The 567,362-nt window shown below is 42.9% G+C and overlaps 38 protein-coding genes, 3 long non-coding RNA genes and 2 other non-coding genes across 100 annotated transcripts in view; 22 read left to right on the top strand and 21 right to left on the bottom strand.

Moving 5' to 3' along the window:
* LOC131107149 (potassium voltage-gated channel subfamily H member 5-like) overlaps positions 1-1,549 on the bottom strand; it is a 13,298-nt gene extending 11,749 nt beyond the window's left edge. Inside the window, exons 1-2 of the mRNA XM_058056888.1 lie at positions 1,421-1,549; positions 443-566 (exon numbers count right to left, since the gene is read on the bottom strand). Of these exons, the coding sequence (XP_057912871.1) occupies positions 443-566; positions 1,421-1,493 (197 nt within the window). The 5' untranslated portion in view covers positions 1,494-1,549. The remainder of the gene's footprint in view (positions 1-442; positions 567-1,420) is intronic.
* Positions 1,550-2,609: 1,060 nt separating this feature from the next.
* On the top strand, positions 2,610-8,991 carry LOC131107110 (sphingosine-1-phosphate phosphatase 1-like). Its single transcript, XM_058056800.1, has 3 exons — positions 2,610-3,508; positions 5,452-5,541; positions 7,611-8,991. Exons 1-3 carry the CDS (start codon positions 2,879-2,881, stop codon positions 8,160-8,162), a joined length of 1,272 nt encoding a protein of 423 aa, XP_057912783.1. The 5' UTR covers positions 2,610-2,878; the 3' UTR covers positions 8,163-8,991.
* A 259-nt stretch (positions 8,992-9,250) lies between these two features.
* abcd4 (ATP-binding cassette, sub-family D (ALD), member 4) lies at positions 9,251-22,106 on the top strand. The gene is made up of 19 exons (XM_058056850.1): positions 9,251-9,572; positions 9,678-9,796; positions 10,767-10,894; positions 10,967-11,106; positions 11,182-11,298; positions 12,150-12,275; positions 12,630-12,680; positions 12,907-13,001; positions 13,082-13,203; positions 13,666-13,757; positions 13,834-13,923; positions 14,092-14,297; positions 14,376-14,467; positions 14,550-14,586; positions 14,698-14,747; positions 15,353-15,405; positions 15,471-15,547; positions 15,642-15,757; positions 21,709-22,106. Exons 1-19 carry the CDS (start codon positions 9,529-9,531, stop codon positions 21,808-21,810), a joined length of 1,857 nt encoding a protein of 618 aa, XP_057912833.1. The 5' UTR covers positions 9,251-9,528; the 3' UTR covers positions 21,811-22,106.
* Positions 21,601-31,014, bottom strand: acss1 (acyl-CoA synthetase short chain family member 1). 2 transcript variants are annotated; one of them, XM_058056848.1, is made up of 14 exons: positions 30,611-31,014; positions 30,406-30,502; positions 30,130-30,329; positions 27,749-27,924; positions 26,777-26,929; positions 26,534-26,681; positions 26,145-26,282; positions 25,568-25,660; positions 24,005-24,117; positions 23,603-23,729; positions 23,394-23,521; positions 22,572-22,635; positions 22,377-22,492; positions 21,601-22,308 (listed from the first exon to the last, which is right to left on the bottom strand). In XM_058056848.1, exons 1-14 carry the CDS (start codon positions 30,903-30,905, stop codon positions 22,138-22,140), a joined length of 2,019 nt encoding a protein of 672 aa, XP_057912831.1. In that variant the 5' UTR covers positions 30,906-31,014; the 3' UTR covers positions 21,601-22,137. The 2 variants fall into 2 exon arrangements, with proteins under 2 accessions (XP_057912831.1, XP_057912832.1); XM_058056849.1 differs by lacking the exons at positions 30,130-30,329; positions 30,406-30,502; positions 30,611-31,014 and adding an exon at positions 29,225-29,437.
* Positions 31,015-31,128: 114 nt separating this feature from the next.
* Positions 31,129-45,074, bottom strand: LOC131107131 (visual system homeobox 2-like). Of its 5 annotated transcripts, none has more exons than XM_058056856.1 (7): positions 44,830-45,074; positions 41,939-44,381; positions 35,557-36,404; positions 35,156-35,246; positions 34,706-34,829; positions 33,314-33,494; positions 31,129-31,708 (listed from the first exon to the last, which is right to left on the bottom strand). In XM_058056856.1, the coding sequence occupies exons 3-7, from the start codon at positions 35,987-35,989 to the stop codon at positions 31,419-31,421; spliced, it is 1,119 nt and encodes a 372-aa protein (XP_057912839.1). In that variant the 5' UTR covers positions 35,990-36,404; positions 41,939-44,381; positions 44,830-45,074; the 3' UTR covers positions 31,129-31,418. The 5 variants fall into 5 exon arrangements, with proteins under 5 accessions (XP_057912839.1, XP_057912838.1, XP_057912835.1 ...); XM_058056855.1 differs by having other exon boundaries at positions 41,943-44,381; XM_058056852.1 differs by having other exon boundaries at positions 35,557-42,098; positions 43,571-44,381.
* Positions 45,075-45,437: 363 nt separating this feature from the next.
* Positions 45,438-55,782, bottom strand: LOC131106770 (microtubule-associated protein futsch-like). Its single transcript, XM_058056159.1, has 4 exons — positions 55,186-55,782; positions 55,008-55,120; positions 53,661-53,730; positions 45,438-52,279 (listed from the first exon to the last, which is right to left on the bottom strand). Exon 4 carries the CDS (start codon positions 52,262-52,264, stop codon positions 45,596-45,598), a length of 6,669 nt encoding a protein of 2,222 aa, XP_057912142.1. The 5' UTR covers positions 52,265-52,279; positions 53,661-53,730; positions 55,008-55,120; positions 55,186-55,782; the 3' UTR covers positions 45,438-45,595.
* On the bottom strand, positions 53,316-55,272 carry LOC131107526 (adenosine 5'-monophosphoramidase HINT3-like). The gene is made up of 5 exons (XM_058057636.1): positions 55,186-55,272; positions 55,008-55,125; positions 53,661-53,730; positions 53,449-53,506; positions 53,316-53,363 (listed from the first exon to the last, which is right to left on the bottom strand). The coding sequence occupies exons 1-5, from the start codon at positions 55,270-55,272 to the stop codon at positions 53,316-53,318; spliced, it is 381 nt and encodes a 126-aa protein (XP_057913619.1).
* Positions 55,783-55,862: 80 nt separating the features above from the next.
* On the bottom strand, positions 55,863-56,988 carry LOC131106776 (uncharacterized). The gene is made up of 3 exons (XR_009120139.1): positions 56,860-56,988; positions 56,155-56,281; positions 55,863-55,879 (listed from the first exon to the last, which is right to left on the bottom strand). It is a non-coding gene; the product is annotated as an uncharacterized LOC131106776 (long non-coding RNA).
* Positions 56,989-57,539: 551 nt separating this feature from the next.
* LOC131106772 (nuclear receptor coactivator 7) lies at positions 57,540-94,624 on the bottom strand. Of its 6 annotated transcripts, XM_058056161.1 has the most exons (18): positions 94,215-94,624; positions 93,734-93,848; positions 69,618-69,802; positions 66,922-67,079; positions 65,252-65,322; positions 65,060-65,167; positions 64,903-64,989; positions 64,032-64,157; positions 63,705-63,889; positions 63,309-63,463; positions 62,675-63,247; positions 61,760-61,931; positions 61,470-61,617; positions 61,006-61,131; positions 60,471-60,623; positions 60,299-60,394; positions 60,164-60,237; positions 57,540-59,083 (listed from the first exon to the last, which is right to left on the bottom strand). In XM_058056161.1, the coding sequence occupies exons 3-18, from the start codon at positions 69,653-69,655 to the stop codon at positions 58,948-58,950; spliced, it is 2,406 nt and encodes an 801-aa protein (XP_057912144.1). In that variant the 5' UTR covers positions 69,656-69,802; positions 93,734-93,848; positions 94,215-94,624; the 3' UTR covers positions 57,540-58,947. The 6 variants fall into 6 exon arrangements, with proteins under 6 accessions (XP_057912144.1, XP_057912146.1, XP_057912145.1 ...); XM_058056163.1 differs by lacking the exon at positions 93,734-93,848; XM_058056162.1 differs by lacking the exons at positions 93,734-93,848; positions 94,215-94,624 and adding an exon at positions 70,561-70,688.
* On the top strand, positions 70,811-70,882 carry trnae-cuc (transfer RNA glutamic acid (anticodon CUC)). The gene has a single exon. It is a non-coding gene; the product is annotated as a tRNA-Glu (tRNA).
* Positions 85,905-92,534, top strand: gata4 (GATA binding protein 4). Its single transcript, XM_058056169.1, has 6 exons — positions 85,905-86,574; positions 88,648-88,814; positions 88,904-89,029; positions 89,162-89,243; positions 90,200-90,366; positions 90,456-92,534. Exons 1-6 carry the CDS (start codon positions 86,067-86,069, stop codon positions 90,579-90,581), a joined length of 1,176 nt encoding a protein of 391 aa, XP_057912152.1. The 5' UTR covers positions 85,905-86,066; the 3' UTR covers positions 90,582-92,534.
* On the top strand, positions 93,275-98,482 carry fdft1 (farnesyl-diphosphate farnesyltransferase 1). 2 transcript variants are annotated; one of them, XM_058056168.1, is made up of 8 exons: positions 93,275-93,479; positions 94,516-94,613; positions 95,142-95,325; positions 95,870-95,998; positions 96,100-96,291; positions 96,392-96,568; positions 97,105-97,257; positions 97,504-98,479. In XM_058056168.1, the coding sequence occupies exons 1-8, from the start codon at positions 93,381-93,383 to the stop codon at positions 97,714-97,716; spliced, it is 1,245 nt and encodes a 414-aa protein (XP_057912151.1). In that variant the 5' UTR covers positions 93,275-93,380; the 3' UTR covers positions 97,717-98,479. The 2 variants fall into 2 exon arrangements, with proteins under 2 accessions (XP_057912151.1, XP_057912150.1); XM_058056167.1 differs by lacking the exon at positions 93,275-93,479 and having other exon boundaries at positions 93,493-94,613; positions 97,504-98,482.
* A 788-nt stretch (positions 98,483-99,270) lies between these two features.
* LOC131106775 (cathepsin B-like) lies at positions 99,271-102,296 on the top strand. The gene is made up of 9 exons (XM_058056170.1): positions 99,271-99,381; positions 99,444-99,529; positions 99,652-99,766; positions 99,855-99,970; positions 101,337-101,422; positions 101,496-101,639; positions 101,705-101,821; positions 101,908-102,036; positions 102,110-102,296. The coding sequence occupies exons 1-9, from the start codon at positions 99,271-99,273 to the stop codon at positions 102,184-102,186; spliced, it is 981 nt and encodes a 326-aa protein (XP_057912153.1). The 3' UTR covers positions 102,187-102,296.
* Positions 102,297-103,124: 828 nt separating this feature from the next.
* Positions 103,125-108,159, top strand: LOC131107678 (phospholipase ABHD3-like). The gene is made up of 9 exons (XM_058057929.1): positions 103,125-103,592; positions 103,859-104,019; positions 104,084-104,266; positions 104,346-104,391; positions 104,897-105,009; positions 105,080-105,253; positions 107,228-107,276; positions 107,346-107,511; positions 107,583-108,159. The coding sequence occupies exons 1-9, from the start codon at positions 103,470-103,472 to the stop codon at positions 107,804-107,806; spliced, it is 1,239 nt and encodes a 412-aa protein (XP_057913912.1). The 5' UTR covers positions 103,125-103,469; the 3' UTR covers positions 107,807-108,159.
* Positions 108,160-108,377: 218 nt separating this feature from the next.
* Positions 108,378-118,456, top strand: armc2 (armadillo repeat containing 2). 5 transcript variants are annotated; one of them, XM_058057922.1, is made up of 18 exons: positions 108,378-108,611; positions 108,711-109,117; positions 109,197-109,269; positions 109,335-109,494; positions 109,567-109,693; positions 110,056-110,123; positions 110,655-110,753; positions 111,264-111,451; positions 111,533-111,635; positions 111,717-111,931; positions 112,797-112,942; positions 113,042-113,141; positions 113,840-114,128; positions 115,097-115,219; positions 115,324-115,437; positions 115,546-115,678; positions 116,797-116,951; positions 117,077-118,456. In XM_058057922.1, the coding sequence occupies exons 2-18, from the start codon at positions 108,900-108,902 to the stop codon at positions 117,193-117,195; spliced, it is 2,430 nt and encodes an 809-aa protein (XP_057913905.1). In that variant the 5' UTR covers positions 108,378-108,611; positions 108,711-108,899; the 3' UTR covers positions 117,196-118,456. The 5 variants fall into 5 exon arrangements, 3 of the variants coding, with proteins under 3 accessions (XP_057913905.1, XP_057913907.1, XP_057913906.1); XR_009120300.1 differs by lacking the exon at positions 117,077-118,456 and having other exon boundaries at positions 115,546-116,370; positions 116,797-116,944; XR_009120301.1 differs by lacking the exon at positions 117,077-118,456 and having other exon boundaries at positions 115,546-116,542; positions 116,797-116,942.
* On the bottom strand, positions 110,978-117,072 carry LOC131107679 (uncharacterized). The gene is made up of 8 exons (XR_009120302.1): positions 115,516-117,072; positions 115,300-115,417; positions 115,068-115,203; positions 113,827-114,124; positions 113,463-113,583; positions 111,554-111,829; positions 111,233-111,481; positions 110,978-111,159 (listed from the first exon to the last, which is right to left on the bottom strand). It is a non-coding gene; the product is annotated as an uncharacterized LOC131107679 (long non-coding RNA).
* Positions 117,565-164,223, bottom strand: sesn1 (sestrin 1). 2 transcript variants are annotated; one of them, XM_058057926.1, is made up of 10 exons: positions 164,087-164,223; positions 162,821-163,140; positions 122,101-122,166; positions 121,827-122,027; positions 121,569-121,751; positions 121,193-121,426; positions 120,276-120,530; positions 120,007-120,197; positions 119,789-119,933; positions 117,565-119,699 (listed from the first exon to the last, which is right to left on the bottom strand). In XM_058057926.1, the coding sequence occupies exons 2-10, from the start codon at positions 163,094-163,096 to the stop codon at positions 119,613-119,615; spliced, it is 1,638 nt and encodes a 545-aa protein (XP_057913909.1). In that variant the 5' UTR covers positions 163,097-163,140; positions 164,087-164,223; the 3' UTR covers positions 117,565-119,612. The 2 variants fall into 2 exon arrangements, with proteins under 2 accessions (XP_057913909.1, XP_057913910.1); XM_058057927.1 differs by lacking the exons at positions 162,821-163,140; positions 164,087-164,223 and adding an exon at positions 122,842-123,117.
* Positions 164,224-164,887: 664 nt separating this feature from the next.
* On the top strand, positions 164,888-168,452 carry cep57l1 (centrosomal protein 57, like 1). The gene is made up of 11 exons (XM_058057928.1): positions 164,888-165,243; positions 165,708-165,870; positions 165,952-166,128; positions 166,206-166,327; positions 166,490-166,594; positions 166,663-166,740; positions 167,139-167,228; positions 167,311-167,376; positions 167,445-167,707; positions 167,786-167,930; positions 168,115-168,452. Exons 1-11 carry the CDS (start codon positions 165,223-165,225, stop codon positions 168,313-168,315), a joined length of 1,431 nt encoding a protein of 476 aa, XP_057913911.1. The 5' UTR covers positions 164,888-165,222; the 3' UTR covers positions 168,316-168,452.
* Positions 168,453-170,074: 1,622 nt separating this feature from the next.
* cd164 (CD164 molecule, sialomucin) lies at positions 170,075-179,526 on the bottom strand. 2 transcript variants are annotated; one of them, XM_058057553.1, is made up of 6 exons: positions 179,286-179,524; positions 178,566-178,637; positions 175,149-175,220; positions 174,644-174,757; positions 173,395-173,490; positions 170,075-173,313 (listed from the first exon to the last, which is right to left on the bottom strand). In XM_058057553.1, exons 1-6 carry the CDS (start codon positions 179,353-179,355, stop codon positions 173,138-173,140), a joined length of 600 nt encoding a protein of 199 aa, XP_057913536.1. In that variant the 5' UTR covers positions 179,356-179,524; the 3' UTR covers positions 170,075-173,137. The 2 variants fall into 2 exon arrangements, with proteins under 2 accessions (XP_057913536.1, XP_057913537.1); XM_058057554.1 differs by lacking the exon at positions 174,644-174,757 and having other exon boundaries at positions 179,286-179,526.
* A 419-nt stretch (positions 179,527-179,945) lies between these two features.
* On the bottom strand, positions 179,946-182,158 carry ppil6 (peptidylprolyl isomerase (cyclophilin)-like 6). Of its 2 annotated transcripts, none has more exons than XM_058057193.1 (9): positions 182,009-182,158; positions 181,564-181,643; positions 181,387-181,482; positions 181,012-181,191; positions 180,862-180,924; positions 180,641-180,788; positions 180,375-180,434; positions 180,175-180,310; positions 179,946-180,082 (listed from the first exon to the last, which is right to left on the bottom strand). In XM_058057193.1, the coding sequence occupies exons 1-9, from the start codon at positions 182,028-182,030 to the stop codon at positions 179,971-179,973; spliced, it is 897 nt and encodes a 298-aa protein (XP_057913176.1). In that variant the 5' UTR covers positions 182,031-182,158; the 3' UTR covers positions 179,946-179,970. The 2 variants fall into 2 exon arrangements, with proteins under 2 accessions (XP_057913176.1, XP_057913177.1); XM_058057194.1 differs by having other exon boundaries at positions 180,641-180,778.
* Positions 182,159-182,220: 62 nt separating this feature from the next.
* On the top strand, positions 182,221-191,066 carry LOC131107610 (flap endonuclease GEN homolog 1). The gene is made up of 14 exons (XM_058057806.1): positions 182,221-182,693; positions 182,807-183,002; positions 183,070-183,246; positions 183,312-183,422; positions 183,497-183,570; positions 183,644-183,729; positions 184,584-184,734; positions 185,278-185,314; positions 185,385-185,465; positions 185,537-185,667; positions 185,747-185,808; positions 186,649-186,798; positions 187,744-188,853; positions 190,921-191,066. The coding sequence occupies exons 1-13, from the start codon at positions 182,533-182,535 to the stop codon at positions 188,802-188,804; spliced, it is 2,478 nt and encodes an 825-aa protein (XP_057913789.1). The 5' UTR covers positions 182,221-182,532; the 3' UTR covers positions 188,805-188,853; positions 190,921-191,066.
* On the top strand, positions 189,701-191,813 carry msgn1 (mesogenin 1). The gene has a single exon (XM_058057807.1). The coding sequence runs from the start codon at positions 191,043-191,045 to the stop codon at positions 191,472-191,474; it is 432 nt and encodes a 143-aa protein (XP_057913790.1). The 5' UTR covers positions 189,701-191,042; the 3' UTR covers positions 191,475-191,813.
* A 216-nt stretch (positions 191,814-192,029) lies between these two features.
* si:ch211-51e12.7 (uncharacterized protein LOC336335 homolog) lies at positions 192,030-196,124 on the top strand. Of its 3 annotated transcripts, none has more exons than XM_058057237.1 (6): positions 192,030-192,243; positions 193,191-193,276; positions 193,356-193,496; positions 194,034-194,156; positions 194,232-194,357; positions 194,659-196,123. In XM_058057237.1, the coding sequence occupies exons 1-6, from the start codon at positions 192,241-192,243 to the stop codon at positions 194,747-194,749; spliced, it is 570 nt and encodes a 189-aa protein (XP_057913220.1). In that variant the 5' UTR covers positions 192,030-192,240; the 3' UTR covers positions 194,750-196,123. The 3 variants fall into 3 exon arrangements, with proteins under 3 accessions (XP_057913220.1, XP_057913222.1, XP_057913221.1); XM_058057239.1 differs by having other exon boundaries at positions 195,787-196,120; XM_058057238.1 differs by lacking the exon at positions 192,030-192,243 and adding an exon at positions 192,271-192,455 and having other exon boundaries at positions 194,659-196,124.
* Positions 196,125-196,138: 14 nt separating this feature from the next.
* Positions 196,139-200,375, bottom strand: mrps10 (mitochondrial ribosomal protein S10). Its single transcript, XM_058057236.1, has 8 exons — positions 200,334-200,375; positions 197,315-197,447; positions 197,111-197,163; positions 196,956-197,025; positions 196,738-196,877; positions 196,544-196,652; positions 196,379-196,468; positions 196,139-196,304 (listed from the first exon to the last, which is right to left on the bottom strand). Exons 1-8 carry the CDS (start codon positions 200,366-200,368, stop codon positions 196,218-196,220), a joined length of 717 nt encoding a protein of 238 aa, XP_057913219.1. The 5' UTR covers positions 200,369-200,375; the 3' UTR covers positions 196,139-196,217.
* tulp4a (TUB like protein 4a) lies at positions 197,488-212,362 on the top strand. Of its 2 annotated transcripts, none has more exons than XM_058057235.1 (14): positions 197,488-197,690; positions 198,709-199,471; positions 202,593-202,721; positions 203,356-203,517; positions 203,590-203,770; positions 204,302-204,409; positions 204,495-204,661; positions 204,824-205,048; positions 205,129-205,363; positions 205,491-205,635; positions 205,817-205,961; positions 206,201-206,294; positions 206,384-209,748; positions 209,829-212,362. In XM_058057235.1, the coding sequence occupies exons 2-14, from the start codon at positions 199,220-199,222 to the stop codon at positions 209,943-209,945; spliced, it is 5,325 nt and encodes a 1,774-aa protein (XP_057913218.1). In that variant the 5' UTR covers positions 197,488-197,690; positions 198,709-199,219; the 3' UTR covers positions 209,946-212,362. The 2 variants fall into 2 exon arrangements, with proteins under 2 accessions (XP_057913218.1, XP_057913217.1); XM_058057234.1 differs by having other exon boundaries at positions 205,790-205,961.
* Positions 212,363-212,485: 123 nt separating this feature from the next.
* On the top strand, positions 212,486-218,936 carry tmem181 (transmembrane protein 181). 2 transcript variants are annotated; one of them, XM_058057613.1, is made up of 16 exons: positions 212,486-212,883; positions 213,556-213,659; positions 213,803-213,870; positions 214,343-214,433; positions 214,505-214,740; positions 214,815-214,895; positions 214,968-215,067; positions 215,664-215,794; positions 215,959-216,050; positions 216,125-216,182; positions 216,259-216,361; positions 216,984-217,035; positions 217,117-217,199; positions 217,458-217,547; positions 217,618-217,684; positions 217,766-218,936. In XM_058057613.1, exons 1-16 carry the CDS (start codon positions 212,756-212,758, stop codon positions 217,848-217,850), a joined length of 1,569 nt encoding a protein of 522 aa, XP_057913596.1. In that variant the 5' UTR covers positions 212,486-212,755; the 3' UTR covers positions 217,851-218,936. The 2 variants fall into 2 exon arrangements, with proteins under 2 accessions (XP_057913596.1, XP_057913597.1); XM_058057614.1 differs by lacking the exon at positions 212,486-212,883 and adding an exon at positions 213,228-213,343.
* dynlt1b (dynein light chain Tctex-type 1b) lies at positions 218,467-220,061 on the bottom strand. Its single transcript, XM_058057615.1, has 6 exons — positions 220,043-220,061; positions 219,908-219,974; positions 219,702-219,743; positions 219,338-219,461; positions 219,176-219,253; positions 218,467-219,095 (listed from the first exon to the last, which is right to left on the bottom strand). Exons 2-6 carry the CDS (start codon positions 219,929-219,931, stop codon positions 219,025-219,027), a joined length of 339 nt encoding a protein of 112 aa, XP_057913598.1. The 5' UTR covers positions 219,932-219,974; positions 220,043-220,061; the 3' UTR covers positions 218,467-219,024.
* Positions 220,062-220,666: 605 nt separating this feature from the next.
* gtf2h5 (general transcription factor IIH, polypeptide 5) lies at positions 220,667-221,458 on the bottom strand. Its single transcript, XM_058057219.1, has 3 exons — positions 221,325-221,458; positions 221,040-221,109; positions 220,667-220,956 (listed from the first exon to the last, which is right to left on the bottom strand). Exons 2-3 carry the CDS (start codon positions 221,072-221,074, stop codon positions 220,776-220,778), a joined length of 216 nt encoding a protein of 71 aa, XP_057913202.1. The 5' UTR covers positions 221,075-221,109; positions 221,325-221,458; the 3' UTR covers positions 220,667-220,775.
* A 249-nt stretch (positions 221,459-221,707) lies between these two features.
* Positions 221,708-234,192, bottom strand: serac1 (serine active site containing 1). Of its 2 annotated transcripts, none has more exons than XM_058057430.1 (17): positions 234,052-234,192; positions 233,284-233,392; positions 233,160-233,196; positions 232,947-233,089; positions 232,498-232,587; positions 231,372-231,503; positions 231,156-231,277; positions 230,952-231,080; positions 224,038-224,151; positions 223,800-223,962; positions 223,419-223,569; positions 223,182-223,323; positions 223,011-223,111; positions 222,779-222,876; positions 222,523-222,705; positions 222,305-222,448; positions 221,708-222,231 (listed from the first exon to the last, which is right to left on the bottom strand). In XM_058057430.1, the coding sequence occupies exons 2-17, from the start codon at positions 233,375-233,377 to the stop codon at positions 222,095-222,097; spliced, it is 1,980 nt and encodes a 659-aa protein (XP_057913413.1). In that variant the 5' UTR covers positions 233,378-233,392; positions 234,052-234,192; the 3' UTR covers positions 221,708-222,094. The 2 variants fall into 2 exon arrangements, with proteins under 2 accessions (XP_057913413.1, XP_057913414.1); XM_058057431.1 differs by having other exon boundaries at positions 233,284-233,395; positions 234,052-234,187.
* On the top strand, positions 222,205-230,902 carry LOC131107420 (uncharacterized). 3 transcript variants are annotated; one of them, XM_058057434.1, is made up of 4 exons: positions 222,205-222,254; positions 222,363-222,890; positions 223,490-225,002; positions 225,077-230,902. In XM_058057434.1, the coding sequence occupies exon 4, from the start codon at positions 228,369-228,371 to the stop codon at positions 230,196-230,198; it is 1,830 nt and encodes a 609-aa protein (XP_057913417.1). In that variant the 5' UTR covers positions 222,205-222,254; positions 222,363-222,890; positions 223,490-225,002; positions 225,077-228,368; the 3' UTR covers positions 230,199-230,902. The 3 variants fall into 3 exon arrangements, with proteins under 3 accessions (XP_057913417.1, XP_057913415.1, XP_057913416.1); XM_058057432.1 differs by having other exon boundaries at positions 223,490-230,902; XM_058057433.1 differs by having other exon boundaries at positions 222,232-222,254; positions 222,363-222,442; positions 223,490-230,902.
* A 101-nt stretch (positions 234,193-234,293) lies between the features above and the next one.
* On the bottom strand, positions 234,294-238,500 carry myct1a (myc target 1a). 5 transcript variants are annotated; one of them, XM_058056459.1, is made up of 4 exons: positions 238,349-238,388; positions 236,379-237,261; positions 235,903-236,257; positions 234,294-235,273 (listed from the first exon to the last, which is right to left on the bottom strand). In XM_058056459.1, exons 3-4 carry the CDS (start codon positions 235,955-235,957, stop codon positions 234,735-234,737), a joined length of 594 nt encoding a protein of 197 aa, XP_057912442.1. In that variant the 5' UTR covers positions 235,958-236,257; positions 236,379-237,261; positions 238,349-238,388; the 3' UTR covers positions 234,294-234,734. The 5 variants fall into 5 exon arrangements, with proteins under 5 accessions (XP_057912442.1, XP_057912445.1, XP_057912441.1 ...); XM_058056462.1 differs by lacking the exon at positions 235,903-236,257 and having other exon boundaries at positions 237,144-237,261; positions 238,349-238,500; XM_058056458.1 differs by having other exon boundaries at positions 235,903-237,261.
* Positions 238,163-352,286, top strand: syne1a (spectrin repeat containing, nuclear envelope 1a). 19 transcript variants are annotated; one of them, XR_009120166.1, is made up of 152 exons: positions 248,765-249,227; positions 251,760-251,821; positions 257,011-257,106; positions 257,537-257,620; positions 258,749-258,769; positions 258,879-258,971; positions 259,216-259,397; positions 259,482-259,678; positions 259,979-260,106; positions 260,765-260,818; positions 261,906-262,013; positions 262,391-262,528; positions 262,594-262,752; positions 263,317-263,429; positions 263,507-263,675; positions 264,107-264,203; positions 264,975-265,177; positions 265,448-265,612; positions 266,376-266,528; positions 266,709-266,852; positions 266,928-267,104; positions 267,194-267,352; positions 267,438-267,602; positions 267,932-268,066; positions 268,288-268,449; positions 268,524-268,732; positions 268,792-268,891; positions 268,968-269,132; positions 269,208-269,375; positions 269,457-269,621; positions 269,877-270,017; positions 270,113-270,273; positions 270,611-270,767; positions 270,848-271,075; positions 271,156-271,254; positions 271,326-271,513; positions 272,494-272,617; positions 272,681-272,847; positions 272,931-273,072; positions 273,620-274,269; positions 274,361-274,540; positions 274,622-274,775; positions 274,861-275,019; positions 275,439-275,612; positions 275,684-275,785; positions 275,893-276,096; positions 276,170-276,377; positions 276,835-276,947; positions 277,167-277,372; positions 277,446-277,607; positions 277,688-277,967; positions 278,075-278,247; positions 278,411-278,720; positions 278,795-278,959; positions 279,440-279,799; positions 281,829-281,965; positions 285,169-285,346; positions 286,469-286,651; positions 287,280-287,423; positions 289,159-289,314; positions 289,872-290,036; positions 290,105-290,277; positions 290,349-290,502; positions 290,733-290,876; positions 290,943-291,107; positions 291,197-291,514; positions 291,594-291,749; positions 293,505-293,675; positions 297,021-297,347; positions 297,445-297,597; positions 297,664-297,831; positions 298,114-298,290; positions 299,389-299,535; positions 299,629-299,754; positions 299,827-300,003; positions 300,082-300,347; positions 300,416-300,572; positions 300,634-301,032; positions 301,126-302,724; positions 303,385-303,713; positions 303,841-303,985; positions 304,076-304,297; positions 304,885-305,150; positions 305,234-305,399; positions 305,470-305,625; positions 305,723-305,875; positions 306,059-306,241; positions 306,310-306,447; positions 306,650-306,835; positions 307,558-307,680; positions 307,756-307,938; positions 308,485-308,628; positions 309,885-310,100; positions 311,629-311,769; positions 312,275-312,388; positions 312,455-312,616; positions 312,711-312,905; positions 312,968-313,141; positions 313,360-313,551; positions 313,910-314,041; positions 314,198-314,298; positions 314,779-314,929; positions 315,001-315,129; positions 315,203-315,376; positions 315,469-315,684; positions 316,242-316,343; positions 316,668-316,787; positions 316,878-317,078; positions 317,154-317,327; positions 317,408-317,539; positions 317,675-317,871; positions 317,936-318,068; positions 318,137-318,319; positions 318,395-318,544; positions 318,620-318,796; positions 318,861-319,016; positions 319,255-319,410; positions 319,491-319,661; positions 319,735-319,868; positions 319,941-320,145; positions 320,630-320,812; positions 320,891-321,037; positions 321,118-321,272; positions 321,334-321,481; positions 321,562-321,656; positions 322,399-322,636; positions 322,784-322,978; positions 323,171-323,296; positions 323,937-324,092; positions 324,222-324,380; positions 324,447-324,613; positions 326,756-326,918; positions 327,059-327,246; positions 327,321-327,471; positions 327,733-327,915; positions 328,019-328,156; positions 328,217-328,408; positions 328,483-328,801; positions 329,384-329,452; positions 329,792-329,925; positions 330,041-330,167; positions 330,238-330,449; positions 330,524-330,730; positions 331,207-331,335; positions 331,616-331,858; positions 331,943-332,032; positions 332,839-332,897; positions 334,467-335,441; positions 336,330-336,387; positions 337,047-337,301; positions 344,281-344,530; positions 351,933-352,286. XR_009120166.1 is itself a non-coding variant. In XM_058056442.1 (150 exons), exons 3-150 carry the CDS (start codon positions 238,624-238,626, stop codon positions 334,747-334,749), a joined length of 26,523 nt encoding a protein of 8,840 aa, XP_057912425.1. In that variant the 5' UTR covers positions 238,163-238,198; positions 238,322-238,452; positions 238,578-238,623; the 3' UTR covers positions 334,750-335,889. The 19 variants fall into 19 exon arrangements, 13 of the variants coding, with proteins under 13 accessions (XP_057912425.1, XP_057912426.1, XP_057912419.1 ...); XR_009120163.1 differs by having other exon boundaries at positions 338,046-344,530; XR_009120164.1 differs by having other exon boundaries at positions 337,047-340,708.
* Positions 335,966-346,062, bottom strand: esr1 (estrogen receptor 1). Of its 2 annotated transcripts, XM_058056455.1 has the most exons (10): positions 346,012-346,062; positions 345,023-345,451; positions 344,295-344,521; positions 342,827-342,943; positions 342,332-342,504; positions 342,104-342,257; positions 340,534-340,672; positions 339,241-339,374; positions 338,557-338,740; positions 335,966-337,299 (listed from the first exon to the last, which is right to left on the bottom strand). In XM_058056455.1, the coding sequence occupies exons 2-10, from the start codon at positions 345,316-345,318 to the stop codon at positions 337,041-337,043; spliced, it is 1,683 nt and encodes a 560-aa protein (XP_057912438.1). In that variant the 5' UTR covers positions 345,319-345,451; positions 346,012-346,062; the 3' UTR covers positions 335,966-337,040. The 2 variants fall into 2 exon arrangements, with proteins under 2 accessions (XP_057912438.1, XP_057912437.1); XM_058056454.1 differs by lacking the exon at positions 346,012-346,062 and having other exon boundaries at positions 345,023-345,983.
* Positions 347,440-350,651, bottom strand: armt1 (acidic residue methyltransferase 1). The gene is made up of 5 exons (XM_058056457.1): positions 350,423-350,651; positions 349,986-350,091; positions 349,651-349,892; positions 349,380-349,545; positions 347,440-349,050 (listed from the first exon to the last, which is right to left on the bottom strand). The coding sequence occupies exons 1-5, from the start codon at positions 350,479-350,481 to the stop codon at positions 348,271-348,273; spliced, it is 1,353 nt and encodes a 450-aa protein (XP_057912440.1). The 5' UTR covers positions 350,482-350,651; the 3' UTR covers positions 347,440-348,270.
* A 692-nt stretch (positions 352,287-352,978) lies between the features above and the next one.
* Positions 352,979-359,500, top strand: zbtb2b (zinc finger and BTB domain containing 2b). Its single transcript, XM_058056456.1, has 3 exons — positions 352,979-353,189; positions 355,325-355,505; positions 356,558-359,500. Exons 2-3 carry the CDS (start codon positions 355,333-355,335, stop codon positions 357,879-357,881), a joined length of 1,497 nt encoding a protein of 498 aa, XP_057912439.1. The 5' UTR covers positions 352,979-353,189; positions 355,325-355,332; the 3' UTR covers positions 357,882-359,500.
* A 505-nt stretch (positions 359,501-360,005) lies between these two features.
* On the bottom strand, positions 360,006-395,350 carry akap12b (A kinase (PRKA) anchor protein 12b). Of its 2 annotated transcripts, XM_058056448.1 has the most exons (6): positions 395,330-395,350; positions 394,753-394,892; positions 393,163-393,565; positions 380,721-380,796; positions 362,878-366,468; positions 360,006-361,176 (listed from the first exon to the last, which is right to left on the bottom strand). In XM_058056448.1, exons 1-5 carry the CDS (start codon positions 395,333-395,335, stop codon positions 362,882-362,884), a joined length of 4,212 nt encoding a protein of 1,403 aa, XP_057912431.1. In that variant the 5' UTR covers positions 395,336-395,350; the 3' UTR covers positions 360,006-361,176; positions 362,878-362,881. The 2 variants fall into 2 exon arrangements, with proteins under 2 accessions (XP_057912431.1, XP_057912433.1); XM_058056450.1 differs by lacking the exons at positions 380,721-380,796; positions 393,163-393,565; positions 394,753-394,892; positions 395,330-395,350 and adding an exon at positions 369,338-369,582.
* Positions 395,351-395,974: 624 nt separating this feature from the next.
* mthfd1l (methylenetetrahydrofolate dehydrogenase (NADP+ dependent) 1 like) lies at positions 395,975-417,887 on the bottom strand. Of its 3 annotated transcripts, none has more exons than XM_058056451.1 (28): positions 417,513-417,887; positions 416,334-416,418; positions 416,160-416,210; positions 416,031-416,084; positions 415,536-415,660; positions 415,340-415,440; positions 415,127-415,263; positions 414,538-414,649; positions 414,247-414,290; positions 414,074-414,171; positions 413,816-413,989; positions 413,610-413,746; positions 413,265-413,311; positions 412,972-413,079; positions 412,824-412,898; positions 412,495-412,597; positions 411,775-411,851; positions 411,006-411,146; positions 410,256-410,324; positions 407,844-407,955; positions 404,862-405,001; positions 403,647-403,688; positions 402,316-402,419; positions 402,042-402,219; positions 401,523-401,630; positions 401,291-401,443; positions 397,321-397,430; positions 395,975-396,604 (listed from the first exon to the last, which is right to left on the bottom strand). In XM_058056451.1, exons 1-27 carry the CDS (start codon positions 417,746-417,748, stop codon positions 397,341-397,343), a joined length of 2,901 nt encoding a protein of 966 aa, XP_057912434.1. In that variant the 5' UTR covers positions 417,749-417,887; the 3' UTR covers positions 395,975-396,604; positions 397,321-397,340. The 3 variants fall into 3 exon arrangements, with proteins under 3 accessions (XP_057912434.1, XP_057912435.1, XP_057912436.1); XM_058056452.1 differs by having other exon boundaries at positions 415,343-415,440; positions 417,513-417,886; XM_058056453.1 differs by lacking the exons at positions 407,844-407,955; positions 410,256-410,324; positions 411,006-411,146; ... (15 more) ...; positions 416,334-416,418; positions 417,513-417,887 and adding an exon at positions 407,089-407,273.
* Positions 417,888-418,573: 686 nt separating this feature from the next.
* Positions 418,574-421,527, top strand: stx11b.1 (syntaxin 11b, tandem duplicate 1). The gene is made up of 2 exons (XM_058057882.1): positions 418,574-418,888; positions 420,208-421,527. Exon 2 carries the CDS (start codon positions 420,215-420,217, stop codon positions 421,109-421,111), a length of 897 nt encoding a protein of 298 aa, XP_057913865.1. The 5' UTR covers positions 418,574-418,888; positions 420,208-420,214; the 3' UTR covers positions 421,112-421,527.
* A 100-nt stretch (positions 421,528-421,627) lies between these two features.
* Positions 421,628-424,782, top strand: LOC131107658 (syntaxin-11-like). The gene is made up of 2 exons (XM_058057883.1): positions 421,628-421,886; positions 423,081-424,782. The coding sequence occupies exon 2, from the start codon at positions 423,086-423,088 to the stop codon at positions 423,962-423,964; it is 879 nt and encodes a 292-aa protein (XP_057913866.1). The 5' UTR covers positions 421,628-421,886; positions 423,081-423,085; the 3' UTR covers positions 423,965-424,782.
* A 2,233-nt stretch (positions 424,783-427,015) lies between these two features.
* Positions 427,016-427,098, top strand: trnal-uaa (transfer RNA leucine (anticodon UAA)). Its single transcript has one exon. It is a non-coding gene; the product is annotated as a tRNA-Leu (tRNA).
* Positions 427,099-428,514: 1,416 nt separating this feature from the next.
* utrn (utrophin) lies at positions 428,515-544,691 on the top strand. 7 transcript variants are annotated; one of them, XM_058055990.1, is made up of 79 exons: positions 428,515-428,892; positions 430,901-431,008; positions 440,903-440,964; positions 441,423-441,515; positions 441,985-442,062; positions 443,679-443,771; positions 443,864-444,036; positions 444,576-444,691; positions 445,395-445,561; positions 446,529-446,735; positions 448,014-448,195; positions 448,527-448,677; positions 449,422-449,541; positions 449,687-449,788; positions 449,852-449,959; positions 450,037-450,216; positions 450,282-450,445; positions 450,523-450,646; positions 450,728-450,815; positions 451,869-452,113; positions 452,184-452,352; positions 453,770-453,888; positions 455,730-455,867; positions 455,941-456,054; positions 456,212-456,364; positions 456,592-456,762; positions 456,831-457,022; positions 457,092-457,226; positions 458,942-459,091; positions 459,215-459,376; positions 459,455-459,586; positions 460,318-460,491; positions 460,568-460,723; positions 460,791-460,961; positions 461,178-461,357; positions 461,449-461,577; positions 462,569-462,739; positions 463,357-463,413; positions 463,494-463,628; positions 463,930-464,067; positions 464,139-464,222; positions 464,296-464,469; positions 464,562-464,734; positions 465,832-465,982; positions 466,618-466,793; positions 467,085-467,220; positions 467,643-467,792; positions 468,059-468,211; positions 468,286-468,387; positions 468,575-468,695; positions 469,205-469,422; positions 469,895-470,012; positions 470,084-470,289; positions 470,810-470,964; positions 471,452-471,641; positions 498,918-499,090; positions 500,797-500,953; positions 508,278-508,407; positions 509,853-510,121; positions 510,843-510,989; positions 511,247-511,325; positions 512,619-512,679; positions 517,187-517,248; positions 518,238-518,312; positions 519,752-519,953; positions 521,162-521,247; positions 522,539-522,696; positions 524,244-524,410; positions 526,159-526,270; positions 526,716-526,852; positions 529,177-529,215; positions 529,581-529,646; positions 532,218-532,283; positions 538,655-538,816; positions 539,062-539,296; positions 540,757-540,835; positions 540,913-540,996; positions 541,393-541,418; positions 542,614-544,691. In XM_058055990.1, the coding sequence occupies exons 2-79, from the start codon at positions 430,936-430,938 to the stop codon at positions 542,620-542,622; spliced, it is 10,560 nt and encodes a 3,519-aa protein (XP_057911973.1). In that variant the 5' UTR covers positions 428,515-428,892; positions 430,901-430,935; the 3' UTR covers positions 542,623-544,691. The 7 variants fall into 7 exon arrangements, with proteins under 7 accessions (XP_057911973.1, XP_057911977.1, XP_057911972.1 ...); XM_058055994.1 differs by lacking the exon at positions 440,903-440,964; XM_058055989.1 differs by lacking the exons at positions 428,515-428,892; positions 430,901-431,008 and adding an exon at positions 434,703-435,467.
* An 813-nt stretch (positions 544,692-545,504) lies between these two features.
* LOC131107322 (uncharacterized) overlaps positions 545,505-567,362 on the top strand; it is a 32,339-nt gene continuing 10,481 nt past the window's right edge. Inside the window, exons 1-2 of the long non-coding RNA XR_009120239.1 lie at positions 545,505-545,561; positions 546,160-546,201. This is a non-coding gene — a long non-coding RNA (uncharacterized LOC131107322). The remainder of the gene's footprint in view (positions 545,562-546,159; positions 546,202-567,362) is intronic.
* Positions 564,219-567,362, bottom strand: part of epm2a (EPM2A glucan phosphatase, laforin) — a 5,980-nt gene continuing 2,836 nt past the window's right edge. The window contains exons 3-4 of the mRNA XM_058057229.1: positions 566,341-566,585; positions 564,219-566,224 (exon numbers count right to left, since the gene is read on the bottom strand). Coding sequence (XP_057913212.1) covers positions 565,941-566,224; positions 566,341-566,585 — 529 coding nt within the window. The 3' untranslated portion in view covers positions 564,219-565,940. The remainder of the gene's footprint in view (positions 566,225-566,340; positions 566,586-567,362) is intronic.

Here is a 567,362-nt window from a genome sequence, read left to right as displayed (position 1 = left end):
TTACATTTTTGTAAAATCAATATTTAATAAGTAAACATGATAAATTATAATTAAATTAAAATAAATTATCTGGCAGCCAATTAGCTCACTCAGACGTCATAGTCATCCCGCTCACAGCCACTAGAGGGCATAACTGCAAGCAACTGGGGGATTGCTATGATCTGCTAATAAAGTCGAACTATAGTTTTCACTCAATTTTCAATTGAGACACACAACTACTGTATATTCTTTCTGCACCAATCACAGGGCCTCATACTAGCTCAGTGGTTAGAGCACTGGTAAACCAGGTGTCGTGAGGTAGTGTAGCTTTGTATTCCATTATTGCTAGATACATGAATCAGCTGCTGGTTTTTTAGGAAATGCTGGTTGTAATTACAGTATTTACAGTCTCCGCAATAACTAATATATCTACGATAACACAAGCACCCCCGTGGTTGCATACTTGCATGTGCTGCTCCTGTGCATGACTTCAGCTCTGTGGTAGCCGGACAGCTTGCAGAATCCATCGTTGCTGTACACGACAGGCCACTCCACGATCTGTGCGTTTCCCAACAGGAAGCTGGTTTCTGGATCCAAACACCCCCACCCCAAAAAGAGCAGTTTTTAAAACTCTCTATTTGGATATTAGTTAAGGAAAACAATATTTAGTGAAACTATTCCGTAGCATGTTCTAAGCTCTCTTCACACACTTAGAATAAACATATACAATGGTAACAAAATGCACAGACAGAAAGAAGGCATCAAAATTTAAAGCAGCGGTAATATTTGTTGATAAAATGTTTATGCTCCAGCCTCGGCCTTGATTAAAAATGAATGAAGAGCTGCAAAGTTCTCCAGCTGTTTGCAGGAAATCTGTAAAGGCCATTTGGCCTAATTACTTTGGACATTTTGCAGGACCACTTTAGGTTTGCATGTGTGCGCACGGTTCGAGTGAAACAATCATTTCATTTCTTTCTTCATTTCACGCTGAGGAGAATGCAACCATTGCAGCAACTTGTATATTGTATATTCTTTTTGCGGTACGTTCACATCAATATTGTGCCTTTCCTTTCAATTTTCAAACAATGTTAAACCCAATGCAAATCTTCAATGCAGTTTTTGTAAAGATATGTATCACTCAGCACTCACAGATCAAATAACATTAAGTGCATTAAAGCTGGCATAAGAGCAAGCCAACATCCATGCCTCTTAAAGTATAAGTGGATCATTCCTGCAAGCATAATCAGAATGCACTTTATGGCATAGTCACTGTACGTATAGCCACTACATGTGCTTAAAAGGTGTCATTTCATAACGAGAAATATTGTTTGGCATGTAGAATGTTGTTTAATATTACACTCTATACACTACAAAACTGTTTTAACCTTGTTTAAAAGTGTTGCATACATTAAATCAACATTTTTATTTCAGTAAAACTCACCACTGGAACGCCGGACGATGTTCTCCAAAAAGGTGTTTTGCGGGGCCACCAGTCCTCTCTTGCCCCCATGCATGGTGCAGGCTTCAGGGTGGAGACTTGGCGCTGCTCGGCGGTCTGGATGCTGCCTCTGCTGGCATCCAACAGTGTGAGGAGAGAGGGGCGGCGTGCGTGCAGTTAGCAGTAACATTAGCACCTGTTTCCGAATTGGGCTTTTTCAAAATAAGAGTTAAAAGGTTGCAACAGGTTAAATATTGATACTCTTTTTCCAGATGCTGTGACGATTGTGTGATTCAAAGTACCTGTCACTCTCTGGCTACATAATGTAGTTATTCATTCATCCATTCATTCATATAAGAAGAAATTATTGTGATTATGGGAAAGAAGCATTTTACTTTGGAACACTACATGTCCGGTTTCTTCACGTAGAGAAATAAATCGTCTACCTACGTACCGTACCTGGCTTTTTAAAAGAAGATAAAATTAATATTCAAGGTTGTTGGGGGTTTAAATAAGCCAAAGAATACGTTTCTTATGTGTTCTCGTTAAAAAAAAACTATATTCTGATGGTATGTTGAGCATAAATGGGAAAATGCAAAAATATATGTTCATATTATGCTACACGTAAATGGAATGTAAATTCATTTTATGTTGACCTGTCCAAAACAGTCAAAAATAACTGCTACACGTCTTAAATCTCTAATTTACTAAACCTCCTTACCTGCAATGCTGGGTTTCTCCAGCAGAGGGAAGTAAAAGACACATTGGAGCTCGCACTTTTTCACATTGGGCTTTTCGATAAAAAGACGCCACATGCTTGTGTATTATTGACAACACACTGTGAAAAGTCAAATATTGTGAGAGGCTGTTATGACTGTTAACACTTTAATTGATACGAAATTCAAGTACTTCAACTACGATTTTTCTTCTTTTTGAATTCTGTCAAATATATAAAGTTTGGGATTCCTCTCGCTTTATGGGATGATTCGTGTCGAAACAAAATTAAGTTAATATAATGTTAATTTAGACGATTCTACTGTTTAAGTGTGCTTAAAAGATGTTTATGTGTTCTGCTAAGTTATGGGTAATGCTAACTTATCTCTTGCAATGTTCCGTTTGTCCGCCAGATGGTACTCGCAACACAGGCAAACACTGGAGCGAGCGGCGAAGAAACCATAAAAGCCATCGAAGAAGAAGAAGTGGCATTGAGCGCTGTGAGCATAACGGGCTGACTTGACGCAGTTAGAGGCGGCCTTCATAAACCCGGTGATACTCCGTGATGTAATACGGCACTATAACGGACTTTGGATGCTGCTCTTCCAAATCTTCCACTCTACACGGTCGCTATTTGTGAGTTCGGGGAGGCAGCCTGGAAGACGCCACGTAATTATTTGTTAGACTGACCGGAAGACCATGAGCCCAGCGGAATAACGCCACATAAAATAACCTGTATTTGGCATTATGGTGATGGACGCCATCAAGACATTTGTGGAGACGTGTCATTATCTTCAGGACCCCCGTCTGGTGGCCAAGTTCCAGCACTTGTGTGGCGTCCGCGGGACATTTCCGGAAAAACCGAGCGACGAGCAAGGAAGCTCCGCGTCTGAGCCGGGCTGCCCCGGGCTGAGGCAGAGGATCCCCGGTGAAGACGTCAGCAACGGCGCGGCAGTGCATGTCAATGGGGTGAAAGGTGACCCTAAGCCCGATGAGACCACCCGAGCCAAGCCCCTCCGCAGGAACTCCCTCACCGGGGACGTGGGTCAGGAGTTCCTAATCCACAACAAGCTCCTCTTCTATCTCTTCACATTCGGCACCGAGCTGGGCAACGAGATGTTCTTCATCATCTTCTTCCCCTTCCTCTTCTGGAACATTGACGCCCTCGTCAGCCGTAGGCTCATCGTGGTGTGGGCATGGAATCTGTTCGTGGGACAGTCCACCAAAGACATGGTGCGTTGGTCCCGACCGGCCTCCCCTCCTGTGGTGAAGGTGGAGGTCTTCTACAACTCTGAGTACAGCATGCCGTCCACACACGCCATGACTGGGACTGCCATACCCTTCTGTCTCTTCATGCTTACATATGGACGCTGGCAGGTAACTAATAGAACTCATTATTCATTCATTTTCTACCGCTTATCCTGATGAGGGTCACTGGGGATGCTGGAGCCTATCCCAGTGGGGTACACCCTGGACTGGTTGCCAGCCAATCACAGGGCACATATAGACAAACAACCATTCACACTCACATTCATACCTATGGACAATTTGGAGTGGCCAATTAACCTAGCATGTTTTTGGAATGTGGGAGGAAACCGGAGTACCTGGAGAAAACCCATGCATGCATGTGGAGAACATGCAAACTCTACACAGAGATGGCCGAGGGCGCTAACCACTCATCCACCATGCAGCCCATAACATATTATAATCGTAGAAGTAAACATATAAGGACAAAGGAGAATGATTAATTAAACTGCTTCTGCCTACTACTTTTCAGGAATGTTGGAAAGGTTAGTGAGTTCATCATAATTAAGAAGAGAAGGGAAACAAGCAGTGAGGCTTACAATGCTGGAGACAAGATTGAGGGAAATCGAACTAGTCCATCACTTGTTTGCTCCACAAGTGTTGCTTTTGAGGTTTTGGCAGCGTGAACGAGAACCTCCTGATTGGCCAGGGGCTGGTCAAAGGCTTGTCAATCAGCACTCCTTGCTTGTACGCCCCCCGACAAACGACACAAAGCTAGGCTTCGCTACACATCTTTAAAAAAAAATTGCTGTACGAACTCGCCATCAGGCAGATCCAGATGCAGCATCATGTTGTTTTTTCTCCAGTATATACAATAACCTAGCAAAGATGTTGCCTGCTAGCGTTGTTACCGCTCATTAGCACGAAAGCCACAGTTACCAGGCACAATTTATACAGTATAGACCAGGGGTCAGCAACCCGCGGCTCCAGAGCCGCATGTGGCTCTTCAGCGTCTTTGTTGTGGCTCCCTTTGCAATGCTTGAATATTTTTTAACACCTGAATGGGGAAAATGCATGTCTTTTGTAATGAGTTTTAAAAAAATCCAACTTTGTCTGAGACCATGAATGCATCCTGAGTGAGTTCTGACTGCTATTCAGTTCAGTACATGAAGGAAAATAAGTAATACTTATTTGACAATTCTAATAAATAAATTGGAAATCATTTAAAAACAGCGGCATGGGAACTCTTTTGCGCCAGAGTAAACAAATCAGGTAAGTTTACAGTAGTTTACACATACATTTATGTATGTAAGTGTATCTCCAATACTAGCAAGAGTACTCCAACTCGTCTTTTCTTATCTGAACTACTTTGATACCCCCAAATTCCCTCCAATGTTGTTTTAAACATACTATATGCTTTGCGGCTCCAGGCTATTTTTGTTCAGTGGGCATTGGGTAAAATGGCTCTTTTCATAGTAAAGGTTGCCGACCCCTGGTATAGACCGAGTGACAGATTATCGGCAAAAAAAGTGAATTAATTGCATACATTAAAATACATATTATAAAAATGGTATGCTATTGTTCAAGTCCCCCAGTTATGCAGTTCGACTGGACTTTTGTCAGTGAGCTTGACCCACTTTTAAAGTCCATCAGGTTTTGGATCTGTGACACATTCACAGCATGAACAGGCTTGATCAAGATAAAGATCTCTGCTGTGCCACGAAGGCAGCAAGCAGCCCATGAGCTGAGAATGTGTTGTTGCAGTAATCTTTGTCTGTATTTCTGACCAGAGTCGTGTTATTCCGAGCTTGCTGATAAAACAAACCACTCCATTGAGTGTTCACGAGACTTAATCTTTGTTCACACACAATTGCTGCAGCTTCCTGTTTTGTCAAAGGAGCGCTGCACATTCTGGTGAGTTTGAGGGGGATGTTAAAACCTCATTTTGTCAAGCATAGTAGTCCAAAATCAGACTTGTTGAAGTTTTCACATGTTGTTAGCAAGTGTATACAAGCATGAATGCTATATGTTTGGTCAAATAATACTCATTTGATGTGTTCTTTTCTGTCACCTAGTACCCGTTCCTCTTTGGTTTGTGTGTGGCCCTCTGCTGGAGCATCCTGGTGTGTGTTAGCAGAGTCTACATGGGGATGCATTCCGTTCTGGTAAGTGTCATCAACGATACAAAGACGCTACATCTTGACGCTATACAGCAACACGCATGCTTGTTTTTGACATAGACAAGGAGTGTCTTTAAAGTTAAGGGTGCAACAACTAAGTCATCACAAGTCCTTATCGGATAATATTGCCGTAGTGGCATAAATCTCCTCCCTACTGAACATTGACTCTATTCTAATTTTAACAGGTGGTTTGATTGTTTTGTTGCTAGGAAACACAAGTAAATAGTGGTTCAAATATAATCAAAACCTGAGAATCTGTAATCTGTAATAATGACTCAAAGTTGAACAATAAATGAACATGGCAACACCTACAGGACACAGGGCATACTTTGTCATACACTGAAATAGGGATCGATGCCGATACTGTTTTTTCCCCATCACTCTTAGCCGATGGCCGATGCTGCTTTTGCTCCCTCATTTACATAAAAAATGACAATGATAATAAATATTACAGGTCTGAAATTTAAACAAATATTAAAGGAGTTCAATTCCACCCTCGGCCATCTCTGTGTGGAGTTTGCATGTTCTCCCCGTGCATGCGTGGGTTTTCTCCGGATACTCCGGTTTCTTCCCACATTCCAAAAACATGCTAGGTTAATTGGCGACTCCAAATTGTCCATAGGTATGAATGTGAGTGTGAATGGTTGTTTGTCTATATGTGCCCTGTGATTGGCTGGCGACCAGTCGAGGGTGTACCCTGCCTCTCGCCCGAAGACAGCTGGGATAGGCTCCAGCACCCCCGCGACCCTCGTGAGGAAAAGCGGTAGAAAATGAATGAATGAATGAATTAAAGGAAGGAATAAATATTCATCCATGTGCAAAACATTTCTGTCGTAGTTGAAGTTTTATCTAGCATCGATGTGATGACTGCTCCTCCGCAGTGAGACACACCCCCCCCCACTCCACACACACAAAAACATCACACTGACACAATTTAGTATGATATATAAAACATTTCTGTCATCATTAAAATTTGTGTTGTGCACGCTAAAGACCTTTGATAAGCATGAATCTGAATGAAACTCCTACAAACGCCATGGGACTGAATTGTCAACGTTGACATTAAACCTGTGTTGGTAACAGCTGTACATATTAGCCTCCAACTCCATCAACAGCTCCCTAATTCCAACGGTAGGCACTTTTAAAGAAGAAGCATTCAGCAGCATTCCTGGTTTTCCGACTCACAAACTAAACTATATTTTCAAGCACGTGTATTGCATGCTCTTGGCGTTCATGTTAGCTCTTTCAAAGCAGGTGGTAATATTTCAACTAAGTTTAACTGTTAGAGGCTGATTAAAAGTTGAAAACGTATCCTTGTGATTCACCACTCTTGCAGTGGGGGAGGGGGTTCCGCGATTGCATGTGTTGCAGGGTAAACAACGGGCAACACAAAGTTGTCTGTAAATCATGCGGCGAAAAAATGCATTGACGAACCCACGTGCGTATCGGCCGATACCGATTCAAGGAAAAACGCAAATATCGGCCCGATGTATTGGTCGATCCTTACACTGAAATAAATAATGCAGTGATATTTCCCCTAACAAGTACATATGAACTGCCTTGTTCAAGATGGTTGTACCCAAGGCTCAAAGCTGAACCGCATCACATTTTCAGGTCAATTTTACCAACACGGCAGCCAATGACGGAGCCACACAGTCGCATTTACCAGTACATACCTCAGAAAGAAACACGGTCTTCCCCTTAAGCCGTAAAATTCCGATGTTATACACCATTGGCTTTCTCTTTTGTGCGGCCCATGTGTTTCTCTTTAGCTTAGCAACTCCGCTATGAACAAACGCTGTTGTTATAAAATGGCGCCAGTGGCCCACATCGCACGATCACATGCAAGTATTGCAAGATTGTGCCTTTTTGCTCTATTTTTCCGTATTTGCTGTTTTTTTTGTGTCACAAACCAATAAAAAATGAGCGGCGGTGCCGTAAATGGCCCCCGGGACGCACTTTGGACAACCTTGGTTGATGTGAGCGTTAGGTCATATAAAATGTGGAATGTTTCAGCTTGATAAATGAGAGCATTTTATGTGTTTCTGTTGTAGGAGGTGATCACTGGCTTCCTGTACAGCCTCCTCATTCTGGCCTTCTTCCACCAAGTGTTGGACAAGATCGACACTTTTTACATGACCGACCCGTACGCTCCATTGGTTATCTTGGTGTCCCATGTGAGCCTCGGACTCGTGGCCTTCTCCCTGGACTCCTGGAGCACCTCCCGTGGGGACACGGCCCAAGCGCTGGGCACCGGGGCGGGCGCAGCTCTGGCAACCCACGCCAATTATCAGCTGGGGCTGCTGGCCGACCATCCGCTGTCATCTTTGCCTCTCGCCTTGCCTTCGCTCGGCGTGGGGTTGGTTGTTAGCTCCCTGCTACGCTTCGCCATCGGGGTGGCAGTTATCCTGGTCACCAGGATGGTTATGAAAGCAGTGACCATCCCCTTCCTGTGTCGACTCTTCAGGCTGCCCGCTGAGGATGTGAGACAGGCAAGGCAACACATGGAAGTGGAGCTGCCGTACCGTTACATCGTCTACAGCGTTGTCGGGTTTACCTGCGTGTGTGTGGTGCCTCTCCTCTTCAGGGTCGCAAACCTGGCGTGAGTGTGGCATGCAAACAGTCATGCACTGCTGAAATACAGGGTGTTGTTTCTGCACCACACAAACATATTTTAAGGCTAACTGTGTCGGTATGGTATGTTTTTCCCCCATGAAAAGACCAAAATTACGTGATCCAAATGCAACAGTTTGCATGAATCGCTTTGGCTAGACAGTCTTTCCCTCTGTGAATGGATCATCGTGTTTCTCTTGTTGCTCAAATCTCCTCGTAACAATGCTGCTGTAAAGACGACAGTCAGACGACACCTAACCAACTTTTTGAAAGGCACAAGCACATGAGAACACACTGGAGAAGGAAGGAATCCAGAAACGTGACTGGTTCCCATCCTTCATGGAGTATGAAGAAATAGTGTCCATCGCCAGGAAACAATCAAATGTTTGGTTTATTTACATTTTTATATTAATTTGTAATGGATCTTTTGTATTTTTAACATCATCATTATGCTCTGGATAAGCCAAACAATGAATCATGTCAGTGTTATATTAACTCTTGTTTGATGCTAATATTAATCTGTGTGCAAAAGTATATTTGAAGTATTGTGGAGTTTCCCTGTTAAAATCTTTATACCTTGAGGCATTACCACTGTTTGTCTACATTACATACTGTCTCTGCTTCTTTTTTTGTATTGCTTTCTGTGAATTTCCTTGGTTTGTTTGTAAAGTTAAATGCTTTCTGGGGCTGGCGTCTGACATGATGAAATATACAGTATTTTTGATGGGCTATGCCATCTTGATTAAATGTGTAAAAAGGTTTCGAACAGGATATTTTGGCGTTCTTGCACTCAAGTGTATTAAAAAAATATACCCTCCCTAACTATTGTTTGCTTCCACATTTGTTAACAGGTAGAAATAGCAGTTCTGAAGAGTGGGACTTTTATTCTGAAATGCGGAAGTGGAGCATTGATCGTGACAACCAAAGTCTGAAACCACAGGTGATGAAAGTCATCATCAGGTCCTGCTGTCATACCCTCCTTAACTATTGGGTTTAATTCCATGATTCTTAGCAGGTGGATATAGTTGTTTTGACGTTTTCTTACGTTCTCTTCTCTGACGACTTTTATTTTTAAATGTCACAACATCCTGTTAATGCGGAAGTGACGCGTTTGTTTATGAGGAATAAGCCAGTCAATAGAGGGAAGAGATGAGAAAGTCCTCACTATACCGGCTGGTCTTAAATGCAAGGACAAGTTTAATGAAAATTATCGTAACGGTAGCGTCACAATTTTCACACATTTCACACATTTTCCCGTCAGCTTTATTCCTGAACGCTGTAAATTCCGTCACTTTAGGCTGCTGTAGTGCAGCGACAAAGTTAGCTCGATTGGCATAGTTGTTTTATGTCTCAGCACAAATGTCTCCCTTAGAAAAGTCAAATGGTACAAGAACATCACAAAGGTAAGAAATGTCAACGTTGCATTTTATTGCGTCACAATAGACGTTTATTGTGTCATCACAATGGTGTTGAGTTCCTAATCTCTTATGTTTGCCATTTCAATGAAGACCAAAATTGGACTGGAAGTTCGTTCAGAGGTTCTGCAGCATCCAGAAGGTTCTGTTTCCTTCATGGAGCAACAAGAGTGTTCTCATGTTTGGGACTCTGCTTGGAATCACATTAGTTGGTAAATTGCAACACACACACACACACACACTGCAAACCCGGAAGTACGTTGCACGTGAAAGTTGAAAGTCTGCAAGTTTATATTATTCGCATGCTAATCGTGAATATATATCATATTAACATTTCTAATATGAAATTTATTCTCGTAATTCAGCCGCTTATGTCAGTAACAACTCAAGTCCGGGTCTACCGTATTATTACCAGGGAGAAAAAAATGAAATTCATGAGGAAAAAGTCATGATATTACAAGATTTGTTTATATAGATAAAGTCGTAATACGAGAAAAAACGTGAAATGTTTTGAGTTTTCACATTTATTCAATAAAAATGTCCAATCTTTCATTTAAATTGTATTTAAAATTTTATAAATATATAAATATTGTATTTAAAATATAGCGTGTAAATTGTTTTATTTTTTTACATTTTAATGTGAAATTCTAAAAGTACACAGTCATAAAAATGAAGTTGCACTATTCCATGAGAAATTCATAATATTACAGATTTATGCTCAATTATTTTTCTTTATTTTCTGCATGCTCCATACTTTAATTATATAATTTTCCTGACATAATAATTAAAAAAATGTTGCTTTGGGTTTAGTTTACCTGGTTTGTTTTGAGTAATCGTGGGTGCTATAGTTGGTTGGCAGTATGGAGGTATTGCTTTTTGAGCAGGAAGTGATAGAAGTGCATGGAATTAGGGTGACAGGAGGTCACACCGTTGCTTTATGCTACTCACAGCCACTGGGGGGCACATGTGCATGATAATGATTGCCATGATAACCTGATGCTGTCAGCATAATCACCCTTCATTACGGACGCATTCTCTTTTGTGTCATTGTGCAACTTCACTCCTGATAGCAAAGTGACTTGTCTGCATCTGACCTTTAACTCACACCATTGCCTGATTTTCAATTTTTTTTTACGAGGTGCTAACACATGTTTTTTTTTTTTTCGTTTCTCCTCTCACCAGAGCAGCTGATCATTTACCAGGTGGGTGTCCTTCCTAGTCGCTTCTACAATGTGCTGGCTGACAAGGACAGCAAAGGCTTCAAGAGCCTGCTGCTCACCGCCATGGTGGTCATTGTGCTTAACTCCTTTGTAAGTCTGTGGATCCACTACACAGTACAATAAAATCGACAAAATAACCATCCTACACATTGTCTTTAACAGTTGAAAAGCTTGGACCAGTACGTTTCCAACCTGATGTACATCAGTTGGAGGAAGACGCTAACAGAGAGCCTCCACACGGCTTACTTCCAGGGACGAGTCTACTACACACTCAACGTGCTCCGAGAAGACATAGACAACCCGTAAGCTGGCTGTATTCACATGGCCGATATTAGTAGTGTTGCTGAAGAAGGGGTGCGCCTGTTTTCCCCGCACAGTGACCAGAGGATCAGTCAGGATGCGGAGAGGCTATGCAAGCAGATGAGCACCATGGCCAGTCGACTGCTTGTGTCGCCTTTCACACTGGCTTACTACACCTACCACTGCTTCTACAGGTATTCTTTACATGTATACACTCTCTGTTCTATCATATTTAGTCATTTTCTATTCACTGGTTGATGTAAACTGCAATATCTATGAAAATATGATGCATTAAAGTTCCATATTGCAGTGATACTAACAACGTATTTGCTTGTTGTAGTCCAACAATTAATATAATATAATAAAATAATATAAGCGATAATGATAAGAATAAAAATGTGATACGAATAGAAATATATTTGCAGTAAATAAATATATAAAAGATATATATAAGTGTCATCTTACTGTGTGGCATTTATTTAGCCAGTCTTGCACTTCTTAGTGACTTCATATCATTTTATTAACATTCATTTACAGAAGGGGTGTCTAAAGTGCGGCCTGGGGACCATTTGCAGCCCTCGGCTGTTTTTTATTGGCCCTCTGCACATTCTAAAAATACAATTAAACAAGTAAACTAAAAAACAACAGCAAAAAATTGAAAGAATAGTAATTTTACAAGAATAAAGATGAAAATAGTAAAAAGTTGAAAATTAAAGAAAAGAAAAAGTATAATATGCAAGATAATAAAGTCAAAATATTATGGAAATTAAGTTATAATGTGATGAGAAAAATTTGCAAGAAGAATGAATAATGTAATAAATAAAAGCCTAATGTAAGGAGAGAAAATTCAAACTAGCTTCAAGCTTTGTCAACTATTTCACAAAATATATATATATATAGTTTATTTATTTATTTTATTTATTTAATTTAGATTGACAGTATAAACCCTGCCTTTTGTTTGACATAGTCACATATAAGTGAAGTTGTGTTGTTTTTTTGTTGTTTTAGTGTGTGATGATAATGTATATACTGTATAATATTGCAGCACAGGTTGGATGGGTCCAGTGATTATCTTTGGTTACTTTGTGCTGGGGACCGTGGCCAATAAGATCCTGATGGGGCCCATTGTGTCCACACTGTTTGAACAAGAAAAACTGGAGGGAGACTTCAGGTATGTACTGCACATGTACGTACGTGCGCATTACCATGGTACTGTGTTTTCTATTTGAGGAAGCGGATCTACTACTTAAAAGGGCCTGCCTTGTGTAGTTTTATTCACACTGACTGCCTCCACCACCCCACCCATATTGGACAGGATGCATCTGTGCAATTTTGGCGTTTTTCGGAAATAACACAGGATGTGGAGGTCATTTATGAAGGAGAGCTGCACTTCCACTTCCATACAAGGAGGAGTCAAAAGTATCCCATACTTTTGCTCTTTGGATGGGAATAAACATGCTATTTAAACAAAAAGTGTATTTTGGACAAACAATGCAATCCCGGCATGATCTTTTCTTGTGCACAGATTCAAACACATGCAGATCCGAGTCAACGCTGAGTCGGCGGCCTTTTACAGGTAAGACACACCAGGACTGCTAGATCATCAAAACAATCTACTGACCCATTCCAAATGTCAAAGCCATGTCAATCAACTTCATTCCACCATTACTAAAAAAAAAGAGCATGCCTATGCTGACTTAGATGTACATCGTCAACCACTTCTGTTGACATAACACTCATTATAGTGAAATGATTGCTCTGTTTATGTCAATGTGTTGTGGGACTAAATGTGTGTGTTGTAGAGCTGGTAAAGTGGAGCACATGAGGACCAACAGACGCCTGCAGTCTCTGCTGAAAACACAGCAAAGTTTAATAAACAAAGAGCTGTGGCTTTACAGTAAGAACACACACACACACAGTGTCAGACACACACCACTTAAAGGCACCATCTTATTTCTGTTGTTTATCCCGTCCCAGTTGGGGTGAACACCTTTGATTATCTGGGCGGCTTCCTCAGCTACATCATCATCGGCATTCCCATTTTCGGCGGGATCTACGACTCTCTGTCGCCTGGAGAGCTGAGCGCTCTTATCAGCAGGGTAGGGCTTCCTCTGTTTCTACCACGGGTGTCCACACGCATTCCAACAGGAAAGTGAAAGGATATGGGGAGCCACTTTAGATATGTTAATAGCAGTCCCAAAATCTTGGATTTGTGTTGTAGCTGACAAAACAAATGTCTAATTATTAATTAAAACTAGAGTATGAGTTGAAACTAGTGTCCTGTCTCTTTTCACAGTCAAGAAAAGGCGCTTGAACACCTCTTAAAATACTCATGAATACTAATGTTTAGTTGCGCCATGATGCCTTGCAGCCACTAGGTGGCAGCACACGCTTGTTCTAACAAAGCAAAGAGTGCAGTAGAGGGAATGAGATATTACTCTCGTATTACCTATGTCTATAAAACTGCATATATTGTATAACAGTATTATATCAGCAGGTACTGCTTCTTTGTTTGGTATTTTACCAGCCGTGTCCTCTGTTCCGTCCTTGTCCACACGCAGAACGCCTTTGTGTGCATCTACCTGATAAATGGCTTCACCCAGCTAATAGACCTGTCCACCACACTGTCAGACGTAGCAGGCTACACCCACAGGTAAGCGCTCTGCATGCTTAAACTCAACCACCGTCTCCTCCTCCTTCGCACGCTCCCTCATGTGTGTTTGTTTCAGGATTGGAGAGCTGAGGGAGGTGATGGATGGCATCCTACGCGAGCAGTGCGACTACGACCCGGCATCTGGGGAAAGCTACGACTTCGACAGGTCTGTGTGGAAGGAGCAGACACACGCACACACTCGTGGGACTTATTAGGACTTCATGCGTGAATCTTAATTACTCGAAGGTTTGACACGAGTATGACAGGGCATGGGACAAGGTAGCACTACATCCAACAGATTTTGTTGTCACTTTAGTTTGACATGTCCATGCAGTGACTTCAATGTCCATGGGGGCCCTGTGGACACGGCCTTCATCCTGGACCACCTCACCTTCAAATCCCCGTATTCAGACCAGCAGTTGGTGGAGGACCTGAGCCTGACTATTCGAGAAGGAGCACATCTGCTGGTGGTGGGTAACACCGGAACCGGCAAGACGTCCCTACTTCGGGTCCTTAACAGACTATGGGAGGCAGAGAGCGGTGAGCTCACACATGCATCATAAATAACATAACAGCAGTCAAGTTGGACAAATGTGCGTTTATGCTTTGCTTCATCAGGTTTTGTCCAAATGACCACATGCTTTGGGCCCAGAGGAACCCTCTTCCTGCCCCAGAAACCTTACCTGACTGATGGCACGCTACGGGAACAGGTCGCTACTCACCACTTCCTCTCTAGAATGCATTCTAATAACCATGAAGTCTTACTAAAATAAAAGCCTGAACTCCCAACAGGTCATCTACCCTCTGAAGGATATTTACCCAGCATCAGGTATCAACATCACTTCACCATACGTAATTGCTAATATACTACTGTATATTGCTATGTTATGCATTGAAGATTCTTATTCAATGATGATGATACTGTTTTTTTTCATCTCAGGATCTGTGGATGATGAAAGGATAATCAAGTTCCTTCAGCTGGCAGGGGTGGTGAGGTTCACATTTTACATAATCCAAAGATGTTGGACACACTTATTTGTTCAAATTCAAAATGTTTTCCAATGGGAAATAATGGCATAAATCTTGGCATAAATAAAGTCTTATGACGCATAATACATCCGATTAAGGCTATATGAATTTGGAAAAGAATCCATTCCTGTGTGATTAATTTCTGTTACAATTTTTTTTGTATTTAAATTGTTCTTTCTTATAGGCTAAACGTGCTAAATATATATATATATATATATATATATATATATATATATATATATATATAAATAATATATGTATAAAAACATGCTAGGTTAATTGGCGACTCCAAATTGTCCATAGGTATGAATGTGAGTGTGAATGGTTGTTTGTCTATATGTGCCCTGTGATGAAATGGAAATATATATATATATATATATATCCATTTCTATGGTTATCGCAAATTTCCTCTGTGGGAGGATTTGATGGTTTTACAACTGTGGGTGGATGTGAGTGTGTGAAAATGTTTCCTTCAATCATCATGTTCTTGTGTAAATGCCATCCATCCATCCACTTTCCTCCGCTTATTTGAGTTTAATTTGTTTGTTTTTGTTTCTGTGATGTAGTTCAGTCTGATGAAGCGAACAGGTGGGCTGGATGAAATAGTAGACTGGAATTGGTAAGAGACATTTTGTCCACACATCATTGTCTTCTCCACACATTCTCATGAGTTTGTGTCTGCAGGTACGATGTCCTGTCTCCAGGTGAGATGCAGCGTCTTTGCTTCGCTCGCCTTTTCTACCTGCAGCCCAAATACGCAGGTGTGTTGAATTCCACAGTGAAAAAAAACCCTCATCTTTAAACAAAAGTCTTGTATTATCCATGTTTTTTTTGTTCTTGGCCTGATGGTGACAGTCTTGGACGAAGCCACAAGTGCTTTGACTGAGGAGGCAGAGTCTCAACTGTATCGCATCTGCAAGCAGTTGGGTATGACACTTATCAGTGTGGGACACCGCAGTAGTCTGGAGAAGGTGAGGACAATAATTTATTTTCTTGTTCAAATGCTCATTTATTTTGTTTTTTTGGGGCCTTTTGGGGCCCTCGTTGAGTGTGTGTGAGGTTTCCCCTGTTTTTTTTTTACCAGAAAAGTGCATTAGAAGCAAGTTGAAAAAAATGAAAAAAACGACATACTAACCCCTTACGTTTTTTGTCAAAATCACCAAATTCATACACTGGCATTTTATGCCGTTTTTGGGTGCTTCTGGGGCCCCTGTTGAGTGTGTGTGAGGTTTCCCCTGTTTTTTTGACCAGAAAAATGCATTAGAAGCAAGTTGAAAAAAATGAAAAAAACGACATACTAACCCCTTACGTTTTTTGTCAAAAATCACTAAATTTTACACTGGCATTTTATGCCCTTTATGGGACCTCCTGGGGCCCCTGTTGAGTGTGTGTGTGGTTTTCCGTGTTTTTTCGACCAGAAAAGTGCATTAGAAGCAAGTTGAAAAAACTGAAAAAAACGACATACTAACCCCTTACGTTTTTTGCCAAAATCACCAAATTCATACACTGGCATTTTATGCCGTTTTTGGGTGCTTCTGGGGCCCCTGTTGAGTGTGTGTGAGGTTTCCCCTGTTTTTTTGACCAGAAAAGTGCATTAGAAGCAAGTTGAAAAAAATGAAAAAAAAACGACATACTAACCCCTTACGTTTTTTGTCAAAAATCACTAAATTTTACACTGGCATTTTATGCCCTTTTTGGGACCTCCTGGGGCCCCTGTTGAGTGTGTGTGTGGTTTTCCGTGTTTTTTCGACCTTAAAAGTGTATTAGAAGCAAGTTGAAAAAAATGAAAAAAACGACATACTAACCCCTTACGTTTTTTGTCAAAAATCACTAAATTTTACACTGGCATTTTATGCCCTTTATGGGACCTCCTGGGGCCCCTGTTGAGTGTGTGTGTGGTTTTCCGTGTTTTTTCGACCAGAAAAGTGCATTAGAAGCAAGTTGAAAAAAATAAAAAAAACGACATACTAACCCCTTACGTTTTTTGTCAAAAATCACTAAGTTTTACACTGGCATTTTATGCCCTTTTTGGGACCTCCTGGGGCCCCTGTTGAGTGTGTGTGTGGTTTTCCGTGTTTTTTCGACCTTAAAAGTGTATTAGAAGCAAGTTGAAAAAAATGAAAAAAACGACATACTAACCCCTTACGTTTTTTGCCAAAATCACCAAATTCATACACTGGCATTTTATGCCGTTTTTGGGTGCTTCTGGGGCCCCTGTTGAGTGTGTGTGAGGTTTCCCCTGTTTTTTTGACCAGAAAAGTGCATTAGAAGCAAGTTGAAAAAAATGAAAAAAACGACATACTAACCCCTTACGTTTTTTGTCAAAAATCACTAAATTTTACACTGGCATTTTATGCCCTTTTTGGGACCTCCTGGGGCCCCTGTTGAGTATGTGTGTGGTTTTCCGTGTTTTTTCGACCAGAAAAGTGCATTAGAAGCAAGTTGAAAAAAATGAAAAAAACGACATACTAACTAACCCCTTACGTTTTTTGTCAAAAATCACTAAATTTTACACTGGCATTTTATGCCCTTTTTGGGACCTCCTGGGGCCCCTGTTGAGTATGTGTGTGGTTTTCCGTGTTTTTTTCGACCAGAAAAGTGCATTAGAAGCAAGTTGAAAAAATGAAAAAAACGACATACTAACCCCTTACGTTTTTTGTCAAAATCACCAAATTCATACACTGGCATTTTATGCCGTTTTTGGGTGCTTCTGGGGCCCCTGTTGAGTGTGTGAGGTTTCCCCTGTTTTTTTCACCAGAAAAGTGCATTAGAAGCAAGTTGAAAAAAATGAAAAAAACGACATACTAACCCCTTACGTTTTTTGTCAAAAATCACTAAATTTTACACTGGCATTTTATGCCCTTTATGGGACCTCCTGGGGCCCCTGTTGAGTGTGTGTGTGGTTTTCCGTGTTTTTTCGACCAGAAAAGTGCATTAGAAGCAAGTTGAAAAAAATGAAAAAAACGACATACTAACCCCTTACGTTTTTTGCCAAAATCACCAAATTCATACACTGGCATTTTATGCCGTTTTTGGGTGCTTCTGGGGCCCCTGTTGAGTGTGTGTGAGGTTTCCCCTGTTTTTTTGACCAGAAAAGTGCATTAGAAGCAAGTTGAAAAAAATGAAAAAAACGACATACTAACCCCTTACGTTTTTTGTCAAAAATCACTAAATTTTACACTGGCATTTTATGCCCTTTTTGGGACCTCCTGGGGCCCCTGTTGAGTGTGTGTGTGGTTTTCCGTGTTTTTTCGACCAGAAAAGTGCATTAGAAGCAAGTTGAAAAAAATAAAAAAAACGACATACTAACCCCTTACGTTTTTTGTCAAAAATCACTAAGTTTTACACTGGCATTTTATGCCCTTTTTGGGACCTCCTGGGGCCCCTGTTGAGTGTGTGTGTGGTTTTCCGTGTTTTTTCGACCTTAAAAGTGTATTAGAAGCAAGTTGAAAAAAATGAAAAAAACGACATACTAACCCCTTACGTTTTTTGCCAAAATCACCAAATTCATACACTGGCATTTTATGCCGTTTTTGGGTGCTTCTGTGGCCCCTGTTGAGTGTGTGTGAGGTTTCCCCTGTTTTTTTGACCAGAAAAGTGCATTAGAAGCAAGTTGAAAAAAATGAAAAAAACGACATACTAACCCCTTACGTTTTTTGTCAAAAATCACTAAATTTTACACTGGCATTTTATGCCCTTTTTGGGACCTCCTGGGGCCCCTGTTGAGTATGTGTGTGGTTTTCCGTGTTTTTTCGACCAGAAAAGTGCATTAGAAGCAAGTTGAAAAAAATGAAAAAAACGACATACTAACCCCTTACGTTTTTTGTCAAAAATCACTAAATTTTACACTGGCATTTTATGCCCTTTTTGGGACCTCCTGGGGCCCCTGTTGAGTATGTGTGTGGTTTTCCGTGTTTTTTTCGACCAGAAAAGTGCATTAGAAGCAAGTTGAAAAAATGAAAAAAACGACATACTAACCCCTTACGTTTTTTGTCAAAATCACCAAATTCATACACTGGCATTTTATGCCGTTTTTGGGTGCTTCTGGGGCCCCTGTTGAGTGTGTGAGGTTTCCCCTGTTTTTTTCACCAGAAAAGTGCATTAGAAGCAAGTTGAAAAAAATGAAAAAAACGACATACTAACCCCTTACGTTTTTTGTCAAAATCACCAAATTTTACACTGGCATTTTATGCCCTTTTTGGGACCTCCTGGGGCCCCTGTTGAGTGTGTGTGTGGTTTTCCGTGTTTTTTCGACCTTAAAAGTGTATTAGAAGCAAGTTGAAAAAAATGAAAAAAACCACATACTAACCCCTTAAGTTTTTTGTCAAAATCACCAAATTCATACACTGGCATTTTAGGCCGTTTTTGGGTGCTTCTGGGGCCCCTGTTGAGTGTGTGTGAGGTTTCCCCTGTTTTTTTGACCAGAAGAGTGTATTAGAAGCAAGTTGAAAAAAATGAAAAAAACACATACTAACCCCTTACGTTTTTTGTCAAAATCACCAAATTCATACACTGGCATTTTATGCCGTTTTTGGGTGCTTCTGGGGCCCCTGTTGAGTGTGTGTGAGGTTTCCCCTGTTTTTTTCACCAGAAAAGTGCATTAGAAGCAAGTTGAAAAAAATGAAAAAAACGACATACTAACCCCTTACGTTTTTTGTCAAAAATCACTAAATTTTACACTGGCATTTTATGCCCTTTATGGGACCTCCTGGGGCCCCTGTTGAGTGTGTGTGTGGTTTTCCGTGTTTTTTCGACCAGAAAAGTGCATTAGAAGCAAGTTGAAAAAAATGAAAAAAACGACATACTAACCCCTTACGTTTTTTGTCAAAAATCACTAAATTTTACACTGGCATTTTATGCCCTTTTTGGGACCTCCTGGGGCCCCTGTTGAGTATGTGTGTGGTTTTCCGTGTTTTTTCGACCAGAAAAGTGCATTAGAAGCAAGTTGAAAAAATGAAAAAAACGACATACTAACCCCTTACGTTTTTTGTCAAAATCACCAAATTCATACACTGGCATTTTATGCCGTTTTTGGGTGCTTCTGGGGCCCCTGTTGAGTGTGTGAGGTTTCCCCTGTTTTTTTCACCAGAAAAGTGCATTAGAAGCAAGTTGAAAAAAATGAAAAAAAACGACATACTAACCCCTTACGTTTTTTGTCAAAAATCACTAAATTTTACACTGGCATTTTATGCCCTTTTTGGGACCTCCTGGGGCCCCTGTTGAGTATGTGTGTGGTTTTCCGTGTTTTTTCGACCTTAAAAGTGTATTAGAAGCAAGTTGAAAAAAATGAAAAAAACGACATACTAACCCCTTACGTTTTTTGTCAAAAATCACTAAATTTTACACTGGCATTTTATGCCCTTTTTGGGACCTCCTGGGGCCCCTGTTGAGTATGTGTGTGGTTTTCCGTGTTTTTTCGACCTTAAAAGTGTATTAGAAGCAAGTTGAAAAAAATGAAAAAAACGACATACTAACCCCTTACGTTTTTTGTCAAAAATCACTAAATTTTACACTGGCATTTTATGCCCTTTTTGGGACCTCCTGGGGCCCCTGTTGAGTGTGTGTGAGGTTTCCCCTGTTTTTTTGACCAGAAAAGTGTATTAGAAGCAAGTTGAAAAAAATGAAAAAAAACGACATACTAACCCCTTACGTTTTTTGTCAAAATCACCAAATTCATACACTGGCATTTTATGCCGTTTTTGGGTGCTTCTGGGGCCCCTGTTGAGTGTGTGTGAGGTTTCCCCTGTTTTTTTGACCAGAAAAGTGTATTAGAAGCAAGTTGAAAAAAATGAAAAAAACGACATACTAACCCCTTACGTTTTTTGTCAAAATCACCAAATTCATACACTGGCATTTTATGCCGTTTTTGGGTGCTTCTGGGGCCCCTGTTGAGTGTGTGTGAGGTTTCCCGACCAGAAAAGTGTATTAGAAGCAAGTTGAAAAAAATGAAAAAAACGACATACTAACCCCTTACGTTTTTTGTCAAAATCACCAAATTCATACACTGGCATTTTATGCCGTTTTTGGGTGCTTCTGGGGCCCCTGTTGAGTGTGTGTGAGGTTTCCCGACCAGAAAAGTGTATTAGAAGCAAGTTGAAAAAAATGAAAAAAACGACATACTAACCCCTTACGTTTTTTGTCAAAATCACCAAATTCATACACTGGCATTTTATGCCGTTTTTGGGACCTCCTGGGGCCCCTGTTGAGTGTATGTGTGGTTTTCCGTGTTTTTTCGACCAGAAAAGTGCATTAGAAGCAAGTTGAAAAAAATGAAAAAAACGACATACTAACCCCTTACGTTTTTTGTCAAAAATCACTAAATTTTACACTGGCATTTTATGCCCTTTTTGGGACCTCCTGGGGCCCCTGTTGAGTATGTGTGTGGTTTTCCGTGTTTTTTCGACCTTAAAAGTGTATTAGAAGCAAGTTGAAAAAAATGAAAAAAACGACATACTAACCCCTTACGTTTTTTGTCAAAAATCACTAAATTTTACACTGGCATTTTATGCCCTTTTTGGGACCTCCTGGGGCCCCTGTTGAGTGTGTGTGTGGTTTTCCGTGTTTTTTTCGACCTTAAAAGTGTATTAGAAGCAAGTTGAAAAAAATGAAAAAAACGACATACTAACCCCTTACGTTTTTTGTCAAAAATCAGCTCCCTCAAACACTGGCGTTTTCTGCCGTTTTTGGGTGCTTTTGGGGCCCTCGTTGAGTGTGTGTTTAGTTTCCCCTGTTTTTTTGACCAGAAAAGTGCATTAGAAGCACTTTGACAAAAACAAAAAAACAACATTTTGAATAAGTACAATTTCACATGCATTTTTCTTTTATTTGTATGCCGTATTCAGAGCCGTGATGTTGCCACTGTATAGTATTTTAGATTGACAGTTCTAAGTATAATTTTCTCTAATGCTTTTGTACTTCCCAGCATCACGATATCCAGTTGAAACTATTTGGCGCCGGTCACTGGGAGTTGCGGAGATTAAAAGGAGCCGATGGGAGCCTCCCGGATGATGTCTTGGCCTTCTGAGTCAAGGACAACACTCCACACACTGTTTTCTACGGTGGATGCTTCGACAAGGTGACTCCATGTTGGCTTCAGCCAAAATCCTTTTCATCCTTTCGTTACCTCTGTCTTGGTTAAGTGTTGGTGCAGATCAGGATAAAGGTGCAGATTTGTCTCTTGAGTTATTGCACTTTATTTTTCTTCCCCTTGGCGGAGGTCTGTGCTAATGAGGGCAGTGAGGTTCATGTTTACAAAAGTCAACTAATGTGGAATGTACAGAAGACTATTGCTTACGAAGAATTAAAAGTTGTTTAGTAGAACTACAAGTCCTTTTCAAATTTGTCGTCACCATCACGGTTGTTTAGCACAGAGGTCACTGTGACCTTGGATGATCTCCTGAACAGCCGCAGGGTCGTCCAGCGTGCTCAGATCACCGAGCCCGCCCAGGTCACGCTCCACCACTTTACGGAGAACCCGCCGCATGATCTTTCCTGAACGTGTCTTTGGGAGACGTTGCACAAACTGCAAGCAGAACAGAAAAGCCACAAGTTCCATTGTATGTTATTTGTAAACATGTCCGACAAACTCACCTGGATGTGGTCCGGGCAGGCGTACTTGGCGATCTTGTTAGAGACCATGTTGTTGATCTGTGAAGTCAGGTCCACGTCTTGGACGTCCTGCTTTAGGACCACAAATGCATAGAGCCCTGCAGGAAGGGGGAAGTGAGTTGACTTCCTGCCAGTGTGTGTGAAGGTAAGCACGATGGAAAGCGTGTTCCTACTCACCTTGTCCTTTGATGTGATGTGAGCAGCCGATGACTGCAGACTCAGCCACCGCAGAACATTGGTTCTACCACATTACAGCAGTACCATTAATGCACATCTTTAAAGAAAACTACATTTGGGGAGTTTTGCCCATTATGTGAGACATGAACACACATCTTTCTTTTCTGTGAGAAAACATTCAATGCAAGGGTTTGATTTACTTAAATGATAACATTGTCATGCTAAGGCCTAGCATAATAGCACAAAGTGTATAAGTGCCTACCGCTGAAAATGCTAAAAATGTTAGTATAATTATGCTACCAATGCTAATGTTAGCATGCTAACACCTAGCATGATAGCGCAACATTTCATCTAAATCCTTTCAGAACTTTTCATCTAAATCCTTTCAGAACTTTTGAAGTTATTTTGGACACGGATACAGTTCAATGCCGACCCTACCGCTGAAAATGCTAAAAATGTTAGTATAATTATGCTACCATTGCTAATGTTAGCATGCTAACACCTAGCATGATAGCGCAACATTTCATCTAAATCCTTTCCGAACTTTTGAAGTTATTTTGGACATGGATACAGTTCAATGCCGACAAATACATAACCTCTGTGTTGTCACATTATTTACATTCTCAGCTGCCTCTTTATCGGTTTTTATATATTTAGAACACACAAAAGAGAAGGATGCGTGTTCATGTCTCATAAGGATTGTGGATGATGAGCAAAATTCCAAAACAAGTGCAGGTGTTCTTTAACATATGCTGCACTTACAGGAGAAATGCCTAAACTAAGATTTTAATCTTATCAATACCAAGGAACAAGTTCTCTTACCACTACATCTTCAATCTCAGCTGTGCCGATCCTGTGGCCGCTCACGTTGATGACATCATCAAGGCGACCAGTGATCTGGTAGTAGCCCTCCTTCGAGCGATGGGCCCCATCGCCGGTAAAGAAGTAACCTATGTGACCAACAGGCCATGACATCATCTCAACACCCAAACCCAGTACAAACACTAGACCACATTGGAGGACACATTTACCAGGGTAGGTTTTGAAGTAGGTGTCTATGAACCTCTGGTGGTCGTTGTGGATGCTCCTGGCCATGCCGGGCCACGGCTGAGAGATACAAAGTGCTCCCAAAGCATCATTGGAGGTCACCACTTTGCCCTTGAGCACAAGAAAATATCACTTTTAAACAAAGGCGGCTTTAAAACACGCTAATTTATGACAGGATGATGACGGTTCAAGCACACACACACGTCTTCCACATGTGTGTGTGTGTGTGTGTGTGATGTGTGGGGGCAGGGCGGGTATCAAAAGTGACACAGCTGGTGACTATTTTATAATCCTCATCTGATCCTCCATCCAGGACGTTCCCAGCCATTTTACTCAACACACACACACCCAGATACAGTATACACACAGATACAGTATACACACACCTCATTGTCCATGAGCACCGGGTTAATGCCAAAGAAAGGTCTCATGGCCATTCCCGGGACAATCTCTGCGTCCGGCTCCGACGGCCTCGGGGCGATGCAAATCCCACCCGTCTCTGAGAAGGAAGAACAACCAGTCATATGATGGAAGTGCTCTTGGGGTGTTTTTCATTTTTCCTCAACTCTTGAGGCGGATTGTTGTTCACAATGCCACCATTGATTGTTGCGTTAATGATTAACAGTTACACCTTAAAGCCACACTAAGTAAATCACAAGCAGTTAGGTCGGACAGCCTGGACCACAAGGACCTAAACATCATAATCTGCTTTTTGGTATTTGTCTTTTCTTTACGGGTGGTAACTGTTCCAAAAATCGGCCGGGGGCGGGGAGATGGCTGCTGCTCTTACTAAAGAGGGACACAACAGTAGCCACTCACTGCTGGTAAAAATATTAAATATAAAAATACTACAGAGGCTCCAAAAATGTACAATGAAAATTTAACAACAAAAAGTAAAACTAACTTCTATTACTTTACATACAAATATATAACAACGTTTTTCTTTATATATATGTATAAATACACACATAAATAGGCTATTTTATACTGTATATGTAAAAATGAAATACAAAAAAAAAGTATAAATCTATTTGAAATCCTGCAATCTGCCGTGTATGATCCGCCCCGGGAGTCCGTATGCCGGCAAGGGATCAACATCAAACGCACCATCTGAACAGGCTAACTTGCTCCCACGTGTACCAAATGTCACCTTATGAATAAAGCCACTTAGTCCTAATTGGAAACATTAGTCTGGGAAAACAACAACATTTTAGCTTCTATCTGTGTCTGGAATTCCTAAGCGCCTCATGTGCCGCCGCTGCTGCTGTTAATTAATTAAGAGATATTGGCCATTTGGTGGCTACTCTGTTTAATTTACAACACGTACACCACGGTCTTATGGTCATCTGTTCATCTGATTCATTTGTTTATTATAGGGTTATGTTATTGTATGCTAATTTGCTGGAGGGTACTATCTAGGCTAAGATGTTAAGGTACACTTATGATACATACTGTACATGTACACTCCAACCCAACATATCCTAGTTATTAACACTTTGTCACCGTCCAGTGGTAAAAGTATGTACTGTATCTGCTTTTTAGTTCTCTAAAGTGACCATGAAATGCCTCTGCGATTGTTATTCTTGGTAAAAATAACAAAATATCTTCTGCGGGATGACTTAAGGGCCTGCACTATGAGGAAAACATCTGGTTTGATTCAGTGGTGGTGGTGCGTGGAAGGGGAGGAACATTGGCCTGCACTGTGATATTGTACATACACATACATTCCTGATCTTATGCATCACTGCCTTTAGCTTAAAGACCGACGAACACACCACATTGCAGACTTTAACCGTTTTGCAGCAGATACATCTAAACAAATTAAAACGTGTTGATAAGCCATAAATCATTGACCATGTGTCCGAGGATTATTAAGCATTCTGATCCAGACCTACAGGGGGCGCCGCCAAACAATCTTTATGTCACACTTGGTGGTGGTATTGGCTTACCCGTTTGCCACCAGGTGTCCACCACGGGACAGCGTCCTCCTCCCACCACCTTATGGTACCACTCCCACGCCTCAGTGTTGATGGGCTCGCCCACTGCACAAGAGAAAACAAGGCAGCCATGTTGTTTTTGTGCAGCAAGGTTGACAACCAGGAAGAAGTAATGCACGACCTCTGAGACTCAAATTACAGGGTGAAGTGACTTTACCAGGGCATGTTAAATAACCACCCCATCGCCACATTCCATGCTGTTTTAAGTATGTGGATGTACGCGCGCACGCGCGTGTGTGTGTATATATGTTCTTGGCGGAAATTCCTCTGATGATTTTCCCCTGCAGCAGGAACAAAAACAAACACAGAAGCTGAATGACCTGTTTCCATACGTCTTGGCGTGAATGGGGGTGACTGGATTGTTTCTTGAAAAAATTAATTATCAAAACTAATTCCATAATTATGTTTTAATTGTAAAACTAATAAAAAGGAGGTCCTCACCCTAATAACACCCAAACAATATAACAACAACTACATGGACTGGACTGCAAACTGCCACCATCAATGGGCGGGGAAAAGGTTTTTGTACCTGATCCGAGTGTTCTGATGCTGGAGCGGTCATATTTGTGCACCCACTCGTCCCCATACTTGAGCAGTAGGCGGATGGCCGTCGGGGCGCCGTAGAACTGGTTGATTTTAAGCCTCTCCACCATCTCCCAGTACCGTCCTGTAAACACAAGACCGCATCTTGAGAACACTTTGGGAGCACGTGCAGCTGTGTGACATAGAACATGAGCGAGGTCTGGACTCGTGTGGGTACACGAGATCCTAATTTTACCTCAAGTAAACATCACAGTCCAGCACTCCAGGCCCATGCTTGTGTACTTCAAAAGCCTTAATACTTCAAGGCTTAATGCCTTTATATGGTAGTTATATGGTTAATGCCATTATATGAGCAGTGATCCAAAGCACTCATACCTGGGTCGGGGTAAACAGGCGTGCTCTCAAACAGCACCGTGGTCCCTCCGTTGGCCAGTGGTCCGTACACGCTGTAACTGTGTCCTGTGATCCAACCGATGTCGGCGACACAGCCAAACACATCGCCATCATTGTAGTCGAAGACATACTATAGCGAGAAGAACACACACACACATACGTGGGGGAGGGGGGTTTGAAGAGGTGGTGGACATAAGCGGGTTCCCCTGAACGAGCTTTGGCTACCTTGTGTGTAAGTGAGGTGTAAAGCAGGTATCCAGCCTGAGAGTGCACGAGTCCTTTGGGCTTCCCGGTGCTGCCTGATGTGTACAGCAAGAACAGGACGTCCTCGCTGTCCATGGCAGCCGGCTCACACACCGTGTCCTCCGTCTTCATCTCCTGCCCGGACAAGCTCAGGTTATTACAAATACAGTTGTTCCTCACTCACTTTATTGTGTTTTTCCCCCAAAAATAACCAATAAATGATTGTTTCATGGTTGACTAGGGTGTGTTATTAGTCAAACAATATTGAAAGATAAGCTATATGTACAGTATGTAGTATTGGTAACAAAATTAAATGCCATAGTTTGATGTGGTCTGATGTTTAAAGCGCTCCTGAAAAAGGGACATGAGAACATACAGCTGATAGTATAACACTTTTACAGATAAAATTAGACAAATAATTCAAGGAAAATTAGAAGCATAACATAGTGTGTGTATATTAAATATATGTTCTTGCCCCCCCAGCCAATGCAGCCCGCAAGTCAAAATATAAGCCCACCCCTGGCTTAGATTGAGTGGGGGGAAAAAAGTTCTCTGCTCATTCTGTATGGAAGTGGTAAGTTTCTTCCTCACTCCGTTGGAAACACTTAAGTTTAAAATAAGTAACTTGAATAGGTTAACTACTTATCTCAATAGCCTGCTATGCTAGCAGCAGCCACTGTTATGTGATCCTGTAGCCTTAGCAATATAATGCAAACGAGAGTGTAAAGGTGACAATGGTGGTGTTATTTCATGTCTACAGGGCTCTAGTGAAAACCTGTATTTAGAAAGCAGGTTTTCCATGATCTAACTATGAAAATATTCCATGTATTAATATTGAATCCTACTTGGCTGAAATGCACTTACCTCTATCTGGTCTGGAACCAATTAAGCCTAATAATCCAGTGCCGATGATGTACACCACAGTTCATTTGGACTGGCCCTGTGCCCGCTCACCTCCTCCATGGCGACATCCTTTGTCGTCATGGTGACCGGCGTGTCCGTCCTCATGGCGACTAACACCTGTCGCACAGTCGGGCAACCCTGCACCGCTGCATCCACTGTCTTCTTCAGGTGGGTGATCTTGCCGCCTCGGACACCTTCGTTGACCGTAATGACGGTGCTGGATTGGGCTGCATGAGTACACAAAGAAAGTCGTTACTAGCTTCTTATGCAATCAAAAGCTAATCATATGCATACCTGGCCAGAAATAAGCTTGATTTGAAAAATGTGAAGTCACATTGTACAGTCACAATTGTTGTTTGATATCTTGTGTATTTTCTTATGAAAAATGATATATTATTGGTCCAAATGTTAACAGTGAGCATTTTAGGCTGACTGCCGCCAGTAAACGCTTTGACAGTCCATAAAACTTTGCTGTGGAAATTTATGACTTAAAGTGAAACTGCATACGGTCACCCTCTGATAAGAAACTCTTGACCTAGATCAACCTCTGGACCCACTGTGGGTTGGTATGTGTGCCAAGCCCTCATGTCTCTTATTGCCAACACACGGTCCCACATGCAGTAAAACGTGGCTGAAGAACATCCAGTAGCACATGGAGCAGTACTGATGGTCCTGTCTCAGGTTTCGGCCTGTTAGTTTTACTCGTACACGTAAGTAAGATGGATTCGATGCTTCAGCTGCTGTAAAGACATGGGAGTTGAGTTTTGACAATGCTGCCTTTTCATACTTTGCTCTTTGCTACCTTGACACTGGAATTCCCTCCTCTGTGACCACAATAAAGGATTATCTTATCTTGGCCTGATATCAAGAGAGGGAAATAAGCTATTTAGTGCCTGAGGTGCCATTACTAGAGAACATTTTCTGCTAGAAATTGTGTTTTGACCATTGTTTACATCCCAACACTTTAGAGCCTCGAAGCATTGAACGGTGCATTAAAAAAATAACTTGTTTCTGTATAGATGGTAAAAATGTAACTCACAAGCAGAATAAAAACGGAAAATCACAGAGATGTATATAGTATTTGAGGTTCACGGTGAGGCATATGACAGTGGAACATCTACAGTAGAAGCACGTGGTGGGGTTAAGTTCCATGCAGGCGTTGAGGCGTCACGTGACTTGCCATGGTAATGGTACCATACTCAGCAGTTCCTGCTGTCAGAGGCATGTCTTTTATTCGGTTGATTATCCTGTCTTTATCCGAAAAGTTGTCAAAAAGTTAATTCGCCACGTCAAATATGAATGTTTTGGCAAATTCGCCATTTGTGAATGGCTTTCTGTCCCTAAAGTAGCAACAAAGCTAGCCGACGTCCACACACAGGGCTGTTAGCTAGCTTGTATTTTGGAAGCTATCTCTTAGCGTGCCTTCTTCCGAGTGTTCCCCGCTGGATATTTATATGCAAATGTAGCATAGGGTGTGTCAAAGTGCCGTTTCATCGATTACATTTGACAGCTCCGTTTTAGACTCACCGCCAAACGTGCTTCCTCCACGAAGGCGAATTCCTCTGCCCATTCGTGTTGAAATGTACCGTACTCCTCATCTTTCTTTCTTTCTTTCTTTCGTTCGTTCGTTCGTTATTCTTCGGCAAAATGTTTGTGCTAGCTAGGCGCGAAGTTCACCTCTTGACCACTAAATGAGCCGATAGGCTGGCGTTAGCCAATGACAATCGTGTATTGGCTTCTGACCGGAAACTACCGGAAGGACAGCCATTGCTGGTAGAAAATGGACAGGAGAGGGATTCAAATACATGGTCATGTATTATTTTTTAAAACGTTTTTAACACTGTGATTTTTCAATATTTTTTTATTTTGTAAAAAGGCAAAAAAAGATTTACAGTTTAAATATTTATTCAAAGAAAAAGCTTTGTGTCATTATTAGTTATCAATATGATGATTTTGACCACCTTTTTATTTGTGCACTTTTCCAGTGGGATTCATCTTCTTCCCTGTATGGCCTTGCTGCTGCGTTCACTGCCCAGCCATCCTTACCCTGTCCTCCGAAGAGTCCCCCTTCCCCTATTCATGAACTCTGAGCATCAATAAACTCTCATCTTTACTCACACGGAAGTGTCTGCATTTTGGAGTTCAGCCCATAACCCCGAACCGTTCCCTGACAGAAAAGGGTGATGATAACCATAGCACCAGAAATGGAACTTAATGCTACATAAAAAAAGTCTACTCAATCCAACTAAAGATATATAAATTACAATTATCAATCATGTTCGTCTCCAATCTCCATTATGCATCTTCAAAGTTATATTTGGGTTTATTCTCTAAGAGTTAATTAGCCTCGAAGTGAGCATGAATAAATAATGTTAAAATAGTGCAGCGTTAATAAAGGTTTTATAATGGATTGTGTTCCGTCCATCACTCACCATCTCTGATTCTCTCCGCCAGCGCCTCGGCACTGAAGCCCGCAAACACCACGTTGTGAGCGGCGCCTATCCGAGCGCAGGCCAACATGGACGCCACGGCCAGAGGGCACGGGGGCATGTAGATGGTGACCGTGTCGCCCTTCTTCACACCACGCCTCCTCAACAGGTTGCCAGCGCGGCAGGTCATCTCCAGTAACTGACTGTGGAAACAAAAACAATAACAATAACACATGACAGTAGGGAATGAACGGGGGCGTGTGGCTAAATCTGGCTAACCTGTATGTGACCTTGACCTCTGACCCTGGTTCATCTCGCTCCCAAATGAGTGCTATCTTCTGTGGGCTGCTGTGTGCATGGCGGTCCAGGCAATTTACTGCATCATAATTACATATATTATACAGTGCATATATTATACAGTACAAGCAACAATGTGTGGTGCGTTTAATGTCCCAGGGACTTTGCATTTCCCCCATAACCTTACCGGACACGTTCAGCTTTCCTCCCTCGAACCATTTCACTTTTCCCCGGTCCAGATCGTAGTCCAAGACTGTGTGAAACGGACTGATCCAGTCGAGCCGGTGACGCGCCACGCAGGACCAGAAGCGCTCCGTGTGAGCGACGGAGAACTCCTGGAGCCCCGCGCGGTCCCGCACACCCTCGAAGCCCACAGCCTCCGGCAAGAAAGCCGCTCCGTGGCTCTTTCTCCTCCGGCCCACCGCGCGCAGCAACCGGCGGCTGATTGACGACACTTGCGCGCATCCGTGAGAGAGCCACATTGTCAACGTGAAAATTAATCCGGCTAAGAAGAAATATGACAGCTCAGCATGTCCCTGCACTGTGGAGGCATTGTTTTAACTGCACTCAAAGTTCCACAACGGGGGAGGGCTGGGCTTGTGGTGCGTTCAAGGGCGGTACAAGCACAACCAATGTGAAATAGTCATCTTTTCCAACAAAAAAAAGTTCTGACATAGGATTGTTTTTGTTAAATATTCAATTTTAATCAGATGGCAGTTACATATATACAAAGACAAACACAGATAATTCAACTATTATACATTTAATCAAGTATGTACACAGATGGTCACATTAAAAGGGGGTGCTGGGCTTCCTACTGTGCTTGATGAGGTGATCCGAAGTCATGTGGAGGTCAAAGGTCACAACTAGCTCTGACTTATACCCCTGTGGTGCATTTCAAACAGGAGGTAGGCCAGATTCTTTGTTCAGACATTAAATACAGTATCTCATGTCTTAAGCCTGCATGACTCCTTTCAGGCAGTTAAGAAGTCTTCTCAGTCATCCATGTCGGCCGCCTCATCCTCTGTCAACCCGTCCTCCACTTCCCCTTTGCACTCGCGCGTCCCGAGCATCTTGGCGCTGTGCTCCTGTGCCTTGGCTCGCAGCGTGGCGATACTGTTCACCCGCAGTTCATCCTTTGTGATGGGCGACGTGTCATTCTTTGTCCGCTCTTTTTCCTCCTCCGCCGTTGACACCAACGCCGTCTTCTCCTGTGTAGGCGGTGGTGTGAGTGTGTTTTTGTCTCCAGGGCTGTGTGACGTTTCCACAGACTTCTTGTGCATACCTGAATGAAAAATATGTGGGGATTCTTGTGGTGAGAACCTTTCAGTTGACATTGAAATTAAAAGTTTGAAAGAGACTCAAGTGGAAGACTGCAGCAAGTGGACTGATAGCGGCTTCTTAATCAATTAGGCACCGCCTGAGAGATTTCACCCAATCAATTGACACAAGGAACAACGGGAGAGCTGGTCTAATCTGTCGTAATGAAGTGGGATTATCACGGTATTGACGGCTGGCTTTTATCGACCGCATTAACACTCGCTGGCCTTCATACCGTCTCCTGTGGGAATGCAACAGCCGCCCTAAATGACAACCAGAAAGTAAAAAACCTACTGCAACAACACAAGTCAAAGATCCTGTATACGCCAGGAGTGCACTGCTGTTGATAAGGACCCACTCAAAGCGCCTTTAGAGTGGTCCCCATCCATTCTGAGTCACTGGACCAGCCCCTTGACCCAACCCCAGCTGGACCAGGGTTGCGGTACGGTCAGATCTTATACTCATCTTATGCTAATGTCATTTACTGATGTATAAAAATACACAAGATCAAATTACAGGCACAGAATGAATACTGATTCAGCATTGGTGTTTTACCGGATCGGACAGGAAGGGCAACATCTTCAATGCCATTATTGAAAGTTCTGGGTAGTTTTCATATTAATAAGAAAAGACAAAACCAACCTTCTCCCAGCACACAACAAACACACAACTGCTTTGGCTCATAAGCCAAATTAGAGACGCACACAGGTGACTTTGACCCCGATGTGACGTCATTAGGCACTCAGTTCACAATACAATACACAAGGAAAATATATGACAATATTGAAATCTACTAATTTCACTTCTACTACATTATCTTGCATCTCTCCTAAAGAGGCTACACTCTTCTACACTCTGTGTGGATGCTCGCAGCCCCGCCTCCACCGAGACAAAGAGACTATGACCGACAAGAGGGCTGACTCCATTCATGCCATTGTTCCATGGAGCAAAGACACCAAGGTGCTAAAAGCAATGCACAGAGTGAACCTTCTTCCTGCCTGACACGCATGCACATGGCAATATATTGAGGCAGGCAAAATGATCAAGTTCATTTTCATTTATTGTGTGATTAATTAATGAATTTATTATCCCCCCACACTCTGCCTGCACCCATCACTGCCACAAATACATTGTAGTCGTGTGGGGAATGCCATTCCTGGGCCACCAGTTGAATAACATTAGTATGTTTGGCCTACTTAGGAGAATATCTGCATATGCACAATTACTTATGAGTGTACAGATTAATTATCGCAACTAAATGAAAAAACTACATGCAGATGGATGCTGATTGTGCACTCCTTAGACATATCCAGTGTGTAGTGTTGGGTCTCTATAGTGTGAGTAATGTGATTGGTAAGTGATAGGAGTGTTTAGGAGGCAAAAAAAAATTGTGTCATGGTCAAAACAACAATATGTTGTGCATTTGAGGCGAATGCCAAGTCTATAGTGTGTGATCGCCAACTAGTGGCCTGACATGCATATAACAGTATTACATGACAGCTTTTTGCTATTTTCATCATGCACCACATCATCTTCATGTCAACAGTGAAGATGCCTCACCGGCGCTCACCTAATAACCACGGAGCGTACGACTCTGTGACGCCCTCCTTGGCAGACTTGAGGATGGACTCCGGCAGCGGGATGGAGTGTCGGACCATGGCGCCGTACAGCCCATACTCTGCCATCACGCTGCTGCGGCCCCAGCACTTCTCCCGCTTTCGCCACTTGGCCCTGCGGTTCTGGAACCACACCTGATGGAAGAAAAAGAGCACAATAGACGTGCTTAGAAATAGCGGTGATGTTTGAACAGCAGTGTCCAAACCTTTTCCACATGGCTGAATATTGAAAATCCAACAATGCGAGGGGCTAATTTCATATTTTTATGAATTATATTTCAAGACAAATCTTTGTGTTATTATTGGTTATTAGTATCGAGTTTACCTTGTTATTCCATTTTTCACACTTGTGTTAATTTTGTATAATTTTATTTCACAGTTTGCCATGAGCCAATAAAAAAACAAGCAGTGGGCCAAAAACGGCCCACATGGCCACACTTTGGACACCCCTGTGGTAGAATAATGGCATGTGCTGAAAAAACAAGAATGCTGGCTGATTTTTTTTGCTTCCTACATGATCTACTTCATAAAGCCAATAAGCAGTATACAATTAATGTCATAGAATTCACTTGAATGGATGTTTGATAGAACAGATAATTGACATTTCTCTTATTTCCAAATCCTGAAATAGACTGTGTTCAACCTTGTATTGCCATGTTGTTGTGTGTGTACATGCAACACATGTGTGCATTCTTCTCCTTCTGCATCCTTGAGTGCCGAGATTGATTTTTATTTTTTTTTCAAACTGAGCCAGACTTGGTAATAGCCTTAGCAAGCTTGTGAATATGGATGAGGCGAAACGAGCATCATAAAACGGCCCGGGAGGTGGAATGAGATTGTCAGGATGTGTGTGTGTGTTGTGCAGAAACGGGATTAAAAACGATCAAAGCGGAGAAGCGGGGAAGCTATTCAGGTAGATCCGATGATAACCTCCATCTCATAAAAAGATGGGCCTCAGATGAGCAATCATGCTTTTGACAGCAGTGTGAGTTCTCCTGTGTGTGTGTGTGTGCATGAGAGAGGTGACCCCAAGGGCAGGGAGGCTGATTGAAAAATAAGTTAATTTCCACAGGCCCGACGGATAGGAGACAGGCGGCGAAATATCCCGGGAAATTAAAAAAAAAAGCGTGTGGCAGCCATGCAGGCGGAAGCAGCGCTCAGCAGCTGACCTGCGCTAATTAATTTCTGTAGTTATGCTTTCATTTTTGGGGTCAGATAAGTTCACCACAATTAACTAATTACGCTGATGTCTGTGCAGAAGATGATGACGTGCCCTTTTCTCTTAGCAAATGTTTGACTCCACAACAAAAAAGATGTTATTTTCCAAAGCAGCATCCAAGGCTCACCTGTATTCTGTCCTCTGGCAACTCTGTCTTCATGGAGAGCATCTCTCTGGCGTACACATCTGGATAGTGAGCCTCATTGAAGGCTTTCTCCAGCTCCTCCAGCTGATAGGAGGTGAAAATAGTCCTGTGCAGGTCATCAACATAAAACATGTTCAGATAAATAATCTTCTACTGTATACGCTTATCCTCATCAACATGCTAAATATTATATTTATTTAATTAGAACGTCTGAGCCTGCCAGTACAAGGAAAATTCTACGTTTTTTTTCTTTTATCTTAAAGACTAAATTGAGATTTAGAAAATTTTGAGCACATTACAACAAGTGAACTATCAATACTTGTATATGTAGAAAATGTCAAATCATTTAAAAAATAATAAACAACATAAACACATAATTGAGCAAATACTATTTTCTTGAAGCCAATATATGTAATGAGGTTTGATTTTTACCTGTGTCGTCTTTTCTTTCTTTTCTTGCTCTGACTCAAAGATGATTTTGAGAATTTTTTATCACCAGGGGATAAACTCATGTCATCAGAATCTATAAGGGAGGGAAAAAAATCAGAAAGGTATTAAAAAATGCCCTACATTTCTTCGTGAAATTATGTTCTCATAAACATATTACAAAAACGTAATATAGCTAGTACTCACACATATTTTAACATGAAATATTTACAATACACTCACGAAACGTAACCGAAAATGTAGCAATTTTAGGGCGATCGTTTTTACTCTGGTTCACTTGATATTTTAATAACATTTCGAGTGTATTTCGTTCAAATGTGGCAAAAAACATTTTCCCTGATTACGGGGTCGCCACAATTGTATAAAAGTAAATAATGATGAATCACCCGAGCTGGCCGAGTTGTGCGCGTCCAAATGCGAGGTCCGATGCAGCGGCTGCAGGTGTACGTTCTGCGCCTCGGACAGCACCTCCAGAAAGGCGGGCTGGCTGTAGAACGAGTGGATGCCTTCGGGCCCCAGCAGGCCCACGCCCAGAGCGCCGTGCCCGAGTGCCGACCTGGCGGCCAGGACGTGAGCCCTGTGGGGCAAGGCCTCCAGCGGCCGCCTCGGTGTGGTAGCAGCTGGCGGCGTCGCCGTCGTCATCGGTGGTGGCGGTGGCTCTTTATTCAGGCCAAGCAGCTCCTGGATGCCGAAACCCGTGCGCCGGTGCACAGTGGGGGCCATCTTCCACGCAGGGGGCGGCTGCAGGGGTCCTCCGTGAGCGGGGGGTGTCTGTTTGTTCTCGGTGTCTGAAAGCACAGCTCCGTCCTTCCCGGTCATGATGCTGAGATTTCACTTTTAGTTTGCCGTCTGCTGCAGGCGGGATGCTCCTCTTTATCCAACCCCCCCTTCGGTTAGTCTCCCACTCTCTCCCCCCTTGGTGTGTTTTTAATCCAGTAGGCAACAGGCAGCCAATCATCAGAGGACAGACACATTCAACTTTCCACCGTGTTGGCCATGCATTAAATATAATGTTCTTTATCTTGTATCTTAGCATTAAAACACTCATCTGTTGCTGGGCAGAAATGTCTCATGTTCCTGATGTAGTTCTTCTTTAACGTTCACATGAAGATGATTTTAGGCAAATAAATCAGGGGGTGTGGGGGGGAAAAGGAGCTTATATACTTTCCCTACTGTCACTGATCATCTCGTTGAGCTCATCTGATGGATCCAAACAGCCGGAACAATCTCTTAACTTGGGGGAGAAAATCAGCTTAAAATGAAGCAGGATGCTCTAAATTTGGCAGCAAATAAATACATTATTTTCCTCCAAAATTGCAAAATAAATTAAAAAAAAAAAGCTGCATAAAAATGATGTGCATTCGTTTGAAAATAGGTTTATGTGTAAGATTGTATGTCTGTTTCTCATTTGGTTAGCTTGGAGGAAAATATTAGAAACATACACTGCAAACTCCAGTCACAATAATTCGTTCATGCACCAAAATTGAGCACCATTTTATATGTACTGTCAAATATTGTATATATCATATCATAAAATAACATACTATTAAACAAAATATGCACAATGAACATTTAACTGTTGCACAAACCATATTACCTCAACGAGCCACTTCTCTCTAAGTTAATTAATCAATTCAACGCGTGATTGATCCGTTAGACTCGACCCCTTGCCTGCCACAACGCCTTGCTCATTTGCATATTCTAATTAGGTCTAAGCAATAAAAGCTTTTGTCTTTATAGACCGTGCATCTGTTGATATGTTATTAAGCTCCCCCCCTCCTTCCCTCTGTTAGCCCCCAACGTCCCAGTTTGGGGTATTTAGGACACACCAGGGGGACAACTAAATAGTGCAGAATTACCATGAAGACATAAAAACATACTGAGATTTCACTGAAATATAAAAAGGCATTATTTGTGCAGTTTTCGTTATTTCCCTCTGGATGTGGCACTAATCAGCTATTAATTCAATTACTGGACGGTTGCACGTGATTTGTGGCACACTTCTGGACGCAGTGTGAATAAAAGAAGGAATGAATAAATAAATAGATGATTCCCGAGAGACTGTAGAGAGGCCCACGACACTAGAGATGGGATATACGATAGGAGATAGTATCACGGATGACGCTTCGCAATGAGCGTCATTACCCATCTGTACAGGCCTCACCGCATCGAGTCATGATATTATTATTCGTTTATACCTGGGTGGATTTTTATAACGAATAATGGCGCAACAGTGTCAATAACGACATGCAAATGAGCTTTCTATGATATGATTTTGTGGCCGGCAACTGCAGACACGCGCCAGATGACGTCACACCAGGAAGCAGACATAATGGAGGCCATTTTAGCTTCATTTTGACTCGCTGGTTTTAAACTAACTTGTATTTGCTGCAGTCTTGTCTGAAATTCTGTATGCTTTTTTTAAATGCTTAAATTGTACTTGACGGTCATACAAAAATGGGAAAATAGAATAATACACAGACATTTAATAGCATATTGAGACCACGTGCACCATATCTAAAAATAAGCTAACATAAATGCCAACTAAGGAGGGAATGCCAAGCGTGATGCTTTGCATTATTTTACATTTTATTAGGGCTGTCAAATGATTAAACATTTTTTAATCAGATTAATTACGGTTTTCAAATTAATTAATAATGACTACACTCACCATTTGCATCTATCATTTGTCTGAAATATGCCCATTCTTACCGTATTTTAATGAAAGAAATAAAGACAGGATTATATATATTTGTATGTATTAACAGCGCCACATGAAAAATGAAAACATATATATAGAGCACAGTCTAAAAATCTATTTATCTTCCACTAGCTTCTTTAACAGTAGCACTTTAACATTTGAATCACACTTGAACCATGTTATGTATGTGCAAGGAGGGGTTGCATTCAGAGACACCAGATAATTTAAGTTGAATTCAAATCTTTTGAGTGTATTTCACTTAAATGTAACAAATTGTACTTCCGCATTAAGAGTTACAAAGCGAATGATGAGAATATCCACTTCTTGTTTTTCTTTGGATTTCTGCTCATTTAGACCAGACATACATGCATAATGAAGACGTGATGACGTTCCGAGTGTCCGTGAATGCATTTTGCAGTCCTCTACTGACAATGAGGAAGTGTGGTTGTGATGATGAAGGGACTAGAGACGTGTTAGTGAGTTGGAGATACATATCAGGTCAGAATACTTTCTTTATTTAAAAAGCATCAGTCTCTTTGGGGTTGCTACAGTGCTTACGGGGCTTGCCATGATGTGTTAATTATGCACATTTGTTTTTAACGTAATTAAATTAAATTAGATGTTTTGACAGCCCTAATTTTATTATTTAATGTATCACTTTAATTTGGGGGTACATGTAATACCCGGTTAGCAAAATAAATATAGAAATACACATATATATATAAACATATGCCAAAATAGAAGAGGTGAGGTTCTTTTCAATGAGATTGACCAAGTGACGTTTGGGTATACTGCAGATAGGACCATTACATTACTAAATGGTGTACTCCAGTGCTTCTCAAATAGTATATTTATACACTGTTATTTACCAAAACAAGGTATTTATGGACGCAAATAAGTATCAACACGTAGTTAGGAAAAAATAGGCAGGGCCAAAAGAAGTGTAGAGCTGCACTGAAAGTGTTTAAAATCTAAAACATCCAAGCAGGTCAGCGTTAGAGCACGGCGCGGCTCCTTCTGAACACCTTTGTTTTGCAGGGCCCAGAAATGGCTCCTCTAATCCAGCTAATTGCCGTTTCCCAGCGTCGGCCATTCAGAAGGAGGAGGCGGGTCAGCAAACAGCCGTTGATCAAAACATCCCATTAAGGTGAGGACACAAAAGGCTCTCACAAAAGCGCCACTGGCGACTCCACGGTTGGGCTTTACGGGGGCCACACATTAATTAGGGCAATAACTTCATGCTATTGCCTCGTTTCCATTTCTAGAATGCAGATCTTTGCTATCCCCTGTTGCATGTGCAGATGTGCTACTGGCGTAATGAGTGGGATATTTTCATGGGAAAGAGCCCCCCCCCCAAAAAACCAGAACTTTCTCAAAAGTGGTTGTCATTGTGGTTGGGCATAATCAGAAGTGACATAATTACTCGGGCTCATTTCTTGTCTAATTAGCACGCTCCCACAGTGGACAGGGACTAGCGGTTCAGCGGGAGAAGGGAATCGGACAGGCATGGCAGTGGCAACACAAAAAGGGGGCCCCCGCTTTCTGCGTAATTAGGTGAGACAATGCCCCTGACTGTTTTGAGCGATGGCAGCGGCTCTGCGCTGGGGCCGAACAGGCGAGCGGACGCCCCGCGATGTACACCCTAATAAGCCCCTAATTGTCTACCCTGGATTCACATGGGCCGCCGAGTCCCGGACTCCTGCCGAGAGCCTTGTCCTTGTCCCTCTGAAAGGGAGAAATTGGAGTTGACTCGCTTGGGACCTTTAATGTTTGGCCCCTGAATGTCCAGACAACTTGTTTAACGTCTCGTGACAGCGGGGCCTGATGTCCCGTTGAAAGCAGGAGCAGACACAACACTGAACTTCATCTGCTGCTGCTGCTATGACAGCCTCATTAAGACTTTAAAAAGAAAATCAGATTGTGGCATTTTGGCCAAGACTTAACTCTCATTCTGACTCATTTGTCAGGTTCACTTTCAGTTTCTTTGCCCCCTAACAAAGCAGATGGCTCAACAGGTTGCATTTCAACACGACTGAGCCTCCAGACTGACACATATGTTTGAGGCCACTTGCAAAAAAAGGCAGATGGGACTCACAAAGGCTTAATGTACCACAACTCGCTCTCACAGTCAAGAGAGGGTCTTCTGGCCTCGGGATGGAACATCACTTCAATGTGCCCTCACTTCTTTAATTAGCTGTCAGTTGGTGCAAATGAATCAAGTCTTCGCCTAATTAAGCAATGCCACCAGGCAGGTCCCATACACGGGCCATTGTGCGAGCGCCATGAGAAAACGGCAGCTAGCAAACTTGTTTTGGATCAGCGGTGCAACTTTAAATGATGTAGTCTTTTTCTTTATTATTATTATTTTTGCCTGGACAGAGACACCAGAGGGTGGTCACACTTTCTCAGTCTGCGATCTACTTTTAAAATCCCAAAGATCTACTGAGGGTTAAATAAAAGGCAAATAAAGACACACACAAAAAAGTGTTTTTACTTTCTAACAGTACATATAATACTATTTTGTTTTTCATATGCCATTTTTTTCATTTCTTTTTCAGTTGCTGCCATGAATTGGACTGGTGAGTGTTGCACTTTAATTGTGGAAACGTTTATCAACTGCAACACAACGAGCGTTCCGTTTGCACTTCAATCTTGGTAGACATGATCCCGTAGCAGCTCCAAACACCATCTTGTTATGGGTTACCAACTTCAGAGCTACTTGATCTGCATTGAAACCAAAATCAACCGACATTGCACTGCCAGAACTCATTCAATTTTAAAACAGAATGGCATTATATGTACTTTTGAAAATACTTTATTTGCCTTTTATTTAACCTACAAGTGTGTCACATCATTTTGCCTGACCCTGAATTTATAAATATGAGTATGTATGTACGTTGTCCATGGATATCAGGCGGGGTGCACACACTACACAATATGCATGTTACAAGTCGATCTATCTCTTATCATAACACATGACATGTAAAATGTCCTGTAATCTGAATAATAAAGATGAAAGGTGGATCTTGTAGTTTGAGAGGTTTGATCAGCACCTAATCTTTGCCGTGGGGGAGCAACAGCGAATCAGGAGGGGAGCTTAATGTCGTATGACATCTACAAAGTGACGTTTATGAGATGGACCCAAACTACCTTCGGAATCGACGTAATGGGCACCCCGTGTTACCGCTTGTTTTTTGTTGTTGCCATTCCGTCGCAATAACACCCCCCAATATTTGACTCTGCCCCGGTTTAAACAAATATTGTTTTTACCATGCAATGAGAAAGGTATGTGCAGTTTCTATAATAATCTTCGCAAACTAATCACAAGTTTGTCCTGAGTGTTCCTTAACGCACAAAGTCAAATGTTTCATGGTTCCACATGAGTCAGATATGCTCTCCTGCCATTCAACACAAACACAAAAAGTCAAAAAAAACAAAAGGCAGCGTACAGGGACGCGAGCTGACGAAAACATCTGCGCTCCTGTGGAAGTCTGTTCACTGAAGTGAAATAAATAAAACATTGTTATCGCTGCCTTCTTTGCTTACTGATGAGCTGAGAGGTGAACACAGCATTAAGCGTACGCATTTGTCATAAGGTTGTCTCATGAGAAATCATACATACATAAAATTGAACAACCTCATTTCCATTCAGCGGGACTTTAAAAGAGGTGAAAATGATGAGAGGGTGATGGAGAGGTCATCGGGAGGATGACTAGTTTGTTGTTGTCGAAAACATTTAATTTTATAAATATAATTGTGATTATGTACATGACTAGAATCACAGGAAAGTGAGCTAAAACTGTCATGCAAGCGTGTGTTTGTCATAAAGAACCAATTTTAGATTTTAGAGAAGCTCTTCACCGCCCTTCTTCCTCTCACCAAACAAGCTACTGTACAGCACCATCACAGGCCGTAATTGTTATTTAATGGATTACACATTCATCCCTCCTGCTCCAGTCCCCCGGGGAGCTCGACGACAGCCTCGCTGTGCTCACACAACTAAACACACACGCACACACACGCATGCGCTCATTTGACGGCAGTGTTTGTGCTTAAAATTCAATTACCCACTTATTGATAGTTCTCCCGGGTGCTAAAAGAAGTGGACACGGTGCGGATGATTTCCCAGGAGGCTTTGCTGCGCCGCGCACATCTCCAGCTGGATCTATTTCATGGCTTTACTCATCAGCGAAACACACAGATGGAACATAAGCGGCCGTCGTGCACCTGCACACACCAGCACACGCAGACGCAAGAGATGCATGAGGAACACAGACACAATACACAACAATTTAAGCTAGAGTCAAATACGTGAGAAGCAATTACAATAGTATTGTAGAGTCAAAATGTCGAAAGGCCTTTTTCAACAGAGCAGACATGGCATCTGTAAAGCTGAAGTTTACAGTGATGTTTATAGCTAAACATTTCAAAATCAACACAAAAATATTAGGGATTGGAAAAAAAAGATCTGGGGTTAACGCTTAATTAATTTTTCATTTTATGTATTACTGTATTATGTGTTACTTGTAAAATATTTTTTTTGCAGAAATTATGCAACATTATATAATGAGTACAACAATATTTAAATGTACATTATAGATGCCTGGTACTCTCTGCATGTGATGAATTCCACTAACTGCAACACTATCTTTCCTAATGCACAAAACGTCTTTCAAACTTCGCTGAATGACTGTTGGCGTAATTGTACGCTATTTTATAACAAGGATCGATATATCTACTTGCTCATAAAATCTCATTAAAAGAAAAAACATACCTCACTCACGCATTATTAGAGTTTTTTTCCCCCACCACAGGCATTTACTTACAGAAGATTTAATTGAATAAATCAGTCTCCTAATAACGTTTGCCTGTGGGTAATTTGAATGGAATACATTTAGAAAGGATTACTCGACCGTCATTAACGTTCCCTCAGTGTCTGGATTTTCATTACTGTAATAAAATGACCAGAGATCATTGTTATTCTCCACTAGCTAGCATTTTCCTGGAAAATGTCTTCTGTACAACGTCTAGGTCACTCTCAGTTAAACCCAGAAGCTGTTCTGTTAACACCCTCCGAGTCAGTCCAACAGGTATCTCCCTGCGGATTAGCCACGCGTCTCAAGGTCCCCTGAGACCCGACAGGGGGTGGGAGGGTGGTTAAGGGGGGAGGGGGGTCCTCCCAGAGGACCACTTGGCTTGCCACTGGCCTCATTCTCCGCTAATTACGCCGCTCATCTCCTCTCTTCCAAGAGGATGCTAGCAGGCCGATGACAACCTGCTGCAGTGTGCATCACCACCAGGCAACAGCTGGGGCCGCCGGCTGCACGCCAATACCCATGGGGGTAAAAAAAAAAGAAAGGGGGGAATAATGCTGTGGTGTTTGGGGTAGGATGACAGCATTTATTCACACCAGGCAGGAAGGGCTTTTGTTGCCTGTTTGCACACATAGCTCATCTCCTTGTGGCACGAGAAGGAAAAAATATAATATACCATGATGCTGAATGCCCTCTGATGTGACAGGGTCAGAATACAATTTTACACCACCCCAAGGCTGACACTGGATCGATGGGCTCCCGAGCACGCTGTACCCCCACCCCACCCCACAAACTGCATGATTGCAGCGGCTGTTCATTAGTGGCGGCCCTTGGCTTTAGTAGCCGGTACAATTTGTCAGCTGTAAATCTCCAAACTCCACCCACGTTTGCTCCACTGTCTCATCAAAAAGGGGCTGTGAAGAATGAAGTCGGGGTGATGAAAAACAGATTTCGATTTATCTGTTCCTTCCTCCTCCTCCTCCTCCTCTAAGGAAGAGCTGGGGACAAACAATGAACAGGACCTCACCCAGACACACCCATAAAAAGTGATGAAGCCACTGGATGAGTATGAGCAGCAAGCTAAAAACTAGATTATAATGGTGAGTTTCTCAGTATGAATCTGCCTCTATACCCGACAATGCTGCAGGAAAACAAAACATTAGATACACTACATACACAGCCTAATGACAGCATATAATAAAATGTCATTATAAAATTATAATCTTTGATGGGGGTGTACATGTAAAAAATTACATTAAAAGACAAACCTGATAGAAAAATGACATAATAATGTAACATGCTATTAAGCTGCGCTTTCGGTGCAGGAAAGCACTCACTTTAATGAAAAATGACACCACATCACCTTCCTATCAATGGAAAAAAGCTTGTCATCGATCAAAGCTTTACTGGTGTTTGGTTGCAGAGGGGGATAGGGGATGTAAGCCAACACAAACACAATCAAAACAGCAAGCACCTCAGTCATATTGTGTTTTCGCAGAAGGTAATTAAAAATATCAGGTAAGATGTTGAAGGTATAATGTTGACAACACAAGAATAATGGTGAAGGGAGAAGCCCCACTTCCAAGCTTAACTTGGTGAAAATGTGGACTCCATTACAAATGACTTGAAAATATACATGTACTTATCTTTGATAAATGGCAGCTGGAGGATGACTGCTTGGCAGACAGGACAGGACCTAAGGTGACACAAAATGGATAGCATTGAAAATAAATATATATCGACATTAAAATGCAGTGTTTGGTTTTGACCATTAAAACACGATAAAACAAAACCATTAAAAAGCAATGTTAGCAAACTAGCAACAGGAAAACTAGCTAGCTATGCTGCTACAAATTACCCATAAATACAATCATTCACAATTTAAACGATAGGAATTTCTCACAAGCCACAGCATTAGGAACATTCACACATTAAAATACAATAATGTATACAAACTTGTCCTCAATGATAAAAACCAGTAAACTAACACGGCTTCTGATTCAAACACAACTTACTAGCCAGAAAACGGCTAGCTAGCACTGCCGTTAGCATTAGCGTCTTCAACATTATTAAAAAGTAGCACACTACATGCAGTGTTGGCATTCTAGCTAGGTGCTAAATACTTGCTTTAAAAATCAACATACCAAGTAGTTACGTGCTTTAGAGGACTTTGACATTCACTTTGAGCAACTGTAAAACAATCACTTATGGGAATTCTTCTTCGCTTTTTTTGTAAGTTTTATAACGGTGTGCGCCATCTGCTGGATTAAATTAGCATTGCAGCGCAAACTACACAGGGCTTCCATTGACTCAACAGAAACCTCATTCTCACATCTGCTGTTTTTTCTATTACAAAACGAACACAACAACAACGCATTTACCCTCATTGTCTACATGTTCAGCATTTGAAATACGGCAGGTAAACCTGGGCAACAATGCATTTCTACAGGACTCAAGAGCTTCATGTTTAAGACACCATTAGGCGATAAACTGCTACCATCCCCGTCTTTTGATCCAAAGAGGAGCTAATTGTGCAAAAATATTGTTTGACGGTTGAATTATGTCATGGTCTGACCACGGAGTGAGGTGCAGTGGAGAGTGAAGACATGTTGCTGGGGTCCCATTCAAGCTGACCTTTTTGCTGCAGTTCCAGGTCAGGAAATTTGGGTCAGGGAACAATGCACACTGTCAGAGAGTTGGTAGCAGGGTGTTGCTACCCCTGCGACACGCTCCCCACCCAGCACTTGTCCCGAGCCTTCACGTTTAATCACTCAACACGTCAGCATCATCCCAAAGACACTTAACTGCAGAGAGTAATAGACAGGACAGCTGAAAACATTGACTTTTTAATATTTTTTATTTTAAAGTAATAAGGACATAGGATAACAAAGCTGTTTAAACCACTCTTTGTCACTGAGGGGACACAAGGGACAGGAGGATGTTTTCAATCTCAACTTTCTCCCGCTCAAGCAGTTGCTCCAACTGCTCCCCCTTCAGGAGCAACGATGTAATGGCTTTAGCAAATTCATCCATGGGGTCTTGCTTCTCCTGAGGATCAACATTTGTCTCATTCTGTGACGATGAAGGACGCTCATCATCCTGAGGGTTCACGTTTGTCTCATTCTGGGATGAAGGACGCTCATCATGCTGAGGATCAACATTTGTCTCATTCTGTGACGATGAAGGACGCTCATCACCCTGAGGGTTCACGTTTGTCTCATTCTGGGATGAAGGATGAACATCATCCTGAGGGTTCACATCTGTCTCATTCTGGGATGAAGGATGAACAAAATCTTGAGGGTTGATGTTTGTCTCATTCTGGGATGAAGGATGGTCGTCATCCTGAGGACTCAGGTTTGTCTCATTCTGGGATGAAGGACGAACATCATCCTGAGGAGTCAGGTTTGTCTCATTTTGGGATGAAGGACAAACATCCTGAGGGGTCACGTTTGTCTCTTTCTGGGATGGACGCTCATCATCCTGAGGGATCACATCTGTCTCATTTTGGGATGAAGGATGAACATCATCCTGAGGGTTGACGTTTGTCTCATTCTGGGATGAAGGATGGTCGTCATCCTGAGGACTCAGGTTTGTCTCATTCTGGGATGAAGGACAAACATCATCCTGAGGAGTCAGGTTTGTCTCATTCTGGGATGAAGGACAAACATCCTGAGGGTTCACGTTTGTCTCTTTCTGGGATGGACGCTCATCATCCTGAGGGATCACATCTGTCTCATTCTGGGATGAAGGATGAACATCATCCTGGGGGTTGATGTTTGTCTCATTCTGGGATGAAGGATGGTCGTCATCCTGAGGACTCAGGTTTGTCTCATTCTGGGATGAAGGACGCTCATCACCCTGAGGGTTCACGTTTGTCTCATTCTGGGATGAAGGACGGACATCATCGTGAGGGTTCACATTTGTCTCATTCTGGGATGAAGGATGAACATTATCTTGAGGATTGATGTTTGTCTCATTCTGGGATGAAGGACAAACATCATCCTGAGGGATCACATCTGTCTCATTCTGGGATGGACGCTCATCATCTTGAGGGATCACATCTGTCTCATTCTGGGATGAAGGATGAACATCATCCTGAGGGTTGACGTTTGTCTCATTCTGGGATGAAGGATGGTCGTCATCCTGAGGACTCAGGTTTGTCTCATTCTGGGATGAAGAATGGTCGTCATCCTGAGGACTCAGGTTTGTCTCATTCTGGGATGAAGAATAGTCGTCATCCTGAGGACTCAGGTTAGTCTCATTCTGGGATGAAGAATGGTCATCATCCTGAGGACTCAGGTTTGTCTCATTCTGGGAGGAAGGACAAACATCATCCTGAGGACTCAGGTTTGTCTCAGGATGGTCATCATCGTGAGGGTTCACGTTTGTCTCATTCTGTGAAGGACGAACATCATCCTGAGGGTTCACGTTTGTCTTATTCTGGGATGAAGAATGGTCATCATCCTGAAGGTTCACGTTTGTCTCATTCTGGGATGAAGGACGCTCATCATCCTGAGGGTTGACTTTTGTCTCATTCTGTGATGGACGAACATCATCCTGAGGGTTCATGTTTGTCTCATTCTGTGATGGACAAACATCATCCTGAGGGTTCACATTTGTCTCATTCTGGGATGAAGGATGAACATCATCCTGAGGGTTCACATTTGTCTCCTTCTGGGATGAAGGATGATCATCCTGAGGGTTCACGTTTGTCTCATTCAGGGATGGACGAGCATCATCCTGAAAGTTCATGTTTGTCTCATTCTGGGATGAAGAATGGTCGTCATCCTGAGGGTTCACGTTTGTCTCATTCAGGGATGGACGAACATCATCCCGAGGGTTCAAGTTTGTCTCATTCTGGGATGAAGGACGAACATCATCCTGAGGGTTCATGTTTGTCTCATTCTGGGATGAAGAATGGTCGTCATCCTGAGGGTTCATGTTTGTCTCATTTCGGGATGAAGGACGAACATCATCCTGAGGGTTCACGTTTGTCTCATTCTGGGATGAAGGATGAACATCATTCTGAGGGTTCACGTTTGTCTCATTCTGGGATGAAGGATGAACATCATTCTGAGGGTTCACGTTTGTCTCATTCTGGGATGAAGGATGGTCGTCATCCTGAGGGTTCACGTTTGTCTCATTCTGGGATGAAGGATGGTCGTCATCCTGAGGGTTCACGTTTGTCTCATTTAGGGATGAAGGACGAACATCATTCTGAGGGTTCACGTTTGTCTCATTCTGGGATGGAGGACACACATTCTCCTGAAGTTCAACCGCTGTCTGATTCTGTGATGCAGGATGCTCATCTTCCTGAGGTTCAGCAGTGGTCAGATCTTCCTGAAATGCAGGATGTGTCTCAAGGTTTTTCTCATTCTGCAAAGTTGGTATAGGGGTCTCATCTTCCCGAGGTACAGCCTCAACTAATTGAGGTTCAATACTCGTCTCATTCTGCAAAGCTGATGTGGTCTCATCTTCTTTAGGTGCCACAGAAGTCTCATTTTGAAGAAGTTCAACATGTGTCTTATCATCCTGAGGTGCAGTGGTGGTCTCATCATGGTGAGGTGTAGCCAGCGTCATATCTACAGATTCAACATTTGTCTCATTCTGCATAGCTGACGTCCCATCGTCCTGGTGGGAAGTAAAGGCCTCACGCTCTTGGGGTTCAATGTTTGTGTGATTCTCCATAGCTGGCACAGGGGTCTCATTTTCCTGAGGTTCGGACATGGTCTCTGCTTTCTCAGGTTCAGGAAAATTCTCATCATTGTGTGGTTCAACATCATTCAGCAATGCTGATTTAGCCATCTGATGTTCCTGAGGTGCAGTAGTGGTCTGATTCTCCTGAGGTTCAACACGTGTCTCATCATTCTGAGGTGCAGCCATGGTTCCAACCTCATGAGGTTCTTCATGTATCTCATTCTGCAAGGTTGGTGTATGGCGCTCATCCTCCTGGGGTGCAGCAGTGGTATCGTTCCCAAGAGGTTTAATATTAGTCTCATCTGGCACGGCTGGTGTAGTGGACACATCTTCCCATGGTTCTGTAACTGTCTCATCGTCCTGAGGTTCAATGTTGCTTTCATTTCTCAAAGTCAACATAGAAGTCCCATCTGTATTAAGGTCATCTTCATATGGTGATGTAGGGGTCTCATCTTCATAAGATACAGCCAGTGTCATATCTCCTTGAGGTTGGATATTTGTCTCATTCCGCAAAGCTGAAGCAGTTGTCTCATTCTGCATATCCTCCTGATGGGCTACTGTTTGCTGAACCATGTGGTCTTCCTGAGGTTCAACTGTTTTGTCCTCCTCATGAGCTGCAGGAGTCTCATACTCCTGAGCGAGTGAGGAAGACTCCTGTTCCTGGTATGCAAGAGTGGTCTTACGAGGTGCAGGATGTGTCTTAGCATCTAGAGGAGCTTCCTGAGGTGCTACAGGTGTCTCATTCACCTCAGGTTCTTCATTGGTCTCCTTGCCATATTTTGAAGCGGTTTCCTTTTCCTGATGCTCAAGACGGTCTTGCTGAGGTGCAGCAGTTCTGTGCTCCTCAGCCGGTGAGGCAATGATGTTGTCATCCTGAGGTGAGTCAGGGTCCTGGTGGGCTGCTTCTGTCTCATTCTCCTGCAGCGCCATGTTTGTCTCCTCCCCCTGAGGTGCTGCAGTATTCTCATCCTCATGGGTGACTTTTACAGGTGTCTCATCCTCTTGAAGAACCACACATGTCTGAGATTCTGAAGTTCCGTCATCCTCTACAGAAGCTTCATTTGTGCGATCCTCTTCAGCTGCAGCGCTTGTGTCCTCCGGCTGAACTGATGTTGAAGTCTCATCCCCCAGTGGCTGTTCCTCCTGAGGTGCAACATCTATCTCAACATCCTGAGGTCCTGATGTTGGTCCACTCTTTTGGGATGTGATTATTTGTTCTACTTGGGTTGCAGGACTTTTGTCCTCCTCTTGAAGTCCAACAGATGTTGTATCCTGCTGAGTTTCTTCATCCTGACATGCTGAAGCTGGTTCTTGGAGCTGATGTTGAGCAGTTGCACCATCCACCAGAGCAGCTTGGGGTTTCAAGGCCACCAGGGCTGCAGCCCTTACGTCCTCCTTCTGAGACTCATTCTCCAGAGGTGTTTCATCTTGTGAATGTTCTGCCAGCGTCTCATCTTCTTGAGGTGCAATGGGTGCCTCACCTTGCTCAGGTCTTTCAAACTGCTTCTGAGATGTTGAACTTGTTTCCTCAGCCCCAACTGAGGCATCTTCTCGAGGAGCTGCACTAATCGCATCCTCTAAAGGTGCTGCCATTTCTTCAACTACATGAGATCCTAAAATTGTGTCCTCCTCCATCTGTTCCTCTTGAGGCTTTGCATTTCCTTCTATCATTGCAAGTGCTGCAGATGTTGCTTCTTTCAGAACCGAGGCTACTATCTCCTCCACCTCAAGTGTCATTGCGTTCTCATCCTCTTGAAGAAACACATCAATGTTCTGTAAAGTTTCATCATCCAGCTGCATTGTTGTGGCGTCATCCACCAAGGGGCATCCAGGTGTCATCTTGTAGGCTTGGTGTCGCAGCTTCATCTTCCCCAAGTGATGCCATGCTTTCATCATCAGCTTTTTCATGTTGAAGGACGCAAGTCTTGCTTCTTTCACCTCCTCCGGAGTATGTGCCGATGTCATTTCATCATCAGCTGCGTGGGATGAATCTGCTGAAGCATAGTCTTCTAACAATTCATCGTCATCAAGAGGAATGCTTGTGTAGTCCTGAAGTCCTGCAAATGTTGCGTAATCATAGCCTGACATAGCGGTCTCATCTTCAATAGACGGAGTGCTCATCCCCTCGCAAGGTTCTTGCTTTCTCATGTGCCCGTGAAATGCAGTTGCGTCATCCTCCAGATCTCGGGTTGCTTCCTCCTCTTGAAGTGATGCAAAAGTCTCATGATCCTGAGGTGCAGTGACTGTCTCATCTTCATGGTATCTGACATCTGTCTGGATCTCCTGAGGGATCCTTTCCTCTTCCTGGAATGCAGCTTCCACCACTTGTAGTGCGGGTGCAGTTGTATTATCTTCTATCTGTTCTTTATCATTTGCTACGTCATCCTTTTGGCTTTCTGTGACTTGGGCCTCTTCTGATCCCTCATGGGTCTCATCCTCTTCTGATGATGCAGAAGGCCCACCATCTAGTTCATCATCTTTGGTAACTAGATCTGTCGGAATCCCCCGAAGAACTTCAGTGGCTTCATCCTCCAGAAAAGCGACATCTGTGTCATCCACCAGAGGAGCTCGGGTTGTATCCCCCTCCTGATGTGATGCATATGGCTCATGCTCCTCAGGTGCAGCCATGGTCTCATCCTCATAGGATTGGACATCTGTCTTGACCTCCTGAGGGACTCTTTCCTGATCCTGGGATGTAGCTTCCACCACCTGTGGCCTTGCAGTTGTGCTATCCTCCAGAGAAGATGCTGTGTTCTCCACTCCTGATTCGTCCATCCATTCGGTTTTATCAGTTGCTACCTCATCCTGTTGCCTGGCTGTGATTGTGGTGTCTCCGACGTGTCCCTCAGCGGTCTCATGCTCTTGTGATAATGTCTCAGTGTCATCATCTAGGGGTGACTTCTCTTGGGGAACTAGATCTTTTTGAAGCTCCTCCTTATCCTCTTGAGAGGTTATAGCCATAACCTCCTGAGGTGATGCAAAATGCTTATAGTCTTGAAGTGCAGTAGTGTTCTCATGCTGAGGGGGTCCAACATCTATTCTGTCCTCCTGAGGGACTCTTTCCTGATCCTGGGATGCAGCTTCCACCACCTGTAGCCTTGCAGTTGTGCTACCCTCAAGAGAAGCTGCAGTGGTCTCATATTCCTGAACTCCTGCGGGTGACTCTTCCATGATTTTGGTTTTATCAGTTGCTACCTCATCCTGTTGCCTGGCTGTGATTTTGGTGTCTCCGACTTGTCCCTCGAGGGTCTCATCCTCTTGTGATAATGTCTCAGTGGTATCATCTAGGGGTGACTTCTCTTCAGGGACCAGAGCTTTTGGAACCTCCTCATCATCCTCCTGAGAAACTATAGCCATAACCTCCTGAGGTGATGCAAAAGTCTCATGCTGAGGACTGTCCTCTTGCAGGACTCTTTCCTGCTCCTGGTATGCAGCGTCCACCACCTGTAGTTCTGTAGTAGTGCTATCTTCAAGAAAAGGTGCAGTATTGTCATCTTCTTGGAGTCCTGCAGCAGACTCGGGTCTCTCATCCTCCTGCGATGATGCAGCAGCTTCATCATCTTGCCACACCTGCTGTTGGGGTTCTGTTTGAACTCCTTGAAGATCTGGAATGGTCTCCTTCTCCAGAGAAGCTACAGCTGCATCGCATGGTTCAGTCAGGTCCTCCTGAGGTGCTGTCGTTTTTTCTTCTTGTGATTTTGCAACGTTCTTGACCTGCTGCTGACGTGATGGTGTTTTACGTCTCACCTTGGGACGCCCCTGTTCCGCTTTCGGCTCCTCGGTTTCGTCCTGCGTGGGCGTAACGAGCTGGCAAGACCTCTGATAAGGAGTTTTGTGCTTCTGGATGTTCCTGCGTTTCTTCTGCTTCTGTTTACTCGGCATGTTGGTCTCCACTTACTATGGATGGAAGTGAGAATATCGCGGTGTTTATTATTTGGTGTGTTGACAAGCAGCAGCAACCTACCCTTCCCCCCCATGGCTGAAATACAGTCATTGTGTACAAAGCTTTAGGAAGCCTTTGTCGTCACAGACGTCACAGAAACTTACGCCTGGGAGTGACGTCGTTCAGGAGATGACGTCACGTCACATCACGTCAAATCAAGTCTGTGAATAGAGACTTAATACAGTTGGAGACATGTATTATTTCTAACATTTTCATTCACTTAACTTCGCCCAGAAAACATATACGCGCAAATATAAACATTTATATTTAGGTCAGAGACGGATACTAACACAATAAAAGGAAATTTAACGGAGAAAATTGTCGCAGTCGGAAAAGAGAAGTCACTAGTGACACCATGTGGTTGCCAGGTGTAATTGACAGCCAAAACGGAAAGCAGTCAAAAAAATGTCTAAATATATTTTGGTAGGAAAAAATATATATAAACGAAATCTACACAAGATAATTTGCAGAAAAAATTGAATTTTTTTTAACATATAGATTTTATTTTCATTATACTTGTTAAAAGTGGATAGCAAATTGAAACAAAAATGTTTTTTCATACAAATTATAAATTAATCAAGTAAAATGGTCTTATGTGTGTTTTGTTTTTATATTTTGGCTATTTTTAGGTCATGTAAATAATTGAAATTCTGATTAATTATGGTACAAAAAAAGCAAAGGACGTAATGTAGTAATTAAAAACACAATTCATTGACCCAAATAATACAACACAATTTTAATCTAATTCATCTCTGTGCTACAATTACAAGAATTGTAATTAAATTAAATTAAATAAATCCCTTATTCCTTCTAAAATGAAACATCATGAAAAACAGCTTAATTCTATTATGGCCTCCTTTCAGAGTCCACAAAAAATGCCTTCTACACCACTTTCCTCCTGTAATCATCAAGTACAATATGGTTCCTATTATAGGAATGTTCTCATGGAGCTAAAATAAGCACCAAGAATACAATGTGAACGTCATCCCTTCATTTAATTTTGCCCCGTGTCCTCAGGTGAGAAAGCGCTTTCTCCACCTGCGAACACAAGACACGTACATGAGCGATTCATCACACCAAAAGTGATATTTACAATACATAAAGTGTCAGCGGCATCACTCACTGTGATGAACCAGTGCGACTGTGGCCCGTATTTGAGCTGAGAGCTTACATTCATCTTACTAGCAGGAGCAAGAGCGTGAAGGTGAAGGTGAGGGACGGATGAGAAAGGAGGAACATGAAAGCCCAGCCTGCAGTTTGTGTGTGATGCAAATATTACAAGACGTCGTCAACCTGATGAAAATACACATCATGGGGTGCGTGGCATAAATTTACCTGATATCTTCCAGGTCTCTCACTTTATTTTTCTCTAAGACTCTCCTTCCCATTTCAGCCATCCGCTCCACTAGGAACAAACAAATCAATCAAAATGTTCACATACAGGATGGATACTTCATTAGGGACATCTGCACCATATAGTGACTGACATTAATACAATATAACAGGCTGTACCACTCACTAAGCATCTTTGACAATAATAACAAACGATAATCATCCTGGAAATTCTAATTATAATGACATTATTATCAACATTATATCGAGACCATACTTTATATGGCATACATCTGAATATTGACTAAAAAACTGAGAAATAAGCCAGGAATTGATTCACTTTTAGCAACATTGTGTGGAATATGCTGTACGATTTGTAAAGAGTTTGGTCAAAGCACATGTTTTGGATGTTTGTTACTCCTCGCCACGCACACTTGTAGCAGTGTGTCTCTGTGTGCACTCGCTAGCGCCCCGCTTCCCCCCCCAATGGGACAAAGAGACTGAAAGACTGACTACTATGGAACCAACGGTGGTGCTGAGACCAATGTGACAGTGAATGCCTCTTGCATGTGAGTCAAAACAAACATACATATACATGTCAATATGTTGAGGCTGGCAAAATTATCACATTTGTTTTTATTTATTGTGCATTTAATTGATTTATTGACTATACTGGCAGGGATTGACTCTTTGACTTGGAATTTTCCCACTTTAATGTGCTGTACAAAAATGCCTTCTGGACCATTTTAAGTCTACCATGGGGTGGCGCTGTTATTTAGCCCCAAATGGCATTACTTAAAAAAAAAACTCTTTTGACTTCAAATTTCCTCCAAAAAAAACCTCTTAAAAAGCATTGATGTCTGACTTCAACTTTTAAAGTTATTTTTTGAATTATTGTTTGTGAAATGTCTTCCACAGGTCCATCTAGTTTTACTTTTCACTACTCTACACCAAATATCATACACAAATTATACATATATATAAAAACGTACCACACAGACCTGACTGCTTCATATTTCTCATGCAATTTCAGCTCAACGTATATTAATGATATAAAAATGATCAACGATATTGATACCATTATGTAAAACGTTATTAACGTATTGTGATGAGTGTTGCCAGGTGGGTGAATGACCTCAAAGGATTTAAAACACTACTGGTCTACCAAAAGTGATGCACTGAAATAATCTTTTCAATAAAAACTCAGCCTGCTCAAAAAAATGGAGCAGCTGTCTCTCCAGGATGACCAATAGATCATCTCGTGACATTTCCCAATAATCGATCAAAGGCTGCTGACTAATCAGTCTCCATAAGACGAGAAAGGAAACACGACACACACATTTAATTTACCTGTGGGAATGTTCTCCTCCCGTAGAGCTTTACAGTTGTCGATGTGAGTCCTGGTAATGACCAGGTAATGATGGGCAGCACCGGGTTTCACATCCCGGAAGCACAGCAGTTCACTATCCTACATATAAATACGCATTCAAAGACAGTAAAAAAGTACACATTTATGACCTTTACTTACGCTCAGGAGAATTTCCGTGTCGCTCTGGCTGTTGGCTATCTGACAAAACTGGCAGACGTCATCTTGAGAGGTGGCGGGAGTCGCCATTAATGGTTTCTAAAGTTGCTGTGTGTATTAGGTGTGTCGGACGGCAGGACAACCAATAGCTGACTGAGCAAATCGAACCGGGATGTTGCTGCCTTCATGAAGCGTCGGAAATTCTAATATCTTTGTATGTTACCTTTTTTTCAACATTTTGTTAACAAACGACATCAACAATTTCATAATACAGATGTACCCAATCAAGTGACTTACATGTTAACATGTTAATATGCAACATTATCCATATATAAAAATAAGTCCATATTTATTCTTTTTATTAGTCACAAACCAAGCATACTTTGCTTTGAATATGTGCCAAGTAAAGTGCAAAATAAGCAGCAAAAAGTTTAAAAAAGGCAGAGGTGGGTATGCTATATAATAATATATAATAACATTCTTACGTAGAACAACATTTACCAGCATGTATCGTTACCTTCCAATAGTTCTGTAAAATGTTCCCCAGTACAGTACATTTGCAACCAAGTGCTTCTCTCAGCTTCATGGGTATCGCATTGTTATTATTTCATTAAAATCCCAATTCAATATTGTCCTTGATAGCAGTCACACAAGAGGGAAGGGAAAACATTTTGAGGCGCTTCCTTAGCTTTTTTTCCTAAAAAGACACAAAAGGGATGACTTTGAAAAAGTATGTATTGAAACACATACACATAAATAAGACAAATTTACATTGACAGAATATTTTCTTTAGGACAAAACCACATGGGGTGGAAGGAAAAACAAAATGAACAATTCTGGTGCAAATACAGTTAAACCTGTACTTGGTATTACCATTCCAATTGTCTATCCTGGCCTTGGGAGAGGTCTGGACCCCACTAGAAGCCATTCTAGTTATTATTAAATGTCTACACATGTCCCCAGTATACTTACGTTAACAAAATACGCTGTTCCGGGTATGAATTTAAACAGCATGACATCAGATATCTTACTGGCTGGGGCGAGGACATGCAGGTGGAGGTGATCCACTGACGTGTAAGGAGGTTGGTGGAATCCCAGCCTATACAAAAGAATTAGGAATCACACTAGGATATTTTATAATGTAAAAGGGGTCTGTTTCACCTGATATCTTTCATATCTGTGACACCTTGCGCACGGAGAACTGCTCTCCCCATTTCAGCCATGTCTTCAACTGAGAAATACATAGTAAGCTTTGTGTTTCACAGTGTTTTCACAGAGTTTTATATTACTGTCAAACACACTGACCGAGTTTGATGTGTCCACTGTGCAGTTTTGTACAGTTTTGTATGTGCTTGACGGGAACAACCTGGTAATGATGAGGAGCAGCGGGGCAAATGTCCCGGAAACACACCATTTCCGTATTCTTTAAGGGTAAATGAGCAGATTGCTAGTTTACACACCAACCTTGAACGCATCACTGTAAAATCCCCTTGTACAGGCAGGTGAAATGATTGTATTTTATCGTGCAAATTATAGTGGGGATAGAAAATGGACGAATGAATACCTCATAGTGTCTATACGTTAATTGCAGTGAAACAGAAAAAGCTTTCACCTGTACCCACGATATCGACACACTCTCCACCCAAAAAATATTTATCAAATATTAAAATTTCCTACCTTCTGTAAAACGTCTGCTTCTTGGTCTTCACCGCTGGCAATTAAACAGAAATTACACCACTCTTCAACACCGTTCTGAGTGTCGTTTGTGTCCATTTTTTCCGCCAGTAGATACTTCCGGGTTTCATGTTACCTGTGACGTAGACAGCCCGAAGATCGTTGAGAAGTACGAAGCACACCTGGTCCTCAATAGAAGGTCTTCAATGTATCTACGTTTGCTGCGAATGAAAAAGGTTGTTTTCCTCTCGCCTTCTCATCTTCCTCGTTCCACTGGGTAAGTAACTCCGCTTCATTTTTCTCCAAAGTGCACCAACAAGTTTGTTTTGCTAAAGCCCTCCAACATGGAATAGTAATAACGACCATCATAATTTACACATCTTTATGTAGTTTTAAGCATGTGAATTAATTAAAACAGTAATATGTAATTTAAATCCGAGAAAAAAAACACTTTTTATGAGACGTTTGGAGGCCATGTTGCCCATGTTTGCCTAATGGTAAGTCTGCCCCTACTACTTACACACTACAACACACTAATAGGCCCTTTACTAATAGGTACTTTACTATCAGGAACAGTAATTTATTAGGGGGAGAGAACCAAAGAACCACAAGAACCAAACTAAAGTTTCAGGGCAAAGCGACTGGTTTTGTTCTCTTAAATCGTACATAACAACAACACACTGTTAACATAGCAACATAAGACACAATTTAATGAATGTATATATACTGTATATAACATTCAGGTATAAATGTAATTGCAATAACAACACAATAATAATAAATACATCCTTACTCACATAAAGACAGCAGTTTGGGATTCACAAGAAAATAATACTTAGGGTGCATTCACAGTTACAACACAGCTCATTTACACATGGAGCGCTAACTAACACCCACAACAGTGTATGGAGGACTATATATCCATGCACTCACTTCCATAACATGATTGTAAATCAATTTTTGCGTGATCTGAAGATTTAGTTAGTGGCATATGAGGAGTGCACCAACTGATCCCTTTACTTTCATAGTGGTGTTGGACAACATCTTGTAACACTTTGTTGTCTTTTTTTTTTTCCCTCTTCAAGAAATGCTTACATAAATCCGCCATAACGCATCGGACTAAATCCTGTAGTGCAAAAAGTAACAAGCTGATGGTTCTTCTACTATGGGGGTGTCCAAAGTACAGCCCCTGGCTGTTGTTTTTTTTTTTGGCCTGTGGCATATTTGAAAAATATAGACTATAAAGAGAGGAACAGTGTTCACTAATACTATATGAGCAGATTTCTTCTTCACATGGGTCTTAGTGTGCTAAAGAAAGATAAGTGAATGAATATCCAAATGGTCCCTGCATTCTTTCATCTTTCTACAGGGAAACAGTTTGGACACCCCCGTTCTACTGGCTTTAAAACACAATAACAAGAAATGGAAGAAAAAAAAATCAGTGATAAAATTCTCTGTCCCGCCAAGTGCTTGTTGGGTTGCGTCAGTTTAGTAAACACAAATAAAAATTAAAGTACAACCACAGAAAATTACTAATAGAAAATAAAAAAAAATGTAAAAACAAAAACATAGTATCAAAATATGACAAATAATATATTTGGTCAATGCAAAAAATTGGGTGGTGCGAAGAATGAAAACACTTTGTGGTTCCCGGTGATGAAAGGTAACATGATTCAGTCTAAAAGTCAAGGTGGCGTTGAGAGGAAGTGCAGCATTCAAATGGTACATAAAATGGTGGAGGGTGAAAATCCTCTCTGAGCGACTTCCATTTTCTTCCATGATCAGTTCCTGTACATTCATACAATGGCTTTCACTTTACGCTAAAGCTTTGTGGGATGTCTTCTTAAGGACAAATGTTGTGGCACTAAGGCAAGTCTGCATGCTGGAGGGAAAGCAGGAGGCTTTTGGAGGTGGAGTGCGACAGGTCGAGGTCTTACAATCACAAAAGCTGATCCCACCTTCTAGAAAGGACTGCTTTCTGCCACGCCCCCTCACAGAACATTTAGCATCAAAACAGGTAGCTAAGCTTTACCTCCAAGCGGTGCTTGAAAAGGATTTGTGAGAGCAGAAGGTGACGCATGTCCGTGGGAGCTACTCGAAGGTCCACACCTCCAAACTGTGAATGTTGAAGTCCTGCTGGGTAGACAACGGCTGGTTGTTGAAGGTGGCGCATTTGGTGGTGGTGCCTCGGTACAGCTCGGCATCAAGCCACAGACCCAGCTGACCACTGCAGTGACAGAAACAAATATTAGACACGACAATCTTATTTCTTTACATAGCGGCCTCCGCCCTATCCATTCTCTGATGTAATTAAACTCAGGGTTAATTAATTAAACGCCACATAAAAACAATGCTTGTATTGCCGTATTTGAATTTTCAATATTTTACTCCTGATGGAAAAATGGCTGCTAATTGGCGCCTACGGCTTCTCTGACAACTACCAAACCTTCATTCACATTCATACAGCAGCACTTGAGGCAAGGGGGGTGTAGTGTCTCGCCCAGGGACATAACGACAGCGACTGGGCGGAGGCAGCGAGGATCAAAACGACAACCTTCTGATTTCTGGACGACCTACCTAACTATTATTAGTTACTTGAGAGTGATGCAAAAAATATAATATATACAAAACACACAAAAATATTGAGTGTCCTCAAAATTGTCTGCAGAAGTGAACAATTTAACATGAAATCTAACTAAAAATAGGCTGCACGGTGCACGAGTGGTTAGTGCGAAGTAACCCGAGTTCGATTCCACCCTCGGCCATCTCTGTGTGGAGTTTGCATGTTCTCCCCGTGCATGAGTGGGTTTTCTCCGGGTACTCCGGTTTCCTCCCACATTCCAAAAACATGCTAGGTTAATTAGCGACTCCAAATTGTCCATAGGTATGAATGTGAGTGTGAATGGTTGTTTGTCTGTATGTGCCCTGTGATTGGCTGGCGACCACTCCAGGGTGTACCCCGCCTGAAGACAGCTGGAATAAACTCCAGCATCCCCGCGACCCTTGTGAGGATAAGCGGTAGAAAATGAATGAATGAATAACTAAAATACTAAATTCATATCGCTACACAACTTCACTAAACATCTTACCTCAAAAATTGGACCATGGTATGGTGAGTATTTTTGAGAACATTAACTGTTTACGGTTACGGTTTTACAATAAAAATGCATTTTTACAAAATTAAAACCCTCTAATAAATGTGTGGTACTTTCTGCAGTTGAGTACACAGACAACATTTGGGCCACAGTATGGCGAAGTACAGGCCATGGTGCACTGCCCATAAAGTATCTGACTGGAAATGATTTACCTTCCTCCTCCCATCTGCAGTGAGTCGATATTGCCTTTGACAAAGTAAGAGTTGTCGCCTGTCCAGCGGTAAACCTGCAGACAAACACAATCAGACACGGTGCAAAGATGCAACCTGGAAAACACAAGCACAAACCTTAATCTCTGGACAGAAGCTGTAGAGGAAGGTCTCTCCGGTGCCGTAGCAGTGCTCGCTCACTCGGAAGGGATGAGTGGAGAACGCCCCAAAGATCTACATTCCAAAATAAACCAAGATTAAAAAAAAGTGGCGAGGATACGGCGTACACCCACATGGATTATATACCTACCTGGTTATCCAGGTCTTTGATGACCAGCAGCACTGGACTGTCTACATCAGCCAGGTTCCTGTATAGCGTCTTGAGGCTGGTGCCGTGCATCACAGTGCTGTAGGCCAGTCTCCACGGGTAACCCTGCACACGGGCCGGCAAGCGACAGGCCAGCTGGACGAGATCATAATCCAGGTTACAGTCAGCGACCAGGAAGAACCTCTCTCACATTTAACGCCTGCCTTCCAATGTGCGGTAAGATTAAGATTAAGATATGCCTTTTATGCCTTTATTCGTCCCTCAGTGGGGACATTTGTATTGCACAGCAGCAAGAGTACACAGTCAGTTAAGCAGTACAAAATACACAATATAGAAAAAAAACAATATAAACAACCCAAGTATTAACAAAATCAACAGTTTTTCCCAGAGTTATATACAATACAGTATGTAGATAATATGAAACGAGATGAGATATATGACCAGTCTATACACTGAGATCTTGTTAGAGAGTTAATATGAGGCATTATGGAAATACTGTAGTACTGAAGTACTGCACCTTCTCAATGTGTGTGTCCTGCAGCAGACTGCTGGCATCGCTCAGCGAGGGCAGGCTGTCCGCGCACAGCTCCTCCTCACAACTGCCGAAACTCTGCCTCCGTTTGGCCTCGTCGATTGTGATGATCTGAAAAAACAAATGGGAGACATTAAACGCCGTGTATATGAATAAAAAAGGTTGATTAACATTTATCATGCACTTCTGACTACTCCAAAATATGAAAATAATATTGAATATTTAGCATATGTATGAAGTACTTGGCCCTAGTATTAATAGTTTTATACAGATATTATGCTGTTTGATACAGCCTTTCTATCTTTGTTACTACATTTCTTATTAGTTCTGTATTGTCAGGCCACATAACGACTTAGTCTTACTCTAAAATAGGCTATTCATTTTATTCTAGGATTTCTGCTATGAGAAGGTGTTCCTAATGGAATGTCCGTCAGCGTGTGTGTTCTCACCTCCCAGCTGCAAGACGCAGGATCTCCAAAGAAGTTGTCGATCATGTCCAGCTCGTCTTTCTCCACCACAATGAAGCCCTGCTCTCTGGCTTCTTTGCCATACACATCAGGAGACCACTGGACGAAAAATGCATACAAATGGTCCACCCTGGAGGACACACACACACACACACACACACACACACACACACACACACACACACACACACACACACACACACACACACACACAGCATGTTAGAACACATGAAGCACTAACAGAGGAGCTGATCTATCTGGCATGGTCGCACCTCTCTTGTGGCACAGCAAACCAGTACTCGGGCTGCTTGCCCAAGCTTCCAAATGAGTGGGCGGGGCTGGAGGTCATCCCAGTCGCGAATGACTTCCTCATTGGTTTGCCCACTTTGAAGCAGAGGAACATCGGTGGGTTCTTACTCTTCTCCTCTGACGAGAAAAGCATGTCTATAGAGGACACAGAAAGGGTTCATTTGGTTAAACAAGGAAAGGAAGGCTTCGCTACACATCTGAAAAACTCCATCACGTAAGTCAGCGAAAGGCCAACCTAGCATGACGCTGTCTAAATGTGAGTGTAATGATCGTGTTTGTGTAACGTTTGGGTCCCCCTGCCCCACTCCTTAATGTTACGTTGTTGTATGTTTAGGGTGTCCAAAGTGTGGCCCGGGGGCCATCATGAGCAGTGGCTCTTTTTTGTTAGCCTTCAGCGCATTCTAAAAACATAGTAAAACGGAAAAAGAGCAATAAGGACGAGATATGAGGAGAATAAAGTCACAATATCAAGAGAAATAGTGGCATAAATTTGACATATTCATTCATTTTCTACCTCACAAGGGTCGCGGGGGTGCTGGAGCCTATCCCAGCTGTCTTCGGGCGAGAGGTGGGGTACACCCTGGACTGGTCGCCAGCCAATCACAGGGCACATATAGACAAACAACCATTCACACTCACATTCATACCTATGGACAATTTGGAGTCGCCAATTAACCTAGCATGTTTTTGGAATGTGGGAGGAAACCGGAGTACCCGGAGAAAACCCACGCATGCACGGGGAGAACATGCAAACTCCACACAGAGATGCCCGAGGGTGGAATTGAACCCTGGTCTCCTAGCTGTGACGTCCAAATTTGACATATTAAAGACTAAAATGTGCATAATAATATTATGACAGTCACTGACTGATTCCTTACCTTCAATGGGAGCCTGCATCCTCTCCAGCAGCCATGACTTCATCTCCGCCTCGTAGCTCTTCCTCCGCCTCTCCTGCTCGCTGAGATGTTCCACCTTGGCGGGTCTCTGTGGACTCCCAGAAGCATCCAGGTTCCCGGAAAGTTCTGCAGTCTCACTCAACTTCCTGATACCCTGATCCTCAGCACACTTTAGCATTTCTTCCGTCGCTTTAGCTTGCTCTTCTTTGGTTTCTTCTTGGGTTGTCGGAGTGCTGTGCAACTTCCCTGTGTTTTCCATCTCTGTAGATAACTGGATGGACTCACCGTCTTCTACGGAGCTGTTCTGTGCTAAGCCTTCATCCTCATCGTCGTCCCGTGTCTCTTTAGTTTGGCATAGCAGCGATGTGTCCTGGGATTCCTCCCCGTCGGTGCTCTTTGGTTCTTGGAGGCCTCCCCGATCTCTGCGGCAACTTCCGAATGTTTGTGTTGAGGACGATGCCTCAGCTTCTTCAGTGCTACCGTTGACTATAGGATCCAACTCAGTGAAGCCCTCATCCGAGGGAGACTTGTCCGTCTGCTCCCCGTCTGCACTCCCTGTCATCAAACGACACCATCGGCATTCACTTCTGATGTTTCAAGAAATAAAACTTCTCACCAGTTTCCGAGAGGGCAGACTCCATCTCGTCCAAGATGATGGGCTCTTTAGCATCCAGAGCTTTGTACCGGCTGAAGGGGTTCAAGTCTTGCTCTGACGGCAGCTGCTCCCATTCACCAGGCCTGTAGACAGGACACAGATCCTGGGGTAGGTCGCTGTGGGGCCGGGGTCAAGCGTGGATGAGAAATGAAAGGAACAAAAATAAAAACAACAAAAAGGAACGTAAAGCCCAACATAAATGACAAATGGCACACAACTTAAATAGATGATGTGAAACAAAAAGCTAGATGGTGCTCTGGTAACAGAAAAGATGAGAACAAGAATTGAAACAGGAAGGAGGAACTACAAAGGAGCGATGAGGTGAAGGAAATGATGGTGACGCTCGAGGTGGCTTACGACGGCAGGGCATCTTTCAGCTTCATGCGTGACACGTCATCGTACAACGCCACAGAGACCACTTCCTCCATGGGGCAGATGAGGCCGTACTCCTCGCAGCCGTGCTCGATGACCAGGGGGTCCGACTTGTGCGGGTCGAACATGATGTTGTTGGGGGTCACGATCAGCACGCCGCCCACCACTCCCTGCATAACATCACCACAACTATGTTAAGTGACACCATTAAAGCGCCCTCTACAGGTACAATGTGTCATTATAGACTAAATACAATATAATATATAACTCATATTAAATTTCAAAGGTATACCATCACGTTCAAGCGCTCACCATTCCGTCAGTGAAGTACTTGCAGCTCATCTTGATGAATTTAACTGTTGCCGGGCTCTCGTCCTCTGAATTTGGGGAGAGTTGCCGTTGCATTGACCTCGCCGACCTGCAGTTTGGACCGTCATCCTTCAGCAGGCAAAGTCAGATCATGCCGCAGGTTAGATGGAGAACTCATACACTTTACCCACCCTGTGCAACTTCTCCATGGAGTAGTGGAGTGTCGGTCATGAACGAACGGGTCAAAATTGTGAAGGAATGAACAAGGTCACCGTCCCTAAAATACCTGTTCAGTTCGTTCAGTTGCAAATGCTTTTTTTTTTTTATTAGCTGGAGAGTCAGTTCTCCGTTCCTTTTTGCAGGGCGGGACTATCTGCGTGCTTGCCTGTCTTATCCTATCATCGCGCCTCGCTCTGGGGGTGGGTGGGGTTAGCTGACTGAAAGGCTGAGACCGAAATATTGAACCGGTCAATCTCTTTCTGACTGGAAAGACAGACCGATACGTCATCAAGTGTCAACTGTTGAGTCGGAACAAGTGAACGGACTGACTCGACACGGCTGACCAGGTCTATGTACTGGGGGAGATCACAGGCTAACGACCAATTGACCGAAATAAACAGATCTTTTAACTGAATGATCCGGTTCATTGAAATAAACAGTTTTGCCCACCACTAAAATGGAGGCCACTTTTACACAAGACGACCTCATGAGATCCAATGTGTTGGTTGTCATTGGGTAACACGGGTGTACCTGATGTTAAGTTCGCACTCCTCATTTCCAAATTGTTGTAAAACTAAAACAGCACGAGGAACTGAGACTAACAGGAAGTGGTAGCACGTAGAACAAAAATAAACCATCATGCTATATAATTTACCTGCTTTGTCTCCAAAGAGGAACTATTGCCGAGAGACGGTTCAGTGGACTTGGTGTCGGTCTGGCCCACATCAGGGACAAACAGCTTCTGTAATAGTGATGGACAATGTGTCCGGTGTGTTAGCTGTAACGGTGAGGAAGTGGTTTAAACTTCTCACCTGCCCAGGGTACACGCTGTGAGAGAAGAGCTTGTTGAGCTGAACCAGCTTGTTTGGGGTGATGTTGAACTTGAGGGCGATGCTGTTGAGGGAATCATCAGGTCCCACCTGAAAAGAGTCGACAATGTCAAAAATAATACGTACCCACAGCTGAAGCGAGAAGATTCGGTTAATAAAAGCGGTTCTGCTCACAAAGAACTCCACTGTCCCTGGCGGCCTCCTCTTCTCCCTCTTTGCCGGGTTGTTACTTTTACAGCCATCAGCTGCGACCAAAACAACATTTAAAAGAACACTGAGGACAAGAAGATCACATAACACTATTTTGTTGTTCATAGCTCAAGACAGTGTTTTGGATTGACTGAGTCTGATGAAATCTGAGAAAAACATGTTGTAAGTTCAGTCTTTCAGATAGGAAAGAATACCATCATCCTTCCTTATTACACAAGAAAACTGTCTCGGTTATACCGTTTTGTTTTTTATTTTTACTGAGTGCTCTAACGGCTGCATGCCAGACAACTGGTTAGCACGCAGGCCTCACAGCTAGGAAACCCGAGTTCAATTCCATCCTCGGCCATCTCTGTTTCATACACTGGTTTGGTTATCGTAGAATATTGCAAATCTATGGTGAATCCGTGCATTCATTGACCACTAAATAACCAACCATGGGGCCAAGGAAAGAAAACCAGTACAGGAAGTTACTATAAAATGTATTTTTGGTTGTCATTGGATTTCCTATGAAAATGCTCAGTTATTTTGTACATTTCATTTTATGTCTGAATGAATTACTAACGGCTGTACGGCGACCGAGTGGTTAGTGTGCAGGCCTCACAGCTAGGAGACCCAAGTTTAATCCCACCCTCGGCCATCTCTGTGTGGAATATGCATGTTCTCCCCGTGCATGCATCCTCCCACATTCCAAAAACATGCTAGGTAAATTGCTGACTCCAAATTGTCCATAGGTATGAATGTGAGTGTGAATGGTTGTTTGTCTATAGGTGCCCTGTGATTGGCTGGCCATCAGTCTAGGGTGTACCTCCAGCACCCCCTGCGACCCTTGTGAGGATAAACGGTAGAAAATGAATGAATGCTCTGACTTACAAGTATATTTGAAAATAAGTTGATTAAGTATTAAGTTCTATTTATTCAAGTGAATGCTGTATTCACATTTGAATGATAAATCCAAAATGCATAAAACTGACAGCACAGTTCACAGTATATGCAACACTAACTAGCATAATTATTAAGCCATAAAGTACATGCACGGTCATTTTGTATGCTTATTTGTCTTGTGATCCAGCAACCCCCCCCCCCCCCCCCCTTTTTTTTGTAAGCACACTCTGTTATCATGCACACACTCGCTATTTGACCACTGACAAAGTCCACAGTCTGCGAGATTTGCTTCTTGCCAACTGAGACCCAAAAGCTATTAGCAGCCTCCTCCATGGTAACAGAGAGGCATGACTAAGCTTTAGAAGACAGGCAGACTCCAGCTGCACTCTGCATCCAAGACAAAAGCTCCTGTTATGAACACTGGAGCCTTGTACTGGTTGCACGCTGCTCATAAATGGTGAAATGGTGAAGCATTTGCTTTTATTGTAGGGGGGGGGGGGGGGGGGCATAAGGCCATATGTGGTATTGCTGCATTCTTATCAACACGCGATGTAATGGCGGACAGAAAGTGGTCCTTCCTACTAAACACAGCACAGCACAGGATAAGGGTGATGCAACTTCCTGATGGGGGTCATTATGAGAAATGGCGCGAGGAACAAAGGATTTCTGTGTTGTTTATCAATCCGCAGATAATCAAGTGTTGAAATTCTAACATTTTGAGAACAATAGAAGCTTATTGACGTGGTCTTTACCTGACCCAGCAGGTGTCTTTGCTGTTACTCTCTGCAGGCCGGCCTTCTTGTTGCCTTCATTGTCACTCAGTACATCCGGACAGGAGATGACCGCCGCGCTGTGTTCATTCACAGCCTTCTCTGATTGGCTCTGTTTGAGCTGTCTCCGCCTCTTCAGCCTGATGGACCAAAACACAAAGGGAATGGATGTACAGTTTTGGTATCATTTAGCCAACAAACTAGCAACAATAATGGAAAAAACAGCAGTGGAGAAAAATAATGTGTCACCTATAAGACAAAGCTGAGATGAAGACTAGAATCACATTCCACAGCTGATAAATAAAAAGCATAACATACTTACATAACATGACTGCAACACAAAGTTGGGCTATAAATGCAGCTGAAGTCAGTGACTCAGCAAAAAGGCAAATCCAAACAATGTTATATAGATAAATTGTTGACTATTTTCAGCGTAATATATCTAGCTAACTACCTATAAACTGGTTTGGTAGACATTTCATGACATTTCCGTTATAAAAAGGGCCCTGAAATGCTGAACTAAAAAATACTAAACCACACTTTAAGTCACTGAAACATCAACAAAAACAAAACAAAAAACCCGAGCCATGCCTGAAAAGAATGTTATGGAGACGACTGCTTTGGTAAACAATATTGTAAAGATTGTGCCCAAGAAGTGCAGAAGAAATGCTGTGGTTTGTGGAGCTATTTAATTTGCGTCAGTGCTAGGTTGCTATGGTAGCCCTTGTTTAACGTAATCACTAACAGGCACCACAGTGATGTAACGCCATCGGTTGGGGTTCATAGAAGGGGGCGGCTGGCGTAGCAGCAGCAGCCAAACGGACTTGCCGGTTGTTGCGGCACTTCAAAGATAATGAAAGTGGACGAGGGTAACTTAAGGGTGAGTATAAAAACATCATCAAGGATAAGACGTCCATTGATTTATCAAATGCTTTCACTGATGGGGGGGCTGCTAATGCCTCTTCCAGGCTAAAAGAAAACAAAAGAGAAGACTTCTTAATGGAGTGAGAGAGCAAGATGGGGTCGATAAGGACTGCAGACGGCGCTCTAAGGCCTCTCCCACAGCCTGGGGCCGCCACTTCCACTGATGCACTGCAAACTGGATGTGCCAACTCTGGAATCTGCAATCCCAACAACACCATCTGTTTCACTCAGGGCTATTTCCTGAAAACTCCCCTTCTCGCTACCAACCTTCACTCCTGACAAATATGCAAGCAAGGCTCCATCAATAATGAAACAAGAATCAATTGCCATGACCCAGCATTTTTTGCTCCTTAGTCAACAGAAACACAAAAGAGGGTTTAAGCTGACGCCCCCTTTCACAGGCTTTTGGATAACAAGCCAGTTTCCAACTTGGAAGATAGTATCTGAGCTGTAACAGAGGCGGTTGCCTGTGTGAAAGGGGTATTCTGTCAATAATACGGTAAAGCAACATCCCAGTTGGCTGTGTTCTGTCTGAAAAGCACAGACAGGTGCAGGACATGTGCTCTCTGTGTAACAGAAGCTACCAAATACCAAAACATAAACAACACATGCAGTCATGGAGGGGGGTGAATTTAATGAACGCCAATGCTTTTTCTCAATGCCCAAAGTGGGTATCAAAACTAGGAATCGAAATAAAAACTTCAAACAATCATGGGAGAATCGGAATGTTAGGCCCGATGCCCAACCCTTGTCAAAGTGTTCGATCCTTTATGAATATCCACCTATTACAAATACGCAGCAGAGCAAAATTCAACCATTCTACCATGATTCGGCACATGAACACCTGCCAAAGTGTGGCTCTCTTTGTCCAACATTATGTGCCAATTACACGCTACTTAGCGTGGCTGTGACCGGTCCCGCTTTCTAGGTTCAGGTTTCAGGATGGAGTTAACCTCCAGCTTAAAATCAACGTTCTCCTCATCGTCCTTGGGCAGCTATTAGCCAGTGATGAAGGGTGGCTATTATTGTGTTGGAATACGTGCTGACTGAGTATCGGTTGGTGATGCACCTGGCAGTGGGGTGCAAAATGGCAGAGAAACACAACATGCGGATACAATGTTATATTAACAATGGCCGACAATGGGCCGTCTGATAAAGCACGCTATCCAGTAAAAGTATACGACACGTTACTGGAATAAATATGACTCAAAATGACGCAAAAATACAATCTACTGAGATTTTAGCTCAGTCAGCATTTACAAGGGGAAGTGTGACGACAACCATAGAACAGGAAACGGATGTTATTGCATCATAGCAGTAGCGTGGGTTCAAAACTGTTGTCATCCTGACTACTCGGTACACCATGGCCCGTGTTATAAATAATAAAGAAATATGTGAAGACTCTCACCTCCGAGGCATGCTTAGTAATCCCTATGTGCGTTCGCTACCACGCCTGTTAATGTTAATGGGGAGTAAACAAAAGCATAAAATTACTGAGTTGGTACTATTTTATCTCCATTGTTATTGTGTACCCGTTAACTTCTGTTTACACTTACTCATGTCAGAAAATGTGCAAAGCCTTCAAATTGTTCTCACGTTGTAACTCAGTTAAGTTCTTTTTACACTTGCTCCATGCTAATGTTACTTAAAACATTAAAAGATTACTTGCATGCTTGCTAAATGATTTAAGGTGCCACTGTATATCTATAGTGTAGTGTAATATCATATATTATATACAGATAGACAGCACTTACCTGGCAAAGTATCCCGGCTTTCTGTCCCTCTTTTCCATCTGTCCGGGGTGCTACGTAAATCTGCATGCAATGGAGGACACCCATAAAACCATCCACGTCCACTGTGTCCCACCCAGCCTGCAGCCTTTGTAGAAGACCCCTCGTCTCACAGTGTTGTGTTGTTGTCGTCACACTTCCTCCTCGTCCTGCAATGAACCACATTCACTTGACTGCAATACACCCAAACACAAAAAGCCTGGTTATGCTCAGGGTAAGATGAGACGATTCAAGTAAAAAAAAACAATAAATATTCTGCAAGAATACACACACAACTGCTTCTACTTAATAGTGATTAAGATTATTTTTTTAATCAAAACCATCTCTACATGCCTGCATATGAATTAAACACGAATCACCTATCTGTGTTCGCAGGGACTCGAACATTTTTAGTTTAAATGCATGTCACAGCAAGCCTCACGTCATGAGTCGCCTAAACACGTTACATAATTACATGGTTAATGTTAATTACTAGGGAAAAAAGTGACGTGCAGCGACGTTACCCCGCGCTTAGCTCCCGCTCCTCGCTTTGCATCGGCGTTAAGACATTATTCAAATCTTCACCGGAGAGACGGACTCAGATGAGATTAACAATCCGTGCCGTGCTCGGATCGAAAACAGAGGGCAAGGTCCAGTCTCGCTGTTGATGTTCGCCAATGCTTGCTAATGCTGTCTAGCTAGGTACTTTGTTTACAAGACAATGGAAGCCTAGTGGACACAGTGGGGAAATGTCAACGGAAGACGCCGGTCCTCCTCCTCCCTCCTCGTCCTCGTCCTCGTCCTTGTTTAAAGAAGCCGATTTAGTTCCATGCTATTAATTGTAAAGCTTAAGGTGCAACAATGCACACAAAGGCTACGCTGAGAAGGGAAATGTAAATATTAGCCTAGCCAAAATCCCTGCACATACCTCTCGTGCATCCTGCATCCAAGCTCAAACTGAAGACGCGACCTTGGCTACCCCCTTGCGGCAAACAAAGGGTATAACACACGCTCGCAAACATTTAGCGTCATTTAAGTCTTTGATGGAATTGTTATCTTGTTGTTTCGTATAATACAATATAAGAAGTCGAGTCGGTCAGCCGACCACATTAACACGTTTTGGCAATACAGTTTACGTGTAGAAATATACAAACGTTGCTGTGATAGAAATCATCATGTCCCTGGTGGTCTAGTGGTTAGGATTCGGCGCTCTCACCGCCGCGGCCCGGGTTCGATTCCCGGTCAGGGAACTACTTTTATGACAATTTATACTCCTGGTCAAACAGATGTCCAGATATTGTTTGGCTCACCAGGTCCGCCATTAAATAGAACACTTTTTTGTGTGCTATTTTGATCGTGCCCACGGTAGTGTTTAGTTTGTGCTGCTTCTGAGGCACACACAACAAACTTCCCTATGATTAACACTCATCGCCCTTGCGGTTGTTTATGCGTAATATTCACCTTTTAAAACTCAAAACCAGATCAGGTTTCATCACAGGGTGATTAGTTGAATTTGCATTTATCATCTAAATTCTTTTGACACTTGTGTGACAGTTTATGTGTATTTTCCTTACTTAAATGTGTCGCTAGGGGGCGACCTCAGACAGCAAGTACTACAATGTAAGGCCCAACAATGGCGTTTAGGCCTATTTGACCTGAGGCAAGTTGGAGCCTTTCAGGCGGGGCATGGCAGCATCCTGTCTTGTGATTGGACAGTGCAGGAGTTAACCAGTTGCTGGTTCAGCGTGTGTATCTTGGCATTTACTTTGACAGGCGCTATCATTGTGAGAGAGGAGATAAGTTTTCGTTGGGATCGCCATGGCGCCGGTGAGTCCCTCCTCCTCACATCAAGCGCTCCTACAACAAACCCCTTAGCGCAAAGCATTATGGGGGTGGTTATTAGCTGGTGAGAAGGGTTTGTGTTGGCAGGGAAGCTGCGGGTCTGGGTATCATCTCCCACCGGCATGACCCTCACAATGATCATGTGACTGGCGTGCAGGGCAGCCGCCACCAAAAAGTCACCATCATTCACGTTACAATCACAACAACGTGTAAGAGAGGCCTTGAGCAGATCTATAATGATTCCGCCCAGACGTCACACACACGTCCAGCTTTGACTACAACGGCTGATAACGTCAAGTACGCAGCAGCAGCAGGAAGACTCAAAACCTAAACACCCAAAACAGTTATGTCACACAAACCATGATCGATGGCAAATATGAGGGAGTCATAAATTCTTCCTAATGAAGCCAACCTGCGAAGGAAACGCAGTTAAGGAAGCTCTCGGGAGGCACTTCTTCTACCCCCCCCCCCCATGTGTTTACAAGAAGATATAAAGATGCTGACAGGCTGTTGTGTGACAAGCAAATTAGGACAAGAAATATGCGGCAGGCAAAGAGGTTCATTTATGGCTTTTTTTTCATTTTACGGCAGCAGATGCTGCACCACAGGAGAGTTTTTGCATGAATCCAAAAATACAAAAAGCGGAAAACGTAATATACCTCAATCCTTCGTGTATCGCGGTTCATTTGTTCCAGACTTGACTGCGATATGTGAATTTTCTCAAAGTAGGATTCCTTTTTTATAAATGGAATATATGGCATAAAAAACATGTTTTACGATCTTCTAAAACACTATTAGAGCATTCTAGATATGAAATTACAGCCATATTGTCACCATTATACTCCTATTACCCAATATAATTCATATAAAGAGAAAATAAACAATTTAAGACAGTTTACCTTGCAGGGAAGCAGAATAGGTGGCGGACAGGAAGTGACATCGAGGCTTCACCAGTAACCTGTGTTAGTACTATGATTATTATGTTATAATTACTGTGAGATCATTTAAACGTGCAATAAAAGCTTGTTGTTGTTCTGGCAATCACTGAACAATTACTGACATCTGGTGGCCGATGTTGAATACTACATTCACATGTTTGAATACTTTTATCTGTATTTTAGTTATATACTCGAAACTGCTTATTGTAAGAAAACAAGATATCTAATTTGTGTAAATATGCATATTTTTTGACTACGCTAATAAATACATTTTGGAAAAACCAAGGGCGTCAGTTAATGCAGTACTTCCTTCTCAAGAAGGAAGTAGCGCTAATGCTGAAAATGACCAAAATACCGCAAAATACTGTAAGTATTTGCAAGAATGCACTGTTACCACATGGTCACAGCATGTTTGTAAAACCTGAAAACTTTGATGGAGGTTGAAGTTGTTTTAATAGCAGGCTTTTAGCTGTTTTTATATCTTTAGAATGAACAGAAAGGAGAAAGTAATACATTCCATTAGCATTATTTTCTATTCATGCTAGGGATGATAACGGTTTGTGCCTCTCCCTTGGTGGTCGATGACCGAAACACCCCCCCTCCCGGGTTAGCATGTGGGTAATTATCCCTCACACCGCCCAGCGGGACCAGACAGCGGCATGAAAGTGACGGAGACATGGCTTAAAAAAAGCCCTTGTCTCCATACTGTACACCATCCAGTGCCACCACAGCCACTGTCAATCTGCCAAGCCGGTAGAGGCACTGCAGCACGTCACCTTTAACCCAGGAACTCAGCAGCTAGGCAAAAGGTTATCACCGCCAGGGGTTTCAGCTCTTAAAGCTACGGGAAGAGTGTGGGTGCCCCCAAAAAAGAAAGATGGGAGTAGGGAACAACACCCTTTTTCCATCACATGACTGCGGTAGAGGAGCCAACATTGCAGCGTTGTTTACCCTGCTTATCAGGGCTGTTGTAACAAGGAGAGAACTGAAAGCTAAAAGAATGCAAAAATGCAAAAAGGGTGTCTAAACCTGAATTGAAAAAAAATTTTCAGGACATTTTTTTTTTAAAAATACAACCAAAAATACGCTCCAATTATTAATGTGCAGGTGAGCAAATCAAGCGCTCCAGATCAGCCACCTGAAACGGCAGCACTGCGACATGTGAAAGAGGTTTACCAGAGACCTCCATGGTGTCACACCAGCTGCTCGGAACGTGTGCCTGAATACAGTGCACCTTGCTGGGCTCCCTCTGCACTCCGGGTGGCTCCCTCTGCCCTATACTCTGGTTCTTCTGATCTCCATGGCAACACAGCGGCAGTTCAGAGAATGTGCCTTAATACAGTCCAAAAATATTTGAGACATATGCACGGGAAATACAGTACCCAAATTCAAATGAAGGGGATCCAAACCTAAACCCCCATGATCACAGTGATACTTATTTTCGTATGATACATATTTTTGAGCTAGTACTTAGCACTGATCTAACCAAACTAATAAATCACCTGTTTAACTTTCCTGCCATAAAAAAGAGTTGCCATGTACAGTAATAACCTCCTTTTTCAGACCAAAAAAAAATAGTCCATAAGTGCAAATATGAACCCCCCTCCTCCCCAGCTAAATAGCAGCTATAAATTCCTGCATGATTTATGACAGCATGTATGATAAGTTAGCTTTTCATGCACCGTTGAGCTACTAATAGTCCTCTGAGTGGTCATGTTAAAGGTAACTTGAGCGTGCTATTACCGTCTGGAGATGTGTGTTCTTTTTGATCTTGTGTGTGTGTATGTGTGTGTGTGTTTTTTCCCACTCCCACACACTTGCTTTAGAGCAAGCCAGCGCCACATCAGTCCATCATCACAGATATGGCTTGTGGTTAGATAGCAAGTCTGGCGGCACACAAGACATTTTGTCCACTCTGTCATGTTTACTTATAATGATAAGCTTTGATGGATTCTCCGCCATGCTATAGACGCCGCCACATGCACGCTCAGCCGCCTGCACACACACACACACACAGTCACACAGTCGACAACATAACGTGTGGCAACAATATCCGCCAAGTAAAGCATATTCATTATAAACACCCACTTAGGATGTGACACTACGGAGTTAAAAGACTAGTTTTAAATGAAGGTCAATAATGTGTCAAATTAAGGGAGTAATGTGTTGGAAGTTGGAATATTACAATAAGGGTGTCCAAATGTCCAAATGTCTCCCAGTGAGGGCCGTGTGCATGATGTGGGGGGCCCCACTTTGATACATTTTGTATCAAATGTTGTTTCTCATATTGATTAATTCCTATCATCTTTTTTATGTAACAATGGAAGATTATTTTTTATAATAACAGTTGGACCTTTTGGCTTTATTCTAATTATAAAAATAAGGAATCTCTGAAAAGAACTTTTTTTTTGCAAAAGTATACATTTATTCCTGTAAAATAATACATTAAGATGAAATATTTGTTTTTTTCCTCATATAAGTTTAGTTTATTCTTGTAAAATGTGTATTTTTTCCACATGAAGGTATGACTATTCTTGTTGTAGGAGCCATTTATGCTCCTACAACAAGATATGTTGTATATATAATAGCATATAATTATTGCTTTTCAATTCTTTCCTTCACTTCTACGCAATAAACAATATTAATTCCAAAGTGATCATCTGTCTGGACATTATTGGAGCGCACCCAGAAGCTATGTGACCGTCGCTACACTTACACTTACTAAAATTACAGCTTTTTTTCTAGAAAATTATTGTAATATGACAATTTAATTCAATAGCACTTTTTCCCACACATATTACAACTTTATTCTTGTCAAAATTTGTTTTTTTCTTCAGAGAAGTTTGACTTGTCCTAACATTACAACTTTTTTCTTGTTATCAATTAATTCATGCATGAAAAACAAATATTGTAAAATCTTTATTTTCACAAAATTAGGACTTTGTTCTCATAAAAGTTTAGAGTTACAGTGAAGAAAATAAGTATTTGAACACCCTGCTATTTTGCTATTTCTCCCACTTAGAAATCATGGAGGGGTCTGAAATTTTCATTGTAGGTGCATGTCCACTGTGAGAGAGATGAACTAAAAAGAAAAATCCAGAAATCACAATGCATGATTTTTTTAACAATTTGTGTGATACAGCTGCTAATAAGTATTTGAACACCTGAGAAAATGAATGTTAATATTTGGTACAGTAGCCTTTGTTTGCTATTACAGAGGTCAAACGTTTCCTGTAGTTTTTCACCAGGTTTGCACACACTGCAGGAGGGATCTTGGCCCACTCCTCCACACAGATCTTCTCTAGATCAGTCAGGTTTCTGGGCTGTCGCTGAGAAACACGGAGTTTGAGCTCCCTCCAAAGATTTTCGATTGGGTTCAGGTCTGGAGACTGGCTGGGCCATGCTAGAACCTTGATATGCTTCTTACGGAGCCACTCCTTGGTTTTCCTGGCTGTGTGCTTCGGGTCGTTGTCGTGTTGGAAGACCCAGCCACGACCCATCTTCAATGCTCTGACAGAGGGAAGGAGGTTGTTCCCCAAAATCTCACAATACACGGCCCCAGTCATCCTCTCTTTAATGCAGTGCACTCGTCCTGTCCCATGTGCAGAAAAACACCCCCAAAGCATGATGCTACCACCCCCATGCTTCACAGTAGGGATGGTGTTCTTCGGATTGTACTCTTCATTCTTCTTCCTCCAAACACGCTTATTGGAATTATGACCAAAAAGTTCTATTTTGGTCTCATCTGACCATAAAACTTTCTCCCATGACTCCTCTGTATCATCCAAATGGTCATATGCAAACTTAAGACGGGCCTTGACATGTGCTGGTTTAAGCAGGGGAACCTTTCGTGCCATGCATGATTTCACATCATGACGTCTTAGTGTATTACCTACAGTAACCTTGGAAACGGTGGTCCCAGCTCTTTTCAGGTCATTGACCAAGTCCTGTCGTGTAGTTCTGGGCTGATTCCTCACCTTTCTTAGAATCATTGAGACCCCACGAGGTGATATCTTGCATGGGGCTCCACTCCGATTGAGATTGACCGTCATGTTTAGCTTCTTCCATTTTCTAATGATAGCTCCAACAGTGGACCTTTTTTCACCAAGCTGCTTGGTAATTGCTCCGTAGCCCTTTCCAGCCTTGTGGAGGTGTACAATTTTGTCTCTGGTGTCTTTGGACAGCTCTTTGGTCTTCGCCATGTTACAAGTTAAAGTCTTACTGATTGTATGGGGTGGACAGGTGTCTTTATGCAGCTAACGACCTCAAACAGGTGCATCTGATTCAGGATGATACATGGAGTGCAGGTGGACTTCTAATGGGCAGACTAACAGGTCTTTCAGGGTCAGAATTCTAGATGATACACAGGTGTTCAAATACTTATTTGCAGCTGTATCACACAAATAAATTGTTAAAAAATCATGCATTGTGATTTCTGGATTTTTCTTTTTAGTTTATCTCTCTCACAGTGGACATGCACCTACGATGAAAATTTCAGACCCCTCCATGATTTCTAAGTGGGAGAAATAGCAAAATAGCAGGGTGTTCAAATACTTATTTTCTTCACTGTAATTCTTGTAAAATTAGAGCTTTTTTCCATATATTTTAACTTTATTCTTGTTAAATTGTTTTTTTTTCACATAAAAAGTATGACTTTATTCTTGTAAAATTAGAGCTTTTTCCCTAAAATTATTTTTTGTAATAAAAGCTTAGAGTTAATTCTTGCAAAATTAGAGCTTTTTTCCATATAATATTATAACTTTATTCTTGTAAAATTTCTATTTTGTTCACATAAAAAGTATGACTTTGTTCTTGCAAAATTAGAGCTCTTTTCCCATATAATTTAAGAACTTTATTCTTGTAATATTTGTATTTATTTTCACATAAAAGAAGGAGAAAATGCTTGTAATATTATGACATAATTCATGTAAAATTGCACTTTTTTCACACATAATAATACAACTCTATTCTTGAATTTTTTTTTTTTTTTTCCCTCTGAGAAGTCTGACTTTTTTCTTTTTGAACTTTTTTCTTGTTGAAAATGCTTTTTAAAAATGTAAATCTTTTAAAACCAAGATTTTTTTATTATAAAAGTATGACATTATCCTATGTTCTTGTAGAAAATACCTGTAATGTTATATATATTGTATTTTCAGTGTGACCCAAATAAAGGCAGTCCCATGCACAGACGAAGGACCGCTGGGACATTTTTGCAAGCGTGTTTCATCCCAAAGAAAAACCCCGTGGCTCCTCCTCAGGTGGTTTAGTCTACCAGAAACGAAGCTGCACTCTGTGATCTGCTGGTCGGCCTGCACAGTGTTTCCTTCTTCCACTGAGTGGGTTTACTTAAACCGGGCATTTGGCCAGACCACCACAACAGTTGTGGACCAATTAAGAAGACTAATGAGGTCTGAGGTATTGTTGCGTGGCTGTACAGTCCCTGTGTGTGTGTGGTGTGTTATCAACGAGATGCAACACTGGAATATGTGAAAGATTACATAGAGGAAGCCGATTGTTTAGTCAGCATATCCAGTATGAATGAACGGGATGCAAACCTGCACCTCCATGCTATTTTATAGCCTGTCCTCGCTCATTATTCTTGCACATCTTCACACCCAAGGACGCAGGCTGCACTTTTTAGGGAGTGAGCGCCCCAAACAACGCTCTCTTTCTTTCTTTTTCCGCCTCATTCTTACTCTACGTCTCAGAACCTCCTCGCCAGTCTGTCAAGGCCACCCTCCCACTTGCTAGAGCCAGAAGAGGTCAGAGCGAGAAAGAGCAATAGTCAACACACACACACACAAACCGTTACAAATCTTCTCCGTCTTATCGGGGACAAGCCACTGATAAGTGTGTCTCCACTCCCCATCCGAGAGATCCATGTCCGAAAACATCAGCGGGGAAAAAGTGGAAATAAATGTGTGACGGATTGATGGCGGCTCTGACTCCCGGGCCCGGTCCTGTCCTCTACTGTACGTGTGTCAAAGGGCCAAACGAAATGTCTGAATGGAAGCATAAAGCCACATTGAGATGATAATTAACAGGGTTTAGATGACATGGGCTGTGGGAGTCGGCGGGGGGGTGGTGGTGTTTGCACTCTTTGGGAGCGCTGCACCTGCAACTAATGATGTGAAACTTCATCTGCCGCGGCCCTCTCGGATCAAACTTGCACCCGATGACCCATCACAAACACGAAAACACCGTCCAACGCTGTAATAGTAATGAATGACACAATAAGTCCTTCACAATGAAATGAATCATGGTGGTAATCTATATCTGTAGGCACAGCCGCCGTGGCCTCTCCGACCAGTCAGGGCAGCACTGGAGGTTAAGTGGGTAAGTGTCTTGCCCAGGGACAGAATAACGGTGACTGGGTACAGGAAATGAGGATGGATACCTCGACTGCCGCCCCTGTAGAGGCCGTAGTCCACCCTGACATCATCGCTATCTGCTCTCCTCTGTGGAGACAAATCAGCCAGCAAGTGCCGCAAAGACTGATCCCGGGCTTTATAATCGCCTTCAATGACGTGTGAAAGCCGACTTTCGCTTAATAATATCTCATACGTGTCTTTTTATCAGCATCTTGTGGGAGTTTCCCTCGAAGATGCATGAATTCTGTGACACCGTGAACTCTTAAACTTCATGTATATTGTTTACAGATAGACTCATGATGAGTGGAAAAGCTGTGGCATCAGTTCACACACAGGTTTCAAGCATAAAAATGTTGAAAAAAACTAATTGAATGAACTAAAATACAAATACAAGGCAGAAGTAGCATTCAAATGGCCACTAGGTGTCAGTAATTGTTTGGTGAGACAAGCATCAGTTTAAATGATCTCACAACAGGAACATAATAATAATATTTAATAATAATAATAATAGGGGCTGCACGGTATCGAGTGGTTATCGCGTAGACCTCACAGCTAGGAGACCAGGGTTCGATTCCACCCTCGGCCATCTCTGTGTAGAGTTTGCATGTTCTCCCCGTGCATGCGTGCATTTTCTCCGGGTACTCCGGTTTCCTCCCACATTCCAAAAACATGCTAGGTTAATTAGCGACTCCAAATTGTCCATAGGTATGAATGTGAGTGTGAATGGTTGTTTGTCTATATGTGCCCTGTGATTGGCTGGCGACCAGTCCAGGGTGTACCCCGCCTCTCGCCCGAAGACAGCTGGGATAGGCTCCAGCACCGCCTGTGAGGATAAGCTGTAGAAAATGAATGAATGAATAATAATATTTAATAATAATAATAATAACACAGGCAACAGTGTGCATGGTGTGTACACAAGCCTTGACAAGACAAAACTCAACTCTGAACCTCCAGCCTCACTTCCTGTCCGCCTTCCACTAAGGTCCCCCTAGGGAACACATTTATTGTGACACACACAAGCAGGAGTATATCTCTATGTCTTACTCTTATTATGTCTGCTATGTTGCGACGCGAGAGCGTTAGCATCGCAGCGGTTTTCAACCACAATCGTAAACACAGTGGAACACATACACAACAAATGATACAAACGGAGACCAGAGGGATTTAGATTTCTTTGGGTTTTGTGATGCTAAATCAATTACTCTTTTGAAAGTATACTGTTTTGAGAAGCAACATGTGACCAGAACTCGGCTCACGGGATGAAACTGGGGGTAAGTCACCATTGATGCACTACACTGCTGATGGGGATGTTATACATTTATGACGTAACGACTATAACCTGATCGGTGCTGTGCACGTGTGCAAGTGCACGTCATGGATGTGCAGGGGCCACTACGGTGTCAAGGTGGGCTGGGTCCACGGTTCCCACAGCCTGTGCGGAGGCATCCTCCGCCACGCTATCAGCCTCCGTCTCCGGCCCACAGCACTAGCGGGCCCTCTGACGTCAGCCCTGTGCTGATAACGGTAGTGGAGGGGATGGAAGGGGGGGGGGGCATTTGGGTTGGAGGAATGAGGTGGAAGGAGAAAAGGGAGGGAAGGAGGGAGAGAGAGAATTGGGGGGGGTTACACTAACAGAGCCAGGGGTGGATAAGACCCTCAGACAGATAAGAGGAGGCCGAGAGTGGAGCCTCTTTTGTTTTCCAGTGCTCCTCCTGTCTGCTGGCATCTTCACTGTGCTCCTCCATGACATGCCCTCGCTCTGTCTCCCACCATTTCCCACTGGGTGTACGACACCTCGGGTTTCCTACACCCCAGTTCCTGCAAGACTTTTGCCAAAATGTTGCCTGTTTTCATACACTGGTTTGGTTATTGTAGAATATTGCAAATCTATGGTGAATCTGTGCATTCATTGACCGCTAAATAACCAACCATGGGGCCAAGGAAAGAAAAGCAGTACAGGAAGTTACTATAAAATGTTTTTTTGGTTGTCATTGGATTTCCTATGAAAATGCTCAGTTATTTTGTACATTTCGTTTTATGTCTCAATGAATTACTAACGGCTGCACGGCGACCGAGTGGTTAGTGTGCAGGCCTCACAGCTAGGAGACCCGAGTTTAATCCCACTCGCGGACATCTCTGTGTTGGTTTTGCATGTTCTCCCTGTGCATGCGTGGTTTTTCTCTGGGTACTCCAATTTCCTCCCACATTCCAAAAACATGCTAGGTTAATTAGCGACTCCAAATTGTCCATAGGTATGAATGTGAGTGTGAATGGTTGTTTGTCTATATGTGCCCTGTGATTGGCTGGCCACCAGTCCAGGGTGTACCCCGCCTCTCGCACAAAGACAGCTGGGATAGGCTCCAGCACCCTGCGACGCTCGTGAGGATAAGTGGTAGAAAATGAATAAATTACTAACGAAAACCGAGACACTGCTATCGTCTATTTGGAGTTGGCCATCTTGGCCCGCTCTTTAACCCTACCTGGTGAACCCTGCGTGACCTCTCCACAGACACCTTCACCCATTGTTGTGATGATGTCATCTCACCTTTACCTAACCCCGAGTGTTACCCTTGGGTTGCTCCTCTGCGTGCAAACAAGCGGCTTTCCGTCGGACCGCCACATCACACTACAGCTAAGCCTCATGTGTTAGTCTGTTAAACACTGGCGCTGCATTAGTGTGTGTGTGTGTGTGTGTGTGTGCATGTTCCCCGTTTGTTCTTCAGGCTTGCGAGCGAACTTTGGTCACTGCTTATCAACAGGAGAGGACCTGGGATCCCTGCATGCGTCTTTAAATGCTAAAAATACACCAGCAAGTATGAACACAGTTGAGCATCGCACAATAAACACCAACCAAACAGGACGCAAGCCAGGTAAGTTCCAAGTTCAAAGCTGAGTTTCTAAGGATAGGAGGGCCACAATTCTCTTCTGACTATTATTCTAAAATATGTTAATGCAAGGCTCTGCTTTACTTTCACATTTTTACTTTCATGCCAAATGGCTAGTATCATCATAAAACCTCAAAATCATCCTCTGTATGACAAGACCACTCTGCTATTTTGAGTTACTCAAAGATCCTCTATATAAAAGAACCATCATCTTAAAGTTTTTAAGGGGGTTCTCCATGACAGAATCACTGCTGTTTTTGAGGACCTGGTACAAAAACACGGGTCAAAGATCCTTTATTTGACAGAGTCACTGCTGTTTTTAGAGACCGAGTGCAAAAAACACTCGTCAAAGATCCTTTATTTGACAGAATCACTGCTGTTTTTAGAGACCTAGTGCAGATACACTGATCAAAGATCCTTTATTTGACAGAATCACTGCTGTTTTTAAAGACCTAGTGCAAAAACACTGGTCAAAGATCCTTTATTTGACAGAATCACTGCTACTTTCAAAGACCGACTGCAAAAATGTGAGACAAAGTTTATCCATATGACAGGAGGAGTGCTGTTTTTAAGGACTTATTGGGAAAAACACTAGTCAAAGATCCTGTATTTGACAGACTCACTCTGCTGTTTTTAAGGAACTACTGCAAATTTGCTAGTCAAAAATCCTCTCCATGACAGGATCATTCTGCTAGCGCAAAAACACTGGTCAAAGATCCTTTATTTGACAGAATCCCATCGCCAACTAGTGGCCTGGCATGCACAAGACACCAGAACTTTGTGCATCTGCATGCCAAGATCAATTAATCCTTATCCCGTGTAATTGAGTATCACCAAGACGTGTTTGCCCTGCTCTTCAAACAGTCGGCCACTTGAGCCCAACACGATATGAGAACCCGCTGCAACTGAGGAGTTAATTATTCCTCCCAAAACACACTCACGCTGGACGGTTGTGCGGCTATTCGTTGAGAGAGCCGGGTGACTCTGTGACCTTCACTGCTCAAATTTAACACTTCATCCAAAAGCATAACATGGGAATATTCACTGAGAATAACATGCAAAAAAAATACATTACACTTCAATGAAAAAATGAATAATAAAAATGTAAACATGGGAAAAATTGAAATGCATAAGCCAAATCTGAGCCAAGCAGTCATACAGATTGTATAATATTATAGTTTGTTATATGTTGTGCTTTTAGTCTTTGTGCACATTTCAATTCATTAAAAAAATATGTCTATGTGCCTTCGTGCTGTGTCACATGGAAACATGAGGTCTTTATGAGTGTTTGACACACAGTGAGTTAATATTGATTAGCACTGTTTCATCATTATCACCAGAGCGGCGTGCTGATGATCAATCTCATCAGATAAGGCCAGCAAAACAGGTGAGCTCAGCAGATGGAGAAAATAAGATGAAAGGTTAAAAAAAAGACTTATGTCACCAAATGTGTTAGTTCATGAAGACGTGAGACGGTTTGTGTCTCTGTGTCCTTTCTTGCAATGATGTCTTCTTCCTGGAGCCAGGAGTCTACCATCGGCTCACTATGTGTGTGTGTGTGTGTGTGTGTGTGTGTGTGTGTGTGTGTCAGTCAGTGACCCCAACATGATTGAGTCTCTGGTCCAGCCAGGATGGGGACACTTTTCCTGGTGCCTTACATTTCCTGGACGCTTAGCCCCAACAACTACCTTGACCCCAAATGTTGTCACTAACAGTTCATTAATTATGGACAGAACTGAGCTTGCCCAGTGACATACACACACAAAAAAAAAATCAGATAATTGCAGATATTTAACTCAACATTATACCATTTGCAGTTCAAACTAAACTATTGAAAAATGACAGCTCTGATATCAAAACATCCATTGTGAGTATACAATAATCCCTCATTTATAGCGGTTAATTGGTTCCAGACCCGTCCGTGATAAGCAAATTTCCATAAAGTCCTTATTTATAAAGTCATACTTAAAACATTAGAAAACCTGTTTACGACATCCTAAATACGGTTTTTAAAGCCTTTTAGACATGAGATAACACCCCTATAGTCACCTTTACAAGGTTATTCTAACACATAGTAGGCATAATAAGAGAAAATAAGACATTTAAGACATAAACAACTCACACATTAGCAATATTGATGTTCCACTTCCTTCCTGTGCTGTAATATTTTCTGCTGTAATATCGTCCCATCAATGTAACATTTGTAACTGACACCTAGTGACCAAAAAAGAAATTGGAACATCAAGTTAAAAGGCTCACATCCTCACACTTTAGGGTGGGTTGTTTTGTACTGGTTATTGTGGTCACTATGGTGTCAATAATGTTAGGAGACATGATGTTAGATTACACTGTCTTTCATACTGCATGGAGACTGGCTACTGAACCTGAGACAAAAAAAAGGTTCTCCTCTCATTCCATGTGGAAGTGGTACATTTTTAGTTTGTCTTTCTCCCCCATTCCGTGTTAAGTTTATGTTTAGAATAAGTAAATTGGAGAGGCTGTTATGGCCCTGTTATGTAAACAAAGAATAATGAGTGGTTAGCACACAGACCTCACAGCGAGGAGACCAGGGTTCGATTCCACCACTGGCCAGTGGAGTTTGCATGTTCTCCCCGTGAATGCGTGGGTTTTCTCCGGGTACTCCAGTTTCCTCCCACATTCCAAAAACATGCTAGGTTAATTGGTGACTCCAAATTGTCCATAGGTATGAATGTGAGTGGGAATGGTTGCTTCTCTATTTGTGCCCTGTGATTGGCTGGCCAGGGTGTACCCCGCCTCTTGCCGGAAGACAGCTGAGATAGGCTCCAGCACCCCCGCGACCCTTGTGAGGAAAAGCGGTAGAAAATGAATGAATAAAAGTGATTACTGGTTTAATAATAGTGAATCGTACTTTGAAACCAATGAACGACAGATGCTTGTATTTCTATTTACCTTGTATAACAGTAAAAATTGTGTTGAAATATGTCTTTTTATCTAATTTGATCAACTTTTTTATGTGTATCTGTAGAGTGCCTTACCTTATTTACAATACTAAACTACCTGCTTTTTACAGATGACCATTTTGCACTTGAGAAACATACTGCATATCTTTCGTATTTCCCAGTTTCTAATCAGCAATGCTGTTTGGAATGCACGGGACTGTGGAAAAGGAGCTGGCTCGTTCATTTCCAGTTCCTGCTATTGAGGTAACCATGACAACAAAGCCACAATATTACTACTCGGAGATAGGTATCAATAACATTCATGCACTTCCAAGTTAAAGTGTATAATATACTACATATATTGAAGGGATTTGGTTTTTAGGAAGTAGAATGGGTGGGATGAAGATGCTAGTGTCATACAACACATAACGGCATCTCTATCAAATCACTCATCCGACACTTTCTCAGTCATACAGTGGCAGCAAGATTTGTGTACACACACACACACACACACACACACACACACACACAGAGTCTGGCCTGTGTCAGTGATACACCCTGGCATGTACAAACACACACAGTACTGTACAATAACAAAAAAAAAAAAAACAATCGCTATAGTTTTGCGGGAGTATTTTCATACACCTTTCACCCTTTTTCTGCAGGTCACTGTGAGATGGGAAAAAAAGGAGATTTGGCATGGTGCTAAGATATTATCCATGATCCTTATTGGCAGCAAAACAAGCACTGGTCTTAAAGGATATTTTTCAGGCTGCAGCATGTGAACACACCTTAATATTATTAGCCAGCAGCTCTTATCAGCATGCAGTTACACATTGATGGCAGTTCCCCATTTCCAGTGAGGCAATATTGCACTATTTGCCTTGACCTGCTGCTGCAAGTGTCGTCTTTTTTGGATAGATACGTGTCAGAAACACCTAAATCAAGATTAAAATAGAATATTATACTATTTTGTTTTGTTCAATTGTTGGCATAATGTAACATGAGATATAAGGTAGTAATTGTTGTGTGTTCAAAATAATACATGATGGATTATTCTGTACATTTAGGTGTGAAATTGTAAGAAAAAATTAAAAATTTCACAGAAAAAACAAACTTCACAAAAGTCCTTTAAACAACAGTACAATAAAAAAAATTTAATTTGTTTTAAAAAATGTATATTATAATGTGGAGTAGGTTTATGTGAATTTATTTTGAGAGAGAGAGAGAGAAAGAGAGATGTTGATCGAGGTAGGTCTTTCACTCCTCCTCTTTTTCTCTCCCCCTTCGCTTCATTCTTAATTTGATAAGATTAAATCGCTGTGGTGGACCAGACAGCAGCAGCTCCTATTTTAGAGATGTACTCGTATTAAAGAAGTTTTTTTTATCTACTTTGTTAAGTCATTCGACCCATAAGTGCATCTACATTTTTGATTCCTTCCACCCTGAGACGGATGTGCATCTTCCAGGAGTGGATATGTACCAGGGCATCATGACCACCAACCACGGACACCCGTCCTACGAGGCCGGCTTCCTGCACAACTCCTCGGGTACATCCCCGGTCTATGTACCCACCACCCGGGTCGTCACCCCGATGATCCCCACCCTGCCCTACCTCCAGACGCCCGGGGCGTCACAGACGAGCACGCCGGCCTCGAGTCACTCTGCCTGGGCTCAACCCGGCGCCGAGTCGGTGTCGTCGTACAACCACTCCCCGGTTTCTCCGCGTTTCAGCTTCTCCACAAGCCCACCCGCGAGGGAGCAGGCGGCGGCGGCGGCCTCCTACAGCAGCCCACTCGGCATCTCTGCGAATGGAAGAGAGCACTATAGCGCCCGGGGTCTCGGTGGGTCATACCACAGCCCCTACCCGGCCTACATGAGCCCCAACGTGGGGGGAACGTGGTCGGCGTCACCCTTTGACAGCCCGGTGTTGCACGGCCTGCAGAGCGGAGGTCCAACAGGCGCAACACGCCACCCAAACATAGGTGAGGAAGACTTATTATTTTTCAATAAATAACGGAATTAACTATTCAATATATAAATATCAAGCATTATTTTTTTATTTTAAAAATACGATGTGACAAAACGAAGTAGTCACTACATTAAATTACACTGCAGAGCAACTAAAACATTACTTAGGGATAAAATATTATTCACAAATAACATGGAAATTAAATACTGAAAATAACAGATACTAATGAACCGATTGATTTGTAATTTACGTTTAAATAACGAAGAAAGTAACCCATTTCCTGTGAACACATTTTAAGAATAAATAAATAAAATAATAAATATATTTGCTTCGATTATGTACAGGCCCTATGATTATACAGAATTATAGTATACAAGAATCCAATATACTACATATAATGCTTTTAATTTTGTGTTTTTACTGTTTTAGTGTATTGAATATAAAAATCATTTTCTGCATCGTTCAATCAGGATTACATGGAAACTCTATCAATGTTTACTTTCATTGATAAAATCATTTCCTTAAAAATAAATTTCATAGCGTAATGAACCTCATGTAATCAAAACAACGTTAGACTCATCAAAAAATATTTATAATAATAATTTAGCAGATATAAAATAGTTCCATTGAAGTCATACAGGCTTTGTTGCTTCATGAGTGTGACTCTTTAATCCTATTACATGTCCTATAAAGTAATGACTTGATGTAAAATATGTGTTATATAACCACGGTGATTTATTGAAATGTTGCCCTTGATGAAGGAAAAAAAAAAGAGAAAGAGATGTAACTGTTAGCGTGATAAGAGAATTGATCCAATCTGACCTCTGATCTAACGATTTCAGTCACACTCCATGACTCCTTAAAGCGGCCCCTTCACTGAATGACATTGACAACCAACCTAAACATGACTCCATTTAGTTATTGTATGATCTACGTTATTTTTTTTTTGTGAAATTGTTTCCTATTTGAATGATATTTTCCATGATTCCTTTGTCCTTGGGTGTTTTAAATCCTGATAAGGACAAAAATAACAATTGTTAGTGCAACAAGTGTATTGTCTTGTGTTGATGTGTTGGCTTCCGAACTTCCGGCCTCAAGGTTATATGTTCTTTTGTTTTGTTCTCAGCCTTGGATCAAATCTTGCTATACATCTGAAGAAGATGAACAGTCGGCGGTGTTGTTTCATCAAATAGGATGCGCGTCATTCATTCTGATAGATTGGATATGTTCAACATAAAGTACGGCATGCTAAGGAGGGCCAAACTAAGTGGTTCTTATAGGGGAGATTGCGGGCTGCAGGGGTGAGACGTCATGTTATCTGTGAGGGAAAAGTGAGCGAGACTGCGAGTCTCTATTTGTCTCGGTGTGATGGAGCTCTATTTGCGGCGCTGTCTTTATCTGCTGGGGACCTGCGAGCAGATAAGGAGCAAGGCCTGGAGCAGGGCCTGCACCTCCTGCTGGTGCACACATCCACCACACAGGCAAGGGCGGAAGGTCCAAACTCCAATTTTTCTTCTTCTGGAAGTGAAATGAATTATTCTTACAGAACAATAGCCTCTTTGACTCGTCGCAGAGTTTTTCCGGATGTTTCGGATCACTTTTTTTTGTCAGCTAGTCAATTAATTTACAATTAAAATGACAAAAAGGTGCTAAATAATGTAAATAATGCTGTGTGCTGCATACGGCATCACCTTCTCTTTGAACTCCACTGTAAACTTCAGCTGTACAGATGCCACGTGTCGGCACTGTGTGCGGTGGTATCAGTCACAGTGAAGGTAGCGTTTGAGGCCTGGGGTGTCCACATTTTTCCACCGAGGGCAACATACTCAAAAACTGAATGATGCTGATGTTAATATTTTTCATTGGCTAAAACCAATCCAATATGCTAAGCAGTTATATAGCTATTTTTTAAAGGAAAATGTTGTTAGCATCAACATTTTGTATTTCTGCTTAATTTTTCCTCCAATTTTTGCTGTTTTTTTAGCCCTAATTGTGCCTGCACTGTACTTTGAACACCCCTGAATTAAAGGAATAGAATACTTTCATCTAATAAAAACAAACAAATTCATAGTTGTTCTCCTTTCAGATATATTTGACGACTTTGCAGAGGGTCGAGAATGTGTCAACTGTGGTGCCATGTCCACACCGCTGTGGAGGCGAGACGGCACGGGCCACTACCTTTGCAACGCCTGCGGACTCTACCATAAGATGAACGGCATCAACAGACCCCTCATCAAGCCCCAGAGACGACTGGTGGGTGTAAAAGACGAGGGATGTTTTCCTTTTGTGTCTCATATCAATCCGACGTGTGCTGTGTGTTGTACCCACCTCTCAACCCCCAGTCGGCCTCCAGGAGGGTCGGCCTGTCCTGCACCAACTGTCACACCACCACCACCACCCTGTGGCGACGAAACGCAGAGGGCGAGCCCGTTTGCAACGCCTGTGGACTCTACATGAAGCTCCACGGGGTAAAGGAACAACAGCTTAAAGAAACGTGCATTTTTGCCATTGGAACATCAATCAAAACTGAGAAATATTATCTTTATAACATTTTGTTTTTTTTTTACCTGTTTAAAACATCCATGCTGTGTTCTTGACAGGTCCCGCGACCCCTGGCTATGAAAAAAGAGGGAATCCAGACCCGCAAGCGCAAACCTAAGAACCTGAGCAAGACTCAAACTGGTTAGCTTTGAAATGCCAAACAGCCTTTACAGGCCAAAGAAGCACATTTGGTTTCAACTAAGTTGAAATGGACATCATGAAACTCGATTATTAAAATCTATTATACTATTTTAAAAATGTATTTTTATTTAGAAATTAGAAATTTAATTATGAGTACATTTTTTAATAGTCAAAAGTGCTTCAATAATTTTCTGTGGTTAAAATACTGCCTATAATAAAAGGTTGACATTGTATAAAAAAATACAATTATTATTACAAATGATGATAACATAATAATGATGGCTAGTGTAACATACCACAATAATCTTCTGGGTTTAATATTGCACTAAATGGGTATAAATAGGAATTACAAATACATTTTATTGTACTTATTTATATAATACTGTAATGTGCTACAATCATTTCCCAGGGTTAAGGTTTTGCACTATAAAAAAAGCCCAAATAAATACATTATTATTATTACAACATAACTTTTTGGGGGGTATATATTACGGATGTCTGATATGCCGATATTGCCCAACTCACAACTCTTCCGACGCTGATATCAGCCGATTCCGACATCGATATGTGTAACATGACATATCTCCAATGGTGCAATGAACATATATGTGTTGTATTCAGCATTTTTTTTAATATCGGTTTTTATGATTAGGAAAAAATCTGATCCCGATATCGACTGATATCACATTTTTATGCTGATATTGGACATCCCTAATATATACTGTGTATATATGTATATAAAGTTATGTTCGATAATTATCGGTACAAATAAATATTGACACGATATCAGCATAAAAATGTGATATCGGTCAACGTCGGTGTAAATTTTTTCCCCCAATCAAAAGCCAGTATCGGACATCCCTAGTATATATATATATATATGCGACCCCTGTTACACAGCTATTTCAGCCTCCTGCTGTGTGTTTATGTGCTAACATTATTGTGGTTCCCCGCAGGTGGTCCAGGCACCGAGGGAGCTTCAGTGACACCAACAAGCAGCACTCCCAGGGCCTCCATCACCTCCTCCTCCTCCAGCACCTCCTCTATGTCTGAGGAGGCCCGGCAGATTAAGACAGAACCAGAGACGCCCAGTTTGTACACACACAGCGGTGTGCACACACAGGTAGGATTGCTTGACACGTCCACATTTTCATCTACTGACCTGCCATCAATACCTGATCATGTTTGTTTTGTCTATGTGTGGGACTACAGGTTTCAGCTCTGCCAGCCTACATGGCATCTCCAGGTGGGGCTCTTGCTCTCAAGATGTCCCCGGGGGGGCACGGCGCGTCGTCGGGCTCAAAAGCCGAGCCGTGGAACAACCTCATCCTGGCTTAGAACGCAGCAGATCCTCACGGCAGGATGGAGACAAATCAAAGAGCAGAAAAGACTGACTATGAAAAGCCAGGTTGTATCACTCCCACTATGGAGGACCACCTGCTCTACTTGACTTAAATACCTGACAGTCGATTTACGTTGAATATGTGACACCAAAACAGGTCAGAGTTCAATATACACTCAGTATTGACACAGCGTCTGCTCTTAAAATTGATAACGTCAGCGGCCAATGTGTTGCGCAATGCAAACAAGTGATATGGATGCTGCAAGCAAGTAGAGCCCTCTGCTGGCAGAACTGTAAACTGCACCCACAATAACGTTAAACTTGAACCTGTCCTCTCAGGCATTTAGACTGAAAATGAAAACCCACTACATGGCTTGAAAATGAACTTTGTGGTTTTAATCACTAAAGGGTTGGTTGGGAGAAAAATACACTTTACACTAAAATAACAAAATACAGCATTACAGTCGTCCCTCGCTCTATCACGGTTTGAATATCTATGGTGTTTTTTGAAAGAAATAATTCTAAATGATCAGTTTTGTTGTTGACTAAGGCCTGTTATTAGTAAAAAAATATATAAGACAAGTTATATGTAGTATAATAGGCATCACTAATATTATGAGACATGACGTTAGCTTATGTTACCTTTCACACTGCATGGAGACTGGCTACTGAGCTAGCAGAGCCGAGCCGACATGCCAAGGTCTTCTCCACCACACTAAGTTTAGAATAAGTAGTAAATTGGAGAGGCTAACAAGTTAGCTTGGTAACTTGCTATGCTCGCGACTCTTACTGTATGATATAAACAAAGAATAATAGGAGTGTAAAGGTGACTGTAGGGGTGTTATTTCATGTCTACAGGGCTCTAACAATGTTAAAACCTGCATTTAGAAAGTCAAACAGGTTTTCAATGCATTAACTACAAAAATATTAGATTAATGAATATTTAATTATCAATTCACTTATTGCGGTTGAGCCTGGAACCAATTAACCGTGATAAACGAGGGATGTCTGTATAATTCTCATTGTATGCCATGTTTATGGATATAGCATGAAGTCCAAATAATTTTTGAAGGAAATGGCACAAGAAAGTGGACCAAAAACTTTAAGACACTGTGTTATCCATCTATCCATTTACTATACCACTTATGCTCATTAGGGTCGCGCGGGTATGCTGGAGCCTATCCTAGCTGAAAGAAGCTACATACATTTTGATAAAAACTCTCATATCCACAATGTTTCATACACCTTTTCAATATGTACATGCATATCCAAAGTTTTACGTTCATAGTGGAGTACGGCGGAATACTCAAATGTTCTTGAGTACCTCTAGCACGGTTCTCCTGCCACAGTTTTAGACTCAGTGTTCTCGTTTATTGTAGAGGTTAAAAGGGTTTTTTCAGTTGCCTGAAAATTGTCCAATAAGAGGAAAAATAATAGTGAATAACAAAAATGTCTTAATATCTATTCAAAAAAATGTACCAGAAGTTACCATTCAACAAATATGCATCGACATTTCAAAATTTGACCATGACATGAATTATTATTATTTAAGTAGCCGCCCTCCTCACTAGCCACATAAATCCCTGTTAGTATTTATTTGTAAAGGTGCAACCCATAGTGACGTTCTGTTCTAATTACCATGTTTAACCTTCATTTTAGGGCGGGTGTGCCATGACTGTACAGTATTTTGTTTGTAAATGTGGTATATTGTGCTATGTTTCATTACCTAGGCTGCAACTTTATTTACATGTAAAGGCTCTCCACTCCAGTATAATTGTGTAATTCACCTTTTGTGCTATATTGCATTGAGATGCACTAACATGACACTACCTGATACTTTCTCTTTGGTGCCGCTGTGGCTCTTAACCGAGTGCACAATGTGACACCAAGCAAATGCATGGTGTATGTGTACAAATGTCGGCATTTGCATTTAATAAAAGGGAAGGTGACCACACACTTGATTCAAGTTGTTCTATTTACCATTTCTGCCTTCACAAAAGATAATTATGCACAAGTCTGAGTAACATATAGGTCTATAATTGTGGTGTGTGCTAGAAAGTACATGTGTCAAATGTAAAGTGGATGTCCAATGGACAGGCTGTTCTATAATTTGTAATGCACTGTACAAACAATACATGTGCAAATCAACATCAGTTAGCTTGAAGCTGCAAAAAAGATGAAAACATAGTTATACAATCACGGCACTATGAATAAGTGTTAGTTGTTCTAATTTAATTGGTTGTGTGACAATATCTGGCCACTCTCATGCGGTTAAATAATTGATAAATAATATATAGAAACAGCTCTCATTATAAGAACTTCCAGTTCTACACCACTTCAACCTGGAATCAAAAAGTAATATTTACAATACAAATTTCACATCGGATGGCATCTGTAGTTGGACTGGCAGAAATGGGCATTCCTCTTATTAATGGACCAATCACAGAGTTGTATGTGTAAAACTTTACATTTACAGCTAGCAATATGCTAACAAGTGAGACTAATTGTATTTGCAGCCAAGCAGGATTACACTTGAGCGACCTTTCAGCTACCTCCTGGCTCCCAACCCAAACAGCCAATCATAAGCCAAGCTCCAGTAAGGTAACTGTAGGCGGGCTATCACACCAGTCTTTCTGCTCCCTCATTGGCCACTGTCCGCTGAACCCATGCGACGCCAACCAATCACAGGCGTGGGTCGATCTGGCCTTAGCAGGGAGAGTAGCTTTCCGCATCTTTTCTCGAATGGAGACCCCCGCGTACATACGATTACGATTCTGATCTGATTTTGCAGCAACATGGACGTCCTAAAGTCTCTGGGCCACCCGGAAGAGATTTTCAACCTCTTCAAGTTTAAGATGGGAGGCTGCAGAGCCGTCATGCCCAAATTGGATTACGTGAGTAAAATGACACAATTCTATAACATGCCACCTAAAAGCAAAATACATGAGGGGGATGCTTATTTTGTCTTATCTACCTACCTATCTACTTATGTTACATTACACGCCCAGAGAGAGATGCTATGCGCATGTTTGACTGCTAATCCCATCGTGTTGACGCCAACATAACAGGATAGGAACCACTACACAATTGATAATGAATGACATTATAATGAATTGCAACTGGTAACATTTCGTGGAAGCGTACTCACATATTGCATCGTTTCGGTGGATGACGTACTGTACGCAGGTGCGGGTATCTGCTATTACACCTATTTGCCACTAGATGTCCCCATTTGAAAACACTGGCCATCGCATTAGGTACACCTGGGGCACAATCCAAAACAGAGGCATGAGAATTATCTTTTTGCAGTATTTTACATATTCACACAACTGTAGTATTAGATCGATGTGGGTAGTAATTTGACCAATGAGTGCAAGCGTCAAAGTATGCAAGACAACATATAAAAATAGCGAGTAAAACTATAACTGTACAAACGGTTTGTACAACGTGAGCTATTAGCATGGAGCCGTAAACAAAGTGAGCTATTAGCATGGAGCCGTAAACAAATAGCAACTAGCAACCTAGCATGGGAGTTGTTTTGAGTTGTGCAGGAAGGAGGGGCTCTACGCGACACACACTCTGCACAAAGTTTAGCGCCCCCCCCCCCCCCCTCCAAGGTTGAAGCTCACCTCGCCCAGCTGCTCGTCCTCTACATGTGCGTCTGCGTCGAAACGTCGAGTCCAAAACCAACCCAGCCGTCGAGGTCCTCGCATGGCCGCCGGAACCTGCTGCAAGTGTCCCATCTCTCTGTCCGTGTTCAAGCGCTCTCTCTCGGTAGCACCGCGGGGTTCAACGCCCGCCCATCCTCGCTCCCTCCTGGCGGGCTGGAGGCTCGGAGAGCGGGGCCTGCAAGAGGCCGCCCGGCCCTCAAGCGTCCTCAGACCCTTGGGGTTCAGTCGACACACGGCCTTCTTTTGTCTGTCCTGTCAGGAGTCCATGAGCGAGAGTCTGAGGACGTGTTATGTGTACCTCAATCAAACCAGCAGGAGTTTTGCAGCTGTCATTCAGGCCTTGGATGGGGAGCTAAGGTGAGTACACAAACTAGCAAGGGGTGTGTCTCCAGGGTCTGCACGCCCGTCGGTTCACCATTAGAGCTATACAGACCACTGTTGTCAAAGTTAAATTTGTCAAATAAGTAAGGGTTAATGAAGTCAGTTGTTTGGGGGGGGGGGGGAACACAATTTTAGAAAGCTAAGGACTGGGGGAGTTGGGCCTCTCCCTTAGTTCACCAAATAGCATTGTCATACAGAAGCACAGGAAATGTTTACATTAGTCAAATATGTATATGGCTGGAGGTGCTGCTGTTTGCAAGGTCCTACTGCAAAAATGCAAGCCAAAGATTCTCTGTGACAGGAGTGCTCTATTTTAAGAAATGCAAAAACATGGGTCAAAGAGCCTCTACATGACAGCGCTGTGTCTTACGCACTGAAGGGGAGTCGTCTTCAACTATGTCTTAATTTAAGGCCAGTGTGCTTTGTCAGAAAGTCAAAGAAATGCTCTTTCTGCCACTTTGTACGTCACATTCCTGTCCCCTGATATTCTCCTCCCTCATTCAGACACGCCGTTTGCATTTTCTACCTGGTGCTGCGGGCGCTGGACACAGTGGAGGACGACATGAGCATCCCTCTGGACAAGAAGGTCCCCATGCTGAATGATTTCCACACCTACCTGTACCAGGACGCCTGGAGCTTCAGTGAGAGCCGGGAGAAAGACCGCAAGGTTTTGGAAGACTTCCCCACGGTCAGTAGGAATTCATTCATTCATTTTCTACTACTTTTTCCTCACGAGGGTCGCGGTGGGTGCTGGAGCCTATCCCAGCTGTCTTTGGGCGAGAGGCGGGGTACACCCTGGACTGGTCGCCAGCCAATCACAGGGCACATATAGACAAACAACCATTCACACTCACATTCATACCTATGGACAATTCGGAGTGGCCAATTAACCTAGCATGTTTTTGGAATGTGGGAGGAAACCGGAGTACCCGGAGAAAACCCACGCATGCATGGGGAGAACATGCAAACTCCACACAGAGATGGCCGAGGGTGGAATTGAACCCAGTAGGAATTCCCTAGGTAGTATTGTGCTTGTTTGCACTGTTCGTTACATTTTGGTTATGTATTAGACTACATGCTAAATATTCAAAACAGCTCCCAGTGTGTTGCGGTGATGTTGTACATCACTGCAAACTACAACCACAGTAATAATCATTTTGTTCAATGACAAATATAATTCTGGTGAATTTGGTGATAAATGTGACAGCTATCTGTGTGTCTTTGCCAAACAGATATCACTGGAATTCCGAAACCTGGCTCAGGAATACAGGGAGGTTATCTCAGACATCTGCCACCGGATGGGAACAGGAATGGCTGAATTCCTGGAGAAGAATGTGGACTCCATGAAGGAGTGGGACCAGGTTGGCCTTGTGTTTGGGTTTCTTTAACAAAGCATTCACATTTCTATGTAAATATACTCACAGTGTGACTGTGTGTGTGTGTTTGATAACCACCCGTGCAGTATTGCCACTATGTGGCAGGGCTTGTGGGCATTGGCCTCTCTCGCTTGTTCTCGGCGTCACAGCTTGAGGACCCTGAGGTGGGCTGGGACACAGAGTTGGCAAACTCCATGGGGCTCTTCCTCCAGAAGACCAACATCATTCGAGATTATCTGGAGGACACACAGGAGGGACGTGCCTTCTGGCCACGAGAGGTGAGGATGCATGTGTTTTTCTTTTTGGAGAACATGTGTCTTCACTTCCAGTGCAACCTTAACATCACTCACCTCATAAAATGGTGTTTTTATATGGAAGGCGTGGAGCCAGTTTGCAGGCCGACTGGAGGACTTGGCGCAGCCCGAGAAGCTGGAATCAGCGCTGTCGTGTCTCAACCTGCTGGTCACTGATGCTCTGCGCCACGTGCCAGACGTCATCGCCTACCTGACACGTCTGCGCAACCAGAGCGTCTTCAATTTCTGCGCTATTCCTCAGGTAGGACATACTTTGCTCGCCATCACTATTTCTGTTTAAATATACCAATTTATCCATTGCTCATGTTATAATGCTGCATATAATTATATGTGGGTGGCACAGCGGTCGAGTGGTTAGCGCGCAGACCTCACAGCTAGGAGACCAGGGTTCAATTCCACCCTCGGCCATCTCTGTGTGGAGTTTGTATGTTCTCCCGTGCAGGCGTGGGTTTTCTCCGGTTCTACTCCGGTTTCCTCCCACATTCCAAAAACATGCTAAGTTAATTGGCAACTCCAAAGTGTCCATAGGTATGAATGTGAGTGTGAAAAAGCAGTAGAAAATGAATAATAATAATTATAAGAGCGCCCTTGTCTACCTCTGGCGGCTAGATGTTGTATTACATGAACCCAGCCCCATTATGTTGAGGAGAGTTAATAGTAGATTATTACTGAAACTTCAGTCCAATTATCAGGGCACATGGAGTATGTTTCTAATTACCGTACAGTAATTATGACTGCACTCTCATTTCTGCCACATGTAATTCCTTTGTTGACCAGGTGATGGCAATAGCTACACTGTCAACATGCTACAACAACCCCATGGTGTTCCAGGGAGTGGTAAAAATCCGAAAGGGACAGGCTGTGACTCTCATGATGGAGGCCACCAATATGCGAGCGGTGCAGAACATCATCAGCCAGTACAGCCAAGAGGTGGCCATGTTTTCTGCGTTTCTTTCTATGCACTGTCATCATGTCATCATTCCAAATGTATTATTGAGCTCCTCCAGTTTTACCTCTGCACATACATGCTTAAATTAAAACTAGTTACTTGAGGAGAATTTCTATCTATTTTAAAATAGGTATTGTTGTCTTGCAAAAGAGTTTTACCTGGTTAAATAAAGGATACTGAGGGTTTTAAAAAACTTAAAAACTAACTTGCTGGCGTTTCCTTTCCAGATTCTGCACAAGGTCTCCCTCACTGACCCGTCACGGGAGAAGACCCTGCGTATCCTGGCCGTCATCAGAGAGAAGTCGCAGTCCAGCATCCCCATCAGGAGCCCCCACCTGTCGCCCATGTATTTGTCGGCCGCCATGCTGCTGGCCGCCGTCAGCTGGCAGTACCTCAATGCCACAGCGGCGCAGGCACAGGGCGACATGCAGGGACAGTAAATGGGCCCCCCTCCCCCACAGAGACTTATTAAACCTCCTTCACTGTCGTGGGGGTCCACTTGACCTGTGAATGGTCGAAGCACAGCAGCAAAAAAAGCACTAGCATATGAAATCATTGTGGGTAAAATCACCAGCATAGAATGGACTCTTGTTAGGTGTTTATGGTCATTTGGCTTCCTTCATTTGTTATCGTTTTCTCCCATTATGTGTAAATAGTGATGTGATATAAGGGAAAATATCTCCCACACACTCAGTGAACCAAAATTCATTAACATTTTGATGGATTTTCATCGTATTTTGCTCAAATCACATTGTAAGCTAACAAAACACCACCTCTGTCTGTTCGTACTCCTTGAGATGAATTCTCATGGGGTTTTTATTGTGATAAGAAGAGGAAAATCACTGTGCAAATGTATTTGTACTTTCATGTATTCTGAAGCTGCTAGTCAAGTGTCCTTAATAGATCTTTGGTGAGTTTGAGTTTTTTTGTAAAGGGAAAGACAGAAACCCAGAACCAAAGGTAAAGCTATACAAACATTGCTATGTGATGTCAATATTAGATTTATATGATGAATATACATTGGAGAAAATAAAATGGTCAGAGGATATAAAGATGTTTTTTTTTTTTTTTACAACTGCGAACATCACTGGATGACTTTGGTGGACCACATAGTACGTGTATATTGGACTATGGGTATTTGGTTTAGAATTGGATTTGTTGCATGACACCTTTTAGTGCTGTGACTTATGACAATCAGCATGTGACTCAGCGACGTGCAGCTTATAAAAATGGCAGTCAAAAGTCAGAGCATTTGTTTTTTTTTTGGTATTTTGTCTCGGATAAGCCCAAGCGTCGCCTGACACTACACAAGTAAGCCTCTGATCTATCTGATTATTGATTCAATTCAGTTTGACATTTTTCTGATCTAATCTTAGACTTCTGTATTTTTTTTAAATTGGATACTGTACATAAAAGTCCTCAATACAAGTCAATGTTGAGGATACTACACTTGCTACTTAAATGTATTTAATAGAGACAATATATGACAATGCATGGCATACTGTATGTTGTAGAAAAAAATAATTCATATACTAGATATTATTTTGTATCACACAGTAACACAAATAAGAAATATAGAAATAGAAGTAATGGCATTCATCCTAAAAATTGTATACACTTCATATACTGTATAATATAAATAATCGCTATTACAAGTAGCTGCATAGCAGTTTAGTGGTTAGCATGCAGACCTCACAGCTCCGAGTGGAGTTTGCATGTTCTCCCCGTGCATGCGTGGGTTTTCTCCATGGACTCCGGTTTCCTCCCACATTCCAAAAACATGCTAGGTTAATTGGTGACTCCAAATTGTCCATAGGTATGAATGTGAGTGTGAATGGTTGTTTGTCTATATGTGCCCTGTGATTGGCTGGCCACCATTCCAGAAGAAAATGTCTTGTGGGACACAAATGTGCTGTGTTCATAGTACCTACCTAATGATGAGCTGCCTGTTGATGAAACAATGTGATTAAACACAACATCGGTGTCATTGTAGGATGCGTTCACTCGCCCTCCTCTTTGTCGCGGTGTCCGTCACCTGGGCTGACCTTTCACCTCTCTCCAAGGACATGATAAACGCTATCAACAAGGCCAACAGCACCTGGAAGGTGAGGATATTCGAGTGATTCTATCTGCTACGGTGATTACATCTAATCTCTATGTGCTCCAGGCAGGGCAGAACTTTGAAAAGGTTGACATCAGCTACGTGAAGGGGCTGTGTGGTACCATACTGAATGCAGCCAAGGCACCAAAAGTGTGAGTTTAAAAACATCTATAAATCTGTGTGTGGGATCATATGACATGCTCAGCTGACTATCAGCAGGTGCTTCTTATCTGCAAAGCTCCATCATTGTCCTCTCTCTCCCTCTTACGTTCAGAGTTCACGATATAGAAGGCATCCGACTTCCAGACAGTTTTGACGCACGCCAGCAGTGGCCCAAGTGTCCCACAATCAAGCAGATCCGAGACCAGGGCTCCTGCGGGTCCTGCTGGGTAATGGAGAGAATAAACAACAAGCATACAAAACACTTTTTTTTACCCGATGAAACATTTAGTACGACCATGTTTTTGTTTGGGACAGGCCTTTGGGGCAGCGGAGGCAATGTCGGACAGACTGTGCATACACAGTGGTGGGAAAATCTCTGTGGAGATCTCAGCAGAAGATCTTCTCTCCTGCTGTGATGAATGCGGGATGGGGTGAGGGTGACAGGTCCATTTGCACAATGTGGACAAAAGTATTGGGTCACGCACAGCATGGCAAAATTGAGCAGCCATAAGATGTGATACTGTTCTGGGAAAACCTTGCTATGCTGTTGAAATATAAAGAATTAAGATTCAGAGAGCACTAAAGAGCCTTAGATGAACCATTACATAATTAATACGTGTCTAATTTGGGCTCCTTGTCCTGAATTACACCATCAATACCGCTTGTTGGAAACATCTTTATAGTCGAGTGTAGCTCAATGATTCTCAACTGGTGGGTCGGTAAAAATAATAACTACCTAATGTCTGCAAATGCATCTCACATTTTTGTCTGCACTATTCACTGGCTACGTCACCCCGAGATGTATCCCATGCTTCTGGGTGACGGTCAAGCTTGAGAGGAAGGACGTCGAACATGGCGTCCGTCTGACACACAGCTGCAGATATCAGCTAGAGAAGAGCGCGCCATAAAGTGACAGCATCTCAGCGCTGCAGCTCATTCATTCATTCATTCATTTTCTACCGCTTTTCCTCAGAAGGGTCGCGGGGGTGATGGAGCCTATCCCAGCTGTCTTCGGGCGAGAGGCGGGGTACACCCTGGACTGGTCGCCCAGCCAATCACAGGGGACATATAGACAAACAACCATTTACACTCACATTCATACCTGTGGACAATTTAGAGTGGCCAATTAACCTAGCATGTTTTTGGAATGTGGGAGGAAACCGGAGTACCCGGAGAAAACCCACGCATGCACGGGGAGAACATGCAAACTCCACACAGAGATGGCCGAGGGCGGAATTGAACCCTGGTGCTGCAGCTCATGTTGAGTTGAAAAATATAAGATATATGAAACATGTGGGCGGCACGGCGGTCAAGTGGTTAGCGCGCAGACCTCACAGCTAGGAGACCAGGGTTCAATTCCACCCTCACTCCCATCCATCACTGTGGGGAGTTTGCATGTTCTCCCTGTGCATGCGTGGGTTTTCTCCGGGTACTCCGGTTTCCTCCCACATTCCAAAAACATGCTAGGTTAATTGGCAACTCCAAATTGTCCATAGGTATGAATGTGAGTGTGACTGGTTGTTTGTCTATATGTGTCCTGTGATTGGCTGGCCACCAGTCCAGGGTGTACCCCGCCTCTCGCCCCAAGACAGCTGGGATAGGCTCCAGCACCCCCGCGACCCTCGTGAGGAAAAGCGGTAGAAAATGAATGAATGAATGAAACATGTGATTCCTACAATTTGGGTTAACAGTTGTCATTGAGGGGTGATAGAGGGTGGCGCAGCCAAACCAGTTAAGAACCACTGCCATAGTTGAACCCGGGCATCTATTTGGTATGTCACTCGCTTGTGTTTGTAGTTGTTATGGTGGCTTTCCCTCTGCTGCTTGGGACTTCTGGGTAAAGTCGGGCCTCGTGACCGGCGGCCTCTACAACTCCAAAGTGGGTAAGTTCCTCCCAGACGCATGCAGTGAAAGTCAGACTCAGTTGTGTCTTGACTTCATGGCGACTGCATGCAGGTTGCCGTCCATACTCCCTGTCCCCATGTGAGCATCACGTCAATGGAACGCGTCCTCCATGTCAGGGTGAGGAGGAGACTCCCAAATGTGTGAAGCAGTGCATTGACGGGTACTCGCTATCCTACCCCAAGGACAAGCACTTTGGTATGGAGCTCAACACAGCACAATATTTTATACCAAGTTAACTCCATGCATGTCTTCAACCACAGGAAGACGGGCGTATAGCATCTCTCCCGAACAGGAGCAGATCATGAAGGAGCTTTACACAAGCGGACCTGTGGAGGCTGCTTTTACCGTCTATGCGGATTTCCCCCTGTATAAGTCTGGTGGGTTTGTGTGGCAGCAACAAATGCCCAATAAAAATGTACGCAGGGAAAAGACTTAACATTATGCACTGTACCGTATCTTATAGGTGTGTATCAGCATGTGAAGGGGGAGATGCTGGGTGGTCACGCCATCAAGCTTCTCGGCTGGGGGGAGGAGAATGGGACACCTTACTGGCTGGCAGCCAACTCCTGGAACAGTGACTGGGGAGACAAAGGTATGTGAAGATGATCAAATGGAAATAACAGAAGGATATGGTCTGAGATAATGTTTATTTTCCTCTTTAAAAGGTTTTTTCAAGATCAAGCGTGGAAGTGATGAATGTGGTATCGAATCAGAGGTGGTGGCAGGAACCCCGCTCAACTAGATTCGGGGGAATTTCAGAGCATGAAATTAGGATTCTTTTGCACATTATCATTAGTAGTTTACACATTTTTTTAAATTGCCTGGGCTGAAACTGTATTATCGCATTTTAAATTACACACCACAAATCTTACACACTGTTTAAAGCCAATGCATTGGTTTGCTTTCATATTTGACTAGTGTCCCTGACTGAGCAAGTTGTCAAGTTCACAAAACATGCTGGAAGGCATATATAATAATGATGCTACAGGTTATATTACCACAAAAGTAATAAAACTGCTTTCACACATGCGTGCATAGTAATGATTGTATATTCTATTTATGATAATAAAAATGCCTGGAATATCCTCAGTTGTTGCATCACATATCATCAGTGGTTCTCAATTATTGTTTATGTGCCCCCCATCCCAATGGAAGCTCATATCTATTTATTTATCTGTACTATGCAGACTGTGCTGTAAACTAAAACCAGTGAAATGCAACACAATGGAGAGCATTCATACATGTTGGCAGATCTACACTAATATTGAATGTTCTCCTTGCCTCTCAGGACCCCTCAGCGGGAACACGCCCCCCTATTTCAGAAGCACTGGATAATATTAAAGTTTAAAAGAACTGCATGGAATACAATTCTCCTGTCAAATAAAAAAAAACAACCACATTTAGGAGGAAAACATTAATGTGCATTTTTTTGCAGGCCACTTAAAATAATGTGGCGGGCAAGATCTGGCCCCAGGACCTTAAGTTTGACACGTGCGGCAGACTTTCACGAGATGAGTAATTTCAATACTGTTGCAACTGGTGATTACATTTTAATTTACCATTTAGGAAAACATAGAAAGACTGCAAATGTACACAATCCAGTCACAATGAATCTCTTTCAGTATAAAATCACTATAATTTTCAGCGCATGCGCAACTTACCACCCTCGCTTTTCGCCATAATGGTTACGTAACGGAAGAGGAGGGACTCGAGTTGTTGCAATTAGCATTTAAAACAGGGACTTTCCAAAAATTTGCTTCCTCAGGTGGAAAGTACAGTACGTAGTTTACATTGTACTGAATACACAGTGCAGCGTACTGACGGAAGTAATTCGATTTGAGACACACAGTCATTGTATTTGAAAGCACTGCCAGGCAGGAAGTTGACGCTACAGGTGTCGTCACGGCTACGCGGGAAGTGCTTAAAACGTTTAAGGGGCACAATGAGGGCGGGTCATCATTCGTTGTAGAGTCATATCGAACGCGGTTCGTTGAGGTGATCGGTAGCCACATTTAGGTCGCCGGCATGCTCTTGTCTCTGCTGGATCTGTGGACAGCCCATTGGGAGTTTGTCTCCTTCAGAGCTGACACCGTGCTCGTATGCTCGCTCACGGCCGCACTGTGCTACCTGTGGGCCCGCAAGGGTCAGGTGAGTTCCCGTTAAACACATCCACAGCTGCTGACTTATTTATTGGTGTGATTATGTAGCCTGCATCGTGACACAGGATAAGCCTTCTCTGGTTTACACCAACTGCAATGCTTTAAAACTTGCTCTTCCACTTGTCAAATTCATGTAAAAGCAGCGTATGAGGAAATGCTAAACTTTAGGATGTGTCACCTGCAGACACATGCAGACATGGCATCTGTAAAGCAGAAGTTTGCAGTGAAGATTAAAAGAGTTGTGTCTCCTTTCAGAGGCCCGTCCTGGTGTGCAGCGAGGCTTTCCATAGTTTCCTCCAGCAGCACTGTCCCGTCGTGATGGAGAGCTTCAGTCCAACGCCGTGGTGCTGGGGAGGCCGCCTTCAAACCGTGGTCTCTTACTTCATCAAGTCCAGACCTCCCGTCACCTATCGCAAGTAAGTCCAAATCAATCCTGTTCAGATTGCGGTCCTCTTGTTTTTAACATGTTTTGTCACACAGTACACGTATCCGCACGGATGATGGTGGTCAGATATCCCTTGACTGGGTGGACAATCACGCCAGCGCCGCCTACCCAGAATCCTCCACCCGGCCCACGGTGCTCCTCCTCCCGGGCTTGACGGGGAATAGCCAGCAACCTTATGTGCTCCATGCTGTCAAGCATGCCACTCGCCATGGCTACAGGTTGGCAGATCATATTTCTTCTATTCATATTGCCAAAATAGGCAAGAAGTATTACATGATCAAGATCCTGTACTTCTAGATGTGTGGTCTTCAACAACAGAGGCTTTGGAGGGGAAGAGCTGCTTGTAAGTCCTCCTGGTAAATACCAAAAAAGGTTCACGATAGGTTTGTTGGAAAAAGTATTAAAAGTACTTAAAGGGGACCTATTATACAATTTTTTTTGTCCCTTCGTTTTGAGTTGTGGACTCCTATACAGCAGCTACACACAATAACCAGCACATAAAGCTTTCTAGTTCTTCTAGAATCTGCACCTATTCGCCTGTATTTCTTTGGATTTCCTGCTTCCTGTTCCGTTTTCGTCTGTTTTAATATATTCCACCCACAGCCCGCCTCCAGGCATGCCTACTCAGATATGGTTGGTCACACTCGTGAGTGTTTAGAAGCACTTCCGGTTTGTGCCGCTAGCTGTGAACAGTATAGGAGTTCATAATAAATGGTGATGCAACTAATGTTGTATTAGTTTGGCCCAGTTTGGCACAATAATTTGAATCTGTGTGTTAATCCACTGCTGAAAGTAGTCCACAACAATGCACCGCTAACTATTTGTATTGTGTCTCTTGTGTCCCTTAGACCCCAAAGACATTCTGTGCTGCCAACACCTCAGATCTGGAACATGTGGTGCTTCATGTCAAAAGCCTCTACCCACAAGCCCCTATCTTTGGTGCTGGTGTCTCTATGGGGGGGTGAGTGGTCGCAGTCTTCTGCTAATGCATGAATCGTCTGTTTACCAAGCTTTCTGTTTCGCGTGTACAGAATGTTATTGCTGAACTACTTGGGCCGCAAGGGCTCAGAGTCGGGGTTGGTGGCGGGTTTGACCGTGTCCGTCCTCTGGGATGCGCTCAAGTCGAACACCTCCATGGAGCAACATGTCAACTGGCTGCTCTTCAACAAACAGCTCACACACGAACTTTGTAATACTGTCCTCAGGTCAGTTAAAATGTTTTCTTTGGAAGGCTTACAATAGGGATTCTCAGGCCCTGTCTACTTTTTGTTTCTTTTTGGAGGGTTGGAAAAACAATTTGCATGCACACAGTGTGTGATCAGTAAATCGTCATATCCACACGGGAACTGATCGGGAGAAAAAACAGATAAGACACACCTTAATGTGGCAACACAGACAAAACCATGTGACATACCAAAACTATAGAAGGAAGAATGCATGCACACAAAGTCTGTCGTCGTTAGCTTGTCTAGACTTCTGACAAATGTAATTACTTCTGTGAGTCACTTTGGAGTATAACACAAAAACTACATATCATGGGAATGTCAAATGAGACTCGCGGACTCTGCATTGGTCTGTTTTGGTGAAGACACAACTGAACAAACAGAAAAAGCTCTAATTTTACCAGTCGAGCTATGTTCCTATCCTCACCTATGGTCATGAGCTTACGGACGTGAGTACAAACAGCCAAAATTTGTTTCTCCGTAGGGTGGCTGGGCTCTCTTTTAGAGAAAAGTTGAGCAGTGTCATCTGGGACAAACTCTTAAAAGCAGCCAGATGATGTGGCTTGGGCATCTGGTCAGAATGCCTCCCGTATGCCTCCTTGGGGAGGTGTTAAGGGCACGTCTGAAAGGTAGGAGGCCTCAGGGAAGACCCAGGACATGTTGGAGGTACTACTATGTCGCTCAACTGGCCTGGGAATATCTCAGGATCCACCAGAAGGAGCTGGATGAAGTAGCTGGGGAGAAGGAAATCTGGGCTTGCCTGGTTAGGCTGCTGCCCCCGCGCACCAAACTCTGCTAAAGAGAAGATGGATGTCGACTGGGAGTCATGCTAGTTGAACTATTCAGGTATTTTGTTGGCTGTTCAGCAGCGGTAAACAACTGGTTATTTCTGGTCATGCGATGGGGCTGTGATGTCATTGTTTAAAAAATATATAGTTTTGGGCACCCTGAACGCCGTTGCCTTGTGGATGAACGGCTGAAGCAATAAAATACTTTCCGTTTCCACCTGAGAATGTTCCTGTGTGGACAGGCCTTCAAAATGGGGTCCATGATCCATAGGTTGGGCGATGGTGACAGGTTTTTTTGCAATAAAGTTATGGCATGTCGTTAAAAATTGAAGTAGGAACCAGCTGGCTATAAGACATATTCTGCCTTTTAGCTTGGGACACACTTAAGTGCAAAATTCTGCTGTCCAGTCCATTGCATTTTCTTTTGCTTACTGTATGAGTCCGGGTCATTGGGGCAGCATTAGTAGGGAAGTCCAGACTTCTTGGTCTCCAGCCACCTCTTCCAGTTCCATCGGGAGGACACCAATGTGTTCCCAGGCCAGCTGTGAGACATAATCCCTCCAGGGTATCCTAGATCTGCACAGGGCCTTCTCCAGGCTGGGCATGCCTGGAACACCTCACCAGGGAGTTGACCAGTAGGCATCCAGATTAGATGCCAGAGACATCCCACCTGGCTCCTCTCGATGTGAAGAAGCAGCGGCTCTACTCTGAGCTCTCCTGGATGGCCAAGCTCCTCACCAACACTGTCAAGGTGAGTCCAGACACCCTACGGAGGAAACGCATTTCAGCCGCTTGTATCTTTCGGACACAAACCAAAGCTCATGACCATAGGTAAAAGTGGGAACATATCAACCAGCTCTCTTGACTATGACTGTCTGGTACCGAGCCACCTGTTGACCTTTCACTCCAACCTTCCCTCACTTGTTGACAAGACCCCAAGATACTTGAACTTGATCTGCAGTCAATAGCACAATAGACAAAGTACTGAAGTCCATCCATTTCATCAAGGGATGCAAAGGCCAAATCAGCTAAGCTTGGAAAATGTGACATCTATGGGTCTCGAACAAATGGGCAGGATTTTGGAAATATCTCTCCTGTAAGGAGTCTGGTCCCAAAAAGTTTAAGAACCACTGCTTGGACTATAAAGCTGTTAAACTATGTCTTCCAGGCACAGGGTGATTCTGGAGAAAGTAGTGGACATTGAGAAAGTCCTCCAGGTAGAACACATTTCTTGATTGTCACACTTCCAGTCTCCAGATTGATAATCCTCGTCATTCTATTCAAAGGCCCGCTGTATCAGGGAATTTGATGAACGCTTTACCACGCTGCTGTTTGGCTACAAGACATGCATAGAATACTACCAAGATGCCAGCCCTAACAAAAAACTGCCTCATATTTCTGTGCCTGTTTTGTGTCTCAACGCAGCAGACGACCCCTTCTCGCCGCAGAATGGTCAGTTTTGGAAGATGAGTACACTCGGTGTTATCATTGACTAAATCTAATTTTACTTCTTTTCATCACAGCCTTCCCGGTGGCCATAGTCCAGGACATGCCCAACGTGGCACTTTTGGTGACATCCCATGGTGGACACATAGCCTTCATGGAGGGCTGGTTCCCGCGTGGCGACTCTTACATGGAACGTGTGTTCAATCAGTTCATCCATGCGGCCTTGGAACACCCACAGGATATCAGGAAAGCATGCGGCCTGGAGCAGGAGCAGAGATGCTCAGTGTCGGAGCTTAATTAACTGGACTCGTGGTTGTAGTCATGCCGGAGCAGCAAAACAATCGTGGAAGTGTTTGGGTTTACAACTGTAATGAAGAATAACACGGTGACAAGTGTGATCTACCTCAACGCCTCAATATTCTGACCCTCCTTGGCGGCCGCACTAGTCACAAAACGTGATTTATTTTTAATTGCCTAAACATTTGCCATCACAGTATATATTTAAAGATCATATTTTAAGATGTTTACCACGGAATGATGTCTTGTTTGTGCACTTGTTTCCCCTTTTGAATCATGAATTAGTTTTAATTGAAATATATAATTCAACATTGTATTTTTTGTCTTCGTTGTTTCCCATTATCACCAGAATTAAACTTTATGAATTTATTTGTATAAGTCTTGTTTGCATGTCTTAATTGCAATGCTGCTTTTGTAACTTTGTTTCTTATTAATTTGCAGATTAGTGAGCTAGCATAAAATAAGAGTCTTTTCACTACAATTTCTACTATTTACAGTAGACCCGTAGCTAAACATGCATGTCCAAGAAACTAGATAGTTTCCGTCGCGCCTGTTTACGTTGCAGGCGACCGACGACTGATGATTACGTCACAACCCCTGAAGTCTGTCAGTTCGCAGCGGAATATTTTGAACACCCGTTGATTTATCGTTTCTATGCTGTCACACGAGACAGTTTTTTATGAGTATTTATTTGTCGGTAAATTGAACCCGCAATAATTTCCGAAGTCGTACAATTCTTTTGTTAATCGGAAGAATACTTTTAATACTTTAACGGCAAGAACCACAGCGCACTTTCCTTGACGTGCACGGTAAGTTTGGATATACTATTTTATTGTTACCGTGTGATACAACTAAATGTATCCCTTTTAATGGGAATGTGTTCTATTGTTCGTGTTTGTTTGTGCTAGCTACCACAGCAACATGTGGTCGCCATGGAGACGGAGCACACTGCGGAACTTCTCATTTACTCCGAATCATCCATCCCAAAACAAAGCATGTGTTTTTTTCTTGCTTTAAGCAAACCTTACCAACAAAAAAATAATACTCAAACGTTCATAATGAAGACAAAACCACTGAGCTAACGCCGCAGCAGTCTAATGGGCGCCATGGAGAGGAAATATGAGCTGTGTGGGCCCTTTCTGCCAAGGAGGCACCCCTCGTTGAAAACAAGTGCAGAAATAGTGGATGAAGCAAGACGCACCCTCCGAGCTCAGTCCACCCAGAGACCTTGCACCCCCAGGGATGTGCAGAGGCAACTTTTTGCAAGAAGCTCTATCCGTGCAGACCACAACAGCAGACCTTCATCAACCTTCAGGTTTGTCACAATCTTCTGAAGTTCCTGACAAGGCCATATGATGAGTCACGTTAAAAAACAAAAACAAAAAACTTGACAGTCTCCACGCACAGAACTTTGATGTCTCCGACTCCCGGCCGAGTTCAGGGACGCGCCTCTCTCCTCTGGAGCATGTGAGTGACCTTTCACCCTCATGCATGTCCACGTACACAACACAAAGTATCTGATTCCTCACCAGAAGTCCAAAGTTGCAGTTCTCAACAAGGATGAAAAGTTCTCCCCCAAACCACCCACTGAACCAGTGGACACAAAGAGGGGGGGGCTGCCGGTGACACGGGCACGTCTCCTCAGGGCGACGTCTCTCACCACATTGCCTCCTCTAGCGGGACATGCAGAGGGTAAGACAGTACTTTGACCTTGCATTTACCACAAGCTACTTTCTACTTTGTCTCATCCTTTCTGTTTTTAAGCACAAGAACGATTAAAACTAGGCATGTCGAAAAAGTTGCCACCACCCCAAACTCAGGTCTGTGGAGACCACAATGAGATCCCTGCGGTTCCTCACAAACATGGTCCACGCAGAACCCAGAGTGAAAGGTACTTGGTTCTATTCTTTTCTAAATCCCGTTTCTACAATGACAAAACAGTTTCTACAATGACAAAACATTCCACTGTTCTTCTTTTTGCCAGTAGAAAAGCTCCCTCAGTCAAAAAGGCTCTCAGTTAGATTAGAGTGACCACAGCAAGATGACCAAACCCAAGGTCTAAGACAGGGATGAGGTCATGACTGGTCCAACAAGGACATCTAGTGGTAGTATCTAGTATGTACAGAGTTCCCTCGTTTACTGTGGGGATAGATTGCCAAATAGCCTGCAATAAGTGAAATCCAAAGTAGCCACCCACTGGTCAATGTAGAAAACTACTGACCTCTATGTGTTTGTCTCTCCTGGTGTTTGCAGCAAGCTAACACAGCCCAACGATAACACCAGAGTCAGAACCACAGAAGGCGGACCGGAATGGAGAACAGGTTTGTATATATGAGAATTAATTTATTGATTTCCCCTCGGTTATTTTATCACTTAAAATGTCCGTTAATCCAACCTACACACAGCAGTTATCAACTCCGCAAACATACTTTGACATTGCTACTTCCAGCACGATACAATACCCGCCAATCACGGACAAAGCTGTGGCTTTAGACCGCCACAACTTCCTGTGTTGCACAGAAGCAATGGGGTAAAAATGCACGCGACTGACTGCAAGCTGCTGCATGCACAACTTAGACAATGTAGCTGAGGACCTTTCCTACAGCAAACTACACATATGAATACTGTGCAGTGGGACATTGGTTCTAGTCATGAATTTGTACTGGTACAGTCATCCTTGAATGTCTGGTCGTCATTGTAACCTGCTCACACACAACATCCAGAAAGTTCAGTAGCTAGTGACCTTTCAATGGGGCCATTAAAAACACCCTGTTATGTTTTAGGGCACCCAAGTTGTGAACCAGGCATGCATGAGTCTCATTTTCACCAGCAAATGTCTTTCCACCTTTCAGATTTGGGCGATGGACAGACCACCGCAAGCGCAGTTGAAGACTCCAAGTGGGATAAAATAGCGCCTCTTCTCCAGGAGCTAAAGGCTACGGCTGCAAGCAGTAAGAGCCACACAATAAATTAAAGCTGATTAAAAAAAAAAGTAATTATCAGGTCATACACTGGGCTTGAAGTCTCCATTTGACCTAAATGATGTTGACATCACCCCACGGTGTATCTCATATGTATTTGTGGGGGAAAAGTCTCCTTACCGAAAGCAGCTATGTCTTTTCAATGGAAAAATGTTCTTGAATTTACTGGCAGCCTTGTCTGTAAATACACTTCATATAGATCAACACAACAAATGTGGGAACTTTTAAAATCAACAGTGAGTATTTGTTCTACCAAATGTCCAGTGATAAAAACAGAATTGAGGTGTCTCACCTCAGAAAGACTTTTTATTTTACCTCAAAAACACCCTGGCATCCACACTAGAGTCATGGAATTGTGTCGCTCCACTGACGTTTCCTAGAAAAGGGAGGATGTTGTTATGACTCAACACTGTTGTTCTTCATTTGTGCGCATATAGATTCAAACTTACCAGACACTTAATTTCCAATACAATCCCCCAGGGAGCTCTGAGGCCTCGCTGGAGCGTCTGTGTGACTTGTGTGTCAGTCTCCATGACGCCTTGGCAGAGGCTGGCATGCTGGGCCATCATGGCTGCAAGAAGCGCTCCACCATACTACGAACCCTGTTTCAGCTCATTGACCTCAACTCTTCACGGCTTGATCTGCACATCGCCGAGCTCTGCCTCGCCGTCAGTCCTCAAAAGTCCTCCATTAGGATGCTTGTGAACAAAAGTGTGACATTTTATTTGCTATCGCATTTTTTGTTTCAGTTGCGTGTCAGCGGGAACAACCTGCTCAACATCTGTAAGCTCGTCTTCCAGATCAGTCGCAATGAATCCAACGACGCCCTCTTCCAGGACAACTCAGTCATAGGTGAACTCAATTCTGTTTCATGAGCACAGGCCGGCACCACATGAATGTTAACTGTGCTGTGGATGGTTCCCTTCCATGTAGACTTCCTGCTTGGACTGTTGCTCCGCGAGGAGGTGTCTACATCTGGAGAAGCGTTGTTTTACTGCGTCGGCACGCTCAAGTTTCTCTCGGGAAACACTGCGATCGTACGCCTCCTGTTGGACAAAAACTGCATGAGAGTGGCTCAGAAGTTCGTACAGAAACTCTGCACTGTTGACGACGCATTCTTTACAATGGCTGGACACATCTTAGTGCAGGTGCGCGCGCTGTTGTTATTGCTATGCAGCCACTAGAGGGCATGATTTTATCATTGGTCGTTTAAGTACTGCACAATCATTGAAGTCTAAACTTTTCCCACCTAAGGGCCACATACTGAATAAAATAAAACAATGTATGGTGCAATTTTGCTAAAAAAAAAATCCAATATGCTAAGAATAAAAACATCATTATGTTAGCTTTTGGTTATGATAAAAACTTCAGCTTTTCTCCTTACTAAACTACAGCTCGGGGCCCATTTGCACACCCAGCTTATTTTTATTGGCTCGATGCACATTCTAGAAATAACATTAAAAAAACGATGGGGGGTAAAAGGTGTAATACTAGGTGTTTATAATATGCTTTGTCACCTACAACATGAAGCAAACAAATTCACTAACAAGGAGGCAACATGAATTAATTTCCTATAATACTCTATTACTTTACAGTAATTTAAACTGCATAAGGAATAGAGGTGTCACAAGATTGTCTCGTGGGCACTACGTCTGAGACTAGGGCTTCAAACAGGCAGGAAGAGTGGTTTCAGGACCTTGGCGCATTTGTACCATACAACAATGGCATGAACGGAGTGAGCCCTTTTGTCAAAGAGTGCAGATTAGTGTAACATAGTAGAAATTAGTATTGTCATATATATTTTATCATTGTACTTTCCTTATAAGTAAGGTTAAAATGGTGTCTCTTCCTCATAGTCCCAAACATTCATGTGTCTCGCAACACCCCTAAAAAAGAACTACTGCTGACACGGTTATGTCCAAAAGTATTTAGAGGGTTTACCTTACACCACAATGGATTTCAAATATGTGGTCACATGCTAACCTCCACCTCTCTGACTTTTGGCCTCTTCAGCTGACGGCCACCCTGAGGAACCTTGCTGACCACCTTGAGGCCCGGCCGCTCTTTGTCTCCTACTCGCTGATGTCACAGCTCTGCTTGGTGCTGCAACGCCATCGCCAGGACCAAGATGTCTGTACCAATGTTTCTAGAATCTACAGGTAGCATGCTTTATATGGATACTATACCTGTCATTGAACTGGGCCACATGTTCTGCATGAAACAGTGATGTGGTGCTTACTGTGCTTTCTCCTCATCAGTAAACTCTCCTCTTATGCGGAGTGCCGCCTCTCACTGGCTGAGAACCCTGACTGCTACCATCTATTTTTAGAACTACTGAGCAAACATCACCAAAAACAGGTGAGTCGGCAGGGTGTCCTGGGAGGCCTTGCGGTGTCTCAGCCTCAACAGATGAGCTTCGACAGTGTTCCTGTGTACATTCCCACCAAGATGTTTACGTACATCTAGTCCAAGCACATTTGTGTGCAGCATCCTGCTGTGTGTTGACATGTAGTAATCCCTTGACTAAGCCAAGAAAGGTCTAGAAAGGAGGGGAAATAAATAATAATAGAACAAATGGGCCCCTCCCTTGAGCATGCAATCTAATATGACTCATAGGGTGTTAACATTGACACACACATGCGCATTCTCCTGACGGGGCAGTTTGTCCTGTCCTTATACCTGTCACTGAAGGCTCATGCGAGTCAGAGGTGTGTGCTGCCATGTGACAGATACAGCGGTGCCAGGACATGAGGGAACATGCGGGTAGTTATCGGTCGCCTCCTTTGGGAAGTGTGAACACCTGCGAACACGTTAGCAAAGGAAACCAGGTTGACCGTAGCGCTTACTCGACAAACTTAGCTACTACTGTAAATCCACTTATAGGCCACAACATTAGGTACATCTGCCCAATCTATAGAGGAATTCAGCCTTTACAACGATAATATGGCTCAGTTTTGAGGTATTGATTTAACAAGATGTTTATTATGGTGGTTGTAGTTTATATGGGTGCAAATCATAATCCAGCTGACGCATAGTGCATCACCTCTCCACCACAGGACCTTGTCGTGCGACTCCTCTTCACGCTGGGCAACCTCACGGCAAAAAGCGACGAGGCTCGTCAGCAGCTCTTCCACTGTGAGGATTGTGTAGACACCCTCCTGCGGCTGTACGACGACTACCAGCTGAGGGAGGACTCGCCGGCACCCACTGCGGCCAGCATACGGGAGGGCGAGGATGTGCTGGTGAAGCTGGTCAGGGTGCTGGCCAACATGTGCATTCATCCTGATGTGGGCGCGGCACTGGCCAGCAACACCACCTGCATCCAGCTGCTAATGGAGACGCTAGGTAAGACATAAGCAATTTCAGTATCGGTGATGTCACAGCAGGAATCAGCTGCTTCAAAAACTAAAAAGAGGCAATGACTTGCCGAATGCTGGGAAGAAAATGTTTCAATTTACCGGTGGTGTTTTTTTTTTTTTTAGTTTCTGACAACTAAGCGTGTCACAGTGCTGTGAGATCAGGATGTTCTGTTACACCTCCCAGGCTATTTGTGTGTGTGTGTGTGTGTGTGTGAAATTCTCCCGTGTGGTTACATGGTTCCAGGCGAGGCTAGGCTGATCTTATGTGTGAAATTCTTGCTTTCTTTGATGTTGCCACCGCACACACTAAAATCAAACATCTCAGTAGAGACCAGAGTATCATATTTTGCCCCTGATAAGAATAGCCACATATAAGTCAACATTCATTCATTCATTTTCTACCGCTTGTCCTCACGAGGGTTGTGGGGGTGCTGGAGCCTATCCCAGCTGTCTTCGGGCGAGAGGCGGGGTACACTCTGGACTGGTGGCCAGCCAATCATAGGGCACATATAGACAAACAAACATTCACATTCACATTCATACCTATGGACAATTTGGAGTCGCCAATTAACCTAGCATGTTTTTGGAATGTGGGAGGAAACCGGAGTACCCGGAGAAAACCCGCGCATGCACGGCGAGAACATGAAAACTCCACACATAGATGGCCAAGGATGGAATTGAACTCGGGTCTCCTAGTTGTGAGGCCTGCACACTAACCACACGGCTGCTAACTTCATTTTGAATCCAGATTTACATTATACTTCACTGATTTAACACAAGACATCCCTTTGTCATTGAGGTGCACAACCGTTTGTGTAATCCTAACTTAGAAGAATCAAAACAAAACTGTGTTGGAAAAAGTGTTGGATTTCTGCAGTAACATAAAACCACTTCAAAATGCAACATCTACACACCACGACAATACCTGTGATATTTCTTGTGTGTCCATGTCAGAGCTGAGGTCAGTGCAGGAGAGCGAGGAGTTGATAGTGAACGTGGCCGCCACCATCAACAACCTGACCTTCTATCACAAAGACAGCTCGGCGCTGAAACGCAGTCAGCTGGCCATTGCGGGGTGTAGGACAAAAAAAAAGAAAAACAAATATGAACAACACAGATTCATGTGAAACATGTTTATGCATATATATTTTTTAAACCCTGTTTCCTTGTTCTTCTATCAGTGATGCTGAAGTTGATGGTCAGCTCCAACATGGACGCCATCCTGGAGGCCACCCGCGTCTATGGAAACTTGTCACAGTCCAAAGAAGTGCGGGACTTTGTAGTACAAAATGAAGGTTTATAAAAAATAAAAAAACACACATTTATGTTGTTTGTTTTTTTTTAAATATGGCTGCTAACTGGTGTGTCCTTACCTCCTCACTCTCCTCTTGCATGGCTGTCAGTGTACAGGTTTGTGGTGACACTGCTGGACTCTAAGAACCCTGAAGTCTGCTTCTCAGCCTGCGGGGTCCTCACCAACCTGGCGCTGGACCCTCCCAACCGAGGCCGTCTGTCAGTGGAAGGGGCTGCTGCAAAGTAAGCTTGTGTATCCAGTTGGACAATGTTACACAATGAGTGTGGTGTTAATTGCATTTGAGTTGCAATTGGAATGTTCCTTTTTCTGTTGGGTGCCCCTCGAGTTGTTGTTACACATTATAATACTTAAAATACTTATAAAACACAAACATATAAATGCGGTTTGCAAATAGACGCGTGCATACGATTTGCATATTAATCAGCTGAAAAAACAGTGGCTAATGACACGGGTTGCACCTAATCATCAAGCAGGGGCTAGCTTTAGCTTAGCGATTTACTAGCAGTTCAAAAAAGACGTTAATTATCGCAACAAAACGTAGTAATAACTTGCACTTACACATATTCGTCCTGTTCCACAATTTAACAACACCAAAAAACACAAAAATAACAGTTTGACCCACCTGAATTAAGGGGAGAATCGTCTAGCTGGGGCTAGCTTTAGCTTAGCGATTTACTAGCAATTCAAATAAAAGACGTTAATTATCGCAACAAAACGTAGTAATAACTTGCACTTACACATATTTGTCCTGTTCCACAATTTAACAACACTGAAAAACACAAAAATAACAGTTTGACCCACCTGAATTAGGGGGAGAAATGGAGAAAACCACAAGCATACAGCAAATAACAGCCGGCAGGTGGGCGGAGCCTAAAACCATCGATTACCGCTCAACTGATCGACTTGCTAGCTGGTAACAGGTCTTTGATTATTTGTTTGTGTGTGTGTGTGTGTGTGTGTAAGACAACCTTTGTTCTGCTGGACGTCAATGAAAATACTTGTCTGTATTGCCCTTTTTTTCTTTTGGTGCTGATACTGTTAGCTTACAAATGTCAAGTGTCAAGTGTAGCACTTTGTGGCACCAGGTAAGCCACGCCCACAAAAGTGCTTGTTTACAAATGTTTACAAAAAGCATGTAAGAGAATAACCAACCAACATCACCTTATTTTTAGACAAATATATTGCTTAGACTATTATATTTCATAGATTAGCTGTATTATTGCTGATGCTACAGTGCTACACAATGCAAATGGTGTTGAGGCCGGTCAGGGTTGTGTACAACAGACAACAATCCCTCCATTTTTTTTCCATTCGATGAGTGTGTGTTTGTGTGTTTTAGGCTAACAGACTGTCTGCGAGACTTCGGAGCAGGTGACTGGCAGCTGGCGGGCCAGGTGTGTCAGGCCTTGTGGAACATGACCGGCGGCGGCTCAGAAAAGCTTCTGGACACACAAGAGGGACGGTCGCTGCTGGAGATCCTCACGTCATACTTAGGTTGGTTTTGGAGCGGGGTATTGTACGGCCGGGGCTGCATGCGATGACAACGCATCCTCCCATGATGCATTGCGGTTGCAGGACATGAGTGTGATATCTCACCATCTCATGTCGTTCCTCCTCAGATGAAGACAAGGTCCTGAAGTGGGCAGGAAACAAGGACTTGAGTGGCTACCACAGAGAGTCCTGGGAGTTGGACTTCCGACCCGTAGCCCAAAAACTGCTGACAGAGATTGTGACATAAAAAAAACAGGTGATTCCTAACATGTCAAAGGTTCATGCATCCTCAGGTAAACATCAAATGTTTTTACTAGTCTACCAGCTGTACTGTACCACAGCTAATGTGAATGTGTTCTTCTCTTAAGTTGAGCCTCTAGCATCATGTCAATGTTATTTCAAGCACTTTAAAAGTAAATTCCTTTAAAGCGAAACTGTTCCTTTTAAAGTGTCTTTGCACATTTATGTAACAAATTGGCAATTTTATGGCATTGCAGTCATGGATGAGTCATTTCGAGAATCTGCCTCATAAGCAAACTGTTTAAGTGTGTGTGTGTTTGTGTGTACATGTGTGAGAGATGCTTGTAAAACAAATAAAACAGCAGGAAGCAAGACATGTTTAGCCTCTGGAAAACCTTTATTATTAGTACACAGACATGGGGCCCAGGCAGTGCTTACAAGTAGCCTCTAAAAGTACAGCATTTCAGTCACATTACATCAAAACAAATCAGGAACGGCACTTTGTGTACAAACCTTAAAACACTCTTTACATCTCATGAACAAACAATTCAGTGGGTTGATATGAAATATGAGCTGATGTTGAGGTTGTTTGCTTTGTAATCCTATAAATGAGATGTGAGTGAAGGCAGTTTTGGGGGTAGTGATTGTGCTGGTGATGATGTCGTAACACAAAATGTTTAATTTGGCTCTCTCACATAGAGAAATGTGATTCCACCCCCCCTCCGTGTGAGGTGCATGAGAAACAGTAAGCTGTTCCACTTGCACCTCAAACTTTGACCTGGATCATGCCACGGGGGCAGAGGAGATGGGATGAGTCACATGGTTATCCAGCTGACCGACACTTGAACTCAACACTAGCCGAAGCTCAGTGAGAATAGTGCGATCCCCCGTTTTGCATGGACATATCCCATTTCCACTTTCCATAACAATGTGAACCTCATTTAGTGCGCTTTCTTGCACAATCCTCACTGATGATTCAACCAAACAACTTTACGCTACAAATGATACACAATTCAATATCATAAATTTATTTTTTTTGTAAATTTTTCATATATTTTCATATAAAAAGTGTCAGTAACTGACATCAGTCAGAAGTTTGGAAAACAAAAACTCTCCACTCTTTTTCCTCCAACAACTTCCAAAGGTACCATTCTTTTGTCGTCACCACCCCATCGAAACGTTTATCTCTCTTAATCCACCCTAAAAAAAAAAATGCAGTACTTGTTTTAGTGAACAAAACAACACTTATTTTTTTGTTTTTTTTTTTTTACAAAAAAAAGCTGCTTCTGCACTAGTTAAGCTTAATAAGCACAGCTACATCCTTTCACGTTCCAAAGCGACTGCAATCGGAACAATGGCAGCCCGGGGAGAAAAGGAAAAAATATGTATATTTTTAAAAATCAGTCTGCGCTCACCAAAGAGCACTTTGGAGAAAAACAGAAGAGGTATTTCTTTTACTGGTAAAATTCACACCCTCGAGTGTGACCAGGCAGCTGGGATAACACGGAAGACAGCTAGCATTGTGTGTGTGTGTGTGTCGCTGGGGCAAGAAGCCCTGCCCTGCCCCCTTGCCAGAAAAATAAAGATATTGACAAAAAACAAACAGTTATCACAATAGAGCTACAGCAGAAGCAAGAAGTCTCCTTCAAAGCGCCTTGCCTTTTTTTTTTTATGACACATGAAATTCAAAAAGCTACCTTCTCTCGCTCTCACACACACTCTCTCTCTTTCACATACACACGGTTAACTCAAAAAGGGCTCAGTGTTCTTTGAGTCTCCACACACTCCTTGAATTAGCTTACACAGACATTTGGGATAAGAGGGGAATGGGGTTAATGCAGTGGATTGCAAATGGATAGGGACTATGACTGAGAGTTGGGGAGGTAATTTTGGGGTGGGGGGCGGGTCAATATGACCCCCTCCCTTCCCGCTGAATACAATTCAGGGGAGCAGCAGCATCAGCACACTGCAGCATATGAACACTGCGCTGGATCGTTCAGGCACACGTACGGTGGCCCAAATGTGATGCGTCCCGTCGCCTGTTACCACGACGACCGCATCCTCAAACAAGATATCAAAAAGAAACTAATAACAGTATTAACAGTGCAGACGGGTTGTGGCTGCACAGCTTTTTTTTTTTTCCTAGAAGGGTCTTCAGTCAGGTGGAAGAGGGTGGCGCATGCTGGAATACTCAATACTTGGGTGCCTGACATCCAGGATGCCCTCTGTTGGACACTTTTGGCACTGCAGGCAAAAAAAAACAAAACTGTGCCTGTGACAAGTTTTTGTTCTGATCTTCTCAGCATCCATCTTCTCCATCGAGCAAACCCTTACCAACATGATTTCATGAAATGTCTCACATTGAGAAATGGCATGTAATAAAAACTATATATAAAAAAAGACAAAAAAAATGCTGAAAGCACTTCATGTCATGTAGCGAGTGATGGCTCTCAGAGCGTATAACAGTTCTGCTTGCATTCGCGCTTCCATAAGAAGCAGATTAACGTGGACCTGCAGGGAGTGACCAGAAACAGGAAGTTAGTGATTGTAATGTCATTTTTTTTTAAAAAGGCTTCTCATGTGAGGAGCGAGGCGCTCACCTTCTCTGAGTGCTGAAACTGCCTCCAGAAGCTCTCATACATTCGTTTGGTGGTCTTCTCGGGACTGCACACCATAGTCTTGATGTAGATCTTAAAGCTACGGTCCAGCAGCTGGTTGATCTCGCCGTAGTCGTAGTCGTCATACCTGAAGAAGGCACACGTTAGGGTGAGAAACTACAGCATTGGTTAACGTCCAAGCTTCACAAACTGCTGCTGACCTGATTCCGAACATGCAGTGGATGTAGTTCCAGATGGCCCTGCGCAGCATGCTGGTGTCCACGTCTTTGTGTGTGGCCATGGTGTTATAGGTCAAGTTGTACGCCATTTGAAACTTCTCATCCAGCATCTGACCCACATCGGGATACAGCCTGTTCACCAAGGAGAAGCCGTGGTCCTCCCAGCTGTAGTCCTGCAGAAACATACAAATAGATGACTCATGCTCATAAAACAGGTGGAGAACATTCATGCGTGTGTTTTTGGACTCTACCTGCACTCTGAAAGTGGGCACGTGCTCCCCCCTCCTGTAGAAGTCCTTGTAGCCGTAGCTGGGGTCCTCAAAGTGTCGGGAGATGTCCCTGGAGGGCACCCACTCCTCGTCCTCGGCCGTGACCACCAGCATGCTCTCGGTCTTCTCACGCTCAAAGCGAGTGGCCATCTCCTCCTGGCTGGCTTCCTCATCGTCACGGCACTCCTGCAGCTGCTTCATGCGCTCCATCAGCACCTCCACCTCGCTGCACATCTCCTGAGCACACATTTTCACATTCGTGTCAAAAAATAAACCGGGCCATTTCAATAATTTCCAAAAAACACACATTTGTCCGGGGAAAATTATTTCACAATCACTCAGTTAAGCCAAGTGGCACCATGTTTGGTATGATAATAAAACATATTTGGAGGCTGGCAAGCATATGCTAAAACAACAGGTGGCACTAGAGCATAGCAAGTAAGCTAACATCAGAACCCTGAAGAATGCCATGTCTGCAATAGACATTATATTCAAAAAATAAGGAAGTAGAAATATCATGTCTGAAACTGGTGTGGGCGCCACTGATGTTAAGCCGCCTCCAACTAGTGGTACATTCAGGAACATGACAATAGAACTAATTTGAGACATGTACATTAAATCAGTGTAGATTTAATGCCAGGCCAAGTATGTGATGGCAAGTAGTATTTATTAGTAAATATTTAACATGATTTACACGTTAAATGAAAAAAAGTCTACATAATACTGCATGTGGTCAAAGCCTTTTTAAAATACTTGCTAATTCTACATTTTAACCCCCCAAAAAAGACTTTCTGTACGATGAAGTACTTTCAATTCAGTGTATCGCTTCAAAGCTCTGGAATTATGATGACCCCACCTTTAGGTCACCACGTAATTATTCAGAGAGACAATGGCCTCACCTGGCTGCCAAGACTGTCATGGTGATTGCCGTGGTTGTTTCCGTTAGCGATGTCACACACGCAGTACTGGCTAAGGGAGGGTGGTCTGAAGGTATGGCCGCCGTCGCAGTGGATCTCTGGCATGATGCCGCAGCCGAAAGTGAAGGAGGCCAGGGAGTGGTAGTGTGTGAGGAGGACCACGGCGTGGATGAGCTCGGCCAGGGACCAGCTGTGCTCCTCTGCCTTCAGGAGACCCTGGGAAACAAGGAAAGTTAAGAATATGAATTTTTAAAGCCACCCTTAAGATGACCTTCACTATAACACGCTGGCCGTGATCTCAGCTGTTACACAAGTAGACTTTAACACCTCGCCGGCCAGACTGTAGCCACTTTCTCACCTCGATGTGCTCCTTGGTGAGCAGCCAAGGACGGTGGGCCAGGATTTTGTTGATCTCTCCCAGCTGCTGCAGCTTCTGCGGGGCTTCATCCAACCCGTTGAGCCACTTGGGGTCTCCTCCGACTTGGAGGAAGTCATTCACGTGGAGATTGACCAAGTACGAGCACTGGTGTCGAGCCGCCGCCTGCGTTCATGAAAGAAAAAAACACCATGACCGTCAGATCAATGTCAGAAAGCGGAGGGAGGGCTGGGGTCGTACCATGATGCCGATATAGTGGCGGTAGTGCAGCGACAGCGGCCCGTCCATCTGTAGCAGGTAGTGCTGCGTCCGCAGGAAGCTCTCCAGGTACTGCGGGTGGAAGCCCATCACCAGGGAGATGTTGTCAAGGCGACCGAGGGCGGCGAACGCATCCTCAAATATCGACTGTGTCCTGGTGTCCACTTTACTGACTTGGAGAATCTTTAGCGGGGGAAATAAACACTGCATAAACACAAGAATTTCACTTTTTTTCCCAGTAGTGGTGTAACTGTACCTCTTTTTCAGGGATAAATCTACTAGGTCCGTTCCCCAGAGGTCTTGGGATCCTTATTCCTAAATCCTGAAAGACAAAAGAAGACGTTTAATATGTTTCTTTACTGTCTTTAATTGTATGACGTATACTTTTTTGCTTATTTGACCGTTTTGGTTGTCAATAGATGTCAATTCAAGGGCTAATGTGCGAAACATGACCAGGAATTGGTTATTATTTCAGTATAAAATGACAGTTTTGTCTGTCCACGCAATACATTATTCATTCTAGTCAATCAGAACCTTTTCATCAATTTCATTCTTTACCAGAAATAGTTTTTAATTATTTAGGACAAAGAGTGTAACATCCAAAGGGACAGTTTTGTCATGTCCGGACATGTCCACCCCTACAGGATTGAACACCAAAAAAAGATGAATGAGAGGACCAAGAAATGTCGTTAAATGAGCTACAACAACATGATTAACGATTTAACAATGACAGTGACAATGAATGGTGGCTTGTTCAACGTATGGACGGCGTATTGTCGGATTGGGGAACGGGAGAAAGGGGGCGGGGGGGTGCGGGTTCCCCCAAACTTGCCTGACAAACAAGTCCGGACAAAAGACTGCACTGCAGCTCATATTCACTCGAAGGAAAAACAGTCTCCTCAAAGCATCCATCAACTGACACTACTCCAAACCCGAACATTAGACTTAGGGCAAACGCTTAGTGGAGTTTGCACGCCGAATTGCATCGCTTTCTTACCTTTTTGCTAAGACGTTCACAATGGGCACATATCTTGAACAAGTCTGTCACCGCCAGCGAACAATTCTCCACGTTCTCCGACGGTGACACTGCTTGCCTCATGTCGTGTCCTGGTTACACTTTTGCTTCTTTCGAACGTTACTTCAGGAAGGAAAAAAAAATCCTAAATGCTCCCCTTCTTTGTTCCTGGAGGCGCTGCGTTCAAGTGCCCTGCTCGTCAGCTGTTGCAGCAGCATAGGCAGTACAGTCCTGGCCCCCTCTTTGCGCATACATTCGGTAAATAAGTCGAGGCTCGTTCGATTGACACACGAGGTGGCCAACCACGGTGCGAAAACACACTCGCGCTGACCAATTGCATTTGAGGAGCGTTGGAGGGGCGGAGCTAAGCGTGAGGAAAGAGGAAGGAGGGGACCAAAACGTGAGCGGAAAGGACAAGCCCCCCCTTTAAGAAAACATCATCACTTCTCTCTCTGCTTCTTTTGTTCCCTGCTGCCATTGATCATGATTTAATCTGCTGTCATTGTGTCTGCAGTCATTAATTAAAAGCTGATCATAATCAGCAATAATCAAATCAAGGTGGAAGGCATCACTTTAAGATATATACTAGTGTCAAACCCGCTTTGAAAGCAGCAATCTTTATATGAATCGGGGATATAATGAAGAAAGAATGGGTCTGCTTGCCACTGCGGGGCCATTTAAGTGTGCATGGCAGCCTCTCAGACTGCAGATAATGTCATCCTTCCACTAATCAGGCAGCTGAAGGACTCCTTTCAGAGCTAGGAGGTGAGAGGGGAGGAGTAGAGATAAGGAGGCCAGCTCTTATGGCTTTGTTTATCCCAGCCTGACAATAACACTGGCACACTGCATTACAGCTTTATCACACAGCGAGAAGGTCAATTATAATACACGGGAGCGAGACACGGCATATTGCTACAGATTTTTGGTGGCAAACAAACAACGGAAGCAACGGCGTAGCTTCCCCTGTGGCTTGGATGGCACCGACATGAGGAATAAAGCTCCATATGGTGCACAATAGCAAAGAGTGTGTGCAACAACAAGTCCGTGAAGGGGTTAAGGGTCACCCAATAAAGAAGCAGACAAACAAGCTATATTTGGTGCAACGAGCAACTCCGCTCTGTGCACTTTGAGCCTGTCCGGCCAGTTTGGCAAGCGGCTGCATGGATCGCTACATCTGACAGTGTTCAGCAGGTTCATTGTGTGGATCGAGCCAGCCGTCAGAGAACCCCCCCACACCCCCACCCTTCCCCTTCTAAACTCCTGTTGCCACAGGGTGGGGTGCGGGGCAGAGGTAAACACGTTCCCAGGGCTGGAGTCAGCACTCCCATGGCTCAGCAAAGCTGCAGAAGAGAGCTGGTCAGCGTTAGGGCTTACGATACAGCAAACACCCTTTCACATAAAAAAAAAAAAATGCTTAGGCTCGGGGGTCTGGCTTCACGGACGCTATTGTGAGGGTGCACGCACTGATGATTCCACGGGGGGGCACGAGACCACGGGACTGTTGTGTCAGTGTTTGGGACACTTCTTCACCTCCGAGAGCTTGTCCATGAGCTTCTTGCAGTCGGCTTGTTGGCTCGCTTGCCACATGCAAACCAGATGTTGTAAACAAGTCCCGCAAAACAAGCTCGTACTTTGGACAGAAATATAAATACTTCAGTATGTGGAGTGTGTTACACAAGAAATTCATCAAATTATTTGCCAAAATATAGTCAACAACAATCACTAACAAAATAACAATCTCTTCCAGGCATCAGTAATGTTATGGGACATGATGTTAGCTTACTTCCCTTTTACGCTACATGGAGACTGGCTACTGAACCGACATGCTATGGTTGTTTTAGCGATATTATGGACAAAATGTAACATTCAACTAGTTGAAGACACCTCTAACTTTTATCTCAATAAGACATACATGCTACTCCATGCAAGGTCTGCTCCAGTAATGTCACACTTCATGCTGGATTTCATGTTTCCCCTCAATGAACCGTAGCTCCCACAGCGCCCGGCAGCACTCGTGCACCCCGAGACTACGATGCAACCATGCTTGACCGTAGGCAAGACATGATTACCCTCACAACTGACTACTCCAGAGTCATTTCGATAGTACAGCAAGTAATTCATACGCCCATAAAAATGTCACTTGGAAACTAGAATGTACAGTACTTGTGTCCTCCACGGCACAGTACAGCTTATAAACAAAACACCTATTGTCCGTCTATTAATCTAAATGTCAGCTAAAGTGTTAGCCATGTCACACACACACACACTCCGTCTTGAGTGGCAATGTGCAAACAAGCTGATCCAAAGTTCAAACATCACACTTGTTGGGACACATGTGGATGTTGTTTGACGTGAAAAGGCAAAGCGACGGCACCCTGGAGATGTGACGTCGTGTAAACGAGTCAGACAAGAGGTCACAGTGCCATTACAAAGCTTTGCTTTAACGTACCAACGATAGTTAAAAGTAGGAGTAAGGAACAAGTGTAAAGTTTAATTTACTGAACAAACGTGCTACACAATAATTGCACAAAACTGATTAGGATTGAGATTACATACTGTAAGGTGGACCTGGCTGGTCAGTAGTCAGTAATGTACAGTAATCCCTTGCATAATTGATTCCAAATCCAAATGGGAAATAGAATTCCGTTTTAATAAACTGAATAATTTCCTAGTTAGGGCATTGAAAACCTGTTTCTAAATATGATTTTCACCATTATTAGAGCCCCGTAGACATGAAATAACAACCCTATAGTCACCTTTACACTTGTATTACCCGATACAGTAGATGTAATCAGAGAAACATGAATAAGACTTGTGCTTGTGTCTATCAATAAATGTCTTCTGGACAGGAAGTTGAGTTTAAGCTGGAGTGCAGCCATGTTATTATCACGATAATGACTATTATTATTATTATGTTATTATTGTGCCTGTTGTGAGATAGTATAAAACTGAATATTAAAAAAACTAACGTGTAGCAAGTACATTGCCTGCATAGCATCACTCGATAATAAGGTGTGAAAAGATAACTTTTATAGGCCAAACACGACAACAGCTGTATTTAGTAGATGTAATCCTAACATGGTAATTAATAACAGACAGCAGGGAAGATGACTCGTGTAACAAGAAAAACAAAAGTGAAGACACACTGCCAAACCAGCAAAAACTCTGCACGTGTCTCGCCTTTTGTTTTGTCAAGAAGTGAGAATGCTGCAGCTCCCTCCCACCCCCCTTTTCTTTCCCTGAGATGTTCAACAAGTGCCAGAAGTCCACCAGACCAGTTCAAACCTGACCTATGGGTGCACGGCCAAGAGGAAGAAAGAAAAAACTCTCGAAACTCGACACAAGCCCAGCAACAGGCTTCTACCAATCACAGGGCAGGACAACAGTGAGAGGAACCAATCTCGTCCGCTCTCTCAACCACTCACTCGCTCATGCTGTTGTTTCTCTAAAAAAAGAAAAAAAAAAGTTGTGCAGAGGTATGAAGTTCACAGCGCAGCCTCATCAGGTTTGCGTGTTTCATAGAAAGTTGAACTTTATTGGTGGATTTGTCAGACAAGCTACAGAATGCAACAATTACTGAGGATTAACCCTTATCTGCTCATTCTTACAGGCCTCAACCTGCACCCTAATGCTGTTTATCAAAATAAAGTGTTGTTTTGTTTGTTTGTTTACATGACAAACAACGTGTTTGAAGATAAAACCATAATGTGTCTCAAGGTAGACATGTGCAATAATGACAGTAGCTCCCAAAAGTCAGTACACACCTCACACTTTATGGCTTTATATCTGCTCAGGAACAACTTACTGTCCATGCATTTTTTAAATAGAGTATGACTGCGAAATAACCCGACATGGGGTCAAAGAAAGTTGCAAGTGCCAGGAAGTTGATTAGAAAAGTGAATTCATTTTCACCAGGATTATTTTCCATTGTTTTCTGCATGTAAAACTATTAATTACACTCTATACAATTTATTTTTAATCATAATTTGGGGTATCTGAAAGGGATTAATTGCATTTGCATATTTCCTATGTGGAAAATGCTTTGTTTTTCACACATTTTGGTTTCGGTCTGACCTTTTGGAATTAATTACAAAAACCGAAGCACCACTTTACTTATAATGCAGTCAAGGGAGTCGGGGCCACAAGAGGGAGCTCCTGAGCTCCTGAGGGGACGGCTGCAGATGGCAGCCATTGGCCAATTAACTGTTCTGCTGGGAATACTGCATTATGGGAAGAAGTTACAATAGTTGCAATAGTTATTTTTCAGTACGAGCCTTTATTCTTGTCACTTAGACAGAAGTACAAGCGAAATAGTGCAATTATCCGTACATACATATATAACATACTATGCAGTGAAACAAGGGGTGACAGGACGGGATGATTGGGCGATGAGGGGGGGGGGGGGAGGGAGACAACACTAGGAACACAGGGATTCATATTGGTACTTTTCTTGTATATTTCGTATCTACCTTTTGAGTGTTAAGTTGCTGTGTGATGATTTTAACCCAAATCATAAATAAAGATGACACTGCGAGTCAGACTGTTATACTGAGTAATGACCGGCGATTTCCGGTGGGTCGATAAGCTGAAGATGAGGCACCAGGCTATTTTCCTTGAATATAAGAGGGGGCAAAATGCTTCTTTTGATAGGAAATAATAAAAAAAGGTCGCGACAATGTGAGACCATCAATGTGGGAAAATGCAGTGTTGCCACCCGCCCCCTGTCTTCTCTTTGATCTGTGTGTTTTCTGGCCAACTTTCCTGAGCAGCAAGGTGTGGAGTGGAGTGGAGTGGAGCCCACCCCCCTCTCCCGAATCCAGTGAGTCCTGGACTAATATGCAGCAACACTGGGAGGAAGCGCTGTTCCCAAGTTTCCATGAAATGCAGAGGAACTTCAGAGACCTCAGGGAGCACATAGAAAAGGTGGGGGGGTTGCTGATCTAACAGGGACAAAAGATAACCGTTCTATTATGGCTTTATTCACACAGGCGTCAACCTGCATAGTTGATTTCCTAAATAAGCGAAACATGCAGAGCATTACAATCAAGGGGGGAAAGGCGTCGGCCTGCTAACTCTATGTGCATGTGAGGAAGAGCGAGTTCCCGGGGATGTTATTCCAACAGAGGCCTGGCAGCTGTCACAATACAACACGCTCCATGAGAAAGAAAAGCAGAAAACACCAAAAACCATCCCTTACTAACTTTAGCACCAACTGTCAGGCTCTTTCGATGAAGAAACCCCCGAAAGAGATAACGCCAAGCTCTTTTAAATCTAGGCCAAGCTTATCTCCACGACGTCCAAAAACATGAGCCTTACAAAAGTTGACCTCATATCAGTAAAGGGTCCCGGACAAGCCCAAAGAAAACAGCCCGATTGTGACGCTGGTGTTCAACTCCTGGCATGAGCAGCTGTTTTCCCTTTCCTTTCTCTCTCTTGACTCTGCTGACTGATAAAAAATGACTCATCTCCACGAGGAAACTTGCCAAAATGTTGTTGATCAGCCTATAATTGTGCACGGGCACCGTCCACCCACCCCCACAAACAAAAAAAGGTGGTGATCCTTCACTCTTTCTTTGCAAGCATGATGAGTCAACACGTAAAACCGGTGATCAAAATGTCAGGCGATACACAACAAGGCCATAAAAGCTGGATGGGTTCGTTTTAAAAAGGGACGCCTCAGCACTCAGACAAGAGGTGCCATATTGGACATGTATCCAAAATCTAGACACTTTACAAGTGCTCTAAGCTGTAACATTTAAAAAAAGATTTTACTATCAGATTCCTAAATGTCTTCTATCATATGACTTGTCTGAGGGTCACTCCTTATGTAATAGAAGAGGTGACATTCCGCAGAGCACTGATCCAGAATGAAGAGCACCAGCTTAAAACCGCAGACCACAACACACCCTGATAAAGTGTGATGTAAGACATCAGGAAAGATTACAAGCCTTCATATTTACTCTTCCTCCCCTTCTCGACTCATCCATTAACAGTATCTCACATACCATTGTAATATATCTTAAGGCACAATAGCATAGAAATTAACTTTAGAGTAGTCAATGCTGAGCTTGAATACAGTTTAAAAAAATGGCGTGTATTCAATTTTGAGTCCAAACTTTTTCCACCGAAGTTCTACATAGTGAAAAATAAAAGGATCCAAGGAACATATTGATACTTTGTGAAGCCAATTGTGTAGCTATGCTAAGAACTTCAAGAAAAAATATGCATCTTATATATATATATATACATACCTATATATGTATATATAGGTGAAAAAGCTGATTATGAGTCTCAACATCATTGTTTTTTTTTCAGTTTTTTTTTAAATTTCCAAATATGTTCACTTAATCTTAGTCAATTTTCTTTTTGTAATATTATGACTTCATTCCGCTGCACGGTGACCAAGTGGTTAGCATGCAGGCAAGTTCAATTCCACCCTCGGCCATCTCTGTGTGGAGTTTGCATGTTCTCCCCGTGCATGCGTGGGTTTTCTCCGGGTACTCCGGTTTCCTCCCACATTCCAAAAACATGCTAGGTTAATTGGCGACTCCAAATTGTCCATAGGTATGAATGTGAGTGTGAATGGTTGTTTGTCTATATGTGCCCTGTGATTGGCTGGCGACCAGTCCAGGGTGTACCCCGCCTCTCGCCCAAAGACAGCTGGGATAGGCTCCAGCACCCACCGCGACCCTCGTGAGGATAAGTGGTAGAAAATGAATGAATGAATGAATGAATGATGATTATATGTGTATTAGTCCCCCAACCTACTTTTCAAATATTACAACTTTATTTTCATTATTATTATTATTTTTGTCATAATATTATGACTCCTAAAAAGTAACTCTATGCCACTAAAATGAAATGATTTTTCCTCATGATTTTCTTCCTTTTGATATTTTGACTTTATGATTTTTTTTTCTTTTGATATTTTGACTTTATGGTCGCACGGTGAATGAGTGGTTAGCATGTAGGCCACACAGTCAGGAGATCAGGAAGACCTGGGTTCGATTCTCTGCTCGTACATCTCTGTGTGAAGTTTGCATGTATACTTTTTACCGCAGCCTGACATGACATTTCCGTCATAATATTATGATGTAATTCTCTATGATCTAATTCTCGTCATTGGTGTAAAATGTGTGTGGATTTTTCAGTTTTTGCTGTTTTCTTGATGAATTATATTTTTAGAATGTGCCGCAAAATGCCAGCCCCACCATTACAATACAAAGTGTCCTGTTGGAGATTTTGGCTGGCGGTGGTTGAGGAAGTGATATGGCCTAATCGCTGCCCTCAGTGTCTGATTTCTTCATTAAAAGGCAATGAGCTCCAGTGCTGAATGGCAGGACAAAAACATTCAGACAGGACCTCAATGGAGTGTGACGTCATGCGGCATCCGGCCCATAAATTTTTCATCTTTTATGACAAGCGTGATTAGATGGAAACTCGATGGCCTCCATCCTCTTTGCCACCATTGTTGTTTGCCATGTGTAACATTTCCAACAATAATAATACGGCTAGTGTTTCTGAATGAAGCATCAGTTGTTGACATAGCCTTTACTCTCCACCCTTATGTGACCATCTCCCACATGAATACATGTTTTGCAGGCAATGGCGGCCCCGCTGGGCGTGCTACTGATGACAGTTCCAGATGATGCAGTGTCGATAATATGGGCCAGTGTTCCATCCTGGTAGCATCTGTGTCATTTTTAGCAACACGAGCGGTCCTAACCAAGCAACACTTATGCACACATTATGATGCATTCACTGGCTTCTATTGGTCGTTTATATATATACATTTGGTGAACCCACTCAGGTGGGCTCGCACCACAGACGAGACGGTGTCCACCATCAAGTAGACACACAAACATGTGCTGCAGTCCTCTGGAGACTGCACCCCGGCAGAGTTCCTCAAATATGACAACATGAGCACATGACATGAGATCACGGGGGTGGACAAATGTAGAAAATGCTGAGGTGGACATAATATGTCGCATGTACAGACAGGTCTCCTACTGCATCACTACACTTTATTTGTATACAGATTCTTGACCTTTCCAAACCACCAGTGGACCTCATAACCCTGACAGCAGAGTGTGTGTGTCATGTGTGTGTTTAATGCCACAGGTAGTGTCACACATATTTGCACTGTGGTTAATCTATTACAAAGCTGCAGAACCAGGAAAAGAACGGTTGCTCTTTCCCCTCCCACCTGCCGAGCATCTTTCGCGTGGAGCTCAGTTGAAGAACTTGTTTAGGGATGAAGGCGGAAGTACTACAGTTGTGTACGTATGGAGTAAATGGTCTTAAAGATGGCAGCAGAAGTATTGCCCTCAATTGACATCTGCCACGCCTGTTACAGAACGCCAGTTACAGCGGCGGCTTTGTGTAAACAAACAAATGTGAGGTCATTCTTTGGCTAGTGCTGCAAAATCTTCCAACTAGTTATGCAAAAGTACCTTTTTTAATAGAAAAAAACCCCTTCTTAAAATGAAGCCTGACACAGTTCATTACCATTAACGCTACAGGCCCACATGTACTGTAATATGGGACCTTTAATACAGGGAACACAATGAGGAAGTCTACTTGGCATTGACGTCATGGCGAATAAAACCATGATGAGCAGATTTAAAACAACAATTCCGCAATATCAGCTAAGTTGCCACTGAGTCAGTATCCTTCGGAAGTGACTGTGCATATTGATGCACTTACGTGGCAATGAGGAAGGAAAGTCGTGAGGATAGTACAGTGTAGGGTAATTTGTGAGGATTAATTCCATAATTATTTTTTTTTGTGATTTAACTTTTGGCGTCTTTCGTCTTACAAATACAGTAGTTAACTTCTACTAAATTCTGTCTCTTCGCTTCCCTGCTGGTTCAAGAGTCAGAGAATGAGTAATTGTATTATTTTTAGTTTTATTATACATGGATTACCGTAATAACTGATGTATAAGCTCCTACTTTTTTCCTCATGCCTTGAACTCTGCAGCTTGTATAGCGATGCAGCTAATTTACGGCTAAAAACTGCACCTCCCATGATGCTTAGAGTGCAGTTACAGGAAGGAGTTACGTGGATGAGTAAAGTGGAAGCTAATAATCACGTTTTGACGTCTTGTGTAGCGATCATCTTAAGTAAGTTTAAGTACCGCCAAAAGTCCACTATCACCAACAGGTTTCGAAAGGCTGGACTACTGCATGATGAAGAGCTTTAGCTCAAGCTAAATGGCTAATGACTCCAGACAAAAGTGACACAAAGCTCAACAATAAAAGAGAGAGGCTGACAAGGTGTGTGATGAAGTAATTATGAGGCTCTGATGCTTAAGAAGTTTTTTGTTCCCAGGAGGAGGAGAAGGATGGCGACAGATTACTTTGAATTCCATTATTTGTTGTGTCTTAATAATTTGGCTAAAGAGTACTGACACACTCCATGATGGCGATGATTATGTCACAGGTAAACGGGTGCGGGCGGGGGAGGGTGGGGTTAAAGAGGACACTGGCAGTGAATGAAAAGACAGCGGGTGGAAAGAGTAATGAGAGAAGAGTGATAAAAGGTGGGAGGACGGAGAGAGCGGGGATTATTTGAGCAGTGTTGCGCAGAGAGAAAGCGCCTGCTTGCCTTATCATGGATAAGTAAACAGCCAGAGCCGCCTCGAGTGACATCATTCTCCCAGAGAATCAATAACCAGCCACTTCCTGCGCAGCGGGAAAAATCAATGACTCTGTACACTAGATTACCTTTTTGGGCCCACTCACCTGAGAGCACACACATACACACACACATACAAGTAATACAGAAGTTGAATGGCTCCAACGCTGCTGAGTCAGCTCATTATGGGATTAGTGGTGGTCACGGCTTGGTGTGGGCCCCACTGTTTAAGTCGAAAAGGGGATAATAATTTACTAAACCAGATTTCTGTCACACAACAAAGGCAGGGGTACCAAAGGCCCTGTACCAAAACTCCCTCATGTTCAGCATTCATGGTCATGACAACAACAATCTGAGTCTATCCGTGAGGGTAAACACATGAGAGTTCATTTACCCTGTGGTCAACAATGAAGCTTTTCTACATAAAAACACGCATGTGATCTTGATCACTTGATAGCTTGGACTCGAGTGCTAGAAATTATGACCGCACTGAAGGCTGACATGCGTTTTTCTTGTTGTTGTGTTGATAAAGGATCTTATATTTGGTATTGTAAAGTCATTCCTTCAAAAGGAACGTTACATTTTTATTATCATTATTATTAGTTCTAAATACAAAATCCATGTATTACATCTTTACAGTGCCTATTTTACAATAATTATATTTTGTAATTAAAGTTTTTAATATAGGTTTTTACTAACGTTAACTTTGCATGGTAGTGCTAAGTGTTTATATGTGTATTTACCCGCGAAAATACAAAAACATTTGTATGCTAATGTTAGCATGCTAACACCTAGCATGATATTGCTAAGTGTTTATATATGTATTTCAAGATTCATTCATTCATTTTCTATTGCTTAACCTCACAAAAGTCGCGGGGGTGCTGGAGCCTATCCCAGTTGTCTTCGGGCGAGAGGCGGGGTACAGTCTGAAATGGTCGCCAGCCAATTACAGGGCACATATAGACAAACAACCATTCACACTCACATTCATACCTATGGACAATTTGGAGTCGCCAATTAGCCTAGCATGTTTGTGGAATGTGGGAGGAAGTACCCGGGAATACCCGGAGAACATGCAAACTCCACACAGAGATGGCTGAGGGTGGTATCAAACTCGGGTCTCCTAGCACGCTAACCACTCGACCGCCGTGCAGCCACTGTATTTCAACATGAAAAGAGCAAAACATGCAAGTATGCTAACACAAGCATGCTGACAAAGCTAACATGCTAATGTTAGCATGCTTACATGTACCATTGTAGATGCTTACATGCTTGCACTGCAGCAACTCTGTGGCATTTAGGTCTTTAATAACACACCAAGCCTGCGCTAACGCTCCTACCGAGCTAGGGTGCGTTCTCTGCGGGACTCCCACAGGAAGTCTTCGCACAATACTTGGCTCTCCTTCAGGTGGATGCACAAACTTCACAGACGCAGGAAGAATGGCAAGTGCACAATTCCTCATAGAAGAACACGTACACACAGAGTTGTCTCAGGCAGACAATGGACGGTGGAACTGTGCCATAAAGGAAGGCTGTTGTCCAGTCACTGGGCAACTGGGGCAGCAGATGGTCATCTTCCCTTCCACTAACATCAGCTGGGGAAGGGAAGGGGTGGGGGGGTGGGGGGGCAGTTGGTAGAAGGGAGAGCTCCACTAAATACACGGCAATGACTCAGCCATAACCCATAAAACCAATGAGCTAGACACTGATCCTCCAGGAATGGACAAGGCCGGAGTGCGTCTCTTGTTCACCAGGCGTCCAAACCAAAGCCACAATAGCAAACACAGTCATGGGTAAACAAAGCAGAAACATGAATGCAGGGGCAGTTTTAGTGCTGGAAAAGGAGGACAAGTGGAGGAAAAGTCATTTTTTTGACATTAAGACAAGTAGGGGTAAAAACACAAAAAGGAAGGTTTCATATCCTGTTGACCTGCTATTACCTCTCACTGTGGATGTCTTCAATGGAGAACATACTGGGGTGGAAAACTAACCCTTAGACCAGGGGTCTCAAACTCAATTTACTTGGGGGCCATTGGAGCTCGGGTCTGGGTGAGACCCAAAAGCGCATTTATTAAAAACAAAAAATTTTAAAAAACTTCGCTTTGGTTGCAATTTTCCACAAGAAAAGCTCTGATAAAACATTCCACTGTTCTCAAATATCTTACTTTTTATTTTTCTACGCAAAATAAGATGAAAAATAAATAAACAAATCAAGAATAAAGAAAATCAATCAATCAGTAATAAATAAATAAGTATAATAATAATAATAAAACAGAAAATAATAAAAACTGAAGAAACCACATATAGTTGGTGGGTAGACAAATTATTTTTTTCAGATTAAAATGAACAAAGCATTATTAGAGCCCTGTAGACATGACAAAAAACGACTATAGTCACATTTATACTATTTTTATTTACAACATATTGTGCAACTGCAGGGTCTTGAGACACATGCTAACTCGCACACTAGAGAGCTAGCGACCTAAACCGTAGCCTTCAAGTTATTTCCTTTAAACTTAAATAGCCAAAAACTTACCACTTCCACACGGATAGGGAGGATAACTATTAACAGTTATTTAACCTTCAACATGAACAATTAATCGAACGTAATAATTTTTTCTGGGTACATGATACCATACAGCATCCATATCAAACTTGCACGGGGCGCACTAACATTAAACTTTCATATCAAGGCGGGGGCCGCGTGTTTGAGACCCCCGCCTTAGACAAACATGCAAAGGTGCTGAAACCAATGCACAAAGTGAACCCTCGTCTTGCTTGTTTGGAGGAAGGAGACCAGGAAAACAGATAAACATGCATTATTTTGACTGTTTTTAATGCGATTAATTCGTTTATTTATTATGGTCTCTCGTCCTTAGTGCCCAAAAGACATCTTTTTTTCCTGAACGAGAAATCTTGTCACGTTTTAATCTCGCAAGATCTTACTGGTCACACAAGTGGTTACTGAAAAATAATAACTAATCTATTCCAAAGTCAAAATGTTGCCACCTTAAAACCTTTAAAACATGTTCTGTGCAGTTAACAAAATAACATTTTAATGTTTGCAACTGTCATACAAGTGCAGAAAGAAGTTATTCCGCTGGAAAATAATAACAGAAATAGAAATAATCTGTTCCAGAGTCAAACTGCACCACTCATAAAACGATTTGGGTGACTTTGGTGGAATTTTCAGTCCAATTAAATAACAGCACAGGCAAACACAGTCTAAACATTCATTCATTCTGCAGCTCAGATAGTACGTGAGCTATTTTTTCCTCTCCAGAAGAAGTCGTCCATCGAGTCAAATATTACCCTCCGGAGTCTTCTGTCAATCTGTTCATGTCAATCAATACCTCTCCATTTCCGCTCCTCCTCTGTGTTGTTAATTTGTTTCCTTTCGTGGCCGCCTACGAGCTATCCGATGCTTGTTTTTGTCAATGGGACAGTTGGGAAGGAATGTCATCCAAACAAGATTGACAGCAGGCCTGAGGGGCCCGCTGACGCACAAGTTAAATCGTGAGGGGGGGCATCAGGTTCCGTACGGGCGTGCAAAGTTGGCCAAAAGATGAGAAGCAACCACCGCCATCGCTTGTTCATGTTATGCAAGTTTGTTTCTGCTGGGGATCTGGCAGAAGGCTACTGTGATATTTGATAAATCATTTACATAATAAAATAGATAAATACTTTTTAATGTAATTTTTTGATACATTTTTGTAATTTTGGTTTAAAAATATTTATAAAGTAGCTTTTGCTAAAAAATTTTTTTTTTCACAATATTATATTTAGCGATGTCCGATATTGGCCTTTTTGCTGATAAACGATATACCGATATGTCCAACTCTCAATTTCAGATACCAATATCAGCCGATGCCGATATATGTAACACGACATAGCTCATGTCGCGGAATTAACAGTATCTTTTAAGTATCAGTTTTCATGATGGAGAAAAAAAATGTGATACTGATATCACGCCATCCCTAATCAACTATTTTGTGTAATTTTTTTGTAAAAATATGCATTTTCGTTTTTTGTTTTTGCTTTTTGTCTTCACATTCTGCGTTTTTACTCAGTTTTTCCAGTTTTTGTTATGAAGTTGTTTCATTTAATTCCCATGTTCATAATAAACTGCCCCCAGGCCGCACTGTGGACAACCCTGTGTAATAATGTATAGCAGTGATAACAACAAGTATTACGTATTGCTCCCTCTCTCCCTCTCAGCATTTCTAAGAACATGCGGCTAGATTCCTAAAAAGCTTCGGGGCGAGTCCGCCTCTCAGTGCTCAACTGTTTCAACAGACGTGAAAAACAGTATCGAGTGCCAAGTCTTGGCACACAAAAAAACCCTGACGTCGTGTATAAAAAGTCTGAAGAGAAATACTGTAGGCCACATCCCATCTTTAGTTTCTCCCCTCCCACCATCACTAAACCCCCACTGCACTCCCCCTACACAGTCCCTGTTGCACAAACACAGCTCTGAATAACATGTCTTCAGATGTAGGGAGGGTAAGGAAGGAGGGGTAACCTATATATAACGCCATGTTTTGCTCCCTATGGAGCTCCACTTTGATAAATAGCAGGCCCCCACAAAGCAACAGATGCCACGGCTCAAACTCCAGCATATGTTAGAAAAAGTGTAAAGGCTTTGCATGGCTGCTCTACATATTAACAGTGCATAGACACATAGCATGAATGGACAGCAAACTGTGGAAAACAACCCCCACCCCTCTGTCCGCCCCACCCACGCTTTACTCCTTCGTCTATATGGCTCGACAGTAGCCCCCCCCACCCCCTGCAGACTTTCTCGAGTCTCAAGTCTTTAATCCTACGTCTGGAGCCAAGTGTGAAGTAAAAATGTACAAGTCTCAAGTCAAGTCATTACAAGTCATAAGCACTGTTTAGTGTTTACCAAATAACCAAATATATACAATTTCACAAATACAATCAATGCATTTTTAATAGTTTGTAATAGTTTGTGCGTGCATGTAAATAACTTTCTACAGCTCCCCAGCAATTTAGCACTCACAGAAATGTAAGCCTCATCGTCAGTTGTTTGTTTATTGGATGTTAACAGATGCAATTAGATGAGGCGGAACCTGTGGGATGAACTTGTGTCTTGTTGGAAATGATAAAGCAATGGTCACAGTTGTAAGTTAAATGATTTGAACGGGGACACACATTACACAACACACACACACACTGAAAATGTCAAGTATTTTTAAGTCATCAGGCTAAAGTCTGAGTCGAGTCCAAAGTCATTGTTGGCTGGGCACCACTCCAGGGTGTACCCCGCCTCTCGCCCCAAGTCAGCTGGGATAGGCTCCAGCATACCCCGACGACCCTATTGAGGATAAGCGGCATAGTGGGCAAATGAATGGATGGGACACGAGATTATGATGAGCTGCGTACTTTTTACATGCAGAATTATGCAAATATGGTGTTGTCATGTAAACAAGCTGCCATCATAACAGCATTTTTATCTTTCTTTGATAAGGAGTGTTGATGTAATAAGCATCTTTTTGCAGTAATTGTGGTAGGGTAGGTGTTTTATAATAATCTAATCAAACATCAGTCAAAGGTAGACAGTTTTTGCTGAAGTCACATTCAAAACAAACCAAACTGACTTCTTCTGGTGGTGTTTTGCCTCATTTTTGTTTTTATTACGCACCGACTTCAGCATTTTGCACTGAATCTCAGCGCTTTTATCAACAACGCCATCACTTGTGGCCTAAATAAAACAGTTATCACTGTGCGTTTCTGTGTTAAAGTGGCTCTCAAGAGTGGTGGACTCCTTTTTCTCTGCGCAGGTTGCTATGACAACAATGTATACACAGAGAAATAATCCTCTCTTGAGCTCAGCCAGATACCAGACAACCTTCCAGGTGAACGAGATAGAGTGACGCTAACCGGAGCAATTTCATTAAAGAGACTAGGAGGCACAGACTATATGAAAGAATGGATAAGACAGTGAGTATGATTGCATAATTTCATGCAGCAGTGCTTTACACTGATGATAAACAATGTTACATAACATTAATTCATCCATTCATTCACTACCGCTTTTCCTCACGAGGGTCACAGGGGGTGCTGGAGCCTATCCCAGCTGTCTTCGGGCGAGAGGCAGGGTACACCCTGGACTGGTCGCCAGCCAATCACAGGGCACATATAGACAAACAACCATTCACACTCACATTCATATCTATGGACAATTTGGAGTCACCAATTAACCTAGCATATTTTTGGAATGTGGGAGGAAACCGGAGTACCCGGAGAAAACCCACGCATGCACGGGGAGAACATGCAAACTCCACACAGAGATGGCCGAGGGTGGAATTGAACCCTGGTCTCCTAGCTGTGAGGTCGGTGCGCTAACCGCACAATTAAATTATTATTTATTTAAAATTATTTTGTTGGCAATTTCTCTGCTGTGTTTTTGTGCAATGACAATAAAGGAGGTATGTCTATCTATCTCAATGGAATGATTCTACTCAAAGCTAATAAGGACAACAATAATATGAGTCTTGTGACCTCATGGCTTGGCTGACACGCAGGGCAAAGTCTGCTCAGGTGACGACAGAAGGTTAGTAGAAGCAAAGATAAGTGAACAGGGACAGATGTCACAGTGTGGGAAAATCACACCATGTCTTCGTTATCAATCGGTGACCTCAGACGTGTCAGACGCCGCTACGATTACACCAAAACACAGCGAGGAACGCGGCGAAATCAGTACGCGCCGTATTCCTGGTGTCGCAAAGCCAACAAAGAAAACGATTTCTCAGAGCTGGAAGACACGTAGGAAAGCACGTAGGAAGCCTGAGCTCGATTTGCAGCCAGGGAGAGGAAGTCAACAGAACACACCCCTGGATATGAACAGGAAGCAGACAGGAAAAAAGGATGAACAGGACGCTCGCATACACTCGGTTTCAGCTCCTCAGTGGCTGTGACATACTGTACTTTCATGATGTGGCCATTTATGTCAACTTTTGACACATTACAGCTGGAGTTGAACCCATAAAATGATGAATACTTCACAAAAATAGGACAAAATAATACCTTAGGAAAGACTATACATGCTGCTTATCCTCACTAGGGTCGGGTATGCTTGAGACTGGTAATTTGTGAAGAAAACACCGCATGCAGTGGAGCCACGTGAGGCCAAAAAGTCACATATCGATTTACTGAAGGTGTAAAAAAGACTTAAAAATAGAGACGTAATACTGAAGATAAACTACGCCGTGTGTGTACATGTCTGATTCTCTGTATGCTTTGTAAACAATTGCAACAGTGTGTTGACAGTGAAGACCACCAAATTTAACATTGAGTCAATATTACGTAAAATGTTACGTTAATAGGCAAAGACGGACTATAAAGGTCATGTGAGCTTTTCTTTTTATCACGTGTGTGTGTGTGTGTGTCTGTGTCGCAGTGAAACTGGATTTCCAGTGGAAGTCAAAAGCCTGAGGAGATATTTACAAAAACATGTAGGGTACAAAAGTAAGCACACACACACACACAGGTTAAATGAGTGGGCTTGCCGTGGGTCAAGGCAGGGTGCAGGCATGTTAATAGGTGTGTTTCCATAGCTGCATCCAGTATTCCCCTTTGTCTTGGGAATTCAGCGTCAACAGAACAGAGTCCCCTCAGGCTAGTGTCTGTCTATGTGTGTGTCAACTCGTCATCGTCACCTAGCGTCCATGCTAGTGCTTTAAAAACAGCAGAGTGCTTGTGTCACATATATAAATATATATATACATATATAGGATGGGTGACTCGTGTTTTGGCAGTAGGCCCTTAAAAACAACAAGAGAATCTTTGATTAGCGCTTTGGCAGTCGGTCCTTAAAAACGGCAGTTCTCTTTGACAAGTGTTTTTTCTGTAAGTTATTAAACACAACACAGCGCTCCTGTCAAAGTCCTTAAACACAGCAATGCTCCTGTCATTCAGAGGACCTTTGACTAGCATTTTGGCATTAGGTCCTTAAAAACAGCACTGCTCCTGTCATATAGTGAAACCTTAACGGTATGTCCTGCAAAACATATCGTCATATATAGAGGATCTTTGACTAGTGTTGGTGCAGTAGGTCCTTAAACACAGCAATTCTCCTGTCATTTAGATCTTTGACGAGTGTTTTAGCAGTAGATCCTTAAAAACAGCAGCATGCTTCTGTTATATAGAGGATCTTTGACTCGCCATTTTGCAGTAGGCCCTTAAAAACAGCAGTACTTCTGGCATATAGAGGATCTTCGTCTAGCGTTTTTGAAGTAGCTCCTTAAAAACAACAGTGCTCCTGTCGAAGAAAAGATCTTTGATTGGCATCTTTACTCTCTGTCCTTAAAAACAGCAACGTGCACCTGTCATGTACAGTATAGAGGATCTTTGACTTGTATTTGTGCAGTGGGTTCTTAAACACAGCACTGCATCGGTCATTTTGAAGATCTTTGATTAGCGTTTTGGTAGTAGTTCCTTGAAAACAGCAATTCCCCTGTCATTTAGATCTTTGACGAGTGTTTTAGCAGTAGGTCCTTGAAAACAGCAGCATGCTTCTGTTATATAGAGGATCTTTGACTCGCCATTTTTCAGTAGGCCCTTAAAAACAGTAGTACTTCTGGCATATAGAGGATCTTTGTCTAGCGTTTTTGAAGTAGGTCCTTAAAAACAACAGTGCTCCTGTCGAAGAGAAGATCTTTGATTGGCATCTTTACTCCCTGTCCTTAAAAACAGCAAAGTGCACCTGTCATGTACAGTATAGAGGATCTTTGACTTGTATTTGTGCAGTGGGTTCTTAAACAAAGCACTGCACCTGTCATTCAGAAGATCTTTGATTAGCGTTTTGGCAGTAGTTCCTTGAAAACAGCAGAGTGCTTCCGTCATATAGAGGATCTTTGTCATGTAGATCTGTTATTATTAATGACTACCATGTGATGATGTCCATATTTTAAGATGACATTATACACAGAACTTTTATGATGCGGTCTCATTAAAGAGTGAAACGTGTATCTGAAGAACACACCTTCAAGCATGTTAAAAGAGCCCAGAGTGAGTTTTGCCTCGTCTAGAACAGCTGCACGGGCTATCTGCCAAAAACAACCACTCCCACACAAACCGCTATCGCTCTGTGTTTCATTGTGTCGTGTCGTCGCCAATTTTTTTTTTTTTTTTTTAATTCCCGAGCCGTACCTCAAGTCTGTCACATCAACAACACCCTGTAAATGAACGCTTGCTATCTTCAGCCAGTATCTTCCCACTCTCATCTGTGGAGCGCCAACTGTGTGAGGCAGATCTGCAGAAATCTCACTTGTCAGGCTTCAAATTGCTAAAACTGTGGTGTGGAATAATGACTACAGTCATTAGTATCCTTGGAGAAGATCAAGGTATGAACGTGGTTGAGATGTGCCGAGGCGAGAAGCTAATCTGAGAGCTTGAAAAAGATCAAAGTAGAGACTGTCATGGCTGCAGTTCTATCAGAATTCATTATGAGAACATCATTCTTAATGTTGTGACTCCTGCTGGCTCTTTTCCCAACTGTTTCTATCTACTCTTTGTCAGTTAGTGAGAAGACACCCCCCCACCACACATACACACTGACACAACTTCCCACTAATTCATCTTTAAGACCTTCTTATCTATCCTTTTTCCTCTTTCCAGAACCTTGAGCTGTTCCCACCGCCGTGTCAAGCGCCAGCGTCTTTTCACTGTCATTGTCTGAGATGGTTTCGCTGCACTCATCATGTGTGTATCGGTATGGGAAAACAGAAGAAACAGAAGTCGGTGCAGAATGTCTCACATGAGTGTCAAGAGTACAGAAATAACCACCCCGCTAGCCGCCAGTCTCACCCCGAGGATTGCATAACACCAGGGGGAGCAGGTATGTTATGTGCGTTGTTGGGAGTTGGAATCACATGACCTCTCAGCAGGTTACACCACAACATTTTCAATCCTGACAGCTAGAATGACCTGCGCTCGTGGATTATGTTATTAAAACTTACAAAAAGGCATTATAGCAGCATTATGGCTCATTTAAAGTCACTCCATAATGCAAAAGTGACTTTTTAATAGTATTTACAGTAATACTGTCCCTAAAGCTTGTTTATGAGCTCCAATTGTAACAAAATCTATCATCTTACACACTTTTGAGGCTTTGCTACACATCTTAAAATCAAGTCTGGAGTTCTGCCAAGTATCCCATCAGTCAGCTACCAACATGAGATGCAAGTTTGCAGTCCAGGGTCACCAAATGTGAGGATGTGATTGACTGGAGTCAAGGATAAGCGGTATATATATATATCACAAAAAAATTATCATATACTGATATTTTGTTTGCATGTAAAAGTAAAGTATCTTCATCAGTGGGTGTCCATTTCCTGCCTCCCCCTGCCCCACCAACCTGGCCACTGTAGTCACTCCACTCATACGCCCATACTGGCCTGTGTTTGTCCCTCTCTCTCTCTCTCTCACTCTCTCTCACCACCACAGGTCTGCTACCTCAGCGTTTGGGCCGACTGGACAGGAAAGCCCTCTGTCAGCTGCCGACAACAACAAGTCCACCTTGTCAGTGGGGGGTGTGTGGAGCTCAAATGAGCATGTGTACACGTGAGGTACACGTGAAGTGGAATCTGTGCAGGAAAAAGACCAGATTTAAAGTTTAAGGCAGTACATTAAGTTTGTAACAGCCACAGTGTGTGAGCTGCAGTTGTTTCGTTTATTCCCTTAAAAAAACGCTATTCCTGAACCGCTGCCCACAACAGGTTGAACTGTGTTGGCTTCTGACAACAACACCACACGGTGACATTGTTATTAAACCCTGTAAGACAAGACTGATTTGAAATTTCTCCCACAGCACAATGATTGGTTTAAAAACTGAATTATAAATGGAATATACTGTCACGATCGGGCTTCACCCCCTCGTGACAGCTTTCTTAATTTTCATCTTTTCCTCTGTTCCTTGTTTGTGCCCTTACTTTGAATTATTTCCTGTGTTGGTCTGTCCTGTGTTCCGTCACTTTTACTTTCTCCTCTACACGCACCTTTTGTCGGTTCATTGTCTTGTGTTGAGTTTGCCATGCTAGTGCGCCATCCTGCTGCTTAGCGAAAATAAATACATTTTTACCTGCATTTGGGTCCTAATCTCTGCATCCTGGGGTCGAACCTTAAAACTCTCAAGCCGCACCGTGACATATACAAACCTGCTTACCACTGTCTATATGTGGTTTTAAACATTAGAGCCCTCTAGACATGAAATAACACCCCTATAGGCATAGATTCCAAAAGTGGGGTACACCAATAGTCATAGGGGGTACATGAATAAAAAAAAGTGTGCCTGAACGCATCACAGGGGGGGGTTCCATCCTATAAATAACCAATCTGCCCTCTTGTGATTGTTTGATATTTGCATGTCCTGTAGAATCTGTACTGTAAAAGGTTATGGCACCGTACAGGTGCATACGCAAACACCCTTACATAAGATCAATTGCAAGATACTGCCAAATGTCTCCCATATGTGTGCAATGGAAAAGGACTGTTGTAATCAAAGCAGTGGTGTGTGTGTGTGTGTGTTGGGAGGGGTGTCTGCTGGCTGGAGCCCACTGGTTCAAACTAGTTTTGTGTGTTATTGTGGGCTATGGTCTTGCCACACAAAGCCACATATAATAACAGACGTGTTTTTATGTTGGCGTGAAGGGTAATAGAGCATAAAAGAGAGGACACGGCTGATGTTTTGTGAGGTTGATACAGAAAGAATAAAAAGGGGGTATGAAGTTTTGTGTGGCAGGAAGCGAAGCCTGCCGTGCATAACCCTGCAATGGAAGTACATGCTGTGAATAAGGGGTCATCCGTTTACGTGGAGATGAGAGACAGAGCGTTATACAACATCTGTCGGCAGCGGTACACTGCAGGGGGGTGGCGAGCAAACACACAGAAGCACTACTCATTTACTCATCAGTTCACGTCACCATTAGCTACAGTATGTCACAGTAAACTGGTAAATTGGTAAGCTTGACATTAACTAAAAAATATTTATTTATTATATGATAGTGGTGGGGCGGCACGGCGGTCTAGTGGTTAGCGCGCAGACCTCACAGCTAGGAGACCAGGGTTCAATTCCACCCTCGGCCATCTCTGTGTGGAGTTTGCATGTTCTCCCCGTGCATGCGTGGGTTTTCTCCGGGTACTCCGGTTTCCTCCCACATTCCAAAAACATGCTAGGTTAATTGGCGACTCCAAATTATCCATAGGTATGAATGTGAGTGTGAATGGTTGTTTGTCTATATGTGCCCTGTGATTGGCTGGCGACCAGTCCAGGGTGTACCCCGCCTCTCGCCCGAAGACAGCTGGGATAGGCTCCAGCACCCCGGCGACCCTTGTGAGGAAAAAGCGGTAGAAAATGAATGAATGAATGAATGATAGTGGTGATGGATCAATAGTTGGCAGCAGACTGTGTTTTAAGACGTGTAGTGAAGCCTATTTTTGTTTTTAGACGACAAGTATCCTATTCTAGCTCTGTAAGCGCACAAGCTTTCCCACGGTTCCAACTCAACAGTGGAACAGCAACAGTGAGACATCATCTAACAAGCTACAACTCAACTTTTATAAGACGTTTTTTCGTAAATACCCAAATATTTATTTCCTCCCTGTGTTTATTCAGAGAACAGGTCAGCGGGGGTAAAAGACGGACCATGACCATGATCTAATGTCAATAAGAGAGCGGATGTGCGCAACGGCAGAAGGCAAACAAATGTGACATAAGGACACAATTATTCTGGGTAGAAAAAAGGAGGCTGGACCTTCGATGCAACAACATGTCGTATCAACAGAACCCCTCAGCAGCGCTGCACTCCTTTGTTACACAACACTCAAGAGAGTAAGTGGTCAGCAACAATCACCTTCTCTAAACGGATCAGGATGGGCAGATGGATAACAGGGATCAGGTGATAAAGCAATGATATACTTTTCAGAGCCAGTCTGAGGTTTGAATAGACTTTTTTAGACTAAAATACGAATACAAGGCAGAAGAAGCGTTCTAATTGTGAATGTAGTATTCTACATTGACCACTGGGTGTCAGTATTTTGTTGGGTGACCAAATGCCATTGCCAGAACAGGCATTTATGACACATGGCACAATAATAGCAACATAATCACAATAACACAGGCTACAATAATAACACAGGCTACTGTGTTATTATTACCGCCATAACCCATGACAGACTGAAACTCAACTCTGAACCTCCAACATCACTTCCTGTCCACCACAAAGGTCCCAAATGGAACACATTCACGGTGACGCAGATGAGCAGGAGGTTTATTTATATCTTAACTCTCATTATGGCCACTATATACAAGAATAAAGCCATTTAAAACCACAATAGCCACGGCAGGAACAACACTAGTATATTGGGTAATATAAATGTAACGGTACGTAATATGTAAAATGTAAAAAAAATGTAATATGAGTGTGATTTCATGTTTAGAGGGCTCTAATAATGTTAAAAATGTAGATGGTCACAAACCATGGTCATAACTACAAAAAAATTATATTTCTAAGTAAGGACTCCTACTTATCGCAGCCGGGTTGGGAACCAATTAACCGTGGTCAACAAGGGATGATTGTATTACTGTTAGGTAATCGTTAAAACATTTTGCATAATAGTGTGCATCTAAAGACAGACAAAAACATCTGCGATGAGAGATGCCCCGCCTACTGTAACTGAAGTGATGCCTCGCCGTACGTCACATGAGACAAACAACTGCTTAATGTGTGTGTGTGTGTGTGTCAACCATGACAAACATGCAAAGACAGGCCTCACTGAGGTAACATGGAGGAAAAAAGGTGGTGTTTCTTTCTGTCCAGTGCTGGTTCCTGACTTAATTGGGTTGGGATTTTAAAACCACACACACACACACACAAGCAAATAAACAGCCTAGATTTCCTAGAAGTTTTTGAACCAGCTCCAATGAATGTTTTCCAGACATTTTCTCCCCCCTCCACCCTGCTGAATCTGCTTCCTTAAACCGCGCCTCCTTGCTTTCAGGCTGCACATAAACAGATTCTAGAGGTGTGTTCCCCCTCCGCCAATAGCAGCTTGGCCCGGCTGTGCACGGGAGCCAATGAGAGCGTCCGGTTGCAGCGGCCGACGCTCCTGTTAAACGGCAGTTGTTGTTTTGCTGCCGTGTCTGTTTTTTTGTGAGTCGTCGCAGTGACGGATGGGGGAAGTAAAGAGGAGGTCAGGCATTAATAGGCTCACGGTGTTCGCCCGCAATGAGGTGGGGGCTAATCTCAGTTTCACAAGTGTGTGCGCACCGAATTACACAACATGCACAACATTCACATGCCCTTTATCACTATCTATCTTTCAACCCCCCCTCCCTTCTTTGCCACCCTCCAGAAAAAAAACCCACACACAGACCGCACTTTGTTTCTTTGCACATAAACACCACACACATCCTTCTCTTTGCTCCGATTGTCAGACACGCATGCACACACACGCTCATTAATGCTGGTCACAGGGTGGGGAGCCTTGGTAAACAACACAGGACCAGCACGAAACTTTTGAGTTCTGCGAAGTTTCTGTACATCCCAGGAAACAAAAACAAAACATCCACCACAGAGTCCAAAACAAAGAAAACTTTCATAGCTTGCTTTTCCCTCTCTTGACACAGGAATCCAATATTTTTCAATCAAGAGCACACAACTCCACTAAAATGAACAATAATGACAAAAAGTGATGGATTCCGCCCTACTAGACCAGCAGGTAGCAGAACATCTGCCACCTCTCTAGCTAGTATGGCAGAAACATGCAAAAAAAACAAGTAACATTGGAACCTTGGTTTGCGTAATTTGTTCCAGAAGGACCGACTCTAACTGAAAAGGATGTTAACCTATGATGGGAGCCTCTGAGATGTTTGTCCGTCTTTAGATGCACAAAAGGTATTGTGCAAAAAGAATGTTTTGTCAAATCTAGAGCTAATACCTCATAGTAGGAAATGGTTTGCAAATGGTGCATCAAAATGTTGCAGGTTTTTTTTCCACAAAGTTGAGTGGAAATCTCACATACCGGAGGCGTGAACATGCGGGGGAAGCAATGACAGAATGTTTGCATTGAACGACTGGATTGTCACCTTTACACACCTGCCAAATGCACGCTCATGTGTGGTATTTCACAGAGGTTCCTTGATTCAACAAAACCTATTTTTGCTTTTTTCTTCAGCCACGGTATGTAGGAAGACGTCCCGCTGACCCATATTCCAACGTCTTTTATTACACCACGGACACAAGGTTTTATGACAAAGATGGTTTGACCATTACATTAAAGTCGTCCCTTGTTTTTTGCGGTTAATTGGTTCCACACCCGAGTGAATTTCTACAAAATAAGATCGATACTTGTCTCATCAATGTACTGTAATGGAGGCTCTAAATGGCTTTACTTTATTCGTATTACCCAATATCATATCATAATAAAAAATAAATAAGCCATTGAAGACGTAAATAAATCTCCTGCTTGTGTGTGTCACAGTAAATGTGTTCCCTAGGGCGGGTGGACAAATGTGTGGATAACAGGAAGTGAATTCAGAAGTTGAGTCACCTGTGTTCTTATTATGACTTAAAAAAGAAATGCCTGTTCTGGTGATGTGGTGCCTGTCTCATCAACAATTACTGACACCTAGTGGTCAATGTAGAATACTACATTTACAATGTGCTTGAAAATGCTTAACCTGGGCCCGAAAGTAAGTATAATTAGCTTAAATATTAATTTGTAATGATAATGGTAATGGTTTTATTTCATTTGAACATGCATCAGATTAAAATTGAGTGCATCAACATAATCAGTTCCCAGTTCCACATGTCCAAAAGTAACTGTTACATTTGTTCACTTCCTGCTTTCCTAATATAGTTTAAGTTTTTTTGTGTTTTTTTTGTGTTTTTTTAATTTTTTGTCACGTACCGAAGTACCAGGTGATATGACCATACAATGACATAATGGGTACCATAGTAAGTGTCAATATAGGGATATATATAGCACATCATGACTGGTTCAAGACTCTTCATCCTTGTATTTAGCAAACTGCTTGTATTGTTTCTTGAATTGGCTCATCGTTGTGCATTGTTTAAGGGTCTTACTCAATCCATTCCATAGTTTGATTCCACATACTGAAATGCTATGGCTTTTTAATGTAGTCCTAGCATATAAGTGTTTCAAATTTAGTTCTTCCCTGAGATCATATTTCTCCTCTCTTGTAGAGAAGTATTGGATGACTTCCGGAATTCTGGGCGGAACTCGTCTACCCCCGCAGCTTTGCCACTGAGGAGCATTTTGACCACCCCAGATACCTCAGCCATGCTGATGGCACTGTCCATGTATGTGTCCTCAGACTCTGCTTCCTCTATGGAAGGTATGTCAGGTATTGATTGAGAAGTGGGATTTTTTGACGTGACGACTGTATTTCATATGGGAGGAGGTCAACCCGTATTCCATTCTTGGAGGTCCCAGTGTAATGATCATTTCCTCTGTTTGTACTTCATTGATTGAGTTTCTTCATTGCACAGATTTATAAGTGTAGTTTCTCGGACACTCAATCGAAAAGGAGCATTTGTGGTTTGAAAAATTCGAACAAATATTAACATTCCGCTATAAATACAACATCACATAAGCGCATGACCACGACTGTTGCTTTAGCTCGCAATGCACACAGGATACAAAAGGCAAACAAACAGAGCAGTCTTGAATTTCTGCCAAGGGACGCTGCAAAGGAAAATAAGCAAAGCCTCCATAAAGATAAGCAAATACCAGATGGCCAACGAAGACAAAAACGCTTTGTTGAAGTAATGATTTTGCGAGGAATCGACCTATTTCTGTTGCTGATGTTGCTTTTGACTTGTTGCCTGGACGTGGACTGGTTACGTACGTTACAGACCATGTTTGCTTTTTCCTTGTGATGTCGCATGAAGTAAATATGACAAGGAGGCGCTTAGTTCCTGCCTTCCACACCCCTCCTTCCTGACGTCGAATGACGACAAGCCAGCCAATGGGAGCCTTTGACTCTTCCAAGCTAATGAACACGGCAACGAGAGCTAGCGACTGATTGACGGCGATCCTGAAGCCATACCAACGCTGCAAGTTTGACTGAAAATGAGCTGACTGGGTGACTGGAGTGTATATTTTGTATTTGGTTGTCTGCCAGCCTGTGCATGCCTGCTTTCCCAAGGAAGCGATACAGAGGAACAGGCCAGGCGTGGCGAGCCGCCAACACTGACTATTCACAAAGGTTTCCCGTCTCATCCATCTCCCCGTGGCCTAGAAATGACTCCCGTAAGAGTATCGCCAAGTTTAACCACTCATAAGTCAAATGTTTGGAAAATAATCAGTAAATGGTCTCATCTTTTTTTTTTTTTTTTACACTCCTAAGATTTGTTTGTTTTCTTTCAACAATAAACGCCATTGTTTCCAATGCTTTACTCATACTTAGATCTCTGTCTAATACGCTCTTTGGCCTCTGGAGATTACAACTGGGATTTGAAGGGGCTCATATTGGTAATCACCATCAGCACGGACAAACTGAGCTCGCTGCCCTTGCTGGAAGTACTGTTGTTGTTCTTTACAACACTGACCCATGTTCTAACAGTACAGCCTGTTCATGAGTACCAAACGTGTGAAAAATATCATGAAACAATAGCCACCACAGGAAGTACACTGTCCAGAAAAAAAACAAGGAACTCTCCCAATGTTAACGTGTGAGCCAATGTTATGTCATATTAATATAATACGGCTTATGTTCTGTTATTTCTATGTAATCTACTATATTGGCTAACACAAGTGCAAAAGTAACTATAGGGGTGTTATTTCATGTCTACAGTTCTCTAACAGTGTTAAAACTGGATTTAGAAGGTCGTAAACAAGTGCAAAGGTGACTATAGGGGTGTTATTTCATGTCAAAGGTTCTTTAACAGTGTTAAAACTGTATTTAGAAGGTCGTAAACACAAGTGCAAAGGTGACTAAAGGGGTGTTATTTCATGTTTATTGTTCTCTAACAATGTTAAAACCGTATTTAGATGGTTGTAAACGCAAGTGCAAAGGTTACTATAAGGGTGTTATTTCATGCCCAAAGTTCTCTAATAATGTTAAAACCGTATTTAGAAGGTCGTAAACACAAGTGCTAAGGTGACTATAGGGGTGTTATTTCATGTCTACAGTTCTCTAACAGTGTTAAAACTGTATTTAGAAGGTCGTAAACAAGTGCAAAGGTGACTAAGGGGTGTTATTTCATGCCTATAGTTCTCTAATAATGTTAAAACCGTATTTAGAAGGTTGTAAACACAAGTGCAAAGGTGACTATAGGGGTGTTATTTCATGTCTACAGTTCTCTAACAGTGTTAAAACTGTATTTAGAAGGTCCTAAACAAGTGCAAAGGTGACTAAAGGGGTGTTATTTCATGTTTATTGTTCTCTAACGATGTTAAAACCGTATTTAGAAGGTCGCAAACGCAAGTGCAAAGGTGACTATAGGGGTGTTATTTCATGCCTATAGTTCTCTAATGTTAAAACCGTGTTTACAAGGTTGTAAACACAAGTGCAAAGGTGACTATAGGGGTGTTTTTTCATGTCTATAGGTCTCTAATGTTAAAACCGTATGAAGAAGGTAGTAAACATGTTTTCTATGCTCCAACTATAAAAATATTCCACTTACTAAAAAGGAATCCTGCTTCAAAATTCACATATCACACTTGGGCCTGGAACCAATTAACGGCAATAAACGAGGGACAACTGTATAGTGCTTCTTGGAACCACTCACTTGGATGGATGAATACAGCTCATTAAAGCTACAGACACACAGAAATGGCATGCTCCCAGTAGGGCAGGGGCCCCGGGGGCCATTTTTCAGCATGTGGCCCTTGCTGCAAAAAGGATGCATACCCCTACAGGAGAGGTGTGCAGGGGTTTGTAGCCTTCCAATTGATGGACACACTATTGATGGACATTCTGATGAAAGATAACACCTTGGTAGCTGCTGAAATCAAACGACCCGAGGAATCTTTGTCATCCACAGTGCTGAAGTCAAGGAATGCAAATGCTGATTCAGCGTCTTCTACTGAGACAAAAGTGAGACAGAAAATCAGGAGGCAAAACAAAGTTGTACACACTTAGGCACAACACACTGAGGACTTGGTTTAAAATGTCAGATAAATAAATAGATTCTTGTGGTGGAAAAGACAACACCATGCCACAAGAGCTCAGTTTACACGAGGCCGCATGTCAAGCATAGAAGCGACTTGCTCAGTGACAGCCTGGCATTGTGTTGCCTCCCTGAGTCCTGCAAAACATGTCGGCAAAGCACGACAACAACGCTCATGCGGAATGTGTGTGTCGTGGAGGAATGTGTGGTCGCACCGTCCAGTAAACCCACAAGGTGTGGTGGATAGCAACATGATGTAACAGTAGAGCTCGTCCAATTAAAAAGGCGCAGATACAAAAGAAACCCCAACAAGGCAGTGAACTTGATTTGCACTAAGTTTCCGTTTTGGTCCAGCTATTAAAATACGTTGAACTGCCAGCCTGAGAAAAAAGGGAAGCGAGTCAGCATTTCCTCTTTTGTGCACGCGTCCTCTGTCAGGTTAAACACGTGTGATCCAATATAATAACACACGACTGTTAAACATGGAGGACAGTGGCTTCTTAGTAATGGTTATCATCCAATTACTCAATTAACCTCTCAACTGGGGGCGTCAAACTCACCACCTGCAACTCTGAAACCATATTAATGGTATTCAGACACATTTCATCATTATCATTTTCACATTGTACTGTTTTACTGTTCCCTAGTGCACTTTTGAGTGAACATTCATCATATAATTTTAGAAATAAATCATTATATTACAAGTGGTTAGCGCGAAGACCTCACAGCTAGGAGACCAGGGTTCAATTCCACCCTCGGCCATCTCTGTGTGGAGTTTGCATGTTCTCTCCGTGCATGCGTGGGTTTTCTCCGGGTACTCCGGTTTCCTCCCACATTCCAAAAACATGCTAAGTTAATTGGCGACTCCAAATTGTCCATAGGTATGAATGTGAGTGTGAATGGTTGTTTGTCTATATGTGCCCTGTGATTGGCTGGCGACCAGTCCAGGATGTACCCCACCTCTCGCCGAAGACAGCTGGGATAGGCTCCAGCATCCCCGTGACCCTTGTGAGGAAAAGCGGTAGAAAATGAATGAATCATTATAGTAATTATGCATAATAAATAATACAAAATAATTATTTGTAATTTGATTTGACAACTAAAGTATAAAATACTAAAGTATATTCTTGACAAACATTATTCCACGAGCCACTTAAAATGATATTGTGGGCCAAATCCGGCCCCCAAGCCTCAAGTTTGATACATGTTTGGTTCCCACATTTTTAACAATAACCTTTATTTCAGTGCTTTTAAAAAACTAATTCTACTTGCAAATCTGCTTGTGTCTCCATTTACCACATGCCTTTTCTCTGAGGTAGTGATGACTTCAGTTATGTCACCACTATACTTATACTGCAATTAGCTTACGGTCTGGAGGAAGGCAACTATCACTAGCAATTACACTTTTACACGTGGAATTCAGAAGTCGGTCACACAAAAGCATTCACACTCTCTACCACACACACACACACACACTTGAACAGGCTGCACCAGAGTCGAGGTCGGAGGTGAACGACTGTGGGAACGCAGCTCACCCCCGCAGCGCGAGTCTGTCGCCTCTTCTGACAAACGGGCCTGTAACATAAACAACCGTACATACACATGAGCTCTCTGGACAATGCGGCCTCCGAGAGCAGAGGACAATACCACTGAAACAATACCACACACGCTTGGAACAACAGGGGAGACTAGCCTAAGCCAAAGTTTACGATGGACAAACACACACACACACACACAATGTAAGTGAATAGGAGGCATTCTATCAGGTGACGGTTTAGAACAGTTCAGAAAAGGTTATAAACTGCGAAGAAGGAGCTTGAGTTCCTAATATTTTGACTGTGTACATCCGGCCTGTTAAGCTGAGTGTTGAGCTGGTGTGGTTTGTATCCTAATAGGGGCTGCAGGCCTGGACTGCAGCCACCTGACTAGCTTATGTGACCTGATCCGCAGATGCCTGTAAATCCTGCATGCTCCCTGTTATAAATCTCCCTGAACTTGTAAACACACACATATACACACACACACATACAGCAATTACTAACCACACAGACACACACACAGACGCACAAATACACACAAGCTGGATGACAGCCAGGTGACCAGGGCAAAAGGAAAATCATGTGCAGCATGACAAGCATTCACCTCAGTTGCATGGAAAATTCCCACCCCCCATCAAGCAAACACAGGAAATAGTCGGCTGGCTTAGCACGCCCTCCTGTGGCCTAACTGCGCACTGCATCATGTGTATATAAAACTCAGACCCATATAAATACAATACTGTACATATAATATTACAAATTTAAATTATTTCTGACTATTGTGTATTTGCAGGTATTTGAGTGACCTAGAAAGGGTCAAGCTACTTATGGTCAGCGAGGTACTTGATCCCAACCCCACCTTTGAATACATGCAAATACAGTACTCTCAAAACTAGACACTGCAATTGTACTTTTGTTTTTTGCTCCAGAGCTCCCCCTACAGTTGAGAAGTGCAGAAGGTCCTCGGTCTACGCAAGAGTTCGGTTCCTACGACACAGAACACATTAAATAGACATTTAATGGACATATAAGATAACACTGGAAGGGGTGTTGCAAAAAAGGGCGAGATGGGCTTACTGGGGAGGGACCAAATCTCAACAATGAGACCACGATGCTGCTAAGTTATCACTGTCAATTTCATAGGCACATATGATTTCACGTGTTCATTCACTTTCTTTGCCATCAGAAGTGTTGATCTCATCACGGTTGGTAAAAGTTAAAGGGGGCCCATTATGCTGTTTCCATGTTTCTGACCTATAAATGTTATTAGAATGTTGTATGATGATGTTAAACGTTTCAGATAATGAGGTTTGCGCATTTGGAAGTGATGGCTCTGAGGCTCACTGTGAGAAGTCACCTGCTGAATGGGCGTACCTGGGTACAAGCTGTCAAAACACGAGTACCGTCCGTACAGTGGAACCAACACTGGAAGCAATTTCACCATAGGAATGAATGGTATGAGTCAAACTCATACATACAATAAACATAATAATAAACATACAATATATTTCTGACTATTTTCAATACTATATATAACGTGTGCTGTCCAATCAAAAAACATTGTATAAAAAAGAATAATAACCCATGTCCATGGATGACAAAAGGTCTTCAGAATGCTTGTAAGAAAAAAAATCATTTTATAAAAACTTCATCAAACAAAGAACACCGGATGCTGAAAGTAGGTACAAATCATATAAAAACAAATTAACTTCCATTTTAAGGAAAAGCAAACAAGATTATTACAGTACTCAGTTAGAAAAAAGCAAAAATAACATGAAGGCTTTCTTTTTTTGTCAAAAATGCACTCCTACTGTTCCAACAAATAAACCACACTGTTATTAAAGCCCACAGTTTGACCCCATAAGTCGGTTTGACGGATGAACAAGCCCTACAAAACACCCATTGAGTGTAGGGTGTCTACCTGGATGGTACACACCTTTAGAGGATTGTAAAGCACATGCAAAATTGGATGATTGGTTGAAAAACATGGGCGCCATTACACAAAAATGTCTTTGCAAGAGCACAAGCGGGACTAATTGACATTGAGCGTGCGTCCTCTGATTGTAACATCAATCACCAAAGCAAGCAAAGCACGGGTGTGATTAACAACATTAATAATGGCTCCTTTCCATTAGTAACCCAATAAAGCATGTCGCTAATGCTTGCCAGAGCCCTGGAAGTGGATCTCCTAAATCCTGCCGTCATTCATGTTATTCATTACTCCTGTGGTTTTCATTGCAATGACAGATCGAAAAAAGGAAGGGAGTCTATAAAAGCTGACACCACATCATGATGCCCGAAGGTGAGCCTGTCTGGAAGAGCTCCACATGTTAAACGTGTTGCACTGTAAAAAAAAATAACACCGTCAACTGATTTATGATTGCACCAGCTCGGTTTCCATTGGCAGTGCTGAAGCAACAGAAAGGAGGATTTAATGCATTCTTGGGAGACGCGTTCACTCTGGAAGCATTGGAGGCCGATGACAAATCATTTTTGGAATGTAATTTCATCTGGCAGGTTTCACTGTGTAAACATCAGAGAGGATTGTTTATTCTGCGTAGCCTCCTCTCTCATTCTTCTGAGAGAGAACAATGACAGCGTTAAAGATTATAAAACCTGATTGTGTTTAAAGTTTTAACAAATTCTTGCGACCATCGCCAACACAGTTTGCACAAATGTACTGATATTTTGCATTATAATGCTCATAAAGGTTCTGCATGAATGTAAAAAGAAATACAATAAAACTAAACTAAAGTAAAACTACTTTGACGGCACTTGAGGGGACAAGAAGGTGTTCACATTGTGATACAGTCACCTCCGGGCGTTTTATAGGTAGGAAAGAAAAGTTTGCAGACACTTTTTCATGATATTTAAGAGAGAAATGGTCTCCAAACTTTTGACTGGACAACTAAAATAAATTAAAAGCCTTTTGATGACACCTGGGGAGGGAAATGGGGGGCGGTGTTTAGCTCTGTTATGCTTCATTGTATACAATTTTCCATGATATTGAATGAGAAATGGAAATTTCAATTTCAATGGGAAATCAAGTAAAAATGTTTTGACTTGATTCTGCATAAGTACAAAGTAAAAAAAAGTATAATAAAACAAAAATAAAGTAAAAATAATTTGATGGCACCAAGACACAAAACGAAGAGGAGATAGGAAGGTGTTTGCAGACTATTGCTGTCACCTTGTGGTGTTTTATAGACTGCTCAATAAACTTTATTTGTGTGTCATTAAGCTTCTCTATATATTCTTCCATGATATTGACTGAAACATCGTTGTACAGTAATCTTGTTAATTGGCTCCAGCTCCTGTGATGAATAAAATTCCACAAAGTAGGATTCATTTTTGGAATATTTTTAAGTTAAGGTATACAAGACATGTTTAGGACCTTCTAAGTATGTTTTTTTTACATTATTAGAGCCCTCTAGACACGAAACTAGCAGCCCTATAATCACCTTTACAATCGTAATATCCAATATAGCTGACAAAATAGGAGTAAATAAGCCATTTAAAACATATGCAAGACTGGTGCTTGCGTGTTACTATAAATGTGTTCCTTAGGGACCTGACAGAGAGGCAAACAGGAAGTGATGTCGGGGTTCCGAGTTCCGAGTCATTCTTATGCTTGAAAATGCTTAACTTGGGCAAGAATGTATTTGACTAACAGTAAACTATTTAGTATTCATTGAACTGTCGTAAAGGGAAAACGCGGAATTTGAAGAGACACGTAACAAAGAGGGAACAGGAAAGAGGCTGCAGAGCAAGGATTGAGTAATTTTTATTTATTGTAGTTTTACTCAACTGTGGTTAACATCCCTTAATACTTATATAATAAGCATAAAAGTGCTTGGTGGCTGTTTTGACAGCATGTATTATCATTAAATTACATTGCAATGTGTCATAATTACAAAGCAGACAATCCTTCCATTTCCCTTGCCAACGTTCTATTTCCTCATGCTTGTCCTCGCCATTAATTCCTGAATAACACGTCCAGAAATAAATCACATCCTCCTCCACGTTCAAGTACCAGTGCCAGCCAACCAACCAACCAACCCCCTCCTCGCCAGTGCACCTCATGCCACTGGTACCATGACGACTGCTTACACTCTGCAAAATCCCCAAACCCGACGTGAGCCCCTCCCTCCCTCTGTGCCAGGATAATGCAGCCCAAAAGCTAGTCGTCTGAAGAAACACTGCAAAAATGTGTAGTGGTTTATATTGCAATCACCATTAAAAGCACATAAAGTCATTTACTGAAGCTGACTGGATTGACAGTGACCTAGTTACACACTTCTCACATTCCCCCTTCTGCCCCCTTGGATCTAGTCTCCAGCCCAAAGCATGTTGCGCAGGCTTTGTGGGGTTGGGAGGGGGTCTGTCTGGGGTGTCGACTCCTACTCTAGGGTATTACACATGCTTTGAAATGAACTTATTATTCCTACAAAAAAAAAAACCATGCATGCCTTCAGTTAAACTGGGCCTTTCAAATCACGTCTTGCACAACATTATGTCAGCAAATCCTGTCAAATTTCAGCTTTGTTAGCATGGAGACCATTCACCTAAGGTTACTTTACTTTTTCTTTGGCTTGGATGCCAGATGGGAAAAAAAAGGGAAACGTGGTGACAATCATAGAACCAGAAATTGAACTTTGTGCTACATGCGCCTCTGTCCTGGCTGCTCAGTGCAACATAGCAGTCAATAATAATAATAATAATAATAGACCAGTCAGCTGTGCTTAGCTATTACGGAAGAGCCCAGCCTCCCAACAGTGAGTCACTTAGTATTTAGAAGTATTTTCCAGGTGGATCGCTCAATTGTGACGGAGTCTCGTGACAAACATTAGTACACCACCTCCCGAACTAAACATGTCAAAACGACGACCTGAAACAATTCGCTCTCTTACGGAACGTGAAGGGAAGTAGAGCATTTTTAGAAAGTTTAGCAGAGCATGCTAGTGCGGCTGTGTGCGACTCAGGCCTCTGCCTTCAAAATCGCCACATACTTCCTAGATGTGTAAACAAAATAAGTGTGTTACATTAATAACGCAATTGGAGTTGCATTGGTGACTTTGTCTTCCTTAACTACAAGCACGGGCATTACCTTAGAGATTTTTGCATTTAATTAACAGACTATTTACTGTCTCAAAAAAAAAAGAAAAAAAAGTACAAAACAAAACTACAAAACTTAGCCTGGGCAGTTAATACAGGTGACGGTTTGACTCTGGAACAGATTATTTCTATTGTCATTGTGGAATGGAATGGAATGGCCTTTATTGTCATTATTCAAGATGTACAACGAGATTGGAGAGCTTCTCCTTTCAGTGCAATAGTCAAGTTTAAAAAAATATATATATATATATAAAAGTAGAGTAAAAAAAAGACAATTTAACAAGATATATACAAGATATCCAAAATATACACATAGTATTGCACAGGAGCATATGCAGGAGCAGACATATTGCAGATATATTAATTTTAGTGCAATTATAAATGGGTCATAGTGCAAATAATGACTGGTGTATACAAATGAGTAAAGTGTGTGTGTTGGAAAGGAACGCTTTAAAAAGCTGCAAACATTACAAGCAGTCTTGTACGATAGCGACAAGACGAAGTAAAGCAGCTGCGCTACACTGACGGCAACATGGAGGGTCGTGTAGACCACAACATCTCACAGCTGCCAACACACACACACACACACACACATCAGCTGTAAATCCACAGCTTTGTGTCTCTATCACATCCTCTATATCCACATTGCATTGGATTGTACAGTCACTGTGCCAAAGGTCAGCCCCTGCTGCTTCTGGAGCTTTCTCTACCCCCTCCTCTAGTCGTACAATTTGTATGACCCGTTTCCAACGTTCCCTGGCTGAGATCTGGTCTAATCCAAGCAGATCTGTGCAGACCACAAGGCTCTGGCTCTCCATGGGTTGCCCCCCACTCCTCTCTCTCTCGCTGTTTACTCAGTAAAGCAGCACCACTCTATGAGGATGGCAATAAACATGCACACAAAAGCACGGTGACAACAGCAACACATCCAAGCACAAAAACGCCACATTCCTGACACTATGATAGAGTGAATAAAAGCATATCGATTCTCGGAACTGCTGCACGGTCACGATGGACAGAACAAAGTAATAACTGCATCTGTCCACAAGCCTGAGCCTTGTGTTTGTTTATGCAGCCTTGACGCAAGCATGTCACACAAAGCTCAGGAAATCACACAGCCTGTTCGCAGCAGGATTTAGGAGGGATTCATACAAAAACACAAGCACTGCAAGCGGTAGAAAAACACATTTTATGGGTATTCACTTGAAGGAGCTTCATTCCGTATTCATTTCTGAATTTTATGACATTTCCATATCCAAAATATCATCCAATAATGCTGTCGGATATGAAATGAACACAAAAGGTACACAAAAATATACAACTAGACAGCCCAAATCAATCACTGCTTCGAGAAAAGAGGCAAAAATGTCAATTACTGTTTTCCAGAGCCAAAGCTGAGGTGTGTGAATACCTCATTTTGCTTAAAACACACATATAATAGGTCTACTTTCATGGTTTTGAGAACATTTATTATGCAAAACTGGAATTAATTACGCAACATGTTGCAAATCAATTTAAATACAAGAAAATTCAAGTACTGCGCATAAAAAAGTGGTGTGCCGTTATAAAAACATACCGTGAGTTAGGTAAATACATCTCAACAAAAAACTGCCATAATTGATAAGTACTTGTCAGTCTTCTCCAAAAAAAAAAGAACAATGGCAGCCATAAGGGAAACACTGTAGCCTCTCACACAGCCATTCCACTTAATTAATGACACATAAGTGTTTATTGCAGCGGTTGCCGGGTCATGCTAAATGGCTGCGATTAAACCAATAAGTAGGTGTTAACTAATGACGAGCATCCTATGACTCAACTCTGGCCTAAAGTGATGTTGTTGTAATTAAAGGGAAAAGATAACATGATTTTTAGGAGTTTCTAATAAAGTACGATGTTTGGAGTTTCTTCATGTGCAAAATGAATAAGCTATTTGAGAGCTGATTCAAGTTCGGGTAAAGGACTAACACAATGGTGCAATTACATAACACAAAGGACCCACTCTCTGTCCCTGTCAAGTAGCCCGAGACTGGACTTCTTTCATCCAGCCCGGGAATATGGTGACCGCCTGCCACACAAATCCCAGCTATTGTGTCTGTTCATTTTTGTATGTGTGTGTGTTTTTTGGGATGCGTTTTGCCATGCAAACCGGTAATCCTGGTGTCTATTTGCATTCAATCTATGACACTCTGACCCCGTGTTGACAGAACTTGCAGAAATGCACGCATATGCCGTTTTCTGACCCTTGTTCACCCCACGAGACAACCCCCCCACACCACCACCAGCAGCAGCCTATGGGAACCTGACCCCTCTCTGTGCACACAGAACCCTATTTTCAGACCTTCTAACCCTTAACCCACAGGACTCAGCAATACACAACGGAACAAACATGGCTTCTCTAACAGCCTGTACAGTGGCATACTGTGCATTAGGCTTAAGGACCTACTGCAAAAAAGCTATGTAGTATAAGCCTCGATTAATTTTTCCAGCCTCCATAGAACAATGGCATGAATGGAGTGAGCCCTTCTGTCGGTCATGCAGTCTCTGGGTGGAGGCGGGGAAATTCTATTTGTAAATTTTAGTTTTTCTTTGTAAGTAATGTTAAAATGTTGTCTCGTTTTGTTCTCGCAGACCCTGTATTGTCTTGTGAGCCCCCAGAAGAAGAAGAAAAGAAAAAAAAAACCCTGACCTCCTTCCCTTCATCTTGTCTAAAAGCCCACTTCAATTTCTGACAATTGTGAGAAATGTTTGTGTGTGTGGGAATTAAGACAGGGAATCTGGGAGGAGTAGGGGGAAGGGTTCAACTGTAAGGCCGCCATCGCCATCAGATGCAACATAGCTCATAAAAGCAGTCTCTGGCAAGCCCTGTGCAAATGCAGCTTAGCATAATTCAAAAATACCAGACGGCGTGTACTATGCCGGACGGCTAAAACCCAGCAAAGCAGCTTTCTCCCTCTCTTTCATCTCTCTGCCCCTATCCTCAACCTTCCGAAAACACTTCCTCAAAACAGGAATTAATGCCAGCATCAAACCGTTTACAGTTTCGCAATAACAATGTGTCACGTGTGCTTTGTTTGCTGAAAGAAAACCTCAGGTTGAGCAGGTTAAAATTGTTAATATGATCTGTCCGTCCTATTAAAGAAACACTGCATCGCATTCAGGAGTGACAGTCATTTTAGACAAGGTTATGACTAAATAACTAAACCGACTGCACTCGGCTTCCAGCAGAGTTAAACATACACTAAATCACCTTGTAAATGTCCGATGATGGCGAGGGTTATGGAATATGTTCATGTGTTATGGAACATTTTCTCTGTGACTCACAAATTGTGCTGTCGGCGCTCCATGTTATATAATACAATTGCAAGACTTAAAGGTCCCGTCTTATGCAAAAGTAAAGTAATATGTGTTTTTGATTGCTTGTTTGCTCAACTTTTGAGAGAAGAGCCTTGGTTTCGACTTTGAACGCTCTTCCCCAGGCTTCGCTACACATCTTAAAATGCAGCTGAACTGTCCATCAGGCACCTATAGACGTGGAAGCAGTGCATTTGATCATTTTGTTTTTCTTGAGCGACTAGGCTAACCTAGCATGACATTTGCGGCTTAAAATTTGAGTGTGATATTAGCGCTCTGCTAGTGTTGCTAACATTTGTGTCAAACTTCTTAATGTTGCGTTTTATACAGGGTCAGGCAAAATGATCTGACACATTTGTAGGTTAAATAAAAAAAAAACAAAATAGTGTTTTTATTTTTGAAAAGTACATATAATGCAATCATTTTGCCTTATTTCTTTATAATGCCATTGTTTTTCATTTCTTTTTCAGTTGCTGCCATGAATCGAACTGGTGAGCATCACGCTTTCATTGTGGAAACGTTTATCAAAACAAACGAATCTGCAACTGCAACACAACGAGCGTTCCGTTTGCACTTCAATCTTGGTAGACATGATCCCGTACCAGCTCCAAACACCATCTTGTTATGGGTTACCAACTTCAGAGCTACTGAATCTGCATTGAAACCAAAATCAACCGGCTGACCTCGCACCGCCAGAACTGATTTAATTTTTAAAACATAATAAAACAGAATGGCATTATATGTACTTTTCGAAAATAAAAACACTTTGTTTCTTTAATTTATTTGCCTTTTATTTAACCTACAAATGCCTCACATTATTTTGCCTGACCTGGTACATACATATACATATGGTAGCGCTACAAACACAGCTCGTTAGCATTAAAGCGACAGACGCATAAAACCGTGCGACAATGACAAATCTGAAGGACCCACGGTATCGGTTTAGCAGGCTTGGAACCTCTGCTGAACCCAAAGTACCTGGTTTTGCCCGAGAAAAAGTGGCAAAAGGGAGTAGAGGCATGGCATCATTGATGGTAATCCACTTGTCTCAATGCTTATGAGGAAGCGGCAGATGGCAGAAGATCAATACCATAAGCACTACAATAAAGGTGCTTTGTCAAAAAGGGGATTTTATAATTAATAACCAAACTCTCCTACCTGGACGGCCTGTAAAAGTCGAACGCATCTCTCCTTCACATCTTCAAAAGGGCACCGTTTGGTGAGCATGAGCAGATGGGCCAGTATGATGTTCAGGTCGCTGCAGAGGCACTCGGACGGTGCTGGAGAGGGCGACGAAGGTGGTATCGGCCCGATAGCTTCGACTTTCCTCATGACGTCCTGGCGGATGTACTCCATGGCGGCCGTCCTCGAGCTGATGTCGCGGCTGCCCAGCCCATCCCACCTGGTCAGAGACTCCTGGTCTTGCGCTTCCATCTTTTGATATGGGACTGATGTTGTGTTGTTGATGTACAACAAAGCTAGGCAAATATTAGCACAGGAGAAATTATGATGAGTTACATTGAACATAGTATTAGAAATATTTTTTAAATATAACACATAATACAACTGCACCATCAAAAATGATTTCACACAAGCACACATACAAAACTATACCCATATCGACAACCCGCAAGGCATGCTGGGTAACCTTTTTCAACTCAAATATCCCTAAATGTTTAAAAGTGAGTGGTGAGACGCCGTCTCTCTCATTATGGCGTGCTATTCTTCAGTAGGTATCTGGCGTTGTATGTCGGACAGACGGCACGTCTCGATGTGTTCCCACTCCCGCTCAAGCTTGATAATGTCAACCGTAAAAATGGCACTCACCTTGTGGCAGCATAGCAAGTCAATGGCACAGACAAGAACCAATGGTGCATTGGTTAGTTTGATTAAAACTGAGCCCACTGACCAGTTTTGGGTCCAGAGCCTCACATTGGAAAACCGTGGTCTGCATTAATAGCATTGGAATTCATCCAAAGGAATCTCTTGACTGCATGTTTCAAATTTTCTTAATAATGTTGAAAAAAATTGCCACATGCATGTCAGATAACATCATCCGTAATGACCTCTAAAACCTGGCAGATGCTTCTTGCGAGGGATTTAAACCTACATCATGCTGGACATTGTTTACCAGTTTTTCTGCACCATCTTGATACTTGCTGAAGGCTATTTTAACATTAAGTAAGCATATGTTTAATGACAAGAATGCACCACGTCATTACAAATGTTCCTACCAGCTGTCGCTCTTGTAAATCACGAATGTGAAGGCTAAAATGTGATTTTAAAAGTGCACAAATAGGACGCCTGTCACTCAGCTCCATTCAATCCCCTCCTTGCCACAATTCAAGTAAAACAGTAGCGCTGACAGGACGTTTTACGCTTTCAAAGTGTGACAGAATAAGAAAACCTAAGAAGGATACTTACTTTATTCACATTCTTCGGAACTGGTCTTTGCAACGGGACACCTTTCACAGACAACAGTAGCCAGTCTACCTCCGCTCACAGTAATATCAGGAGAAGGCAGCAACTACATGGTAAACAAATGATTGATAGCAGTCATCAGCCAATGGGATAAGCAGTTTTGTATTCAAGGGCGGGGAAGTAGTGGCTCTGGTATGTGATTGGTTAGAATGGCTGTTACCATGCGTTCAGAGGAATGCTTTATGGGTAGTCAAGTTCTTTTAAAAAGGCCTAACGTTTGTTTGGCTTGCGGTTGGCGTTTTAGAAACTACTACTCCCATCATGCACCACGCCCACCTTCGTTTTGTTTATTACAAATGAGCGAAAAAACACACAAGAAAAAGGCGAGGTATCGACCCCCCCTCTCTCCCTGGGGGTTGTTTTGTTTAAATAACGTCATTGCTATTTATGTGAGCTGCCAAAACGTCACGCTGAAAGGATACACATGATGACAACATGGCTTAGATATGATGATGTGCTGAACAAATAACCATTTTACAATTACATATAATGTAACTTATATGTCTTAACTCATATATCTGAATAGTGCTGACCATAGCCTTTTATACACAGCAAACAGTTTTGAAAGATTTTACATTATTTTGGAACATACGTAAAATGTATGCTTGTCATTTTAGTTAACCCTATTTGCTAGGTAGGTTTGACTTCCAGCCATCTGCTTATCATCATTCGGGTCGCAGGGGTGTGCTAGGGCCCTAATCCCCGCTGACTTCGGGCGAGAAGCGGGGTACACCCTCGCCTTTGACTTGCATATTAATAATAAAATAAATTCTGCCAAGAGACATGAGTGAAGACTGCGTTTCTATGGAGGAATATTTACGAGACAGTGACGTGACATCCTTCAAAAGTGTACAGTAATCCACCAGGTACACAAAGTACTGGCGAGGGCGGAACCAGTGTGCAGGAGGAACTACAATCAAAAGCCTCCAAAAGAGAGGGAAATTTAAACTGTCCGGACATTTCACTTGGACCTCTGTTGATGCAAAAAATTGCAATAAAAACATCGATTGCGACCAATCCTGTCCCTCAAGAGAATGGAATGAAAACGTCTTTTCGCGAATAACTCGTAATATTACAGAATGGAGTTTTGCCACGATCAGGTAACGTTTCGAAAGTAGCCGTTTGGCTAGCAATGCCGCTAGCTGTTTATTAGCTCTGACGTTACGACGCTTTGCATTAATTAGCTTTAAGTTATCCTAATTGTATCTAGTTTAACTAGCATCCAAGACGAAAAATTGTTCACATGTTTTAATAAAGCGGCAGTTAATTGTCGTTCCTTTACGACAAGTAACTGCGGCCTTGTCTTCGTAGCTTCTTTGTTATTGTCCTGGCCAGTAATGCTACATTCAGGAAAACTAGGAATTTAGGATATTTGGAGGTTTTGAACAGGAAGAGGGCTCTGGAAATCGTGTTAAGATGGATATGTTTTACTTTTATCCAGTAGCATTGCGCCATAAGTTGCAAACACATGTACATACGTATATACATGCAGTATAAACATTTATTAAACACTAAATGAACGTCATGTGTGGTTGCAATCGCAATGTGACCTTATTTTCTTCAGCTTTTAGACTCGCCCTCCAAAAACAGTTTCATCGGGAGTTATCACCAGCCTCCAGACAAGATACTACCAGTTCCTGCAGACGCACAGCCCTCCTCCAAAGGTGCAGGGCTGCAGATGGACAGTCCTGCACATCCACAAACCAAAAGGAATATTGACAGAAAAGGTATGGTGCTATTCAAGCTGTTTTTTGGCACTGTAAAATTTATTACCACATATTATTTTCCCATTCTCTCTCTAACTATAGCTGTGGAGAATGCACTGAGGACCCTTCAGGAGAAAATAAGACGGCTTGAGAAGGAACGGGCGCAAGCAGAGAAGAGCCAACCACAGATATGGCAGGATGCTGAGAAGCAGCAGCCTGTCACGACGATGTTATGTGACAACCAATCATCAACTAGTCAGGACGGCACAAACAGGAGAGGTAAATAAATAAGTAGTCCAAAAAATGGCTAATTGGTGTCGGTATCATTGATGGTAAGATTATGATGTTGATTACAGAGTTGGACTCCAAGCTGCAGTCTGCAGAGTCTCGCTGTAAGATGCTGGAGAAGCAGCTGGACCACATAAAGAGGATGGTGGAAACTGCGAGGAAGGAGAAGAGCACTCCAATAGTGAATGGGGTATAAACTACAGAACAAACACAATCTCAGATCCAGTATCCACAGTTTAGCACCATAAAATACAGTATAACCAATCTAAAATATTGTACATTGAACATGTGTAAGGAATAATCAAACATTCCTAATGAATGAATGTCTAGTGATGCGGCTTTCCCACAACAGCAGGAAGAGTGGACAAGCAGCTTGGATGACCAAATTCAGCGGGAAAAGCTCGAGAAACTGGAATCTGAGTGTCTCAAATTGAGCAGAACCCAGAACATATCAGAGGTAAGTCATCTTATTTCATCTTTTAGTTCTTATGCATTAGTTTATGTTTTCTCTGGTCTTCTCGGCAGATGAAGCTTGCCGTTCTGGAGCAGAGGCTCCTACAGGAGGAACACGAGCGCAAACTTGTCCAGGAGAAAGCGGGTCAGGTCAGTACACCATAAATAGGGTGCTTTTTCTTGCTCAAATGTTGTCGTGTCACGTTGCCTAGCAATAATGACCACGTTGACAATATCACAGCACCATGTCAACATAAACAGACCCATGTGCACGTAACCACACTAAACTAACTCCACAAGTGTTTATCGCCACTTCAACCTGTTTAGTTCGGGAGGAGGCGGTTTAGTGTTTTATACTGAGAGCGGTCCACTGAGTACACAAATGTTCCTTCGCTTCACGATGACAGCATTTGATTCATCTTATGTATCTCATAACCCGGCTTGTTTATAATTTAAACCAGTATAAGTCATTTACTTATCATTGGAAGACTAACCAGTATATAAAACATATTTTGCATAAAAAATAATTTTAAACTGTGCATCCTCAGTTGCAGCGAGAGCTGGACCTCAGCCTCCGGTTGTCTTCACTTGCTTCTCAGCAGACAAAGCCAAAGACGACCACAAAGAAAGTCACATTGGTAATGTTTTGAAGCCTAAAATGACCTTCGTGTTATTATTATTCTTACTTTGTTGAAATTAAGCTTTTTTTAAAAATCTCAGAATACCCCCAGACACAATGAGATGGCATCACCAAGGCATAAAAGAATCCCTTTTGTAGCAGGGACGGTAAGACGCCAACTCTTAATGTTTATCATTAAAGAAGTCAGTGTTAATATTTGGATTCGTTTGTACAGTCGACAAGCCCAAGCCACTCTGTCCATGCCAACGTGCAAAGTATTCTACACATGATGAAGCACCACCAGCCTCAGCTGTGCCAGAGAGTCAGCGCCCTGCACCGATCAGGCAGCGGAGCAAGGAGGAGCCTCCAAATGGACGTTGCCACGACTCCCGCCTCTGTCCCCAGGTGCGACAGAGAAATGGAACACCAAGATCAGTCGCTGGGCTCACTGTCGGACCTGCTCTTAGCCCTGCAGGACGAGCTGGGACAGATGGGCTTGTGAGTAGGCAGAATTCCGTTGTAACATGTCTGTCGAATTTTGTTGATGCTTATTTTTTGCTTGTGTTTGTGTGGCAGTGAACATCAGGAGCTTGTGCATCAAATTGATAGCAGCCAGCAGTGCGAGCAGAGGCGGGACCTGCAGAGAGAACTGGAAGCTTTGGTGGGTAGAATGGACAAAAAGGGAGCGCAGATCAGCAAACTGCGGAAGCACCAGCAGGCGGTATGTAAAACCTCTTTCTCACAATATAGGATTTTATTATTAAAACCTGACTAAACTATATTGCCGGCATGCTGCCCCTATTTGGTTAAAAAAAAAATCATAGGATGATTTTTCACCCAGCAAAATGAATCATGACAGGCCTGACTGCAACATTCCACATACCCATCTTCAATGCTCCCTACAGGTCCACACGCTGACCCCGCAGCCGAGCGCAAACAGGACGCCTGCAAAGCCAAAAGGGATCAGGCCTTCGACAATTTCTCCGGTTCTGAATAAGCAGCAGGATAAGCAATGTATTGGCGCTCAGAAAAGTCTGCAAATTCTCCGGGAGTCGCAGAAATTGCGCAACAGCCTTAAACAAGACGACATCTACTGGGAGGTTTGATGTTTTTCCACAGGTGACGACATTGATTCATGTGTAAAACATGTTTTTAAAGCTATTTTACCTTTTGTGAGGTTGTGGTATGATGATTGGGATATTTGCTGTATATCATGTATTGTACGATTTTAATAAAGCTTATTTTCGACATTTTTGCCAGATAGTCACAATATGAGGTCAGACCACCAGATGGCAGTGTTGATCCAGTGTCATAATGAAGTGTCTTTAGCAACCTAGTTAGGGCTCTAGCACTGAGTGTGAAAATGGACGTACTTGCATGGTCGGTTGCGTCACCCTCCACTCTGTGACTCTGTGTGTACATAGACTGTATAGCGCCACCAACTGGCGGAAATACCATGTGTGAGAAAGTTACAGTAGATATACATTCCCACCAGTTGGTGGCGCTATAGAGTATGAATACACACAGTCACAGACCAGAGGTTGACCCAACACACCAAAAAAAAATATCAGGACAATTTAACCATACAGAAGAAAGTTACAGCAGATATACATTGCCACCAGTTGGTGGCGCTATAGAGTCTATCTGCTGTAACTTTCTTCTAAATGGTCGAATTGAAATTTTTTTCGGTGAGTTGGGTCGCCCTCCAGTCTGTGACTCTGTGTACATAGACTCTATAGCGCCACCAACTGGTGGAAATGTATATCTGCCGTAACTTCCTTATGCATGGTCGGATCGTCTCAAAATTTTTTTATGGTGGGTTGGGCCGTCAAACAGAACGTGACCACGTACCCGCCTTGGCACCGGTGTCGCCCCCTCCTGGTTGAAAATTATGTGTCGTATCTCCCTTGCACTTATCCGATTGCACCGTTTTTTTTCCGACCGTCCGTGTGCCCATCCGCTTGCGCTTGTACCCCTGACTTGCGTGTGTACCCCCAAGCTGCGCCGGGGTGCTCGAGCCCGCTCATCACTGCTTGCAGTTTTAATTCTATTTGACTTGTGGTAAGGACAGAGAAAGGGGGGAGTGTGAGCCTGATGCATTGTTTCCCTCTGCTCCTATATTGGATTACACCAAATGATTGGATGCACAAATCAGGTTAGTTGGGCAGAGCGGCCCCAACATGGACACCAATATTTAGCTCCTTGTGTAGCCAAGTAACCAAAAAGTCATATTTCCGGATCATACGGTGCAGTAATTAACATATTTGCGGCTCACTCTTGGGGGTTGTTTTGGATGAGTTTTTTTTTTTTATGGGCCAACTGGACAAACAAGCTCTCAAGAGAATGCGGTCACTAAGGATCTTGAGCACGTGCTCCCTTTTTGTTTTTGCTGTGTCAGCAGATGCTTGGCTTGTGTGACCCTGGAAACTGTGCTTCCTGTGCTTTGGGAAACAATGCAACAACATACCACAAAAGCCTGAGAGAAGCAAACCTACATAAAACATGTTTGATTTAACAGTATGTAAAGTTAAGTCTAAGCACCTTCAAGTTATGCTGTCTTTCTTACATGTTTAATAAGTTACATTGTGGAACATCACCATTACACGTGCACAATTTTACATATCTGAGGAGTCGTCGGAAGAAGCATAGCTTTTCATCCAAAGCACAACAGTTTGTTTACAGTAATCCCTCATTTATCGCGGCTAACTGGTTCCAGATAAGTGAAGTAGCATTTATGTGATTACTCTGCTGAATGCATATGGTTGTGAGAAGCATATGGTTGTCAGGGCAACTAGCCGCTCAATTGTAACCATGGTGATGAAGGCTTGTCGCTAAACTTGTGATGTGAAAGACCGACAAGGTAAATTCATTTAACAAACTTTATTGGGTCAACAGGCTGGAACTTAAGGCAACACTAGAAAACAATTCAAACACAGAGAGAAAGCGAGAGAGACAACCAAAGAGCTCATTTCTACATAGCAGATGAATCCATAAAGAATCGTACCAAGGCTTTATATAAGGCAACACAGCAAATGGATGGCACTCCTCTGTGTGTGTGTGTGATCAGGCCATGCAAGCATTTGGACTGAAAGGGGTAGGAGTGTTTGATTTTTTTTCTTTAAAAAGCTTGGGAAGTCATCCCATCCCATGTTCAACTTTGCACTGAGCGGTAAGTCTTTTTTTTTTAATATATCTTGGAACGCTTGTCAAGAGCGGAGCTAGACACACTGCTATGCGTTAGTTGGTTGCTTTATTTTACATCAGATCGTATTGACTAGAAAGACAGCCCCCCAAAATACTTTCTCATATTTTATAGGTTTCATAGCTACAAGCTAGCATCATATATCCAAACTTTGAACGGTTTATATTTATATTTATAGGACAACCTACATAAATCCAACAGGGGGACAATCCTGGAAAAGCAAACCTGATCTGAAGCGCTTGGTGGCAAGGTGACTTTGGATGGGAGACAACGGGAGTTACACTTAAAAAAAAAAGAAAAGAAAAGAAAAGCAGCCACTGATTGGAGGAGATGTCATTTAACAAGCAAGTGGGCAGCCCTGTAGCAGCATTTAAACAAGGTGAGTTGCTTTCTCAATCACACAGATGATTTCAAAGTTAAGGCTGGGCGTGACAGAGCAAAGAAAACAGAAAAGACGACCGACATTTGGGTTTGAAAGTACTTGTTATCACGTCTATGAAGAGGACTGCAGCTATACAAACCAACTTGGAACTGAATAATAAGGCACTTTTCCCGAAGATGTGCAAGTGACTGAGTAAGAAGCACACAATGAACATGTGTTGGATGCCAGACAGCAACATTTTTTTGGTAGGAATGCAGCGACTGCATGGCGACCGGTCAACAAATATTTCTCTAAATTTGGCCAGTGAATGAGCAGAAACGAGGCACGGCGAAGGCGTGTGTCTTTGGGCTGTAGCCTAATGCTACCAGGGTACACACTATCATGAAATATTCAGATGGGTTAATATTGTACACACACACACACACACATAAGCTTTTAAGGTACTTTTTTGGCGGAACCATACAAACAGGTGTACTAGTAGTACAAACAAAGCTGGTTAGCGCAGCGCTTGAGTTCCATGCCAAAACAGAGGGATTTGGGTGTACAGCTTGGTGTTTCAAGGCATTCTTCTTAGGACTTAAGTGGTTTTTCAGAGTGGAAATCCAGAGGCGCATGTACAATTAAGCTAAATGTCATTCATAAACTGGGGGAAAATTGAGTTTAAGTGATTTTTAATTAATTAATTTGAGTGTATCCTTCAGCTGTAAATGCCTCACAAATGTGGTAAGAGTAGGAAGCCGTGTTAGAGAATTGATTAGTAAACATATCAGGATTTAGGTACATTTTGTCATCCATTGACTACAATGCTGTGATCAATTTTACTGATAAAGCAAGCACAAATGGCCTTTTCATCCATGTTTGCGATCATAAATCCCTGGCTTCTTTATCATTAGATTATATGATTTATTTTAAATTACATGAGATCATTCTAATCAAGTACAAATTAACATTGGATATAAAAGGGAAGGTATAATTTAGATGTGGGACATACACATTAAAGGAAATATTTTACATGCTTAAGCAATTTACTGTAGTCTTTTGAACATTTCTCATGTCCTAAATGTAATTTAACTCAAAATTAGCCCAGTGTATGAATAATTGCAGGCTTATAGGCAAGTATTAGAGGGGTGGATGCATCCAGCATGCAAAACAAGTGGGGGACTTGAACAAAAACAATGAAATGACAAGCAAAAAAATAACACTCCTTCATTAAGCCTTCCCTGAACTCAACAGCTACAATGCCAGGAATTAATTTGCACAGGGTACAGACAAAATGAAAATCACGCAATAGCAGCCGACCTCATTTATAACTCAACTCAGACCCCTTCAATACTCAAGTATTTGACTATTAAAGCCTCCCACATTGGAAGCACCCAATGATGAGTGCGTAGAAGGCCATGCATGCATGGGGGCGGGGGAAGGGGTGACTTCAGGTGGATGTTAAATATGACTACTACTCATACGCCTTGAATGCTTCGGCTTCTTATATTCTATGGTCTTCATTAACTAAGGCTCTTCAGTCCAGCTGGGATACAATTAATTACACTCAGGCCTCAATCAGGTAGAAATACAATCAACCTTCCTCACTTTCCCCTCTTAAACCACACTGGACATTAAAAGGCACTTAACACCTATTGCCACTTACTACCACACCTAGGAAAAGTGCATGCCGCTTCCATTTCTCTTCAATACGATAAGCAAATTAGCTAGATTGCTAAAAAATACTGTACAATCTTTAGAACCACCTCAACGACCAAACCAGGTGACAAGACAGGAAATGGACTTGATGTTTTATTGCATCAAACTGCTCCTAGGGCAGCAATATCTTTAGTACTGGTTTTGGCTGAGCTTTGCCCAGAAAGTCAACCACAAAAACTGAAAATCTACAGCCCTCCTAGAGAGGAGCCACTCGCCTCATCAATGGCTTTTTAATTGTGTTGATTGTAACCCCTCGTGGGTAAGATATCCTCTTTTATATCATCTATCACCAACATATAAAAGATAAAACCGTATCAGGGAGAGGGAACAGTCGAGCCAGGATTCAACTGGCTCAACACTAAGCTCAACCTTTGCCGTCACATTTTGAAGTCAAACAGTGGTTCCAAATCAAAGCTGTTGTATATACATTGTAACTGTCAGATGATACCTGATTGTGCAATCACCCAAACAAAGCATGCATGGGTGTCCTGATACTGACCCACATCTGAAAGCAAGAGTTGCACAAAGATGTAGATGTTTGGAAAACACTGTTTGAGTCCATCACGATGGGGGAGAAAAAGTATGGAAGAGATTTGCTTTGTGGGGTATTATTAGCTGAGAGATTGTGGACCTTGAATGTGTGGTTTCAAAGGGTGTGGTAGTTGCGGTCCTTGGACTTGCAGAACTTGTACAGGAAGAAGATGACGGCTTGGAGGCCCAGCACCAGCACGATGCCGCCGATGAAGCTGGCGGCGTCGAAGGTTGAGTTCTTGTGGGGATCGGGAGAGGATGTCACAGGGGTGGCGCTGGTATTTATGGTGCCTGGAATAAAAACACAGCAGACGATGTGGGTCTTTGTATTTGGTGCAGGATGGAGAATTAAAATGAGTGAGAGACACTTACTTGAATTAGAGGATGCAGTAGACACAATGGCGGTGGTGGAGATGTTAGGAGCGGACGTTGGAACAGCAGTGGTCACGTTAGTCGTGTTGCCTGTAGCTGGGTCACAGTGACAGTTAGCCTTTCCGCCACTTGATATTGTTCAAGCAATGTTCATTATCATCTACATAAGTTAAACGGCAGCAACTAGCAAAGCTTAGCAAATGTGTTGGCGCCAGGTGGCGACTGTGCAGTGGAATCTCTAAGGTGGAACATTTGTCGGGGGCAGCCATAAATCCTTACATTGAATCAATTGTGGAGACATCTCCCCAGAGAAGCAATGCCTTAGGTAGGGATGCTCTGATTGGCCACTGATTAGTATCAGCCAATTTCAGTAAAAAACATGTGATCGGCTTATGCCTACTAAACGCCTTTCAGAGCCAATCAGCATGCAGTGGCAAACCCTACATGTGTCACATAGGTAATGGTAATGGTTTTATTTCATTTGAACATGCATCAGATTACAATTGAATGCATCACATAATCAGTTCACAGTTCCACATGTCCAAAAGGAGTAGGAAGAAGCAAAGCTTATTAAATCCTACCCCTGCATCTGGTGCTTTTACGATCAGTAACTGTTAATTTGTTCACTTCCTGCTTTCTTAATATAGTTTACGTTTTTTTTCATCATATACCAAAGTACGAGGTGATATGACCATACAATGACATAATGGGTCCACATAATGGGTACTAATAGGGTTGCCAACACCCATATGGAACAGACGGGACGCACTTTTTTTTTTTTTTGGACAATCGAGTGATACAGCAGCATTGGTAACATCCTCCTGCATTGATAGCCATAAATTCTTAGATTAATCGATTGTAGATCTTTCCACTCAACTCACTTGCATAAGAAACCAAACGACTCAGATCTAGCTACACAAATGTTAATCACTGACTAAATGTTAGCTAATGTTTTGGGTGTGCAGTCCCTTGTGCTTCTTTGAATATTATTGTCAATGTATTGTGAAGAGAGGTTCACAATAAAGTCGAAGAAGCAGCTAATCCTGTGGCTATTTGGTATCACTAAGCTGAAGTTTCACAAGTTCAACTTTAGAGTTCCCACTGTATTTTGAAAAAGACAAAGTGAACCCTAACTGTTCATCAAAAAGTCCTAATACTAAACAACTGAAGAATGCTGCCAAGAAAGTTTAAAGGCATCATAGAGCAGAATGCAGGAAGGGCGTTATGGCTTTTAGTCAAGGGTTTTTACCTGTGGTGGGCAGAGGGCTGCTGCCGTTATAGGTGGTAACAACAGAGGTGGGGGGGATGGCAGTGGCAGAGGCAACGGACGAGGGATTGGGAGCCTGGACGGTTGACACAACAGCTGGACAGGGAACCATCACCAAGACAAGGTTTTAAAACGGAGAAAGCCGTTGAAACCACAAGGATACGCCCACAAATTGAAGGAAAAAAAAAAACCCACTCCCACGCTTGTCAGTTCCCAATTGGTTAGAGACAACAAAGAAGACAGCGAGCCCAAAAAAGCTGACACATTAAAAGCATAGCAGTATGCATGTGACTCCAGCGCCAACAACTTAAGAATGTGAAATAATTGTTACAAAATCACTGTCACCACACCCCAGAAGAGGCGGTGTGATGTGTTTTTAACATAGTAAATAGTATACAGAAATGTTGCTTTGGAAGCATATCCCAAAAGAACATGTCTTCCAGCTGATCATAAATGTAATGATGTAATATCACCTTAAGAGACCTACCAGAGCAGCTAGCGTCGCTACAGGTGTCGTTTTCTGCTTTCATTAGAGTAATATTGTGGCAACCAAGGGATGCTGAAATACAGAAGAATACATTTTCAGTGCGTGTTTGTGCTTCATGTTGATTTTACAAAGTATCCTCGCAGCATGGAAAAGACATCCTGGTTTTACTGCTGATTGCTGAAACTGCCACTTCGGTAAACAATTTGTTTTCTTTTCACAGATCCAGTGAACGCTATTCTACGTGTTCAATCAAATTACTAATTAACCATGACATGGGACTTTGACCCATCATAAATCCTCCCTGCCCCGAATAACAGGAAGTCAAGGCAGTGACACAGAACTGCAAGGGTTTTTCTTGTTGTGGTGGTGTACAGTACAGCTACATTCCCCTTGTTAGAAGTAGCTAACCCATGAAGCGATTTCTTAACACCAAGTGAGTCACAACTGATGGCCCCTTGTGACTGTGGCTGCTTTTCACATCATCTTTCCTTCAGTATGCATAATATGTATTCCTTGAGACACTTTAAAAACAGTAAAGCCCCAATGAATGTGAACCTGGCATTTTAAAGCTGTTTTTGTAGAATGTTGGCTAACAATCATATACAGTACCTAACTTTCCCACCGTCTTTGCTTGTGATGCTCTTAACAAGACAACCTAATGGCTCCCACCAGATGGCTGCCCATAAATTACAGCTCCAGGAGAGGCTGCACCCCACCCGGTCTTTTCTCTCGCCAAATAGGCTCAGAAATGATTTAGCAGCTCATGCAACATTTTGTCATTTTGTGGTCCTGGTGTCATGTATGACCTGACATGAGGATGAATGCAAGGAGCCTCCCAATGTTTGCCTGCAGGTTGCTTTCTGTGATTAAGTCATTACGTGTTGCCACGTGGACACTAGTTTTAACTCGAACATGTTGTGCCATTGTTCTTAGCATGTTGTGGCATGTGCAGTGGTCAACATAAAAATAAAAACACATTAACAGAAAAGGAAAACAAAAGATCATGTGATGCTGTGCTCCATGGAGCAGCAGATAATGTCTTTTCACAGTCAATGTTTTTTTTCACTTTGACACATTTTCCCCACATTTGGGGTCAGTTTCAATTCCCTCTAAGAATCAAGCCAGCCACAAAGTTGATCAAGCCACACCTTGAAAATGTATGCACAAAAACGCCAACATACAGCTTGGTTAACGCTTCTTTCATTACGCTGACCTCCAGTACACAGACGCTTTGCATTTGCCTTATAAAAGGGACACCTTATTAGACGTGATGTTTGACCCCGCTTATTGTCTGTGGGTTAGTTATGCAATTACCTTCTGAAGAATTTTAACATGTTGAACTATTTTTCCACACCTTTAAGGGTGTGGGGACTTGACAGAGTCAAGAGAAACGGTGGGGGTGGACGGGTTCCCCACACCCCCACCCACACTGTCGGTCAAGAGGGCTGCTTTCTAACAGGCAGCTGCGAAAGGTGGTGCGAGCTCTCATACGTTTGACATTAGCTTACATAAAGTACAAATATGAGGTCTCGGGGGTGTCTCTGCATAGAAACAACATCAGCAATCAGAGCAGTGATGCTTTGCTATAAGCAACGGAGCCTGTACTAACAAGCCCAGTCACCGAGCCTGGCCTGCAAGTATAGTCACTTCTGATGCCAAGGGGCTGTTTACATAAATCACTACATCAAATGATTAATGAAGTGATGACAGAGGAGCAGGGCATTAGCTTAGTGTGTAGTTTTAGCGAACCATCTCAACTGGCCCAAACTGACACTGGCAGTTTTTGCTGAGCTCAAAAACAACAACATATCATCTTCAATTGGCAAGAGAGGGAGAATACCTGTATGTTGGTGAGCATTTCCATGACAAATGGAATGACTCAAGTCCCTCATTCATCGCAGTTAACTGGTGAATTTCCACAAAGTATTATTAATTATTATTATTAACAGTATTACTAGGAATACATGAAACGTGCGTAGTTAGAGCATAGAAAACCTGTTTAAGACTTTCTAAATGATTTTAACCATTATTAGAGCACTGCAGACATGAAAAAACAACCCTATAGTCATTTTTAGACTTTTTACACCACAGTGCCCAACTCTAATGTGCAGGCAGGGACACAGCCGCTGCTTTCAGCATAGCTAACTAGTTAGCCCCCGGTTTATTTATTCTACACTTCAAACAAAGTGGGGAAGAAGGACAAAGTAAGAATACAAACATTTACCACTTCCACACGGAATGGGAGAACTGTCATGACTGACTCAGCTGTCACTGAACATGGCTGTTTAGTGTTAAGGTTATGTAATGTAAGGTAATGCAACACTGACACAAAGTGACGAGAATACTACGCAACTTGTCTTTCAAGATTATTGGACTAATAGTCCATTGTCAACCACGAAAAAGCAATCACTAATTACTGAACTTTGGGGGAAAAACGTGATCGAACGAGGGAGCGATGTTCAAACCACACAGTGGCGAGGGACAACTTAACATCTTAACTGACATTTAGTGTAAAAAGAAGCTAACCACTGTACTATTAGGCATACAAATGATCAAACATACTCATTTTTAATGAACTGTCAATTTGGCCATGTTGTACTGAGCAGCCAGGACATGTATCAGGGGTGTTACACTTCTAAAGGTTCACCATGTATATATTAGCAGTTTGTGTCCATAAAATATTTTAAAGAGGCTAGACCTGTCTGAGTATCAGATAAGTTGTCAAACCGGTCACCTACCCTAACAGATCACCGCCCACCTTTGTCTTATTCAAGTAGGCCGATTGTGAACCTCAGCACATAAACAGTGTCAGGATGAGTGGATCATATGAGCTTGTGCTTTTCTTTCACTAATGTTGTTTCTACTTCCTTCTTCTCTGGTCCGCAGTGTGAAGATAAGGCAGACTTCCTGTCACAAATGGCCTCGCTTCCTCTGGTATACGCATTCCGTCAAATGCACGAGAGTTTGTCAGGCTGGAGTCAGACCTCCACTGACAATTGCAGATTTCACTTTATCTCTCTTTCCTGTCATATCTGCTGAGTCAGAGTGAGATCTGAAGTGATCTGGAAATCCTGCTTTATGCACAAAACATATGACCTCATTTGGTGACACCGATAATGAGCTACTTCTCCAAGCTAATAAAACCTATAAGCTATTTACTTTATCAGCAAGACAATGTTGAGATGTGGGTTGCAATTGCAAAATCCTTACATCCTGTCCAGCTTTAATACCACCATTTTTTGGTTGTTGTTTCGTAAACTTCGCGCAAACGTCAGATGGGAGTCAACAGCCCCTTCCATACATTCCCTCCATTCCCCAAGAATCATGAGTCAACTTCACACAATTTAGGCCTCACAAAGCCCAACCTGTGCCTATTGCTGCACATACCTGACACATATTTAAAGGACAGATACTCACATGATGTGCAGTTGGCCCACTGGCACTCGCTCGAGCTCTCACACTCCGCACATGAGAGGGCAAGACATTCATCTGCAAACACATAATTGATTTACCAGATTTCCATCGGAAATGGAAGAAACAGCTTGTTTTTCTCTGGATATACTCGCTCCCACATCCTGAAACATGCAAGTCAGGTTAATTGGCACTTAATTGCTTGTAGGTGTGAATGGGTGTGTGTCTATGTGCCCTCGGATTAACTGGAGACCAGCACAGGGTGTACCCAATCACCTAATCAGCTGGGATAGGCTCCAGCTCAGCCTTGTGAGGACAAGTTGTACATAAAATGGATGAAAGTATTATTGGACTGAAAAACTAATTTAACAACTGCGCTCAATAATGCTCAGCGCACCATATAAGTGCATATAAGGGCAATTTGCTTTACATAAGTATTTACTGTGTATGTGTCTCACCGTGTAATTCAGTTTACTGCTAGCAGGCTAAAGCTAACGCAGCTGCCTCAGGCAAAAGCCGCCTCACTCGCCAGCGTGGTAATGAATCCGCCAATAGGCGCATGAAGGAGTGACAACAGCTACAATCTGAAGCTAAACATTTAATATCCCCACCTTTTGACCATAAAGATATTTTGACTCGTAATTCATACCTCGTGATGATGTATCTCTACAAGGAGTGACACGGCTACTCAAGCTAGCTGCTAGCAGCACTAGCTGGCAAACTTACCTGAGTCTGACGCGGCAGATGCGCCAATCAAAGCCAAGGCTGCGGCGAAAAAAAACACCTTCCCGTTCATGACTGCGGCCGATTAATTTAGCGACTTCAATTCGAAAAACGGCGAAATATATCAGTCTACCGGGTAAAATGACGACACTATAGACAGTGGTGATTTCTCGGCTCCTTCCTTCGTCTTGCGTTGGTGTGCTCGAGGGCTCAACTAGACACTTCCTACTTGACAGGTCATGTGACACCTTTTTTAGGAGATGGGCGGGGAGGGAGAGGACTTGTGCAACGTCAACTGCGGCAGCCGCACTGGTAGTGATGGGTAGAGGTGGGCAGATCCGTACAGATATCAATATTATCGTTTATAGGGTATTATCGGTATCAGACCGATGCGAGCTTGATGTATATTTTTCAGTAATCTTTTATGCTTATTTTCACAAATTATATGTGTTTTCTGTTGTGTTATTCAGATATTATGTTGTTTCCTACCTCAGGAAATTAATCCTTGGACACAGGAGGGCTTTGGGGTCAAAAAGTCAAAAGGATTTGACACCCTATAGTAATTTTTGCATGATTGACATTTGTGTTTGAGTAAAAACACAAAAGTGTTTCCCCCATATACTAAATTAGTTATGCTAAATAAGGTCACCAAAGCATAACTTCTTCATTTTTTTTAATATAACGGAAGCTATACCTTAAATACACCACAGTTTACCACTGTACATTCATGCTTGGGTCTTTGATTGACAGTCGGGATCTCTTCTATTCTCTTGAGCACGTCCACACCCTCAACCACTTGACTACAATTAGCAAGAAATGTGTACAGTATATATAAATATATGTAATATACACTACACATGAATGATTTCATCATTTGGTTACGAATACAAACCCAAAAGGAACATAAGTCCTGTCCATCCAATGTGTGGCCTGCAGGGTGATGTAAAACTGGGAGCCATTGCTGTGGGGGCCCTTATTGGCCATTCCAAGAGTTCCCCGCTTTGTATGGGAGACAGCGAAGCTCTCATCTGCAAGCAGACATGTGGAAGGTACAGTATAGTGATAACACAGCACAACTGATCCACTCCTTACCTTCAAAGGTTGGTCCATAGATGGACTCCCCTCCATTTCCTCTTCTTTCTGGGGAAATATCTGCACAAAAAAAATCCTCATGCAAAAATTCAACCACATTTCCATAAAAATGGTTCAGCCTTATATTATAGTGTAAGATAAGTTTAAAATTTATACATTTTCCCCATATATTCCTATCATTATTTCCAGCTTTGAGTCCGTTTAGAGGTGATCACAAAAAATCATCAGAAATTGCTTATTTCAGTTTGTCTTCATTTATTGATTACCTCCGCCTTGCACCCAGCCATTGGGCACCACGCGATGAAACAGGGTTCCCTTGTAGCAGAGTGGGTAGCCGCTGGTTGAAAGGCCTCGCTCTCCTGTGCAGAGGGCCTCAAAGTTCCATGATGTCTTTGGGCATACATCTGAGAAGAGCTGTATAAGAGTGAAGCCAATGTACGGTGAGGCACATCACATTGGTGAAAAGACATTAATTTGAATGATTCACCTCAAACAACAACCTCCCTACTGCCTCCCCTCCAATCTCGATGTCCATGAAGACAAACCTATGCTGAAAATGGAAGAAAAAAAACACAATAAATATACTTTCTTGGCATTACATTTACCTCCAGACACAGTAGACTCGGTGGAAACTTGCCCCAGTTGACTGGAGGTGTTTCAGGTAGTATTCGTCCACACAGGGTGCCTGTGGCTCTACACACGTGAATCCCCACTGGTTCTCGGCCCAAGTGGCGAGAGCGCCCTCATCCCCGATGAAATGCCCATCCAGAAAGCACATGACACCGCTGGAGAACTCCCATACTTCACCACGCATCGCCTTCAAGTCAACAAAAGGTGGATTGACATCATCACTAAGAAGTTCTATGGATGCTTGGATGCTGTAGGTGTACTTGAAGGTGATTTTGATGCCATTATTCACAACATTCAACATTAGCAGGATGGAACTATAGACATTTTGTTGCAGATCTAGATAAAGGTGCAGCTTCAGAAATGTGCAATTCTCTATACGTACCCTCTTCTGGTTGCACAGATAAGCATGCCAGTCAAATTCAAGTAGCGGGCGAATTTTTGGCTCCATAAACTCACGAGGAAACGTCTCTATTAGTTCCTGTTATAGTAAAAATAAAAATAAAACACAAACAAATTCCAGAACAATCATAATTAGACAAACAAATAAATAATGACTTACTGCTACGATGCTCTTGGCAACATGAAAATGTGGTTCTTTAATCAAGCCAACGATTTCTATGTGCAGCTTTGGGTCCATGCCTGGAAAAAAGGAACGTTCACTGGTGAATCAATCAATACTTATGATACCAGTTCTTCATGCTCTAAAATCGATTCTCAAATCTAAATATTGATACTTCAGTCATTTGAGGTAATGTTCGTCTGTTGTAACGATGACCTATCATAAACAATAAAGGTTTAATTCTTATAGTAGTTCTTAATTACCAGTAATTTATTTTAAAGGGTTTATTATTATATTTTTCATTATTGTTTAAAATACAATTTTCACATATTTTATATGATTCTGTTTTCTGTTTTGTCTCTTGTCGTATATTAGGTTTTCTACATTGTAAGTCACATCGTTACCTCGATATATTTCAGAAAATATAAAAGCAGCTCTGACTTACTGTTTGAACGTGAAGCAGCCATTTCAGTTAAAAGACTATCTTTACTATTTTGGAGTTCATAAAATCTTTTCAGATATTTTCACAAGCAGAAATTGTGAAATTCCGACATTTAATTCAACATAAACTCAGAATATGTCAACAGCAGCCTTGTATCCACGGCAACAAACATTTGGCGGCGCTTGATTATGACGTCAGTGTAACTACGCGGCGGCGTTCCATTTTGCTCAGGCGTCCTCGATTTGTCCATTTTACAATTATTTTTTTTCACTATTGTACATACATGCACTATATTTTAGCTTGACGTGATATTTATTGTTTTTTACTGACGAAATAAGTTATTTAAAAATTGTTTAGAGTTGAGGCCATTAGAAAGGAAAGAACATTAGTGTGACGGCAAACTAAATTGATCGCGGCCAAAAGGGCGCCTCTGTTTGAAAAACACGGCCCTGTTGTTGTGTTAAGTGTCGTGCCGCTGTCACTTTTCTTGCTCATTTGCCGCCCATAAAGCAGACAACTGTGCAGTTATGGGTGTGCAGGATTTATGGTCTATCATTGAACCAGTTCGGGAGTCGGTCCCACTGTACAGTTTGAATGGAAGGACGCTAGCAGTTGACCTCAGTTTGTGGATCTGTGAGGCCCAGCACGTCCAGGGAATGATGGGAAGAGTCACCAAGCCACATCTGAGGTAACACATTCACTGATCATTTAATTGGGTACATATGTACAGTGCAATACGTTTGCAGTGGAGGTAAAGTATGTTTTCATACAGCTAAGGTAACGCTGCTATTCTGTGCGTAGGAATCTATTTTTTCGGGTCTCTTCGCTTACTCTTATGGGAGTGAAACTTGTCTTCGTCATGGAAGGAGAGGCTCCTAAACTGAAAGCCGAAACCATGAGCAAGAGGACTGCAAACCGATTTGGAGGGCCCAACAAAGGTGCGACCAAATGCTCCTCAAACACCAACAGAGGGCGCTTTAAGGCCGTACTGCGAGAGGTTGGTATCTGTCTGCAATGTTTGTCATTATGTATGCACAAAACTAGCCCTTCTCCTTTCTGTCCAGTGTGCAGAGATGTTGGACTATCTGGGTGTGCCATGGGTGACCGCTGCAGGGGAAGCTGAGGCCATGTGTGCGTACCTGGACTCGCATGGACTTGTGGATGGTTGCATCACCAATGATGGAGACGTCTTCTTGTATGGCGCACGGACGGTCTACAGAAACTTCAATATGAACTCTAAAGTATGCATGCACTTCCAACACAATACATGTACATAATAACCACAGGAGATGTTTGTGCCCTGCAGGACCCTCAGGTGGACTGTTATAAGACCTCACGTGTCCAGTCAGAGGTGCATCTTTCCAGAGAGAACATGGTTGGTCTGGCAATCCTTCTTGGATGTGATTATATTCCCAAGGTATGGAGTGAATAATTCATCTTTTATTCTGATTACATAAATAAAGGACCTGAGGGCTTTTGTTGTTCTCTAAGGGAATCCCTGGAGTTGGTAAGGAGCAAGCTCTAAAGCTGATCCAGACACTGGAAGGGCAAACACTTCTGCAGAGGTAAAAAAAAAAAACATCTAGAGAGAAAAAAAACAGGATAGTGTGATCATGTTCCATGTGATGATTCTCTCAGGTTCACGCTGTGGAAGGACGAGGTGGATTGCGTGTCTCAAGGAGTTGTGAAGAAGGTTCCTCACTGCCACATATGTCGACATCCGGGTGAGTGGTTCCCCTGCTTTGAACTTTGACCTGCGTTTGTAGCCCAGATAAGACGGAAGGACACAAGTGTCAAATGTCTACAACATGTGTATTGAAAGTGAGTCGACAGTGGAACCTCCCCAAAAAAAGACCTAATATAACTTAAAAAAACAAAACAAACACACTTCTTAGAACCGTGTTCATGGTTCTTAACTATCATAGAAATGTAACTGTCAAGTTAACTGCTATCTAATATGACTAAATACATTTACACGGAACAAAAACGCATTGCACTGACTCAATAAAACTAAAGCAAACAAAAACACTTGCCCCTTGAAACGCAGCAGACCTGATGTTCATGATTCTGTCATACACGTGTCATGGTAGTGCTTGAAGTCACATTTTACTGTCATTCATTCATTCATTCATTTTCTACCGCTTTTTCCTCACGTGGGTTGCGGGGGTGCTGGAGCCTATCCCAGCTGTCTTCGGTCGAGAGGCGCGGTACACCCTGGACTGGTCGCCAGCCAATCACAGGACACATATAGACAAACAACCATTCACACTCACATTCATACCTATGGACAATTTGGAGTCGCCAATTAACCTAGCAAGTTTTTGGAATGTGGGAGGAAACCGGAGTACCCGGCGAAAACCCACGCATGCACGGGGAGAACATGCAAACTCCACACAGAGAGGGCCGAGGGTGGAATTGAACCCTGGTCTCCTAGCTGTAAGGTCCGCTCGCTAACCACTCGACCGCCGTGCTGCCCTTTTACTGTCATCTAAACAAAGAAAAAAACAAAAAAGTTCATTAGATCATAAGGCAAAATTTTTATTCATCTACATTGTCATAGTCATATTTTCTGTTTCAGGCTCGGCCAAGGCACATGAACGCAGCGGTTGTGCGCTTTGTGACAGTCACCGATTCTGCCAACCTCAAGATTTCGACTACCAGTGTCCATGTGACTGGCACCGCTCCGAACTCACCCGCCAAGCCCAGTCCGTCGAGACAAATATCAAAAGGTGTGTGACTTTGTTGGCAGGTTTATTGTCACTCAGGGATGTCCAAAGTGTGGACCACGGCTGTTTTTTAACAAGAAAAATCATCAATAATTTTACAAGAATAAAGTCAAAATACCGAGCAAAAGTTATAATTTTAAAGTTTCAATTTTAAGTTGTATTATTATGAGAAACCTAACTAAATAAATTAGGGGGTGGGATTATAACATGATGGGAATTAAGTCAAAATATAATAAGAACATTTACAAGAAGAAAGTTGAACTATCCATCCATTTTCTGTGCCGCTTATCCTCGCTAGAGTTGCAGGGGTAGGCTGGAGCCTATCCCAGCAGTCTTTGGGCGAGAGGTGGGGTAGACCCTGGAGTTAGAATATGATGAGAATAAGGTCATAATATTATGGCAGTAAAGTTTTTACAAGAAGATAGTTTACAAAGATTTAAAAAATTGGTTGCCAACCAATCGCAGGGCACAAACAACCATTCACACTTCTGGACAATTTGGAGTCGCTTTTTCCACAAATAAACATAATTTCTTGTGTTATTTCAGGAAAGCCCTGGCAAGTCAACAGTTCCCGTTTACAGAGGTACGGCTGCAACTCACTCCATTACACCCGTTGAAATAGCTGTTCAACATTTATCACAATTTCCCTGCAGATTATCAACGAGTTTTTGATTTGCAAGGATAAAGCAGTTGCAAACTTCAAGAGGAGGCAGCCAAATATGCTGTCATTGCAGGTCGTTGGTCCAGCACATACCTGGAGCTCCATTTCAGTATTCAGATTCTAACATGAAAAGTGTGTTTGTAGAAATTTGCACATGACAAGATGGAGTGGCCAAAGCACTACACCAGTAAAAAGGTTTTGGCTCTGATGACTTACGCAGAGCTGATGAACAGGACGAGCGGGAGAGCGATGTCATCACAAATCAAGCCCATTCGGTACTATTGTTATATTGAATTAAAATTCTTATAGGGTGCTGTTTTTTAAAATATATCATTTCTCTCCCCTCATAAAAAGAATATTGAAACCACGCGTGAGAAACTCAGTCCCTTGCTTCGAAGTCCTCTGGAATACGCCAGGTAAGTTCCAACATAAACATCCTTCGGCCTTGAGTGACAGGCCTGCTGTGTGGGTGCGGAGGTTGGGGTTGCGGGGTGCTCGTCACCCGGTTGTTAGTGACTGGCTGTGAGGTGCGCTTCAGAGGTGACGGATCGCTCACTCCAGCCGCTAGGTGCTAAAGCGGCTTCCTTCCCGGGCAGGGAAATCTGTCATATTTCAGTCTGGCTCACTAACAAGGCCTTCTCGCACCATTAGCCCTGAGAAAGCGAGCTCTTTTCATTTGAAAATGACTGGGATCGTTGTGAATTAATAAGGATTAGCCCCCCCCTCTAAAAGTGAATAAAAGGCATCAATTATAGATGGAATGGAAGAAAATGTTATCTGAATGCTAAGGCGAGTTAGCCTAATTAACTTGAGTTTAGCAGATAAAGATGGACACAATGAATATCTTGAAAGCTACCCTTGTTGCTAAAGCAACAAAAAAAACTTAACCATACTAACAAAAAGTCATCATATAAGAGGCTATTTTGTTTATTTTTTGTTTATTTTCTAGTGTTTTTTTCACATTTTGAAGACACACAAGACTAAATGCTCATGCTAATATGCTAGATAGCCACATTTGTATTATGTATCTGTATTACGGTAGTGGAAACAACAGTATAGTATAAAACAGAAACAACAGCATGAGCTACTTTTTTAAATTAAAAAAAAAGGAACTGTTTTGGTGTATGTTGCATGTATTTGAAAAATGATGACACAGTCATCTAGTCCTTTGACAACGGTGTTCAATTGCGTGTTAAAAAAAAAAAACAAGACACTGAAAGGACAAATTGTTTGCGGCCTTGATGCATTTTCTGCAGATCATTACGTGTTTCCTGAGGATGGGCCGGCGGAGGATCAGCACCAGGTGAGGTCCGTAGAGGAGCAGTCCCTCTTCTGTGTGGCCTTCCCCGAGGTGCTGGAGAGCTACTTGAAGGACAAAGCCTTAGCTGAAGAGAACAAGAACAAGAGTAAGTCCACATTGATGCTCCTATTAAATAAAATACATATTTTGTTGGGAATATGACCAAAAAAAACCGGAAGGCCTTACCCCTCTAATACACAAGCTTCCGTGGTGATCAAAGGCACCCGGAGCTTTGACCTGTTTTCGCAAGCGAGGCGATTACAGCCGCTCCGACACCTGAACATGTTAGCTTGACAGCTCAGCCGATGACATCAAAGGGCCGGGTGCCGCCATGAGGTGTCTTTCCGTCTCGCCTGTCATGTGCTTGCTTTTGGGTCAGCTTGTGTTGTCACGGCTGGAGCGCTTCATTTCCCCCATTTGAAGCGGAGCTGGCAGCCTAATGACGGAAGTAGAAAACGATGCCATAGAAATGAAACCGCAGCTCCCCGGTGCCAGCGGCACTCGTGTAGCCCCTACAGCCATGAATTAGCTTGCTACTCATTTGTGTTGCCGGCTATTTGAACAATAATGGCTGTGTGTTGAGTCAATTTGGGACTGTAGTATTCTGCATTGGTCACTAGGTGTCAGTAATTGTACAGTGAGACCACCACCAAAGCATCAGACAAAGCAACAACTGGCTTTTATTGCAGGTTTATATTGTCTCACAACAGGCACAATGATAATAATCATAACAACATGAGTTACTGTTGTGGCCACAGCCTACAACAAGCTAGAACTCAACTCTGAATCCTGTCCTTACTTCCTGTCCGCCATCAATTCTGCTCCCCGACAAGGTAAACTGTATTAAATGGCTTATTTTCAGTGATTATAGTATCTACTATTTGGGATAATACCAATATAAAGGTGACTATAATTTGATGTCTAGATGGATCTAGTAATGAAGCAAAACATTCCACTTATAAAGAAGGAATCATACATAATTCACTTATTGTTGTCGGAGTCTGGAAACAATTAACTGAGGGATTGCTGTCAAATGTTCTCCTTCTTTCAGAACGAAAACCAAAGAAGGAAAAGGACAAGCCATCTGATGGACCTGATGATGTTTTGGACCTCCTGGCTCGGATGAGCCTTCAAAGCTGCTCTCCGGAAAAGGCCAACTTGCAAATAAAACCGAGAAAAACCCCACCCGCCATGACTCTGAACACACAGGAAGTGGTGGTTTTGGACACACCTGTAGGCCAGAAACCGCACAATGATTCTCCCAGAACTCCTCAGGCTGCCGCCTCGCCGTCTGACTCCGCCATTATCGACGCTCTCCACCTGAGTGACATCGACTGGGATGCTTTGTCCTTCACGTCCACCCCGCCCCCTAAAACCACCAGTGATGACATCAAGGAGAAAACCTCTGAACCTCAGTCAGACCGGTGTTTCAATGAGTGTCCTTTAAGGGAGAGGCTACTCATGAGGAACGCCACCAGAACCATGGAAGTGGTCTCAAAGCAACTCGGCTACACTGAACCCATTCCCTCACAGAACTCCGCTTTGAAACTAAATGCACAAGACAGCGATGGCAGCAACACATCAGGGAAACCATCTTCTAGCAAAATAAAGCCAGATGAAGCACAAAGCCAGACAAAGGTGGACAAAAGACCTCCTCACAAGTCTAAATTTGTCTGGAAACAGCAGCGGTGCCATTCGGATCCATGTCATGGTGACACAAACAGAAACGTGACCGCCAAGAAGAGCGTCTGCATGAGCGTGTGTTCATCCAGCGATGACAGCGACACAGAGAACCGGCAGACTACAACTCGGAAAACTACAAAGCCCTTACACAAGCTCAAGGGAAGGATCCTATTGGATGTCCCTCTGAAACCTGTTAGCAGACCACAGAAACCCACCAGCAGTGTCCCATCCTCCAAATGTGAGCAGAGCGTCCAGAGTCCAATAAACGCTAGAAGCGGTTCTCCAGTGGAAGCGGCTGGTCTTGAGGACGTGTTCCCTTCCTCCCCGGCATCCCCCGTAGTCGTGTTGGACAGCGATGATTCCCTCGTCTGTGGGGGGGACAGCCCTTTGCCGCTGGCAGAACGGCTCAGGCTCAAGTTCATGCAGTGACAAAAGCAGCATGCAAGAAGATGCCTGGAAAAATTCATCAGAATTCAAGGTACAAAAATAATCATTTCAACTCATTTTCTACCGCTTATCCTCACGAGGGTCGCAGTGGTGCTGGAGCCTATCCCGGCTGTCTTCAGGCGAGGGCCGGGGTACACCCTGGACTGGTGGCCAGCCAATCACAGGGGACATATAGACAAACAACCATTCACACTCACATTCATCCCTATGGACAATTTGGAGTCGCCAATTAACCAAGCATGTTTTTGGAATGTGGGAGGAAACCGGAGTACCCGGAGAAAACCCACGCATGCACGGGGAGAACTCCACACAGAGAGGTCGAGGGTGGAATTGAACTTGGGTCTCCTAGCTGTGAGGCCTGTAAGCTAAACACTTGTTCGCCGTGCAGCCCCATATGTATTGTATATAGCATTTTTTGATATCAGTTTTCATGATCGGGAAAAAATCAGATACCGATATCGGGCCGATAATTATCAGTACCGATAATTACTGGATATCCCTAAACGTAGTAATGCAGATGCATTCTTGCATCCTTAATATTCTGTATACCTTTTATTTTTTTTGCTTTCTTTCATATAGTCTTAACAAACCTGAGGCATTAAGGGACACTATCAGTGAGGTATTTATTACGCAATGTTTGTTATTGGCTGCACGGTGGACGAGTGGTTAGCGTGCAGGGCTCACAGCTAAGATGCCCGAGTTCAATTCCACCCTCGGCCATCTCTGTGTGAAGTTTGCATGTTCTCGTTTTCTCCGGTTTCCTCCCACATTCCAAAAACATTGTCCATAGGTATAAATGTGAGTGTGAATGGTTGTTTGTCTATATGTGCCCTGTGATTGGCTGGTGACCAGTACAGGCCTCTCACCCGAAGACAGCAGGGATAGGCTCCAGCACCCCCCGCAACCCTGGTGAGGATAAGCGGTAGAAAATGAATGAATGTTTGTTATTCTGCTAATAGTTTGTACTGCATCCTACATAGATGTGTTTTTTTAATGTTTCCAGAGTCCCATGTTAGTAAATTCGATAAGCACAGTAGCAGAAGCTCTCAGTATAGGATAGCAGGCAAAGGCCAATCATAAACATCCTGTTATGTTCCCAGCTCTTTGACCCCTGAGCATTATGATGATTCTCATATAAAGTATTCTCCTATTGGATCCCATTAGACTGTGCGGCTCATATTGTGAGGTGAGCACAACCCCTTTTTTTTTTTTTTTTTTTTTTTTACAACCCTACTGGTTTTGGTCCCCCCCTTGATCAGAGTGAGGGCTTCCACACCTTCTCAGACATGAAAGGTCTGACATGAGCTTGGTGACAGCTGCATCCTCTTGGCCAAATAACAACTCTTCACTGCTTGTTAGGCCTATGCAGGAGTATTTTTCTTTTAAATAATAAACACTTGGACACACCCAGAGTGCTTTGACAAATAGCAGTCATTAAGGCACAAACGCTGGGAGACGTCGGCACTTCAGCAATAAGCTGGTGTCGTGTTTGCAGGTGTCGCTGACCTTATTTTACTGCATGAATGGGGCAAAATATTCATGATATGGAAATTTGAGCGTGCAGTTTTGTATATTTTGTTATAGTTGTCTATGTTTATATCAAGCAATGTTTATTACTTAAATTCATAAAAAGAAAAGGCTCAGTTTAGATTAAATACAATTGTGTTACAACTTCATATTAATGTTATATTTACCTTTTCAGGCAGCTCAATATGTATGATTATATGGTTGTCATGAAATACATACATAAAGATTCAGATGTCATTTTTCTATTGCATTTTTTACCTTGTAATTATTCATTTAATGTCACTCTAATTGGTTTTTAACTCCATAACAGCTGTAGGTGTTCTATTATTTTGCCTGCAGGGGTGCTGGGGTCTCATTGCACCTTCGTTAGACAGCTCACATCAAACTGATAATTGTCGTCGTGCAGACTTTAAAGAGTCATCTCCCACAAAGGGAATCTAATTATTTTTCTTTCTATCGCATTATCCGTCTATTTAGCCTTATTCACACCTCGGTGATAACGAACGACGTCCTTCTGGAAGGTCGCGTTTTGCCACTTGTGGTTTTCTTTGAACTTTTTTTTCCGCCTTAGCTGTGAACCCATAAACCCCCGGAGATTCCACCGCGTATAAAAAGTCGCTCGCCTAAAAAAAAAATCACTGAGAGAATCTTGTCTGCTGTCATCATCTCTGGATCTGGGGATATTTTCTTACAATGGACCTCGAGGCTATAACGTCCACAATACTCGCCGAGTGGAAGGTCAATGATGGAGTTTTTGTGGAGGAGCAGCTACAGTCCTCCTCACCGGAATCTTCCTCAATGGACTCCGTGTGCTCCTCGCCGGAGATGTTCTCCACCGGCCATCAGGAGATCCAAGACCTCGCCTACGTGTTTGTGGGGCGAAGGTCCCCATGCGACCCAAAGGCTCTGAGGCAGAACAAGTCCAAGATGTCCACCAAGAGACGCATGAAGGCGAGCGAGAGGGAGAAGATGAGGATGAGGAGTCTCGCAGAGGCTTTGCACCAGCTCCGGGACTACCTCCCGCCGGACTACACCAAGAGGGGGCAACCTCTGACCAAAATCCAAACCCTCAAGTACACCATTGAATACATCAACAAGCTCTCGGACATCCTGAGCCATGCGTAAAAAGACCCCATTTACGCAGCTCATCTTGGACTGTGTGCTTGCTTTGCTTTATATTTCTAACTATTTTTACATGTTAAATTAATAATTCTGCTTGGTGATTTTGATATTTCTGCCCATAGTGTAAATATTAGGGCACTTATTGTGTTGTATAGGAGGATATTTGGTAGAAAGCTTGTTTTTCTGTTTGTTTTACCTCATTACTGACCAAAGCAATTCAGTCAAGAGACGTTGTGGTGAAATGCTCTTGTATTTTATGTGTGTGGCCTGAGTAGCTGTCTAACTTTGTTGTGCCGAATTATGATGTCAAACAAGTATGTGTTTTTATTTTTTATTCCCCGTTTGTGCAAAATTAAACACACTTTGTTTAAACTATTCACTGTTTTTGTTACTTGAGTATATTTGAAATGAATGAACAAGCCTTGTGTTTGAACAATCACAGCCCGAAAAGCTAATCAGTCAGCTCGTCCAATCACAGAGCGAGAGTAAACCAAACAGGAAGTAGGGTTTGAAGGCCTGTCCAATCCTGTTTAGGAATACTGCTTGGTGGGCGTGACATTTCTTCACCAAGACGGTCCAAATTTCAAAGCGCATCTAACGTGACGAAACTGCCAGTATAAACGTCAAAGGGCCAAACCGGAAGCCGGATTATATTTTTAGCGCATTTTATATTTTTCTAAAATACATTATATATTTTTTCATAGCAAGTGGCACATCAAAGTATATTGCTCTTCATTTTTGACTCTACCTCGTCTGTGCGCCACCAGCTATGGTAAGTCGTTTCCCTTCCATCAAACGATCAACCGAAACCGCTAAATTCAATTTAATTTCTAAATCTATACACGTTTGAGACACATTTCTAACTACAATTTAACTTAGGAAAGGATCAGTGGAAGTCAGACTGAGAATAGTGCCAGTTATTTTGGCGAACAGCTGTCCGTTTTGTAGTGGTAGAAGCCAGGAATTAGACGGGTCCGCCTCACGGTAATTCAAATGTGTATTCAACGAATTCCTTTTTGCCACAGTGTTGCGTTACAACAATATTTAATCTATACTTGTACGTTAGCGTTTAATCCAGTGTCATCCATGGCTTAGTAAGTAAACAGTGTATGAATGTACAGTGTCTTAACTGCTTTCACTGAGCTAACTGCCTTAATAGTTCAGCAGGTAGGCCTATTATGTATATAACAGAGGTCTTGAAGGCAACTTTCCCTTAATGATTCAAGTAGAATAACTCAGCCATGGGAAATACACATCCTTCAAAAGCAGATAAAGAACAATACTTTGCAATCAACATCTCTGCAGAATGTTGGGTTAACACCTAACAGTGGATGCATTGTCAAAGAAAAGTTTGTTGTGATGCTTATTTATGCTATTTGTGCTTTACCTAGCCTGTCCAGCTTTTACTTTTTTTTACCTTTCACCTTCATTCCCAACATCAACAATACTGTAGAACATGTCATGCAGTAGTACTGTAGTCATGCAGCAAACTTGTCACCTACTTCAGCGCTGCTATGCTGTATTAACACCCTGCGGTGGAACAAAGTAAATTTGGCGAATGCAGAGCCAAGGGTTCATGTTTCCGGCAACCAAGCAACAGTTGGACAACATTGTGTCACATTAGGAAGCGGTGCCGTGTCAATGAAAGGAAGCTTTTCATGTTATTTCTGTGAGGTTTTACTGGTTTATTGAACTGTATACGAATGTGACTAATTTCAGATGGATGGAGACACAAAAGAGACAGTGGCAGACATCTCTAAGACAACTCCGAAGGGGGATTTTGGGAGACTGACCAACCAATTCAGGTGGGCGGGATGATCCCCTTGCAGCGTTTCATTCTTGTTTCAACAATACACTTGAGTCGCATACTTCTTGTTTATGCAGGGGCAGAGGTTTCCGAGGTCGTGGTCGAGGGGGCCTAATGAGCCGCGGAGGAGGACGCGGCATGATGAAAGTTATCAGTCCGCCTCTTCACGGGAGGGGTCCAATCAACGATGGACTGATGAACGGCTTTTCCCCCATGAGGTATTGAAGAATGAAGTTTGCTTTTAAGCACACACAAATGATGGAATGATGAATTTTAGACATTTTAGCCATATTAGACAGCAGTTAACTTCTTTTTACACTTGTATGACTCTATTAAAAAAACAAATTAGCACCCTAGGCGTTGCTGACTCACTGAGCATTTTTTTAAATAGTGTGTGATTGCTAAATAACCTGCCATGGGGCCAAAGAAAGTAGCAAGTGCCAGCAATTTCATAAAGAAGACGGAGCCCGAGTACCACCATAGCAAGTGCCAGCAATTTCATAAAGAAGACGGAGCCCGAGTACCACCAGTGGTATTGGACCCACAGTTTGAGAATCATTCCTTGATTTAAAAGGGCCAAACAAACGCTGTAAAATTTCTCTGGATTTCAAAGAAAACTCAAAGCGGAATAGACGTTTGCTATTATCTGTGGGTTGGAATTGAGCCACAGGCCACCAGGTGAATCGGGCCGTTTTTCGAGAAGACTTTTTTCAGATTGTGTTCAATATGTTGTCTGATGCTGATGTTGTTTGCAGAGCAATGGGGAGAATGCGACCTTACCCTGACCCCAGAGGTCATCGAGGTAGGTTTGGACCAATCGGCATGGGCCCTCCGCCTCCCCCCATGCACCTTAGAGGACCCTTCCCGCCCATGCCCAGGTAGCCTTATCATACTAATGCATAAATGCCCGCAGAGTGAAGATGAGGTTAAGTCTTGCTTGTGCCTATCTGTAGACACGGTCCTCCTCCACTACCACCGCCAGGTCACCCGGCTTTTAGAGGACGTCCTCCGCACCCCAGAGCCCGTGGCATGCCACTCCCCGGGCCCCCGCGTCACTTCCACCCCAGAGGTCCAAGAGGGTAAGTGCTTGAGTGGGTCAGTGGGAAGAATGTCACACCGCTCCACAGCTTTCCCCTCTCATTATTGTAGCTTGGCTTCTTCTTCTATCCTGCACTTTTTAATTGTATTTTTTTCTTAGTTAATCCAACTTTTAATTAAAGACAGTCCCTAAACATTCCTCTGTACCAAATAGTGCATGTTATAATACAAATAAATGCCTTTTAGAATAGTAACCTTGGAGACCACTTGACTTAGCTGCTCTGATGAGAGAGCGCCCTCTGCTGGTGAGGATCCAATGTGTGATTTTATCCTTTTGCACAGCTACCACAATGGACCAGTGTCTCCTCCTCCTCACCCTCCACTTGGCAGAGGCCAGAGGTGGCCGGGGCCCCCTGGTGGCCGCCGCTTTTAGTGCAGCCTGCCCTATAAACAGTACAAAAAGACAATTTCTTTTTATTCGAAAAAGGTGCAAAACCTGATTGCATTCTAAAACAAAATGTTTATGATTTTTTTTTACAAGTGAGTAGTAATGTGAAAAGTGAGGACACATGCAATGCCTCACATCTTATTTAATGTAATGTGATGCACATGTCCTTAAGGGACGCAAAGTTCTGATTAATGTTGACTTCCTGTGAGCCAGTTTAAACATCCTAACCCTTTTATCTGTTACCTAGAGATATTTTTTGTAATATAGCTTCACCAAGCAGTACTCCACCTGTCTAGTATTCTTGAAATGATAATGTTATTATTGTGCAACTATTTAATGATTATTACTGTTTGGAACATTGTTTGTGTTCAACACAGTACTGTGTAGTGTTAAATGAAGAAATAGTGACAATGATTATCCTTTTTTCTGAAGTGAAAACATCTGTTCCACTGTAATTAACTACATAACTTTTTGTCAATTTAAAATAAATAAAACTAAAAAGAAATCACTTCTCTTTTTGGTTCATTCACAGACAAATCCTGAGTTATCAGCACATTTTCATAAGCAAATAAATGTAATTTTTAATGTGTAAGTCACACTAGAGCGTTGCATAATATTTGAAATAGCATTGGTTGTGTATAGGACGTATTATTGAATGCATTCATTGGCAAAAAGGCATCTTTCATGCATAAATTAGTGATTGGAAATGCAGATTTATTCCACCTATTTTTTTTTTTACCTAAACTAAATGTTGATGCTCTTAATTTGCATAATTATTTATACATAATATGCTATATTTAGGTGCAAAAGCTGCATATGGATTGCTGCTGTTATTGATGCTGCGCTGCTTGCAAAGATTGAATTTCTATGAGAAACGTGTGACGCAGTCCAATAGCCACAGTCGGCTACTGCAATCTTTCCCTCCTTTTTCCATCTTTCTACACCTTTTCCGTGCTGTCCCTTCAGTCCATTCTGCCTGCACTTTGTTGCTAACATGACTGACTGTTGTTGTCTCCTGAAAGGGAGGGGGGCACACAGTACAGTTAACCTCCCCGGGCCCTGGAACACAGGCCTGCCTTCTTCACAGCTCTCCAACTGCAGCGTGAGGTCTGCAGTGCAGCCCTACATGGACAATGGTGAGTCTCTTCTTTACTGTATTTCCTCAATATGGTGGCCACATTATTAAGATGTGTAATGTAATGACCTTATTATGACATTGGTATCATTCTAAACATCACTGGCCTTTGTACATGAGGAAACACGGTATGTATGTGTCAGTTATTAGGACACAAAATTTATATCATCAGTATATGATCTTGTATTTGACTAACTTAATAAAATGTTGCCAAAAACAATGTGTGCTGGTCTTGTATTTTTATTTTTAAATAAGACAGTCAAAATTTGAAGGTTTTATTATTAAAAAAAACATACACTGACACAGTAACTATGTATACTATTGGCTGGGCTTCTGAGCTTCCTCCGTGGGCTCATCTTTCCACATGGGTTCAGTGATATGATCCGGAACTTTCTCCATAGCAACCTTCACAACAAGAGGCCAAATCATGAGGCAAGGGAACGCTTCATTGTTCCAACATATTTCTTGTACAGACTCACCTTTGTCACCTGCATGGCTACGCTTTCGGGAAGGTTCCGCTGGATGTACTCCAGATACACCCGTGCCGTGGAGCCTGTTAGATGAGCCAACTGCCAACAAGATCAATGCTTTTAATTAAATGCCTTACTGATACTTGATCATACTGAGAGACACTGTAATCTCACCTCAATGCATCTGTAGTGTGTCCTCATCTCATACTGAACCCTGTGTTTTTTAAAGATGTGAACTGACTTCAGGACTGTAAGCCTCTCTATGTCCTTGGGGGGCTCAAAGCTGCAGCAGAAGGAAACAGACTTATTACCATGGTTACCACGCCCCTAAAACAAATACATAAAGAGGCCCTTCAAGCAAAACTCACACGTTGCTGACGGTAATGTCCAGCTCTTTTGCCGCCATGGTAGCAAAGTACTCGTAGCTATCCAAGACGGCACGATCATGACCTTTAACCAACACTGTCACCTTCTGGAAAAGTGTGTCCGGCTGTTCTGTGATGGTGATCTGAAAGGAAATGTTTGTGATGACTAAAATAAAATGGGTTTACATTCCAATGGAGGAGATCCAAATAATACAACTGACTGGTGACACTGTTGATGACAGTGCTGCTGCTGTGTGGAAGAATGGGCCTTGGGTCAAAGGGAGTGGAGACCTGCAGAGAATTTAAACATTTAATGCAATGCTACTACAGAATGCTAATAACATACGATTGTTAGAAGACAAAAAACACTACCTACCGCATTGCAAAGCATTTCTTAGGGGCTGCACAAGAGCCCAGAACGGGTGGTCCCTACAAAACAAACATGTAAGTAGCTTGTAAGGTAATTACAATGACTCGGAAGCTGTGGCTAACATCACTGCGTATTCTATTTCAACAAAATAAACTACATATGTTACTCATTTATGTCAGACAACATGGAAAAGCAGTCATTAAGCATTACCGAACGTGATATTCCACTCAATATCCTTGTTAGGGAGCAAAATTTTCTTCGTAGCGTCATGGAGGCCGCCATGTTTTGGAGGAGGCGGTTGGGAAACCGGAAGTGGCATGTTTCCTCTACTGCCTCTTCCGTCCTGGAGGAACCATAACATCTGCTTTGATGTATACAATACTAAGCAACGCAGGGAAATTGCTGTACTGCCACAAACATGAGATAATAAATTAAATACTTTACAATTCGAATTCTTGTTATTTGAAGGATGGCAGAGCGCTCTCGTTTGTGCATCACATGATCATCACGTGACCCAGCTGTCGGGCCCTGCAGTGTAGCAGAGTGACTGCAGGTACAGCGACAACAGAGCAGCCTTCAATCCGAGGTAAGCTCCCCACTCACTGCTGATGTCTCCATCGTTTTATTCACTCTAAATGTGACCCAGAAACCTAACACACACCTAACACTAGCACTGGTGTTTATGTATCCCAAAGTAGCTTCACTGTTATGGTTAAAAAGGACATATAAGTAGTCGACTGTCATGCTAGCTGTAGCCGGGTTAGCGACGGGTGCCAGCAACGGATGGACAGCCCCTGGTCGCCGCCTGTGTTGGTTCTGGGTCAGCTAACGTTAGCGCGTCGACTAGCCGCCTTTCTTTTTGTTAGGTTTATTTTTGTTGTTGATGACGAGGACGGCAAAGCTACAAACACTTGGTCTGCAACATCACCATCTTTGTAATGAAAAGGTTTTTTTTTTGTCCAGACGTTTTTTGATGATGTGCGGAGCTGCATTGCTAGCCATGTAGCTTCTTAAAATACAGTTTTAGCATCATTTGTCTTGTTTTGCAATTTTTTTTTGTCTACGTGTGTCTTTATTAAGGTAACTGGTGGAGGATGTAACCTTTTATTTATATAAATGCAAATGTCGATTATTTTCAGATACAATGGGTCAAGTATTGGCATATGGCTGTCAACATCTTTGTTGCGCGTTGATCGGTTGTTGACATTAGTCTATCTCCATATTGACCACTTATTATCATTATTATTAATTGTGTTTTCTATTCATTATTGCATCTTGTTTACCTCCGGTTCGATCATGTTTTCGCCGCAAGGGGCCGCACTAATTAAACTGTGCTAAAATGATACATGAGCGTGTTAAATAATTCAGCTCTTCGTTAAATATCCTTCCGCTGAGCAGAATAGTCCTCCAACTATAAAGTGGCAGCCCATGGTGACGTGAGTAATAGTGGGCATGAAGGGTAATTTCAGGCCAGATTATTAATATTTATAAGCAAGGAGTTGGAAATTGAGTTTTGCTGTGTTTATGTCAGTGTTTATTTATGAGATTTGCTAAGCTAAAAGCCATGTTGTGATTTAAAAAATATATATTTTCCTCACCCCCAGTGGGATGCCTGAGGTTTGCCTGCGTTATGGCATTACAAGGAGAGGCGGTTCTCCTGCAGGATTACAGCTGATGGAGAGGAGTCCCTGCTCCTCCTCTCACACTCACAGTCAGGATTGGATGATGACGAGGACGGAGCACAACGACAACACGCTGAACTGCACAGAAACGGCGCTCTCCTCATCGGGAAGCTGCAGGACATGTTGAGTGGATGCATTTGCAGTTTACTTGATACTTGGTTCTTTTGTTCCTGGATGTGACTTTCTAAAAAGGAGGCAACTGACTGCATCGGCCCATTCCATCAAATATGACTAGTGCCTTTGCAACCCTTATTTCTCCACTTTTCTGACGTTATTTGTATCCTTAAAAGAGATTTCACTGATGTCCAAGGAAGAGCAAATACTATGCACCATGGCTGTCTCACGTCCATCATCAAACCTGTAACCTCAGCACAGGAGTGGCGCCTTTTAACAGGGGGAACCTCAGAAGCATCACCACCCCTACGCCGCAGGGATGTTCGCCTCCGTGGAGCATGGCCCGGTCCTCTGCAGCGACTCCAACATCCTGTGCCTGTCATGGAAAGGCCGCGTGCCAAAAAGCGAGAAGGAGAAACCCGTGTGCCGAAAGCGCTACTACGAGGAGGGTTGGCTCGCCACCGGAAACGGACGAGGAGTCGTCGGGGTCACGTTTACATCCAGCCACTGCAGGCGGGAGCGGCCCACCCCGCAGAGGGTCAACTTCAACCTCAGAGGGCACAATAGTGAGGTAAGATGGATACTCTTTGGAATTGTAGCAGAAAGGAGATTTTGTGTTTTATGGTGATATATGTTGATTTATGATTAATCTAGTCCAGATTTGAGAAGTCTAGGTCCAGGTCCAAGCTAATTTCAGCATCCTTGTATTATAGCTAAGGCATAGCAACAGTCTAAGCTGATGTTAGCAAGTTGGGTGTCTCCTCATTGACATGGGATGGAGCATCCCACACCACCATCTCATTTTATGGACCTTTTCTGGTCGCTGTCATGATCCTCTCATCGTCAAAGACGGACATCTTTAGACCTATTTTTCAACCAAATGTAATGCAAGCTGCATGTTTTCTTCATGTCAAGTTTAATCAACAACTTGCATCTTGACTTTCTGTCAGTTGTACCACACTTAAAACGCTAAGATATTTTTACACTCTTGCAATGCTACAAAATATTCCCACTGGGATGGGATCCAAAATAGATCAACGCTTCATTTGACAAGGCTGCTTGATGCTTTTTTCCGTCTCCCCCCCCACCATGACAGTGTGCAGTCTCGACGAGCCTATTCATTCTGCATGACAGATAAATATCAGAGACTGTCAACACTGGATCGGCTGGCAGTTGATGTTGTTTTACAAGTGTCTGTCGCCATTTACGGTGGTGTGGTTGCACTTTTGACATTGACTAATATTTCAATGTTTGACGATCTGAAACATTTAAGTGTGACAAACATGCAAAAAAGTAAGAGGTCAGTGAACATCAATGAACTGTCCCATTGGACCTTCATACATCGTCCTCTTATGTTCTCAATGCACTCTCTACCTGTCTGACCTCTTGACTCCTGCGTTGAGCTTAAATGTGCTTAGGCGAGATGACTTTACCTTGCTAATCCATCCACTGAGAGGACATGTTGCATAACAGGCTTGCCTGTCTTGTTCTCCCAAGACTGGATGCTGTTATAGGTGGTCCTCAGGTTCCTAGACTCTGATGAAATAAAGTACAAGAATGACAATCTTTCATCGCAATATTAAGACCACCACACTGCTTAGTTATTACTGTCGCTTTCAGAGGCTCAGCAACCTGGCAGTTATGTGTACTGTTGTGTTAAAAATGACAACCTCTCATGGAGCGTCAACACATCAAACCTGATCAGCCACCTGAAATGCCAGCTTGGCTATGACACCCGTATTTAAAAAGTGATTTGTCACTGAATTAAGGGTTAATATCTTCTCCAAATCAGAGATTCAGACAATCTGAATATTGACTCCACAAATTCATATCCATAGCCGAGCTTATTCAAGCCTCATGCCAGCGGCCATTGTCGCCATCGGACCTACAGTACGTGCTCCTGTCAATGTGACCCCCCCTCTTCACAATGTCCTTTCACTTTTGCTGACTGCACCACCGCCCCTAAAGCTACCCCTTGATTTGATTTGGCCTCCTCTTTTAAGTTGCTGGGGTCAGCTTAGAAAATTGACAAAAAGCATTACGTACACACACACACACACACACACCCAGGCGCACACACATTAAAAGACGGTGCCAACAGTTTCCAAGCAGGAATTATTAATGGCTAAGGACTGGCCAAAGATTAAAGAGATCACAGCATCATCTTATCTTATTAGATTTTGGGGTCAAAGAGGGAAATGTTATTAAATAATGCTTTTGTTCAACATGCTGTAGTAGCCATGATGCAGATGATAATTGCTGACCCTTCGTCCACTCGTGTCCACGCGGATCCTCTGCCCGTGATCCCCTCAGTCTTGTCCCGTGGCTTCTTATTCCTCTTATCCCGTCTGTCGCCATGTGACGTCTGATCTCCCAGCTCTCGCTGTGTCATGGCGAGGTGCTCAGCTGTCTCCCTCGCTGGGGGTGGGGGTGGGGGTGGATGTGGATGCAGGACCGGCTCGCACTAACTAATCTCCACACCACTGCTAAATTTACACTCACATGCATGGATTATTGTCACCTCTGTGCAGATGCTGGTGCAGGACACGATGTGGGTACGCAATGTCATTTAATGAGTTTAATGAGTAATTCAGACACAGATTGTGACCAATTTTTAATCCTTTTAATGGCAGTTTTTTTACCTAAAAACGTAACCTGCCTTCAGTTGTGGTGGCCAATGGCGATACATAGCATGTTTTATTGCATTACTGTAACAGTAAATACAGAAAAAACAAAAAATCTCATTATTAACTAATTATAAGTGGATGTACAGTTTTGTTTAAAAATAGGATTTACCATTAGGAGAATACAGTTTATGTTTGTAAAGCAGGCGAGCAATGAGTCATTCGGTATTATTATGATTTAGACTTGTTGATTGTGTACTAATGCATGCAATATTTGTGACATGCTGTCCCTCTGCGGCGACCAAGGCTAAACCCTTTCCCTGAAGGGTAATCAGTGTAGCACAGTACCAATCTCGATCCTCATTAAACAATACCCAGGAGGCCATAGAAGAGCCACCTATTCAGCTAAAGTAAGTGTTCAGTGGCTCCTTTTGATTTTAAACCTACACCCGTTCCACCGGGACATGAATAGATCAAGTTGCGTTTGCGAGTAAAAGGAGATGTAGCCACTGTTGCCGGGTCATTTGGGAGTCCACCCTCAGAAAGTGTAAGCCCAGCTAAAACCTGCCCTGTGTTGTGCCTTTGAGCATGTACAGCCCACGTGCTGCTGCGCTCAGTGAGAGCGGAGCTGCTCCCTTCTTAGGATTATTCCTCTGGGAATAGGCTGAGTCACGCTACAGAAGAGCAGACAGATACACACACACACACACACACAGAAAGAAAAGACAGAGGAGCCTGGAGAATGTAATGGGTTGATGGATTGAGATGATCCATACTGCTCAATGGCAACAATCACCATTGTCTTCCTTTACTTGCATGTGTGAGTCAAGTAAGGAACCGTCCTCAGCCATCCATTCCATCAGCTCTCCTGTCAGTAATATATCAGATAATTACAGCTCCTTTGAGGCTTTCTCAAAATGAGGTTAACCCACTTAATGATATACTGTACAGTAGATTCGTTTGCTAAATTTAGCTCATTGCTAATGTGGTCACTGGTGGCTCCCTGCAGCTGCATGTATACATGTGTCCTTGAAGCTCCTTCATTTTGTGTATTCCTGTGCTTTTAAGGTGGTCCTGGTGCGATGGAATGAGCCCTTCCAGAAGCTGGCTACCTGTGATACAGATGGCGGCATCTTTGTTTGGATCCAGTATGAAGGCCGCTGGTCTGTGGAGCTGGTCAATGATCGTGGAGCTCAGGTAAGAGACACTTTTTCATGGGATAGAGAGATACTTTGAAGATATGATGTGATGATAGGTTATGAAAAAACATGGAGGCTTTGCTTCTCCTTACAACCTAAAGTCACGTCGGGCCTGACATTTGTGCCTTCGAAGTTGCAGAAATCATTGTAAACCTGCATTTAAAATAGCACAAGTAGTAAGAATCTAGCAGCTTTATTTCTCTTTGGATGTGCTTTGAAATGTTGATTATGCTTATTGATTATGATATTACAGTGAACGCAACAGCAGCATTAGTTGTGCAGCATGCGGTCAGAGAGAGCAATATCCCTCGTTCTTCGTGGTTCGTTGTTTCCAGAATTGACAGTGATAAATGAACTTCCGCTAAGTAGGATTTCTTGTTTATAAATGTAATATTTTCCTTCTACATGCAGTTGCTAATATTATTAGTGCCCTCCAGACATATAATAACACCCCTATAGTCATTTGTATAAAAATATTATCCAATATATTAGATATAATAAGGTAAAATAAGCCATTTAGGACATAAATGTGATTTGTTTTGCTATGAATGTCATTTTGTATAAAACTAAAGCCAGTCTCATGTAAAACAAATATGTGTGATTCTGGTCCTGTTTGTTGGTGGCTGTGTTAGGTGAGTGACTTCACATGGTCACACGATGGCACTCAGGCGCTCATCTCCTACCGCGATGGCTTTGTCCTGGTGGGCTCAGTCAGCGGGCAGAGGCACTGGTCTTCTGAGATCAACCTGGAGAGTCAAATCACTTGCGGTATCTGGACTCCCGATGACCAGCAGGTACGACACACACACACACGATTCCTCTCTCTTGTTTTTTGCATTCTAAGCTTTTTACCTTTCCTCCGCAAGGTTTTGTTTGGCACCGCCGATGGACAGGTGATAGTGATGGACTGCCATGGCCGCATGCTGGCCCACATTCTGCTGCATGAGTCGGATGGCATCGTCAGCATGTCCTGGAACTACCCCAGCTTCCTGGTGGAGGACAGCAGTGAGAGCGACACAGATTCGGACGAATATTCACCGCAGCAAGGTGAGCTGCTCTGAGAAACCGCAATGGCTGTCATGTTTGCTGGGAGCGGTGACGGACAATTGTCCAGCTGTTTGATTTGCACGGGAGGAAGAAGCAGATGTGCGGCCATCTGTGAGCGTCCCTCCCCTCCCCCTCTTTCCTGTTACAATGTTTCATGCTCTTGTTCCACGGGAAGGAGAACTGTCATTTGGCTGTGCATTGCACCTCTTAAGGTTAAATCCTTGAATTATGTTGAATCATGAGCATCTCATGCAGACCACATTGAGAAAAGTGCCTCGGAAAAGTGCTTGCCTTTGCTGGATCTCAGATTATACACATTATATACAGATTAACTCATGACATAATCAGTTAATAATAATTGATTGACCTCGCCGGACATGATGTCTGACTTTGACAGGAGGCTGTCTCCTACCGCTCCACCTGCCAAATGTTCTCTATTATGATGCATGATGATCACTGTGCAGTACCACACATGCATTTCCATTGTTTATGTCTACATCTTTATTGCTTTTCTTTCTGTTGTCATCTCAGTGCACAGCCACAAACCTCTGCTGACTGTCAGCTTCACCTCCGGAGACATTAGCCTGATGAACAACTATGATGACCTCTCACCCACTCTGATCCGCACCGGCTTGAAAGGTAATCCAGGCTTTCTCTTTGTTAACTTAGCAGTTGTCATCTACACAACCGTATTGTTTATAAATACAAAACCTCTGTTCCGTAGATGTGGTCGTCCAGTGGTGCTCGCAGGGTGACCTTCTTTCAGTCGCTGGCATGGAGAAGACGCTTCTCTCCCCCGACCCTTCTTGTCCTCCCCCTACCAGGAACGCTATTGTCAAGTTTTTTAACGTTCGGGGTGAACACATCTACACACTGGAAACACCAGCACAGGTGCAGTTCGGTTGATTGTGTGGAGTTAATTGTTGAAACTGTTGATTCAGTATCAGCTAATTGAGTAGTTGACATAATGGGAAGATGAGCTCAATTCACACTATGGCAACTTCTCCGAGCAGCGTATTCTCACCCAAGTGCAACTTGTCCATTTCTCCGCAGCGCCCCATCACTACCCTTTGCTGGGGCCACCGGGACTCGCGTCTTTTCCTAGCGTGTGGCCCGGCGCTTTACGTTGTGCGCGTGGAGCACCGTGTTGCCAGCCTGCAGCTCCTCTGCCAGCAAGGCATCGCCACGGCGGTGAAGGAGGAGAAAGACGTAGGCAAGCTCACCATGCCGTCACGCCTCTGTTCTTACGTCACTGCCGCTTTCGCCCCCACAATCAAGGTAAGATGTTTTCATTGCTCGAGTCATTTACATTATACGCTAATATAACACATGTGTATGCTCTCATCCCGCCCCCGCAGCCACCCATCCCTGATCCCAACAACATGCGGGATTTTGTCAGCTACCCCACAGCAGGCAACGAACGTCTGCACTGTACAATGAAGCGTACAGAGGATAACCCAGAGGTGGGGGGTCCCTGCTACACTCTATACCTGGAATATTTAGGGGGTCTGGTGCCAATCCTGAAAGGCCGGCGGATAAGTAAATTACGTCCAGAGTTTGTCATTATGGACCCCAAGATGGATGGAAAAACAGGTATAACTGTGTAAAACTGTAATGTGTATGTACTAGTAAATGTGCTTTTTGTAAACAATATAGTCATAAATGCACTCACTGACTACAACAACCTGCATTTACTGAACTATTCCTTCTCTCTCCTCAGATGAGATATACGGCAGCAGCCTGATATCTGCAATGATTGACAGCTGCAATTGCTCAGACTCCAGTGACATCGAGCTCAGCGACGATTGGGTGGGCAAAAAGTCTCCAAAGATATCCAGGGGTAGCAAGTCCCCCAAGCTGCCCAGGTAAGCAGGCCGGTGAATCAGGAGCATTTGTTTCTCTTTTGTTAACATTCGTAATTCAACATTTGCTTTGATCACAACACAACTCACATGCTTTGTGCTTCAATGCATGCCTAAACCGTCTTTCCCTCCCCCATTTTTGCTACCTTCTCTGTAGAGACTTAGTTTGTCCCTTTACCAACAGAATCAACATTGATCCCAGGAAATCACCTAAACTGTCCCGTGCCGCCCAGGAGGTCTCCAGGTCGCCTCGGTTACCCATACGAAAACCTTCCATCGGATCGCCCAGTCTGACGAGGAGAGAATTTCCTTTAGATGACATTACTCAGGTGTTTTGTTTCTTCCTTGTGTACAGTTTGTTGTTGCTGTTGTTGCATGAAGGTTCATTTGTTTCTTCAGTACCAAAGCATTTTTTAGACACTGAATTTAACTATTTTTTTGTGTTATTCAGTGTCTAAAGAAAGCTTTAGTATTAAAAAAACAAACAAACCTTCATATTGTTACATGTAACCCTGTTGTCTGTTCTATACCGTGAGTATTTTTAATCATTTTAATACATATCTTGCAGCAAAACTACCTTGCTCAGGTCACATCAAATATTTGGGGGACAAAATTCAAGATTGTTGGGCTTGCTGCCTTCTTGCCAACAAACCTTGGTGCAGGTACATAAGTTATCATTCATGGGTTAGCCACTCAGATGTTTAAATGATGGCTCTTCTTCTGACTTCCTTTGGACATTCTTTCTCCTCAGTCATCTACAAAACCAGCCTCCTCCACCTTCAGCCCAGACAGATGACAATCTACCTGCCGGAGGTGCGCAAGATCTCCATGGAGTACATCAACCTGCCCGTCTTCAGCCCCAACGTCTTCAGCGAAGATGAAGATGATCTGCCAGTCACTGGCCCAGCTGGTGGCGCCGATGACAACCCGCCTTGCACCGTCAACATCCCCATTGCACCCATCCACAGTCCCGCCCAGGCCATGTCCCCCGCCCAAAGTATTGGTCTGGTCAAGTCCCTACTCGCCAATCAAAATGTTCAGCTGGATGTTCTAACAAACCCCACAGCCACTTCCCCAGGGTCTTCTGCGGCTGCTTCTGCTGGTCCAGATCAAAACCAAGACACGATGCTTACGGCCCAGTACACAGTGCCCACCCGATACTCCAGTCCGGGTCAGGTCATTTTTGGAGGGCTGGACATGGGTCGCCTCACTGTAGGACCTTCACACTCTCATCATTCTTCACAACAACAACAACAGCAGCAGCAGTTACAACAACTACAACACCATCAGCAGCTACAGCACCATCAACAACAGTTACAGCAGCAGCAGCAACAACAACAGATGCTTCAGCAGCAGCAGCAACAACAACAACAGCAGATGGTCCAACAGCAGCAGCAACAATTACAACAGAATCAACACCTACAGCAGCAGCTCCAACACATGCAGCAGCAGCAGCTACAACAACACATACAGCAACAGCAAATACAACATCAGCTGCAACAGCAACAAATGCATCAACAGCAGATGCAGCAGCAGCAACAACAACAGCAGCACCACCATCAACTTCAGCAGCAGCTTCACATTCAAATCCCTGTTTCCTCCATGTCTTCAGGACAGACTTCAGCAGCAGCCATGCTTCCGCCGGGCACACTGCAGATTCAGATCCCTCACCCAACTCCCGATTTGGTCCTTGATAGAGGGGTCGGGGGTGAACACGATACGCTTTTGAAAATAAAGACGACACGTTCAGGTCCGCAGCTGGCCGAGGGGGACACGGTGGTGTTCAGTACACCGCTAGAGCTCAGCAAGATGAATCCACCTCCTCCTTATCCTGGAACCGTTGCTGCAGCTGTGGCGGCGGCTGCAGCAGCTGCTTCCATGTCCGCCTCAAATGCTTCATCGGGAGCAGTCGGGGCATCCACCGGAACCCCCCCTCCTGGAGATCTTTGTGCAAAGAAGGGGGACTTCCCAATTTATCCTCCTGGTCAGCAGCAAGGGCAGTATCCAACGCCGCTGGGCTACGAGAGGATAACGACCTTTGACAGCAGTGGGAACGTGGAGGAGGTTTGTCGTCCGCGAACGCGTCTTGTCTGCAATCAGAATGTTTACAACCTGCAGGGACCCGGCACTTCCTCCACTCTCAGGGTCAGCTCATCCTCATCCGCAGCATCAACAGAAGGCAAAAAGATTCAGCTTCCTTACAGCTCGGCCACCCTCAACAGACTCACCGCACCTCGTTATTCCATACCAAGTGGAGACCCTCCCCCGTATCCGGACCCAGCCAATCAGAATGGTGGGAGGACTCCTGGACAGAAGCTTGACCCTAGTCTCATCCATGCCACTCTCAGGAGGAACAGCCGGGAGGCAAACCTTAAAGTGTCTCAAATGATGGAACCGCCTAGACCGCTACCCCCGAAAGCTAAAAATAATAGTGCACTAGCAGCCTCCTACCAGCAGAGGGTGCAAACAGCCTTATACACCTGTAGCCAGTGTAGCAGTGGGTCCAGTGTTGGAGTCACAGCCCCAGGGAGCGCCAATGGAATAGCAGGGGGGACTATCATCAGACAAGATTTTCCTCCAGGAAATGGAGCACCACATAGCACAGTTATCGTTCACTCCAACAGTGCCACCCCACTCGCCTCCCAGTCCTCTTACAGCCTGCTGAGCTCGCTTGAAGCATCTGGAACTGCAGGAGCAGCAGCAGGAGGGGGCGGCAACAGAGAACGTGTTGATTATGTTAATTCAGCGTTTACTGAGGATGAAGCACTAAATCAGTCGTTGAGGCATTTGGCTTTAGGAGCTGACACATCAGGGCTGGTTGTCAAACGCCCACCTCCCTACCAGTGGGACCCATCTGCCACAGAGGAGGTATGGGTGCCTCAGGAACGGACCGCAACGCTTAACCCCACCAGCCATCCAGGACCACACAAACCACCTCCACTTATTCTTAGCCCCAGCCAGCACTTGGATGTCTCCAGGCTGCCTTTTGTTCTGTCTCCAAAGTCCCCAACAACCCCCAGCGCTGCTGCCTCTTTTCAAGCTGCCGCTGCTGCAGCAGGTTACCAAATTTCTCTCCAGTACCCACCAGTCACTGCCTACCCTGGGGCCCAGCTCCAGCCCATCCTGGGGTCGCCGCGCCCCTGCACCTCCCCAAAGGAAGTGGTTGCACCTGTTTCTCTTTCACAGCAGGATGCTACTGTCGTCATACCCGCTGGTTACCCTGCAAATCTAACCAACCTGGCCTGCTGCCCTCTGCCGCCGATGTACCCCGGAGGAGGCGCTTGTGCTGGGCTTCCCATTCCTCCCATTGCCCTCCACACACCGTGGGGTACATATAACCCATGCCCTCCTATTGCCAGTCCTGCTGTGCCCCTGCCACCCAAAGCTTCTCATATGGCGGTAGACAAAAACGTCCTCTCGCCTCCACCTCCACTTCCTCCTCCACCACCGCCGCCCCCTCCACCACCACATACAGAACTGCAGAATCATGCAGGATTGCAAGAAGCCATGGCAGAAGCTGTGGAAGGTTACCAGGAGGTGCTGTCCTTAGCTGAGAGCCCTGTGCCGTCCCGCTCAGAGAAGTTCAGCAAGAAAAACCGCAAGAGGGCAGATGGTCGAGCCGAGGAGGCGAATGTGCCGCCTCTGGCTGAAGGCAGCAAGTCCAAAAAGGAAGGCAGGGCTCTGGGGGATTTCAACTCCCTCATCTCTAGTCCTCGCCTAGGAGGGAGGGACAAGAAGAAGCTTAAGGGACCGAAGGAGCAGCTGAAGGCAAAGAAGCTGAGCAAGGCCACGGCCAACAGCGAGTTCCAGGATAGCTCCGAAAGTGAGCCGGAGCTGTTCATCAGCGGAGACGAGCTTCTCAACCAGTGCCAAAGCGGAAAGAAAGGCTGGAAGAGTAAACGGAACCTGAGGGCGGCCAGCGAGCTGGACGAGATGAAGTGTCGAAAGGCCAACGAGAAGGAGGACCGAGGGCTGGGCAGCCAGGGCTTTGTGTACGTCATGGCGAACAAGCAGCCGCTGTGGAATGAGGCCACGCAGGTGTACCAGCTGGACTTCGGTGGGCGCGTCACACAAGAGTCTGCCAAGAACTTTCAGATTGAACTCGAGGGCAGACAGGTAAGAAAGATCACTCCATCTTGTATGACTCCGTATGATGATCCAGGATCCAACGGCTGTCTCTTGTGTCCTTTTTTTAGGTGATGCAGTTTGGCCGGATCGATGGCAATGCCTACATCCTGGACTTTCAGTATCCCTTCTCTGCTGTGCAAGCCTTCGCGGTGGCTCTGGCGAATGTCACGCAACGCCTCAAATGAGAGGTCAGAGTGTTTATTTCAATAGCGACATGGGCTGACTCGGCAGAGAAGACTCCAGCCGGGTATTCACACGGCAAAGAGAGGATACAATCCCGCTGCACTACACGATGCTGCCACTTTAGCCGATGCCGTGAGCATCGGCTGTGATCGCCGGCCAGAGGTGCCCCCCTTTGCAACGCAGAGCTGCGCTTCGGTGATCATCATGCAAATAAAACGCTGCTTTAGGTCGTAGACGCTTTTAGACGAGGAAAGAGGAGCTGTCCATGTGCAGTTTGAAAATGACTTAAAAAAAATGGAGCAGCAGTAATACTTGAAAACCACCCTCTGGTGATTTGAGTTGTTTTTTTTGTTTTTTTTTAATGATTATTCCAGAGCACACCGGTACTACTGGGCACTCAAATCCATTGCTGTACAAACACTCACCACTACATGACACAGCTTTTGCTTTTAGTTTTGTTATTCTTGTTGGAAGGTTGAAGGGACTTTTACGTTTTGCTCTCTCGCCATTCCTTTTGCTCACTTTATCACCTTTCAGGAGCATTGAGAGTTTTACACACATGTACTGTGCACTCACATGAATTTTCCTCAGCATTTGCGTTATGTAATCACCACATACCCGCTTTAATTTGGGAGACTTTTGGCTGAATTATGACATTACTGCGTCGTCCAACCATCACTTGTACGCATTTTGTCTTCGCAATTCGCCATGGCAATGCATGTCATTTAGATGGCACACCTGAACAGGTTGAAGACTAGTTTACTCACCACCCTCCCACATGACTTACAGTATTTACAGATAAGTCAAGTACTGTTTATGATTAGTGTACTACATAGTACGCAGGACGCATATTATTTCTTCCCACTTTGCCCAGCATTGCCTAGCTTTGTTAATTTCCTCTATTTGCAAGGGACCAACAGGATGTTGAACTCTGAGAGGAAGCAATCAACTGCGGAAAGCGCAAGAAGGAGGCATGAATTAGAAAAAAAGAAGGCACAGACAGTTTGCTGACCAGAAGACATGGCTTTATGATCCGCTACTACCTGAAATTCACAAGGAAGAACCAAAAGGTTTCCCCCTTGACTTGCTCCAAGGGGTCTGGAAATCATCCTTGCCACAAATTCACAATTTTCACCTCCCCGCCCAGTTTACACATAATTCACACCAGTTTACAACCAGTTTATCCCAAATTGCATACCACTGTGACGACAAAATGCTTGCAAGTGTAAATTTAGGTTTGGAGTTTTCAGCCACCGCTTGTCACTTCTGTGAAGTGCACAGTTAGGGGCCTGCGCCACACTGAAACAAGGTGCAGGGAAATATTTTTCTAAGTGTTTCTCTTAACACCATTTCACAATCACCTAGCATAAGAAACATATCATATGATGAGTGAGTTTTAAAGTGACTCGGGTGTGAATCTGACAGACATTTCTGTCGCCACTGTGTTTCAAACGCGACAGTACTGTTTTCAAGAGACAAAAACACACGCAGAAATCATCTTTTACTTGATTGCTTTTCCAAGCGGTAATAACTCTAATGAAGGATGAAGCCAGTGAGTTTCTTGAGTTTCTTCAGACCGTGACATCATAGGATCAATTTGTGTGCCAAAACACTCCTAAAAAAGAGGCGATAAAGTTAAAAAGGAACATTTTGCTCTCTGAATTGGTGGGAATTTTACCGTCTTATTGTGATTTGTCAAGACAAAAAAAAATTGCATGGTATAAAATCCATCTTTTTGTGTTATTTGTGCAATATTTTCCCCAGGAGAAAGTAATCCTTTGTTATTGCCCCTTTTACATTTCTTTTTATGTTCAGCATCTCAACTTGCTGGTCTGTACATTTTATTTATGAGATTATTTCCAAAAGGGGATATAGTATCTATACATACTGTATATTGTGGAGTTTTCTGAACATTTTGCTGTGTTTTTTTTCTGTTTTGTTTCAAGTGTTGCCCAAATTGTGCGGTGGGGTCCAGGGGTGGGGTGGGGTGGAGCTTTTTTTGTGGGTTTGTGTTGTTTGAGGTGGAATAAGACGCGAATGAGGAAGTGTAGACTTAGTAACGTAGCGTGTTTCTGTCAAGATGTGTGTGCATTTTGTGCGCCAGTCCCATCAGTGTTGAGGCTTCTGACACATTCACATCATTGTCACATGTTCACAAAGTGCAAGCCACTGAGTTCCGAGTTCAGAACTGCCTCTATGAACTCATAAAAACCTGATGTAGATACCGCAGGATTTGGCTTTTCTTTAGAAATAACGTGCTTTGTATTCGTAGATGTTAGACTTTAAAGACAAAAAAGGGGTGAGAAGAAAAACACAAGTGACTGAACGTTTTTAGTGAATGGATTAATTAGTAAGGCATGCCATGTAAATTATTTTATAATTGTATATGTCACGCATCTTTTGAAATAAAACATCTTTGTTGCCAAAAAAAGTGTTCTCAGCATTGAAAATTACGTGACGTCAAGCAGGAATATATTTATAAATGTGTTAGCGAGACCTGTGACGTCATCAAAAGCAGATGTTGCTCTGTCCGCGGTGCTGAACTCTTGTCACGTGAGCTTTCTTGGCGATTAGCTTCCGCCTGCACTTGAGCTAATTGTGGTTTTTTTTGCCCTCCCTTTCTCTCCTCCGCCATTGAACACACAACAAAATCGCTTTGGCTGCACTCTCAATTCAACATCCCAGCACTGCAGACGAACCATTTTGTTGTCTTTGTGCTTCCCCCTCCCCTCCTCCCGTGTCTGCTGCTTGTTTCGCTCCCAATCTCCCATCGCCATTTTTATTCCCGTCATTCACTCGACACCGTGGAATAATGGACACCACAGACTACTTGGAAAATCCTCTTTATAGCGAGCTGAAACAATTCTGCAGGAAAGTACAGGAGGCTTACAACGAACTCAAGGAGGACCTGACGCCATATCGAGATGATCGATTTTACAGGTGCGCCGCCTTCTCACACACAATGGCATTTCGTTATTTATCATTTATGTATTGCTATTTGTCTCCAGGTTGTTTTACTAGCTAAGATTGACAACCTGATTGATAAAAGGAAATAAAACTGTTGATAGACCCAATTATGATTGTCAAGTTATACAATGATAGAATTTTTCATAGAAAATACAAGCCCAGTAATTAATTTTGTTGGCACCAATTGTGTATCGGACCATAAAATATACATTATTTTTTTTCCGGAATAGAATAAACCGTTTTCAAATCATCAGATACTGCGCCAGAATTAAAAATCCCAATGCTGGTCATGTCATTGTATTACGCATGCGCGAAATTATCAACATATTCCACCCACTTTGATGACGTTGCACTTCCGTGTTGTAGTCGCGGATGTTGTCTCAGTTGGGTTTTCGCACTGCCGACACGGCTGTTAACCTGGACAAATGGAGCCGTAAGTGTTGAATTTATGAACACATTAATTGTATAAATAATAAGTGTGACAACTATCATATCGGACACCTCTACTTGCCATATGCTACATTTAGCTAAAGCTAAGCTATGTTGACATACCAGTATTGTACCTGGCTTTTACAGGCTACTGTCTGGTTGTTTCTTGTAGTCTGTAAATGTTTAATCATTTGTAAAATATCTCTCCCCACATAGATTGGCACCCATGCGTCTGTACACTTTGTCTAAACGGCATTTCGTGTTGGTCTTCGTGGTGTTCCTCGCTTGTTTCGCCCTCACAGTCTTCATTGGAATTGCAGGTAAGGATATTTCATTGAATACCAAAGTAGCAGCAGTACTGAGGTGACAACATAACTATAAAGTTCAGCAACACATATACACAATAGTTGCTTTTCATGTTGGTAATCTAATATGAATTTCTCTTTGCATGACTTCTTGTTAGGTCCCAAGATTCTGGCTGAGCAGGTGCACAATGGGGATCAGTTCCTTGCCAAGAACGTCTCAGTTAAGGTCAGACCAAAAGGTCTATAAAAATCTACACCATCCAGGTTGTTACATTTTAATATAGAATAGAATAGAATGCCTTTTCATGTCAGTATACACTCTATTTCCTTGTGCAGATACATGTATGTATAAAAATACATACACAGTACACAATATATACACATTTGAATCATATAATAAGTGAGTGAGACATGCACTTCCTGTATTGTCTGTTTTTGTTTTTATTTCCATTCAACTCTGTGTTCACGAGGGTCGCAGGGGGGGTGCTGGAGCCTATCCCAGCTGTCTTTGAGCAAAAGGCGGGGTACACCCTGGACTGGTGGCCAGCCAATCACAGGGCACATATAGACAAACAACCATTCACACTCACATTCATACCTATGGACAATTTGAAGTCGACAATTAACCTAGCATGTTTTTGGAATGCGGGAGGAAGCTGAAGTGGTACTCAAATTGTTTGTGGAATATTTTTTTTCAGACTGGGCCTTTCAACTTAAATTCCCCGCCTCTAACCACGTATCACCAGCAGCTGTGGCTCACTTGTGTGATGCAGGCCGAACACATTAATGGTAAGAGTACATAAAAATAAACCGTAGCAACAACATGGAGAACGATGGGCTTGCTGTTGTTTCTGCGGCAGTGGGCGACTTCCAGCAGCCTTTTGAGATCAACGTGGAGCTGAAGGGGGTGACTCAGGACGCCAGCGTGACACACATCAACAGCGTACACAGCAAATCGAGAACGCTACACTGTGGTGAGAAATGTGACGAGATCATCGTGCTGCATCTGGGCTTCCTGAACTACAACCAGTACCAGGTCAAGGTCGGCTTCAAGGGCCTTGAAAACATCACTTACAATCTTAAGGTCAACTTTGTGGTAAGTGATGCACACAATCTGTTAGCAGGAGGTTGTACCCTTCCTTGTCATTAACAAGTAGCATGTGTGTCCAGTGGAAAACCTACAATCCTACTTTTTCCCAAGTGGAGATCTGGTTCCGCTTTGTCTTCGTGGTGTTGACATTCATGGTTACTGTAAGTGCGTTGACCATATATTCAAATAGGATTAAAAAATTATGGTTCTGAGGCAATTCCTTCTTCTTCCAGTGTCTCTTTGCTCACTCGTTGAGAAAGTTTTCCATGAGGGATTGGGGCATTGAGCAGAAGTGGATGGCCATCCTACTTCCCCTGCTGCTGCTTTATAACGGTAATCCTTTATTTTTCCTTTATTTATATCCCCCTCCATTTCATTTTCAGTAAGGTTATGTTGCTTGTGTCTTTAAAGGGCACCTATTATGCTAATTTTACGACCCTTTGTATTGAGTTGTGAACTCCTATAGAGCAGCTACACACAATAACCTGCACAGAAAATGTTCTAGATCTTCCAGAATAGGCACCTATTCCAGCTGTATTTCATTGGATTTGTGCTTCCTGCCAAAACGGTCTTTTAATTTATAGCTTTTGTACACGCCCACTGCACTCTGATTGGTCAGAGTAAAGTCATTGGTCAAGAGTGGTGTAGTGTAGTAACACTCACCTGTCCACAGGTGTAGTAACACACTTTTGTCACTCTAGACTTATTCAGGAGTGCTTTGCCGGTCACTTTTTTTTTTTTTGCCGCAAAAAAAAAAACGCGATATGTGACTTCTTCTTGAGGTGTGATATTAGATTAGAAGTATTGAAGAGCTTGGATAATTGGTCACATATCATCATCATAATGACGGGCCCAAGTCCACTTTAACTTGTTCCTCCATGAGGTCATTATGTCAGAAATGAACAGTGAAGTGTTTTTTTGTCGTGCAGATCCCTTTTTCCCATTATCCTTCCTGGTGAACAGCTGGTTTCCTGGGATGCTGGATGACTTCTTTCAGGCTCTCTTCCTGTGCGCCCTGCTGCTCTTTTGGCTCTGTGTCTACCACGGCATCCGGGTTCAGGTGTGAAATGTTTTTTCAATTAAGTGAAGCAGTTGTCTGGAAGATTTCACAAATGCTTCCCTACGTGTATCAATGGTGTGGCTACGTGTCTTCTACTCGTGTGTGTGCATGTTTTGGAACTCATCAATGGCTTCATTACAATATGTGTGTTTTTGATTCAATAGGGCGAGAGGAGATGCCTCACGTTCTACCTGCTGAAGGTGGTCATCGTGGGCCTTTTGTGGCTCTCGGCCGTCATATTGGGAATATGGCAGACGTGAGTTTGTCCTTTTTGACCTCTCGCCGGTGACTCATACTTAGCAGTGACAACACCGGCTCCTTCCCTTCTAGGGTCAATGAACTCCAGGACCCCACCTACCAGTATAAAGTGGACATACACAACTTTCAGGTGAGCGTCTGTTTGAGAAAAGAGGTTGTCATGATGAAATGAAATAAATGAAAGTTGGGTTTCATCAACTCTGCAGGGCATGAAGGTGTTCTTCCTGATTGTGGTCATCCTGTACGTCCTCTACTTGGTCTTCCTTATTGTCAGAGCTTGTTCGGAACTCAAGAACATGCCCTACTCAGGTACCATGCATGGCCACACCTCTTTTTAACTCCAATGCAAATACAATAAGTACTGTATTTTCCGGACTATAAGTTGCACTTTTTTTTATAGGTTGGCTGTTTATACGATTTATACTCTAGAGCGACTTATAAATGAAAAAACTGTTTATGTTACATAAACACTGGAGACCTTTTCTGTTCATGTTTATTTTTCATGTAGCTGAATAACCATTGTGTTAGCATATCTTACACCTATTCAGCCTGTTCTCTATTCTTTTATTATTGTTAGAACTTGTCTTCAATGATGACGTAATGTCTGTTTTGGTCAAGTAGTTTGTAAAATAAATTAACCGCAAAAAATGCGACTTATACTCCAGTGCGACTTATGTATGTTTTTTTCTACCTAATTATGCATTTTTGGCCTTGTGCGACTTATACTCGGAGCAACTTATAGTCCAGAAAATACGGTATAATATAATTGCGCTTTTTCCAAAATTAATATTTGCCATTTCATGTTTGAATTGTACATTTTTATGGCCTAAATTTAACAAAAAGTGAGACGTGAGACAATTTTTTTTTTGGCCGTGGTGGGTTATTCTTGACAGTGTGAAATGTTGAATCATGCTGTCTAACTTCTGTGTAGATCTGCGGCTCAAGTTCTTGACAGCGCTGACATCCGTGGTGCTCGCCATAAGGTGTGTTTAGAAAGGCTGCAATCTTAAAAGTGCTCATCGGAACAGGTTGGAGTGCCCTCATTTTTCCTCTTTCTATCCCAGTTTGGTCATCCTCTACCTGAGGTTTGGTGCCAAGGCGCTCCAGGACAACTTTGTGGCCGAGTTGTCCACCAACTATCAAAACTATATCCTTTAAAAGTCACATTTTATGCTATTTTTCCCATATATATTTCCATATATGTTCAAACTGACAGCACCCTTTTTTAAGATGTGCAGTGAAGCCTGCTCTAATGGGGCTTAGCAAAAAAACAAGCGTTAGAGATGATTTTTCTCCATCAGAACATTATTGATAAGTCACATTGGCATAATAAACATCCTCCAGATGTACTTTGACTGTGTACTGTATATCTGTAGTAGCAAGGCATCCTTAACTCCAGACTTACCAGCTGAGTTTTTGTCCTTTTACGGCCTCCTCAACTTTTACTTGTACACATTAGCGTTTGTCTACTCTCCCTCCAACAACGCCCTTTACGGTAAATTGTATCCCATTTCATGTCCGCTGTATTTGTACACTGTTGATGGACGCATGTGTGTTTTTTTTAGACTCCCAGTTGAAGGATAATCCCGCTTTCTCCATGCTGAACGACTCAGACGATGATGTAATATACGGGTATGTGTTCAGTCAACTTCCTGCTTTCGGTGGGTAGCATCCAATGTATACACTTATTTTGTTTTTTGTTTTTTTTGGAAGGAGCGATTATGAGGAAATGGCTTTACAAAACGGACGTGCAATTAAAGCGACCACCAGCTTCCATGACGACAGCGACAGTGACTGATTGGACTTGGCTGGAAAACACACTGAAGGATTTATCACGTGTAAATAAGAAGTATTTTCCAAATGATACACTACAAGTGTATGTGAATATATTTTTTAAAAAAAGGGAACTTTTCTCCAGAATGTACTGTCATTTCACTGGAAATGGTGACATGTCGCCTCTCAAACCGGAGCTTTTATTTTCATTCACAACCAGCGTGTCTTCATTAGTATGGGGTAATACGGCCACACTCATTTTTCATTTATATTTTACTTCATTCACATAAAATTGCAACTTTTTTCTGGTAATACAGCTGTATTTTCATAAAACAGATCACACTTTAATTATCTCATCACAATTTTACCTGTGTAAAATTGTTTGAATGTTATCAATACTGATGAAAACAATCACAAAACAGTTTTGCACTGTTGGGTTCTAAGTAGAGCTTCAAAATGCTAAATGGCTCTAAAGTGGCCCCAGTTCTCCTCTGAAACACAACCTGGGAATTGCTTTTTGCTTCTTTTACTTGTACAGACAATCCGTAATTGTTATGCTTCCTGTGTATACTACTGATATCTCTGTACTGTTGGTCATTCCAAGCTGCTGTCTGACACTCATGGCAAGTTTGATGCTTGGGATTAAAAAGCAGCGGCCACATCTGAACTCTTAAGTGCCAAAGCTGCGTTTTATAAGCCACATTTGCGCTTAATGTTTTTTTTAAAAGATAACATTGTTGTGGCAGTATCTTTTATCTTTTTGTGGAGGCATTATTATTTATTTGTTAGAAGACATTTCATATTGTACTGGATTTGTATTTACTACTGAAGTATCATGTTGAATTTGTGACATAATTATGGTTAAACCACTGGCCTTTATATTATATGGAATATGTATGATCCTCTCCTCGCACCAACATGCCAAACATTTATCATCCTTTGTTTTGTCATATGTTTACAAAGTGACAAAACAAATGTTAACGTGGTGCCTTTTCTGAACATACATCAAACTTCCTTTTTAGGAATCACTTTATTGAACATGTACAGGTCTTTTGGTGGTTTCAGGAGCTTGTGGGGCCTGGTGTGTTTCAAATAAATTGGATAAAACATACATATGAACTGAGATAATTGTATTTGATCTATTTTAATTATACATGACACAAAAATTGCAATATAGCCAATATGGCTAAACATTTTTTTTAGATAGCCAAGCCAAAAACACTGACAATGCAGCACATGGACTTGTTCTCCCATTTAACCGCACAGCTTCCTGCCAAAAATAAAAAAGACACCATAAGCTGAGTATTAGACAACTAAAATACCCCATTACAGCACTACATAACAATGTACCATCAGTTGAGTTGTCCCAGAAGCACGAGCTGGCTGTCTGCAGACCCGCCCCATTGTTTTGCATGATGACACAGGTAACTTCAAAGAAAATAACACAAGGAGTCTTTAAAACAATCATTCAAAGCACCTAAACCGTGAAGGGATTGATGTTGAAACGCAAACCAATGTATTTGAAGGGCTTTCCAAGCTTGCAGAGCTGACTGAGGCACTGCTCCACTATACCGGTGCTCCACTGGTTCACTCTGAAGTGTTGATATGTGTGTCCTCCAATCACTGTTTCTATGGACTACAACACAACACATTTGAAATGTTATACACTTTAAAATATGAATTGGACAACTTCTACACCTTAAAAAATAATAATTCGCCAATTGTGTTCACGTAGTAACAGTCTGTGGTTACCGTATCCTAGCAACCAAGACCTAGCTAAACACGAGACAGCTAGCGGTTAGCTAGTAGCATAGCAACAAAAGCCAATGAAATTAATACTTTACTGTATTTTTTGAAAATTAAAAATTACACTTACGTCCTTTATTAGCTTGGTCACGTCTTCCACGACAAACGTAGTCTGTTGGTGAGACAGAATTGAGAGTAATCATCGTTTATTTGATGGCGTTTAGCGGGGAAAAACACTTTTTCGCTTCCGGTTTTGAGACAATGGAGGTTCCAAATGGACACTAGCACACGTGTAATTACAAACAAGTTTATATTACATGAATGGATGTCACTCACTTCATCTTCTGCGATTTCGTCCATGGTGTGCAAAGGTCAACTCTGAGCAAAACTTCCGGTGTCAACTCTACACAATAAAAGTTGAAATATCACAATAAAAGCATTCATATCGAGATCATGTTAAATAAAGCTTACATTATATCATTGGATGTTGACAATATTTCTGCGTTACATTAATTAAAATGTCGTTACCTCGCCCCATTTAATGTATGTCATCAATAGAATATAACCACAGTGCACCGCCGAACTAAGTGACTAATATCGACGTCTTAAAGATTTATATCAGCCGATTTCGGCCACGTAAACGCTGACTTTTTCACGTTAACTTTCGTTTTTAATTGAAATAACCAAAGCACTGGTCGACAAGTGCTACCATTTTCGTTACTGTGCAGTTTTCCTGTTAAAATGACAAACATCTGTCATTTGATTTGATTCAAATACACCATTCATGCTCACGTTTAGACCCCTATACATAATATATTCATTTAAAAGGCCTGTTTCTTCCTGTTTTGTGCTTTATATCGTAATCTATACAATGATATTATATATCAATTTGTTCTCTCATGTTCTTCTATGTACCAAAAACATGTATGTTAACTTAATGGGAGACTCAAAATTGTCCATAAGTGTGAATGAATATAAGGTTGTTTGTCCATATGTGCGACCAGTCCAGTGTGTACCCCGCCTCCCGCGCAAAGACAGCTGGGATAGGCTCCAGCATGCCCACGGCCCTAAAGAGGACAAGTGCGATAGAAGACGGACAATGTTCATTTCACCATTTTAATGACGCAATAGAAAGAGGTATGCATCTACCTATAAAGATCAACTAAACAGAAAATACACAGGAGCTCAAAACAAAGCGGAAGTTTCATTTTTGTGTGATGGGAAACGAGTTGTGGTCCATTAGCTCTCCCACTCTCTCCTGCAGGGTTTGGACCACCTCTGCGAGGATGAACACATGTGTGTCATCCAAGTCCTTCAGGATAAACTTCTTCCCCAAGGCCATGGTTTCATCCAGGTACAGGAGGAACTGTTTCATGGCTGGGTCGCTGGGTAAAGAAGGTAAAATACATGTTGGATTTGACAAAATATGCTCACAAAGACAACATTTTGACAGCTGTTTAGTTTTTACCATTCAACAAGGACACCTTTGTGCACGTTAACCATGTTGATCGGCTGACTTGGAGGATCGTTTAAGTGACCTGTTAGACAAAATTATAATCGATTTGAAACATTTCCACAAACTTGACGTGCATGTTAGCATGTCAATGTAGCTCCATAACGATACATAGCCAGTGTTGGCCACTACTCCGGGTTTAAACCATTTACCTCGATAATTTAATGTTCAGCACAAGTACAGCAACTAACTGTAGCAACAACATTTCTTAGTTGATTTAAACATATGTATTTTACCAACCTGGAATATATTATCATCGAATGTTGGCTAATGCTAGCTTGTGTACTGCATTGTGATGTTGACGTACGGCGTCTGAGGAGGGACAATTGGCTTCGTGCGCTAGTGCGCATGCGCTTCTTTGTGCAGGTTTTTACTGAAGCATTAGCCATTCGTCATTTGGCAAGAGAAGTTCGAGGTGAGTTTTTGAAGTAATTGTTTTGAGAAATTAAACCAAAAAACTTGGAATTTACTTTTTACACATACATAAATATAAATACAAGTCTTTTTTAACTTGTCAAGAAATACAGCAGAGCTAATGTAACGCTAGCTTTCAGTAAACAATGTAATGATAATTGTCGAAAAAAACCATACAGAAACAACAAGGACTCAAATGAGGTCTCCAACCCAACACTTTTTATTGTCATCTTGTGAAATGTTTGACCACAAAAAGACAAAAGATTGAATTCCATTCACTAGTCAGACATGAAACTATGTTAGGAAACAATAAAAAGCATAAATACACAAATAAAATCCAAACCTGTAACTTTGATTTGAAATACTGAGAGGTACGTCAGTGTTTAAAAAATACTTTTGTATTAAATAAGCTTGTGGGTCGAATTTAGATGGAAAAAAATAAATCTGAATGTGTAATCATGACCAACTTTCAAATGATAAATTAGTGAGAGATAAGCTTTCAGTTTTCTACTATCGCAACTAGCAACTCTTCGCTGGTTAGCCATGTTAATTGTCATTATTTCTGGTTCAAGTATGTTGTATGTTAACAGTAGTGGTCAATGGCCAATGGAGTTCTTCAGTGTTTCCAGGATGAACTGAAGGCTGCGCTTGTACAGGAATGACTCCTTCTTCTCTGGCTTGCAGATGCTCAGATGATCCACGTCCACTTCGATCAGGTCCCCGATGCCGATGTCTGCGAACCAGAACCCGAGCAAGGTGAGGAGGAGTCTGTTTTGTTGACTAAAATGCCTGTCGGTCTTACTTACTTGCCGACTGTGCTGGCACCACCAGTATCTTGATCATCGGGCCGATGTTTGTTGGCAGCGTCTCTGCAAAGCTAAGCACCTTGATTTCTCCCTCTTTGGCCACGTTCAAGAAGTTCTCGTTAAGGTCACGCAGTGCTGGTGAGTCTTAATTAAAGCACATCAATTTATCACTTGCATCACAAGAACATTTACACCAACTTTAGTCTTGAATCGCTAACCTTTGCAAAGCTCTCTGACTTCGATGGAGGGGAAGAGGAGATATCGGACATTGACAGAGTATTCCGCCATAAAGGTTCCGTGATGAGGGACGCTGTAGAACAAAATGCCTTTGGTGTTTTTTAGCAGCTCCTGCATATCTGGGTCCTCAGAGGCATCAATCAGCATTCTTTTCACCAGCAAGCCTGGCAGGAAAATGAAGAAAAATGTCAAAAATGGATATAGTTATAACACAAGCCTCGCAAAGACGTGGCGTACCTCCCATACTGTGAGCTACCCAGACCACCGGCCTGTCGCCAACCCCTGCCATCTTCAGCTTGTTGAGCAGCTCTCGACTCCTGCTGGCCAAGGACTTTCTGCAGAGAGAAAAGTATGTAAATAATCAACTACTATATTTCCTCACATTTTTAATTGTTTTTCCTGAACATTATGATGCAGTTTTAACTCTACAGACGTTATATGATGCACTCATAGTAAAAATATTCCTGACCTTTGATTCTCGGCGGGACACTTCGCCATCCAGTCACTGAGGTGGCTATCGTATTCCACAGATAACACCCTCAAATTAGGACAATCTGCAGCTAACCATGACTGTCAATTAAAGGACAATGAGCAGATAACCATAATCAACAAGACACACTGGAGATGCATGGTCACTTACCTTTGGCCAGCACTCGGTGTAATCATCCCCGTAGTCTATATTGTTCCCTTCGTCTAACGCATTTCTGTCCCTCTGGCGCCATGTCTTAAAGGCGGCCCCCAGGATACCGTGGATGAACAGCACGTCTGCTTTAATTGGCTGGCTGCAATTTAATACAAAGAGTTGGTTTGAAAAAAAAAACAAAACAAAACAGTAAGAGTGACACATTTTAACGCAGACCAAAGTGTTTTCTCCTACTTGCCACGTGTTTGCGGGTGGAGGACGTAGACCCCGTCTTGATACTTCTCTTTCACCGTCTCCCTGTCCAGGTTGGCGAGAGCGCGAGCTGCATGGGACGCCTGCATGACGTGAGGAGACTGCATCACCTCGGCCAGGACTGACACCCACCCTTGAGGTTGGTCAAGACAAAACGGCATTATACAACAGTGCGTTCAAAAATAGGCTATACACATAATCCTGTCTTTTAATAAAAGACAGTAAACATGGGCATATTTCAGACATAGTTGCAAATGGTGATTAATTTATTTCAAAACTGGGATTAATCCGATTAAAAAAAAAAATCATTTAACAGAAAAGCTTAAAAACATAAGTGCTAACATAAGGTACAATATGACTTACCAGACTGAACGATGGCCTTGTGAGCGCTGTCATTGAGCGCCAGGTTCCCGATGATTCGCACAATGTTCCTCTGAATCTTCTGGGAGTCACTCCTTAGCTGGTAAACTCTCTGAAGAAGCATGAGACCCCCGTTGGACACTATGTGGTCACAGTGGCTTTGAACCTGCAGAGCATAAAAGCAAAGTTAATACTTAGTATGGTTTACCTTAAGTAAGTTGGGTCATTCCATTTATCTGACCTTGGAGTGCTGGACTAGGGCCTGTAGGCAGAAGGACTCCACCTTCTCAGATGGGACAGAAGTCAGACTCTGAGCGTAGGGCAACCCGTTGCCACCAAAACACCACAGGCCGCCCTGAAACAAAGCATTTGAAGAGTCAAGGATTGTTGGAATAATTGTACATAAAGTTATCCTATTTTTACTATATTCTTATGACCTATTTTTACTATATCCTTATGACCTATTTTTCTTATGACCTACAAACATTTCGTATCACCCACATAACAAAGTAAGATTAACTCTGTACATGTGTTTCATATCACTCACATAACAATGTAAGATTAATGCTGTGACGCCTGCACTTGTGGTGTACATCATGATTAAGGGAAAACAGAACATGACAGAACATTCCTTAGCAGATAGTTTTAACACCCTCAGGGGACATAGGCACGGGTCAGAAGTAGATATGACCTCAAAGGGTATGTGTGTGTGTGTGTCCGGAGAATCACATGCCAAGGATGAGCTATCTACACATATGGATAACATGTTGTGCAAAGAAACTGGTTTCAACTAGAATGATTAAACCCCCCTTCCCTCAGCTATTTGATTGTACAGGGCCTTCCTTCAATAAAAAGGCAAGAGGGCAGGAACTGCTTCAGAGTGAGGTGGCGAATTGTTACTGAACGGTTCCTGATCACTCTCCTTGCAAGTAAAAAGAAACTCATCTCTCTGCGTCTTCTTTTGTACAAGCAGTGTTTTTCTACAAGTGTCGGGGTTTAAACCTGACATTTTATTGGTCCTTCGAGCCGGATTCCAAGACACCTGACGATCCCAGCGGGCAAGCGAGATCCAGGCAAGACTGTGGCCACAGCATTAATACCCTTTCCGGGACTGGTCCCTCTCTTGCGGGCTGGGATCCGACGGTTGAAGGAAATCCAGAGACGCAGAGATTGTGAGTACAAATTTTGTTTAAAAGGAATGGATGTGTGAAAAAGTAAAATAGACAAACCCTGCAGGTCAGAAAAAGTAAAATAGAGGGTTCTGAAGACAAACCCTGCAGGTCAAAAAAGTAAAATAGACAATAAAAGAACTTTAAAGAGAGGGTTCTAAAGAAAACAGAGAAAAGAATAAAAAAATAAGTGAAGACAAACCCTGCAGGTCACAAAGGTGAAATAGACAATAAAAGTACTTTAAAGAAAACAGAGAAAAGAATAAAAAAAGTAAGTGTACCAAACCCTGACAATTCTAGGCTCTATCAGGTCCGACAGTTAAATTCCGTAGGTGGAGTAGACGCCCCTAGTTGAAGCAGACTAGTTAAATTCTACATAGGATGGCGGAGTCCTCTGGGCGGTAAAAATAAAAGGCGCGCGCAGTGTGAGTGTGTGAATGTGTGAGTGTGTGAATGAAAATACAATTACCACTAGGTAACTGTGTTTTATACCAAACCAACAAGAAGCAAATGGTGAGCCTTTGTGGATGCTTGTAGGCAAGAAAATTCCACCTGAAAAGGTTGAAGAGAATTTTACCACAAAAGGTTGTTGATCACCATCTTGTTGAAAATAACCCCAGTGTTAGAACACGACAGGTGTTAAGAACCACTGGGTCCAAATTTAGTTCAAAATGGGGAAGGGACAAAGTAAAGAAAAACAACTGGAAATATGCAAATGTGCGGCCCACACAACTGGAACTGACCCAGTATCAAAAGGAAATGCTTTTGCAGACAAAACAGCCAAAGAAGCAGCACAAAAAGAAAAACAACAGATAGAGCAGAAAGTGAAGGTTGTAAAAAGGAAGAGTCATAAGATAGTAAGGGAAATTTTACTTCATGAGTATCAGAAAGATGAAGAAAAAGTAATGAAGGAGAAAGACTCAGACACATTTTATACACGAAAGGAAGGTAACGAAAGAAGGGTCATGCCAACTCGGAGAAGATTTGGAGGAAGCGGTAGAGGAACAGGTAGACAGAATATACAAAACTATCCCAACAATGCTAGATGTTGGAATTGCGGTGAAGAAGGTCACTTCTCCCGTGATTGTGTCAAAGGCCAGTACAAAAGGAACCAAAAGCGATATTCAGCACGACTAGGCTTGTCTTAACAAATACAACCAGAACCAAATGATGAACCAGTAGTATAATTACAAGTACAACCAAATAAAACTAAATTCATATGAAGGAATAAAACCAGCAATAGAAGATTTGTTAAAAAATTTTAAGTCTTAGTAGAATGCGATAACCCACCACGTAATATCCCTATTTTCCCAGTGAGAAAAGTGCCACTCTCTGTGGGATGGAGAATGATAAAGGACAAGTTGTAAATCAAGCTGTGGTGGCAAGAGCACCTTGTGTGCCTGACCCACACACATTGTTAAATTCTTTACCAACAGATGTCACATGGTTCACCGTAGTAGACATCAGGCATTCTTCTCCATTCAAATAGAGAAAGAAAGTTCAGGTTCGCATTTATGTTTGCAGAAAGAATAAAAAACAAATAGATATATATATAATTTATTCACAAGCAATGATGGCCAGTATGTCCACGTTCGAACCCCCAAATGGAAGCCAGAAATTATTATATGTAGATGACATCCTACTAGCGTCACAAGATAGGAAGTCATGTGAAGAAGACAATAGCCTTATTGCACCATTTAGCGAAAGAAGGCCATAAAGTGAGTAAAGACAAACTACAATTTTGTAAACAATCAGTGAAGTATTTAGGCCATCAGTTGACAGGACAAGGGCGAACCATTCTAACAGACAGAAAACAAGCAATCTTGAACGAAGCTCAACCACATTTAACACTTGAGCGATGCACCACGCTCAACCCAGCTACCCTTCTACCATTCCCTGAGGAAGGCCAACCACATGATTGTTATGAGCTAACAACACAAACTGCAAAGTGTACACCAGACCTATTAGATCAGACACTAACATAAAGGGGTGATTTGGTAGATGGTTCCTCAAAGAAAAATTATTTGGGAAAAACAATAACAGGCTATGCAGTCTTAGCGCTTACAGAAGCATGCAAATTAATGAAAGGTCAAAAGGTGACAATTTATACTGATAGCCAATATGTATATTCAACAGTACATATCTTTGCACAATATTGGCAAAACAGAGGTATGACAATATCAACGAGAAAACCAGTAACTCATGCAGGATTATTAACAACTTTACTAGAAGCAGTGCAATTGCCAAAACAAATTGCTGTATGTAAATGCACGGCACGTACTAATAATTCGGATCCAATATCTTTAGGAAATATGTTCGCTGATAAAATGATAAAACAAGCGGCACTAAAGGAACTGAACCATCTTAACACAGAAAAAATTACAAGTACACTTTGAGATCCTGGCAGACATTTAACAACAGAGTCCAAAGCAAGAAATTGACCACTGGCTAAGGAATAAAGCAACCCTGGACAAAAATGTTAATATGTCGATAGATAATAAAACAATCTTGAAGAAAAAAATTTTTTTTTGCATAAGTGGGACGCTATTTTGAGCCATGGTTTTACACATGTCTCAACAGGAGGGATATGTGATATGTGCCATGCCACACTATTAACACCCACTTTACTACGTATGGATTTTTGTATTTTTGTAGGATTTAATTCTTATTTAAAAAATTTTTTGTAGAGCATGTTTAGCGTGTGCAAAACACAATGCCCAGGGCAGCTTGCGACCTCGGCGTGGCCAATTTCAAAAACCACAATACTTATTTCAAGAAATACACATGGACTTCATTGAACTCAACAACAGTGAAGGGAAAAAATTCTGTTTCGTGATAATAGACTCATTTTCAAAATGGATAGAACTGTCCTACAAAACATCCAGATGCACTAACAGTAGCTAAAACTCTATGCAAAGACATAATTCCACGCTATGGTATTCGAAAAAAAATTTACAGTGATAAACTATGACTAAATTATGCATCTCCATCTTAGTTTTTACCCTAACTGTACCTATTTGCGTCATGATAATAGCATTGTGGTATCTGCTGTAGATTTGTAGCTCCTCAACGACCTTCAGAGGAAGTCCGGCTACAAAGGGGGCTGTAATTCTAGTTTGCAGTCGTCTCAAACCGGTGAAGATTGTCCACAACTCTGTTGCGTCATTAGGAGGGGTTGCAGGTCTGCAGGTAAGATGATCACTCAGACGCATAAAAAAAATAATAATAATAATTAATTAGCAGCAGTAGGGGGACTGATCGGAATAATAATAGTAATGTCACTGCTACTATGGGAAAAGAATCTTAACATGCAGAAAAGAAGGGTGGGGGACCCTAACCAATCACAAGCACAGGTCAACAAAAACCTTGGATAATTAAGTGGGCATACAACAACTCCATATGTATGACCATAGCCACAAATTCGACTACCGAACTCCAAATACCCATATCATCGTTAAAAGGATTTACAAATAGACATCAGGTGTCAGGGGAGACATATGCTGGTTACTGGTGGTATGTTACTGGACACGTGTTAGATTTAAGTTGGGACACATTGATTACCACACAGGAAGGTGATTACTGGGCACCTGGTACCACATTAGAAGCCAAGTATTTCCATAATAAAATTATGATAAAGAAACATGGGGCCATGTTAAGTATGACATTTGCCTTTAGCTCAGCTAAGCTCAACCCATATGACCGGCCATTGGGCACTATTTTAAATACCTCGTGTTGGGGTTTCCTTTTATGGGCCTACTCTTCTGGGGCAGATCCCTACTTTCCTATAATTATTTGTGAAAATCAAACCATGACCCCTGCTGAAATGCCAATCACAAATAACTACACACGTCACGCTGGAGTTAAAATAGCCGTAATTCGAAATGCAGATGATTGGTTTCAGGTCATTACGGGCATCTCACAACAAAGTAATAACTGGCTGCTGCTAGTAGAACAGGCAGCAAACATGTCAAATCAAGGAGATTGTGTAGTATGTATGGAGGCCAGACCACTATTACAAGTTGTGCCCTCGGCGCTAAGTAAACAATGCCTACTTGACGTAATGAATAACACCTTACCATCAGTCAACTGTTTATCATGGGATAAGATTTATCCACTGACTTCTGCTGAAAAACGAAAACCAATATTCTCTAACAAAGTAGCAGCAGGAAATTTCTCTTGCGTAAAAAGAATCGGTAAGGGCCGTAGATTGGGCAAATTAAAAAGAACCCAATGTCACCAAGTACAAACAGTAGACAAAACGTTCAGACCAAAATCCCGCAGTGACATCTGGTGGTGGTGTGGGGATGATAAATTGTATGATAGATTACCATACGATACCACAGGACTTTGCGCTTCGGTATCACTGATCTTGCCAGTATCAGTTATTCAAACCTCCATCGCCAATCTATTGACCACAGTAAACAGTGTTCTCCCCCATTCCTGGAAAACCAAAACAAAAAGATCAACAACAGGATGGAGTGCAAAGGATCCAACCTACATAGACAGCATAGGGGTACCGAGAGGAGTCCCTGATGAATACAAATTAGTCAACCAGATAGCAGCAGGTTTTGAATCATCGATTTGCTGGTGGTGCACAATTAACAAAAATGTAGACAGAATCAACTACATCCACTATAACGTGCAGAAATTAGGAAACAACACTGAAAGAGGGTTCTCCGCCATCCATGAACAACTGTCAGCTACCTCCCTCATGGCTTTCCAAAACAGAATTGCTGTTGACATGCTCTTGGCGGAGAAGGGCGGAGTATGTGCCATTTTTGGTGATCAGTGCTGCACGTTCATTCCGAACAACACGGCAGCGGACGGGAGTCTCACCAAGGCCTTAGAAGGTCTAAGGTCCCTTAACAGCAAGATGAAAGACCATTCTGGAGTTGACACGTCAATGTGGGGTGGTTTTGGAGACGTATTTGGCAAATATAAACAACTGATAATGTCAGTTTTGATGTTAGTCGCTGTATTTGCAGCTATTCTCACCTTATGTGGATGTTGTTGCATTCCCTGCATTAGAGTTTTGTGCACCAGGCTAATCACCACTGCTATCCAACCAATTAAGCAAGAGGTGTCAAAAATGTATGCCCTCCTTACTCCAAAAGGGGAGCCCCAAGAAGACAGCTACGATGAAGACACCGAAACTGAAGAGATACATGACAAAACATCATGGCATTTTCAGGACTTGTTTTCCGATCCAGGAGATTATGCAGCTGACCTCTGAGTGTACCTTTTGCGCTATGGGACTGAAGAGGTCAACGGAGGATGGGAGAATATAGTGCAAAATGAATAAACAGGAGGGAAATGTTGGAATAATTGTACATAAAGTTATCCTATTTTTACTATATTCTTATGACCTATTTTTACTATATCCTTATGACCTATTTTTCTTATGACCTACAAACATTTCGTATCACCCACATAACAAAGTAAGATTAACTCTGTACATGTGTTTCATATCACTCACATAACAATGTAAGATTAATGCTGTGACGCCTGCACTTGTGGTGTACATCATGATTAAGGGAAAACAGAACATGACAGAACATTCCTTAGCAGATAGTTTTAACACCCTCAGGGGACATAGGCACGGGTCAGAAGTAGATATGACCTCAAAGGGTATGTGTGTGTGTGTGTCCGGAGAATCACATGCCAAGGATGAGCTATCTACACATATGGATAACATGTTGTGCAAAGAAACTGGTTTCAACTAGAATGATTAAACCCCCCTTCCCTCAGCTATTTGATTGTACAGGGCCTTCCTTCAATAAAAAGGCAAGAGGGCAGGAACTGCTTCAGAGTGAGGTGGCGAATTGTTACTGAACGGTTCCTGATCACTCTCCTTGCAAGTAAAAAGAAACTCATCTCTCTGCGTCTTCTTTTGTACAAGCAGTGTTTTTCTACAAGTGTCGGGGTTTAAACCTGACAAGGATAAACAGGATTTTGCTTCTGTCCCGCCATTTCATGTTGTCCTTACCCGCTGTGCTGCCAACGACTGAGTGCTTTCTCTGAGGGCCAGCGACGTAAAATACTGAACACACTGGTCCACCTCGGACTGCGGCAGAGAGGCGAGCAGTTGCCTCAGACCGTCCTCTGCTGAGAAGCCCTGTCAAGTTGACGACAAATCAGTGGCTGGTCTGAATTGAGAGTCCCGCTAATACTATTCCACGCTTATGCTTACATCATCGAGGTCAGGAAGTGCAGGGGGAGGCAGGAAGAATCGCAGGTCCACCCGTGGAGTCCGAGCGAGGCCCACTGCGGTTCTCTGGTCTATAACCTGGGCCGCGGTCTGATACTGGTAGTCTGCAGGGTTGACATGACATTACACTCACGTCTATGTCCTTTAGGTATGTAATGCCTGTTATTATTATATAATTATTAACCTTATTATTATTACCGTGCCAGTGGTGATTCTGTGCAAGTTCCTGCACAGCTTGTAATCTGACAGCTCGACTGTCGGATTGTGTCCTTTTTAGCAAGACCCATAGGGCCACCTCATGTGGGTCCGCATCCACATGACTGAGCCGTTCTATAAAAAAATAGAAATGTAGAAACATTAGGGGTGTCACAAGACACTCGGTTCACAAGATGAGATGAGATAAGTGAAGATTACATTTTAAGAAACAATATATTGCCATGTACCAATTCTACAACATTCCACTATTCTTCACTCTGTGTGTATGCTAGAAGCCCCGCCTTCACCCACCAAGACATACTGTATGACTGACAAAGGGCTCACCCCTTTCATGCGGCTGTTCTATGGAACAAACAATGTGCTGAAACCAGTGCACAGAGTCAAGTCTTTGGAGGTGGCAGATAAGGAAAACAGACACGCATACAACTGGCAATATATTGAGGCCGGCAAAATGAGCAAGCTCATTTTCATTTATTGTGTGATTTATTCATTCATTTATTATCGTCACAGCCCTAGTGGCCACTGAATGACAAAACTAGTCACATTTCAATCTTATGAGATGTTGTGACACCCCAAACAAACACAATACATATCTAAAACTATATATATATATATTTTTTAATGAAGTGCATCTACTACAGAATCTACACAACCACACACACGTTTACAAACCTTGTGGAAGCAAACTTTGCCTCATCGACTTGGCAGCTAGTTTCAGATAAAAAAGTTCATGTGTTTACCTTATCTTTGTACATTAAAGAAGCATTGTGGTTGAGTGTTGATATATTTTGTAAATATAAAAAATGTAGGATGAGTAATGGTACATTTTATGATAAGGCTCTTGATTAGATTGATACAGTACTGTAGATCCCCAGCTGTACTTTTGGTTTCCCCCTCACGTAACTACATCTCGAATTGTGAATGTATGGGGATCCACTGTACCAAATGTTGTGGCTGATGAGTGTGTATGTATGACAGACCAGGATGTGGAAAACAGGTGCTTCCTTTAGCCTTGACACAAGAGTGTGCACATTTTTTAAAATTAATAATAATAATAATATATTCAGTGCAGGAGAGAAGCTGTAGCTTCATTCATGCTGTTTCTTACCATCTAACGACTGCAGCAGAAGGCGTGAGGATATTTCTAGAAACCGTCTGGCCGCTTTATGAAGTTCCCTCCTTGTCTTGTGGGTGAGCCCTGGAAAATACACATCAAAAAAACAACAGAACTTGAAATGACGTATTGATAATGATGTCAGTTGTTATGTATTGTCGGGCCTTCCTTGACTAGTAGCGGTAATGACAGTGAAAGAGGAAGGAAGAAAGACAGGAAGTGATGGCAGTAAATGTCACTGAGCACCTGGACAAAGCAGGAATCAACTTTGTGCACACCCAAGAAAAGAAAATCACGCCTGCCAGCAATTATTATTTAAAGGACCCGATTTAAGAGCAACTGAAAGTTGAAATAATCCTATTTGTTTTGTGGAGCTGCTAATATTTACATATGGACTGGATCTTTCACTGTGATGTCATGATCAAAAGTTTTTGATCCCGTACCTGCAGCGAGGTTGTCCCTTTCATCAGAGGGACTGGTTCGTAGATAAATGTACGACTTGTACTTCTCCTGAAGAATCGCACTCGTGTCAATGGTCACAGCTTTGTCCAAGGCCGCCACCTCGTATGTGATAAAAAGGCAGCCTCTGCGGGAGCATTGTGACGACGCACAGTTATTGAGGCAATTCCCAAGTCAAGGTTTCACTGGTGACTTACCCCAACACAACGGCACCCGTTACCTTGGCAACCTTCCCTAGATGTCAGCAGAAATACAATCTCACATGGTTGCCTGAAGCTAAAATAACATGCAATTTCAATAAAATGGGGATGTATAACTCACTTAAATCCTTCCACCGTAGCACCTTGTTGAGGCCGGGCACCACTACTGTACTTAGTCTCCTACAGCGGATCAAACGCAGGGCAGATGCCGACATCTTCTCCTGTCTTTCCTGCTAGGATGTCCCGGAGGTTGGGTGACAAAAAGAAATAGACAAACCTGACAGGTGGGCGAGACTACAAATTGACCTATAGTAAATAGTGGACCAGTATCGTCAATTCCTACACTTTCATATCCTCATCTCAATATCGTTCCGATATCGACACAATCGATTTTTGGATCGATCTTCCCCACATCTACAGTACTCCAGACCTGTGGTTATTCAAATGATTATTCTAAATCGAACGTGTTGTGCTAGATCTCCCTGGTGTTTATGCTAAAGCTCCTAGCTACAATAACTGCGACGCGCTATGTTTGCAAGCGTGAATCCTCAGTATTCTAAGATGAAAAATAACAAAGACTGAAATGAAAGACGAAGTGAAAGTGACAGTCCCCACAGGAACACACAGCCTCACATTAGGAGGTTAGAGTGTGTGAAACACCCAACTAAAAACACAAAATGTAGCTACAGCTAGTGGCTAATCAATCACCAGAGTAGCCCTTCAAATAAGATGATAGGTCACCAAGAAAACGAGCCTGCATTCCCATCGTTGAGCTTTAAAAACCAACGGAGCTAATCCAGTTGGCTGACAGCTACCTTTAAAAGGCGACTACGTGTCTGACAGTCCCCTCAATGCTGAATTTGTTTACTTAATCTAGTTGCTTACTTACACGTTTGATGTCAAACTGGCGAATTACACGATTTCTGCCTTGACGAGTGTTGTAAAAAGTCGAAAGTTTCGCCCACTAATGCGGAGCTGTGTTTTTACAGAATGTGTCGCACAGATTCTACGTCATCGCTGTAAACACGCCTCTCACGTGAACGTGCATCTACCATGAAAATATTGAAATTTCTATTTATATTTACACTTTACATAAATATTTACTATCAAACAACATACATTTGAGCATTTTTGTATTTATATACAAATGTTTTTTACATAGCAGAATACAGCAACATATCCAATTAGTAAGTTAGTAAAAATACATTTTGCCTACATTATGAGTATAATGAAGCTCTTATTTTATAATCAGAATTACTTCAGGGACAAATGTCATTCTGCTTTGCAAAGTTGGTCAATTTAAAATTGAACGAGGATGCAAAATATGAATAAAAATACATATTGTCAAACTTCCGATGCCTACATTTATTACAAAGCTACAGTCACATCATAACTGAACCTCTGGGCTACAGCACAAATTCCAAAAGTCTTTCCAAATATTTTTAAATTATCAAAAGGGACTGGATTGTTTATTGTTTAAAGCCCAGGTAACAATTTGGACAGTAAATATGTATTTTTTGTGCTACAGTATGAACAGCAGCTTTAGTCTTTGGACTCCATTCCTTTAGCATCCTAGGTATGAGTCTCCTGATATGCCCTAATGATGCTCTCATAAGCAGGAGGCGGGGTCTGTGTTGCCTGGAAACCACTGACGCCGCTGTCCCCCCAAAAGGAGTGGGGTCTGGGTGGGGTGGCAGCTGTGTGAGCGGAGTCAGCGGCGGTTGTCATGATGGGCGTGCGAGGTAACGACGTCTGACTCCCCTCCTCGGCCTCCCTGGCAATTTGGCTGCAGTGAAGTAGTGGATGGAAGGTGGAGGCCCTGAAGCTTGACTTATACCCCAACGGGTCGAGGGCATCCGATGTGGAAGTCTGGCGGTGGAAGGTGAAAGCGGCGCTGACCAGGCTGTTGTTGCTTCGACGGTCGTGGCTGCTGCTGCTGCGGTTGAAGCCCGGGCGGTTTCTGGGGGCGGCACGCGACTGGCGAGGGGGGCTGCGTGTGATGCTGGCAGAGCCTGCTTTGCGTCGGGAAAACCATGTGAGGATCACGTAGACCAGGGCTCCCAAGACCAGGCCCACCGCCACGGAAACACAGAAAGCTATGATCAGGGGCACTATGAAGGGAGACATTTAAATCAGGTGTGTTTGTAGTGTGGGACTATGAGTCTGCTCTATTATTGATCTTATTTATGTTTCAGTTTTCAGCAACACAAAAAGTGGTTGGGTGTGGTTCCCCATCAAACATTTTAAATATTTTACAAGCACAAATAGAAAAATGTGAACTCCAATCGAAGTCAAAATGATCCAAAACATTGGATCATTGCTAACAGCATCTTCCTGTCATTTTGACAAATAGGCCTCAGTGTGGGCGCCGTATAGGGGGAAAAAGTTTCCAATGGACTCTCCAAAACTAGATACATGGTGACAAGAGCTTTCTGGGGGGGTGCTAATGTGATTTTCTTTTTCATGGGGTGCAGAATGTTTGGCAGAACCCCTGGGTCCGCCTCGGCAACAAAGTGGTTGCATTTAAATGCTGCAGTGAAAATAAGGCAAACCTGTTTTTGTTGCTTTTGGGTATTAACGGTGGAGACAGCAGAAAGAACGCTCTTCGTGGACAAAAACTAATTTCCCTTTCAATGCATTGCAGTGTTAAAGTGAAACTTTTTCAGCTTTTCTCATATTTCTTGTCATTTAATCCCTGAAAGAGCTGCTAAAAGATACAAGAAAAGTTGAGAAAACTCACCAGCATCAAATGACTGAAGTATTTCCATGAAGAAATGAGTGTTGTTTACAGCCATGACTTAGCCTGCAGTGTCATCTGAGTGCTTCTTTTTCTATTTGTTATATATCTTAATGGATTTTCCTGTCTTTCTACAGACCTTCTTTCCTGCTCTCTCGCTTTCTTCTCTCCTCCCCTCACTCCCTGTGTGTCAGTCAGCCTCCCTCCGAGAGACCCGGCCCAGAGGCGCTGGTGGACTGGCGGCTAAACTCTGGCGGGTTGTCTTGTTTATGGAAGCGGAAAAACTCAGCTGTCACGTTTCCTGCTTTTCTGCTTGAAATGAGCTCCAGGAGAGGCTTATCTAAGCAGGACAGAGATCCTGGCGTTGGGGAGAGGGAGGGTTGACTTTACTGCCTTCCTCTACTATCATTTCCTTTGGCTTGATAAATGTGAACAGTGTAGAACTAAACCAGTCAACACTGCATACAGAAAATACTCACATGAGCACTATAGTTAGTAATGGTGTGCCTGAGTTTTTGTAGACATCAGCACTTTTTTAACCTTCTCCAGCCAAAAGTCTCACATTTTCCACAACGTCTGCCAGGTCAGTGGTCGTCTGGCCCCTTCTGGGTGTCAGCCAGCCAGTGGAAACATTCATTTTGATAAGACTGACATGGAACCCTGGAACACGGCGGTCATGAAATGCATTTTAAATCAAGTCATCGATGATACCTGCGTAGTCAGCACTGTGTGTAATCCTCTCCATCTGAAATTCGTCACAGCAGACAAGCTTGTAACCTTCTTGGTATGAAAATATGCTGCAAGTCCCATTTTCCCATTTAAATATGACAAAAAAGCAGCCTCAAGCATTTGTTTTTCTACTCATTTGTAGTTCATGGATGTAAAATCATCTGTTTTCATCCTTACCAGTAGATGGGGTAATAGTCCACTGTAGTACGTGTAGTTTACCTTGCTGTGGTTCTCAACATTTTTTTTAAGTCAAGTACTCCATAACCAGAGAAAAAACATTTCTGGTTGTAGCATCACTAGGAAATAAATACATGTAGCTTAATTACTAATAAAGGTAAGCAGAGAGAGCTCTCTTTGGCACAGAGTCAATTTCATCACACAACTTTCTAATAAGCTTTTCACAGAACGCTGACTATGCAGCATGGAGATTAAGACAGCAGCGGCACGTTTTGCTCTCAGGTCTGTTTCACGTTGATGTGCCACAATCTCTCATTGGTTGACCCCTTGTGCTTTACCTCGGCTGCAGCGAAGCGTCCCTTCGCTCCTTGGCTGCATCTGTTTGGTCCTGAGGGGCTGTCGATGGTAGAGGTCACCCTGAGCCCATGCTGCATAGGAATGGATGGCCTGGCTTCACTGCAGAGGTAGCACCCCACCCCGACACACATATCACACATTTAAGCACTAGCATACATTTTACACTGTTGACAGCTAAGAGGATGCCTTTTTTTATGTTTAAAATATGTAATTCAATCTTTGTTGATTGCCCAAAATGTGAAATTTGATCTGCGGTTAATATGCTACTTCTAAGCAGGGTTTGTGATCTGTTCATTTAATGAACAGTTCCCACTGAGACAAAGCCTGACAAAAGGTTTCATTCCGTTCATGCAGTTGTTCTATGGAACAAACAAGGTGCTGGAAGCAATGAACTCTCTTCGAGACACGTATGCACACAGCAATTTATTGAGACCGGCAAAATGATTCATTCATTCATTTTCTATCACTTATCCTTACAAGGCGTGCTGGAGCCTATCCCAGCTGTCTTGGTGCACCCTGGACTGGTCGCCAGCCAATCACAGGGCACATATAGACAAACAACCATTCACACTCACATTCATACCTATGGACAATTTGGAGTCGCCAATTAACCTAGCATGTTTTTGGAATGTGGGAGGAAACCGGAGTACCCGGACAAAAACCCACGCATGCACAGGGAGAACATGCAAACTCCACACAGAGATGGCTGATGGTGGAATTGAACTCGAGTCTCCTAGCTGTGTGGCCTGAGCGCTAATCACTCATCCACCGGCAAAATCATATTTTCATTTATTGGGTGATTCATTTATTTGTCATATTTTAATCTTGCAAGATCTTGTGACACCCCTAGTGGATACATTTTATATCTACGCTGAGTCTTTGAACTCTGAAAAGTCTACAAATAAGGCGTACTAGCCCTTTAATTAAAGGGAACAGAAGTCCTGTTTGAGTTGAAAGAGACACCAGTCAAAGTAATGCTTATGACACTCAAAGCATTTGACTGGAACCAAATCATTTCTCCCAGGCACTGAGGCAGGTAATAGTTTTCAAATCTTGTAATAACCATTAAAAACATTGTAAAAAACTACAAAAGTAAACACCATCATACAATGTATGCTATATTATTTAATTGACTGCATCATTGAGTCATTTTTTACAGTGGGAAAGCAAAGGCAGGCGATGTTACCTGGCAGCTTATTGGGTCCTGATGGAAGAGAAGAACCAACATCCTCTCTGGTTGGACAGCAGGTGGCAGCGCATGCAGACCAGGAAGCGGTCCTGCCTGCAGACGTGAGTGCACATCCACACTTACATCATCATCAGAGGAGGAGGAGAAGGAGGAGGAGCTGCTCCGAGTAAGAGACGGCTTCTGCAACAGGGATGAACTATGAAAATGTTTTTATTGTCCTGGTTAGAGTGATGCTGGGTTGAGATAACACGGTCGAGCGGAGGACGAGCAGCATGGCATCGCCGCATCACTACAGACACTCTGCTCGTGACATTGCCAATGTGATGCAGAGGCTGCAAGGTAGGCATTAATTGCTTACTCATCTGTACTTGCAGCGTGTTTAGAGGTGACCCGCTGGACTGGCATGACACAGCAGAAACCCCAAAATATCAAATATGCAGCCTTCCTCTCTAAAGAGTGTCACTTTGTTCCATAAATGTCTTTTATTTTAGTCATGCAGTGTTCCAGCATGTACTAGTCAAGGACTGTGAACATTTTTAGGTAATATTCGGCGATGCTTTGACCCTCAGGGAATATCTTTTCTTCAGTTTTTAAATTTTGTCATTGAAAATATTAGACTGATTCAGAACATGTGACGAATTGCACAGTGCGGACAAACTTGGTCGCCATATATCGGATGGCAGTGTTTTCTCATGTACATTTAGTAGGAAATGAAAGTGAAACACTACACCATTATGGATAGCGCTGTAAAAGTACCATTTTAACATAAATACATCGCGAAAATTGAAATAATTACGAAATGTAAAATAATAATTATGAAAAGTGACCTATAAGCTGTGCAAAGTAGTTTAAAAATATATACATATATACTGCATATACAGTATATATAAGTAAATTAGCACTTTTGGGGAATTTTGCCCATCATTCACAATCCTTTTGTGAAACATGAACACTGTATTATTTCTTTCCCTTTTCTGTGCATTCTAGCATGAGAAAACAACTTAATATGAGCTAGCTAGCAACAGACGTCATGGTAAATACCTATTTTGAGTCTAAAGCCTTCACAAAGGCTTGTTCCTATTTGTATTGTTCCCCTCTTGTCCCCGCACTGTTTTCTTTTTTTCTTCTTTTTTATCCCCTCCTGCTCCGATCTGTCCAATACAATACAATGACTCATACAGAGTTGAGAGATGAGTCAGGTGATGCAGCTGAGATTTCCAATATGGCTGCTCCCAAGTGGATCTGTGTGTGTGTGTCAGCGCCGAGAAGTGGCTGTTTGGAGGTGTGTGGGCGCACTCTGCATCACACATTGATCTCTTCTAATTTTAGACGCTGGCACTTCCCCTCCCGTTCAAAGACCAGTGTGATACTTTTGATTAAGACGTGGAGTGCAAATGGAACTGGTGCATTATTTATGCCGACATGTGTAGCACGAGTGACAGCCCCTCCTGCCTTCAAATAATCTTTCTTTTTGAAGCGGCACCGTCATTTATCAAGCCTCTGGGAGCCTCGTTTATGTCTTGAAATGACGTAAACTGTAAATAATTTAGCTCTTCCTCCTGTGAGTGTGGCTTGTTCCCAAACATGCCTTACATAATTACCCAATTACCCCGGGGGACTCATGTCGTAGAGTTGTGGATACTCAATTAACGTCACGTCTCATGATTTTAAGACTGCATCTTATGTCCAACGCCGGTAATGATATCCGATGTTTGTTCAAGGTGTTCATGCAAGCTCAATTGAACAGTTGATCAAACCTGTGATCAGTCGAGACGAGAATCAAAGATGTGAACATGTGCTCCTCATCTTCCGTATCATCAAGGGTAGCTATTTGGTGTTTCCATGCTGCATTTGACAGCTTTAAACAGAACCCATGTTGTCTTTCTTCAGGGTTAATGTGTTCATGTTTTATTTATGAGTCCTCCCGGGGAAAACATAAGTCAGAAGTCTTATTTTTTGTCATTTAACAGCCTTTAAGATAGATGACATGAACATGCTTACATCCTGGAGTCAGAAGGATGTTGGAACCCGTGTTCCACATCTCGGCAGATAGCATTAAATGAGCTGAGCTTGGTTTTGGAAGCTATGCAACATAAAACAATCTCAACTTTTTGTGTCCCAGTTTAGAGATCTAGCCACCCACCCCACCCTACCCTACCCTACCCTACCCCCCAGGGCCACCCTCTCTCCCATCAACCGTCTCTTTTGGTGTACCTCTCTGCACTGAAACACAGCAATTAGTGACACCATATGGCGGAGAATGGTGAGGCCACTTTGAACACCTCCCAGCCTGAACTCCTCCATATGCTGAGGAATTTGCTTGTTTTTGTTTAGGTTTTTTTTTTGTGGTCTTTTGTTAATGAGAAAAGAGATGCACTGTTTCTCCTGTTTTCATTTTCTCCCCAGTGGGTGGCAGAGGCGTTCGATTCCTGCCTGCCGGCTCTGAACGACTTCTGCCTGCCCGTCAGGCAGATAAAGTTAGTTCAGTTCCAATTTAGCTATCAGCAAATTAGGTTTCTCAGTCAACACAGGCTTTGGCGGCTTGTTGTGCAAAGCAGAGTGACTGCTGTTAAAGAAATTCTGCAGTGTTGTCCAATTTTTTTTTTAAATAATCCCCTGCCAGTGATGTTTGCTGTGCTGGCAGATAGGCAGATGTGGAGGGGATGAGGGGGAGTGGTAAGGGCAAGGGCAGTGGAGAAGAGCATATAGTCCTTCATTTATCACGATTAATCGGCATTCAGTATATAAGTTGAATGTTCTCATAGTTATGGCATAGAAAGCCTGTTTACACTCTTCTAAATGCATTTTTAAACATTTAACTAGACATTAAATAACACCTTTACATGTTTATTACACAGCACAGTACATATAATCTCATTAAAAAGACATATTAGGAATAAGATAACATAGACTTGTTGTTTTTTTCTGGACATCGTACTTCCTGTGGTGGCTGTTGTCTCATCAATGTCTTGTAATGGTGGCTTTAAATGGCTTTACACTCCTATACACTCCTATAGTGGACATAATAAGAGTAAATAAGATGTGGAGAGGACAGGAAGTGATGTCCGAGGGTCAGAGTTGAGTTTTACACTCATACCTGGCCCGTGTTATTTTTATGATTATTGGGTTATTATTACTTTGCCTATGGTGCGATAGTAGTAATCAGTACAGTAAATGCCTTTTCTGGCCATCACAGCAGGGAACAATGACACCTAGTGGCCAATGTTGAATACTACATTCACAATTACAATGCTTCTTCTGCCTTCTATTTGTATTTTAGTTTATTTAGTTACTTAATTTGGTAATTTTTATGTTATTTATGTTATTTATATTTATAATTCAATTAAATACTTTGTGAATTAAAGCAATGGTCTGAGGGGCTTACACAACCGCATATGTGTAAGCTATTTTCAGTGGTGGAGCAAGTGTCCTTGAGGGCTCAAAGCAATGAAGAAACAAACATCGCGACTCACGCTGATTGACGCAGATAGCACTGAAAGTGCATAAGGCCATTGGTTGGCTCACCACGGGGGGTTCGCTACGTCATTGTTTCATTATTGCCTTGTATATGTCTATTGTTGTAGTTTATGTGCAGTACATGTATTAACACAAGCCCTTGTGTTAATACATGCCCCCTAATTTTGTGGAGCACATTGTGTGAGAAATTTCAAGCCAATCCGTCTCAAGGGGTCTAATAACAGGAAATAATATGTCAGGAAAATAATAGTCTACATAGTCGGGGTGCATGTTCTGCCAGATTTTTGACCATTTGCATTTTTTAAGGTTATTTAAGGCACTCATAGGCTACCAAATGTGTAAAAGAATCATTGATCCTGTTCTACTGGAGATTAGTAGAAGTCATACTTGCGTAATACTACTACCAAACCAAAAAATCAGCAATAAAAACATAACCTTCTTGGCAGAGGTAAAAAAAAAAAATAACGAGACAATGAGGCAGTCGGACACAGAAAAAAACCCCTCGCCAAATACTTAAGCTTCTGATTGCCGGTGGAACTGGCGCAGACCCTCCGTTTGGCCCACAGCCAGGTTGCTATCCGGTTGCCAGGGGCGACACGACGCTTCGGCCGCAGCCAAGGAAGGCCCAAGCAGACGGTCACCTTGAGCCGTGCCAGCTTCCTGTTTGGTTTTTCCGGCGCCGCCTATTCATCCCCGCCAAACGCAGGCAGCGGAACAGACAACCGACCTAGCTGTGATGCATCTTGTAGGCCTTGATTGTTCCGCTGGGAGCGCCCATTTTAGCCGAGTGGTTAAACTGAAGCCTGTGAAGGTCGCTAGCACATTAAAACGAAAGCCATGTCGCCTCGGACCTGCGGCGCGTAAATAGTCCCTAGCATCTACTCATCTTCCATAAAAGCGGTCACATGACATCCAACACAGACTCTTAAAGGGCCCACGAGGACCATATGTGATCCCATTGTGGAGTGGGTCTCATTTAGTTTCAGATTGTGATCTCACCAAGCCCAACAGCCATTGAAGGTTTGATACGCAGGATTGGTTCACTTAGGGCGCCATGCTTTCAACCTGAAAAAGGTGTCCGACAGATTTGGTTTGTCGAAACCTCCAGAGATCCCGTACTAGACACACTTTATTGAATGTTTCATGATGGCGAAAGTGTGACCCTGGAGCAGAGGAATTCATTTTATGTTGTGATGCAAGACACAACCTTCAAATCCTCTATTCATTCCTTTCTTTGGCAGTTCCAGCAACGTCTCTCCGCATTCAGCTTCAGTTTCTGACGAAATTACAAATGCGGTCCCTAACCGCTACTTCAAAGTGTCAGAGTGTCTTTCCAAACTACATTTTGCCATCGATCTGTCCACTGAATTGAGCGTGAGGTAAAATGAGCTCTCTAGGCCACACTGATGCAGTGATACACTTCCCCTTGTGAATCGCTGTGCTGCTATCTCTGATGCTGTCTGTCAGATGGGTTGCATCAGATCCTTTTGATGGACGTGCGGCACAATGTGCTCACAGATAGCATCCCAACACCCCGACATGTGACCCACATTCAGCCTCTCTCGCTCATACTTTGCCTCGCTCTTATCTATCCCGCCCAGACACCTGCAGGAAGTCCCCCATTTTTTTGACCGACATTGTGTGATTGGATGGTGGAAATTTTGGCCTCTGGGCACCCTATTGAGCACTTTTTAAATAGAGGTGACCCCAGAGGGGTCAGCTAACCTGATAAGGTCTCGATTCTGACATTCCTGACTTTGTGGGAAAAAGTCATTCTTAGTCTTTATTGGAATTTTTAAAATCCTCGTTTTATTTCCTTCTAGGCCGATGTAAAATTGGGGAATTGGTGCCTGTGTCATGTATTTCCTCACAGGTAATTGGTACTGTAACATTTGCAGCATTTCTTGAAATGCTGCCTTTTCAACTGTATTAAAGAGCAGCATTTTTTTGCGATGGATTTCTGTGAATACACTATTTTGCGCTATTCTGCTGACTGTCGTATTTTTTTCCGTAGATGGGAAAACTGGGTTGAGTGGATATGTTTTGAGGAGGGCAAATAAATTTGTCATACTGGTTTGTTTGTGTGGTATTTTGCTGTGTAGGCATATTTTTTCCCTCCTAACTTAACCTTGCATTGCTCATCACAAAGCTCATTTTTTTTTGCCGTGTGTATGCAAGCAACCCCGCCTCCCCCCACAGAGACACTGTGACTGATGATATGTCTCACTCTGTTTGCCGTTGTTCTATGAACCGAAACCTCTGTTTTGGAGGTGAGAGACGAGGAAAACAGACATACACATGGCATTTATAGAGCCGGAAAATTTTTTGTGGAAAACGTATTGTACGGGGCGTACTATAACCAAGGTTTTACTGTATTTCAGTGATTCTTGTAGATTTTCAAAACCATTTTAAAATAGTTGGAAGATAGTACAATGTGGAACCTTTTCATGTTATACCCACAAAATCTGCAGAAAGCCTTTCTTGTGCATGTTGTCCCCTACAGTATTACTAAACAAAAAGATATGGGAGAGTATAGCTGGATGCTATTCTTTCACGCTAACCGAATTTACCGCAGCGGGCGTAGTGATTGAGTTAGTGCTGCTGACGCCAGTCCTTTCACTTACTTAGTGGTGCCTGTAATGTGCGGTGGTCCACTCGCTGAACCTGGATAAAGAGCTTAGACTGTCTGACCCACTCTGCACACACACACACACACACACAGAATGGTCACAAAATGTCATAATATTCTTTTAAAGCTGAATTGAGTGTCACCCTCAGTGCTGACTTCATCATGATTTGTTTCAATTGTCTGCTTGTCTGTGGATTGAAAAGATGGTGTTTTTCCATGATGTTCATCTATCAGAGGCTGGAGTGCCATTTTGCATGTGTGCTGCAGGTGCTGAAAGCTGTTTAAGACGTTATTGTCACCCTTCTTTTTATGAACATTAGGACACGTTTTGTCAGCTACTCCTCGGCACATCTGCTCCTGAAAAGGGAATCCCGGCGCTTGTTTGGATAATCACTTTGACTTGTGTCCCCCACCCCTCCAGCTCCCTCTTTAATGTGCGTGTGATTATTACTGAAATGTAATTAGCCATGCTAATGGGTCGGCATTTGGATTTCCGCCGCTTGCACACTTCCACACTTCCACGTTGGACCATAAATGAAGTGGCATGGCAAGGCTGAATGGACCCATGTTAGGGTGTTGGGCTTTAAGAGCTGTGGCAGGAAGTGCTTGAGTTTTTTTTTTCTTTAAATGAGGCATTGTAGAGTTGAAAGAGAAGAGCGAAAATCTAGAAACGAGCATAAAGACACCACGAGAGGAGCGTGGAGAGCGCCACAATCTGTGTAATTACTTTGTACAGTGGATAACAACAACAAAGCCACCCATTTAGTGCATGATAGCTTTCACGGGGACATTCCATTAATGTTGCGCTGCAGAGAAAGATGCATTAGCACCACGGAAAAAGCCTCTTGTCTTGCCTTTTTTCCTCTTTTAGTGAGCCACTGTAATTCTGACTGAAACTATTCACATGCACTCACATTATCTTTGAGCCAGACTCAACTCAAAGCGCAAGGTTGTAGATGGCCACTATGTATCCCCCACACATTTTCAGCATTATTTTATGCATTGAGAGTCAAAATTGTCACAAATAAAGCTCTAAACCAGTAATAGTAATGCACCCAATGTCTATGACTGCACCTCGCATTCTTGTCTGTGCCATTCACTTGCTACGTCGCCACTTTTTCAAGCTTGAGCAGGAGGGGAAGGACATGGAGCGAGGACTCAAAGCCCGACACACAGCTGCAGATACCCGCTGGAGAATATGTGTTATACTATATGTTGTTGAGGGGTGATAGTGGGAGCCAAACCAGGTGAAAAAGCAAGTGACATGTGTGACGTTAGCTAGCTACTGAGGAAGAGTTGCCGAGTGTTACCATTGTAACCACTTAGCATAGTTAGCAGTGTGGAGAGTGCCTGTGACTGGCGTGAGTTGTGGCTGACAGCAGCTCCTGTGTGATTGTAGTGAATGTAGTATTGTACAACACCGGTTCACTAGATGTCAGGAATGTTACATTGATGGGACAATAGTCAATTCTAATGTGTGAGTCTATGTAAATTCTTATTTATGTTTAAAGTATCATGAGAGATCAGTGTCCAGCAAGTTTATCTACCTCTGCATGCGCTTTAAAATGTAGATTGCTCTACTCAGCTGTGTGTTACACCTGCCGTACTGTTGTTTACCATCAACTCATCAGCAGTATTCATGCTGGCTGAGCGGTTTGACTTGATTACAACATTGGTTCTGTTGCTGCTGTTTTTTGCAATATACTTGTTACTGAGTGGCTACGTTTTTCTTGCCAGAAACTGTTTCACACAAACATGCCCTGTTGTTTAGTTAAGTTCAAGTTAAAAAAATGTCTTTTTAAACACAGGCTTCCAAATAGTAGCGTTACTTCTCCTTTATAGGTGGTGCTGTGCCCCTACACACGTCTGATAAGATTAGCTAAGCTGCTAAGAATTCACATCCAAATATCCTATGGCTAAAATGAGAACAGTATGAGCAAATAGCAATCCCTGTTCACTCTGCAGGAGATGTTTTTTTTTACTTTAATAGCTGAAAAGAGGCTGTTCCTCTCGTCCTCACCAAACCTTGCAGCTGTGCGGATGTACTGTAGCTGCACTGACCCACGTTCAACCTCTTCAACCTCTCTGGGCTTCCGGGCTCTTTGTTGAGGAAGCAGCTGAGGTTCTGTAGCCCCACTTCTTCTCGCTTATGAAAACCAGTAGAGCACTCCAGAGGGCTGCAGCCTGAAGGGTTCTGTTGGTTTATTCCAGTGTTTGTCCACATCTGCTCACATTCCTCCCTGGACTACCCCGGTGATTCCTAACAAGTCCCATCACTGCTCATCATCTTGCTTTGATTTTGTCCCGAGGCTGGCTTTTTTTCTCTCCTCACCCGTTGAAGCCTTCAGGGAGGCTACAGTACATAGTAGTTCATAGTATTTGTCAGTAGTTCCTGACATAAATTTCAAAATAACAAGTGGTTAGCACGTAGGCCTCACAGCGAGGAGACCCAAGTTCAATTCCACCCTCGGCCATCTCTGTGTGGAGTTTGCATGTTCTCCCCGTGCATGTGTGGGTTTTCTCCGGGTACTCCGGTTTCCTCTCACATTCCAAAAACATGCTAGGTTAATTGGCGACTCCAAATTGTCCACAGGAATGAAAGTGAGTGTGAATGGTTGTTTGTCTATATGTGCCCTGTGATTGGCTGGTGACCACTCCAGGGTGTACCCTGCCTCTCACCTGAAGACAGCTGGGATAGGCTCCAGCACCCCAGCGACTCTCGTGAGTATAAGTGGTAGAAAATGAATGAATGAATAAATGAACCACTTAATTTTTTTTTGCTTCAGCACCTTGGACAGCTCCACCACTCTTCTGCGCAGTACTGCAGAAGTAATCAAATGACATCTCTTTTAGCTTGACTGTTTTAAACAGAAACAACATGTGCTGATTAGCTAGTGTAGCCTCCGTCATTATCGTGGCTAAATGTTTTCGGGCTTATTTTCAGTCTATTGTAGTTCTCACCGTGCAAGGAAAGGCACTGTGCATAAGATATAAAGTATATACAATAGAGAGAAAGGTGAAATGGAGAGTGGACTTGCCTGAATAGGCCATGACGGCCTGTTTCATGGCTGTTCACGGCCAGGGAGAAGTGTCATATTGCGTGATTATCAGCAGATAGATAACAGACGACAGCTGCCATTGGTTATGGATGACTTTTATAATTAAAATCCCTTGCATGTGTATGGACGGCGGGACGGGGGGGTCACCCTAAAAGAACAAAAGAGGGAAATCGTACAACATGATGAATGGTTCTCTCATCTTTAAGGCTGATAGGAAATCCACTGCATGCTGCATGGTAATATTGCTTCCCGGCCTCTTCAATGGGAGATTTCAAAGTAGAGCTTTTGTGCTTTGATATTGCATCACGCTACTTGTGTGTGTATGTGTGTGTGTGTGTGTGTGTGTCAAAGGAGGGCCTGGAAGGCGAAACGCTGTATAAGTAAGAGGTTGTATGGGTCAGGCAGAGGTCGTGATGGAGATCGATGAAAGGAATAGTGATTCTTCTACCCTTGTGTCCGTGACGGGAGTAGTGTGAAGTAGTGTATTGAGTTTAGTATGTATAGTAAGAGTCTATGAGAATTGACCAAGTCAACCTCTGATTTGTTCACATTTGGAAACTTTTTTAACCAATAGGAAGTATAGGCCACATTCTTATCGATGTTGTGATATATATTGATATTTTGTCCTTTTCAAATCAGCCTCCTTTCAGTCAAGTGCGATTAGGTCAGTATAGGCGCTACTTTAGTTATTGCTAGCCTCAGCAAGTTACCGAGACGCTGATGCCGTCAGATGTAAACATTCCTAGTGCTTAAAATTGGACGTGTGGGAGCACTTTGACTTGTTGGAGTATAAAATACTCGCCAAAGTAATGCTAGCGGAGGCTATGAAGAAGCTGCAAAACAGACCATGCTTGTCTTGGAAGTGAGTTGTTTTGTAGAGTAGAGGATGAGACAGTGTCACAGTCATCGTGCACGTGATGCTGCAGGCTGTGTGCAAAAGAAAGTTGGCAGCCTGGTAGCGCAGCATGCCGTCAGCTCGGATGAGAGAGCAAGACGAGACAGCGTGTATTTGCGAGCGCCTGGAGCTCGCAAGGCATGCTTCCTGGATGCCATTGTGAGCAATGTTAGTGTAGAAAGAGAGCTCCCACTTCCTCCCATCCCGACCTGCTTGTGAACGGTGCCCCTCAATGCCACCAAAATGCTCTGTGACATCACACATTCCCGTGCTTTCTGATTGGCTGGCAAGTGGAGGGAGGCTTGGTACCCACTAGCCTACAGTAGGAAATGAAGAGGGAGGGGCTGAGGTGTTAGTGAGCGTGCTTGATAGAGAGAGAGACGGAGAGCGGCACTAAGCAAGAAAGATTGATGCTGAGGCAAGCCGGCGCTGCACACACACACACACACACACACACACTTACTCTCCCCACACACACACACTTTTTCACACTCCTGAGCTGCTTAGCAGGCAGGAAAAACACTTGACTGTTACTGCGGGACATGAGGACATTGAAGAAAAGAATCTGAAGAAGAACAGCCTCAAAGCAACAGTTCTCACAAAAAAGGTAGCAGCAAGGGCAGGCACAAGGGCAAAGTGTAGCCTCTCTCTCCTTCGCTTTTCTTTTTCGGATGTCCTTCCGACGCCCCCATGACAGCAGGTGGGAACAGAGGCGCATTCCGGGGTACGACATGGCAAGACGAGCAGGGGGCGACGCCTCCCCGAAAAAGAACGTATCATTCAACCTTGTGACCGGCTTCTACCGCTACCTGCGCGGTGAGTGAGTGTGCAGTCTGCCCGTGAGTTAAAAAAAGACAGTAGAAAGCATGGAGTGTGTGTCAGGGTTGTGTGACTTTAATATGGCACTGCAGTACATATGGTTAAGAAGTATTTGGACAATGAGTGTAGTTGCTGAAGCTGTGATTGGCCAAATACTTCTGAATGGAAGTGTATGTCAGTGTTTGGGCTTGGTGTGTGTGTCTTAAGTCAGATATTTGTTCAGCTGTGGAGAGCGGGTGATAGATATACTTTAGGGGAGGGGGTGCAGCATGAGCTCCATCTGTAAGGACTTATAGAGGGCGGGGTGGCAGGTTCGAGACCCACTGTGGACTCAAACAATGATGGTAATTTGGATGAGTTTTTGGAGAGATGCCACTGCATCAACTGCAGAAACTGATGAGTGTATTTGGACTATATGGACTATATGGACTATATGTGTGTACATGTTACTTAGAATGTCATGAACTTGATTATTCATACACAACAACATAATTAATAAGGTGAAATCATGTTCAGACTGTCAATATTGTTGGGTTTCTTTGCAGTTGAGATATTACATCAATTGTTTGACATCCGAACCTCTTATTGTAGGTAACTGAAAAGAAAGGGGCTAAACATTTTTTTCCTGTATGCGTATTTTAAAGTCATACAAGTAAAAATTTGCTCATATGACAGGAAGCCACCAAAATTCTTAACTTGTATTGTATTTGTATTGTATATTTCTTAGCTACCCTTTGTTGTTGTGTGATGGTTTTAGCATTCTTTGTATGATGACCTCTTGCGATTTCCAATGGGATGTTAGCTCTCTGTGAGTTTCTTCACAGCGCATGATTGGCACCTGTCAAATGAAGAGCAATTTTTAAAAGTAGAAGCGATTTTTTTAAACAATTTTATGATCACTGAATTGAGATGTTGTGTCATGTCATACGTGATGGTACTTGGAACTTGCAAATTTAGAGGCCTCTGAGTTGTACTTGGACTTCAAGACGTCTGAAGTGAGACTGGCTTCATATTTTGAATTCTGTCCAGATTTGATGATATTTGAAAAGAAAATGCTTTGGTTTGTCACCTAACTCTGCCACTTTCCACATTGAGTTTTCACTTCTGCTTCCTTCCATTTGTGTGGACTAGTGCTTGTTACCACAGCAACCACCATTTAATGATATTTCATTAAGATAAGAGACTAGCGGCTGTTGATGAGACTAATGATATTGGCTAATGCTGCCCGAGTAGGTAATCAAGAGTGGTAAAATGCCGCTCTAAGGCTTGCTTGCTGAGGTTGCCGTTTTCTTACCCCCTCCTTTGTGCTATTGAATGGATGCCAGCTCAAAGTCACCTCGTCCCACAGACCGACTGCACCACACACAGCCATCGATGCTCACCGTCAGGCGTGTTCTGTCTTTAGAATGGATGGTCGGGTGAAATCATTCCTTTACGATATTACCGGTCATCAATATTTGATCATTGCTGCAACCAATCAAAAGATGAATTCATCCAAGAGAGACCTGCTCACTGACTCGTTTTAGTATCTGCATTATGAATGAACAGCCCACTCACTCTCTGTCTGTCCCTCACACACACTCACACACCTGACTGCCCACTGTACCTGGTGACCCACTAGCCAACTTGACTTTAATCATATTGTCAGCGTATTTATTAAAGGAACCCAATATAGACGTCCCTCTCTCACTGATGACATCTCAAGGATATTGCAGTGTGCCGCAGACAAGATGGCAAGAAAAAACATTGTCACACTTGCCAGCAACTAAACTTAATAACTCCTGATTCTATCTCCAGTACCCCTGCATACTGTGTGCACATTTGATGGGAAATATTTATTCATAATCAATAATTCATCTTGTTTTATATTCATGTTTTATACTCATTTCAAATAACATAAAATACAATACAAAGTGTAACTAGTGTATCTCCCACAGCAAATTACAATGGAATGTTGACTACTAGACCTGAGGCTCAGAGCTAAATCTCCTCATACCGTACTTAAATGTGCATATGAAATTTAGTAACAAAATTTTCATCAATCATAATCAATCCAGTCGCTGCTTTGAAGGTACCAAAATTGATATGAAAACGAGAGGCTAACTTTACCAGCCTGAGGAACCTAACTCCATTGAAGTTCCTCATTCTCATTCTCAAAAACTCCAGAATTGTCTCATTTCTTTGTGTTGAAGCAGGATATAACTCGCCATGTTCACTCCACGCTGGTCAGACGTTGCTCGTATGATGATGTGTTCGAGGGCACTGCGTAACTCTTAATGTGAAAGTACAATAAAATACAGTATAAATACACTGAAAACATGAACATTCAACTTGAATTATGTTGTGTGTTTGGCTTTTTTGAGATGTTTAAATGTCAAGTTGCTCATTTCACTGCTTTAATATGAAGCTCTAAACAATTGACAACACAGATTTTGAGAGAAAGTAATAAAGTTATTATGACAAACAATATGACATGGTGTTATAATCCCCCCCTTTGTTTATGGCGACACTCTGGGCTCTGATTTACAGATGAGCAGGAGGCTGTGCAGAAACGGACGTTCACCAAATGGATCAATTCCCACTTGGCAAAGGTAAGAGGGCGTTTGATGCCAGCCGCCAACACTATTGTTGTGGGTCCTCAGTTCCTTATGCTTCTTTGTGTTTTTTTTTTCCTATCCTCCAGCCACTATGACATTAAGCTCTATTGCTCAAAAACACATTGTTGAGCCGGTCATGGGACCCACGTGCTGGCTTAGACGGTGCACATACACCAACAGGCACGCAAAGTTGTTATTTTCATCCTCCCGGTCTCATTTAGCTGGGAGCAAGGATTTATGCTCACTCTAATTACCACTTTCACATTACAGCAATTAACACAGCCGACAAGTTAACATCAGTTATTTAAAGTCTTGGTAACCTTTCCTCTCTTAATATGGAACTATTTCCATTGTTGTGGATACCAGCTTAATACGCACAGACAAACTGGAACTCAACACTGGACATCTGCACCTGATGCAGCTGCCAGACTGAAGGGCTTTATTATGAGCGTGTAATTGTTTTATTACACAGCATTAACTTGCACAATTTAACCCATTACCGCTTGGGTAGCGGGTCAGGAATGTGCGGACAAGGTAAATATGTCACAGTGCAACGCAATTAAGTTTTCTTTCAATCTGCTTTTTTTTTTCCTCGTTGACTTTAGACAGCTGTGGAGACCTTGAACCGTGCAGAAAATTCATTTGAAAAGGCAGCCCATGGAGAGGAACACTTGACATAATATAGGATATCATGGTTCCGGATCGTGCCAGCGGAAAATTATCCACGGCAAAATATATCTAAATGGCTTGAATCTTTAATAGCAGCAAAAGCAAACACATGGTTTATTTATTGTGTAGGATATTTAGGCGCACTGGGGTGGAGCCATGATCTGTTTTGGTTGTTTAGGAATGATTGGAGTGGCATGGTGGGCATTGTGGCACAAACAATTTTGAAATATCATCTGAATTATCAATATTTCCTAATAAATAGATATTCACAACACATACCACAAAGACATGCTTCCAAGGTGGCATCCCACTTCTGACACCATTGACCCCCTACCAAGGTGGGCCACACAAATGCCCCATTCTGATTATCCTAGTGCATGTAATGCACCTGGGTAACCTCTTCCAAAGGTTCTTTGGTCCATCCCACTTCTGACACCATTGACCTCCCTCCCAAGGTAGACCACACAAATGCCCCATTCCGATCATCCTAGTGCACCTAATGCACCGGGGTAACCTGTTGCGAAGGTCCTTTCAACTGGGCATGCCATGGTGGTCCATCCCATTTCTGACACCATTGACCCCCCCCACCCAAGGTGGGCCACACGAATGCCCCATTCCGATCAACTTAGTGCCTTAGTACCTTGTCTTCCAAAGGTTCTTTCAACTGGGCCTACTATGGTGGTCCATCCCACTTCTGACACCATTGACCCCCCCCCCAAGGTGGGCCACACAAATGCCCCATTCTGATCATCCTAATGCACCGGGGTGACCTGTTGCGAAGGTCCTTTAAACTGGGCATGCCATGGTGGTCCACCCCACTTCTGACACCATTGACCCTCCCCCCTCCCAAGATGGGCCACACAAATGCCCCATTCCGATCATCCTAATGCACCTGGGGTAACCTGTTTCGAAGGTCCTTTCAATTGGGCATACCATGGTGGTACATCCCACTTCTGACACCATTGACCCCCCTCCCAAGGTAGACCATACAAATGCCCCATTCCGATCAACTTAGAGCACCTAATACACCTGGGTAACCTCTTCCAAAGGTTCTTTCAACTGGGCATGCCATGGTGGTCCATCCCACTTCTGACACCAGAAATATGATTGAATGTCATCACATTGTGCAGGTGTACCTTATCTTTTGTCTGGCTTCTGGCTTCACAGTGCCATCCCTGCCTGTGATTTACTTCCTCATTTACAGTAGACACTTTCTCGTCTCGCCCTTGTCACCTAACAGCTGGTGTTGCCTTGGCGATACTGATTGGCCCACAATTGTCTTCAAAAACGTCTAAAAGTGCTTTGTGACGAGCTAGCAAGGTCATTAAGGCCACGGTCATAAAAGAGATGCTCCTCCAAAGAAAGCCTGTGCAGTGTGAGAGAAAGAGGAGCTTTAACAGTTGGTTTAGCAGTCGGCTCTCCGAGGGATAGATCACGCCCTCGGCTATGCAGATGATTAGGCCACTCCAGTTATCACAGGTCTTTAATTCAGCGCCTAAAGCCGTGTGATTAATCGTTAGGTGAGTTGAGACATGGCGTTGGCGTTGGGGGTGTTTTCTTTTCACCGTCGCTCCCCTTCTCCCTCACTTTTTTTTTTTTTTTAGTACTCCACAGGTATAACAAAAGGAATCTTCTCAGAGAATTTATGTGTGAGAACCGGTAATTCACAAAGACGATTAATGATTCTTACTACTGGGGGTATTTCACCAGATTAAGTTAGCAGTTAATACACGAGCAAAACCATAAAGATGTCTGAAGAGATACATTGTGGTTGGCTGCAACCTAAAATTGCTCTTCGGGGTTTCAGTTTGTTTTCAGAGTGACAACATTGAGTATCCAAGTTTGCGTTATGACAAATCCTCTCTGAGTGGGTTAAAGCTTAATTACAGAGTGGCCGGTGTGAGCTGGAGAGGTCTCGTCGTCACTGAGGCGTTTTCTAGGCAAACAGATTTACTGTACTCAGAGATGACTTAGCCAAGTGGAACCTCTTATGATGTTTGATTAGCCTCACAAACACACTGTATGCATATACTAAATACTGTATAGTAGGACTCTATTTCTGTACCCCAATATGTAGGGCTAATTACCTGGCCCCCGAGGCAATTAATCTACCCGCACCTGAAATGTAAAATCTTTTTCAAGCAGCACAAGTCAATTGTCCAGCACACAAACAGGGTACCACCCACCAATGCCAACCCACACACCTCTAAAGGTACAATCATGCACTTTTCTTATCTGACTCACTTTCATATGCATTGCTTGGAGTTTTTATATTCCCTGGTGTTAAAATGATTATGCAAAAAACTACCTGGTCCAAGAACCCATTAACATTGGCCTTGGCAGAGGTGTGCACCACCGCAGGCTGCACCTCAGATTCAGGCCCAAATGATAGTAATGATGCATAATTTCAGCATAATAAATTCTGACAATTTTTTGTCAGGATCTGCAGTTATCGGGACACTGGGGAGGTGGGGAGGGATCCGTTTTCACCACCAAATATAAAAATGTACACTATGATTTACATGTGGGTAGACTTTAATTTATCCTAATGCAGGGGTGTCCAAAGTGCGGCCCGTGGGGTCATTTGTGGAGCGCAGCTTGTTATTAATTGGTTTGTGGCACATTTTAGAAATAAAATTAAGCGACAAATGCAAACATGTTGATACTACAAACTTAGCTTAACTAATAATGTTAATATAAATACATCAAAATATTACAAATATCAAGGGGGAACCAAATATGGTTCCTTTATATCAATATGGCTCCTGAGTTTTTTTTTTTATTGCCCCCCACCCTGTGTCTCCTTTTCTGCTGATCTTGAGTGGGGAGTGCCTGGGGAATCAAACAAGAGCCCAGTGAAGACAAGCGTCCCCAAGCTCCTCCGCTCACAATCAATTATGGCCCAGACACTCATGTGTAATTAGCTCATTAAGCCCCTTGATTTATTTTTTTTGTGGTTACGCTCATGTGGCTCAGACGAGGAAATGAATATTACTTTCTTATTTTGTAATTATCCACAAATATCCTCATTAGCCTCGGGATCATCAAGTACAAAAAAGGTACATTTGACTGCAATTAGCCCATGGGGTGATTTAACCCTTTTTTGGAGGACTTCCTGTCTGTGTATTTTAACATCCAAAGCAATGCAATGCCATTATAGGAGAAGCCTGCACTGTTTGGGTTAATTGATTTTTAGCCAGATGTGAGCTTTGGGGTCTCTTCACTGGCTCTCTGTCCTCCATTATTGGTCTCGCTGCCACTCTTTCCACTCAATTATACCCCCTCTTGCACATCCACACACACTCATGCACACGTCTTTCCACCCTTTTTCCCTTGCTAATCTCCCTGTGAATGGCCCGCTAGTTTGAACCTCCCCCCCTCCCCATCCAGCATGTGACTGTACTTTAAGAGAAGTCCTTGATGTGGCCAGAAACACAGATATGTGGATTTCCCCCCCGCCCCCTCCCCGTCTGCGAGGTTAGCGAGGGAGTCAATGAGAGGGATACAGTTTGACATCATCAGCATATTTGGGGGATTTGGAGACCCCACTCGGTGCCTGCTGAGCTTCTGACTGACTCCACTTATCACACATATTCGGCACATGAAACCACTCTTTTGGGCACATTTGCAGCAGGATTTCCTGTTGAAATTAATGTCTTATTATGTATGGGAGGGGGGATTTAATGCCTCACATATATCCTTGCTCTTTGCATCCCCTTCAAACTAAGAATAAACTCTCTAGGCAATTAGATTACATATGTAATTATGTTGCTGCACGGCGGTCGAGTGGTTAGCGTGCAGGGCTTACAGCTAGGATACCCAAGTTCAATTCCATCCTCGGCCATCTCTGTGTGGAGTTTGCATGTTCTCCCCGTGCATGCGTGGGTTTTCTCCGGGTACTCCGGTTTCCTCCCACATTCCAAAAACATGCTAGGTTAATTGGCGACTCCAAATTGTCCATAGGTATGAATGTGAGTGTGAATGGTTGTTTGTCTATATGTGCCCTGTGATTGGCTGGCGACCAGTCCAGGGTGTACCCCGCCTCCTGCCCAAAGACAGCTGGGATAGACTCCAGCACCCCCCGCGACCCTCGTGAGGAGAAAAAGCGGTAGAAAATGAATGAATGAATGTAATTATGTGGCTGCACGGCGATCGAGTGGTTAGCGTGCAGGCCTTACAGCTAGGAGAGCCAAGTTCAATTCCATCCTCGGCCATCTCTGTGTGGAGTTTGCATGTTCTCCCCGTGCATGCGTGGGTTTTCTCCGGGTACTCCGGTTTCCTCCAACATTCCAAAAACATGCTAGCTTAATTGTCGACTCCAAATTGTCCATAGGTATGAATGTGAGTGTGAATGGTTGTTTGTCTATATGTGCCCCGTGTACCCCGCCTCTCGCCCGAAGACAGCTGGGATAGGCTCCAGCACCCCCGTGACCCTTATGAGGATAAGCAGTAGAAAATGAATGAATATAATTATGCATATGTAGTTGTTTACATGTAGTTCTTTGTCTTGCCAGCGTATCCCGCCTCTTGTTGTGAGCGATCTATTTGAAGATATCAAGGATGGCGTCAAGCTGCTTGCCTTGCTGGAAGTCCTCTCTGGGCAGAAACTGGTGAGGAACATACATTATGATCACTTTCATGTATTTCCTTCCCAACATTTCGTTTAGTTTGGATTTAGAGCGTGTGTTGATACGGTTGCTTTTCAGTTCAATCTAAGAAGCGAAGTAAAATGTGTGAACTCGGTGCATGCAGACCTTCCACATGGAAAAGTGTATTGATCGGCTCTTATTGGGATGTTAGAATTAACAGAAGTAGGCAGATTCACAAGGACAGATAAGACAAATAGCTTCTGGTATTTACTCATGTCAATATTGCCTCAGGTCTAAGTGATCTGTGTTCTATTAATCAGCCTCTCACTTATTTTACAGTCTGTTTTGCCATGAAGGCTTTTGCTGGTTTCACATCTCTTACTACAGCACCCCCCCCTTTCCCTCCCATTGTGTCTTTACTCCCCCATTGTTGTCTGCATCTCCCCTGCAGCCATGCGAGCAGGGCAAGAAGCTAAAGAGGATCCACTGGCTTGCAAACATCGGTACTGCTCTCAACTTCCTCCAGGGGAGGAAGGTAGGAGATCAGGGTTTTCTTTTTATGTTTTTTTTTTTGTGGTTTCCATTTTACTGCTGAGCTTGGGGCTCAGCTGTTTTCCTCCTGGGTGCAAACATGGAGAAATCTTGACCTTTAACCTCTTTTTTTTCCCCCCCTCGCTCACTTCATATCTCCACCTGCTGACACCTTGAATACACCATCAGTCAGTCGATACAACCTCAGACTTTGTATTCTTGCTGTTCATATCCCGTTGGCATTTTTTCGACTTGTTTGGCAAACGAGCGAAAAAAAACAAAATCGAGTCTGTAAACCGATACGTAAACACTTTTTACATACATTAGCCTTCAACAGTTTTCCCGCCATCTTATAAATCCCCGAGCAGAATTACATAAACTAATTATAAACTTCCCCTTCCGTGAGACCCACCCGTCCCCTGCCCCCCCGCCTCGTTCTTGGTTATCCACATAAAGCCAAGAAGTATGAGCTGGCGTCTGCAGGAACATTGATTTCCCCTCTTCCTCAAGTGTGACAGGGTTAAACCATAAATCCCGTGCCAGTAATCTGCAGGCAGGAGATGAGACGTCAGCAGGCTGTGTATGCGTGTGTGTCGGCTGTGTAAATCAAAGTTTCAAATTAAATGTAAATACACACGGCGTGTAAATCTGATTTATGTCTAGACTGTATTTACGTTTAGCCTTAGAGGCCCAAATGCTTCATACGTCTGTTTTGGGGAGTGTGCGTTTATAACTCGGTGACCCTATATCAAAGCGTAAAGTGTAATTGTGGCACAATGCGGCGTGTCAGGTTTTATAATAATATAACCTGCTGTGATTTCCAATTTAAAGTCATGTTTTTCTTATCACCCTCCACACGCCGACCCCCTCCGAATCCAGCTATGACTCCTTGTACCTCCTGTCTATCGATGACCAAATGATAACCCGGATATAGGATGCTTATCTATATCACGGCAGATCACTACATACTCATACCTCCAGCGGTGTAATCGGCGTGGTGTGAGTCGTGGTGATAGAGCTACGCTTCCACGCCTCATGATAGCGCCATCATGTCTGTCATCCCACGCTCAATGGGGCGTTCATTTTCAGTCACATCTTGAGTGCCTCTAAGTTCTTTTTTTCCTCCCTTTAGTCTGCCTACAGGGGATCACCGGTCAGTATTTGCAGTATTCTTTTACATCCTTTGTGTACTTTAAGGACTTGGAAGTCCTCCACTATTGGATTATGTTGATTTGTAGGATCTTTTGATCCTGTCGAAACAGATCAAGTTGGTGAACATCAACTCAACAGATATCGTCGATGGTCGGCCGTCAATTGTTTTGGGGCTGGTGTGGACCGTCATTCTCTACTTCCAGGTAATATTCCGGTAAATTCTATCTCTTTTGTATCTTTTTCCAGCCAGCAAAAATGCTAATGAAGCTGAACAGAGAGAAAACGTAAGCTAAGGGAAATCAATTTTACACTGGAAGCAAGTAGTTGCCACCTCAGGCATTTCATACATGCACACGTCGACTTAATAATAGCGATGCTACGCTCTCTTTGCAACACCAGCTTAATATTTGCCTCCCTCGTTGAAATGTACTGACTATCACTCCGCAGATTGAGGAGCTAACCAGCAGTCTACCAGCATCCCAGGCCTCACCCAGTAGCTCCTCATCACTGGACAGCTCCGCCAGCAGCAACGAGGCCACAAGCCCGCCTCTCAAGAAGAAACCCCTCCCACTCCTGCAAGGTGGTGCCAGGAAGGCCCTGCTCAGATGGGTCCAGGAGACAGCCACTAAGTATGCTACACAGAGACCAAAAAAACGCTTGCTGAATGGAGATCCACGTTTCATTTCAGAATTGTGTTGTTGTCATTTTCCTAGACATGTGGGAATCGAGGTGAAAGACTTCGGTCCTAGCTGGCGTACAGGTCTATCCTTCTTTGCCGTCCTCAATGCCCTCCGGCCTAATCTGGTGGACATGGAGCGAGTAAGGAGAAGACCCAACCGGGAAAATCTGCAGGAAGCCTTCTTAATAGCTGAGACGCAGTTAGGCATAGCGCAGCTCCTTGACCCTGAGGGTAAGTCACGTTTTCCTATAACACTTCCAAGAGACTGTACCTCCAAAACTACCCCACAGGTTCCAATTATGATTGTCTATCACACAATATCACATCAGCGGACACGCTGCCAAAACATCTGTGCCAATTCATGCTGGCTCTTCAGAAAAAAAGCAAACAAATCAAGCCTGACATCACAGTCATTGAGCCCCATTTGGCCGTGGCCTTCATTACTGCTGATAATAATCCAAAGTCTATTTAGAAGCTTGATTTTCATATCAGCTTGATGTCTGATTACATTCCCCCGGCATCACTTGTCAGACGTGGACGTGGACAAGCCAGACGAGAAATCCATCATGACGTACGTGGCCCAGTTCCTAAAGCATCATCCTGAGCGAGAGCAGAGCGCCTCTGATGGACAAGCGGCGGCAGACGAAGAAGAGGAGGAGGTAAACAGCTGTCAGATTGATCTCGTTTTTGTCTTTCTGCTTCCCCGCACGCCTTGTCCTGTCTACCAAATGTCATTGTAGCACATTTCAGTCATGACATTTTCCACTTATAGCATGACGTACTAGCTTTTCTAATCATTTGTGTGGTCAGATCCATAAAGTATTACTTAGATTTGGTGCGAAAAGTAAAGGTTCTCTACCCTTGTGAATTATACTCACAACATCCTTGAAAATACGTATTGTAAATTCTCCAATTAAATTCATCACTCAGTCAATGAACACCCGCCAGAGTCTCTGATTAAAGGCGGTAACAACTGTGACTGTCAGTCAGCATGCAGCAGCTTCATCGACCCTTCCGCTACTCAGCTACTTCTCCTTACTACTATTACAACGTTGGTTATGTTGCCGCTTTGTTGTGCAATATACCCACTTAATGAGCGAGCTCAAAAGAGAGCTATTTTTCAAGCACTCCAAATCATTATTGAAGTCGTTTGAGCATTCATACTTTTAAACTTTTTGCACAAAACCCTACTAAATTCTCCCATCTTTTCAGTTAAATGACATCCAGCATCGTCTTACGTCTTTGCACGTTTCGGCCTTGTCTTTGTGCAGCTTTGTGTCTCTGTGTGGTGACTGCTGTCCTGTGGTTGTTGTGCAGGCGTCTGTCACGCAGCATGGCCTCGCTCCTCGTGATATAGAGGAAATGTTGGAGGTAGGTCAGGGGCCTAGCTCTATCATTGGCATTTATTTGTCTGTCACGTCAAATTGGTACCACCCGGATTTCCATGTGAAGTTGCTTTTCCACCACCAATACCCTATATAGGCGGCACGGCGGTCTAGTGGTTAGCGCGCAGACCTCACAGCTAGGAGACCAGGGTTCAATTCCACCCTCGGCCATCTCTGTGTGGAGTTTGCATGTTCTCCCCGTGCATGCGTGGGTTTTCTCCGGGTACTCCGGTTTCCTCCCACATTCCAAAAAACATGCTAGGTTAATTGGCGACTCCAAATTGTCCATAGGTATGAATGTGAGTGTGAATGGTTGTTTGTCTATATGTGCCCTGTGATTGGCTGGCGACCAGTCCAGGGTGTACCCCGCCTCTCGCCCGAAGACAGCTGGGATAGGCTCCAGCACCCCCCGCGACCCTCGTGAGGAAAAAAAGCGGTAGAAAATGAATGAATGAATATCCTTGCAACATGGGGGGCTATGCGTTATAATGCTGCAACATGAAGTGATGCTTATGGACGAATGCCATCAATACAATAAAAGAGCTATATTTTACCGCTGCACTTTTGCAGTCCGATTCCCATAACAATGAAAGCCTCCAGCATCGGCGCTAGGTTTGTTGACAGTGCACTGACATTGTTTGACGCCGGCTATCCCTGACGACTGTGACTATTAAAGAAGTTAATTCTAGAATTAGCTTAATCTATACCCATGTATTAAGCTGTCATTAATAATAAAGTTTGGGGATTGGGCTTCCGACAGTAGAGAAGTGATAAGACTGAATAGACTGGGAGTATTATCGTCATGGTAACTTAAAATCCACTGGTAGAGGGTCTTAGACAAAGTAGCATGTTTAAGCAGAGTGTTTTTGGCAGCTGTGACTGTTTTGACATTTTGTCCAACAGAGCAACACACGAGATTAGCAGAGCGTGTTTAACCGTACCACTCTCACCTCCTTCTACCCTTTTCCTCCATCCATCACCTTTGCTCCTTACATGCCCTCCCCTTTTCCTCAATTTCCATGTCTGTGTTTCCACTCATCTTTCACCCCTCCACCACGGACGGCCTCCTACAGCGAGAGCAGAGAAAAAGCCTGAGGGAGTTGAAAATGTGGCTGGACCAGCTGGAAACAGACGCACTACACGCCCAGGAGACTGAGGGCAATCTCGCTCAGCAGTACCAGGTGAGAGGGTACAGTGTGTGTGCGTGTGTGTGTGTGTGTGTGAGCTGGCACACTGGCCGCAGATGCTCCCATTATTGGCTTTAATCTGTGTGGCAATACACTGAAGGGATCAGACGACAGCGCCGTCATATTTTCAGTCTGTCTGGCTTATACCGCCAAGCCTGGGGGATAAGTTCCATTATCAGCAGCGTGTGGGGTATCCCCATTCACTTTGCGGAATAGTGTGCTAATCATACTGTAGACGGAGGAGCGGCATTCACAGGCAATTAGGTGGAGTTTTTTTTTTTTTTTTAATCCTGATGAGAGCACTGTGGTTTGTTTTATATTTTGAGGACTTTCTCACAAATTAACCACAAATATAAATCTATTTATTATAGTTGTTTAAGAATCTGCGTGTCCAGCTGGAGATGAGGAGGAAGCAGGTGGAGGATTCCTTAAAGTCCACGCAGAAGGAAGGGATGCTGACTGTGGATCAGGCTCTGGTTAAGCAAGCTTGGGAAAGGCTCTCTAACAGGGTGAGTATGAAACATTATACACACAAGCACTGCCTAGGCTCCCTCTCATTTTGCTGCATATTTAGCTGCTGGACTGGCATCTGCTGTTGGACACATCCCTTCCCGCTCCTCTGGATGCGCTGGGGGCCTGGCTGCATCACACCGAAGGAGCTCTGCGGCAAGAGGTCATCACCCGACAAGAGAATGATGAGGCAGCCGTTCAAAGCTCTTTGGAACGACACAAGGTTTACAGACACTCACTGGGTTTATATGCATGTGTGACCTCGCAAGATTAAAACATGACAAGATTCATTCGTGCATTCATTTTCTATCGCTTATCCTCACGAGGGTCACAGGGGTGCTGGAGCCTATCCCAGCTGTCTTTGGGCGGACTGGTGGCCAGCCAATCACAGGGCACATATAGACAAACAACCATTCACACTCACATTCATAGCTATGGACAATTTGGAGTCGCCAGTTAACCTAGCATGATTTTGGAATGTGGGAGGAAACCGGATTACCCGGAGAAAACCGGAGAGAACCGTGACAAGATTAATCACACAATAAATGAAAATGAAAACCATAGTACATTGTCTGTTTTACCTCCAAACAGACAAGAAGAAGGTTCACTCTGTGCATTGTTTTGTTCCGTAAAACAACGGCATGCATGGAGTGAGCCCTTTTGTCGGTCATACAGTCTTTATCTTGGTGGGAGGAGGCAGGACCTGTAGCATACACATAGAGAGAACGTAGCTGATTGCATATATTCTTATACATATATATCCCCTATTGTGTTCATTGATGCACAGGACGTCTTGAGGAGCCTTGAAGAGCACCAGCAGGTCTTCCAGAGGATCCATAAGGATAGAAGCATCGATGGCGTCCCTGTCCCCCCAGAACAGCTCCAAGATATGGCTGAGAGGTTGGAAGGGCAACACCCCTCACATTATTCAAGAGAGAATACTCATAGAAGTACTCTTTTTTTTTTTTTTTTTTCAGGCTGAACTTTATGTCGACATCTTGCAGCATCCATCAGGCCAAGATGGAATTCCTGGAGACCAAACACCACATGCAGACTTTTCTCACTGCAGCTGAGTCTAAGCTCAAGTCCTGGATCATTAAATACGGCACACAGGAATCTGTTGAACTGATGCTCCGCGATTATGTAGTAAGGCAGTTTGTTTGTCATATAGCCTTGTATTTTCATCCTGTGGATTGTTTGGCTTGAAGTATTTTGAATATTATTATGATTTGCATATTATATTTTACTACAAGGATGTATCATTTGTTTACTTTTTAAGACGAGTGATCCAGAGGTAAAAATAGGTGTCAGTTTCAAATGTTTTGGTTTTAGTGCCACACCAGTGCTGAATGAGGTAAATTACTGTGTATTATATATACTACGTGGCTCATGTTTTTACAGCAGGACTGCTTACCAAAGTGAAGAACATTATGGATTTTTGCAACTTTTGCCACTTTCCAATTTAGCACAAAACAAGAAATACCAAAATTGAGCACTTGCATTGGAGTTCTTGAATGCATAGCTTCATTTTTAGAGCACAGATGTTGAGAAACCAATGTCTTGTCTGTCTCTGACAGGTTTTTGTGGAGAAGCAATATTTCTTTGAAAATTACAAGACCTTGTTCCAGTCTCTGAAATGTGCCGCTGAGGTTTACACCAGCGCTATCAGCTCAGGTGAGTACGGCATCACCATCCATGTTGTGTTGGTCTCTTTGCTTCAATTAGTGCCGGGTCAAATCAGCATTAATAACTGTGGCTGTAGACAACCTCCTTGTATTTGAGGCATCCAGCAGCTTTTTCTACCTCTGCATGCCGCTTTAAAGAATGTTGGTTGCACCGTCAGCCAATGTTGCTGCTGTGTTATATAATTGCAGTATACTTGTTATTAAATGGCCATTTTTTTCAAAGAGATATCACTTTCTCATGCACTCCGAATCATTACAGTTTTTATATATAATAATAATAAACAGCCTCCTTGTACCTAATATATATATACGTATATTAATGGCTTTTAGCTATTTTTAGTGACATTCCTGTGATTTGGTATGTTTCACTACAAATGTATGCCCCCCTGCCCCCTCCCCCGCTAACAACAGGCTATAACCACCACAGCAGTGTCTGCTTCCTGGTCTTCAGGCTACAGCTAAATGAGGTTCCTCCACCGTGGGGACTTTCAGTGGGGAATACAACCCCATTTGGTAGTTAGGGGGCTGTTCCATTTCTGTGGGTCTCCGGGCACAAGCTGAGATGCTGGTTTCATTATTAGTTTTTTTTTCTGGGGGTTATTTTGCAAGCTTTAGGGTATGCAGAGCAAAAAGGCAAGGCTTCATTGGTCGACCCTACAAGTGAGGTCTGTTGTGAAAATAATATGGATATGGCAAACTCAAATCTGTTTGTGTTCACATGAACACAATCAGCATTGCTAATCTTGACATATTCCAGCAGACGAGGGAGAGATGTGGGTGTCCTGTTTTGTGCGGGATGTGGCGGCCCAGTGGAGGAGCCTGTCCATGGAAGTGCGCAGCGTGAGGAGCATGCTGGAGGAGGTGCTTTCCAACTGGGACAGGTACACATCCACGGTGGGCTCCTTCCAAGCCTGGCTGGAGGATGCGGAGGAAGCCCTGACCCAGCCAGAAAGCACAAAGCAGGTATTGATGCAGGAGTTGTGGAGGCCATGTTGCCACCTTAAGTGGAGTCTTATCAGCATTAAGCATTCAAGTAGCTGAGCTCAGTGACATGCCGCTGAGGGTGATTCCACATGTCTGACTGTCTCCACCGCTTTGTTTCTTTTTTGATGAGCTGTCCTTTTTTTCCCTTGTTTCTCTAAATTTGCATGTCAAAATCTTTTTTCTTGATTAACGTTCTTTGTTTCTGCATTCGCCTCTTCTTGTCCCTTTATCTCTTCACCCCCGATTCAGGAGTTCTTCAGGAATCTAAGCTCCTGGATGGATCAGCACGCCGCCATGAACGACGCCGGAAATTTTCTCATCGAAACGTGCGACGAGAGCGTGTCATTTGAGTTAAAGCAGCAGCTCCTTCTCTTGAATGGACGATGGAGAGAGCTCTTCCTTAAGGTCAAACAGGTATCCAAAAACTGAAATTATTGTTTACCACCTTCTAAATATGAGTTAATATTATTAGAGCCCTCCAGACATGAAATAACACCCCTATAGTCTCCTTTACAGTCCTATTGCCCAATATTGTTGATTTAATTTGGCTGGAGCCTATCCCAGCTGTTTTGGGCGAGAGGCGGGATACACCCTGGACTGGTCGCTAGCCAATCACAGGGCACATATAGACAAACAACCATTCACACTCACATTCATACCTACGGACAATTTGGAGTCGCCAATTAACCTAGCATGTTTTTGGAATGTGGGAGGAAACTGGAGTACCCGGAGAAAACCCACACATGCACGGGGAGAACATGCAAACTCCACAAAGAGATGGCCGAGGGTGGAATCGAACTCGGGTCTCCTAGCTGTGTGGCCTGCGCGCTAACCTCTCGGTCCACCGTGCAGCCCTTAAAGAATAATAGAGTATAAAAGTGACTATAGGGGTGTTATTTCATGTCTACAGGACTCTAATCATGTTAAAACCCTGTGTTTAGAAAGTTCTAAACAGTTCTAACTACAAAAGCATTCCGCGGTAAACAAGGGATTGCTTTATTTGTATTTTAGTTTTTTGAAAATACTTAATTTAGGCAAAAAATAGTAAATATGCATATTTTTGACTGATAATTTTGAAGAGTGAAGCCGTGAAATTTGAAGTGCAACGTGGTGAGGGATGATTATTTGGTGACATGAGGTGTACGAGATACTCAATCTATTGCTTCCTGTATCGTAGCACACCCGAGCTAATGAGTTGGAAAAGTGGAGAAAAGACCACCTAAAGGCGATGTCGTCTTTGAAAGAACTTTTGGACACAGCCGAGGCAAAACTCAGTGCTCCTGTCCACGTGTCTTTCCTCAGCGTTCGAGCCTTTCTGCAGGATGTAGAGGTGAGAAAAGACATACATGGACGTACGTAGATAATTTTTTTATATTGTCCATATCACGTCATCCTTGTTCTAAAGAGTTCTAAATGCTCTTCATGTCAGGTTCAGACCATGTCAAAGCCCAGAGGTGTTTATTTAAAAAAAAATCAAGAACATGACCCCTGTCTGTACATTTCATTTCAGAATACCAAGCAAAAGGTTGTTGCCATGGAGACTCAATATAAGCTGGCCGGCCGCAGCGCTCAGCTCCTCGCAAAGGATGCGGCGCACGACGAGGCCACTCGGGTCATCGCAGCCATGACAACCGCAAAGAGTCAGTTGAGTCGGGTAGGTGTTCACCTGAGTCACTGTTTTCATTTCATCCGCAGCATAGTCCTTTTGCCTGACTTATCCGGTTGCCAGGTAAGGGAGCGGTGTCCCATTTTTGTGAGGGAATGTCATGCCCTTCTGCCATTGTTGGAGGAGATGGAAAAACACATCACTGCCTTTTATCAAGCGCTGGAGCGTGCCAGTCACATTACTGCCACAGCCAGTGACGCGCGCACACAGAGCCCGACCATGCGCAGACACGAGTGGCAGGTTCGATATTATCATCATCATCATCCGGTTCGACTAAAACTGTGGAAAGATACATCCTACATCCACAACACTGTCCCCATTGTCCTCAGGATTTGTTAAACCAGCATCAAACCTGTAAGCGATGTCTGTCGGTGATAGAGAGGAACCACCACACGGTGCAGAGAGCACTCTCCACCAGCAAGGTGCTCCAACACTTTGACACGAGCCTGCTGGACAAGACAGTTGCTGACGTGCAAGGCTCAGCACAGGTTAGAACAATAACAACAGGACTCAGGCACCTCATTAATAATAATTTTAAAAAAAGCAAATATTATAACAACTTGTTTCTATCAGGCTCTGCTGAAGGAGGTCGGGGATTGGAGAAGGCAGCAAGAGGCCAACAGCTCTCTCAGGAGGAGGTTCGAGGAATCCCGCCAAGACCTGGAGAGAGTGCTGAAGAAAGCCCAGGAGTGTTTGGGAGAGAGCGGAGACGCTGAGGAATTACTCAGGAAGCACACAGTGAGATGAAAGCCAAATGTTTCCCCCAAGGACAGGGGTGTCTAAACGTTTTCCACCGAGGGCCACATATTGAAAAAATGAAAGAATGCGAGGGCCACTTGGATATTTTGTAATGCTGAGATGTTATATTTATTTATTATTATTATTATTATTACATCCATTTTGGATTTTTTTTGGCCACCCCTGTCCTACCATCCCCGATAATGACATCACAGCAATCCAATTGGATGTCAGTGAGTGCTTTAAGATGATGCCATGACATCATCGCCTCATCAGTGCCTTCTAACTCATTGTGGTTAGTCACTTCTGTTTCTATTTTTGTCAAACAGGATTTTTTCAGTCAATTGGACCAGCGCGTGCTGAGCGTATTCCTGAAGGCATGTGACGAGTTGACCGACATCCTACCAGAAGAAGAGCAACAGGGGCTCCAAGAGACAGTCCGCAGGCTACACAAGCAGTGGAAGGTCAGGAGGTTAACGTGCTTTGTAGCACACTCGCTTATTACTCTTCATAGTGCGGGGAGGCATCACGGATATTTCATGAATTTAACAAAGAGGGCCTTGTGCTTTGAGATCACACGTTTAGTCTTTTATGAGAATTTAGTAGGCGGTTGATGTAGCAATACACGTGCACAATACAAACGCTGCATCACATTCTTTCTATTTGATGTTGTGTTCCACCTCAGGACATCCAGGGTGAGGTACCATCTCATCTGCTGCGTCTCAACGTGGAGGTGGAGCAGAGTCGAGTAGATGACGTGCTACAAGACTGCAGAGCAGAGCTGCACCGAGAAATCCAGTCCTTATCGCACACCTCCACCAGTGAGCATGTGATCAAAGAGCATAGGGTGAGCCTCGTTGCAGTCGTAATAAAATCGCTGGGCCCCATCACCATCAAATCCCTTCTCTCGCATATCTCCAGACGTTCTTCAGGGAACGCAAACCTCTAACATTGTGCGAGAAGAGGATTAGGAACATGGAGGATCTGTGTCATAAATTGCCCGACAACGACTCGGCTTACAGGAGGCTAGACTCCACCAGGAGGTCTGTGGACCAGGTTACGGAGCAGATAAGGAGCACTAGCCTGCAGCTGGAACAGCATCCTGATAAGTGGAAAGACTGGAACGATAGGTACAGTATATGTTGATTACGCCCCTCCACACAGGTTCTAAAGTTCTTGTTTTTCTTAGATTTTGTGAGCTCTCAGGCTGGCTCTCATCTCAGCGGAGGCTCCTCAAGGAGACGGCAAGAACTTCCACACATAAGGAGCAAGTTGAAGCTGCCGTGCAGGTGCACACGTGTGCTTCATTTACATGCAATCAGCTCAATGTCTAACTAACTAAGTCTAATTTGAAATGAATTTCAGGCATTGCGAGAGGCGGGAGAAGCTCGGGAAGAGAGCCTCTCGTGGCTTAAGAGTCGTCTTTCTAGCTTGACTGACGTTAGCTCTGAACTGGAGATACAGAGACAGCAAACAGCCCTGACTAAACTTTCAGCTGACTTCAGGGACCTTTTTTCATCACTCTGCCAGGTATTTGAAACCCTGAAAGTTTGCAATCTGACCCTGCTTTTATTTGCTCGGACCCTAACATTTGTTTACTCACAGGGTAGCGGAGAGGGCTCAAACATGTTCCAGTTTGAGGAGCTCAGGGAGGAGGTGCGTGGTGCTTTGAAAGAGGTACTGAAAGCTGGGAAGGAAGCCGGGGAGCAAATCAGCAGGATCCTGGATGCTGAGGACCTGAGAGAAGCTCAGGACCTGTTCCTTATACACCAGGTGTGCATGCCGAGTTGTCGTTGTCACTTACAGGTCTGACATTGCTTCTCCTTGAGTGTGTTATTGTTTTTTGCATTACAGCAACGCCTAAAACAGCTGCAGGCTCTCAGAAGGGAGGCGGAGCTTCTTGTGTCCCACTCGCATCAGTTGCATACAGGAGAGGCGCTAAGTCGCTCTGTGCACGAGCTGGAGGAGCGTGTCAGAGAAGTTGACCGGCAGTTCAGCGCCAAGGAACACAACCTGAAGGTAGTGCGTGAACATTAGTGCTTGCTTGTGTCATTAATCTGTCCACATGCTTCCTGCTGGGGGGAATCGATGGGTCCGCGTTCACGGGGCTTAACCAAGTATTGATTGGTGTGCTGGTTCGTTAATGTTGTTTGGGCACTGTCAGAGTCGATTCCATCCTGGGGAAGTAGCATTTCCGCTTGAGTAGCATGCTAAGAACAAGACGGCCTGCTATAGTTGCATATGTTTCTAAGAGCTTCCGATCTTGTTTCCCAGGCCACTCTGGACTCCTGGCAGAGCTTTGAAAAGGAGCGACAAACAGTTTGGAGTTTTATTAGGCAGACAAAGACTGAGCTGCGCAAAGAGCTGATATTCAACAACTTGGACAGCCTGAAAAGAGAAACGGATCTCAACAAGGTATCTGATTGGTGTTCCTCTATGCATGTAACTACAGTACTATATGTGATGTGTGTGCACTCATCATCTAATGTTGTCCATTGCATTGCTTTAAGGAGCTTTTCCTAAAGGTTGAGGACTGCAGCGTGCGAGCAGACGTGCTCCTGGAGGATGCAGTGGATCTCCAGCTGGGTCCGAAGAATCAAAGTCTGGTTCTGCAGCAGGCCCAGTTGGCCAGAGAAGCCATCAAGGAGCTTCAAGACCACCTCAGCAAAAAGTATGTTTTAAATTGCACTCGAAATACATGGGTTGTAGATGTCCACCATGTATTCCATGGGGCATCCTTTGATTGTTTATGATAGTGATATTGTCAACTGTTTTGCCTCATGCCTCATATTAACTCTCTAACAAGATCTCAGTGTATAGACTGGTCATATATCTCATCTGGTTTCATATTATCTACATTGTTTATATTGTTTATTGTTTATTTTTCTATATTGTGTATTTTGTACTGCTTAACTGACTCTGTACTCTTGCTGCTGTGCAATACAAATTTCCCCACTGAGGGACGAATAAAGGCATATCTTAATCTTAATCTCTTTTTTTTCCCCTAGTGTTGTACATCTAGAAAGGGTGTATACATCGTGGGAGCGCTTCAGTGTTGAATCGGTGAAGTTCTCCTCATGGATCAATGAAAATCAGAGGATGCTGGAGGCCATCGAGATCTCCTCACCGTCAGATCATTTGGACCAACACATCAGCACAGTAGAAGTATATTGATTATTCTCATCGCTATCTTTGGAAATTGCAAGTTTCCAAGAAAAGTTTCCAAACCATTCTTCATTCTCCAGAGAGTGGCAGAAGGTCTAGAGGAGCAGCGAGCCGCTCTGGTGTACATGGAGGAGGATTGCAAGGTCCTGTCCAGATTGGTGACACCTGGAGAGAGCGGCTGTATCCGTGCGGACCTCACCCAGATGAGGCGCTCCTGGGAGGGGCTGATGGAGAACACAGAGCGGTTAACAGAGCAGCTGAAGCAGAGCTCCACTTACACCGAGAGATGCAATGAGAACCTTGAACAGGTGCTAAAAAACAGGCATCCAGAAATGATGCCCTCGGAATGAGCTGCTTATTTTAAACGGGAGTTTTTGTCGTACTCTAGGCCAAGGAAACAATGAAGCATCTTAAAGAGAAACTTGACTCTCCGGCTACATTTTGCTCTTCATCGTCTGAGACTTCCAAGAACTTGCAGAGTCACATGGTAAGAGACCAAAAGTCATACTCGTGTATCGTGCCGTGACACCCCCACTCATAACACTTGCTGTTTTGCAGGACGTGTCCCAGGCTGTGGAGCAACTGAAGCCCAGACTAATGGCGTTGTGTTCAGCTGTGAGGAGTCAAGGAGAGGCTACCACAGTGGAGCAAGACGTGCTTGACCTCCAGAAGCTGCAGGAAGAGTTTGTAGCAAAGGCCGCAGAGAAACAATCTACACTAGAGAGCCTTCTTGCACTGTGGCAAAGGTATTTTATGTGTTTATAGTCCATTTGTAGCTGATTATTCCATCCTTGTTCTTCCATTTAGCCTTAAACATAATCATTGGCACAGGCATTTTTCAAAGTGGCCATAAATTCAACTGTCACAGCCCGACGGAAGATTATGTTTGCAGGATGAAAGGCGGACTGGGGCTAATTCCCCGCTAGATGATGCAATCATGCTGACAGAAGAGGTTAAACAGGCAGATAACACACGCTAAACCCCGATGCTATCATTCTGACTGCAGAGGCTACTGACAACATGCTATGGGGCGAATGAGCTACTAAATAAAATATAGTGTACTATATATAGTATAGGGCTGCATGGCAACCGAGTGGTTAGCACACGGGCCACACAGCTAGGAGACACGAGTTCAATTCCACCCTCGGCTGTGTGGAGTTTGCATGTTCTCCCCGTGCATGTGTGGGTTTTCTCCAGGGACTCCGGTTTTCTCCCACATTCCAAAAACATGCTAGGTTAATTGTCCATAGGTATGAATGTGAGTGTGAATGGTTGTTTGAATATATGTGCCTTGTGATTGGCTGGCCACCAGTCCAGGGTGTACCCCACCTCTTGCCCGAAGACGGCTGGTATAGGCTCTAGCACACCCGCAAACCGCGGTCGAAAATGAATGAATGAATGAATGATTATATTAACATTTTTTGCGTAATTCAAGCGAATCATATGCAGGATATTTTCTGGGACACATATCTAATTATGTTTGTATGAACGCTGCTCTTCCCCTTTGTCATCTGAATCTGCCACTTTTTGTTCCATAAATAAGCGCCATCTTATCTTGAACTTCCATCTGTCTGTTTGCGCAGTCAGCCATCCGTATTTTTTTTGTTTTTAATAATACGCTTTTGTCGCCATTGTCTTAGCATTCATTGTTTTATTCATGAGGAACTAATAGCGATGCCGCCAGTATCTGTCTGTGCTGAAACGATGACACTTTTTTTTTTTTTAGATTTGAAAAGGAGACGAAGTCAATGAAAAGCTGGCTAGACCATGGCGAGTCTATTTGCTGTGCTGACAATGACTTACTGTCTGCAGACAAGATGAAGATAAGGATGGAGCTCCTGCATGTGAAGGTAAATCACTCCATCATCCGTCACTTGTTCCTCTTTTACTATTATTTATTTTTGCATTACCAGGAAATGCAGAGTGAGACGCCCTCCAATGACGCCCTCCTCGAGGGTCTGTTAAATCTGGCGTTATGTCTCCGTCCGTCTGCCCCTGAAGCTCCAGTGCAAGAGCTCAGTGATGATCTCACACAGCTCCAGAAGCGATACACTTCACTGAAGAACAACATGACACACAGGCAATCATTATACTCATGCAAATATGTGTAGGACAAGTCTTATAAGGCATGAATTGCATTTAATTGTTTGAGGTTTTTTTTAGATGCAAGCTGCTGGAGACTCAGTTGTCCCAACTTGAGCTTTTTGACCAGGAACTTCTGACACTGAGCCAAAAGAGTGAACACTTGAGAAGCTCTTTTCAGGTGGATATTATTGATCTCAACGGTGCCTTCGCAAAACTCATGGTGAGTAGTTTGCTTCTTTCAGCATGTATGACCATTCAAATGAACACGGAGTATCATGAGATTTTGTAAGATATTGCTAATTAATCAAAAAATATATGAAAATAAACTCCCATCATTTTGCCCGCCTCAATATATTTCTATGTGTATGTGGCTCTATTTTCCTGGATTCACTCGCTGCGTTGGTTTTAGCACCTTGGCCTGTTTGCTCCATAGAACAACGGCATGAACGGAGTGAGCCCTTCTGTCAGTCATATAATCTCTTTGTCTCAGTAGGTGGAGGTGGGGCCGCTAGCGTACACACAGTGTGCAGAGGAGTGTATTGCAGTATATTTAAAAAAATTTTTTTTTTATTTTATTTTTCTTAAAAGTCTCATCTTCTTCTCGGAGATCCAATCTTATGTACCCAATCTATAAATTAATAACAAAAAATGCCTGCACAGTGAATAAAAGTTTTATGATCGCCACAGTTGGACCCAGGAACAGACTTTTCCTGTTTATTTATTCAGGATATAATGGAAATATGTCTTATATAATGCTCTTATTCCAGGAACATGAATCCGAGTTAAAGGATCATGCATCACTTCGAGAAGCTCTCCAACAAAGAGAATCCTCCCTGCTTGACTGCTCTACTCCCGAGGCCCAGCAGCAGCTCCAGGCCCGGAGAGAGGACTGCCTCCAACCTCTCAGTGAAGCTGAATGTCTGCTGTGTCTGCGAAAAGCATGTCTGAATGAATTAGAGTCCTTCCTGGAGAAGAACAAAGCAGCAGCTCAGGATGTCGACTGGATTCATGAAGCCCTGCAGAGGGGGGGCACCTGGACTCGATCAAAAACCGTAGAGCTCCATGGCCTTACAGGGAAAGTTGCAAAAGATGTGGCCCAGCTTGAGAGCGAGGCAGTGGGGTTGGATGGGATGCTGACCAAGGCCCACCTTCACTTGTGTGCCTCAGAGGAGCATAGCTTAGCGGGAAGAACCAAGGGAAGAACCTCTTGCAGCGGGCTAGTTGTTGCCCTCGTCTCATCCCTGGAGGAAGCTCAGTCGGGTTTGGGATGGAGGCTCAGTGAAGCAGACGCTCTTGGAGACATGTGGAGGTCTTTCACGGGAAAGAAGGTGGAGGTGATGAAACATTTTGAGAAAATGGAGGATGAAACAAGGCAGGTGGCGGTCAGTGAGTGCTCAGTGCAAGCATTTCAAAGCAGGTATATGAATATTACAACACTTCATTTGGAAAAAAAGATATATTTACTGTATTAGGATGAGCTAAGGTTGGGAATCACTCTTGTCTCCCAGGCTGCGCTCCTTGACCCAACTAGAGGAGGAGCTCCATTCCTTCCAACAGTGCCAGCAGTGGTTAGAGGAGAGGGGAAGCCAGCTTGCCCAGAGAGACACTGAGCTGGCAGAGGAGGCTCTGAAGGAGCTTAAACTGGTGAAGGCGGCCTGGGACAATGTCAAGTCTCTCATTACCAGCAGGTCAGTCTGAGGTCGAACAGAGATTGACCTTCTCATCCGTCGGGTTGCATAGTGAAAGCTCTATTTCCATCTCTTTATTAGTCAAAAACAAACTACAGTTGTACTAGATCTTCTCCGCCATTACCATCAGCTGAGGTCTACCCTCTGCGCCACGGTGGAGAAGGCAGAGTCGCTCGCTCACAACCTGCCTGATCACAACCACAGCGCTCAGGAGGCTAGGAGCTCCTTCACACGGGTGAGAAGTGGAGCACACATCCTTTCATCTCTCTACTCAGGCTTAACGCTGGATATGTAGCCATTCATAGTACAAATTGTTGCAGCATGAGAAGATGCAAGGAGAGCTGAGAGAAAAGCAGGAGGACATGGACCAGCTCATCAGCACGGTGGAGGATCTGCAGAGAGAATTGGATGACATTCCCAACTGTGACATGTGCATCATCCAGGGAGAGATGGAGACATTAAGGGAACAGTGGTTGGGGGTATGTAGCACGTAGAATTTGGTTGGTAATAATAATAATAGTCATAAAACTAGTGTAGATTCCTGTTGAAGGGGGCGTGGCTCTATCCAGGTGGACCACGCCCATCTATTGGTGCGTGTTGTTAAACACATACCGAAGAACAATGGAAGTTATGACCTTTAACCTTCTCCTACAACAGTACAAGGGAGGAAAATGTAGTTTCCTTAAACAATAAGTAAACAATAGCCTGTTGTTTACCTCATTTGATTGTGCTCAGCTGTCACTCCTAATTAGCCTGAAATATAAACAGGTCCTGACATGTCGGCTGCCTCACACCTATTTTATCCTCACACTTATCAAATTAAAGACTTCCAAAGCTCGAGAGGATTTCCAGTGGTGTAGAGCTGCACTTTGTGTTGATTTTTCCTTCCCTGTTTTAGGTATCAGAGAGAATTCAAACTAATACGGAAAGATTGAGCTGCTGTATGACCCTATGGGATGACCTCAAGCTCATGGAGCAGGATATCTGCCAATGGACTATCACCTCCATTGCTGAACTCAGTGTTACCAATCTGAACGACAAGGAGACGGAAACTCGCCTCATTACCTTTCAGGTAGAATTATGCCAATAATATTTATGGATGGGGTAATATATTATCTCAAATGGGCTCACTCTGACTTACAGGCTGATATGGAGAAAAGGGAGCACTCGCTGGATGCTCTCCAGGAGAGAGTGGAAGACCTAAAGTACCGAGCTAAACTGGAGGAAACGCCCCTACAGATGCAGGTGATAATGTTAAGAATAGATGCAATCTCGACAACAATAAGAATAATCATTTACACTACATCATTAATGGCTATTGTTATTGGTGACTGTGTATTTCATTGGCGTAGGTCCTGGAGTCTGACTTGAGGAAAAAGTTGGCCCATGTGCAGGAGATGCATGACCAAGCCAAACACAGCCTGACCTACTTCACTTTCCAGAAGCAGCGACTTGAGGACCTCATGTCACTGATGACTGAGCGCCTTGATAAAATGGAAGGTTCCTTGTCGGGCCTCCCTGAGACCGCCTCCCCTGAAGCGATCAGTGCCATTAAGGTACGCCACCGCTGTTTGTATGTAGCATCACTTTGTTGTGTACTGTCCTCCATGATGATGCTGATCTCAACAGGGTCTGCAGGATGTTGTGGAGGAACAGAGGGCAGACATGGACTCCGCCAGAGAGGCTATGAGCGCCCTGTGCAGGTCTCATCCCTCTCAGGAGCTGTCTCGCCTCTCTGCTGACCTCACTGCCGTCGCCAATCGAACCGAGGTGGTCACCCAGCGTTATGCTAAGGCCAGGGGCAGCCTGCAGGATGTGCTGCAGATCCACTTCAACCGTAAGTCATATAATATTATTTGTCTTTTTAAGTAGCTGCAATAAATGTAGCTCTTAAAATCTTATAATCAGATATTAAATCCTACTTGATCCATGTTCTCTGTTCATGTCAGAGATTAGCATCAGATTTTTCCCAAGAGGACTCTTTAAACGGCCCCACACTCCACTGGCACTCACTCGCCAGCGCATAAGTGCATACTGTTTGCTCTGACACACACCTGTGCTTCGCAAGAGTAATGTTGTTCTTGTCACATTTGCTCTCAAGGGAGTCATTTAGGGCTTGTTGCCAGGGCAACGCGGCACTGCACTGTGTCGTGTAGACACGCCCACCCCTCCCCTTTGCGTCAGCACCATTCTGTTGCCTCTCGTCCCTTCAATTTTCATATACAACATCGCTATGCCCACCTTGCTATTATAGCTCCTGTGGTGTTTGTTGTTTTCTCTTTGCCCGGGAGCAGAGCTTTTCCAAGGATTTCACTCCTGGCTGTCTGGATTGAAGTTGGAGTTGAAAGAATGTTCAAATCAGTCTGGAGACGCTGCCGCCCTCGCAGCAAACTTGCAAAGACTGAAGGTACTTTTACAAATTGTGTTGCAGTCAATCATGCAGTATTTATTCTAAAACTAAAATGAATCATTAGTGAGATATAGTCATTGTTAATACACTAATTGGCGTTGTCGCATTTAACACAAATTGGATTTTAAATAAATACATTTTCTAAGTGGCCCCTGGTGGGAATGGTCTGGACAGTTTGCTCTGTATCCTGGATTGAACTCCCTCCGACGTTCACAGTTGTTAACGGAGCGAGTGTCAGAGGGCGAGGAACGTCTCTCTGGGTTCTGTGAGGAGGCTGAGAGGCTCCACCTCCACCTGCCAAAAGCTGCACAAACACAGCTCCAAGAGCATCTTTCTTCTTGCCAGAGAGACTGGAGAAGCTTCCTGGACGGCTCTTCTCAGAGCCAACAAGACCTGGAGGAGAGTATTCAGCTCCTGAAAAGGTCAGTGTTAGCTTTTCAGTTACGGTGTTATGAATGGTGTTTGCCAAATTAATAAGGTTGCTCTTGTCTGCAGTTTTGATGACACTGTCAAAAGTGTCAACGAATGGCTTAAGCAGATGGAGCTCATCCTCAGCAGGGAGTCTCTTACTGGAGAAGATGGCCAACAACGTGCCCCTGATACCAGAGAGGAACTGGAGAGGATGGAAAACCTCCATAAGGAGCTTTTAGATAGACTGTATGTCTTGTGTGAGATGATACCATACTTTAGAACCTTCTAGTTGATGAATATTCACGCTTATTTATATTCCTCTGCAGGGACTCAATTGATGGTGTCGTCCTGGAGGCACAGTCCTTGTCCGAAGCGGGACGTGGCTCCGGTGGAGAAGTCCAAGTAGCGGGCCGGCTCCAGATGGAGTACCAAGCCCTGTTGAAAGTTGCCAGGGAGAGGCTGCGAGGCTGTCAAGAGAACCGAGCCTTTGGGGAGACCCTACAAGCGGTGTGGGCCTGGTTAGAGGAGATCCAGGAGAAACTGGGTACAGTTGATAGCACCATGGGCACCAAAGAGCAGTTGGAGCAGAGGCTGGAGACTGTACAGGTAAACCCCCAACCCCCCCAAAACACACTAGAGGGCGCTGTTTCCCTCTCCATTAGGACGCATAAATAATACACATTCCTGTGACTGTCCTGCCTCTGTTTGTGCAGGATATCCTGCTTTTGAAGGGGGAGGGAGAGGTCAAACTGAATATGGCAATAGGTAAGGGCGAAATGGCCCTGCGCAGCTACGGATCCACTGGACAGGAAGTGGTGCGCTCTCAGCTCCAGGAGTTGGAGGATGCTTGGGCCACGCTGCTTGTGACCGCCATGAGCTGCCACAGGTACACAAGCTGTGGACCTATGTGTGTAAAATCAGTACTCATCCCTGTCTAAATGTTTCAATCATGGTGTTTATGTGTATAGGGGAGGGAGGACAAGGGGGTAAAATTAATGTATGGCTATGTAAGGCATTTAGGTAAAATTGGTGCTGTGTTTGTCTTGTAGCCGTCTCGAGTGGACCGTCTCACAGTGGAGTGGTTACCTGGAAAATGCGGCCCAACTCCGTGGCTGGATGGAGGCTGTGGAGCGGGAGGTAGGGGCATCCCTGACCCCTCAACCGGGACCCAGAGAGAAGGCCTCGCAGCTGGAGAGGCTCCGATCCCTGCTGGCCGACCTGGAGGACCACCAGATGGCTTTATCCAGTCTGGAGGAAAAAGCCCGAGAACTTTTCAAGAAGACCGGGGATGCCAGTTTTAACCATGGTGCTCGAACGCAGTTGCAGGTGCACTTCGACGAGCTGGCAGCTTTAGTCGAGGTGCGGAGGATGTTACTTTTTTTTTGTAATGATGAAATGATCTTACCTCAAAAATAAAATGTTTTCCAAACCAGGCGCGGGTTCATCGAGCACAGAGCGTGGTGCTGGAACACCAGGAATACCTGGAGGCTATCCGGGAGCTCACTGATTGGCTGATGACCGCGGGAGAGGAGCTTCAGCATTGGTCGGACACATCTGGAGACTCCGCCTCCATCATGAAGAGACTCCTTGAAGTGAGGGTGAGGCACTATTACTCTGTTTTCCTAGTTTATGGTAGCACTAACCCTAAATGACATAATGTTTGACCGCTCTCGGATGCTCCATTGTAGTCTGTTGCTATGGTGATGTCCTCCATCGCTATCTCTTCTTAATGGACTCTAAAGGAGGCCAACATATGTGGAGAATTTAAATGCATTCAGCACGGTTACTTTCAAATCCCCTGTAGGCACGTTTCACTTCTAATAAGTTGGTTTATTAGCCCGTGAATGAAGGTAAAGGAGAGCAGCATGTGGAAAAAATGAAATATGCAAATTGATTTACATTCAATTTTCACGCTGGGATCCTAATTATCGCTATATAAATTGTTTGGCGGGCACTAGTGTGAAAAACGCAAGCAGACTCAAAAGACACACAGAGGAGACTTTATAAATAGCATCATGTGGTTGCCGTTTCTGCAGCCGCCAGTTTCCGTAGCAACTTTGTCTTCTCTCAACCCTCAGGAGCGTGTGGAGTGTGAACTCCTGGAGGGTCGGGAGCGCCTCAGCCGTGTGCGTAGGACGGCGGCGTCCGCAGCAGAGCACACGGCCGCAGGAGGCTGCGAGGCCATGGACCGACAGCTGGGGGCGCTGGCGCAGGCGCTTGAGCAATGGGAGGGCGCTGCTCTGAGGTCCCGGGACGGGCTGGAGGCCGCTCTCGCCTCTGCTGCCGCCTCGGAGGAGCAATACGAGGGTCTAACCTGTCGGCTGGATGCAGATTTGAAAGCGCTGGATGGACGGCTGAGGGGGTGGAGCCAGGATCTGATTAGAGCCGAGGGGCGGTGCAATGGCGAGGAAGCAGTGGCGGGATGGCGGCTGGCCAAGGTACTGTAACAGGGGTTTAATTACATATGTCAGTGTCCTAATTGTGTATTGTTCATGTCGTCATATTGAAATAACGATAAACTGTAACTTGGGGAGTGGGAAAAAAAACTGTATTGCTCTATCAATTTTGGTGATTAACGTCGTTCAATGGACACATTAAGCCCCTCCCCGCTTTCCCCAGCTGCAATTATTCATTCTTTTTGTCAATCAGAAAAAACAAATGAGTTTGTAAATCAGCTTTGCCGAGACGACAAGGCAGTGGCGGCTACAATCCAATCAGTCAGCCTCATTTCCTACCCATCATCCCCCACCGTTTACCTTCCCCACCGATGAGGTTATGTTGTTTTAGGATTAGGCAAAAGCCAATTCAATTTTGGTGCGCATCCAGAATGATTTTTTTCCATTAACTCCCCCAATGTATAGTCCCAGTCAAAATATAGGCTCTTTATCTCATCCTATTGAATGAGAGAATGTGTTGAGACTTTTGACTGATACTGTATGCATTGTATTGTTTACAACATCACTTTTGGTGTGGAGTTTTTTTAAAAGGGTCTGGAATGGGGATGCCGAGGTGTGGACTTATATTTTTGATTGACTTGGGACTTGACTTGGACTCTTGAGGTTTGACTTGAGGTTTTCAGTGAATGTGAGTAAAATGTGTCCCCATTCAAAGTATCCAGTGTGTGCCCCACATGATGGTTTGCTAGTATAAATATCTAGACCCGCTGCTAGTCTGTTTCAGACTTTACGCAAGGGGGAAAAAATAGCAGGTCAATGTGGTATGAGAAATCAGTTCAGATGTGACATGAGGGAGTGTGTTGCTAGTCGCAAGTCAAGTCAAGTCATGGGCTTGAAATTTGTGAGTCTTTTCAAATCATAAACACTGTTTAGATGCCTTGCATCATCACAAATTTCAAGCCCATGACTTGACTTGACTTGCGACTTGCAACACACTCCCTCCCACATCTGAACTGATTTCTCATACCACATTGACCTGCTATTTTTTCCCCCTGCGTAAAGTCTGAAACAGACAAGCAGAGGGTCTAGATATTTATACTAGCAAACCAGCATGTGGTGCCAAAAGATGATTTTTGCCTAAAATGAATACATTGAAAAAGAGAAGTGGTCTTATATTCTAGCCTCTTCTATTGGGGTCAATATGGTAAACCTGGTGTTTGGCTTTGGTATGACCCAAGGACCGATTGATCTTTGAATGATTTTGTGATTTTGCCTTTAAGATGAAGATTATTGTTAAAATGTTCCTCAAAGCCCTCAAAGCCCTAATTATTATATGACACGTCTACTTCTTCCTCCTAAGGTCTTTACGGTTGTCGTCTCCATTTGCAGTATCATGTTAACGGCCTGTTTTCGGCCATGTGCTGTTAAAGCAAAACACAGCAGAGAGGCGGAGTCAGTCCCGCTAACATTCTCTCCTCCTCTAGCCTGTTTCCTGTGTCCTGCGGCGGGTTGTTTTTTTTATATGTTCGTTTCAAGCAGTCCTGCATCTGCGCCGGCTGACAGCTGAATTCCACTGGGAGTAAGCGTGAGAGAGAGCGAGAGAGAGAGAGAGAGAGAGAGAGAGAGAGAGAGAGGAGGAGGAAAGCATGTGAGAAAGAAAAAGTGGTGGGATAGGAGACGGAAGAGAGCGAGTGGTACGGAGGGAGGGTAGGGGTGGGGGGTGGTTAGCTGGTCATACGTCAGAAAGCGAGCGTCAGGGAGGCAGAGCGGCTGCACATATTTCACAGGACAGGATTTTCTGATTGGGCGAGTGCAGTGCAGTGTGTGAGGCGTGCTGAGGAGAGCGGGAGGACGTTGCTCTCGCCTCCTTCCTGCCTCTTCCTCACGCCTTGGAGAACAGACATGCGATTGTGCAAGCAGCACTGTGAGTATGTGTGTATGCATGTGACAAAAGCCAGTGTGAATAGGAATGTGAGGGCACTTTTTTGAAAGCTGTCATGCGCGCGCACACACACACACACACACACACACAAACTGATCCAGCTGCGATCTTGTTTTGCGTTGTGTTCAGGACATACTGGAAGGCTTGCAGAGCGCCGAGCCCATGGCAGAGAAGTTGAAAGGTCAACTGAACGAGCTGGTGCGATACTCCAGAGACTTGGGCTCCCAGTCTGACCGAGTCACCGCTCTTATCAAGCAACACAACAGGTGAGAAGACTTTTTGGTGTGTGTCAAAAAGGTGAAAGTGGGATACTCTTGCATGTGTATATCGGAGGAATGAGCAGTAACAGGAATGTATCATATGAAATCATGATGAAATAGAGGAAATAGCAACTGTCCTTCTATCCGGGAGCACTCTGTACACTTTATCAGGGTCTGTAAATTGTTTATACATTACATAGTAATTGGTTTGTCACTAATAAAATGCAAGTGGCGGCCGGTGCATTTGGTACCTGGACCTCCAATCCACCTCTTAATACCACCACATGTCTGTAAATTAAGCACTTTGCCAAATATAACAAGCGCACAATATAAAAAGAGTTTTGCAGGAAAAATGTTTATTATTGTAGGCCAGCTACCTGGCCCTGTGTGGCGAATGTCAAATTCATTCATTCATTTTCTACTGTTTATCCTCACGGGGGTTGTGGGGTTGCTGGAGCCTATCCCAGCTGTCTTCGAGCGAGAAGCGGGGTACACCCTGGACTGGTCGCCAACCAATCACAGGGCACATATAGACAAACAACCATTCACACTCACATTCATACCTATGGACAATTTGGAGTGGCCAATTAACCTAGCATGTTTTTGGAATGTGGGAGGAAGCCGGAGTCCCCGGAGAAAACCCACGCATGCACGGGGAGAACATGCAAACTCCACATGGAGATGGCCGAGTGTGGAATTGAATTCTCAATTCTCCCACTCAACCGCCATGTGAAATGTGAAATTTGATTGGTAAAAAAAAACAGCCTGATTTGTATTACCAAAAGTGACATCCGCCAGCACTGTGGATTCTGAAGGCCCTGAGCAGATTAGACTAACATGGCAACACACTTGCTAAACTTCATGGAACAAATACTAGAATTTACGGCCCTATTTCTGGCGATGTTATACACAAGACACGTTATACATGTTATACGGGTGGCGTTTTTGTCAAAGCTCACTTTCGGTCACATGACGGCGACGGGTTGGTGATGTCATCGTTTTGAAAAAGTACCACAAGACGGCATTTCCCACTCTGGAAGTTTATTGTGTGGATACAATAAAAGTTACAAATGTAGATCAGACGGTCTTTAAGCCAGCAGAGAAGGCCTTGCTGGCCCTGAGCGCCCACCACTGATAAAATGTAATAGTGTACTCTTATGCAGCTTGTACGGTGTCGGGAGTCACAGAAAGTAATGTAAGCAATGTGAGGATGAGGTTTTGTAGGTGTGGTATAGTAAAATGTATACATCATACTTGGGTGGCCTCCCCTATTCCTGAAACAAAATTAGCTACATTTAGTTTAACAGGTTTCAAAATGTGTTTCTTTATGTTTCTCAAGCTTCTGGCACCCCTGATGTAATATTAAGCATTATTGTAATATTAAGGGCAAGTGGTTAGCACGCAGACCTCACAGCTAGGAGACAAACGTTCAATTCCACCCTCGGCCGTCTCTGTGTGGAGTTTGCATGTTCTCCCCGTGCATGCGTGGGCTTTCTCCGGGTAATCCAGTTTCCTCCCACATTCCAAAAACACGCTAGCTTAATTGCCGACTCCAAATTGTCCATAGGTATGAATGTGAGTGTGAATGGTTGTTTGTCTATATGTGCCCTGTGATTGGCTGGCGACCAGTCCAAGGTGTACCCCACTGGGATAGGCTCCAGCTTCCCCCGCGACCCTCGTGAGGATAAGCGGTAGAAAATGAATGAATGAATGAATGTAATATTAAATCCGTAACAAGATTGCACCTGCAAAACTGGGTCAACATTTTTTTTGTTGAAAACCATATTAATAATTTACCATAAACTAGTGGCCTCGGCTCTAATAGACACGAGACACTTTTACATTGCTTTCCCACCGTGACATGAAAGTCCCACTTTACATAAGCACGTTCAAATAAACGCCTGGTACTCTCTGCAGGTGAGCAAATAAACACCCCAGATTATTTGAACATATAAGAAACACAGCACACATATGCATCACATGCTGAATGACACATTTATTGCTTTGGGGGTACGTTTGTCAAATTGAAGAAAACATCTGCAAATATCAATATCAGCTTATTACTCGCTGTCGAGGGGATGGCTTGCCGCACATGATGAGACGCTGTAGAACATCCTCATTCCTTGCCATAACAATGACTCCCTGAGGAACAACAGTTGGCGTGAGTGGGCCGGATTTCTAAAGCACGACGATGCGAGGTGTTTGGAAGCGGAACAGCTAAGCTTAAGTTGTGACATGTGTCAGGAAAAAGACCGAGGTGAAAGTTGACCCAGACACCAGTTGCTTAGCGACATATCGCCTGGTTTGCTATTTTTTATTTTTTTGGCTTGTGTCCGTCTTCACTTTCATTTTGGCGGATGAATGCATTTTTTAAAGCCACTCAAGAACACTTGGGTGGGAATATACTGTCCATTCACTACTACACCACAATGCTAGAGCTTAAAGTGAAAATGGAAGTGCGTTGTTCTTGTAATATTTGGACTTATATGTAGCTCGGTGAATGTGTAAAATAAATAAATACGCATGGTAGGAATAATAAAATGTCTGCAGTTTGGATCACATCTGTTGTTTTTTGGAGGCTGGGCATTTTTCACCGTAAACAGATGTGTGTGTGTTTTTCTTCCTGCTGCAGTTTACTGACACACTAGTGAATAGCTAATCAGTCTCCTCACTCGTTTTAGAACAAAACACCCACTCTTCTTTGACCTTCCCACTAATGCATATACATGAGCATGCTGCCCTGACAGATACTGATGTGTACTATATTTGTACACAATTTTGTGTAGCACCTGTTTTGTATTATAAACTGCAGAAAGGATAGACCTGAATAGGATGTTTGTGTGTGTGTGTTAACCCACGCCTCTTTGTTAAATATGGCTGTCATGTCGCTTTGACGTCACCCTTTTCCTCACAGCATCGACCCGTCATCCCTCATCCTCCTCATGCTGTATGATCACCCTCGTGAACTCTCGCCCCGCTCATATGTTGCCTCCCGTTTAACCCCCACAGCCACCATCCCCCACCTTATACCCACAGCTCATCGCTTCCACTTCACCCACTTTTTTTCATAGCTCTCCACCTGCCTGCTTCTCATCCTCACATCCATCCACTTTGTACGCTATCACGCCATCTTTATCGATAGGACAGTAGGCACTTTCTTCTTTGTTCCTTCACCAAAGTTTTCACCCACTTCTTCTTTCCTCTTTTAGCCTCAGCCTCCGTGCGTCCAGGGAGTGCCAAAATAAGGAGCGCCTCCTGGAGCAGCGGTTCCGGGCCGCACTCAGAGACTTCCAGCAGTGGTTGGTCAACGCCAAAATCTGCACCGCCAAATGTTTCGACGTGCCACAGAGCGTGGCAGAGGCCTCCACCGCTCTGCAAAGAATACAGGTGTGATGTTTTGCAGAATTCTTGTTAATCGTGGAGTAAAAGTATACTTTGAACTGCATTGAATTTAATTTAGCTTGGAGATTTTGGAGACACGTCCAAAAGGGACACAAGTGTGCTTCTCCTTTGGAAGTATGTCTTCTAATGTTGTCCTCTGAGAAGCTGGCAGGTGTTAACAGCCTGGCAGCCTCTTTGGAGTACCGCAGGGCCTTGGCGAAGGGGCGGGTTCTTGCTGGTTCAGGTAGACACCCCAGTATTGCCTCAGCCGATAATTACCTGCCTGTGTCTGTCACAACAAAGCCTAGTCCACATTTATTAGTAGTCAGATTTGCGTTAAGTATGTGGAGAGTTCTATTTTTGTCTCATTGTCAGCGAGGATTTCAAAGACGGGAGGAAGTTGGCGTGCATCCTCTTTCCCAAGTTGCTGCTGTTGCTTTGTGAGGATGAGAAGGATTGTCACCGAGTGTACGGCGGCCCAGAGAGGGAGAGTCATGTTTTATTTATCATTGACCTGGTGAGGAATGTGGAACAATGTTTCCACATGGCCGACCTCCAGGAGGACTGGCGTGGGAGGGGAGGGGGTGGCTGTTTGGGGATGGGGGTTCATAAACACACGGATGTGTCACCCTTAATTGGTGGTGTATGAGGAGGAGGATAGAGAAGAAGCGGGAAGTTAAAAAACAAAAATGTGTGTGAGGCACAGATGGTAGAGTGGTCCCTGCTGCGCTGTTGTCATTTGCCGTGCTATGAGGGAGGGGTGTTTTGTGTACTGTACATACATGTGTGTGTGTATGTGTACGTTTAGTGTGTAAAAAAAAAACTCGCTGACTTCTCTAATCTGCCTACGCGGGTCAAGCCCCTCCTTGCGCCCACGCATAGGGAATTCATAATGGCTCTAATTGCGTCTGATTGTGTAAAGTGTCCATCATTGTGTTGAATTACCCATAAACGGGACAATGGAAGACAAAAAGTAAGTCACTTGGTTGTCACTCATTCTCTTTCACTTGCACATTTTCCTCCTGTTGTTTTCACTGTATATATATATATATATATATATATATATTTGTGTGTGTGTGTGTTAAACAGCTCCTTTGTCTTTGTCTTCTCGCGTGTCCCCCCCCTTAGGAGTTCCTGAGTGACAGGGAGCACGGCCAGGCCAGGCTGAGTACAGTAGGAGCCAGCGGGGAGCTGCTGATGGCGGTGGTGTCCAAAGACAGAGTGGAGGGGATCAAGGCCAAAGTGGCGACCGCCAGGGAGGACTGGAAAAGCCTGATGAATAACTTGCAGCTGAGGCAGGATGCGCTCAAGGTGGGGGTTTTTGTAGTTTGCCTTTTATTGAGCATGTAAAGTCAACATGGTGATGTTAAAATGAAGAGTTAAGCACGTGAATAGACTAATGTCAATAAGGATAATGAGAAAGAATGACAATAAAACAAGGAAGACTATAAAATAAATAGGTAGAAGAGGATAACAATGGCGGACATCCAACATTGGGTGTTCTTTCATCTGGGCATATGGCCGTTTATTACATCAACAACAAACGTTTGTGTTTGGAAATGTTTTTTGTAGTCTTCCCCATTCCATTCTCGCCAAAAATGATTAAAAAAAAATCTGATTCTCTGTCGACCAATCAAAAGACCACACTGATGCATCTCATGCCACCCTTTAGGCGGCGTAGTACTGTGGTTATTGTGCTAACGAAATGCTGGTCTACGGCACTAAACTACAATGCAAACTGCATTGCTTTGTAGAAACAGTGCTGAAGAGACAATGCGGTATGCTAACTGTGTGGTTTTTGCTTTGACATGAATCAGGTCATTGTCTTTGCTTGCTTGACTTAAAACCCTTTTATTTTTGGGAGCAAATCACGGAACTTCTCCATCTTAGTTGTGTATTTATTCTAATGAAATGTGTGTCTTTTTTTTATATTTCACAGAGCTTGTATTGTCAGATGACAGAGTTTGAAGCCAGCGCACAACCCTTGCAGGTGTGGCTCAACAGCGCCGAGGTCAAAGTTCAGGAAAGCAGTGCTCGACTACACGACCTCTCGGCCAAGAAACAAGAGCTTAGCAAACTACAGGTCAGCGCCATGTTATCCTTCAACGGAAAGCTATTGCACATCATCCACAATCCTTATGTGAGACATGAGCGCACTTTCTATTTTCTGTATGTTCTAAAGATATACAAACAGCTAAAAAGACGCAGGTAATTAATGCATGTATGCCTAAAAAGCCCACTATTAAAACTCCTCTGAAAGGTTTTATGGATTTATATACATAACATGTAATACTTACAATATTTTGCCCTATTTTAGTCTTTTTAAGCATCCCTAGATTATTGATCTTGTGTAAACTTTTCCAAACTCAAAAACAAAAACACAGCAGGAGCTGTGAGGCATTGTGAGGGCAAAGCTGTAAGCAAGCGTGTCATGAAGCTACTACTGCTAGTAGCTAGCCAGTGTCGTGTCACTACACAGTAACTTATAGTTCTTTGGCGTAACGGTGTTTATAACAATAATTATAGCAATGTTGCTGTAGCTTGGTTAATATGCATGGCGCATTATGTAAATAGGACGTTGTTGACAGTTTTTGAAGGGTTTTTTTTTTCAGAAATAGGAATAAATTTGTCCCATTACGTGTATTCTTAGCTGCCTTTTTTAGCTGTTTGTATATCCTTAGAACACACAGAAAAAGACATGTCTGACATAATGGTGGGCCAATTTTTTTTTTTTTTACAAATGTGCAGTTTTCGTGTAAGATGTTTAACTTCTATTTTCCCTTTGTCTTATAAATTGACGACTGAGTTGATTTTTCAAGGGCACAAAATACTGTACTCGCCGCTTTTCATCAGATAAGCATCCCCAAAGTGTAATCTGAAATCAGATGGGAAAAGAAGACCTAATTACATTTGTCGAGCACCACTGGATCAAAATAGAGCAGCGGCTTGACATAATAGTCACAGGCAAAGTCAGGGAATCTAATTAAATCCCCCTTCTGTCAAAACCCCGTTTTACCAGGATGCGATAACAGGATCTGTCATGTCTGGCAGAGGCACAAAAAAAAAAAAAAAAGGAGAGGAGCGTTAAAAAGATAAAAGCGACAAAGGAGGGGGAAAATATATCAAGCCTGTCGCAAAGCTCTGCCCTTATCATTGTTGGTATTTTTTTGTATGTACTCTGTTGCTTTTGTTTGGCCCTGCTACCAATTACATGCTTCCCCTCAGCACCTCAAGTACAATACAATACATGCTGCATAAATCCTCTTTTCATGTTTAGACCTCATACTGTACTACTTTTTGTCTGTGCTTGGCTTAAAGGTCTCCTATTTTGCCACATTGGCGTCGTGAAAAAAAAAAAAATCCATCATCTCATGTTTGCTCCACTTTGGAGAGGTTGCTTTTGAAATTTCAGATGTTCATGACGTGGTGACACCTAGAAACCATTGCAGACTGCCACTCTACTGTCGCTGTTTATTGGTCAAGGAGAGACCCACCATGCACTTCAATCTGTTTATTAAGAAGCAGAGAAATACACGTAGTGAACAATATCACAGGAGCTGCTGTCGGCTGCTCTCTACACCGCTGACATGCTGCTAGCACTCAGCTGACGTCACACACGTCACTTCATTTAGCTGCATGGTGACATCAGACCTGATAAATAGATAAATAATCATCCTATAATCCCAGCATCAAGGTCTTATTTTCATCCGATTATGGGACCTTTAAGTATTGGTACATTTTACCAATGGAGGTCAGAAACAGCTGTTTTTACGAATGAACCCTCATCTGTGCATCTCCTTCTTCAAATGGGACACCAGAATGTTCTGGAAGAGATGTTTAGTCGCGACGCAGAACTGGGCCACCTCAGAGAGAGAGCTCATCGTCTCTGGGAGGGACAGGCTGCGGGCAAGGGCTTCGTCCATCGAGTGTCGCAGCTGTCGGCGCAGTACTTGGCTCTCAGCAACCTGACCAAGGTAAGACCGTGTAAACCTGCCTGACGACACCCAATGTCCATCTTTCTGTTCTTATTCCTTGCTCAACATCGCTGATGGTTACCGTACCTGCCACGTGTAATTGGTCTCGCTAGCTGAAAAACCCATCTCCGAAAAAAGGTCCTGCAGCCGTATCATCACAAGAAAGGGCAAACGCTCTGTTAGCCCACCTACATCTTTTATCTGAAAATGTCATCTTTGAAATGTATGAGTGCTGCGGCAGCTGACCTTTGGCAAACCCTCATTAAGTGTCTGAATTTGACACACAACTTGGCTGCATCGTTCTTGTACTTTGGTGCTGGGAGAATTGAACTGAGTCTCTGCTTCCTTTTTAGGCTTGTTTGAAACTGTTGGTTATTATTGCAGCTTTGCCTTGCCTATACAAGTAGGCACGTATTAAATATGCATGAAGGATAACTGCAGACAAAATTAATCATGTTTTTCTGGTAATGTGGGGGTTGGGCTACTGAAAAAAAACCCAAAAATATAACAGAATTGTGATGATAATCAAATGGTTTTATTGTCACTCTTTTCTGCAGGACAAGGCCTCCAGGGTTGAGCGTATCGTAGGGGAGCACCGCCTCTTCTCTCAGGGCCTCGTAGAGCTCCAGGAATGGGTGTGCAAAGCTCAGAGGATCCTGGGCACGTGCATCTCTGCCACTTCTGATAAAGTTGTGCTGGAGGACCGCATGTTACAGCTGGAAGTAAGGAGGAACACATTGATTAAGTTTGACAACTTGATGTTTAATTAGCTCAAATCCCCGCGTTGCAGGCTTTGCTCGCCGCACGTCAAGAGCGGGAGATCCAACTGAAGATGCTGCTTACCAGAGGAGAAGCGGTCCAGCGGAACACGTCGGCTGAGGGTGTCCCGGTGATCCGGAAACAGATCCAGGACCTGAAGGACTCGTGGGACTCTCTGCTTTCTGCCTCCATCAAGTGCAAGAGGTTGTGCAGGATATGACAGTTAAATGTGGAGTTTAATCCAAGTGTTGACATGGGCTTGTGGGTATGAACAGCCAACTGGAGGGTGCCTTGTCGCAGTGGACCAGCTATCAGGAGGATGTGGGGCACTTTGTGCTTTGGATGGACCGCGTTGAGGAAACACTGAGCTGCTCGGACAGACAGTACTCTGAGATGAGAGACAAGACTGCCAACTTGGGAAAGACTAAGGTACTGGAATGTAAAATAAAAAAGAAAACACATCTTGACAGGACGGATTTTATTTTAAGATGTGTAGCAAAGCCTGCCTTATTTTTTTTTAATACAAAGCAATGAGCGCATACATGGGGCTCATCCTGCTGGCTCACATTGTCATACTGTTGTGCTATACATGTGTGCCTCGGGGGCCCCCTATGGGGTCGGCAACCTACAATGAATGTATGCGCGTGTTTTCATTCCAGCTTCTGTATGAGGAAGTGCTGAGTCACAGCTGTCCTCTGGAGACCATAGCAACAAAGGGAGCCAATATGGCGGAACACTGCACCACCCAGCAGGAAGTGAAGCAGCTACAGACCAGATACACCGCACTCAAAGAAAAAGCCAAGGTATGTGAATGTGTTGGTTTCCCACTGCTTTTATCTTGAATAGTTATCTTCAAGCTTGTTCTCCAGAACGCCGTGAGCAAGGCTAAGGGGCTGGTGCTGATCCACCAGGACTACCAGCGAGGGCTACATGTGTTTGAAGATTGGTTAGAGCAAGAACAGGCCACTCTGGCGTCATTATCCCATCTGGAAGGAGATGTTGAGACACTTGAGGGAACACTCAAGCAGCTCCAGGTATCCATACCGAACCTTGTTGACACTTAGAAGCCTTTTTAAAGCTCCAGTTCCTCAGGTTCTTACTGTACCTGTTATGTTCATCCTAGCTTCTCCAGGAGCACTGCTCAGACGGCCAATCGCTGCTGTCGTCAGTGCTGACCACCAGAGAGAGGGTCATCCCATGGGGTGTACCCCAGATAGAGGACAGAACCCTTGACACTGTACAAAGGGAGTGGGTGTCTTACCAGGATCGTTTGGAGGAGACCCAGACCCAGCTGAAGTCCACCTTGACCAGATTAAAAGAGATGGGGCAGAAGTTCCTTACTTTAGCTCAGTGGCTTGAGGAGATGGAGAAAGGGGCTAACTTGAGACCTCATCGGAGGTCCGATAGAGGCACCAAAAAGACTCAGCTGTCGAAACTTAAGGTTAGTACTTAGTAAGGCCCGGACATTCACAAGGCAGCAGCAAATAATATCTAATCTTCTCTGCGTTGCTTGTGAGCAGTCGTGTCTTCAAGCAGTGCTGACACGGCAAGGAGAAGTGGATGGCCTCTCCTCGCTATCCCAGCAGATTTTGGAAGAAGCCTACATCAGTGGTCATGTTAGCGTCACGACAATGCAGCTCACCGCCCGCTACCACTCCCTGCTGCTCAGCATTCAGGTTAGTCACTCTTTTGTTGAACAACATTTACCATAAACTATTGGAGGATGCCCCGTGGGATACATTCTGGTTGTCTATGACCTTGCAGTAGGAGTAAAATTATGATTATTTACTTCAATAAATAAATCAATTCATAAATCACAATACAGTCGTTCCTTGCAACATTGTGGTTTGAAAATGGCTTCCTCATTGTTATCTACTTTTTGTCCAAATTAATTCATAAATAAATGATTGACAGACAAGTTAGTCTGTAGTCTTAGTATGTTATCTTCTGGTCACCAGGCTTCTGTAATGATACATAAACCTCACATTACATTAACTTCACACTGCATGTTGTCAGCTATGGCACATCCAGCATGATGAAGTAAAGAAAAAAAAATCCTCCTAGTCCGTGTGGAAGCTGTATTTTTTTGGCTTTTTTGGTATTTTGTCGTTCTTCCCTACTCCGTTTGAAACCCTTGCTCGACAGTTATCTATGGTAGTGGTGTCCTTTTCTTATGTCTCTACAGTGATCCCGTACCGTAGCCTGTTCATTAGCAAAGGCAACTAGGGGTTCTGTTTCACGCTTACTATGCTGTAACTACGAAAATATTGAATTTATTAATATTGAGTCCCACTTTGTCGAGTGGTTAGCACACAGGCCTTACAGCAAGAGTGTGAATGGTTGTTTGTCTATATGTGCCCTGTGATTGGCTGGCGACCCCTGCGACCCTTGTGAGGATAAGCGGTAGAAAATGAATGAATGAATCCCACTTCACGGAACTTCACTTATCACGGATGAGGCAAGAATCAATTAATCGTGATAAACGAGGGATGACTGTAACCACATTTCTTTTTAGGGTTCCTGTTATTTAATTGGAGGTTGTAAAATAGTCTGTCAATCAATCACAGTACGACCTTTTATACTTCCATGAAAAGCCGGGACCTAGTGTGCAGTGTCATTATAGATTGTATATATTGCCTTTAAGAGGGCTTTTCATCCCATGCTATTATTTATTCCATGGGGTATTTGGACTTGAAGCAGCTTTGAAGAGACTGTGTACTGCTCTGTGTACTTAGATCCAGCCTCTCCATGTGTTGCCTACTGCTTTTATGGGGGGTTCTTTAAAGAAAAATTGATGGGACACAGGCACTCACAGTGCACAGCATCTGGAGTGAAAATGCTACACACGCACTTGATTGATTTTTACACCTTCGGGTGACACATCATAGCACGCACACGTCTCGCCATCTTTCCACACTCTCAAACTTACTCCAGCTTCAACACTAGGGGTGGTGGGGGGGCTGTTAACTCCCTCTCAGAAAAAGGTGTGCGCTCAGCAATACCAGCTAATTGGAGCTTCTCACTACAGGATTGGGATGTGGAGTGAATAATGTGTCAAAGCCACAAAGAAAGCCTCTCCATCCTCATGGTGTTATTGACTCAAAATCGCAGTCAAGTGGATAATGCACCTCCCCTCCCACCCGCCCCCTCTCTTGTAATAAAAGGGGGTGGTAGGGATTGAATATTTTTTGTTTTGATGGCGGTTCACAGAGCCTTTTCTCCCTAGTGGTTGAAACCTGCTGGGATGCAACTTTGAAAGAGGAAATGAGTCTTATACTAACAATACCAGCAGAAACAACCTGCAGGCTGTAGTTGTTTTGTATTAAATATCCAAATAACGGCAACTGAATCATGATAGATTCACATGCAGTCGCACAATATTGATTTTTCGTGCTCTTATATTTGCTTAAATCTATTTTCTGATCTTGCAGGACTCCATCAAGCAGCTGCAGGAGGAGCTGAAGAGTATAGAAGAGGCCGAAAACCTTTGCATGACCTTCACGGATTGGCTCAGCTCGGCACAGAAAAGCTTCACGGAAGTAACTGACACCTCCGAACCCCTGGACCGCAACACGATGGACAAGAAGCTGAAGAAACTAGAGGTACTAGTCGACCCTTACACCCAATTGTTAGTCAGAAATGACTGCCTGAACCAAAATACAATTACATAGATGGACTCCAAATTGCCATAGTGTGAATGGTTGTTTGTCTATATGTGCCCTGTGATTGGCTGGCCACCAATCCAGGGTGTACCCCGCCTCTCACCCGAAGACAGCTGGGATAGGCTCCAGCACCCGCGCGACCCTCGTGAGGATAAGTGGTGAAAATGAATGAATGAATGACTGTTCTAATAGTTAATAACACAGCAATAATAGCAGGTACTGTTTGTAGCTGTATTCTAGCTAAAACTCAACTCTGAATCCCTGATGTCACTTCCTGTCCACAAGTCCGGAAGGCATTTATTGCAACACACTTGAGCACGAGTCTTATTTATGTCTTAAATGGCTTATTTCCTCAGATTACATCTGCTATATTGGGTAGTATATGCGTAAATGTAGGGGTGTTAGATATGTGTAGAGGGCTCTAATAAAACAAAAAACCTATGTAGAAGGTTGTAAACTGGTATTCTATGCTCTAACTATGAAAATACTTGATTCATACATAAGGAAATTAATTAATCACAATCGGAACCAACTAACTACAATAAAGAAGTGATTACTGTACTTAATATTGTGAGTTAGCCATACTAGACTTTAAGGTTATCACGTTTCAGTGTAGAGATGGCTGTAGGCTGGAAAATCTTATCTAATCTTGTAACTGTAGAGCTCTTTTTTGGCAGCTTCAGTATGCTTGGCCAAGGAAAATGTGTGATATCTGCATTTTCTGTGATTTTCAGCTCAAATGGCCACTTTTGGCTCAGAGCTTTTGCTTGCTAGATTTGAAGTATTTTCCACAAGTGTGATACGGCCTGGATCACAATGCTCGTATCGATTGTCTCTTTATGAAGACAAAGCGGACGCTGCCTTAGAAGAAGAGCGTTAGCAGGGTGTGACACCCCGCTGTGAAGGCGAGGATGAAGAAGCAGCAGCAGTGTCAGGTTCCTGCTGGCTCAGACTCCATAATTGATGTGGCGCCCTTACTGCTTCGCAACACTCTCATTTCCAAAGTAACAACTAATAAGCTCCTAACACATCACATGTAGACGCTCACACTTTCAGTAACTATTTACGCCACGTGGTGCACGTCACGCAGCCCGGCGGAGTCTGCACTTATCCTTGCATCAGATCGATGCCAATGCTTCTGAACAGTAAGTTGAGGCGTTTGGTCACCACATGTGCCCTTCCATTACTTCACCGGTCGTCATCCCCCTGTGGTGAGCTCTCCAGGGCTATTCATTGAACTGAGATAATTATGCAACGACCCAAAGATTACCGATCAATAGCAGAGCGACGGGCCATCAGTTGGATTTGTACTTTGTTTCAGGCTAACTTGTAACACTAGAAAGGTGTACTGGCCCTTCTCTGGTTAGTGGTCGTGAGCTTCTAAAGATTTAACCCCATGTTTTTCTTGTCTGTTTTGCCACTGAAGGGTACCATTCATTCATTCATTCATTTTTTTACCGCTTATCCTCACAAGGGTCGCGAGGGTGCTGGAGCTTATCTGCTGTCTTCAGGCGAGACCCAATCACAGGGCACATATAGACAAACAACCATTCACACTCACATTCATACCTACGAACAAATTAACCTAGCATGTTTTCGGAATGTGGGAGGAAACCGGAGTCCCCGGAGAAAACCCACACATGCATGGGGAGAACATGCAAACTCCACACAGAGATGGCCGAGGGTGGAATCGAACTCGGGTCTCCTAGCTTTGTGGCCTGCATGCTAACCACTTGGTTGCTAAACACCACTTCCTTTTTTTAGAAGTCGTCCATCACGGTTAAATTGTTTTTTTTATGAAAACCCATATGCCGATATTGTCCAACTCTCAATTTCCGATACCGACACCATACCGATATGTGTAACATGACATATCTCCAATGGTGGAATTAACATATATGTGTTGTATAAAGCATTTTAATATTGTTAATATCGTGAAAAAAATTTAATACTGATATCAACCTATGCTGATATCGGACATCCCTAATATTAACGGAATGTTTTGTTTTTGTTCCAACATTTGTTTTAACATTATTAGAGCTCCGTATACATGAAACAACACCCCAATAGTCACATTTACACTCCTATTATTCTTTGTTTACATCACATTGCAGGCTGCCGTATCACTACAGGGACATACAAGTGAGCTAACTATTTAGCCTCTCCAATTTGCTTATTCTAAACTTGAAGTGTTTCAGACGGACAAAGAAGCCAAAACCTACCACTTCCACACGGAACGAGAGGTGAACTTTTTTTCCACTCTCTCTCGGCTCAAAATTATTTGTTATTTATTCTCAGGAAGTTAAATAGGAGCTTTAGATTTATACAAAAATGTGTAATATACATATATAAAGTGTAAAATATGATGCAGACAGGATGTTGGCACACACAGCGGGTGTACACAAGACTTTGAATAATTAATGTTAGCATGATAGAAGACCGTTTAACAACAGCCTAAAGGGCACCCAGTGTGCAGGACCTCATAAATAATGTTCAGCAGCCTGTAATGTCTGCTACTTTATCAGCGTTAATGAATGAGTGTGGCACCTAAATGCACCATATGGACCCTGGGATCTTGAAAGGCTGGCAGCAGATTATACAGACACTTGATGCGCGCTGGGAGGTTAGAGGAGAATGTGAAGTGGGCAGAATGTGATACGGTCGCTTGAGCAATTACGGCAAACGTTTCTTGTTTTCAGTTCAGGTTGTGTGATGTGTGGATGTCTTATTAAGGTCATCAAGAAGGAACAAAGGTGGGTCGTTAGAATGATTGGGCGTCTCGGTACGCAGCAAACACGGACGTGTGCAGGCAGACACATCATATCATTAGCAGCCATAGCTGGAGATGTCTCCTGGCATTGCGTAGCACATCTCCACTCGAGCAGTAATAGAAGCATGATGAAAGCAAGAAGGCGTCCCATTGAGCTTGTGTTGCGGTTACCCTGGAAACCCCCGTGGCTCCTTCTCCCCGTTAAGGGCCTCTTATAATTGGGTCCTCCTTTCATATTATTCTCTGTGGTTTCTCCACACCATGACCTGCCAAGCCTCTCCCCAACGCAACACACAGGTGTCAGCCTACCTGATGGCTACTGAGCCTTTTGAAACACTACCAGAAGGTGAAGGACAAAGAGAACCTGAAAGTCCCTTCAATGTGGGTCACATTTGCTACAAAAATACAGGCTGTTTGAATAGTACAAATAATGTGAAGAACAATGTGAGAATCACTTTGTGATTGTTTACGAACTCCTGTTTGATTGATGATGATTAATTGACTCCATCATACAGACTCTGCAGGCTGATCTCCATCACGGTCACAGCTTCCTGAAATCCCTAAGGGAGACGGCTGAGCGGGCAGCAGGCTTCCTGAACGAGGCCGGAGCAGAGAGCTTAGGAGGGGAGGTGGAAGCCCGTCTTTCCCAGATGGAGGAGCTCTCGGGCTGGCTCAGGCAAGAACACAGCTTCCTGGAGCGTGCGTCGCTGCTAGCGAAGGAGTTTCAGGACCGCTACAAGGCTCAGGCCCAGTGGCTGGTGGAGACAAAGGCTTTGCTCAGCTCTCCAGTGGAGCCCAAGGCTGAACTATACCAACGGAGGGCACAGCTTGCCAAGTACAAGGTTAAAATGGCTACTTTTTACATTGCAATCATGAGTAAGACTCTGTTAGATAAGCATCATTAATGAGAAGGATTATATTTTTGTTCTTCCCACCCAGGCTCTGCTACAGATGGTCCAGTCCCAGGATGGCTCCATCAGGTCAGTGGTGGAGAAGGGCGACGCTTTGCTGGCATCTGTCCATTACCCCTCCGTCAGAGACAAGATGAACAAGCTGCAAAAGGACTACAGTGACCTGTGCAATATGGCCATGGTAAGAAAACATGAAGGGGACTTCTCCTCACGGTCATCCCGTCTTACGTATCCTTCCAATGTTAAGTCCCACGTGGAGCATCTCAGCGGCCATGTGAAGGAGCAGGAAGTGTACCACAACAAGCTCCAGGAGGCAGAGCGATGGCTGCTGCAGATGTCCAGCAGGATGGTGACGCCTGACCCCAGCATGAGCCAAAGTCTGGAGGCGGCCACTCAACAGCTGGCTAGACACAAGGTGACCATGACATGTTGTCACATGATATAAACACATAGGAGCTGTGTGAATGATGCAGCATTGAATACACACTGTACATATATATTATATATATTTTATATACTGTAGTGGAGTAGTGTCCTTCAGAGCCTTAACCTTCAAACTCGATCCCTTCACGGCTGTCATAATAATTATCCCGTAAGACCACATTGTGTGCTATCGGTGTATTGTGACATCCTGTGTCATTGACCATCCTGACATCTTTTTTTTTTTTTTTTTACTCTGTCCCTTTGTCCTCCACAGGCCATCATGGAGGAGATAGCAGGCTTTGAGGATCGCTTGGCAGGCTTGAAGCAGCGAGGGGACCACCTGGTGCACGGCTGCGACGAGCGCGTGCAGAGTCGGCTGAGACAGCAGGTCCAGGCTCACCAGCAAGGCACCAGAGACAGCTACTCTGCCATCTGTAGCACAGCGCAGAGAGTAAGTAAAGATGGGGGGGGGGGGTCCTATGCTGGCTGATTTTGCTCCTTACCGTTATTACACCATTGGTTCTGTTGCTGTTTTGTTGTGCAATACACTTATTAATAAATGTCTCATGTGACCATGAGAGAGCAATGTTTTCCTTTCTATGTTAAAAAATGTAGCCGTAATCTACATTATGAGTTTTCATTCATTCGGAAATCATTTTCTCACATTATCTTCCAATTAATTATTTGCTGTTTGAATGAACAGCAAGCAACAGCAGCAAGTCTCATAGTGGTTTAATACGTTTGCAGCGTACGGAATGTAATTTAAAGCAGTGATTGTGGCACACTTCTGTTCTAATGGATGAGTAAACATTTTTCCACGGCTACACGTGGATGCCAAATAAGGCCACAGCCAACATATCAATGTCATTACTGTTCCAGCCGCCAAGGCGACCACTTAATCCTAACCCAATCTGACACCTTAACCGTCTCTTGACGACAGTCCTTCCCCACCAGCCTAGAGGGCACGGCGGCGGCTGCCAGGTGGAACCCAACAGCCGCCGCTCTCAGGCGGACCCCCTATGCCAAAGTGGCTAACTCAATCCCGCCGTATTAATCTCCAGTTTATCCCCCTGTCAACTCCATGGTTTCATGCCTGTGCCACTATTCCAGAAGCCCTCTAATCCAGCGCCACTCTGTCATTCTGGCATTCTCCACTCTTGTCATCATTGCTCACCTCCCGAGACGCCATCATTTTTTTTTCCACCTCAGCCAATCTGGCATTTCCCCCTTTAGATGCACCAGTGGCTGCCAACTGCATCCCAATGTAAGCTCTAATATCCTGCCTGCCACTTTGCACCGAGCCAGCCAATAAGCCTTTGCCAGAAACTTAGGGCAGCGTGCCAATACATACCCCCCTTCTTCTGTCTTTAGAGCTTCCATATTAAGATTGTCAATCAAACATTGCTGTTTTGCTCTCCCCTGGAGGGTATGGCCACCTCCGCATTCAACACCTGTCAAATACGCTGCTTGCTGCACAGTGTCTGATTTGCTTTAGTCAGTGCCCATCAACAAAAACAACAACGCTGATATCTTCTGAAATGGCTTTTAGGTATATCAAAGCCTGGACCATGAGCTCCAGAGACACGTGAATCTCCAAGACACCCTGCAACAATGCAAGACTTGGCTGACATCTGTCTCGGAGCAGCCCGAGCCTCCTGCACAGACCCCTCTGAGCCTGGAGGAGGCGCTACAGCAGGTCCCAACACATTTTCGATTATTTTATGCTTCCATCTTTGTGAGAACTGAATTGAATCCAAAACCTGTGAACATTATTGCCTTGTTTTGACAGGTGAAGCAGGAGCGGGCCCTCCAGGAACAGGCCAGCACTTACCTCCAGCTGGTGTGCTCCTCCTGTGACCTCTCACTCTTAAGAGTGCAGGAGGTGGCTGCCGCTATCCAGCAGGTCAAACTACAGGTCAGTCGGCTTTATTATATTTATTATTTCATTGTTGGAGTTCATTGTTTAGTGTTTTGTTTCTACTTATAGGTTGAGGAGCGCATGTTGCTTTGCGAGGAGGTTGTAGATGGCTGGAAGGACGTTGAGGAGGAAAGGGCACGTTTGGAGGTCCGGCTGAGAGAGACGGAGCAGCAACATGAGAACCTCATCAGGTGTCCTGCAGAGCTTGAGCCCAGAATTGCACAGAATCAACTAGACAAAGCGCAGGTGTGCATTTGTTTTACATGCATGACAAATAATATCCGTCCTGTATTGGAATTTCATCAAGATGTTTTGTCGCTGCAGGAGTTCCTCCAGCATGTGAGGGAGAGGCAGTCTGAGGTGAGCCGTCTGAATGAGACCATCGTTCGAATGACGGGGGGACAGGACTGTGCCACTCTGGAAGACATGAAGAAACTGAGGAGGAGCTGGGTGGAAATGGGCCAGCGTGCAGAGGAGCTAGAAGCGGAGCGAGGGGATGACATGCAGCGAAGCGGCGAGTACCAGGAGAGCGTGGTCGCCGTTGAGGAGCTTTTCCATCAAGTATCCAGGGAATGGGACTACCTCGCCAGGTACCTTTTTTAACGCTGACCATGATATTTAGAGCAGATATTTCTCAGTTTATGATATGTGTGCTCAGGGCTGACACTGAAAGTACAAGTGAACATCTAGAAGCTCTGAGGAAGTTGTCCAGTGACCTAGTGGAGCAAAAATCAACCCTAGAAGATCTACGGGACCAGAAACAAAGTATCCTACCTCGAATAAGCCTCCTTGACAAGGAACTGGTCAAACAACAGGTGAGTAACTTAAGATCTATTTGAATAGTTCTGTCTTAAACATATGCTCGCCCTTTTCTAGGTGGGTCACCTGGAGCAACGCTGGTCTCAGCTCGAGACTCTTATCCAGCACAAGATAGTGGACTCCACACAAACTTTAGAGGATCTGACACGGGTGGAAACACAGCTGAGGGACGCCCGCGAGTGGGTGGAAGAGCAGCGACCTGCGCTCACCTCCAGCTTGAAAACCAGCCCCCCACCTGACCTTGCCCAGAGTTTCCTGTTCGACCACTTGAGTGTGTGCGTGGAGCTGGAGGCCCGCCAACAGTTGCTGGGCCGAGCGTTGAGCGAAGCACAAGGTGTCGCCTCCAGGCTGGGGCTGAGCGAGAAGAGAAGTCTGCAGGAGCTTGTTGAACAAGCCCAGACTGAAGTGGAGGCCTTGGAAGCTCAAGTGGCCCAAAGGAGAAAGTACCTCAGCAAGGTAAGATGCAGGTGGAAATTCCTTTCCTGGATTTTCCCCAATTATGATTATTGCACCTAGGCTAGGCATTCATACAATGCTTTGTTTTCCCAGGCCTTCACAGAGAGGACTCAGTTCCTTCAGGGTCTGGGGAGAGCACTGTCGTGGGTACAACAACAAGAGAGGAAGGCCCTGATAGACGACCATATTGCGCTCCTCCCTGAAGACCTCGCGAAACAGGCATCTGCATGTCACAGCATCCAGAGCAGCCTTCGAGCCTACCAGAGGGAGTTGGCATCTCTTTGGGTTCAAGGTCGGGAGCTGGAAAGGGACGCCACAGATAAAGAGAGAGCAGAAACCTTGGCAAAACTGGAGGAGCTGCAGTCGGTATTCGAAGCGTCTCTCCACACTACCAGCAGGCGTGTTACAATCTTGGACAAAGCCTTCACATCCAGGAAGTACTTCCAGGTGGACCTGAACAAGACTTGTCACTGGCTGAGACACGCAGAAGCCATCACTTTCCCGGAAATCAGTCTCAACGACATTGAGGATACCTCAGAACTGCAAGAGCATTTATCCACTTTTCAAAAAGTCCTGGAACAAGCGTCAGAGAATGAGAATCTCCTTCTGATCGTGCAAAGGATAGGCCAGGAGATCCTTCCTACTCTGAACGAGATCGACCACTGCTACCTGGACGAGCGTCTCAACGCCCTCCCCCAACAGTACAACAGCATCCTGGCGCTGGCCAAAGAGAAAAAAGACAGGGTTCAACAATTAATCATAGAGAGAAAAGAATTCAGCACTTTGTTTGATGCGACTCGAAGCACGGTGGAGAACCTTCAGGAACAGTTGGACAATCTGGACAAGAAGACTATCAGTACCAGCGAAGAGGAGCTTGTTTGTCTAAGGAGTGACTATCAGAGAATCGGTGAAGGTTTATCCCACATCAGCCATGCGGTCAGAGATCTTCAGGGTAAAAATGAAGGCTTTCTCACTATGGGCCACACACACAGAGCTGAAGAAACGCGTCAGCTCGTGTGCCTTCACTGCACACTGAGAAGAAGAACTAATCAGAAACGTAAAGATTTGGATGATGCCCTGGAGGTCATAGAGGAGCACAACAGACAAGCAAACCGCTTAGACCAGGAACTGAAGTTTGCCAAAGACAATCTGGTTGGACTCAAGTCAGATTTAGAACTAGATGCCACACATAAAATGGCAGCTCTTTATGCGTTACTTGAACGTCTGGATTGTGTATCTTTAGAGGCCAAAGAATGTAGCCCACAGACCCAGACCCTCGGCTTGAGCTTTGACCCCACTGCCTTTCAGGAGATGACATCCCTGCGTGACTCCCTGCAGTCCTTACGTTTGGATGTGAAATGCTGCATTGAAGAAAGCGTAAAAGACATCTCACAAGACTTCTCAGGGGAGATGGAGAAGATGTCAGAATGGCTGAATGAGGTTAAAGTCGCACTAGAGGAGCCTGTAAGCTTCATGGAAGCCAAAGTTGAGAGGGTGGAGGAGAAAATGTGCAAACTGAGAATCACGGAAGAGGAAGTGAGGAGCAGAATGTGCAAGGTGGATGCCTTGTTTAGCCAGGAAGTGCAGATATATAGCAGTAGAAAGGAAAGCATTCCGGCCCATGTGGAGGTAAAAGGAGAGGAGCTGAGGATGCTGGGAGATGAAGTTCTAAAGGAAATTAACCAAAAGCGGGTATGTGTACAGTCACAGCCGGCAACTGAAAATTCTGTAACACACACTCACCGTATGTAACAACATTTAATAATGATTTGAAGTGCATGAAAAAGTATAATTGCGAGTGTAACACCTGAACCAACATTTTAAAGCGCATATAGAGAGCATGCTAGCTACTCATTCTTTCATTCATTCATTCATTTTCTACCACTTATCTCCTCGAGGGTTGCGGGGGAGGGGGTGCTGGAGTCTATCCCAGCTGTCTTCAGGCGAGAGGCGGGGTACACCCTAGACTGGTCGCCAGCCAATCACAGGGCACATATAGACAAACAACCATTCACACTCACATTCATACCTATGGACAATTTGGAGTCACCAATTAACCTAGCATGTTTTTGGAATGTGGGAGGAAACCGGAGTACCCGGAGTAAACCCACGCATCCACGGGAGAACATTCAAACTCCACACAGAGATACCCGCAGGTGGAATCGAACTCGGGTCTCCTAGCTGTGAGGCCTGCGTGCTAACCACTCGTGCGCCGTGCCGCCACATGCTAACTTCTCATGGTACTTAAAATGTAGCTACTGCCATCTCATGGTGGCACCTCTTGTTACAAATTAGGCTTGCATTTTTAAGAATGAAGTGGAAGTTAATGTAATCACCTTCTGTGTTTTCCAGCTGACTCTGGAGCCAGCTCTTGGTGCGGTCCAGAGGCACAAGTCATGTTTGCAATCCGTGCAGAAACACCTGAATCATGCAGCGGGTTTCCTTCAGAGTGCCAACATCGATGTGGAACTTGAGGGCCACATAGACTGGATTGTGAACCTGGAAGAAATCGCAGCGCAGGAAAAGAAGTTTACAGGGGTCCTAGAGGAGATGAGGACAACAGCGGAGCCCCTGTTGACGGATGGCGCCATGACCCTGCTCAGAGGAGAAGCTGAAGCCGTGCAGCTGAGGAGCACGGAAATCAAACAGCAGATGGAGGCCTTCAGAGACGTTCATGAAAGGTGTTGATTTATTCTCACGTGTAATTTTTGATACATCTCACTGGATTGGGGACAAAACTTCAAACAGTTTGATGTTTAATGCCGTTAAATCAAAGCGGTGCGTGCTTTGTATGATTATTTTTCTTAGGTCTGCGTCTCTTTGGGCCTCCATCCAACATGAGAGAGACCGGCTGGTTGAACAGATGAACGATGTGGGGAGCAAGATGGCTGCCTTCTCCACCGCTAAAGCGGACAGCCTCCAGCAGGCGGAAGACAAGTGTGAGAAATACAAGGTGGGAGAAAATAAAGTGTCATCTACTACACCTTGAAAGGCCAACACACCGTTGTCATTGTAACGAAAGTCTGTTGTCATTTTTTTCCAGTCTTTGGCGACTCACAATGACCTCCAGGAGTTTGCTCTCAATGCTCTGAAAGAGAAGGCAGCCGAGTTGGAGCAGCTTGTCGCCAGAACTGACGCAGCCGTTGTTGTCAGCCATGCTCTCTCGTCACTACGGCAACGATGGACCAAGCTACGCAGTGTGGTGAGAACCCAGGAGAGGGCACTGGAGGACACTGCCAGGGAGTGGAGGAACTTCACACAAAAGGTGAGAAGAATGTATAATGTAATTATGGGAAATGTAGTGGACGTGATTGGAAGATAATATGAAGTTGTTGATTTCCAGTTTTCTTTATTTTCATTGCTCCCATATTGCCTATTCCATGTTTCTGTTTCTGTTTCCAAATTCACACTAGCAGCAGACAGAGTCCGCTCAACTGCTCCTCTTTTTGTAGATTGAGGTCAAATAACTGAAAACTAGTTGGAAGTCTGTGATGTAACTCCACAGGCTTCAGGCCAGTGGTTTCCCGCTCTTTGCCAAACATGCAGCCTCTTTCCCGCGCTATTTTGAGTGTGAACGCGTCAGCTCTCAAGAATTCCCACAAAGCACTACTGTATGCCTCAAAGGGGGAAATGAGGTCATTGTGTGGGAATGGTCGTTTCCTGATATGTGGCACTATCCAGCTGTCCACTACTTTTTATGGGCTCTTTCACATGCAATAAACATAAATTGTTAATACAATAAAATACAATACAATACAATAACATGTTAAATTGTTAATAGTTAATCAGTGAAAACTAGAGTAGCTCCTTTGCACACACGTTGATGAAAAACATATCCCAATTTCTCTTTAGATGGAGAAAGTGCGCTCCGTCTCAGCAGACCTCCACGGCCGTGTCCCTGACAGCACCGTCGAGAAAGCAGCCACCAGGGCGGCGCTCCAGACCCTCCTTGAGTACCACGACTCCTTCACCCTGGAGGTGGAGAGGGAGCAGTCCATCCTGGCTCTGATGGGGCAACATATCCACAGCCTCAGAGGAGATGAGGAGGAGATGGAGAAAGACCATCAGGACCCACAGTGCCTTCAAGAGATCAAAAACATGCAGGGCCGCTATGACAGGTGGGGGAAAGAAGACTTTTTACGATAGTCTGGTACCTTTCTACTGCTAACTCAACTGTCATGTCTTGTTTGGCTTGTTCTAGTTTGGTGTTACAGGTCCGTGCTAGCAGGGCTCAGGTGCACCAAGAGTTGAGGGAGCGAGAGGATGTCGAGAAGGAGCTGGGCTTGGTTAAAGGTTGGATTCAAGACACTCGAGGCTTGCTCTTGAGTCCCACTGCAGACCTGGACACTCTTTTGCAAGAGTTGGAGGTACCGATAGCACCATAGTGTGCGCTACAGCAGCAAACGTTCATAGGTGTCACGAGTGTTTCTACCCCAGACGGCACACGGCGAGGTAATCAATCGACGACAGAGTCTGGAGCGCATGACGGTGGTGCAGCAGTCAAAGTACCAGGACCTCCAGGCGGGGCTGCCGTCGGAGCTCAGCATGCAGCTGGCGGAGGTGGCGCTGGCTCTGGGTTCTGCTGAGGACCAGGTAGACACTGAACATTCTAAATGGGAATACAAAAGAGAACCACTGGTTATTGTTAATCATAGAAAACAATAGTTAGCGGAGTGTTTTTGTGGTCCAGGTCCAAGCCAGAGAACGAGAGGTGCAGCAGACCCGAGACGTAAAGGAGGACTTCAGCTCCAGACTGCAGGACATCCAGTCCAAGCTGAAGAGCATCACGTTGAGATTTGAAATGAAGGGAGCCAACCTGGAGGAGGCCAAAGAGGAGACCAGGGTAATCAATTTGACTGATCTGAATAATTAGCAAGCAATTAACCCCTGGTAAATTAGCTATTCATTGGACAGATGTTGGGGTTAATGAGTGTCGGAATGGCACACGGTGGATTCACTGCCCTCTAGTATTCCAGACAGTCCGAGCTTCATTTCGCTGTGTTTCCTTGCCATGTTTCCTCTTCAGACTCTTCGGGAAGAGTGCGAATGCTGCACTCACACCCTGGCTGAGTTAGCTGCGGCCGTGCAGGAGTTTAGTGAGCAGAACCCTCTCTTGTGCAAGCAGCTGGGCGACGCCGTGGCCAAAATGGCCCAAGTGCAGCGCCACACCACACAGCAGGTCCAGGACCGAAGCAACAAACTGAAAAAGGTGAGCACTATAAGCTCCCTGGGAAAACATGATCACTCTCAATGGTGTTGTCTCTTTAAACTGACCAGGCGGAGAAGCAGATGCAGGAGTATCAAAGTATGAAGGAATTTATTTTGAGTTGGATTGAAAAAGCGGAGACTCTGGTGACTGGTGACATCATCTGGAACCCGGTATCTCAGCTCCAAGAGCAAATCAGAGCATATCAGGTGAGGCTTCACTGACACCCTGATTTAATATCTTAACAGCCCACAAATACGATGCTGCTAATTAGAGTCCTACTCTCATTTCCAGCTGATTGTCAGACTGATCATTGTGTTGGCCACCCCTTAATTAGTGTCATTTGACAACCGGAAAGGCTCCTCCCCCTTTTTTTCTTTCTTCTTGTAATTTATCCTCTCGTGTTGACAGGCGTTGCTGCGGGAGTGTCGAGGTCTCCATGGTGACTTGGAGGCCATGGCAGAAAGGGAGGTGCAGCTGGGGGAGGTGTTGACGACTAAAGGGTGGAGCCAGCAGGTGAAACACCTCAGCAGACGCACTGAGGAGCTTCAGCTGTCAGCCAAGACCCGGCTGCAGAGTCTGCAGGATGCGGCCAAGGTAAATGACGGTCACATTGGTGTGGAGTCACAACACACTCATGCTCTCAGCCGTCGCTTTCAGTTAAGAACAGCAAAATGAAATCTGTGAGTAGGCCTGTCGTGATAATCAATAAATAAAAAATCAATCAAAATAAATGAAAAGGTTGGAATTTACGTTTCAGCTGATTCCCCAAAGTGTAACACCTCATTGTGCACCAGATACATCCATGTAAACATAAGCAGCGTATTCCACAAACTCACAAATAGCCTGCTGCTGAGCATCTACAGCTAAATGTCAACAGTGCAACAGTGCCACCCTATGGTCATTGCATGTACTACACCCTTTATAACTATCTGTTGAACCCTGCAGCAATCAATGGACACTAATCTTCTGTTTTTTTCTAGCGTTTGCCCTCATGGCTTGTCTGTTAGTTATGCATGATGGCTGCGTCAATTCCTCAATTTCAGTCTGGAACAGGGTCAATCTGAATGTATCATCATGGCACATCATCCTTTATGATCGCTCACAAATGTCCTTGCACTAGTCTCACTGATGAGTAGTTTTCTTAAAGCGGCACAGCCGTTTAGGTCCAGTTATTTGACCCTTCTGGAATAAGGTAACATGAGATTAAAGACCACATTTAGTGTCTTTTTAAGTGAAAAGCTACTCACTTCTGTGTCACTTCTTTCTCTTGCCAGTTATTTTTAACCCACATAACTTACCTCGTCGTGTTTTTACAGGATATTTTGCGTCTGGAAGCCGAGGTGAAGAGTCTCCACGCTGCAGTGGACCAGATCCAAGTCACACTGGCCTCCCCGGATCTCAACAGGCTGAGTCTGAGAGAGCAGCTCACACAGAGACAGGTACAAGACGACACACATGTTCAATGTGACATTCATGTTTTAATACACATTTCTCCCCCAACTCTTCTCCTCAAGCGTCTGTTGGCCGAGATGGATGGCTTCAAGCGGCAGGTGGCGGCTGTACAGCAGTGTCAGAGCGCCCTCCGGCTTCCGGAAGAGGTAGTGGCAGGTCTTCCTGTGTGCCGCACAGCGCAGATCTTGCAGCAAGAAACCAGCCAGCTGCAGCATACAACCATCCAGCAGTGCAATATCCTACAGGTAGGGGGCAGTCAAATACACAAACACGCAGTTTAGTGACCCTCTTCACTGATTACATTATCAGTCAGTCGTGATAGCTGAATGGCTTCACTGTGTGTGAAGTTACACTGTAGATGTAAACATCTATATAAAGTCTATATAAAATGATTCAGAGGGGCCACTTTCATATATTTTGTCTATTAAAAATTCTAAAAAGCAATCCAGTGTAGGTCAATATATGTGATAGTAGACAATGTTATTATGTTATTATTAATGAATCAATTAGTTCACACTGTTGTTATATTATGCCTTGAATTGTTGCGAGTCCCTGCAGGCTTTGTCAGGAATATCAGGGTTTGTTTTCAAGCCCCTTCAGACTGGTATTATCCTCCAATCCTCTCTTTCTGGGCTGATTTGCTTTTAAGCTCATTGTAGTGAAGATTAGTCATTAAAGGATATGTCCTTGGAGACGACGCAGAGGACGAACAACTAAACTAAAATACATCATTTTACGCCTTTGCCTGCATTCTATTCCCCCATTCATGCTGACTCACTATTTCATGCTAGGAGGCTGTGGTGCAGTATGAACAGTATGAAGTGGAAGTGAAGAACTTGCAGAGGTTGATAGAGGAAGCCCACCGCATCATTCAGGACCGACCTGTGTGCACCAGCAACATTCAGGAGCTTCAGGCTCAGATACAGCACCATGAGGTGAGACCATGTTTGATCGTGATGGTTCATATTTGGAAAAATGATCAACAGCGCTGAATATGATGCAGTGCAGTTCTACTTCACTGCGTGTTGTGGACGGCAAAGAGGAAATGGAGCGGTTACACATTTCCTGCACTAATCTATCAACAAGTAGGAACAGGAAATACATAGAATATAGATACAGTATATATATATATATGCAATCACAGCCATGACATTGCATTGTGCTACCTCCTCACATAATGTTTTGCAAGCAGTCTTCAAAAGAAAGTTGTACTCCGCCTTTGCAAGCCCAACCCACTCTTTATCTGATGTGCAGAATCCCGTTTGACGCAGTGTGCATGCCTGACTTCAACTTTAAAGTAGAAGAGAGCAGTGTGTGTGTGTGCTCAACAAACTGAGGCAGGGAATCTGAAAAAGAATAAAAAGAGCCACGAGGGACCAGATTCCCTGGAAGCTTGTTCTTCTATTTCATGTTATTTTGAGACTCACTCGCTCGTGACGGAAATCTCTCCATCACCGCACAGCGTTGATGTCTGCGGCCGGCCTCTTAAGCTGAGCATGTAGCCACGACTCCGCTGGCCTAGTTAGTCACATGACCTGATTATATGTGCATTGACCATCTGCAGCACTCAGAGAGGAGGAGGCGGGTTCATACCATAGCTGAAACCTGACACCATCTATGTCACTCCTCCGAACACTCCCTCTCTCCTTGCTGCTCTCTTTTGTTAGAAGGAATCTGCCCAGATGATTGGGGGAGAAGAGCAGGGTACAGGAGGGGTATAGGCTGTGACATCACTTCCTGTTTTTCCTTACACTTTTGCCTATGTGGAAGAGAGGGCGGGTCGTAGGAATTTTGAACTAAATCTATGAGAGAGTCTCTTTTTTTTTTCAAGCAATCATCCTTCCTGTTGGCCTGACCGCCACTGAGTCATCGCCCGCTCTCTGCTCTGATTGGCTCAGATATACAGAGGAGAATAAGCGAGAGAGGACTAGGGAGAGTGAGGCAGAGCTATTCTCTTTCTGTGCTCACTCTGTGAAGCCAAAAGCAAAAGAGAGGCTGAGCAGTGAGAAGAATGCTACGTTTACTCTTTACACACCAGCGTCACATTCAACATGGAGCCAACTCGGCCAGACCCTTTTTGTTAACCAGGAACTACTGTTCATCCATTGTGGACTGAACCACCCTCTCTGACCCCTGGGGGGGGGGTTCTCTTCTGGTGTGTGTGTGTTTTATGGGGGCTATGTTGTGACAGGAGCTAGCCCAGAAGATCCGTGGCTACCAGGAGCAGATCGCGTCGCTTCACTCCAAGTGCAAGATGCTGACGGTGAAGGCCAAGCACGCCACTATGCTGCTGACGGTCAGCGAGGTGGATGGCCTCTTGGACGGCATGGACGAGCTCAGCGACGAGGAGCTGCCGAGCGCCGGAGCCAGCGACAAGCAGCTTCCTGCTCACCCCTCTGTCGTCATGGTGAGTGGCAGAGCCTCTGTTGGTGTGTGTAGTTTGTGTCGGTTGGTCCTGGGTGTGTATGAGCGATGGTGGGACCTTAAATTTGGTGGTCGGTTGTCCCATCAAAGTAAACATACAGTTCTGTACCAGCGGTGGACTTGCAGTAGCTAACATCTGTATCTGTCAGCCAAGTTGAGATAAGGGTTTATAAATATAAATTTCACTGTCTGAAGACCGAGTACCCCATCAAATCATATCTAAAATATTTATTCATATCATGACTGATTTTTAAATATTTTTTAAACTCTGATTAATGTCTTTTTGGTGATGCTAACATGTAGTGATAAGCACCATGATAAGCATGGACAGTTAAGAAATTATTTCTTCAATTTGACTAAAAATGTTATTTTTATAATAATTAAATTCAACAATATTTCAGTATTTGTATATTTAATTATATTAATTATAATATATAATATATATTATATTATAATTGTTTATTATATTATTATAATATAATTATATTAATTATATTTATTAATTATATTGTATATTTAATTTAATTAAATATATTTTGTATTTTTATTGTTTATAATTGTTTATATTGTTTAAAAAAAGTGAATTATAAGATAAGCATACCTCACCATAACCCACAGTGACTGTGTCTTTATGTATTTACGGTGTATTTGTTTTTGTTCATTCTGATTTAGCTTAGTTGAAATGTTTTGTGCTTCCTGTCTGTGTGCTGCTCCACCTTTTGGTGTCATTCATTAGCCTGTTGTGTTTACAAACTCAAACTATTCTGTCTGACTCAGATTCCATCGTCATGTTGCTGTGTTTGCTGTTTGTTGTGTTTTTTGGCCCCCAGCAGGCCTGGAAACAAGATATCACAGTATGCGTTTGTGTGTGTGTGTGTGTGTGTGTGTGTGTGTGTGTGTGTGTGTGTGTGTGTGTGTGTGTGTGTGTGTGTGTGTCTAAGCGGCAGCATGTAGGATCGTCTGACATTGACCTAGTGACCGTGCAGCTGCAGAGCTCACTTGTTTTTTTTTTTCCTGTGCACACACCACATGCCAATGTCCTCCATTACACCGCATTGCATCATAAAAAGCATTTTTAACAAGGCCCTGAGTGACTTGGTAGCCAAGTTGTGCATGAAGTGCCAAAAAGCAGCACAGTAGGGTTTGGCTGACGTTTCAGCTCGGTCTCTCATGCTCGTGGAGTCTTTCAGACAACCGGGGCAATTCTAGGACTTGTGAATTGTTTAAATATGTTGCTGTGAGTCATGTTTTAATCCTTTTCAGTGTTTTCACTGCAGCACCTCACAATTATTCAGCAATAAGCACACTGCAACCTGCTTAACCTGCGCACCCACTTTGATTTGAATGCCTATTATTTGCACTTCCTTTCCTTACTTCCTTACTCTTCTGGTGTCTCACTTTTTTCATTTGACCCTTTTTCCTGTTTGTTTCCCGTCCTGTGTTCCTACCCCCCAACCCCCCTCAATTTCCCTTATACTCCCGCTTCTTATGGTGTGCTGCGCTGTGGCCAGATGACAGCGGGCCGCTGCCACACGCTCCTCTCCCCTGTGACCGAGGAGTCAGGGGAGGAGGGCACCAACAGCGAGGTCTCCTCTCCCCCTGCCTGCCGCTCCCCCTCCCCTGGGGCTAACGCTGACGCTCCTCTTAACCAGGTACTGCCTAACCCGCGCCCCCGGTAACCTGCTTAACCCTGCTTGGCCTGACAGCTCTTCATACCCTCACCCTCTAGTAGGGATGGGCAACATAATCCATCGTTGGGGGGGTTAGTCAGTAAAATGGAGCGCAATAATTTTCTGCAACCAAGAGAAACGCTGTTACTACTGCAATTTGACATCATCTTAAAAATTTTATTGAATTAATCTGTTAATTTTACCAATTAATTAATCGAGGAAATGTAGTCCAGTGCCCATCCGTACACTCCCAATTTATTTTTCACCTCACATTCCCATCAAATTTAAATTATTTTATTCCTTTAAGGTATTTGTTTGAATATACTAACTTTTGTACAAATTATAGTAATGAGATATGAGAATTAAATGTGCATCATGAGTGCACTCTAGACCTCACGAGTCAGATGCTACTCAAGCAACTGAGATGGTTTTAATAAAACCGTTGGTCCACATGTGCTGCTATTCTCACTGTGTCCTCGTGCCACAGGCTCGAGGCGGTCTTAGTCGAGTCCCCCTGCAGGAACTCTATGATCCGTCTATGGAGAGCAGCACTGCCAACCTGGATGACCTGCAGAGATCTTGGGAAACACTCAAGAACGTGGTAGGTTTGATGTCAAAGCAAGGCCTCGTTCAACTTTTTGGAGATTCATTGCCCCGTCGTGTTTAGATAAGCGAGAAGCAGAAGAGCCTGTATGAAGCCCTGGAGCGACAGCAGCATTACCAGGAGTCCCTCCAGTCCATTTCTACCAAAATGGAGTCCATAGAGGCGGCACTTAGCGAAGGCCTGGAGCCCAACAAGAGCCCAGAGAGCCAGATGGCGACACATCAGGTGAGAAACTGCTGCACTCGCGTACGCCGTCCCACCACATCTAGCAGGTGGTTTTGTTTTATTCTTCATTTGTGGTATCTCATCGTTCTTACAGGCTCTAATGGACGAGATCCTGATGCTGCAAGATGAAATCGGGGCGCTGCAGACATGTTTCTCAGAGGAGCTGGCTGACGGAGACAGTGACGCAGAGGCTGCTGACCAGCTCGCCCTGCAGTCCACGCTCACTGTGCTGGGGGAGAGAATGGCCACCATTAGAATGAAGGCTTCTGGAAAGCGCCAGCTGCTGGAGGTGAGTGGTCATCTACAAGCACCATCAGCCTATTTCCCACCATGCCTCATTTTCGGTCACAGGAGAAGCTCAGTGAGCAGCTTGAGGAGCAGCGACAGGAGCAGGCACTGCAGCGTTACCACAGCGAGGCCGAGGAGCTCGACCACTGGCTGCTCAGCACTCGTGCCACCCTCAGCTCGGCGCTTCAGCTTCAAAATGAAGACCTGGACATGGAGGAACAGCTCATTGACTGCCAGGTGACTTTTATGGAGTATTTACATTGCAATGCATTGGCCTGTCAGGGTAACCAATCAAATAAACACAGAATTTGCTTATTTTTATTTGTTAATGTATTTGAATGTATTTTTAAATGTTTGTTGCTGTACTTCATCTTCTTCAACATTTGTTCTTTGTTGTCTTTGTCTAGACCTCAAGCATGCCATTCATAAAAGCATTTCTCTTGCTTCTTCTCCAGAACATGCTGTTTGAAATCGAGCAGAAGGTGTCGTATCTCTCTGAGCTGTCCGTGCACAGCGAGAGCTTACTTTTGGAGGGACGGGCCGAGACCAAGGGCGAGGCGGAGCAGCTCACTTTCAAACTGCACTCTCTGAAAGACAGCCTGCTGGAGCTGCAGCAGATGCTGCAGGACAAACAGGTGGACATACAGGTCGGCTGATAGCATGTGTCATATTGATATGACGGATAAATGCCCTTCTGTTTGTGTGCTGACTGTGTGCTGTTTAATGATGCTGTGTTGCTGCAACAATGCTAGCATTGTTGAAATACCAAAGGTCACTGTCCCAGCATAAAATATGCACTCTTTTTCACTGTGGATCAACAACAAGAGCTTGTGTGCCTCATAAGGACCTCTCAGACAATGAGATGCTAACTCATGCTAAAGCTAAATGCTGTATGGTACCAGTACTTTAACATTGTTATATTAGACTATTACTTTCGGCTTCAGTAATTGTGCTACAAATAGCTCCTTTTCACCTCCTCCTGACCTTTTTGTGTCTTTTTCCCAGGGTTCTTTGCAGGAGCAGGATGACAGTGAGCCAGACTCGACGCTTTCGCAGAGCCCCAACGTGCAGGATTGGCTGTCTCAGGCCCGTTCGTCACGCACGCAGCAGCATCATGACAATCTGCTCCGCCAGAGAGTAAGAACTAAGATGCTGGTCTATGTTTTTTTTGTCAAGTGATTAATGATTCTATCATTTATCACCACTTGCCTTATTGCATTGTGTGAGGAATCCCAGTGGGATACGTTGTGGTTGTCCACATCCTTACATTTTACTTGCTTTTCGTGCTTGTAGGAGCTGCAAGAGCATGTTGCTGAGCAGAGGAGGTTGCTTCAGTCTGTAGCCAGTGTTGGCGAGAACTTCCTCAGCCAGCAGATCACACCAAATGGGGACAGGTAGAGTCTCTTTCATTGGACAGTAATTCTTCGTTTATCACGGTTAATTGGTTTCAGACCCGAATATGAATTAGGATTCCTTATTTATGAATGGAATGTTTTCATAGTTAGAGCATAAAAATCTTCCTACAATATCTCCTACAACTTTTTAACATTAGTAGAGCCCTCTAGACATGAAATAACACCCCATAGTCACCTTTACATTTGAATACATTATAGTAGATATATAATACGACTAAATAAGACATCAATGTGTGTTGCTCTAAATCTGTTACTTGGGGGAGACAGGCGGACAGGAAGTGTCAATAGGGGTTCAGAGTTGAGTTTGAGCTGACTAATAATAGGCCATAGTTAACTACGAAACTGTGATTTGTTAATTAAAATAGTCATTTTGGAAAAACTGTGATAGAATGAATATGACTGCATTCAATGATGACAAAAAATAGTCAGGTACTACATTGTTTTCTTCTCCTTTGGCAGTGAGGTGTCTTTTCCTGGGGGAGTTTTGCTGGAGACGGAGAGCCTGTCCCCCGTGGACCACTTGAGACAACGCTGGGAGAACCTGAACAAAGATCAGAGTACCAAGCTGCAGCTCTCGCTCAACACGCTGGAACAGGACCAGTTTAGCCTGGTACTTTGCTCTCGTAGTGCATGTGTCCAAAGTTCATATGTCGTCATTTCTAATATCATTCTTGTGTGCAGATCATCCACCGGTCCCGCCTGACTAGCCCTAGCATGGTCTTCAGGGGCGAGTCCATCAACCAGGACTCTCACTCCCCGACAGCTTTATTTGAGGCCTGCAGTCAGACTCTGGAAAGAATTGCTGAGGAGGTAGAGCCTTGATTTCTAACCCCTGATGCTTTCCTGACGTGGCTTTGATGACTCTTTTTGCCTCCTCCTGCAGGCAGAGAGCGGGGACAGAAAGATGGTGCTGTCCACAGTGGGAACCACACTCCAACAGACACTGTACACCGCCGTATCAGCAGCCTCCACCTGGTTGGACGCCGCTGAGAACGAGATGCTCTCCGGACCTGTGCTGCTGTCTGAAGATACAGAGACGCAGCTCACAAGTCTCGAGGTAAGACCAAACATGCTTTCATTTCACAACAAGGTTAGAAAGGTGCTTGCAAAATGGTAATGTAAAGTAATGCTGGCGTTTCAACTGCACAGTGCACAAATAAAGATCTGAAGGACATGAGCAGAGAGGTGAACCAGTGCAGAGACCTCCTGGGTGGAGGAGCAGGCCGCCTGTGTGGAGGGGAGGAGCGAGCCTTAATGGAGGACACCCTGGAGGGTCTGCAGGAGAGGATGGGGCTGCTGGACTCCACCCTTGAACAGCACTGTGACACCATGAGGGACAGGCTCCAGGAGCACCTAAACTTCCAGGTAATATACGTAAATGATTAGAGATGCTCCGATCAGATTTTTCCTCCTTCAGTGGTTAGCGCGCAGACCTCACAACTAGGAGACCCGAGTTCAATTCCACCCTCGGCCATCTCTGTGTGGAGTTTGCATGTTCTCCCCGTGCATGCGTGGGTTTTCTCCGGGTACTCCGGTTTCCTCCCACATTCCAAAAACATGCTAGGTTAATTGGCAACTCCAAATTGTCCATAGGTATGAATGTGAGTGTGAATGGTTGTTTGTCTATATGTGCCCTGTGATTGGCTGGCGACCAGTCCAGGGTGTCCAGGGATAGGCTCCAACACCCCCCGCGACCCTCGTGAGGAAAAGTGTTAGAAAATGAATGAAAGAATGAATTCCGATACCTATCATCCATGAGTGAAATTGGCTCATCACATTGACAATTTCAATAACCACTGTTGACTATATGATACGAAAAAAGGATCCATCAAATCACATCAATCATATTCCGTAGCATCCCTACTTATTATATATAACAAGACATGTCCCGTTCTAACACTGTCTGCTTTCCTCTGTGCTAGAATGAACTCCGGATGCTGTTCACAGCTTTGAGCGGGAGTAAAGACATGCTGCTACAGAAGATGGCTGCAACAGTGGAGCGGCCTGCTGCCAAACAGATTGAGGTTCGATTCCAGCACCAAAAAATAACAAACAAAAAAATTTTCATCTGTCATTTTTGAGTCGATTGAAAGCATCCAACCAGTATGTGCGTGCTCCTTGAAAGGTGGTAATTTCACAATTAATGTTATTGTGGCTATTTGGTTAACTGATGATTGAGTATGATGCAGTGCAGTTCTATAGCACTTACTGTAATTACTGTAATTACTGTAATTATCATATTTTATACTGTCTTCAAGCGGCATGGGTGTCTTTGGATTGTACGGGTGCACCTAATGAATTACATCTTAATTAATATAAAGTGATGAAATGGAGATGTTATTTTTCAGACGTTATCAGAGGTAGAGGACAGTCTCAGGGAGTTTGAGCAGAGAGTGACCGAGTTGAAATCCAAAGCTGAGGGACTCCAATCCGACCAAATCTCCCACCAGGAACTTCTCAAATTCCAGGTAAAACTAAATTATTTCCAGGCTGTTTAGTTAGCGAAACCGCACCGAGGATGAGGCGTTGATGATGATGATGATGGCGGCTGTGCTCAGGATGCATATGAGGAGCTGCTGCTGATGGTGGGCTCCCGGCGCAGCGGCCTGAATCGAGCCTTGTCGCTGAAGGCTCAGTACGAAGCTGCGCTCCGTGACCTTAAAGATCTGGTGGACACGGCTCAAGACAAGATGGCTGCAGACCAGAAGATGACGGTAGCCTCCGTAATTGAGGTCCAGATGCTACTGGACAAACACAAAGTAAGTTGGACTTTTTCTCATATACTCATTTTGACACCCGTGTTGGTCCCGCTAACGTTTTTGTATTCCCTGCAGGACTTCTTCCAGAGTCTTGAGTGCCATATGATCCTTACCCAGACCTTTTACAGTAAAGTGTCAGGTCTGGTGGCCCAGCGGGAAAGCCAGGCCCTAGAGGAGACCATGTCTTTAGCCCACAGTGTCCTCAAACAGGCTCACAGGAGGGGGGTGGAACTGGAGGGCATACTGGAGGTAGGAAGGAGATTCACTAATTCTGCATGAATTCATACAAATGCAGTTGAATACAAAATATATTTTGTTTCCTCCATTAGTCATGGAGCAGGCTTGTGGAAGACTACCAGGCTTTGTGTAGGCAGTTGGAGGCTGTGGAGTGCAGCATCCCCACTCTGGGCCTGGTGGAGGAGACGGAGGAGAGACTCCTTGAGAGGATCAGTCTCCACCAGGTAAGAAACTCATACAGGAAGTCAATAATGATCATTCATTCATGGGGCTGAGGTCAGAGTTCACACTTTATTTATTTATATTTCTAAGTAAATAGTGTATGTACACACTTGACTGTCCTTGCTTTGGTTCTCTAGCGTCTGAAGGCCAGTCTGACTGAGCATCAGCCCCAACTGTATCAGGTTCTGGAGGAGGGCAAGAAGCTTCTCCTGTCTGTTAGCTGTCTCGACTTGGAGAACCAGCTGACGCAGCTGGGAGAGCACTGGCTTTCATCGACCACCAAAGTCAACAAGGAGCTCCACCGCCTCGACTCCACACTCAAACACTGGAGCAGGTCAGCTTTGGGCAAAGTTAACATTGGTACTTTATTTTCTTGAGTTTAATTTTTTTTTCCACAGGTACCAAAGGGAGTCTGCAGAGCTGAGCCACTGGTTGCATTTAGCGCTAGACAGATTGGAGTTTTGGACAACCCAGTCGGTCACTGTGCCTCAGGAACTGGAAACGGTTCGAGACCACCTCTGTGCTTTCCTGGTAGGTACAAATATTACTGTGACTGTACTTCTCTGCGTCCTACTGAGAGTCAATTGTTCCTCTTGCAGGAGTTTTCCAAGGAGGTGGATGCAAAGTCTTCTCTGCGTTCGTCCGTCCTGAGCACGGGCAACCAGCTGCTGAGACTAAAGAGAGTAGACACAGCTAGTCTGAGAACAGCACTAGGCCACATTGACACTCAGTGGGCCGAGCTGCTCACACGCATTCCCGTTGTCCAAGAGAAGCTCCATCAGGTGCAAAGAGCAGCACACTTCCGAGAGCGGATGTGTCTGATATCGTTGTAACCAATCACCTTTTGTCCATCTCAGCTGCAGATGGAGAAGCTGGCGTCAAGGCACGCCATAGCGGAGCTGATAAGCTGGATCTCGCTCATGGAGAACATCATAGATGAAGATCAGGACAAAATAGCTGCAGCTGTGGGCTCCGAGGTGGTCCAGAACTTCTTGCAGAAGTACAAGGTAAAATGAAAATAAAACACCTTTTATTTCCTGCTTCCGTACCTCTTCTGATGATGCCCTCATGGTCATTCACAGGGGTTCCGCATCGATCTGACCTGCAAGCAGCTGACTGTGGACTTTGTGAACCAGTCAGTGCTACAGATCAGCAGTCAGGACGTGGAAGGAAAAAGGAGTGATAAAACGGACTTTGCAGAGAGGCTGGGAGCCATGAATAGACGATGGCAGATACTACAAGGGCTCATCACGGAAAAAGTAAGCAGACTTTTGTCCTCTTGTGTCCACCGCACTGACTTGCTGTCTGAATTTTTCTTTTTAGATTCAGCATTTGGAAGGACTTTTGGAAAGTTGGTTCGAGCATGAAAATGGAGTACAGGCCTTGAAAACATGGCTGACACTCCAGGAGGAGAAATTAAAGAAGAGACACAGGATTGAGGACGTAGCATCAGTGCAGAATGCACTTAAGGATTGTCAGGTAGGTTTCCGAACATGGACTACAGCATATCTGATTTTATAGAGGGGGGGCACATACACCTTGTCCATTTTATTCACTAAAGACAACACAGCAAGGAAACTGCTCGGTAAGGAGCGTCTGTGTGGAATATTCTAAGACACCCTTATTGGAATATAGTCTCTTAAGGCTCAGTGATAGTATCGCTCACTGTTATTCTAGTTTTGTGTTTCTTCCTTCAAATACATTGACCTTTTTTCAGGAGTTGGAGGAATTAGTGAAGGAGAAAGAGAAGGATCTAGAGAAGGCAGAGGAACGAGGAAACGCTCTCATCCAGGATAAGAAAGGAGAGGCTTGCTGTGTTGTAAAGGAGACCCTCAAGGGACTGAGCCAGTCCTGGGCTCATTTGGACCACATGGTAAGTGCGGCACTGTTGAAGTCATCAACGGTGACTTGTCATTTTGTGCTAAAATAACATTGCCTCCCGTTTGCTATCAGATAAGTCAGATGAAAGTGAGTCTGCGGTCAGTGCTGGAACAATGGACCTTATACAGACGAGCTTCAGAGGAGATTATTGGCTACCTGATGGAGGGGAGGTACTGTGTGTCCAGGCTGCACCTTGTTAGCGGTTCTCTGGAGGCTGCGCAGCAACAGGTGGAGAGTCTAGAGGTCAGTCAACTGCACAAAGCTTATTGTGAGAGTTGTTGTATGTTATATTTGACTTTATTTCTTGTTGTTTAAGAACCTGCAAGAGGAAATGGACAAGCAGGAGAACAGTCTGCGCAAGTTTGGCTCTGTAACACAGCAGCTCCTCACAGAGTGCCACCCGTGTGTCGCCGAAACACTTAACAGAGCCCTGCGGGATGTCAACATGAGGTAACATTGAAGAAACAATTGATTTAAGAAGCAAGTTAGCAGAAATGACATTCTTATGTCATTTTATTCCAGATGGAACGACCTGCTAGAGCAGATCTCGGAGCAGCTGAGGAGCAGTAAGGCCTTGCTGGGCCTGTGGCGGCATTATAAAGAACTGTACAGTAGTTGTGTGAAAGCAGTGCAAAGGCAGGAGGAGCGTGCTGACCGCCTGCTCAAGAGCGCCACCGACAAGGACATCACTGAAGAGGAGAGCAGTTCCTGGATGAAGGACTGCAATGTGAGTTGTTGTCTCTTTTGACCTTAAACGTTGCTGTTTTAATACATCTGTGGCTGAAACCTCATTTGCATGTCATTGGGTTTGTTGGAAACGGGACAATACTGAGATGTGATTTACAAGTCCCCTCTGCGGAATACTAAATTGCACCCCTTCTCTTTTAATGTGCTTGAATGCGGAGTCACAATCCAATTCAACAAAAGTCTTTAGAGGAGAGACAGGCTCCTGATTTACACAACAGGGGTCCTCTCCTATCCTGGGATTATGGGGCCTTGCTGGGAGATTTCTCCTGGAATGCTTGCCTTAATACTCTTCCCAGACTCTGTAATTTAGGAATCTAGTGCAGCAGCTTTTCTGGTTCTGTCCATTTTTTTACACCCCAGCCAAATACAAATAATATAGTCACTATGGCTTGTAATCAAGTATAAAAGCTCAGGTAATTCCATGCCAACCTCACTTCCAATGACGGCACTTGTGTTGTATACAGGAGTGTCTTGGTGATCAAGAATTTGTCCAGCATTCCCTCCAGCAGCTGCAAGCATTGGGAGAGCAGCTGAGGACCAGAGTGGATGCCTCCTCCTTTGCAGCCCTTCAGTCGGACCACATGTCTCTGAGGCATCGCCTCGCAGCGCTGACACACGCCCTCAACAGGCAGCAGGAGGTACTGCAGGTAGGAGCAAGCATAGAGAGGTTAACTGCAGTCACAGTGAGACTAAAGAGTCGTGATGGTGATTTGTTTGTTGACTAGTCTGGAGGCCGGGCCTGTGAGGGCTTCAGGGAACAATTGGACACGCTTATCCATACGGCAGCTGAGGCTGCAGAAGTGTTGAAGGAGTCTGACCAGCTTGGCTCGCCAGCGCTTAGTGAGATACAGACACGTATGGAAAAACTGAAGGTACCAAATACATTTCTGGATGTGCATGTCTTTTGTTTAGGAGACATCTGGACTGATGGTTGTCCGTTTGTTGTTCCCAGGCTCCTCTCGCCAAGCTGAGCAGCCTTTCTCCAGACCTGGAGCGCGTCAATTTGCTCATGTACAGACTCCCAGTCAGTGACAGAGACCTGAAGCGTCTTCAGTGTCTGAACAGAGCGTGGGCGTCCCACTTGGCTCACCTCAGTGAGCGGTTCAGGTACGTAATGATCACTTATGGTGGCACGCCATCCCTTACCAAAACATGCATCCCACTCCAGTAAACTGCAGGCGGTGCTACTCCTGCACCAGAGCTTCCTGCAGAAGTGCGAAGCCTGGATGGACTTCCTGTCTCAGACTGAGCAAAAACTGGCTGGGGAGATCTCAGGCAACCATGAGCGTCTGCTGGAGCAGCAGCGAGACCATGAGGTCAGAGAGGCGCTGTGTGGTTGTTGCGTGCTAAATGTGTCAGACGGTGTTATCATGCGGTGTATGTTTTACAATTGCAGTTGTTTCAGGCTGAGATGTTCAGCCAACAGCAGATTCTTTACTCTATTATCAGCGATGGCCATCGTATGCTGGACCAAGGACAAGTGGATGATGGGTAACTTAAAGACCTGTGACATTACCTTACGAAAACATCTCCTGCACTCAAAAAATAAATGTTTAGCGTAAACAAAAAAAATCAATGCAACAGTTTTCATTTGTCTTTCTTAGTTATGACAACTTAATTTGAAATTGCTTTGAACCAACAAACAATATTGCATTGCACGAATTAGCTTTTCCTCTTCACTCAAAGCTTATTTTAAGTAATGCTTACTGAATAATTGTTGTCATAGGGACACGTTTTTAAGTTTGTAACTCAAAAAAATATGTTAAGTGAACTGACTTAATCATTTTATTCAAAGTAGTTTAATTTGTTGTCTACTTAATTATAATAACAATGCACACAGCTTTTTAAGTAGCAGTAACTATATATATATATATATATATATATATATATATATATATATATATATATATATATATATATATATTCTCTAAATAATATTTGTTGCCAAGCTAATTGTATTAAGTCATGGCAACTTGAATTTTGTTTTAAGTTTACCAACAATAATAATTTGAGTGTATATGACATGCTAAATTAAGTTCATGTAATAGCCAACATTATTATTTGAACATAACTTAAAAAATAAAGTTAGCAACTTAGAAAGTTTATCTAAATCAATTATTTACATTTTTTACATTGCATTTATGTATTAAATCAAGTGGTGTCAACAGATACTCTGAATTACTTTTTAGAGTGTGTGTATCCTTATCATGTAACGTTTTTGTAACATTAACAGAGACGACTTCAGTGTTAAGCTGGCCTTGCTGGCTAATCAGTGGCAGGGTGTGGCGAGGCGGGCCCAGCAGCGAAGAGGCATTATTGACAGTCTGGTCCACCAGTGGCAGAACTACCACGAGATGTCTGAAAAGCTGCTGCGCTGGCTGCAGGACGTTTCTCGCGACCTGGATGTGCATCAGCCAGGAGGAGAACCAGTTGCTCTGCAGCAGGCTAGAAACCTGCTGGATCAGATACAAGTATGTAATAATAATAATAACACAAAGGAGAAAAAGTCATTCTTAACTAATCCCACGCTGATAAACATTCACCCCATCTCCCGATCGTAGATTCCCTTAGTTAACCTCTACCCCCTCGGTCCACTCTCGTTGTCCTCACTCATGCAGCTGAGAGAGCGCGTCCTCCAGAGGCAGCAAGGAGGCTACATCGTGACGGTGGAGGCCGGCAGAAGCCTGCTGCTGTCGGCCGACGCCCAGGCCGAGTCTATGCTGCAGACAGAGCTGATGGAGATCCAGGAGAGGTGGAGACACGCCCACCAACGCCTGGACCAGCAGAGGAAGGAGCTGCATGGTCTGCTCAAGGTCAGACTCAAGTGGACCTGCCATCATTTCTACTCTGTCTGCTTATTAGATTGTGCAGGTGTACCTTATGTGTGAGCTCCTTGCATGCTACTTTGCATACGCTAAAAATAACCATAATCTGCACCCTTTGGAGCAGAACCTCCCCAAAATCTCCCCACTGGAACTGTTATTTTGTGTTTGTTGTGTGTTTAGAACTGGGAGCGATGCGATAAAGGCATCGACGCCTCTCTGGAGAAGCTGAGGGCCTTCAAGAGGAAGCTGTCTGTGGCGCTGCCTGACCATCACGAAGAGCTGCACTCGGAGCAGATGAGATGCAAGGTGATGATAGCGGCACTTAATATCCTGTTAATAATACACAGCCGTGAGATAAGCAAGCTGGGGCAAAATGATCTTTATTGTAGCATTGTTTGACCTGCTAAGGTGTTGATATAGTCGCTTTTTATGTTTTTTGTGTAATAACGATGCTTCAAGGCAACAACATGAAGGATGTGATGCTTTCATCATTGTTATTCAGCAGCGGCCCCATCTGAGAATTGACATCATAGCCAGTCCTGGTACGGGATAATTACTGGACGTGGTGTACATTCATGTTTCATGCACGACACATCCTCGGCCCCTCGGGGGAGGAGCAGAGCTGCACATGAGAGGGAAGAAAAGACGGGGGTGGGGTGAAAAAGGAGGCGGGGGTGCATGCGCAGTGAGAGGATGGAAGTGGTGGGGGTGCATGGATGCATACATTTGTGTGTGTGTGTGTGCCTGGTCCACACATGATTGCACCAAAGCGAAACCTTCACAGTGACAGAAGAGGAAGAAGACATGCAAGGTGATGATGTAGCTGGTATATTCTTAGGTATATTCTTAGGTAACCTGCTCATGTTTTTGGTTGTGGTCTCGAAGTCAAGTTAGGCTTTGACTGTCCACAAATCGTGACCTTCTTCGTTGTCATGTGTTCATGCAGGAGCTGGAGAGCAGCGTGGAGGGCTGGAGCGATGAACTCACTTCCTTGTTCCTCCTGAGGGACTCCTTGGTGGGCGTGGTGGGCAACGATGACATCACTGTCCTTCAGGAACGCCTCCATCTTCTCCAGCGCCAGTGGGACGAGGTGTGCCATCAGGTAAAGTCACTTTTCCCCTTGTTTCAATTATTTTTATTATTTTATCTAATAATAATAATTAGATCCAATCATAAAATATAATGCAGTATATTTGTATTCATAGTGTATATTTGTACTTTGTGGCCTCAGCTTTCCCTGCGCCGGCAGCAGGTCAGCGAGAAGTTGAACGAGTGGGCCGTGTTCAATGAGAAGAACAAGGAACTGTGCGAATGGCTCACACAAATGGAGAGCAAAGTCTCTCAAAATGGGGACATCAGCATTGAGGAGATGATCGAAAAGCTGCGCAAGGTGACATATTACGTGTTACATAGTACTACACTCCATGTGCTAAACTGTCTCCCGGCTCTCCACCAGGATTACCAGGAAGAGATCGGTGTTGCTCAGGAGAATAAGCAGCAGCTTCAGCTCATGGGAGAGCGCTTGGCTCGGGCCAGCCAGGACACCAAGGCAGCGGAAATACAACACAAACTCAATAAAGTCAACGAGCGCTGGCAACACCTGCTGGACCTCATTGCCGCCAGGTAGGTCAACCCTCAGGATGACCTCTCTAATATGGCCATATTTGATTTGAATACATTGATGGCCGCATTGATGGCTGCACGGCGGGCATGTGGTTAGCCCGCAGGCCTCACAGCTAGAAGACCCGAGTTCAATTCCACCCTTGGCCATCTCTAAGTGGAGTTTGCATGTTCTCCCTGTGCATGTGTGGGTTTCCTCCCACATTCCAAAAACATGCTAGGTTAATTGGTGACTCCAAATTGTCCATAGGTATGAATGTGAGTGTGAATGGTTGTTTGTCTATATGTGCCCTGTGATTGGCTGATCAATCCAGGGTGTACCCCGCCTCTCGCCCGAAGACAGCTGGGATACCACCCCCCACCCCCCTTTCGAACGAACAAATGAACATTGATGGCCATTAATGAATAATAAATAGTTCTGCATACCTTTAGCATATAGAGTAAAATCCTCCCCCTGCTATAACCCGGCTGTTGCCCCGTGGGACTGTACAGGAGGAGGGAAGCAAGGGAGGACACTCTGACCTCAAACAGACAGCTGCGTTCTTTGCTGTAAAGTCAGTCGAATGCTATAACGTTTTTCCTGATGCATGACTCCTGCCGCCTGTCCTGGTGTGTGTGTTTGCTGTGTAACAGTTCAGCCTGGCCACATGCCTCTGACTGTAAGTCCGCTTTTAGAAACAGCAGTACTTGTCACTCTCAGGCACGCGTATGTGAACCCGCCCACACTTTTTTTTTTCCAACAGTTGATAAGTCACACTTGTGCCACCTCACAAATACCAGCTGCTTCCCCCACCCCAACCACCCTATTGCACAGACTCCTGTGGGGAGAAAGTCCCACACGGAGACGAAAGAGAAGACGGTTTGCATGCAGACGAGTAACGCTTTCTTGTTAAAGTCGTCTCCGGGAATCTTGCACCCCCATGGTTTTGGATTTAGGCTGGGATAAGATGGCAGACAGCCCGGGCGAGGATCTGCCACAGTGTGACTGCGATGTCAACAGGCAGGACAATCTTTGAGAAGCGTTTCTGTATTATGTTTGTGTCTTCTAACCACACTTTGCTGTCTGGAGCTTAAGTGGACTTGGATGGGGATCAAATGAGGATTCTTGTATGGCTGCATGCAAACAATACACTGGTATTCAGAAATGGGCAGCATACAAGTAGTGTTTTACTTTTTTTGCAGGAGGCTACTTTGTGTTTTTAGCAAAGCTTTGCATCAAATTGAACATGAGTGATAGTCATGTAAGAATAAGAGTCAACAACAAAGTGCTCCAATTCACTTCTCCAGCCCGGATCCATAGTCTACAAAAGCAAATAACTCTATTTAGGGCAGCATTCAGCTGCTTTGTCTACCTCTGTATACACTTTAAATCTTTGGTAGCGTTTGGGTGAAACAATTACTCCTCGTTGCTATTAAGGTTGAGCTATTTTCTGCTTTTACAACATTTGTTTTGCTGCTACTGCAATGTAGATATGTAAGCAAATTGTACTTATTCTTGGCCTAAATTAAGCATTTTCAAGCATAAGAATAACTAAAAGAACTAACCAAGGCAGAATAAGCGTACTAATTGTGAATGTAGTGTACTACACTGGACACTAGGTGTTATTAATTGTGTGGAAATTCACTTATACAGTCGGGTAAACAAGGGACGACTGTATACTTGTTAAGAAATTACCATGTTGTCATTGATTTTTTTCCTTTCCACTTTCTCATGTACTCCAAATCATGATTAAAGTTCCAAAAAATAAGCCTCTCACCGGTTATCACAGGCTTCCGGTTACCATGGTGTTTAGTTTAGGTGCAGGTATAATACCCAGCTATGTGGTAGTGCATTGGTTAGTTCTTCTTCTATGTAACAAGCTTTAGGACAAATTGACATGAGAAGGAATGTCACAGCCACCTTCACCTTTATCAAGTCTGTGGCGAGATGGTGAGAGCTGGGTTGCTTTGCTGGGTGAGGCACCAAATGTCTTAAGTAGGTCAAATGCAATCAGATAAGATTTGACTATCATGATCATTGTTCTCCCTCTGCCTCCCAGCAAGAAGCTTCAGGTTATTTCTGTGTGTGCTTGTAAATAAAATATCCTGGATGAAGTAGTGTTTACAGTTGTGTTACTCCCCTCTGTGGTTTTGCTTCCCTGCCAGGGTGAAGAAGCTGAGGGAGACCCTCGTGGCGGTGCAGCAGTTAGACAAAAACATGAGCGGCCTGCGCTCCTGGCTGGCTCACATCGAGACTGAGCTGTCCAGGCCCATCGTATACGACACGTGCGACGACCAGGAGATCCAAAGGAAGCTCAACCAGCAGCAGGCAAGACAACTTTGAAACAGTCAAGTAGTGACGCATTGCAGGAGTATTGAGAATTGGACATCACTGAAGCACATTATGAAATCCCAATGTTGAGCCTGTTTTTGTGTACATGAGGATAAGACTTGTATCTCCTTTCTCAGGAGCTGCAGAGGGACATCGAGAGACACAGTACAGGTGTGGCTTCCGTGCTGAACTTGTGCGAAGTGCTCCTGCACGACTGCGACGCCTGCTCCACCGAGACGGAGTGCGACTCTATCCAGCAGGCCACCAGGGGGCTGGACCGACGTTGGAGGAACATCTGCGCAATGTCCATGGAGAGGAGGCTCAAGTCAGTGAGGCGCTTGGTTGGCAAATGAATGCTCATTAGCGATGCCAAATCATGCATGAGCTTATTCTGTGCAGGATTGAGGAGACATTGAGGTTGTGGCAGAAGTTTTTAGACGACTTCTCGCGCTTTGAGGAGTGGCTGAAGACTTCAGAGAGAACAGCCGCCACGCCCAACTCCTCTGGCGTCCTCTACACTGTTGCCAAAGAGGAACTCAAAAAGTTTGAGGTGGGATTTATGAGCATTACATGCTCATTTTGCTGTTTTGCTTCTTAGCCAAACACTGTGACGCTGCTGGTTAGAGGAAACGGAAAGTGTCATGTTACGCAAACTCGCCTGAGCTGGTCCTCTCAGCTGCTGCGGTCCATCATAGTGCACATGCACACTGCTTCTCAGTGATTATTAAATGCTGTCTGCCTGCCTCGGCTCTTGTGTTAAGCATGCACAAAGCCTTGAGGATCTTTCATTGTTCTTTAACAACACTTTCAGGCCTTCCAGCGCCAAGTACAGGAGTGTTTGACCCAGCTGGAGCTCATCAACAAGCAGTATCGACGCCTGGCTCGTGAGAACCGCACCGACTCATCCTGCCATCTCAAAGAAATGGTGCATGATGGGAACAGGAGATGGGACAAGCTTCAGAAAAGGGTGGCGGCCATCCTGCGCCGACTCAAGGTTAGTGCCTGCACATGACACAAAGCTCATTATGTACTACAATGATTCAAATATTCAGGTAATGTCAGTGAAGTATTCACATCCGCGCTCTTGTTTTCCGCAGCACTTCATCAGCCAGAGGGAGGAGTTTGAGACGGCTCGGGACAGCATCCTGGTGTGGCTGACTGAGATGGACTTACAGCTCACCAACATTGAACACTTCTCCGAGTGTGACGTCCACGCTAAGATTAAACAACTCAAGGTAACCGTGCACTTTTCCACAGACTCTAAACGGAGCCTCATGAGCCCTTTATTGCTTTAGGCGTTCCAGCAGGAGATCCACTTGAACATGGGCAAGATCGATCTGGTGTTCAGGCAGGGCGATGCTCTGATTGAGAAGAGTGAACCCTTGGATGCAGCTGTGATCGAAGAGGAGCTTGAGGAGCTCCAGAGGTACTACCAGGAGGTCTTCGGACGAGTCAATAGATACTACAAGAAGCTTACACGGTTACCTGTAAGTAGACTGGTGGTGGAATGCTCCTCTTCATTTACTAGTACTACATTTTCTAATGTTTCCCGTACTCACAGCTCGTGGACGATGAGCTCGACAGTTCAGACAGAGAGCTGGACATGGAGGAGGGTGCCGATCTCTCCGAGCTGCGGTGGAGCGACTCAACACCTCCACGACCCTCCAGCCGACCACCTTCTGGGGCGACCACCTTGATTCGTGCAGACCGCTCAGGCCGGGACACCCCAGCCAGTGTGGACTCCATTCCGTTGGAATGGGATCATGACTATGACCTGAGCAGGGGTCTGGACAGCCCAGGAGGGCGGAGTCACAGGGAAAGGAACCGAGGGCAAGAGGAAGAGGACGAGTATCTGAGGACGGCTACTGCAGTGCTGTCAGGTTAGTTGGTGACCTTTTGGATTTTCTAAATACATTAATCCCTCTTTTATCACGGTTGATTAGTTCCAGACCTGACCGTGATAAGTGAATTTCTGTGTATTAGCATTCAAAATGAAATAAACTGGATGATTTTATGGTTAGAGCATAGAAAACTGTTTTGACTTTCTTAATACACCCTTATAGTCACTTTTACACTCATATCACTCTATATAATAGATATAATCACAGACAATAAGCCATTTAAGACATAAATAAGCCTTGTGGTATTGTGAGATAAATAGTGTCACTAGTGGCCAGTGTAGACTACAGTTATCAATGTCTTGTATTGCCTTAAACTGCCTTAAAAGCTTCATTTAGCCCAATAATACTTAGCATTTCCTTAAATATGCACCTTTTGTACCAATAGTAGTCCATAGCCAACCAGAAACAGCGATCATTTATCATTTATCGACCAGAACTTCTAGCAATGTTACCTCTTCAAACGGTCTCCTGTAATTACCTGCTATGGCCACAGATGTCGCTGATTCCCAGCAAGCACAAGTAATGAATAAAAAGTAGTGAATGTTATGTTTTTCTCTCCAGATGTAGTTATTCCCGAGAGTCCGGAGGCGTATATAAAACTGACTGAGAACACGTTGAAATCGTCCTCTGGTAGGAACCACAGAGCTGATCAGGAATGACTCAGCATGATTGACTCTGAAGCTCCAAACTAAAGCATGCTTTTCTAACAACACCCCACCAGGAGGCAGCACAGCAGCTGCATGTTCCATTCGTAGGGAATAATGTAGCTCTTTGTCCATCAGCATGCAGATGACTATATTGCATGATGAAGGTCCACGTGCTTTAATCATTGGTCATTGCAGGGATCATCCTTTGTCCTTGTTTAACCTGCCTTCAGTCACAACTAATGCATGCATCGTGTCCATCTGCGACCTGCATGAACAACATTTCCATTTTCCATCTTTTCAACCTGATGTTGTTTCTGTGCAGGTGAGCCAGGACAGCTGGAGGCCAGTCTCAGACAACTGGACCAGGTTCTGGATGCAGGACGATACCACCTGCAGGCGAGAGAGGATGCCGCCAGCCGTTCCAGCCCTGATGCTGACTCCACCTACATGGGCTATGTGCGTTATATCACTCACTTATGTAACTGCTTCACATGTTACCGATGTATTTGACATTACAGTAATTGGATTTAGCTTGTATGATTGCAAATTAATGAAACTAATTTTGATGCAGATGCGTCTGATGGGCGAGTGTCGTGGCAGCATTGACGCCGTGAAACGAGCTGAGGAAGAACTCACAGAGGATGAAGATGAAATGCCAGGACTCACCAACCCGACCATCGCAGACAGTCAGAGCACAGGTCCGTCACACACATTTAAATATAAATATGGTGTGAGTTGTGTTAAAAGGATCTTTTGTCCCCTGTCTAGGTGTGATCAAGCGCTGGGAGCTGATCCAAGCTCAGTCCCTCAGTGAAAAACACAAGCACAAACAGAACCTGCAGCAATGGCAGCAGCTGATCTTAGACCTGCAGACCATGCGTGCCTGGTTGGGTCAGTGCGAGGCAGAACTGGGCCAGCTGCGAGGACTGGAGCTCCGCACGGACATCCACAGCATCCAGCAGAGGATCAAGAAGCTCAGGGTTCGTCGTACAACCCATCTCACTTCGGTTTCTCAAGAATGTTCTTGAGTCCTCAATTCTCCTGTGGTGCTCAGGAGCTGCAGAAGGGGATGGACACCCACAAGTCGGAGGTGCTTTCCATCAACCTGAGCAGCGCCAGCTTCCTCCAATCGGAGCCTGACTCTGAGGAGGCGTGGGAGCTGAGGGATGGTCTGAAGGAGATGAACGCACACTGGGATCGCCTCGGCACTTGGCTGGAGGAGTGGAGGGAGGAGCTGCAGCGGGCTCTCATGCAGTGCCAGGTGCAGAAAAACGATGGAATACTTTTTTTCCCTGTTTGAAGTAATCACAGAGAATCAGTCGCATGGGTTTGACTTAGTTTGGATTCGGCCCTGTTATTATTCATTCATTCATTTTCTACCACTTATTCTCACGAGGGTCGCAGGGGTGCTGGAGCCTATCCCAGCTGTCTTCGGGTGAGAGGTGGGGGTACACCCTGGACTGGTCGCCAGCCAATCACAGCCAATCACAGGGCACATATAGACAAACAACCATTAATTCCGGTTTCCTCCCACATTCCAAAAACATGCTAGGTTAATTGGCGACTCCAAATTGTCCATAGGTATGAATGTGAGTGTGAATGGTTGTTTGTCTATATGTGCCCTGTGATTGGCTGGCGACCAGTCCAGGGTGTACCCCGCCTCTCTCCCGAAGACAGCAGGGATAGAAGCGGTAGAAAATGAATGAATGAATGTCTATAACACGTCTTTCCTCTCAGGAGTTCCACGAGATGAGCCATGGTCTGCTGCTATGGTTGGAGAACATCGACCGGCGGAGGAACGAGGTGGTGCCCGTGCCTCCCAACCTGGACCGTGAAACGCTACAAGCTCATCACAGGACACTAACTGTACGTTACAAGAGCACATCATCATGCTATTGTCCCATGATGCTGATTTGATCTCAGTAACCACATTTCAATGTTTTTATTTGATGTGAATCTGATGTGAACTGTGTGTTTTAAAGCTATTTTGGTACAACAGCAAAAGTGTGTTTAACAAAAACAAAGTGTGACAGGAGTATTTTGTGAAGAAAAGAGGCTATCCAATTGAAAAAAACAGCATCTTCATCAAGCCTCTCCATATTTGTATCCCTGCTACATCCATCACCTATCCTTCTTTTCTGTGCAGCAAATCAAGCGTGAGCTGCTGGACTCTCAGCAGAAGGTGTCGTCCCTACAGGAGCTCTCAGCTCAGCTGCTGGTCAGCACGGCCGTGCCCACGCCCACCCCTCACCTTTCCCCGGGCAGCGAGTGCCTGGAGGCCCGGGAGAAGGTGCACGTGATCTGGAACAGGCTGCGTCTCCTCCTGCGGGAGGTCGACTACGACCTGGAGGGTCTGCACAGGCGACTGGAGGCCATGAGCACGCAACAGGTGGGACATTGCCTCCTTGTGGATGCCGGTGTCATCGTCATGAGATGCTACTTGAGCTGAGTTGTGTTATTTTGTTGTTTGAAGGATTTCATACCCCTATCTGTTGGGAAAGGTGACATGATTGCTGCTTTTCCTGTGTCTGAGTCAACAAACATCCAACCTTGCAGACGACTGGTAATGTTTTTTTTCCATTTAATATCATCATGACTGCAGAAAAGCAATATTATGAAGGAGTATTAAGGCCTGAAGAAAGTGTTTTTCATTCATAATGTGACTTTTTTTTTTACAAAAATTTGTATTTATGTGTAATATAAAATTATTTTTTTGCCCGAATAACAATTTTTTTGTTGTAAAATTAAAATTAAATTTTTTTTCTTTTCTTTTTTTTTTTTACAAAAATTCATATTTATGCGTAATATAAAATTATTTTTTTTGCCCGAATAACAATTTTTTGTTGTAAAATTAAAATTACAATTTTTCCTTAAGTTTCGGTTTATTTTCATAACATTAAGACTTTTTTTCATGTCAAATGAAACCCTTTCTCCTGCTGGGGGTTCTTTTGAAATTGCCTTTTTTTCCTCATAAAATATATAAATATGTAATACTTGAATTTCTACAATGAGATATGAAACATGTTTTTATTTTTTAGCATTAAAACAAGAAAGTGTCTCCTATGTACTTTCTAGTACTCCCTGCTTTTTTAGATGCTGCTTTCAGCATGTTGATCCACAAGAAAACCTGGCTTTCTCCTTTTTTTTTTAACTACTAGAGCCTAAAAGTGGTTGATTTAGTAATTTTCAGGAGTTGAGAAGCCAGATTTCTTGCGCGTTCCAATCAGTCACATCATTGATTACGTTGCTGCTTTGTTGATGATTCTTTCTCTCCAGCAATTTTAGTTCCTTTATGGCCTCATTTGCCTCTTGACTGAAACATTTCTTTTCTTTCTTTTTTCACCCCTCCCTGCTCATTACGCCGTTCAGCCTCGAGGCAAAAGTAGTCAGGCCCACCCCGGACCCCCTGAGAGCAGCCCCCGCCACAGGTACCTCACCCTCCCCCTTGGACCTCGAGAAAGACGGGAACATGATGGAACCAAATGTGATCATCAGCTAAATTGCTGTTCCATGAGCTCTGGCTTTTTCTCGAGGTCATGTGACCAGCTCCTACGACGAGCAGGGTCATCAGGCTGTCCCTTTTTTTTTTCCCGCCGCTTCACCTTGATCTGCTGCTGCTTCTTTCATAACATTGTAACACTGTCCTGGCCCATAGATGGCGGTAACGCCTTTCACCCCATTTCCTGCAGCAAGCAGAAGTCTCCAGAGAGACATTTTTACTTCAGCATTAGTGCTGCTTGTGTTTGGAAAACAATACAAAAAAAAAACAAAACATGGCATTGAACTCTCACACACTCTGTCCTCCCACTGACTCGTCCGTGCGTGCGTGATGCTTGGTGGTTGACGTCTTTGGTTTGCGTATGTACCAGTGTTTGTGTCTGCCGGTCATGTGTCTTATCTGATTGTGTGTCTTCTGTGTACAATTGGATGCACTTTTATTTTAACCTCCCCCTTCTCCCCCTGCCCCCACTCTTTAACCAGACATGCTACTGCGGATCATAATACATACAAATGTTAGTAATTGAAAATGGCTAATATATACTGGATATAGATACTGTGCTAAAAATGATACAATAGTAATATACAGAAAAGGGTTAATATGTAGTACTTTGAAATTTGTGCCAAAATGATATAATAATGACAGTAATTAGGGATGTTCAACGTTGGCTTTTTTGCCGAAAACCGATATTGTCCAAATCTCAATTTTTTCCGATACAGATATATGATATATAACATGATATCTCCTGTGGTGGAATGAACAACTATTTGTTGTATACAGCATTTTTAAATATCGGTTTTTATGATCAGGAAAAATTACCAATCAAGCGTGTACGTCGCCTCTTGCCCAAAGACAGCTGGGATAGGCTCCAGCATACCCCCGCAACCCTTGTGAGGATAAGCGATATATTGTATATATATTATTTGATCACATTTATATTATAAGCTTTCAATATGAAAAAAAATAAGCTTAAAAATAATTTATATTCACATTTTGTGTCAAAATTGTGTAATTATAACAATATACAAAAAGTAGACTTTTTGAAACATGCATTATTATTTTGCACCAAAATAATGACTTTTACATTTAGTAGTCACAACATTAAGTACGTCTGCACAATAATGCTCATTTAAAAAATTAATTATTCATTCAACAATCCCACTGAGAGCCGTTTCTAATATCTATATGTGCCTAAATCATATAACCAAAATGTTAGGAACAGCCCTAAGTAGTTGTACATTAGTCCAAATGACAAGTATGATAATAGACATTATAAAATAAAAGTGATACTTTTTGACAGTATCCAGATTGATGCGGCTCGTATGTTGGATATCAGGTGTACCCAACGTTGTGTTGTGACGTCTGGACTTATCCTCCACAAGTATTTAGATAAGATAAGAACGGTATGGTGCCTCAATTAAAACAAGTTTGCCTCCACGCAGTAATGCTTTGCAAATACTTGGCGTGTCTGACTCCTTTTGTGTATCCTCCCTCCCAGCCGCAGGAGGTCACCCGGCGCCGCTGGCTGCGTTTCCTCCCGTTCTGACATTTTGGACGGTGTCTCCTGGCCATCCTCCTCCCCCTCTTCCTCCAAGGGCCAGTCCTTCCTGCATCGTGTACTGAGGGCAGCGCTCCCTGTGCAGCTGCTGCTCCTGCTCCTCATCGGACTGGCCTGCCTGGTGCCCATGAGCCAGGAGGACTACAGCTGTCACCACGCCAACAACTTTGCCCGCTCCTTCCATCCCATGCTGCGCTACACCAACGGACCTCCACCGATATAGCTGCCTCGCCACATGTATTGCTTTGCCAAGGACTCACTCCTATGAATGTGCCCTTTTTCACCCTGTGCCCTACAGCGACTAGCTCCGCCCCCTGCTGGGATGCACCATTATGACAGCCCTTTAAGTACGAAAGGACCTTTATGTGGAAAACCCAAATATTTTTGTTTTGTTTGAACTTAAATGTGTATATGGGTTTTTTTTAAGTGATATCAATAAGGAGGAAGAAAGCACTCTTTATCCACACTTACTGATGGGAACCAAAGTCGTCCACTATTCCCAGTGCTGCTACTATTTATTGAGTTGAAGAATATTCGTGTGAACAAAGCTCAAGTGTTTAAGAATAATGGTCCAAAAGAGATTTAATGATTATACAACTCAGTAAATATAAAGTATGACGCCATTTCGATGACATTATGGCCGTTTGTTTACAGACACAACGCTGTTCGTAAAATACCCGGATATACGATATTGCGAGGGTGAAAATCCTCGGATGTAGTAGTCCTCGCGGACTCAAGTACCCGGATGTGGTTTTGCGCGTCCGTTTGTTACGTCCCACAATATTGTTGACACGACGTTGTGAAGTCCATTACCTTTCTAATTAACGATTTTTTTTCCTGGACTAAATTGCCAACTTAATTTCTCTCGGATTCTTACCGACTTTGCTGAGGAACTGTCTGCGCACTCGTGTGAAGGTACTGCACTGACTGATTGAAGCCTTTGAGCCAACATGGCCGACTTCTCTCCTCCAAAAGCTAAGGCTTGTATTCCAATTTGTTTTTAAATTATTACCAGTATTTAAACAATCGGGGCACTTGTGATAAAGATTTTTTTTCTGTTACATTTCTGCTTCCGTTGAATACAGGCTATGTTATATATATTTATATCTATATTTTTAAACATTTCTGTTTGAGCATGCACTTGAAAGCCCCAAAGCCAATCACTGGTTGTGTAGCTGTAGATTTAATAATCCTCATAATAATGTGCTTTGTTATAATGTTAAAAATTACTATTCATAAGTGATCAAACATCACTACCTTATCTCAACACAATGTGTAAAAAAATGTTCTGAAAATTATTTATGTTTGTACAGTTTGCTAATGCCGAATTCTCTTTGCAGATAATAAAACATTAAATATTTAACACTGTGTAAATTGATCACTTCATAGTGAAACACTGTATTAACTCTGGTAAGTGGAGGCTTCATTGTGTGTATACATCCAAATGGTTGTTTTTATTTTTTTCTGCAATTCAATGCATACATTACACTTACTTCCAAAGACCATCAGTGAGTATTTTTCACCTCTTAACAATATTTTCACCAGAAATAATTGTCATTAAGAGTAAAAGACAAAAATCAATTATCACCTAGAGAATGTAGGACACAAACATACACTGCTGCCCAAAAGTAAAGGGAACACATCCAAAATTTTGAGTGAATTAAATATTCCACTTGAAATCTTTATTCATTACATGTTGGAGAACATACGCAAACTCATGAACCCATGGTCTGGATTCAAAATCATACTGGAAAGTGGAAAAATCATCTCACAGGCTGATCTAACTTGTCTTTTTTTCCCTAGACTCTTCAATCTTCTGGCGTCTTCACCTGCTTCCTTCTTAGTCCTCTGTGTTGGTGATGTAAGCGATTCCTTGACTATTTTTTGTAATCAAGGTATTCAAATTATCCGAATAATTGTTGCAGCCCTACATTCTGCTACGGCATGAATGGATTTGCAATTGGAATATTTAATTCATAGAGATCTAGGGTGTTTTGGGTGTTCTTTATTTTTAGAGCATGTTCCTTTAATACAAAACAAGTTCACTTTGAAAACAAAAATGTTCAAAGTTAACAGATGATACAGTTTGGCTTGGATTTGAAGCTTTTTTTTTTTTTTTTAATTCACCAACAGCGGACTGAAACACAAACACTTGAATTCTTATCAATTGTTTCCAAATATGACAAAACCACAACACCAGACATGCTGATCTCAGCTGGCAGTTGAAACCTAAAATAAATTACACATTTAATCACATTCTGCAACAACGTGAAAGTAATGCCCAATAGCCCCTTAAAGCCAAGAGGAAGTGCACTTTGGTTGAATGGGAAAATGAAAACTGAAGAATAGTTGCTCATTAATTTGAATGAGTGTTGCTCACAGTTTGCTACAATGTGATGTAAAAGCTGGCACTTGCAATGTAAAAGTGATGATTTGTGCCTGAACAAACCACAGAAATCGATCATCTTAATCATGAAATCACCTCCACAACAACACCGATTGTTTTGTTCCGTCTCATAGGATGTCAGCGCAGTCGGAGCGGGACCCTCCAAACTGCAGGACTCCTGGACATGGAGGGGCTCTGCTGAGGCTCTCCTGGCTGCTGTTGCTGCTACCTCCTGAACTGGAGGAGGGGCCACCGTTGCTGCTACCGCTGGGAGGCACTTTAGCCGGACGGTGCAAGCGATGGGCGTCCAGCATCTCCAGCAGCAAGTCGTAAAGTGGCACTTTGTTCTTACACTTCATGCTGTACAGGTGCTCCATGCCTTTGTTACTGTAAGTATACATGTCAAGATATGGTCATGGTCTGTAGTTATGTCACTTGTAAAACCACTTTGTCCCTCTAGGGGAGATGAAAGATCACAGTCTTGTGATCTTTTAATACCACTTTTTTCCTCAATAGATAAGTCTGTTTTGCAATACCACTCTGTTCCTCTAGGCACAAAATAGTGACTCATTATCACCCCTAGAGTAACAAAGTGGTATTACAATACTTACTCATCGCCCCCAGAGGAAGAAAATATTATTACGCTAGACTCATTGACCCTAGAGGAACAAAATGGTATTACAAGACTGACTCACCATCGTCCCTCGAGGACCAAAGTGTTCTAGACAGGGAGACTGCATTCCAATGGCAGTTTAAGTTGCCCTTGTTGACTTTATCTAGGTGCTTGGTATTACGCCATTACCGACGTCATTCGGAGACCACTCGCAGAGCCGAGGGAAAGTGGATGTGGGAGGAGTAGAAGTGATAAATGGAAGGCACCTGCCCTTGTTCGCATACAGCCAGCCAGCAAGCATGGTTTGACCAATACTTGTAGGTGTAGCGCTGAATGACAGTCATGACGGTGGCACAGATTCCCCCAAGGGCAAGTGTGGAGGGGAAGTCAACAAGGGCAACTCAACTGTCATTAGTCCTGTAATACCAGACTGGTCCTCTAGGGGCAATAATGACTTGTAATGACTATGATGAGTCATAGTCCTTCATTCATTCATTCTCTACCGCTTTTTCCTCACGAGGGTCGCGTGGGGTGCTGGAGCCTATCCCAGCTGTCTTCGGGCGAGAGGCGGGGTACACCCTGGACCGGTCGCCAGCCAATCACAGGGCACATATAGACATTCAACAACCATTCACACTCACATTCATACCTATGGACAATTTGGAGTGGCCAATTAACCTAGCATGTTTTTGGAATGTGGGAGGAAACCGGAGTACCCGAAGAAAACCCATGCATGCATGGGGAGAACATGCAAACTCCAACAGATGGCCGAGGGTGGAATTGAACCCTGGTCTCCTAGCTGTGAGGTCTGCGCGCTAATCACACGACCGCCGTGCCGCCCCGAGTCATAGTCCTGTTATATTAAAATAATCAATGAGGCATAATCATCCAACAACTTAATGATAAAACGTGATTTCACTGATATTTAAATTTAATGAAAAATGTTCCTGTTTTTGTCTTTGATTTTGTTTAAAAAATAGTTTTCCAAAAAGTGGTTTAACACGGTATGTGTTTTGCGAGTAGGCTTTCACCTCATGTGCCTGATGTGAGATAGTAGGAGGAGCAGCTGGGCCTGGCGCCTGGCCTGCTGCTGCACTGAGCACCCTGATTGGCTGATGTGATGTATGAGGGCGTCGGTGATGGTGTCCAGCATGCCTTGCACCGCCACGCTGTCATGGAGCGGCTCCATGGTACCCGTGCAGAACGCAAAGGCGCCTATATAGAGAGACACGTTTTTTAGAAGCAGCATGTATTATGAGCTATGTTCAGAGACAAAACAATAAAAGATTGAGGGCAGAGGTTGAATTGCGAGTGCCCACGCAGCAATCGCGAGTTCATCGGGCTCCAGCAGCTGAGTCGTCGCTGTCATCTCTGTGGTATTTTCACTTTGCTGCTCTATGGAATAGCTTCATCTGTGGGACGAGCTCAGCCCTCTTGTGTGCGCTGTCATGTTGCCATGGCAATGCTTATTGGCCTCATCCGTGGTACGGGCCTTCCAGGACACCATGTTCAGTGCTACGTCTCAGTGTACCACACACAGGTGCATCTCATTAAATAACCAATAGCGTGCCAAAGTTATTTCATATCAGGAGTTCCAGTCAGATTAAGAGACTAATTAAAGGCTCAGGAAGTTTTGGCAGTTCTTTTGCTGATTTAAGCACCAAACCAGTAGATTATTTTTCACATAATAATAAACAAATAAAATGTCTCCTTACCAGAGTTGAGCAAGATAATTGCTTTGAGGCAGACAAACTCCTCAGGCTTGAGTCTTAGCATGCGAAACCGAGAGGCGGTGGCCAGCAGCATGTCAAAGATCTCAGCCATGCCTTCAACGCAGTCTCCTTCGCTCCTGCACACCACAGCATGTCAGCAAACAAACAAACAATTAGACGTGCAGTTTTCAAATTTCTGAACAAGTACAGTATATTGCACAACGTATAACTATTAAAACTTGTAATAGCTATATAGCTCAGACAGCATTAATACGGCACTACAGCAAATGAAACACACAGATTTCACACCAATAGCTGAGTAACATTTTAAAGCGCATGCGGAGATAGATAAAGATGCTAGACGGTCATCACATACGACTACTATGAACGACTACCTCGGGAGGTTACTACAGCCACAGCTGTGAATGCCAATGTTTAATTTTTTTTATTTGCTTTTAGAGCCATTAATTGGAGTTTACAGTGATAATTAAATATGCAAACTCGATCTTAATATCCTATCCTACATGAAATATATTTTTTTAAAAACAAGAGTTTTTTCTGTCAACCAAAGGCCGCAACATAACTGAGCAAAAGGGTACGTGGTTCAAGTTTTCTGGTTCAAGTGAGGGAAGGGCAGATGATACCACAGTGGTCATGGAGCTGCACCTGAGGGAATTCATCGACCGTGACCTGCTGCGTTTTAGTCATCATGTCCAATCTAGGAGGACACTTATAGCGCGGCCAGGTTTTAGAGATAATACGGTAATACACTTTTCCGATCAAATGGGACCATCAGGCACATTGCAGGCTAAAAGCTTTGTCTGTCTGCCTCGCGTTCAGCTGTCATTCTGTGTTTTTTTTTTCTTCTCCCAGGTAGAAGTGAGGATTGGGCTAGGATGTTTACTCCGAGAACAGGAGAGGCTGGATGGAAGGAAACAGCAAAACCATCCTTCCATCTCTATTTCCTCGTCCTCTTAACTCCTTCCCACCATCGTCATTCATTTTCTATCATTCTGTGCATTGAGGCTTTGATTACATCTGTCCTGCTTGCCAGCTCGGCTCAATAATGATGACGAGGGAGGTGGTCCTGTCTTCACTGTGGGAGACGCGTAATTAGTCTTTCACTGTACGACAGACGTGTTGGGATGGCACAATGGATGCTAAGGTGCGAAATGGAAAATCTACAATGCTGATGTGTCACTCTTGAGGTGTGGGTGAGAGAGAGAGAGAGAGTGAGGGGATGATGAAGAGTACTAGGATGAGAGAGAGAGAAGTAGGCCAGTGGTACTCTCTTACCTGTCCAAAATGAGGTCCTGAGCGAAGATGAGCTTTCCAGGACAGTGGATGGACCTCCAGATGAGGCCGATCATCAGCACCTCCAACCACGAGCTTTCTAGCAGCTGCACCTGGTCGTGCAGGGAAAGCTGCAGGAAACCTGAGCACAAAGTCAGCATTTTGAGCACAGCTCCAGGTGACACACACACTTGACACTTTGTATGCTGATGAATCATAACAACAGTTACTTAGCATGCAGACCAAACACAGATAGTGCTGATTAATGGGGTGGTGCAGGCGTGATGCGGCATATCAACAACATTAGCAGCATCTGCCTACTCACAGAACACAAAATATGCATGCACTTGTTTTGTGCCTCAAAGACACCATGAGCACTGTACAGTATAGCCTTATCACGAGCACTCACGCCCTTGTTAGCTGCTAATGTCTCAAATTGGGATTTACTCTGTGTGTGCATGTAAAAAGGTGATGTTCATGTAGGCACTATGGGGGGCCTCCCTAATGGCTCAACAATCCTGTCAAAGGTGATGACTGTAATTACCAGCACTCTGATAGCTCTGCTTTTCCCTGTGTGTGTTGCAGTGACATTGATTTGAAATTGCTTTCAAACCTCACACACACACACACACTTGTTTATACACATTTCTGTTTACAACTGTTATACAAATTTTAATTTAATGCTTTTACATCCCTGCCAACCTAGTGAGGACAAGCAGCATAGAACATGGATGGATGGATGCTTTTATATAGGGGTAGGGGTGTCACAAGACACGTGATAAGTACCAGATGAGATTTCAACATTAGTTTTAAGAAAAGTACAATAAAAAAATAACAATATATATACTACATAAGACTGTTGTGCACTCTGTGTGTATGCTTGCTGCCCCGCCTCCACCCACCGAGACATAGCCCTTATAACAAAGGACAAAACAGCTCACTCCATTTATAATAAGATGCTGAAACCAGTGCAGAACCAGAGTGAACTCTCCTTGTGCCTGTTTCAAATGACGAATACAGACACACATGCACATGGCAATATATTAAAGCCGACAAAATGATCAATTTCATTTATTGTACAGTTAATTCATTTATAAGCGTCCTGGGGCTAGTTCCCATGAGACAGTTTTTCTTCTGACTGACAAATCTTGTCATATTTTAATCTCGCGAGATCTTGTGACTTGTCACATGAGAGCTTGTGACAACCCTACCATTTGTTCACGTTTCCCCACACAAGACGAGTCCGATATTTTTCTGCTGAATATATTTACAGTATACTGTATATCTCTCAATTTTGAGGCCAGTTGAGGAATCACTGCAGACGCAGCATCAATCAGCCTGAAATAGTAGTGATCTGTTCCAGAGTCAGTCACCAGTTTGTGTCATACAGGCGTAAAATTAACTGACAAAGGTGTAATGCAAAACGTGAATCACATCATTGATGCACACCTCACCATTTTCAAACTGTCACTTTTACAGTAGGTACAGAAAGTAAAGTAAGTACAGAACTGAGCTCTTTTTTTTTAGATGATTGTACCTTCAGCTTGAAACTGCTAACATGAATCAGCCTTACCAGGAAGCTTCTTGGCCCAAGCGATCATGTGGACTAGTTCCTTGTCAGCCATGCTGGTGAGCAGGGTCATCATGGTGACCTCCGTGTAGGGTCGGCTCAGCTTCTGCCGCGAACACAATATCGGGGGTTCGGCCCCCTGCAGCAGGAGAAGCACCTGTCGACGTATAAGATATTAACATGTTTACATGATATGAAACAATGGCTATATCCATCCAGGATGAAATTAACCTGGTCAGGTGGGATGTCCGTTACAGATGATCTTCCCCCACCGGCACAGCTTCCTTGTTTCCTCCCGTCCTGTGGGGACACTTTTCTATGCTCCGCGTCCTTGGTAGTCTTCTCAGATGTGCCTGTGCGCCGCTTGTCACGCCGTAGCACGCGACCGCGGTCTTTGCGCACACCTTGTAGCAGACAGTACAACTCTCACACCACAGAAGATACATCAGGCTGTGTCTCAAAGAATAATATATGATCATTGTTGCACATTCTCCACTCAAGACACAGACACAGGTCTTGGCATAGAATCCAGCAGCACATAGTTTAAGGATGCTGTGTGTCCAACAAGTATGAAAACAAAAAACGTGGGTGTGCACTACTTACTCCTTAAGAAGGAAATCACTTCAAGGTCGCATTAGAGTTAGACTCAAGCATGCCAGTGAATGCAACAAGAGCCTCTCTTACTAAGTGGATATTTTTCATATATAAAATGAAGGTCCCGCCCACCTCCTTTCATCATGCCCACTTCGTAGCACTTCCTTAGTCGGCATGCCTGGCAGCTCTTCCTGCGATTCCTGTCAATCGTGCACTGATTGGTTGCAGGGCACACGTAGTCATTGTGGCCTGAAAATGGGGAGGGAGAGGGAGAAATCTATTACTACGAGGCTCCAGTGTTCAGTTCAGATTTAGGTTATTTAGTGTCCAGGAACACTCCATTCCAATTTTAAATGGATCTGTGATGGAGGAAATTAAAAGGTGGCGTCTTTGGCTTTGCCATCCCCATGGAGACTACTGGTTTCTCTGCATCAATATGGCGATGCATGACGTCACAAACATGACTAAGCCTCACAGAGGAGATGGAGCTTTGTGGTCTGCACAGAGTGAGGCACTCGAAAAATATTTGACAAGCTGTTGCTCGTTTTGTTTCTTTGTTTGCATTCGTGTGGCAGCTATTGGTTTGTCCGTCATGGTTAGATGCACACTTTTACACACATCAATCATTTGACACTTTCTGTATTAGAAAAAAGCAGTGCCTTAGGTTAGTTTCTGGGTCAAAGTGCTGCCATTCTACAAGCCTTATTAACAGGAAATGTTTCATTCAGGGCTGTCGCAAGATTAAAACGTGATGAGATTTCTCACCTAGAAAAAAAACTAAAAATAATATTTTTCTGATGCCCATTACATTGCAATGTGGATGCACGTCTCGTGTCACTTTGTGCATTGGTTCAGCACCGACAAGCTTTATGTTGATACATATATTCAACGGCAAACAAGTGAGACCTCTTGTCAGTCATGCAGTTGCTTTGCTTTGTTGCTTTGTTTGCTTTGTCAAATTCAATACAAACGTAACGGTGCCAAATTGCATGCGTTCACAGAAAATCATCGCAAAAAGCAATGCTGCTCTTTAACACAGTTGAGAAGCCAGCATTTCAAGAAATGCTGCAAACAATTGACAGACTTACCTGTGGAAAAAATACACGTCACAAACACCAAATCTTTGGTGATTACTAGTTATTAGTATATATAACATTTGTAGTTTATTTGGTCTCAAAAAATATGGACAATGATATCATTTAGCATCAATTTCTGTGTCTATAAAAATTTCCAAATGCACCCGCATTGTTTTGTGACTCGGTTAAATAAAGTTTGTTTATTCAGTCGTATTTTTTTCATTGCACTTCAAATCTTGTGTGTCGTCTCACCTCGTGAGTTGGGTGTCTTGTGACACTCTTAAAAAATAAGTTAGACACTATTCATGTAAGATGGTGTTTCACATGATATGATGTTCATGCTCATGTTCATTTTATTTTAAAATATTGTGGGATATGTAACTTTTGGCACATTTTTCCCAAAAATCTTGGTTAACTGGCGTTTGCCTGGTACGTAATCCACTGTAATCCAGCTTGTTTTGTACATTTTCCCACTACTGTGAGCTATACTAATGACTGTTTGATTTGTAGGAAGTTGTCGCTACCTTGGATGCTTCTCTTGAAGAAGGCCTTGCATCCCTCACAGGACCACACCCCATAGTGGTAGCCGGAGGCGTAGTCGCTGCATACAGCACAGAACCGTGTCTCCTTGGCCATCTCGAACACCCCAGCGGCTGCGGCGACCTCTGACCCGCCCACAACGTAAGGCTCTGCACTGGTGCCACACTGCTCATCCCTGGTGACCTGCTGCTGACCGGCTGGCTCGCTGGACCTGGGACAGGTCAGACACTTTCTTGCTTATTCATCTCTCTGTAAGACTTGGCTTAACTCAGTCAAAGGGCACCTTTTATCGCGTAGCAGCTGATAAACTGCACTATAATCCTACATTGGTTTACCATTTAATTGCACGCACATGGAAACATCGCTGTGTTGCTCTTACGTATTGTTCCTAGCTCAAGGTTCCTGACAAAGTGCTTAATCTGTGGAATTAGGAAGCAGAGTGGATCTTGAGGCTGCTTCCAGTGATAATGGCCATGTTTTAACAGATTAAACGTAATGTTGCATAATTAGTATGTGCGTGTCACTGCAAGGGTATACTGTATATTACACAAGCTTATCAAATGAAGCGATGTAAGACGGAAAGGAATCCAGGAAACTTGACTAGTTCTCGTGGTTGTTTTTGAGAACTGTCAAGTTGCATAAACAACAAATAAAACTGACCAATCAAAGTCATTAAAAAGCGACAAAGAAGTTGACAGACAATACAACTGACCTGTAGCCAGAGGTTGAAGTGGCTTCCAGATAGTGATGGCCGGGGGGGTGCATGAAAGGGCTGAGCCGGGGGCTGGTGGGCACAAAGACGAGGGGGCTGTTGGGCCCGCTGCCCAGCGACTGAAGGCTGCCGTCCGAGGGAGGGCCGTGAGTGTCCAGGGGTGCCGAGTAGTAACCCGTGGTGGGGTGACTGTAGAGCGGAGTCGGAGCCGGAGTTGGGGAGGCATAGTCGTACGTCCCCTCCAAGAAGTCCACCGTGGCGACCCCTCCGGAACCCCGGCTGTCTTCGGGGTACATGCCGCTAAGGGGGGCGGCGCGAGGTGGGGGCGACAGGCGCGGTGGGGACAGGCTCTCCAGCTCTGGGGCAGCTGGGTGGATCCCGGGTCTCGGCGGAGGTCCACAATGTTTCCTGCTCTTTGCCGGGCTGTGCCTGAGCAACATCACAGCACAACAGCACTGATAAGCAACATGATTTAGACTTGCTCTCCCCTTGGTGGGGAGGGGGAGCGGGGACGAGTGGTGCTCTCTCTCCTATTCAACCGGATCCTCAAAAACTGTCTCATGTAGTTGTGATACTCTTCAAGTCCGTTTGCTGGGTCTGCCTTGAGCGTTCCCTCATCCAGACCCCCCAAAGACAACCCAAAATGGAACACCCACCCTCCTCCTTTCCTCTTATGTGTAGGAGGCAGAGAATGCTTGCGATGAAGACAAAAACAAAGAAACAAAATGGAAATGGTGCTTCCTGGACAACTTCACTGCCCTGTCCCACGCCACGATATCATCGCCTCCTCTTCCTCCACCTTTGTTTCACATGGAAAGGCTGCTCTCAGAATATTCATGCTGCATTTAGCTGATATTCAAAATGGTGTACGGGCCCCCATATTAATGTACACACCTGAGACTCCCTAAATCAACAGTGCAGACCAGGACGGCGGCTTTAAAACAAAACAAAACGGCCTAAAAGCAACGTTACGGCGCTTCACTGCTCACCTTATTAAATAGGAGTCATCCCTGTGCCGCTGTGCTCGCCTCGTTCATCATCCCTCGCACATTCAGCTGGACTCACTGGGAACAGTGGAGAGTTTAGAAAAAAAAAAGGAAGCAAAAGGGATAAACAAATTAAAAGATGCAGTCAAATCGATGGAGGCAGTGCATTTGAGCGCCAGGTCACCATAACACAGCAAACAACGCAGGAGGTCAAATCTCATTTCAACAGCCAGTAATTACACAATCCACCCTGAATGACGGAATAGATGCTTGCTTTGAAAGAGATACTGAATATTTGTATTTAGCATCTAATATTTGGATTTGAACCACAGTTAAATTCACTTGTACACAATTGGGTATGAATGCAAATAAAAGCTTTACAGAAATATGTTGAGATTGGAGTTAAAACAGGGGGCCTCTTTTGAATTGCAGCTCATGTTTTAGTGGCATATTCTAAAAATGAAATCAATTATCAATATCAGGTAACTTGCATTTTATATACACTAATAACTTGTTTTGTTAACTATAACATAAAATAATCATTTTCTTCAGAAATATTAGCAGATATTGACCTGGACTGGTGTCAGCATCTTAACGTACAAAATGTATCAAGGTGGCCCCAAATGTGCAGCCATCAGTGGAAAACGTTTGGACAAAAGCTGCATTTGTCAGGAGTCCTTGCATGTTTTGGGTCTACGTGTCAAGGCAAAGCAAGGAAAAAGCCTTGCACTGGAGGAATCCCAGTAACAAACTGTAATGTAGCTGTTCCCTGCATAAACGATAAAAGTGGTGATGAGTACCCGCCAGAACGATTCTCTGCTTGGGTTCATATGTTTTGGTACCCCTATAGGCCTCTGTTGATACGTGAGCCTTCAAGGCAACTGCAGACCTCCAGCTTTAAAGAGGAAGCGCTCAACATTTGGCAAAAGCTTCATTTTCCCATCTCTGTGCAACATCTTTCTTAAGTAAACAGCCCCATTTTCAGAACATGTCAGGTCAAGTGGAAAACAAGTAGCCCTGATGATATATATTTTTTTATTGCAAGTCCCCAGAGAGGGTGGGGAACAAATTGAGGCTCTATTAGATAACAGGGTAAATGAAGGGTCCCAACTCACCTAATTGACTCATTTGGGGTGCAGTTTAAGCTCTTTTAGCATTGTTATGCACCTGCATTTACAGCTGTCTTCTCGGGTGTGTATTTAGTGTAAGCTGACCTTGAATGCACAAGGTCAACAAGTCAAAAGTAAAGTGATAGTAAAAAAGCACTGAAGCACCAGTATTAGTTTTTGCCAGCATATCACCTTTTCTTTTTGTTGCCTTTCAAAAAAAAATGCTATTATCATAAAAGTGAATTTAAATGCCAATGAGGTTGATTTTTGAGGTCTTACGTGAAGGCAGGGAAATAGGGGGAAAAAACAAGTCACCGCAGTTCTTTGTTTGATGAAAAGCCATTCATTAGAATGATAAGATCTTGCCAGGAATCCAGAACGAGCTACAAACTAAGACAATAATCGCATCACTGTGCAAACAACAAAAAAAACAAAAAACAAATATGAGGCACACACACTTGCCTTTATTGCATCCAGTTGTTGTGTAAGTACATAACACTATCCTTGTGTTTACCTGAATGCAAAACAAGGTAATGGAAGTTTAGAATCCTTCTCACCTGTCGACATGTCACAGGAATTTAGTCGGACAAAAAAAAAAACATTTTCAAGCCATACTGCACCCAACAACCAAAACAAGTGTACAAAATACAGTATATTAATTCCTATACAGAATCCTACTAAATTGTTATGAGATATGGCTCCTGTATTAAACAATATTAAGCTTAATTTGTCAGGTTTATTAACCTGGTAACATTCAGACTATAAATTTTACATTTCATGCTTTTTTTTCCTCCCCTCTTTAATCTGGTTCTGGGTTGGTTGTATTTCACTAACTTTGTGTAGCGATACGTGCCGTGTTGGGATGTGCAATGTTTTCACTTTGAGTCGTCAAAAATACAGTATTTTCCCGCTTTTTTGCAATGAAGAACCCTCCAATTGTCTGTGTAGGTTCTTAGTCATCCGGGTCATGGTAGTCCGCAATGGTTAAATGTTCCGATTCAACCTTTGCAGGTAGCTTTGCCCCTCCAATTGGCACTTCTAGTTAAGAATCACGATTTGTTAAAAGGAAAGAAGCTGACATCCTGAGAGAAATCCAAACATGATATTTAAGTGCTTTCTGTATGAAACAAGGTCCAAAGGCTTCAAGTCAGTCTCATTGTTCTGAATTGGGACTGTAGAACTGAATCACAGCGTACTTGCCACTGGTCATCCAGTCTGGATCCTGGGAGCTGAGCTTGCTCCCCTGGCCTGGCTGTAGGCCCACTTGAATATTAGCCTTTAGAGTCCTTAAGCTACACAGAGGGGCCGGTCCAAAACCCCTCAGTGCGGCTTCAAAGCCTGCCGTATGGTCCCAGTCCCGATCCCCTGCCAGCTTTCTGTAGTTGAGATCACCTTTAAACAGCACCAGGTTTGCCTCCTGCAGAGTGGCATACAGATCTGGCGCCTCGGTTGCCATATCACAGAACTCGTGTGGTTGTGTCCAGAAGGGGTGGTCGTGATAGGACCACACTCCTTCCTTCACGTAGCGTTGCCACTGCACACCCCTCTGAGACATCCACTTGTGATTGGCCGCCATAGTCTGTCGAATGGTCCAATGAAAATCATTGGAGGTCACATCAGAGACAAACCACGGGAAGGATTTGCCGAGGAAGCGGACCTCGTGGGCCAGACCGGAGGACACAAGGAAATCGGCGAGGACCAAGTCGGTCACTAACTCAAAGCCGGCGTTGTCGAGAACAATATCCACTCGGGTGGAGCACGCTTTCCCCGACTGTTGTCGACGGGTAGAAATGAGGGTCGACCACACTGCGTCGGAGTGGTCCACTAAGATGAAAGGCTGCAGGCTGACGAGGGAGTCGATGGGACTGGACTTCTGGGAATTCTCCATCCCAGCAGAGATAGATAGATCACATTTGTTTCCCCATAGAGAAACCTTAGAAGAGCCAAGTAAGAACAGTGAAGGATCACATCAAAGCATTCATTGCTTTAAATTTGTTGGCGTCAGTTTAACTGGCCGGTATTTTGTGACAAGATTAGAACAGGTCGTTAATTGATGTTAATTCACACTGATCAGGTTTTAATATTGCCATTTAATACCTAAATTTTCTTCTCTATATTACCACTAGTGGCAAGGCTATTATAAAAGAGTTATTTTCATTTTGAAGTAAATCTCTAATGTTCCTGTGCACCACTAGATGGAGCCCATTCACCATCAGTAGTAGTCTCAGATTGGGAATCATAGATGAATGAGAATATGCTAACCTTAAGTAGCTGGTTGAAATGCAGCTGCAGGTGATGTTCAGAGATGTCATCTATGTTCTTGCTGATGCCCTCAAAGTATGTGCATAAGGTCATGATGGCCTGCTGCGACTCAAAGAAGCTCTGAGTCTTCCCCTCATTGAAAACATCATAATCGCTGATGGGTGGGCTGCAATAACAACATAATCACTTAACTACATAAACTGCATGTAATGCATATTGCCAGCTTTGTCAAAACATGTCAGAATGTTTTAATGTAACATTTGCTTCTCACTTGAGCCAGAGGGCCTCTTGTATCTTGCGGTACATGTAGCACTCCACAAACAGCCACGGAGACTTGAACCAGCTGACCACTTCCTGGTCCCCCTGCAGGCCCTGTTGCCTCAGCAGGTATCGGTTCCAAGAGTCCGCATCCGCCAGCCCATCGTTCAGAGCGACTATGGGTTTGTCTGTTTGCAACTCATTTCTTAGCTTGGACAGCAAGGAGATGGTTTGCTTCTCCGCTTGGATCCCCTCCTGATGACAAATCCACAAAAGACAGAAAAGTCAGATTCACAGATTAATGGAAAATAAAGTGGAGGGAAATTAAAGACGGAAATATTAACACACCTCTCCATATTCCTCGAAAAACTTGTTTTTATTGCGATGAATTGTGTCAATAACCTTTGTGAGGATTGTAGGCAGCCGGTCTTTCACTGTCAAATACGCGAATGACCTACAGGAAAAAGATACACAGTATATAATTGAGGCCAACCTAGCTAGCTCCTACTTAGCAACATGTACTGATTCCCCACAAGCTTTTCATTTGATTAAAATGAATACATTTACATAACACTACGTAAATATATAATTAGGCAGACTAAACGAACGTCATATCATCCCAATGCAGACAGTACAGTCAGGCATTGGCAGCTTAAGCTAAATGCTAAAGCTACTACTAGTTCGGCCACGTTCGTCCTCGCATTAATACACGGTTATCCGATACCGCAGTGTTTCCAACATTTTTTCCAATTATGACAACGCATTAAAGAAGCTGTCACTCGTACCCAACCACTTTAGCTGACAGAGAAGGAGGAACTACGATGCTGGTCTGGTCGGCTGCCATGTTTCACCCTAACAGCAGCTGAGCTCGGGATTCAACAGAAAACTTTATTGATTGGATACAAATAAACAAACCGGAAGTTGTTTCGATTATTTTGAAACGACGTCGCCTGGAATCCTTATTTAATTCATTTCAACTTATTCAGCTCATTTTCACAAATAAAACTATATTAGTTTAGAAATATTTTACCAAAGAAAACTCTTGGTCGTATTTGTACTCGTTTTATTTATGGTTCTGTGCTGCCACCGAGCGTTTACAGTCAATTCTAAGAAACCATGACGTTATGTTATGTTTTATCTAAAAAAAAAAAGAAAAGCACCTCAAAATACAAAAAGTAATCAGAGCCTGCTATGTGTCACATACATTTGTGGCCGACATCCTCGGGCATCCCAGGTTGTCAATGGCAACGGTTGTCAAGGAAACCTGAGATGGTCCAATCAGGAAACGGCACATTTTGAAGCCCTGGGGCTTTTTTGGCGGGAAAGAAAGGATGGTGGGGGTCATGCTCAATTTGGGTGGGGGGAATAATTTACTTTAATATAACATATGGCGCTATAGTATGTGTTTGTAGATAAGTAGTTGCCAAACAGTCCCGCCAACGGTCAACAAATAAGTTGAAGAACAGACACATTCAGGATCCCGGACGTCACTCTTCATGACCAAATGACTGGCCCCAAGCTATCCTGCTTACTTTGCAAGAAAATATAAGCATATCAATTGATTGTGGCAGCGTCACTATGGAAACATGGCAGACCATTGTCAGGATGTTGGGGGGGCCTTGAGTGTGGGAGTCCAGCTGCGTCCACCTCCGGTGTTCAGCCACTGCCGGCCAGAGCCTCCCTTCCCCCCACCGGGCTCCAGCCTGGCCGGATCTGTGAGTCCCCCCCACCCCCCACCCCTCCCCTTTCTAGACCGAGAGAGAAGTGACTCACCACTCCGGTTTCCAAACGGGCGGTGGACAGAGAGTGGGGGAGGGCGACGGTTAAAGGACCTGTTTAAACAGGTGTTGCGGTACATGCTTGTGGCGTTTACCCGGTTGCATCCGCGGCAAGTTTGCTATGATGTCAGCCAAATTTCACCGTGCTCATTTCTTGGTTTTACGGCAGGGACAAAAATCAATTTAGCGGCAATCACTAGTGAGACAGTCATGTGAAACGTCCAGGCCTCAAGAGACAGAAAGACTAGAAGACTAGATGTCTCTCACTCATCTGAAAGGCTTTTCAGAAGAGTCAGTTCATCTACCTGCTGTGAGCCAGCCAGCATGAGTAAACATGCTTTTTATCCTGCCGCCATTAACTACATCAACTACAGCTCCACCATTGCATTGTTTGTCAAAGATTTTTTTGTGCCCCCGGTCAGCCTCTCAGGCTCAGATGTGGGCCTGTTGTTTGTTGATAGGACAAACAAAACAGTCACAGTCCTGCCCCCTCCTCCTCCCATGTCTCCTTTTACAGACTCTTTTCCTGCAGCCCGGCTAAGCATCCTGTGGACGCTATCAATCAATGGCAGCATCTGATGACGACACATTGCATACTGAAGACTTTCTACTGAAGGTTAAAGAGCCAACAAACACCTGGAATAACAATAACCCATTAAGTGAGCAACAAGCAGCTGATTACAAATGAGCATGTGATAGTAGCTATTATACAACATCACCACATTTGTTTTACATTTACGCAGATATGCTGTCAGAATGTAAGTTCCTAAATTTGCACTCGTAAATAGTGTGACAGTTTTGAGTGTTATGGTGACATTAATTGGGTTTCCATTTAGGTAAAAACGCAATACAGCCATTGGATCACATACTGACCTGCATGTCCAGTTCAAAAACTGGGATAGACTAATGTTTTTTGCAGCAGATTCTCAAAAACTGTAGTCCTAATGGGATCTTTGATTAGATTTTTTTCAGCAGAGCATTTCTGTAATGAACAGCATTATGGACTAGCATTTTTGTCATAAATTCCTAAAAACAGCAAAGCTCTCCGATTATATGGAAGATATTTGACTGGCGCATTTACAATCAGTCCTTAAAAGCAGCTTAACTCAGATGTCATATGGAGAATCTCTGACTAGCATTTTTGTAGTCGATCCTTAAATACACCAGCTAAAACTATGGATAACATTGTGTTTCTCTTAATTAATGACTTTCCCAATACCACTTGAAGTTACTTTTTGATGTGACATAATATCCAAAATAGGCATAATAATAATAAGATACCGGGAACAGTTGAGTTGAACAGCCTTGTTCTATATAGGGTCAATCAACAAGTGTAAATATGACATTTAGATAACACAAACGGTGAAGGGTAAGCTAGCATTTAGCATGTAGCAGAGGCTAAAGTCGCCGGCTTGTCTCCGCACCGCCGGGCTTTTTTTTGGCTCCAACGGCGGTTTAAACCAACAACAAAAAAAGGGTAGAGCGTTGTGTGCATGTGTGTGTGTGAAGGGGGGAATTAACGTTAACGCGACCGCCCCCTTGCCCAACGGATCCTGCAACGGCTGGCTGGCTCCTTCGCCACAGTCATGTGATTGTAACGTAAAACCCCCTAAACCGGAAAACAACCGACGACCCTCTCCGCCGCCGCTACAAAGCTGCTGGGAGCCCGGAGAGGACGGACGGACGGCGCAGAGCAGGAGTCCCCCACCCCGGTGACAAACAGACGGTGGCGGCGGCACGGCAACGACGATTCAGACAGACGGCGAGTGCTAAGGTACGGCTAGGAAGAGCTTAGAATACACCATTTGAATCCCAAGTTGCGTTATTTTCACACATTAGCTTGTTTGTCACACAGGGAAGTTGTTCGTCTTTGCTAGCAAGCAGCCCCATCCCCCTCGGTGCGCGCGCTCGCCGGGCCGCGTGCGCGCAATGCACGTCAGTTTCTCGTGCTCGTTGCATTGGGTCAAAATTGTGTCGAATCTGCCGTTTCTGTTCTCATTCACAGAAAAAAAATCTTAACGTCGCTTAGGTGCTGCTCGTATATACATAGTTTTATTTTTGACAGTTTAAATCTAGAAGTAACATGAATATATACATTTTCCGAAGTGGGAATAACTTTTATGTTGTACTATGGAAGTGGTTGCTCCACGTGTCTGTGTGCTATCCCAGCAGGGGCGGCGCTATGTCGCCTGCAAACAAGCCGACACAGTAACGCTACCGAAACTGTTCAATAACTCTCAGGCTGGGTTCAAATTTACTGCCAATTCGACTTATTAATGGCCATTTTTGCCACTATCGCTACACAGACATTGTTCTGAACTAACAGGTATAAAATAAATTTTAATCCTTCAAATGTTAACGTTTTAAATTATCTATTTTTAGTGCTTTTCATGTATTTTCATTCTCATTTATTCATTCTCAAAACATGCTAACTGACCCTTTTTGGGTTGCTTGTATCAAAACAATTGCACTATTATAGGCACAATTCTGTCTCTTTTTTAGTATTTTATTATGTGACGGGACAGAGGTAGGGAATAGTTTAGCAAACATAGCTAGAACTGTCTGGTATATACATGGATTACTTGGGATATTCAATGTCAGGAATTTTTTATTTGGGTAAATAACAAACAATGATGATAAACATATAACAGATTGACATCAATTTTCAGTCGTTATAGCCATTTAGTCCTGAGTGAGTCTTCTATTTTTTTAAAAACCTATTTAACGAGGTGAGGGGGAGACCCGAGACTAGGCAGCACCGGACGCCGGGGGTGCGACCATCTGCTCGAGGCAGATGGTGAGATGGGCTGCCGGTTTATAGGTGCGCTGAGTTAATGCCGTGTAGAGATAATATAGTCTAAACAATCCTCGTTCAAACTGAAAAGTCTGCAAAACCTAACAAAAATATGCAATATGCACACCAGGCCGGTAGTTGGAGAGGCACTACACACTTGCAGCAACAACTACCATGAGTACCCTTCTTTGGCGTATATGTGGTGTGATAATGCTACTTTGTATACACAAAGTGCACCATAGTTGTTTTGAGTGTGCACACCCTCCATTGGAACAGCGCTGTGTAAATGCCACCATCGAAAACATCGTTTGTGGTGTATGATCACATCACTGGAAGTCTTTGCAGCCATACCTCTTGTAGTATATGCCCGTGAAGTGTCACGTGGTGGGGGTGCACAGTTACACACTGGAGGTTATGCGAGGTAAATGAACCGAGAAGCAACCGTCTGCCTTCCTGATGGAGAAAGTCCTCCTCTTGGGAGGAATGTGTGCCGACACCCATCACCCTGATCATGTGATGGCCCCAAGCCTTCCCGCTCCTCCAGTGACCTCTAGGGTTGACAGCGCTTGTTCCAATAGGTCAACGGGACGTGTCGAGCTCTGACACGTCCTCTGTGATTGACTCGAGAAGAACAGGGTCCTGCATGAGCAAGCTTGTTGGATGTATGTCTCAGCAGGCCCACCATAGTGTATTGGAAGTGTGGTGTCCATCATCTTATAGTAAACAAGCTATTGTGCTCTTTAGCCACTTTTTACATATACACTGTTTACTCTGCACTTAAATTAAATAAAATAACTAACTTTCCTACGGATAGTTGGCAGAGCTACAGCCTTTATTTTACAATGTGTAGAGAAGCCTCTCCCCACCCCTCATGAAAAACATTATCCACCTCTGTTGTCGTCAGTGGAGCAAACAAACAGCAGCATCATTAAAAGGTCACTTTTGTGTAACGGGTGATGTTTAAACCAGTAGATGACCTCTCTGATCATATGAGTGGTGCTCATGCACAGAATGAGCACACTGTCTTTGTATCGTAGTGCTCATTCTTTGCGGTTGCACCAACCTCCGGCCTTGTTGCAGACAGGAAACTGACTTGTGTGTGTGCGTGCGTGCAGGTTGAATAATGGAGTTGGCCAACCACGGTCTTATCCTGCTGCAGCAGCTCAACGCTCAGAGGGAGTTTGGCTTCCTGTGTGACTGCACGGTGGCTATAGGAGACGTCTTCTTCAAAGCCCACAAGGCCGTGCTCGCCGCCTTCTCCAACTACTTCAGAATGCTCTTCATTCACCAGGACAGGTACAGAAGACACACAGGCAAAGTGGCACCTGAATGAGGGCTTTTAGCAAGCAACCACACTTTTAATAGAATATAAATATATTCAAAAATATATTTGGCCTTTTGTCAAACAACTCAAAAGTTGGTTTGTGCCATAAGAAATGTGGGCCAATATCTTCTTTAGCATCAGAACCTAGCGTTATTGACTTAGGGGTGTCATGTAATGCCACAGTAACCGTTACATTTGTTCACTTCCTGCCTTCCTGGTATGATTGTTTTTTTAAACACATACATACAGGCGTATAAGGTGACGCAACCATATACATTTACTTGTATTTATTATTTAAAATGCACAATAATTAACTTTATAGATTTTATTAACAAATTAATATATGTTATTAATTTTAAGGTATAATTTTATAATCTGTTTTTGAACAATTAGTTACACAGCTAAAGAATCGACTGACTCAGCAGCGCCTCCGCTGGTTGCCGCAGAGTAGTGCACTCCATCCTTCCTCAATAGCTTTAAGACACGACTAATCAACATTCAATTGGTCACATCCATCCATCCATTTTCTATATCGCTTATCCTCACTAGGGGGTATGCTGGAGCCTATCCCAGCAATGGTCTATTTTGCTTATGAATCCCATGCAGCCCGTTTAGTCATCGTTATCCAACTATTGGCTGCTGACTAAAAACTTTTCTACTCCTGAATGGCTCCACACAAAAGGGTGAAAATTTCTCCAAATGTGCACCCCTGCAGTTTTGCCTGTGCTATTATTTTTCTGACAAATACGCCACATGGTGGCGCTGTTATTAAGCGCCACAATAACCCCATAAGTGGGGTAGAAATGTTACTTCATGGTGGTTAGTCGCATCAGGGAGAAATTTGGTACACACCTCAAGGGGCTGACAAGCACGTGTGTGTGTGTGTGTGTGTGTGTGTGTGTGTGTGTGTGTGTGTGTGTGTGTGAACTTTGAGCAAGCTTGGTTGAAAAACATGGCTACCATCAAGCAAAGCGTCCTTGCATGGTCACTGATGCAGTCATGTTGCTTATTGTTGTTTTTCCAGCGACTGCGTGCGTCTGAAGGCGGCCGACATCCAGCCTGACATTTTCAGCTACCTTCTCAACCTGATGTACACTGGCAAGCTGGCCCCCCAGCTCATCGACCCCACTCGGCTGGAGCAAGGGGTGCGCTTCCTCCACGCCTACCCTCTCCTGCAGGAGGCCAGCCAGTCAGCGTACTCCCATCCGGAGCAGAGCCTCAACCTCTCCACCTCCCTCTACGGCATCCAGATCGCCGACCAGCAGGCGGCGCTGTCGGCGAGGAGGACGCTCTCCTCACCCGTCGACATGGAGCAGCTCCCCGCGGCCGCCACAGCTCCGTCCAAGCTCTCCCCGCCAGAAGCGGAGGCCTCCACCAGCGGCGCGCAGCCTGCCACTGAAGAGGGGGCGGGGTCAGACATGCTGACAAGCGCTGATGTGGCCTCCGCCAACGCCATCCTGCACGTGAAGCCCAGCATCATGAAGAGGACCTCCTCCTTCAGGAAGCACTACTCCTGCCACCTATGCAGGAGTCGCTTCAACCAGAGGAGCCTGCTCAGGGAGCACCTCCTGCAGCACACCCAAGCGCTGGCACAAAGCTCAGGGGAGCTCAGCAGCGCCCCCTCCCCCCTAATGCCTGCTGACCAGACCATGCTGGAAGGAAGCAAAGCCAGCACCTCCGTGGAGATCATCAGCGACAGCGAGCAAACGCCGGCTTCGGGCAACAACTCCGACTCCCCCCGGGCTGAGGTGTCCACCTCCGGGTGGGGGATGGGCGGTTTAAACTCCCAGGCGGACACGCCGCCCCCGTCGGACATTGCGGACATCGACAACCTGGAGACCGCCGACCTGGACCGTGAGCTGAAGCGGCGGAAATACGAGTGCTGCACTTGCGGCCGTAAGTTCATCCAAAAGAGCCACTGGCGAGAGCACATGTACATCCACACGGGCAAGCCCTTCAAGTGCAGCGCCTGCGGCAAGAGCTTCTGCCGCGCCAACCAGGCCGCCCGCCACGTGTGCCTCAATCAGGGTGCCGACGCCTACACACTGGTGGACCGGCAGAGCATGGAACTGTGTGCGGCGGGCGACGACAGCAGCCAGATGGAGGCCATGTTCCTGGCCTCCTCCAAGCCCTACAAGTGTAACATCTGCGCCACCACCTTCTCCAGTCCCAACGAGGTCATCAAGCACCTTTGCTTCACCCAGGGGGGCTTGGCGGGGCTGCAGGGGAATGCCACCGCGGGAATGCTGGTGCAGCACGAGGAGGTTTCCAAAGACGACGGATCCGATTTGTCCAACTCGGGCACGCCGCTCGACGCCATCAAAGTGGAGGACGTGCTGGTGGAGTAGCGGCGCCACGTTTCCCAAAATGATCTTTCATGGGTAAGCTAACAGACGTCAGTCAGGGCCTTTGTCAGCCCGTCGCGTTCACAGGGACGCCACCGCCATCTGGCCTCACCTCGCAGGGAGGGGTCTTTTACTCTCAAACAGGAAGCGAGAGGCCCGACTTAGAGATGTTTGACTGCACACAACTCAAGCATGCTTTGGCTGCAGGGAGACGAACGGGGACAAAACGCCTGAGACAATCTGGCTCTTGCTGTCTTCCTTTTGACTTCAGATGAGTTTTTTCCATCGACTTTAATGTAAGCTGCAACTTCTCTTTGGTTGTTGGTGTCCGTGTCTGTCCACCACTGGAAAAGCACACTTACTTTGACAGTATCTTGCTTTGGTCCCCTCTAAACTAATGGAAGCCCGTTTCCCCCCCACGGAAAGAAAAACACTAATCGTGAGATAAAAAGGCCAAGTTATAGGCTAAGAAAGTCAAATAATGGGGTCAAAGGTGGAACTGATGTGATAGGAAAGTCATCATGAGATAAAAAGTTGAATATAGGAGACAAACTGCACATCGTCACACGGGACACATTTTCATTTTTAATCTCATGATTATGACTTCTTATCCTATTTCAACCTTTTATCTCATGATTACTACTTGATTATCATGATTTGAAATTACAGGTCATAATTGTTATCTCATAATTGACTTTTTATTAGCTCATTTCCACCATTTTGACTTAGCATTGGCATTGCTCAGTGGCGGAAACAGGCGTCCATATAAGTGTGCCATTTTTCACTATTATTTGATACTCCATCCCCACACAGATTTTATCTTTTTGAATATCAACTTGAATGCACCCCCTAAATATTTTTCAGGCTAGTTTTTGAAAAATTTACAAAGAACCTATGAAGAGAAAATGTAGCTTTTATGTGTAGATTTCCATGAGGGATGGCCAAGATAGACCATTACCATAACTTAGATATTTTAACGCCCTGCTAGGAATAATCAATAGAGTTGTCATTACATAGAATCCATCTCGCTATAATATTGTAGTAAGATACAATTCCTTATATCGTCCCAAAGAAAAGCATGCATCTCCAGATTTTATAAAAACAAACTATTTTTAAATGCCCCCCCCAAAAAAAAAAATCATGTCATGTTTTTTTATGTGGGGAAAAAAGGTCTCAAAATGTGGAGGTGCGTGCTGTTAAATAAAGTGAAATGATTTAGTTTAATATGCCCCCGCCCCCGCTCCTCCATAGAGGCACGGAGTAAACATTAAAAGCCGTGGTTGTTATGGCAGTATACCGCTAGATGGCGCCGCTGAGAGGTCCAGCACTCTGACCAGTCATCAAAAACATCCTCCAGTCATCGTGTGCGTGTGCGTGCGTGCGTGTGTGTGCAAGACAAGTGGCTATCTCAGGAAGTTGAGAAGTTTGACACCGTCCTGTCTGTCCTTCACCTTGTTTATGACATGAGGACTAGTCCATCCCATAATACTTGAGTTAACACATGATGTCCCCGCCACCCTACTGTGATCAATGTGCTCTCAGGAATGTCAGTCTTTTTATTTTTCTCTATCAACTACTTTTTTAAAGTGAAGAGCAAACAAATAAAATGTGTCTTTTGATAACGACGTGTCGTTTTATTACACTAGCTTTCTTGTGCGACGTCTTAAGTGTTTAGACCGGTGATTTTCGACCATTGGGCCGATGCACAATGTAATAATCGTCCGTGTTGCAACACGTAGCTGATTGCCTCTTTCCTCCATTAGAGCCAGTGATGCACGTGAGGTGGTTAGTGGTGTCCCGCTAGATTTTTCCAATGTAAAAAAAACGTGCTCAAAAAAACGCTGAAAAACGCTGGTTTAGACCACATACTCCCAACATTAGGAAAAGAAACATGCTTTCTAATCAATTGTTTGAAAAACTGTTTATAGACAAAAAAGTATTTTAATCCGCCCCCCCTAAAATCACTGCAATTGAACAATCCCACTGGGATACATAAGTGGTACCCATTTCTTGTTGTCATAAGTCGTACGTTTTCATCGGATATAATCAGATACTAATATCTTAGTAATCTTAGCCACCATTTTGTTTGTTATTTTCGGCCTTTTCCTGACTACAGTATGAAAATGAAAGACACTTCTTCCTCCCCTCTCCAACTTTATTGAATGAAATATAGACAAGGTTCTGTATCGTTACTATGAACAGCTTGGAAATATAAAAGACAGTTAAAACCATGCTTACATGATTATTACAGTTGAACTTGGCTGTCGGAAGGAGATTAGTTATTATAACAATACGTACATACGGTACAAGGGCATACATACAATCTGTACAAATGTTAACAGGCTCCACAGTTAAAGTGTGTTACAAAAAAGCTACAAGTTGCTGAGATCCACTAAGTCAATGCAGTTTTGTTCAGATTGTTTTTTGTACAAAAATCAAGGATTGATACAGCAACTGATTGATTTACTTGGTACTAATGTGTTATTTGATGGAGAGAAAAAATAGCGTCAAGTCAAAAATAATTCACGCACTACTGTCTACAGCCACTAGAGGGCGCAATTTCACCAGCTAAACCGGATGAAGCAAAGTGAGTGACACTCACTCGATAAAACAGCATGTTTTTGTATTATTATAAGAAATAATGTTTCACAGTAAATTAGGCAGCTTATGTTTTTCTTATATACATTAAAAAGTGAAAAAAATAACTCCCAAAACGCTGTAATTTGGGAGTTTTGTGGTATGGGAATCACAGTTTGTACCATGGCTGCTACAAAACCATGCAAGACATCAGTCCTTATATGCAACAATTTGCTTTGGTAATGTTGTTGTTGCTCACATTGTTTGCATTATCTTAAGGGGGGGAAAAAACACAAAATAGGGCTCAAAATGGAAAAAAATAAAGGGCAACTGAAAGAATATTGGATATAAATACAATATACAAGGTAATAATCCTCAATCTGTTTACCTTTCGATATACTCTGACACCTATACAGATCACACACTCACACTCACGCAGGTAAACACTCGTCCAGGTGGGTGATGCTTGCGTCATTACAGCAATAGAAGAGGTCACTGAGACACTGCTGGATGCTGGGTGGGTGGGCTTGGTTGGATGGATGGATGGAAGGATGAGAGGATTACTCAGTCTCTCTCTCGGGGCAGAAGGAGTGGAGCCCAGTCTCAGTGTCTCGGTGTCTGCGTTAGCACCGAACATTTTTTTTTGTCCTCTCTTGTTCTCGTCACCCTCGTCCTGGTGTAGACGGTGCGTCTCCCAGGCAACATCACTGCATCTTCTCATCTGGAGGAGGACAATGTGTGTCATGAAATGGACTTGAATGCAACATGTCTTCATCATAAGGGAAAGAAAGCTTGAGCACACATTTCGGAGTTTTTCCTTGCCTTTGTCGCCCAAAGTGCCTGTTCAGTATATAATACCAGTCAAACGTTTGGACACATTTTCTCATTCAAAAGTATGCAAAAGTGTCTCCAAACGTTTGACAAAAGTCAAGTCTAGTTTATCTCTATAGCCGAGACATTTCCACATTATATTGAATGAGAAAGTGTCTCCAAACTTTTGACTGGTACAGTAAGTCAAGTCAATTTTATATCTAAAACAGAGACACAGCCTACTGAATGAAAAAGCATAATAGATTAAACATGACAGTATGAATCTAAAAAGACATTCGACAGTTTATCAAAGTGCCTCAAAATATTTGACTAGTACTTTATACTGTAAGTCAAGTCCATTTTATCTTTATACATTAGAGACTCCACATCCTATTTAATGGGAATGTGTCACAAGTACTATATACAGTCAAGTCAAGCAAAGTCAATTTTCTTACTGGTCAAAAATTACTTTCACATCCTTTGGAAGGACAGTAAGTCAAGTCAATTTCATTTTATTATCAATCAGAAGTTTAAAGACACTTTCCCATCCAGTTAAATGAAAATGTGTCTCTAAACTTTTGATTAGTGTTGTATACAGTCAAGCAAAGTCAATTTTGTTAGCAGTCAAAAGTTATTTTCACATCCTTTGGAAGTACAGTAAGTCAAGTCAATTTTTTTTAATCAATCAGAAGTTTAAAGACACTTTCCCATCCAGTTAAATGAAAAAGTGTCTCTTAACTGTTGACTAGTACTGTATACAGTCAAGCAAAGTCAATTAATTTTGTTAGCAGTGAAAAGTTACTTTCACATGCTTTGGAAGTACAGTAAGTCAAGTCATTTTTTTTTACTCAATAAGAAGTTTAAAGACACTTTCCCATCCAATTAAATGAAAACATGTCTCTAAACTTTTGACTAGTACTGTACACAGTCAAGCAAAGTCAATTTTGTTAGTAGTCAAAAGTTATTTTCACATGCTTTGGAAGTACAGTAAGTCAAGTCAATTTCATTGTATTTATCAATCAGAAGTTTAAAGACACTTTCCCATCCAGTTAAATGAAAATGTGTCTCTAAACATTTAACTAGTACTGTATACTGTCAAGTTAAGTCAATTTTTGTATTAATAGCAGATACAGTCTGTTTTGTCTCTTTTGTAGGAACAATTTCTGGAATATTGTTAGCCACACCCACTTGCCCCCCCCCCCCCCCCCCCCCCCCCCCCATATAAACGACCTGAGATAAGACATACTATAAAAATGTTGCTGGTATAAAACTTGCCCTGTCTTGGTATATCAAAGCTGTGATTCACATCACTGGAAAAGACATCTAGAAGGGGGGGCATAATCAGTCTTTCAGCAGAAGTTCATCTCCCCCCCCCCCTCCTTTTGCACAGCACTTCCCTTTAAGATCCTGGCCCACAAAGAATAAGAGGGTCCACAACCACATTCCTACTTTGATATCAAAGGATGCCTGGTAACTCAGCGCCTGAACAAAAAGCTTTTTCATTTGGACACGTCCCCCCCCACACCCCCCAATAAAAGTAGAGCCCATTGATGTTTAAAAAACACATGAGGTTGTTTGATGAAGGAATCTGGTATTAAAAAAAAATCCTCACCTGCTCACGATGCTGGCGTGACCTCTGTGGACACGGGTTCGATCTCCTTCACCGCCTCCTCGATCACCTCCATCACCTGCGCCATCACCGCCGCACACTTTCCCGATGTCGCTCTCTCCCCCTCCGCTTCCGACGTCGCTTCTGCCGCGGCGCCGTTCTCCATGAGGCCGTTGGTGTCGAATTCCTCCACTGCCTCCTCTTTGATGGACTCTTCCTCGACTTCCTGCCCGGCCTGCAGGACCACCTGGACGGGCAGGTGCATCGCTTTCTCCTCTGGTCGGAGTTTCTCGTCTTCCGGCTCCTCCTCGTCCAGTTTGTCATCAGTCTGTAGAGGGCTGATGATCTCTACGACTTCTTCCATGATGGTTTCTCCACTTTCTTCTGCAGCTTTCTTCAAACTTTCCTGTGGTTTCTTGTTCTCAGAGGTATCAAGGATCTCCGCGACCTCTATGGGGATGGTTTCGCATTGCGTGGCAACAAAAATCGGCTTCTGTGCTGGTTTCTCACATAAGACGGGGGTGGGCGTGTCAGTGATGACGGGGGTCTGGATCTCTAGCTCCTTTTCAGTAGCGGCAACGGCCTGGGATGGAGTTGGACTGGAAGCTTCTGGGGTGGTTGGTTGTTCTGCAACTTTATCCATGGCATCTTGAAGGACCGTCTGGGCGATGACCATACTCTGGACCTCGATTTGATTGGTGTCATCTGCCAGGGGCTCGGCGTCCATTTGGTCTGGACTCATGGAGCTGACGAGGACGACGGTTTCTTTGATGACGCATACTTCCTCGCTTGCGGATACGACTTCACTTGCAATTTGTTGCTCCACGTCTGTGGTCTCCTTGTCGGTTTCGGTCTCCTCGGTCTGAGATAAGACTGCGATTTCAACGGTATTGATGGGAGTGTCGTCGGCTATGATGGCGGTCTGGACGGCGGAGGTGACGGCGCTGATGCTTGGAGGCTCAGGTTCACAGCTCTCTCTCGCGGTCTGAGTGTCAGGGATTCGGTTTTCAGAACTTTCGATGAACTCAACCTTGGTTGTTTTTATTTGTTGGACTTGTGCAGTCAAAGGTGGATCTTCTGTAACAATGGCCTCCTCTGTTTTTAGTGAAGGTTCTTCCAGTGAGACCTCCGTGCCATCAGCGTTGCTGACCACAGCAACAGACTCTACGATGGGCGTGGCAGGTTCCTCCACAACCATTTCAGCAATCTCATTGGTTTCCAGGCCGGTGCAGATCGCCGTGGCTTCGTCGTGAACATGTGGCTCCAGGATGGTGTTGGTCTTGGAGTCAGCATGCTCAACCGTTGGTTCAATCTCCGTTTTTTCTAAGGCGGCCTCCACTGGTACATCTTCACTGATCACAGATGTCACAGGTGCAACTTGACTGATTTCAGCCTCCATACCTGCAAGATCTTCCTGGGCGTTTTCTGACGTGGGTGCCTCAAGATCACGGGTGGTTTCTGAGGGAGAAGCTTGAGCGACCTCAGCTGTGGATACTTGCAGAGCGGTTTGGTTTTCGGATTCATCCTCCGCGATGTCAGTGTCCACGGACTTGGGCGTGGCTGCTTCCTCTGTGATGTCACTCAGCTGATCTCCATGTTCCACCGAAGCTGGGATCCATGAAGGGGCTCTCTCCGAGGAAGACACTTGACATGCGGTTCCGGCGACCTCTATGGGTTGTTCCTGCGCATCTTCAGGTTGTGCGTCAAACTCCGAGAGAGGAACCACGGCTGGGGTGTCATCCTCACCCTCAGTAGAAGATTGTTTTTCTACCTTCTTCTTTCTGAGACCAGGGAATAACTTCCTCAAGGAGAAGGAGGACTCATCTTTTGGTGCTTCACTTTCAGACTGGACCTGCTCTGTGCTCTCCTCTGTCTTCTCCTCAACTTTGGTCTTACTCTTTGGCATAACCATGCGTTTCAAGGTGTCCCACGCAGACTCCCTCTCGGGGGGGCTCAGAGCTTCTGGAGAGGAAGAAGCTTCTACTTCACCTTCAACATTTTCAGGGTTCTCCACAGCTGCCTGGGTTTTGTCCTGCTTCTCGTCCTCACCTGCATCTGGTGCAGCACCCTCCTCTGCGATGTTGGTCTCCTCGTCATCAGAATCCGATGTCTTCCTGGTTCTCTTTTTGGGTCCACCCATACACATCAGCGCTTCCCAAGAAACTGAGGTGTCCATTTTCTTTTTGGGCTCCTCTGTGCTGCTGACCAGTTTCTCTGCACTTTCTGTCTTCTCCTCTTCTTCGGAGGGTTTATCTTCTTTGGCTTCTTCCTCCACGCTCTTATCTGCCAGGGGAGCACTCTCAGAAGAAGACAACGTCGCTGACTTGGCTGCTTTCTCACTAGTGGCTTCATCATCACTCTCAGAAGGTCTCTTAACACGCTTCTTGGGTGTCACCAGTTTCTTGAAGGAAGACCAAGCGATGATGCCCTCTTTTTTCTTCTCCCCGTCAGAAGCTACTTCACTTTCTGGTTCTTGGGTGGACTCAGCCTGTGTGGTTTCTGCTTCGATGGTGTGCTCTCCTGATTCCTCCGGTGACGATGGTCCGCTGTCAGGTCTTGCCGCATCTGTGGACTCGGTGGAGGACTGAAGTGGCTCAGATACTTGCTCACCAGATTCAGTCAGCTTGGCCTCAGCATCTTTCTTGCTTTTCTGTTTCTTGGAGAGCTTCTTCAAGCCAGCGCCGGTGAAAAGCTTTTTCAGTGGGCTTCCTTGGGGCTTCACCTTCTCCTGTGAAGTCTGAAGCTCAGAATCGGAGGTTACCTCTGTTGGAGCTTTCTCCTGGTCTTCAGCTTTCTCCTCATCTGGTTTTGTCTCATCAGAAGAGGCGGAAGGGCTTTCGGCGGTGACGTCAGGTTCTGGTTTAGCTTCTTCAGTTGTTGCTGGGGACTCTTCACCCTCTGGAATGGTTGGTGCTTCCTCGTTGGTCTCTTGCTCCGCTTCTCCTTTATCTTCAGCAGTGGTTTCCTCGGTCTTAGAAGCTTCCTCCTCCCCAGTTACCTCCTTATCTTCTTCCTCTTTTGTCTTCTTGATGCTGGACTTCTTTCGCAGGTTAGAGAAGAGGCCCGTACTGAAGAGCTTCCTGAAGGGGGACACGGTGGCCTCCTGGGCAGGTGGACTGGCCTCACCTTCTTCTTCTTTGACTGCTTCATCTGTCGTTTCAGCAGCCTCGACGGGACCATTGGGAGTTTCAGTGTCTGTATCTTTGGTGACTTCAGCCTCATCGGTCGGCACCTCTTTGTTGCCCTCTGGAGCTTCAGCGGCCTCCTTCGAAGGTTCATCAATCCCATTGACCTCATCTCCGTCCTTATCTCTCACCGTCAGCAGCTTCACTGGGTCTTTCTCCTCGCTCTTGTCCTTCTTCAGGGTGAACTTGAACCCCACAAAGCGGAAGATCTTCTTGAACCCCACCTCGCCGTTCTCGTTGGCTTTTTCCTCCACCGCTTTCTCTTCCACGGGAGTGATGTCATTAGCATCGGGAGACTCCTTCTCCACTTTCTCGCCGTTCACTTGAGGGGCCTGCTCGTCTGTGACGGTGTCCACGGTCTCTGGAGTGTCCTCCTTCTGAGCCACGGCCACGCCATCAGGCTGGCCAACTGAAAGGAGAAAATAAAGAATCTAAAATTCAAATTGAAAAGGAACGTCTATATAAAATACATAGAACTGTCACTTGGTCTAGTACAGTAAACCTCGGATATATCGGACTCGGATATATCGGAAATTCACTCACAACGGACAGATAAAAAAGAACCGATTTTTCTGTAATGCATTTCCAATAAAAATTCATTGCATATATCGGATTTTTTAATAACGGATTTCGTCTATTTCGGACAAAATCTCCAGTCCCGTTCCAATGCATTTCCATTAAATTTCCCTCGCATATATCGGATGGCCGCATCGTGGCGCTCCGATTCGCCGAATCGTGACAGGCCGCTATACGACGTCATTTGCAGCGTTTGCAGCGTTGCCTGGGCGTCCAGGTACATTGGAAACATAGTCAAGGAAGTGCCTTTTTATAACGGATAAAATCCGATTTACGCATATATCGGATTTATATCCGTGTAAAACTGACATTTTCCGGTATACGCATATAACGGATTTCGCTTATATCGGACAAAACCAGTGGGAACAATTGAATCCGATATATCCGAGGTTTACTGTATTTGATTTTCTTTGCCTGCTCCCACCACAGTCTGTAAAACAACACCCGATACCCTGGGACTCACACAAGTGTCATTTGTAGATATCAGGTTACCCCGATTACACGCATTAACACCCTCTGTAACGCTACACTGTGGGAAATACCATGTTCTCTTTATGTCAACTTTTACAAGCAAATGATTTCAACGCATGGTATGTCACCTGCATGCACAGACCACATAACTAAAATCTAAACCACAATGGCAAAACACGGTGTAGAAGGACTGAGAACCATCGGTTTCAAATAGAAAAAGACACAAAAATGTGGCCACAATACGTCCGCAGGGTAAATTATAGGCTGATTACATTCTTTGGATATTTGAGTGCTAAAATAGAAGCATTGTTTTCAAGGTTTTGAGGAAATGATGTAAAAAAACAGCATTCAATTCAGTAAACTGTCCCACGGATTTGTATAGTAAAGCCACGCCCAGAATGTTTTGACCTATCAGGGAATGTGAGTTATGTTATTCCTGCTTACTTTTAGGGCAAAACGGGACCACAAGACCGGCTGTTTGTCTTTCAGCTCAACTGTATTTTCTAAATCTAAAACCAAACAATGGCAGGGTTCTACCCCCCATCCTTGAATTAGGTTCCAATCCCCTTGACCCACATTCCACCACATTGGAATAAATGGGGAGCCGCCCCCCCACCCATCCCACCCTCCAAGGCACAACACAATAGCCCTCTAACCCTTGCTGGCCTCTGGAAATGAAGCGACTAGGGGGGTAGTGGTGCTCCCGAAATGTCGGTTATCACGAAGAAATCAATCAATGACTCAGCATATTTACAAAATAAAGTCACGCCCGGGCGACGTATCACAACCAGTGTCGCGTGGACGTGGGGTCTCTACCGTGTACGTGTCGCTGGCAGACTTGCTTTTTTTTTTTGGGTTCACACGAGCAAACATACAGAATTAACTAAGCATGGCGTCCCTTGGCAATAAGTTGTAAAGCCGGGGTCAGGCTGCCGGATGAGGCCATGTGTATCTACACGGATCATAAAGCGGGAACCATGTGGATTTAACACACTGCTGGCATCTCGCTCGGCTTTTTGATGTTTGTTTTTTTTTTCTTTTTACAAGTACACAACTGTGAACGTCCCTGAACTGATTTGATTTTGGGGTGGATGGGGGGGCAGAGGGTGTTATGTGTGTGTGTTAAATAACGACTGTACCACAAAGAATGTTGCTGGGGTGAGGCTGCAGGGGGTGAGGGTGGGCAAGAGGTGGATAGACGGGTTCTTGGTTTTGGGGAGGGGTGTGGACCAGACCGGAGCTAAAAACTTATTTCGGGGGGGGCGGGGGGGTCCACATATCATGACTACCCAACCCAATGCATGTATATCATGGTATTGTATGTTTTTCATTGGACAGCAATGATATTCTAAAAGCTACTATTGACACTTGTTTACCAACTTTTACCAAATGTATGCAAATCCTTTGCAAGACTAGTCTGGAGCAGCAGCAGCTCTGTAAACAAAAGAAGTCAATTCAGGAAAAAGAGGCCAACCCCCTCCAAAAAACTGACAAAAGACTGCACCCCCCTCTTTATCTAAGGTCAGCGTGAACAGAAACTTCTCAACTCAAGACTCAAACCAACTAAAATATACCATATTAATGCCATAATAAACGATTAACAGCACAGAACATTAATTTACTACAAAAAAATAATAAAAAAGTTAATCTAAGGTGTGGTCCAAGGGTCTTACATAGTGATGGGGGGCAGTCACAACACCATCTTCCTCCATCTCATATACTATAATAAATCAAAGGTAAAAAAAAAACACCTTCTACTATACAAGTGACGCCCAAGGTGAGCATAAATCAAGTGGCTGCATCCCCACCATCATCAGTCCGAGTGTTTAATTCATTCCACACCACCAGCACCCCCTCCCTCTGTGGCTTAAATGGGATTCATCATCCCACTCTAATCTAATGAAATACTGTGACATGAACTAAACAGCTTGGAAAAAGTTTGTATCATGCCACATCTTTATGATGTAAAGGCACATGTGGACATATTGGTTTCTCACCAGGATGGAGGATGATGCTCACAAGAGGATAACTAGTACTTATGATGTTATTTCATGTTTTAATCCAATGTCCAATGCCCGAGTGACTATACAGACACACACTACTATCCAACCACACCCTCAGGACAACAGTACCATCAGCGTGTACTCACTCATGTATAATATGGAGACACAGCAGCACATCTGCACAAAAACAATATTTTAAAGAAGCATTAGAAATATCAAAATGTTTACCTGTTAGAGTAATTGTCCCAAGCATTTGTGAAAGTTTAAAAAAAAATCCTTTCTTTAAAAAAATTTAAAATAAAAACGGAAAAAAGCCAAAAAAGTCACAAATTTATGTGATAATTTCTTCTATTTTAATTAATTGTAAATAATTCTTTAAAAAATAGTTTCCCTTCACTTTTTTCCTGCAGTTCCTCTGCTGGGAGTTCTCCTTGGTGCGGCGGTCTGAGGCTGAGTGTGCAGAGCGGCCCGCCTCACACACATTTCTACAGACTGACACACATGTCATGTTTGGGACCACCCCTGCCTCCCTCCCAGCCCCCCTCCTCTTTTCTTCAGCTGTTCTGAATGAGCACCCCCCCCCCTTCCCCCCACACCACCACCTATGCTGAGCACTACCGCCCATCCCTCCCTCCTTTACTCATCCGTCCCGGCATGACCACATCATTACTATAACTATTGTATATGATCACACTGCATGGAATCCCCCCCACCCCCTCGTCCCCGGTCTCCTTTTCTGACCTTAATACCCATGCTTGACCCCAAAAGATAGATTGGCACAGACGGTGTAAAAAAAAATCGCTAAAAGTGGCCAAGCATAACACGCAACCTGCCCTCCAACCCCACCCCCGGTATTCATCATGCCAATCAAACTAGAATAGGGATGTTTTGGGTATTGCGACACCCACCTAGACTGAACTGATCTGTTTCGAAATGTTTTAAGGTTCCGAAACACCATTATCATGTAAGGAAACAAACACAATGGCCGTTTTTTTTTTTGTATAAACGTCCCCTTAAAGGAAAACTGTACATCCACAATCCTTATGTGACACTCTTTTTCTCTATGTTGTAAAGATGCAAATGAGGCAACTAAGAATGTACATCATGGGATGCACCTATTCTGAAAAAAACTCCAAAACCTGCCAGACACCCCATTTACATAATATGACTTAGATATACCAAGCTACAGCGACATTCTTATTATCATTATTATGATTAACATTGTTACGCCAAAGAACTACATTAATGGTGTAGTGACACCTTGCCACACCACACCAGCCAGCTGGAGGAGGGGGTGCCGTATATTGCATATTCGTAGTAGAAATCGTAGTAGAAATCGTAGTAGAAATCGTGTTGCCTGATGTTTACGATCTTTAACTGCCGTGAAATAGTTTAACGGTTGACGTAGATTACATGGCTCGTAAAAATCCTGTGACTGCTGAAAAAAATAGTAGACGTATAGACGTGTTCTGCACATGCATAGCTACAGATGTGTATTACGTATATGATGGATATTATTTTATTTGGGTTTATATCAAACCACTATACTATACTAACATATGCTAGCCAGGGGTGGTGGTAAATCGCCACAAACGACGGAGCAGAAAATCATCCAGGTGTCGTACGACCGGTTGGGGGTTGCGAATTGCTAATAATGCCCAAGATGCTATTTAAAAGTGAGTCGTCCGATGTAGAAACAGGCTTAAATTATGCGGTTAATGGCTTTCATACACATTTACATGACAACAATGGAATAAAAACAGGCGGTTTGTGTTTTTACGCGTTTACAAAAACAACTGAAGCCATTTTAATTTGCATACTATGCCTGTCTAACCCCAAAATGGCATATACACGACAACAAATGAGAGAAAGTGTTTTGGAGGGAAAAAGTCATAGTTAAGTGTTTATATTTAAAGCTAGTAAATGCTCCAACCGAGCCACAGGTAGGCCATTGGGGTGCGATGGGGGTGCAAATGCTAATGGCCCCTTCTCAATGACCACAAACCAGACACATTTATTTAATTCAGCTTTTGTCCGAGGTGCTGTAGGTGAGATGGGGGGGGTGCAGACAAGAAGGAATGCGGATAAGTCCTCAGGTAAATACCATGCTAGTCTGATCTGTAATCTTCCGCATTGTCACGAGAGGAATGTGCGAATTGTGAGCGCCGCGCTCCCAAACGGGTGATAACAGCCGTAATGGAGTGCTGTCTGCAGCAGGAATCATCTCCATACATGAGCATCTTTAGCCTCGTCAACAAAACCTCTTCTTTTCTATCCCACTGATGCCATTTCCTGAGCTTGAAAGAGCTGGAAAAGGCAGATTAAATCCTCATGAAAGGCGTCACGAATGGCCAGACAGGCAATAAGACAAAAAATCTATTCAGAGGAAGGTCTCACAGAACGATGTGTTCCCAAGTTTTAATTGAAGTATTGCAATTGAGCGAGTCATGCCGTGTGACACATCACCGAGGATTTCTGTCAATGCGGTGACATATAAAGTCAATACGCCACTCACCATGTACCACTGTACATCACGTTGAGTGGCAGTGAGTCAGCCGGTAGGGAATGCATAGTTTGGTGGGAGTATACCCCCCCCTTTCTCCCGCCCCTTCCTTTTACGCCCCAACTTCCTTCATATGACTCACACGGTCGCATTCCTACACTTCTATACACGCTGCCACACTTTCATTGACACATAAAGCTTTAAGCCGTGCTGATGTGGAGCCAAAAGATCCTTACTTGGTGAGTCGGTTTTTCACCATTCAGTATAAAAAGTCACACAAATCATAGGAATGTGTCCACCCACATACAATACAGAAAAGTGACAATTTAGTAGGATTTTTTTGTACTTGAAAAAGTGGGACGACTTATTATTAATGATCCCTAATTTACCGCCTTGCTGTGGGGCCACATACAAAGAAAGTAGAAGAAGAGCAGATATTATCCAACTCTCAATTTCCGATACGATATTTCTGTAGGAAAACTGTCATACAAGTCCACCAAACTGTAAAAAATACCTAATAAATAGAATATTATTAGTAATCCCTAATTTTCACAGTAAATGCATTCCAGACACAACTGTGATCATTTTTAAGACACCTTAAAAATGTATAGTGGAATATTTACAGCATTTCAAGCTATTTACTACCTTCTAAATACAATTTCTAACATTATTAGAGCCCTCTAGACATGAAATAACACCCCTATAGTCACCTTGACACTCATATAACCCAATATAGTAGACATAAATAAGACTCCTGCTCGTGTGTGTGTGTGTTGCTGACACATAAAATACAGAAAAGTGACAATTTAGTAGGATTTTTTGTACTTGAAAAAGCGCGACGACTTATTATTAATCATCCCTAATTTACCACCTTGCTGTGGGGCCACATACAAAGAAAGTAGAAGAAGAGCAGATATTATCCAACTCTCAATTTCCGATACCGATATCAGCCAAGACTGATCCCAATATGTGTTAAACATATACAGTGAAGAAAATAAGTATTTGAACACCCTGCTATTTTGCTATTTCTCCCACTTAGAAATCATGGAGGGGTCTGAAATTTTCATCGTAGGTGCATGTCCACTGTGAGAGAGATAAACTAAAAAGAAAAATCCAGAAATCACAATGCATGATTTTTTAACAATTTATTTGTGTGATACAGCTGCTAATAAGTATTTGAACACCTGAGAAAATGAATGTTAATATTTGGTACAGTAGCCTTTGTTTGCTATTACAGAGGTCAAACGTTTCCTGTAGTTTTTCACCAGGTTTGCACACACTGCAGGAGGGATCTTGGCCCACTCCTCCACACAGATCTTCTCTAGATCAGTCAGGTTTCTGGGCTGTCGCTGAGAAACACGGAGTTTGAGCTCCCTCCAAAGATTTTCGATTGGGTTCAGGTCTGGAGACTGGCTGGGCCATGCTAGAACCTTGATATGCTTCTTACGGAGCCACTCCTTGGTTTTCCTGGCTGTGTGCTTCGGGTCGTTGTCGTGTTGGAAGACCCAGCCACGACCCATCTTCAATGCTCTGACAGAGGGAAGGAGGTTGTTCCCCAAAATCTCACAATACACGGCCCCAGTCATCCTCTCTTTAATGCAGTGCACTCGTCCTGTCCCATGTGCAGAAAAACACCCCCAAAGCATGATGCTACCACCCCCATGCTTCACAGTAGGGATGGTGTTCTTCGGATTGTACTCTTCATTCTTCTTCCTCCAAACACGCTTATTGGAATTATGACCAAAAAGTTCTATTTTGGTCTCATCTGACCATAAAACTTTCTCCCATGACTCCTCTGTATCATCCAAATGGTCATATGCAAACTTAAGACGGGCCTTGACATGTGCTGGTTTAAGCAGGGGAACCTTTCGTGCCATGCATGATTTCACATCATGACGTCTTAGTGTATTACCTACAGTAACCTTGGAAACGGTGGTCCCAGCTCTTTTCAGGTCATTGACCAAGTCCTGTCGTGTAGTTCTGGGCTGATTCCTCACCTTTCTTAGAATCATTGAGACCCCACGAGGTGATATCTTGCATGGGGCTCCACTCCGATTGAGATTGACCGTCATGTTTAGCTTCTTCCATTTTCTAATGATAGCTCCAACAGTGGACCTTTTTTCACCAAGCTGCTTGGTAATTGCTCCGTAGCCCTTTCCAGCCTTGTGGAGGTGTACAATTTTGTCTCTGGTGTCTTTGGACAGCTCTTTGGTCTTCGCCATGTTACAAGTTAAAGTCTTACTGATTGTATGGGGTGGACAGGTGTCTTTATGCAGCTAACGACCTCAAACAGGTGCATCTGATTCAGGATGATACATGGAGTGCAGGTGGACTTCTAATGGGCAGACTAACAGGTCTTTCAGGGTCAGAATTCTAGATGATACACAGGTGTTCAAATACTTATTTGCAGCTGTATCACACAAATAAATTGTTAAAAAATCATGCATTGTGATTTCTGGATTTTTCTTTTTAGTTTATCTCTCTCACAGTGGACATGCACCTACGATGAAAATTTCAGACCCCTCCATGATTTCTAAGTGGGAGAAATAGCAAAATAGCAGGGTGTTCAAATACTTATTTTCTTCACTGTATATGTTGTAGACAACATTTTTTTATATTGGGGAAAAAAATCAACTGATATTGCATTTTTATGCTGATGCCAATAATTACCGGACATCCCTAATGTGTTGCTGTCTTCCAGTCATCAATACGATGGAGTAAAGAATCCCACTTAGGGTCATATTGTATTATATACTGTATTTAACATACTTTTACATTCCTGCAGCACTTTTAACAGTGCAAATGGTTTAATATATTACAAGAACTAAACTTAAATCAGCCTTCCAGATGGATTTTTGATCAATGAATCCAGAGAGCGCTTCCAGAGACACGGAATATGTGAGGGGAAATTCTCCGAATAAGCACAGGGGAGCGGATAAGACATTTAAAATATTGACTGGAACGCTGCAGCCTTAAAGGATTTATGCATTTTAAAGAGGAGAAATAAAGAAGGGAATGTATTTGGCTGGTTTGGTGGGATGGTGAACTTTCAGCCTTTCCGTCTTGAAGCTGTCGTGAGGAGAAGATGGGGGCCACGATCTAAATGAAAATACATGGCAGACTGCAGGAATGTTCGAGGAGGGGTCTTGAATGGCTGTGTGTGGGTGGGGTGGGGGGTGCAAGGAGGAGTAGGGCGGAGGCCCTTTCTGTAGCGGGGCATGACATCATCGCGGAGGACGCAAGCAACGGCCTCCCGCTGTTGTTGAGAATTCCAAGAAGTGTCTCGGAAGATGGCGGAATAAATGGCGGAAAAGGGAAAGGACAAGTGTGTGAAACTACTCAAAGAGATCAGAGAGATGTTTCCGCTCAATAGAACGTTTTGATGTCTTTCACACGTTTCAGCTCGCTTTTCTCTCGCTCGCCTTTCTCTATTAATCACTAGAGCCCCTCTCCTCTTGTGTGTGTGTGTGTGTGTGTGTCGGACAGGAAGCACAATCAGGTCTTGACATCACGGTTTCCTTTTCCTTTGCACGTTTCCTCGTGTACGTCTAGAAGACACTATGTTTATACATCCAGTCACGTTCCGGGAGATCAAATCAGTGTTGTTGATCATCTTGCAGGAAACCATACGGACCGCATTTCTATGTAGAGTACACTGTAGCAATTTAAATATGGGGCTATTTTTTTTTTTACTCTGTGTGTAGCAAGCTTTACCATCTGTTGTCTACGACCTCACTTTTTGCTGCATTCCTGACATTTTATTTCAGCAATTTGGGCCAGTTGTTCGTCGGAGGAAGCATCTACTGTAGTTAACTTTAAAGAAAAAGCTGGATCGAAAAGCCTTGAATTACTTTTTCAACACTTTGGAAATGTCCCCACATTGGCAAAATAAAACAAAGATTACAGTTTCACAGTATTTAATTTGGGTTTAAATTAGGTATGTGAAATGCAGCTAGATTTATACCCCAAAGCGTACAGTAAAAAATACCTAAAAAATAGAATATTATTAGTAATCCTTAATTTTCACGGTTAATGCATTCCAGATACGACTGTGATCATTTTTAAGGCACCTTAAAAATGTATAGTGGAATATTTACAGCATTTCAAGCTATTTACTACCTTCTAAATAAAATTTTTAACATTATTAGAGCCCTCTAGACATGAAATAACACCCCTATAGTCACCTTGACACTCATATAACCCAATATAGTAGACATAAATAAGACTCCTGCTCGTGTGTGTGTTGCTGTAAATGTGTTCTGGTGTTAGGGGCGCTCAGTAGGAAGCAGACAGGAAGTGACATCGAGGGATCAGAGTTGCATTTTAGCGTGGCATCGGGTTACGGTTGCGACATTAGCTCCCATTAGGCATTACTGTGCCGGTTGTGAGAATATTCAAACCTGCAGTAAAAACCTGTGGTCCCAGTGATCAAGACTGGTGCTTGTGTGTCTCAGTGAAAATTACACTGAACATTAGTGACACCTAGTGACCTGTGGTGAATACTTCATTCACAGCGTCTTTGAATACGTCACCCTAATGCCTGATATTTGTATTTTAGTTGAGTTAGACAGTTTTCCGCTCGGAAATGCTTAACTGAGGCATAAAATGTGTAAAGCGTACATTTGTTTGACTATTAATAGGTCATATTCAACCACGAAAAAAAACATCACAATTTGAAGCACTGATCGTAGGTTCTACCACCACCCTTGAGACTCGCTCCCCAGGGCCTACTCGTATCTACGGCCGCTACTCTCTCATCTTTCCCGGCATCAGGGAACCTAATCTCCTCAGCCTCAACCCCTAACCTCCCCCAGGCACAAGGAGGATTGGGAAAATGGAGCAGGAATGTGGCTATTCTCCCCCTTTCCACGTTCCCCCCTTCCTTCTCCTTCTGTTGGGAGCCTAATGGCCCCCCGTTACATTGCCAGCAAGGAGGAGGCTTCTTCTGTCTCATTGTTGTTTAGCCTCAAACGCTGCAAAACTGTTTTTTTTTAGGATGGTTATACTGAAGCAACTTCGGAAAGGCCATTTTAACAGACATTAATCCCTGTCCCAAACTCTTTCTGAGGCCAACGTGGGTTAGCTTGTTTTTAGCCTGCCGACAACAGAACAGCAGCAGCTGTCAGATGTTAATAGCTCTAACAGCTTCTTTTGGTCATTTTGATTTTCTTATATTCCACAATGCAAACCAAGAAACCAAATATATACACCAACTATATAACCGTTTTAACATTATTAGAGCACTGTGGAGATGAAATAACACCCCTATAGTCACCTTTACACTCCCGTTATTCTTTGTTTACATCACATTGTGCAGGCAATGGGTAGAGTCATGTATTGACATGGATAATAGTGCGCTATTAGTGATGTTTTCTCATGGAGCTACAGTGCACGTCGACTGGAGAAATAACGAGAAGACAAAAAGGCCTCCTGTCCAATCAGTTGGACGGCCGATGATAAATGACAGCCTTCTAATAGATACTTCACTGTCTGGTCAGCCTCTAAATAAAAGATGCCGCTAAGATGAACATAATTGGCTGGACAATGATGGATCTCCTGGGACTGACTTGGGCGGCTTTTAAGCACTCCACTTTAAAACTGAACAACACTTTCCTTAGGGATCTTTCTGTGAAATCACAGCGAGATATTATGGAGGATAATTGTCCAAACAGCGCAGTGAAAATGAGCACCTTTCGTTGGAATGTGTAAGCAATATGGGCAGAACCCGACTGGTTTGCGTTAGGATGACGTTCGGACCATGAAGCCGTTGCTGGCAGACGTCACGCACAGCTTCATTTGAAGGGAGAGGTCTCCAGTATGATAAACACACCACCTCCGAGCCTGACATGTGAACGCAGGTTGTCGTCGTCATGTAAAAGTAACCTAAATTTAAAACAAAAAAACACATTCAACAACTACACAATTTAACTGATAAATGGTGTCCAGAAAATGAAGTCAACTATCAGCACATCTTCCCCCAAAATCCCATACTCAGCACATTCCTCTGCAGCCTGCAAGCCATCAAGGAGGGACACACTTAAGACTCGGGCCAATGCATTACATCAACTACATCATTCTTTGGACTGCACCCATGAACTCATCAGGCAGCCTACTCCCCTTGCCGAAAAGTACCCCGCGCCCCCCCCATTCTGCCTCAAACATATGTCCTCTTTTTATTTACTTGATTCCGCCATGTCTACGATTAGTACAATTGTAAATCTTTCTCTTTTATATAGGATGTTGGAACTTGAGTTGGACGTCCTGCTTGAGTAAAAAGATACCACAGAACAAGATATGAACTATGGTTATACTATATGTGAGAGTAGTCAGTGTACAGTCGGCATAGCAGTATAATTTATTATGCAGTCAATTAGCAATTATTGTCTAAATAGCCGACAGCATGTTTCAACATGATTTTGAAGCAGCAACTTGGCAGCATGGTCGTTTTCGGACATGATAAGGAGCCAGAGTACATGTCGATGAATGGCCAAGTATGTCTCAACCAAATGACCACCTATGGGGCATCCTCAAGGAGTCTAAGGAGGCTGACATCATGGAGTAGAGGAGGAGAAGTCCATGCCTAAGAGGATTAAGGGCAGCTACACTAAATATTCATATGTTTACTACATACGTATGTTGCCAGCTTTTTCGACAATGATGGCAGGATTTGCATAAAAGCTGGACACTGACTATTCTAAAGTACTGTATGTTTACTTTCTATTGGCCCTTGGGAAGATCTAATCACATGCTTGTCAATCACAATGTTTGTGACAATGAAGCAGAATATTGTGGCCTATGTGTTCAGGGGCTAAAAACACTGCCGCACACTCACGGGTGCGTGTTTGCGCCCAGGCAAGTGTGTGTTTTTGTCCTTTTGATGTGCAGCCTGTCCTTTTGTTATGCTTGGCCGCTATCAGTCAGATTGTGCTTCCTGACTCCCACAGTGCACCGCTTTTGCACCACTTTGGTCAGGTTTCCACATAAGAGTGTTTTCATACTTTTTCACTCTCCTCCTATCTTTCTCCATTCTGTCAATACCTCCCTTCCTTTCACTCCCTGTGCCCTGCAACCTTGAAAACCTTTTTTTTTTTTAAAAAAAAAAACAATCTCACTTCTTTATATCTCAATTTGTCTTCCTTAAAGTACGCATACTTTAAGCTTTTGTGAGGAAAATGTTCATGCATGGATTGCAGCTTAGTCATGCATCATGATCCTGCCCAATTTGTCATCCTCACAGCACCTTTGGAATGATTATTAAACATTAACATATGTCAGGAAATGGGAGAGAAACAGAAGATCCCCGGTGTAATGTTGACATCAATACTTGTCTTCTTAATTCATTAAACCTGGAAAAATACGACCTACTTTTCCATCACATTAGTTCAAGTTTAAAAGGATGCATCCAAAATGCAAAAGTGTCTACAATACAGGGATGTCCAAAGTGCAGCCCGGGGCCATTTATGGGCTGCGGCTGTTCTTTGTGTGTAACAGAAATGTAAAACACAGCTGTCATATGAGAGATATGAGAATAATTCCAGATGATCCACATCTGGAATAATCCATCATCATATGAGAATAAAGTCAAAATATTAATTCAGTCATTCATTTTGTACCGCTTATCCTCACGAAGGTTGCAGGGGTTGCTGGAGCCTATCCCAGCTGTCTTCAGACAAGAGGCGGGGTACACCCTGGACTGGTCGCCAGCCAATCACAGGGCACATATAGACAAACCATATAGACAACCATTCACACTCACATTCATACCTATGGACAATTTGGAGTCGCCAATTAACCTAGCATGTTTTTGGAATGTGGGAGGAAACCGGAGTACCCGGAGAAAACCCACCCATGCACGGGCAGAACATGCAAACTCCACACAGAGATGGCCGAGGGTGGGATTGAACTCGGGTCTCCTAGCTGTGAGGTCTGCGCACCACTCAACCACCATGCAGCCCGTCAAAATATTGAAAAAGACAAAAAAAAAGCACAAAAAAGTTGCACTAATTATAAATAGGAATATTTGAAGCAGATATGAATTAAGATTAAGGTTTTGTGAGGTTGACTCCAAAAGAGAATAATTCCATTATTTCCTATGACATAAAAGGCTTCTGAAGCCTCACACTTCTTATGTATTGTGTTGCTGTCCGCAAAGAAAGCCAAGAAATATGGATGATAAACTGCTAACATACCCAGTATTAAATCTTACGCGTCACGTCATCCATCAGTGTCCGCCCCCTTCCTCATATACGACTTGTTTTTCCTCGGAAATAATTCACATACAGTAACAAGGCCCTTTCAACAAGTCGCTTACTCTCTTCCGTCGACAAGCTACATCGCCTCATCCAATCTGAAGCCGCGCGCCAAAGAGGGGTGTAGGGTTACTCCATAAATGGACAGAGTTGCTTAATTAAAATAGCTTATTAAACTGCTTATTTGAAAGAGCGGTATGTGACATTTCTCAGCGTTTTAAGTCGCGTCGGGTTACCCCTTTCCCCTCGGGCCATAACATATTATGAAGCACGCAGGCTGCTTTTGTGCGGGGGCCCCGGGTCATGGCCCGCTAAATATTTAGGGAGGGTGTCCACGCCCCTGCGGCCCTCCCAGATTGAGGTTGATACAATAGAGATGGCAAAGAAAATAAACAGATGCAGCTGTGGGGATGGAGCACTGCAGGTTGAGGATGAAGGCGAGCAATCATAATAAATTGGACACATCAGATCTGGATCTCAGATGTCTCATACTGAAACGTCTGCAAGTGTCCTCACAGCAATGTTACTGCATGAGGACTGTCTCACAGATCATTTGCTCAGGTTGGATCTAGTATAATGTTATACTGTATATCTCCAAGATGATCTTCTATTCTCCGTGTATTTGATAAATGATTAGTCGTTGAAATGGAAATTCCATGGTTGCAATTGTTGACAATAATTGACATTATTGTGACTGCGTTTGACTCCCAAGTTGTCAGGTATTAGTGTCCTATTGACAGAAATCAGAGTCCATACAAACAAGCTAATACATACCTTCTGCAAAAACAGTCCAAATAATCCCAGACACAAACACAAACACACAAAACCGCAACGCCCCCCGTAAATAAATAGCACAGACCTTCTGCCAGTGTGTCGTCCTCCGAGTGTCCATTCAAACTTGTCAGACTGGAGATTTGTCCATTCTTCTGCAGGGGCTGAAAGAAAAGTAAGAGTATACATTATTCAATGTATGCTTAGCTTCCTCTTATCTTATATACAGGTCTGAATATGCCAAACTTTACAATAAGGCACACAAATACTGAGGAACTGAGGAATGAGTAGAGTAGTTACTGAGGAACTAAGACATGTACATTTAGAGTAGTTACTGAGGAACTAATGAGTAGAGTAGTTACTGAGGAACTAAGACATGCACATTTAGAGTAGTTGCTGAGGAACTAATGAGTAGAGTAGTTACTCAGGAACTCAGACATATACATTTAGAGTAGTTACTGAGGAACTAATGAGTAGTTACTCAGCAACTAAGACATATACATTTAGAGTAGTTACAGAGGAACTAATGAGTAGCTACTGAGGAACTAAGACATGTACATTAAGAGTAGTTACTGAGGAACTAATGTGTAGAGTAGTTACTGAGGAAGTAAGACTTTGCATTCTGAGTAGTTACTGAGTCGCTAATTAAAAACTAATGATGAACTAACTAAGAAGTCACTGAGGAGCTAAGGTACATACATTTAGAGTAGTTACAGAGGAAGTAATGAAGGACTAATAAGGAACTAATCACTAAGGCACACAAATTTAGAGTAGTTACTGAGAATGTTGCCCGAAATTCGTAGATTCCCATGCAGTCATGAAAAATGGAGGTGGAATAAATGTTGTTTTGTTATTTGACTTATCATTGATGTCAGCAAGCTTGTCCCATTGAGATCAAAGACCTCTTTTACAAGAGAGACTTGATAATACTATCAGGGTGTCCAGAGAAAGACTATTTGTCGAAATGTTTTACTTCATTTAGATATTTTACTGCAAAGCAGCTGCCTTTGGTGTACTGTGGTGGCCCCAGGGTGACCATTTGGATGAGGTGGGCTGACAAAAGTGTGAGTCAGGTGTTGGTGGCGGGGGGATCTGTGGAATCTTGGAGAAGAGGGCAAGGAATCTTGGGAATGTCAGTCATGTGGTGGACGAGGGCAGGGCAGGGTCTGCACCAGGTCAAAGGTGAAGCGGACGGATCGCATGTCAAATCTGATCAGACGTGCTGATGGCTGTCGAAGGTCAAAAATGACTGAGCGCGTGTGTGGTCCTGATCGCAGGAGGCTGTCCATCTTTGTACAGAAATGGGTGTGGTTTTATCTAAAGATGAAATAAACTCTGCTTATTCCTACACCTTTTTGGACATGTTGAACTATGTAATGAGAAATACTTTAGAAATACCATTACTATGAACATTGTTAGCAAGTCTACTCACATTTGTCTTCTCAGGCCAAAATAAATATATGTACACACTACTCAAGATCTTTCAGTACCTCCAAAAGTAGCACCAATATTTGTTAGGCGTCCCTTTCTTCCATCTTTTAGCACACCTCATCTTTTAGTGTCTTCTCCGTGGTGTCATTTTCCATGTGCTTCCTGAAGGAGGAGAACGTAGCCTGACCGCTCCATTAGTTATATCAGCAGCCCTGCAGGGAGGCTCTGGTTCCCTCACTCCACAAAGAACCCGGCCCGCTGGCCATTGTACAGCTGTCAGTCTAAGATGGTCCCTGCCAGGAGGAAACACTCTCCTGGGGTCTCTGATTCACTGATAAGGGCTCTGCCCAGTTAGGCTGTGTCTTGTTAACTTGTTAACATGCTTGTTGTGTGTCTTTACAATCAAAAGAGCCTGTGGAGAGTCTTTTTTGGATGGTGTTGGAATGACTGGAGCTGTGGTTTTGTCTTCTGTCACAGGAGCAAAAATATCCACCAGAGTGTTTATCTGGCCTCTATATGTAACACGGTGCATTCAAGGATGCTTAGAGGTTGGGGTTTCCAAGTCCAACCTTGAAGCATTCCAGTCAAAAGTAAACAACACCACATTAAGACACCCTGTACATTATACTTTTCATTTATAAGTATATGTTTACAAACCTATGATTTAAGTTTAGGCAGTGGAATTTCCGAAAGGGCAACCAAGGATATTTGCTTTTGCTGACCATGCACCCGCCAATGTTTACTAACAGAGGGATTAATCGAAATGTTTACGATAATGTGCGAAGTGTTTCTAACAACTATTTAATCATGTTTCCTGACTCACAAAGAATGTTTCTAATTGTAATTTTCTTCCTATATTCTTGTAATTTTGCATTTTTTTGGGGCGTATTAGGCAAATTGACAATAAAATGTTAAAGGATTGTCTTTGGCTGCAATGTCGGGTAAAAATCGGGGCTACTTTTTATGTAACAATGAAACAATTACTCCTGATCACATCTGGGGCTGCAACAAACGATTATTTTCTTTGTCAATTAATCTGTAGCTTGTTGTTTCGATTAATTGAGTTATCAATTGAGCCCCAGATATGCCAAATCAATATGAGCCAAACACAAACAGTTAGTGTTTTGGTCTGCAAGACATCAAAAAAGAAAAACAGTTGTCAATTAATTGAATAATGGATGAATTATTGCAGCTTTAAACACATCGTTGACCTAAAACTGAACCGTGCCAAAACATGTGAGGTCTCCCAAGTAGCTGAATTCTTTTCTCAGACAGGTTTCGCTTCCAGTCAAGCATTTTTCTGGTGTGGCTCAGGCCATTGTGGTCCACCACAAAGACCGAAAGACAGACTTAGACAGTCAACCAAACGTGCATGAAGGATAAGGTCACCCGACAATATCTGCTTTGGGAAAACCCCAGAGAGGAAAACAGGGCTGCTCTTATGGTATTGGGACACGATTGGTGCAATTGGTTTAGATCGGAGTGGCCTCATGCAATAACAATAAGTCTGTCTAGGATTACTGAAGTAATCCTCCTACCACCGACTGATACTTGGGGAATCCTCGCAGGATAAAACATCACATTAAGAAGTCCTCTGTGTTGGAAAATTGCAGCGCTGTGCTCCATCATCATACTTTTTTTTCTTCACTGCTTTGATTCCGCCGGCTTCATTTACTTTTTGGCTACAGCTCTCAAAAGGCGGCCCAGTGGCTTCCTAAAAAAAGAGACGACCTGCTGTCTCCTCAATCTCTCCACAAAGGCCGGCAGAGGAGATTTATATCTCTTAAAGAAAACAAAGAGCTGGGGGGTGGGGGGACGTAAAAAGGAAAAGAAGAGGCTAGCTGTCCAAGTCATTCACATAAAGAAAACGGAGGCTGCTCAGATGAACAGACGCTACGGTAGCAGCATCACAACGGGAGCTAACAAGCTTAAAGATTCAGGGCTGGGGGCGGGGTCGCATGTTGTTCGCCACGGTTAACCCGGCAACCTTTGACCTCAGAGGTGTGGACAATGTCAGGGGCAGACGACAGGAGGATGACGCCATCAGAGGCGTGGCTGGGAATGGCGGGAGGGAAGATAAGGATGGGGAAGCGCAGACAGACGACAGACACACTTTAAGGTAAAGACAGAAAAATTGAGTTACTCATGTTGCTTATTTTAAAACTTAATAATAATTTGTGGGCGGCACGGCGGTCAAGTGGTTAGCGCGCAGACCTCACAGCTAGGAGACCCGAGTTCAATTCCACCCTCAGCCATCTCTGTGTGGAGTTTGCATGTTCTCCCCATGGGTTTTCTCCGGGTATTCCGGTTTCCTCCCACATTCCAAAAACATGCTAGGTTAATTGGCGACTCCAAATTGTCCATAGGTATGAATGTGAGTGTGAATGGTTGTTTGTCTATATGTGCCCTGTGATTGGCTGGTCACCAGTCCAGGGTGTACCCCGCCTCTTGCCCGAAGACAGCTGGGATAGGCTCCAGCACCACCGCGACCATTGTGAGGATAAGCGGTAGAAAATGAATGAATTTGTTTTGTCATAAAAATTATTAATCGACGAAGTTCACTCAAAGGTGCAAAGGTGTTACAAAGAACAATGGCGAACAGAGTAAGACCTCTTGCCAGTCATACAGTGGTTTTGTCTGTGTGGAACGAGTGGAAGGAGCTTCATGAGGAGCACTGCAAGGTAAGCCTAGGTCACTATAGATAACTATACGTTGTTTCAAATGTGTAAGGGGAAAATGAATAGAAAAGCAGCTTGTGTCAGCAAGGACTATTTATTAAAGGGACGCCGCCGCTATTCCTTTTACAGGTCTAACAGACAGTTTAAGGGCTTGTGTCGAAGGCTCCCACAGTTGCCCCCCCTCACGTCTACTCACCCTTGTCAGCCTCCAATCTATTATCTCTGACCCGAGAACATACCAAAGATGAAAGACAAGAGCCCACGAAGAACACTCTCGCTGTTTCCACACGCCATTAACTCTCAGGTCTACCCGGCTCTCTGTGTGTGATAAATCCACATTTAGGTGCATGTCGTATTTCTTACATTAAGCAGAGTTACAAATTTGTTAATAAAAAAAAAAAGCAGGCTTTGCTACACATCTTAAAATACAGTCCAGTACAAATCGTTCAGTCAACTAAAGATGCAGGGGCTTTACGTTTGATCACTTTGCTTTTCTTCAATGATATACGTAGCTCACATACTGTACCTATGCTAGTGTTGTTGTATGTCATATATCACAATTATTATTATTATTATGTTCCAGAGTGGCGGTTCAGTGCTTGGGCGAGTCTCAAGCTGTGTGCTGAAATACTGCCCTACATTTGTGACAAGTCTTTGGTGACATTAAAAGGGGAACTCAATCTAATTAGCGTGATTTGCTAAGTGAATTTCTGCTTGAAAGAACAATTAGAAAACAAACAACAATATACAAAGCCCCTGTGTCATTGTGATAGCACGAGGGGGATCGACAAAAAACAGTCACACTTAGTTAATTAGTCCTTGTATTTTTTACCTTCTTTGTTTTGTTGTCTTGTCCAGCAATTGGCAAATAGTATTATTGATCTAAATGCCCAGTTGGTTGTACTGGCTCGTACAGTGCAAAAAAACATCAGAAAAGCACGGAAGGCGCACATGTGATGTGCTGATTTTCCAGCCAAAAACCAGAGGCTCTTTGTTATGTCAAACAAACTCGACTTTTATTTTTTTCGTACATCGCACTTACGGATTCATATATGTGTCTTACTTAGTTTGGCCAGTGCTTGTTTAGATATTTCGTACGTCATCCATGTGTGTGGAGATCTTACTAATGTGACCTACACTTAAGCTAGTAGCGGCAAGCGAACTAGCTAAGCCAGCACTTCTTAAATAGTATGTGAGGTGTCAATGCGACCTTTCAGTATCAGTGTCTTCATGCTTGGCGCCATGCTTGAACAATACACAAGCATCTCACTAGGGGGCAGTGGTGCTCAGACTAATGAGCCAGCTGATTAGATACATCGAGCTTGGTTTTACGTTAGGAAATGAGCAAGGACAGATGTGGGTTTCTCTGTTTTCGGAATCACAATGACTGAGTATTCTTGTTGAAATGTTATAAATGGAGTTAATATGGCTAACTTTGAAACTGTTTGAAGCTGTAGAAGACATTATCTCATCTCATTTTACTAATCTATTTTGAGAGTCAGGCGATTGTATGCAGAATGCTGGTGCCAGCAGCTCATTGAGGGGTTTGATAAGTAATCAGTTTCTCAGTAGGTCTAAACAGGTTCTAAACGTAAGCATTATGTGACATTAAGTTTTTCTTTTTTTAAGTGGAACCACAGTGGAAATGAAGAAAAGGAGCAAGAAGTCAATTAAAACAAAAACAAAAACACCAGAGCACGCTTGTGCATTGCAAAGAAAGAAATGCAAACACACCTGTTAGCTGTGTGCTACCACCATGAGTGCTAACCCTTGAACCCAAAGCCTCCATAGCTCCCACCACTTGTCTGTTTTCCATCAGTGCCGTCCCTTCATGTGTGCTGCTGTTGTCGCTGCACTTGAACAGCAAACAACAACAAACGGGTCACAGAAAAGACCCCCTCCAGGACAAGCTTCTAATCAGGACACACTGGCCAGGATATGACCACAGGAGGTGGGCTGCCTCGCTAACTGGCTTCTAATAACAAATATGAACCGTCAATCACTATTCCAAATATCTATGAATGTGCTACAGCGAGATGCAAATGGCCACAGGGTCACACTCGGCCGTAAAGAACATACCTGGGAAGTTCAATTAACAAACCAAGACAGCCAGTCCTACAAGGAAGGTACCGGTAAGCAAGTTCACCGAGCTCCCGATCTCATACCATGTCACTGACTCCATTGAATTCTTCACAGGATCCTAAAGCAACGGTCAAGAATAAAGTCAACCCTTTGGTTCATGTCAGTTAGTATGAATTAACATTTTCTATATATTTTTTGCTATATACTATAAGTGGCAGGACCAGCCAAATTATGACAGAAAGTGAGGAAAATATGGTAGTTTTTGACTAAGACGGATTGGCCTTCAAGGAGTTCCGTATTCTGTGTTCCATATTAAACTAGAACCCCAGAAAGGGCTAATACTGCACATCTTCAACATTTGAGGCCACACCCACTTGACTATGCTGTTAGTGTGCTAAATCAGAGAGCAGCTGCACAGAAGCAATGACTCACCAGCTTGTCCTTGAAACTGCACCTTGAGTGCACACACACACACACACACACGATCATCCACTGTGCTCTGAGAAGCTCTTAACTGCTGCATCAGGACCAAAAGTGATGAAATATGTATGTGCATAGAAAGAAGCAGCAAAGGGGGCATGGAGTGCATGGTGAGTGCAGGTCTGTCTACATGCCAGTGTAGACCCTGCAGGATTACGTCTTTAAGGTCTATCAAGGAAGCTATCATGTAAAGCGGTGGCTCATAGCTAGCTTGAGGCCATGGAAATCCATGGATGCTTACGTATTCATGAAAGGCAGAATCAGATAAAATCGCTGATGCAAGAACGTCTCCCCAGCACGGTGATTGATTGTATCAGAGACTAAGCAACAGGCATGGTGGGCGGAATAGAGCGTCCAATCTCTCGTGACAGACACCGCCAAGTCTACTCAGTGATGCTGCATCGGCTCATATTGATGTTAGCACAAATTAAAATGACGCTTTACACCTTGGATTAACAACAGCGTGGGAAGAGTGTGAATGTATCATTAGACACACACACACACACAAAATATATTACTACTTTGCAACTCCTTGTCACAGTTTGCAGACGTGTGTTGGTCGCACACAAGTGACAACTTGAAAGGAATGGAAAGTATCCATTTATGAGAAAAAAACACATTCATAGTGGGTAAAACTGTCAAATCCCCTTTTAATCTTGTATTATCTATTCATGGAGACTTAATTGGATGCTTATGCATACTTTCATTTTCTCTTATGCTTAATGGATGAAAACAAGCAGAAAGAAAGGACGTGTTTTTAGTGATGCCAATTTGGTCACCATGTAGACTCATTAGGAAATAGTTGAAGTCTAATTTGCTAGGAAGACATGGGAGAGGAAAATAAAAATGAATTGGTTCTTCCACAGTTGAAAAAGTATGATATAAGATGCATGAAATTAGAGTCAGGATATATATATTTATAGTATTTCAGTATGTGGAATCAAACTATGGAATGGATTGAGTAAGACCCTCAAACAATGCACAACGATGAGCTAATTCAAGAAACAATACAAGCAGTTGGTGTTTGCTAAATAAAAGGATGAAGAGTCTTGAACCAGCCATGATGTGCTATATATATCACTATATTGACACTTACTATGGTACACATTATGTCATTGTATGGTCATATCACCTCGTACTTCGGTACGTGACAAAAATAAAAAAATAATAAATAAAAACTATATTAGGAAAGCAGGAAGTGAACAAATGTAACAGTTACTGATTGTAAAAGTACCAGATGAAGGGGTAGGATTTAATAAGCTTTGCTTCTTCCTACTCCTTTTGGACATGTTGAACTGTGAACTGATTATGTGATGCACTCAATTGTAATCTGATGCATGCTCAAATGAAATGAAAACATTACCATTACCAGAATATATCGCTACAGTAATCTCACTTTTGCTGACTTTATTTTAAGATGTGTAGCGAAGCCTGATTTTTTTTTTCTCCCAAAAGCAACTGTTTGAGCACTTGCGTAAAAAGGGACGTCAGACATGTTTTTGCTTACTCCCAACTGGAATGCTCTACAGTCAAGGTGCAGATGTGTTAGTGTCTGTCATGTACTGTAAGAACCCAAGTTAAGCAAGCAGCTTGACGTGAGTCTTTGTTCACGTTCTCCCACTTTCAACACATGCACTTCTTTGTTTCTCCTCAATTCCAGCCCATTCTCACTCACTCAGGAGAACAACGATGTGATTCATGTGCCTCTACGTGACGTCCTATTCTATCTCTCCTTTTGGACACCCTGCTATGACCCCCCCACCCTACTCATGCTGGTTCCTTCCTCTTGTTTAGCACCGGTGCACACAGGGGGCCCCCGGCTTGTCCCCCCGTCCCAGCCCATCCTCAATGGTTCCTCTGTTTGACCCCCACTTCCCCCTCCCTGCTAGAGGATAATAAGAGCCAGAGTAGTGTGTGATCAGCCGCCGCTCATTATACAGGAACGTAGCAGGCTTTATCAGTGCACATTACATTACATAATCATTGGAGTCACCTGACGCTGACATGCTGTTCGTACTTTTTGTGACAAAAGTAGGCTCAAATGTGAGCACCACGAAGGTACACTGTAATTACACCCAGGCAGGAAGTGATAAGAAGCGCAGAAGCCGTTATTTGTGAGGTTGTCGTGACAAAAATGGTAAGGTGGCGGGTAGATGTTGCACGGGAAACGCAGTCATCTTTAACACCTAATTCCTGTGTCGATACTGCAGGTCTTGAGGTAGATACAATTCTGGCCAAAGGCAGTAGACCACAGGTTCAGGTTAAATTTAAAACAAAAATGTGAGCAAAAATGTTTCTTCTGACTCACTGTACCACTGGTTTCCATTCCAAAACCAGTGTTTTTATATTGGGGAAGGGGCGACTGAAAAATTGGTTAATTGAGAATTGTGTAAGCAGACGGGACCACACCATTAATTTTTCAAGGTTCCAAGATGTCAGGCAATAAAAAGTGGAAAATAATTTGTGGACATCCATATTTGTGTTCCTCTAGCTGTCCAATTTTAAGTTTAGGCTCCTGATTCAAGCAAAGTAATTATTGGATGCTGATGGAACGGTTTCAACATCACGCACATAGGTTTTTTTTTTTAAATTGATGAATAAATAAATATAGTTTTGGGTTTGACGCTGGACTATTACTTAAAGAAAAGTTATCTGTAGTATTCTATATAACTGACTGCTGTGCCCCGCTTTTAGCTCTGAATTAATGTATAGATGTTATATTTTAATGTCTACTACTCTGTTTTTTACTCAACTTTGTCTTCACTGTAAAGCGTTTTGAGTACTCTGAAAAGCGCTATACAAATAAAATGTATTATTATCATTATTATTATTATGGTTACCAGGCGTGAATCACATTGATGAAACATTAGCTTCCATTATAGTGCTGTAATTTATTACCTTAAAAAACAGTTCTCCTCCCATTCCATGTGGAAGTGGTTAGTTTTTGATCCCGGAGCAGGGTGGATATATTTTTATTTCTTGACAGTCTACTTCCTGCTCTTTGGAGAGTCATATAAAATGTGAGGAATACATGTAAAGCATTTGGTACGGCTCAATGAAGACATATTTTTATCCAGATTTTCACCAAAAGGATTTCCAAGATAAAGTGAGACAAGAAACATGCAACATTGCATTCACCATCAAAGTCTTTCTTATTGTTTGTCTTGCCAGCTTCTGCTTAAGTGTCCTCCGCCCTCAGCGGCTGATTTCCTCTAATAGACCACTTCCTGTAGCACAAGTGTACTACTGTACTGTTGACATACAGCATACAAGACCACACGTATGAAATACCATGTAATCTTTCTGGCCTTTGTAATCCAAAGACGTCTTTTGGCTGGTAATAAAAATCTCGGAGGTTGTCTGAGGTGGCGTGGTTATGAAGGAGGAAGCAGCAGCGGTGTTACAGAGGCAGGCATTGCTGAAATTCCTCCATCAAGTGAGGAGAATATTTATTGACTGTATGTCGGACACACGCTCATCTTTCTCCTGCTGGAATATATATGATGCAACCCTCATCCAATCTAACTCTAGACATGAAATAACACTCCTATAGTCACTTTTACTCTCCTATTATTCTTCATTTACATCACATTTCCCAGGCTATATAATCACTGCGGGGACATAAGCTAGTGTAGCAAGCTACCGAGCTAACTAGTTAGCCTGTCCGATTTGCTTATTCTAAAGCTAAGAAAGGGTTTCAAACTGTTTGGGGAAGAATGACAAAGAAGCCGAAAATGTACCACTTCCACACGGTATGAGAGGAATGCCTTTTTTCACTCAATCTCAGCTATGACATGTCGGCAATATTTTTGGACTAACAATATGCCAAAGTCAATGACACAACAGTGATCATTTATTAATAAAGTACTTTTGGAAGTAATGCAATATAGTGAAGCAGCAATATTGGAAGCGTTATATAGAGAAGGGTGATATCTTTTGCAAACAGTTGAGAGACTCAGGGGAGGTCTGCAAGCTTAGTGACATTCCGAGCAGTAGCATAACTGCTAACACATCATGTGATCACGCCCTCTTTTTAAGTGAATTTCATAAGTCCGATCTTGGAATTGATCAAATTCAATTGATCAAAGAACAATAACAATCTTGTGATACGCTTCCGTCTCGCCAAGATGGCCAGGATGATTGAAATTTGAGTTACATGGTTTGCTTTACAAAGAAAGCAGAAAACACCGAGGCTATGCATGGTGTATGTAAACATTCATTCATTTTCTACCGCTTTTCCTCACGAGCTGGGGTACACCCTGGACTGGTCGCCAGCCAATCACAGGGCGGAGTGGAGTCGCCAATTAACTTTGCATGTTTTTGGAATGTGGGAGAAGATCCACGCATGCACTGGGAGAACACGCAAACTCCACACAGAGATGGCCGAGGGTGGAATTACACCCTGGTCTCCTAGCTGTGAGGTCTGCGTGCTAACCACTCGACCCCCGTGCAGCCCTGCATGTAAACAATCACAATAAATCCTACACCAACACATCCACATGTGACAACCACATCCAACATTGTGTCTCGCTGACCTTTCAAGGACAGACAAGTCGCAAAAAAATGTGACCTGTTGACCCAGCGCTCATAAAACTAACAAAAAAAAAACGTCAATAAGTCTGATAGAATATATGAGGCGTGAACACAGCAGCTGGTAGAAACATACCAAGTCATTAGCGGCCGCTTGCCAAATATTCCTTCGCACAATGCTGACTAATTTACACCCAGGTAATAGTGCTGAGTCATATACCAGATCACATGATGCCTGCTGCACCACCACAGCTAGTCACATCTGCTACGTGAGATACGTGCGAGTTACTTCACAACAGCCAAAACCCCCCCCCCAAACATCTTTTAGTTTGAGCTAAAAACAAATCTTGCACAGTGCAGAGAAGCAGCTGGTTAATTATTCATCAAGCCTTTATAGAATTCTGAAGTCAGGAGGTGAAAATAATTGATGTGATTACGTATGAAAGAGTTGTTTCACACAATGCACAATGTAGTAGGATGGGGAAAACAGTGTTTGCATTAGAAAATCAATTTTGGCTGTAGATGTAGGTTTTTTTATGTTCTAGTCCCCAGGGGCCGCTGCCATGGTGAACAAATGCTAATTAGTATTATGGGTATTTACTGGTTTTGGGGGTATTTCTAACAGTTACTCTGAGGAAATGGGCCGGATACAAAGCTCTCACGGTCCATATATGGCCCACGGGCCATAGGTTTATCACCAAAAACATATACACTGTGCTGGAGTAATAACAATAGAAATATGATATATATAAATAAAAAGCAAAATTAAAAAAGTAGAAAAATTATTGTCTTGCATTTTTGTGTGAGGTTCTAGAAATTAAAAACTCACTGACAAAAATAATTTATACATGATTTTCATTTCCATCAAAGCACAAGCTGCCTTACCCTGCAATTAATATTCATTACTAGACTCCTATGTTTCCAGGGCAAAAATATTATGATTCCCAAACTGTAGAAGTCTGGTGCCAATAGATCATAAACAGTATCTTTTATATTCAGAAGTTATATTAATATAACTCATAACTATAAGTCATATTCAAGAAGTACATTAATGCACTTATGTGATAGTGGTACCTTTAAAAGACTGTAAAGCTGCAGAAAGCTAATATATTAATAATGACAATAGCTTTACAGTAGTCATTTTGGTGTAGACTTGGAATAGATGTATTGGATTATAAATCTGTTTTATTACTGCGGGACATGGCCACTCTCAAAGCATTACTCAGCAAAAAAAGAAACTGCGTCAACATTGCTTTCGTGCATCGCAAGTGCAAATGAAAAACACCGCAGGTGGTTTGAGAATAAAGTAGAAATTCTTATAAAAGCTACCTTGTTATCGAGGACGCCTGCTCCTCCTTCTTTCTGGGACGCCATCACCTCCGCGCCCACCTCCCCGGCTGTGGCTGCCACTGAGGCCGAAGCATCCTCTTCCACGCTGCCCGCGTCCCGCTGCGCTGAGCTCTCTGCTCCCATGGCCGAGCTACGGTGATTGGTGTGCAGCTTGTTTGCGGAGATCCGTCCACCACTCAAATCAAAACCTCCCCAACTGGCTACGAGCTGTGTTACTGAGGCGCTGTACTGCGTGTGTGTGTGTGTGTGTGTGTGTGTGACCTCTGGGAGTGATGAAGAGTGAGACAACTCTTTTAGTGCACCCTCCTCCCTCCTTCCTCCTCCAGCGTCACATGGGGATCCACGCCTTGCAGCATCAGTGAGGTGCTGATGGAGGACACACCTGCACCATCCAATACAAGAGCTGCTTTAGATGTAATGCTCAGTATGAAAAGGATGTCCGTTCATTTAGCAAAGTCTTTATTATTGTGGCTGTAGGTTGCTATACTGCCTCATATAGTGATGCTGTGTAATTCTACAACCTTTTGCAATCTCATTATAAAACATTCATTTTCTACCGCTTATCCTCACGAGGGTCGCAGGGGCCGCTGGAGCCTATCCCAGCTAGAGGTAAGAGGCGGGGTACACCCTGGACTGGTCACCAGCCAATTACAGGGCACATATAGACAAACAACCATTCACACTCACATTCATACCTATATATACAATTTGGAGTCGCCAATTAACCTAGCATGTTTTTAGAATGTGGGAGGAAACGGGTACCGGAGAAAACCCATGTATGCACAGGGAGAACATGCAAACTCCACACAGAGATGGCCGAGGGTGGAAGTGAACTTGTCTCCTAGTTGTGTGGCCTGCATGCTAACCACCATGCAGCCCATTGCAAAACATTACAAAGTAAAGATGAGACAATCAGTGCATTGCTAAAAAATTATTTTGCAACTTATCTATTTTTTATGACAGTCATTTAACAGAGTTGAAGCAGGCTGTTTTTACCCTATGTTTTACACCAGCAGTAAAAACACAAAACCTGCAGAGTTAAAAATAGCTCATGATGGCTACAGTTTGACCCAGGAACCGATGATTTTATTATCTTCGATGGGGGGAAAAATGTTTCTCCCATCGGAAATAATGGAAAAATTGTTGTCAACCATCACAAACCTGTATGAACCGCACAGGCATTTTTCCATTTACTATGAACTTAACCACCACAAGGAAAACATAAACACTCCTTGACTATGCTGGCTGTAGCATGTTTGTATACGTTTCTTTAACGGGCGCACTAAACTCAAATATAAGGTCAATGATGTAAAGTCTCAACAACTCACTCAACAAGTGCAGCGATTCAGTATCGGATGTTAAATGAGGGGTCGACTCATGCGCCATTTGGTCTGGAATTTTCAAATTACACCTCCTATCATCCACAAGTCATGTTCATACAGGCCTGCTTGAATGGAAGTGTGTATGTGTAGTGGGATGCAAACACGCCGTTGTGCAATAATTACTATACATAAACTACACAAATGCAGTGAAATATGATCAGGTGTCTGGACTTCCAATACTACACACCACTGAAGGAGGTGATCTTGTGTTGCTATGACGCCAGAGGTTGCGTCAGGTTGTAGATGTAGTCGGTCATTTAGTGCCAACATCTGCATCTCTACTAAGAAACCAGGATGATTACAGGGTGTTCGGAAGTCACACGGGGCCTGATAGGAGACAAAATTGGCACCTTGCTTGACAAATATGTATGACAATGATAGCTCACCTTGCAATGTCATATCAAAGTTTTGGAATGCCAAGCAAATTTAAATAAACACTGGAATGATATTTCTTATGGATGCCGCTGTTTTGGGGTGTTCATAAAAAACAGTAAATAGGACACACATGACTAGGATGACAACGTGATTTTCATGAAGGGATGATGCATCGACTAAGGAAGAACATAACAATTTTTTGTGAAGAAATACCTGATTCCATATCATGCATTGCTAAACAACAAATCCAATGGCGGCCAAAGACTGTACACATTATGGCTCAAAGATGAGCAAAACAGCATTTTGTTTGTATAATGCCACACCCAACCACACATACACAACGGTTGACCAAAAACATCATTATGCTTGAATTAATGTTGGAGACTGACCTTCATGATGTCATGTGGATGATCTCATTAAAGTGAAAGCCTCATGGGCCAGTGGATGGAGTTCGAGAGGTTCCCTAATTCTCCACGACTCGTTGAGGCTGCTCATTTTGGATTAAGTGTTACACAAGCCAAAGAAAAGGCAAAACACGCATCAAGGTTATTTTTGAGTCCCGATGACGCCATTTTATTACTCTTTCACACACACAAGATGAAGTTGGGAACATCATCTTAAATGTGACTCAAGAAGACTCAAGTTAAAGCAGACATTTTCCATCACATTACAAGGCAATGACGTCTGTCAACCACTCAAGAGGCGTCATTCTCCCATGCACGCACAGATTCTGCTATTGTTACACTACTCACTGTATACATGAGTGCATTCCTGCCGTCTTGACTGCAGTAAAAAGTGTCAGATCCTGCCTGCTGCACACATACTGTACACCTGAAAACAGTAAGAGGCTGTACACATATGGAATGCTGCCTGTGACAGACACGCATGTGCACACAAGCGCGCCCAAACACCTCATCATGACAGATGGTGCACCCTGGGGGTGATGCCAGGGGGGGTCACCACCCATCCCATCGGGTGCAGCACCCAAACCTGCAAGGCAAAAGCTGCAAATAAAAACACCAAGACAGTATTAATAGGAGTAAAGGAATGTATTTTGTAAGGCTCACAATTGATGCAGTGAATAACACTAAAGAGGTTTTTGAAACTGCCAGCCTTAGTTAAATTTTGTCACAAATTGACCAATGAAAAAAAAAAAAGATTGTCACATCCAGTTTTGCTGATTCATATCTTTTAAAACATGCTTTCATTTTTATAGCATATTACAAGTATAGGCTGTCATATAGTAACTACACTTAGACCTATACCCACAAGAGGCTGCTTGGTGACCTTGTTAAATAAAACGTAACAACAGAAATTGTATTAAGATTAGCTGCTGTAGCTGTTAAACATAATGATTACTTGTGCGTTTATCAGCTAGTTAGCTGTGCCCAAGCTTGCAACATGTACAAACGCAGAACGACTTAAAAATACCTGAGTAATTGCTTACACAAATATTAAAAGAAAACATTAAAAAAGGTTTGCAAAGGAGAGGTCAAAGATGACCTATATGCAACATGGTTCAAGGTTATCTTTGGCAGGTTACACTTATATGTGCAAATACAGCAAAATGTGAATGTGAGCTGCTGGGAACCATTAATAAGAGAGCAGTTCCCATCAGTGATGCAGTGATGAGTCTTCACAGTGGAGCATCCTGAGAACGCCGGCTGGGGAACAGAAGCAGAATGACGCATTTAAAAACAAGCGTGTGTCATTTTTGTATCCCATTGTGTGTGATTAAAGTAATAGGAAGTGGTGTACTATAGAGCCAAGAAGGATGGAAGTGGAAAGGATCAATAATGTTGGCCAGGAGGCAACAACATTGAGCTGATGGGCATTGACAAGGACAACAGTTGTCACTCACAGCATTCCTGCTCATTATTGGGACTCATTCCAATAAGTCAAATCAATATATGTAATCACCGTTTCCACCAGAATTTTGCAGCCTTTAAAAGGGTCCCTAAATATAAAGACTAATCTTGATATATCAAGATTAAAATGAATGTTTTTGTGCTGGTGGTGGTGGTGGTGGCGGGGGGCTGCGAAAGCCAAACACATCACTTGAAACTAGCAAACAAGTAAGGAAAATGCGGATCAGTAAATATTATCCAGGAGACTGGGGGCAGCAAGAAACCAGAGTGCTGCAGCAAAGCTGAGACTGTGGCATATTTAAGAACCTCCCCCGCCGCCCCATCCGTGCTGTGGGGCTAGAAAAAGTACCACTGGTTTGGCCAATGGGAAAGCGGCAACAGCGAGTAAAGCCATACAAAGCATACTACTTAGTGGAAAAGGTAACCATGTTGTGTTTGTGTTGTGTGGGAATTGCACTGTAAACTCTTGGTGGAATCGTATCTTTAGAACCATAAAAAGGGAATAAAGGGACCTGTAAACATCTCTTTATGCTTAAAAGAGGCCTGTGATCTCCTCCGTGACCGGGTCGAGGTCAATGTCGTAGAAACAGGGTCGAGTCGGCAGCCCGGGCATGGTGCTCATCTGAATGAAACAAAGCCACAAACAATGCATGTATGGATCAAACTGAGAAGTACAGTATATCTGTGTAACGAAAGAGACGCTTCTGTACAAGTGTAATGAAAATTCAGGCTCCAATAAGAAGTGCAATTTAGATAATAGCAGTAGCTTTATATTAACACTGACCCCACAACACAGCCGTCAGCGTCTAAGATGCTCTATCAAAACAAGATTGCAGGTTCCAAATGACTATAATTTAGGTCATTTAACTCCAAACAGATTGAAGAAGAGCGGCAGTGTGGTGACAACCTTCACTTTAGCCGTGATGAAAGGATAGGACTGGTGCTTCGGATGGAAAATGGTATGAAATAAACGCTGAAAAGATATGGTCACTAATGCAAAAAGAAAATGTAGTCAGAAGAGGATGGCTGATTTTAACAGAACATGCTCAGTGCAATAATTGAATAACTTCTCAAGTTAGAACGTGAACTAAAAATCTAAATCATCTAAATCAAGACTTGGCATGCTAGTTGGCATCTGATGATAAAACCGAATATATTCTATTAGATGAGTAATCTTTTAATTCGAAATCTACTGTTAGAAATCTTGGTGTTATCTTTGATAGCAGCTTCAAATTCGACAAGCAAATTGACAGCGTGTTCAGGGCCAGTTTTTATCAGTTACGGGTTAAACCATTCTTAAATTGTGGAGACTTGGAAAAAAACATTCATGCTTTTAATAGTTCAAGAATTGACTGCTGATTTTTGACTCATGATTTTAGACACAGTTTTGCCATTTTTATTGTATTGTATTGTTATTATATTGGATTTAAATTGTTTTAATGTTGATTTAAATGGAAAGCACTTTGGTCACCTTGTGTGTTGTAAAGGGCTCTACAAATAAAAGTTGATTGATTGATCGAGTTGATCTGTAATGCTATTTTAGTGTAACACGAGCATAATCCTTCTCATCTACATGAAATGGGAGGCAACCAAAACGAGTCGATTTGACCCCGAGAGTTTGTCCTTTTTCAGTTTGACACGACTCTGCAGATGAGACGCAAAGGTCTGTCTCGTAACCCCCCCCATCATCCATCTGTCTGAGAGAAAATGATCTAGCTCTCGCCCACCACATTCTTTGCGTGCCTGACCCAGGGCCAGCTTTATGAGCCCATTAGTGGAGATGAGGCAGAAGGAAGTGACCAGCCAATTTCCTGCGTGAAGAAAAGGCGGCCTTGCAAGTAAACAAAAACAGGGAGGATGTACTTGCAGCTCGATGCCAACAAATTGCTGATGACTGGTCCTGAGGTCATCGTGACTCCTCCACCAAACATGACTCAACGTGTGAGTAGGCTTGCAGGAATTCAATACTGCTGAATTATGTCAGTGCCTAATGAACTGCGGGGGGTGGGAGCAATAGTGCTGAAAAACACTTTAATCCCTCTGGCCTCCTTTGACATCATAACGTTAGATAAAGTGACGATGATATCTGCAGAAAGTTCTTTCTCGCAAAATGAGTCACAGCCTTTCTTGTTATTTATTTCAAACTTAAAGGGTTTCAAAAGGAGTGGGGTAGACAAATAATTTACCACTTCCGCACGGAATGGGAGAACCTTTATCACTTTTTCCCTTGACTTGTCTTGGAATATTTTTTGACTAATAGTAGGCCAGAGACAACCATGAAACAGTGATCATTTATTAATTATTATTATTTGTTTAGAAAAAAAACTCAGAGAGTGAGCGAGTGATGTTGGAATTGCAAAGTAGCTTCTGTACCGCGGACAACTAAAACATGTGAAGTAATGTAGGAAATTAATCTCGATAGAATCATTACATACTAATTTTTTATACTGAGACGCAACAAGATGGTCACTGTAGACCAAACTTGAGAAGTTAGGCAGTCCACTTGACCAAATAAGTCCCAGCATTATGCTCAAACACAGCGTGTCTTTGTCTGGGAATACCCCCGGGGATTTCTGACTGCCGTTAATTGTGGAGAAGGGTCTCGGCCAACAAATAGCAGTAGCTTACTGCAGGAATGGGGGACTACAGGACTTAATGTTAAAACAGACCATTTATAAAAATGATGGATTTAGACAAAGTGTGACACCACACAGGTTTTCATCTAGAAGTTGCATTTCAGCTTTAAAGAGTTCCACTGTGATTGATAGGATAAGGGGAAAGCAAGGGAGCACTGGGAACTTGATAAACTTTGAACTGTTTTAAACAACACAGACCACAGACATGAGGCGGTCTAGACAGATGCAGATGTAGATGTCGTCTACATAGGTCATAGATGGGTTTTTGTTTGAACTAAAAGACAGGATAACTTGTACTTGCTCGACTTTCTGCCATGAAAATGATATAAAAGTTGGACCTAATACACTGGATACTTTACGGGTTCGGTAAATCTGTTTGGGTTGATGGTGCAGTGGAGGCAACTCCAACGGGATATGAACTCTTCAGAGTCCTATTGTTCTGCTTTTGACCCCTCCCTCACATTTCAGACAAATGACATCAGTCCCTTTCCTGATTCTCAACCCTGCAAAGACCCTTTACCCCCTTTTCCCAGCACCAAGTCTCCCCCTTGGTGGACTGAATGGTTGGGTTCCCACCACGCCAAAACTCAAAACAGCCTGCGGCCATGTTGGAGGTAGCACGGGTATCCAAGCAGCTGGGATTCATTACTTACTTATTTTCCAGCAAATTGTTTAGTGAAAAACATCTTTGGGATTTGCGTTTTTTCATTCATTCACTGATGACAAGTGTAGTATATAAAAAAAAACATCAATCTACTGTATGGACCAACACATTAACTTAATTAAAAAGAACAACTAATAGACGCTGTTTATGTTCTGGAGTCACACTTCAAGGGTCATCAATGTACTGGTGGCTCCATGGGCCACAGCAGATCAAAGGCAGAGTTTGGAGACCGAGCAGACGCCACATTGCGACACTCCCACAACTTTCCCAGCATGCCCTGTGTTTGACACCTCTTTCTCGGGCCAATCAAAGCTAAGACCCTCGGGGGAATCGTGGTGAAACAGCGGGAGGTGAAATGTTTTGGGAACCTGCGCCCTTCCTGCATAGCTCATCACCAGCTGAGAGGCTCCAGGTCTAAGGAGCTTAATAATATGCCTGGCCACTGACAATTTTGAAAGAAAAGGAAACTTGGGAGCTTATCCTGCAAAAACCAGGAACAGAGTTGTTAAGGCCAAAAGTCATGTTAATTAAGTTTGTGTAATGTCATGCACCACAAAGCTTGTTCAATTGAGGTAGCCATTGTGGTTCAAGTGACGGAAATGATAGATTTTTCTCACAACGGGGCAAATATTACTGGTATATCATTAAAAAGTGTGTAGGAGAATACTATTAAGTATTAGTATTTTGTTATTACAGGTTGTTCACTAAGATAACAGGAAAAAGAAGAGTATAATTCACTTCTGTTAAAAAAAGTTTTCAAATACTTAGTCCGATTTATTTTTTATTAACTGAAAACATTTGTGGTCCTACCACCTTACCTTACTTGTATGTGAAGTACATGCACCCTATCTTTTATCATTATACGTTTTTGATTAGCAAGAATAATGATTCCAAAATTACATTTTAGACATTTTACACAGACCGCAGTAAGTAATGGTGTATTTCAGCACCATTACACACAGACGGTAGGCTTTAGCTTGTGTACTAAGCCACGAGGAGATGCTCCTGGAAGCCTCATCTTAGGTCTTTGCCCTGAATCTGACCAGAAAATGTGCAAATTCATCAATTTTTGTCTAAGAACATGTTTAAACCACTTTTTAACAAAGTTTATGTTATGATTATTTGTCTTTCATCGTGACAAGGCACATCTCTGATACAAGGCCATATTTAGCGATCACTTACCGTTCCCACGAGTGGATAAATGAAGCCAGCGCCGATGCTGGCACGAACATCTCTGATTGGCAAAATGAATCCGGTGGGTGCGCCCTTCTTTTCTGGCATGTGGGACAAGGACAGGTGAGTCTTGGCCATGCAGATCGGTAAGGAAGCAAAGCCCTTTTGAAGAGACAGGACAACAGTCAAGGTGAGTCAAACATACTGATATCATTAGCTTCTGCAGACATAGCAACTTCACCTGTTGATTGTAGTAATTGATTTTGACCATGGCCTCAGGGGACAGCTCAATGTCCTTGGCGCCATACACCTTTTGGGCTATAGTTCTAATCTTCTCCACTATTGGCATCTATGGGAGACACAAGAAAACAATTGAAGACATTAAATCAATATAATAATGTATTGACTGTCGCAAGAAGGTTGCAATATAAAATACAACCTACTTTGTGATCTGAGAACCTTAGATAATTGGGCTTTATTGGATTAGTTTTATATGAATATTGTCCTCCTGTTATTGGCGCTTTGGTGAGCACAATGCATACTGTAAATGGGTATAAACAGCATCAAAACGGGATAAGTTAATTGAAGTCACAACTTCCCAGCCTTGCTAACTCAATCCAGCTGATGTTGTCTGACATCTACATTCTCCAACTTAGCCAACTCCTTCAGAAAAAAATGAAAAAAATCTCAAACTCATCCTAACCAAACATATCCGCAAATGCCAGGAGTTATTTTTTAGAAACACCAAACAAAATCTCACCTCGATGTTGTAGAGGAACTGGAAGTCACTTGGTCTGCTGGCGGCAGCTTTCACTGCCTGAGCCAGTTCCAGAGAACCTCGCCCGCCTTGAGCCCAGTGGTGGCACGGCACAGCATCTGACGCCCCACACTCTTTGGCGAGCTGACAGACAAGGTCGATCTCTGGCTGGGTGTCTGTCCTAAAAAGGTCATGTTAGCAGTGCTGTGTGGTAATGAGAACAACCTATACTCTATCTACCGAAGCAGTGAAGTACTACTTCCAAAATAGATCTTACTTGAAGACATTGAGAGCAACAACAACCGGTACTCCAAAGAGATGCGCTATCTCGATCTGTTTTCGCAGGTTGCTGAGGCAACCACCTTTAACAAGAGAGAGATTCTGCAAAAATACAAAACAAAAGTGTCATAAGTGTGTGTGCGTGTGTGTTATAACACATAACATGTACACTATATATTACAACACAGCTGGCTTCCAGAGCAAGTATTTGGACTCTTACAGAAGCTACTAAAATCAAACATTACATTTGTGATGGGTGTTTATGTTTGTATAAAAGCATATTAAGGCCACACTGAAAACTAAATGATATTTGCATGTTCTCCCCGTGCATGCATGGGTTTTCTCCAGGGACTCCGGTTTCCTCCCACATTCCAAAAACATGCTAGGTTAATTGACAACTCCAAATTGTCCATAGGGATGAATGTGAGTGTGAATGGTTGTTTGTCTATATGTGCCCTGTGATTGGCTGGCGACCAGTCCAGGGTGCACCCCGCCTCTCGCCCAAAGACAGCTGGGATAGGCTCCAGCACCCCCTGCAACCCTTGTGAGGATAAGCGGTAGAAAATGAATGAGTTTTCAGTGTTCTAGTATCCCACCATGAGAGCATTTTTATATTTAATGTAGAATATTTTACAGCAGTGTTTTCATTTCCTTAGTTACGGCAGCCAAGCTCATTAACAACATCACACAGCTACACCCACGTTTGACCATGGTAACCCAATCTGTGTGTGTAGCCCTACAACCTACAACCAGAGCCATGCGGGTCTCATAAATTCATTTCACCAGCTCTGTTTTCCCAACTACTTCTGGTTCTCATTACAAGCTCCACAATTAAGCATCACCGCCTCATTATTTGGTCAGCTGTATCAGCCTCGGAGAATCGGTGATCCCAACCAAATATGCATGTCAGCACATGAACACACACACAAAAAAGTGGGTGTGACTAGGTTGTAGCCACATTACCGGAAAACCAAAGTTGTTTTTGACTGCTATTTACTGTCTATGTATTGCTTACAATTAAATGTCAGAGTAAAAACTGGATTGGGCATAAATTAGACAAATTAAATTGAGTTTTTTAACCATGGGATGCAGTAGCAATGTGTGTACAACTCATGCCACATTTTCCCATCCTAGCTGATGCCATGGGTTCACACAAAAAGTCCAAACGCGCAGGCACTCCATCAAACAATGTGACATTAATGAGCAGAAGAATGTTTCATAATTGAAGTCTTGCCTCAGCTAATGAACTAAAGAGCTTAAACAGGGCTGGAAGCATCCTGCCCTTTATGCCTGGTTGGGATAAACAAGATGAATAAGATACAAACATACCTCATCAATGTATTCTTTTGGAAGAGGTGCGCCTGCTGATACCTGTAAGCAGAAATAAGATACAAATCACACACACGGGTAATAATGCAATATCCTGGCCTTGCTCCAGTCAATCCGTTTATGTGAAGGGTAAATTTAGGATACATTCCAAGAAGCATTGTTTGACATTCTAAGGGTTATTCTCGTTCAAATTTCCCTTTGAGGAAATGCAGAAAAAACTGTGTCCAAGAAAAACACTGGCCTTATCAGAGTTCTCTGAAATGCATCATTGAATGTACGCAACCTATACTTCATATTATGGCAATGTATGTATGAGGTATGTGGTATGTTTGTATCTACACAGGGGATGACAGCTTGGCTGATGGTGAGAAAACCAGTCATAATGTACCAGAGGAGTGAACAAGTGAAAATTTCATGACCGAATTAACCGCCAAAAATATTTTAAATGCCGTTCCAGTCAATTTATCCTTTTAGTTCAGTAGGACATCTGTTGCAAATTCAAATAAGATTGCCTGTAGGACTTCCTTATGAATCACAATCACATGACAGGAGTTGACATGTGGATGGACGGCAAACACCCAGAAACAATAATGCCTCCGGCTGCTGCCAGCACAGAGCTTCCTTAACTCAATTTTGCCATGCGTGTGTTTGTTGAATCTGTTATCACAGCTGGATCTACAGAAATGAAATCTCAGTGAGCACATCACGTAATTAATTACTCAACTTCTGTAGTCTTCTTCTTTAGGGCATCCCTTTCAAATATAAACAAAACTACTATAAATGCTAAAGAAAACACACCATATCCTAACACATAGCACACAGAAAGCAATTTGGACATAGTTTAGAGTAGTCCGTGTATAGCTTTACTAACCACTGAAAATGACCCAACACACAGCCATTATTGTCAGAGTGAGTACTTTAGGTATGGAGGTCTTAGTGTCATGGTCTGGGGCTACATGAGTGCTGCTGGCACTGGGGAGCTACGGTTCACTGAGGTAAACTGGGGCTGCATGGCAGTTTTCCAACATAAGGAGCCCAAACACCTCCAAGATGACAAGTGAAGGTGAAAGTGATAACTGAAGTTAGACAATAATGGCTGTGAATGAACTTATTTTCAGACCACATTAACTTTCCTTTCATAATAATGTTATGATAAGGTTATGTTTCACGTCATAAATCTATATTTATTTACACTGGCCCACTTTTACTACTTACATTAGGGCCTCCGCCGTGCATCTTGAGAGCTCGCACAGTAGCAACAAGCACCACCACACTGGGCCTAAGTCCTGAGGCCCGACATTTGATGTTGAAAAACTTCTCCATCCCGATGTCTGCTCCAAATCCGGCTTCAGTCACTGTAAGGCAACAAAATATTAGATTCATGTTGCTCACCCTCCCTAAAAGTCTTATTAGCAGCACAGGTCAGCTAGTATCAGCATTTTGATAAAAACGTTGAGCCTGAACATGGCTTTATATACACAAGTGCATGAGGACAGATACTGTCTGTAAGGAGGGTGTTTCACTGTGGCCTCAGAGTCAGAGGGCCTCTGATACGGATGGCCTAACAAAGCGGCCTCTTGAATGAGGGCCAAACAAAGCAAATAGTTCACCTGGCACGCTGACCCTGCTAAGATAAGGTTTACTGTTGTGTGTTGGATGGGTCTACGTGCGCGATAGTGCTGTAACAACACTTGCTTGTTTGACCTGATCTTGAACTTGCATAGACGTATGTAAACCTAAAGTATGTTTAATGAGCTTTTAACACCCCGTGTGAGTTTGGAGCAATCTGGTATCCACAATAACACATAGAAACACATTAAACATTTTAAGTTGGACTGACCTGGAATTTCTTTCGCATAACACGCCAGAGAAAACACTTACTGTAACTTTAAATCGCCACCAAATGACATTGTTCACCTCTCATTCAGTGTGGAAGTGGTTTTTGAAACACTTTCTCAACTGTACAATAAATACATTGGAGAGGCTAATGAGTTATCTCGGTAGCTTGCGATGCTAGCGGAGACCGCCTGCTATGTCCTAGCAGTGATTCCGTAGCCTGCCCGATGTATGTATGAATGTAAACAAATAACAAGGGTAAAAGTGACTCATTAAAAAGGGTCTCATTTTATGTCTACAGGTTTCTAATAATGTTAAAACCCATATTTAGCAAGTCATCCAGGTCTCCTATGCTCTAACTCTGAAAATATTCTGTTGAATCCTGCTTTGTGGAAATTCACTTATTGTGGCTGGGTAGAGAAACAATTAACTATGATAAACGAGGGATTACTGTATTCCATAACAGCTTTCATTTGACTGTTACAGCACTAGCTCAAACCTGAATTTATTGTTTGTAATTTGACAAATCGATTTCAACACATGGCCAAATTTGCCTCTCTTTAGGAAACAGGGGGTCCTATTTAATCTGTTATCACCCAAACAGCTGGAATGTGGATGTCAATCTACAGAGCAACTCCATTTTAGGTCAAGATGACTTGAAAACAATAATACAGAGCACGGTGATGAAGCAGGGCCATGAATTTGAGCACACAAACCCCCGGCCCCCTCCGCAGACATCCCTCAGTGGGTTCATAAGGAGTTCATTTGTGAATGAGGAGCAATATGTTACAATAAAATGATAAACGTAGAGTAGTTATGTTGTCAATTTGTCCATACCTGTCCACTAAAAATGTGGTACACATCGGTCAAACTGGTTTTCTCAAAAGTAGCAAATAAATGTCAAGTACAAAGCATGATTACCTACGATAATATATTTACAATCCCCACATCTTCTCGATTCAGCATTTGCAAGCCCACACATTCACAGAGTTTTTATTGGTGGAAAATCTGCCCCTCTGTGCTTTTTTTCATCTCCATATTTCGGACGTTATTTGGGGGTCAACAGGCATCACAGCTGCCACATATGGGCTTGGAGGTTGAGTTCCTGGCATACTTGAGGCTTGTGTAACAATCACACAGATAGGTAGGGATCTATACGGTGTGACAGGTCATAGAGCTTTAAATTTGTATTTTTTCCCCAAAATGAAACTTCATTCTTTAGCATTTGTCTGTTTATCATTACATTGTAGAAAATAAATTTAATTAAATATATTAATGACAATTTCAACAAAAAATATATTCATTTTTATCACAATTTTCTACATTTTATCATTAACAGTTGATAATTACATTCATTATTCTCTTGAGCGTATTATGTCAGTCTGGCTATGTTTTTAATCAAAGGGCCTCCTCAGACAGGGAAGGGTGGGAATCAGATGGACAAACAAGATGGAAAACAAGTGTGGAAAGTGAAAAAAAAAAAATCATCTGTGTGACTGAGAATATTGTGAAACTCAACTCTCCACCCACACCGTCGACACACACCTGCCAACTTCACAACAGCTGACAGCGACTGCTCATGCTAAACATGCCAAGTGTTGTTTACCTGTTACTCTCAAGGAAACTTGTCCTTGGACGCAAAAACAGAAGGTATCCATTAAAAAAAGGCTACATATCGGTGGTGTCGGCCTGCCAACACACACAAACATTCCAAACATGTTTCTGCAGCCAAAGAAAATGTAGACAAAGAGGGACGAGGGCGAGATGGACAGATAAAAATGGAAATACTCATGTATGTCTTGACGTTGAAGGGATTAGTGTGGCTTACTCTAGAATTCCACAGGCTCTTAAGATTATCATTTGACTTCCTTCCTCTCTCCTGTCTGATTTTTACGCAATCTTTCCACTGGTTTCCTAGAAAGCCGCACTGGAGAAGGATGCCAGAGAGCAAATGGGAGCCAGTGCAGCCAAAATGAATCTGGGCCAAAGGTTGCAATTGTAAAAAGGAAGCAAGACCACAGCTGGAGTCTATTTCAAAAGGTCCTCTATTATGCAAAGTTGACATGAGAAAAATTGATGAGCTCCACTTATTTGTTCCACTTTTGAGAAAAGAAATGTGCAAAGGCTTCGCTACACTTCATTAAAAAAATAATAAAAAGGCTTGGAACCCTGCCAACTACATTGTTGTACTGCAGTACATCTATTGGACAAGTGCAGAGTTACAGTGTTTATTCTTGGACACACACACACACACACACACGCTGACTAAAAGTACTTTTATACTGTTTAAACATAGTATAAGACGGGACCTGGTATCATTATTCAGTGTGATGTGCATGCAAAGGCCGTAGGCTCGCTTACCCACAAAGCCATCCCGTCCAACCAACTTCAAAGCCAGCTTGTCTGCAAGGACCGAGGAGTTGCCATGGGCGATGTTGGCGAAGGGCCCGGCGTGGACAAACACTGGCGAACCCTGCAACAGTGGAGAGTGGCACACAAGACACACAGACGTTTAAGGGAGATCGTAACCCGCGGCAACTCACCCTGCTGGGTTTAAATTGGAAAGGACTTTTCTTTCATTAAGTTCAACAATCAGGATAAATGTTTATGTTTCGGCTGGCAGCGGGTTTGCCTGACTAGCTAGCCCGTTTGTCCCGACCATTAGCAGAACTCCCTAAAATGCACGTGGATGTGCTTTGCAACATGTGACAATGGGTGGGAAAACATTGTGAGGTCAAAATAGGCTTAAAAGACGGCTCTTTGTAGGGTAAGGAACCATATTTGGTTACTTAAACTTGAGCAAACATGAACGACAGATGCCTCAACAATAATCAGTTTACTGCACACGAGGGACTTGAAAACAGCAAGAAACTCTTGTCATTGTTGTACTGCGTGTGATGAGGAAAAAGGAAGGATGGGAAGGCAACACCATTTTCAAAGCTTTTGTTTGAATCCCGGACTCCCCTCACCAGTGTTTACATAACACTCTCGCGTCACTGCTTCTTAACAAGCAGCTGACAAATGCTAACACTTTTCCTGATTGTTTCGACATGTGATGTGCCACTTTATTACCATCCCTATCCTCCCAATAAGGCGAATGGAAATGCACAACATCACGCAGGTCATTGAAGAATTCCACTTCACTCTTTCCACATCCGCATGTAAATGACAAGTGATGAAAGTGGCCGTGAAAGATAAGTACATATGTGTCATCTATTCAACAGATGGACATGAGGATTTCATACAAAACAGGAAGTTGGAGGTCATGTCACCGTTTCCTCTTCCTGTGCACCTCCAGTCTATCTCCACAACAGCGCTAACACGAGTAGAAGATCTGGAGGCCAACACAGGGTGGGGTCTGCTGAGAACAACACAAGTTCGCTGAAATGGCACGTGGGCAGGATGTTTGCATCCGGCCCCATCTCACAGATGCATAAATACACACGCAATGTGTATGGCAAGTGGACACGCCCTTGGTAACAGTTTTAGTTGAAGCACTTATAGTTCTAATGATTTTTCAGCACCCAAACTTCCGTTCCGACACCGTCTGATTGTGAGGGCGATTCTTACACACAGGTTCCTTTAAGGTCAGCGCACATGAACACATGAAGCAGCTCCTTTGTTGATGTTGATGTGTGCTTAAACGGGGAGGGACATGCTGAAAGTTCCTCCCTCAACTTTCCAGCAGAAAGTCAAAGGCAAAATTGGCTGCCGTTTTCATACCAGTTTTAGCATTATGGAGAAAACAAACCACTTTCAGTGCTTCACTATGAAGCTAAAATACACAATAACATTTACAGGTGAACTTAATTTCACCGTCTATAAACTTTTCAATGCACGTGTCAAACTGTTAAATGTTTCAGTACTTTTTATACAATTTGCTGTTGTGTAATAACAAGCTAAAGAGCAATTTCACCCAAAAGCTGAACATCCCTAAGTTTCTGTGTGTAGTTAATAGGGATATAAAAGGAAATATTGATATCGGGCCAATATCAGCTAAATATGAAATGTCTGATATTGGCACTCTGATACAATGGAATCGGTGGAAATCCATCCCAACATCCGCAACTGGAAAGGTACTACAGTGCCTTTTCTGTGGGGTGTCCTATCTGAAAAAACATGAAAATACTCTGAATATACACGTAAACTTCCACTAATGTGTGTATGTATTCAAAGAAATCACAAGCACACACACACAAAAGGACCCAGGCGGTCTGGGCTGGATGGAAAATTCACACGGAGCATGGAGCCCCACTGGTCACGATACCGGCTCCCTGACCAGAATCGCAGGAAAACCACACAGGAAACCGCTCGCACAACAGGACCGCAATGCTTCCTCCGAGAAAACAAGAAAAAGTTATCACATCCCTGCTATCTGCACGCTCTGCTCAGTCTGTACTGGCGAAGAGGAGTCTGGGACATTCCATGTTTATTTTCAGAGGGTCCACTGCAAACACTGTGTACACTTACAGTGTAATTGAACAAAGTTGTTTCTTTAGGATGTCTGTTACAGTCTCAACAGGGTGACCCAAGTTGTAACCGTGTCCACCACACTGCTTAAACAGCTCTTCAAATTGAGAGCCGGGGGAGGAAAAGGTCAATATATCATCTTTTAAGAGCTCTCTGCGGACCACTCTCTGTCATTTGTCTGACAGGGGAGGCCCGGGGGTGGGGAGGCCTTTAAATTTCCCCGTGGACCGCTGCCCTATTTACTCTACTGAGATATTCATCAGAGTAAGAACTGTTGGTGCGTGGTTTACGTGAACGACTCACCTCAAGGGTTTGCATCAGCGTGGGCTTGATGGCATCCTTCATTAGCACGGCCAGTGCTCCACTCACGCCCTGAGGAAGAAGGATGAGGGTGGTGCTTAGAAATAAGGATAAGACAATTAAATAGTAACAGCTCACATTAGTGAGTACAAGCCCCTTATTTCAGCTCTCGCTGGAAAAAGTTTGGACACCGCTGCTCTACAGTATACCAAAGTTAATTTCTACAGTAATATCCCTTGTGATGACATACTGTTGTAAAAATGGTTACTGACTCATTCCTCAATATTATATGACCAAATAGTCACGCTCCATATTTCCTCCACAAGTCCTGATGGAGGTTGTGGTATTGTTTGGCTCTTCACCGTCAAGAAAGACTAATGTAACTTTATATGGGAGTCTCGTCCACCCCTGAAACAACACATGCCACAGTCAAGTATGGGAAACCAGAGCCAGTTGACCTCGACGGCTGGACCTGCTGAGAGGTACTTAAATGAGGTGTTTTCTTTCAAAAAAGGAATGCACCAAGTTGTTTGGGCTGGTTCAACTGCAAATCTCCTCACACTGGTTGAAAAATGGCACAGGTTTATCAACCAAAAAGGGGCACTATTCAACATCATAAACACATTGCGATGAAATCTGCATTTTCCTGCAAGGAATGTGGCGACATAGTCATGATAAAGTGACTGGAGGAATGGAGTGGGTCTGCGAGTGCAAATTCTCACACTCCGGGTATGCAAAAGATCAAACACCCACCAGGTCCTCTGCAGTGACGGGCTGTCCGGAGCGGCTGGTCCCCACCACCATGCGCGCCAGTCTTGCTTTCATGTCCTCCAGGCTGTCTGCCAGAGCCAAAATGGCCATGATCTCGCTGGCCACCGCAATGTCGAACCCGGTCTGGAGGGCACGAAAACAAAATGGCTCCATTAAATCAGAAATGACACATTTTAAGTGGCGCTTTTCAGTGTTATTAAATGTTATGTTAATGTTATTAAAAGAACAAACAGTTTGGACAGACACGGGCTTTAGAACAAATGACGTGTATAACCTTAAGCTGACTGTGAAGAATGCATGTGATAACTAAATAACTGTGGGAGTTGGACTAGCAGTGAGCACGAGTGACGACTACCCGCTGGGAAGTGTATAGAAAACCAATGTCCACATTGAATAACCACTTTTAACCACATCAATCCACCAACGGACATAACGTTTCTGTTCCCAGTGCCTGATGGAATACCCTCAGGGGCTATTGTGTATCCAGTGGAGGATGAACCAACTGATGGTGGTAAATGTAAGCATATGCTGAACAAGTTTAGAGGCTACGCTAGGTGAGTGTGTATATCATTTTCCTCCTTTTTAAATATTTGCTTTCTTAGCTTCACTCGCTTGCTTCCTGTTTGAGGTGTAATGTTAAAAGATTGTCGCCAATTCCATTGTATACCTGTTGTGCAATGACAATAAAAGTTGGTATTGTGTTTTGGGTAATGAATGGACATCTGGTTATCATGCAATACAACACACAAACCTCTCTGATTTGTCCTTTTTCAGTGCTGGCCTGTCCTATGGTGATCTTCCTCAAAAAGCGGTCATTTGTATCAACCACTGAAAAAGAGAGACATTCCGATAATGGTTTGGGAATATCACGAAGCATATGGACATTAGTACATACAAGTAAAAACGTAATTAGGAGTTCATACCTCAGGATTCTTTGACATTATTGTACAGCAGAAAATAATGTTTGAGTTCTACTCGTTTCACTTTTGCATTTACTGGTAGGATTACACAACTCATGCACAGTTTGCAGGCCATTAACATGCACCAGATGCAAACACTGACACACCCCAAAAACTGTCAAGGAGGAGTGTGTGTTATCTCTTATTGCGTCAAATGTTTACACACTGAGAGCGGTTAGGCTAAACATGGGGGATGTAGTACTATAGTACTGCATATTTAATAAAATATATATACATAAGGCATGCAATCACAACATCAGGAAGTCTGTTTTGAGTCCCTCGGGTTTTGTTTTATAGAATGCCTTCTGGAACCGCTAGACTAAAGGACATGCATCTCCTACTGTCAACACATGAAGGATGTGCTAATGGTGGACCTGCAGCTTCCAAGCACAACAATATTGAAAATATAACATTAAAGTAACAATTATTACGTATGTCAACAAAAATCTGACTTCAAAGGACCACTGGATATTTTAGGCTGCTAATTGCTATTGTTTTGATTTTATTTTTACCTCTCTGCCAGGTGATCTTGGAGGGATCAAGGTCAAGACGGACAAAAGAGCTGACTTCCTGTGGCGTGATGGAGGCGGGGTCGGCTTTATTGATGCCAAGACGCTGTAAACAGTAGGTAGAAGGTATAAAAAAATAAAATTGTTGTAGAATATGTATTTTTTGTGAATATACAATTACTACAGCTATACATAGGATGCATACATAAAATTGTCAATACACTGTGGTCGTTTACTGTATTAGAAGCCTCACTATGCATTAAGTACTGTTTAGATTATTTTAGTGAAGCTAAATGAGGCCCTCTAGTGGAAAGGTGGGTGTTGTAACTTACACGCAGCCTGGCAATCTGGATGGGTGAAAATCTTCTGACTCCATTGATGGAAGGGACCAGTCTGCTGAACAGAGCCTTGGATGGGACAGGCAGCATGAAGCAGTTAAATAATTTGACTCATTTTAACACTCAAAGTGAAAGCATCTACCTTGTCTGATTGGGTGGCCTCGTGGAGCATTCTGGCATCAATGGCCGCCGCCACCAGGTTGTTGGCAGCGGTGATGGCATGAATGTCACCGGTCAGATGAAGGTTGAACTGAGGGGGTTAAGACACAGAGGAGCTTTCTTTGAAAACGAGCGACAAAAAAAACCCCTAGAAAACCCTAGAAAAAAAAACAGAAAACCCTAACCCTTGTGCTGCACACCCCCTCCCTGTCAAATCTTTTAGGCATTTTGGTTCAAAGCAATGTTTTTTTTTTTGCTCCTTTTTTTGTGTCTTACCTCCTCCATTGGGATGACCTGGGCATATCCCCCTCCTGCAGCTCCCCCTAGACACAACAAAGCGTAGCACAGTCAGAGGCAGACAACGGGACACACACAAAGGAGCGGTGCTGAGCGCTGGACCTTGAATGAACTTCCCCCGCCCCGACGCAAAAAAAAAAGACATTAGGCTTTGAAATGTTAGCTTCACGCTGACAAGAGACACAAAACTTGTGATAACATTCCCAACTGCCAACTGTCTGCTGATGGCTTTGTCCGTGTGTGTGTGTGTGTGTGTGTGTGTGTAGCCATGTGCACTTTTGGAGTCTGCTGCAAAAATGTTCAGACAAGTCATAAACAACTGACCTTTAACCCCAAAGGTAGGTCCCTGAGAGGGCTGTCGGAGACAGGCGAAAGAGTTGAGCTTCAGGTGAGCAGACAGGGCCTGGACTAAGCCGATGGTCACCGTGCTCTTACCTTCGCCAAGTGGGGTGGGCGTTATACTAGAAAAAGAACATATAGTACATTCGACCTTAAGATTCATTATTAGTAGAATAATGAGCTAAACTCACCCAGCCACGAGTACATATTTCCCATCAGGCTGTGCTTGGAGGCGGTCTAAGAGGGAGAGGCGGACTTTTGCTTTGCTCCTTCCATATGCTTCAAGTTCTTCCGGCAGCAAGCCGATCTCTTCTGCAAGCTGCTCCACTGGCTTGGGTGTCTGGGCTCTGGAGATCTCTATGTCACTGGGGAACAAAAGTACACACAAATTAATGCAACAGTTATGGTCCCCATGACTCGGGTTTGAAGTGACTGTTCTTGCCATGTACCTTGGTACCGGCATCAAGGGCTGCAGTTTGAGGCTACGCAGTCGCCATTGTCGGTACTGTTGCTCCTGGAGCCGCCGACTGCTGCTGTGCACCACATTCTTGTAGACAAAGGGCACGTAAATGGTCAAAAAAGGTTCTGATAAATATAACAAAACAAAAAAAAAATCACCCACCTGTATTCTGTATGCTGCGGCGAGATACGCCAGCCCAGACGCATCTAACATTAAAGAAAATGATGAACATTTCAGTTATTGTGGCAATCGGTTCTGTTCAGTTACATTAGAGCTAAAAGAACCTCATCAGCAGTGTATCATTAAGTAACACAAATAAAGTGCAATTGCTACATCATCAAAAGTCAGCAAACTAAACTACTGAGAAGTAGACTGTGTAAAAGAAGCCGAGTGAGTCAATCTGTGCAGTCATGCGACACAGTCATTGACCACAATGTGCGTTTCTACAAGTACCTGTGTCAAGGGTGGGCTCCAATCGGATGACAGAGGTCCCTGGCCTGATCCAAGTGGGTGGCACGTCTATATCTCCTGCCCCTACCAGCACCAGAGCATCAGCTTCCATGACCTAGAAATTCATATAATGGTTAAAAAGGACTGATTACAGTGGATCCCTGTGCGGTGGATGGACAATTACTGACACCTAGTGGTCAATACACAATACTACATTCACACTTCTTAAAGCTTCTTCTGCCTTGTATTTTAGTTCATTAAGTTATTTTTACACTTCAAAATACTGCATTTAGGCCAAAAGAAAGTACAATATGATTAAACATGCATGAAAAAACAATAATCATAGGTAGTCTTCAACCACGAAACAGCCATCATTAATTCATTGACTGTTGAAAACCTGCAACAAAGTGAGGGCGCAATGTTCAAACTGCAATATAGTGAAGGACTGTATTTTTTTTTTCAATATTCAATATATGATCATAAATCGTCGTTGGAATCACAACAGGCAAGCAGTGTTGATTACGTATATGAGACTTGGAGAAACGCCCTGTCCAACAGCGAGCAGCGAGTAAAAAAAAAAATACCAACGGACCTGTCTCTGTAGATTCTTGACATGTGGATGAGTTTTAAAAGCGACTATTCCACTTCTTTCCATCAGGCACTGCAGGGCCACCCCAAGGGGTCCTTCAGCTCCCATCATTAATACCGTTCTTCCCTCTATGGCAGCATCTGTAAGAAAATGTTTGAAACCATCACATTTGAGCACATGACAAGTAAATAAATGACACATGCAGGATGAACTCGCCACGTTTCCGCAACAGATCCACAACAGCCCTGGCTATAGGCAACGTGAAGCCTTTGCTCAGGTCCCCTTGTATCAAACGACCCATATTCAAATATGTTATCCTATCACATGAGAAAGAGACAAGCACAATTGATTGAATTAGTCTTAGAAACGGGAAACGGAATCGGCTAGAAGGACCATCAGATCAGCTTTTTACCCGTCTATGTCCTTCTCCGGCTTGAGAGTGTTGCGTAATCGACTGGTAAGGTTAGCCGGGGGAAGGTGGAGGTAGACTCCGTGCACCCTGGGGTCCTCGTTCAGCTTCAATAACTCCTCCACAATCTGTTTGCAAGGACAGAGTCACAAGTAAACACATGAGACACAACTATTATCAAACATACAGCAACTACTGAGGAAATAACACCACACGCAGGGATAATGATGCAATTCATCATTTATTTGCATTGTTTCCTGGGGAAAAAATAATTCTCTTTAAAAACATTTTCACTGCATGATCATTTTTAATCCTGTTAACATGACATAAGGGCAACAGGAAGTATATATTAGTCTCATGTGAGTGGCTATTGAGTCACAGCAGAGATGCTACTAATTGAATTATGCACTTCAAATGTCAAAGATCACATGGTGCGTACAAACAAAAATAAAATGAGACAGGAGGCGTTTGCTTGGCTTTTTGTACATTTTTACTTACCTCATCTTCACTGCAATCCTTCGCTAGACAAATCTGAGTGACGTTTAAGCCAACCTGTCAGTGATATAGGAAGAGGTTATCAGCTTGACGCTTTGCACAACATCTATTCACACCAAGAGATGGAGTTACCTTTGCTGCTATTTTTTTATTGATCTCCAATAGGCTGTCGTCTTCACCCGCCTTTGAAATAGAATCAGCACAGTGAGCAGTGATAGTGACAAGAATGGGTGAATGGATTATTGAGACATTTGATCTAATCCAGCGTTCTGGTGTATAAAGTACACTGTACACACCATGCTGTACCTGTATAATGGCAAGGAGAGGCTGGACCCCTGGGTTAGTTCTCTGCAGGGCCACTATTGCCTCTTTGGTGCTCTGAATCACATCCCTGTGACAGCAAAACAAGATGTAAATCATGTTATTTCAAATTCCAGCTACAAATGTTGCTTGAATACCCATAAAAGGGCTAGCATGATAGGTACAATTACAAAATCTATGGCATCCTGACCAATATTTTCCATACATCACAGTCAACGCCCAAATACCTCCATATCAGTTGTTCTGAACTGGTTTGGCTGCGGGACCCTCCATCACCCCTCAATGGTAATTGGTGACCCAAATTGCAAAAATACTTGAACTCAAACTGCTCGTATATTTTTTTATTTTAGGGGTCTGTTTTCAACACAAGGTGAGCTGCAAAGCTGAGACACTGTTTCTTAATGGCATGCTCTTCTCCAGCAGATATCTGCAGCTTTGTGTTGCACGGCCACTTGAGAACCACTGACAGGAGTGTGCTGTTTTTAAGGACCTAAATCAAAAACAATACTCAAAGATCCCTGATAGGACAAGTGCAGTCTTGTGTCTGGAGGAATTAATCTACTTCAAAACGTTTGCCGTTCATGTGATTTGAATTGAGGCTTCATTTGGCCCATGGGCCACCAGCTTTGCCCTAGAGACTGTGGGTAAGATAAAGTCGGCCATTTTGTTACAAATGACGTTTGGCACCAATTGTGGCCATTAACCTTACATTTACCATTACACACTTAAATTGTCAGCAACACATTTGGGAATACAGACTGTCGTTATTAAACATGAAAAAGTGCAAAATGCTTTGAAGGTACGCCTGGTTTACAGAAACGATGTAAATAATTTAACATACTTCTATACTAGTAATCTGGAAAGTGATGTTTATGTACCAAGCCATACCTGAACAACTGTTATTTACACGACAAACTAGGAAGTCTAATGAAAGCCTAGTCAGCAACGGCGTCATCTTGGCGATTAAGAGCCACATGGAAGGCAACTAGGAGGTAAAGTTACATCAGCAAACAAGCGAGGGCAAAGCCTCTAATCGGAGCCAGAGAATGTGTGGCCATGCCGCTTAGCCAAGCGGCACATAAACCGGAAGCGTGGTACACAGAGATAATAAAACATGACTATACGTTCATCACATAAAACCTACATGGCTTATCTTCTCCTTACCTCAGAGACTGGTCGAAGTAGGTGGGTTTCTGTGACTGCTTCCCAAAGTTGTCAACCAGTTTCGCGTTGGTGCCGCTGTTAGCCGAAGCGCTCACCGCTCGGACGACAAGCCGGCTATGAGCAGCACCGGTCGGGGTGCATCTTCGCGTTAACCCGCTGACCCTGCTTCCTTGTCGGGCGTGAGGCATCCGAACACTAACGTTAGTACAAGCACTGCGAATGACGGATAACTTCATGTTTGCGGTCTTTCTTTTAAATCTAACGTTTATGACCTGTTGCGTCTGTTGGGTTTGTTGTGTTAGCTAGCGAGGAAGCCAAATTAGCCACTGGAGAAAAACGCTGGGTCCTGATGGAGGCATGGCGCCTTCACGGAGCGTATGAAATCTGGAATGTTTAGTGGTGACGACAAGCAAATTATAGACATAGCACAAATGAATGCTTTCATTTAATTAAAAAAACGATTGTTTTATGTTTTTATTTAAAGTCGAATTGCATAACCCACAAAACAGATCAATGAAGTGAAGCGTGAGTTATTACGTGTAGAACTTAACATTAATACGGTATTTATGAACTGTGTATATAATATATCATCAACGTCGTGAGTATATCTCCCTTTCTATTAATTATGTAAATATTTATAAAATAAACACGTATTTACTCTGATAGTGGACGACATAACCGTCTATATATTTCCTATGTACGAGTATCCATTGAACGCAGCAACTTGATGAGCCAAAGAAGCTCGCTGTTACATTCCCAAGGAAGTAGGTCAAATTAGGCCAACGATATTAGATTAATAAAATATTTATTTTGAATCTACTTAGAGGTATCACCTACAACTAATAACCAGACAAAACAAAAAAAGCACCACACTGCTCTTGATAGCTACTCTTTACAAAACACATTTCTGCCAAATTAAATAAACTGTTAAGGCTACGTTTTAATGAATGCACGTGGGCTCCACTGGGCGTGGTTACAAAAGTCACATATCATTTAGCTGCAGCACATTCGTCATCAAAACAGACCACTTTAGCAACAAATGGGGGGGGGGGAGAAGTGTATGCGAGTGTAATAATAATTTCACCCCAAAACACCTCACAATTTATCCACTGGGTGCTCCAGTCGAGCACACCTTTTTTCCGGGCTGCTGAAGTCTTGCAGCGTCACAAACCGACTGGGCTTCATTCCTGACTCAGACGTCGATTTGCACCCTTACCTGTCCAAAGTCACAGAAAGGCTGCGGCACGCATGCATGCAGGGGGGGCCCATTGTTGCTCCTCACCGGCCCCCTCCAGGCGGCTCTTCATTCATTCATAGAATGGTGCTGAGACAACACAGACACTATTAAGACCAAAGTGTGATACCCAGCAAACCAGGTACGACATTTGACTTTATTATATAGAAATAATTTGTTTTCATTGCATTTCAGATGTGTGATTTTGTTGTAGCTTCTCAATAGGAACTTGCATCAAGTAATGACAACACCAATATGCTTTAGTTGAAAAGACAAAGAAAGCCAAATAAATAAGCAATACAACAGTACAATTGCTGACAGAATAATAAGGACATTCAATTTTTAGAATCACATCCCTGTATATAAATATGAAGCACAAACTGTATCTTGGGTGAAACCTGTTTTTATCTCGAAAATCACAAGCTAACATTCAATTCTCATGTCATCATTTTATTCCAGTATTTGCAACACGTTGACTTTAAGTCTCAATATGCAGCATCAGTGGGTTTTCCAAGAGTGGAGTCCATCTTCACATACAAAATAGTTGTACATTATAATATCTTAAAATATATATAGTATCTTCTGAGTGTGATGCTCGTGTCTGATTAGAAGTTTCAACGACTGCTTGGGCAAAGACGTCAGTCACAAGAGACAGGAACTTGTTTGGTGAGGAGCAACACCTTAAAAGTATTCTCTTTAGAACCTGTTAGGCCGGTGCCAGGAGAGTTCAACCTGAAGGAAGGAAGAAGGCCTTAAAGCTAGCCTGATTTCTTGTGCAGACAACAGAATTTAAGTATTTTATTCCCCTATGTTAACATGTATCTCTTGACACAAGCCATATACTAACAAAGGGGTGTCCAAAGTATAGGCTGGGGCTGTTTTTTTTTAATTGGTTAAACTAAGAAGAAAAAGTCATAGTTTTACAAGAATAATAGGGGAAAAGGACGTCATTTAAGTGGAATAAAGTTGAAAGTTTGCCGAAAAAAGGCATTCTTTAAAAAGTCATAATTAAGTGAATACTAATAATAAGCTTTTTCACCTAAAACACAAAACTGAGAGTTTTTTTTCTTGAACTATATATAGCTTCTTAGCATTTACAATAGATCAAAGTGGCTCTTTCATTTTTCACCATGTGACCCTCACCTGAGCTAACATTTCTATAGCTAAGGCCTGTTTTTCCACAACACAATATCACGCTTTTCCACTGGCATAACCAAGTGTGCTATAATACTCTGATGATTGATTACTTGAAATCCAATCATGCTAATGCACCTTAGCCCTGGCCCTAGCCCTATTATACTCCACAGTCTCGGCTTTGCTGCAGTAGTCCATTGTCTTTCTGCCCTCAGTGTCCTGCCCGTGTCTTTGGTTGAAGTGGATGCATAGTTCAACCACAAAGACCATGTCCAAATATTGTGTTAGACAAGCAAAGACTAAATATCATCATCTCTTGTATTCCAGCCTAACCATGAGGGATAGATTGAGCTACATGCAGGAGTTGTCCAGCAGCCATGAGGAGCGAAAGGAGTCCGCCGAGTCTGTCGGATCAGACACTCTCAGCAACGTGGATTTGGAGGATGAGCTTCCCCATGAAGCGGTGGTGTTTGACAACAGCCCTGATATGGCCAAGATCTTTTCCCAGGCACAAGACATCCACAAGGACGTCCAGCTCATTCGCCTGGAGGTGAAAAGGCTCAGGGAGCAGAACTCTCGCATCCACCAGGGTGTCAGCACCATGAGCATCATCAAAAAGGACGCCAACGCCATAGGTGGTGATATAAAGACTCGGGCTGAGCGCGTGCTGTCGCACCTGCGGGACATGGACAGCACAGCCTACAAGCTAGAAGAAGAGCACGGCTCCAATTCCGCCATCGCTCGCATCGCTAGAACACAGTACGCCTGCCTGAGTAATGGCCTCCGCGACGCCATGTTTGACTACAACGCGGCGGAGATGAGCTACCGTGACGACTGCAAAGCCCAGATCCAAAGGCAGATGTCGATCGTGGGCCGGGATGTGACGGGCGATGAGGTGGAGGAGATGATCGAGAAAGGTCACTGGAACATCTTTACCGACAACATCATGGCGGAGGGCAAGACGGCCCGCTCGGCACTGTCTCAGATTGAAACGCGCCATCAGGAGCTGCTGGACCTGGAGAACCGCATCAAGGGGGTCCACGAGATCTTCCTGGACGTCGCCTTGCTGGTGGAGGAGCAGGGCCCCATGCTTGACTCCATCCAGACCAACGTGCAGAAAACGGACGAGTACTTACAAGACTCCCTTTTCAAGCTGGGCAAGGCCAAGCGCCATGACAGGAACAATCCCTTTAGGAAGATGTTTTGTAGTTGCTTCCCGTGCTTCGATTAACCAGCATAGAGCAGCAGACCTATTTTAGTTTCTCCAGGAAGTTAAATCCATCAAATGTTTGTCACTGTGGTTTGGAACAGGTCCCTCAAACCAGGAAACTGGGGAAATTCTGAAAAACACAACAGATCATTTTAAAAATTCCAATAGTAACTTGCTCTGCTCGCTAAAGCAAAGTTTAAGTGCGTGATCCTTTTATTTAAATGCACTGTCGAGACATGGAATCACTGTGTATAATAGCACAAATGCTTTTTAATGTCCATCGCACTTTAAAGGTGCTTGTCTCTTTCTGACTTTTTAAATTATTGCTGCTCTCTTCAACCTGAATTCCCTATTAATTCCTGTGCTGCATGTAAAGAAATGTGTCATATATGTGTCTCTTTTGATTTGAATCTGTGTATTAAAATATTGGAAAGACACACTCAATTGATTGAAACCCCTCAGACAAGGCAGTGTAGTAAATCTTTTTAAATGTCCTACATCCAAACGCAGCTCACCATTGGACAAATACAGCAACACTATATTGTCAGAATAGCCAGGAAACATTCCTCTCCGTGTGACGATGACAGGTTTGGTGAACCGGTTCACCCTGTCTTTGACTGCCTTGTATGTATAAAACTATGCTAAAGCAAAAAGAAAAGCTAAGTCTTCCAGGAAGTGTTACGTGCGGCAGTGGGAGGGCCTAGGCTATTGACATATACACCAGACTGACTTCTTTCCTCAGCACTCATGGAGACATGCTCACTAGAGTCGTTGGGATAGAAATAATCCGAGAAAGGTAAGTTAAATAAGACCTTTACATTTTGCTTTATTGTTTTAACATGTGGTGACTCCTACTGAGTCATTCTGCATGTTTTTCCTTTTGGGAAACTAATAATAATAATACATTTTATTTGTATAGCGCTTTTCAAGATACTCAAAGACACTTTACAAAAGAATGAAGTTGAATAGAGCAAGTAAACAGAATAAAAGACACACCAAAATACAACATTAAGATGAGTCCAATTAGGTTTTTTTGGGTATGAGGAAATGTTTTTTTTTTACATAAACAGGATCTCACAAAGTGAGTACACAGCTCAAACATTTTTATGACAGTATTCTGTATATTCTTGAGCATAAAACTAAATGTGGATATATTTTGGAGTAGGGTGACCATACCAAAAACCAGAACACTCAAATAGTACTCGAAAAAATCTTCAAAATGCCTTATTTCAACACATTTAAAGTATTCCTCTGTATGGAGATAAACACTTGCATTACAAAATACTACCTATAGTCTCATAATATCTATAACCAAAGACAACGTGTTTAATTATGCCTGAAATAATACAGTCTCAGTGGGTGGAGGCGGGGCTGGTAGCATACACATAGAGTGCAGAAGAGTGTGGCCTCGTGAGAAGCAATGCAAGATAATGTATTAGAAATTAAATTAGTAGATTGCATGTATATTGTTGTATATTTTTCCAAATTTTGATTTCACTTTTCTTAAAAATAAAATAAAATCTCATCTTGTGTGTATTGTCTCATGAACTTAGTGGCTCGTGACACTCCTGGTCTTACTGAAAAAATAACAAAATTATGAAATAATAAAACAATATAACTGCATGTTCTCCCCGTGCATGCGTGGGTTTTCTCTGGGTATTCCGGTTTCTTCCCACATTCCAAAAACATGCTAGGTTAATTGGCGACTCCAAATTGTCCATAGGTATGAATGACAAGAGTGTGAATGGTTGTTTGTCTATATGTGCCCTGTGATTGGCTGGCCACCAGTCCAGGGTGTACCCCGCCTCTTGCCCGAAGACAGCTGGGATAGGCTCCAGCACCCCCTGCGACCCTCGTGAGGAAAAAATGAATGAATGAATGAATGAAAAACAATATAGCCATGTTACCAAAATGTAATGGCTTGAAAACAAGCTGGTAGCATCAGAAGCAATAAAAGTGAGAAGAATAACACGTTTACTGTGTTTCACAGGCACAATGCGGGACATGCTGGAGAGGCTGCGTAATGTGAGCGAGGAGCAGGCGGATGACCTTGACTTTGAATACGACGAGAGCAAGCTAACCATCCATCAAGAAGCAGTCGTGTTTGAGAACTCTGTAGAAATTGAGAGCATCCTAAAGGAAGCCCAGTCCATACGCAAGGAGATTTCCTTGCTCCTCTTGGAGGTGGAGCGCCTGAATAAAAACAATGAACGCTTTCGCACCACGGTCCGCCACTTCTCTGCGCTCAAAAAAGACTCTGACGGCATCGCCAAGGGGATACAGAAGCATGGGCAGAACTTATATGCTCGCCTCCTGGCGCTGAGTGAGGAAAGCAAAAAGCTGCAGAAAAATGAGGGACCAAATTCAGCTGCGAGCCGCATCGCCGCCATGCAGTGCGACTCGCTCAGCTGCGCCTTCCAAGCCGCCATGAGGAGCTACCACCAGGCAGAGGAAATGCAGAGGACCATTTGTAGGGACCGAATCCAGCGCCAGGCCTCCATATTAGGGACTAAAATCTCTGATCAGCAACTGGATCTCATTGTCAACAAAGGATGTGATGGCTGGAACGAGTTGTCCCAGAGCCTGCAGACGCAGCAGAATCACTCATCCCGCTGGGCGCTGAGTGAAATCAAAGACCGACACAATGAACTGGTGGCATTGGAGGCCAGGCTCAAGGAAGTCCATGAACTGTTCCTGGAAATTGCTATGCAAATGGAAGAGCAGTGCTCCATGCTCAATAACATTGAGGCCAACGTGTGTAAGACTCAGAACTATACTGAAAAAGTCAACGTCCAGCTCAAGAAGGCCCTGCAGTACAAGAGAAAAAATCCTTTTCAGCAGCTTTGCCCATGTTTTCCTTGTTGGAGACAATAAAGTCCCTTTTGGAAGATTCACAGACTGTTCTTCTTCCATAAACATTGTTGGTACACACCACTCATTCATTATACTGGCTGATACTGGGGCTATTCTACGACATTGTTCTGGGGGACACATTTCCAGACTACTTTTACCGGGTTCTTATTTTCTATATCCTGTTTCTGCCACACATTTACCCCACCAACGGGCTGATATGGCTAATATTAAAGTCATGAATTTAAAAAAGCAATCTATCAAAGATTCTGCACATGCTGCTACAGAATATGACAGAAGGACTCTGATTTTTTTTTAGAGGTCTGTTGCGAAAACACAAGTCAAAGGTTGTCTATAGTCAATAACAGTAGCTGTGCTGTTTTTAGGAGTCTGTTGTATTAGTTGTATTAATGTGGTGTAAACAAAGAATAATCAGACTGTAAAGGTGACTTTAGGGGTGTTATTCCATGTCTACGGGGCTCTGATAATGGTAAAGCTTGTACAAGGTCAGGCAAAATAATGTGACACATTTGTAGGTTAAATAAAAGGCAAATAAAGTCAAGAAACAAAAAAAGTGTTTTTATTTTCGAAAAGTACATATAATGCCATTCTGTTTCATTATGTTTTAAAAATTAAATCAGTCGGCCGGTTGATTTTGGTTTCAATGCAGATCCAGTCGCTCTGAAGTTGGAAACCCATAACAAGATGGTGTTTGGAGCTGGTACGGGATCATGTCTACCAAGATCGAAGTGCAAACGGAATGCTCATTGTGTTGCGGTTACAGATGTGTTTGTTTTGCTAAACATTTCCACAATGAAAACACGATGCTCACCAATCCAATTCATGGCAGCAACTGAAAGAGAAACGAAAAAACAATGGCATTATAAAGAAACAAGGCAAAATGGCATTATATGTACTTTTCAAAAATAAAAACACTTTTTTGTTTCTTTACTTTATTTGCCTTTTATTTAACCTACAACTGTGTCAGATCATTTTTCCTGACCCTGTATTTAGAAAGTCATACACAGGTGAAAGATCCTCTCTAGGTCAGGACCGCAGACTACTAAGAACTCTGCTGTTTTCAGGGATCTGTTGCTTGCAAAAATGTTTGTCGATGCCAAGTTTTGAACTGCAGTTGGCGGCCGGTCTGATGTCAGTTGGCCTGTCAGGGTTTCTGTTCCAGTATGACTCCATGCTCCATAAATGCATGGTCTCGGGAGCCTTGACGTCAACCCCATGAAACAAAAGAGTAGATTCTAAACATAAGACTGATGCCTCTAAAAATAAACTTGTACCACCCCCCCAAAAACAAGTACCACCGGTTTCCATGACCAACAGAATTTTATGTCAGGAAATCTTTGTTAATACACCTCTGGGTCCCAATCTCCATTGGAACATAACTCTTTCTGGATTTTGGAAAAATATCATGTACTACTGTAGATGGGGCCTGTCTGCAAAAATCTTCAATGTATTATTACATTGGGAAAACTGAGGGCACTACTACACTCCAAAGAGCACTGCTGATTCAGTCTCACCAAGTTCATCATTTTCCAATACGGCATACTAACTGTGATCGTTAGGTGTTTAACGAATTGGACTGCAAAATTTATCCACATGACCTTGAATGGATTGGCGCGATAAAACAGGCTGAACGAGTTTTGAATGGAACCTACTTACGCACATCAAACGCGTTGTCCAACCAAAAAGCGTTGTCCAATCAAGACGCGTGACTTGTCAAGAGTGGGACTTCCACACTTGTGAAGGGAAGAGGCGCATTCAACATGCTTCCATTGAAACGATAGAACGCTCTTCACACGAAGTGAATCAGCATAAATGGAGCGTACATAAGGTAGGTTTGGTTTGTTATATTCATTTATCCATTATTTTTGGACATAATTATTTGATTTGGGTTCTACCCTTGTTTTAATTGGTATTGGTAATGGTAAGAATGGTATGCAATGAACTTATATCCACGAGTAGCAGCAACAAGCCACCCTGTCCCGTATGACATAAAGATTTGTTCCTGGTTTTACCTGTTTTCTTACTTTCATTTCTTAAAAACTCCTCACTGTAGTTGCAAAATGAAACACATGATGCTAGTAGAGCTAAAGGCTAAAGCTAAAGCTAAGGCTAAAGCTAAAGAGTTAAAAAGACTGCTGTTGGGAATACCAAACTAAAAAAAAACTGTTGTAAATAAACACAGTTAATGTATTTAATTGTGTATTTCCAATGATGTGTCTGTTGTTTATATTGGTAATAATATTTTAAGAGTGCTATACCTTCGTGTAGTACTGAGAGGCCATTTTGTTTCCCTGACAGCCCCCCTTTTCATTGTAAATCATTTCTGTTTTTAAAAAAAAAAAACAGAATCTAATTAAAACATTACAATGATTGGTGGATGAAATAATTATGATTATATTAATTATTATTCAGTTGACACTCGAAATCTTTGTCATCAGCAAAGCACACTGCATATAAATCTTAGACTAACGTTTTGCAGAAGGCAATGTAATATAGAGGATCTTTGACCAGTGTTTTTACAGGAAATTCCTAAAAACTCTAAAAAGTACGCCTGCCATAGATTATAGTGTTTCAACGCTTTCCAAAAATGTGAGCGCCTCCCTGGAGTAAAACAAGCATTAGCGCTAAACTGTAACTGTCTAGTAAGTTCGAGAAACTTCTCACGCATGTCATCAATAGCACTACAGGCACTACTACTAGCACACTGTGGTGACTTGCTAGGTTGTGTTGCGCTGTCTCAGGCGAAGAGAGCCGCGAAGCGGACCAAGTACAATATGGGTTTGATAAAATTGACATTGTTAAAGACATCTATCCCAATTTAGCTCATGCTGTGGGTTCATATTTTGCCGAAGAAGAAGAAGCGTCGACATTTTCAAGTCTTCGTCTTTCTTCTTCTCGACAAGTTAGCTGCTAGCTGCTAATAATAGCACGCCGTTGTCTTCAACGCGATTCTGCTGTAGACGGCTAATGATTAAGAATAATTTAAACTGTGTAATCGTCACTTGGGTGTATTTATAGTTTATATTTTACAATAGCTGAAAACAGCTGTAATGTACCAGGATGGCCGAGTGGTTAAGGCGTTGGACTTAAGATCCAATGGACATATGTCCGCGTGGGTTCGAACCCCACTCCTGGTAACAATTGTTTTGAGACTACATTTCTATATGCTACAAAGCAGTATGGTTACCTATGACCCTGTCGATATCTAAACATTACGCACGAAGAAGAATACTCCGACCCATTGTTAGTTGTGTATACTACACACATGCTTTTGTGCTTATACTGCATTAGTGGCTGCAATATCATCACCAATTCAAACTGAAATTGTTAATTCAATACTGGATTTATGCCTATACAAACACGATACCGGCATACTTTTAATAACATTTCATAAAAATCACATTATTTTGGGCGTAATTACATCATATGAACACAAGGGGGCCATATTGGAGTTCTTTGCTGTTTTTGGCTCGCACGTTGAATTTCACAGCAATAAGAAGCATTCTTGTGCATTTTTTACAAGGAAATACCTGAGAATAACTTATGCAAAGTGATTAAAACATGTCTGATACACTGATATTATTTAATATTGTGGTCATGAATACCTTAATGTATAAATTCACATTGTTGTCTTTCAAATAGCTTTGACTACATATATACAGTATGCGTTCATGTGACTGATTGGCTGCACACTGTTCAGACAGAGATGTGTTACATGATACGTCTTCCGGGTCAAATGTATGTCTAGTATGTGAAAACTGAGCTGTTTCCACAAAGGAACCTTGACAACTGAGATGGTGGAGGCCTGACAATGGATGATCAACATTTGTGCGTGGTCCACATGACTGCAGACACTATCTGGAAGGGATCTACTGTATAATTTAGTGTCTTTCTAATTCACTCCCTGGTGGCACTGTTGATTTGCACAGTAAAAGCCCATGCACAAGGAATAGGAATTGGCTGACAATATTTGCTGGTATATTGTTTAAATGTGTCTTGTGGTGTTTATCTGTTGTTTGAGTTATATTTGTGTTGCACACCTGCTGCAAAATAAATGTTAGTGTCATAAAGTTTGAATGTTGTTTGTTTGAATCTTTAGGCCTAGGCGGTACCAATATTTTAAGATTGTATTTATGCTGGAAAACACATTGGCATTGTTATTATTTCAAAATGTTTTTTTTTAGGGAATCGCATGTTTACGTGACGTAATACCCGCTGCGCCATGTTACCATCGTGGCGTTGGGAAAACTTCTGCAGCCCAGGGGGGAAAGCTTGCAGATAAAAATGTCATGTAAGCCAAGTGTCAGTGTCCAGCATTGTGCTTCCTGTCTGTATTTTCAAAATAAATTTTAAACACGATTCTAATATCGTACTATATAGGAAATGATGAGTAAATAATTAGAAGTATTGTAGAATTATTGTAGCACAATTAAGGAGTGAGTCGCTACCCGGCAAAACTATCATTTTCACCGTCACGAGCCATTTTGTATTTTACTTTGAAAAACATGCCACAACACTTCCGCTTTGTTTCCATTTCTTGACAATCGATTGTCGCCAAAAGGCTGAAAACACTAACAGGAACAAAGTTAGGAGTCGCTGCTTTCTCCACATGCACAAAAAACTTTTCATTTCCAAACAGGTCAGCTTCTTGTTTCTTTTCAACACCTCAACCGCTGGATTACCACGAAAAAGGCGTACGAGTTTGGGATTTTCAGGCATACTTGTCGTGGATGTGCTTTGGGAGTTTCTCGTGAATTACTGAGCGTGGAAAAGAGAGTTTTAATGCACCTAAATGGCTTAAATCCTCAACAGAAAGTTTTATTTTTACACTTGCCATTACTCCACTTCTCACTTTTTGGACTTACTCGTTCGGTTTGGATTTAATTAGTGGCAGAAGGAACCCGTCTTCTTACTCGCTGGTGACAGCAGAGGTGAGTGTCTTTTTTGGGTGGTAAAGTAATTAAATGCATCAATTTAAACCTTCACATTTACCCTACAGGTCATGCATTCTTCTCATTTAGAAATTAAGTAGGTACTGCAACGGTTGTCTCCCTTCACTTGTGTGTCACTTTGTAGCCAACCTTAAGAGTCTCCTACGAAGAGGAACTGGACTTGTGACAAATTAAAGGGAAAGTAAATTCGAAGCAGTGATTTTAAAACCCAGAGGACCTCGAGGGAGGCACAGCAGCTTGAGGAAAATGAAGAAAAGCATTTTTTTCCAAACCTGCTAAGCTAACTTTCGCTCTGTCAATAGAAAAATGAATGTATTTGATGAGTTCTTGCAGTGGGAGGGTAAACAGAGTCTGGAAGAGCCAGAAATCAGATTTTTGTGCAGGCAGACTAAGGTTGGGTCATACAGCAAATTGCGATATCAAGTAAAACACACAGCCTGTGTTCCCTACACTGATATTGATACCGATCATGCGTTCAAGGACCTCTGAACAAAGTGGGAAATCTCACTGCTTGACAAAAAACCATAATTCGTAAAGCATCGAGAATTAAACTAAAATTAAAAACATATACTCAGACATCCCACCCCATCCACGTCTTAAAGTAGAGGTGCTCAGCCCACCAGAGACCTGGAGGCACCCTCCTGCAAAAGACATCTCCTTTTTTTTCATGTTAGACAGATGCTGATATGAAGGCTCTGGAGAGGACCACTCCCATCACAGGGCACCTATGTGCTCACCTCATAACATCCCTGGAGCCCCCTCACTGTTTGCTTCATGCGTGTTTACATTATCATGCCTGCCTTTTGTGCTATTTTGGGTTCTTGCATCACCCAGAAAGTGTCTCCTTTCATGGTCAATCAATTTAGACATGTAAAACTGTAACAACATATATAAAAAAAAGCCCCAAAAATGAAGGTCAATTAAGGTCAACATGTCAATTAAACCCATTACGTACCCAAAGAGTGCTGACTCTAAGGAACAGCCCAGCCACCACATAGAGGACGCTCATTCTGAAATCATCCTGTCATTTTGGTCACTTCTTCTAGTGTAGGATGAGAAACACTGTCATCCAGGAAAAACTCGCTCCTCCACATGGAGAGGAGCCAGATGAGGTAGCTCAGACATCTAGTTAGAATGCCAGGGAGGCGTCTGGGAGGTATCAGGACACGTACAACCAGTTAGGAGGCCTCTGGGAAGACCTGGGACGTCAGAGATTTGGACAAAGTAGATGGGGACGTCCGGCCTTCTCGGCTTAGGCTGCTGCTGCCTCTGCGACTCATCCTCGGATAAGCGGAAAAAGATGGATGGGTGATTTTACCCCAAGAATAGCTCTTAAAGGTCCACAGTTATGCATTTTCATGATGTTCTCACGGTACGGAGAACGAGTGGTTAGCGTGTAGGCCTCACAGTTAACAGTTAGGAGACCCGAGTTCGATTCCACCCTCGGCCATCTCTGTGTGGAGTTTGCATGTTCTGCACTATAGCCGTATGTGGTAGATACATGACACATACAGAGTCAAAACATCAGTGGCCAGAGAGTTTGTTTGACATGACAAAGAACATCTGCAGTCAGTCTATGGCTTGAAAATCAGCAAGTTACACGCCCGCTCTGCATGCTTTTCTTGCATGTTCTTGCACATAGACCGTCCATAGGAGCCCGTACGACCGGTTGGGACCTAGGCTTTGTTTAAGGTAGTTGAAAAGTATTGTAATATGGGACTTTTAGTCGCCAACCATTCAAACAATGGACACTTTGATGTTGCAATAACAACTCACAATTGTTACCCTCGTGTATGCATTCCAAGAGTGTCAGCCTAAGGCTGTGTCTTCATGAGTGTGTCCTTATCAACCATGATGACAGAACAGGAAGTCATCCTTTCAATGCTCACGCAATCTTCATTCAAGCTATTTTTTGTCTTTTTTTTCTGAGTTGTAAATGAGTTGATGTGATGGTGTATCAAAGTTTAATATTGATTCCTACTTGCAGGTAACGGACAATCAAACCTCAGATTGATCTGTGCCATGGCGTCGCTTGGCGACATGGCGGAGGGCGGAGCCAACGAGGAGTTCAGTGACATCATTAAGTCGAGATCAGGTATGTTGCTGCGTTTTTGTTTTAACTATAGATGTTGCTCCATTGTCTTGAAAACGTGATGACATAAAACACCCACTCATGGGATCACTTCCTGTTGGGAAGTAGAGATAGAGGAATGGGGATGCGTTCAAAGTCCTCACCTTAAATGTAACCATTATAATACTCTTCAGGCACAAAGACACAGCAGGATGCCTAACAGATGACTGGACTCTCATACTGTATATACAACAATAAAATCCGCTACTTGAATACAAATATGCTTTCCCACTCAGCTGTGAACTAGTTTTTCCTATTCTATCGCACTCTCTGCGTCAGAAAGCAAGTTGAGTCCACGCCAGGAATTCCTCAGTCCCGACGCACTTTGTAATTTACGTTTGTGTCCAGACCACAATGGCTGCCCTCTCCAAGATTCGGGTTTCCTAGCAACCCTTCCCAAAGTAATGTTTTCTTTAATGGCAAAGCAAGGGTGAAAATTTGGCACCTATTCTTAGTTGCTGACACCAAAACACATCAACCAATATACAGGAAAAGTTGGTCAACAGTGTGTGTGTGTGTGTTGGGATTGTTTAGTCACAGCTTTAAACTGCAGTGCGTGTATGTTTAATGTAGATGGTGTGTGTGTGTGTGTGTGTGTGTGTGTGTGTGTGTGTGGTGGGCAGGTGGACGGATGTTTTTGCAGCTGAGACGAGCCCTTTAAGAAAACACACATAGTAGCATCATTACTGATTGACAGAATGTCATCTATGGTCATCCTGATCTTTGGACGAGCCCATTCATTCTCTTATTTGGAATTTTCTTTATCTAAGCTGCGGTCCATACATACTTTATGCAAATAAACGGCTGTTGATTGACATACAGTACTGTATATATCCGGAAACTTGTTATTCAATCCCACAATGCAGCAGGTGTTGGGAGCTAAATGTTGTGTTGGGGGGGAAGGACTCTGCTCTTTCACCACAGGGAGGTTTGTTGACAGTGCTCTAGCTGGTCGCAGACACACTCCTTTCTGGGATGCTGTTGAACTCCTACTGTGGATTTAGAAACAATACATGCAGTAGTTGACAATACATGGATACATAGTAGGCATGCTAGTTTATGCTGCCGATTCCGATACTGATCCTCCATAAGTGAGATTGGCCGTAATTCAGTGTCCAAGTCTCCAACCTTGGTGGAAAACATTATGGACACCCCTTGGTTATGGCCGAGACCGGGGTGTTCAAAGTGTGCGCCGAGGGCCATTTCTGGTCCGCAGAACATTATAAAAGTATAATTAACAAGAACATTAAAAAGAAAAATGGAAAAATCAACAGTAATATTCAAGAATAAAGTCCAAATATTAAGAGAAAAAAGTTAGAGGAAAAAGTATCAGCCGTAATATGATGTGAAACCCAAAAAAATTGTAATTTCTGTAATTTCTGTAATTAGTATGGGGAAAAAAGTTACAATATTATTGAAATTAAGTCAAAACATAATGGGAATAAAGTCATAATATTAGGATGATTATGTTTAGGAAGAGTATTTAAGAGATTATTTAAGAAAAAAAATCAAATACCAAAATATTTGGTGGATAATCAATTTAATCATCGATTAATTGTGCCACCTCCTGACTTGATTAATCACATCCTCAAGCAGTTGTTGTATAAAGGAGATGTACTCTGCGACTTCAACCCACAGATACTTTTGGTTCAGGCTAAGCTAGTTTGCTGTCCAAATAAGTGGTAGAACTTGGTTAAGCTATTTCCACGCAGTCTTTTTCCAATGAATAGTTGAAGGAAGTTTAACTAAATGCCCAGCAGAATTTCAAAAAATAAAATAAAACAAAGAAAAAGCAAAACAGACAGACATAAATGTCTTAGACTTTGGGGAATTGGAATTGGAACCTGACCCTGTCTTTTTTTTTCCTCTGTCTTGCCACTCAGCTTAGTGGATATTTTGCCATCTGCTTGTACTTTTACGTTTGGGTGTGACGTGAAACACAATGACGACGCTGCAGCTGACAAGAGGAACATGATTGTCGCCAAATGGAGGGTGCGGCTTGAAGATTTCTGGTGTCTGGATGGATCGTGTCTTTGGATGTGTTCCAGCTTCTGTGTGTGTGTGTGTGTGTGTGTGGATTGCTTGTTCATGAATATCTGGGTGAAATATTGAAACCATCTGCCACCTGATCATCAGGCCTATTCAAGTGTTGATGGGTGTGTGCATGCAAACAGAAATAATCATGCTTCTCACAGCAGCCGCCCACTTTTGTTTTTGGATGTTATGACCTTGAGGTCTTTTCCTCTGTGTTGCTGTTAAAGTGAGTGAGTGAGTCCTGATGCCTTTTGATATTTTGAGCTAGGGGAGCAAAACAGAAGCACTAAAGGGATAATACTCGGGATGAGGGCTACTTTTTTTTTGTTGAAGAAAATGGGAGCATCCCTCTGAATGTTCTGAACTCTTGTTTCCATGCCAGAACAAATGGTGTGATCATGATAATCAATGATGTGAGGAGCGATTGCATTGGCTTTGGTTGGAGTGTTTTCATTGCTTTCTATAATGAAAGGTGGTGGTTATCAAATGTATCTGTCAAGCACAACAGCGCCTCTGCTGGTTGTTTCAAGACATGCATAGTTCATGTGAGTGTGTTCCCCACATTTCTGCCCTCCCCACCGATGCAAGCTCATTAGGGCTCCCGAGCCACGTTTCCCAATCCACCTTCTGACCCCTCGCATGACAGGATTTACTAAAACAAAAAAACAGAGAGAGAGAGAGAGAACGATATAGCGTGCAGGTTAACTCTTTCAAACTGTGGTGGGGCTTCTCCTCATGGGGACTGAATATGCCCTATCTTTCCCTTTTTTGGATTTCGGTCACAGAAGAGCACTTCTGTCTTAACTTGTACCTTAAAATGGGTAAAAAAAAAACGGTGTGTGTCTCTGATTGTTCTCGGAGTATGGAAACACAAAAAAGCCTCGGTAATGTGACCACTTGCATGTACAGACTTTAAAAGAGTCGTCTGTAAAACCTAACCTATTAACAAACATGAACAAAGATGTATGAAGTCAAAAGTGTGTCAGTTTGGTCTGTTTCCTGACTTTACAAACTGGATGTTTGAGCTCCCTGGGTCTCTTTTAGTTATCACCGACAATCACGGTGCACAAATACAGCTATATGCATGAACTCTGAACTCCGGTCCCACATCTACGACACTGCGGCTGTGCAGGCTAAGTATGGCTAATGTTTACAAGATGCTCCCAACAGTGCCTACTGGAGCCAGTGTGAGTGCCACGGACCGCTGCCGCAACGGATCCAGTGTGAGCCAGAGGTTACTGTATTACACTGAATATAAGACGACCCCTCTTTGTTTGATGACTATGATTTAGTGGTTTTCTGGCATCGTATTCATAGAAAGTTTGCCTGAAAGTATGTTGTGCTTCATCATGTACATTACATGTTACATTTGGAGGTGTTCAAAATTGCAATGAAAAGCTCTATTGCTAATTCCTAGCGGGTATATGGGATTTTCAATGTAAATTAGCATCAAACTAGCACAATAGTTTGAATGCATTTTGTATATGTTGAATGTCAGAGAGAAATGATTTGTATCTTATGTACAGTAAGTCATAATTGACATCCGTTTTTGTGGTGCCAGGTCACTGGTGTGTGGGAGTGACAGGAAGAAAAGCTTGCTTATGCCGCCACCTGTTTGTTTACATATAGATGGACTGAGTTAAAGTTTCTTCTTCGTCTCACTGCTTTGTTTGAACATCTACAGGCTTGATGCTGTCAAGTTGCTGAGCGACGGAGGTTTGGGAAGCCTGCATGACTAATTCAGTCCAATGGAAATTCCATTATTTTCAGTTCTGGAGTCCTTCCTCCTTTACCACACTCTCCTAGCCCGCTTTCACTCCACGGCTAGTCACTGCTCTCTTCAGTCTTATTATGATTTTCCTCAACTGCTTCCCCTATGTCGAGGAAAGGAAGAGAGAATACAAAACACAGGAAAAATTCACACCCCCTCCCCAACTCCCAACCTCTATTTCACTTTCACTGTGGGAACTGGCTTGTTTGTTCAGTTGCTGCTGTGAACAAATGGAGCTGCAGAATCTGCAGAAATGTCACAATGCTACTTTACGGCTTTTGCACAGAAAATATTGTTGGAAACAAAACATGCTAGGATGGAGGTCAGCGTGGGTCGTGTTTTTGTCGTTATTATTCTAAGGGAGAACCAGTTGTCGACAACATCAGGTGTTTGCATGTGGCGGTGGGGGGGATCAGGAACCCCAAATATAAACAGCCCTAGGTGGACCGCTACTTCCTCTTTCGCTTTTTACTGTCGTGCCCTCTCCTACCAACCACCTTGTCTTCCTCTTTTGGTTTTGTTGTTTGACGCTTTCTGACATGAATTTAAGTAAGTGGATGTCATGGAGAAAGCGCAGTGTCTTCAGGAGGAAACGAAAACCTCTAAGTCTGCTTCTTGGTAAGTGAGAGGGGAGAATTGAAAGGTTTTTAAACATTTTAAAGCCTGCACGGTAAAATTAAAGTCTCACAAAATGGTGTGTTAGTGTGCACGGTTCCGTGTTGTCGTCCGCTACACGCGAGCTGCAAACTTTGCATCAGTCGTCCTGTGTTTTGTGTCTGCGTGTTGATCTTTTCAACCATCTTGCTGCAGCTCTTCATTCCACCCTGTTGCATGCTGGGCTGCCTCTGAACACTGACTTTATCTGTGTTCATCCCTCCCCAACCTCATCCCATGGTGCATCATGACTCCCCCACCCCTTGGCCTGTCCTGTCCTGTTCTGTTCCGTTGTGCCTCTCCGCTCTCTGCTGTTGCATTCTTCCCGCTGTCTGGTCAAGGAACGAGCAGAGGGCTGGAATGTCCCAATCTATCATGTAGTCGTACTTTTGGCTCCTTATTTTGGTGATCTGTGCTGAAAGATGGCCGAACATGGGCTCAGACTCGGAGGTAGGAACTTTTAAACGGGTCTTCTGCAGGAATGATCGCACCCAGTAGCTTCTATCTACAACTTGGATATACTTTGGAGTAGTCAATGTACAGCTTGTATAGCAGTATTTATGATCCACTGGAAATGGCTCGACACACAGCTATTGTCTACATAGCTGGCAACACAATATAATTGTGTTTTGCATACAGTTGGGCTGCATGAGTGCTGCTGGGAACAAGGGTGCTGCAGTTCATTGAGGGAAAACATACATTGTGACATGATGAAGCTGAAACGCGAGGAGTCCAAAGGGTGGTGGATGAGTGCAAGGTGCCTCACATTCACCGGCTCCACCAGTGATGTCATCACAGAAGAGTGGAAGAGGAATCCAGGATCAACCTGAGCAACTATGGTGAATTCCACACCCAAGAGGATTAAGGCAATGGTGCTGACACTAAATATTGACACCAAGGATACAACGTGGACCTGTTCACTGTCAGGTGTACCCACTTGTGTTGTCAGCTGGCTGTGTGTTGACTCATTTTCAGTGTATACTGAAGTATACAGTATATCCAATTTCCATAGTATTGTTCCTTGACAAGATATACCTTAAAACAGTCGACGCAACCTCAGTCTATTGCAGTTTTTCAAAGATTAATTAATAAACGTGCACCTTTTAAGAAGGCGGGACCTGGGAAGTGACTTGTGTGACTGCAGCTAGCTAGAGTTGACAGTTTGCTGAATGCTAGCAGCGCGTTAGCAGTTTAGAGACTGGCCGACAGCAGCTCCTGTGTAAATGTTCTCTGCTTGTTAATAAAGTGCATTGCACTTTTACCACAATGAACACAGAGTAGAGTAGTATTCTCCACTGGTCTTCAGGTGGCTATAATGTTATATTGTGTGAGGTAAAGATGGCATCCACCACCACTACTAACGTTTGAGTCTATCTTGTCTTCTCGGAGATAGCTTATTTTGCCTACTATATGGGGTAATACAAGTATAAATGTGACTATAGGGGTGTTAATTCATGTCTGGAGGACTCTAATAATGGTAAAATCCGTACTTAGAATGCCATAATCAGGTTTTATCAAACTATTCAATTTATTAATATTGAATCCTACTTTGTTGAAAGCCATTTATCGCGGTTGGGTGTATAACCAATTAACCAATTAACTGACCAGCTAATTAACACACACACACTTCCTGGTTGTTCTTTTCAAGCTGCTGCGCTGTGCTCTGAAGGTGGTGTTTATGGTGGTGGTGAAATTGCCAGATCTTAGAGAGCAAAGAGTGTCAACAAGGCCCGGCAGCTCAGCTGGGGCAAGCCGAGACAAGTGACCATTGGAGGGAGGGAGGAATGTGTTTGGGAATTATGGGAATTCTATGCATTCTTTTCCAACCTACAGCGGCAAAATGAGGATATGATTGAGTTGTCTTTGGTTGTGAGAGAGTCTTTGTTTGCAGGAGGACTTATTTAGTGACGCACAATGGTTGATGCCTTGAAAGGCAGCGATTGTTGTTGAGTGTGTGTGTGTGTGTGCATATGTGTGTGTTTGTGTGTGTGCGTGCAGTGAGCCTTGACTCCCATCAAGGTTAAGTTCACCTTGGAAAACTGTTGCGTCATACCCAGTCCTACCTGTTATAACCACCACGATGACTTGGAGACATCCATCGTGGTTGCCAGACACCTTACCTTTTAGCTGGTCATGTGACCTACCACTGTGGCAAAATTTTGATTCTAAAGTATATATTGAAACAATGGCTGGGGTGGAACTCTGCCAAGAGAAAGTGTGGCCTGGCCTGTAAATATTACAACGGTTTCTCCATGTTTACACTGTGATGCTGCCGTGGAAACCAACACGTGGGGTTTGTTTGATTTTCACCACAGCGCCGCCCTGCCTGAGGTCATCTGCTCTAACCACCTGTGAAATATATATTCGGAAAAAGCGTATGATGTGTTCCCAGCTGGCCACTTTAGGGAATGTTCCTGTGAGTTTCCTTGGCCAGTTCTGTGTTTTCTCCCACCCCCCTCCAATCCTCTCAGGGCTGGCTTATGTAACTTTGGCTTGGAAAAATGGGAACAGTTTTGCAGTGGGACAAATAATGGTTATATTTCATTGCAATAAAATGATACTGGTACTTGATGATCACTAGTATCACTATTAGTATCACTATTTTAAAGTTGAAACTTGCATTAAGTGTTATGTTAAGTGTACTTTATCACGATTACTAAAAAAAAACGGACTCCAAACTGTGCCGTTAACCTCACACAGATGAAGATAATTCAACTCTAGGTTGAACAAACTGTTATGGTTATTTTTCGACCCTTTGTATTGAGTTGTGGTCTCCTATAGAGCAGCTACACGCAATAACCCGCTCAAAAAAGTTTTTAGATTTTGCAGAATCTGCACCTATTCCTTACTGCCAAAACGGTCTGTTTAAATTTATTCCACCCACAGCCCGCCACCTGGCATACCCACTCCGCTGTGACTGGTCACATGCCCAAAGTGCTTCCTAACTATGAACCATATAAGGACGTCCGTCCCTCTGTGATGTCACAAATGTACGGTTTTACCACGCCTTTTCAAACAGAGCGTTTTGAGCCATCCCAAACTTCTTTTAGGGCTCACATCCAAATGTGCAAATGTGTAATTTTCTGAAAGTTTAACACGAGAATACAACATTCTAACAACATTTATAGGTCAGAAAAATAGGTCCCCTTTTATTTTTTTATGAAACCCAAATGTTGATAAAAACCTAACCAGACCTAATTGTAATGTTACGCCCCCTTGTTCTAAAATTGAAGTAAATATGAATCTCTTGCCAGTAGCTGAATGCAGCGCTTTTGTTATCGCAAAGCTGTGCTGTTAAGTCATAAATTCTGACATTAACTGCTATCTTGATGTGAACAATACGACAGAAGAGGAAGTTGGCTTGTAAGCGGAAATGCACAATTTGTGGCCTTCCTGCAGGGGGACGTGTGTGCTTGTATACGTATATACACATACTGTAAATTGTGACCGCATGTCTGCTCACTTAGCCGTAAGAAGACACCAGTGGGATTTATGCTTCCTGATGCAATTGCAGATTGTGCACAGTCAGCGCATATTGGTGACAGTGTCAGAAAGTTGTATTGCAACGGTGTATCTAATGTTATGGTCAATGAGGATTTATTGTTATTGCATGTGCAGCAATGTCAAATATTTGAGAAGTTTGAGATGAAGAATTTCCCGCAGTTGGGGTCCCTGCTTGTCATTTGAGGGCCGACGACGGGTGCCGCAGCCAAACCAGTTGGGAACCACTGATGGAAACACGTTACAGTGGCTGTTTTTGAGTGCATCAAGCTGTGGAAGAACATTTTATAAGGGGTTTAATTACAGCAATACTATGCGGTGTATTTCTCATAAAAATAATAGCACAGTTAACACAGTAGGGGAGCATTCTTTTGTGTGTAGTGGTTCAAAAGTAGAAGCTACATACAAACAACACTGTTACATTTCAAGCTTTTGGTGCGACTTTTATTCCAGTAATCACATTGCATGCATGGCCTCTAGAACATGGAAATGTCGACATCCTCATGTTCCAACATCCTACTGCTTGATATTTTCTACAAGGTCACACCCCTGGACATGTAATTAAAGATAAGTGCCTGTGGCTAATTTAGTTGTCTGCGTATGTTTTTGTAGTCATATATGTGTCAAGCTATAAGTGCTGATGTGTGTTATTTACTTGTTAGGTCATATGAGTAGTAAGTATGTAACTAGGCACGAGTAAAAGGACATGGTAATGGTGCTTTAATGTTGTTTATACATTCCCCTCGGGAAGTTTTTTTTCTCTCTTCTACACACACACAACACAGGAGCATACCCCCCCCCCCACTCCCCGCCACCACTACCTTGATCTTTCCAGCCCTTTGACATTCCTATGCTGTGGCGAGCAGGAGCAGCGCCGCCACGGAGGGGGAGCAGTGTGTATGAATTGGCTTTATTGTGTAGCCGGGGTGGCAAGGTAGAGAGAGGGCCAGGGAGACCTGAGCCAACCCTCCCGCTCCCCAGGGGGCCTCTGAGGCCCACGGCAGGGTGCTGATAAGGCTTTAAAGTCAGAGGGAATACTAGCGTTGTGTTGCAATGCACAGCTGCACCATACCTGTGTGTACCTGCACTGACATAATGATGGACAGCTGTCATCACTTCCTGTTTTGCGTCACATTGCACTACGACTTCAGATTATGACCTAGTATTATTTTAATGCAATTTTTATCAAAATCTTACTTTTATCAGAAATGTAGAATTTTCAGTGCACCCTAATAAAGCATGACAGTAAATGAAAAATAACCCAACTATAATTGTTAGTCATTTAAAACAATGATAACAACAAATAAATGAAGTAAACACAACTCTATTAGTAGCGGTCTCCCTGACCTCCATCCTGCCTCCAGATGGTATGTTCTTATTTTTATACCCACCCAGCAAGCGGCCACACAGACACAAAGAAGCAGACAACCGCCAGGCCTGGTGATCATAACCTTTGACATTTTGTTCAGTTCATGGTGTTTTTAGGCAGTGGCACACACACACACACACACACACACTTTTTTACTGTGTCTCCTCCCTCAGTGAATGCGCCACTTTCAGACACATAACTTCATTAACTTTTTTATTTTTTTGCAATGAACCACATGAATGGCACATGGGAAGGATTGACTTGTAAACAGAAGTAGAAGCACACGCCTTCCAGATGGAGAATTAATGATTCTAATGTGGCCTTTTATTATGAGCTTGAGACAGATGCTCATTATTACAGCGGTTCATTGTTGTCTTTTTTTTAAGTTTTAAGAATTTAAGCCACAATGAGGACTTCTTATAAAGCCATGCAGAGAGGAAGAGCCAGTGAGTCAGTCTGATTAGGGTCCATCAGTCAATGTACCCATTTTGTTGTTCTCACACATCTTTTTTTTTTTTTTTTATCACAGATGAACATGACTTGGTGCAGAAGAAAACATTCACCAAGTGGATAAATGCACAGTTCTCCAAGGTATGCAGAAACCAGAAAATACTTGCTAGTCATGCAGTCATTAACTTTTCTAGGCTTTTGGTCACTTTATTAGGTACACCAGCTCATTCAAATGAACACACATTTTGGTTATAATGTATTATTGTATTATTTCCTCTAATATGGTTCTTGTGGTTCCAGTATGTGACTGTAATTTCATTTAATAATTGAATCTGTTATTTCTTTTCTTTTACTTTCTTTTTTCTTCTTATTTAAATTAACTTATTTAAATTTTTAAATTAGTTTTTATTTTTGTATTTAAATCTTTATATGTATATATCTTTATATTTATTTCAACACTTTTTTTACAGCACATAAATTAAAAATACTTCTTAAAAGTTGTAATTTTATAAAATAATATTTTTTCTAAATGTAAATATAAAATAAATGTAATAAAATTAATATAAATATAAAATTTCCTCCATGTGTCATCCAATCAGGCGGGTAAGACGGCCATCAAGGATATGTTCTCTGACCTGAGGGATGGGAGGAAGTTGCTGGACTTGCTGGAGGGCCTCACTGGAACTATCCTGGTCAGTTTACAACCTGTTTAACTTTCACACTTTGTCTAGGAAATGTGAGTTCCAGTATATAAAAAGTCTCAGCATTCTTATGCATGCATGCATGCATTCTCATTGCCTCTTCTTTCCTGCAGCTGCAAAAATTACCAGTCAGTCTGTACTTAATGCGCTTAATCTCTCCCTGCTAGCATAACAATAAATCTATAACCCTGACAGTGAGAGCAGCGTCTTATAAAAGATGCGCAGCTGGTTGCAATTCACCGTAGCAATCTATCTTCTTCCTTGTGAGCAGGCATTGTGCATTTATCTGCCCCCCCCATGAGCGGTCCCATTTTACAATGCCTGTAAATGGATATTCCGTGTTCCATCCTTCCATTTTCGCCATGTATTCATGATTGTCTTGAGCATTTTTTTGGTATGAGAATACTTCAAGTGCCTTCTGCTTGATGAATTCAAACCTTCATCGATTCCTCTTCATCAGACCAAAGAGCGAGGCTCCACCAGAGTGCACGCTCTCAACAACGTCAACAAAGTGCTTCAAGTTCTGCACCAAAATAACGTGAGTAGAGTGCTTTTTGGGTGTTTATTTTACACATTTTGGCAGGTTCTTGAATGTTGTCCATAATCTGGCCGTGATGCTATATATAGAGGCTCGGGGCCACATCAGGCCCATCGAGTGTCCCACACATCAACACACATGATGCCCAACGTAACCTACTGACTGCACCATGTGGGCATACAAACACATCTACACACAATACCCATGCCAAAAAAAAACACCAGTGTAGTGTATTCCTGCCGCAAGGCATGCAGGGTAGCTTGTGGTACTTTTTCTCGTAACATTTCGCTGTGTGTTCGCATTTTTGCTTAATTGCAAAATATGTCGAGGAGGTCATCAGATAAGTAAACAAGGTGGAGTTAACATACTTTTGTTTTCCAATGTTTTATTATTCATGGTTCATATTGTGGACTACCCAGCATGCCTTGTGGGCATTTCGAAATAACAGTTTATGTTAAGTAGTAGTTGATTTATATGATGAGTTGTGGAAAGAGTTTTCAGGTAAACATGTTGCTATTCACCGTTCTAAAGTCAGTCAGGTCTCGTTCATATGTTCTATTCCATTATATGTGTATCCTCCTCTTTTATCTGTACAAAATAATGGACCTTAATGCCGTGACATTAGCAGAGGCGCTCATGGGAAATGGCAAAGGCCGACACACGCATGTTGGTTTTTGTCTCCCAATTTGCAGCCATTAATAATAACCCCGTGTAATGATGCAGACCCAGAGTGCTCGTCTGTGTCGAAATGACCCCCATGTTCTATTCTATGGGAGAGACATATAAGGACATGAGAGAGAGATACAAACAAAGCGGGAGAATGAGGCTAATTGGAACCAGAGTGTGGGGTCAAAGGGCAACACTGTGGTAGAGCGAGGTGTCACGAAGCTAAGCACATGACCTCATGCTTTGCCCTCTTTTAAAAACCCAAACGTGGTCTCGGGTTAAATGTTTGACATTTTTGATAATGTAAGGTAAATAAACTGCATTTAAACATCAGTTTTCTTAGAGAGGCAGCAAGCCGAATATCATGCCCTATTTCTGTGCATAGCAGCGAGCGGCATGCCATACACTGTCTTGAATAAACTTATTTCGATGACAGTTACATCAAAGTACGACTGTCCACAATTTGGACATGCAATTTTTTTTGTTCAGTCATGCACAGCAGCGAGCAGCATATCATGCGCTATCTTGATTAACAACTTATTTCGTTGGTAGTGACATCAAAGTACGACTGTGTACATGTGGAGCATGTCATCATTTTTTTAGGATTCCTGAGTTCAGCAATGTATACTGTAGTAGCGGGCAGCATGTCATACACTATCTTGAATAAAGTAACCTACTTTTGTGTCTCTGACTTCCATGTATTCTGATTCCAAGACATTCCAAAGCATACCATGCACTATCTTGACCAACAAAACACGTCTGTGATAGTGACATCAAATTACAACTATGTACAGTACATTTGGAATATGCCACCTTTTTTATGATTTCTGTGTTCAGTGGTGCGAAGCAGCGAGCAGCATGCCTTACACTGTCTGGAAAGAACAAAAAAGTAAAGAAAAAAGTAGAACACTTCTCTTGCCAATTCTAAGTTTATGCTTCTCCGGCCTTAGGTGGATCTTGTAAACATTGGAGGAACAGACATTGTGGATGGCAACCACAAACTTACTCTGGGCCTCATCTGGAGCATTATTCTTCACTGGCAGGTGAACTCACACACAGTAACATAATGCTGTCATATCATTGGAAACATATGGAATTCTAACATGCTTCCTCTTCACCGCTCTGCACTACGCAGGTGAAAGACATCATGAAGGACGTCATGTCCAATCTGCAGCAGACCAACAGCGAGAAGATCTTGCTGAGTTGGGTGCGCCAGTGCACGCGTGCTTACCCAGAGGTCAACGTACTGAACTTCACCACCAGCTGGGCCGACGGCCTGGCTCTCAACGGCATCCTGCACCACTTCAGGTGAGGAGCCATCCAAGTACCGTCATGGCAACGGGCATTTTAAACAAGGATAAACAAGGAGTGGAATTTAAAAATTGGGGGAGGATACGCTGACTTTCTGTGTGTGTCTATGTGGGGGTGGGTCGAACCGCTTGACTTGCCCTGTTTACACCTGCCATGTTGGTGTTTGCACATACTTGCTGTGTTTGAGGGGAATAAAGCAAATGAGTGCATCATCAGGGATATTAACACAGCCCTCCCCTTTTTGTAACCCTTATCCTTAGCCGTGACACACACACACACTCTTGGGACTGCGAGTTGTGAGAAAGGCCAGTGTTGGTTTAGACTTGGGCTGGGGTTTAGTTGGATCACTGATCCCATACATTCCACACCCAGCTAGCCCCGACAGAGTCTTTTCTCCTAGCATAGCAATCACTACATACATATGTACAGTATGCAGAGTTCAACTAATTGTGCAAAACATGCATTTGTTGGTATTTCAGGGTAATTATCCTCAGTATGACTGGAGTTTTTCTTCTCGTCTTCTCGTTTGTGCGTAGACCAAATGCATTCAGTTGGAATCGTGTGGTCCAAATGAGCCCTGTGGAACGCCTGGAACATGCCTTCACTGTAGCCAAAGATCAGCTGGCTGTTGAGAGGCTACTAGATCCTGAAGGTAAAACATTGGTGGAAACTTTTAACCGCCTTTTATATAAACAAATTGAGGTATCCCACTGTGACCTATGCAGTTAAACAGACGATCAATACTATAAAATAGTTCTATATTGTAAATGCTGTAATGTTTCATGAAGCCCTGGTCTCTTATAGTGGCCGGGTGTGTTGTGTTTACAAAAGCAAGTAACGACTGCCTACCATTGTTTGCTCCTTAGCGCTATTCCAACATTGGTTGTGTTGCTGCTGTGTTGTACAATATATGGTTTCTCTAAGTTTTTGTACACTCCAAATCATTATTTATTTTTGCACTACAACATTGGAAACTGGAGGCTAAATAGTCATTTGATTGACCTATAGCAACACAGTCAATAAAATGGTAATGTTCAACTCAGCATTCCGTTCATAGACATAGACTTTCTTTATTGTCATTGCACAATAACACAACAGTGAAATTGCCAACGAAATGTTGTTGCCTGATAATTAATAATAAATAATAATGTGGAGAATAAATAGATTATATCAAATATGAACAACAATGTACAGCGTAAACAGTAATTTGTACAAATAATTTAGAATAAAAAAACAATAATTTAAAGTTTTGGTTGTGCGTGTGGGCAGGTAGAGGCTTATTTAAGTTCTGCTTTTCAGCTTTAAGTTCTGATTCCTTTGGTAATATCCATCTTTGTAATGTTATGTTTTCCCAGACGTGGCGGTACACTCACCAGATAAGAAGTCCATCATCTTGTATGTGACGTCACTGTTCGCCGTGCTTCCCAAAGACATCAGCATGGATTCTATCCAGGAGGTCGAAACACTGCCGCGCAAATTTAAAGTAGAGGCTGAGGAATCTGCTCCGGGCCTCGGTGCGCAGGTAACTACCTATTTTGAAAAAGCACACATTAAGTGGGTCTGCTTATTGCATTCTAGGTTTATGGCTTCTGGGTTCACATGTTCACGCCTTGGAATGAGTTCTGGAAAAATCTACTGTATCTGATTGGTCCTGCGAGGAGCGTTTTAGTTTCTTGGCAGGCTTCCTCCCGCCATAGGAAGTGATGCAGCTACTTTTGTGACCGAGCAGAGACAGAATAGAGGCTCTTTGTTGTAGTGATCATGTTTCCCCACTCTTCATTCTTTGATTGCCTCATGGCTTTATTCACTGTTGGTGCCATTCTAACACAAGTGTCCACTCTGTGTTAAAAAAGTCAATGACACTTCAGAGTTGAACAATTCTGCAACTAATCCGGACTGTGGGTTTTTGAAACTAGCCTTAGGTTTGAGAATGGGGCGTGACCTGCCCTGCAAGTCAGCAGCACCTCCCAGGATCCCACATGCATTTTTCTTATTCCTTAACCGCAGGGCAGGTCGCTCCACATGCCTCAGAGAAGTTCCAACACTCCTTAAAGTATCTTTCTATTTTTAAACACACCAGCTGATGCGCCACATGATAAAAGCAGAGTAATGCATGAAGTGACCTTTATTGACTGTGATGATGAATGTTTGCTACCTGTTTGGTTTGGGAAAACCAAATAAACAATAAAGTACCTGGGTAGACCATCAGCTTATGTATACATACTGTATATACAGTATATATATTTGGACTGTTGGGTCTTAAGGGGGTTCTAAGTAGAGCTCATGAGCTGATCAAGACACGGGATGATCCTCGGCCCAAACGAATGTTATTACTGGGGCCGAGTGCAGTCCAATAACCATGAGACTGCTTATACGAGAGAAGGCTTTTAAGATTAATTCAGTGCAAAGCCTTCATAGGTGCCTAATATATTGTGTCCTCTCTGCCACCTGATGTAAACTTGAGTTTTATGATGCTTTATGTTCTTCAGAATATGAAACTGGCGGAGGCACGTAGCAACTTAACAGAGATGGAAGTGGAGATGGAGGGCGGCATGCTGGAAGCGGATTTGGACAGCTACCAGACAACCCTGGAGGAGGTTCTAACCTGGCTGCTGTCGGCTGAGGATGCCCTGCAAATCCAGGACGAGGTGTCGGAGGACGTGGAGGAAGTCAAAGAGCAGTTTCACACACATGAGGTAAGAGGAGACACAGCCTGGGAAGTGAAAGAGGATTCTGGTCTTTTTATGGTCCGCTTCCATATGAGGATGGCAATACATAGCGAATCCAGACTACTTTGTGGTCACACTTTACCAAATCAATCAAAAACTGGTTTGAATTTGATTTGAGTTTGTTTTGAGTGTTCACATACAAAACGATGACACCTAAAACCAGCTTAACTATTAATCACAAAGCAATGAATATGTCCAATATTGGTCTTCCATCCATTTTTCTATGCCGCTTATCCTCACTAGGGCCGCGGGTATGCTGGAGCCTATCCCAGCTGTCTTTGGCTGAGAGGCGGGGTAGACCTGGTACACCTGGTCGCCAGCCAATCACAGGGCACATATAGGCAAACAACCATTCACACTCACATTCATACCTATGGACAATGTGGGAACAGAGACACAGAGATGCCAAGCGGAGAATCAAACCCCGATCTTCCCGATCTCTATGTGCTAACCACTCGACCACCGTGCGATATTGGCCTTCTTATCCTCAATTAATATCATGTAATGAACAAATTATGCTTTTTTTTACTGTGCTGCGACTGGACACATTTCACAATTAAACACTTATAAAATAAGATAAGATATGCCTTTATTCGTCCCTCAGTGGGGAAATTTGCATAAATAAAGTAAAATAAGTAAATATAATAGATAGTAATAAGCAAAATAAGACAAAATAGTACTAAAAAATTCACAACTAATAGTCTACAATCATAACATGTCCTCCTACTACCAACATATCGTTGCTTACTCTATTTTTTTGTTGTCCCACTCCTATTTCTTTACTTTAGTCCGTACTTTAGTCCCTACTAAGTAACAGTGTTACGAAACTAACATTGTCCACAGCCTCCTCCCCCTACCTGTTTGGAATGCCAGGAATCCTGCATGCAACTTGATGGTGCCTTGACCCAGAGCTTATTTGTTTGTTCGAGGAGATATTTGTGTCGGTGCGTGTGTGTAAATAGAGGTTGGCTGGATTCCCATTGGCCTAGATGAGAGTATTTGCTAAGACGAATGTGTGGAATCCAGGTCAAAAACATCTTTGCAGGGCACACTTGACCAGTTTAGTGCATTAAAAAAAGTGAATGCATTGTCTTCAGCACCTCTAAACTGTCCGTCTGTGCTAGGCCACGGACTGTCATGCTAATGAATATTTTGTTATTCAAGCACCTGGCATTGCCCCTAGGCCCGTTCCCGCCTGTAATTTGACTCGCAAACTCTGACCGGATCGCTTGCTTGACTTTGAAGGCCTTCATGATGGAGCTGACGGCTCACCAGAGCAGCGTGGGCAATGTGCTGCAAGCCGGCAATCAACTCATCGCCCAAGGCAGCCTGTCCGAGGAGGTGGAAGATGAAATACGGGAGCAGATGAGCCTCCTAAATTCCCGGTGGGAGAGCCTCCGCGTCGCCAGTATGGACCGCCAAGCCAGGTAGAATTTTTTAAGATTAGGTAGGCTGCATTCCTGCACAATAAGGATATATTTACTGTGCGGTAGAGGTCATCTGTGCTAGTGTTGACCTCCGACGATAATGGCTTTTAGCTGTGTGGAATGTGTGAGGCTGCAAGCAATGTGAAGGTGACACCTGATAAGCGCTGAGCTTTCGTCAAGGCTTCAAGCAGTCAATCTGTTTTATCAGCGTGTGGCTGTTTCAAACACAAACACACCAACGGCACATACAAATACACATGCATGTAGACATGATATCAGCATGTTAAACTTCTCTACGTCTCTTTGAGTTCCTTATCCTTTCCCCATCCAGACTTCATGAAGTCCTAATGGAGCTGCAGCAGCAGCAGTTGCAGCAGCTTTCCGATTGGCTGACTCGGACGGAAGACAGAATCAGAAAGATTGAGACCGAATCTCCTGCTAAGGACATCGACGACTACAGGGAACGGATCGAACAGCATAAAGTAAACCTGCTTCTTAAAGACGCATATATGCACATCATGTGTCTGTCCATTCACATACACACATAATTTAAGCATGTATGACCATTCACTTACACAATTTAAACATATCTATCCATCCACACACACACACAGAATATCAACATGTTTGTCCACTCACGTACACACATGATTGAAGCATATCTGTCCATTCAGGTACCCACATGATGTAAACATGTTTGTCCATTCACATACACACATAATGTAAACATGTCGGTGCATTCACATCCACACACGATTTAATCATGTTTGTCCATTCACTTGCACACAGAATTGACCTTCTGTCTGTCCATTCACATACATAGTACATGATGTAAACATGTTTGTCCATTCACATACGCACATAATGTAAACACGTTGGTCCATTCATATACACACATGATTTAAGCATGTTTGTCCATTCACTTGCACACGGAATGTAACCTTCTGTCTGTCCAGTCACATACACACATAATGTAAACATGTTTTTTCATACACGTACACACATGATGTAAACATCTGCCTGTCTAGTCACATACATACATATGTGAACATGGCGGATATTTTAATCATTTGTAGATCCATTCACATACTAGCGCAATGTAAACATATGTAAGCTGTCAGTCCAATCACATACATGTTAACATCTGTCATATGCATTTATGAGTTAACATTTGTCTGTCAATTCACATAAACACATAATTTCCCTGTTCTTCTTTTCCCCCCCAGGAGCTTCAGAATGACCTTGAGGCGGAGCAGGTGAAGGTCAACTCTCTCACGCACATGGTGGTGGTGGTGGATGAGAACAGCGGTGAGAGTGCCACCGCTGCCTTGGAGGAGCAGCTGCAAGTAAGTTGTTAGCATGAGAGCATCTTTGTAGATTTGTTAATATCGGTTAGTGTACTTAGTGTCACTTCTACTGTTGTTGATGGGGAGTACAAACACATACTAGATGGCTAGATGGTAGTAATAATGGTTTACGTCTTGTGTTCAGTCGTTGGGGGAACGCTGGGCTGCTGTGTGTCGCTGGACAGAGGAGAGGTGGCACAAGCTACAGGAAGTCTTCACGGTGTGGCAGCAGCTGGTGTCGGATCAGGTAGAGCACCCAGCTACGTCTAACTCCATTTGCTATGTTTACTAAGGAACCATTCTCCTGCAGGCTTTGTTCAGAGCATGGTTGGAGAAAAAAGAGGAAGCCTTGAGTGAAGTGGAAACCAGCAATTTTAAGGACCCCAGCGATATAAACGCAAACGTGCGGCATCTAGCTGTAAGTAAAGAGGGAGGGGCTACATTGCAGTTGATGCCAGTTTTTCCTTTTAACTATTATATTGTGACAATCTGTAGATTCTCAAGGAAGACATGGAGAAGAAGAGGCGGACGCTAGACCAACTTTCCGATGCAGGCCAGGATGTGATATCGTTACTGAGGAGTTCAGAGGCCGGAGCTAATATTGAGGCGGACGCTGAGGATTTGGCACATAGATGGGACAACTTGGTGCAGAAGCTGGAGGACTGCTCCTTCCAAGTAGGCATACGTTTTTTTTTGTTGTTAATTGCAACTCTGCAGTGATATACTATATCTCTGCCAAGGTGATGGAAGCTGTCACAGATGTCGGATTGACGCAGGTGGACGAACAGGTTGTCATGAGGACGGTTGCCGTGGCGGCCGCTGCTTCAACTCACGACCAGGAGTTGCCCCCACCTGCTCCTCCCAAAAAACGCCTGGTGGAGACTGACAATGAAGTCAGGAAAGTGTAAGAACTGAAACACATAGAAACATTCTCGGTGTAAACACAAACATGCACTCATCTATTCAATCTGTCTTCTGCAGGTTTGAGAATAAACTGTCAGATGTTTTGAGCTGGATGAAAAAATGGAAGGCGTCTACTCAGGCTTTAGCCTCCACACATCCAGACACTACAAGTGATACCGAAGGCCTGCAGGAAAAGTTAAAGGTTGGGGAAGGAAAAAAACAATCACACTACATACAACGTACTGTTGGAATAGGAAGTTGAACATGTGATTTTGGCTTGTAGGCTCATGAGATGGAACTCCAAGCAAAGGAGCCTGCAATCAATCAAGTGATCCAGGAAGGTCGAGGCTTGATGGACCAACTTGAGAGAGGTACGTGGTGAAGGACGAAGGACATTCATTTTCTACCGCTTATCCTCATGAGGGTCGCAGGGTAAGCTGGAGCCTATCCCAGCTGTCTTCGGGCGAGAGGCGGGGTACACCCTGGACTGGTGGCCAGCCAATCACAGGGCCCATATAGACAAACAACCATTCACACTCACATTCATACCTATGGACAATTTGGAGTCACCAATTAACCTAGCATGTTTTTGGAATGTGGGAGGAAACCGGAGTACCCGGAGAAAACCCACGCATGCACGGGGAGAACATGCAAACTCCACACACGGATCGCCGAGGCTGGAATCGAACCCTGCGCGCTAACCACTCGGTCGCTGTGCAGCCCAAGCACATACATTATTATTTAAATCGTTTGCTACCAAAGACGTATTTATACGCCCAATCCACACTGTATTTACATGCAAAAGGCAAAAAGCGATGATGATGCTACTGCACAATAGAAGAGATCATGTTAGGTGCATTTTAAAAAGCATTGAGCCCTGTAGCGTGCACCAACTTATGCATTAAAGGGAAATTCTACTGCATGCAGGCGTGCGGAAAAGTGTGCACGCACACCATTTAGTTCCAAATGTGAAAATTGTAAATGGTTCATGGTGTTATATTTGTGAATACATTGTTATCTTCATGTAAAGCAACCATTTTATTATTTTATTTATATCCGTATATTTTGTATGTTGTATCATGACTGCGGTCACTTGGTATCATGTTTATAAAGCCCAATCCAAAATGGCTGGGATTGAATGAGTTAATGTCATACATGCAAAGTTTGTGCAGATTAGCATCAATTTGCCTATGAAATTGCTACCTTTCGGGGTATTATTTGCCTCTTTATTTTTATTCAGATGCTAGTTACTTGTGTGTGTTTTTGTGGGTGGGGTCGTAAAACACTCACCCTGCTGAGAAGTTGGCTTTTTATAAATACTCATAAAAATGAAGAGATGCTCATTAGATTTTTTTATGACTTTTTTTGTTAACTTTTTGTAAACTTTGCAGACTAGTCTTAGTCTTTGTTATGTGCCCCTTCAGAGGGGGTCCATGTGGACTCGGTAAGGGCGGACGTAGACCTGATCCAAACAGAATGGGAGGTGTGTGCCAGGGAACTGCGGGTAGCCCGTGACCGTGTCGGCGCCCAGGCCCAGTCCACTGCCTTGTCTGCAGAGCTGGCAAGTCTGGATCAGGTCCTGACTGACCTGGATCGATGGCTGGATTCCACTTCTGCTGTGGAAAAGTGTGACGACGCCGGACTCGGGAGCATGAGTGAAGAATGTCAGGTAATTTGTCCATCGCAGCTGACGAACAATCGCATCATTTGATGAATCCTTTCTCCTCTTTGGTCCTCAGTCCCGCCTGGTCCAAGTCGCTCCCTTGGGCTCGCAGTTGGAGAGGATTTGTGCAGATGTGGAAATGTTGGAAAACATGCTGTCTTTAAAAGACAACACGGTAGTGGTGTCGGCACATCACGCTTCCACCTTGCAGCGACTCCAGAGCAGACAGGAAGAGCTGAACCGAGGTAACTCTGACCTGTCAAACCTTTGATGGGATGCGCTCTGTGTTCTGTGGAAGAGAAAAGGGCGTACCCCAAAGCATTCCCATAAAGGCGGAAGCATCGAATTGGCCTAAATGTCTTGGTAGAATGAAGAGTGGCGCTGAGGGATCTAGCATAATCCTGAATTGATTCCTATAGAGGCGTCTTAGATGGGATTTTACCCAAACTCAAATGTATTTTGGACATTTTGTAGGTTTTAGCAAACATTTATTTCCCCCCACCTTAATCTGACCAACACACTAAGCACCAAATTGTGATCAGAACATAATGATCCGTACAAATTGATATGTGGTTAAATATATTTAATGCAGATTAGTAGCGACTGTACGTAACATGTCATGAGATTGGTTATATAGTGTTTGCCTAACTAACAAGCTGGGATCACAACATTGGTTTTATACAAACTGGTTATGTAGGTTTGTCTATGTGATCAAAATATTTGTTTATGAAAATCAGCTATGTAGTTGACCTAATCCAACTACGATGAAAACACTTCTTATATACAAATTGATTACATAGTATTTGCCTAAATCTGTTATATTCTATTCTAACAACAAGCTGTCATGACTACTTACTTATTATAACATACATTTTGGAAATGTTTGTATAGACGCAGTAAAGAACTAATAGTTTTAGAAGTCTTTCCCCGATAGAAGCGTCTTAGCTGGGATTTGATGCACACTCAGCAGGCTTCTTGTTCTGCAGTAGAATGCCAATTCGTGTGATTCCTCGTTAGAAGCCCCTACAGACATGAAGAAAACTTCCAAAAGTGAGGCGCATGCTCAGTTTTACGCTAAATGCCTCACTTGCCCCCTGGCCTGTTAAGATACTTTTTTTTTCCTTCACATGCACGTCCTTCAAGTATTGTTAGTATTTTGTTTATTTGACATCAACCTGGACAGTGTGGACATCGGTGTTGGTTAGCTTTTGTCCAGCAGTGTGTTGTAAGATGAAACTGGACCAAAGTCCCCCAGTGACCTCAGGCTGAGGTGTGTGCGTCCTTTTATGACAGAGTTGGTTGAGCATTTTGTTTCTGCCTTCCTCGTGTCTTTATCTTCATGTTCTGCTCCATCACTCTCTGCGCATACAAACATTCTCACATTATGTAAGGATCAAATCCCATGCTAATTGACACACATGACAAGGAAGGGAGGAGAGCTGTGAAGACGTTGTGAAGAGGAATGTCAACATCTCAAGTCGGGGGTTGTGTTTTAGTCGATGAATGATGAGCTGGCTAACTTCCATGCTGTCAAACATACTATTAACTAGAATCGGGTTAGATTCTTTTCCAGCCACTCACACTGCCTCCCTGTGGTGGGACACATGTACGTAATAACTCCATATTGTTTAAACATCCCCTTGTCCTTTATTTTAATTTCAGTTTTGGAGGCCATCAAGACTCGATCTGTCCTGGTGGAGGCGCTAGAGGCCAGGCTGGCGGCGATGAGGGACGGAATCGACGACGTTCTCACTACCGAGGCGGCAGTGCGGCGAGCACAGGTGGGTGAAGCTTCGTTGTTAAGTCAGAATAACAATCCTTAATATTCACAGTCAATGCATGCAGGTCTGTACTTAATAATACTTAATGGTTTCTTCCTTGGCCCCTCTACAATATTATTAGTACAGTCATGGTGACCCACTAAGAATGATTAAAATTAGAGATGCACGTTTCTCCTTTTTAAATTTAGATTGTACTTTGGATGTAAGAAAGACTCAAGCAAATGTGGTTTTCATGAGTTATTTATGTGGTGTTGAAACAACATCTGCTAGTTGTACCAAATGCTCTGTGATGAGGCTAAATAAAAACCACGACTGATAACACAAAAACCATATCAGCCACCTGAAACACCAGCATCGCTCCCTACAACGCCTGGGCCTTGGCAAGATGCCGCGTTTATTCATTCATTCATTTTCTACCGCTTTTCCTCACGAGGGTCGCGGGGGTGCTGGAGCCTATCCCAGCTGTCTTCAGGCAAGAGGCAGAGTACACCCTGGACTGGTCGCCAGCCAATCACAGGGCACATATAGACAAACAACCATTCACACTCACATTCATACCTATGGACAATTTGGAGTCACCAATTAACCTAGCATGTTTTTAGAATGTGGGAGGAAAACGGGAGGACCTGGAGAAAACCCACGCATGCACGGGGAGAACATGCAAACTCCACACAGAGAGATGGCCGAGGGTGGAATTGAACCCTGTTCTTCTAGCTGTGAGGTCTGCGCGCTAACCACTAGACCGCCATGCCGTGTTTAAAAAGTGCTAAATGTTTGCCGGGGACCTCCGTGGCATCACACCAGCTGCTTGGCGTGTGTGCCCGAATGCAGTGCACCTTGCTGGGCCACATCAGGTGGCTCCCCCCGCTCTAGACTCTGTAGTGATGTGGCAGTAGTAATGTCGTAGTAGTATTAGGTACAGCTGGTCAAAACATGAGTTTTGTAAGAAAACATGCTTATTAACTGCATAACGAGGGATTTAACTACCTAAGTAATGAACACACTGTGTGTGATAGAACAATCAGTATGCATCTTAAGTACATTATATACGTATATCTATGTGTGACATCATATTTTCTTTGTTAGCCATTTGCTTCTTTCTGTAGTGTGTGTGTGTGTGTGTTAACATGTTAAGTGTGTTGCTGTGCATGCCTCTCACCCTCCTTCCATTCTGCTTTGGAATGTTGCTCGGTCTGAGCTGTTGTTACGCCGGCAGAAACTTGGCACATTCTGGGCAGCGTGCCCTGACATGCAGCATAGATTTCAATGCACAGTCTCTCCTAGTCAGGCAACAACGTACTAGATGGTAATTTCCAGTACGAGACAAAAGCATGTATGCTTGATGCCGAGTGGGATATGTTGTGGTTGTCTACACCAGGGGTGGGCAAACTACGGCCCGGGGGCCACATGCGGCCCACCAAGCGTTTGAATCCGGCCCGCCAGTTGCTTTCTAAGTAACTTCAACTTTTAACATACAAACTGGCAACATGACTTGCAAGTCGGATGTCTGATTTAGTCAAAAATAAACAACAAAACTGTCAAATTAAATGACATAGTTTGATGTGGTGTGATGTTTAAAGTGGGTTAGGGTTAAAAAAGGGTTAAAAAAGGGTTAAAAAAGGGACATGAGAACATACAACTGATATAGGATAACACTTTTACAGATAAAATTAGACAAATAATTCAAGGAAAATGATAAGCATAAAATAGTGTGTGTGTGTTAAATATATGTTCTGGCCCCCCAGACAATTTTGTTAACTCAATGCGGCCCTCGAGTCCAAATATTTGCCCACCCCTGGTCTACACTCTGTGTTAAGACTCCTTTTTTTTGTCCTCTACAGGCCTTGTGTCTGGAGATTGAACAAACGCAGCAAGCATCCGATCCAGCAGAGCAACAAAGATGGAGTCAACTGTCCACCAAGGCCCGCGAGGAGCTGGCCACGCTCAAGTGTCTCCTAGGAAGCATGAAGGACCAGCAGGTCCAACACCTTTCCTTGCAGTCGCAGTCGTAGTAGGACTAGGAATGTGACGTTAATGCAATGTCGTCTTCAGGTGAAGTTGGGGGAGTTGGAACGCTGGTTGGAGGCGGTTCGGGAACTCTTGTCCCGGGATGCTACGAGGTCGGGGAACACAGAGAGCTTACAGGAGGAGCTGAATCATTGCAAGGTCAGACATGATGGAACTATGTTTGAACTGCAAAACGCAGTACCGTGAAGCGACATAGCTTAAAGTGTCTTAACCCGAAATAGCACGAGTACAGCCTGTAGTACGGTTCTATGACTTGAAGGTTCTGAAGGCATTTCCATTTGTCGTTGTGACGCAGGAGCATGTGAACGAGATGGAGTCCATGGAGGCTTCCTTTAAGCAGATGGATGAGAATGTGAGAGCTGTGCAGGCGGCTGCAGTACCAGGACTGGCCAAGTGGGGGCAGAATATGACAGATTTGCGAAGTCAATTTGACTCGCTTTCGAAACAGGTAAGATTTTTCATGTGCACTTTGCAATTTGCACCATTAGGTTGCTTGACAATAACTAATCATAAGAAAGCCAAACGCTTGGAACACACACACCATCCCAAGATGCCTTTATTTTTTTTATTTGAATATTCCTCTCACCAGTTTTGATGGCACCCATGGACCTTGCATAACACAAATACACAGAAAGATCTAAAAAAAAAACAAAAAACAATATCTTCTGTTTCCAGTTGCTGAGCCGCCAGGAGAGTTTGTCAGAGAGTCAGGAGAAGCAGGTGAACCTGAAGAAAGACTTGGCGGAGATGCAGGAATGGATGGCTCAAGTGGACGAGGAGTTTCTGATGAGAGACTTTGAGTATAAGAGTCCAGAGGAGCTTGAGTCAGCGCTAGATGAAATGAAGGTGCGGAGGTGGAGGTGGAGGTGTTCTTAGCACGGCTTCACCATTTGTAATCTTGGTCTGTCTTCCAGAGGGGACAAGAGGATGTGCTACAGAAGGAAGTGAAAGTGAAAATCCTGAAGGACAGCATCAATATGTTAGTGTCTAAAAAGTCACCGTCTGGTGTAGGCAGCGGGCAGGCGCTGACGGCACAGCTTGAGGGCGTTCTGGGCAACTACCACAAGCTCTGTGACCGCTTTAAGAGCAAGTGCCACACCCTGGAGGTAATAAGTGTGTGTTAGGTCATCATATGGGGACGTAATAATGTTAATAATGCTTGAAATGTCATTCAGGAGGTATGGTCCTGTTGGATGGAGCTACTCCAGTATCTGGATATGGAACAGAGTTGGCTCAACACCTTAGAGGAGAAGGTCCAAGCGACTGAGAATATACCAGAAAGCACTGAGGCTGTTAATGAAGCTCTGGAGGTACTGGAAACATATTTTGGTTGAATACCGATTCATACGAAAGCTAGGGCGTTAGAAAACTGAGGTTTGAATGTAACACATGCAGAAAAGCGGGAAAAATGTGACTGGCCAGCCTGCAAGTTTTGTATAAATAATATTATTGCTTCTCCCGCTAAATAGTAACATAATGCGCATAATACAATTTTATATGTATATCATATATCTAATCTTACAATATGTATATATACTGTATATTATATTTTACTGTTTTTAATTGTTGTTTTGTCCATTTAGTGTGCCATGAGAAATAATAATGAAAAATATATAAAAACAAATATAATGCCAGAAATATCTAATACCAATATAAAAATATAATTTGATAAGAAAAAAGCAACAACAGTAAAAATAGAAAAATCTGTAGTAATTTTACAAGAAGAAAGTCAAAATATTTTTAAAAACATTTTAAAATAAATTAAGAAAATTAGGAATTTTGAGTTGAATTATTGAAAAAAAATACAGTTAAAATTAATTAAATATTCAATTTAAATATGTAACTTTTTCAAGTCATGATATTATGAGGAACAAACAAAATTTAATTTTAACTTAATTAAATTTTTGGAAAATTAGGTTGCAGAAAAAGCTGATAATGATAACAAGAATAAATTCAAAATATGGGAATAAAGTCATAATGACCGGAATTTACCAGAAGAAAGAAATAGTTGGAAAATTACAAAAACAGCTGAAATTCAACAAGAATAAAGTAAAAATGTTAAGAGAAAAAAGTTGTATTTTGTTATGTGTTGTGTTATGTTATGTTATGTACATTTTGCGACTTTGTGAGAATAAACTTGTAATATCATGAGGAGAAATATTTTAGTTGCATAGATTTAAACATTAAAGAAAAAAATGTATTATTTTGTAACATTAAAGTTATAATTTATGGGAAAAGTAGAAAATTTGAAAAACAAAAAATCCCAAAAGCAAAAACTGAGAAAAAAGAGCGAAAACTGTCAGGTATATAAATATACCTGACTTTTTCAGCTGTATCACAAATATACCGTCTTAGCGTATCAACATGTGTTGCTCTGCAAAATATCCAAGTTGCCTTTCCATCCTTGTATTTATTTTCTTTTACTTTCATTTTTCATCACTGGAAAAAGTTTGGACATTAGGACATTGCATTTTACAGGAAGAAAAATAGAGTCCGAATGGGAAGCATCCAATTATCCAAAATGTATTGCGATGCCCCATCATGGTCACATTTGTGTCCCATGACTTTTGCTCTCCTAGCTTCATTTTCTGGCTCCCAGGCTGTGTCTAGCTGGTTGCTATATCTGTAGCCCGCCTGCAGCATCACTGTCAAAGCCTTTTAAAATCACACTCCTGCTGCTTCTGGAATGCTGCATTGTTATAAAAGATGGCAACGACCCTTGACGACAATAATTGTCCCTTACTCTACCGGCTTATTTCTCACTTTTTCTTGTTCTCAGCTCCCTTTGTCCATTCTGGGTGTCTCATTCTTTCGTCTGTCACCCCCCTGAAAGGAAAAAGTGATAGACAGAAAAGTAAATGACCTCACATAAATGACAATGCTGTCTCTCAACCAGCTGATTTCTCTCGAATCTCTCCTTTCATTGTCATCTTTCTCTCTCGGTTTCCTCACATGCATTTGTATTTAGTCTTAAGACTTGTATTTGGATACTCCCTCACCGACTGGTTGTCCAATCACTTGCCAGTCTCTGGAGAGCGTGCTCCGCCACCCGGGAGACAACCGGACACAAATCAGAGAGCTTGGTCAGACACTGATAGACGGCGGAATTCTGGATGAGCTCATTAGCGAAAAACTCAAGGCCTTCAATTCCCGCTACGAGCAACTCAACAACCAGGTGAGGACTTTGGAGTTCCTCATGCTGAGCTCATGAGCTGTCCAGTTAGTGTGATTATTCATATTTATATGCATTGATTTAATTTTGGTTATTTCTAAACCAAATGTTTACGTTTATTTCCAGGCTGTGAAGAAGCAGATGGGCCTGGAGCAGCAGCAGCAGACGTTGAAGGAGAACGACCGGGCTCTTCAAACCCTCCAGGAGTCTCTCTGTCAGCTGGACCACACTCTCACCTCCTACCTGACCGACCGCATTGACGCCTTTCAGCTTCCACAGGAGGCACAGGCAGGCAGAAACACCATCGTTGACACCTGATGCCTGACTAGACAAGACGTGTGCTCAATTTGACACGCCGCTTTTCAGACCATCGGAGCAGAGATCGCTACCCACGAAGTCACGGTGGAGGAGATGCGGAGGAGGAACGTGGCCAATTTGCCTCTGCCAGCCGCTGATGGCAAGGCTGCCAAAGGGGGCACCATGCTGGACCAGCTTCAGGTAACACTGACCCCCTCTGGAGACTACTAGAAACTGCTAAAACGTTTTCACCACTTTGTATGAATAGTTTATACGTTTGTTAATAATCATGTTATAAACACATGCTTTTATATCTGTAGAACGCACAGACAAGAGAGACGTGTGTGTTCATGTCTCACATAAGGATTATGAATTGGATTTAAATAAAGCACAGTTTTCGATCTAAAATATTTATAACACAAGTATCATATAATTATAGTTGCACATTACTTACAGACATATAGTCTCAAAGCCGGAAGCTCAATAGAAAGTATTCACTAACCTAGAGTGTCATTCAATTTGTGTGCCTCACTGCGTCACAAACTCAACACAGTGAATTATTGCAGCCACCAGGTGTCGCCAAAAAACAACCATCCACACACTTTAACCGCAGCACACAAGTTGCACGTGACTGTAAGTGTCAGGATCGGTCAAACTGTGACAATATTCTTACTTATACTCCCGAAAATATGGTAGAAGCGGATATTTATTTCCAAAATGTGAAAATATATGGTATACAGCTTAATTTTTTAAAAAAAACTTTACTGATGATTTTGTGCATGACAAAGCAAAGAGGAAAATGTATCCCTCGTTTATCACATACTGCACAACACAACAGCAACAGAACCAATGTTGGAATAGTGGTAATGATAATACTTATATACTAATTGGAGTGTTCTTATTTAGTTGTTTGTCTGAAATGAATTGTGTAGAGAAAACTGAGGGAGATTTCCACCAAGTACCAGCTCTTCCAGAAACCTGCTAACTTTGAGCAGCGCATGCTGGACTGTAAGAGGGTTCTAGACGGCGCCAAGGCTGAGCTGCACGTTCTGGATGTCCGGGATTTGGAGCCGGAGACAATCCAGGTCCACCTGAATGGCTGTATGGTGAGACTGAAATTATATTATTTTAATGTAGTAGTCAGAAGATGCAAACAGATTTATCATTTCTTAATTTTTGCAGAAACTTTACAAGTTGCTTAGCGAAGTGAAGCTGGAGGTGGAGACGGTGATAAAAACAGGTCGTCAGATTGTGCAGAAACAGCAGACGGAGAACCCCAAGGCTATGGACGAGCAGCTGACTGCTCTCAAACTGCTTTACAATGACCTGGGGGCACAGGTAAGTAAATATCCATGTTCTGCTGTAACGTGTGAGGCCATTTATCGACCCCATTTCTCTTCTTCAGGTAACAGAGGGCAAACAGGACTTGGAAAAAGCCTTGTCTCTGTCTCAGAAGTTCCACAAGGAGAGCGACGCCCTGCGGGAGTGGCTTACTACTAGCGAGGCGCAGCTCCAGCAGAAGAACAGCAGTGGAGACATGCCAGCGGACATTGATGCAGAGGTTGGCTGGGCTAATGTGAGTTATCTGGACTTTTGCCGTCCCCTTTTGTTTTGATGTGTAGTTCTGCTTTTGGCCAGCAGAGTGCACAATAAGACATTCTTACTCCCTCTCCCTTCTTGCTCAAACTGAGAGTTTGTAACAATTGGGTTATTTAACACCACTATTTAACACTGTATACTGATGGATACCTGAGGTAAGATAGTACTTCATGCCATACTGCGGTGCCTCCAGGGCCTTTTAAAGGAGTCGGAGCGTCGTCAGCAGGATCTGTCCAGCTTGATGGAGACCAGCGCTGGCTTGCAGACTCTAGTGGAGGGCAGCGAGGTGCAGCTGGAGGACAAACTCAGTGGCCTCAATGATTCATGGGGCCAAGTCCACACATGGATCGAGGACTGGCTGAGTGCCGTGCTGGTGGGTGCAGTGAATAAATGCACTGTCTACATCGATTATAGCTTAGATGCTTATGTTGGAATGTTCAATTTGTATTTCCTTTTACGCACAGAGTCACCAGAATGAGGTTGAGATATTTGATGAGAACTTGGCTCACATCAGCACTTGGCTTTACCAGACCCAGATCCACCTGGACGAGGCCGAGAAGCTTGAGCCACAAGAGCGAGATAAAGTGCTCAAGGTAATCTATGAGAATCTATTTGAAGTGTACGTACAAATAGAGCTGTTACCCTGTACTTCTACCTTTTTAGAACAGTGGTGGGCCACATCAGACCCAACAATTATCTCAATCCGGCCCATCGGGCGTTTGCAAATTCTTTTTTCGAAATAGTTAGATGGAATCTATAGCATATACACAAAAGTGATCCAAACAACACAACACACACATTACACACAACATAACCTACCTCTTGCACCATTGTTGTTGTCACAGGACTATCCAGCCTTGCGTACACTTGTAAAGTTTATGTTTAACGCTTAGTTGTTTTTTATCACTCACGTAGTAGTTGATTTGTTGTGGATGTGTTCTGATTTTGTTTTGTTGCACCGTGAGTAAGACCATCTATACATAGAAAACCCCACAAGTCAAAAAGTGAGCCCACATGTAGTTCTAATGCTTCTAAAACAGGGGTGGGCTCACTATTTGGCAAGCGTTTAGTAGCTGTTAGTATTGAAGGACTTTATAACTGTTATTAATTCTCTTAATAAGTGTTCTTAAATTCTCTTAATGAGTGTTCTTGTTTTAAAACTGGTGTTACAAGAGCATTCATTAAAAAGAGGGCAGATGTTTTTCATGCTCTTTTTGTAGCCTCCTGAACTTAGATGTGTTAAGCAATTAATTCAAAACAAGAGGACCGTATCGCAATTAGGCTGTGATGTTGGTTCCGCTCTTTGGGTCTCGCCGTCAACATGGCCGACAGCTTGTTTTGACTTCAGGTGGAAAACTCACCGCTTATAGATGACACGATACCAACACCACTGTAAGGAATACATAATGGTGATGTATTCTGGTCCAACCTCTTCCTGTGTTGTGCCAACTGAAGGTCTCCATTTAATTATCACAGCTGCCGACCTTGTTGAGATAAACCCTCCAAGGCAACGCTGCTCACCAGCAGCCCCTTAGACAAATACATAATGAGACCCCTGACTGTTGTCTGTGCCTGGTTGATCAGAACATGCTGGAGGAGCTGGAGGACATCGCTCTGCGTGTGGACAACGTGAGGGACCAGGGTGTCATCCTGATGACCAGCAGGGGGCCGGCCTGCCGGGATGTAGTGGAGCCCAAACTGGACGAGCTGAACTGCAACTTTGACAAAGTGTCGCAGCACATCAAAACAGCCAAGGTCCGATTCCTCTTTCGGCTTTTCCTTTCAGGGGTCACCACAGCAAATCCATCTCCTCCATCCAACCCTGTCTTCTGCATCTGTCTCTCTTACACCAACTACCCTCATTCCTCCTTCACTACAGTCATAAACCTCCTCTTTGGTCTTCCTCTACGTCTCCTACCGGCAGCATCCTTCTACCACATGTCCAAACTATCTCAGTCTGGCCTCTCTCACTTTATCTCCAAGGCCTCTGGCATGTAATGTCCCTCTGATGTACTCGTTCCTGATCCTATCCATCCTGGTCACTCCCAACGAGAACCTCAGCATCCTCATCTCTACTACCTCCAGTTCTGTTTCCTGTCACTGTCAATAAAAACCTACAGAATAATGGAAATAATTTGTTTCAGAAAACAAACTGTACTGTACTTTATTAGTTATTGTTTTTGTCAAACCACTGGTGTCATGTGGTTTTAATGTCTTTATTTTTATATTACAGACATGTTATTAGAAATAGTTATACCAATGCAAACAACTTTGCAGAAATGTGATTAAAATTACATTTTCCTTCGATGAAATATTGTTTAAAGGCAATTACCATTATTACATTTTGTCTTATTTGTGTGTTTCAACTGCAGATGATGAGCAATTTGGTGTCAAGAGGCGTTGATGTGAACCAGGAAGTGTCCCAGCAGGTAAAAGATCCACTCACTACACTTCATGCTTAAAAAAAAAGTACAATTAAATGAATAAAGTGATGATTTTTCCTCACCAGGTTTTTCATAACTTGGAGACTGCTGATGGTCTGCTTCCCAGTGAGGTGCACATGTTCCAGACCGAGCTCCAGGACACACTCAGGACTCTGCAACTGGACCACCAGGACCCTGCAAACATCCCCGATGATGACAAGGTACATGTACGAGGTTGGAGTTCCTGCTTTCGGATGTTTTATGAAAGCTGTTTCACTCCCGTGATAAGTCCTGCTACGATTTGACCATCCAAGGCCTAAGAAGTCTGGAATTCAGCCTGCGTTATCAATGTTTATGACGCCAATCACACTACTGTAGCCAATCCCAAGCAAGGTCAATGTCCCAGCCAGGAAGCCTTTTAGTCTGTTTGAAAAGAAAAGTAGATCACTTTGTTGCAGCTATACTGTTGCTCTCGGGTGTCGTCTCTCGGGCTCCTTGTTCAACCTTTCGTCTGTGCACCAGATGGATGAGGAGAAAGCCAGTGTAGAAGACCTGCTGAGAAGAGGAGAAGATCTGCTGCAGCAAACGTCAGACGAGGTCCAGAGGGAGGAATTGAGGCTCCTGCTGCTTCGGCTCCAGAACCAGTACTCTGCTCACAGGGTTAGATATCCAAGAGAGACTGCAGTTTTGTGAGCTGTTGCAATTTGCTCTTAAAGCTTTGTGTGTTTTAGGAGTTGAGGGTGCTGAGAAGCAGGCATCTAGAAGCAGAGTCGTCTCACATGATCACACAGCAAATAAAAGAGAACCCACCAGAGGTGAGCTCGCTTTGGTGACTTCTCTTTTCGGGTTTGGTTCAATTGTTTTATGTTTGTTTTTGCGCGGTGCAAGGACATGCATTGTGCAGTGGAATGCAGCCGCACACCCTCCCAGAGCCCATCAGGCTACCTGCTGGACATCAACAAAGTACTGCTGGCCATGGCCGACAACGAGTTGCTGCTCAATTCCTCCGAGCTCAGCGGGGGGCTCTACGAAGACTTCTCCAGCCAGGAGGACACACTCAGGGTCGGTCCAACTAATTAGTTGGAGTTTTTATGTTTGTAATCATGAAATGTTACTCTGCAGAACTAGTCGAGCTCGTCATCTCTCTTTCGTAGAACATTGGCGAAAACCTGGAGCTTCTCAGTGAGCAGGTCACCGGCATCCATGAGCGGCATCCCGATGTCATCCTGGATGCTTTGCCTGCGGACGTCTCTCAGGTGGAAGACGGTGTCACGCAGCTCAACGCAGAGTGGGACCGTCTCAACCGCATGTACAACCAGCGCAAAGGGTGAGAACACCAAACCGCCATTTAAACGTAACATGCTAAAAACTGTTATTTATGAGAACAGAGCAGCCAGAAGGACCGTGAGCTATGGCATTGCTACTAGAATTACTGGAGGCATCATGGGAATTGCACATGACGTTTTTTATATGTACTGTTTAGACTTTAGTCCAACCTACCTCCATGTTCCCAGCACCTTTTGCATCATGCATATATTGGGTAGTTTCATGCAAGCAGTCAACAAAGGTCAAGTATCAGCCACGCTCAGGCGTACCGCTGTGCAAGGCAGGTTGAGCTGCATAAACCACTCCACAATACAACCCAGCTCTACACCCTAGCAAGGGTACTGGAGCGTACATGTCAGTTTGCCTAACTGGTCTACATGTGCTTTGTGGACTTGGAAAAGGCATTGGACCGTGTCCCTTGCTGTGTGGGGGGGCTGCTTTGGCAGTACAGGATTGGTGGCCCCGTCATTGTGCACATGAAACGTTCCCTCCCCCCCAAGGAACCGCATCTCCTCAGTGATGGCAGCACTCATACAGCCCTAAACCATGACTACATGGAAGTGGTGGATGCAATCTTCACTTGTGTTGCCAGCTATTTAGACAAAATAGCTCTCCATTTGATTTCCAGTGGCTAGTAATACAAGCTGTACGCTGACTACTCTAAAGTTTCATCATCCAACTTTCATTTCTATAGTATTGTCCCTTGAGAAGATGCTATCGCTGTAATGTGAGGGGCTTACTCACTTTTGTGAGGTCTGTTTGTAACCTCTGCAATCCCAAGGTCCTCTGGGCATCATTAAGGAAAACAATAGTTGTATATTTGATAAAATGACCCATCCAAACTCATTTCCTTTCCTCTCCTAACAGATCATTGCTCTGCTGCAGGGAATCGCCCTCATGTGGACCGTTGCAATATAAAGCTAATTTTTTCCCCCTCCAGTTTGTCAGTCGAACTAATTAGCCTCCCGGACCAGGTTGATTTATTTAGTAACAAGGGCATTTCTCCTCCCTATAAGTGCTCCGTTGTGTTGTGCCATTTCCATGTGGTTCTGTAGTTTCATTAAAACAAAGAAGTAAAGTATCGTCGACGCCCTGCAGGAGCTTCGACCGGGCTGTGGAGGAATGGAGGCAGTTCCACTGCGACATGAACGACCTCAGCCAGTGGCTGGCCGACACAGAGAGGTTGCTCTCCGAGGGCGTTGGAGCCGAGGGACAGTTGGACCTGGACTCTGCACGGCGCCACCAAGCGGTCAGTGGAATGTGACAATGATATTTTGGTGTTATTAATAGCTGGATGATAAATCTATGTCTATTTCCACCCTCTGGTGGGAGGATGCTTGTATATCCATCCTCACTGGGGCGAGAGGCGGGGTACACCCTGGACTGGTTGCCAGCCAATCACAAGGCACATACAGACAAACAACCATTCACACTCATATTCATACTTATGGATAATTAACCTATCAAGCATGTTTTGGGGCTGTGTGAGGAAACTGGAGTACCCTTAGAAAACCCACGGGCGCACAGGGCGCATGCAAACTCCACACAGAGATGCCCAGGCGGAGAATAGCCCAAGCTTGTATATTGCATCTACTAAAAAACTATACATTTAATGTTGTAATGCTGAACAAGGGAAGCAAAGAAGGGCATTGTAGAGTTAGGTTGGTAAGAGCAAATGAGGGGGATGAAAGGACACCAATTTGCTGCCTCAACCTTGAACGGACGTACAAATCCCTCTCGTACCTTATCAAGTGTTAATCTGTGGTCGAATTACACAACTTGATTTGCTATCTCCTTCTCAAATAGAGGCTTTCTGAACAAGCATTGGATTTGAACTAAAGGCCTTCTCTGTCTGTGTTATTGATGCTTGATTCCTTGTAATAGGAGCTAGAGGAAGGCCTATCCAGCCACCAGCCCGTCCTAACCGGACTAACCCGCACCGGAGAGCGCATCATCGGCCAGTTGTCCTCCCCTGACGGGCCTCTCCTGGAAGAGAAGCTCCACACTCTAAATCAGCGATGGAGGGCTGTCAACCGCCAGGTTTTGGACCGGCAGCGCAGGTATCCATGGCAACCTTACAAATGAGCTAAACGGAAATAAGTGAGATGGTAGCGATATCTACTTTTAGCAGCGCCGTCATTTGCATGCCTGGATATATTATTAAAAGTTTGGGCTTGAGAATGTTGAACAGCACTGAGGTCAGCACTTCCTCCCCATCCTCTTTGTTTCCTTATCAATTAGTTCCTAGCGGTAATTTAAATGTAAATTTGAGGATTACGCCTGCAACCTGGGGGAAATGGAGATCCCAATCTTGGTAAATAATATGTGTGTGTGTGTGTGTGTACGTCTAGACTGGCTGGAGGGGATCCGGCCCTGACGGACCTGTTGAGAAGAAGCGATGATTTGGCTTTATGGCTGCGGCAGGCGGAAGACGCCCTCGGCACACTTCCTGTCACCTCCACGGACCAAAACCTCAAAGAACTCAAGGTAGGATCACGATAAATAGTATATTTACTTCAATTACACTCTAGTTACTCAACTGCAGAGGGTAGCAGGTGCTTATTTGGAGGTGTTTGTTCGAGAGGAGGCCTTTATTTGTACACATCTTTGCCCAATTGTTCCTCAACGTGTTATAATGGGAGCGCTTTCTTTCATTGTATGTGTCATTATGTACATTTATTTCTCTTTAACCCTGATTTGGTTGGCAGAACAATGACTGGAAGAGTGAATGACACCCCCATCTATCTAAAAAATACTCTATATATTTGTATCTTTTCAGCCCTCATTGCTACCTGATAATTCCCTACTTCCTCCATTCACCTTGATTACCTTGCACTTGATTTTTGTTACACTTTCCTCCACTCAATAGTGTTTAGCAAGACAAATGAGTGAAGTGTGTTCCCCTGCAGGCTTTAGCTGTGGAGATGGATGCACACAATGAACATCTGGGCTGGGTGAACAAACATGCCCCTCAGATCCTCGCCAGTCCCAGCGTGAGCCCACAGAGCAGAGAGCAGCACGTCGGCAAGCTTAGAGCCATCAACCTCAACTGGAGCAAGGTGGGACGGCTATAGTGTATACATAGACACTACCAGGCCATAACATTAAGTACACTTGCGTAAGCTAATGAAATCCAATGCAAGTGTCATGTATCTTTTGTTGCCTTTTCCACTTTCTCATGCATTCCAAATCATTATTAACATTTTATATACGTAGAATAGCTTTTGATATTTTTAATTAACGCCCCTCTGGTCAGCTATGATTAGAGCATATACGTTTACGGACAAACCCTTCTTCCTGTCATGGATCATCATGGTCCCTGCAGGTCACCCATGAGTTGTTAGACCAAGTGGGGCAAGTGGAGGCCAACCTGCAGAGTCATGCACACTTCAAGGACAAAATGAACAGATTGACCGACTGGGTGGTCATCACGCACCAGACCATCGCCAACAGGGGCCTGAGTCCTGGTCAAGCCCAGGTAACTCCATGTATTCCAAATGAAGCCTTACTACAATACCCTGAGGCTGTAATGTGTTTGTCGTTGTGTTGTAGGCTTTGGAAATCTCCATGAAAGACAGAAAATCAGACTTGGAAGACCTGTTGGCCCACTCCATTGAGCTACAGCGCCGACAGCAGCTGTCTCCCCATGAAAAGGTTACATGATTTATTCAATAAGCTCTCCTAAAACGCAGAACACTGTGTAATTACACAATATTACTGCCGCGCCTGGTCATTTTCTTTCCCGGAACTGATTGAAGCTTAATTGGCTGTTTTATTAAACACTGTCGCCTCGTCTCACCCTGTGAATGTTTCATGGCCTCTGTGCTTCCGATGCATGCAGAGTAAGGTGGAGCAGCTGGCGGCCGACTGGAAAGTTCTCGACGGTCGACTGAGGGAGACTCTCCAAGTGCATGTTTCGCCATGGACGCAGCGGCAAACTGTTGTCCAGCGTCAGCAACTTGGTAAAAATAATTTCAATCAACTCAAATTCAATTACAAACACATTTTCCCATTGAAAATAGCACATATACTGGAATAATCTGTTCCGGGGTCAAACTGTGCTCATCATGATACATTTAAGTCATATTTTAACAGTGCAAAAACAAGTGGCATCTTAATTATTAAACTGCATGCACTTTGATATTGCGAAGAATGGAATCTTCAAATTCAATTTTAGATTATGCTGAAATCCTTAATTTTACAACCACAGGGGCATCCGAACTGCTTTGTAAAGTCTCATGGATCATCAGCACGATGCAAAAAACATATAAATTCAGTAGTTGTAAGCACTTAGGAGACATATTTTATTCAAATTCAAAATTGCCATTCCTGGTTTCATTCCAAACATGAAAAATGCATGCAGAAATGAGCCTCGTTCATCATGTTTTGCTGTGTGAACAGCACACCCAGCTTTAATATTCATCACAACTAAATATGTTCTCCGATATGTCAACATCGTTTTACCTGGCAGTGTCTACGGTGCCCTCCGCCGTCCAGATGGCCAGCCTGGTGAGCGAGGACCCACACCACCAGACCCCACATACACCGGAGTCTGTGGCCCCCACCGACCTCAACGAGACGGCTACGGAATTGGCAGACTGGCTGGTCCTCATTACCCAGATGCTCAAGTCCAACATCGTCACTGTGGGGGACACAGAGGAGATCAGGACCACTATGGGACGCCTTCAGGTGACAACAGCAACCTTGCAAGGGCTTATTGTTGCTCTCCATACATTCGTTTCTCTTGGAGATCTATAACGTATCCATCTATTTAGCTGTTTAGATATAACATTATAGCTACTTCGAAGTGTACCATTCTGACCTGAGGGGACACACATCTTTTTCAACATTTTGGAAAATCATTTTTTCCCAGTCCACTATTAATAAACTGAATATTTTTGTAGTTGGTGTAGGAAAACCTGGTTATCACTTTTAGAGCCCTGTACACATGAAATAACACCCCTATAGTCACCTTTTTACTCATTATTTTGCACCACATTGCGCAGGTTACAATCTAATAACTAATGACTCTATAGATTAATAATAGGCCATAGTTAACTCACAAAAAAGCAATTATTTCTTAATTCATTAATTAAAAAAAAACGTGAGCGGTACGACTGTACGGTAGTTTGAGTTTGACACTTATGTTTTTATTTCCCAGGTAACAAAAAGCGACCTGGAGCAGCGTCACCCTCAACTGGAAGACATCTTCACCCTGGCGCAGAACATCAAGAACAAGACGTCTAACCTGGATGTGCGCACGTCCATAACGGAGAAATGTACGTGCTTCGTAAGTGACGGTGGATGGTGATGCATTTCCACGGCAATGTACTGTACCTCTTCCCTCCAGTGGAGAGGGTGCGAAGCCAGTGGGACAACACTCAGCACGGCGTGGAGGCGCGACTCCAGCAGCTGGACAACATGATTGGCCACAGCGACCAGTGGGAGGGCCAGAGAAGGGAGGTGCAGGCTGTGATTGGACACAAGGAAGGATGGTTCCACAGCCTGCTCCAGCAGTCTGCAGACCCTCTGACTAAACAACTGTCTGACAGCAAGGTCAGTGACCGCAACATCACCACACCTCATACCAATCCTCCTCCTGAGGACGTTAATCTTAGCTCCTTAACATTCTGAACTTGAATTAACAATTCTGACTCACTTCTCTGCAGTACAGTATCTTTTTAAAGCTTAATAGCAAGGGTGCCCCCACATCAGCCGTCAGCGTTAATGTGAGATGATGACAAACTGTGCCTCGGCTGACGCATTGCGGGGGATGAACGCTAGAGGGCAACTGAGGGCAACGGAATCCCAACATCTCCATTTGTTGCCTTTTAATGATGACTAATTGCACATTTTAACAGACTGGGGTTAACCCAAGGGGGGTCGCATATGCATGAGATGTTAATACGTAAGTCGAATAATCTGGTCTCCTCTTGAATAATGTTTGGAGTGTCTAACTATTACCTGACATTCATTACCATGTTAGGTCATAGGCTTGTTCTAGTTGGTCTCATTGCACGCAGCATGAAAACAAACAAGCCACATCACGCTTCTCATCCTGTTATTGTCAACACAGGCCTTCCTGCTTGAGCTGAGTCGCGGCCAGGCTGCAGTGGCGGCTTTCAACGAGCTGTCCAACCACCTTTTACACCAGTATCCGACAGACGACACCAGGAGGGTCAAAGAGGTCACCGACGTGCACAACGCCGCCTGGAACAGCATCAATAACAGGTCTCAATGCCACAGCTATACTGCTATACAAGCTGTACATAGATTACTTTAAAGTAAATGCAATATACTATAATGAGCATTCATTCATTCATTCATTTTCTACCAATTTTCCTCACGAGGGTCGCGGGGGGTGCTGGAGCCTATCCCAGCTGTCTTTGGGCGTGAGGCGGGGTACACCCTGGACTGGTAGCCAGCCAATCACAGGGCACATATAGACAAACAACCATTCACACTCACATTCATACCTATGGACAATTTGGAGTGGCCAATTAACCTAGCATGTTTTTGGAATGTGGGAGGAAACCGGAGTACCCGGAGAAAACCCACGCATTCACGGGGAGAACATGCAAACTCCACACAGAGATGGCCGAGGGTGGAATTGAACCCTGGTCTCCTAGCTGTGAGGTCTGCGCGCTAACCACAAGACCGCCGTGCCGCCCTATAATGAACAATATTTCTGAAATACTTGATGTGTGATGTTGTGCAGGGCAAATGACCGCCATAACCACTTGGATGCTGAGCTGAAGAACCTTCAGGTGTCCCTCAGGGAGCTGGAGGCCTTCCTCAAGTGGCTTCAGGAGGCGGAGACCACTGTCAACGTGCTGGCCGACGCCTCCCAGAGAGAGGATCTGTCGCAGGATTCCGCCGGCGTGAAAGAGCTCAGACGACAGCTAGAGGTAAGAGAAGAATGATGTGTGTGTGTGTGTCCAAGTGGAAGCTATTATCTCCATGTCGGCCTCCATTAGGGCTAGCGTGCATCCACATGTGTGTTGCTGGTTAAAACGTGTCAATTAGGGAGCGTGTTGAGAGCGTCTGGACACGTGTCTAGCTCATTGATTCTCAGCAACCTCAATATGTCATATATGTGTGTGTGGGCTTAGTATGTATCCACGTAAGGTGGATCTCCACTCGAAGCCCTGACATATCGACTCCCGTTCGTCTCAATTAAAGCCGCATGGTCTGTCCTTCTGTCTCTGCCACAGTTGTGATTGATGGATGGTGTCCAAGTGGGAAAAGTAATTTAGTGAAATGGAAAAGTAGCTTGGTGTTTTGACCACATTTTGTGAAATTCTCACAGAATAAGACGTGATGTGTTTATGACCTGGCAGGGGGCGCCACTGGATGAAAAGAAATGAATAGTCGGAGGGACATGACAGCTGAGTTTTAGCTTCTCTACTGATAGACACAACATTTTGAAGCAAATGTGCCTCATAGGAAACATTCATTCATTCATTCATTTTCTACCGCTTATCATCACGAGGGTCGCGGGGGTGCTGGAGCCTATCCCAGCTGTCTTCTGGCGAGAGGTGGTGTACACCCTGGACTGGTGGCTGGCCAATCACAGGGCACATATAGACAAACAACCATTCACAATCACATTCATACCTTTGTACAATTTGTAGTCGCCAATTAACCTAGCATGTTTTTGGAATGTGGGAGGAAACCCACAAATGCGCACGGGGAGAACATGCTGAGGGGGGAATTGAACTCCGGTCTTCTAGCTGTGAGGCCTGTACGCTAACCACTAGACCACCGTTCAGCCCGCTTTAAGTCACATGCAAGTGGCAAAATAGAAGTTAGTAGTTAGTAGAAGTTAGCAGAATAGTTGCTTCCCTTCATGTGCATTCTCTCTTTGGAATGCATAATAAAGGGGAAGACAAGACGTATGTCTCGCATATGGATTGTGGATGATGTGGAAAATCCCTCCCTCCTTCATAAACATCTTTACTGATAAGACATCTTTATTGATAAAAATGACAAAAAAAATGCCACTTTATTCCCTTAATATTCCAACCTTTTTGACTTTTTGACTACCATTGCAATATTCTTCTTGTAACATTGGCATTTTTAAATGATGTCTTTATTCATTCATTAATTCATTCAAAAAGCCATAATATTGTGAGGAAAAATGTCATTTTAGTAGCATTCATTCATTTTCTACCGCTTACCGCTTATCCTCACAAGGGTGGCCAGCCAGTCACAGGGCACATATAGACAAACAACCATTCACACTCACATTCATACCTATGGACAATTTGGAGTTGCCAATTAACCTAGCATGTTTTTGGAATATGGGAGGAAGCTGGAATACCCGAAAAAAACCCACGCATGCACGGGGAGAACATGCAAACTCCACACAGAGATGGCCGAGGGTGGAATGATGACTTTATGCTTGTGATATTACCTGTAGAGATTTTTCTATTCTTGTAATATTTCAGCTTTTTTGCCTTTTATTTCCTTCACATTACAACTTTTTCCTTCTCTACCGTTTGTCCTCTTGGTGACATCTGTGATTTTTTTAACATGGCGTTTATCAAAGAGAAGTTTGCAGCTTCACATGGGAGCGCTCTGACAGCCACGGAGGCAGAACCCCAGTGGGAGACTTTGCTTCCAGGAAGCTTCCCACTGACTCCTCCTTCTTTCTGCGTATGTGTATGTGTGTTTATAATGTGTGTTATTACTCAGCCTCTCTCTCTCCATCTTTGTCTCTATTGATCTGTTGGGTGCACAATGGCATCCTCTCGCCGAGGCGCTACCTGCTCTCACGTCTCTCTTTGTCAGCACTCCCTTTCCTATATCGTGGCAGCAAAAGAGCCTCGTCCAACTCGTGCCTTCCTTGGTGGCACTTTTCGCCTTTCTTTACTTCCTCACTTGTTCCCTTCTCTGTCGTTGATGCCTTTGACCTCAGCAGGGCGCTGTCGCGGCTGATTAGTGTGATTCTCGGAGCTTGTGAATGTCCGCGTGGAGGAGAAAGTGAGTGGTCTGACCGCCTGCATCATTGTGTGTGTGTGTGTGAGGGAGAGAAAGAGAGACAGAGAGAGCGCTCGCTGTGCGTGTGTGATTAAAAGCAAAGGCATGCTCATGTGACCGAGTGTGTACCATCCCTGCATGTGTGTGAGTGCACTCCCGTTGCGCTCGGCTCAGGTCTCCCGTTCGGCAGGCTTTTTAGGGAGAGGGAGAACAATATGAGCGGGGCTATAGGGCAGTGATAGAACATGCGGACCAGCACCAGGCTGCTGTAGCAGTCCTAAGATGATGGCCATGGTCCGGACCTCCCTCCAGAAAGTGGTGGTCTTCCTACACAGGCTCCAGAGGATGGCCATCTCCTCGCCGCGGTACCAGAAACTCTGTAAGGTATGTGTGTGTGAGAGGATGGAGAGTTTTGATTTTGGCTGAAACTTTGGTCATCTTCATCAGCGTTGTGTTGTCTCGACCTGCAAGTTTGTACATGCTAATGGTTTAGTTTGTTTTGAACTTGCTTAACAAAGTTACACTTGCGTAGCTTATTAAATCCTCCACCTTCTCTGTCTGTGCAATTAATGATAGGGCATTAATGTACAAGGTTAAAGGAGGTTGAAAATGAGCAAAGAGGGGGCTTGCAGAATTTGGAGTGGTCCGCCTTTCCCTGCTATTGCATTGTTAGTCTAGCAAAGTCCATTTTAAGTACTGTTAGCGCCCCTTGCTGTTCAATAATGCCCAGAAAGTCGATATAAAGTCCTTTTAGTTTCATTTGCATCGTTTATCAGTGGAGCCTCTCCCATGTATTCTTCTTTTTGGCAGAATCTGTTCATTTAAATCAGGGACTCTCAAGTTGTCTCTACCCGCAAATGTAGCATTAAAATACAAATATAAGGCATAGAAAATTATCCAGTGGTCACTAGGTGTCAGTAATGTTCCTGTAATGTTCCATGAGACACACAAGCACCAAAACAGGGTCTTTATTACAGATTTCAATCATCTCGCAACAGGCAGAAAAATCCCTAATCCCCACGGCAAGCTAAAAGTCAACTCTTAACCTGCTGACGTCACTTCCACATTTATAGCAACTTGCACAAGTCTTATTTATGTCTTAAATGGCTTGTTTTCTCTTATTATGTTTACTATAATGAGTAATATGAGTGTAAAGGTGACTATAGAGATGTTATTTAATGTCAAGAGGGTGCTAATATATGAAATATGAAAAGCTTGTCTACGCTCTAGTAATGTAAATATTTGATTTATGAATAAGGGATCTTATTTCACAGTTTGTTTTTGATTGATCCATGACATTTATTTTCATTCTTTTTCAAGTTATTGAGTATACAATAGGGTTTTTTGTTTGTTTTTTTATGTTTTGCTGTAAATAAGTGGCATGATGGCAGTGGACAGTAACTTTCCAACTCAACATTGTTTTGCTTTCCAACTAGCACAGTTCTTTCTACTTCGACTTGCCCTCACTTTTTAGTTAAAGGATAAACAATAATATTAAAAAAAATCGATGAGTTAGATAACTCAAATTCGGAAACTGTGCTTTTTGATGACAGTTTATGACGCCGTGGCCTCCTTAGCTGCTTTGGCATTTTCATCATGAAGGCTTTAAGCCATCCAGAGAGGGCGGGGCTTTCTCCATGAGGCGGGGCTGAGAGATACTGAGCGATAGAGAAAAAGAGAGAGAGAAAATGCATGGCAACAGTTTCTGATGGCTTGCCAGCTTCAATCAAAGCAACATGTGATGGTTCAGCCTAAGCCAGTCTTAATCCATAAATCCATCACTCCTCAGTGCTCAGGCCTTTTTGGTTTAATGTTAACCTATCTTAGCATGTTTGCGCTCGTGTTGAGCCTTATGTATGGATTTTTGGATTTACATGCCCATTCCATTTAGGTTCCATACACAAGGGAATCAAATCTGTGGCTATTTATTGATGTTGTTAGGCCATGGTATGACAACATTGTGAACAATTTGCACCCAGTCTGGTTAGAAGAATATTTATTTATTAAAAATGCATGCATCCGATTCTCATAGGAATAGTGAAGAGTCGAAATAATCTGTTCCAGGGTCAAACAGTGGCCATCATTAAAGGTTGAGTGACTGTGCAGGTAATTTGAAGTCATATTCTGTCACAATAATTGAATAAATAAATTAACCACGCAATAAATAAATACTTTATTATTTTAATGCAGACCTGCCAACATGTACAAATTTATAGTACTCAACATGCATTTTGACTCTTGAATATGCTGTAAGCTCTCTGTAAGCACTCTTCTGGTTTCAGTTTCAAGTTCAGTCTTTATGGTACAGATAAATGAATAAATATTATCAGTTTCTCTAATATTTGAAATTGGCGGGGTGCGGGAAAAAAATAGTCCCTTGGATGGGACAGAAAATAATTGATTAGCACTGCTATAGCGAGTGGCTGAACCCTCCTGTCAGTACTTTAGTCTCAGTGGGTGGAGGCGGGGCCGCTCGTGAGTGCACACACAGTGGTGCAAGCGAGGAATCACACTGCCTCCGCATTGGTTATGTGTGTTGGTTATGTATTTTTCCTTAATATTTTGGAGTGTCTGGAATGGATGAATTGGATTTACATTGCCTCGCTTATGTACGTTCTGGTTTTCATGTACGTAAGGACTCAATAACAACAACCGAGGTACCGCTGTACTGTGCAGAAACAATGACTAGCAATCTAGTCATTCATCTTTTTCAGAGGCAGGTAATACCTGTTGGGATGGATGTGATAGCCGCCGGGAGCCATCAGTCACTCCACACTCTATTAGCGCCCCCTGGGTTGCAACAGTCGCTCCAGTCTCGTCCAGCCTTCCCTGGAGAAAGTCACTCATGCCAGACTTGTCGCTGTCCTCCCCCGGGCCGCTTGTTGTCCAGCCTCCGGACTGGAATGCTGACTTCTCCATGATGGATTTGGTCAGGCTGAGCCTCTTGGGCGAGGTTATTGTTTGGGATGCTGCTCGTGTTTGATATTCTTCATAATAATTTACCTGGCGTGACATCACAGTGTGTTTTTTTTTCTTTTCTTCATGCTCATTTGTAGTGTTTCCTTGAAAAGGTTCTCCTTTCAAAAACCAGAAGCATTTTAGTGTGCTCTATTTTTAGACCTCCATCCATGATTTGGCATGTAAATAGTTCTCATCTCCATCTTTGCCTGTTCCAAATCGGTTGTGCTTAATGGGTGCTGTGCTATTAGGGGGAGTTTGGCCATCATAAAATGTTCCTTCTGGGCCCACCGTGTTCCTATATTACTCAACGGTGTGACCATCAGCACAATGTCTGAATGAATTTCAAATAAACCCGGCAAATTTCAAATAAAACAGTGGCACCAGAAGCTCAGAGCTAACTCAAATGCACGACCTAACAATACAAAATATGATTGAGCATGTCAAATTAGCCTAGCAAGCTAACAATTGTGTTGGTCTAAATGCCCAGAAGCGCTAACTTTTACAGCCTTGGGAACCTCACTCCATTCATTTACCACCTGGCATAGTTTCACTAATAGCTACAACTATTTTTGTTGTTTTCTAGTTCAAAATGCATTGCATGTTTCGATTTCTATGGCTGTCTGCCTTGTTTAATCACACTAAAAATATACAGAAACACAGAAGAGGGTGAGGCTCAGAGGTAATTCAAATGCATGACCTAACAATACAAAATATGATTGAGCGTGTGAAATTAGCCTAGCAAGCTAACAGTTGCGTTGGTCTAAATGCCCTGAAGCGCTAATTTTGACAGCCTTGGGAACCTCACTCCATTCATTTACCACCTGGCATAGTTTCACTAATAGCTACAACTATTTTGGGTTGTTTTCTAGTTCAAAATGCATTGCATGTTAATATTAATATTGCAACAATCCTGTTTAAAGTCAACGACAGTTGGAGCGTGGGGTTCAAAGCTAACCTTCACAAGCCGACTGTATACACTAAATTATGATTCTTGTGTAAGAAAATAGCCCAGTGAGTTGACCCTTGTATGGATGCAGATGTACTGGTACGCTAATTTTTCCAGCATAGGGAACTTCACTTCAATCATTTTCCACCCTGCATTTTTTTTGCAACTCATTTAGTAGTTGACAATGGTTTGTCATCAAACTTTTTATTGCGCATTACTGTATTGTATCTGTAACTGCTACAGAATACAGTGGCAGAGCATTGACACTTCAAATGTCCTATCAAAAATGGGATTTATCTTGTCCGTTGTGAGTGTTAACTGTGAGGTTGAGTTTATCACTTTGTGGCTGTTTTTCACCTGCCTGTGGCCTTGTAAGCACGCTAGTTTTGCCTCCATGTTTGTGTCAGGAAGAGTTTATTGGCGACTTGAAGATGGGCACGCCTGGTTTGTTTATAGCAGGTGCCCGGTGGCTAGTTTTATCTGTGTGTGTGTGTGTGTGTGTTTGATCACTGCCGTGTTGCTGAAAATTGGCTGAAGGGCCCTCTCTCCCTCCCTCTTTCCCTCCCTCCCTCCCTCTCTCTCCTGAGGAGTGTCCTCCTACTCTCATTACTCCACCAGCCCAAGCTGTGTGCACTCACGTTACTAAAAGCGGCGTGAAGCCACATTTTGCCTATTCCGCTGTTTGTCTGGCTGGTGCTTTGTCCTGGAGGCATCATGCCCCATCTAGCTCTGTACTGCTGCTACCACCGCAGGGCAAGGTGAGTCAGTCACGAGCTGTCTCACCTCTCCGTCCTTCAGCTCCAAAAAGAGATCCTTTGGGTTATTAGCTCTTAACAGCAGCTCTGGTGCCTCCCGTGTAACATGACTCCTACCCACAATGCACTTCTGTCCTCGCTTCAACTCCTAAACACTTGGATGCACAAATGGACCGACCAAAGCGCAATACACTTGAGTGATGAGTCAGGAATATTTGCTAGCAGCTTTATAAATGCATCATGGTTCATGGTGGTATTTGGGAGGAGATGAGCTCCCAATTCTGGCGGCACGGCGGTCTAGTGGTTAGCACGCAGACCTCACAGCTAGGAGACCAGGGTTCAATTCCACCCTCGGCTATCTCTGTGTGGAGTTTGCATGTTCTCCCCGTGCATGTGTGGGTTTTCTCCCACATTCCAAAAACATGCTAGGTTAATTGGTGACTACCATAGGTATGAATGTGAGTGTGAATGGTTGTTTGTCTATGTCCAGGGTGTACCCCGCCTCTCGCCCAAAGACGGCTGGGATGGGCTCCGGCACCCCCCGCGACCCTCGTGAGGAAAAAGCGGTAGAAAATGAATGAATGAATGAGCTCCCAATTCTATGTTTCAGGACAAAAATGCTTAAGTTACCTTATCCCATCGCTTGTAATGTCCACAGTTAAGACCTAATAAGTGATATGCCTGTCAATGTTCTTCAGCTTTAAAAATACTTGTCGTTTAAGTGTGTCCAAGTTCCCTTCCCTAACTGGCACTGAATGCAGATATTGACCTTTCAACACGGACTAACTGTCACTTTGTGATCAAATAAAGCAGTAAACACGGCTTTAAACTGAATGTCATTACATGCAAATAGCAAGTGCATAAAGCCCCCCCGCCCCCTGTGTGTTTCCTTCCTTGCTCCACATCACACACAAGCCGGGCCACCACGCAGCTATTTAGCCACTAATGCCTGGCTTTGTTCTTCTGTGCACTAAAGCACATGGATTTTTGTTGTGCAGCCTCTTCCATTAACCGCTTTCAGGGCCGACCTGGTATACCACACAGCGGTAAGCTCGGGCTGCTAATGCCTGTGTGGTTTATCGCCCCATAGACTTTATGATGCCGCAAAGCAAGTAGAGTCAGAATCCCACGGCCAAAGAGTGAGACAGCAGTTTGTTGCTGGGGGGGGTGGGGGGACTTGAAAAGTGGGAAGAGCTTGATGATGCTCGTATAACATTGTGATAAGTGCTATAAGTTGAAGGAGAGAAAATCACACACGTATGCATTTTGATTTTTAATATTGTATCTCATGGAGCTAACAAGTTGGGCGATACCAAAAATTTATATTATCGATACCAAGATGTCATTATTTTATTTTAGTGTGTTGGTACATTCTTAGTGATATTGATACCGCACTTGCCTATATTGGAACATGGGATATTTACACCAAAAGACACACCATAAACCTTGCAATCCTGCCTACACTGTGTTTCCAAAGCCACTCGTTTTTTGTTTTTTTTTCATCAGAGTTCAACAGCTGCCGCAGTTCAAGCAATGAATGTAATAAAGACAATCTAGATCTAGTAATCTAGTAAGACAACATCAATTTTAACTTAAAACTGTTTGGTTTGACAACCGATGTTGGCTGTGCCCAAGTTTTACGTGGTGTCGTATCTGTTTGAAAAGTTCACCAATCACTCTTAGCACCAGACAGCCACACTCTCTCGTTCCACAGTGAGAAAGTCACAGTGACCTGCAGAGAGTCACTAATTTCCTTTGCCAGCGTGAAATCTCTTTGACCTTCAGTCTGTTCTCAACACCCCCCGCTCCATGGCCGCCTTGCTACGCAGTGTACCAAAGCGAACAAGGCGACCCATGCAGGGTCGACACCGGCGTGCGACATAAAAGCGATTTCTATTGTTGATGTGACAATGAATGTCTGTTTTTAAGGACAAGTGACTGACGGGGGTACATGCGTAAATGATGCTGAGTCACAGTCACAGGGTGCATGCAGTCTTTGCTTCCACGTTGGCACTTTTGAATGTTTAAATCGTCATGTTAATTATGGATGATGTGCTTTTAAGAGCTTACAATGATTACTTTCCAGACATGGAGCTGTCTGAATAGATGCTTCCGCATGGGGAACTAAAATAAAGCTAACAAAGGATGCAGTGGCGTCTCTAAACACCCCCTCAGACGTCACATCATTTGACCAAAAGAAATTCAGGACAACTACCTCTGAAGTCGCACACAACTGTCAAAGATCAGGGTGAATTTTATGACTCACGGGTCACATTGATTTAAATAGGAGGCATCAAGCAGAATGACATACTTGGTCACAGTGCCACAAAACGGAAACCTCCACAGCAAGTTAACGCTTCACATCAATCAACAACTAAGCACTAAACATAGCATGTAACTTGAATTTTTTTCCCCCCAAATGCCTGCAAGGCATGCTCGGTTGTCCAGCTGCAATATAAAACATTGGATATCCCTGACATTCTTCTTCTTCTTAATTTATTTAAGACATGCATACTATGTTACATTATTCTTTCTCACATATACACTTACAACACAATACACGATATATATATATTTACGAGATATTACTAGGGCGGCATGGCGGTCTATTGGTTAGCGCGCAGACCTCACAGGTAGGAGACCAGGGTTCAATTCCACCCTCGGCCATCTCTGTGTGGAGTTTGCATGTTCTCCCCGTGCATGCGTGGGATTTCTCCGGGTACTCCGGTTTCCAAAAACATGGAAAACATTCCAAAAACATGCTAGGTCAATTGGCCACTCCAAATTGTCCATAGGTATGAAGTGAAGTGAGTGTGAATGGTTGTTTGTCTATATTTGCCCTGTGATTGGCTGGCGACTAGTCCAGGGTGTACCCCGCCTCTCGCCCAAAGACAGCTGGGATAGGCTCCAGCACCCCCGCGACCCCCGTGAGGAAAAAGCGGTAGAAAATGAATGAATGTATGAATTACTATATCTATTTCTATATATATGTATATATATATGTGTGTGCGTGCGTGCACACACCTCATTACTACACATGTCTGAAAAGGAGCAGGAAGAAGCAAAGCTTATTAAATCCTACCCCTTCTCCACGCCATAGCAGTTACCAATTCAATATGTGATTTTTTTCCCACACATATAATCACAGAATCTTACATAAGACAAAACAACAAAAGAAGAGTGGGAACATCGGACACCCCATCAAAACCCCAGGACATTGCCGAAGCACACCACCAACCCTGCCAGCCAACCCACCTGGCCCCCCTAGCCCCTGAGTGCACCCACCGAGTGCCCAGCACCTCAGCAGTCCCCGCACACCCCGCTGCCCTCCAATAAGACGCCATTTTGGCTGGACCCACAAGTAACATAACTCAACATATTTTACAATCAAGCAAAACACAAAAAAGTGATCCTTTTTGACTTGTCAGTGTCCCAAACTAAGACCAAATGAGTTTAAACAGAGACGTACCTCCTGAAAGAAGTACGGGTGGTTCTGTGGTTGTTGAATACTGCCCTCTGCACGCCGTTTATTTGGAGGTACATTTCATGGCAAATGTGTTCTGTGGCTCTGTGACAGCAGATTAAAGATAAAGCAGGTTATATATAGTCTGTAATCCTCAGCAGGGAACAGCTGGCCAGTGGAGTCTCATTGCGACGGGAGGGATTGCTGATTTTTTTTTTTTGCTCAGAATTGTACTGTGAACTTTAGTAGTTTGTGCTCGTGTTAAGTAAGCATCAGCAGCGGGAAACCCACGCAGATTTAGTGCAGTTCTACAAACAAGTGATGCTGTTTGTGCGGACATGGCCTGGGCCACAGTCACTAATTCTCAGTGTGTTAAATATCATCAGGATTAGCAGTGGGGGTTTAATTAAAAAGCAATTACCTTTTGGTGCGGGTGCGTGTGGCGAAAGCTACTGTGGCGTTGTTACAGGAAATGGTGCAGCACCGATCATTTAAGAAGGCGACATACCAGGAAAACGACCGTAGTCAGCATTTTTTTATTGTTAGAATTTCTCTTCCATTGTCAATGTTCCCATTGTCGTAGATGGTTTATTGTAACACGTCCATCAGACCACAGAGCGGGCTTCCCTTGTTGCCGGGCGGATTTCAGAGAAGACCCATTGGCTAATAAAAACGGTTTTCATAATCAACGTAGCACGGTAACGTTGTTTGCTAACTTGCACGTGAGTGACAGGAAGAAAAGCTCTGACTCTTAGTATTGTAGCGCCACCCTTTGAAACATTATTTTTTTAGGGGATCGATATGAGGGAATTGTGACATCATACGGATAAATCCCATAATATTAAAGATAGATTTTACATTACCTGTACTGTGTGTGTGAGCGTACCAAGTGCTCTGCCACGAGGGGCAAAAACCCGACCATCCACCCATGTCAAAAGTGCAGAAATGTTTGCCAAGCTACTTGGAACATGTGCCCGAATACAGCGCACCTTGCTAGGCTATGTGAGGTGGTTCCTCCCGATCGATTCTCTGGTTCTCCATGCAAGGACCAAAGGGTGCTTATGAAATTTGCACTTCCTGTTTGGTCTCCTAACCCTTTTTTTTTTTTAAAAGCTCCATATACTAAAATAGGTTACCACTCTAATTTGATGTTGCCAATAGCGCTCTCTCACACTCTGCTTGCCTTTTGTGGGTCAAACGTGTCAAAATAGACGTAGCGATAAGGGTTGTTTACAAATAACACTAATTCTTGATGTAAGTGTGGAATTGTTGGCCCTCTGGTTTGTCGTCTTTTGCAGCAATTCATCAAGATTTGAAGTTTGCATTGATGTTTTTCATAGCCGGAGAGAGGCTATTAATTACTGCTAATCACTCAAAGAGAGCTTCAGTGCCCTACAGAGATAGAATGCTGAAGATGCTGTATAATGTGTCCTCTCTTTATTCTATCCTGTTCTATTTATAGCTCATTTTTGGCCCTGCCTCCTCAGACAGTACCTTGCGAGACTAAATGATTGACAGGTCAATGCAAGCTCCGTCCTTGCTCTTGTTAACCTTCCCATTGTCTTCACCTCTGCCTCTCTGCTGTGGTGGTTTTTGTGTTTAGAAATAAATAAAAACATACTGTATGAAGATGACTGTGCAGCAAGTGTGTGTGTTATTGTGTTTATGTTACAATACTATCATGCTTATGCTGGTTGCCATGACAGTGTCACTCAAGGCCCGCCGGCCAGCATGCTGCGCAGACAGGCAAGAGGAAATGAAAAGAATGATGAAGGAATAAGAAATGTCATCCGTATCTCCGCTACACATACACACATACACTCACACACTGATCACAGATAAAGAGATGCCACTGCCACTATCTGGCACCATTTTGGTCTTGTAACCCAAAGCGGGGGGCAAGGATGACCACACCAAGACCAGCTGAGCTAACCTCTTGTCTTGTGGTGGGTGCAGAATACAATTCAACTTGTTTTTGTGTAGCATTTTCAAATGCATGCAGAGGTAGATAAAGCTGCTGGATGCTGATAGTTCACGAGTCTTTTAAATACAGCTCTTGTTAATGGTGCCATAAAAGTTAAGTTGGTGCACACCTTTTCGGGGTCAGTTGTGTAAAATCGAAGCAAGATTGGTTGAAAAATGTCCGCCATTAAGCAAGAATGTACAATGATTCCCAAACCCGGCTAGCATTTAAAGCGCATGCAAACGTATGGATGCTCACAGTAGGAAAATATTCCATTCATTAATATTGAGGTGGGGTCGGGAACCACTTCACCGCGATAAATGAGGGATAACTGTAAAAGTGCAAAGGCAGTTGGAGGCCACCCTTTATTATAAATTGTCCTTCTTTATGACAAATGTCAGTCAGGCTTTAAAAAGGAGGCGACTGCCAATACAGGGAGGAAAGACACATTACTCTTGACCCTTGAAATTGCCACTCAGACCATCATCTCCGGTGCTGCTATGCTTCAGTTATGATGAAGCTGTGACGTGTTGTGCATTAGCGTAATTGTATCTGGCATCTGGAGTTAAAAAAAAGCTCAAAAGCTGACCTTCCTGCTTTAAGAAATTTTAGGCTTTTGGTCCATCCAACGTAAAAAATTGCAAGATTTATTCCCAGAATGAATGACAGAAAACTGCTGATGTTCTAGAAATAGGTGGAATAGAGTGAGTATATTATTCACTCCCCTAAGGCCAGCTACCTTCCCGCCACGGTCCTTTTGTTGCTGTTGATTGGATGGCTCTTGATGGATTTTTGGCCCACTTGTTTGAAGCGCTTATGCGCCGTGTTGCTTAAATTGCACATGGGAACCGGCTGTGCGCTAGAGGTCAATTGGAATGGGCCAACATGGGCTGTAATGGAAGATGGGCTCTGGTCTGACTGGCTTCCTCTCCTCCTGTATGTGGAACCCCTGTCCTTTCAATGGCCTTTGTGTCTGTGTACATGCTGACATAGTTGGTTCATGTTCAACGGCTTTCAATTCATGATTGGACTACCTTGTCATTGCCATGGCAACCACACAAAACCTGGGCGACGTTAAGTACTGGTGGACTTGTGTTTATCAAGTGTTTTTCTGCTTCATATCATTGTGAATTGAATGTAAATTACCATTCATGCCTTCAAGGGCAGCCTGGGGGATAAAATACAAAAACACTATAAGACTATATAAAATTGCAAGAATACATACAATTGTATTTTTTAATATTACATTTTAAATTGTAATATAAGTAAAAAAAAAAGTCTGAATGTAATATAGTCTGAAAGACTGAACAAAAGTAGAGAATAACATGAGAAAAAAGTAGTTATTGTATGAAAATTGTCGTATGACCAGTTAAAACCATGTCATATTAAAATAATAATAAGAATGTAAAAAAATTAACATTTTCTCTTTAAAAAATGTAATGTTAAGAATATAAAGTTGTAATATTATGAGAACAAGTCTGAAATGTAAGAATTGCATTTTTCAGAAATGTATTAATAGATGATCGCTGCTTTGTGGTTTACTATGGACTGTTATTACTCCAAAAATACTGAAAGACAAGTCATAAGTAGTATTCTGGCCATTGATGAGACATGACATTAGATTAGATTACCCTTTCACACTGCATGAGTTCAGCGATGGCATGTTCTCCTCCCTTTCCGTGTGGAAGTGGTATATTGTTGGCTTCTTACTTGATCGTTACCTATAAGAGGCCGTTTGTAGGTGACTACAGGGGTGTTATTTCACGTCTGCAAGGCTGGTAAATGGTAAAAAAATGACAGGTTTTGTATGCTCTAAATACCAAAATATTCTATTTATTGGTATTGAGTCCTACTTATTTCTGTCGTGGCCCGGAATCAATTCACCGTGATAAACGAAGGACGACTGTAAATTGAATGGGAGCAAGGGTGAGCTCATTTTTATTTATTTGGTTGTATAAAGCTTGTTCTTATGACGCACACACGCAACGCCAGCCAATTCTATCAGTACTCGATTCTAATCACCGATGTCAGAGCTATATTAAAAATATGGAGGTTCTATCATGTTTGGAGCGTGTAAACAACATCCTAATAAGATCATGTGCATGATTACTCCCTCTCTTAATCTTCTTGTATTTTTTCTCCTAATAAACTTCCATGACTGGTTGTTTTTTTCCGGCTTTAATCCTTCTTGCTTTGCTTCTCAACGTGGCTTCGGGAGGCACAGAGGGTTAACGACGGGTTAATTGGCTACCCAGATCCGACACCTTTGATGCCCATAAGCGCTAAATAGATGCAAATCATGCGGCCATGGAAATGGATCTCGGTGATCATCTCCCACTTATCCCAGACGGACGTTAGGACCACTTAAAGGGATGAGATGAAACATCCTGATGCATGTGTCCTACATCCAAGGGTCTCTCATGGCTCTTAGGATTGATGTATGATTATGAAAGCTGATGATGTGATAAAAAGGTTATTTCTCTCATTGGCAGAGGAGAGAAGGCACCATTCAGTGCAGACCTTTCATTTCACTTCATCAACTCAATACGTGGTACTTTTGCACTTTTAACATGCACAACTTTCCCAATGGGATCCGTTTTTGGAGAGAAAATGGGACATATTCATTTCTCATTTTCTATTTTGCTTCTGGTAGTTTTTCCTAGATAAAGTCATTTATAAGGAAAAAATTATGTGAATCGCGCAATATTTTGAATTTAAAAAAATATAATTTTAGGACAAAAGCTGGAATTTTTATAGAAAAAAATTGTAATTGCATGAGAAGAAATATTTTACTATTTTTTTAGACAAATTAAAAAAAAGTCATAATATTTGTATAATAATGGCAACATTACCACAATAGTAACTCTTATAGTTTTTTGGCAAAAATTTGGAGTGCCACAAAAGTCATGGTTTTGGAGAAAAAAGTGATGATTTTAATTTTTTGGGCAAAATATTGGAAAATGTTATGAAAAATATTCGTTTTCCGAGAAAGAAGTTGTGATTTTATGAAAATAAAGGCAAAATATTAAACAAATAAAGTAATTAAAGTAAATAATTTTTTTGATGGGGGAAATTGCAGTGTAGTATTTTTAGTTTATTTTTAATTTAGTGTTTTTAGTATTTTTATGGTTTTTAGTATTTTCTAACTATTATTATATTTATAATTTTATTATTTTTACATTTTAAAAAATATAATAGTTATTATTATTGTTATTAAATATTATATTATTTATAATAATAATTGTTATTATTATTATTAAATAAGTGTTTTTAGGAAGCCAATATTTCAGGGTTTTGACCATAAATGAAATGTAAACTTAACAGTCCTTACATTTTCCTCCCTCCCGATTCCCTGTCTAAGTTAAAGACGGTGAGTAAATATCATGAATATAAATATGAATAAACATATCATCTCCTGTAAATGCCTGCTGAAGGAGTGGCTGGGGAAGTGTAGCATGGTGTCTCCACACATCATGACAACAATTGCGTGCGGTGTCCCGAGGTAAACGTGGTCAAACATTATGGAAAATGCGGTAAACGCATAAAATAAGCGTTTTAGGTCGGCGATGTTCTCTCAGATGTTTTTTTGTGATGAGTAATCACACTCGCACACATGCACGCATTCACACTGTCATTTTAATCAGCGGCGCCTTTGATCCGCCTCGATGAGGAAAACCATATTTAAGAGGGGGAAAAAAACGCATCATGAGCAGGAGATGAAAGGCCTGTCCAATTACGGGCCAGCTAAAGCTGAAATATGCGGTTGTTCATGAAGTACTCGTACACATTGACGCAGCGCATATACGCTGCAAAATCTCCAAACGCTGACGAAAAAGAGAGATGTAGAATCTCAGTACAAATACATTTATCTATTTTATTAACAAGACGAGACGTTTGCTGACACTTTATGACAGAACAGGCAGAAATATGGCGGGAATAAAGGCTTTGGGAAAGATGTCGTGAATACAATATCATGTAGTAAAATGGATTTGCTTCTGTTTGACATATACTAGCTAGCTTACAGCTTGTTAGTTTAAGTCGGGGGGGCGTCAGACTCCTTTTTACCGTGGGCCACAATGCAGGTATGAGGTGCCAAGCTGAAATTGGAGTATGCAACAATGGTACTGTTTGATTTATTAAGAGTAATAAAGAAAATTATGTAATAAGTTATAATAATAATAAAGATAATAATATTTTTTTTTAAATATATGTTTGTGTCTTTAAAAATAATTTAAATGATTGTGTGTCATAAAAAATGTAAATAATCATAAAAAACACTAATTAATTAATTCATTCATTTTCTACCGCTTTTTCTCACGAGGGTCGCGTGGGGTGCTGGAGCCTATCCCAGCTGTCTTCGGGCGAGAGGCGGACACCCTGGACTGGTCGCCAGCCAATCACAGGGCACATATAGACAAACAACCATTCACACTCACATTCATACACTACATTCATATTCATATCTACGCCAATTAACTTAGCATGTTTTTGGAATGTGGGAGGAAACCGGAGTCCACTGCATGCAAACTCCACACATAGATGGCCGAGGGTGGAGGTCTGTGAGGTCTGCGCGCTAACCACTAGACCACCGTGCCGCCTAATTACATTTAAATACATTTAAATAATAATTAATATATATTTAAAAAAAGTGACCATTTCATTAGAATCATTTTCAGGTTTCAAGGGACAAATACATGTTGGTTCTGGGTGTAATTGCTGGATGGAACATTGCTTCTGATTTCTTCTATCTTCTTTCATTTTGCTCACAGTAAGGGAAAAAGAATGTGGGCATTGATGGGAAGAAAAGCGAGTTCCTTAAAGTTGTTGATGTGCACGCCGGAGGAGGGAGAATAGAAATCAATAGAAACGGTGAAGAATGCGGTGATATAACACATCACGTCTTCACCTTCCTACCTAACGGGTGGGCGGAGCTAAAAGTGGGAGACAGAGGATGTATACGACTAAGGCAAGTGTTTAGGATGAGGCCTGCAGGGGTGTAAAGGGAGCGTATATACACATTGTTCAATACATACAGTATGCTGCCTCTTTCACTTTCTATTTCTGTTCTATTCTTCTTACAGTTGGACTGACTCACCTGCTTTATTTAGCACCAAAGCGTGCGGAATGTTCTTCTCGTAGGAAGTTGTCTCATTAGTAAAGAACACACACAGGATGTCTTTCCTGGCGATGACTGAAGACGTGATGTACGTCGTAATTTGCATTTTTATGTCGGACCCAATTATACAAACAACGTCTCAGATTTATGGAAGCTGAAGTGGAGGGAGGGAAAAGACAAACCAAAAGATGACAAACCTGTGATCAGGTTCATATTCATACAGCAATTACATTTGGACAAATGACAATGACAGGAAGGAAAAGACAGCATGGAGTGGGCGCTCGCTTTTTGTAGCCATGACAGCCTTGGGTGATTCGTGTGTACACGCCTAAGAACTCATAATATTCTGATAAAACACTTCATATTTGAAGAATAAAGTCATAATCTTACAAGGTAAGTCAATGTATTACGATTTGACCAGTGTAGTAGCCGCATGATACTCAAGTCACAGAGGAAGATCAGCTAATAATTGAGCTTGACACTCCCATTCAGTGTGGAAGTGGTAGGTGTTTGGCTTCTCAAGTGTATAAGAAATCAATTAGAGGTGAAGTGGTTAGTTCGCTAGGTCATTAGCGCACTAGCTTACAAGCTAATTTTAGGAGAATCAAGTCATAAAAATATTACGAGAAACAATTAGTCCAAGAATTAAGTTGTAATTGTACTAAAATATGCTCCAAAATATTGAAATATCAGGCGAGAAGTCATAGTTGTACAGGAATTTCACAAGAATAAAGTCGTAGTTGTACAAGGATGACGTTTTTGTGCAAAAATAAATGTTACGCAAATAATGTTACTTAACTTAATGTTACTTAACTTGTAGCGAACAAGTTAACTTGTTCACTACTAAACAACCGCTGGCTCAAAACGACATATTAACACGTGTTTTACGGCGTAAGAGGCACAAAGAGGTGATGATGCAACTCCACAATAGAAGAGAGCATGTTTGGTGCGGTTTTAAGCCGAAAAATCATCCACAAGGTGGCAGATGTACATTTTATAATGCAACCAGGAAGTGAAAAACTATCTTGGGCCTTTTTCTGCTGATTACTGAAGAGTCATGCAGCACCAGCCAAAAGTTTGAAGACACTTTGTCATGTTATCGAATGAGAACATGTCCCCAAACTTTTGACGAATACTATATTTCATAATGTGCCTTTTGAATCTTGACTGAACTCATCTTCTTGGGAACCAAGAATGCATCCTCTTACTATCAACGTAACCACTGGGCGGGATTATATAAACTCTGGGGTCTTATCTTTCCTCTGACCTCTGCCAAAGCTGCGGGTCCCACCCAGAAGCCGCCCCCCCGAGGGGTCCCGACAGGAAGTGTTGTTGCTATGAAGTCAGTCCGACACACCCTTGATGGACTGACAGCGATGAACTGACTTGACTGAGGGAATCAGCGCTCTTACGTTCTTCTCTTACGCTGTTTAGACATTGATCCATCCAATGGTCAGTCAACAGGAAGCACATTATCTATCGATTTTCATCTCCGTAGCTCATCCATGTGTCACCCCCCTGTGTGAGCAAAGCTATTTATAAGATGTATGGATTTTTTTCTGCTCTATATGAAGGGATGGGGTAATTATTTCATCCCTGAATGCAGCGCCACAACACTGACTACCTTTTTTCTCTCACTGGAAGGCAAGGATGTTTGAATTTGAAGGGGGGGCATACTGAGCAAATGAATATTTATGAAGCAAAAGTCATATCAGAAGGAATACGGGCTAGAAAAAACAGGCCATTTGAGCGGGTGTGCGAGGGTGATGTTTATTGGAAAATAGAACATTTATGCAGGTTTGTTATCATAAAGCTGAATGGAATGTTTTGGTAGACGGCGCTGTGTTTTGAACGGCGCCCTTTCCCACGCCACCTTTTTACCCGCCCGAAGCAAACGGCAAATGTGGAAAGATTGGAGAAATGACACGCACTCACAAGTTCTCGTACCGCCTTTTACAAGCGAGTCGTCATCGGCCTCCATCTGCTAGCTGCTTTTCTTCTTCCCGTTTCTTTATCCTTAAAGGGCCCGACAATTTCAAAGAAGTCTCAGAAGCCCCAAAATAGTATATATTAATATCATATTGGAAGACTCCAGGCCAAAATCTAGCATTGATGCTGGAATTTAGGCAGTACTGCTTTATGTGTATATAGCTTTAATGTTAATGAGCCGTGTTTGTTGAGCGTGTAAAGTGCTAACAGTACAGTCACATGTTAACAACATAATGCTAGGTTAGCCTCGCTAAAGCCCATTTGGGGGCTCTAAAATAATGTAAATATGATTTTTAAAAATAGCGAATTAAAAATAAATGTTAAAAATAATCAGAAAAATCGGATATTTTTTTATAATTTATTGCATTATTAATTATAATGTCATTATTGTATGCTTTAGTTTAATAAAATCTTACAATTATTTCGTATCATTTTGATAATGTATTTTGTTTTGAAACTGCAATTTCAAAATAAAAAGCGATACATATTTAATTAAAATAAATGTAAGAATATTAAATGTTTATTACAATTGTTTATTATATCATATGTATTTTAATATTTAATAAGTTATTTGTTTAAAATGAAAATAAAATGCATTTTAATTTTTAAGTGTTTTTAATGAATTAAAAATAAATGTTAAAATTATGTAAAATTATATTTAAATAATAATATATTATAATTGTTTATTTTATTATTATTAGTCTTATTTTATAATTTATTATAATTGTGTTTATTTAATAATATTCTGATCACGAAAACTGCTATATAAAAAAAAATGCTGTATATAACACATACGTATGTTCATTCCACCACAGGAGGTATGTCATGTTACACATATCGGTAGCGGAAATTGAGAGTTGGACTATATTAACATATCGGTTTTGGGCAAAAAATCCAACATCGGACATCCATAATTATTATTATTGATGTATATTATTAGATATTGCAGTAATAAGTATAACACAAAGTTAATTTGTAGATGATTTGTTCAGATAGTTAGCATACATTGTGGGCTAGTTTTCGAATATTTATTGTACAAAATGTATAAAAAGTTTTTTTCGTCATGATTTTTCTGTATTCAGAATTGCCCTATCCCAAGCAACCGTTCTTCCTGAACAAAATTAGCCTTGTGTTTTTCGCCTCCTTCTTGACGTTATCTCTCGAGTGTCTTGTTAGCACACAAAAAGGTGAATCAATAGCTGATTATCAGCAGCAGCAACAGCAGCGATAAATCCATTTCAATTTACCCCAAGGCACTTTGCTATGAATTCCAGAATGTGTCCTTCTGAAATGACTTGTGCTTCGTTATTGGCTCCCCCTGTAGTGAGTTATCGCCGACCCTGCTGACCTTTGCTGCTCGCTTGTCTTTTCTAATGGGAGCTATGTCACATCATCTGAGGTCAGGTGTGAATTGTTGTGCTAGCTCAATATTTGTGCGTTTCTATGAACAACTTTTTGCTCTAATCAGGAGGAGGAAAGCGTCATTGAGAACCCGGAGGCTGCAATTCCATTGATTTGGATTTCTGTTGCTGTACATTTGGATAGTGTGAATTATGTGAGCTCACACAGGCAGTAACTTTTGACGTATACCCAGTCATTTTGTCGAAACAGGCCCCATGTGCTCGGTTTGTCATCCTGTTACATGGTTGCCTAACGTTGTGTAGGCGGCATCACATCTGCTCCCTCTTGACATCATCTCGCATGCTGCCTACTCGCTATTTCAATTTGCCCTTTTAAAATGTGGTCATGTTATTAGTTTTATAAGAGGTTAGCATCAGTTTGTATTTTCATGACTTTACGCCACATGCTTCTCTTGTGTTTTCAATGTTTTTGTTAAATGTAGTATGCTTTTCCATGTTCATGACCTATAAATGTAATTAGAATTTTGTATTCTCTTATTAAACCATGCCAAAGTTTCAGATAATGAGGTTTGCACATTTGGAAGTGAGCACTGAAAGAAGTTTGGGATGGCCCAAAACGCTCGGTTTCAGAAGGTGTGGTAAATCTGAACCTTTGTGATGTCACAGAGGGGCGTGGCTGTAAGCCAGATGAGCTCTCTACCCTCCCCCGAGCGTGCCAGGGGACGGGCTGTGGGTGGAATACATTAATACAGACGAAATTGGGACGGAAAGTACGAAATCCAAAGAAATACAGCTGAATAGGTGCAGATTCTGGAAGGTCACACCGCCTACAGTTCTCATTGTCAGCCACCGGGGGCAGATAGTTTATATTGTATAATAAACTGTAGGCAGGGTACCAGCTGGCACACGTTGTCGTTTAGTAATTTGCCTCCATTTCCTGTTGTCATGGATTTTATATGATATCCCACACAGAAGACTTGAAGAATTAACAAAAGAAAAGTAAACATAAAAGTTCAGCTCTGAATATTTGCAGGGGTAGCAAAAATGTGGAGTGCAAGAAGAAGTACAAGCAGTAACCACAAAATAACATCTTTAATTTGTCTTGATATTACGCATGCATTTTTCCAATTACATTTTCCCTCCAATCAGGGCAGTTAAAGAATGTCTCGGCGGCATCTCATTCATATATTAGACACGCATATTAGACAGAAATTCCTCAAGCGGTCTAGTTGTCGGCATGAATCAAAAATGCTGTTTAAAGGAGCCCTGAGTATGTAGATCTTTTTAATTAGCTAAAGCGTACTTCAAAGTCTTCTCCTTATGAATATTCAACCTTGTATTTATTTTTTGTTTTTTTTTCCCTTCTCTCTCTTGGCTTGACAGCCATCTGTCTGCTTGTCTTTGATGTGCACCACATGTCTCGACACTTTCCCTTTCCAATGCCAACATGCATTGTTGCAAACACGTTTTAATGCATGTGTGGAACGTTAATGCACAACCCTAAAGACTACAGCTGCTTCCAAGAGGAACATTCACTTATCGCGGTCAGATGTGGAACCAATAGACAGCGATAGATGAGAGAGTACTGCAAATTTTTTCTTCGGCAGTCCTCAAACGCACCATAGTTTTTTGCAGCTTTTCAACTACTTGCAGATTTTTGCCATTCGGAGGTGGTCAGTCATTGGGGGGGATCAACTGTAGTTGTGTCAGTCCTATTGCTCATTCATCATCATCATTTCTCATCTCCGGAGTTGTCTATGAATGTTACAATCAATGTCCCCATAGTCCTCAATAATCTGTTCCAGGGTCAAACTGTCACCATCATTCAATTAGGGTTGGGTATCCAGTCTTGAGCACCAATGGGAACCGGGACTAACGTTCCGATTCTCCTGGGATTGTTCCAATGTTTTTATTTTGATGCCTTTGCTCGACCGGTAGAAATAGCCATGAGCACCAAATAAGAAGAAGCTGCTAAAAAGTTTTTTTAAAAGATCGGTCGGCTCGGTGCAATCTTTGCAAATGAGGGTGCACGATCAATATGATTCATGTTCACACATTCATGGTGTGGACATAAAGAGTACCTCATCTTTGATGCGCTACTATGGACTTCCTCTATACTGTCAGAATCAGAGAAGCCAAACAATAAATGTCCCCTTTTTTTGTTGAACTGCACAGTAGCAGAGGTCATGTTGGGTGCAGTTTTAAGCCATAAAAATGTCCACCAAGGTGGCTTTTTTCACTTTTCTGACTTATACATGTAACTAGAATGTTGTATTCTTGTAATAATGATAATGAGGTTTGCGCATTTGGAAGAAGTTTGGGTGGCTTAAAACAGTCGGGTTTCGAAAGGCATGGTTAAAACTGCCCCTTTGTGATGTCATAGAGGGGCGGTGGTTCATAGTTAGGAAGCACTTTGGGAGTATGACCAATTATAGGGGAGTGGGCATGCCCAGAGGTGGATTATGGGCGGAATAAGTTAAAACAGACCGTTTTGGCAAGAGACCACTACTCAATACAAAGGGTCATAGTAAAGTAAAGTAAATTCATAGTATTAAATGTACAGTCAATGTCTTAAGTTGCATTTTTAAACATTAAACAAGCGTAAAAAGTTTCATTTTGAACAACAGAGAAGTGTTATCGTCACTTTGATGAAAACATACGAGGAATCAGACATTTGTAAAGCCCAACTCACATTTCTTCCTCCATATTTTACCCCCTCAAAGTCTCTTGGTACATCTCGGAAGCATCACCCGACCCACGCCGTCCGCCCATGCAGCCCTCTCAGGAAGTGGGTGTGTGGTGTGTCGGGTTAGTTTAGGGGACAGAGAGGGTGGAGTGAGAGAGTGAGTGAGAGGAGGGGAAAGGGAGGATACTGATTAAAATAATAAACAGCTGTGAAAACCGGTGGGGCTCTGAGTGGCCCTCAGAGCCACCAAGGCGGCCAGCGGCACAAGGATTCAGCCGGGACTCCCTGCCGAGGAGACCATTTTCCCACTAGGGAAGCAACTTCTTCTCTGTCGTCATCTCGAAGGAGATAATTGATAAAGAGGCTGGAGACTTCCCTGGTCATGGATGGAGGTGCTGGGCCGTGAGGCGGCCCTCTATGAACACATGGCCTTCAGCTTCAGCACAAGAAGAAAGCATTCTTTGACTAAGTGCTCTAGTCGTGGCAGTGATTAGAGGGGGTGCGATGGAGCCAGAGCAGACACTGAGGTGACTCTGTGTCTACTTTTTGGAAATGAACCATGTGTCTCTTTGTTTGGAGTTGAAATAAACTCCCTTTTATCGGAGGTCCTGGATGTTGGACCTTCAGGCCCCCCCAAAAAAAGGCAAAGAAGCATCCGTTGGCATCCTTCAAGTCACAAAACCCTTATCTCCAATTCGCAGCCTTCCAATCCAAGATTTGTTGGATTTCCCTCAAAGCGTCCCATTCCCTGGCTGCGGGATCTGCGCTGTCAGCCTCCAGCTGCTACTCAACGCTCCAGGGCCACCGGTTGTCCCGGCTGCCGCAAGCATGACTGCTGTCCTCCTCAGCAACTTGGCTGGGCGCTTCCACGAGAACGTAACTGGATCAGGTCACCCATGAGTGCGGTCAAGGGGTCTGTGAAGTGGGATCAAGACCTTGGATTTGTTTGGATTCTTCATTTGAACCTTTTTGACTGAAATTGAAGGTAGAGAAGATGTCGGGAATGGCTTGATGTATCCATGAGTGCGGTCAAAGTTTGGTGTGTGAAGTGGGATCAAGACTTTGGATTTTTCTTTTGAAGCTTGCCTCTTGAGTTGAACTTTTTGAAGCGTATATGAGAATTGAGAGGATGTTAGAATTGGCTTGATGTTTCCAAGAGGCTTCAGGTCATCCATGAGTGCGGTGTGTGAAGAGGGATCTCCAGACCGACCTTTTGCTTTGAAGCTTTTTGACGCTGACCTTGAGATGAGAGTGAAGAGGATGTAGGGCTCGGAGGGGGTGGGTGGAGCCAAAGCACACGCTTGCAATATGATTGGGTTGAATTTCAGCTTGCAGGAGCTACTCGGCAAGTTTGAACAGGTATTTATCCGCTCTTTTCAATCTTTCCAGCACATTTATAAACATCCACCATTCATTCCGCATCCTCCATTGTGAAGCTATACTGTATGTGCTATGTGCAGTCATTTATATGGAATGTATACAGAGTCTGGATTAGAATGAGACATGGGTCCTTCACAACAAACACAGTAAGAGTGCGTGTTTTGACACATTTTCACCTGTTTGTGTGAAGCGGTTCCGTAGTAGAAGAAATACATAGTCATGACTACTGGTTTATGTATTCGTATGTACGATGGTATGGTTGTTTGTACAACTGTTTCTCCTGTTTTTTTAAATCCCAAACATTAATTTGCACCAATCCCACGTGAACAGAAAAAGAATTATGGCCAAACAAGATGCCTTTTGTTGCATACTAGCCCTTACGTTTGTTTGGAGTGGGTGAGAGAGAGGGAGTCAAAGTAGTCTTTTCAATTGGTAACCTAGTAAAAGGAGCTTTCATAAAGGAATATATGCTCTATGAATGCCCATCTGTCTTATATACATGTGCTTACTGTAGTAGTGTTAGCTCCAGTAGCTGTGCTATAGTTGAAGCAATAAAAGCTAGCACTTGGCTAATGACTTGAGTCACAGCCAGCTGGCTCAGTTAACAACGTGAATCTTTTCTTTTGAGTCGCAACGTGTTGTCATTGTGCCTGCGTGCCAAACACTTAGTGCATGTCATGCACACACACACACACACACACGCGCGCACACACAGTGTTGATCTACTTTTAACATCATGCTTTTGATATCTCCTAAGTGGTTTCAGTCGTCAGTAATCAAAGGAATTACTATAAAGAGTGTGCATTGGAGCTCTAAAAATATAACCTTTCTTGTTGTACTCTGGTGTAGTGCCGTGAATGATTGGGTAAAAGACTATTTTCACGCTTCTTAATGTTTTTATGATGCACACTATGGCCGCTGTGCATTTCATTCTTTATTATCATGGTGAGTCCCGCAGGGATCCCTTCTGTGTCCCCTAATGTATACATTATGCACACATCTCACATGTCAGTCGATGACGCATTGCCTACTAAATTCTGCACATTAAACATTCATTCATTCATTCATTTTCTACCGCTTTTTCCTCACAAGGGTCGCGGGGGGTGCTGGAGCCTATCCCAGCTGTCTTCGGGCGAGAGGCAGGGTATACCCTGGACTGGTCACCAGCCAATCACAGGCCACATATACACAAACAACCATTCACACTCACATTCATACCTATGGACAATTTGGAGTCACCAATTAACCTAGCATGTTTTTGGAATGTGGGAGGAAACCGGAGTACCCGGAGAAAACCCACGCATGCACGGGGAGAACATGCAAACTCCACACAGAGATTGCAGAGGGTGGAATTTAACCCTGGTCTCCTAGCTGTGAGGTCTGTGTGCTAACCACTCGACCACCGTGCACATTAAACATGATCTCTGTTTTTTCCAATCAAGGCAATCCAAAAGTTACATTTTTATTACATATGTTTTTTCAAGAGGCTTGTTGTTTCATTAATTCAGGAATAAACAAATTAATATATTCTCTATTTGCTCAAAAAGGGATGCCATGCACCGAATCATGCGTCATCAGTCAGTTTTAGAAGAACCAAAACGTACTCTAACTGCATAGGTTTTCCATTCAAAAAGCAATTGAAATCCAATTTGGTTGGCTCCGTGGTGGGTTATTTTGCAGCCGAGATGATGATGAAGAAAAGCATGGACTTGTGGTGTAACTGTGTTTGTTGGCAAAGAACTACAGAGGTGATGTCATAGACAAGCTAACAGCCTGCTGACAAGGTCGTGATGTGATAATATAAAATACAATAAGAACACAGTTGGATTCATGCAGCGTATTAATAACACAACAAGACGTGTGTCAGATTGTATGCTACCCAGAAAATGTGCACAAACCGAGGCAAAAACAATTCACTAAATGCCTTGCTTGTCTTACTCTGAGGAAATACAGTATGTGCTAAAAACAATTGCAGAAATGTAATTATAATAGAGTTTTGTGCTAATTATGCAACAAAAATGCACAGAATACACAAACAGCATAAGCTGGTAAAACTGTGTCAATTAACAAAAAAAGATTATACATAAACTATCCCAGACTGTGTAGCTCATCTTGTGGTACTAATTTTGTCCCATTTGCAAATCTGTGTCTATGCTGCAGGCAGTGCTACGCACGCAACACATCCATATGGTGCGGGAGTCTTTATTTAGCGTTCAAATGGCTCCAACGCAAAGGGAGTCCCACTCGAGAGCGAGTGAGAGGAAAGTGGAGCAATTTTACACATTCCAAAAATAAAACATTTGACAGGATCCTCTCCTTGCCTGTGATCCGCCGATACAAGATAATACACAGATGCACAACACGCAAAAAAAAAAAAAAACCCTGGAGGTGTGATTGTGTAATGGATGCGGGGTAGATGCAGAGAACACTTTGACTCTCACACATCCAAAAGAGTGTACTCATGTCACCTTTTTTGGATAACATCTAAGGCGGCATCAGTATGGATGCAGACGTAGCTCAAAGAGTTGCTCCCGGGTTGACATCCCCTGTCGTTCACGTCTTTTCTCTCTGTCTCCGTGCAGGACATCCAGGCTGAGATTGACGCCCACAATGACATCTACAAAAGCGTGGACGGAAACAAGTCCAAGATGGTCAAAGCGCTGGGGAGCTCCGAGGAAGCGGTGTTCCTTCAGCACAGGCTGGATGACATGAACCAGCGCTGGAACGACCTTAAGGCCAAGTCGGCCAACATACGGTCAGTGAAAACAACAACACACTTGCCGCACTCGGAAAATAGAATTTAACAACAAAAATCAGCAGTTGCAAAAATAAAGTCAAAAAATATTAACAGTAAAAAGTTGTAACAAGAAAACGTTGTACATTTACAATGATAACCTTACATAAAATGCCATTTTAGTAGCCTTAAGTAGAAATATTTTTTAAGAATTACTGTTGGGGAAATAAATTAATAATTACGAGAAGAAAATGTACAAGAAAAAAGTTTAAAAAACACAAAAACAGCTGTAGTTGTACGACAATAAAGTCAAAATATTAAGAGACAAAAGTCCTGTTCTAACGAGAAAAACTGTTTCAGTTTTACAAGAATAATCTCATACTATTATGACGGACAAATAATGTCATTTTAGTCGCATAGAGTTGAAATCACTTTTTTTATTGTAATATTACACTTTATTATTTTAATAAATGCTGAAGTCATTCATTTTTTACAATGCGGCCCTCTGTGGTAAAACTTTGGAAACCGCTGAATTAAGAGTTATAGAACAATAGTCCCTATAATTCCCACTGTGTAGGAGCTCCATCTTTCATATCTAAAAGTCATTGAGTCCAAGGCTACTCTGCTCTATTAACTCACCACTTTGCATGTTATTCATAATAAATGAGCCCGCACCATTCTCTGTGCTCACTCCATAAAAGCCAACATAGATATCCATTTTTTTTCTTTATAGACCCCGAGTCGCATGTCTGTGAAATACTTCAGATAACCGATAACTCACACTGTGTTTCAACATGACTGCAACAGGAGCTCTGGGATGAAATAAATATATATATCTCCAAACGGCAGCAGAGTGGCGCATAAACTCCTGATGATACAGATAGACGCCAGTCATAAGGAAGAAAAGAAAAATGTGACGAAGAGCTTTGAAGAACGTGAAGTTGGAATTAAAGTTGACAGAGCCAGATGGAGATGCTACAAGTTGAAAGTTGCGGTGGGAGGAAGACGGGAAGGAATGTGGCGAAGAGGAAGCTAGTACTAAACTAGATAGGATTCTGCTTTGATGCGTCCCTCTTCTGACACCATTTGTCACATGACTCTGAGGACTTGGTTTGTAGTGTGGGTCACCTTTCCATAGAGTTCTCCTAACTGGGCAAGTCATGGGCGGCCCTAGGGCATCCCACTTCTGACACCATTTGTCACATGACTCTGAGGACTTGGTTTGTAGTGTGGGTCACCTTTCCATAGAGTTCTCCTAACTGTGCAAGTCATGGGCGGCCCTAGGGCATCCCACTTCTGACACCATTTGTCACATGACTCTGAGGACTTGGTTTGTAGTGTGGGACACCTATCCATAGCGTTCTCCTAACTGGGCAAGTCATGGACGGCCCCAGGGTATCCCACTTCTGACACCATTTGTCACATGACTCTGAGGACTACTGGTCTATAGGCTGGAGGGTCAGTTACCGCAATGGTCATCCTAAGTCGGGGCATCATAGGCACCTACATTGCTGAACATCCTACTTCTGACACCATTTGTTAGAGAACATTGAGTACCAGTACCCTAAACCTTCATGTACTAATTTGAAAAAACATGTGTGTCTGACTGTAGTGACATAGAGTACTATCAACTTCTGACACCATTTGTCAACATCCCAGTTCTGACACCAATGCCTTGTTTTGACGAGGAGTTGCAAACTTTCACAATGGACGTTTCACGTTGACAGAGCCCACCTAGAAGCGAGTGCAGAGCGCTGGTCTCGTCTGCTGGGCCTCCTGGAGGAGCTGTGGAGATGGATCTGCATGAAGGACGAGGAGCTGACCAAGCAGATGCCCATTGGTGGAGACGTGCCAACCCTGCTGCAGCAGCAGAATCACTGCACGGTACGTCCAATAGCATAATATGCAATCATTTCCTCTATTTTTCTGTCAAGTATTTCATAATGTTTATCAGGAGCTGTTTGTTGTCTTGCCAAAAAAAGACCTAGAAACATTTTTCCATCAGTTATTTCATGCATTAAAATGAAATTGTACTTTTCATAAATAAAAATGATAGCAATTGTCAGGGACGCCCAAACCTTTGTAAGTCTACAGCTCACCCGTGACCCTAAGGAATATAAGCTGTATTGGAAAATGAATGCCACAATATAGATGTCACTGATAATAAGCCAACAATAAATTGTAGTGGTCTATGTTTCCAGTGACCATTCCATTTATTTCCTATGTGAAAAATGATATAGGACTCCAAACAAGGTCACGCGGGAACCAGACCACAGTCTGTTCAAGGTTCACCTCCACGTGCATGTTACCGTTTCCATCAATAAAACAGACAGCAGTCTTGAGTCGGACTGCTGAAACCGCAAAAACATCCTGCAACTATAAATCACTTTGCCGTAATCACCGGTGTTATTATTCATCATCAGTGCAGTCAGCAACACATCCTGTTAAGATGCATTGCACTTTGCATCAGTACCCTCCCTCTCTCAGCTGCAGCACCAAAAAAAAAAAAACCAACAACATTGTTTTGTGTGTCCTTGATTATTAATCGTCACTTTTATGGCAGACAATCAGCAGCCAGCGTGCATAAACCTTGCTTTAGTGCATGTTAAATAATAACCTGTGCACTACACTACACTACAATCTGTGCCGCTGCACCACTACATCCTCAGTTCTCCGTCATCCAACACCGTATCATTTATTTGTCTCTGTAATCAATACTGACCCGTTCACAACTTTGTCTTCATTGGTATTTGCCAGCCGTTGCGATTATTTATGACTACTGCTGGATATTGTTGACGTGTAATTGCATTCAGATGGATGACTCGGCCTGTGGAGAGTGTTTACTCGCAATGCGATGCCCACTGCTGAGCTTACGTTTGACATTGTTATTGGATCTCCAATGTAAACACTTGTGTAGCCATGCATGGAATCAGGATCAGGAGCGCACACACATTTATATGTGGGATGAATGTGATGTTTATGTTGCAATTGTGGTGCTTTGTCATGGGTAGTGAATGCTTTATATATTTGGTGCAGAAGCATTTTAAAAACAATATATTATCATTAAAATAACAATAGCAATCACATAGTGTAAAAAGGAGCATGGCCACATCTGAAAACCTATATATTTAACAACACCGGTAATCTGAAGTCATCAATTATGACTAGAGGGCTATTAAATCTTTAATACACGGGAAAAATTTAACTATAAAGGTGAATAATGGATGTAGTTTGGGCCTCCATCCAGCAGCAGTAGAACAATAAATGTGTCTGCTCTTGTACCTGCTTCACCTTGACATCATTAAAGAATCATCATTCAAAAGCAGAGCAGATTATTAAAAACAATAAGTGACCTTAAGTGAAGAAGAAATACAGCCTGGCTGTGCCAACGCCAGCGTAGTCACTATTAGTATAATATTCAAGGTTATTCAACCTTATTTTTTATCACCCTGTTATAACGCAATATTTTTAACAGATCTGAGCTCAAAAGCATGCACACTTCCTTGACCCTACGATACCAATGTGCCAATATGAACACTTAATACAGTCAATAAAAAGGTTTGGAATCCGTAACACACACAAAACGACAATGATCCAACACCGGAAGAAGCACACACATGCAGGAAGTGAATACCTCAGAAAGGGAACATAAATAATCTGTCACGCAGGAACCTACACAGAGCATGAAAGGCGGTGTCCGAAGTGCAGTCTGGGGTCCATTTGTGGCCGGCAGCACATTCTTAAAAATTACAATTGGAAAAAAATATACAGCAATAATAAATAAAAAGAGGAAAAGGTTGGAATCTAATAAGAAAAGGTTGTAATATTGTGAGGAAAATGTTATTTTATTATATATTCATTTTCTACCGTTTATCCTCACAAGGGTCGCGGGGGTGCTGGAGCCTATCCCAGCTGTCTTCGGGTGAGAGGCGGTGTACACCCTGGACTGGTTGCCAGCCAATCACAGGGCACATATAGACAAACAACCATTCACACTCACATTCATACCTATGGACAATTTGGCCATTTAACCTAGCATGTTTTTGGAATGTAGGAGGAAAACTGAGTACCCGGAGAAAACCCACGCATGCACGGGGAGAACATGCAAAGTCCACACAGAGATGGGCGAGGTTGGAATTGAACAAGGGTCTCCTAGCTGTGAGGCCTGCGTGCTAACCACATTTTAGTAGCATCAAGTTGAATTAGAATAAGAAAAGAGGAAGAACAAAGACACTATTTCTTTAAAAGTCCCACTATTATAACCAACAAACAAAAAACAAAACAAAAGTTGTCATTTTTGGGAAGTCAAGGTGTTACGGGAATTAAGTCATCATTACAGGAAGACACTTTTACAATGAGAAAGTTGAAATACTTGAATATTTTGAGAAAAAAAACAGCAACAGCAAAAATTTGGGGGGAGGGGGACTGTAATTTTACGTGAATAAAGCCAAAATATTAAAAGGGAAAAAGCAGTTTTACAATATATTTGTAATATTAATTAATTCATTCATTCATTTTCTACCCCTTTTTCCTCACGAGGGTCACAGGGGTGCTGGAGCCTATCCCAGCTGTCTTGGATTTGAAGAATTTGTAATATTATTAGGAAAAAATTTTGCCATTTTAGTAGCATAGAGCTGAAATTGTTGATGAAACAATATGAAGTGTTTTTTTTTTATAACTAGCTCTGCGAAATACGGATAGGGATAAAGATTATTTAATTATTTATTTGGAAAATGAAAAACAAACAGCAAAAAAAAGGGAGCAAGTTCATATGCATAAAAGGCTTCCGTATATTACAAAACTTTTTATTCTTGAAATAAACAATATATGACTTCTGAGCATATTTCACAATATTAATAACGTTCTCATCTCATTTGCATTATAACCTAATGTATGCACAGGCGTATTTCTTTCCATTTATGCAGAGACGGTATTGTCTCACTTTGAGCTTCTTTTCATAGAGTTATCCTTAATAGAGTGAAGGTTCCTCTGACCCTTTAAGACAAGAGGGCTTGCTGCCTCCTACAGTTTCCTCTATTATTTCCTTGCAGCAACACACACACACAGTCGCTCCACTGTCAGACTGATGGGGGGGTGCAAAGCGAGTCTCTGAGGTCCTCCCTTTTTTTTATTTTTCCTCCTGAGATAAAGGAGCTTAGCCCGGCGGTGTGCGGCAGATATTGTGCTATTAAAGAAGCGGAGGAATTAGAAAATATGAGAGCAGTGGTCCGAGAGAAGGGAATGATGGACAGGAGGCGGCAAATTAGAAAGCAAAACTTTCAGTGGATAACAGTTCTCCTGTTGTTCACTCCCAAATCAGCCATAACGCCAATTATTCATCATACATTCAATTAGCCACTAAAAGGCTGTCGTCGCTATCAGACCGATTAGAGGCGTCAATTTGCCTCATCAAATTAGCTCCGAGTGCTTGTGGCCATTTTCACGGCTCTTATCTCGCAGGAACAGTCAGCTTTGAGGTGGACACTGTCCACCGGTCATTTGGCAATCTTCCGTCCGCTGTTTTCACAACAAGGTATCAAAAACACTCGTAATTAAATTTCAAGTTGCCAGCAGAGTTTGATAATTAGCTGCCAGGACCTTTTGGCAACCATGATTGCAACCTGATTAATATTAATAGGTGGAATTTGCATTCTTAAGATGCATAAACGTAAACAATACCCTAAACTAGGGGTGAGCAAACTGTGCTCGTGTGCCACATCAGGCCCGCCAAAGTCTTAAAAGGAACCTATTATGCTCCCCATTGTATTGAGTTGTGGACTCCTATCGAGCAGCTACACACAATAACCCGCACATAAAGCTTTCTAGATCTTCCAGAATCTGCACCTATTCCAGTATTTTCTTCTATTTCCAAAACGTTCTGTAGCCACATTCTCTAAAATAACAAATTGTCTATATATATATATATATATATATATATAATATACATATACAGTAGGTGGTCTTCAAACTCAGAAACATATTTACTCACGGTGCAACAAAACAACACATCCACAGCAAGTTCAAGCATTGCATACATCAACTACTGCTCCTACATGGGTAATGAACAACAACTAAACTTAACTTGTAACATAAACAGCCATTAGCAAGTGCCCGCAGGGCATGCTGGAATTATAAAAGATTGGTCTCGAGAGCATGTGAACGTCTCTCCTTGTTCACGTACCCAACAAACTCCTCAACATGTTTTGCAATGGAGAACAAAACTGCAACAAACACGGCAACATGATGGAGAGAGTAACACCAGCTACCCAGCATGCCTTGCGGCAGATACTGTATGTAAGAATGTGTATTTGTAGGCCCACATGGAAGAAGCAATGCAAGCCATGTTACAGCTACAGTTTTGAGGTCAAACGTTTAAAAAGAAACACCACTTGGGCCGGATTAAGACATGCGGCGGGCGTGATATGGCCCGCAGGCCACAGTTTTTCCATCCCTGAATTAGACCCAATAACATATAACAAAATGGCATGCAATCCAAATTTTTGTCAAGAATTTATGGTTTTGATCAGCCTATTTCACTTATTAGCGAGAAGAACCGCCTTCAGATAAAACAGTGCAAAATGTAAATTCTTGTAACTGTTCTTAAAATAATATATAACAGCTACTTGTCTATAATTATCACCAGTTTCCGATTAGCACCGCATCCTCTGTGTTCCATGAAACTTTAGCAGCTTCCTTCAAAATCAGGCCAAATCTGTAATTGAGCCACTTCAGGGACATTGAACTCTAATGATTCCCAGTGAGGTCATTTCCTTTGCAAAGTTGCCCTTGAATGAAGGTGATCCCGTTTGAGTCTGATTCTCACTCAGTGATAAGACTGTGGTGGACACAAACAAACACTTGTCTAGACCACGTAGCCTCAATCATACAGAGGGCACAACACACAATGTCAGCCAAGGTCATCATCACAAAAAGAGACAGACAAAAATCCTGCTTTCACCTACAGGCTCAGTCCCATTGTGGCGTGCCAGTGTGCGTTTTAAATTAAAGGGGTACTTTTATCTGAAACATTGCAGCCGTGTCTTATCACTCACCGGCCAGATAGGATTTGACAGAAGAATTAAACACTTTTTCAAAGTAAAGCTTGTGCAAATGTTTTATAAATGTATTTACCTTGTAGAGGAGTGTCTCATTTCGCTTCCTCTGTAGTCAACATGTTGGAAACAGAAGTAGGGAAAAGAAGATGGATGGGTGGTGCTGCAATGCCACCTCTGGGAGCCAGAGAAGCCCAGAGGGAGGCTGACATCATTGCAGTGCCCCGACCGGCACCAAAGAATGTTAAAATCCATCCATGCATCCATTCTTTTATGCCGCTTATGTCCCTTAGGGTCGCGGGTATGCTGGAGCCTATCCCAGCATACCCTTGAATACCCTTGCATACCCTTGAATTAGTCTTGAATTCATATCTATGGACAATTTAGTGTAGCCAATTCACCTAACATGCATGTTTTTGGAATGCGGGAGAGAACTGGAGTACCCAGAGAAAACTCACGAGCATTCAAACTCCACACAGAGAATCGAACCAAGGTTTTCCCGATCTACTGACTGTGTTGCCTACGTGCTAACCACTCGGTCACCCTGCGGCCCAAACTAGTACAATAGTTGTTTTCATGATTTTAAACTCATTGTTTTTCATTGCCACAGAAGCAGTGCAAGCCACGTTACAGCGACAGTTTTGAGGTCAAACGTTTAAAAAGAAACACCACTTGGGCCGGATTAAGACATGCGGCGGGCGTGATATGGCCCGCAGGCCACAGTTTTTCCATCCCTGAATTAGACCCAATAACATATAACAAAATGGCATGCAAACCAAACTCACGAGCATTAAAACTCCACACAGAGAATCGAACCAAGGTTTTCCCGATCTCCTGACTGTGTTGCCTATGTGCTAACCACTCGGTCACCCTGAGGCCCAAACTACTACAATAGTAGTTTTTATGATTTTAAACTCATTGTTTTTTGTGATGTATATTTCTTAGCTACCTTTTCAGTGTTAAGTTGCTGTGTGATGAGTTTAGCGTCTTTTGTAAGATGACTGCAATTTCCAATAGGTTGACAAGCTTGTTGTGAGTTCATTGTTAACTTGTCATAAATTAGCTGCATTGTGATATAAGCTGCAGGGTTCAAAGTTTAAGAAAAAAGTAGCACCTTTTACACCGGACATTACGGTATAATACATTTTAAAAAGGGCTTAAGCTCACTACAATGCTATGTATTGTGTGTATATCTGTGTGTATTGTTCCAAACTAAGCTCATCCCATTTATTTAAGTTGCCTCACAGCGTCGTAGACGACATGGCCTTCTCGTAAAGCAATCACACACCCCGATAGGCAACCCAGTCTCACGGGGTCACACGTATATTAAAACAAGAATAATTACACTCTTTTATAACCCCGCCTTCTCAATCTGTTTTTACGGCCGACTGTGAGGATTATACATTGTCTCTTCGTCCGAGGTTAAGAAAGTGTGATCCATTCATTGTTATCATCAAGGCCATATGCTCTCAGTGAAAGAATGAGTTTGACGTTTGCTATTGTTGGCCTACTCTGTAATGATAATTCCTGCAGGGTTCTGCTGCACGGCCAGCATTTCACATTATTCTCCAGATCACTCGGCTAATTTAACAACATCCCCCTGAGGAGATACCCCATTTGACCCTCCTCGGTTCTGTCGTTGCCCTCGGTAACGCTGCCTCCACAGCACGGGAGTGTAGCTATGCGGTAGGCGCTTTAATGAGCCCTTGCCCGTGTTGTTCGTGATCACCATTAAAGCCGGAAAGTAAACATCTGCCGTGCTTCTTCGGCCCGTGATGTTAATCCCAAACACCTCTTTCATGATGTGATAAAATCTGGAGTCCCGCACAGAACCCATCAGGTTCACTCGGAGTTCATCTGCACCGGCCAGATTGGAAGACAAGAGTCGCAGACGGGCACAGACCTGCAGAGGAAAAGCATTAATTAGCTCATTAATCAGCCCCCGTCGCTGTCGTCTTTTCTTGCAGCGAAAAGTTTAAAGCGCACTTGAGTTTCAACTTCTTCTATCACTTATTCGGCTTTTAGTGTTTACTTGTATGACTTTTATGGCCTCCGTTAAACACCTCCCTTCATTACGCTAATAAAAACACTCATTGCTTTATGCTAAAGTTTTAATACAAACCGTTAATTTGCCGTCTATATCTCCCCCCGTGCAGACATTGCGGACGGAGCTGAAAGAACGGGAGCAGCTGGTGATGGGCACATTGGAACAAGCTCGGATGTTTCTGGCCGAGCAGCCCATCGAAGGTCCTGGAGAACCACGCAAGAACCTGCAGCCAAAGACAGGTTGGTTCGCAAAATGGGTGACTATCCCAGTCACTGGCCAGCTTTTTAGTCACTGTTCGTGCAGTCATTGGGCAGTCTAGATGTCACATAGCACAGGGATTGGTTGTCGTTATCATCCAATATACTGTACCTAGTCATTGGGCGGTCAATATGTCAGTCATAACTGAGGCCCTTCTTCCTTCATGATCTGATTTTACTGTCATTGGCTGACCTTAACGTCAGACAAGCATTGGGCGGTCTACATAGCACTAATCGACATGTGTCGCTTTTTATTCTGGTGTCACTCTGTATCATTATCATCACAACCATAAATAAGGCCTGTATTTGTTGAAGGCTTTCCTTCCTCGATGATCTGATTTTACTGTCATTGGCCGACCTTAAAGTCACTGATCAGACAAGCATTGGGTGGTCAGTTATTGGGCGGTCTGCGTAGCAGTAATAGTCATGTGTATATATACTGTAACTAGTCATTGGTTGGTCTACATGTCAATCATAAATGAGGCCTGTATTTGTTGAATGCTTCCCTTCCTCGATGATCTGATATTACTGTCATTGGCCGACCTTAAAGTCACTGATCAGGCAGCCATTGGGCAGTCAGGCATTGTGTACTTTTTGTACAATCATATAATGACATCAGCCTCAAATTGCATTTCAGTTTTTCATCACTGATGGTCAGTCATTGGGCAGTCTACAAGTCAATCATGTGACTCATTCCTGTGGTTTGCATTTGTTTTATTTTGGAAGGCCCTTCGTCCTTCACTGTCTCAATGTACCATCATTGGCCGATCTTTAGACACTGTTCAAGCAATCATTGGGCAGTCGAATCATTAGGAGCTTGCAGGTTTCGGGAAAAATTACAAAAATTAACGCGATTAATAATTGTAAAACTCATATTTCAAGGTCAAATTAGCCGCATCTTGAGGTTAGAATGCCTAAATCTAAGTTGATGGTAATATTAGTTTTTGCCCAAATCTGGAGCTCCCCAAAATTAAAATCATGGACGACTCACTCAGCTATGATCGCGGCTTTTGTCAAGTCAGCATATTTGCCTTCAAACGTTTTTTTTTTGCTTGCGTGAATAATTAAAGCTAGCCAAGAGGGTGTGATGGGGGGATATGTTGAGACATCAGAGGGTCTGCAGACAGTGCTGACAGGGCTATCAAAGTCTGGTCTGGTAATAAAAACAGATAAAAAAGGCAAGCTGAGATCAGAGTGTAGGCATGTTGTTTAATCAAAGGAGATGGGATGTCTCAGGTTGACACTGTGCTGTCTTTACCCTTCATCGGACTTTGTCTGGGACATTAATTGACTTCTTGTTGTTGTGTGTAGGACAAAGGATGAATTAGAAGTCAATCATGTCATGAAATATACGATTGTAGATAACCCCAATTGTTCATGATGCGGTATGTGAACCATCAGGGTTTTATCTTTTCTGTCTCCTGCAGACCCCAGCCCGGAGGAGAAGGCCCGTGGGCTGGCTCGGGCCATCCGCAAGCAGACAGACGACGTGAGGGAACGTTGGGAGCGTCTGAGAGGCCACGCTGGAGGCTGGCAGAATCAAGTCGAACAAGCCCTGGAGCGACTACAGGAGCTTCAAAGCTCCATGGACCAGCTGGATCTGCGGCTGACCCAGGCCGAGGAGGCCAAATCTACCTGGCAGCCCGTAGGCGACCTGCTCATCGACTCCTTGCAGGACCACATCGACAAGACGGTGGTGAGTAGGTAGACTAGACGCATCCGGAATATGACATCATGGATACGTTAGCATTCAGAAATGAAAATAACCCGATCCAAGCGAATTTTCCAAAAATTGCAATTTTTTAAAAATATTAGCATTGCTATAATGTTTTTTCCTCACAGTATTTTTGGACGTAATATTATTATTTTAATAACAATTCTAATTCATCCTGGTAAAATTCATATTATGTTCTTTTTAGATTTTTTTTTTTTTTAGTTTTCTTGTTAGTGTATTTTTAAAATAAAAATAACACACACTTTGGACACCCTTTCCCCCCCACTTAACTTTCAAAAAAATGCTATTTTTCAATCTTCACTTTGTTGCTCATAATATTTTTAGTTGTAATGTTAGTTTGTTGCATTAATAGTATGACCATATTCTAATATTTCTACTTTATTCTACTAAAATGTGTGTTTTAGTGGAATAGTATGTAGAATAAATGTATTATTAAATGTCATTTTTTTATTTACTGTATTTAAAAGGAACGATATTGGAAAGGAACGATAAAAAATTCAGCTAAATGGCCCCCGGGTCACACGTTGGACACCCCTGTAACTTATAAAAAAATTGCAATTGTTTTTTTTTTGTTTGGTGAACATTTTTTTCTCATATCATTGTAACGTTATGGAATAATACTAATAATCTTAATAATACTGCATGTCTCCCTCACTGATGATGTCACCAACATTGTATTCAGGCCTTCAGAGAGGAGATTGCCCCGTTGCGTCAGGATGTGCGGCTAGTAAATGAGCTTTCTGCAGACCTGACACCACTGGACATCCAGCTGTCCTCCACTGCCTCCAGGCAATTGGACCAGCTCAACATGAGGTGGAAACTACTCCAGGTACTGTGTAGCCTCGCCAAATGGAGCGTGGGTTGCTTTTCATTTCAACTTTTTTGACTTTGACTTTTCTATAACATAAAAAATGGTCATTACTGTGCATTGACTCATACGGTAGGTAACACCACACCAGGACATACTGTTCCTTGGCTACATCCTGGAAAATAGAAAGTCCAATAGTTTGATTGAACATGTTGCCTTTAAAAGTAAAGTTCTTGTCGATGGAAGGATACACATTTATAAGGAAACTGTGGTTGCAGGTGGCAGTGGAAGACAGACTGAAGCTCTTACAGGAAGCCCACCGAGACTTTGGCCCGTCCTCTCAGCATTTCTTATCAAGTGAGTAACAAGCAATCGCTTCAGAATTAAATTGGAATGTGGTTGGAATCTATCCAAGGAATAGCATACTGTATATCACCATTAAAAAAAAAAAACATTAAAACCTCCAAACACTGATACATATACACTTGTCACCTCAGTCGCCCCGACAGCGTTAGGGAATTTCTATGCAGTATAATTCAATATTAGTAAATGGAAACTTTTTTGTAGTTTTCTAAAAAAAAAATTTTTCCAGAGCTCTCTGGACATGAAATAACACCCCTATAGTCACTTTTACACTTATATTATATTGCTCGAGACAACTTAAGAAACCAAAATCTTACCACTTCCACACGGAATGGTAGTGGAGGTTTTTTTCCCCCCCACTCCATCATGACATCATAGTGTTAAGGTAAGGTCATGTTTCAATGTTTTGTGTGATTACTGCCCCTTAGTGACCAGAATACTGCATATCACTTGTATTTCAATATACTGTGATTAATAATAGAATAATAGAGTGTAGTCTACCGTGAAACTGCCATCATTAATTAATTTATTCAATTCGGAAAAAGCACGATATTTAGAGGGAGCGATAATAGCAGCACAGTATTGCGAGGGACCACTGTGCACTCTTGGAGATAGACACTTTTTATGCAACAGCTATAATTTATGTTCCGAAATGTTCTTTTTTTATTGTATTACTTCATTATTAAATTATGACATTGAATGGAATGAACCTTTCTTTAAAGACTTTAATGGCTGACTTTTGAGATTTATGTAAGAGTTTTACCACAAAGTGACCTCAAAACATGAAAATTTTTTAGAAAATCATTTCGTTAATGCGACCATGGTCTTGTTTTTTTTTTTTTTTTATCAGCACGTCTTTAGCACCACTGCACTATCACTACCATCTCACATTGGCTCTCATTACACCGGTAGCGTAATATTCCCTCAGGGATCAATAAAGTAGTGCTCTTATCACGTCCTATCTCTTTCCATCCCTCTACGCTATGTGTGCATGGAAGGCTTTTGACAGAGGAAGGGAAGCGGGAATACTTCTCAAGGAAAATGGACAAATTTCTACGCACATTTTGTTGCCATCGCTCATAGCCGCCACCGATATTTCACACTCTTTCATTTCCTCCTCCTGTCTGGAAAAGTTATTTTTCTCTTCCTGGTTCCTTCCATGCATCCTTACAAGCTATTTCAGGCCAAGCCTTATTAATATTATTATGCTGCATGGTAGCACCAATATTAGGACGGTGTTGGATGCCTTTTTTGTCTCTAAATCTTTGTCTTTTTTATCGTCCTTAGCTTCTGTGCAGCTCCCCTGGCAACGGGCGGTTTCTCAAAACAAAGTCCCGTACTACATCAAGTAAGTGTCCACACAGTAAAGCCTGTTCTTAATGTATTGCTTTGCAAAACCACAGAAAATTATCACTGGTATTCTTTCTCATGTGCACTCATTACAGTGACGACCTGTGGCGACCTGTCATATTCTGCAAGCGTTGTTAATTAGCTCCCAAACACAAGCGTCTTTTTTTTTTTCTGCTGATTTTGCGACGTGTGCATCTTAAAAAAATGCAACCCAGTGAATAGATAACACCTGGTTGACAGTCACAGCAGCTCCCCCTCAGTTATTTTTACCCGCTGAAGCAATTTTATTTAGCTTCTTTGTTGAGGAAATGTCAAGAGATGAAGCTCATTATCCAAAAGCCATTGAACCACAAACCGTACAGTACATGCAAAACTGCCAAGTATCTTATTATCTACCTGTGTTTAGGATTTTAGGAAGACAAAAATAGGTGCTTTTAAGAAGCGGCTCCCGGAAGTTGTGACGCTCGCGATGGAAATGTCACTCGCTCAATTAAAAATACATAGTGGCCATTTTCAAAGCCTTTTCCAGCGTCATGGAGCGATCCACTTTTACATTTTCAGTTGAATCGAAGACACCATTTCACCTTTGAAAACTGTGGAATATCACATCAGCCAATGTTTTGCTTTTTCTTGGGCTTACACTTAACATTTGAAGGGTAGAAGTTGGAAGGTGCTGTTATTTGTTAAGTCAAGGTAGGCTGTTTATGTTTAGTTTTGGATATTCACTCTGGTTAACGTCTTTTTACACTTTAAAAAATGTTCGAAACAATGCCAGACCTTTAATGAACCTGTTGTTTTTATTCATGATTTTTGCTACTATTATTATTTTTTTATTTTAAACAGATAAATTTACATTGGTATATTTACACGGATTAACTTATTTTTACACTTGAAAAATGTTAAATACTGATGTCTTTTCATGAATTTTATTATTTTTTGTTTTTAGTTTAAGTAATTTTTTAAATTAGTTTTAATAATGAGTGTTTTTATACCTGAAAAATTTTACAAAAATTATACAATAAAAATAACAATAATAATAATAATGATATTAATGAAAAATAAAGCAACACACCAAATTAAAAAATATATTTTCCCAAACACAAAATTCTTAAAAAGTCATAAAGCTTGAACTGTTGTTTATGTTTTAATAGAAACAGTAGTTAAAGGGGACCTGTTATGCTTATTCCACTTTTCTGACCGATAATTGTTGTTAGAATGTTGTATTCTCGAGTTAAACGATGCGAACGTTTCAGATAATGAGGTTTGTACATTTGGAAGTGAGCTCTGAAAGAATTTTGGAATGCCTCAAAACGCTCTGTTTCAGAGGGCAGTCTAACACTGATGATTTGTGATGTCACAGATTGGCGGGCTTCCTTATATGGGCGTGCAGCTCTCTGCCTTCCACTTACATAGCACACCTAGAACTCTGGGTTGATCAGAGGGTGAAAATGAAGAGAGTGTGCTACCAAACCTCTATTTGGACCTGCAGCTCGGTGCTGGGGGGGTTGTATATGGGTGAAGAAGTTGTTGGAGGCTCTGTGTTCGGAGATAAAAGCCACGCACTCAACAACCAACCGTCTGATCACAGATTTGGCCGACCATTGAACCTGCATTCGCCTACTCTTATAAACAAAACACATCACACATGCAAATAATAAAGACTTGACTGGAACCAACATTAAACCTACTAAAATACACACACACACACACACACACACAGCATATGTTCCTGTGCAGGTTCTGCCATCCCTCCTCTCACGCTAACTTGGTACATAATCAGCAATAAGCCCCCAATGCTTCCATGACATCTTCTGAGACATCACTTATGGACAGAAATCAACCAAAGCCGTCTCCCATCTGCTTTTTTTCTTGGCGCTGACAAAGGGCCACTGATTAAAAAGGCGCCATGTCCACCTCCTGCAGCGAGGGAGATCCAAGCACCATATTGGAAGAGGGAAATTAAAGTCCCGCCATACAAACTCATTCACAGCACTGAGCTGGCAACCGCATGCCGTCCCGTTTAAAAGGCTTTTGGTCACAGGGGCGGACAGAGGAAGGAGATCACACTTAGTGGGCACCCAGGGAGGAAATGTAACCTGTATGCCTGCAAAGACTGCTTTTATTTGGTCAGAGACGTTAAATGCATATCTTCCATATTTTTGGGATACCCTTCCTGAAATGTCCTGAACAAAATGGGTGCATTGGGATTCAGCGTAGACGTCAGCAATCAGTAAAAGTGCTTTGCCCTTTACCCGCAAATGCTTGTGCCTAACAGAAAATGTCAACAGCAATTATTTACATTTTGTTCTCCAGCCTTTGCTGCCTACTTATGAAAAACACATTTATTCCATTTGGCATATTCCACACAGTAGAAAAAAGGGATGCAGGCATTGTAGTCAGCATGCCCCCCAGGGCCCAGGACCTCATTTGATTTGTTGATGTCTGCTCGGAAATGCCATTTAATGATGGCCCAGGTGACAAAATGTCACAAGTCCAAGTGTCTATGTCCCCACATGGCCTCACTGTGGAGGGCTGACAGGGGAGGGGGTCCACTTGGCTTTCACTTTGGTGAAGATGAGATGAGTTCTTTCATTTCTGCGGGGGTAGAGGTGTCCAAACTGCTGGAAAATGGAAACTTATGCATCACCTTTTGTTTATTAAAGGTCCCACTTTATAGTCATGGCAACTGGATGGATCAGGTTGTCTCAGAAGACATTTCGCCTCTCATCCTAGCAGGCTTCAACAGTTCATGCTCAAGGACTAGACTACACAACAGTCAGACTAGATAGGACAGCTCACGTTTTTTTTCATGCTCAAAGAATACTGTGATGGTACACAAACCAGTCAAACTAGATAGGACGGCTCTGGTCTAGTTAATGCTCAGAGAATAGGTGGGACACACACCGGTCGGACTAGATGGGACTGCTCTTGTCTAGTTCATGCTCAAAGCCTAGGTGGGACACCAGCCCGACTAGATAGGACTGCTCTACTCTAGTTCATGCTCAAAGACTAGGTGGGACACACACCAGTCATACTAGATAGGACAGCTCTGGTCTAGTTTGTGCTCATACAATAGGTGGGACACCAGTCTGACTTGATAGGACAACGCTAGTCTAATTCATGCTCAAGGAATAGGTGGGACATACTCCAGTCAGACTAGATAGGACAGCTCTGGTTTAGTTCATGCTCAAGCAATAGGTGGGACACCAGCCCAACTAGATAGGACAGCTCTAGGCTAGTTCATGCTCAGAGAATAGGTGGGACAGACACCAGTCGAACTAGATAGGACAGCTCTGGTTTAGTTCATGCTCAAGCAATAGGTGGGACACCAGCCCAACTAGATAGGACAGCTCTACTCTACTTCATGCTCAAACAATACGTGGGACACACACACCAGTCGGACTAGATAGGACAGCTCTGGTCTAGTTCATGCTCAAACAATAGGTGGTACACACACCAGTCGAACTAGATAGGACAGCTCTACTCTAGTTCATGCTCAAAGACTAGGTGGGTCACACACCAGTTGTACTAGATAGGACATCTCTAATGGACTGTGTCCCACCTACCTAGTGTTTGAATATGAGCTGATGAAGTCTGTGTGGATGAGAGGCGAAACGTCTTCAAGTCGACGCCTCAGATGTAACATCTGGAGGATGCCCCAGCGGGATACATTATGGTTGTCTATGCATCCATGCGTTTCTAGGCCAAGGTATTCCTATGTCCAGTATTCATTGGTTGCTGAATTGATATTTTCCATGAGGTCGGCCATGATTGTTCTTCTTCTGTGTAACATTCCTACAAAAACTCTACATTTGCAGCCCTTTTCCTGAAGTTTAATTATAACCGTACCGTCTTCGCTGTAGCAAATCTGCTTTTTTTCCTGCACAAAAACCATTCTTGGCCTGGACAATGTCGGAGTGTACGGGGCGGGAGAAGAGTTTCCCCTCAGCCCGTTCTCATTATGACATTCATGAGCTGCAGATTTACGCACAAGTGCTCCAATCTCAGTGTTGATGGAAATCCTGCCCGTCCGTTGTGTACGGCGCCCCCGTCGTTATGAGCGGCGATAGAAGCAGCTTGAACACTGCAGTCTGCTTTATTTATTACGCTGTATTTTATTTGTATTAGGGTTATAAACAAGCAGGAAGTGGAGCGATGCACTGTGTCTCTGTTAGCTTATTTGTGGGGCCAAAACCTTCCCTTTTGTTGGTTTGGATGAGATGTTTAAGTTTATGGCTTTTCTATGTGTTTATTTTGGGTGAATAGAAACAATAGCATACATTTGGTAGAAAACTACAGAATATATTTAATAGTCAAAATAGGCATATCCCAATAACTTGTTTTGGTATATATACATGTGTTGCTTTACAAAATATCAGCGGCCCTTTCATTTTTCACTGTGTGTCCATGGATGGAAAAACTTCTACTTATGTTTAACATACTTTTTTTTTTTTTTTAACAATGTGTTACTAAATTCTAATTCTTCTCCTGTTTTGTTTTTTTAGCCACCAGACACAAACAACATGCTGGGACCATCCCAAGATGACTGAGCTCTACCAGTCGCTAGGTGTGTAAATAAGAATCAAAATGTGAGGTTTGAGTACATTTTGATGCTACATTGTCTAAAAGCATTTTATAAAAATGGTGGCTCAGCCATGTTGTGTTAGCATTAGTGCCACAGAGTAGCTTTTGTAGATATAACTAATCCGTTGGCACACACCACATTTCTTTCTCCTCCTTTGATGAAAATTCCAAATCCTCACTCGGGTTGCGGGTATGCTGGAGCCTACCCCAGCTGACATTGGACTGGTCGTCAGCTAATTGCAGGGCACATATGGATCATAATGTCTGGAATAATTCCATGATCTGGATCAGTCTTTGATATTTTGTAGAACCTGTTGCAAACTTCATTCATTCATTCATTCATTTTCTACCGCTTTTCCTCACGAGGGTTGCGGGGGGTGCTGGAGCCTATCCCAGCTGTCTTTGGGCGAGAGGCGGGGTACACCCTGGACTGGTGGCCAGCCAATCACAGGGCACATATATGCAAACAACCATTCACACTCACATTCATACCTATGGACAATTTGGAGTGGCCAATTAACCTAGCATGTTTTTGGAATGTGGGAGGAAACCGGAGTACCCGGAGAAAACCCACGCATACACGGGGAGAACATGCAAACTCCACACAGAGATGGCCGAGGGTGGAATTGAACCCTGGTCTCATAGCTGTGAGGTCTGCGTGCTAACCACTCATCCGCCGTGCCGCCCCTGTTGCAAACTTGTCCTGTATTTTTTTTTTCCAAGTATTCTGACCAATTTTTGTGAAGTTTTTTTGACAATGTTAAAGAATCCTTTAAACAATTCCTGAATCCAGACGGTGATCCGGATCACCTCCAAATTTGACTTAGCTCTTCCTGACAATTCCTGAAAATTTCAATTGAGAACTTTTCAAGTTATTTTGAACACAAAAAAAACTAAAACAAGCTTAGCAATGTAAAGGGCAGCTCTTTATTTACCTTTTTTTTTTCTTTCTCCTTCCTTCCTCATATATAGCGGACTTGAACAACGTGCGTTTCTCAGCGTACCGCACCGCCATGAAGATCCGCCGCCTGCAGAAAGCACTGTGCTGTAAGTCAACATTGTCGTATATGTGAATTATTACTAGCGATCATGTCGCAGGCATCCATTCAGTGTTTGTGTGTTCACTCCAGCGTGTGTTTATCACATTTTTGGGGCTGTTTATACCTACGTATCTGATGTGTGCAAACGTGGAACACAGCCTCACTGTGACAAATGTGATATATCAACTGTCATTTACCCGAGTGGCGCTATTATTATCATTATAACAGTGCCCCCCCCACACTGTGTGAGCCCCAATAAAACAAAAGTACAGGTGCGGTTTTAAGCTAATGAGTTGTAATAATTCAAGCCTTTTAGGTAGCGCTATTGTATTCTTTGTCAGTGTCTTATTTTATTGTTTTTTAGCAAGGATGCATTAGCCTGAGTGATTCCAAAATGGATGAAATCCAATTTGCATCCATTGAACTGGAGCAGTGATGTCACACACACACACACACACACGTACAGTATATGCCAATGTCCGTTAATTTGCGTGTGAATGGTGCCTTTGCACACAAACACGCATGACGGGCATACTATGAAATGCCTAATTGGGTTAAGTCTGTGCCGCGGGGGGCGTTAGAGACACAAAACAAGCTTGCGTGGCTTCCTGGCTAATGTGTCGGTGTCCTGTCATGTATGTGTGTGTGGACCGAAAGCTACTAGACAGCAAAGTATGAGATGCCCCTCCTGCACGCATGCAGTGCAATAATTAGTGCAGCGTCGTGAGGCTGGCAAATGCTAGCTACAATAACAGCTTCATGTAACATCGTTATTTATTTATTTTTTGCAGCTAATGAGCCACACCGAGAAGCAGTTTGCTAATATTCATTAAACACCTGTTGAACATAGCCCTGTGTTGTTCATGTAGCAGCGATGATCTTTGGAGTTTTGCACAAATAATCCCTCGTTTATCACGGTTGTCTCCTGACTCGAGGCTGTACACCAACTATAAGATTGTAAAGCCGTGCACGGCATCACTATTCTCCTCTATCATTTAAATTAATGCGGAACTCCATTTCCTCCTCCGTCTAATGAACTTAAGTTATCTCTAAATGATTCCCATAGTTACGGTATTCCATTTGGTAGCATAGAGCAGGTCGCTAAGACAGGAAGTCAGGCCTTATCGTGGTTGATGAGCATGAGGTGAATCATAAAACCTAGAAATGAGAATATAAACCTTTATGAGAAGCAAAAAAAAAAAAGTATCTTACTTTGCCCTTTTCTGCAACGCCCCCCTCCAACCTCACATTGTATAAAAATGTGCATAAAAGATGACAGCAAATGAGATTTATGGAAAGTTGACGGACTTATTTCCATCATATCAATAATTGATCCGTGTGTCGGTGTCAACATTGTGTGCTACTTTATGCTGCTTGTGACCGTCCCATTTCTGGAACATTATTAACATCTTCGCATCGGTGTCACTTCCTGTCCTCCTCCTACAGTGGATCTGCTGGACCTGAGCGTGGCCCAGAACACATTTGGGCAGCACAAGCTAACCAACAACAACCAGCTGCTGTCCGTCCCCGACATCATCAACTGTTTGACCTCCATCTACGACGGCCTGGAGCAGGAGCACAAAGACCTGGTCAACGTACCGCTGTGTGTCGACATGTGTCTCAACTGGCTGCTCAACGTCTATGACACGTATGTTCTCACAGTCCTATTTTGGGCCAGACCTAGATAGATACCCCCATCCTGCCTGGCTTTTCACATTAGCGTATTGACCCGGATATACGACGACCCTTCTAGAAGACGACAACATTCATCTTTATTTAAAATCAGTGAAATAGCAATTGCACTGGCTGTCATAGTTCTTGTCAGAAGTGTGCATGAGTGACGGGAAGAAAAGCTTGCATGGGGAAAAGGTATTTTGGCGCCACCTGCTGGCAAAAGATGCATCGTAATAAATCACATTATTTAGATATGTATTTCACAAAATTCAAGACCAATAACACATATTGAATCTGAAAAGGCGAGTTGTCCCTCATTTATTGCAGATAATTGGTTCCAAATTTGACCGTGATAAGTGAATTTCCACAAAGTAGGATTCAATATTGGTAAACAAAACATTTGCCGAGAGCAAATAGAGCATAGAAAACATGTCTAGGATTTTCTCAATACGGGTTTTATTAGATTATTAGAGCTCTGCAAACATGAAACAACACCCCTATAGTCAAGCGCTAACTAGGTAGCATCCATTTTATTTATAGTAAGCTTAAGATTGGGCTTCAAACGGAGTGGGGAAGTAAAAAGTCAAACTTACCACTTCCACACAAACAGGAGGATAAGTTTTTTTTTTCACTTTATCATGTCAGACATGCCATGGCTGACTACATGCAATGTGAAGGTAATGTAACATAATGTCTGAAACACTCGGTTAGAGTAGTTTTTCTCTTTTCACTGCTCATAAGCCCTCTGCCCGTTTTTTTGCTCCGGCTTTAGCTTTAGCTTTAGCTGGAATGCTAGCTGTCAGTCTGGCAGAGTAAAAGGAGGTTGTGAGTGGTTGACTTTCAGACCTTTGCGGAGGTAGCTAAGATGGATTTCATGTCTGAAGATCTGCCGATCACAGAGACCCCAAAATTGAGGACGCATATATATATATATATATATATACACTGTATTAAGCATGCATGCTTAATATACTGTCTATATTTTGATGTGTAAAGCGCACCTCACCACTATTTACCATTACTGTTGTTGTTAACCAAGGTAATAACTGTTTTTCACTTACAGAGCTCAATCTATTATCCATGTATCTAAATAGTGTCCTACATTTATACAATACACCCCTTGTGTATGTGTGCCTGTTTTTATTGTCATGTATTGTCTGTGGTGGTGTTGGTCTCTTTAAGCGGTCGCAGTGGAAAGATCCGCGTCATGTCCATGAAGATTGGATTGCTGTCTCTCTGCAAGGGACACCTGGAGGAGAAATACAAATGTAAGTGTATGCATGCGGTTCCATAGGTCCTCGTCGCCGTGGTTTGGCTGCAGGACCCACCATTGCCTTAATTATGTAAACGTAAACAGCAGTGGTTAAGGGCGCTGATAATGGGGGTTTGAATCAAAGCATTTGCACGTAAACATGGCACACACTTCATGGTGCCGTTGCAAGCAAATAGCGCACACCGGCCGTTACACCACTACCCCCTAAAAATGTCTCTGTGACCCACTTTTGGGTGACAAGCCACCGGTTGAGAATCACTGCTCTCATAATAGTCAGGTCTGTTAGTGAGAGAGGAGCATGTCAAGGCTGGTGTAATTGGATGAGACCTCCTACGCACTGTATTTCATTCTCATTTCTTTTGGAGGATTAGGGCGTATGAATGGGGTTTTACTGCAGAGGGAGGAAACTGTCATTTTACACCTCTTCTACGGTATCTGTCAATCTTTACTGTTTTTTTTTGTCATTGCTTATTTATTATTTTCACTTCTATCCTTTTCTCTCTTCTCTTTTTTTTTCCTTTCACAGTACAGCATATAAAATTCCATCCCTGAGCTTATCCATTCCCTTGGCACATTCTATTAGCCCAGAAAGGGTATCATGCACGCCTGATTGCGTCCTTCCTGCTTTGCTCCTGCACCCTCATTGGCTCACAAATATCTACAGCAACACACACACACACACCACAACCATAGTTCCAGCGTTTTTTGAGGAGTGTTACTTTAGATGTGAGGCCGACTGATGAAATAATGAATATGATATAATCAATATATTCCCTTTTTGTGATAAATGATAGTGTTTTTTGTGCAAAATATAGCACTCTATATCTGTCTAATGATATACAGTTAAATCAAATTTTATTTCACGTTTCGGGTTTTTTCATTGTGTTTTGCCTAACGATGAGCCATCCCAGTTCTTGAACGCACCATAAATACACAACTGTTACTGATACTGTGTAGGAATGCGTGAAGGTGATGATGTTACTGAGTGCTAATGTGCATATTCGGTTACAACAGCGTCCGAAAACCAAACTCCAAACCTTAGTTTTACACAATAAGGTTGGGGACCACTGGCCTCGTCATTAACGGCTTGAACGGCCTTGAATTTTTCTGCCGAGCAACAAGATATCAGGCAGACATGGCAGATCACCAGGAAAATGATCTATGTTGCAGCGACTGTGAGACGAAGCGTCCAATATCCAGCGAGCTATACATCAAAGATTCATTAAAAAAAGACAATGTCTCACTCTTCTCTGATGACTTACATGTCTTTATACCGCTCTCCGCAGACCTCTTCAGTCAGGCGGCGTCGTCGGGAGACACGTGCGACCAGCGGCAGCTCGGCCTCCTCCTCCACGAAGCCATCCAGATCCCCAAACAGCTGGGAGAGGTGGCCGCCTTCGGAGGCTCCAACATCGAGCCCAGCGTGCGGAGCTGCTTCCAACACGTACGTCCTCTCACAAGAAACACACTTATATCTACTTGTATGATATATTCCAGCATATTCACTAGTGGCCAGCTTTCCAATATTTAAGCTCGACTGACCAACCACGACGCCTCTGTGGCCTCCAGTCAGCTGGTGCGTGTCCTCCGCTGCTTTTACTGCGACCAGCGAATCAATTTCACAGCTTTATCACTGGATGTTCCTGGCATTTAACGATGGCTTTATCCCCCCCGAGGATTACTCTTTCATTCCTCCTTACTTTATGTCTGGGAAGTGAACATTTAAATTAGTGGGAGGTGGGTGTTATAAATTTCCTGTTTCAATTTCCTGTGCTGCAAATTCACCACTACAAAATAAATGGCACCCAGTCAGGTTCGATTCCCCAAAAAATGGCACGGCAGATGTGGTGCAGTCGTGCATTAATCATTCCATCATGAAACTAAGTTGGCTGTTTGAAAGTTGCCTGAAAAGCACCCCCCCCCCGCCCACACACACACACACACACACACACAGATGTCCTACACTTATGTCTGTCTCGCCAATGACATCCAGTCCATTTGCTTTAACGAGCTCATGATGAATGAGGCGCACTGCTATAAATGTGACCTCCTTGACTCTACTTTTGTCTCCGGCTTTCATTTAACCATCCATCTGTCTATCAGGTCATCCTTTCAGACTCGGGCTGTAAACATGGAAATTCTTCCTCTGTTCTTATTTCCAAACTATGTCCGTCAAGCCAACTAACACAAACACACAACACTTTATTTGAGGATTCTCTATTCTCAGTCCAAAAGTACTGCCCTTTTCCATTTGTCAGCGTTGGAAAGGTTACCTTTGATTTCTTGGGCAGCATCATCACAACCTCTCAAATTGGATTTCAATCCATCATAATGCTCCAGAAGTTTTCCGCTCTACCAAAGACTTTGTGTTTAGAGGGGTTGCACAGGTAGACTAACATGCATGACAACAATAATATCTCCTCTTGCCCAAAAACAGCTGGGGTAGGCTCCAGCATAACCGCAGCCCTAATGAGCATAAGCGGCATATAAAGTGAATGTAGTGACTTTTAAGTGATGGCTGTTTCATGGGTCAAGAAAATACTGACAATACACGTTATATGTAGTATTCTGGTCAGTAATGTGCATCAGTAATGTTACATTAATACAAGTAAAAAAAAAAAAAGTTCTCCTCACATTCAGTGTGGAAGCGGTACATTTTTTTGGTTTTTTTTCTTTGTCCTTCTTCCACATTCTGTTTAGAACCGGTTCTTAAGCTTAGAATAATTGCAATAGAGGCTAACTTGTTAGCTTGCTACGTTTAAAGCGGTGGCCTTTACTTGTTTTCCTGTAGTGATTCCGTAGCGTTGCAAATGAAGAAGAGTAGGCGTGTCGAAGTGACTATAGGGGTGTTAGTTCATGTCTGCAGGGCTCTAATAATGGTAAAGGCACAGGTTTTCTGTGCATTTTTTCTGAATTGGTAAAGGATGAGAAGATGACATTTCTGGGTTCTGCTTTTGAATATCAACACACAATATCTCCTTGTGTCTTTAGGCCACCAACAAGGTGGAGTTGGACCCCAGGCAGTTTGTAGACTGGATGCGTCTGGAGCCCCAGTCCATGGTGTGGCTTCCTGTCCTGCACAGAGTAGCTGCGGCTGAGACGGCCAAACATCAGGCCAAGTGTAACATCTGCAAGGAGTGTCCGATCGTGGGCTTCAGGTACACGCCTCTGCATTCCATTCCTCATTTTGAGAAAGCGGGTTTACAAGTGTGTGAGGTGTTCAAAGCCACGCGCACACCGGTGTTTGCTGTTAATCATAAAGGGCATATCGGCTCTGGAGGGCATTTATCTAAATGTCAGCACAGGCTGGACCACTGACTAAATACCATCCAGAGCTGCACGCTCACACACTGCCAGGTTCAAAGCCTTCACAAAGAATGTTGGCAAACAATCCATAGCAGACACACACACATACACACAGATTATATTTTCCTGGTGTTTTGATTGGCTGCACAATCTCAACAGGCTTTCATTTTGGGTGGCTGGAAATGAATGTAACGCCACGCTGAGCGAAGCCGGAATTGAAAGCGCAGAAAAAAAAATGCAATGAGACGTTTGATGAAGCACGTGTCTCCAAAGTTGTGTCACTGATTGATGAGGAGGAGGAAGAAAATGCAGAGTAAGCTTTTTGTTGAGTCAAACCCTGCGACATGGAAGGTGTCCTAGGTGCTGGAAGACCGTTTAATGGAGTCCCAATTTTAGGCTCATTCAGCATTTTAGGCATTTTCGTTCAATGTCAGAGCAGGAACCCTGTGAGGTATTTTATTGATCAACAATCAGGTATGCCATTCATTTGTTGGTTAAAGGAAGACAGGCTTCGCTACATGTCTTAAAATAATGCAAGGGAGTCCCATTTACAGTGTATATGTTCTAAGCAGATGGTTGTTTGTCTATATGTGCCCTGTGATTGGCTGGCGACCAGTCCAGGGTGTACCCCACCTCTCGCCCGAAGACAGCTGGGATAGGCTCCAGCACCCCCCGTGACCTTCGTGAGGAAAAAGCGGTAGAAAATGAATCAATGAATGAATGAATGTTCTAAGCAGGTTTTGGTCTTCCTATTGACTAGCTAGGACTCCATAAAGACCAAAAAAGTATTGTTCCTACGCTCATGATGTGCATGTTAACACGCGCAGCCCTGAAGTGGAATTAACACCCCGCCCTCATCGCCGCCTCCTCATTACAATACGAGGCGCGCATACTAGCATCTCTGAATTACTGCTGTTGTGCGAGCGGTCGACTGCTGTGATATACGACTTTCCTTGCCTCATCAACCAGCCGCTCGCTGCACAGAGGAAAGAGATGAAACACTCCAGCTATTATGTCTGAATGACACCTTTTTTTTTTTTTTTCCTTTTCTTGAAGCCACTAAATGGCTTTGTGGTTGCAGCTGACCTGGATGGAGGTCTGACAGTTGTTGTCATATTGAGAAGTGTTTGAACGTGGCAGTGCAACTGTCTGTCACTCTGTCACTCAACACTTAACAGGAGGGTGTTAATAAAGTGTGTGGGCATGGAGGATGGCTGGATGGATGGATGCTGGTTAGGTTCCTAATAGTACTTGAAAAATGGAAGTGGAGGTGCATCGCAGGGCTGAATGTGCATGTCCAATGCCTTACTTGTTGTGCCGCTTTCGGAAACATGTAGCCAAAGCGCTGTAACTGCGTGTTTCATACTGGTCTAACAGTATTTGTAGTCCTATTAGACACACGTTAGCATTTTTATTTTTATTTCCACCAAATGTGACCCTTAAAACCCAAGACATTAGCGTGCACGGCAGGCAGCACACCAACTGTGACACACCGGAGCCGTAGGCTGCTTGTGTATCCAGTGGTGTTTAGTAATGTGCGTCTTTTTTCCACTTCTGGCCTCCCACTCTGACTCTTTTTCTTTCCTTTTTTTGTCTTCAGATATCGCAGTCTGAAGCATTTTAACTACGACGTGTGTCAGAGCTGCTTCTTCTCTGGGCGTACCGCCAAGGGCCACAAGCTCAACTACCCCATGGTGGAGTACTGCACACCGGTGAGGATACAATACCACATTATTTGGTGTATATGGGTCACATACCATTTAGAGTCCCCCGAGAGGGTTAAAGATGCTAAATTTCATCAAAAATGTCAATGATTTCACACATAATTGAGGAAGCCCATGTAAAGAACTCATAATACTTAAGACAAAAGGTTGTTTCACCTGATGTAATAACAACCGGACCTGAGAGCAGAGCTCCATGTGGGCGAGAATCCAGTCGCCGCCCATCAGCATCACAACAGAGGTCGTGTGTTGAGATGAATGAGCGCCAAAGTCTTGCTTTACAGTGGCGGTACAGCAGCTTATCTGCTGGCTGAACACTGACCTCAAGTGCAGTTCCGATCAATACTCTAATGGACCCACAAAGTAAGAAAAACACAGACTCCTCGCCCTTCCAACAAAAGACTCAAACCCTTTTCTGTGTTTTTCCTTCCATTAGACGACATCAGGCGAGGACATGCGGGATTTTACCAAAGTGCTGAAGAACAAATTTCGCTCCAAGAAGTACTTCGCCAAGCACCCTCGATTGGGCTACTTACCTGTCCAAACTGTCCTGGAGGGAGACAACATGGAAACGTAAGTGTCACTTCTCATCCACAAGCCATTCTGGTGCTGCTTACTGGCCGTATTGTGTGTTTGTCCACAGAGTGTGTGTGTGTGTCTCCAAGAAGCGCTATTATCCACTTTATCACTCTACACTTGTCCAACATAATAGATGCTATATATCACGTACAACAACATGAGGAGCTACGACAGGAAGGCATCGCCGTTAGCAACAGTAGTTTAGCTACAGTATGTGAGCTAAAGTGCTACATTACAGTCACCTTTTAATAACCTGTTTGCTTACAGATCCCCAGTCCGTAGCTGGCAGAGCTCCAAACTGCATTTTAAGATGTGTAGCGAAGCCTGCTTAGACAAACAGAGCCGACCATTTGAGCACCTCTTCTTTCAAACGTGGAGCGAACAAGTCTCACGTTTGGTACGCATTGGAGGCCCCACGGCAGGGGTGTCCAAAGTGTGGCCCGGGGGGCTGTCTTCGGAACATTCTAAAAATACAATTAAAAATGAAAAATAAATCATTAATTCACTTCATTAACAACGTTACACTCCTCTGCACTGTGTGGATGCTACCCGCGCACCGCCTATACCCACCGAGACAAAGAGACTGCCAAAAGGGCTCACTCCGTTCATGCCGTTGTTCTGTGAAAGAAACGTGCCAAGGTGTTGAGTGAACCCTCTTGGCAATACACTGATGCCAGATATATTATGGTCTTCATATTCAGTTATTGTGTGATGAATAAAATCATTTAGTTATTATTGTTCCGTTTTAATATTGTGAGATCTTGCGGTACAAAGACCAAAAATGTACTTTTATAATATTTATAGAAACAAAGAAAAAGAAGAATAAAGTTGCAAATGTAGCTCATTTATAATAAAGTAAAAATATGTTGAGAGGAAAAATGTACAAGAAAAAAATACAATTTAAAAACAGCAAAAATTTAAAAATTAACATAAGGTGAAAAAGTTAGTTCATACAAATATTATGCTTGTCGCCGATAACACAAGTGAGATCCAAGCTGTTTTTTCCTTTTTTCCTTTAAATTCACTCTTTAAATTTTCTTAGAGATGTCTGATATTGGCTTTTTTGCCGAAAACCGATATTGTCCAAATTTCAATTTCCGCTACCGATATTAGCTGATACCGATATATGTTGTATACGGCATTTTTGAAATAGCAGTTTTCATAATTGAGAAAAAATCTGATACCGATATCAGACCGATAAAAGTTGATTTAAACAATATAAAAGTGGCCTTTGCCTCCTTTTATTGTTCAGTAAGCGGCCCTCGGTGGAAAAAGTTTGGACTCCCCTGCTCTAGGAAGGCTTATTTGTGTTAGAACACCATTAAAAAGGTGGGTTTTGCGTAATAGGACACTTTAATTAATGACTACAAACTTAGTCCTTAGTCCTAGAACATGGTGACCCAGTAACGTGTGACCATAAACCTGATATAGTCTTTTTAATCCGATAAAATAAACACACACACACATCTGACACCTGTGGGCTAGTGAATGGAGAGTGTTTTTGTTTAATTATGTGTTGGCTGGTTGCAGCTGCATCGTAGATCTTCTTAATGTAGACGCAATGCCAAGTCTGATTAACATCTCCGAGCCTATGAAGTGTAAAAGAAGGAAAAAAAAAAAAAGAGAAAGAAAACACACACACAGAGAGCCCTTTAACTAAGCTGGCATGATGCTGAGCTGACATCCCAGGTGGGTGCGTCAGCCCCACCCGACCCCCCCACTGGCAGCTCATTTATTCTGAGATTTTTTTTAATACTCATTATTCCTTCCTATTTAATCTCTGCTTGGTATTTTAGTTCTCTTGCATACCTTTAATAATCAGGTGTGTATAGTACTCGTGATTCACCTGCAAAGGATTTTGTCATCCACTTGCACAGTCACCTTGCAGATGAATGACTGACTGTCTCACCCCCCCTCCTTCTTGATGCTCTGGGAAATGACTCCTGCGGGGCTAGCGGCCTGACAGGCAGGCAAGGGCATCGTGGAGAGGGGGAAAAAAAAAGGTGGAAATGGAGGTTTGAGGTGGTCATCATTTGGGCTGTCTGTACTCCTGCTGTGGGATGTGAGCTGTCCATAAAGGTCGGATCCGTGCGCTTGCCAATAAGTCCTTACACGTAAAAACCAAAGGTCACATCCGTGTGGCGTTGAAGGTTTCTTCCTTTGCTCCACATATCGATATGTTGTCCATCCTTCCTCCTTCCCTCCTCGTCTATCATCTACTATGTCTTATTCCTCCTGACCCACTGAGTGGATTTGACCCAGAAATGTTTTGTGGCACCCCTCCACCCTCCTTCCCTTTCCTTCCGACTCTTTTACAGTCCCGTCACCCTCATCAGCATGTGTCCGGAGCAGTATGAGTGAGTATCTACCAACAACAACACCTCGCCTACTGACCGGAATGCCTTTTTTTTTTTTTTTTTTAACAAACACACTTCCTGTTCTCCTTACGTCCTCACACCAACTGCATGTTGCCTGCCTGCCTGCCTGATGCATCCACACTGACTGCACACAAACATGTCCGCTCACTCCCTTGATGCTGAAAGCCGTCCTCATAGATCATCCCGTTCCCTCATTCCTCTTTGTAGGATCATCAGTGGATGTTATGAAGGGTTCAGCGGATGGCGTATATATATATATGTGTGTGTGTGTGCATGTTTTGTGTTAATAAGGTCTCGGTCACACGCTCAATCTCATTCATCTCCATTACGCCATTCGTCTCCAGGCTGTCCCAGTCACCTCACTTCTCCCATGATGACACCCATTCCCGGATAGAGCAGTACGCCAGCAGGTACCGCCGCCATCCTTTTATCTGTCTTTGACATATCGCTAAGCATATAAAGGTCTTTTCCACCACTTTGGCTGGCTTAGTGGCTTGAAAGTGATACACCTGCATGAGCAACATTTGAATGATACATGCGTTTTTTTTTTTTTGCTTTAAAAGTCCATATTTCAATGTAACGTTTTGACTTTAAATCACCAAGGAACAATAGCATATGTTTTCATATGTTCTCATAGGAAGCTATGGAAATATGATTCCAGGGTCAAACTGTCACCATCATAAAAGCTTTATTAAGTGTCCATACAGGCATGTGACATTTTAACACATTTAACTGTCATGTGAGTGTAATCATAACCTCAAGGCAGTAAATATTGAGGATCATGTGACCTTTTGGAACTTATATGTTCTGAAATTCCAATTTGTGTGGCCTCCCGGGGGCGTTTGAGTCGCTGTAAATGAAAACCTTTTTTTTTCATTTTGTAAATGAAAAAAAAAGAAAAAAAATTATGTTAAAAGAGAATAACATAAAACTGGGAATCACTGTAAACCATAAACGTTGGCATCATAAAATTAATAAAACTAAAATTATTAACATAAAATTAATAATCCAAATGAATCAATTTGACTTTTTATGTTTTTTTTTTTTACCACTAATTACATTATTATTTTGTCCCTTAGCTATAAAAAATGGAATTCAATCATTATTACTGAGACATATTATTCAAATTTTCTTGGTCACTTATGAAACAATGCTAAAATGTGAATGTTTTGTTCGGATTGCTTAGCATAGGCGTATCCAAAGTGCTGCTTGGCGGCCCACAGCACGTTATAAAAATAAAATGAAGAAATTCTTTTTAAAAAAAGCTGTCTAATTTTGAAAAAGAAGGCTGATGCTGTAATTTCAGAACAGAAAAAAAGACCCTTTTGCAAAGCCTGTCAAACGAGCAAGGCAAACATGCTCCACTGACACAAACCTCATCATTTCGATCATTACCAGAGAGCTGTTCAAACAAACGCACCAAAGGGATCCACTCCATTTTTCCATCATAAATACAGTGGGGGTGCGGGGGGTGATGCTATGGTACAATAACATAATTAGCCTCATTTTGTACCACTCCTTTTCAAAGAAAAATGCTAATGACAACAATTTCAAGTCCATTAGAGTGACTTTAGGATGAGGACGTGACAGGCAAACTTGCAATCATCCCGCTGTGTGGTGCATCAAACCAGCATCCAACGACACAGTGTGAGCTGCTCTTAATCATGCCAAACATCACCAATACGTGATTCTTCCATACTGGGGATTAATTCTAAGACACAGATTTCACATGTGGACAAATTACCCCTTGCTCCTCATCTGTTCTGTTCGTTAAATGGCAAAAAACACACACAAATGAAATTATTTTGCTATTTTACCCCGAAAATGCTCTTGTTCTGCTAATTTTCTGCCAAAGTTTATTCATCATCGGGAACAGTGTGTGTCTGATGCTCCGACTGAGTTTCAGTAATTACAAGCTTTGCCTCATTAGCTTTTCCCCTGAAGCCACATACTCCTTCCATGTTTTGGGGTTTTTTTTTTAAGACAAAACTACAACAGACCCTCAGAGCTCAAAATGATTCATAATATAGTTTCAGAGTTGAAAAAGAACACACAAAAGGGTCCAACTGGATGAGATCTTTGGATTTATTTGTGTGTTCAGTCATCCCTCACAATATTGCACTTCGATTACCGCTCCCTCGCTCATCACGTTTTTTCCAGAAATTAATACATAAAAAATGATGGCAGTTTAACATAATTAGTACAACAGTAGAAGTGATATTCAGGTCACTAGGCGGCACTAATGATGCAGTCAGCCATAGCATGTCAGATGTGATAAAGGTTCTCCTCTCATTTAGTGTGGAAGTGGTAAGTTTTTGGCTTCTTAAAGGAGGCCCATTATGTTCATTGTATTCAGTTGTGGACTCCCATTTTGGAGCAAAATACGATAGCACACACAAAAAGCTTTCCAGATCTTTAAGAATCTGCACCTAATTAATTATTTTTTTCTTATTTCATCCATGGAACGCCTCCGGTCACACCCACTCCACTTTGATTGGTCACACTCAGCTTGTACAGCTTGTACCTGGGCACGTACATTTAAGGACGGTCACTGTGACATCACAGCGAGCATTCAGAGCCATCCCAAACTTCTTTCAGGGAGTTCTTTCAATGCGCAAACTTCAATATCTGCAACTTTAGCATCGTTTAACACGAGCATACAACATTCTAACTACATTTCTAGGTCAAGAAAAGTGGAAAAAGCATAATAGGTCCCCTTTAAGTTTGGAAAAAATACATTCAAGGAGTGTAAAGGTGACTATAGGGGTGTTGTTTTCATGCCTACAGGGCTCTAATGTTAAAAATATTCAGGTTTTCTATGCTTTAACTACAATAGTAGTCGACTTATTAACTCATTCAGCATGTATTTTAATGGGAATGAGTTGTCACAGATGTTGCTCCCCCCGTGGGAATAGGTTATATTTGAGATGCCGAATGTGTGACATTGGCGGGCAGGTTGAATGATGATGTTTGTCTCTCAGGTTGGCTCAGATGGAGAGGTCCAACGGGTCACTGCCCACGGACAGCAGCTCGGCAACGGGAAGCATGTAAGCCTTTTTTTTTTCGTTTTGCTGAATTTTCAATGATGTCACATGCAGCCACTTTACTGCGCCTTCATCTATGAATGAGTATAAACGGAAGTCAGGTTGGCAGAGTAATCCAAGGCTCGGTATCAGAGCAAAGAAAGAGTCAGGTGACTTTTCCTATACCTGGAAAACTCCCAGCCTAATAAGACTTTCTCCAAGAATTGTTGGAGACTTTTTGCAATGGCGGGGATAGATTGGAGTGCCAAGCGAGTGATTGCTTTCAGCCTCTCAGATAACCACGCTTTATCTTGATCAGACGGAATGAGAAAGACGTAAAACTGTGGTGAAAAGTGCTGAACTCTCTCATTTTGTGTGTAGCAGCCATCCTCTAGTGTCTATTACTTCTTTTACCCAACCGAAGGAATTAACTCTGGGGGATGAAGCCCCCCCCCCACCCATGAGATCACAAGCGAGCAGGCACTCGCTGGCCATATATTTTTGTCAAAGAAGATGAGTTTCCAATATTCATTTCAGTTGTATTTGTATAGCACCAATTCACATCATCATCATTATACATTTTGAATTGCATACATGTTGGAACAAATCATTATTATCATTATGTTTATGTGTATTATTATGGTATATTATTATCATTATTTATTAGGATCATTTTTCTGTGCAGTACCCGCTTTCCTCCCACATTCCAAAAACTTGCTAGGTTAATTGGCGACTCCAAATTGTCCATAGGTATGAATGTGAGTGTGAATGGTTGTTTGTCTATATGTGCCCTGTGATTGGCTGGTGACCAGTCCAGGGTGTACCCTGCCTCTCGCTTGAAGACAGCTGGAATAGGCTCCAGCATATCCATGACCCTAGTGAGGATAAGCGTTGTAGTATTGTATTTATTATATGAAGTAGTTATGGATTAATACAGATTCATTGCGACACATTTTAGGTGGAACCTAAGTTAGTATTTGTGTGTATTATTTTATGTTATCTATATTTATGTTTTCTATATTTTTCAATAAATTTTTATTTCATTTTTTATTTTGGGGGGGATTTTTCTTTTTATTTTTTTAGCTTTGTTTTTTTTTATTTTGTAAATTATTGTTATACTTTCCAGTCATTTTTTTTTAAACAATTTTTTTATTTTGGGGCATTTTTATTTTTTTGTGTGTTTTTAATTGTTATTTTTTAACATGAATATTATTGCTGGATTTCCCAGTCATTTTTTATAAATGTAATTTTTCCGTTATTTTTATAAAAAAAAAAGAAATTGACTCATGCCTCAAGAATGAATACATCATGATAATTATAGACAAGCGTTGCACGGCGCGCAATAACTCAGTCAAGCCCTTTGAGAGGGCAGAATGAAGAGCATCATCATCATCCCCCATATTGTATGCATCCCCTGCTGGGGCCAAGTGCACTTGTCTTCACTTGACCTCGATGCTTTGATCAGAACTTTTACATCCCCAAAGATTTATTTGAAGGCTTCCTCCAGCGATCAATACCCAAAGCAACCCAAACATATTGCTGGATGTATTTTTCTGTGGCACAAACACATTAGCCCCACTCCCACTCGATCTTTTTGTCTTCCTTAAGACACAGCCGCCGCCCACAAATGTGCCGTAACGAGGTGAGGAAAACGATGACGGGTTTGTGAAGGCTACACAAAAACACCCACTGGCCCGCAATTAGATGCTAATTCTCATTTCTTTTGACACGACTGTCACTTTAAGTTAACATCCTGCAAGCCACAGTGTGACGGAGAACTGAACGGGACGTTTTGGTTTAGAATGTATTGCAGCTTGGAAGTGGGGCTAATTAGTGACTTAATCAAAGCTATATTAGGGCTTCTTCTCTAATTTAACTTGGCTCTCGTCGGTGCTTTTATGGGGGGTCGTTTCAAAGGCTTTTATGGGTCTTCGCCTCACACTTTGCTCCTTTTATTTTATTACCTAGTGATGTTCATTTAAAAAGTTTGCCTTTCTGAGAATTTGTGCTCTCCCGTGTGCGGCGTTCCGTTTTTTCAGATATAGCGTGGTACTCAAACAACCGCTGACTCTGCATCAGCAAAGCTTCTTTTTTTTGATTGTTTGTGCAGCTATGCAGCCAAGACACAACTCCTTCCTCCTTTGTTCCAAACTTGTTTGAAGTGCTTATTGTCGCCGCCTCCTCGCGTTCCGTGCTAAATCCTCTTTGTCTGCGTCTCTCTCTCCTCGCATGTGAGCACTCCAGTTTTTGATAGAACGAGAAAAGTTGTCCTCAATGTGGAGTTCATCCTGCAGACTCTCACCTGGACGTGCTGGCAGCCGTTTTCCCTCTCGTTAAAAGAGAATCGTTAATTAGGACGACATCCAAGTCACCGAGGGCTACAACACCCTACTTCTGTTTTCCTCGTAATTGTTTTTAATTTCTCGTACACAGCGATCCCCTCGTTCATCACGGTTCATTTGGAGCTGTTCATGCACCCCAAATATTTATTTTCCTGTCCTTTTGCTACAATCAATGCAGTAAAAACGGGCATATTTCACAAACAATCACAAATGCTGATTAATCATGATTAATTCATTCAACCCCAGCCGTTTTGATGATTTTTACTAATTTTTCAAGGCACACAGAATATTGTTCTAGAGCTAAATAGTCATGGTACGCACACAGAAGAAAGATTAGACTCTCAAAAAAAAGACAGGAAGCAGCAATCGAACATACAAGTTTCAGGAAAATATCTCTTCTCAACCAAAAGGGAGAAAAACAGCTACATTTGAAACATAAATTTCACTTTTAGCTGTATATATTTAGACAAAATATTGATCTCACAACTATGCCATAACAGAAACAATACAAAGAATGGTGGTTTTACAATTTATTAAAAAATATAACGCCTTTCACTAATTACAATTTTCACATCTGAACTGTGCGTGTGCATGCGTTTGCGTACATGTGTATACAAAATTTATAAATACATCCTGTTTTTTCTTATATGCAATATATATAGTAATGGTTTTATTTCATTTGAACAATTGAGTGCATCACATAATCAGTTCACAGTTCCACATGTCCAAAAGGAGTAGGAAGAAGCAAAGCTTATTAAATCCTACCCCTCCATCTGGTACTTTTACAATCAGTAACTGTTACATTTGTTCACTTCCTGTCTTTCTGATATAATTTAATAATTTTTTTTGTGTAGTTTTGTATTATTATTTCTTTCTTTTTGTCACATACCGAAGTACGAGGTGATATGACCATACAATGACATAATGGGTACCATAGTAACCGTCAATAACATAAAACATCAACTGCTTGTATTGTTTCTTGAATTGGCTCATCGTTGTGCATTGTTTGAGTTCATTACTCAATCCATTCCATAGTTTGATTCCGCATACTGAAATGCTATGGCTTTTTAACGTAGTCCTAGCATATAAGTGTTTCAAATTGTAATCATTTCAAAAGGTGATTAATCATGATTAATTAATTAATTAATTAATTATAATTAACTGATTTATTTTATTATAATTTGTATTCATTTGACAGCCCTATTTTCTGTTGTTGTTTTTGGGGGTGCTATTTGTTATTGTTTTTTTGGTCACTTTTTTAGCTGTGACTATCAATGAAAAGGATTGTTTTCGTGGGTTGTTATGAGGGAAGATTATTCAGAATGGAAGGTTGAAGAACCTCATGGAATGAATTGTACTTAAATTCCCATGTTCTGCTGTATTTCGGAAAAAAGGACTATTAAGTTCTATTATTATTATATTTCTCCTCCTCAGTGTTGAGAAGGACTCGAGGGGCCCACTTCCTGCTCATTAATGGCTCTAAATATAGAGTTATTTCATAGCAAGGATATTGTTTTAAAATGAGCCTTAGTAACCTTCAACAACACGCGCGTTTGTTCTGAAAAACACGTCGTGCTCTTATCTTCATGTATTTTTTTTACACCCCATTTCTTGTTGTTGCTCACTCAGCCTCTCGCTTTGGGATATTATAGAGACTGTTGTTCTTGAAGGGGAAGGGGAAGGGGGGGGGGGGGGGGGGGGGTGGAAGCAGCCATGTCCTCTGCTCGCCCACACTGAGAATGAGTCATTGTGCACGAAGCATCGTGGGTAACGTAAGCGAAAAGACATCCATAGGCCTTCTTAACATGAAAACTAAGAGAAGACAAACCTGATACAGTAAGTGTGCCGGCTGCAGTCACTGCACTTCTTCTAAGAGCCTACTAATGCATATCAGTCATTGGGATGGTGCTAAAACCGCTTATTTCTGCAAAGAGACATTATCTTTCCGCTCCATTCCACTCTTGGTGTAAATCAACTTCAAGCCTAAAGTGTTTGAAAAATGAGGGCATGTCAAGGACACAATTATATGGAAAACGATTCCTAATAAAAATCACTAAAAATGTAGCTCTGCCAGTCAAATTGTTTAATAATGCCCCAACAACCTCTCAGTGGGTTTGGAGACAAATAAGTTACCGTTTGCTTGACCTCCCATTTCAAAACTGGGTCAAATTGTCACTATCATCAGGTACTGTGAACTATTAATGTACAAGCAACATTTTAAAACTGTCAAGGGTAAAAAAGTGACATTATTAACTGGGAATCAAAAATAAGAAAGCTGTTTTTAAGTAACACTTGTAATTGTTATACAGGTGTAAAAGTCATCTTAATATTGGGTTTTTGTAAGGTGAAATATTTAACTCAATCCAATCCCGTTTTTTAAAAGACAACCCCATCAGTTAGTCGATTTTGCCCGATATTGCGAGGCACACAGAATGGCCCCACAAACACAGAACCTACCAAAAGAAAGATTAGACTCCGGTCTTTCAGCAGGAAGAAACTGTTTGTTTCTATCTTTTTCCGTTCTTTAGTAAACAGCAATAGAAGATAGAAAAGTTTCAGGAAAAAATCAGTTCCCAACTAAAAATGGAAGAAAAGTTATTTTTTTTGTTTTTGTACAACTATACCAACATAAACAACACAAATGGGTTCTTTTACATCAAAATAACAATTTATTGAGAAATATAACATTTTGGGACAAAACTGTGCATGCCACACTCCTCCACGTTCTCTCACTCAAAAGCCTGGAAAAGACGTATAAATACATTGTTTGCTTTCGGGTTTATAAAAACATAAACATCTTTTGTATTGAATGAGTTAATCTGTCATGGGTATGCTGGAGCCTATCCCAGCTGTCTAGAGGCGAGAGGCGGGGTACACCCCGCACTGGTCGCCAGCCAATCACAGGGCACATATAGACAAACAACCATTCACACTCATATTCATACCTATGGACAATTTGGAGTTGCCAATTAACCTAGCATGTTTTTGGAATGTGGGAGGAAACCGGAGTACCCGGAGAAAACCCACGCCTGCACAGGGAAGAACATGCAAACTCTACACAGAGATGGCCGAGGGTGGGGAAAGACAAAATAAGAAGCCAAAAAGTTACCACTTCCACACAAAATAGGAGGAGAACTCATTAATTTATTCATTTTCTACTGCTTATCCTCACGAGGGTCATGGGGGGTGCTGGAGCCTATCCCAGCTGTCTTCGGGCGAGAGGCGGGGTACACTCTGGAGTAGTCGCCAGCCAATCACAGGGCACATATAGACAAACAACCATTCACACTCACATTCATACCTATGGACAATTTGGAGTCGCCAATTAACCTAGCATGTTTTTGGAATGTGGGAGGAAACCAGAGTACCTGCACAGGGAGAACAGAGATGGCCGAGGGTGGAATTGAACTCAGGTCTCCCAGCTGTGAATGAATGAATGAATGAATGAATTTGAATGAAATCTCGGAAATGTAATTGTCCCATTCATAAGCAGAATTCTCCTTGACATCCAGTACATGGCTGAGGATTCTGCATTGTGCTTCTGCCAAGGCTCAAGATTCTTATCTTTTTAATGAATTTACAATAAAGCATACACTCCAAAAGTGAGTGGTGGCCATTCAAGCATATAATCCAGCAAGTAATGTATGATGGATAAGATATACAGTATATTGAAGATGTTATATGGAGTTATTTCAGCCCTGCTTTGGCTTTAAGATCCACAATCCCTGGATATACAATCTACCTGTCGATGTGATAACTGGAATGAGGGAGGATTTAGTGGAGGTGGAGGGAGCAGATGGAACGATAAGAGATGGTGGGGAAGAGAAAATAGCTGCAGGTGACAGCTACTGTTTGTGTGTGTGTGGCGTGCGTCTTTACAAGCTACCACTGTGATCCAAACGAGTTCTTTCCATGTCGATGTGAGCCTTGCACATTCGACTGTATAAAATAAATAAGTATTCTCAAGTCAACTGCATTCAGACTCAATTTCTTAGGAAATTACGATTTCTAGTGAAATTCGCCCAACCAAGATGCTTTTTGTCATTTCCTCAGGGATGACGAGCACACACTGATCCTTCAGTACTGTCAGGCGCTGGGAGGGGAGGGGTCTCCCACCAGTCAGCCTCAGAGTCCCGCCCAGATCCTGCAAGCCGTGGAGAGGGAGGAACGCGGTGAACTGGAGCGGGTCATCGCTCGCCTGGAGGAGGAGCAAAGGTATGTATGTACTGTATGAGTAGTAGTACACATAGTACACTGCATGTAGTAAAATTTCCCTCCAATGTTGTTGGGTTGACACCCCTACTCAAAAGAGAAGTTACCCCTAGATGATTTTCAAGTACAATTTATATATAATTTTGTATAAGCATTAGTTAACCACAAGTTGTGTAAAATGATGTAATTCACCGGCAATTTCCAAGTTCTTATTCTTAACCTCGTGACCAATGATCCTCCTTTCCCAGGACTCTACAGAGGGAATATGAGCAGCTGAAGGAGCAGCAGCGAGGGGCCCCAGCCGGCCGCCCTTGGGAGTTGGAGAGCCCGCCCGGGGCTCACCCCGACGAGGCCGACCTCCTGGCCGAGGCCAAGTTGCTGCGGCAACACAAGGGCCGCCTGGAGGCCCGCATGCACATCCTGGAGGACCACAACAAACAGTTGGAGTCTCAACTGCATCGCCTCAGGCAGCTCCTGCACCAGGTGAGCATTATTACAGTCGTGGTGTTCATTAAAAGGACTATAAAACAACACAATATATTATTCATATTCATTAATGTTAATGTAAATTATTTAATGAATTAAAAAAATTAAACTTTTCTGTCGGGCGGCACGGTGGTCTGGTGGTTAGTGCGCAGACCTCACAGCTAGGAGACCAGGGTTCGGTCCCCGCCCTCGGCCATCTCTGTGTGGAGTTTGCATGTTCTCCCCGTGCATGCGTGGGTTTTCTCCGGGTACTCCGGTTTCCTCCCACATTCCAAAAACATGCTAGGTTAATTGGCCACTCCAAATTGTCCATAGGTATGAATGTGAGTGTGAATGGTTGTTTGTCTATATGTGCCCTGGGATTGGCTGGCGACCAGTCCAGGGTGTACCCCGCCTCTCGCCCGAAGACAGCTGGGATAGGCTCCAGCACCCCCGCGACCCTCGTGAGGAAAAAGCGGTAGAAAATGAATGAATGAATGAATGAAAACTTTTCTGTCAAAATTCACAACAAATACATTTAACACAAAAATATTAATTGTTTTGTTGATCTAAAAAATACATGTATTTTTTAACAAAATATAACATCAGTCTCTTAATAATTATTTAATTATTATTTATTTAATAATTAATTCAAAAATTACAAAATAATGTAAAAAATTTAAAACGATTTATGATGACTATTTAAATCGTAAATAATTAATGTTTTACTATATTTAAAAAAATAATATAAAAATAAAATTAATATATGTAAAAATATTAAAACAAATAATAAATCAATTTGGTGGTCCTTACGGAGCATATAGGATATATACTATGTATACTTTGTGTCAATGTAAAAAAAAAAAAAAAATGATATACTACTGTAATTTCACTCAATAAAAATTCACTATTATAATTAAATACAAATAAAATAATAGTAATATGTATATTCATGTGTAATTTAATAAATGACTGTTATTAATCTTACAAATAATTGTATAATATATATAAATAATAATTTACTGCCTTTGCTTTCATGACAAAATATGCCAAAAATAAATATATATTTATTTATATTTGCTCCAGCTCTTCCATTTGATATGCAGGTGTACCTCATGAGATGGTGGAGTCAGAGCATATGAATTTCTTTCGAGTTTCCTGTTCCTCTTGGTTTCATCCCAGCCTTGACCGTGCTGTTTGTGAGCCTCCAGTTGTTTGAGCCTCCTGCTTTGAGCTTTTCAACATGTTAGCGCCGCGGGAGGCGGGAGATGAAGAAGACGACGAGGGGAAAGGGATGAGAGGGAGGATAGCGCCATTGATTTCTTGCAGCTGAGCTGTAAAGGGAATCTGGGATTGTGTTCTAAATGTCACTGGCTATAAGTTGCTTGTCATCACCGACCATGTTGCATAAAAAACTGAAGCTAAGTAGTTTTTTTAGATTTATTACATCTTATGTCTTGATTTTTTCTCTCTCTCAGCCGGAGGGGGACTTGAGGTTAAATGGAGTTTCTTCTTCTCCCGCCGTGCAGGATGGAGAGCCACTTGCAGAGAACTCAGGTGAAAAACTCGCTGACCTGTTCTTTATGGCAGCGTAACTGGGAATCAAACTCTGCTGTGTATGCACGTGTGTTCAGATGAGCTGCTGGACCCTCACAACAGCAGCTCTGACCTGGCCGATGTCATGGAGCAGATTAACAACTCCTTCCCTGCATGTAGTCGTAAGTTTACCCCCCCTCAATCCGACTCTTCCTTCCCACAGTGTGTCTTTGCCTGGAGGTTAGTGGTTAGTGCTGGCCTTGCACGTGTCGTCCATCTGTCCGAAAAAATGCTAAAACTTAACGGCAGGACTGTAAAATGTCGTCGTAGATGATGGCAAATAATAAAGATGTACTGCTCACATTAAAAAATCCTAATCTAACTTGTCGTTCCTTGACTTAAAATAGCATTCCACAGCAGACCTGCCAGGCTTTTTTTTTGTTATAAATTGTACACGGCAGATGCTACGTTGCTATTTGCATATCACGGTGCACAGCAGTGTGCATCCGTGTGAGACACTGTATTGTTATTGTTCCACCAAAACAGGACTAGACAGGCCTTTGTTTTGTCTCCCGCAGCCTCAAGCCTCTCGCCAAGACCACAGGTAAGATGGAGCTAAAGATACATGGGGTGAGTGGGGGGGGGACTCCTGCTAGAAGCCATCTAAGTCTCAAACAGTCAGCGTTTGAGGACAGAGGGGCAGCCACTGTAATCATTTACCCCCATGAATCCATCTTCAGGCAGGCTGGCTCCCTAAAGGAGCGCTGCACTCCATCTTATTGACTCCAGCATTACCAGGCATACACTGAATCTCAGTTCAGGCAGGCTTTATAAAGTGAATGGCTCACATCTTTGCATTGAATTCCTCACTTAATATCATGAATAATTCAAAATTCCCTAATTTCCCCTCACAAGCTAAAAATTCAAAATGGAAAAATAGGTCAATTCTACAAACACAGTCCTTTAAGTTCATCATTTAATGTATTGGGTTGCATGGTGGACAAGTGGTTAACACGCAGGCCTCACAGCTAGGAGACCCGAGTTCAATTCCACCCTGGCCATCATTGTGTGGCGTTTGCATGTTCTTCTCGTGCATGCGTGGGTTTTCTCCGGGTACTCCGGTTTCCTCCCACATTCCAAAAACATGCTAGGTTAATTGGTGACTCCAAATTGGCCTCTCACCCAAAGACAGCTGGGATAGGCTCCAACATCCTCCGCGACCCTCGTGAGGATAGGCAGTAGAAGATTAATGAATTAATTACATTTTCTGTTTTTAATGTATAATTTTAATGTAAAGTAATATTATTTTACATTTCTACCTTAGTTTCAATTGGAAATTGCTGAAATGACATCAAGTGAGGTGCCCTGCTGATGTTTATTTATTTTAATGTACATTTTTAAAACAGGGGTGTCCTAACTTTTCCCACTATGCTAAAAATCAAAAGGGCCACTTTGATATTTTTATTTATTTTTAAATTGTGTAAAGTGTCTAAAAATATATATATTTTTTCCATTTTAAATGTGATATTTTTTATTTATATTATAAAAATATTATGTAATATTCCTAAAAAATACACATGGAGACAAAGCTTTGCATTATTGTTATTAGTATTTTTACATTTACATTTTACATTTACGTTTAAGTTTATTTCTATAGTGTGTCACAGGCCAATAAAAAATGGGATTGCTGCAAACAGCCCCCGGGTCCCACTTTGGACACCGCTTGTATTAAACTGTATTTTCATGTAATATTGTTATACGATGACATGATTCTCATTTGGCATGTTTGTATTTTGCAGGTGATGTGATCAAAGAGCGACTCAGCCATTCCACAAAAAGACCTTAAATCCCAAAGATGCACAGGACCCGACAACTTGTCTTCTTACACCACACCTTGTCGTCGTGTACTATGCAACGTGTACAACCCCCGCCCTTCTGTCCCATTCTCTTTTCTTCTGTTTTCTATGGTGGGATTGGTGATGTCCACTTAGAATCAAACTGTTACATTTCCTTTGTCATTCCACGTTTTCTTCTAACACAGAAGAATCACTGGGATTGAAATGAGGAGTCAAAGTTTGAGGACCTTGAACATGTGGTCGCTCTGCAGGGTTACCTTCGAAGTACAACGGAGTATTGGGACCACACTAAAAAAAGAAAATATGATCGTGATACTGCAAGAATCGGAGTCCAAATAGGAAGAAATATATGAGGATAGGCTCATCATTTTGTGAGAGAACACGATAAAACTCATCATTGCTGCTCTCACACAGAATGATTTTTTTAATTTAATTTTTATTTAACTTTTCTATGGAAAAATCCAACCTTTTCTCAGTAATGCGACATTCTCCGACCAGTACCATTTCTTAAACAAAACAGCAACATTTTTAAATTCTGAATTAATTTATTGTGACCCAAGTACAACTTTTCTCAATTTTTTTTTTTTTTTTTTTTTTTTTTTTAGCATTTTCTAACATAATTCCCATAAAATTATGACTTTTCTCAGAAAAAAAAACTTTTTATATTTTGGCTTTATTTTCACAACATTACACTTTTTCTCACAAATGAAAAGTCTTTTAAAGTTCTGACTTCATAGTCGTACAACTTTTTTTTTTTAACTTTTTTTTGCAATATTCTGATGTTTTTGTATGATTACAAATCTAAAAAAAAAAAACTTTTATTCGGATCCGATAACTGTTTTCAAAATTTGTTTTCTACTATTCTTCTATTAATACTTCATTCACTTTAAGACTTCTTTTCTTAGAATGTTTCTTGCAATATTCCAACTGTTTTCGTATGATTACGACTTAGGAAAATAAAAACCCAAACTTTTTTCTTGCAATATTCAGATTTTGTTTTAATTATATGACAACTCGTCTAAAAAAAAAAATTGGACTTTAAAAATTAGGACTTCTTTTGGGCAATATTCTGACAATTTTCTGTTTTCGCATGATTATGACTATCCCCGGAAAAATATACAATATTCTGACATCATACTCTCAACGATTTAAAAAAATAAAATTCTTGAGATATTCTGACTCGTAACACAACTCGTAACACTACAACTTCTGTTGGAAAAAAACAAAACTATTTCCTTGCAATATATTCTTGTACTCTTGTATTCTTGAGTTTTGTCGCAAAAAGGCCAAACCAACTTTTTTCTTGTAAGATTCTGACTATATTTTCATAAGATTATGAATGTTGACTAAAATAAAACATTTATCTCGTAACATTCGGAAATTTATCTCCTTACATTATTCCAATTTCCACGTTTTTTGTGGTTATGATGTTTTCTCTTTTGAGCGTGGCCCTAAAATACTGGTCGCTTGAAAGCATCAATATGAATGATGAAAGTGCATTGTTATGTTGTATTACGTCACTCCTTGCGTGCCTATACAGTTTATCATTCCACGCGTGGAAGATGGGTGTGTCCATGAAGAGACATTGTGGAGAAGACACACTCGGTGTGAAATTGAGCTTGTACGACAAGTAGAGTAGTGTATTTGTTTTCCAAGGAACGTTATCAATCAAGAGGAAAGCCATGATTGCCTTGCTACCTCAGACACAAAAGCTCACTGTATGGGTGTACACTGCAATGAGGAGGAAACCAAGTTAGTAAGTGTCCGAACAACTCCAGTCACTGTTACTGTACCGCAATGGGTCCTGCTGAAGCCTCACTGTCGTCGTGCTCTTCATCCTGTTGTGACGCTAAACAACACTACTACTATACAACCCTCCTCTTCCTCCTTCCTAGCTTCTTCATGTGGGTGATTCTCGTACTTTACAACTCTTTCTGTCCTGAGGTGTGTAAAATAGACGAACCACGTCAAGTGTATAATGGCTACATTGTTTTATTTCCAAATAAACATTTTATAACAATGACGCTTCTCTGTTAAAATGTCTCTTTGAGCCATTTACTCTACTGTCGGTGCCACAAACATAAAATTGGACATTGCTGACTAATTAAACATAAAAAACAAATATATTGTTATTAAATCATTTTTAATAATTTCTTTCTGTGAATATTGTTTTTCTTTGAATATTAGAGGGTTGAATTACATTTTAATAATTATTTCTAATTCAGTAATATTCCATTGTTAAGCAGAAGAATTTGTGAATGCACTTCAAGAAGTTATACATTTGTTTCGTTGATCCTAAATGACAATATAATATGCTTCTATCAGATATATTTTGTTATTAAATAATTTCTAATAATTTCTTTCTGTAAATATTGTTTTTCTTTGAATATTAGAGGATTGAATTACATTTTAATAATTATTTCTAATTCAGTAGTATTCCATTCTTAAGCAGAAGAATTAGTGAATGCACTTCAAAAAGTTGTACATTTGTTTCGTTGATCCTAAATGACAATATAATGTGCTTCTATCAGACAGAGTTAGCTTTTTGTCATCTTTCCAAGTGTTTTTATGACTGTGTGTTCTGCTGGCTTGGTGGAACTAATTGCATTCTGGAGGACGTAATTAATGGATATTTTGGTAATGATACGATGACAAACAGCAGATGTTACATTTGCGGTTCCTCCATGTGCATTAAAAGTTTGATTTGGCAGCAACAAAGCACAAATTGTATATGTTTATTATTATTTATTATTGAAGTTAGCAAATTGCTAACAGGCACCTCTCAGGGCAGCTATTTTGACATCATGACCGAAACCATAACTAACTGCATTAATAGCAGATGCACTGTATGTTTTCAAATTACTTGATGGAACCTTGAAGCGTTATATGCGGTAAGTCAGCAGCTGAAATATTGACCTTTTGTTTTTGTTAACAGTCATGATAGCTGTCTGTGTGGCTAACATATTAGCTAGCTTTCTTTTGAAATATAGCTAATATAGCTAGAAATATACTAGGACTACTATCTTTACCACTGTGATATGTACTTATTTAAAATGATAAATATTCATACATTTTAATTGTACATTTAGTATATTTGGGTTCAATATGAGGAAATAAATGACCCTTCTTGTATTAACGGTAACTTGTCAGCCATTTTGTGGCTAACAAACTAGCTTTCCTCAGAGCCTGATGTTTTGGGGTTTTTTTTTGCACCATATATACTATTACTTGTTGCTAGTGTACTGTAAAGTGTTGTTTTATTAACTACACAACACTAACCATCTATGTTGTATATTTGGGTTTAATATAAGAAGGAAAATCACACCTATGCTACATTTGTTAAACAGTAAAGGATCCGCCATTTTGTGGCTATCAAACTAGCAAGCTTCACTCTGAGCCTATTGCTAGCTCACAATAAAGGTATTTTGCTACCTACAGTACGAAAGTTTCTGATATATATTAATGTTTGTTTTTTGCAATTCTATTTAGAAGACACACGAGGAAGACAACATCTTGTGCTTGTGTGCAAAGGTAAATCTGTATTTATCTATTAATGTCTTAAAACAACACATGTAAATATCTGTTTATTGAGTATTAGAGTATCTTTATTTCATGTTTAATCCTGAAGATGTTCTTGTCACTTACACATTTGACACTAATGGCCAAAAAAAGTACTGTAAAACTGTATGTACTATATGTATGTATTAATTAGGTGTTAGCATGGGGGACCAAATATGAGGTGAAAGAAGAAACTTTTTAAAAATAAAAAATACAGTAAAAATTACAGTATTTTCTCTCAGTGCAGCATAGGACAAAATTAGAAGGTGTTTTCAACTATCAAAAAAGATATCCCAAATTTGATATAATGTTGCATTGAATCATTTACCACAAAGAGATTTGCATGCCTACTTATTATAGATCAACAAAATTTAGCTGTGGTTAATTGCGAGTTAACTGTGGCCAAAATATGATTAATCGCAATTAAATATTTTTAATAAATTTTAATCAATAATAATTTTTCCATTTTAAACAATTTAAAACTACTAATACACCACATCCGGAAATATATATTTTTAAACATTAATAGAGACAATTTCAGTAGAAAATAAAAGGTACACATTTACTGCATGCCTTGAATGGGGAAAAAGTGGTGAATAAATCAAAAAATAGAAACGTGGAATGAATTTACTGTCATGAGGAAGAAATGTGTCCATTTCAGGCTAATTTAAGGAACTTTTTCTGTTTCTTTCCATGAATATCCTCGGGTAAATCCAACCTATATCAACACAGGCAACATAGTTGGAAATATCCAAAACCTGTTCCCAGGATCTCTTAAGGGTTAATGTCTTTGACCTCCACTGAGAGAATCACCGTCTGTTCAACTCCTGGCAAAAACAAGTCTTGGCTTGATGGCCTTTTTTTTTTTTTTTGCCTCCCCCCCACTGGCTAAAACTGAAGGGCACGCTTATTCCTCTGCTGCCATTCATGCGCCAGCACTGGCTCGCCACGTCAATTGGACAGCTGTCCCCATTCGATGTGATGTTTTGGCGCAGTGGTGTCGGTTGTGGTGTCAGGCCGTCCTGGCGGCGGGTGGCTGCCTCTGGCAGGAGGTGAAGGACGGGGAGGAGATGCCGTATGCAGGCAACAAACAGACCAGGCTAAAAGCTGCGTTTGACTTGTGCTGACACCGTGATGAAGATCGTCTTAACGGCTCCCCTGCAGACCATTAACCACGGCCTGCACCTCCTTGCCTTTTTATGTCAGCATATTTTGTTTTTCCAGTGCGCTTTAAAAGACACATAAATAACTTGACCGTTTATGAACTACTGTAAATATGCTAAAAATAACACTTTACACATAATAATGCTATGTTCCTGAGTCGCTTCCCAATCTGATCCCTTAGCATTTTATAACTGAACTCTTATAGGTTTCACTGAACACTTGGCTACTTTTAATGACCTTAACTTAATTATTAATATCGAAAATATGCTATGTCCTTATTAGACATTTACTGCATAAATAACATGTATGGTTTTATGGGTGTTTATTGCTCTTTATGTATGATGTCGGGTTGGTGGCGGGTTCGAATGAAGGCAGACAAAGTGGAATTGATGAGTCTGTGCTGGAAGCAAAGGAACCGTAGAGCATCTTCTCACTTTCATTACCGCATGGACCACTAGCTTGAGGCAGCTTATTGGAATTGCACCCGGCAATCACAATCCCAACCACTTGTAAACACAAAAAGGCTTTAATTAAACAATGTTTATGACGTATTTGCAGGCGGAAATATGAACTACACCTTTGGTCTGCTGGGCCTGGATAAAATTGGTATTGACTACGCAGCACTGAGCGGCAGGGATTGTTTTCCATTTACTTGCTGATGTATGCAACCCCCCCCCCCCCCCCCCCATTGCCTGCCTGCCTGCATGCATGCATGTGTTAGTTTATAACAACATTCCCAGACATTCTTTTTTTCCCTGGTGCATTTTTTTTCATAACAATCCAGCTGCCGCAGGAAAAACAATACAGTCTCTAAATGATTCACCAAAACAATAATACACTACTTTCCTACAGGTGGGAACAGGGCCACCTCCAGCCAAATTGGGGTCTAAGGCAGAATTATATTTTAGAAGGCAGCAGCTGTACCATTACAGCATTTCTTATTCTGCATGAGTTTGGCGACATAATTAATTAGTCATTAATTAATAAATGCTGTTTTGTGGTCGACTACGGTCTATTATTAGTCAATTCAGTTCATTGTAAGCACGATTATGACAAATGTAACATGCATGAGTTTTACTCCAATAGATGAGTAGCGCAATGCGACATTTTAAAGTGCTTGCAGAGGTAGATAAGCTGCCGGAAGAGGACCACACATGATACTTCTAACATACAGTAGCTACTGCCATTATATCACATGGATAAAAGCTCCGTCACTGGCTGTAAATGTCAGTGTCAAACAGCGCTTGTTTGCTTTTGTAAACCACACAATCGGACACTACAGGAGACTCTGTGGGGTAAATGAAATAGTGGCATTGATTGTATCATTTACAGTAGTTTACAATATGAATGATATCATTTAAACACCATAGCCACACACTGAATACAGCTCTGACTGTTTGGTTTTAGATGAAAATAAACGACAGACCTTCGTCATTTGTTTTCAGTAAATGTGGTTTCATTGTAATGATCGACTATGCAGATCATGTTCGGTGTGCTTCTCCGGCTCTTTTTTGAGCAAGCCTTGACATGTCAACACATATCTGTAATCCCAGAGAAGCCATCCTAAGATGAATTGTGACATTTATTGATGCTAAAGCCCACGAATCTAAGACCCTCGTGCAGACGGCCGCTCTCCAAATTGTCCCAGAAGAACGACACTTTAGAGAATCAAGCTGTCAGTGATCAGTGGCCGCCTTCCGCCTTTGTGCTATTGTGAGCATCTGATGCATGACAGTCACGCACTCTTTCTTATTTACTATGCTAGACTGTGCTATAAGTTGAGTTTTGAGTCAAGTGGTAGACTTAAATTAGACTTAAATTAACTCCGAAGCCACAGAACACATGAAGTACATGAAGTAAGTAATCAAACACAGTAATAGAACACTGCATACAAGAATTCCATGTCATTATTAAGACTACACTGCTTAGTTCAGTCGTCCCTCACTACATCACAGTTTGAATATTGTTCCTTGACTGTACTGCAGTGTTTCAAAAAAAAAAATCATTTTGTAATTAAGCATGGCCCATTGAAAGACAAGTTATATGTAATGGTAATGGTTTTATTTCATTTGAACATGCATCAGATTACAATTAAATGCATCACATAATCAGTTCACAGTTCCACATGTCCAAAAGGAGTAGGAAGAAGCAAAGCTTAGTGGTATTGTGTTCACAAGGCGTCTGTAGACTGGCTACTGAGGCAGCAAAGCCAAGCCGACATGCCATGGCTGAGATCAAATAAAAGCAATGGAGGAGTGGTTACAGCATCAAAGTATCTAACTAAGCATTGCACGCATTGTTGTGAAGTGTGGTCTTCATTAATGTATCGCTGCTTGGGTTTGACCTATACTGAAGCCAATGAATATCGTGTCTCTGTCTAAAAACCTAAAGACCGCATTGGACGGTTTTCACTCTCATCAATATACTACCCCATTGTCTGCTTTTTATGTCAAATCCAATACGCAAGACAAGACATAAACAAAGCACTGAAAGCTTTGCGAGTGGAGGGGAATATTCTGCTTGAAATGGATTTTATTCAGATGAACACCGCTCAAGTCGATGCCCTTAACTGGCAGAATGACAGCCAGACAGACAGATAGACAGATAATCCAATTGGTGCAGTCTTGGACTACAAGCCTCTTTCCGCCTTTTCGTAAGGTTTGTAGTTGAAGATTGAGCCTTAGTGGTCACAGCTATTATTTTGGAATGGGTTTATTGGTCCTACAGTACAGTTTGGGGGGAAAAAACAAGTACTTACATCGCCTGAAGTTTGTTTGGTTTCCATATTGTGCTACCTTAAAAATGTCTGAAGATGGAGGTTTCACTCTGATTTACAAATACTTTCACCTTCCGGGGTAGCCCCAGTAGAATTTTATTTTAAATTTATTAAATTGGACTTTAGAGCGGGTTGCACGGCGGTCAAGTGGTTAGCGCGCAGACCTCAGCCATCTCTGTGTGGAGTTTGCATGTTCTCCCCGTGCATGTGTGGGTTTTCTCCGGGGACTCTGGTTTCCTCCCACATTCCAAAAAAAAAACATGCTAGGTTAATTGGCGACTCCAAATTGTCCATAGGTATGAATGTGAGTGTGAATGGTTGTTTGTCTATATGTGCTCTGTGATTGGCTGGCGACCAGTCCAGGGTGTACCCCGCCTCTCACTCGAAGACAGCTGGGATAGGCTCCAGCATACCCCCCCCCCCCCCCAACCCTTGTGGGGATAAGCGGTAGAAAATGAATGAATGAATGGACTTTAAAGCGGATGCCCTGGGTTCGAATCTCCAGTGGTATTCATCCGGAAGGGAATCTGGAACATAAAGGGCTCAAGCCAAAAATCACTGTGCGGATCAAAAAAGATCTACTTTGGCGAGTCCGTAATCAGGAAAAAGACGAAAGAAACAAACCCAAAAGATTTGAACATCACTATTTTAAATCCAAAAGTCACACTTTGGACTCAAATGGGTACTTATATTTTTGCCACTTTCAAAACATCTTTTAATTAGCTGGAGACTTAACCATAATGATAGTTGATGATAATGTCACCTTACATATATGTGAGCTAAATGACATGACATTATACTGTACTGGTATATTAAATGTAGTTTGAAAGGCTGTAGAGTAAATGGTTTATGTGTTCCGGGAAGGTTAAGGTCTATATGCATGTTTCCAGCACCTCCCCAGTTTACATGAACACAACAGGAGAGAGGCTATAACATTGTCCCATTGTTATATTGTTATTGATTCAAGCTAATGCCTCCGTCTCTGCAGGATTATCTCTATGTGACCGTGTACAAGCCGGTGTTTATCAAAGATAACAACATGTAGCCGGCTCTCGCTGCCTTACAACCGGAGCGATGAAAGGAATGACCTGCTGTGTGTGTGTGTGTGTGTTTGTGTGCATCCAGTCATTTTAAAAATAAATAAGTGTATAGTGGTGGAGCAGTCATCACATTATTTCAATATCTTGCCTTAAAGTCAATAAGAATCAATCCTCAGGCCACGGCTAAATAAATGAATGTGCATACACAGAAAGGTGACACAAAGTACACAACACTTTGACTCCATTTTGTGGCTCTCCGATGTGTGGCGCCAATACATTCCATATTGTTGTTATTCTGGTCTGATCCTCTCCCAGGAAAGAGGACTACGGGCGATGTCTGTGCCCAGGTGTATGTGCTGTGTCTTTGTGTGTGTGTGTGTGTGTGTGTCTGCAGAATGAAAAGCCGATCGAATCTTTTTTTTTTTTTTGTGCTGGATTTGAGTTCATTGTGTGAGGTGTGTGCGAAAAGTGTGGCAATGCTTCATGTCTCCTCCAAATGTTCGAATGTGTGTCAAGAATAGATATTTAGAGTTGGAACGCTATGTAGCACTAATTCTCTGTTGTTTTTGTTTACTGCTATTTATAATATTGCATTGTCAAAAAACAAAGACTCTTCTGACATTTGAATATTTATTGCTCTATGAATTCTATAAATATACGATTTGATATATAACATTCCGTGTTAAATCTGCTGTAATACCTCTAAAATCTCTTCAGTGTAAATAATGGAACTAATGGAACACCATCATAATTAAATTAAAATTAATAACATATTAAATTATTAAATTAGATTTATGTTAATTAAATTAAATTATTAAATTATTAAAATTATTAATTATTATTAAAATAATTATTCAATTAAAACACATATTAAAATTAAATATCACACATGTGTAAAAAAAGAAGTTGTTAAAAGTAAAAACAAAAGGCAAAGATAACGCAAAATAATCGTCATTTTTTAATAGAAAAGTCTAATTCAATCTCAGAGGTTCCATTGTAGTTTTATTTTCTGTCACATTTTTTATTTTTTGTATTTGGAATGTTGCCACGTCAACAGATCTATTTGTCATGGTGGTGCACATAAGGCCTGAAAGGAAGCCATCGTCAATGCCCTTTCTTTCACTCTCCTAAGATTACCTGCCATGCTTGGCTGATGCCAGCGTTGTTTCAATTCTTTCTCTCAGTGTGTGAGCGAGTGAGAGCCATCTCCAGTCTGTGACACTCTTTATCTCCATCTCCAGACGTGGGACGTGTCTCCAACCTTTGCTGAGAGGCTGTGAATAGATCCCGCGCTAAGTCAGTCACGGCCTGATAGTGTCGCACGGCAACGGAGATCCCTCGATACTCTACTTCTGTTCATGTGTGACACCACACTGTACACCTTGTTCTGAACAAGAGCAACTCCAAGTTTGTATTTCTACTTAACCGTGAAGACATTTTTAAAGTGGGCTCACACATTTGAACCGTATGACCAAAAAATATAATAAAAAGAAGTGAAACATCAGGGAGTAAATGAAACTTGAGTCTCAGTCGAGCACCCGTGAGTCAGTGAAACTACCGTCCCCATTGAGCACACTTGAATCAGCAAAACTCCAATTTTTGTTGTGCACCAGTGAAGCTGTGGAATTTGAATCTTTGCTTTTTTAAGCAATGTGAGTCAATAGCCACGTATACATGGACCCAAATATTCACATTGCATTTGGTTTATTTGCTCAAACGGCAAGAATTTAACCTTTGTATACCTCATTCCGAAAGAAAATGCCAATCCAAATGAACATATAATCGGATTGACAGGGATGGAATATTCCTTTCCCCAATCACATTGCAGTATCTTGTACCCACTCAAACGAAAAGTTGTCAGCGTGTGTTCTTCTTTGTTGTGTTTTTCTTCTTCTGTTGTTTATTGGTTGTTGGCAAGCAGCTTTCGTGTGCCTTACTACCATCCGTCACAGAATCTAAGTTTTATCTCAGTTTTATGAAAAAAAACAAAATATATATTGATATAAAACATGTCCCGACTTTAATTATAAAATATTAGCAAGATTGCGTTTTATCTTTTCCTGTTTAAATTTATCCCGGGTGTGTTCTTTCAGCACATGCTCAAATATGACGTAACACGCAGCTCCAGACGTTCTTCAGTTTTAAAAATGGAGGCGAGCAATCGGCACTGGACTGCTGTGTAAAGTTTGGTTTTGATCCAAACTAAATTTCAAAGCTGGAGTGAACGAAAAACTAGCAATACGAAGTTATTCCAACAAGTGAAAGAACAACTCGGGGAAGCCGGTATCACGTGATGTTGATGTTTATGTTTTACTGCGCATGCCTCATTGACTATTCTGTTTGATTATAGCGACACAGGTAGACAAGAGATTGGAATATTCCTTTCCATGTATACCATGTTTTCGGAAAAGGCATTCGGAAAGAGGAAAAACTCCTCATGTAAACGTGGCTAGCGAAAATTGAGTCTTGTCGCAAACCTGTGAATCAGTGAAACTGGAATTTTTGTGGAGCAAACGTGAGTCAGTGAAACTCGAATATTTGTCGAGCATGCGTGCGTCTGTGAAACATGAGACTTCATCAAACACCCACAAGTCAGTGAAACTTGAGTCTTTGTCGCGCACCGGTGAGTCAATGAAACTTGAGTCATAGTTGAGCAAAGGGAGTCATTGAAACTTGAGTCTTTGTCATGTACGCATGAAGCAGTAAAACCTGAGTCCAGCACCTATAAATCGAATGGAATAAACACCTGTTCTTGCTTTAAAAACCAAATGACTCGGTACATTCGATATCTTTTGCCCACAAAAACGTTTTGGAAGGACAGATCTTCTACTGCTTTGGGTAAACCCCATCAAATCACATTAGCTATTACAAAAACCCAGTGTCTGAGGGTCAAATCTGTTTTCTAACAGATATTTTTTTGCTCAAGCCATTGTCTCCTACCAAATATCAATATTTGGAAGCAGATTTTAAAGTCTAAGGAGTTGGTTGCCTTCCCAGTCCAACTTACTTCTTTGGAAGAGTTCCAAAAGCATCATTACTTACGGCTTGCATGGGTCTTAGATCAAACTCCCATTGGCTCTTTTTCCTCGTCAATAATCTGCTAGCTTTTGGGAAATTCTTCTGTATTATTACAACAAAACATGTTATCATGCCACCACAGATGGAATTGCCCGCCAACGTCACGTCACGTCACATCAAACTATCGGTATGGTTTGTAAAAGTCATTAATAAGAATACAAAAGAGTGTTTAATTTGACACACACAGTCATAATACCTAAATGTTCTCACATAGCAGGACTTTTTAATGACTTGCGATAATTAATTTTAGGCTTGTTTTCCTCTAATGGAAACGTATCCAATGATTTATGAGTTTCCCCACTGGCGGCTTAATAATACAACAAAACCCGCTAGATTCACTACATTCACTACATTTCATTCAAGGGCAAAATGTTCAATTTGCACTGTGCATATTTAATTCCTGTCTAGACATTTTCATCCCCAGAACTGGAAATGAAATCTTTTGTGACTCCTCGAGACTTTAATTGTAAATCAAACACAGGACATCTGTGAACTATCATGTAGAGGTCATTGAAAGGTGGACATAATTCAATTTGAACACAGATTAGTCGTGTTTGTAATTATCCATTATGTCTCTCAGAGGCCACGACAGGTCAGCAAATAATACAACGTGACGGTTAGCTTTCCTCCACCTGACGCCTGACCTCAGAAGACGTAATTACCGTGACCTGAGGCACCGGCAGCCAAAAATTAAGCCCATGACATTTGTGGACCATTTATTTGTATTTTCAAGCCACTTTTTATGCATTTTATGCACTGTATCTGACTTTGGAGTACACAGGTACTTCGATTTTGGGTATTCATTTCTTCCAAAGGATAGATGGGGGTGATAGGTTCCACTGTGTACAGGTTTCAGTACATTACTGGGAATGACAGTAGTTCATTAAGGGTCAGGCAGGGGTATTGGTCACAGCCTGAAGGAGCAGCCAAGCAAAAATGAACCAGATCCTTAAAAAAGAATTCAAGAGATAAATGTGGAGGCCATTGACAAAATCCCACATGGACACCTTTTCTTTGCTTGTGTTGAAAGTCACAGAATCAACACAGACATGGAGGCAAGAAGCGGTGCACAAAAACGTTACAGACGCTTTGAGTGAAGGACATCTTAGCCAGATGGACCTTCACAACTTCACTATAATGACTCACTCGTTTCTAACAGCTTTTTTTTCAGGCCCTGAATGTGCTATTGGAAGTGCTATTTACTCCCATGCGATAGCAGGTCCTCTAAAGCAAGCACGGGTGATGGAGCGAATGATCACCTTCTTTACCAGCCGTAAACGGTAAGACCACTTTGACTTTTACGCTAAAATCTGCTCCAGTGTCTGCTCCATTTTACAAAGTAGTGTACAGCATACAGACACCCAGCATGCCTTGAGGCAGGAATATGTGGGTGTTTTTATTGGCATGGATTCTGTGTGTAGATAATTGTGTGTATGCCCACATGCATGGTGCAGTACGTAGGTTGCTGTGTGTTGTGTTGTTTGGATGGCTTTTTTGAGCTAGCTACAAATTGACTGATCTGACTATTTTGGTGAATCAAGCATAGCACTGTAAGTCATGTTGCCGGCTACACTTTCCATGTCAAAGATTTAAGACACTTGGGCTTCGGATGTGGCCTGCGGATCAATTAGTTAGAAAGTAACTTTTCCATAACCTTAACCTTCCACATGCTGTATGATTATGAGTCAGACACTATAAACAAACTTCACAAATTGACTCTGCTGATAGAAATCCTAATTTTCTGTTCCAGCAATTTCTGTCAGATCTTTTCGAGGACTAAATGCAAAAATAATTAGGCAATCCATCAATCAACGGCCGCAAATACCAAGGCCCATACCATCTGTTTTCCGGTTGAAATAATATTTGACCAACATCTGAGAAGTTAAAATATATTTCTTTGAACGTCTTGCTCTGAAAGCTTTCCTTCCAAGGTTGTATTCATGTTGCGCACCCAATCATCCTGTGTTGCGTATCCAACTGAGACGTCTGTAGTCAGTTCTTGTTCCATCCTGCTCATCGGTATCAATCCTCATTTCCTCACGCCGCCTTTAAGCCTCCAAGCAATCAAGGACAACATCGTCTCAGCCTCCAATAATCCAATTCAATCAGGGGCATGTTTGTGGTGACCAAGCTGGTTGATCTTTCACCATGCCTTGAACTCACCACAGTGTGAAACAAGCATGCAATCATGTGCACACGGCATCTAATATAACAGCATCATAGTCGCTTCGATTTGTTTCTAATTTCGTGTTCGGGCTCATTGCATTCATTGTTGTCATATTAGCGATTATTAGTTCAAAAGTCAAATAACACAAACTATAAAATCATTAGAGATGATTGATATTGGCTTTCTTACTGATATCTGATATACTGACTTCCTTAGCATTACCGATATCAAGCGATACCAATATTGGCATTGGCGATTACCAATAAGTAGCAATACTGACACCTAGTGACCAGTGTAGAATGTTCTGCATGACTTATTTATGTGTTTTAGTTCATCTAGCCATTTTCATGTAATTTAGGCTGAAAATATTCATCAATGTGCATATTATTTTTGACTCTGACTATAAAGTGCATTGTCCCTGAGGAAGATATCATATAATAGTCGGTGAGACACAGAAAACTTTCGTAAGAGCAACTAGTTGAGCAATGTAGCAAGTGTAATAAAATGTATATTGTCATATGACATGGCCCCTTGAATAAAATGTGTGAATACGCATACCTTTACTTGCGGGTTTTGAATGAAGGGATTGTGACGTTTGACGTTGGAAAACACACACACACAGCCGTGCACAATTCTCCTACTCATGAAGACGCCAAATTGAATTCATAGCAAACACAAAATAATGAGGCGGCGTGAGGTTTCTAGTTCAGCTGGCTGGTGTACTACAAACTGGAGGAGATGATTTGCTCATGCACAAGCGAGATCGAGAGAGCGTGAGAGGAAGTTGGAAGCGTAGGGAAAAGGGATAAGAGGACACATTGGGATAGCGAAATGTGGGCTCATTGTTAGGCAGCACAAGACCCAAATGAGTCGTTTTACGTGCAGCAGTTATGAAAAGGCCCGAGAAAGTCGTTTAGAGTGCGACAATAATAATAATCATTTGTGCACTAGCGTGAAGGCAATTAAAGATGACGCAAACAGCCAACAATGCCAAAAACATAACAGATTTCATCAGGCTTTTGTTGAAGAGGGGAAGTTTTGCCCTAAAGTTTTCTCACTTGGGTTTAATTTTTCATGCTGCTCGCAAAACAATATATAAAATATGTCTGCAGCTGCTTTCATACTATTCTCATGTTGGAATATCTACATTTCTAATGTGATCCAGTGAGTTAGGTGAGTACACTCCTCACATTTCAGCATTTTCACATTTTTACCACACTCTATGTCTGTAGATCGGGGCTGTCCAAAGGTCTTACACCAAGGGCCACATCATGGAAAATGAAAGGATGCAAGGGACACTTTGATATTTTTGAAGCAACACATGTAGATATGCTGAGAGGTTATACTGTAAATCGTTCAAGAAAAAAATTGTAATACAGTAGGTGAAAAATGGTATTATTAGTACCAACTTTGGTTTTGTTTTGTTTTTCCCCCATTATTGCTGTTTTTTTCTTAAATAATCATGGTAAATGTACTGTAATATGTTGACCAAGTCCATAATATTTGGATTTTATGCCCAACCGTATTTTGCTTTATTTAATTGTTAAATATTATTATTTTAACTTTATATATTTATTTTTGTTTGTCATAATATTGTGACTTAAAACTATATTTTTCAGTAATGTTTAAACTCTGTGCTACTAAAATGACATTATTTTTGCTCAATACAACTTTTTTCTTTTGATATTTTGACTTTATTCTCGTAAAATGTATTGTAAAATAGTACAATTTCAATTGTCTTCATGTAAATAGCTTTCTCCTAATTTTTACTTTATTCTCATGATATTACTTATATCCCATAAGTTTTTTCGTAACCAAATTTTCCAAAAATTACAACTTTATTTGTTGTTTTGTTTCATAAAAGGTATTTCTTTCTTTAATATTTCCACTTTTTGCCACTGAAATCAAGTTATTTTTCCTCATGACGTAAAACATAAAATTACGTTTTCTTGTTAGATTACAATGACTTTTTTCGCTAAATAGTTTTACTTTATCCTTGTAGCATTACTAATTTTCTATTTTGTTGTTTTAGTTTTCTTGTTAATTATAATTTTAGGGCTGTTGTAGATTGATCTCATCTACACATAAGTGGGTGAGACTGCATGAGTGCTGCTGGCACTGGGAAGCTGTGGTTCAGTAAGGCAGATGATTTTTTCAGGTTAATCCAAGTGAGAAAAATACAGAAATTATGACTTTATTCCTCCAAAAATAGTGGAAAATGCTGAGTAGAAGTAGAAGTGATATTGAAGTGAAGGAGACTGTGCTATCACTTTGCCTCTGATGTCACGAGGTTATTATCTGTCCCAAAGTGACATTATTCTGCTCAAAATGTGACATGAAATTACCCACATTTCCCTCCTGCCCTCTCACCACCTTCTCAAGCAAAGTGTGTGTCAGTGTGTGTGTGTGTGTTGGAATAAATGGAAAACGGGTAACTCATCTTCTCAGGTGGAGAAAGATTGACGTTAAATTGAACGGAACTTCCTTTGTGAAGATAAATTGAGCTCCAGCAGCATGGCCGTCTCACGTTACCGCTTCATTTGCAAAGTCATTACAGATGAGGCTTCGTTCCAGCCGTTTTGACAGCAAAGATAAACTGTTTAGGTGTCACCGAACACACCCTCTCGCTTTTCGTATGGCGGCTTACTCAACTCAATATGACATCTTAGTAAAGCTAATTTGTGTATTTGCTTGTGTGGTTTTAGATCAGCATTGTCAGACTCTCGCTCATTCCTCTTTGTTTTCATTTTATTCCAAATAACATAAGTGTAGTTTAGCTTCTGCGGCCTTGTGCTTACATGGGTGTGCACCTGCTTCCAAGCCTGCAGACAGACGGTGTCTGCAGTCTCAGCATGGGCCTCATCTGCTCTCCATCTGGCTTCCTGCAGGGACCGGACTCTATCCATGAAAAGATGAGATCTTAAATGCAAAATGTGGTGGAGTTTCTTGAAGTCTCTTATTGGCACATAGGAGCACTGCAGATATCATCTATTTGACAGGAGCATTATGTGTTTTTTTTTAAGAACTTGCTGCAAAAATGCCCGTCAAAGATCCTCTATGTGACAGGAACACTGTTTTTAATGACCTGCGGTAAAACGGCAATCAAAGATCATCTATGTGACAGGAGTATTCATTCATTCATTTTCTCCCGCTTTTTCCTCACGAGGGTCGCGGGGGGTGCTGGAGCCTATCCCAGCTGTCTTCGAGCGAGAGGCGGGGTACACCCTGGACTGGTGGCCAGCCAATCACAGGGCACATATAGACAAACAACCATTCACACTCACATTCATACCTATGGACAATTTGGAGTCGCCAATTAGCCTAGCATGTTTTTGGAATGTGGGAGGAAACTGGAGTACCTCGGAGAGGTGGAATTGAACCCTGGTCTCCTAGCTGTGAGGTCTGCGCGCTAACCACTAGTCCACCGTGTCGCCACAGGAGTATTCTGCTGTTTTTAATTACATCATGCCAAAAAAAAACAGTCAAAGATCCTCTATATATGACAGGAGCACTATGGTATTTTTAAGGACCTATTACCTCATCATGACCTACTCATAGATCCTTTATATAAGTGCTGATCTGCGGTTTTTTCTTTTTTTTTACTGCTAAAAGCACCAGTCAAATATTCTCTATATGACAGGAGCGCTCTTCTGTTTTGAAGGACCTACTGCAAAAATGATAAGTCAAAGATCCTCTATGTGTGTCAACTATGGGCGTATGTTGGGTGTACTGTACTTTTTAGTTAGAACTGCTGGTCCTAATTGATCTTGGAGCTCCTCTAAACGAAACATTTTGTATTAAATATCAATTCTGCCACCTAGTGACACCCAGAGCCGTTATAAAAGGGGGCAAGCAAGTCTTGTATGATGCATTAAGTGTTGTCACTGGTGATTTATGAGCGTGCGTACGAGTGCCGGCTAATGGCCGCCATGTGTCTGCTCATCCCTGCACAAACACAGCCATCCTATCAAGCGTGTTTGCTTTCACCGAAGTCCTCTTAATGCTATCGACAGCACAGAACCTTTTTACTCTTTGGGAATTCCTCGCTCCGCTGAACAGGCCACTTTCAATTGGGAGATTGCAGATAGCGCCTCTGTTCCAATTAGGCGGGGTTTCTGGTGGCACACTGGCGAAAAGCATCATTGTTGTTGTCCTAGCAACCGCCAATCAGGAGTTTGACGTTGTGTTTACACTAGCTTTGACTTGCCGAATGCTGCCGAATCATTTAAGCTCCCACGGATTCAATAATTAGTACGTGAACGCAGCTGTCAGTTGGCATGAATGATGATTTAGGTGAGGGACTTGTCATGCATGGCCGCCATTCTCTCTTCTCCGGAGGCTATTCCACTTGATTATATGCTAAAACAAGTACACAAATGAGCTCTCTTTTTCCCGGATAATACATTTGTTCAGTCTTAATTGGTTTGCATGGACATAACCCCATGGGTTGTCCTCATTTTTCACGTGATTTGTTTGTGTAAACTAACTCTTCTTCTCCTGAAACGCTGCACAACAAAGGGTGAACGTTTGTCAAAACACACTGTGTTGCTTGTGCTAATATTGTGCTAATATTTTTGCTATATTTTTCAGACAAATACACCACATGGTGGCGCTTTCCATGAAAATTAAAAGGCATCCTTGGCGGAGGCAAACGTTGCAATGTGGTTCTGCGCTGATATGAATCCCCATAATCAAAATTGACATGAACTTTATGACACTGCTCAATGCACTCTATTTTAGGGTGCTTAGCTGAATCACCACGAAATTTGGGGCACACCCGTTGGGGACTGACAAGCACATGCGTGCACAATTTGAGCACAACTGGTTGAAAAACACAGCTGCCATGGAGCAAAACATCTTAAGCAAAAACTTAAGAAACCACATATAGTTGGTGGGTAGACAAATTATTTTTTTCAGATTAAAATGAACAAAGCAACATTAGAGCCCTGTAGACATGACAAAACACGACTATAGTCACATTTATACTTTTTTTTATTAACAACATATTGCGCAACTGCAGGGTCTTGAGACACATGCTAACTCGCAAACTAGAGAGCTAACGACCTAAACGGTAGCCTTCAAGTTATTTCGTTTAAACTTAAATAGCCAAAAACTTACCACTTCCACACGGATAGGGAGGATAACTATTAACGGTTTTTTAACCTTTAACATGAACATGAATCAAACGTAATAATTTTTTCTGGGTACATGATACCATACAGCATCCATATCAAACTTGCGCAAGCTGCACTAACATTAAACTTTCAAACTAGTGTCCTGTGGGCCATATTTGGCCCGCGGGCAGCGTGTTTGAGACCCCTGATTTAAGGGAAACACATATTACATATTAAATCGCACATGTTCAAAGCACTTTACCATACCGTACTGTTTTTACGTCTTAACATTAAGCGTGGTTAACTTCTTTTTACCTTTGTATGTGTGTGATTTTCGAGTTTTTAACAGCACAAGCTCTGTCATGCACCATTGAGAAAGCTTTTTAACATGAGACTCAAGCCCCGGGCCTTCTGTCCTTGAAGTCAATTTACAAATATCCAATGATTCTTTCCATCCTCAACATATTTGCCGCATCCAATCATGTCACACACACACTTGGCACCGATCCCAAGGTAATGCATCGATTGAGGAAATATCTATCTCTATTAGCAACGTCCTCGGAGGCCATTGAACCTCATTTGTTCCTGGTGTTGCGCAGAGCATGACAACTTGACAGGCCATCTGTATCCATACGGAGGACTTATACATGTATACATCACAATTACTTTAGCTCGTAGCCCACCACTCTCACTACTTCTGTGATGAACTGGTGTATCAACCACCTTTAGGTGACAATCACAGCAAACACTTAACCATAAAAAGACACTTGCTTTATAACACCGTGAATAGCGCAGCCTTTACAAATGGACAGGTGCTGTACGGGTGGGGGCACGCAAAGTTAAGCACATTGCTGCCATGAGGCAAAGAACACCAAGTCAGCCTGAGGCAAAAAAGGTACAAAGGAGAGGAGTAGTGTCACTGGTGGTGTAATGGTATAGCTGCTGCCTTTTTAGGCTTGAACTACGTAAATTCCAGTCCAAGTCAAATGAAAATAGCTTTGAATGGCTCAGTTTGCTCTCAGAGATGTGGTGACCACAGCTGCTCAGGGGGGCTAATTTGATTTTAATTTTTTTTTATGGAGCCCAGAATTCCTGGCGCCGCCCCTGTTCATGGTACAAAAGTAAGTGTGTGTGTGTGTGTTTTAGCCAGGGCCAGCTTGGTGGCTATTCCAAAGGTCTGGCATCCCCGATGGTCTTGGCATGTGCATGTGGTTTAGTTGTTTGTGTTTGGCATTTACAGCATTAGTTTTGATCCAGCAATGTTTATGTAATTGCAGTATCCCGTTGCTTGACTTTTATGTTGTTTGTGTGTTCCTGGACTTTGCTGCGCATTGCTGTCGGCCACCGTCTTTTCTGAGCATAAGAACAATCTGCAGAAATGTTTTATTCATTGTGGCTCTGCAATATGTGAGCTGAGATGATTGAAAATGAAATAATAATATAGAAATGTTGTTTAAATTAGCCATTCCTGCCCTGCTGTTTTCCATGGATTTCATTTGTGCCCCCAAAAAAGTAATAAAACTTCGGTTTGAAGGTCAAAAAAACATAAAGTCTGTTGCATAATGGAGCTGTGAAATGGCTTAGAATAAATAAATGAAAGGCATAATGGAAGCGTAAGAGAGTGCCCATGAAAATAAAAATGCCTATAATAAGAGCACTCAGGCTACAGTCAAAGAGAAACAATGATAAGGAAATTATTAGGATACATTTATGAGCTGCTGGAGTAAACAGTTTTTCATATTGCATGAGTTTGCATATATCAGTATGGTCATTATGAGGGTGCCCTGAGACAAAGGCTGCGCTTAATTGAATAGCTCTCAGCTTGCCTTTATAGTGACTCTCTGTCAAATAATGCATTCACGGTAGTTGAAGGTGGTTGGCTGTTTTTGCATAATAACACGATCTTCCTGTTCATGGGTGCTGGATAAACTAAATTAGCTGTTCCGGGATCAAGCTGTCGCCTCAGTAAAATCCTTTTTGAAAACAATCCAAATGTGTAAAATCTGTATGGATTTTAAATGGATAGTTTGGATTTTTTTTGGCATAAAGTTGTACGACACCCCCAAAAGAATTGTAGTAATACGTATGAATGCAAGTGGGAATTGCTGCTTATCACCTGATAGACATCGCCATGGGTGTATAGCCATGTGAGATCACCCCTACATTAAGTGACATTTTGGCATGACTACTCAGACATTCATAGTAGAAGCGGGCTGTTCAGGTAGTACTAATTAGTCTCCTTGCATGTAAGTTTGATTATTCTCAAAGAACTTGTCTTTTCTCTCATCTAGTTCGGAGCCAGTAGCAGAATTTCCCTTGATGGTAATCTTTTGAGACCGTAATGCTTTTTCCATGGATAACTGATAAATGGGGGGAAAAAAACCAAGAAACCAGGTGAGGTGTGCAGGATACCACCCGTGTTGCCTGTGTATCCAATTACTCCTCGTCTTGCCAAGGATGCTGCAAAAATTGCGTGGATAAATGGCACAATTTCCCAGGTTCATGGCAGGGTGGCTGCCTCTCTGCCTGGGAGCAAAGTCAAGAGTCATTGCAGGATTCTTTCTTTCACACACTGACAGCACAACCCCCCCCCCCCCCCCCCCCCCCCCCCAACAAGGCAAATGATATGACTTACTCTTAGACGAGAAAGAAAGCAGGACTGCTTCAAGTGGTTGTGATGAATATAAATCATTTGTGCCAGTGCGTTAGTTAAAAAAAATCCACTTCTCATTGATGAATGGGTGTGCCGAGACACAGTGTAGGCTTAAGTGCATGAAAGATGAATGGCAGCCTAAAGTTCATATCGGCAGTGTCAGAGAAATGTTTAATGAGTCTTTCCTAGACGTGTGATGTGTGCATTGTGTGATTATCACAATAAATACTAGCTTGGTGAGATACTATTTGCACTACAAACAATAGGATGCTGTCATCAAACCTGAGCATTTACTTGCTCTTACCTTTCTGTTTCACATGCCCAACTTGTCTTTGAACCTACCATGAACCTTCACTGAATTTAAAAAAACACAGTGACTCATAACCTGAGAGGAAGGACATCTTTGGAATATGTGTTCAGTTCCTTTGAATGTAAGACCGACTCCTTGCCTTACTGCACTGCAATGATCATCCTTTTGATGAATATCTCCATAAATAACTGCATGACCACTTTTAGAAGGCTCCGTACCTCAAATCAATCACTTATTAGTGTCTTTAAACAGGTCAGGTAATTCCTTATGTTCTAGATTTCTTTGTAATCTATTCTGTACCATAACTGTCAATATAACCAGTCCATCGCTGGCTGAATTGCTGAAATTATGCTAGACTAAATAGGAATTGGTACAGGCGATTGTTTTATTTATATTATTTATTTAATGTTATGTATTATTTATTTATATTATTTGAATTGTGAGATTTTTAAACTAGTTATTGAAATATTTCCTCTCTTTTTGACGTTATAAAAATCCAGTATATCCAATTTTTCTGTTTCTTTTCAGCTGAGACACATATTCATATACATACGTATATACACATTCATTCATTCACATATTCATTTTCTACCACTTATCCTCACAAGGGTTGCTGGAGCCTATCCCTGTCTTCGGGCGAGAGGCGGGGTACACCCTGGACTGGTCGCCAGCCAATCACAGGGCACATATAGACAAACAACCATTCACACTCACATTCATACCTATGGACAATTTGGAGTCGCCAATTAACCTAGCATGTTTTTGGAATGTGGGAGGAAACCAGAGTACCTGCACAGGGAGAACAGAGATGGCCGAGGGTGAAATTGAACTCAGGTCTCCCAGCTGTGAGGCCACCGCGTTAACCACATCGCCATCCACATCGAGTGTATTTTTCCCTTAAAGATTTCATATGCAAAAATTTCAAAGATTGGTTGTTGGTTGTGTCACCAATTCAGTTTTCCTCAATTACCAGCACATATACTTATCCCACATCCTCGACTCACCCATCCCTTCTACCATTGTAAGACTTCTACATGCACACATGAAAGAGTTATGTGAAAACACACAAAACTCCTACATCACAGACTCAATATGAGTCTTGTCCAAAAGTGCATTCTGATCGTAGGGTAGCTTTTAAAGGAAACAGGACAATGAAATGATAGCTCAGTTAGCCATCTGGGCCACAAATCTCCCAGAGGTTTCCCAAAATGCCAATTCAAAAGTTCCGACAGTGAATTTCTAACTCCGAGCATGTTATATCTCTAAAAAAGTTAACTTAATTGGGTGTAGCACGCACGGCAGCGTGCCACTTTCTGGAAATTCGGGGATAAGACACAGCTCAAAAGCCCCACAGATAGATTGTAGTATCCAGTGAGGCGTTCAAAGTCACAATTCTCAGCATTCCCACCCTCATGTCTCTGTATAAGAGATGGATGATCTCAGCAGTCCAAACTTGCGTCTAAAGTCCGCCTGGGCTCTCACTAAAGCTTCCTCGTCAATGTACACAACGGGCCTCCTGGCTGCAAGCATGTACTGCACCTTCCTTAGGCTCCAGCCCAGCACGTACATGAGCAGGCCGCATACGGCAGCCGTGGACCGACCCACTCCGGCATTACAGTGGACGTAGACGGTGTGGCCGTTCTCTAGGAGGCCGTGAAGTAGAAAGACAGCCTGGGGAAGCATCTGGACGCGGCCTGCATGGGATAGGAACAGAAAAGACTCAAACTGCTAGTAGTAGTAGGCAGCAGGGAATGACTTGGTAAGATGAAGAATTCTATCTGGGTGCGTATATCTCAGAAAATCATCTTACCCTCAGTGCTCATGTCGGGCGTGGGCATCCACACGTACACAAGGCCGCAGTCGTTGTACAAATGCATCATGGTGTCGGCCGTCATGGCGTCCCCAAGGTTTCGCCTGCAGCCGTGAGAGTTGTTCATCACGTCCCCCTCTGTCTGGAAGTTCATCACCGCCGTGATGCCGAGGTCGTGCTTCATCTTGATCGTCACATGTTCCGCCAGCCGAGGACAGCTGCCCAACCAAAGCCGCGGCAGCACCCTGGGAGCAATAAACACGGCTTAAAGTTGAACTTTCAAACTGACAGTAGCCGGTGTACAGCTTTTATTTACTACACACTGATATTGACTCTAATCAGTCTAAATAGTACGGAGAAAAATAAGTGTCTTGCCTATAGTCAATCATAGTGGTGGTAGTGTCATGGTCTGGGGCTGCACGAGTGCCGCCAGGACTGGGAAGCTGTGCTTCATTGAGGGAAATGAGAATTCGGACAGTATGGATTTGTTAGCAACTGAAAAATGACTCATCACAAAACATAGTGGCGGTAGTGTCAAGGTCTGGGGGTGCACGAGTGCTGCCGGGACTGGGAAGCTGTGCTTCATTGAGGGAAATGAGAATTCTGACAGTATGGATTTGTTAGCAACTGAAAATGACTCATCACAAAACATGGTGGCGGTAGTGTCAAGGTCTTGGGGGTGCACGTGTGCTGCTGGGACTGGGGAGCTGCGGTTCATTGTAGGCAAACAAGAATTTCAACATTACAAACATCTGAGCCACTGACTCAATGACTCAACACACACCAAAATATGGCGGTGGTAGTGTCATGGGTCTGGGGATACACGAGTGCTGCCGGGGCTGGGCAGTTGAGGTTCATTTTGGGAAACCAGAATTCCTAGAGTTTAGATGTATGAGCCACTGAAAATGACTCAACATGTGCCAAAACATGGTGGTGGTAGTGTCATGGTTGCTAGTGGAAAGATGTGCTGGGGCAGAGGCTGGAATTGACTGCTTGTAGCAAAGTGGCAATGTCTGAGATTT

This window comes from Doryrhamphus excisus, chromosome 19, assembly GCF_030265055.1.
Source record: "Doryrhamphus excisus isolate RoL2022-K1 chromosome 19, RoL_Dexc_1.0, whole genome shotgun sequence".
Lineage (NCBI taxonomy): Eukaryota > Metazoa > Chordata > Actinopteri > Syngnathiformes > Syngnathidae > Doryrhamphus > Doryrhamphus excisus.
This window is presented reverse-complemented; position numbering and strand designations above follow the sequence as displayed.

Excerpts from the sequence above, each read along its gene's own strand:
- LOC131107110 (XM_058056800.1), top strand. The coding sequence starts at position 2,879 with ATGGTGATGGACGCCATCAAGACATTTGTGGAGACGTGTCATTATCTT. Across the intron at positions 3,509-5,451 it reads TTACATATGGACGCTGGCAG|TACCCGTTCCTCTTTGGTTT; the intron begins GTAACTAATAGA and ends TCTGTCACCTAG. Across the intron at positions 5,542-7,610 it reads TGGGGATGCATTCCGTTCTG|GAGGTGATCACTGGCTTCCT; the intron begins GTAAGTGTCATC and ends TTTCTGTTGTAG.
- abcd4 (XM_058056850.1), top strand. The coding sequence starts at position 9,529 with ATGTCTCCCTTAGAAAAGTCAAATGGTACAAGAACATCACAAAG. Across the intron at positions 14,468-14,549 it reads ATGGCACGCTACGGGAACAG|GTCATCTACCCTCTGAAGGA; the intron begins GTCGCTACTCAC and ends AACTCCCAACAG. Across the intron at positions 15,406-15,470 it reads GAAATAGTAGACTGGAATTG|GTACGATGTCCTGTCTCCAG; the intron begins GTAAGAGACATT and ends TTGTGTCTGCAG.
- acss1 (XM_058056848.1), bottom strand. The coding sequence starts at position 30,905 with ATGTGGCTCTCTCACGGATGCGCGCAAGTGTCGTCAATCAGCCGCCGG. Across the intron at positions 30,503-30,610 it reads AGGAAAGCTGAACGTGTCCG|TAAATTGCCTGGACCGCCAT; the intron begins GTAAGGTTATGG and ends ATTATGATGCAG. Across the intron at positions 26,930-27,748 it reads AGGATGTCGCCATGGAGGAG|GAGATGAAGACGGAGGACAC; the intron begins GTGAGCGGGCAC and ends TTGTCCGGGCAG.
- LOC131107131 (XM_058056851.1), bottom strand. The coding sequence starts at position 35,989 with ATGACCGGGAAGGACGGAGCTGTGCTTTCAGACACCGAGAACAAACAG. Across the intron at positions 34,830-35,155 it reads AGAAAGAAAAGACGACACAG|GACTATTTTCACCTCCTATC; the intron begins GTAAAAATCAAA and ends TGACCTGCACAG. Across the intron at positions 33,495-34,705 it reads TGCCAGAGGACAGAATACAG|GTGTGGTTCCAGAACCGCAG; the intron begins GTGAGCCTTGGA and ends TTCTTCCATCAG.
- LOC131106770 (XM_058056159.1), bottom strand. The coding sequence starts at position 52,264 with ATGCCGAGTAAACAGAAGCAGAAGAAACGCAGGAACATCCAGAAGCAC.
- LOC131107526 (XM_058057636.1), bottom strand. The coding sequence starts at position 55,272 with ATGGCGACTCCCGCCACCTCTCAAGATGACGTCTGCCAGTTTTGTCAG. Across the intron at positions 55,126-55,185 it reads ACACGGAAATTCTCCTGAGC|GATAGTGAACTGCTGTGCTT; the intron begins GTAAGTAAAGGT and ends ATTTATATGTAG. Across the intron at positions 53,364-53,448 it reads AGTCGCACTGGTTCATCACA|GTGGAGAAAGCGCTTTCTCA; the intron begins GTGAGTGATGCC and ends TTGTGTTCGCAG.
- LOC131106772 (XM_058056161.1), bottom strand. The coding sequence starts at position 69,655 with ATGGAAAAGAGGGACAGAAAGCCGGGATACTTTGCCAG. Across the intron at positions 65,323-66,921 it reads AAAGACACCTGCTGGGTCAG|CTGATGGCTGTAAAAGTAAC; the intron begins GTAAAGACCACG and ends TTTTGGTCGCAG. Across the intron at positions 59,084-60,163 it reads CTGCAGATGGGAGGAGGAAG|TGGTCAGCTGGGTCTGTGGC; the intron begins GTAAATCATTTC and ends CTGTCACTGCAG.
- gata4 (XM_058056169.1), top strand. The coding sequence starts at position 86,067 with ATGTACCAGGGCATCATGACCACCAACCACGGACACCCGTCCTACGAG. Across the intron at positions 89,244-90,199 it reads CCTGAGCAAGACTCAAACTG|GTGGTCCAGGCACCGAGGGA; the intron begins GTTAGCTTTGAA and ends GGTTCCCCGCAG. Across the intron at positions 90,367-90,455 it reads ACAGCGGTGTGCACACACAG|GTTTCAGCTCTGCCAGCCTA; the intron begins GTAGGATTGCTT and ends GTGGGACTACAG.
- fdft1 (XM_058056167.1), top strand. The coding sequence starts at position 94,297 with ATGGCCGCCGGAACCTGCTGCAAGTGTCCCATCTCTCTGTCCGTGTTC. Across the intron at positions 94,614-95,141 it reads GCCTTGGATGGGGAGCTAAG|ACACGCCGTTTGCATTTTCT; the intron begins GTGAGTACACAA and ends TCCCTCATTCAG. Across the intron at positions 96,569-97,104 it reads ATTTCTGCGCTATTCCTCAG|GTGATGGCAATAGCTACACT; the intron begins GTAGGACATACT and ends TTTGTTGACCAG.
- LOC131106775 (XM_058056170.1), top strand. The coding sequence starts at position 99,271 with ATGCGTTCACTCGCCCTCCTCTTTGTCGCGGTGTCCGTCACCTGGGCT. Across the intron at positions 99,530-99,651 it reads GCAGCCAAGGCACCAAAAGT|AGTTCACGATATAGAAGGCA; the intron begins GTGAGTTTAAAA and ends TCTTACGTTCAG. Across the intron at positions 99,767-99,854 it reads GCTCCTGCGGGTCCTGCTGG|GCCTTTGGGGCAGCGGAGGC; the intron begins GTAATGGAGAGA and ends TGTTTGGGACAG.
- LOC131107678 (XM_058057929.1), top strand. The coding sequence starts at position 103,470 with ATGCTCTTGTCTCTGCTGGATCTGTGGACAGCCCATTGGGAGTTTGTC. Across the intron at positions 103,593-103,858 it reads TGTGGGCCCGCAAGGGTCAG|AGGCCCGTCCTGGTGTGCAG; the intron begins GTGAGTTCCCGT and ends GTCTCCTTTCAG. Across the intron at positions 105,254-107,227 it reads CTTTGTAATACTGTCCTCAG|GCACAGGGTGATTCTGGAGA; the intron begins GTCAGTTAAAAT and ends TATGTCTTCCAG.
- armc2 (XM_058057922.1), top strand. The coding sequence starts at position 108,900 with ATGGGCGCCATGGAGAGGAAATATGAGCTGTGTGGGCCCTTTCTGCCA. Across the intron at positions 110,124-110,654 it reads CGGACCGGAATGGAGAACAG|ATTTGGGCGATGGACAGACC; the intron begins GTTTGTATATAT and ends TCCACCTTTCAG. Across the intron at positions 113,142-113,839 it reads GCAAACATCACCAAAAACAG|GACCTTGTCGTGCGACTCCT; the intron begins GTGAGTCGGCAG and ends TCTCCACCACAG.
- sesn1 (XM_058057926.1), bottom strand. The coding sequence starts at position 163,096 with ATGGAAGCGCAAGACCAGGAGTCTCTGACCAGGTGGGATGGGCTGGGC. Across the intron at positions 120,531-121,192 it reads ATGACAGTCTTGGCAGCCAG|GAGATGTGCAGCGAGGTGGA; the intron begins GTGAGGCCATTG and ends ATGTGTGCTCAG. Across the intron at positions 119,934-120,006 it reads CACTGCATGTTCGGAATCAG|GTATGACGACTACGACTACG; the intron begins GTCAGCAGCAGT and ends TGCCTTCTTCAG.
- cep57l1 (XM_058057928.1), top strand. The coding sequence starts at position 165,223 with ATGGAGTTTTGCCACGATCAG. Across the intron at positions 165,871-165,951 it reads AAGGAATATTGACAGAAAAG|CTGTGGAGAATGCACTGAGG; the intron begins GTATGGTGCTAT and ends CTCTAACTATAG. Across the intron at positions 167,229-167,310 it reads CCACAAAGAAAGTCACATTG|AATACCCCCAGACACAATGA; the intron begins GTAATGTTTTGA and ends TAAAAATCTCAG.
- cd164 (XM_058057553.1), bottom strand. The coding sequence starts at position 179,355 with ATGAACGGGAAGGTGTTTTTTTTCGCCGCAGCCTTGGCTTTGATTGGC. Across the intron at positions 178,638-179,285 it reads ATCTGCCGCGTCAGACTCAG|ATGAATGTCTTGCCCTCTCA; the intron begins GTAAGTTTGCCA and ends ATGTGTTTGCAG. Across the intron at positions 173,314-173,394 it reads TACTGCATCCTCTAATTCAA|GCACCATAAATACCAGCGCC; the intron begins GTAAGTGTCTCT and ends TTTTTATTCCAG.
- ppil6 (XM_058057193.1), bottom strand. The coding sequence starts at position 182,030 with ATGGCTGCTTCACGTTCAAACA. Across the intron at positions 181,644-182,008 it reads GGCTGCTTCACGTTCAAACA|GCATGGACCCAAAGCTGCAC; the intron begins GTAAGTCAGAGC and ends CCTTTTTTCCAG. Across the intron at positions 181,483-181,563 it reads TTGCCAAGAGCATCGTAGCA|GAACTAATAGAGACGTTTCC; the intron begins GTAAGTCATTAT and ends TTACTATAACAG.
- LOC131107610 (XM_058057806.1), top strand. The coding sequence starts at position 182,533 with ATGGGTGTGCAGGATTTATGGTCTATCATTGAACCAGTTCGGGAGTCG. Across the intron at positions 185,466-185,536 it reads CAAATATGCTGTCATTGCAG|AAATTTGCACATGACAAGAT; the intron begins GTCGTTGGTCCA and ends GTGTGTTTGTAG. Across the intron at positions 185,668-185,746 it reads TCACAAATCAAGCCCATTCG|AATATTGAAACCACGCGTGA; the intron begins GTACTATTGTTA and ends CCTCATAAAAAG.
- msgn1 (XM_058057807.1), top strand. The coding sequence starts at position 191,043 with ATGGACCTCGAGGCTATAACGTCCACAATACTCGCCGAGTGGAAGGTC.
- si:ch211-51e12.7 (XM_058057237.1), top strand. Across the intron at positions 193,277-193,355 it reads AGACTGACCAACCAATTCAG|GGGCAGAGGTTTCCGAGGTC; the intron begins GTGGGCGGGATG and ends TTGTTTATGCAG. Across the intron at positions 194,157-194,231 it reads CCCTTCCCGCCCATGCCCAG|ACACGGTCCTCCTCCACTAC; the intron begins GTAGCCTTATCA and ends GCCTATCTGTAG.
- tulp4a (XM_058057234.1), top strand. The coding sequence starts at position 199,220 with ATGTTCGCCTCCGTGGAGCATGGCCCGGTCCTCTGCAGCGACTCCAAC. Across the intron at positions 199,472-202,592 it reads TCAGAGGGCACAATAGTGAG|GTGGTCCTGGTGCGATGGAA; the intron begins GTAAGATGGATA and ends TGTGCTTTTAAG. Across the intron at positions 209,749-209,828 it reads TTGAACTCGAGGGCAGACAG|GTGATGCAGTTTGGCCGGAT; the intron begins GTAAGAAAGATC and ends TCCTTTTTTTAG.
- mrps10 (XM_058057236.1), bottom strand. The coding sequence starts at position 200,368 with ATGCAACATGTCCTCTCAGTGGATGGATTAGCAAG. Across the intron at positions 197,448-200,333 it reads TCAGTGGATGGATTAGCAAG|GACGGAAGAGGCAGTAGAGG; the intron begins GTAAAGTCATCT and ends TGGTTCCTCCAG. Across the intron at positions 196,878-196,955 it reads TGTCATCAACAGTGTCACCA|ATCACCATCACAGAACAGCC; the intron begins GTCAGTTGTATT and ends ATTTCCTTTCAG.
- tmem181 (XM_058057613.1), top strand. The coding sequence starts at position 212,756 with ATGGACACCACAGACTACTTGGAAAATCCTCTTTATAGCGAGCTGAAA. Across the intron at positions 215,068-215,663 it reads CCTGCTGCTGCTTTATAACG|ATCCCTTTTTCCCATTATCC; the intron begins GTAATCCTTTAT and ends TTTGTCGTGCAG. Across the intron at positions 216,183-216,258 it reads TGGACATACACAACTTTCAG|GGCATGAAGGTGTTCTTCCT; the intron begins GTGAGCGTCTGT and ends TCAACTCTGCAG.
- dynlt1b (XM_058057615.1), bottom strand. The coding sequence starts at position 219,931 with ATGGACGAAATCGCAGAAGATGAA. Across the intron at positions 219,744-219,907 it reads ACGAAATCGCAGAAGATGAA|ACTACGTTTGTCGTGGAAGA; the intron begins GTGAGTGACATC and ends TCTCACCAACAG. Across the intron at positions 219,096-219,175 it reads CTGGGACAACTCAACTGATG|GAAGCTGTGCGGTTAAATGG; the intron begins GTACATTGTTAT and ends TATTTTTGGCAG.
- gtf2h5 (XM_058057219.1), bottom strand. The coding sequence starts at position 221,074 with ATGGTTAACGTGCACAAAGGTGTCCTTGTTGAATG. Across the intron at positions 220,957-221,039 it reads AAAGGTGTCCTTGTTGAATG|CGACCCAGCCATGAAACAGT; the intron begins GTAAAAACTAAA and ends TTCTTTACCCAG.
- LOC131107420 (XM_058057434.1), top strand. The coding sequence starts at position 228,369 with ATGACCATAGCCACAAATTCGACTACCGAACTCCAAATACCCATATCA.
- serac1 (XM_058057430.1), bottom strand. The coding sequence starts at position 233,377 with ATGTCGGCATCTGCCCTGCGTTTGATCCGCTGTAGGAGACTAAGTACA. Across the intron at positions 231,278-231,371 it reads ACAGAATCACCACTGGCACG|ACTACCAGTATCAGACCGCG; the intron begins GTAATAATAATA and ends TCAACCCTGCAG. Across the intron at positions 222,449-222,522 it reads AGTCAGAGAGCTTTGCAAAG|ACTCACCAGCACTGCGTGAC; the intron begins GTTAGCGATTCA and ends GCTTTAATTAAG.
- myct1a (XM_058056458.1), bottom strand. The coding sequence starts at position 235,957 with ATGGCTGTAAACAACACTCATTTCTTCATGGAAATACTTCAGTCATTT. Across the intron at positions 235,274-235,902 it reads ACTTCAGTCATTTGATGCTG|TGCCCCTGATCATAGCTTTC; the intron begins GTGAGTTTTCTC and ends CTCCCTTCATAG.
- syne1a (XM_058056434.1), top strand. The coding sequence starts at position 249,083 with ATGTCCTTCCGACGCCCCCATGACAGCAGGTGGGAACAGAGGCGCATT. Across the intron at positions 330,168-330,237 it reads CGCAGACAGTCAGAGCACAG|GTGTGATCAAGCGCTGGGAG; the intron begins GTCCGTCACACA and ends TCCCCTGTCTAG. Across the intron at positions 331,336-331,615 it reads CTCATCACAGGACACTAACT|CAAATCAAGCGTGAGCTGCT; the intron begins GTACGTTACAAG and ends TTTTCTGTGCAG.
- esr1 (XM_058056454.1), bottom strand. The coding sequence starts at position 345,462 with ATGTTGCTCAGGCACAGCCCGGCAAAGAGCAGGAAACATTGTGGACCT. Across the intron at positions 342,505-342,826 it reads AGTGGGCATGATGAAAGGAG|GTGTGCGCAAAGACCGCGGT; the intron begins GTGGGCGGGACC and ends GTCTGCTACAAG. Across the intron at positions 338,741-339,240 it reads AATTATCTTGCTCAACTCTG|GCGCCTTTGCGTTCTGCACG; the intron begins GTAAGGAGACAT and ends CTCTCTATATAG.
- armt1 (XM_058056457.1), bottom strand. The coding sequence starts at position 350,481 with ATGGCAGCCGACCAGACCAGCATCGTAGTTCCTCCTTCTCTGTCAGCT. Across the intron at positions 349,893-349,985 it reads TTTTCGAGGAATATGGAGAG|GAGGGGATCCAAGCGGAGAA; the intron begins GTGTGTTAATAT and ends ATTTGTCATCAG. Across the intron at positions 349,051-349,379 it reads ATTTCAACCAGCTACTTAAG|GTTTCTCTATGGGGAAACAA; the intron begins GTTAGCATATTC and ends GGCTCTTCTAAG.
- zbtb2b (XM_058056456.1), top strand. The coding sequence starts at position 355,333 with ATGGAGTTGGCCAACCACGGTCTTATCCTGCTGCAGCAGCTCAACGCT. Across the intron at positions 355,506-356,557 it reads CTCTTCATTCACCAGGACAG|CGACTGCGTGCGTCTGAAGG; the intron begins GTACAGAAGACA and ends TTGTTTTTCCAG.
- akap12b (XM_058056448.1), bottom strand. Across the intron at positions 380,797-393,162 it reads CAGGCGTCCTCGATAACAAG|CCCCTGCAGAAGAATGGACA; the intron begins GTAGCTTTTATA and ends CTTTTCTTTCAG. Across the intron at positions 366,469-380,720 it reads GGACGACACACTGGCAGAAG|TTGGCCAGCCTGATGGCGTG; the intron begins GTCTGTGCTATT and ends TTCTCCTTTCAG.
- mthfd1l (XM_058056451.1), bottom strand. The coding sequence starts at position 417,748 with ATGAAGTTATCCGTCATTCGCAGTGCTTGTACTAACGTTAGTGTTCGG. Across the intron at positions 414,172-414,246 it reads CCGCAGCATACAGAATACAG|AATGTGGTGCACAGCAGCAG; the intron begins GTGGGTGATTTT and ends TTTGTCTACAAG. Across the intron at positions 413,747-413,815 it reads AAATATGTACTCGTGGCTGG|TATAACGCCCACCCCACTTG; the intron begins GTGAGTTTAGCT and ends TTCTTTTTCTAG.
- stx11b.1 (XM_058057882.1), top strand. The coding sequence starts at position 420,215 with ATGAGGGATAGATTGAGCTACATGCAGGAGTTGTCCAGCAGCCATGAG.
- LOC131107658 (XM_058057883.1), top strand. The coding sequence starts at position 423,086 with ATGCGGGACATGCTGGAGAGGCTGCGTAATGTGAGCGAGGAGCAGGCG.
- utrn (XM_058055989.1), top strand. The coding sequence starts at position 435,389 with ATGAATTTAAGTAAGTGGATGTCATGGAGAAAGCGCAGTGTCTTCAGG. Across the intron at positions 444,037-444,575 it reads GGCATCCTGCACCACTTCAG|ACCAAATGCATTCAGTTGGA; the intron begins GTGAGGAGCCAT and ends GTTTGTGCGTAG. Across the intron at positions 448,678-449,421 it reads AACGGATCGAACAGCATAAA|GAGCTTCAGAATGACCTTGA; the intron begins GTAAACCTGCTT and ends TTTCCCCCCCAG.